We start from the raw sequence: 532,263 nt of genomic DNA, 5'->3' as shown, positions 1-532,263 counted from the left end.
ATCTCCACCAGGGCAAGTCCGCCTGAGAAGACCCCTCCCCAGTAAGACCAGACAAACCCCTCACACACACTAGGTCTAATCATAGAGTGCTTCAGATTTTGGCTGTAGGGGTACTAGGATCTAGCTTCCATTTTTTTAATTAAAAATATTATATTTAATTTTTATTTATTTTGGATCTAGCTTATCAAGTGGACCAAACCACACCTGGGATCTAGCTTTTTTTTTTTTTTTTTTTTTTGCGGGGGGCGGGGGGGGACCTCTTAATATAGCCATTAATCTCAGGAGCAGGAATGCAACAGGCTTTTCTAACAATCATACACACATGCAAAGTGACCCAGTCAAGGGGCACCTAGGTGACTCGGTCAGTTAAGCATTTGATTTTGGCTTAGGTCATGATCTCATGGTTTGTGATTTTGAGCCTCATGTCAGGCTGTGTGCAGACAGCTCAGAACCTGGAGCCTGCTTCGGAACCTGTGTGTGTGTTTCTCTCTCTGCACCCCTCCCCTGCTTGTGTGCTCGCTCTCTCTCAAAAATGAGTAAACATTAAAAAAAAATTTTAAATGTGACCCAGACAAAATGACAAGACAGAGGAATTCACCCCTAAAAAGCAGGAAGAAGTCACATCCAGGGATTTAATCAATACAGATAAAAGTAAGATGTCTGAACCAGAAAATAAGACAGTAATCATAAGGTTACTAGCTGGGCTTGAAAAAAACATTGAAGACACTAGAGAATCCCTTAGTACAGGGGTAAAAGGACTAAAAACTGGTGAGGCCAAAATTTTAAAAAGCTATAATGGAGATGCAAAATTGAATGGATGCAATGGCATTGAGGGTAGATGAATCAGAGGATCGAATCAGTGATATAGAAGATAAAATTATGGAAAATAAGCTGAAAAAAAAAAAAGAGGGACAGAAACGTATTGGGTCATTAATGTAGACTTAAAGAACTGAGTGACGCCACAAAATGTAATAATATTTGTTCATAGGAGTCCCAGAAAAAGAGAAAAAGGAGCAGAAGGTTTATTTAAATTATAGCTGAAAACTTACCTAATCTTCAGAAGGAAACCAATATCAGAATCCAAGAAACACAGGGAACTCCCATTAAATTCAACAAAAGCCGGCCATCACCAAGACCTATCATGGTCAAATTAAAAAAATATACAGACAGGAAAGAATCCTGAAAGCATCCAGGGAAAAAAAGTCCTGAACCTACTAGGGAAAACAGATCAGGTTTGCAGCAGATCTGTCCACAGAAACTTGGCAGGCCAGACGGGAGTATCCTGATATATTTAACATGCTTAATGGGAAAAATACACAGCCAAGAATCCTTTATGCAGCAAAGCTATCATTCAGAATATAAAGGGAGATCGAGTTTCCCAGCCAAACAAAAACTAAAGGAGTTTGACTACTAAACCATCCCTGCAGGAAATTCTAAGGGGGACTCTTTGGAGAAAAAAAGACCAAAGGAACAGAGAACATCACCAGAAACACCCAACTTTACAGGTAACATAATGGCACTAAATTCATATCTTTCAATAATCACTTTGAGTATAAATAGACTAAATGCAGTCAAAAGATATAGATATGGTATCAGAGTGGATAAAAAAAAAAGCATCTATATGCTGCCTACAAGACACTGATTTTAGACCTAAAGATATCTGCGGATTGAAAGTGGGGAATGGAGAATCATCTGTCATGTTCATGGATGACAAAAGAAAGTCTGAGTAGCCATACTTACGTCAAACAAACTAGATTTTAAACAAAGACTGTAACAAGAGATGAAGAAGGGATTTATATCATAATTAAGGGGTCTATCCATCAAGATCTAACAGTTATAAATACTTATGCCCTCAACTTGGAGGCACCCAAGTATATAAATCAATAACAAACTCACTGACAATACAATAACAGTAGGAGACTTCAACACCCCACTTCTAGCAATGGACAGATGAAGCAGAAAATCAACAAAGAAATAATGGCTTTCAATAACACATTGGACCAGATGGATTTAACAGACATATTCGGAACATTTCATCTTAAAGCAGTGGAATACACATTCTTTTCAGGTGCACAAGGAACATTCTCCAGAATAGATCATGCACTGTGTCACAAATCATCCCTGTACAAAAAGATTGAGATCATACATTGCATAGTTTCAGACCGCAATGCTATGAAACTTGAAGTCAAGCACAAGAAAAAATTTGGAAAGACCACAGATATAGAGAGATTAAAGAACATCCTACTAAAAGGTGAATGGGTTAGCCAGGAAATTAACGGAGAAATTAAAAATTACATGGAGGCAATTGAAAATGAAAACACACAGTCTAAACCCTTTGGGATATAGCAAAGGCGGTCCTAAGAAGGAAGCACATTGCAGTACAGGTATACCTCCAGAAGAAAGAAAAGTGTCAAATAAACAACCTAAACGTACACCTTAAGGTACTAGAAAAGGAACAACAAATAAAACCTAAAGCCAGCAGAAGAAGGGAAATAATAAAGATTAGAGCAGAAATAAATGATACAGAAACAAGAAAAAAGAACAGATTAACAAAACTAAGAGCTGATTCTTTGAAAGAATTAATAAAATTGATACCCCCCTAGCCAGACTTCTCAAAAAGAAAATATAAAAGACCCAAATAAATAAAATCATGAGTGAAAGAGGGAGAGATCACAACCAATACCACAGAAATACAATATAAGAAGATATTATGAGAAATATATTGGCCCCCAAAACTGGGCAATATGGAAGAAATGGACAAATTCCCAGAAACATACAAACTACCAAAACTGAAACAAGATGAAATAGAAAATTTGAACAGACTTATAACCAGCAAAGAAATTGAATCAGTAATCAAAAAACTCAACAAACAAAAGCCCAGGGAGAGATGGCTTCCCAGGGGAATTCTACCAGACATTTAAAAAAAAAGTTAATACCTATTCTTCTCAAACTGTTCCAAAAAATCAGAAATGAAAGGAAAACTTCCAAACTCACTCTACAAGGCCAGTATTACCTTGATTTCAAAACCAGACAAAGATTCCACTAAAAAACAGAACTACAGGTCAATATCCCTAATGAACGTAGATGCAAAAACTCTCAACAAGATACTAACAAATCAAATGCAACAGTGTATTAAAAGAATTATGCACCGCAATCAAGTGGGATTTATTCCTTGGCAGCAGAGGTGGTTCAGTATTCACAAATCAATCAGTGTGATACACCACACTAATAAAAGAAAGGACAAGAATGATATGATCCTCTCAATTGATGCAGAAAAAGCATTTGACAAAACAGAGCATCCAATCTTTATAAAAACTTTCAACTAAGAAGGTATAGATGGAACATACCTCAATATCATAAAAGCCATATACAAAAGACCTACAGCTAATACCATCCTCAATGGGGAAAACCTGAGAGCTTTTCCACTATGGTCAGGAACAAGACCTGGATGTCCACTCTCTCCATTACTGTTTAACATAGTACTAGAAGTCTTAGCTTCAGCAATCAGACAAAAAGGAAGAAAAAGCATCCATATCTGCAAGCAAGAAGTCAAACTTTCACTATTTGTGGTTGAGAAAATGCTCTATGTAGAAAACCTAAAAGACTCCACAAAAAAATTGCTGGAACTAATACATGAATTCAGCAAAGTCACAGGATATGAATTTAATGTGCAGAAATCTGTTGCATTTCTATACACTAAGAATGATGCAGCAGAAAAAGAAATCAAGGAATCTATCTAATTCACAATTGCATCAGAAACAATAAGATACCTAGGAATAAACGTAACCAAAGAAGTAAAAGATTGTACTCTGAAAACTATAGAACACTTAAGAAATAAATTGAAGAGGACATAAAGAAGTGGGAAAAAAATTCCATGCTCAAGGGATTAGAAGAACAGACATTGTTAAAATGTCTATATGACCCAAAGCAATATATACATTTAATGCAATCTCCATCAAATTAACACCTGCATTTTTTGCAGAGCTAGAAAAAACAATCCTAAAATTTGTACAACCCCCAGAGACACCAAATAGCCAAAACAGTCCTGGGGAAGAAAGGCATCACAATCCTGATTTCAAACTACATTATAAAGCTATAGTAATCAAAACAGTGTGGCGCTATCATAAATTAGACACTGGACCAGTGGAACAGACTTGAGAACCAGAAGTAAACAGCTATATACTTAAACAATACTTAACAAGGAAGTCAACTAATACTTAACAAGAAAGCTAAAAAGATTCAATGGATAAAGAATGGTCTTTTCAATAAATGGCGCTAGGAAAACTGGATAACCACATACAGAAAATGGAATTGGAGCCTTATCTTACACCACTCACAAAAATTAACCTATAATAGACTGAAGACTTAAACATAAGACCTGAAACCATAACACTCCTAGAAGAAAAAACACAGGGAACAATCTCCTTGACATTGGTCTTGGCAACGATTTTTGGATATGGTGGCAAAAGCACAAGCAGCAAAAGCAAAAATCAGTAAGTGGGACTGCATCAAACTTTTAAAAAGCTTTTACACAGAAAAAAAAAAAAATCAAAATGAAAAGACAACCTACAGAATGGGAAAAAGTATTTGCAAAGCATATATCTGATAATTGGTTAATATCCAAAGCATATAACCAAAACAAACAACCCACAATCATACAACTCAATAGCAAAAAAAAGAAAAAAAATTCCAATTAAAAAATAGGGGAACTGTGGGGCGCCTGGGTGGCTCAGTCGGTTAAGCGTCTGACTTCGGCTCAGGTCACGATCTCGCGGTCCGTGAGTTCAGGCCCTGCGTCGGGCTCTGTGCTGACTGCTCCGAGCCTGGAGCCTGTTTCAGATTCTGTGTCTCCCTCTCTCTCTGACCCTCCCCCGTTCATGCTCTGTTTCTCTCTGTCTCAAAAATAAACGTTAAAAAAAAAATTAAAAAATAGGGGAACTGAATAGACATTTTTCCAAAGAAGACACACAGATACAGATACATGAAAAGATGCTCAACATCACTAATACTAAGGGAAATGCAAATCAAAACCAATGAGATATCACCTCACACCTATTAGAATGGCTGTCATCAAAAGACAATATAGATAACAAGAGTCGGCAAGGATGTGGAAAAAAGGGAATCCTTGTGCACTGTTGGTGGGAATTCAAATTAATGCAGCCACTATGAAAAACAAGATGGAAGTTTCTTTAAACATTAAAAATAGAACTACCATATGATCCAGGAATCCCATCTCTGGGTATATATCCAAAGGAAATGTATCTTTAAAGAGATGACTGCACTCCCATGTTTACTGCAGCATTTTTCACAATAGCCAAGCTATGAAAACAACTGAAGTGTCTGTCAATGAATTAATGGTTTAAAGAAGTGATATGTGTACAATGGAAAATCATTCAGCCATAAGAAAGAAGGAAATCCTGCCATTTGTGACAACGTGGTTGGACCTTGAGGGCATTATGGTAAGTGGAGTAAGTCAGAAAAAGACAAAAATACTGTATGACCTCTCTTAAATGTGGAATCTAAAAAAAGCCAAACTCATAGGAACAGAATAGAATGGTGGTTCCCAGGGGCTGGAAGATTGGAGTAATGGGGAAATTTTCGTCAGAGTACTAACTTCCAATTAGAAGATAAGTTGTGGGGATCTAATGCACAGTGTGGTAATTATTGTTAACAATGTTGTATGGTACACTTGAAAGTTGCTAAGAGAGTTCACCTTAAATATCTTCACTGCAAAAAAGAAATGGTAATTATATGAAGTGATGGAGGTGCTAGCTAATGCTACAGTGGTAATTATTTTGCAATCAGCACATTGTACACCTTAAACTACACATGTTATATGTCTCAATAAGGTTGAAAAAAAATAAATAGTTGGAATACTAATATTTCTAAGTCTAAAGTTTGTGATATCTCAATGTATCTTCAAATATCTCCACAAGAATTTAAATATTTTTTATTTTTATTACTATTATTTTTTAATGTTTATCATTTTTGAGAGAGAGCATGAGCGGGGGAGATACAGAGAGACACAGAATCTGAAACAGGCTCCAGGCTCTGAGCTGTCAGCACAGAACCTGACGCAGGGCTTGAACTCCAGCACAGGCGTGACCTGAGCCAAAGTCGGACACTTAACCAACTGAAACACCCAGGCACTCCAGGAATTTAAATATTTTTTAAAACACCTTAAAATACCTGATTAATGTTACAACACAGTTTAGTACCTGATATACCATTGGCAAGAAGGGGTAGTAATGGGTTAGTAATTTCACAGATTAAACCACAGAGGGTAGTATCTTTTTTTTTTAATTTTATTTTTTATTTTTTAAAATTTACATCCAAATTAGTTAGCATATAGTGCAACAATGATTTCAGGAGTAGATTCCTTAGCCATTTAGCCCATTCCCCCCTCCCACAACCCCTCCAGTAACCCTCAGTTCTCCATATTTATAAGTCTTTTCTGTTTTGTACCCCTCCCTGTTTTTATATTATTTTTGTTTCCCTTCCCTTATGTTCATCTGTTTTGTCTCTTAAAGTCCTCAGATGAGTGAAGTCATCTGATTTTTGTCTTTCTCCAACTAATTTCACTTAGCATAATACCCTCCAGTTCCATCCACATAGTTGCAAATGGCAAGATTTCTTTCTTTTTGATTGCCGAGTAATACTCCATTGTACATATATATACCACATCTTCTTTATCCATTCATCCATCGATGGACATTTGGGCTCTTTCCATACTTTGGCAATTGTTGATAGTGCTGCTATAAACATGGAGGTGCATGTGTCCCTTCGCAACAGCACACCTGTATCCTGTGGATAAATGCCTAGTAGTACAATTGCTGGGTCAGGGTAGTTCTATTTTCATTTTTGTGAGGAACCTCCATACTGTTTTCCAGAGTGGCTGAACCAGCTTGCATTCCCAACAGAGGGTAGTATCTTAAAGATTGGAAATTATTACATTAAAGTATGAATTAAAGAAGTAGTGGAAAGGTGAAGGTTAGTGGACTCATGTCTTTGGGGAGTCACCCAATGTTTAAACATGGTCCTATACACCTCTACATTTTATCTGTATTAATTTTTTTAATGTTTATTTTTGAGACAGAACGTGAGTGGGGGAGGGGCAGAGAGAGAGAGGGAGACACAGAATCTGAAGCACGCTCCAGGCTCCGAGCTGTCAGCACAAAGCCTGATGCAGGGCTTAAACTCACTAACCATGAGATTATGACCTAAGCCAAAGTCAGACGCTTAACCAACTGAGCAACCCAGGCATCCCTACATTTTATCTGTATTAAATATACCTGTATTGAAGGTCTGCTCCTTAGAAAACCAATACAAAAGTTAATACTCAATTTCAGAAAGTAGAGGGGATTAAAAAATCATGACTGCTTAAATGAAGACAATTCTACTAGTTAAAGACCTTCATTTTTGGTACAGGCTAATGTTGCCGTACATATCAAAAACCCATGTATCTTCCTTTTTCCTAAGAATGCAGAATATTTAAGCAATAATGTTTATCAGATTTAGAGGGGAAATTTACATTTTAAAAATAATTTTAAGTCTTTTCAATAGTAGATTGTTTTCTCTCTTCACGTAATTATAGTCACCCTTGATTATTCATAATCTGTGTTCATCACCTTGAAGACTCTTTTGTCTTTTTATTTCCTTTACTGTGTATTCCACCTCATTTAATCTTTTATCCTCTGCAAACTGTTTTCTAATTCACTTTTCTAATTTTTAAGAACAGTGCAAAAATTCTCTAAGCTCTTTTGTGCCTATTGCATTATTCTTTGTATTACTCTTCCCCTCAAAAAGTAATCAGACTATCAAACTATAACCTCTTTTTACTTGTGAAATTACATCCATTTTCTTTAAAATTAAGATAAAATCAGGCCAGACATCCTCATTCATCCTTATCCTCTCCAAATTTAATTTAACAGATATTTTTTACTGCTTGTGGATAAACCAGAAAGTGCTGAAGAAGCAATAATCCATAGAGAAAATCTACTTCAAGGAGCATATACAATCAAATTTCTTGTATATAAGTGGGGATTATTCACCATTCAATATATCCACATCACTAAGCATTCTAATATTCATTGCTCGTTAATCTGATTTGTTCTGCTGAATCTCTTCATTTGAAGTTCATACCTATCTATCCTTAAAGAGTAAATTTCCTTTACTTCTGATCTTATGATTTTACATCAAATTCAAGCCATTCAGTTCTAAGCTCATGTACATGACCAATGGAGAGATGCCTCATGGTAAATCTACTTTATTAAGAAAAAGAAGAAGAGGAAGAGGAGGAAGAAGAAGACCAAGGAGAAGGCAAAGGAGAAGGAGAAAAGAGAAAAGAAAGAAAAGACAGGAAAATAAGGCTGGGTACAAATCCATGAGTTTCTTTATGTACAAAAAGAAACATTTTAGGACATACAAGTCCGTTGTTAGCTTTTTGTACATTAAAGCCTTACACTTGCCCCTCTGTTCTGATTTCCAGTTCCTCCCAGAACAAAAAAATAACCTTTTTAAAGCTTTTCAGTAAACACTTCCTAGGCAATTTTAAGGTTTCTTGAAATTACCTATCTCTGAAAAGTAAACTAACAGCTCTTCAAAATTATGTTAAATTTAAAATTAATGAATAATGGTGAAAAACAATGTCATCTTACATATTAAATATATCTGTATTAAAATATGTATATCAATATAAATATAAAATATAAATGAAATAGATATAAATATATATGGTATATAAATTTATCTGTAAATATATATTATATATAAATATTTATAAATAAAAATAAATAATCCAATGCAACAGCAAGTAAAAATAGATTAAATATTCAACATAAAGGCCAATTTCAAAATGAATGCTAAATATAGCTATTTCCTTTCTCCATGGATTTGTTTTTCTTAAATACCAGCGAGGTACATGGAAAAAAATGAAAATGCAAGAAAGTCATTTAAAATATTTATATTTAAACTTACCTGTATAAAGTATGGGGAAATCAGGAAGATAGAATTAGGAATCTGAGAAGGTAAAACTCCATAAAATAGGGGTGCCTCGGTGGTTCAGTTGGTTGAGTGTCCGACTTTGGCTCAGGTCATGATCTCAGGGTTCCTGGGTTCCAGCCCCATGTCATGATCTCAACAATTTGTGGGTTCAAGCCCTGTGTGGGGCTCTGTGCTGACAGCTCAGGGCCTGGAGCCTGCTTTGGATTCTGTGTCTCCCTCTCTCTCTGCTCCTCCCCTGCTCACACTCTGTCTCTCTCTCAAAAATAAATAAAGATTAAAAAAAAATTTAAAGTCCATAAAACAGATTTTAAACATTTTTTTTATTTTTTATTTTTTTATATTTATTTATTTTTGAGAGACAGAGAGAGACAGAGTACAAGTGGGGGAGGAGCAGAGAGAGAATGAGACACAGAATCCGAAGCAGGCTCCAGGCTCTGAGCTGTCAGCACAGAGCCCGATGCAGGGCTCAAATTCACCAACCGCGAGATCATGACCTGAGCTGAAGTCAGATGCTCAACTGACTGAGCCACCCAGACGCCCCTAAGCAGACCTTCGAACAGCAGATGCTTCAATGTATAATTTGTGCAAATGCCTATAAAATTACTAAACAATCCTATAGTGAATGTTACTAGGGGAATTGATTTCCATTCTTCTATATGTAAAATCCTTGATAATGTGACTTCATTTTAACAACAAACAAAAAAATAAAATAAAAGTAGGAAGAACTCTGACGCAATCCCAAAGCAGTATTATTACGATCTTAATTTACATTCATGTATAAAAAACTATTCTGTATTATGATTTCTCACATTGATTTGGGAAGTTCTTTAACAGGGTTCTTGTCATTTCCAGGACATTAGGCTTGGTATATTTTCTATGTTATAAAAGCCTTCTTGGGGCGCCTGGGTGGCGCAGTCGATTAAGCGTCCGACGTCAGCCAGGTCACGATCTCACAGTCGTGAGTTCGAGCCCCGCGTCAGGCTCTGGGCTGATGGCTCGGAGCCTGGAGCCTGTTTCCGATTCTGTGTCTCCCTCTCTCTCTGCCCCCTCCTCCGTTCATGCTCTGTCTCTCTCTGTCCCAAAAAATAAATAAATAAATAAATAAATAAACGTTGAAAAAAAAAATAAAAGCCTTCTTGTCAGAGTGCTTCATGTATGTATTTTATCTTTAGTTTTCTAATGGGGAGAACTGAGAACACTCTGAGATGACGTTCGGTATGTCTTGGTGTAGGGTTCTGACTCAGAGCTCTGTCTAGGAAGTGCTCAACTGTGTGAACTTGCTGAATGAAGGGTGTGTGTGCCCTCCAAATGAATGATGTTTGACTTCACATTAGGATAAAAGAGCTTTCTCTCTGTGGTACTGGAGCAAAAGACGAAGAGGGAAGTGGCTGGGCTGTGGACTGACTTGACTCATCAACTTGAATAAAGCCACTGAATTTCTTCTCCCTTAATCCTCCAACTCCTGTGACAGAAATAATAATCCTGTATTAACTGGAGTATAAGGTTGCTGAGGGTCCCAGCCAGATTCAGTGGTTACTCATTTTACAAATCTAAAAGTATTTGATGAGGATGGTGCTAATATAGGAAATCAGGGCCTGTGCACAGCAGGTGCTCAGCAAACATTTTGTGGTGAGGTCATCAGCTCACCCTGATAGCAGGAGCTTAAAGCAGGGACATGCCAGAAGCAGAATCCAAACTCTACATAGAGTAAATTGACTTTGCTTTTGAAGTTCTTCCTTTGTGAGTGTGGAATTTGTGATAGGAAACTGGTTTGCTTAGGGTGGTGTTAGTTGTGTGGGGTGGGGCACAAATGAGCTGCTACTTTTGTTTCCATGTTTGATTTCCAGGTTTCTGTGAGTTTCTCTCATCTTGTTTCCTGTTTTCCCTAAAACCCCTAGGATATGAATATCTTTTTTCCTGCAGGTGTTAGTAACTTTATCCTTCCGGACATTCTCCGCAATCATTGCCTTTCATGTTGGGTTCGATGACTTGGGTGAGTGATGCATTAACAAAAATGAAGATTCTCATAACAAGGGACCTCTGTGTGAACACTGGTATGAGGCATTCTTACTTGGAGTGAGGATGCAGATCTTAAAGTCCATACAGTAAATTTTTAGAAACTCAGGCCTTAAAAAATATAATCTACAGTAGAATTTTGTTAAAACTGGCTTTGTCATTAAACTGATGCCAATAAACTGTTAGTAAATTATGAAACATCATCCCATATAACTGAGAAAGCCCATTGTAATACTACTTAAAAGAGCCTTATTTTATATAACATACGTGGAATGCCTGGATGGCTCAGTCAGTTAAGCGACCCACTCTTGATTTTGGCTCGGGTCATGATCTCATGTTTTGTGAGATTAAGCCCTGAGTGGAGTTCTGTGCTAATAGCACAGAGCCTGCTTGGGATTCTCTCTCTCTCTCCCTCTCTCTCTGCCCCTCCCCTGCTCATGCTCACTCACTCTCTCTCTCAAAATAAAAAATAAACATTAAAAAATTATATATAATATACATATCTGCACACATATGCATATTATTATTACACAAATGCAATATATACATATTTACATTTGTTTCTTTATATCTTTATGTTTCTTACTAAAACCTCATGTTTTAAAACGACACATTTCCTCCTTTTACCTCTTTATATACTCCCTACTAGAATCCATGGCTAATACCATCCTTTGTAGGATATCTGATTTTTATGTCCTTGGGTTTTACATTATATGATTTTTCCTTCCTTGGCAAAAACTCTTGCTGCGTGGAGAAGTGACAGTTTCCCCTCAGTGTCAGTGCTGGCTTCCCAAGCAGTTGGAAGACCTTCTGCTCTTTAGGCCTCCCTGGGGATTACTCTGGGATGGAAATTCTCAGCCTCAACTAGAGTTTAGTAACAGTTGGGAAAAACAAAAGAAATTTAAATTTCCAAAATCAAATTGACTAAGACTCCTATCTTCTCATATAACCAACCACCCACTGTTCTGAAGGGTAACTCTTAGGACACTTCATTATGTTAAAGGGAACTCTATCAGACAGCGAACCCTGCTACATCAAAGCCTAAGAGCACAGCTCAACACAGGTAGAAAGTCTTGTGACTTAAACTTTAAAAAATAAACACTGCACATGAAAGTTTTTCAGTGATCTTTTTTAACTTTTTCTGGTTTGAAATATTATACACAGCTCTCTCATTCAGAAAGGAGTTTTCCCAAATCAGTAATAGTCACATGGTTACTGTTCATTTTAATTGGAGTCTACACATATATTTGACAGTTTTCCAGGTCATACGTTTCTCTCAATAGAGAATTTTCAAGAAAAGATGTACACAAATATTGATATTTTGCACACCATCTTTGGTATACAGTTACTTAAAATTATAATAAACACAAGTCACCTTTGATCTTTTGACCAAATTAAGTATTCTTTGGATTTGCCTGAGTTTTGTTTTATTTTCCTTACCATTCATAGATAGGAAATTTGCTGGATACAGAAGTTGCTTGTTTATAATTATTCTTCCAGGTCTTACAGAAAAGCTAAGGATTTATATGTCATTAAATGTGTTTAGTAACACAATCTTTGGAAGTCCATTTACAGAGAGAATAAAACTGTCAAAAGGAGACATGATATTTTGGATATGTTATTCTTCTTAAGTGAAACTCATATCACCATAAAGAAGTATCCCAAAGGAGCATTGTGTTGGTATTTGTGTGTTGGGTACTAAGGAGTTCATCCTACAGTCTCTTCTCCACAAAGAGTGTTTTTTGTTTTTGTTTCTTTTCTTTTTTTTTTTTTTTTAACAATGTTATGTCAAACAATGTCATTCCTTGGACGAAAACCCTGCAACACTGCCCCATCTCACAGAATGAAATCCAAAGTCCTTACTTCAGCTTAATAGCAGGGTAGCCACATAATTTATCATCCAAATAGGACTTTTACAAGTGAAAGGGCCTTATGAGTAATTATGCCAGGGCAACAGATGTAAACCATGATTGCCCCAAGCAAACCAGGATATAGAGGCACCTACATAGAGGACCCTAGATGAACTAGGCACCACTAACTCTAGGGCTTATGTTCCATCAGACTCCTTTTCTCTCAAGACACAGCTCCAGCTACCCTGACCTACACTGGATGCTTTTTAAATATAACCTAATCATGCCCCAGCTACCTGGAATGTTCTTCCCTGAGATATCTGCATGTCTTGCCCTTTTTAATTTAATCCTGGTCTCTAACCAAATCTCATCTATTAGTGACACCTTTCCTGACTCCTTCCTAAAATAGTATCCCTCTTCTCCTGTTCACTCTCTCCTCCTTACCTTGCCTTATTTTTTTTCCTTAACATTTACTACATCCTAACATAATTATATATGTACTTCTTGTTTCCTGTTTGATTATGTCTCTTCCACCAAAAGGCAACTCCATCAGTGAATAAACCTTGTTTTGTGTATTGCTGTGTGCCTGGCATCTAGAATAGTGCCTGACACTTAGTAGGTATTTAACCATACTCAATGAATGAACAAGTGAATACATGCATAGAAGAATAAGCTGATGGCTAGAATGGAGGCTGTTTTAAGAGGAAAGAGCAACTTCCATTTACTTATGAATGGCAATTAAGCGAGAATGCTTGTAATCTAAAATAAATGAGAGATAACAGGAGAAGTATTAAATAATATAAAAAATGACTTGGGAAAAATTTTGGCTAAAGTGAATGATAAAGATGAATTCTAGAAATGATGACTCACTGAAATGCTTTTACCATCTGATTATAGTAAAATAATTTCCTCCCTGGTAATGCATATTTTGTGTCTTTCTAATATATTTAATCCATTTGGGTTGTTAAGCATGTGTTTTAATTCACCTTAATTTTAAAAATTTGTTTCAAAATTTTTTGGCGGTTGCTAGATTTAGGATATCCCTTAACAGATATTGTTCATCTTAGAAATAATCACATATGCCTATCAGAATACCACCTATGTACCAGACATTGTTTTAAGTGTTTTTACAGATATTAACCTATTTTATCCTCCTTCAAAATATATATGATGTAGGTATTCCCATCATCCCTAATTTGCAGTAAGGAAATAGGCACAGGGAGATTAAGGCAGTGGGACTTCAGAACCCATGCTCCTAACTCATTGCCTTTGCTATATTGGGTGATTTATTTTGTTGTTGTTGTTTTGTGACAACTATCAGTTTGTTATTCTTGTTAGTCTCTATATTCTAATAGAAATACCCTGAACGTATCCCCTGATTTCTCTGGAAAATTCTAAATATGTGATTGAGTCTACTTAAACTACTACTAGTTGTTGTTCCCCTAGTTTTTATCACAGTGTATTTTTATCTGGGTTGCTTATTTTATTGGTTATGATCCATATTTTCTTCCTGGAATATCACTTTTTCAAGGTTAGGGACCTGTGTTTCGCTCACTGCTGTATTTCTAATGCCTAAGTGATTGGCATAGAGCAAATGCTAATAACTGTTGGTTGCATGAATAAATACTGACTTAATTAAAAGTAACTTTTTGTTTTATATAATGTGATTCAGTCAATCAACCAGTATTTATAAGCACCAATTCTGTGCCTAGTGTTGAGCTCTGTATATGGCACTTGGTAAAGACCAGGTCCTCTTCCAAGCACTCTATGTAAACAACTCTTAATCTTTACGATAATCCTAGGAGGTGGTCTGAAAAGATCCTCCAAAATGTTAGGACATGGCTCCTTTCCATACGGAGCTTCAAATCTAGTTGAGAAATAATACTAATGGAAATGAAATAGTTAGAAACAAAGCAAATGTGTAATATAAATATATAATTATTAAATTTTGAGAACAGTCTTATTTTAAAAAAGAGGAATATAAAGGCAGATATTTCAACTTTTAAAAGGAGTTGGTACTTCATTTTGGTCCTAAGTGGATAGAAGAAGAAGGGGATAATACTCCTGCATAGAACAACTGAATTATAATAATGGTGTATGTCATTGGGCAGGTAGAAGGGGCCAGGACATATATAGCTTTGAAACCCAGGCAGAAAATTTTGGACAAGAAGTGGTGGGTATCAGTAAATCAGTGTGTATGTGTGATTTATAAAGTCAGGAAAATAAGTCTTCCAGTCTTATTAGTGGATTAAATAGAATACAGAGCATAAAGCACTTGTCCCAGTTTGTGCCATATAGTTAACTATCACTAAATGGTAGCTATTATTACTGCTAACAATAATAGTAGCAGAGGAAGTTTTGCCTTGAATTTTTAAACTGGATAAATAGACTCATTCTGTTTTATTTATGTCAGGTCTATCTAATTTGTCTTTATAAAGTTTAAGTATTGATAGTATTAATTAAGACAAACACCTGTGATTCTCTATGAACAAATGAGCAGACCTCACATATACTCCAACAAAGAAAATAAGCTTAAAAATTTTATTTTATTTTTTAAAAATTTTTAATGTTTATTTTATTTTGAGAGAGAGAGAGAGAAAGAGAGAGAGAGGGAGACACAGAATCTGCAGCAGGCTCCAGGCTCTGAGCTGTCAGCATAGAGCCCAACGTAGGACTCAAACTCATGAACTGGAGATCATGACCTGAGCCGAAATCAGATGCTTAACCTGACTGAGCCACCCAGGCACTCCAAGAAAATATGTTTAAAAAAAATTTTTTTTAATGTTTTATTTATTTTTGAGACAGAGAGAGACAGAGCATGAGCAGGGGAGGGGCAGAGAGAGAAGGAAACACAGAATCTGAAACAGGCTCCAGGCTCTGAGCAGTCAGCACAGAGCCCGACACGGGGCTCAAACTCCCAGACCGTGAGATCATGACCTGAACCGAAGTCAGACGCGTAACCAACTGAGCCACCCAGGTACCCCAAAAATATGTTTTTAATGTGATATCTATAGACAAAAGTAAAATGTAATCACATGATCAAGTTTTCAACTACTAGCTACCTATATAACTACCTATATTTTATTAAAATGTGCTATATGCCACCATGGAAAATAATGTGATGTTTCCTCACATTTAAGAAATTAAAAATAGAATTACTATATAATATGACAATTCCATTTCTGGGTATACACCCAAAAGAATTGAAAGCAGGATCTCAAAGAGATAATGTGTACACCCATATTCATAATATAGAAGCAACACAAGTGTCCACAGATGGATAAATGAATATAAAATGTGGTGTATACACACACACACACACACACGATGGAGTATTATTCAACCTTAAAAAGGAATGAAATTCTGACAGATACTGCAACATGGATGAACCTTGACGACATTACTCTAAATGTAATAAGCCAGCTGCAAATACTGTATGATTCCACTTCTGTGAAGTATTCAGAGTAGTCAAAATCATAGAGACAGAAAGCAGAATGGTGGTTGCCAGGGGATTGGGAGAGGAGGGAATGGAGAACTGTTGTTTAACAGGTATAGATTTTCAGTTTTACAAGATTAAAATAGTTATGGGGATAGGTAAGTGTAATGGTTGCACAACATAGTGAATGTATTTAATGTCTCTGAACTGAACACTTAAAAATAGTTGAGATGGTAAATTTCATGTTATGTGTATTTTACCATAATAAAAAATATTGGGGGAAAAAAGTGCTATTTGTAACTCTTTAGAATCCAGTTATAGCCCATGGAAGATGGGCTTGATATACCCCATGGAAGATGCTTCACTAAAATTCAACTAGTATAAAAACAGGCATTTCCCAGAGGGATAAACAGAGACAGAATAATAACCCCTGAAAGATCCTCCATAAACTTCAAAGGATATGAGAATGCCTGTAAGGTTTTTTGTTTTGGTTTGGTTTTGGGGTTTGTTTTTGGTTTTTGTGTGTGTATGTGTTTTTTTTGTTTTGTTTTGGTTTTTTTTGTTTGTTTTTTTGTGTGTTTTTTTTTTTGTGATGATAGGGGAGGTGGAGTATAAACAAACTGTATCTCAAAAAGCTTTTTTTTTTTTTAAAAAAAAAACTAATTAAAGTGTACCAGTTTCTGTAGTACAATATATTTTACACCAACTATTCTCCAAACTGTTTCCCAGTGTTAATGGTGCAAGTTATAATTAAATATCATGCTAGATGAAGAAACATAGGTCAAGGTTCAAAACTAGCTAGGTATGGATGGACCTTCTGTAAAAAGGGAAAGGACTAAAAAGTCAAAAAGGAAGAAAATAGAAAGCAAGGGACAGAAAAAAGTGATTAAAGTCTTCTAAAGGTTTTAAAGCCAAGAATTCGAATTTGAAAATATTAGTCAAAAATCACCTAAATTCATGCATGCAGTTTGCATTATTTTTCATGTCTCCTAACATAGAAAACAATTTCTGTATGCAACACCCCAGGCCTGTTCCATCTACTTAAAGAAAGGTCATCTATACATAAAAAGGCAAAAGTACTACCTTTGCTGCTGAAGGGCTGGATTAATCTTTTTTTTTTTTTTTTATTAAAAAAAATTTTTTTTTTCAACGTTTATTTATTTTTGGGACAGAGAGAGACAGAGCATGAACGGGGGAGGGGCAGAGAGAGAGGGAGACACAGAATCGGAAACAGGCTCCAGGCTCTGAGCCATCAGCCCAGAGCCTGACGCGGGGCTCGAACTCACGGACCGCGAGATCGTGACCTGGCTGAAGTCGGACGCTTAACCGACTGCGCCACCCAGGCGCCCCTGGATTAATCTTTTAATAAAGTCTTAAATACTTCTAATTCCCGTTGTCCTTAAACTGGAATTAATCAGACTTGAAGCCATGTTTTCTGTCCTTTTTATCTCTCTTCTCCTTTGCCTTGGTGTGGGCCAGCGGTGCCACACATTCCACCCTGCCGTCCACACCCGTTACACAATCCTCCATCTGAAGTGGGGCTTTACGGACATAACCACTCTTTTCCCAGCTGTAGTCTTTGCAGCCTGCTGACAAAAGGTCTCTCTGCCTCCTGAGGGTCTGTATGCAACTATGACACACTGAGTTTCTAACAAGAAGATTAACTTGGAGTGAAAGTGCACTGTGGATTTTGGGTGCAGGTCACTGCTGTTCTGGCTGACAATGTACACAGTGATTTAAGCAACGCTCCTTTGGGCATTTTAATTTAGGGTGTGGGCATTATGTGATACAGTTGTCAACTCTTGGTTTTTCTTGAGGGCAATTAGTGGAAAACTGGTTTTTCTCTGTTTGTTTTGGTTTGTTTGGACTATTTGCTCAAGTGGAAGGAACCTGCCTTTGACACTGAGGCAAACTCAACAAAGAGTTCAGGTTGGTTCTCCATCTCTGCCGTGAAATGAAATCATTTATGATATTTTCGACATCATGGCATCTCTTGGTATCTACTCTCCCAAGCTTGTTCCAACTGCACCCTTCATGGTGTCAGACAAATTTGTGGATCCCAGCACCTGGGATCCAGGCGTGGTTTCCGTTTTGCTGGCCAGTAGGCAGATGCTGAGACCAGAGACCTGGGTCATGGCTACATAATTGCAGAGCAGCCATGACACGTTCTGAGAAACAAAAATAACTGCTGAACACCAAAGTATATGTGAAAGCACTTCCCCACTTTGACTCAAGAATATTATCACGAACCTTAACAAAACAAAGCAATGGCTCTGAGTCAGTCTTCTCAACATTAGGCCTGAACCTGAGCATGCTTTTGAAATGAGCTAAAGGTTTAAACAGTGAGCAGACTCTGTTTCACTCTGTTTATTGCTATATCCTCCATTCTGGCTTTGTCCCAGAGATTTCCAATGGCTCTAGCGGCTTTGGAGTCAGTATCTCTGATGTATTCGCATCTGACCTCTGACCTAAACTTCAGTGTTATTTTCAGCTGTTCTTTGACAGGGAATCCAACAGCTGCTGTTTAATACCACAGACAACTTGTGGCACACGCTGGGTTTCTAGCAATAGGATTAATCTGCTGATCTTAGCTCTGATTTGAAGCTGCATAGGTGGTGGGGGGAGAATGAAAACCAAACCTGAAAGTATGTTGTTATCCTTTTAAAAAAAAATGTGTACAATATACAGTGTTATTCTTTAATTAAACAAAAAACATTTTCGTGCTGTAATTAAAAGGTGATAGCAAGATATATTACTCCCAGGTAGTTGTGATAACTGAATTAAAAATGCTGCTCAGTGGAGTGCACTAGTCACAGAGAAATCCTGAAATGGTAGATATCTATTTGATAACTGCTCATTGAAATATTTTTAAAATGTCCCTAAGATATATGAAGCTCTGAGAAAATGTGACTATTCTGCATAAACTTCATTTGACAAAAGACATTAAGTTTTAGAAAATCAAATTGGTCTAAAATTACAAGCAGTTCTGTGGCTTAATCCCAAAACAAATTCTAGAACTTATTTTTAAAGTACATTTTTGGGGGTTTTCTTTGCATAAGGAAGACTTAAAAATCTTAAAAAGATTAATATTCAGGTCCATGACTGGCTGGTTTCAAAGTCCACTGTAACTGTATAGAGTCAATGGCAAAACTAATTTGAATTGTCAGGATGTAATTTTTTTTTTTTTCCATTTGCTATTAAGCATCAGCTGATAGGCAGAGAGTTTAGAAAATGCCCTCCCTATTTAAGATAATGGCAAAAATAACAGGCACTTAGTGTTACCATTCTAGGGGTGTGGCGATTCTTTCCCATTCTCTCTCTCTCTCTCTCTCTCTCTCTCTCTCTCGCTCTCGCTCTCTCGTGATAAACTCAATGGGGTTGTCTATATTTAACCTCCTGTTCTTTCCTTTTGGCAGAGTAATCAGTGCAAGCTGAGCTCTTTCCCTGAATGAATCCAAGTAACCCCAGTGATTGCCTTCTGAAATGACCAGCAGACACACTTCTGTCCAGAGGCTGTCCAGAGTATAAATTCTGATTCTGAAGTACCATGTCCAGCCGAGGAAGTCCCGGTGTGGAGTTTTCTACGACGACAGTCAGTTCAGTAGCTGTTCAGGCCGGAGACTCCAAAATTGTTATAGCTGTCGTAAAGGTAAGGTAACAACTTTCTTTTTTCTCCGTGGCTGTTGGCTTTGTGCTGTGTGTTGATAATCCTAGAGAACATTCCACACAGTCGGCAGCACACAGCATATAGAAAATAACACAGCAAGTACATCTTCCTGCTTTCTTAAATTGGCAACTAACAGAAACAAACCTCTAAGTCTCAGCTACTTACTATAGTTTCTCTTTCAGTTAGTAGGAAAACATCTGCGGGCAACTTAATTAAAACAAAATCAGAAACCTCTACCATGTACTTTCGGTTTGACTTTGAAAGACAAGGTACTCATGACTACAAGTTCATGATTACCAGGCTGGAGAGTCAAGTGGACCAGTAAAATGTCTGTGATTTTTTGAGAGTGGATATGATGGAGGAGGGAAGAGGTCAGTCCCAGGAGACAGGGAGTGGCACTGTTTTGAGCATGATGGAGGGCAGGGAACACCTAATAAGAGGCTCTGATATGTGCCCTCCACAGCATTGGTTTTGACATGGGGAAGGCACTAGTAAATTCTTAACACATTTAGGGGGAGTGAAGACCCTGCCAAGGAAGGTGCAAAGGGCATGTGTCAAATTTGCCCTTAACAGCAGGAGGTGGAAGCCACTTGAGGCTTAAGGCTATTGCATATTTTATGTCAAACAATTTGCTGATTGCAAAGATGGCCACATGCCTTTAGGTTGAAGAAGATATCCATGATTTTTATTTCCTATGAACATGTCCCGCAAAAATCTCTGAAGAATTTTGCTTGCATTTAGACAGTTCACTACCTCAGGAATTCAGTGTTTAATGAAGGAAACCGGGCAAACAAGCTGGTGCTCACCAGTGAGTTACTTCCAGGACCTCACCAGCCTGAGTTGAATGATTTTTCTGGCCTTTGTTAGAAGCCCGAACCGAGTCCTGTTCAGTTTAATGTAGTTGCTGCAAATTTTATGTTAATATGAAAATTTGTAACAGGAAAGCAGCACTTGATACTGAGCACTATACTTGATACGATTCACTATAGAAGCACTGAATGTAAAGTGTTCCTACCAGCATTATTCCATTGCTCTTGAGACCTGGCCCTCATGTAAACAGCACCTCTGCTGACTACCTTGCCCTCAAGTCCTTTCAAAGGCAATAGGTGAACATGAAAAGAAGCCTGGAGCAGAAGTAGCAAAAGTTGATCGTTTGCATGTGATTTTATGATGCTTTGAGTAACTATAAATTTCAGCAATGAGGGAAAAGAGGCAAACTCATTGTTTAAAAAAAGCTAACTTTTCTTTCCCTCAAACAGGGAACGTTTCTTAGAGCAGGAAGAGGAAGAATGTATATGGAATAAACTATATGAGAATCAGAGGTCAATTGACAGTACAGGAAAAAAAACCCCTAAAATTACACTGGAAATACTTGTTTTAACTAGACTGTGTTTCTAAGAATGTTCCCTCTGATTACCTTCCACAACTTCTTTAACTCACTGGTGCCCCATATCAAATAAATCTCAAGCTATTCAAAGTAGAAAGGAATAGAAGTGTCTGTGTCTCATCTGTATGGGTTTGTTTCAAAACTGTCTTAGGCACTAATGATCTGGACTGGCCACACGTTCTTTTTTTTTATTTCTTTTCAGCGATTTGCTTATCCAAGTGCACGTGCCTGTTAGTAGTTCCCCTTGCTTCATCAGTTGTTGCTTCTTAGAAAAGAAATTCCTCAGGAAATGCAGTGGTGAATTACATTTTGGAGCAGTGGAAGTGTCCTAAGTGTGGAAAACAAGCTGGCTGCATTCATATGGCTGTTGTCAGACGCATCTAATTTTATTGACATTTTCATACCCACGTTATTGATTACTTAACAACAAAAGTTGGAAAGTGTTATGTTTTTACTTCACTATAAGTTAAAAGTCTGTTGCTTCATCTGCTGTTTATTCTTTCCAGTTGAACGAGCAGGGTCAAGGTAAAGACACTAATCAGCCTAAATTGCATTTACAAAACCTTTCCCCTTTGGTGAAGTTTGCATCCTGCTTGATCAGGTGCAATTTCACTATTTTTATGGTATTAAGTCTTGTGAGAGAGAGAATGTACAATTGTGTCACAAATTCTGTAATTTTGTGCTTTTCAATAATAATCTACTGCATGTGTTTTTCATTTGGCAATTTTCAACTTAAATACAATATGCCAAGAGAAAAGAATTTACCCTAAGAATAAAAAACAAAACAGTGCACGGATTTATATTAAACTGTTAGATTTTGGGGCACCTGGGTGGCTCAGTCAGCCAAGCATCTGACTTGGGCTCAGGTCATGAACCTGAGGACCTTGGGGTCAGGTTCATGAGTTTGAGCCCCACATCAGGCTCTGTGCTGACAACTCAGAGCCTGGAGCCTGCTTCAGATTCTGTGTCTCCCTGTCTCTCTGCCCCACTCCTGCTTGCATTCCATCTCTCTCTGTCTCTCAAAAATGAATAAACATTAAAAAAAATTTAAACCTGTTAGATTTCAATTTAAATAAGGCTTATCTCTATGAAAAGAATAAAGTGTTCACAGTATAACTGAAACTAAAAAAGAAAGAAAAAAGAGAAAAGAAGAAAAAAGAGAAAAGGGAAGGAACAAGAGGAATTGAAAGTACATTTTATTTAATTTTTATTTTTAGTGTGGCAAGTGGGTACAACTTCAATTGGCTGAATCACAGCCCAATCTTCTAGAAATTGGTAGCAGTCAAGATGAGACCAAAAAACTTCTTCATGATCATGAACTTCTTTTGGCCAAGCTCAAGGTAAGATATTAAAATGTGAAGCAGGTACAAAATTAAAAAGAAATAAAAAGCTATTTCTTATATTTCCTCTTGATTTCTCTGATATCACTGGCCTATGGCCATTTTAATATAGTGCCACATAGATAATGGAAAAACTCTATAGTTATTTATGAGCAAATACCAGCATTGGAGAGAAGTAGCAAGATTTTTAAAACCCTTCCCCAAATGTGATCGAAAATATGGAGTGATAATATTTCACTGTGGAGAAATAACTATTTTTTTTCCTGGCTGTCTCAGTGAAAAAAAAAATTCCATCATTTTTCCATTTCATCCATTATGCTGTCAAATCACAACAACAGATCCAAACTTTTTATTGTTAATGATACCTCCTGGCAAGAATAATATAGAAGCTTATTTTGCCTCTGTTGAACTATTGAAAGTATCTGATTTTGTATTTAATATTAAGAGTTATTGAAACCAAATAATAATTTTAGTAAAATTAGAGTTATTATTCCATATATATATTGTGGTTATTTAGTTCAGAATCTAAAAATAAAATTATCTTGAGATTGCCAGATAAGGTATCTATTCAGGGCCAGCTACATAATTTGTGGAGCTCAGTGCAAAATAAAAAGGTGGACCTCCTGTTTAAAAAGCAAGAAAATGCTTTTTCTTGACCTGTCATATTGTATTTGATCTACTATTTACTGGCTAGCTCCTTCTGGCATGGGATATGTGTTGGGCGAGTGCATAGCCTCACAGGTTCTGGGCCCTGGCCATGACTCAGTGCACAGGGTGTGGGCCTGATCTCAACCTTTCCCAACTGTGCCCTGACCCCACCAAGCAGATGGCAGAGGTCACTGAACAAGGGCGGGGGAACAGACAGGATAGCAAAGAGAATTTCCCTGGGAGGCAGAACCCCATGTGAGATAAGACTCCAATCCTCCAGCACTTCCTCTGTTGTCCCAGTGAACTTTACTTACAAAACACAAATTTGGAAATCAAATTATTAAGAATTTCAAGGCAGTGACAGGTAGAGTCACTTTAAACCCCAAGTGGTGTCCCCTTCTAAGGACAGAGTTCTGATGCAGCCAGCCCTGTGAGTAATAGCCCTTGCGGGTAAATGAATGTCTTCACTAAGATCAAAGAGGGTTGATTAGGCAGCCTGCAATGACTCTGTGTTTTTAGTACTTTAATATTACTGGCTTCTTTGAACATCTAGGCTGGATTTTATACTTGCTTCCTAGATTTAGAAGCAGATATAAACTGCATCTGATATATACAGACAGTGGTTTCCTGATTGGACAGTAGTAAAAGTAATTGGGTATATCAGACTGGAAAGTTGAAGAAAGAATTAGTACTGAAGGAGGGAGCCATTAGAATCCAGAATTTATTTTCCTATTTAGACAGCTCCTTGCTCTGGTCTCTGTGCTATCTTTCAAAGGAGAAATCCCTGGCCACCAGGAAGTCCTTTGTATATAAGAAAAGAACACATTATGATGTGAAAGAACATTGAACCAGGAATCAAAAGATCTATGTTTTAGCACTAATTACACCACTAACTAGCATAATTCAGCTGAAAATTCAAAGTCTTGCTACTGCTACACAAAAAAACTGAATTCCACGAATTGTGGAAACCCAGCACTTCCTCAAAATTCCTGCTTATCCCCAGCAGTTTACTTTCTCATGGTCTCCTGTGTCCCCAGCTCCTTCTTCTACACCTGCCAGCTGTTTCTGCTGAAGTTAACTTGGACTCGAAACTACATCCCTTCTCCAGTTCCCATTAACAATTCATGCCAGCCAGCATTTCCTGGTCTATTAATGAAGTGTGAGTGGTGGGGAAGCTCATGGAATTCTGGACCTTTTAGGCTACCTCTCTTTTCTCCCAACCCTATTCCTGTCCAGGCCCACACAACTCCTGGGGGAGTGCTCTCTTAGGCAAAGCAGTTCAGCTTCACAGCAACTATGCTCAAATTTTTATTCCTAAATCCATTCAGGAGCTCTGCTGGAAAAGGGCTTCCCATTTAACAGGATCCACCCTCAGAAGGTGCTTGTGATTCTAGATTTTAAAGTTTTGTTGTCCTTTAATGCCAGTCGACTAGCCCTCTGGACATCAGGCTTTTTAACTGTAAAATGAAGAGAGAGAATATAGATCAAAGCTTCATATCCATTGTGGATCTTACCATAAGGTGCCATGTGATCATGGGACCATTCTCCCTCTCTGCGTGTGGTTTTAGGTAAAAAGGCCTTTGGCTTCACCTAGGCCTCATTTTCATGATGACCTCTTTATGTCTGTCTCCTATACCCTCCCTGACCCCCCCCCCCCCCGATAACTATCAACTCAGCCACCCACCCCCCCAAGAAATTTTAAATGGTAGCATCATCCTCCAATATTGGAGGATTGATTAAAAAAAAGAAACCAGGGAGTCTGAAGTCTGTTCCAGATTGGCTGACAAAAGCCTTTTTAAAATAACAAAAAGGTAAATTCCATATTGCAACTACATAGATCACAATTTTAATCAATTTATTAGCTATTATGCTGTCAGTGTAGGCACAACTTAACCTGTAGCACAAAATTTTTGGATCCAAGTTAGTTTTAATATGAGCTTTTGAATGATAAGAACGTTAGTAGTTCAATAAGCCAATAATATTTAATATTTAATGTTCATTCCAGTTTTTTTCCTATGCACAGCATTCTGCAATTTGTTCTAATTATAAAGAAAAATGCTCTTTAAGGGGTGTTGGCAGGGTGTAAGCTTCAGTGCTGAGTTTACTCTGATTTGGGCGTAACAGTTAGCCTCTCTGGTCTCAGGTTCTTCATTTGAAAAATTATGATAAAAGCAATTACCCTCAAACAACTAAAAAGAAAATGTTGGGGGACAAATGCAATGATATATAGATAATAATAATAATAATAATAATAATAACAATTGTGTTAATAATTGATATATCAGAGTAATCTGGATATTTAATTTGATAGAAAAGCAATTTTCTTCCCTCCCTTGAAAATTATCTCAAACCCTAGTAATTTAGACTAAAGAAAAAATTTCTGGAAACACAGAATTTTTATGAGTTTTTCTAATGTTGGTAATGTTTATACCTTGAAGATATTATTTTCCTTTCAGCAGTATAGTACTTAGTTCCAGTGGAATGTCCAGAGAAAAAATATTTCCCTATTTTCAGTGGTGAAAGCATAATCATGTGGAAAAAACATTAACTCCCAAAAGGCATCTAGATTCCCAAACCTTACCAAATTATTTCTAATGAGAAAGAAGAAATTCGGGAAAGGGGAGACAGATTTAAGTCAGGTGAAGATCTGCCTATGGTTGCTCTCGACATTACATTTCTAAGTGGTTACAGGAGGTAAGAGGAACTGGAAATACCTTAGGGATATTGCTGAGATTATTCTTCTCCTCAGCCTGTGTCTTGCAACTAACTACATTGCTATTGTCCAAAGGAATGATACAAACCAAAAAAACTTCCAGCCACTGGCTTGTCTATTTATACATATGCAATATTAGCATTCAGTGAAGAATGACCCTTTGGAGTATAAAATACTAAATTTTACCTCTTATTTGACTCATAAAAGTATTGGTTACCAGATTATGACTAAATTCCTCACACAATGAATACTCATTTTTGTCCTATTCCATTCACTTAGCTGGAAATGAATGAATAAGAGATAGTCAAAGTATATTAGTAGTAAAGCTAAAAGTCTTATTAAAACTTGCCTTAAACATGGAATAGCATGATTTTCTGCTGTAAACTTGATTATTTACTAAGAATATATAGTCTTTAAATTTTTTGTGGTAAAATATATATATAACGTAAAATTTGCAATTTTAAGTGTTTATTTCCATGGCATTAATTACATTAGTAATTGTTGTACATAGTGTTGTACAACCATCACCACTATTTCCTGAACTTTTCCTTCACTCCAAACTATGCACCTATTAAGCAATGACTCCAATTGCTCCCTTCTCTGGTAACTTCAAATCTACTTTCTGCCTCTACAAATTTGCCTGTTTTAGGTACCTCATATAAATGGAATCAGATAATATTTGTCCTTTGTGTTGGGCTTTATTTCACTTAGCATGTAATGTTTCCAAGATTCATCAATTTTGTAGCATTTATCAGAACTTCATTCCTTTTTATGAATGAATAATACTTCATTGTATGGATATGCCACATTTTATTTATCCATTCATATGTTTATGGACAGTTGGGCTGTTAACACTTTTCCACTATTATGAATAGTTCTGCAATGAACATTGGCACACAAGTATCTGAGTACCTGTTGTCAGTCATTTTGGGTATATTTAACTTTTTGAAGAAATACCAAAATGTTTTCCACAGCAGCTGCATTATACTGTATTCCCATCAGTAACATACAAGTGTTCCAATTCCTCAACATTCTTCCCCAAAATTGCTATTTTCTGTGTTTTGATGATAGCCATTCTACTAGGTATGAAGTGCTTTTGATTTATATTTCTCTAATGACTAATGATGTTAAGCTTCTTTATATACTTACTAGACAATTGCATATCTTCTTTGGAGAAATGTCTATTCAAGACTTTTGCCCATTTTTCAGTCAGGTTGTTTGGTTTGTTGTTGTTGTTGAGTTGTAGGAGTTATTTATATATTCTGGATATTAATCCCTTGTTAGATGTAGGATTTGCAAACATTTTCTCCCATTCTGTGGGTTGTCTTTTCACCTTCCTGATAAGGTCTATTAAGAATGTATTTTAATAAAGTAAATCTGTGTGACTTAATTATGTGTATTTATACACTACAGAAAAATTTATAGCATGTATGTTGAGAATATGATGGAACCCTTTAGGACAGTATTAGAAGAGGACTAACCTATTTTACATTATCTGCACCATAGCAGTGTTTTACCCTGAATGTTTACTTCATACAGGAGATTCATTTTCTCTTTCCCTATTTTCCCATAGACCCACAAATCTGATAGATTTACTCTGTCAGAAATTCTACTCTCTTAAGTTCTTCCACCCATCTCTCCTGCTCCCTTTCTCTTCTCTACAGGAGTGAAGGGGTGCTGTGTTACCTGACTGGTGAGACAAGGAAAAGTGGCTGCCATGCGGAAGCCAACCTCAATGTCTCTCAGCGCAGACCCTGACTGCCCATGGGCTACATATTCTTTATTCTCTCTGCTGCTGCTGACCTGGCTGGGAGCCCCTGCCCAGCAGAGGCAGGACACCATCTCACCCTCTAGGGTGGTTCAATGTGTGTCTGTGCCTCAGACCCAAATCTCTTCACAGGCAGGTCCCATTGACTAGATTTTAGGAAGAAAAAGTAAAAGCCAAATCAACCCATCTTCTGATCCTGATAAGAGCAGATATTTGATTTGTATCTGACCTTGATGTCTACTTTTCAATTGATTTGTAATCTTGACAGTATAGAGGTGAGATTAATTTGTACCATTCAAATTCCAATGCTTAAAAAAAATTTTTTTTTAATTTAATTCCAGCATAGTTAACATATAGTGCATACAGTGTTATATTAGTTTCTGGTATACAATACAGTGATTCAGCAATTCCATACATTCCCCAGTGCTCATCAAGATAAGTGTACTCCTAATCCCCTTTACCTATTTCACTCTTTTCCCCCACCCAACTCCCCTCTGGTATCCATCTGTTTGTTGTGTATAGTTAAGAGTCTACTTTCGGTTTGTCTCTTTTTTTTCCCCTTTGATTGTTTTGTTTCTTAAATTCCACATATGAGTAAAATCATATGGTATTTGTCGTTCTCTGACTGGCTTTATACTCTCTAGCTCCATCTATATTGTTGCATATGGCAAGATTTCATTCTTTTTTATGGCTGAATAACATTTCATTTTGTATGTATATATGTGTATATATATATCACATCTTCCTTATTTGTCAAGAGGCAGTTGGGCCGCTTCCATAATTTAGCTATTGTAAATAAAGCTGCAATAAACATTGGGGTGCATATATCCTTTTGATTAGTGTTTTTGTATTCTTTGGGTGAATACCCAGTTGTGCAATTACTGGTTATAGTTCTATTTTTAACTTTTTGAGGAACCTCTGTACTGTTTTCCACAGTGGCTGCAGCAGTTTGCATTCCCACCAACAGTTCACAAGTGTTCTTTTTTCTCTATGGCTGAAAGGGATCTGTGCCTTAGTATTCTACACTTGTGAAGTACCTGTCATATTTTTCACTGATAATTTTGGAGAAAGTCACTGGAGGACTATTCCTGGGGGAATAGAAACTAGTAGGCAGTTTAATTTTTCTTTTACACTTTTGAAAATGGAGACCTTTTCTGTTAAAAAACAAAAAAAAGCCATCTTACAATTATGAAACAGTATAACTTCCTAGTGATTTTCCCCACCTCACTTGGCACTTTTCTAGTCTACAGGGTATTTCTTTTCTGAGATGGTCAGCTCCAGTGAGTACTTAGAGGTATGGAGTGAAATAAAATTTGAATAGCATTCTTTAGATTGGAAAGTGCCATGGACAATGTGATAAGATATTGTTTTTATAAGAGAAGGTTGGTTTAAGTGAAGTCAGAGAGTCAATGACAATAGGCTTTTCAGACATGGAGTTAAGGTACGTTAATATTGTAAATATCACAAATAATTTGTTAGTTCAGGCTAAGCAACAGTTCAGAGTGTGATAATACCTAATGAAGTGTTGATGGGAATTGATTTAGTGGAGGGGAAGGAATTCTAAAAGTGGAATATTTTGTAGGCATAGGGACTGTAGAGTAAAAAATTGGGGGTGGGGGACAGTCTATCTTATCCCTGACCCTGGTTCAGCAGTAAAGGTTGGGCTTGACTCCTTGGCAGAAGGTGAAGGGCCTGTGGGAAACACGAGGCACTCACCATATTGCTCTGTGGCTGTGGCACCAAGTGACAAAGAATTGGCAAGAAAGAGAGGCATCTTCCATGTTTCTGTAGAAAACAGATAATGGCTTGGTTATAGCAAATACTGACAACGTTTTTGACAACTTTAGAAGGACTCAGTACACAGGTAGATTATGGTAGATTAAAGATGGCCATAAATATATTGGCACTCCTCCCATTGAGAATTGGAGTCTGTGTCCATTCTCTTAAAACTGAACAGACTCTGAGACTGCTTTGACTCAAAGAATACAGCATAGATAATGCTGTGCCAGTGTCCAGACCAAGTATCAAAAGACTGGCTGTCTTTACTTTCTGTAATTTCAAATAGTCACTCTTGGAACCTTACCAACTTGTGAGGAAGTCAAGCAGCACTGTAGAGAGGCCCATGTGGAGAAGCACTGAGGCTCCTAGCAACCACTCTGGCTGAGACCTTGGGTAACAGCCACCAACTTGCTACTTACGTGAGTGAGCCATCTGAGCCATGTTGGAAGTAGATTGATTCTCAGGCTTGGTTACGCTTCCCAGCTGAACTGTGTGAAGCAAAGACAAATCTTCCCCATGGAGCCTTGCTCAAGTTGAGGATTGTGAGCAAAATAAGCAATTATTTTAGGCCACTAGAATAGGCAGCAGTTTGTCACATAGCAAAATATAACTAGAACTGAGGGTAACAGCAAGCGTGGCATCCTAAGGGGATTTTGAAGTCAGGAGTCATGAACCAAAAGGGACAAGAAGAAGAAAGCAAGATTTTCATGGGGAGACAGTTTAGAAGTGGAACTAAGTTTCGCTAAAATGAAAGATGGTGTCATGGTACTAATGGTAAGCAAAAAGAAAATTCTGAAGCTTATAAATGATTTGCTTTCTGAAAATTGAAAGCAGATTCAAACATATATCTATTATAATGTTACTCTATTTGAGTAGCATTTTGGTATAATTTCTTGAACAGGAGGAAAAGGTTTTAGTTATAATTCAGCACACAGGTATATGCACAAAATATTATGGGTATAGTATGGAAAGAATGACTAACTGCCAGGGAATCCAAGGGAATCTTGACAGAGAAAGTGATATTGCTGTCATGAAAATGAAGATGAGTTTTCCAGACACCATAGCCCAATTTAAAGCACAAACAATAGACTAGGAGAATATATTTGCAGTTTATATGAAAGGCAAAGGGTTACAATCCTTCATATTGATAAGAGAGACAAATAAACCAATAAAATCAATAAAAAATACACAATTCACAGGAGGCAAATCGCCAATAAACCATGTAAAAGTGACGTTCAACAGCAGTAATAGCCTGAGAAGCAAAACTAAATAATAATAAAAAATAAACCATGATTTGCCTAATAATATCATTAAAAATTCAAGATATTTATAATATCTAATGAGTGAAAATATGAGGAAAGGGGCATTCTGCCCTACTATTGGTGAGAATTTGGGTTGACACACTCATTTTGGAAACTTGCATTAAAAATGTAAAGTGCTTACATTGTGTGACTCAGCAACCTCACTTCTCTGAATCTCTCCTCAGAAATAAAAGCACCGGTAAAGATATAGATATGAAAGTGATTTTGCTATGATATTGAGCATCTTTCCACATGCTTTTAATGGAATAATTTATTTGGAAACAAAACAATGTCCAACAGTAGGGGAATACGTTTATAAATTGATTGTTTATGCTTCTTTCATCCTGTGGACGATTATGCTGAGTCCCAGGCTTCTTGTGATACAAGATGCTTAACCCAATGTTGGTTGGCTTTGTTAATTGTCACCAAATACATTCCTATTTGAAATCTGGGTCAAAAGTTAGGATCACACCTAGCATGTTTCGAGATCATAGGCCTGTGATCTCCAAGCTATTAGTTATTTAGAAAACAGTGCTTCTTTAAAATATAAATCTACAAACAAAAATTTTTCATTGAAAGTAAAACCCATAGCCTTACTAGTTATCACAAAAAGGGTCTTGGTCTGAGATTTGAACTGACAGGACCAAACTCTTGACAGTTTAAGAAACACCAATAAGGGATGGCAGAGATAAGATGGTAGCACAGGACCCACTCACCCCTACTCTCAATACTTATTACTGCTGAGCTAGCTTAAATGTTAGTGTAATAATATCCCTTTTGCATTCTATACAGATGGCAACGGATCCTTCTGCTCTAGAAAAGGCCCAAATATATATTGTACTTACCCAAGAATGTATCTTTTCTAAATATAGACTTTGTCTTAGATATAATGTGTAAATGTGTAAAACTCAAGAGTTGTTCAAATGGCTTGGCTATATCATTCTCATGACAAATTCATGAAGCTATTAGTCCTTAGGAGAATAAAAGGCAAACTTCGGATTCTGTGGTTAGCCCAGTCTTCCAAATTACCCATATCCTCTATCTCCCTCCTACCACATATTTAAAGTTCAGGGACTTGAATGAGATTAGCATTTTTGTCTTAAAAAAATTGTCTTAAAATGGAATACTGGTACCAGTTCCAGGCAAGATAGAATAAATACTTTCCATGATACCTTCATTAAATGCAGCTACAAACCCTGGCAGAATGCAGGATGCTGAAAAGTAAGAGCTAATCAGTAGATTAAGGAAAGAGATCAGGATTCCAAATACCACCAAACCAGCAGTGTTGTTGTTTTTTCTCCCTCTACTATTGCCCAGCTGAGATTCAAAGGCAAGTTGACATCCTCAAGTATGCACCAGATGTGCACAGAAAAGGTTCTAGGAAAGTCTTCTCTTTCACGTCTAAGCAGTAAAAAGAGGACTTCTATGGGCCAGACAGAAAGGGAGGAAATACCCTGCTTTTGTTTTTGCTTTTTGTTTTTCTCTTTTTTCTTCCCCAGCCCAGGCAGTCCCTTAGAGTCAATCATGATGGAGAAAGTGGAGGCAACCAGGCAGGTGCTAAACCTCTGAGAGAGGGGAAACCTCTCTCTGACCGGAGGAATTATTGTCTCAGAGCTTGTGGTGAATTTACATTGCTTTTTTTTTTCTTTCAGGACTTTATTTAAATTCAAATTAGTTAACATTTAGTGTAGTATTGGTTTCAGGAGTAGAACTTATTAATTCATCACTTATGTATAACACCCAGTGCTTATCCCAACAAGTGCCTTCCTTAATGCTCATCACCCATTTAGCCCATCTTTCCTTCACTTCCCCCCATCACCCCTCTATTTGTTATAGTTAAGAGTCTCTTATGATTTGCCTTGCTTTTTTCCTCCCTCTGTTCTCCCCACTGGTTGGTCCTGCAGACCCAATGGTGGGAAGTGCGCAGTGGAGTGAGGAAACCAAAGCTCCAGGTTTCAGTGCAGAGGACCAGTAAGGGGGCTTCTGTGGCACAAATTTCAGGCAGAGTCAAGCCAGTGAAATTAAAAGAAGCAATCTTGCCTTCCAACTCCATAACTCATATTTTTATAGATGGCTCTCTAACTTTCCTTTTAAAAAGCCTAATTACTATGTCTGTAGGCAAGGAAATCTGAAGAACTATAAGCTCTCAAGTTGTTTCATATGACACTTCTTAAAATTGTAAGTTTCAACTCAAAACATACCAAGTTTTTACATAATTGTATTTGGAGAAACTCAAATCATTCAAGGCTATTGCTCACTGCTTTCTGAGAACCTGAGATTCTTTGGTTCAGTGATCCCATAGGCTACTGAATTTTTATTGATGTTATGGGGGAAAAAAGAAAACTTCTCTGCTAGTGTGTTACACTTATTAAAGCAGCAATAGGTACAAATATATAATGCAAACCATACATGGAAGTCAACATACGTAAATTTAAGTTTTCTAATTGTCATATATAAATTTTAGAGCATAAGATACTTCTGGTAGAAAAGGATAAATGTTTCGGTTCAACATTCTAAGTTTCCACCTTATGAAACTAGAAAAGTAAGTGCAAATTTAAACCAAAGCAAGCTGAATGAAAGAAAAAATAAAGAGCAGAAATCCATGAAATTGTGAACAGGAAAACAATAGAGATGAATGGTTCTTTGAAAAGGTCAATGAAATCAATAAGCCTTTGGCCTAAGAAAGGAAAAAAGAGAGAAGACTAAAATGACCAGTATTAATGCAGGAGAGATAAGGCATCACTGTAAACCTCACAGACATTAAAAGTATAATATGGGAATACTATGAACAACTCTATGCAGATAAATTCAACAACAGAGAGGAAATAAACCAATTATTTGAAGACCATAAATTGCCAAAACTCACCCAATAAGTAAAAAGAAACAAGTGAAATTAATTTAATAATATGCTTAATTAACCCCATCATATCAAAAATATTATCAATTAATATGTAATCATTATAAAAATTATGAATGAGTCATTTTAATCTTTTAATCAAATCATTTTAATCAAGTCATTTTAATCAAGTCATTTTAATCAAATCTTGGATTTGATCCCAAGGTATCCTTGGTGAAGAAGTCTGGGATGGTAACTTCCTATTCCAGTCATTCTCAGTCTGATGATTATTTCTGGGCCTAGAACTCTAGGCAATTCAGCGTTTATTTATTTTTTTTGGGACAGAGAGAGACAGAGCATGAACGGGGGAGGGGCAGAGAGAGAGGGAGACACAGAATCAGAAACAGGCTCCAGGCTCTGAGCCATCAGCCCAGAGCCTGACGCGGGGCTCGAACTCACGGACCGCGAGATCGTGACCTGGCTGAAGTCGGACGCTTAACCGACTGCGCCACCCAGGCGCCCCATGAACTCTAGGCAATTCAGGAAGCCAATGGGAGAGAGAATGATGAAAATAAACAATCTCCACATGGGACAAGAGGAAGGAAGGCCTCATTAGGTAGCTCTAAACCTGGCTGGCATCAGAGTTGCCTAGAAGCTTAAAAAGAAAACACAGGATTCATATATCCATGTTTCAAACCTGAAGAAGCAAAGGAAGGCTGGGACACTTGTATGTTTTTAAGATTTGGGGCAGAAATTCTGATGCACAATGAGGAATAAGAGGCTGTGGCCCAAATCAAAAGAAACAGCTACTATTAAACAATCACATTAATGTGCTTGAACAGAAGTGCTGCCAATGGAACTGGGACAAGGGGCCATGCAAAATTAGAGGCAAAAATATTCAGGGACACATCACAAAAGTTTGGGGAAAAGGAATTTCGAGACAGAAGTATTGAATAGTGTTAGAAGCAGCAACAGGTTTGAGGCATTTGTCATTAGATTGGACTGGGAGGAAGTTATTATTGCTCTCTGAAAGCTTTCTGGAGGGCTCCCCATTTATGCTATTGACCATGCTCTCCTTTGAGCCTTTTCTGTAATTTGTGGCCTATATATCTCTACTTTAGATCCATTTCATGGAAAACCCTTATATGTTTCATTTTTGGCTTCTTCATCAGACTTAGAACATATTTCTATCCGTAAGGCCTACCACTGTTCTTGGTATATATATTCAGTAAATGTTTGTAGAATGAGTGAATAAATCAGGCACGGAAGGAATGAATACATGTATCCATTATATAACTTTAGGAAACGGTCATCTCTGTGTACTAACAAAAGAAACATGCATAAAAGGACAGTGGGTAAAAAAAAAAAATGAAATAGTGATAGTTTAAAGGGTATTCACATACCTTGCTCTTCCTGTTCACAGTGGTTCTGAGGGTTTTAAGGAGACTCAATTATTAATGTACAGAATATTTGGGCTCCTAAGAGAAAATGGTGGAAGTGATAAAATATTCATACTAGAAGTTTTTCTGATTTGTGTCATCATTCTTTTAACTGAGCTGGATGATGAGTTTCTGAGTACATTACTGATATCCTCATTTTGGAATGCTAAGTCCCCCTCCTCTGGGAAGTGTTCCTTAAGCTCTGGCCCCATCTTAGGCCATCTCTGTCTGTGTTTCCATTGCACTTCTCAATCAGCACCTCATTATATATGCAAAAACTTATACCCTAATGTGGTACTTGCTTGAGTGCAGCCTGTATAATGAATGTATTTAAAGTGTAGTTTATGAATATTTACACCAGAGTTAACTTGGATACCTGTTAAAAGGAATTATGTAGACCATATGAGTTAAGACTGTCTGTAAATAGGGCAATTTGCAACCTGCAGCGCCACTGGGCTCTTGCTCAAAATTTAGTATCACTTTTAACATTAGTTTGCTTAATTTTTTTACATATGTATGCAGTTCTCATAAGAGTGCAAGCTTCCTCTGGGCAGAGATTGTGTTGGCACATATTAAGGTATTATCTGGATAATTTTTGTCTAAATTCATTTAAGAGTTTGGGAGTCTAAATCATGACCTAAATGTATACATAATACTTTTGTTGAGTGCTTACTATGTGTCAACCACTTTTTAAAATTCAATAAATTAAATATATTAAATGTTTCAGGTGTATTAATTGGTTTAATCCTTTACATAACATATGAGATAAATTTTATGAGAGGTAATGCAACCTTAGAAGTTGGGCATGTAGGGATGCCTGGGTGGCTCAGTCTATTAAGTGCCCAACTCTTGGTTTCAGCTCAGGTTATGATCTCATGGTTCATGAGACTGAGCCCCATGTTAGGGCTCCATTCTGACAGCATAGAGCCTGCTTGGGATTCCCTCTCTCTCTCTCTGCCCCTTCTCTGTCCCATCTCTCTTTCTTTCAAAATAAATGAGTAAACTTAAAAAAAATAAAGAGGTACTGTCTGCACAGACTGTGTCATAGGAAAAAAGAAGTTTAGCATGTTAGCACACAGCCTGCCTGAATATGTATCCCAATATTTCTGCTTAGTTTTGTAACTCTGGGAAAGTTACTTATTCTCTCTCTGTCTCCGTTTCTTCATCTGTAAAATGGGTATAATAATAGTGCCTGCCTACCTCATAAGGTAGGTGTGAGAATTCAATGAATTAAAACACTAAAAGAATTTGGAACAGGGATACACACATACTGTTAAATGATTGGTAACTATTATTATTTTTACAGATGAGGAAACTAATGTACATACAAGTCATTTGCTACAAAGCTAGGAAGCAATGGGGCTGGACTCCAACTCCAGGAGTGTGCCTCTGTGCCATACCTATACTTCGCATGACCATTGGTCATTGATTGTACTATAAAATACCACTCATTTGGGAGAGTTATAAGGATGGTATGAGTAACTTCTCAGCTTACTGAAAAGGACCACTCAATAATTTCTTAGCAACGTTATGGCCATGGATCCTATAGGATTTGCAGGAACCAAGTCGCAGTAGCATCAAGATGGTTCTGCTCTTTCAGGCTAGATTCCCTGTCTACTGTGTTCCTGACTCTATGCTTGGCTTTAGGGGGTAGAGAGACACAAAAGAAATGTGAAAGACATCCTTGGCCTCCAGCAACTTATAATGTATAATAACATAGGGCAAGACCCTGGTAGACCCATGAAGCAGTTAAATAGCAATGAAATCACAACATCGAGGCATTGGATGATTAATTAAGTCCCCAGATGAAAGATGTTGATAGGCAAATTCAGGGAAAAAAGGAAATTAATTCAGCTGGAGTGGTTTCTTAGTGAAGGTGGAATTTAAGGTCAACCGTGAAATATGGGGCTGTGGGAGTAAGTGGTGTGAGAAGAGTTTCTGGGCCAGAGCAGAGGGCTGACTCTTCAAGCCAGAAGTAGCTTTGTCTTTCCTCCACTTTGGCTTCATCCTGTGTACAAATGCTAGCTTCATACTCATATTTATTTATCCTTCTTTTTGGTACAAAAACTTCCCAATGTTCTAGCTTTCATCTAGTCTTAGGGAATGTGTCATTCTCTTTGTTATTGTTTTTGTTTTTTATTCAAACATGGTAGAGTTCAAGTTCTCCAGCAAAACACACAATGGCATTCTTGATAAGCATTCAGAACTCTGTTTTTTTCAGTAACATAAAAGGCCACAGAACTCTTAGGGAAAGGTAGTAAATCTAAACAAATCCAAGACAACTTCCACAAACAATAGAAGCCACAATTAATAATCTAATCCACACACCTGTATATTACTTCTAATTACATTATTTACTTCATTTCACAGAGCAGGCATGGAAGAGTCATTTACATGTAAAATATCTGAGAAGGAAAAATTAAGAAAATACAGTTTTGAAAAAAGTTGTAGAACTTTTTGGGTACACTTAAAGATCTGTTTTAAAATGCCATCTTTTATTGGGTCAATGAGAAATAAATCTTTTTTGAACAACAATTGTTCGACACTAAACTGAGGAAAAGAAAATATCTGGTTCCATTTACACTTAATTATAAAGAGACTAAGTTGTAACTTTGAAGGGTAAAGTTGTTCTGGCATTTTCATTGTGAATGGATTTTATGGTACCTTAGTAAAGAACTCTGGTTGAAAAGTGACGCCTTTACCCCCTAAAAAACTTACTTTTTATTTTATTTGTTTGTTTGTTTAAATTCAAGTTAGTTGACATACAGTGTAGTCTTGGCTTCAGGAGTAGAACCCAGTGATTCATCTATTACATACGACACCCAGTGTTCATCCCTAAGAAAAAGCTTACTTTTTAAAATCCAAATCGACTGATTCAGTACAATGTCAGAATTTTTCAAGTTGGTTTTGTTTTGTTTTCTTTTTCTTTTTTTTTAAAGTTTATTTATTTTTGAGAGAGAGTGCATGCATGAGCAGGGTAGGGCAGAGAGAGAGGGAAACAGTGAATCCCATGCAGTTTCCATGCTGTGAGTGCAGAGCCCGATGTGGGGCTCTATCTCACAAACCTCAAGATCATGACTTGAGTTCATGACCTAAGCTTAAATCAAGAGTCAGATGCTTAAATGACTGAGCCACCCACGTGCCCCTAAGTTGGTTTTCTTAATTTTGCCTCTTTCTGTTATTGCTTATTGTTACTGACATTTCGTAGCAACAACACAATCATCTGATATTTTACTAACTTGGTTTTAGCACAGAAATCCCTGAAAGTTAGAGCTGTCACAAGAATTTTTCATTAAATGAGGCCTCGTCTAACTTTCAGTTAGAGGCTATTTCCACTCAGGACAGCTGTGGCCCATGGGGTTTGCAGCAGCCCATTAGCTGCAGCTTCTATTTCAAACTGGAAGCCAACCAGAAATCTAGTTCTTCCATTTGTGTGCCAGTTTGGATTAGGGGCAGCCCAAATGAATAAAGCAGGGTGATAACACCACCAAACAGGCATGTGCAATTAGGTTTGCCTAGCCAGAATTAGGTGGTGGCTTGTTCATTTCTCTTGCATCAGAGAAATGTCTGGGGTGAACACAAGAATTTGATGCAGGAGGCAGCAATGGAATTAAGACCTGACGCCTAATGGGTTTTGGATAGGCAGAAATGAAAATATAAAATATTCTCAATAAAAAGAACAGCAAACACCAAAACAATCTGTGATGTTATTTGCAAGAGACTGACCAAAGTAATCGAACTTAACTGTCTCCTGTTCTCAAAAGTTTGTGAAATGTTCATTCTTTGCTGTCAAGTATCCTAAGTTAATTGTCTTCAGTTTAGTGGTCAAAAATATTATTTCTATGCATTAGTGACTCTACCTGCACTCCACAGTCTATTTTACAGATAGACTGTGCCGTGTCAGGAAAACATATGCAGGATATGCCACATATATTTGCTCTTTTAGAAAATTGCTATTCAGGGGACCATTTAATGCTCCGCTGACGAGAAAATCCATAATCCTTTTTGTGTGCTCTGCGTGGCGGTTGAGGTGGTGTAATGTCCATAAAATATGCTATACTTAAAACCAGTGATTTCAAAGCTACACTTAAAAAGACAGAGTGCATTTTTCAAGTATCATAGAATAGCCTTGGTTCCCTATTCTTTTGGAACCCAAAGGCAAAGTAGTGTCTTTTAGCATCTCTTTAAATAACCAGTTTTATGATGCTGGCCGGAGTGTTTTTTTCTCAGATCCAATTCCAAAATACTTCCCTGAGTTTAATGACTAACCAAGTGGGAGAGGAAAACTTAAATTAAACTGGCCTTGACCAAATCCTGAGGCAAGCCATTTTTCATGGATTGCTCATCTTAGAAGCTCCATAGCTCAATTGTCAACAAAGTCTGCTTACACTGTAAACTGGGCATTCCATTTTGTTCTAACAACTAGCTTTCTAAAAACAAAACAAAACAAAACAAAACAGAACAAAAAACATGTTATTACTGCTGCTGTTAATTAATCTAAGTGTTATATTTAGCGAATGCCCTGAGGATTCTTTAATTTGAGGATAGATTGTTTTTAATCTGAAAATATCTTGTTTTTCCAAAGTAAGGACAATAAATCAATTTTTTAAGACTTTGAAAATAGATTGAATTATATATATACATATTTGCACCACTGACAGTGTCTAATTTGTCTTTGTGATTTTTTTTGTGTAATCCAACTGCTACTTTCTTCATATTTAAGGATGGCATCCAGGTGAAGGGAGAGCTTTATTATGTTCTAAAGCAGATGACAGGGAATGAGGGTCTAAAGAAGGGCATAGAGAAGACTTGAGAGGTAAAGACCCAGTGTGTTTTACTCCCAGGGATAGGAAGGAGAGATTACCACCCACCTCACCCCCTTATAAAGCATCTTTCTCCCAAATGAAGACAAAAGCAGGAAGTAGAAGCTCATTTGTAAGACAGGTTTCTCTAGTTTACAGTGGAATGATGCAGCTTTTTAGCACAGCCAACACTGTTAAAAAATAGAACTAGAGTTAATTTTTTTCCCCAAAGGTCAACTATTGTTCAGATAGAAATCAAGAAAGTAAGATGTGGTGAAAGTTGGACTAAAAGGCCACTGTTACACACTTACTTTTTTTTTATAACTATTCATTAAAAAAGTTCAAAATATCTGGATAACATTGAAAGTTTGATAATTTTAACTTACAAGTATTTCTGCTATGTGAAAATAGAAATTCTAAATAAATAAGTGGATGCATTTTTATGCATGTTCAAAATCTACACCATCCCCTACTTAAAAAAAGAGAGAGAGAGAAAATTCTTGAAGCATGGGGGCTGATGTAAGTTTTGCCTGGGAACCGGTTCACTCAAACTTCACCATTTCTGTCACCTTCTACTCTTTAGAAACACAGAATCTCAGCAGCTCATAAAGTCCAGACTCCTCTAGTCCTGAACCTTCACCATAATGTCACCTTCCACCCTCCATCCTCAGCCAGGATTCAACCTATTTTCCACTAGGTAAAAGTTAACTCATGCATCAAAATGTATCAAGATATTAATATGCCTACCGTAATTCTCACCCTCGCCATACCCTAGATTTGAGAAAGTGGCTTCCTAAACACATGATAAGAAAAACTGAGAAGCAGCCTAGTTATCCTGGAGAAGACCCCAAACACTTAAGAATTGGTAGTATTTCTGAAAATGGGTGTGAAGGTAGAGATTTAAAAAAAAATACTAATGTGTCATTCCTTCTACTCACTAATTCAGTAGGTAGTGACAGCAGGTACTGGATTATATGCAGCCTGGATTATACACAGCCAACACAAAGATGAAAACAACATTGTCTTTGTATCATGGAGCATACATGAAGGTGGGCCAGCTTTTGCAGCTTTGCATTTTGAAACATTTCGAACTTACAGAAATCCTTTACCTAGATTTACTAATTGTTAACATTGCATTATATTTGCTTTCTTTTTCTCACCAAATGATAAGAAATTATATACTTTTGGGGGAAGGGAGAGAACTATTTAAAAGTAAGTTTCAGACATCAAATGTTGGATGTTTAAACAAATAAGCCCAGTAAGTTTGGAGGGGTTTCAGCAGAAACCCATATAAAATTTAGTTATAGGGAAAAAGGAGAGTATAGGAGGAAATCAGGAAATTCTTCATAAAATTATTTTCCAGGTATATATGGGGTGGGAAGATAGCCTATGTAATAAGAAAAGCATGTGCCAAGGACCCAGGACCAACCCAGTGTGGAGCATTGGGAGAGCAGTAAATAGCTTTGCATGGCTGGACCATGGACTAGGGAGAAGGTGTTTAGAAAAAGGATCATGGGAGAGATAGGATGGTCAGGTAGGCAGTGACCAGATATGCCATAGAAAGCAGGATTCTCTTTGTCTTACGGTTGATGAATAATCACTGGCAAGTGTTAGGTGGGGAGTGACCTGATTTGTACACTGTTGCCAGAACTTTATAGAGAACATGTCTAAAGTTAGAAAAACTACTGTAAGGGAGAAATTTTCAGATATGTTGATAAACCTAGAGATAGAAATATTTTAGAAATTGATGACCTTTTAAAAGCCCTAATACTCACTCATGAATAGATGTTCTATTTTCCATCCCCAGAAGAATGGATACATGGAAATATGCTTCAAAAAAACATGGTTGTACATCAGAATCAGTTGAGGAGTTTTTGAGAAACAAAGATCTCCAGGTTGATTTTTAGGTCTTGGTTTTGGTTTGTTTGTTTGTTTTACTCCAAACCTATTGAGTCAGAACTCTCTGAAGTGGGACCTGAGAATCTGTATTTTTTTATGTTTATTTATTTTTGAGACACAGAGAAAGAGCATGAATGGGGAGGGGGGGCAGAGCGAGAGGGAGACACAGAATCTGAAGCAGGCTCCAGGCTCCAAGCTGTCAGCACAGAGCCCGACGTGGGGCTCGAACCCACAAACTGTGAGATCATGACCTGAGCCGAAGTCGAACATTTAACCGACTGAGCCACCCAGGCACCCTGGGAATCTGTATTCTAAAGGTCTCCCCCAGGTTCACTGCCTGGAATTTGGGATCACTGACCAGTAGAGAGGCACAAGGAGAATCAGCAGCAGGGATCTTTGCAAAGGGCTGGTCAGTGCCTGGGACAACTCTACCAAATGCTAGGGGAATGCTGTTTTGCATAAGCCTGCATTGTTCAGGTCACCATGTCATTCATCTCTTTGTGTCCTTGGAAAATATCACAAAGTCACGTATAAGGTAAGGGCTCCACAGATACCTGAAAAATGAATGAGCATTGCTTAACCCTAATGATAGTAAAGGAGATGGCTAGCATTATGATTGTGTATCTTTGGCCAAAGCACTCTAAAAATACCAATTTATTAAAATAAATGATATTTACTCAGACTTTTCAGCAATTCTATTTTTTTTTAAATCAGACTCAGCCATTAAAAAAAAAACACAAAGAATCAGCCATTTTGATAAAATACCTGCTTTAAAGAGAAGAACAATATAGGAGATGACATCAGTCACCTTGTAAACTCTGCCACTGAGATTTTATGGGCTAAACTAAGAAAATGTATTCCCTGGTACTCCTTCTGAATCAATTATCATCACTGTGTGATTATAACAGATAATCTATGTGATGACAGGTGGAGAAAATAATGAGAGTTAATTCAGACATATATTAAATAATGGAGACAGGAAAAATCATTTAAAACTAAACTTGACAGTCATTCCATGATGTTTATTACAAATGTTTTGAAATAAATGTTATGAAACTTATTATCTTACTTGGCAAAAGCAGAGATAGTATTACTGCATAATCATTAGCTGGCATTTCATTATAGATGTCAAAACCAAGATTCTTGTTAGACATTAATTTTTTTTTTCCTAAGTCTTCCATTTCTAACCATCAACTGCTTAAACCATCTTATTAATGCATCGTGAATATGAGGAGGGGCTGAATGGGCAGTCAGAAAGTGGATGTTGGGGAAGAGAACTGATCTTCAGGAATTAATACTTCACTCTGTTCAAAATCCATATTCCAGAGCCACATGCATCTTAAAGTAGCTAAATAATGATATTGATCATGCAGTTCGTTTGCTTACCGTCAATTCAAGAGTGGAAGTGATTTTAAGATTTTAATTTGTTTCACATATTCATTAAGTAATTTCAGCTTGCAGAAGCCATGAAGAATGTTAACTAAATGTCTGAATGTGTTTGTGTAAATAGGAGAATCAGACATGGCCAGAATCAGGAACACAGTAATGCTGTCAAAGCTGTCTCTCCATCTCTTGGACAAGCTCTCTATACATGGCTAGTAGGATGGCCAGTCAATTACATCAGGCTCATGTCCTACCAACTTAGTAACTCAGGTAGAAAGCCTTTCTAGAAAGCTCCAGCAGGAACTTGGAGGAATTACATTTTTTAGGCTTGCATCATCTTCCATCCCTGATCAATCACATTTTAATCCTTGAGCCAACCAACCAATCCAGAGCTGGGATAGATAACCCCTGTGGGCTAGCCTTATGTCACTGCCTTCCTTTGTTAATTGCCGAGGAGCAGCGTTGGCCCTTGCTAGAGTCACATGTCATGAACTTTTCACATGAAAGAAGGGTTCTTTTGACAGGGAAGAAAAGGGCTATTCTATTGGCAAAAAGGAAAGAATCAACAAACTTTTCCGTTAGTGTTTGTGTGTGTAGGAAAAGAAGAAAAAGTACAGTATTCAGTGGCAAAAACAAAATTTGCTCTATTAATTGAGAAAAAAACCACATTTCTTTGACAATATAGGCAGTGTTTTTATTTATGTATTTTAATAAGGTCTTAAATATTATCAGCCTCTCACCAATTCCAAATTTAGTATGAAATGTGGTAAAAAATGAAGTTAAACATTTCATATACAAGTGTCTAGATTTCAGCTACTACCTATACATTGGAAGTGGTAGGTACTCAATTAATGTTGAATAAATGAATGAGTTATTATACTGCAGAACCATGGAATTCAAAGGGACTGTGGAAATCACCCAATTAATCTCTTAGATAGATATGGACTTCCCCTACAATATCCTCAGAGTGGTATTTGAACACTTGCATATGAAAATCCCCACTGTTTTCCTCTCAAGGGAGTTTGTTTGCCATATACTAACATCTTATAAAGTGATTAGAAGCTGATAACAGTGAACAAAGGAGCATTCACACTGTTTCATTTGTTTTCTTTCTCTCTCCCTCCCCCCTCATGCATGTGGGATGCAAATAACAAAGTTAGTATTGAGTAATATCTCAAGTACTATTACCTGCCAAGGAAACACAAATGAACAAACTGGCCTTTGTTGGGGGGAAATGTGAGGACAATTCTGGTCAAGGAATTGATGGAGGGGAGACGGAAATGAGGCCATGGGGCACCCTTTCAGGTCCAAGCCCCTCAAAGTCACGTTGGAGCCGCCTAAGTAGGAGGCTGTGGTAATGGTGGTACCGAGTAGTTGACACCTGTGCCGATTGCCCCTGTGCCTTCCTTGTGGCTGGTACAGGTGTGTCTTCACTGAGATTGCAGAGAAAAGGGACATGAGGTGCTGCCTCATGTGAAAGGTGGGAATGTACCAAGTACCCCAGAGACACAGTTTATTTTAAGAAACCCACACAGTATTGAAGCAGGGGTGGGGAGAGTAACACCCCTCTTGCATTATGATTTGTTACTTCCGGTAACAAAGGTTGTTAGAACATAATGTGTTTGTTCATTGCACTGTGACTTTTTGCTGTTATTTTTCCATAGATGAATCATGTATGAATCTCTAAATACATCTCACTTTGGGATTGACTTGCTTTTGTTCTATTCTTGGCTTGAATAGAACACCTTAAAATCTTGTCTAAATTTTGGTATGTTTGGTAATTTCAAAACTGTCAAGAAACCAAAGGAAATTTTGTGGCTTTAAAAATCAAATTTTATGCTCTTCTTTACTTCAGAAGTGTCTTAAATTACCCAATAGGGAGGACAAGGTATGGTTTCAAGAAAACCAGAAAATCAATATTCAGATCTCATCTGTAAAATAGATATTTCGGTTGGCATCTTTATCCTGACTCTGAAATGTAATAACTAATAACAGAAATACTTGGCAGTGGAATTAGAATTAGATTTATAGTAAACTCAAATACTTACTGATTCAAACAACGACTGTTACATTTATACATAAACACAGTTCACCTATCAGTAAATGCCTATTATTCTTAAAAATTGGTAGTTAGTATGCATTGTATGATGAGTTTTGAAACAAATTTGTTAGGACAATTATTAGCATTAGAATAAATGGCAGAACATGACTATAAACATTGCTAGAATACATTTGATATCAACACTCACAAAGTGGTTGCAATAAAGACAGAACATATTCACTTTCGCATATGTTTACTCTGTTTTACTGAGGGATGCCTCAGAGATACATAAAAAAGGAATACGTTGATGTTTTCCTAGTCACCAATACAGTTCTCAGCTCCAGGAAACCACAAATCCCAGAATCTAACATTTTACTCTTAAACATGGATTTCAGAAACTAATGGACCTAATTTGATGATGTATTTGGACTTACTGTGAAACCCAAAATGGTGAGACTTGAACTTTGCATAACATAGACTTTTGTCAAGTTTGCTACATTTCTACACTTAATTTTAAGTGGTGAATGTTTGTATTATCCATTTCATATGTGTTATGAGCATGTGTGATACGATTACTTGTTTGCATACATAAAAGGAAATATTTAACCCTAAAGAAATAGTGTAAAATTTAAGGACAAAATGAGTGATTGACAATTTTTCTGAAACAACAATTCTTTATAAAATATATTCTAACATATGTGTCTTTGAAGTGAGTTACTGTTATTTAGACTCAGATTAAAATATTTTATATTTTGAACTTTTATCAATCTTGAATTTACTATCACAGGCTATAGTGATTGGCAAGTCACGTAGCCACTTCAAATCAGAAATAACTTTTTGTTGGAGGCATCTGGGTGGCTCAGTCAGTTAAGCCTCTGACTTTGGCTCAGGTCATGATCTCACAGTTTGTGGGTTCAAGTCTCGCATCAGGCTCTGTGCTGATAGCTCAGAGCCTGGAGCCTGCTTCTGATTCTGTGTCTCCCTCTTGCTCTGCTCCCCCCCCCCCCCCCACTCATGCTCTTGTCTCTCTCAAAAATAAAATAAAAACATTTAAAAAGTTTAGGAAAAAGAAATCGCTTTTTGTTTCCTATTTGGGATATGGAGTCATTTAGTTTATTACTACTTGGACCTCAATGTGTTCTTTATCCAGTGCTATTGAATACATAAAAACAATTATGGTAAGAAGGTACACATGGACACGATTAAAGTAACAGCTAACGTTTATTGAATGCTTACTGTATACCAGGCACTGTGCTAGGAGCTTCCATGGATTATTTCCTTTAATTGTCACAAAACTTTATAAGGTAGCTATTACTATTGTTCCCATTTTATAATACTCTGAGACTCGAAACAAAGTAACTTGTAAAATGTGCAGAGCTACTAAGTGGAGCCAGAGTGTGGACCTCAGATTCTGTGACTGGATCACTGTGTTATATTGCATGCCATGCACCACAAAAGAAACAATATTACTATTTTGTAATGTAGTCATTACATTACAGGTAGGCAATTTCATCTCCACTACTGAAAAAACACCTGATGTTTGTTGGTCAGAAAATAGGTCATCTTCCTTTAGGAAAGACCAGACGTTAACCTCAAAATTATTTTCATGAGCAAATTTTATTTCCTCTTTGTGAGAAGAAACAATTTTAATTTCATCAAGAAATGTTAAAATACACAGATGAAAAATATCAGGGTAATTCAATCCAGAAACAAGCACTGAGTAAAAAAGATTTTTATACCATTTTCCAGATTGGCTTGCTGCATAAATCAAATTATCTGAGTAATTCTTCAACTGTTCACTTATGTTTCTTGGCAACCTGTACTTCATAGCTATTGTGATTCTTCAAGAAGCATATCAAGTATGCTGTGTTTGTGAGATGTATCATTTTGATGTGTTTGTGATGCTTCCTGGGAGCTTCACCTCATCCATTAAACTGTCCTTCCTGGTCTCAATCTTATTGCATCAAGCTCTGGAATGACCGGCACCTTCCTGGCTCTGTTAATCCTGCCATTTTTGCCTCTGTTTCCTGAGGTTTCCTGATTTCCAGGTGTTCTGCAATCAAGCATATCTCTTCTCACTTTATACCTCCTTCTCCAACCTTTCCTGTTTAACCCTGTGGTTTTTGTCACCTGAAGTGGCTCCCCTCTACTTACCTCCCCCAAATGGTGCAACCGTAAGGCTGGAAAGGCACAAGTGGTTTCTACTCAGGGAACATATTGATCACATTGTTCTTCAGCATAGAACATCTCTGGTGCTCCTTGCTCTGTTTGCTGCTGCGCATTAGCACAGTTAGGCACCCCCCCAGGGCCTACTCATCTACTTCCTCTATTGCATTGTTTGTCAAACGGTGCTTCCCAGATCCCTGGTTGTTTAGAGACATAGTCTCAGAGATCCATGGATACCTAAAATGATTTCAAGTTTTTGATTATTTTTAAAAAATTTAATATAAGACATCAAATTTCACTGCTTACACTTGTGTTTGTGTTTTTCATTTCATTGGTTCCAAAAGAGTGGCAGTTTGACTATTTTGGTGTTTTCTCAAATTGGGAGTCCACGCACTAATTCTCTGAGTTCCAGAATTCTTAAGCAGTGTTGAAAAACACTGCTCTGCCATGCTGAAATGGGCCTGGACAAATGATCAATTACCCAGGCCTGGCTACTCATTCCTCATACATCTATTTTATAATTCCTATGAGCCTCACACTCTGCTACACACTGAATTTATAAAGTCCCTGTCTTCAAGGGTTAGTGGGGAAGTCAGATATATAAAAAGACAATTTTGATATATTGTGATAGTGCTAGTCAATTGGTACAAACTTGCAGGAGAGCAATTTAGCTGTTTCATCAACAACCTTGAAAATGTGGGGTGCCTGAGTGGCTCAGTTGGTTGAGAGTCCCACTTCAGCTTATGTCATGATCTCATGGCTTGTGAGTTCAAGACCCGCGTTGGGCTCTGTGCTGAAACTTCAGAGCCTGGAGCCTGCTTCAGATTCTGTGTCTCCCTCTCTCTCTGCCCCCACCCCCTCTCAAAAATAAATAAACATTAAAAAAAAGAACCTTGAAAATGTGGGACAATACTTGACCTAGTCATTTCACACTTAGGAATCTGTTTTATGGAGAGAACCACAAAGATTTATAGGAAAGAATCGGGAAATCAAATGAATTGAGAATTGTTGGAATTAACTCAGGCCAATATTACTTACAATCTTACAATAGTTAAAAATGGAGACCACAATTAATATTTACAAGAGGGAATACCTAAATAAATTATTGTACCTTATTAATGGGATATTAAATAGCCACTACAAATAATATTTCTATAAAATATTGAAAAAGAAAAGATACATAATATAATGTTAAGCAGAAAAAACAACACATAGCTGTCTATACCAGGGCTCAGCAACCTTTCTGGTAGATGGTCAGATAGTAAATATTTTAACATTTGTGGATCATATTATTTTGTGAGTTGCAACTATTCAAATCTTGCTACTGTAGTGTGAAAGGAGCTATAGACAATCCATAAACAAAGAGATTTGCTCTGATAAACATGGTTGTATACCAATAAAAATGTATGGAAACTGAAATTAGAATTTTGTATAATTTCCATGTATTATGAAATAGTATTTTTTGAGATTTTGTTTTGAAAACACTTAGTATAAATGTAAAATGTAAAACAATGTAGAAATAATCCCTAGTTTGTAGTCCATACAAAACCAGATTATGGCCTGGATTTGGACTGTGGGCCATAGTTTGCTAATACCTGGTCTGTATGATTCTAATTATATATGCATGTGTATGTGTGCATGTGTGTGTATAAAGCCATATGAATATTAATGTGGCTATTTCTGGGTAGTGGGATTATAAGTAATTTATTATCTTTATTTTTAAAATTTTTCCCATTTTTAATATGAAATTATTTTATAATCAGAAAAAAATAATTTGCTATAATAATTGCTATAATAGTGGAACGCACTTTAAAGGGGCTAACACCCCAGACCCATGGAGAAGGGATGAGGGAAGGCTTGCTGAAAGAGTCAAGCCCTGAGCAGTGTCTTGAAGGATGATGAAGAATTATTCAGGCATAGATGAGTCACAGGAGGGGGCAGGAATAGTGGAGCCAAGAAGGGAAAGCTTTCTACACTGAAACATGAAGGTTAGTCCATGGGAGGGTCAGGGAACCACAGAAAGTTTAGAGGGCTGGAGAGCAGTGTGAGGGAATGAGCAGAAACAAGATTAAAAAGAGAATTGAGCACTGAAGGTCTTACATGCTATGCTTACACTCTGAATTTTATCATAAGATCAGTTGGAAGCCACTGAAAATTCCTAAGTTGCTTAGTGACACAATCCTATTTCTGGTATAAAAAGATCTGCATGGCCTCAGGACAGAGAATGGATTGGCCTAGAGTGAGCCTAGAGACAGAAGGGCAATCTGAGAGGCTGTTGTAGAAATTCAAGTGAGAAGTGATGAGAGACTAACCAGAGGTGAGGGGTGGAAGTAGAGGGGGGAGAAGGTTTGAATGGTATGTGGGAGGTTGACTCAATACAGTAGGCCTTTGTGACTGATTACATATTGGAATTGAAGGACATGTGGGGGAGAGGAGAGTAAATACAGGATGTCTTCCTTCTTTCTGCTCTGAAAGCCAGGTGAGTAGGAGATTTGGTGGAGAAGATGGCATGATCAGTTCTAGATTTTTCTTGAGTTCCCCTGGCTGATACAATATGGACAAGATTGATTCATTACTCATTGTTTTCAATTAAAGTAGAGTTGACATATAATATTAGTTTAGGTGTGTAACATAGTGATTAGACAATTATATACATTATGAAATGCTTATCATAACAAGTGGGGTTATCATGTGTCACCACAGAAAGTTATTACAATATTATTGACTGCATTCTCTATGCTGTACTTTGTATTCCTGTAGCTTTTCACTTTATAACTGGAAATTTGTACCTTTTAGTATCATTCACCTACTTTACCTATCCTTCCACCTTCCTCCCCTCTGGCAGCCACTGGTTTGTTTTCTATATTTATGAGTCTATTTCTCTTTTGTCATTGTTTGTTTGCTTCTTTGTTTTATTTTTTAGATTATACATTTAAGTGAAATAATATGATATTTATCTTTCTCTGTTTGACTTATTTCACTTAACATAATACCCTCTAACTCCATCCATGTTGTCATGAATGGTGGGATTTCTTTCTTTTTTATGGCTGAGTAATATTCCATTGTGCATATGTACCACATCTTTATCCATTCATCTGTTGGTGAACACTTAAGTGGTTTCCATATCTTGGCTATTGTAAATAGTGCTGCAGTAAACGTAGTGGTGCATGTATATTTTCAAATTAGTGCTTTCATTTTTCTCAGGTAAATACCAAGAAGTAGAATTACTAGATCATATGGTGTTTCTATTTTTAGTTTCTTAAGGAAACTCTTACTGTTTTCCATAGTGGCTGTGCCAGTTTACATTCCTACCTGCAGTGCATGAGGGTTCTCTTTCTTCCACATCCTCCACATTATTTCTTGTCTTCTTGATACTAGCCATTCTGACTGGTATGAAGTGATATCTTATTGTGGTTTTGATTTGCATTTCTCTGATGATTGATGATGTTGAACATCTTTTCATGTATCTGTTGGTCATCTGTATGTCTTCTTTGGAAAAGTGTTTATTTAGGTCCTCTGCCTATTTTTTAATTGGATTATTTGTATTTTTGGTGTTGATTTGTATGAGTCCCTTTTATGTATTGGATATTAATCCTTTATTGGATATATCATTTGTAAATATTCTCTCCCATTCAGTAGGTTGACTTTTCATTCTGTTTTAGATGTTTTGAGTATGAGGTGGTTGTTGGATATTTGAGTGAAGATTTTCGGTAGACCTTAAAAATCAGGAGAAATAAATTATATAAACAGTTGTAGTTTTAACAGCTTATGCATTCACTTGCAAAGATGTATTGAGCAATGATTCTACTCTTTCTCTTCTACCTTCCACCCATTAATTATATGGAGACACAATCTAATCAATACTTGTGGCTCATTGTAATAGTCTGCCCAAACTTTGGGATCACTTGCCTTCTGCCCACAGGTCCACCTCCAGAGTTCTAGAAGAAGTATAGTTTGAAAAAGTCACACAAATGACTTTGATATAATCTCCTCAGCCCACTCCTACACCTACTTGTTTAGTGAGAAGAAAATAATAAAGACCATGGTCTCCTGGAACATGCAGACATTTAAAATTAGGCAGAAAAGGTGGATTTGTAAAAGAGAGACAAAGCACAGAAGGAAAATCTGAGTGCAGTAGTAGCCAATGGAAGAAAAAAAATTTTAAGGAGCATGTAACAGTATTAATTGTAAAAAAATAAAAGAGGATTGTTGGCATTGACAAATGTGAAGTCATTGTGGACCTATACAAGAATATTTCAGTAAGGTAATAGAGATGGAAGTTATTCAGAGATGGGCTAAGGAGTGGGTGGGTATTGAGAAAAAGCTGAAGTATCAAAGAAAAGAAAACAATACAATCCTAACTAGATGTCCCCTCCCCAATCTCTCATATCCGTTACCACAGTTTGTATGACTTGATTAAGAGATGCTTGGAAAATTCTTGCTGAGTGGGTGAGAGCAAAGATAAGTGAATACATTCTTGAATAACTTCAGGCCCCATTAGGTGTTATCTTCTCTGAACCATAAGAGTCATTGAGAGTATTATTATATTGTAGTTGAACCAGTGACAGTTTGGTTTTAGTTTCAGTGGAGAATAATGAGCACTCTTTCCATTCAAGTGAAATACCTTCTGTAGCTCCCTGTTGTTTGAGGATGTTGTAAGTACTTCAGAGATATTATGTAAATCTTTAAACTCTAAAGCACTATATAAATACTATTATTTATATTGCAATATTATTACTGCATTGATAAATAAGACATGCAAAAATGAATTTTCTCCCCTTTTAGATGTGTTTTCAGATACTAATTAATCTTTTTACCTCACAGTTTTTGATAGTTTTTAATGTGGAAGAGCTGTTTCTCCCCATTTAGACAAGCAGTCCATCTGTAGCCAGTAGTGACTGAGAGAGGCAGTTTGAAGAGATGGGGTAAAGGTGGGAACAGCGCCAGACTCACTTCAAGTGTTCAAAACTACATCCTCAAGGTTGTCTGGGCTTAACTTCCACACTACATAAATCCTTTGAAACTTTTACAAGAACCCTTCTGGTCTAAATAAGAACTGAGAGCTGTAGAAGACCTGCAGGTTGTCAGAAGTTTCTCCACACTTGCCAAGCTGGGAGGTATGGCATTCTAGGGAATAAGGAGACAAATTTTGGACCAGTCCAAGAAAACTTTTCCTAATAACCATGGAAGGGTTTGATCCAAAGAAAAATGGACAACGGCTACTCTAGAATCAGTGCTGTGTTGCAGTTTTGTTAGAGGGGCTTCCTAAAGTTGATGTCAGATTGGAATGACTGGCCTCTAAACTCTCCTCCTACAGCCTGTGAACTAAGGTGAAATGATTTTCCAGGGAAAGTGAAAGAAACCTCTTAGATCTCTCCCACACACTCTACCACAAACATTTACTGAGTGCCTACTAGCTGCAGAGCATTCAGTGTTTCTCAGTAGTGTTTCTGTTCGGTGGGACAGTATGCCATCAATCCTCTCCCCACCACACAAACACATTGTGACAACTAAAAATGCTTCAGCAGGTTTCCAGACACTCCTTTGGGGCATTTTAGTTGAGAACCAATGATAGATGCTGGAGCTATAAATATGAGTAAGACCAAACGTAGGTCTCTCTTGACTCCTTTACAGACTTGAAATCATTATGATTCGCATGCATAGTTCATTCATCCTCTCCGTTAGCACGTTACTTGGATTTGTGTTTCAGGCTACCTAACTGATTCACTGATTTTCTTGGAAAATCAGCCCTTTAGATATAGACAATCTCTCTCTTGGAGAAGAGAGAAGAAAGAGGTAGTCTCCACAGGGGCTCAGCAACTAGCATTAAAATAGAATGGTATTTTCTGAGTGCTGGCAGCATATGAGATAGCACCAGATTCAGAACGGAAGGCTGGCTAATAAGGTGACATGTATGTGGGCAAACATGAAAAGTTGGAGAACACTAAAAAAATCACATGGCCTTCCTAACACCTTCAAGGCTGCAGAAGACAGAGACCCAAGTGCTAAATATCAAACACCTGAATGGTGGATTTTGGCTTAGGATTCAAATCATGCTCCATTTCAGGAATCTCATAGAAATATACTTCAACTGATCATTATCTTGAGATTTTGAATTGCTCAAAAATATCCCTGTTTCATGAATCCTGCCTATCTCACTCTGCCTGGGTACCCTCTTTCCTCCGGTATTTTGGATGATATTTCATAGACCCTGGGGAGCATTGAACTGTACCTGGCCTCTGATCTCAGCACCCCAAGAGTGATCTAAATTCCAACAGAATTTGGAGCAGATAGTTTTCTGCCAATCCTCAAAGCAGAATGTCTGCAGGCTTTCTTGGAGAAAATCCCAAGTGCAACTTGTACCAAATTAAACCCAGAGGGTTCTGCAAGAATGTTCTGGCCTTGGGATTGCAGTGAATAGAACATTTTTGTGGTTCACACTGGAGGTCATGGGAGAGTCCAAAGGAAATATTGGAAGCCAGAATTCTAGTCTTTCAAACTACTTGTCCCCAAAACCTTTGCATCACTGCTTTATGAAGTATTGCTTTAATGGGAAAAGAACAATATTAAGAAGAACTATTTTATATGTGATTAACAAGGCTTAAAAACACTTCTGAAGATGGCCCTATTAGATATAGAAATAGCCAACTTTCAGATTTATCTTATCACCTTGCTGTCAAACCTGAGAAATATCACTGAAAGGTTGTGTTCACTTGTTTTGCTCTAGAATGAAATTATTGCCTATTTCTTTTTTCCCCCTGAATTTCTGCTATGGAATGCTCCAGTTTTCCTTTCAGTTCTTAGTACAGTCTGTCATAAAATGAGATCTCTTAGAATTTAAAACTCCTAATATAATCTCTTTCTTCTCTTGAGCTAACACCCATTATAAGTATAAATTAGGGCCAAGTAATTCCACTTTAATGACAAAGAGTATAAAATGAAAAAGCATGCACAATACAAAACTCATCAGCCCTCCGGATAATCTAAAACTTGTCACAAGGAAGAAAATGCCCAGATACTGTGCTTTCAAATAGCTAGATAAGAATGTGTATACATTTGATCTAATTCTTCAGGCAATTTAGACAATCATTTGTCTGGTTTAGTCTAACACCAAAGAGATCAGAGCTGGCAAATGTTCAGTGCATATCTGAAGAGTTCATTGGCATGTTCAACCCAGTCTGCCTGAGACTTTGAGTTAACCATGATATTATCAGGCTCTGGTCTAGATTTTTTCCTTTCTTGCAATACAAATTCTATTTACCTTCTTTATTAAGCATGAGAGAACGTTGGATGTATAATACATAACTAAAGATTTTACTTTTGTGAATGTATCTGGCAATGCTAGGGTACAAACAACCCCTCAACAGCAGTGACTCAGTGTAACAGATTTTATTTCTTACACGTATTACATGTTGCCTTTATGGTGATTAGACTTCAGCTTTGCATGTCTTCTTTATTTTAGGATCCAGAGTGAAGGAGCAGTCCCTTCTATGAAAAGAGATCTGGTGGAGTCACTCATTGGTTCTTAAAACATTTGCTCAGGAGTGGCACACAAAACCCCTGTTCACATTTCATTAGTCTAAGTAAATCACATGAACAAGTCTGATGTTAGGAGGCATGAGAATATAATCCTCGTACAGGAAGAAACAGCAAGTAACTGGGAATAATAATACAATTAAAATATATAATGTGTCTTAGGGTATAATGTGAAAGCGTAAGAAAGGGAAGAGGGGCGCCGGGGTGGCTCAGTCGGTTAAGCGTCCGACTTTGGCTCAGGTCATGATTTCCTGGTCTCTGGTTTGAGCCCCACACTGGGCTCTGTGCTGACAGCTCAGAGCCTGGAGTCTGCTTCAGATTCTGTGTCTTCCCTCTCTCTACCCCTCCCCTCCCTCCTGCTCTCTCTCTCAAAAATAAATAAATATTAAAATTAAAAAAAGAGAGAGAGAGGGAAGAACTGCTGTAGAATTCTAACTGGAGATAACTCAGGTCCCCTGTTCCCAGTACAACAATGGCATGGATTTTTGTTTTGTTTTGTTTTTTGTTTGTTTGTTTGTTTTTGTTTTTTCAGAATAGTTCTATTTTATATAATTGCAAAAATGAATATCACATTTTCCCCAATGATAAAATAACATTCTTATAAAAAATTAAAAACATACAAGATGGCATAAATAAGGAAGAAATCAAAACTCATTTAGTAAACACCTAGATAAAACCTAGCAAAAAGAAAATATATATTCATACAAAAACTTACATATAAATATTCATCATAGGTTTATACATTGTAACTTAAAATTGGAAACACTCAAATGCCGACAGGGAACTAGAAAATTTATGGTATGTTCATTTAGTGGAATACTACTCCATAGTGAAAAGGATACATGCAAGAGTCAATCTCAAAAACCTTACGCTGACTGAAAGAAGCCAGATATGAAAGAATACATGTTGTGTGATACCACTATGTGAAACCTTAGCAAAGGCAAATCTAAGGTGGCAGAAAGTATATCAGTAGCAACCTATGGCATGAAGTATAAACTTTCTGGGATAATAGAATTATTATGGTGATGGTTACTTAGATGTATACATTTGTTAAAATTCCTTAAGAAGTACGTGAGATGAGATTTTATTACATGCAAACTATAATTTTAATAAAGTTGATTTTTGAATTATTAAAAAGTCTCAGAGATTCTTACTGATACTTGGTTATCTTGTTATTAGCCTATTGGACTTTAAAATTAGTTATATAATTATTTAGTTGATTTTCTTGGGTGTGCTAGATGAGCAATCATATCACACATTTTTAACTTAATCACATGGACTGACAATTCCAAGGCAATGTTTAATAAGCAGAAATGGATTCTTGACAGTTCTTTTAACTGATAAAAATTTTTACCAGTGAAGAAGCTTGCTCTTAGAATCAAACAACTATTCTTTTTATTTAAGGAAATATTCTTTTTCTTCTCCCAGGATGAATTTTGATCAGAAATAAATGCTGAATTTTTCCTAACACTATTTCAGTACATAGGTTTTCTTATTTTTTTAAGTTTGTTTGTTTGTTTGTTTATTTGTTTGTTTGTTTAGAGAGCGAGAGAGAGCAGGGGAGGGGCAGAGAGAGGAGGAGACACAGAATCTGAAGGAGGCTCCAGAATCTGAGCTGTTAGCACAGAGCCTGACGCAGGGCTCAAACTCACAAACCCAGCGAGATCATGACCTGAGCTGAAGTCAGACGCTCAACCGACTGAGCCACCCAGGCGCCCCTATTTCTGCCTCTGTTTCTTGAAGGTAGCTGAGATTTGCCTTAAAATAAAGCAAGATTTTAAAAAAAAACACAAAAAAACCAACCAAAAAAACCTCTCTGGGATTGGTAACCATTGGGGACATACTTTCTTGAGAAATTATTCAATATATCCCATAATGAGGACAGTAATGATAGTGATAATGAGGATTATAATGGTAAGATTTTCCTAGGACAATTTTGTTAACATATATTTTTAAATTTTTATTATTTTTATTTTTTTTCTGTTACAGGAGCTTCTATTTTATTTTATTTTATTTTTTAAATTTACATCCAAATTAGTTAGTGTAGTGTAACAGTGATTTCAGGAGTAGATTCCTTAGTGCCCTTTACCCATTTAGCCCATACCCCCTCTCACAACCCCTCCAGTAACCCTCTGTTCTCCATATTTATGAGTCTCTTCTGTTTTGTCCCCCTCCCTGTTTTTTTTTGTTTTTTTTTGTTTTTTTTAAATTTTTTTTTTCAACGTTTATTTATTTTTGGGACAGAGAGAGACAGAGCATGAATGGGGGAGGGGCAGAGAGAGAGGGAGACACAGAATCGGAAACAGGCTCCAGGCTCTGAGCCATCAGCCCAGAGCCTGACGTGGGGCTCGAACTCACGGACCACGAGATTGTGACCTGGTTGAAGTCGGACGCTTAACCGACTGCGCCACCCAGGCGCCCCCCCTCCCTGTTTTTATATTTTTGTTTCCCTTCCCTTATGTTCATCTGTTTTGTATCTTAAAGTCCTAATGTGAGTGAAGTCATACAGTATGTCTTTCTCTGACGAATTTTCCTTAGCATAATACCCTCTAGTTCCATCCATGTAGTTGCGAATGGCAAGATTTCATTCTTTTTGATTGCTGAGTAATACTCCATCGTGTATATGTGTGTGTGTGTGTGTGTGTGTGTGTGTGTGTGTGTGTGTGTGTTATCCATTCATCCATCAATGGACATTTGGGCTCTTTCCATACTTTGGCTATTGTTGATAGTGCTGCTATAAACATTGGGGTGCATGTGTCCCTTTGAAACAGCATACCTGTATCCCTTGGGTAAATACCTAGTAGTGCAATTGCTGGGTCATAGGGTAGCTCTATTTTTAATTTTTTGAGGAACCTCCATACTGTTTTCCAGAGTAGATGCACCAGTTTGCATTACCACCAGTAGTGCAAAAGAGATCCTCTTTCTCCACATCATCGCCAACATCCGTTGTTGCCTGAGTTGTTAATGTTAGCCATTCTGACAGGTGTGAGGGGGTGTCTCATTGTGGTGTTGATTTGTATTTCCCTGACAATGAGAGATATTGAGCATTTATTCATGTGTTGGTTGACCATCTGGATGTCTTCTTTGGAGAAGTGTCTATTCATGTCTTTTGCCCATTTCTTCACTGGATGATTTGTTTTTTAGGTGTTGAGTTTGATCAGTTCTTTATAGATTTTGGATACTAACCCTTTATCTGATATGTCATTTGCAAATATCTTCTCCCATTCTGTTGGTTGCCTTTTAGTTTTGCTGATTGTTTCCTTCGCTGTGCAGAAGCTTTTTATTTTGATGAGGTCCCAATTGTTCATTTTTGCTTTTGTTTCCCTTGCCTCTGGAGACGTGTTGAGTAAGAAGTTGCTGTGGCTGTTAACGTATTTTTTTTAGGAAACTTTCCATTTTATTCCAGTTTTGATATTTATTAACAAAAAAAATTCTTTTATACCTAAAAATAAATCCAAAATTTAATATTTTCATTTGTATCCCCTAATCTCCATATTGTATAATTTTGTTATTTGTATGTCATTTTGTTCCTTTTTAAATCTGTTAGTTTTTAAAATTTTTTCTTATTGAGGTAAAATTCGTATCATATAAAATTAATCATTTTGAAGTGTACAATTCAGTGCTGTTTATTCACAATGCTGTTTAACCACCACCTCTTTCTAGTTCTGAAATATTTCCGTCACACCAAAATAAAATCTCATACCCATTAAGCAGTGACTCTTTATTTCCCCTTTCCAAAGCCTCTCCACCATTTATCTGCCAACATATTTTCTACAGCAGCTGTGATATTTTGCATTCCCACTAGGAATATATGATGATTTCAGTTTCTCCACATACTTGCTGACACTTATCATTTTCTGTTTGTTAAAAACATTTGCAGTCATCCTAGTGGGTGTGAAGTGTCATCTTATTGTGGTTTTGGTTCTCATTTTCATAATGATTAATGATGTTGAGGTACTTTTCATTAATTGTTAAGTTGGAAGTGTTCTTTATATATTCTGCATACTTGACCCTTTTAGAGAAATAATTTTCAAATATTTTCTTTCATTCTATAGGCTTTCTTTCCAATTTCTTTCCAAATTTCTTTCCAATTTCTTTGATAATTTCATTGATGCTCAAAAGTTCTTAAGTTTGAAGAAATCCAATATCTCTATTTTTTATTACTGTTGCTTATGCTTTCAGTGTCATATCTAAGAAAGTATTGCCAAAATCAAGATGATGATTTACCCATTTTCTTCTCAGAATTTTATATTTTGATCTTTTACATTTATATCATTGATCCATTTTGAGTTAATTTTTTATATGCTACAAGTTAAGGGTCCAACTTCATCCTTATGCATGTGGACATCCAGTAGTTCCAGTACTAGTTGTTGAAGAAACTATTTTTACCTTACTAAATGGTCTTGGCACCATTGTTAAAAAATCAATTAGCCATAGATGTATGAGTATATTTCTGGACTCTCAATTCTAGTTCATTGATCTATATATGTCTGTGCTTGTGACAGTACAATACTGTTTTGATTACTGTCACTTTGTAGTAAGTTTTAAAATCTGAAAATGTGAGTCTTTTGCTTTGTTCTTCCTTTTTCAAGATTGTTTTGGCTATTAGGATCCTCTTACACTTTCATATGAATTTGAGGATTAGTGTTTTGATTTCTGCAAAAAAAAATGCTATTGGAGTTTTAATAGTGATTACGTCGAATCTAGAGATAGATTTGAGTAGTAGTGCCATTTTAATAACATTAAGGTTTTTAGTCTATAAATATAGGATGTCTTTTCATTCGTTTAGGCCTTCTTTAATTTTCTTGAGTGATGGTTTTGTTTTGTTTTGTTTTCAGTATACAAATCTTTCACCTCCTTGGTTAAACTTATTCCTAGGTATTTCATTCTTTTGGATGATATAAATGGAATTGTTTTCTTAATTTCCTTTTTTGATTTTTTATTTCTGCTGTATAGAAGAAACACACCTTACTTTTGTGTATTAATTTTGTGTACTGCAACCCTGCTGAATTTATTTATTACCTCTAGTATAACTTCTTGAAATTTTAGTAGCATCCATCAATGAAACCATTGGACCTAGTGCTCCTTGTTTAGAAGGTTATTAATTATTGATTCAATTTATTTTTTTAACCTATTTCTCTTTGTGTAGGTTTTAGTAGATTATGTCTTTCAAGGAATTTATCTATTTCATCTAAGTTATCAAAGTTGTAATATCCTTTTAATGTTCATGGGATCAGCAGTTATGACCCCTCTTTCATTTCTGATGTTAGTAATTTGTTTCTTGTCTCTTTTTTCCTGATTAGTATAGCTAGAGGTTTATCAATTTTATTGATTTCAGAACGAGCTTTTGATTTCATTGATTTTATCTGCTGCTTTGATTGATTTCTGTTCTAATTTTTGTTACTTCTTTTCTTCTGCTTATTTTATATTTAATTTACTCTTTTATCTCTGGTTTCCTAAGGTAGAAGCTCAGAGTATTAATTTTATATCTTTGTTCTTTTCATATATATGTATTCAGTGATATAAATTTTCCTCTAAGCACTGCTTTTGCTGCATCCCACAAATTTTGAGTTGTATTTTTATTTTTATATAATTCAAAATATTTTTAAATTTTTCTTGAGTCTTTTTATTTGACCCAGGTGTTGTTTAGAAGTGTGTTGTTTAACCTAAAAATGTTTTGGAATTTTCTAATTTTCTGTTATTTATTTCTGCTTCAATTCTATTACGTATTAAAGCATACTTTGAATTCAGTTCTTTTAAACTTGTTCAGATATGTTTTATGGCCCAGGACATGGGACCATCTTGGTAAATGTTCCATGTGAGCTTGAGAAGACAGTGTATTCAGCTGTTGTTGGGCATAGTAGTCTACACCTGTCCACTATATCTGGTTGATTGATGGTGTTATTCAATTCAACTGTATCCTTAACAACTTTCTGTCTGCTGGGCATGTCGATTACTGATAGAGGTATTGAAGGCTCCAACGATAATAGAATTATAGTTGTATCAGTTTTTGGCTGACATATTTTCATGCTCTATTGTTAGGCACATACACTTTTTTTTTTAATTTTTTTTTCAATATATGAAGTTTATTGTCAAATTGGTTTCCATACAACACCCAGTGCTCATCCCAAAAGGTGCCCTCCTCAATACCCATCACCCACCTTTCCCTCCCTCCCACCCCCCATCAACCAGGCACATACACTTTTAATATTGTTGTGTCTTCTTGGATATTGATCCCTTTATCACTTTGGGATACCCATCTTAATCTCTCAAATTATTCCTTGCTCTGAAAGATGCTCAACGTCGCTCCTTATCAGGGAAATACAAATCAAAACCACACTCAGATATCACCTCACGCCAGTCAGAGTGGCCAAGATGAACAAATCAGGAGACTATAGATGCTGGAGAGGATGTGGAGAAACGGGAACCCTCTTGCACTGTTGGTGGGAATGCAAACTGGTGCAGCCACTCTGGAAAACAGTGTGGAGGTTCCTCAAAAAATTAAAAATAGACCTACCCTATGACCCAGCAATAGCACTGCTAGGAATTTACCCAAGGAATACAGGGGTACTGATGCATAGGGGCACTTGTACCCCAATGTTTATAGCAGCACTCTCAACAATAGCCAAATTATGGAAAGAGCCTAAATGTCCATCAATGGATGAATGGATAAAGAAATTGTGGTTTATATACACAATGGAGTACTATGTGGCAATGAGAAAGAACGAAATATGGCCCTTTGTAGCAACGTGGATGGAACTGGAGAGTGTGATGCTAAGTGAAATAAGCCATACAGAGAAAGACAGATACCATATGTTTTCACTCTTATGTGGATCCTGAGAAACTTAACAGAAACCCATGGGGGAGGGGAAGAAAAAAAAAAGAGGTTAGAGTGGGAGAGAGCCAAAGCATAAGAGACTCTTAAAAACTGAGAACAAACTGAGGGTTGATGGGGGGTGGGAAGGAGGGGAGGGTGGGTGATGGGTATTGAGGAGGGCACCTTTTGGGATGAGCACTGGGTGTTGTATGGAAACCAATTTGACAATAAATTTCATATATTAAAAAAAAAGAAAAAAAAGAAATTTGCTCTGTCTGAAATTAATATAGGCATTCTGGTTTTCTTTACGTTAATGTTAGCATGATATATATTTCTACATCCGTTTACTTTTAATCTTTCTATACCTTTATACTGAGAGTAGCTTTCTTGTAGACAACATATAGTCTTATTTTTGTAACCATGCTGATAGTTTCTGCTGAACCCTGCAGGTGGGCAAGGGTGAGAAAAAATTTCTCAAAACTTTCTTATCATTAATAAGTTGCTTTTTTGTGTGTCAGTATTCACTTAATTGTTGTAAACCTTTGACTATTTTTCAGAGTCCTGACAACATTGATTAAGACAGTCTTTGCTTGCTTTTGCAAAGTTTGTATAGAGCGATGAAACATTGGAAATATCTACTCTGCTATTTTTGTGGACATCTGTCAGATATTTTAATGTTTTATTTGGTTTTCCAGTGAACCAACTTCTCTTAAATTCTTATATTTTCCTCTAATTTATTAATTTATAATTTTATACTAAATAACTTAATTCTTGTTTTATTTTATTATTTTCCTCTATAATTTAGACTTGAATTTTTTTCTTTAAAACAAAGTTGCTCAATGCTGTGAATTTTATATGAGCCTAAAGTTAGCTGGATATCTTAGGTTATTAAACAGAATAGCCTCATTATTATTTTTCTTAAAACAATCTGTAATAGTAGTTTTTATTCTCCATTTAATCTAAGAATTATTCTTTAAAGTATTATCATAAAATTTCTGAGAGATTTGTTTTATTACCAGGATCTTTTGTTGTTTATTTCTATGTACTGCATTGTACCTGGCTGTATTTTTTTAAATATTTCAGTGCCATAAATATAAAGATTCGTGAGTACCTTATATTTACTGTAGATTGCACTGTTTATCAAAATAAAATGGGGGCGCCTGGGTGGCGCAGTCGGTTGAGCGTCCGACTTCAGCCAGGTCACGATCTCGCGGTCCGTGAGTTCGAGCCCCGCGTCAGGCTCTGGGCTGATGGCTCGGAGCCTGGAGCCTGTTTCCGATTCTGTGTCTCCCTCTCTCTCTGCCCCTCCCCCATTCATGCTCTGTCTCTCTCTGTCCCAAAAATAAATAAAAACGTTGAAAAAAAAAATTTAAAAATAAAATGCCAGTTTAAATCCCAGTGGTTTTTGTTTTCATTTCTAATTTGTCTGTCATTAATGTTGTTAGTCCTTTTATTTTGTTTGTCTTTGCCTGGTATATCTCATCTTTTTACTTTCAAGAGTTATGTCTTTAGGGATGTCTCTAGTAAACATAAATTAGTTGACTTCTTTTTTAAACTTAACCTGATAATGTTTGTCTTTTTTTTTAATATAATTTATTATCAAATTGGCTTACATACAGCACCCAGTGCTCATCCCAACAAGTACCCTCCTCAATGCCCATCACCCACTTTCCCCACTCCCCTACCTCCCATCAACCCTCAGTTTGTTTTCTGTATTTAAGAGTCTCTTGTGGTTTGCCTCCCTCCCTCTCTGTTTTTAACTATTTTTCCCCCATCCCATCCCCCATGGTCTTCTGTTAAGTTTCTCAAGATCCACATATGAGTGAAAACATATGATATCTGTCTTTCTCTGACTGACTTATTCACTCAGCATAATACCCTCCAGTTCCATCCACATTGCTGCAAAAGGCATGATTTTATTCTTTCTCATTGCTAAGTAGTATTCTACTGTATATATAAATCACGTCTTCTTTATCCATGCATCAGTTGATGGACATTTAGGCTCTTTCCATAATTTGGCTATTGTTGAAAGTGCTGCTATAAACATAGGGGTACATGTGCCCCTATGAATCAGCACTCCTGTATCCCTTGGGAAAATTCCTAGCAGTGCTATTCCTGGGTCATAGGGTAGTTCTGTTTTTAATTTTTTGAGGTACCTCCACACTGTTTTCCACAGGAGCTTCACAAGTTTGCATTCCCACCAACAGTGCAAGAGGGTTCCCATTTCTCCACATCCTTTCCAGCATCTATAGTTTCCTTATTTGCTCATTTTAGGCACTCTGACCAGCGTGAGGTGGGATCTCAGTGTGGCTTTGATTTGTATTTCCCTGATGATGAGTGACATTGAGCATCTTTTCATGTGTCTGTCGGCCATCTGGATGTCTTCTTTGGAAAAGTGTCTATTCATGTCTTCTGCTCATTTCTTCACTGGATTATTTGTTTTTCACGTATGGAGTTTGGTGAGTTCTTTATAGATTTTGTATACTAGTCCTTTATTCAATATGTCATTTACAAATATCTTTTCCCATTCCGTCGGTTGCCTTTTAGTTTTGTTGATTATTTCCTTTGCAGTGCAGAAGCTTTTTATCTTGATGAGGTCCCAATAGTTCATTTTTGCTTTTAATTTCCTTGTCTTTGGAGATGTGTCAAGTAAGAACTTGCTGTGGCTGAGGTCAAAGAGATTGTTGCCTGTTTTCTCCTCTAGGGTTTTGATGGTTTCCTGTCTCACATTTAGGTCTTTCATCAATTTTGAGTTTATTTTTGTGGATGGTGTAAGAAAGTGGTCTAGTTTCATTCTTCTGCATGTTGCTGTCCAGTTCTCCCAGCACCATTTGTTGAAGAGACTATCTTTTTTCCATTGGCTACTCTTTCCTGCTTTGTCTAAGATTAGTTGGCCATACATTTGTGGGCCCAATTCTGCATTCTCTATTCTATTCCATTGGTCTCTGTGTCTGTTTTTGTGCCAATACCACACTGTATTGATGATTACAGCTTTGTAGTGGAGGCTAAAGTCTGGGATTATGATGCCTCCCACTTTGGTTTTCTTCTTCAGTATTATTTTGTCTATTCAGGGTCTTTTGTGGTTCTATACACAGTTTAGGATTGTTTGTTCTAGCTTTGAGAAGAATGCTGGTGCAATTTTGATTGGGATTGCATTGAATGTGTAGATTGCTTTGGGTAGTATTGACATTTTAGCAATATTTATTCTTCCAATCCATGAACATGGAATGTTTTTCCATTTCTTTGTGTCTTCTTCAATTTCCTTCATAAGCTTTCAGCATACAGATCATTTACATCTTTGGTTAGGTTTATTCCTAGGTATTTTATGGTTTTTGGTGCAATTATAAATGGGATCAGTTTCTTTATTTCTCTTTCTGTTGCTTCATTATTGGTGTATAAAAATGTAACTGATTTCTGTACGTTGATTTTGTACTCTGTGACGTTGCTGAATTCATGTATAAGTTCTAGCAGTCTTTTGTTGGAGTCTTTCGGGTTTTCCATGTAGAGTGTCATGTCATCTGAGGAAAGTGAAAGTTTGACTTCTTCTTTGCCAATTTTGATGCTTTTTATTTCATTTTGTTGTCTTATTGCTGATGCTAGGACTTCCAACACTATGTTAAACAACAGCGGTGAGAGTGGACACCCCTGTCGTGTTCCTGATCTCAGGGGGAAAGCTCTCAGTTTTTCCCCATTGAGGATGGTATTAGCTGTGGGCTTTTCATAAATTGCTTTTATGATGTTTAAGTATGTTCCTTCTATCCCAAGTTTCTTGAGGGTTTTTTTTTTTTTAATTTTTTTTTCAACGTTTTTTATTTTTTTATTTTTGGGACAAAGAGAGACAGAGCATGAACGGGGGAGGGGCAGAGAGAGAGGGAGACACAGAATCGGAAACAGGCTCCAGGCTCCGAGCCATCAGCCCAGAGCCTGATGCGGGGCTCGAACTCACGGACCGTGAGATCGTGACCTGGCTGAAGTCGGACGCTTAACCGACTGCGCCACCCAGGCGCCCCTCTTGAGGGTTTTTAATAAGAAACTATGCCATATTTTGTCAAATACATTTTCTGCATCTATTGACAGGATCGTATGGTTCTTATTCTTTCTTTTATTAATGTCATGTATCACATTGATTTATTTGTGAATATTGAACCAGCCCTGCAGCCCAGGCATGAATCCCACTTGATCATGATGAATAATTCTTTTTATATGTTGTTCAATTCGATTTGCTAGTATCTTGTTGAGAATTTTTGCATCCATGTTCATCATGGATATTGGCCTGTAGTTCTCTTTTTTTGTGGGGGTCTCTGTCTGGTTTGGGAATAAAGTAATGCTGGCTTCATAGAATGATTACAGAAGTTTTCCTTCCATTTCTATTTTTTGGAATAGCTTGAGAAGGATAGGTATTAACTCTGCTTTAAATATATGGTAGAATTCCCCAGGGAAGCCATCTGGTCCAGGACTCTTATTTGTTGGGAGATTTTTGATAACTGATTCAATTTCTTTACTAGTTACGGCTCTGTTCAAATTTTCTATTTCTTCCCATTTGAGTTTTGGTAATGTGTGGGTGCTTAGGAATTTTTCCATTTCTTCCAGGTTGTCCAGTTTGTTGGCATATAATTTTTCATAGTATTCTCTGAAAATTGCTTATATTTCTGAAGGATTGGTTGTAATAAATCCATTTTCATTCATGATTTTATCTATTTGGGTCCTCTGTCTTTTCTTTTTGAGAAACCTGGATAGAGGTTTATCAATTTTAATTTTTCAAAAAACCAACTCTTAGTTCATTGATCTGTTCTAGTGGGTTTTTTTTTCTTGTTTTTTTTTTGTTTGTTTGTTTGTTTTGTTTTTTTACTCTATAGTGTTTATTTCTGCTTTGATCTTTATTATTTCTCTTCTTCTTCTGAGTTTGGGGTTTCTTTGCTGTTCTGCTTCTAGTTCCTTTAGGTGTGCTGTTAGATTTTGTATTTGGAATTTTTCTTGTTTTTTGAGGTAGGGCTGGATTGCAATGTATTTTCCTCTTAGGAATGCCTTTGCTGCATCCCAAAGGGTTTGGATTGTTGTGTTTTCCTTTTCATTTGTTTCTATATATTTTTTAATTTCTTCTTTAATTGCCTGATTGACCCATTTATTCTTTAGTAGGATGTTCTTTAACCTCCATGCATTTGGAGGTTTTCCAAATTTTTCCTGTGGTTGATTTCAAGTCTCATAGCATTGTGGTCTAAAAGTGTACGTGGTATGATCTCAATTCTTTTATACTTATTGAGGGCTGTTTTGTGACCCAGTATGTGATCTATCTTGGAGAATGTTCCATGTGCACTCGAGAAGAATGTATATTCTGCTGCTTTAGGATGAAAAGTTCTAAACATATGTGTCAAGTCCATCTGTTCCAGTGTTTCATTCAGGGCCATTCTTTCTTTATATATTTTCTGTCTAGGTGATCTGTACATTGTTGTAAGTAGAGTATTAAAGTCCCCTGCAATTACCACATTTTTACCAATAAGACTGCTTATGTTTGTGAATGTTTTATATATTTGGGTGCTCTCGAATTCAGTGCATAGACATTTATAATTGTTAGCTCTACTTGATGGATAGACCCCATAATTATTATATAATGCCCTTCTTCATCTCTTGTTGCAGACTTTAGTTTAAAATTTAGTTTGTCTGATATAAGTATGGCTACTCCAGCTTTCTTTTGACTTCCAGTAGCATGTTATATGGTTCTCTATCCCCTCACTTTCAATCTGAAGGTGTCCTCAGGTCTAAAATGGGTCTCTTGTAGACAGCAAATAGATGGAGTCTTGGCTTTTTTATCCATTCTGACACCCTATGTCTTTTTGTTGGAGCATTTAGTTCACTTACATTCAGAGTTGTTGTTGAAGGATATGGGTTTAGAGTCATTGTGTTATCTGTAGGTTTAATGCTTGTAGTGATATCTCTTGTCCTTTGTGGTCCTTGCAACATTTCACTCACAGAGTCTCTCTTAGGATCTCTGGTAGGGCTGGTTTAGTGGTGATGAATTCCTTCAGTTTTTGTTTGTTTGGGAAAACCTTTATCTTTATCTCTCCTTCTATTCTGAATGACAGGCTTGCTGGATAAAGGATTCTTGACTGCATATTTTTCCTGTTCATCACATTGAAAATTTCCTGCCACTCCTTTCTGGACTGCCAAGTTTCAGTAGATAGGTCTGCTACTACCCTTATGTGTCTACCCTAGTATGTTAAGGCCCATTTATCCCTAGCTGCTTTCAGAATTCTCTCTTTATCTTTGTATTTTGTCAGTTTCACCGTGATATGTCGTGCAGAAGATCGATTCAGTTACGTCTGAAGGGAGTTCTCTGTGCTTCCTGGATTTCAATGTTTGTTTCCTTCTCCAGATTGGAGAAGTTCTCAGCTATGATTTGTTCAAGTACACCTTCAGCCCCTTTCTTTCTTCTTCTGGAATTCCTATGACATGGATATTGTTCCATTTCATTGAATCAATTCTCTAATTCTCCCCTCATGATCCAGAATTTTTTTAATCTCTTTTCCTAAGTTTCTTCTTTTTACATAATTTTGTCTTCTGTTTCATCTATTCTCCCCTCTGCCCCTTCAATCCTTGCTGTGACCTCCTCTATTTTATTTTGCACCTCATTTATAGCATTTTTAAATTCATCATTACTATTTTTATAGTTTCTTGGTCTCTGCAGCAATAGATTTTCTGCTGTCTTCTATGCTTTTTTCAAGCCCAGCGATTAATCTTATGACTATTATTCTAAATTCTTGTTCAGTTATATTGTTTAAATATGTTTTGATCAATTCCTTAGCTGTCATTTCTTCTTGGAATTTCTTTTGAGGAGAATTATTCTGTTTTGTCATTTCGGTTAGTTTTCTGTCCCTCATGTGTTTTAAAAGCTTGTTATGTGCTCTTCACCTGCAAGCACTACTATATTAAAGAGGGGTCATACACTGTCCAGGGCATGTCCCTTCAGAAGACATTTTTTTGGAGAGTGTTACTTGCTCTCTGTTGTTGTGTCTTTGGTTATTTATCTCCCTTCTCCTAGTGATGTTTTGAACCCTCCACCAGGTGTGCTTTGATTATTCGTTGAAGTAGCCCTGGAAAGGAAAACAAACAAACAAACAAACAAACAAACATAAAACAAAACAAAAGCATGCAAACACACAAACAAAAAACGCAGAAACAAAAAACCAGAAACACCATCTACAAGTAAACAACAGGGTAGAGGAGGTGCTGATAGAAGAGGCCTTATCCCATACAAAGAGAGAAATGACAGGGGTGGCGGGGGCAGGAAAAGAAAGAATAAAAACTGACCAGAGAAACTATACAGTTTAATCCAGAGAGAGAGAAAGGAAAATAAAGAAGGGGGGGGGGGGGGGAAGAAAAAGAAAAGAAAGTTATCCAGACAGAGAAACCATATGGCTTAATCCAGAGAGAAAGAAAGGAAAATTAAGAAGGAGGCAAGGAAAAAGAAAAGAAGATAAAGTTGTCCAGACAGAGAAACTATACTTGTGGCTTAATCCAGAGAGAGAGTGAAAGGAGAATAAAGAAGGAGGTATGGACCATGTATCAAGAGAATGGATTAAATATGTGTGCTTAAACAAACCAACAACTAGAGTAACCAGACTAGAGGAGGGAAGAGACAAGAAGGAGAAAAGGAAAGAAGAATGTATCTATATAATAAAAATTGTTGGAGAGTTAAACCAGGCAATGGAACAGTGCTGATCTGGAGGAGGGACCGTCTGGTTAATCAATGTCTATCCCTCTCCAGTAGATAGCAGTTACCAGGCGAAGAGGGGCATGGTTTGGTGTAGACAGTCCCGCCTCCACTGTGGGCCCTGCTGTCTGATCCCTGAGACCCCACCTTGGTGGTGGTGGGGAGAGAAATGGTAACCCCTAGTCTCTTCTCCATGGAGCCAGTGCCCAAACCACTCTGTTTGAGCCATCCTCACTGTGCTGTGGGTGCAAATGAGGCAGTTTGTTCCACTCAGCCGATTCCCATGCCCTGGAGCTTGGCTGGGATTTAAACTCTTGCTCTGCATGCACTGGTACTGGGGAAGTGCTGCTCCACGCTGCCCAGTATGTGGTCCCTGGCTGGCAGATGCATGCAGGCTTTGTCCTGTCCCACAGCACTCCAGGGAGGGGATCACTTTCTCCCACTGCGGACTGCACCTCTGACCTAGCCACTGAGCCCAGGGCTGGCTCCCCTCCTCCCCAGGTTCATGATCCAGGCAGCTGGCTCCAGTCCAGAGAAATCCCTCAGTTAGAGATTGGATCTTTCCCCGTCAGGGTCAGTGTTTTTTTCTCTTGTCCAGATACAGTCCTATGCTTCGCCAGCTGCTCATTCTCTTCCCTTTGTCTCTCCACAGAAGGGTTCCCTTCCCTCCATTTGTTTTATCTCTCCCAGTTTGCAATCACACACATATGACCTGTCAGTTTGTCCCAGTGGTCCCTGGAAGCACGACTGTCTCTTTTCCTCCTGGACTCTTGGGATTCAAAGGCCTCTGGTTTCAACACTTCTTTGTTTGAGAGAAGAGAGAAGTTCAGATCCCCCTACTTCTCTGCCATGTTGGCCCCTCCTCCTTCCAATGTTTGTCTTTTAATTGAGAAAACTAACTCATCCACTTTTTTGTGTGTTAACTGGTATTTAATCATATTCCTATCATGTTTTGTTTTTTGTGTGTGTATCCTGATAAATATGCTCTATATTTCTTTTGTTTTCTTTTGCATTATCACATTTTAGTCACATTTTTTGCTGATATTTTAGAATTTGTTCATATTATTTTTAGTCTATTATATTTTTAAAACTTTTCCCATTATTTTGGTGCCAACTTTAAGAATGAAAGAATTTGTGAGATCCTCCTCCTATCCCTAAATGAAACAATTAGGTAAGCACATGGTCCCCTTCATCTTCCATATTTTGTTCAATCTGTATTATTGGTTACAGATATTCTAATGTTTACATTATGAATATTGTCTTTCAAGAACTTATTCTTGACATTTATATTAAGCTTCATGAGCATATTGCCAATAATAATTATTTAGGATAAACTAAGTTTTACTGGGTTTATTTCTCACATTTCCCCCCCTCTATCACTCTCTTCTGGATGTGTTCCAATTAGGTTTCTATTTTTTCATTTTTATTTTTTTGAAATGTGAGATCAACATAATATTCTGGACCTCTGGGAATGTATATGCATACCTTTGATAAATCTCTACAGTGTTTGAACAATGTTTAAATGTAAATGCCTTTAGCCTGGCCATGCTTTCTAGCTTATCACAATTTCCATGTGCTCCCTTCTGTCTACTTGATCTACCTACCTGCCCTGCCACTTTTGTTTATAAATTCTATATAAACTTTCTTAGACCACATGCAATTTTAAATATTCAAGTGTTTAAAATATGATTCCAGGCTCTTACACACTTTTCTTTCCTGAACTTAGGCTTTGGAAGATCAGGTGTGGGAACTCTTGCAGGAAGCAGACAAGACAGCTGAAGAGAACAAGGATCAGAGTCAAGTCTATGATGCCATGGCCAACACCTTGGGTGAAGCATGGACAGCGCTTGTCTCTATGCTTGAAAAAAGAAGGGAGCTCCTCAGGTTGACCTCTGAATTTTTTGAAAATGCCTTGGAGGTTTGTGTTTTAAAAAACTACTTTCTTCACTTCAGAGCTAATGGATAGCACTTCTGAAAATGTTCTATTTCCACAAACGGACGTTGCAATCACTTTAAAAAATGGCAGAATGACTAAGTTATATATAATGCATTTAATTTTTGATTGCCAAAGAATAAAGTTGTTAATATTTAAAAAAAAAATTTTTTTTAATGTTTATTTATTTTTGAGACAGAGAGAGACAGAGCATGAACGGGGGAGGGTCAGAGAGAGGGAGACACAGAATCCGAAACAGGCTCCAGGCTCTGAGCTGTCAGCACAGAGCCCGACGCGGGGCTTGAACTCACGGACCGCGAGATCATGACCTGAGCCGAAGTCGGCGGCTTAACCGACTGAGCCACCCAGGCGCCCCAAAGTTGTTAATATTTTAAATGTAGTCCTTCAAAAAAAACTTTTAACCATAACTATAAAATTAAGTAAAATATTAAGTAAAAATGGAAACTCTTATTCATAAGTCAGTATAATTAGTAAATCAAACAATTATCCCTGGTTACAGGATTATTGGGAAATGTTGGTGTAACGTGTTCTTGTTGACTAAAAGATGGAGGATAGAGTTTCTTTGGCTATTTACCAAAAGGCAATTGCAGAATATTCTATGGAACATTTGACTTGTAAGCATAGTATTTTATAGAATGCTTTCTTAAGGCATATAGTTGAATTCCATAATTTGAACTTATTAAAAATTTAAGTAAAAGAAAAAGTCCTGGACCTAAGAAGGTCATTTCTTCCTGTGACTTTTCTTGAATTCTGAGATTTTTTTGCAGTTCCCAATTTCAAAATGTGAGACTCAAAGAACATTATCAAAAGAGCTGTTGTATTTGGTGTAAGACAGTTATTGGAAATTTCACTTTTAACTTCTCTGTCAAGTGGCAGTACATTCATTTTGATGTGAGAGCACTGCTTCATTATGATAAAGCACTAGCTTTGAAAAATATGACACTTCTGAACTCAAAATTCGGGTCCTAAATCCAAAATAATGAAGGAAGAAAGATTAGTAAGAGAACATAAAAATTGGGGTAGGCAATCTCATGCATCATGAACTTGTTTAAAAGTAAAAACAAGGAGCAAAAACCTTATTGTAACTTTTAAGGTTTGTTTCCTACAGTTTGAATACAGAAGTCCAACTACAATTCATTTTATAGAGCATCTTGAGAAAAAGTTTCACACATAGTTTTCTTTCCTGAACAGAAACCAGGTGAAATGCACCTCCAGGGGTCAAATTGTAGATACATCGGATTCATTCCATCTAAGTAAGTGGGGTATAGGTGTCAACTGCCCTTGAAATTCAACTCATTTGAGCCCAGGAAATGATCTTCCTTCAAACATTAGGCCCAATATTTGTTTCTCACGGGGTAGTAGCATTAATGCTAGCTGATTTTCTCTGTGATGAGAAATTATTTCCAGATATTGCATGAAGTAAAAGGAAATACTAAGTCAACTCATAATTTAGCCCAGCACTCTGATTTCTACTGAAAAGATACTGTTTCTTATATTATCCTGCTTCCAGTTTTGTGGGTCACTTCATACTAAGCTGAATGCAGACTCTTACATAATCTTTCCTGCCCCTTCTGTATGCTAAAACTATTGTCATTACTTATTTAAAAAAAAAAGATGAGAATAAGGTCTTTGCAAAGTGTCCCACCATTGCCACTTCTATCCCATGCAAGATGCAAAGAGAAAAGTGGGCAAAAGAAAATACCATCAGGTAAAAAAAAGTTAACAGAACTTTAGAGAAAACTTTTCTGAGTAAAGCATTGTTTGTTTATTTATTTATTGTAATTTCAAATAACAGTTGAAATATAGGTATAAGTTATACAGTGACTCCAAAACTTCTTAGTGTTCTAAAGAGAAAAACCAAATCACCTTCTAGAGTTGGGTTTGTTTGTTTATTTGTTTGTTTGTTTGTTTGTTTTGAAGCTTCTCTTCAAAGAATACCCTCAAGGGGCACGTGGATAGCTCAGTCAGTTAAGTGTCCCTCTTGATTTCAATTCATTATGAAATGAGCTCATGGGTCATGAGAAGGATCACAGAGCCTGCTTGAGATTCTCTCTCTCCCTCTCTCTCTGCCCCTCCCCTGCTCTCTCTCTCTCTCAAAATAAATAAATAAATAAATAAACATTTTTTAAAAAACCCAAAGAATACCCTTAACATAAGCTATTATAAATGGAATGGATTAGAGATGTAAATGATGTGTGGATAGGATCCTCTTATTGAATTATGATGCATAAAGTTCCATAAGAAATGGAATGACTTCTTATTGCATGGTTGATATTTATTACAGGACTGCTTCAGACGCACAGACTTAACCATTAGACAGGTTATTCTCTTATCAAACACCAAGCTAACTTTCAGAACATTGTCCATAAGTGGCAGTGGCTGGTTATCACTAGATTGTTCTAACATGATGGTGGAGGCCTTCTCCACATTTCCAAAGAGGGCATCCTCATTAGTCTGTCTTCATCATTCCGTGCATTTATAACTGGATTTTATGTGGCTATTATAATAATCAAAATATAGCACATCTCGTTAACTGGATAGTTACATAAAAATATTAAAAATCATTAAATTCATAGATGATAATTTGGAGAAAACTTGAAAAAGAAGCATGTGATAAGCTTTTATGTCTTTTTAAAAAAATGTTTTATTTATTTTTTAGACAGAGAGAGTCAGTGCATGAGTGGGGTTGGGACAGAAAGAGAGAGGGAGACACAAAATCCAAAGCAGGCTCCAAGCTGTCAGCACAGAGCCCGACACAGGGCTCGAACTCACAAACTGTGAGATCATGACCTGAATTGAAGTCAGTTGCTTAACCAACTGAGCCACCCAGCTTTTATATCTTTCTCACTGATACTTTACCTTTATGAATCAGTTCAATACCTAATCCACAGGTCAACAAGTTGATTGAAATATTCTTATAAACTATCATAATTACCTTTAAATCTGAGCGTTAAAACTATTATCTAGCTAGACTACCACTATGTCTACTACCATGGATATACTGCACTGGTAGAACCAGAGATGTTTTACCCTCTTCTAAAATTTGTTTCTAAGATTATTCCCCTGCGAATATTAATATCACTTCAGATACCTCCCCTTCATATTTCCTCCAAGGAGAAACAGAAAGACTGGTCATATTCGTCACCATTTAGGATGTCAAATTGCTTCTTGTTTTTTGAAACAGTGGAGAAGTTTTCCATTTTGCATTCTTGCTATATCTAATTTCATTTTTATTTATATAAAGAATACATAAGATCATTGATAAAAATGCAAACAAAATTACAAAGTATAGATTTAGGAGGTAAAATGCATTCCCCCATCCTAAATCTCCTTCCTTCTTATAAAGGCAATCCTTTGGTTTATATCTCTTCAAATCATTTTTTGCACAAAAATATATATTTTTATTTTGTGTAAGAAATGGGATTAGACATTGATTCTCAGTCTTTTTGAAATGGCATTAGACTTGTGTTATTTTGAAAGTTACATTTTTTTGGTTCTAGGTCTAATCACAGAGGAAAACATTATATTTCAACTTTCTTAAATTATATTTAGTTATAATTACATAGGCTACTGGTTTACCAAACTTTCATTGTTTTGTTTTTGTTGTTGTTAGCAAGCTTTCTGGTTATTCTTTGATGAACTGCTTTACATGTTGAAAAATGGCTGCTTAGACACAATAATTTTAGTTGAAAATTCCAATAGACATTTATCGGTAAACTAGTTAGATTATTTCAGCATATATGACATATTTCCAAGTATGAAAGGAATACAAAGGAAGGAGAAGAAAATTTTTACTTTGGCACTTTGTAAAGTAGCAACGTGCAAACACACAGCCTCATACAAACACCCTAAGCCAGCACGCACTCACACAAACACACACATCATTACACAAACACACACATTTACAGTCAACTAGGCCATGAATTAATGAAAAACTTGTACAAATAACCCAAAGTGGCACATTAATTTTTATTTTTTCAAATGTCTTTCCATTGTATTTCTGTTGTAGTTTGCTATTAAAATAGACCAAGCTGAAGATTTCCTCCGGAACACCCAGGAGTTTGAGAGTGCCGAGTCCTTAAAATCCCTTCTGCAGCTTCATGAAAATCATACCAAAGGCAAGAAATATGTTTATTCCTCACCTAACCTTTTAGAGGTTTTACAATGTGTTCACATGAGAATGCTCACGCGTGACATCGTATTTTAAATTTGTCTGTTTATACCTCAAACTGTTCCAAGAGAGGTTAAATAAAGCTTTATTTTTGGTCATCTGTTTCAGAAAAGACATAGTTGTAAATGATTCTAAGGGGATGTCAGAGGAATAGCCTCCAAAGATTTGGTTATTCAACCTGCCACATTTTATCTCCTGAGATCAGAGGCCATTTCTACCTTGTTCAGCCTTGTATCCTCAGCATCTAGCACAGTGCTGGCACATGGTGGATCCTCATGAAATATTTCTTGATTGAATAAATGGTTGAATTCAGTGAATGTTCCTTCTCAAGGTCAGGAAATGAAGAGCAGTCTTCAAATAATAGCTTTGGATAAGGAAAATACCGTTTTCACTATTACACTTATTTTTTAAAAAGAGAGTAGAGGAAGTCTACAATTTGGTGGGGGCATGTATACATTTATTGGTGAGTAACCTCCGTGCTTCCCGTGGGTCCCTGTTCTACCACCCAGCACACTGTGTAATAACAATTTATTTCCATATTTGTCTCCATCACCAGATTGTGAGACTCTGGAGGGTAGGTATTAGTACATCTCTGAGTCTCTACGATGTAGAATAGCATCCAACCCAAAGTATGTTTATTGAGTGTCATTTGTATTTAATTCCAGTGTAAGACACAACACAATGATACAAACCTGAGGAATAAACAAGGCACTACATTAAGGAAGAGACAGTTGGTTCTAAGCTCTGAAAGATCACAACTAAGCCCTCCACTTTTCCAGTGGTCTTCTTACAATGAACATAATACCTAAGAATATTCCTCACAGTAGCAATCGTATTATTATTTCCTTGTTCTTAAGTGTTTTATATATATTTTAAATGTGGCTGACATATAGGTTCATTAGGGTCCATTATACTATTTTCTTTACTTTTGTATATATTTGAAAGTGCCCACTGAATGAGTTTAGGAAACACCATCCTGCTGTGGAACATTTGGAATATTTTAAAATCTTTTAGGAAGAAATATCACTCATGATCTCGATGCCAAGACTGTAACTTTGATACTTCTTAGAAATTACCCATTTGGAAAGATTATTTAGCAAGTTATAAAGTCACTTAAGCTATGTACATCTCTATCCATCTTGAATTTATTATATATACTTAAGAATGGCAAACTGTACAGGTATTTGTATAAAATCTACTTTAATATTAACTTGCTTAGATATAATGACAATCAAAATAAATAATAAAAAGCTATTAAATATCTACTTGCCTCACATCACAAGGCATTATGTCAGAAATGGGGATTTTATGTATGCAAAAATGCAGTCTTTAAAATTAATACACCATAGGGATTTTGTATTTCTTGAAGCTCATGATATTCTATCTAGTTTACCCTTGAGGAGAAATACATTACTTTGTATGATCAACTGGTGGAATAAATAGCTAGGAAAGCATGAACAATAAATAGTTAAGATGGAAGAAACCAACAGAGGAAGAACCAAAGGAACTGACAGAGGAAACTGAGGGAAGAATTGATCCACTTTAATGGGTAGCAGTAACAGACTGATTGTAGTCTAGGTACAGTTTACAAGTTATCTTTGGCCAGAGACTCCATTCCTGGTGGTACTATAGTAGTAGTTACACTATTTTGACAGATGTTGAAACAGAAAACCAGAAAAAGATTGCAAATGGAAATTTTGGATTATTATATGCATTCTGTAGGAACCAGAACAGGTTGGCATGATCCACTGTCAGTGTGCAATACCCTAGCACTTAGAGCCATACTTCTCTCTCTCATTGGAAAAGTCTAGTGTGTAGGAGCTAGTTATGGAAGGGAAGAAAATAAATACTATGTGGAAACCCTGCCACTTATCCATATTTCCTGTGTGTGTGTGTGTGTGTGTGTGTGTGTGTGTGTGTGTGTGTGTAACTTTTCACAATATCATAACAAACTCTTCAATGCAAAGGAAATACATATACATATAAATGGAGAAGCAAAAAGTAAATAAATAAATGGAGAAGCAGTCATACTGATTATCACATAGGCTATACAAATTAAAATTCTTCAGTTTGATACACAAGGCCCTCTATAACCTGTCTTCACCTCATTTGCAAGTTCTTTTTTTTTCACTTCTATAAAAGAACCTGTTCTAGACAGATAATTCTTTTTATGCCCCTGCCTCTCCCATCTTATTCATGTTTGCTTCCATTTCTTTAAGAGATTTACTCTCATGTTCTCCCTGCCTCTTCCTGCTCTATTTGAATGATTCCATCCTCTTTTTGGTTCAAGTTGTTCTTGCTGTTTGTTGCTTTGCATAGTTAACTCCCGATCAAATTGCCCATTGCACATAATCACACCTTGCTTGCTCTGAGCAGATAATACCATCTAATGCTTTATTTGACAGCTCTAGGTCATGTGACACAAACTACTTCACATTCTTTCTTTTTCATGTCAACATCTCTCTCTCCAATATCTTCACTTATATCATTCTCTCTTCCAGATCTCCCCCCGCAAAAAAAAATTGTCAAGTTAAAAGAGACAACTGGCACAACTACCACAGCCTAATTATTGCCACACAGTTAACTGTGGAATGTTAGAATGCTAAAGTAGAGTGCCATGGCTCTAAAGTAGAGAGCCTGACACGGGGCTTGAATCCACAAACTGCAAGATCATGACCTGAGCCAAAGTCAGACACTTAACTGACTGAGCCAACCAGGTGCCCCATCAAAGTCTTTTTTTATATCTCTAGAGGACCACTGATCTCTAGCACGTATATCTCTCTTAATTCTTCCCCCTCTTTTAATACTTTGATCTCATTCAAGCATTCTACAAAAACTGTTGAACATTTCTCCTATGCCAGTCACTATGCTAAGTGCTAGGAATGTTATCCTGGTCACTGTCCCCATATTGCATCGGAGCCTGGTGGCAAAGGGAGACAATAAATCAACTAACCAAACACATAAGTATAAAACTACGGTTGTGTTAAGAGCTATGAATGAGAGGAATATTGTATCATGAGAACAATTAATAGGAGGATTTGATTCAGTCTGGTTTATTCATTGAAGAATTGGCTGTTGAATAAGGCCCAAAGTATGAATAGAATAAAGGTAGAGAAGGAAGGGTTTGAGGAGAATGGTGTTCCTGGCAGAGGACACAGTGAAAAGTTCTGGGGCAAAAGGGAATGTAGCATTTGTAATGTATGTAAAAAGAGAGGGATGAAGAGTAGAAAGATTAAGAAAATCTGAAAGGGAAGATAGTGACCAGATCATGCCAGACTTAAATTATGTCAAGGAATCTGTCCTTAATTCTAAGGCTATGGGAAGCCATTGTTAGGTAGGGGTGTGTGTGTGTGTGTGTGTGTGTGTGTGTGTGTGTGTGCGTGCGCGCGCGCGCACACATATGCATGCATGTGTGTGACATACTGTGTTTAGAAAAAAATCTCTCTGGCTAACTAAGGAGAATAGATGAATGGATTGGAGAAAGATGCCATTCAGAGGTGGCTGCACAAGTCCAGGCAATAAATAATGTTTTCTGTAGTGAGGACGAAGAGAAGTAGACACTTGTAGGAGACAGAGGGTGAAATTGACAGGTCTTGAAAATGAGGGAGAGGAATGTGTCATGGATGACTCCTGGGTCATAGAATTTAAACCTCATTAGCAGCCCATTCACTTCAGAACATAGAACATGTCAAGGAGAGCAGGCACCTTAACGGTATCACACCACTAAAACCTGACTGAAACAGTGCCCAAATCCCACGATCTCTCCCCTCCTGTACTGCATTACACTATCACTGAACTGCAGCATCCCATCATTTGGCAGTTAGTGCTACAGAAATTGTTAGGTTATGGTATCTGGCTAGTTGTATCACAGGCATTTTATGTTTACACATTTGAATTCCTTACAGTATAACTTATTGTTAATATAAAGGTTACATACATTTGAAATTCTACCAAGAGTCTGAATATTACTATAGAAGAGCTTGCTCATATCACTATTCTTTCTTCTTTCTAATTTTCTTCTAGAACTCTTAGAACGATCTCTAGCCCTTTTAAACAAAAGTCAACAACTCACTGACTTCATAGAAAAATTCAAGTGTGATGGACCTAATGTGAATTCTGAGTTGATTCAGGGAGCTCATAACAGCTGTCTGAAGATTGACAGCCTTCTTGAGCTTCTACAAGATAGGAGACGGCAACTAGACAAGGGTCTGAAGCAACAGCAGCAAGAACTGGGTCAGGTTCTGAAGATATGTCAGTGGGACCAGCAAGAAAATCAGGTAACTCAAAGGGGAGTTAATGATATCCTGACCTCAGCTAATGAAGTTTGGCTATTATGTGGATTAGATCTTTCCTGGGATGGTTCTTCAGTTGCCATGATCAAATTCCTTGGTCTTTGGTCCAAACTAATAGGTTGTTTTCTCACACGAGTTAAATGAAAAACAAAGGTTTGTATTTCCTGTCATCATAATATTGATTTTATAAATGGGAGAGTACTTATGGGTAGTTTTGAAAATGACTATGTTCTATTGTTGGATTCTCTTTCTCACATCCTTCTAGGTTACTACTTTTAGACACATTTCTTTGAAATTCCAAATATAAATTGTAGCTTTCTTGAAAGTTAGAGAGGCAGGATGATGCTGAACTGTATTACATTGCTGCTAATGTCAGTGCAAAAGTCTGTCAGCCCCAAATAGTGTTCTTAGAAGACTGGTCTGGTGCCAACGAAGGACTATGACCTTGGCCTGTAGCTAGATGTTCAATGGTTAGAAAGTGTTGGGGCAAGAGGTTCATGAGTTTGCATGTTTTTTAGAGCTCATTACCCCAACTGCAGGAGCAACTCTGATCAGTTGTCAATATTCTTGCCGCACATTCCATCTGTCCCAATTACTTGAGGCTAAGCATAGATAGAACTCTCTTTGCAAACCCCCAACTCAAATAGGTGGGATATTTATTGCATTATTTCTAATTGTCCCCATCCCATGCTTAAATCTGTACCAATTAATTGGAAGGAATTTTCAGGGGGAAATATGTGAAAGGAGGTCTCCTGGTCTGGATGTATGGGGAAGGGGTCCCTTCACATGTTATATATTGCTGCTCTGATCCCGATTAGACAGACAGACCTATGGCTGGGAACATAGATGAGGCCAGGAAAAACTGGTTCTTATTTCAAACTGGAGAAATGAAGACTTAAATGATGATCACCCCTTCAACTAACACTTATTCTACTAACACCTACTCTGTGCCAGGTGCTATCCTACTGGGAATAACAACACACAAGACAAAGTCCTTTCCCTCTGGGAATTTCCCCTCTAATGCAGTTTCTCAGCCTCAGCACTATTGACAGTTCGTGCTGGGTAACTTTGGAGGACTGTACTATGCATTCTAGGATGTTGAACAGCATTCCTGATCTCTACCCACTAGATGCCCGCAGAATATCCTCATTGTGACGACAAAAAATGTCTCCAGACATTGCCAAATATCCCTTGGGGGGCAAAATTGCCCCCAGTTGAGAACTGTGGTTCTAGTGTGATTAGAAAGATACACCATAAACAAATGAAAATGATGTGTTATAAAGAAAATAAAATAGAGCAGTAAATTTATCTTGGGTTGGTCTACTTTTAATCAGAGAAAGCCTCTCTGAGGAGGTGGCATAGAGCAGAGACCCAAATGCAGAGGCCTCCATTCATACATTCTGCTGGAATTTTATTTCCTCCCCCTCAAGTCACCATACACTTTCCAACTCATCTCCACTTTTAGCCCTTTGGCATAGACTACTGCCAGCTGCTGTCTTGTTTCTGCTGTGTTTTGCCTGTCAGCCCTCATCCACTCCCCAGTTTACTTCTTTGCCCACCCCACCTTCATATCCTCATTATCCAATGCAATGGTCTTTTTACTGGTGATTCTGGCACAACAAAGGAAAATTAATGCTCAGGACAAGAATTAACTTAAAATTGTTTATCAGACAAATGTTTCCGGAGTTCCCAACTTCCCTGTCATAAATGAGTCTATTATAACACACTCTTTCTCCTTGTCCCTCTTTTCTCTTCCCTAATCCTGACCTGACACCATCTTCCCAGATCTCCTGTCCCCTTAAAGAACCCTTCCTCTTATGTCTTTGCATTGAGTTTATAACCCAAAGCCCTACCTCTAGGACTTACAAATTTCAAAATGAACATTTTAACTCAGACACATACTTAAGAGGAATATTGTCATCCCTGGAAATCAGAAATATTTTTTTTCAAAATGACTTTATTTATTTATTTAGAGAGAGTGTGTGCACAAGTCGGGAAGGGGCAGAGAGAGAGGGAGAGAGAGAGAATCCTAAGTAGGCTTGATGCTGTCAGCTCAGAGCCTGAGGTGGGGCTATATCCCACAAATCATGAGATCATGACCTGAGCTGATATCAAGAATTGGAGGTGTAACTGACTGAGCCACCCAGGTACCCCCAAAAGATGTTTTGATAATAACTAAAGTAAGGTATTTCAGAAGGTTTCTGACATGGTAAGTTCTCTAACTTTTGGCGTCTCATCATTTTTAGGAGGAGTATATGCTTTTATTGATGAGGTGCTTTTTAAAAGTAGACTTTAGGGGTGCCTGGGTGGCTTAGTTGGTTAAGCATCCGAATCTTGGTTTAGGCTCAGGTCATGATCTCCTGGTTTGTGAGTTGGGGCCCACATCAGTCTCTATGCTGACAATGCAGAGCCTGCTTGGAATTCTCTCCCTCTTTCTCTGCCTCACCCCACCTCTCTCTTTCTCTCTCTCTCTCTCAATAAATAAGCTAAAAAAGTAAAAGTAGACTTTATTTAAAAAAATTATTTTAACATTTTATTTTTGAGACAGAGAGAGACAGTGCATGAGAGGGAGAGGGGCAGAGAGAAAAGGAGACACAGAATCCTAAGCAGGGTCCAAGCTCTGAGCTGTCAGCACAGAGCCCGATATGGGGCTGGAACCCACGAGCAGTGAGATCATGACCTGAGCTGAAATCAGATGCTTAACCAACTGAGCCACAAGATTCCCCCAAAATAGACTTTATTTTTTAGAGCAGGTTTTAGATTCACAGTAAAACTGAGTGGGAAAATACAGAGTACCCCCTGTTCCCACACATGTACAATCTCTCCCACTATCAACATCCTGCACCAGAGTGGTATATTTATTATAATCAGTGAATATACATTGATATATCATTATCACCCAATATCCATAGTTTATGTTATGGTTCACTCTTGGTACAATATGTTCTGTGCGTTGGTTAAATGTATAATGACATGTATCCATCATGGTAGCATATAGAATAATTTCACTGCCCTACGAATCCTTTGTGTTCTGCCTATTCATTCCACCTTCACCCTAGTCCTTGGCAACCACAGATCTTTTTACTGTCTCCATAGCTTCGCCTTTTCCAGAATGTCATATAGTTGGAATCAGTATGTAGCCTTTTCAGATTGACTGTTTACACTTCGTAATAATACATTTAAGATTCCTCCATGGCTCGATAGCTCATTTCTTTTTAGCGCTGGATAACATTCCATTGTCTGGATATGCCATGGTTTATTTATCCATTCACCTACTGAAGGACATCTTGGTTGCTTCCAAGGTTTGGTGATTATGAATAAAGCTGCTATAAGGATTCATGTACGGACTTTTGCATGGACATAAGTTTTAATTCATTTGGGTAAATACCAAAGAATACAGCTGGTGGCTCATACATAGTAAGAGTATGTTTATAAGAAACTGCCAAACCATATTCCAAACTGACTGTACCATCTTGCATTCCTACCAGCAATGAAAATTCCTGTGGCTTCACCTCCTGACCAGCATTATCAGTGTTATCAGTGTCTCGCACTTTGGCCATTCTGATAGGTGTGTAGTGGTATTTTATTGTTTTAATGAATTTCATCTTTAAATTGGGAAAAATAACTATTAATTCACAGAATTGTTCTAAGGGTTAAATGAAATAACATATGTAAAACACGTAGCACATGGCACAAGAACAGACACTCAGATCGATGGAACAGAATAGAGAACCCAGAAAAGGACCCACAAACGTATGGCCAACAATCTTTACAAAGCAGGAAAGAATATCCAATGGAATAGACAGTCTCTTCAGCAAGTGGTGCTGGGAAAACTGGACAGCTACATGCAGAAAAATGAACCTGGACCACTTTCTAACACCATACACAAAAATAAGCTCAAAATGGATGAAAGACCTAAATGTAAGACAGGAAGCTATCAAAATCCTCAAGGAGAAAGCAGGCAAAAAGCTCTTTGATCTTGGCCACAGCAACTTCTTACTTAACTCTATCTCTGGAGGCAAGGGAAACAAAATAAAAAATGAATTATTGGGACCTCATCAAAATAAAAAGCTTCTGCACAGCGAAAGAAACAATCAGCAAAACTAAAAGGCAACTGACAGAATGGGAGGAGATATTTGCAAATGACATATCAGATAAAGGGTTAGTATCCAAAATCTATAAAGAACTTATCAAACTCAACACCCAAAAAACAAATAATCCAGGGAAGAAATGGGCAAAAGACATGAATACACACTTCTCCAAAGAAGACATCCAGATGGCCAACCAATGCATGAAAAAATGCTCAACACCACTCATCACCAGGAAGTACAAATCAAAACCACAATGAGATACCACCTCACACCTGTCAGAATGGTTAACATTAACAACTCAGGAAGCAACAGATGTTGGCAAGGATGTAGAGAAAGGGGAACCCTTTGGCACTGCTGGTGGTAATGCAAACTGGTGCAGCCACTCTGGAAAATGGTATGGTGGTTCCTCAAAAAACTAATATTAGAACTACCCTATGACCCAGCAATTGCCCTACTAGGTGTTTATCCAAGGGATACGGGTGTACTGTTTTGAAGGGACATATGTACCCCAATGTTTATAGAAGCACTATCAACAATAGCCAAAGTATGGAGAGAGCCCAAATGTCCATCAATGGATGAATGGATAAAGAAGATGTGGTATATATATGTACAATGGAGTATTACTCAGCAGTCAAAAAGAATGAAATCTTGCCATTTGCAACTACGTGGATGGAACTGGAGGGTATTATGCTAAGCATAAAATTAGTCAGAGAAAGACAAATATCATATGACTTCACTCATGAGGACTTTAAGAGACAAAACAGATGAACATAAGGGAAGGGAAACAAAAATAATATAAAAACAGGGAGGGGGACAAAACAGAAGAGACTCTTAAATATGGAGAACAAACAGAGGGTTACTGGAGGGGTTGTGGGAGGGAGGATGGGTTAAATGGGTAAGGAGCATTAAGGAATCTACTCCTGAAATCATTGTTGCACTATATGCTAACTAATTTGGATATAAAAGAAAAAAGAATAAAAAAAGCCCATGTAGCACAAAGTCTAGCATTTTAAGAGGCACTTAATAAATATGAGTTTAAGAGGCACTTAAATAAATCTGATTAAAATTTACAGTCTATGAATTCTTTCACATCTGGTCCACAATCTTTCCCCTGGGTTTGTCATTACTGTTGGTATATACGTCGAGGTCTCTCAATACTGTTTAATTTTTGGAGGCTGCTCTAGGTAAGGGAAAGCTTTAAGAATGTATATTTGTGGTTAAGAGAACTAGCCTTTCAATTAGACTCCATTCCTAACAGTCTTCAACCAAACTCAATTTTAAAATAATAATATGGATAAATGTTTTTTTTTTTATTTTTATTTTTTTATTTAAAATTTTTTTTTCAACGTTTATTTATTTTTGGGACAGAGAGAGACAGAGCATGAACGGGGGAGGGGCAGAGAGAGAGGGAGACACAGAATCGGAAACAGGCTCCAGGCTCTGAGCCATCAGACCAGAGCGTGACGCGGGGCTCGAACTCACGGACCGCGAGATCGTGACCTGGCTGAAGTCGGACGCTTAACCGACTGCGCCACCCAGGCGCCCCAGGATAAATGTTATTTTTAATAAAATTGGCCAATAATTAAGACAGTCATTTTCTTAAGTATAAAATTTAGGCTCTTATTTTTAATTTTCTTAATATTTATTTATTTTTGAGAGAGAGAGAGGGAGAGTGAGCATGAGTCGGGGAAGGGCAGAGAGAGAGAGAGACAGTGAATCCCAAGCAGTTTCCATGCTGTGAGTGCAGAGCCTGATGTGGGGCTCAAACTCATAAATCGTGAGATCATGACCTGAGCCAAAGTCAGATGCTTAACCAACTGAGCCACCCAGGCACCCATAGGCTTATCAGTCTTAAAACATCCCATGTTATATTTTCTCTTGTTAACACCAGTGACAACAGCTGGAGTAATTAATAAAGTAACTGGTGCTTCTTTGGGCTCGCTTGCTTGTAAGAGCACAGATCTTGGGTCCAGACTTTTAACTGAAAGCATTTAAAGTCCTGGCTCTACCACTTACTAGCTGAGTAACTGAGAAAGTATTTAGCCTTCCTCAGACTCAGTTTCCTGTCAAATGTAGATATAATAGTATCTACTTCAAAGTGTTGTTAGGATCATCAAAAGAGTTATTATATGCCAAGTGCTTAGAAGAGTGACTGCCACATAGTAATTGCTATATTGGTGTCAGCATTGTTTTGTCATCTTGTCTGAAAAAGATAGACATATTGCATATTTCTATACTCCTACCCACCTCCACCACCATGCTTAAGTAAAGACTATGCTTTTTTAAAATTTTTTTTAATATTTACTTTTTTATTTTTGAGAGAGAGAGGGAGACAGAGTGTGAGTGGGGGGAGAAACAGAGGGAGAGGGAGACACAGAATCCAAAGCAGGCTCCAGGCTCTGAGCTGTCAGCCCAGAGCCTGACATGGGGCTCAAACCCATAAACCGTGAGTTCATGACCTGAGAAGAAGTTGGACACTCAACCGACTGAGCCACCCTGATGCCCCTTAAGCAAGACTATTCTTGCATTAAAAGCTAGTTTCATTATTTGTCTTGAGTTCAAAAGGTGTCATCAAATAAAACTCACTTTTATAATTTCAACAGCCATTCTTGCTCAATGGGCATTCAATTAGTAGTAAAACAAAAAGATAGTTGTATTGTTTTCTGCTTATGATTTAATAATCAAATTTAAAATTGTAGATGAGATCACTATCCACACAGATAATTTCTATTAGCATTTGGCATACTACGACCTTCCAGACCTTTATAAAAGCATGAGGCACAATCACAGGCACACACACATTTATTAAAGGAACACCTAACCAAACAAATAAAAACTAATGGAATTAACCTATACATGCTGTATTATTACCTCATTTTTATTTATTTTTTTTCAATATATGAAATTTTATTACCTCATTTTTAAATTAAATTGAACAAGTAATAGGTATATTCTTGTGTCAAAAGTACAATAAATAATTTTAATATAGTATTTCACTATTTGAATGTAGCATAATTTTTTTCATTGAAGTAGAGTTGACATATAGTATTATATTAGTCTCAGCTGTACAACAGTGTTTTGACAATTCTATATATTATTCAATGCTCATGCTTACCAGGATAAGTGTAGTTACCGTCTGTCACGATATTACACAATTTAAATTTTCTTTTTTTTAATTAAAATTTTCTTTCTAATATACATTTATTTTTGGGAGAGAGATGGAGCAGAATCAGGGAAGGGGCAGAGGGAGAGGGAAACAGAATCCGTAGCAGGCTCCAGGCTCTGAGCCATCAGCACAGAGCCTTACATGGGGCTTGAACCAACGAACCATGAGATCATGACCTGAGCTGAAGTCAGACGCTCAACCAACTGAGCCACACAGGTGCCCCAAGCTATTACACAATTTAAAGCAAAATCATATTGATGAGGAAGTAGAGTCTCTCTAGTTTCTCAATATTATAAGCAATAATTAATACTTTGTGTGTTTATAATTATGTGAACAAGGAAGTATTTTAAAATCCAGGTAGATACAAGCATAATTATATTACCTAAGTTTTTAAGTTTTTTGTTCTCTTTTAAAGTTTTGTTGATGCAATGGTGAATGAACAGTGGCAGCAGCAGCAACACCGAGTTGGGTGTGTCTCTGTTAGATAGTAATTGGGCTCTATAATTATCATGTTCCTGGATAATCTACCTGATAATCCTAGAACATTGTTGAACCATGAGTTTATACAGAGGCACATGCTTCATTGGAAGATAAAGATTTTTTTGTCAGGTCTGCACTTATTTTAAGGGAACATAAGAGCTGTTAAATCTTACATTAATAAAATTCCAGCTTTGTCAATCATTTTAACTACTTAAGAAAAAGGAAGATTAAGGGGGGAATTAGAGCAAAGATTACTGATGAATAATAATGTACATGTCTGAATATCTGATGCGTCTTCTCTCATAAGGGCCGTTTAAAAGGTACATTTCGTGCTTCTCTGTTTCTAAGTGCTTATGGCCTAATGCTGTGAACTATGTAGTTCTGCTAACTCTCCTTTGGAAAAGAAATTAGCCGACCAGAAGGGTGGTGATATAGGGTTTGTATCAGTCACAAGAAAATAGCAAATGAAAACCACATACTTTTCCATCTTAATTGGGATGTGATGGTCTGATAAACATAATCATAGCATGTTCTCTCGTTATCATTGTTTTTCAGATATAAAAATGTGCACTTGTTTTGCACTTAAAGATGAGCGGCTGGCTGACCTTTCTTCCTAACTCCAGCAGCATTTTATTTTGCAGATAATCTGCTTCATTAATGAAAATCAGAAGCAGCTTGGAATATTTCGTGCATAATTAATTATCTTGGCAAGAAGATTTATGAATGTAATTTTTCTCAATTGCTCCAATCAGGCATAAGTGAGACAAACAAATAAATTAAAACTAAGTTATTCATGATCTCTTTGTATAAGACAGTGTCAAGGACATCTAAAAGAATTAAGTAAGACATAAGGGCATATAATCTCTTTTTACTACCCAGATCACATATACTTATAAGATACAATTCTTTGCAAGAGGAAAAACCAGTAACAGAATTCACATTTGGAAGGTTTTATAATTTCAGTACCATGTATATCATAATCATGTAGCCATACGTAATCATATTCTTCATCAGTAGGCAATTAAAATGGCATCAAAGATGGCACATATAAGCACAGCCTCAGGGCATCAGCCTTGTACCTGGTGGGAAGCTGTAAAGCTTTTGTGTGGGTGTGAGCGTATACACTTACCCACATACAAGTGTATTCTCCTTTATATGATCCTATGTTGTAAACAGGACTTAGAGCTTGAACGGTTGACCAGATTAAATTAACATGAGGTAACATAAAAGTTACCTAGGTTAACTAGGTAACTGTGTGTTTTTTAAAAAAGTCTCTGTTTGAATGCAGCTTTCTAACACTGGCTGGCATAAAATCAAAATAAGGATTGAATTATCTTGGAGATACTGATATCTAATAGCTCAGCCCAGTAACAGACATACAGGACTTTCTAGCCACTCATAGATTAAAATTTATCAGAGTTTTATTTTTAAAAAAAAATTTTTTTTAGTGTGTGTTTATTTCTGAGACAGAGAGACAGAGAGTAAGTGAGGGAGACAGAGAGAGAGGGAGACACAGGCTCCTGGACACAGGGTCCAGGCTCTGAGCTGTCAGCACAGAGCCCATTGTGGGGCTGGAACTCAAAAACCATGAGACTGTGACCTGAGCCAAAGTCAGACGCTTAACCAACTAAGCCACTCAGGCGCCCCCATCAGAGTTTTATTTTAACACATAGAGAGCTCTAGAATTTACTCTAAGACATGCCAGCAGTAAATGCAAAGTATCTTACAGTACAGGAGAAGCATATGATTTTACAGCAATAGCAACCCCTCCTAATAAGAATGCATGCTAACCGGTATTGCTTTCAAAGACACTGCATGTCAAAGGCCATGACAGAGGGACTCTGGTGCAGATAGCATGGATATCAATTCTAGCTTTGACATTTACTAGTCACTTCTACACTTCAGTTTCCTTTTCTGAAAATGAGGATAATAATAGTATTTATACATTTTTATAGATTTTCTGTAAAAAATGACATTATATATGTAAAAATGTTGAGAGCACAGCTTAACGTAAGGTAAGTGCTCAATAAATGTTCAGATGTTCACCATATCATTATATATATTGGTGGTCACTTTCTCAGCTTTACTGGATAATGTCTGCACATAAAATCTTACATGTTGGCCAGATCCCACACCAGTTCTCTAAATTACTAGGTAATCTTAGCTTTCCAAAATACTATGATATGGAGGGAAAATAAATGCCACTTCATGGCTTGGTAGTGAGTATAGTTTCTTCAGAAAGGCAACTTTATTTGTAAGTTTAAAATTAATTTTTTCAGGGTGCCTGGGTGGCTCAGTCGGTCCAACTTTGGCTCAGGTCATGATCTAACAGCTCATGAGTTCAAGCCCCGCATTGGTCTCTATGCTGACAGGTCAGAGCCTGGAGCCTGCTTTGGATTCTGTGTCTCCCTCTGTCTCTGCCCCTTTTCTGTTCATTCTCTCTCTCTCTCTCTCTCTCTCTCTCAAAAATCAATAAACATTAAAAAATTTTTTAATTAAAATTAATTTTTTTCTAACTTTTTTACCCTTTAGCTATTTTTTTTAGCTCATTTACTTCTTATGGTTGATTATGTAATCATTAAGCTTTGTCATTTCTAAATACTGTTCAATTGGCTTAACAACATTTTAATTAGGAACAATTATTTAAGCCCCTAAATAGTCACTAAGAGGATTGGGGGACACACACTGTGACTAAATGGCACTCTCTGCAGTGGTAGGACCGGTGATAAAGCTGTTTGATATGGGTGCTCGATGGGAAAGGCTCCACATTGATCCCTGACCCTCAGACCCTTCCATTGTGTGACAGAGTTCGCTGCTGCTACTTGAGCTGTCTGCTCAGCCCCATGGCTGCCTGTGATCTCCTTCTACCACCCCAATCTCTTTTTCTTCCCTGCCCCTGGTGCTGAAGATTGTTGGCTTTCCTTTTCTCAGCACTGCTACCACCCCAAGCTGGCCAAGAAGTGGGACTCATTCTTTCCTCTTCCCTCATTCTCATGGTCCCTAAAGACAAGTAAAGGGTATGATTAATTTTAATGATTTTTATAGGAAGATTTATAAGCAAATAAGATAAACAGCACATTTTGAGAGAATGACAACATCTCTTAAAATTGAGCAGTTATCCTGTCAATATGAGAGTTTCTGACTTTCAGTTTTTCCAACAACCAAGAATGTAGGCCAAAGCTTCAGTGTCAAATCTATTTGTCTGCATGGCTTAGAAATGGGGATGGTAATGTGAGAATATCAAACTTTGGTCCCACTCCTAAGTAGCCCTATCATGTCTTTTCTTTGTCTCTCTATCTCTGTCTCTGTATGTCTCTCTATGTCTCTGTCTCTGTCTCTCTCTCTTTCTCACACACACACAGGGAATATAATTAACTCCAGGTCACTTATGGTAGAACCCTAAGTTATATTGGGAAAACTGTGCCTTAGATATTTTTGGCAGTAATGCACGTTGCTGGGACACTAGGCTAGTCTCTGTTTCCTTTCTTGAAATAAAGACTTTCTTCTACTACTGGGAGGGTTTGCCCCAATGAATCAGAGGTAATGCTAGAAATAAAATTTAGGCCCAGAGGTGTCCACTGTACTGATTTTATCCACTGGACTAAATGGCTTTCTGTCATTAAGTAGTTGAAAGTAAAGAGCCTACATAAACACAAACAAGAGTTGAGGCCAGTCTTGGGAAGGGAAGGGAGGAAGTCCTTAGTGCCATTTTTCTTCTGTATAGATGTGAGAAGAAAAATGTTACGTCAACACAAATCAGAATAATCAAATACATAAAATTGTGACTCCAGACAGGGAGATAGATTATCTCCGAAGCTGTTTATAAAGTAACAAGTTTGCTTCATGACAAACAACACCTTTTAGCTTTCCTACTACCCACAGTAGAGGATACTGGGATTCCATAATTTGTTGAGGAGATACTAATACCTTCCAGTTGACTTCAGTAATTCATGGAGGGCTTCCAGATTCCACAAAAGAAACATTGTGAACTTTATCCTCCCAGAATCTCTGGAGATGAAGGCCAAATAATCATAAGCCAATAGTTAGTCCCAGAATGCATCTAAAAAGAAACCCAATCCATGTTTTTGGGAGTAATTCTTCTTTCTTCCCCTGTTCCCAAGTCCTCAGGTACAAAAATTAGCAACATGGCTTTAGTGCCTCTTTCCCTAGTATACATTATCACCCAATGGAGCAAATGGATATTTGAAGTTTGGTTATTGCCTAGTTAAATACAGAGCACATTTGACCATATTGCATAGTACAAAATAATGACTACTGGTTTCCCTACTGTAAAAAAGAAAAAAAACCTTATGGGAGATAAAATAGTTGTTATAATACTAGCATGCCTTCAAAAACAAAGTAGACATTAAAACTGTCACCTGTGGCCATCCACTATGATTGAAAACAGCTTTATATATGTGTGCATTTTTGATAATTGGAAGAGAGATTATCAAAAATTCCTAGATAAATAACTGATGCCTTTTCCTCTCCTTTATCAGTTTTTGTCTCTAGTAGTAACCAGTTATTTGTCAAGAATTGTTCTCCACATGGAAAAGAAAATGAAAGTAATTTGAAGAGATTTTCATCTTCCCTTAAGCATTTCTATTAAGGTGGTTTGAATTGCTTATTGCTAGCTCGCCTCCTCCAGCATAGTTTTAAACAAAGATCAAAAAATAAGATCTGATCTCGGATTGTAGAACAAATTGCAGAAAAAGAGACTGGTAGTTTTTGGCGGTCTGATGCATCGCTTTGGGCTGCAGCAGCAGTTCACCTTCGTGCCACCTGAGTGTTTTATTCTTGACTGTCATCATTTTCTATCACTTGTGCTCCCATGTTTTACTCCTGTCTTTGGAATTCTGTTTGCCCTTGCTGTCGCCTCTACTCACAGCTGGCCTCTTCCTCTCAAGCACTGTTCCTGATGGGCCTGACCCACACATCTGTTCTCTCTAATGCAATATTTCCATTGATTCCCCGTGGTGGTATATAGAACCTATTTCCATGTTAGAATTAGATTCTATAACTATGGTGTTGTGTTTTGGTTTTTTATCTTAACAATGTTCATAAACATAGCCTATAAGAACCATTTCTTTCCTCTGGAATCCTTTGGTTCTGCAGTGAGAAGAAAAACATTAGAAAAGAAAGTATGAATTCTGATCATGACATTTCTGCCTCTACCTGTGGAACTTTCCTCTTACTGGTTGTGTGAAGTTGTTTAACCTTGTAACACACCTCCTGGGTGTGTTTCCTCATCTGCTGAAAAGCAAATCTCTCCATAGAGGAGGGATGTAAAGATTGGATGAGGTAACTTGTAACCTGGCTAGAGTAGTCCCTGCCCCCTTTCTTCAAAGGTTGGGTTCATATCTTTTACTTTCATTTTCATTCCCAACAGGGTGTTGAGGTGGGGATGGGTTGTCCAACAAGCTAGCCCTTCTTTGCCCAGTTAGTGCTCTCTTCCCGCCTTTCCCCTCAACTCTCCTTCATGCATCTTCAGTTGCTGCGTTTGAGTCTCAAAAAATGCTTGAGTCTCGTCTAATCAAATAAAGAAAAAAAGTGCAGAGAAGCCCCTTTGATTGCCTCTCCTTCCTTAAAGCTGCATTACATCCCTCCTTTACTGAAGCAATAAGCTTCTTTGGAAGTGTCGTTAACTCTACTTCCTTAGCCTCCACTCAGTGGTCCATAAATGCTTACCAACTGAGATATCATTTCAACGTTCTCCTGTCTCTACTCTTTTAAATTGCCTTTAATTAAAACTCAGTCCTGGAGCACTTGGGTGGCTTAGTCAGTTAAGCGTCTGACTTCAGGTTAGGTCATGATCTTACAGTATGTGAGTTTGAGCCCCATGTCGGGCTCTGTGCTGACAGCTCAGAGCCTGGAGCCTGCTTCCGATTCTGTGTCTCCCTCTCTCTCTTCCCCTCCCCTGCTTGTGCTTTATCTTTCTCTCAAAAACAAATAAACATTAAAAAAACTCAGTCCTTAGATGTACAATTAACCAACATGGATAGTCTGAATATCCTTGAATAGTGGAACCATTCAGTAAAGATACAATTCAAGTCACATATGTGATTTCAGATTTTCTAGTAGCCACATTAAAAACATAAGGAGTCACATAAAAAGTGAAAAGCAATTATACATGTTGTTTAAGCTAACAAATCTAAAGTAGTAATTCAATATTTAACCAATTCTAAACTTCTTAGCAAGGTATTTTTATTATTTTGTATACAAAGTCTATGAAATTTGCTGTATATTTTATACTCAGAGCACATCTCAGTTTGGGCTTGGCACAATCCAAGTACTCAATAGCCATTTGTGGTCAGTGGCTACCATATAGGATGGTGCAGGTCTACATACAGCATTTGAGTGCATTTTCCTGGCACTCATCCCTAACTTCCAAGGCAGCTCTTGGTTCTCATTGAACATCCCTGATCACTCCTTCTTTGAATCTGCTGACTTCCCTTATCTATTTCCCTTCACTCCCTGATAGGTGTTCCCCTTCCCTCCCCCAAAAAGATCTCTACTCCTTCTCTATGTTAGTTTTACCTCCACTGGGCACTGAGTACCTAGAATGTCATATAAAACTGGTAGGATGATCATGAACACATTACTGAGATTAAGCTGGAAGGTAGGAACTGAGAAGAGAGAGGAAAAGTGTTGCCATTTCTCCCTTAATCCATCACTGCCCAGAACTGATTTCCACTGCATACTCTGAACAGTTTATTTCTTCCTTCCTATCTATATCCCCTGAACTCTTGGCTCATGTTTTCATCCTCTTGCAAGGACCATGTTCTACAGAATGTTCTCATGCATCATTTACTGTACTTCTCACTCAGGCTTTTGGACAGCAGCTGATATAATTTAAACGCTTATAAAAAGTGCTCTTGGAATATCTATGCAGCTGTCTGCACTAGCTACTTGTGAGATGCAATGACTGATTTATTAGGTGGCAGAGTATTATGGTTGACATACTCTCAGTAATTTAGGTGTCCTGGTTTTACATCAGAAGGACTCTGAGAGCCTATTCCGTGTGCATCCCACAGCACCGCACAGTAAATCTGATCTAAGAGGCTGCTCATGTGTGTGATGCCTCATGATGAGATGTAACACCCCTACGATGAACTACTTCTGAGTTTTGTGGTTTTTTTTCAACGTTTATTTATTTTGGGGACAGAGAGAGACAGAGCATGAACGGGGGAGGGGCAGAGAGAGAGGGAGACACAGAATCGGAAACAGGCTCCAGGCTCTGAGCCATCAACCCAGAGCCTGACGCGGGGCTCGAACTCCCGGACCGCGAGATCGTGACCTGGCTGAAGTCGGACGCTTAACCGACTGCGCCACCCAGGCGCCCCATGAACTACTTCTGAGTTTTATACCAACTTGTTTTTATGTTTCTTCCCAGGGTGCATTTGGTAGTAAAAATGTGTAGATCTAGAGAGTCAGCATGCTTTATCAGGAAGGTATGTGATCAGAATGCACAGAATACCAACTTAGATCTTAAACTGCATTCGCCTATAGGGAATAGTATTGCCATACAGGAATAGTATCCTTTGGGTGTTGAAATAGTATTTGCCAAATCTAGGGGATGAGGTCAGTAGATACCTTTTAAAAATCAAAACAACTCACTCCTTCCTTTCATCACTGATGGCATGTGCTAGATGACAAGACTTTGACTCACAAAATTGAGTAGGATTATCTGAGAGTTCAGGGTTCTCACCTGTTTTTAGAGATTAGCAAACACCTGTTTGTACCTATTTTTTATTCACTCAGATTCTATATTAACTTTCCCTATTAAAGCATTCTTGAAATTTCTGAGTTCCTCCCACGTTGGCTAAGAATAAATAAAATTCACTTCCAGTATTTAATAAGATAAATGCTCTCTTTAAGTTAGGTATATTCATGATCCATTTTTCTTTGATGAAGCCTTTAAATCATTCCTCTAGTTGTGTATTTATATGGGCTTACTGCATCTTTTGTGAGAAATTATTTTAATAAAAATAAATTAATGAATAAATTTTTAAAAATTTAATGTTTATTTATTTTTGAGGGAGAGAGAGAGAGCGAGCGAGCGAGCACACATGCAAGTAGGGAGGGGGCAGAGAGAGAGAGGGAGACACAGAATGTGAAGCAGGCTCCAGGCTCTGAGCTTTTGGCACCGAGCCCGATGCGGGGCTCAAACTCACGGACCGCGAGATCATGACCTGAGTGGAAGCCAGATGCTCAACTGACTGAGCCACGTAGGTGCCCCATTAATGAATAAATTGTATAGCTCTTGATAAAATATTCTCTGTGGGCTCTGATATGCATACTGTACATACCATCTAGTTCTAATTGGGTTAATAGAAATACAGATTATCTTCAAATAATTGTAAATACACTAATACAATATGTAGATATGGAGGTTATCTAATGTGCACATTATCCACAGCTTACCAAATATTCTGAAAAAAATGAGGTGCACTTCACATGAAAATTGCTGTAGGGTTACTATTACTTTTTAATTTCACGGTTGTTATCTTAAAATGCCAGTTAGCAAAGATTTCCAGTTAGTGGAAAGCTGGAGAAACCCTCTTGCCCCCAGTTGTACCGCTTATTCCATGCTGAAAAATGCTAAGTGTTGGTATAAACCATTTTATCTCATAACCAGCTTTGTGATATCAGCCCTGTATTGATAATGGAATGTTCTATTCTAGGTAACTCCTAACTTGATTTTTGTGTAGTGTGTGTGTGTGTGTGTGTGTGTGTGTGTGTGTGTGTAGGGGGTACATTTATTATGTGGAGAGCTTCAGGACTAACCTAGCTTTCTCTTTGACCACCTGGTTCATGCATTTCTCCATGTTATAGGAGTTCAGAGAAATCCCGAGGCTGTTGCGGACAAGACAACCTAGTCTGTAAAAAGACATAGTATAATGTTTGAACACTGCCCACCATTCTGAATGGGGTGCCAGGATTCATTTTTCAGGTTTGAAGTAATTCTCCCTAATGACCAGGGCTGTAAGACTTTAGGTGATCTAAGATGGCAGCAGGGCACAGTTCATTCTCTTGAATGAACTTTGGATTAACGTAGGTTTGCAGGCAAATCCTGGTTCTGCCTCTTACTGTATGGCCCTGGGTAAGCTGCTTCACCTCTCCTCACCACTACAGTGATGATATCGTACTTGTTAGAGAGTTGTGGAGAGAAATAGAAATGAGGCCCAAAACGCAAGTAGCAAACTGTCTAGCATGTTGTGTGTGGGCTCTTAGGGATCAGTAGCTGTGATGTGATCATGAAGATAATACTGCGTAGGATTTGAGAGTGAAATCCTCTTTGATTTAACTGGAATAAGGAATCTGCATCTAGGGTCTCCATATCAGCAGTCCTATGTCCACTTATGTCACCATTTAAAAATGTGCAGCTTCTTTCAAGTCTTTTGCTATTTGTTGTTTCAACCCTGTGTAAAGCATGTATTATAAATCAAGTCTAAATGAATGTGAGTCATGCCCTTAGCTATTTACTATATCAACAGAATTTTAAAAACTTCTCCATTTTCTGAATACAGATTTTCAGCAATTGCAACAAACTAAGTATTTTTGCATTGTCTTTTTAGAGTGGAAATATAATTCTACATATGCTGTTTAATAGCTTCATGTGAGTTTATGTAATAACTATACTCACATTCATATTCTTATCCAGAAAAGATTTATATCCTAAAAGAATGCATGATTTATAGACTGCAGGAACCTATTTTGTTGTTAGCAGATTTTTGAATTATTTTCTTTATTCCGTGTAATCTACTGAACTGATATATCATTTTCATGCTTTTCAGGAATTGCCCTATTTTTTTCTCTTATGTAGAGATTGAAATGAAGAAAAAATAAAAACCCAATCATATGAATTTAACAAGTGAAATGAGCTTATGTAAAAAGAGACTGAAATAGCTTAAGTTTTGAAAAATTAAGAAAATACTTCTGAATTTCTACTTGCCTTTTCTAATCACTTGAAATTTGGTTTCTCTTTGTTGCTTCTTACCTAGGTTACTTGTTGGTTTCAGAAAACCATAAAAGATTTGCAGGAACAAAGTCTGGGCTCATCACTTTCAGATAATGAGGAACTAATCTGTAAGCATGAGGAATTGATAATAAAAGCAAAGGTAAGAGACACATTAAAAAATAATTTAAAAATGCATAGACTTCTTTTGAATACACTTCTGTAGGTAATATAGAGAAATACCAAAACTCTCTCTGAGTAATCACTATTTACACAGAAAAGATTCTGATAGCATTAGCTAATACCACTGCCTACTGACTGGGCTTCTAGAATAATAACCAACAAAACAGCCTCTACAACAATAATAACTATCTTCTTTTGAATAGTTAGTATGTATCAGACACTGTATTCAAGAGATGCGTTATATAAATGATCACAAACCCGTAAGGGGTAGGTATTGTTTTAGAGATCAAAACAAACAAAAAACAGAGGCTTGGAGATGCAAAGTAACTTGACCAATGTAATGTATCTTGTCAGTGGCAGAGCTGAAATTTGATTCCAGGTTTTGTCTAGCTCCAAGGACCAAACTCTCAAACTACATTCTTCTAGCTTTCTAAAAAAATCTTTTCCCTACACTGAAGTCTCATTATGCTATCACTTTTATGATTTCCGGGTATAGTTTCTTGCTGTTCCCACTTATATTTCCCCATTTCCTTGACTTGTTTCACATTTCTTCTTTTTGTAAAAAAGTAATGGCTACTGGCCAGTCAACCACTTGTAGGTATGTGGAATGTGCAAAATGGAATCATGAGATACTGAAAGCAAGATGAGCAGAGTGGCCGGCTGTGTAGAGGGGCTCCTCTCCCCCTGGCATCTTGTTATTTGGAAATTGATTCATTTGTATGTGTGGGGTCTATAAATACTTTCCAAAGTACACGTGCCCCATTTTAATCTGTAAGGAAACAAAAGTTCATTTGTAGTAGATTGAGTGGGAACAGTGAAAACTTTAATCAGTATCAAGACTTAGAGAACTTTCTATTATTAATATCTTGGGTGGTTGGTAGCTATAGATTACAGCAAGTCTTGAAACTCTGGAAAACAATGGGCGAGCACTACTAGATAAGGGTTGAAACTAAGGAAGACAAACCAAATAAATATTTACATGTTTGGAAGGGTGGGATTGGCAGCAGGCATGGGGAGGGAGGACAGGCAGGGGAAGCAGTAGACTGCATTTATCTGGACTGAAGTCTCAGAGAGATCATGATGCTTTTGTTTGTTTATTTATGGCTTCTCTCTGAACACTGCAGTATACATAGGTATCCCATGTGTTTGGTTTGAATATTTGCCTGATCGATAAAAGATTCAATTACAGAAGACTGTTACGGGGGATGATTTTTTAAAGTTCTTTAAAGTTTTTCCGCAATTGGTTTATCTGTTTAGGAAATTATTATTATTTGTTGTTGTTGTTAAGGCTAAACAGCAGTTTATTCTCTGGGTGTCAAACTCTTAAGTGTTTTTCAGTGAAAATTCTATCAAAATCCCTAAATGCTAAGCCGAAGAGATGACCTGAATTGCACAGAATTGTCGCCTCCTTTAAAACAAACAAAAGTGGTTTATTCACAAAATTTAGACATACTTGGAGTTATATTCCCTGTAATACATGGTTCCTCACAGCCCTGAGGAAAATCTCACAGTCTGGAGAAAGTATTTGTTGACCTATAACCTCAGTTCTTACAGGACTTTGACAAGTTCTTTCATATAGATAGTAATGTTCTACTTCTATCTTTCACAACTTTAATTGGCTCCTATTTCTTTATCCCTTCTTAATGCCTGAACTTCTAGCTCATGGGTGCTTTTACTGAACTTCTTCTGTTATTCCGCCCTGTTGCCAAGTTCTTCACTTCAGCGATTCTGTTTTTCATGCCGTTGCCTCACACTGATTCATCTTTGTAATTGTTTTGTCCTGCTTCATTTATCTAATGTTCTTCTTTATATCTTAAGATATACTTTATTCATATATTAAATGTTTGATCTGCCCAGGGCCTTAATTCTACTTCCTCTGATTCAGGTATTTCAGTGTGTTGTGTGTGCTCATCAGATGTTATTTTTCTCTAGTTAATATTCCCTTGGGATATCAGCAATTTTTGACTGGTAAGGCATGGAAGGCTAGTGGTCTAACCTAGTGTTCTAACTGGTAAGGCAGTGAAAGCTAGTGGTCTAACTTGACCCCTTCTAGATGAGTTGGGGTGGGGGGAAGGGGCTGGGTGCCCTTGAGTGCAGAGAGCTTCTGTTGTTTCAATTAGGGTTCAACCATTCCTGGTTTTTCCCCTCTACCCCAGACACATACAAAGAAGGGGACCCCTTGAAGGACCTCCCACTGATTGGACTTTCAATCCTTCTTTGTTTCAAGACCCATTTCCCGGGGTTAAGTTCTATCCCTTTCACTTAGTGAGAATTAGAGAGGGCTCACTAAGAAACAGATCAGTTTGATTATCTCTCATATAGTAACCATCTACCTGGTCAGATTCCAGTGTCATCTTGATGTTATTTCTTCCCTCTTGTATTGAGGGAACTGGACTGGAGCCACTATTTTCTGTCCCAAAAATGGTACATTGACAAGCACTGACCAAGTAGGTGCAGAAAGAAAGCGTCAAACCCAGAAAGTTGTCCCCTGGCATATCTCCTGCCAGGGTGTCTAACTTTATTCTATTCTAAGACATATGCTCCTGACACTGGGACCCAACCACCTTTTGGTTTCTCATGGAAAGTTCTCATATCTGTAAACTTTCTTCTCACTTTGATGGCCTTTAGAAAAAGGACCAACTACAGAATATGTAGGGCCCATCGTAAAGTGAAAATGTAGAGGCCTTTCTTAATAAATTGCTGAGATTTCAATACAGCAACAGCAGAGCATTAAACCAAGCATGGGGCTCTTCTAAACTCAGGGCCCTGTGTAATTACTCTTATTTACGGTGTTAAGTGTTCTGCAAGGACCTACCAACATTTGCGGGTTAGATACTTTCCTTAGCTACCTTGGACTGACTGACCCTCTTCCTACCTGGATGAACAAGTTTTCTAAAAAATAGATTATAATGTTATAATGGGTTATGTCCACATTTTAAAAATGGCTCAAATCTCTGCTGTCACTTGCTGTGTAACTTTGGGGGCATTTGATGTCTTTTAGCCTTACCTTCCTCACCTATAATGAGGAGGTGTGAAAACTCAATTAGAAAATATTTGTGGGAAGGGGAAGAAGAAAAAAAAAAAAGACAAGGAGGGAGCTAAAGCTTAAGAGACTCTTAAAAACTGAGAACAAACTGAGAGTTGATGGGGGATGGGAGGGAGGGAAGGGTGGGTGATGGGTATTGAAGAAGGCACCTGTTGGGATAAGCACTGGGTGTTGTATGGAAACCAATTTGACAATAAATTTCATATTAAAAAAATATTTGTGAAAGCACCCACATTTTAGTAGTGGCTCAAAAATGTTTTTCTTTCCCCATGAATGGTGTAAATGTTCAAATAGTTTTCATGTGTCCTTTTTCAACCATCTCATTCCTTGTTCTTAGGGAAGGATTCCAATTTTATATGACCTTAAGCATGAACCAGCATATTATATTTTGGAGTTTTGTTTGGGTATGGGTATGAGGAAAGGAAGGGGGAATGTTTCTTTCAAAGGAGGTTTAATGTATAAATAAGGCCTCAAGCTGGGGATTTATTAGTGAAACTCATAAATAATCTGGTAACACAGGGAAAGTAGGTGTTTCTGCTCCCCACAGCTAAATTGAACAGCAGGAAGCTGTTCTGTATTGCTTGTTAGTCTACACAGTAAGTTCTTTCTAAATAAATTTTGAAAATGCCTCTATCATTTCTCACTGGAATATATTCAAATAGGAATTTGGAAAACTTCCTATCTCTTAATAAATATGATACCTTATTCAGAATGTGTTGAAATAATTGAACAAAAGGAATTTTTATTATAATCTTTGACTATGAGTAAATTGTATTAAATCATTATACTTTGTTTACCAAATAAGAAAGATATTTTCCTTTTACATATGTCGCAGATAAAGAAATAGCAGACATTGATGATTATAAACCACTTTTGGTTAAGAGCCTTACATACTCCTAGATTTTCTCATATATGAATTTGATTCCCCAAGGCTTGAATTCAAACTTTGGAGCTCACAGTTGTTTTTAGGATGTGTTAACATAGTATATAAATAAATACTTCCTTATTATCTCTTTTGAGGAGGTATAATCATTCCTTCTCCTATACATCAGAAATAATGTTCATATAAGAACTGCCTTCAGGAATGAACTTGAACTTCTATTGGGAGGAAAACTTTTCCAATTTGTGTGCAGTGATTGGTGCCTACAGATTAATTGACAATAGATTAACAGGAGTAAAGACAAGGTTTATTTTCATATATGCATGGGAGATCACAGTAATGGAAAATTTGTGGAATAGCCAGAAGTTCAGGTTTATGTATATCAATTTAACAAAAAGGGGGTGGGGGCTGAGGGCCCCAGTGGAAGGGTATGGAAGGTTCTGTTGGGCTTTTTGATGTAAATGAATGGGCAGTTTGTATCCTTCCTGGCTGGAAGTTTCCCAGTGGGAGAGTTTATGGCAGCTGAATTTATACTTCCTGGTACTAAGAGTCAGTCTTCTTTCAATTAGGAAATTCTCTGGGAAGAGAGTCAATGGTAGTGATATTTTTCAGGAGACTTTGCTTAAGTTTAGGTAATATTTCTTTCTGTGACTGCAGATTGTTTAGATGTTTTCAGTTTAAAGTAATTCTCATACCACTGTGGTAGGCTATTAATCCTCTTCTGTTTCTTCAAAGCTTGGTTTAGTTCAGACCCTTTGTAGTTCATGCATACTAGAAACACCTGGGCTTTGAAAAACTACTGAGATCTGAACCTCGTGTTCAGAGATTCTAGGTAGTTTGGGTCATCAAATTAATTAATTTTGTCAATCTTAAAATGGTTATGTTTTTATGAAAAAAGCAATCCAGATTTCTCCTTCTAAAAAAACTGGCAGATATGGTAATATCAGGCTCACCTTTTCATATAGACATAACAACACTTGGCTGGAGCCCTGTAATAGCTATTTCCTTTAGAGAAGGCATATGCACTCCAGTTTGCCACAGTCCCTACCGTTCCTCATTACTACCTCCCCTCCCACCTTTGTTTTACCTCATTCACATTATGTGCCCAGCCCCTGTAAGCATTTGGGTTAGAGACATGATGGGCAATGAGGTACCATCCAAGTATAGTAGTGGTGAAACTGATTTGCATTTTTGAAGATTACCTTGGAAACTGTGAATAATCAGAATGAGAGGGAGTGATACTGAAGACAGGAAAGTCACTTACAAAGTGTTTCAATTTTGATGAGAACAACTTTAGGTGGAGTGTAATGTCTTTTGAGATTGAGGATATCATGCCTTGTTTTTTTTTTTTTTAATATATTTATTTATTTTGAGAGAGAGAGAGAGAGAGACAATCCCCAACAGGCTCCATGCTGTAAATGCAGAGCCTGATGTGGGCCTTAATCCTACAAACTGTGAGATCATGACCTGAGCTGAAACCCAGAGTCTGATGCTTAACTGACTGAGCCATTCAGGCACTCCAATCCTCATCTTGAAGGCTTAAAAGAGACTTATAGCCTTGTTGTTCAACATGTGGCCCACAGACAGCAGCAGCATCTGAAAGTCTTAGAAATACAGAATCTCAGACTCTAACCACTAAACCTTCTGGGTCAGAATCTGCATTTTAACAAATTTCCCCAGAGGATTTGAATTGACACTAAAGTTTAAGAGGCAGTGACTTAGAGGGTTTCCCATTTATTTCCTGTATGTCCATATTCTCCTTAATTTTCCAGATGACTATATGTTGTTTATGAAGTCCTTGGCTAACAATGATCTTTGGTATTCTGACATGTATAGAAATATCATCTTCAATGTTTTCATATAGTAGAATTCACATTCCTCAGTTCAAGATTAAAACCATCTTCCATGATTCATCATCTAATCCGATTTTCCAAGTCATTGAAAATATTTTCCAGTTGTTGCTGAGTGATTTCATAAATTGGATTTGTGATCTTAGCCTCAAGTTCCTTCAAAAAGTATTATTTGGAGATCTTAAAAAATACCAGTCTTTAAGTCCCACATAAACTGTATTTAGAGGAAAAAGCCAAGTTTAAAGTTACAAAATATTTATAACTATAAGATAAGAAAGTAAAGCAGAATCTCTTGCAAGCTTATTTGAATAATTTAAATGCATAATTATCATCAGTAGAGCCACTACAAGGAAGCGGCTCTTTAAAAATATTATGTTTATTGTTTTATTTTTCTGATTACATAATACATTTTCATCTTAGAAAAATTAGAATATACATAAAACTAAAGAAATGTGAAACCACACTGTGTGGATGTGGATGGGAATGGGAAGGAAATAGAAAATATACATAAAATTGAATATCCCCAAACTGGGTATGTGAGTATAATGTACTATATGTTTTTATATACAAAATTGTGTATGTATTGTTTTTATATACAAAATTGTGTATGTATGCACTGTGAGTTTTCCAATTAGCATTATAATCATAAGCATTTCTCCATTGAAATGCATATTTTAAATATTTTAATGATTACATGTTATTAAACCATATACCTATATCATACATCATTTTCTTCTCATTGTGGCACGTATTAACCTGTATAAAGAAGCTGACTATTCTATTTAAACTTTCATTACATCCCCAAATTCTTTCACGAAGGTCTGTGAGAAAATGGTAAAACCATTATAAAACATACTGCTGCAGTGAGTCAGCTTACATCATCTCTGGTGATTATAAGGAAAATGTATAAAATGAAGCAGAGTTTGTTTCTTTTATAATGTTTTATGTAATGGAAAAAATAAGGTGGGGTCTGGGTCTGAAATGTCTCAAGGCAGAAATTAAGTGAGTCCCCAAACAGTAAAGGCACCTGCATTAGTGCATTTCAATTCCTCTGTCTTCATTTTAGTGAATAATTTGTTTTACTTGTCTGATTTTTTAATGAACTTCCCAATTAAAAGCAGATGTCACTTTTTACAGAACATAAATTAGAAACAATTTCATTACTAACAGGCAAAATAAGTATAAATAGTACTGCATTTGCCTGTAAGCATTGGGAAAATCTACAATATGATGGGCTTTTTCACATTGGTAAACTTACTGGAGCCTTAACTTGTGGGTTAATTTAAAACTTAGTGAACCATATGCTTTCATTTCTAGGGGAAATTTGATTTCAAAAGTCCCTCAGAAATGTTTATGCCCATCTAAGAAAGAGGTGAGTTAAGGAAGGAAATAAAGAACATTGTATTCCATGATCACCAGGTTTAAAACTACCTGCTGTCATTTTGTTTACAGAATCTTCACCAGCTCATTAAGTTTAAAGGCTTAGAAAAAGTTTCCTCTCCCTCTTTTTTTACTTATGACTTTTACAATAATTCTTTATACGTTTTCTTCCAACCCCTCCCTTCCCCCTCCTCCTTTCCCTCCTTCTTCTCCTTCTCTTCCTTTCCTCCTCCACCTTCTTCCTCATTTAGCCCTTAAATAAAATTTCCACAAAACATGGATTTGTATAGTTAAACTATTATTACAACTCAAGGTAATACTGCTATCATAATCATAATAGCGAAAATGAGTCGATTTAAAGCAGACACCAGAGAAGCATTTTCTTATGGCTTAACACACTTACCCCTTAAATCCCTACAACCTTTCTATTCCACTTCAGCATCCACTTGGAGACTTTCAATACTGAAGCCTTAGATCTCTGTGATGTTCATCATTCCAAAGGCCTTCACCTCAGCTTCCCAGTCCTGTGGCCGCACTTGGTTCCAGAGCATCATCTGACCCTGCTCTCCCCACACTCCCTTTCCTTTTGCCCTTTCCTGGCTTCCCTCCTCATAGTCTTCATCCTGGGCCACCAGCGCTATTTGTGAGTAAACTCAATCACTCATTTTCTCTGTTTCTACTTCTGAAAGAAGATGAAACATTTGCAGAATTTTCTGATTAGATCTATTTAAAAGGAAATGGCCTATTATCAGTTAGCCTCATGAATCCCTTTATTTATTTATTTATTTATTTATTTATTTATTTTTAATTTTTTTTTTTTTTTTGAGAGAGAGAGACAGAGAGAGTGGGTGCACACAAGTGGGAAAGGGCAGAGAGAGAGAGAGAGGGAGACACAGAATCCGAAGCAGGCTCCAGGCTCTGAGCTGAGCTGAAGTCAGACACTTAACTGACTGAGCCACCCAGGCGCCCCATGAATTCCTTTATTTATCATCTGTTAACTCCCTGCTCTGTTCTCCATAATAACCAGTACAAACTTTTATCCTCTTTTAAAGCTCCTGGACAGGCTTTGCTTAACCTCAGAGTCACTCAGCCACAAAAGGTAAAATTGCTTGACTCTTTTCTTCTCTGCCCTTGTTGTCTGAAATTTCCACCTCTTTTCCATATCCCCTCGTTTCCAAATCTAAGCCTCTGTCCACTGTTCTAGGTCCCACCTTTTCCATCTTTTCAGTTTGAGTCTCTCTTCTTAATACCTCATTTTTCAGTCACCCATTCCCATCTTCTCTCAATTACATTTTAGTGTCACAAAATCAAAAACAAAACACTGCTGCTCAACCCTTAAGGTACTATTCCACTTTTTCCTTGGCTACTGTTATGGCTTGAATTGTCTTTCCCAACATTCCTATGTTGAAGTCATAACACCCAGCATGTCAGAATACGATCTCTTTTGGAAACAGGGTGATGGCAGAAGCAATTAGTGAAGATGAGGTCATTAGGGTGGATCCTAGATCTATATAGCTTTTTAAAAGGGGACATTTGAACCCAGAGGCAGACATGCACAGAGGAAAGATGATGTTAAGAGACACAGGGAGAAGATGGCCCTTGACAAATCCAGGAGAGAGGCTGGGAACAGGTGCTTCCCTCACTGTTCTCAGGAGGAACCGACCCTTCTTTTTTTTTTAATTTTTTAAAACTGTTTCTTTATTTTTGAGAGAGAGAGACAGAGCTTGAGCGGGGGTGGGGCAGAGAGGAAGGGAGACACAGAATCTGAAGCAGGCTCAAGGCTCTGAGCCATCAGCACAGAGCCCGACAAGGGGCTCGAACTCATAACTGCGAGATCATGACCTGAGCCGAAGTCAGACACTTAACCGACTGAACCACCCAGGTGCCCCAGGAACCGACCCTTCTTATCATTTCCATGCCTTCCACATTTGTTCTCACCTTTAGTCTTGATTTAGTCTGTGCTCTCAGCATTCAAGTTTTTCCCCTCATTTTCTTCTTCTTTTTCAAAGTTAATTGCAAGTGATAGTGTTGGAGTTGACATGGGAAGAGTGAAGGTAAAAAAAAATAGGCATAGCCTGAGGTCAGCTTGGTTACCAAAGAGGAAGAGGAGGAGAATGAACACAGAGTGTGCTTCAAAAATGAAACCAGGGGCAAGTGTTAAATGCCTTAGTCAGAAAAGCTAAGCGGAGACAGAAGCTGTAAACAGACTTTGGTATGTAATTCAAGATTGGGCCCCACAGAAGTTAGCCCAGAAGCAAAACAAAGAGAGTAGCATTCACATTTAGGGTGTCTAGACAATATTTTGAGGTCAGCACATGGGGCAGAGAGGGTCTATCTAAAGCTCTGTCTCCATTCCAGCCTAGACGGTGAGCCCTATGCAAATCTTAGCCCGATGACCTTGGGACACAGTGTCAATCCAGACTCCTTCTCTGGGAAGCTCTTGGATCTCCCAGCACTTGCCTTTCCCTTCTATTATTTTTTTAAGTTTATTTTTATTTATTGTGAGAGAGAGCAAGTGGGGGAGGGGCAGAGAGAGAGGGAGAAAGACAATCCCAAGCAGGCTCATTGCTCTCAGCTCAGAGCCGGATGTGGGGCTTGAACCCACGAACTATGAGATCATGACCTGAGCCGAAGTCAGACATTTAACCACCTGAGCCACCCAGGCACCCCTCCCTTCTTTTTCTCACAGAGCATTGCTTATTGTTTAATTAAAACAACTTTTCCATCCTTGCTGGCATTTCAGTTGTTCACATGTCTGGTATCTCCACATGTTTAATTTCTCCACGGCTATGAATTTCTCTAAAACAAGGCCATGACATATTCATTTATGGATTTCCTGAAGCATCCAGTAGAGGAGTCTGGGACACCTAGCATTTGTTGGTCAGTAGATGACTCTATTAGAAACAAAGCTGGCAGCAACATGTTACCCCATGTTGGCCCTTGCCAGACTTCTAAATTGCTGTGGTTTGTAAGTGACTTTCAGTTTGGCTGGGAGGTCATGAGTCATTCTCTCTACTACATAATTATGGATTAAACAATTTGATAGGAAGACTTGATTCTAAAGCAACAGAGAAATAATGGTCAAAACTTTGTGAAAGATGGATGCAGTGTTAGAAGGAAAGAAATCTGATCTACACTAATGTGTGAATGTCTGCCACCTTCTTAACAATCCATGACTTTTGTTTTTCTTCTTCTTAAAATTTTCCACCACCCCATCCCATCTCTAATTTTTTAAAGTAAATGTTTATTAATCTAAACACAAGAGTGGAATTTCAGGCAATGTTGAAAAGTGAGGTGATTTGCAGAATGGCCAAACCCAACGCTGCCTCTAACTTCTACTTGCTATTTTTAAAAAAATTTTTAAAACATTTATTCATTTTTGAGAGACAGAGTGCTAGTTGAGGAGGGCAGAGAGAGAGGGAGACACAGAATCCAAAGCAGGCTCCAGACCCTGAGCTGTTAGCACAGAGCCTGACAAGGGGCTCAAACTCACAAACCATGAGACTGTGACCTGAGCCAAATTCAGAGGCTTAACCGACTGAGCCACCCAGGCACCCCTAAGTTCTACCTACTCTTAAAAGTAAAGTGTTTCTTTGTCATCTTTTTTCCCCTTTTTTTTCTTGGAAGTTTGTCCCTCTTATTCCCTTGACTTATTTTGCTCATCCCCCACCCTTGTCTCTTCTGGCAACCACCAGTTTGTTTTCTATATTTCCTGAGTTTGTTTCTGTGTTCTGTTCTTGTTTATTCATTTAATCATTTGTTTTGTTTTTGAGATGCCACATGTAAGTGAAATCATGTGGCATTTGTCTTTCTTTGTCTGACTTATTTCACTTAGCATGACACCCTTTGGTCCCAAATGCCACGTTATCTTCTGAAGCTGAAAAATAGCACGTCCTATGATGGTAATAGGGCATTACAGGCACAGAAAGGGTGTGCAGGGTGAATTCTTTGTAAACCTGGTGTTTGTAATACAGAGATCCCCTGCATTGTGAATCTGGAGATTTGAATCATTTTTTCCTTTTTCAACTTGTTGAGATATAATTGACACATATACTTGTAAGATATTTAAAGTGTACATTTTGATGATTTGATATATGTATACACTGTGAAAAGATTGCTCCCATAACAACTAACACATCCATCACCTCACATATTTATCTTTTCATGTGTATGAAAACAGTTAAGTTCCACCCTCTTAGGGAATTGCAATTATACAACAGTGTTATCCACTATAATCACCCTGTTATACATTAGATCTTCAGACCTTACTCATCTTATAACTGAAAGTTTGCCACCTCTTTTACCAACCTTTCCCTATTTTCCCAGCCCCCAGCCCCTGGCATCCACTTTTCTACTCTTTTTCTGAATTTGACTTTCTTTCTTTCTTTTTTTTAAGATTATATATGTAAGTGATAAAGATACTTAAAGATTCTCATTCATGTGTACAGTAAGTCCCTAAGAAAGATTTAAAGAAACTACTCACAAGAGGGCTCATAGGGAGTATTCAGATAGGGTTAGGCACCTCTCCTTTTGTATGAACTGTCATGCTAACATGATCACAGTATCTGATGTCACTGTATGTATAGTACAGATGTTCTACCCAGACACTCACATCTTGAAAAATACTGTCACTTCTTGCCTATCAGTAACCAGCACTTTCAAACACTGAATGTTCAAGGACACATGTTACGGGCTTCAAACCATTTCTGTAAGATGTTCCTGCAATCTGGGATTGCTGTGCAGCATTACCTTACACAGCAGTTGGCTTGTGCAGTCATTTTGCTTCTCTGCATTCCAGGAACAAGAAGAACCACTGGCTGTATATATTACACACATGTCTGCACATTTGTAAATATATCTGGAAAATACTGGGTATTTGGTTTCTTCTTGCTACTTTAGACTTGTGATCTTATTTTTCTTATAGGCAACTTTAAGCCTTGTTTCTTCATAGCCCTTTTGAATAGGCTGTTCTCACTGAAGAGGCTTGGAGCTTATTTGGGAAGAATCCATGAGAGCATTTGCTAATGAGATAGGAGTGTGTGAGTGTATGTGTGTGTATGTAAGAGTGCATGAGTGTGTATGTGAATGTGTGGGTGAGAGTGTGTGAGTGTGCATATATGAGTGTGTGTGTGTGTGTGTGTGTGTGTGTGTGTGTGTGTGTGTGTGCCTGTGCAGGCAAAGTCGGTGGTGAGTACTGAGGAGCCTAAGCACAGCCTTTCCAGAGAGACAGGGTCAACAGGGTCTCATGAACAGAATTCCCACTCAAATCTTTTCCACCTGGTTCCCTCACCTTAAAGGCAACTCAATCCTTGCAGCTACTTAGATCAAAAGAGTCTTCACTTCCTAGAGGAAATCACCTGGGCTGTATCTTCTAAATAGATCCAGAATCCTATCATTTCTTACCATCTCCACCACTGTCCTGGGGACCGAGCCACTTGCATGTTTGCCAAGCTCATTGCAGTAACCTCCTCACGAATCGCTGTGCTTGCATCTGCACCCGTGTCTCTGTACCCCTCCCCCTCCATGTATTCTTAATGATAGCCCTGTGGTTTTATTTATTTTTTAATTTAATTTAATTTTTCTTTTAGCTTTTCATGACTACTTGTTATTTACCATCAATTTTAAATGCATTTTTTATTATTTTATTTTTTTCAACATGATAAATGTACTTTTTAATCCTCACCCCCTATTTCCCCTATCCCCCTCCCCACCTTCCTTCTGGTAACCATCAGTTTGTTCTCTGTAGTTAGAAGTCTGTTTCTTGACCTGCCTCTCTCTCCCTTTTTTCCTTTGCTCATTTGCTTCCTAAATTTCACATATGAGTGAGACCATATGGTATTTGTCTTTTTCTGACTTATTTCACTTAGCATTATGTTATCTAGTTCAATCCATATTGTTGCAAATGGCAAGACATCATTATATTTGATGAATAATATTCCATTGTGTATATATACTGCATCTTCTTTATCCATTAATCTATCGATGGATACTTGCACTGCTTCCCTAGTTTGACTATTGTAAATAATGCTGCAATAAACATAGGGGTGCATATACCCCTTTGAATTAGTGTTTTTGTATTTTTTGGGTGGTGAGATTCCTGGATTGTAAGGTAGTTACATTTTTAATTTTTTGAGGAACTTGTATACTGTTTTCCACAATGGCTGTACTAATTTGCATTCCCAGGAACAATGTGAGAGGATTCCTTTTCTCCACATCCTTGCCAAAATTTTTTGCTTCTTGTGGTTTTGATTTTAGCCATTCTGACAAGTGTGAGGTGATATTTTATTGTAGTTTTGATTTGCATTTCCATGATGATGAATGACATTGAGTATCTTTTCGTGTGTCTGTTGGCTCTCTGTATGTCTTCTTTGGAGAAATGTCTGTTCAGGTCTTCTGCACATATTTAAACTGGGTTGTTGTTTTTGGGTTTTGAGTTGTATCAGTTCTTTATATACTTTGAATACTAACTCTTTATTGGATATGTCATTTGCAAATATCTTTTCCCATTCTGTACGTTGCCTTTTTAGTTTCATTAATTGTTTCCTTTGCTGAGCAAAAGCTTTTTATTTTGATATAGTCTCAATAGTTTGTTTTTGCTTATATTTCCCTTGCCACAGGAGACATATCTAGAGAAATGTTGCTGTAGCTAATGTCAGAGAGATTACTTTCTGTGCTTTCTTCAAGGATTTTTATGGTTTCCAGTCTCATATTTAGGTCTTTAATCCATTTTGTGTTTATTTTTGTGTACAGTGAAAGAAAGTGGTCCAATTTCATTCTTTTACATGTGGCTGTCCAGTTTTCCCAGCACCATTTGTTGAAGAGATTGTCTTGTTCCCATTGTATATTCATTCTTCCTTTGTCAAAGATTAGTTGACCATATAACTGTGGGTTTACTTCTGGGTTTTCTGTCCTATTCTATTGACCTATGTGTCTATTTATGAGCCAGTACCATACAGTTTTAATTACTATAGCTTTGTAATATAACTTGAAGTCTGGAATTGTGTTTTATTTCTTTTTGTTTTGTTTTTCTTTCTTAAGATTGTTTTGGCTATTTGAAATCTTTTGTGGTTTCATACAAATTTTATGATAGTTTGTTCTAGTTCTGTGAAAAATGCTGGTGGTATTTTGATAGGGATTGCATTAAACATGTAGATTACTTTGGGTAGTATAGACATTTTAACAGTATTTGTTCTTCCAATCCATGAGCATGAAATGTCTTTCCATTTCTTTGTGTCATCTTGAATTTCTTACATCAGTGTTTTATAGTTTTCAGAGTAGAAGTCTTTTACCTCTCTGGGTAAGTTTATTCCTAGATATTTTATTATTTTTGGTGCAACTGTAAATGGGATTGTTTTCTTAATTGCACTTTCTGCTGCTTCATTATTAGTGTACAGGAATTCAATGGATTTCTGTATATTAATTTTGTATCCTGGGACTTTACTGAATTCTTTTATCAGTTCTAGTAGTTTTCTGATGGAGTCTCTAGGGTTTTCTATATAAATTATCATGTCATTTGCAAATCATAAGAGTTTTATTTCTTCCTTACCTATTTGGATGCCTTTTATTTATTTATATTGTCTAATTCCTGTGACTAGGACTTCCAATACTATGTTGAATAAAAATGATGACATTTTTCATGATATTCATGACATTTGTCTTGTTCCTGACCTTAGGGGAAGCTCAGTTTTTCACCATTGGATAAGATGTTGGCTGTGGTTTTTTTCTATACCTATATTATGTTGAGATATGTTCCCTCCAGACCTGCTTTGTTAAGGGTGTTTATCATGAATGATAAGCATGAACGATGTAGTTTGTTAAATGCTTTTTCTCCATCTGTTGAAATGATCATGTGGTTTCTATCCTTTCTCTTACTGATGTAACATATCATGTTGATTATTATGCAAACATTAAGCCACCCTTGCATCCCAGGAATAAATCCCACTTGATTGTGGTGTATGATTTTTAATATATTGTTGGATTTGATTTGCTAATATTTTGTTGAGAATTTCTGCATCTACATTCATGAGAGATACTGGCCTGTAGTCTCTTTTCTTGTGGTATCTTTATCTGATTTTGGTATCAAGGTGATACTGGCCTCATTGAATGAACTTGGAATTTTCCTTCCTTTTGTATTTTTTGTAATAGTTTGAGAAGAATGGATATTAACTCTTCTTTAAATGTTTGGTAAAGTTTCCTGTGAAGCTGCCTGGTCCTAGACTTTTGGTTTGGGGGAGTTTTCTGATTACTGATTCAATTTCATTGCTGGTGATCCATCTATTCAAATTTTCTATGTCTTCCTGCTTTAGTTTTGGTAGGTTATATGTTTCTAGGAATTTAGCCATTTCTTCTAAGTTGTCCAATTTGTTGGCATATAGCTTTTCATAATACTATGTTACAATTGTATTTCTTTGGTGTTGCTTATTATTTCTCCTCTTTCATTAGTAATTTTGTTTATTTGGGTTCTCTCTCCATTTTTATAGTGAGTCTTGCTAGACGTTTATCAGACTTTTTTTTAATGTTTTTTTTTTTTTTTTTTTTTTTGAGAAAGAGAAAAAAAGAGAGAGAGAGAGGGAAACAAAGAGAGGGAAGGAGGCTGGGAAGAAGGGAGGGAAAGTGAGAGAGAGGAACAGAGGATCCAAAGTGGGCTCTGCACTAACAGCAGTGAACCCAAAGCAAGACTCGAACTTGTAAATCGTGAGATCATGACTTGAGTTGAAGTCGAATGCTCAACTGACTGAGCCACATAGGCACCCCGTGGTTCAGCAGTTTTGTTGATCTTTTCAAAGAACCTGGTTTCATTGCTCTATTCTATTGTTTTTTTTTTTAATTTCTGTATCATTTATTTCTGCTCTTATCTTTATTATTAGACTTTAGTGGGTTTTTTGTTATTGTTTTTTGTTTTTTTCTGGGTTTGTGTTTTATTCTTCTTTTTCTAGCTCCTTTAGGTGTATGGTTAGGTATTTTCATTGAGATTTTTCTTGCTTCTTGAGGGAAACCTGTGTTGCTATTTACTTAGAACCACTTATGCTGTATCTGTGTTTTTGTACTGTGTTTTTTGTACTGTGTTTCATTTTCATGTGTTACCATGTAGTTTTTCATTTCTTCTTTGATTTCTTGGTTGACCCATTCATTGTTTAAGAGCACATTATTTAACCTCCATGTATTTGTGGTATTTCCAGATTTTTTCTTGTGGTTGATTTCTAGTTTCATGGTGTTGTGGTCAGAAAAGATGCATGATGCATTGTATGACTTATTTTTTTAAATTTGTTGAGACTTGTCTTGGGGTCTTATACATGATCTATTCTAGAAAATGTCCCATGTGTACTGGGAAAGAATATGTATTCTCTTGTTTTAGGATGGAATGTTCTGAATATGTCTGTTAAGTCCATCTGGTCCAATGTGTCATTTAAAGTCACTTGTTGATTTTCTGTGTGGATAATATGTTCATCAATGTAAGTGGGGTGTTAAAGTCTCCTATTATTATTGTATTACTATCGATTAGTTCCTTTATGTTTGTTATTAACCATTTTATGTATTTGGGTGCTTACATGTTGGGTGCATAATATTTGCAATTGCTATATCCTCTTGTTGCATTGTCACCTTTCTTATTATATGGTGTCCTTCTATGTCTCTTGTTACAGTCTATTTTAAGGTCTATTTTGTCTTATATAAGCTGCTATCCCAGCTTTCTTTTGGCATCAATTTTTATGGTAAATGTGTCTCCAGCCCAACACTTTCAATTAACAGGTGTCTTTCAGTCTGAAATGAGTGTCTTGTAGGCATAATATATATGGGTCTTGTTTTTTATCCACTCTGTTGACCTATGTCTTTTGATTGGAGCATTTAGTCCATTTACATTCAAAGTAATTATTGATAGGTGTGTGTTCATTGCCATTTTGTTACTTCCCCCCCCCCAATAGATTTTCGCTGATCCTTTCTTCTCTTGCTCTCTTTCATGGTTTGTTGGCTTTCTTAAGTGGTATACTTGGATCCCTTTCTCTTTATTCTTTGCATATCTGCTATGGTTTTTGATATGTGGTTATCATTAGGTTTGTATATAACATCTTCTACATCTAGCAGTCTTTACTAAGTTAATAGTTGCTTAAGTTTGAATCCATTCTTTATTCCTCTCCCTTCCATATTTTAGGTATATAGTATTGTATTTTACACACTTTTATTTTATGAGTCTCTTGACTGATTTTTACAGAAGTATTTGGCTTTACTGCTTTTTTTTTAATATATATACTCTTACTTATGATCTTTCTTTCCACTCATGGAGTCCCCTTTAATATTTCTTATAGAGCTGGTTTAGTGGTCATAAACTCCTTTAGTTTTTATTTGTCTGAGAAACTCTTTATCTCTTCTTATGAATGATTCCCTTGCTGGATAGAGTATTCTTGGCTGCAGATTTTTCCCTTTCAGCATTTTGAATATATCATGCCACTGCCTTCTGGCCTGCAAGGTTTCTGCTGAAAAATCTGCTGATAGCTTAATGGGGATTTCCCTTGTATGTAACTGTCTCCTTTTCTCTTACTTTTTTAAAAATTTTTTCTTCATCACTACATTTTTCCATTTTAATTACTACGTGTCTGGGTGTGGACCTACTTAGGTTGAACTTTTTTTGGGATCTCTGTGCCTCCTAATCTGGATATCTATTTCCTTCGCCAGATTAAGAAAGTTTTCAGCTATTGTTTCTTCAAATAAATATTCTACCCCCTTATCTCTTTCCTTATTTTCTGAGATCCCTATAATGATGGATGTTATTATACTTGATGGAGTCACTGTGTGCCCTGTGACTATTCTCAATCTGCATAATTTTCTTTCCTCTCCTTTGTTCAGCTTGGTTACTTTCCATTACTCTGTATTCCAGGTCATTAATTCTTTCCTCTGCTTCATCTAGCCTGCTATTTATTACATCAAGTGTATTTGTTTAAACTTTTTTTTAAGTAATTTTTTTGTTAAGTTTATTTATTTATTTATTTATTTATTTATTTAGAGAGTGCATGAGCAGGGGAGGGGCAGAGAGAGGGAGAGAGAGAGAATCCCAACCAGGCTCTATACCATCAGCACAGAGCCCAATGCAAAGCTTGAACTCACAAACTGTGCGATCATGACCTGAGCTGAAACCAAGAGGAAGACTTTTAACCAACTGAGCCACCCAGGAACCCCTCCATCAACTGTATTTTTAATTTCATTCTGTGTTCCTGATCTCTTTTTGGTCCTTTTATATCTCTATGTTAAAGGTCTCACTGATGTCCTCCACTCTTTTCTCCAGTTCAGTGGGTATCTTTATGATCATTACTTTATTTTTTTAATATGAAATTTATTGTCCAATTGGTTTCCATACAACACCCAGTGCTCATCCCAACAGGTGTCCTCCTCAATGCCCATCACCCACTTCCCCCTCCCTCCCACCCCCCAGCAACCATCAGTTTGTTCTTAGTTTTTACGAGTCTCTTATGGTTTGCCTCCTCTCTCTGTAACATTTTTCCCCCCTTCCCCTCCCCCATGGTCTTCTGTTAAGTTTCTCAGGATCCACATAATAGTGAAAACATATGGTATCTGTCTTTCTCTGTATGACTTATTTCACTTGGCATAACACTCTCCAGTTCCAACCACGTTGCTACAAAAGGCCATATTTCATTCTTTCTCATGGCCACGTAATACTCCATTGTGTATATAAATCACAATTTCTTTATCCATTCATCAGTTGATGGACATTTAGGCTCTTTCCATAATTTGGCTATTGTTGAGAGTGCTGCTATAAACATTGGGGTACAAGTGTCCCTATGCATCAGCACTCCTGTATCCCTTGGGTAAATTCCTAGCAGTGCTATTGCTGGGTCATAGGGTAGATCTATTTTTAATTTTTTGAGGAACCTCCACACTGTTTTCCAGAGTGGCTGTACCAGTTTGCATTCCCACCAACAGTGCAAGAGGGTTCCCGTTTCTCCACATCCTCTCCAGCATCTATAGTCTTCTGATTTGTTCATTTTAGCCACTCTGACTAGCATGAGGTGATATCTGAGTGTGGTTTTGATTTGTATTTCCCTAACGAGGAGTGACGTTGAGCATCCTTTCATGTGCCTGTTGGCCATCTGGATGTCTTCTTTGGAGAAGTGTCTATTTATGTCTGCTGCCCATTTCTTCACTGGATTATTTGTTTTTTGGGTGTGGAGTTTGGTGAGTTCTTTATAGATTTTGGATATTAGCCCTTTGTCTGATATGTCATTTGCAAGTATCTTTTCCCATTCCATCAGTTGCCCTTTAGTTTTGTTGATTGTTTCCTTTGCAGTGCAGAAGCTTTTTATCTTGATGAGGTCCCAATAGTCATTTTTGCTTTTAATTCCCTGGCCTTTGGAGATATGTCAAGTAAGAAATTGCTACAGCTGAGGTCAGAGAGGTTTTTTTCCTGCTTTCTCCTCTAGGGTTTTGATGGTTTCCTGTCTCACATTCAGGTCCTTCATCCGTTTTGAGTTTATTTTTGTGAATGGTGTAAGAAAGTGGTCTAGTTTCATTCTTCTGCATGTTGCTGGCCAGTTCTCCCAGCACCATTTGTTAAAGAGACTGTATTTTTTCCATTGGATATTCTTTCCTGCTTTGTCAAAGACTAGTTGGCCATACTTTTGTGGGTCCAATTCTGTAGTCTCTATTCTATTCCATTGGTCTATGTGTCTGTTTTTGTGCCAATACCATACTGTCTTGATGCTTACAGCTTTGTAGTGGAAGCTAAAGTCTAGGATTGTGATGCCTCCCACTTTGGTCTTCTTCTTCAATATTACTTTGGCTATTCAGGGTCTTTTGTGGTTCCATACAAATTGTAGGATTGCTTGTTCTAGCTTCGAGAAGAATGCTGGTGCAATTTTGATTGGGATTGCATTGAATGTGTAGATTGCTTTGGGTAGCATTGGCATTTTAACAATATTTATTCTTCCAATCCATGAACATGGAATGTTTTTCCATTTCTTTATATCTTCTTCAATTTCCTTCATAAGCTTTCTGCAGTTTTCAGCATACAGATCTTTTGTATATTTGGTTAGGTTTGTTCCTAGGTATTTTATGATTCTTGGTGCAATTGTGAATGGGATCAGTTTATTTATTTGTCTTTCTATTGCTTCATTATTAGTGTATAAGAATGCAACTGATTTCTGTACATTAATTTTGTATACTGTGACTTTGCTGAATTCATTTATCAGTTCTAGCAGACTTTTGGTGGAGTCTGTTGGGTTTTCCATGTATACTATCATGTCATTTGCGAAAAGTGAAAGCTTGACTTCATCTTTGCCAATTTTGATGCCTTTCATTTCCTTTTGTTGTCTGATTGCTGATGCTAGAACTTCCAGCACTATGTTAAACAACAGCGGTGAGAGTGGGCATCCCTGTCGTGTTCCTGATCTCAGGGGGAAAGCTCTCAGTTTTTCCCCATTGAGGATGATGTTAGCTGTGGGCTTTTCATAAATGGCTTTTATGATGTTTAAGTATGTTCCTTCTATCCTCACTTTCTCGAGGGTTTTTACTAAGAAAGGATGCTGAATTTTGTCAAGTGCTTTTTCTGCATCAATTGACAGGATCATATGGTTCTTTATGATCGTTACTTTAAATTATCTTTCAGGCATATTACTTATATGTATTTTGCGTCGGTCTCTTGCTGTGATTTGGTCCTTTTCTTTCATTTGGGAGATGTTTCTCTGTTTCCTCATTTTGTCTGACTTTATGTGTCTGTTTCTGCATTTTAGGAAAGTAAGTTACTTCTGTTGCACTTGATGACAATAGCCTTATGAAGAAGAGGTCCTATAGTGCCCTGCAGTACAGTGTCCCCTGTTCCCCAGATGCTGGCACTTTAGAGAGTGTCTCCTATATATGTTGCAAGTGCTCTGCTATTGGGTCTTGGCCTCTTTTATTCAGTTCAGTTGTCTACATCAGCTGTCTTTGCCTATTATTGGCAGCAAGATGTGCAGTGGTTGCTTGCCAAACAAGAACTACCCTTTATGCTGTCCAGACTGAGGTCTCATAAAACATGTGGGTCAGGGGCACCTGAGTGGGTCATTCGGTTGAATGTCTGACTTTGGCTCAGGTCATGATCTCATAGTTTGTGGATTTGGGCCCTACATTGGGCTCTCTGCTGTCAGTGCAGAGCCTGCTTTGGATCCTCTATTTCCCTCTCTCTGCCCCCTCCTGTTTTTTCTCTCTTTCTCTCTCTCTCAAAAATAAATAAACATTAAAAAGAAAACATGTGGGTCAGGAGATATGGTGTTGGTAGGGTTGGTGCTGGTCTTCTAAGGGAGGAACCTGCAGGGCTGGGACTCAGGGGAACATGGCTGGGAAGGGCAGATCTGCTGAAGCCTGAGGTGCAGGGATGGGGAGGACAACTTAGTGCAAGAAAGTTAGGTAAGTAGTGTGGGTGCATGCTGGTTCCTGCCAGCAGCCTTTGTTTATGCTGCAGGGTGGGTTGGGGAGTGAAATGTCACCTGCCAGCTCTACTTGTCTTTATTCTACAACTTCATCACTTTATAACAAACTAGATAATGTACTGATTTTTTATGTTTATTGGTTATAAACAGAATAAAATAGTGGTGCACCACCGCTATCACTAACATTGGAGTTCCCCTGCCAGCCCATTACTGATTTTCCTGGCTTAGATGAAGTATTTAGGGGAATGCCTTACATGGAACAGGCCTGCCAAATAAATGTTTGTTGATTAAATCAATAATCAGTAATTGATTAATCAATAAATGTTTGTTGATTAAATGAACAAATGAGTACTTCATAATTTTTGTTGCTGTTATAAATTGGATCTTTATTAGAAGATCTGTATCTTCTAACTGAATATAAAATTAACTATTGTTGGTATATAGGAATGTTACTAATTTTCTTATATTGATCTTATATACAGCAACTTTAATGAACTCTTATTGATTTAAATTATTTTTCTAGATTCTCTTGGTTTTGGTATGTAGAAAATCATAATCTACAAATAATGTCAATAATCTTTCTTTCTCTCTTTCTCTCCTTCTTTCTTTCTTTCCCTCTTTCTTTCTTTCATTGGATAAGACCTTCAGTAAAATGGAGACTAGCAGCAGTGATAGAGGACATTTTTGTTTTATTCCTGACTTTAAATAGAAGGCTTCAAATGCTTTACCATTAAGTATAGGGTTTCTTAAGTTTTTAGTTTTTTTTTTTTTAATTTTGGTTTGGTTTTTACATATATCCTTTGTTGCATTTCTTATTTTCTTTTTAAAATCATGGATAGACACTGAATTTTATTGATGCCTCTTTTTGTATTTATTGAGATTATCATATGGTTTTTCTCTTTTGTTTATTTGGCGAATTGCATTTCTTTGTTTTTCAATGTATTTAATTTACTTTTTAGCCAATATATTTCCATTATTAAAAAAAATATTAAAGGAACATAGAAAAACCTGTAATAAAATATTTCTCTTTTTACCTACCCGATTCCCTTCCATCATGCCAAAAGTAACCATTGTTATTAGTTTTTTATTATATGTCTAATTTCTTTATGTTATCTAAACAAATACAACTATATATTCATATTTTGTCCCTTTGTTACCTCATTAGTGGCCTACTACACTCATTGTTCTGCATCTTGTTTTTGTTACTTGGTTACTTTTCTATATTAGTATATAGATGTTGTTCTGATGCTTTTGCTATAGAGTATTCCATTTATAGATGTATTTATTTATTTATTTATTTTTAAATTTTTTTTTTTCAACGTTTATTTATTTTGGGGACAGAGAGAGACAGAGCATGAACGGGGGAGGGGCAGAGAGAGAGGGAGACACAGAATCTGAAACAGGCTCCAGGCTCTGAGCCATCAGCCCAGAGCCCGACACGGGGCTCGAACTCACGGACTGCAAGATCGTGACCTGGCTGAAGTCAGACGCTTAACCGACTGCGCCACCCAGGCGCCCCTAGATGTATTTATTTAAAATAACCCTCATTGATTGACCTTCCAATTGCTTTCAAAGTTTGAGTTTTTTATTTTTTTTTAGTTTAATAAAACTAAACAGTTTAGTATGTCGTTTTCTTTTTCCTTAACTTTTTATTATTAACTATATTAACTCTTCTTCCTTAACTTTTAATTTTGAAACTCCACACAGCAAATTTAAAAGAATAGTACAGAATGAATACCTATATAGACTTTACCAATTTAAAAGTTTTGTGACATTTCCTTTATCTCTTAGTATGTATTTGCATATATATACTTTCTCTTATATCATTTCAAAATAAGTTGTGAACATGATGCATTTTCACCCTCAGCATTTCAACAGATATCCTAATGATAAGGATGCTTTCTTCTATTGCTGTAATACAATTATACGCCCAGTGAATTTCACATTGACACAATATTTTCTGCTCTGTTGTTCATTTACAAATGTCTTCAAATTGTCCCAAATTGAGGATAATGCATTGCATTTGATTTTCATGTGTGTTTCTTAGTAAAACTCTTCTGGTTTGGCTTGTGTAACTTCTTCTCCTGTCTATTTCTGTTTCTATGGTGTGGGCTTTTCATTGTCCAGCCATTGCACAAGTGCAGGCTCATCCCTCCATTTTTGTCCTTAATTCTTTCCAATTCTCATTCACCACACTGCTCTTTAGTGAGTGGTGTTTTGCTTTCAAAGATTCTCTCTGAAGAGTGTTATTCACAAATCTATGTCTTTGGTCCTGAGCACTCTTATCTGGTACTGACCAGCTTTCTTTTGGACATTTGCCCAAGAACTCACTCTTCACTCTCCACCATACCTCCACTCCTCTTTTGTCTAGGTAACCCCCACCCTTTGTTTTAAGTCTTAGCTCAGATATCACTTCCTATGAGAAACACTTATTAATTTTCCAGATTAGGTAGTTCTATCTCCTCATGAGCCAGGATCATAAGGAGCCTACATGCTCTTGCTCAGGCTGTCTCTCTGCTTGAATCAGCCCCTTGCCTTCTTCCCAGTCCCACACTACACACACTAGTTGAAGGTCTCACCCATAATTCAGATTGTATAAATCTGATTCCGAAATTCCCAAATCAGATTCCCAAATCAGAATTTATTTTTTCTTCTACTGAACATTGTTTTATTTTCCATTTGAACTTACAATTATCTATTTATATTAGTTAGGTGTTCTTAAGATTTGTTAAATAATGCTTTTTAGATTGGACCGTATTTGGTATAGGAGAGTTATAGAAGGTCAAACCCAGTATCACATGCTGCTGATTCACAGATTATTGAGTATGGAATCAGAATCCTGTGTATACACATAGCGATTAGCTGAAAAACAGAACCTATATGAAGGGAGACAAATTGAAGAAATTCTAGCCTTGACTAGATTTTGTTAAAAGACAAGTTATTTCTTCTAAACCATTAGAGGTAAGGGGTTTTCCTGTAATAAAGATATAGTATATATGTATTATAAATATGGTTATAAAAAGTTTGAAGGAAAGTTAAAGATAACCATATAAATGTATAGAAAAGTTTGGGAAACAAAAACTGGATGAGTTTTGTACCTTCACAGTTTTGTTTTTTGTTTTTGTTTTTTTTTTTTTTTACTTTCTGTTTCCCTTTTAAATAAATTGCTCCTTTGCCTAACACACTGTGAAGAAAGTACAAAGTAGAAAGAAATGCTTTGATTTCTTCCTTATGAATTAAGACTAATGATTTAGTCTTAGGGCTGTTTTAAATTCATGATGGATTGGCATATTAATCATTTACGGAGTGTAAGGTCAAAGATTTTATTTGTCATTGTATCTTCTGCTGCCTTACACAATACTCACTGAATGAATAAAGTAATTTGTAAAACAGAGGTTAAATTTTAGATTTGGGAGTCATCAATACAAAACATAATTTCACAGAGTTAAATTAGCTCAAAGTTGCAAGTTTAAAACACTTTTATTATATAATCATTCTTTCTCATTTACTGGTATGATTACCTAGTCATTAACTATTTTGGAATATTCTAGTCCAGTTCCAAAACTTCACAGATTAAAAATATTTTTTGTTTGTTCCTGATTTCAAATGAAATGCTTTAGATTTTTTTAATGTTTATTTGTTTTTGAGAGACAGAGAGAGAGTGTAAGCGGGGGAAGGGCAGAGAGAGGGAGACACAGAATCTGCAGCAGGCAGCAGGCTCTGAGCTGTCAGCACAGAGCCCAACCTGGGGCTCAAACTCATGAACCGAGAGATGATGACCTGAGCCAAAGTCAGATGCTTAACTGACTGAGCCACCCAGGAGCCCCTAAAATGGTTTAGATTTTTTAAAATATGCATTTTTCCACCCTACCAATAATGATTCAGTATATCAATGGGGTGGGTGTGAGAATATAGGTTTTATTTTTTTATTTTTTATTTATTTTTTATTTTTTTTAATATATGAAATTTATTGTCAAATTGGTTTCCATACAACACCCAGTGCTCATCCCAAAAGGTGCCCTTCTCAATACCCATCACCCACCCTCCCCTCCCTCCCACCCCCTATCAACCCTCAGTTTGTTCTTAGTTTTTAACAGTCTCTTATGCTTTGGAAGAATATAGGTTTTAAAACTTTTTCTAGGAGATATTGATAGCCAGATTTAAAAGCCATTGTTCTAGTCTATAGCAGATGTTCATTGTGGATGTAATATATATGGATTTCCTTCCCCCCACTTCCCAACGTAATCTATTTCATTTAGGAAAATTTTCACAAGAGATGAACATCTAAACCTAATAATTGAATCTATGTTGAGATCCGAAAAGGTATCTCCAACAGATGCTCTAGAAAATGAAACAATAGACTTAGATTCCACCTACACCTGCCTAAATAACCCAGAAAACCACCAGAGGATTAGCAGAACGGAGTCGCCGGAGCCAAGCGCAGACAAGAGGCCCACGGAAGAGGGTAGGAAGGGCAGCGAGGCGGTGCGCGCTCCACGGACTGGTGGGAGGGAGCCGGGGCGGAGGGGCGGCTCGCCGGCCAAGCAGAGCCCCCGAGTCTGGCTTGCAAAAAGCGGAGGGGCCTGACGGACTGTGTTCCCACAGCAAGCGCGACTTAGCGTCTGGGAGGTCATAAGTTAACAGCTCTGCTCAGAAAGCGGGAAGGCTGGAGGACAAAGGGAAGGAGAGCTGCTGAGCCCCCGGACGACAGAGCTCAGTTTGGTGGGGAACAAAGGCGCTCGCCAGCGCCATCTTCCCCGCCCATCCCCCAGCCAAAATCCCAAAGAGAACTAGTTCCTGCCAGGGAACTTGCTCGCTCAGCGCAAACACCCAACTCTGCGCTTCTGCGGAGCCAAACCTCCGGCAGCAGCGGATCTGACTCCCTCCTGCTGCCACAGGGCCCCTCCTGAAGTGGATCACCTAAGGAGAAGCAAGCTAAGCCTGCCCCTCCTGCCCCTGTGCACCTTGCCTACCCACCCCAGCTAAGACGCCAGATCCCCAGCATCACAAGCCTGGCAGTGTGCAAGTAGCCCAGACAGACCACCCCACCCCACAGTGAATCCCGCCCCTAGGAGAGGGGAAGAGAAGGCACGCACCAGTCTGACTGTGGCCACAGCGGTGGGCTGGGAGCAGACATCAGGTCTGACTGCGGCTCCGCCCACCAACTCCAGTTATACACCACAGCACAGGGGAAGTGCCCTGCAGGTCCTCACCACGCCAGGGACTATCCAAAATGACCAAGCGGAAGAATTCCCCTCAGAAGAATCTCCAGGAAATAACAACAGCTAATGAGCTGATCAAAAAGGATTTAAATAATATAACAGAAAGTGAATTTAGAATAATAGTCATAAAATTAATCGCTGGGCTTGAAAACAGTATAGCTGACAGCAGAGAATCTCTTGCTACAGAGATCAAGGGACTAAGGAACAGTCACGAGGAGCTGAAAAACGCTTTAAACGAAATGCATAACAAAATGGAAACCACCACGGCTCGGATTGAAGAGGCAGAGGAGAGAATAGGTGAACTAGAAGATAAAGTTATGGAAAAAGAGGAAGCTGAGAAAAAGAGGGATAAAAAAATCCAGGAATATGAGGGGAAAATTAGAGAACTAAGTGATACACTAAAAAGAAATAATATACGCATCATTGGTATCCCAGAGGAGGAAGAGAGAGGGAAAGGTGCTGAAGGGGTACTTGAAGAAATAGTAGCTGAGAACTTCCCTGAAGTGGGGAAGGAAAAAGGCATTGAAATCCAAGAGGCACAGAGAACTCCCTTCAGACGTAACTTGAATCAATCTTCTGCACGACATATCATAGTGAAACTGGCAAAATACAAGGATAAAGAGAAAATTCTGAAAGCAGCAAGGGGTAAACGTGCCCTCACATATAAAGGGAGACCTATAAGACTCGTGACTGATCTCTCTTTTGAAACTTGGCAGGCCAGAAAGAATTGGCACGAGATTTTCAGTGTGCTAGACAGAAAAAATATGCAGCCAAGAATCCTTTATCCAGCAAGTCTGTCATTTAGAATAGAAGGAGAGATAAAGGTCTTCCCAAACAAACAAAAACTGAAGGAATTTGTCACCACTAAACCAGCCCTACAAGAGATCCTAAGGGGGACCCTGTGAGACAAAGTACCAGAGACATCACTACAAGCATAAAACATACAGACATCACAATGACTCTAAACCCATACCTTTCTATAATAACACTGAATGTAAATGGATTAAATGCGCCAACCAAAAGACATAGGGTATCAGAATGGATAAAAAAACAAGACCCATCTATTTGCTGTCTACAAGAGACTCATTTTAGACCTGAGGACACCTTTAGATTGAGAGTGAGGGGATGGAGAACTATTTATCATGCTACTGGAAGCCAAAAGAAAGCTGGAGTAGCCATCCTTATATCAGACAAACTAGACTTTAAATTAAAGGCTGTAACAAGAGATGAAGAAGGACATTATATAATAGTGACAGGGTCTATCCATCAGGAAGAGCTAACAATTATAAATGTCTATGCGCCGAATACCGGAGCGCCCAAATATATAAAACAATTACTCATAAACACAAGCAACCTTATTGATAAGAATGTGGTAATTGCAGGGGACTTTAACACCCCACTTACAGAAATGGATAGATCATCTAGACACACGATCAATAAAGAAACAAGGGCCCTGAATGAGACATTGGATCAGATGGACTTGACAGATATATTTAGAACTCTGCATCCCAAAGCAACAGAATATACTTTCTTCTCGAGTGCACATGGAACATTCTCCAAGATAGATCATATACTGGGTCACAAAACAGCCCTTCATAAGTTTACAAGAATTGAAATCATACCATGCATACTTTCAGACCACAACGCTATGAAGCTTGAAATCAACCACAGAAAAAAGTCTGGAAAACCTCCAAAAGCATGGAGGTTAAAGAACACCCTATTAACGAATGAGTGGGTCAACCAGGCAATTAGAGAAGAAATTAAAAAATATATGGAAACAAACGAAAATGAAAATACAACAATCCAAACGCTTTGGGACGCAGCGAAGGCAGTCCTGAGAGGAAAATACATTGCAATCCAGGCCTATCTCAAGAAACAAGAAAAATCCCAAATACAAAATCTAACAGCACACCTAAAGGAACTAGAAGCAGAACAGCAAAGGCAGCCTAAACCTAGCAGAGGAAGAGAAATAATAAAGATCAGAGCAGAAATAAACAATATAGAATCTAAAAAAACTGTAGAGCAGATCAACGAAACCAAGAGTTGGTTTTTTGAAAAAATAAACAAAATTGACAAACCTCTAGCCAGGCTTCTCAAAAAGAAAAGGGAGATGACCCAAATAGATAAAATCATGAATGAAAATGGAATTATTACAACCAATCCCTCAGAGATACAAACAATTATCAGGGAATACTATGAAAAATTATATGCCAACAAATTGGACAACCTAGAAGAAATGGACAAATTCCTGAACACCCACAATCTTCCAAAACTCAATCAGGAGGAAATAGAAAGCTTGAACAGACCCATCACCAGCGAAGAAATTGAATCGGTTATCAAAAATCTCCCAACAAATAAGAGTCCAGGACCAGATGGCTTCCCAGGGGAGTTCTACCAGACGTTTAAAGCAGAGATAATACCTATCCTTCTCAAGCTATTCCAAGAAATAGAAAGGGAAGGAAAACTTCCAGACTCATTCTATGAAGCCAGTATTACTTTGATTCCTAAACCAGACAGAGACCCAGTAAAAAAAGAGAACTACCGGCCAATATCCCTGATGAATATGGATGCAAAAATTCTCAATAAGATACTAGCAAATCGAATTCAACGGCATATAAAAAGAATTATTCACCATGATCAAGTGGGATTCATTCCTGGGATGCAGGGCTGGTTCAACATTCGCAAATCAATCAACGTGATACATCACATTAACAAAAAAAAAGAGAAAAACCATATGATCCTGTCAATCGATGCAGAAAAGGCCTTTGACAAAATCCAGCACCCTTTCTTAATAAAAACTCTTGAGAAAGTCGGGATAGAAGGAACATACTTAAAGATCATTAAAGCCATTTATGAAAAACCCACAGCTAACATCATCCTCAACGGGGAAAAACTGAGAGCTTTTTCCCTGAGATCAGGAACACGACAGGGATGCCCACTCTCACCGCTGTTGTTTAACATAGTGCTGGAAGTTCTAGCATCAGCAATCAGACAACAAAAGGAAATCAAAGGCGTCAAAATTGGCAAAGATGAAGTCAAGCTTTCGCTCTTTGCAGATGACATGATATTATACATGGAAAATCCGATAGACTCCACCAAAAGTCTGCTAGAACTGATACATGAATTCAGCAAAGTTGCAGGATACAAAATCAATGTACAGAAATCAGTTGCATTCTTATACACTAACAATGAAGCAACAGAAAGACAAATAAAGAAACTGATCCCATTCACAATTGCACCAAGAAGCATAAAATACCTAGGAATCAATCTAACCAAAGATGTAAAGGATCTGTATGCTGAAAACTATAGAAAGCTTATGAAGGTAATTGAAGAAGATTTAAAGAAATGGAAAGACATTCCCTGCTCATGGATTGGAAGAATAAATATTGTCAAAATGTCAATACTACCCAAAGCTATCTACACATTCAATGCAATCCCAATCAAAATTGCACCAGCATTCTTCTCGAAACTAGAACAAGCAATCCTAAAATTCATATGGAACCACAAAAGGCCCCGAATAGCCAAAGTAATTTTGAAGAAGAAGACCAAAGCAGGAGGCATCACAATCCCAGACTTTAGCCTCTACTACAAAGCTGTCATCATCAAGACAGCATGGTATTGGCACCAAAACAGACACATAGACCAATGGAATAGAATAGAAATCCCGGAACTAGACCCACAAACGTACGGCCAACTCATCTTTGACAAAGCAGGAAAGAACATCCAATGGAAAAAAGACAGTCTCTTTAACAAATGGTGCTGGGAGAACTGGACAGCAACATGCAGAAGGTTGAAACTAGACCACTTTCTCACACCATTCACAAAAATAAACTCAAAATGGATAAAGGACCTGAATGTGAGACAGGAAACCATCAAAACCTTAGAGGAGAAAGCAGGAAAAGACCTCTCTGACCTCAGCCGTAGCAATCTCTTACTCGACACATCCCCAAAGGCAAGGGAATTAAAAGCAAAAGTGAATTACTGGGACCTTATGAAGATCAAAAGCTTCTGCACAGCAAAGGAAACAACCAACAAAACTAAAAGGCAACCCACGGAATGGGAAAAGATATTTGCCAATGACATATCGGACAAAGGGCTAGTATCCAAAATCTATAAAGAGCTCACCAAACTCCACACCCGAAAAGCAAATAACCCAGTGAAGAAATGGGCAGAAAACATGAATAGACACTTCTCTAAAGAAGACATCCGGATGGCCAACAGGCACATGAAAAGATGTTCAGCGTCGCTCCTTATCAGGGAAATACAAATCAAAACCACACTCAGCTATCACCTCACGCCAGTCAGAGTGGCCAAAATGAACAAATCAGGAGACTATAGATGCTGGAGAGGATGTGGAGAAACGGGAACCCTCTTGCACTGTTGGTGGGAATGCAAATTGTTGCAGCCGCTCTGGAAAGCAGTGTGGAGGTTCCTCAGAAAATTAAAAATAGACCTACCCTATGACCCAGCAATAGCACTGCTAGGAATTTATCCAAGGGACACAGGAGTACTGATGCATAGGGGCACTTGTACCCCAATGTTTATAGCAGCACTCTCAACAATAGCCAAATTATGGAAAGAGCCTAAATGTCCATCAACTGATGAATGGATAAAGAAATTGTGGTTTATATACACAATGGAGTACTATGTGGCAATGAGAAAAAATGAAATATGGCCTTTTGTAGCAACGTGGATGGAACTGGAGAGTGTGATGCTAAGTGAAATAAGCCATACAGAGAAAGACAGATACCATATGGTTTCACTCTTATGTGGATCCTGAGAAACTTAAGAGAAACCCATGGGGGAGGGGAACAAAAAAAAAAAAAAAAGAAGAGGTTAGAGTGGGAGAGAGCCAAAGCATAAGAGACTGTTGAGAACTGAGAACAAACTAAGGGTTGATGGGGGGTGGGAGGGAGGAGAGGGTGGGTGATGGGTACTGAGGAGGGCACCTTTTGGGATGAGCACTGGGTGTTGTATGGAAACCAATTTGACAATAAATTTCATATATAAATAAAAAAAAAAAAAAGAAAAAGAAAATGAAACAATAAGTCCTCTGAAAACATTAATATAAACTGGAGTCACCTAGTCAGCTAGTGGCCCAATCGGATTGTAGGCAAATTGTGTTAGATGCCAATAGTTTGGCCAGCTAGACTTTATTAATTTTATTAAAAAACTGAAACACCAATACCCCCCAAATCTGGATATACTCCTTACTTATTCAACTCAAAGAAACTCTGATTAAGAGGAGCAAAAAATGTAAGAAAAACACCAAGGACAAGAGAGTAAGAAAAAATGATTCTTGCAAAACACAAATCTTCAGAAAATGTCTCCCCAACTTTCCATGGAATTAAATTTTCATCCCAAAACTATGTTGAACTAAGGAAGAAAAACTAAATGTATTGTTGCTCCAATCATTCTTTCAAAGATTTGCTCACAGTGTAATTTGTTAAGATTTTATTTGATTTTAAAAATTTATTCTGCCGCCTATTCATTTGCTTCAGTATTAACAACAAGCTCTGAGCAATTAAACAAAAAGCTCCCCTTAATGGCCATGCATTGAACAGAATAAGGGAGACAAGAACCTTCCAAGCCATGGTTTTTCCTGTGACTTTTGGAACATTTGAATGGACAGAGAAAAAAGAAAACAGCCATTACTCAAAAACTATTTTGGTGATATATGTCGTTTCTACTATAGACTGTCAGTCCTAATCCCACTAGGGTTAATTATGGGAAATACAGCTAAAATACCCAAATTTTGGTAGGAATTTGAAGCACAGCCATTTCATCATTGAATTTACATATAATTCACTAGAGAAGCAGAAGCATATGTGAAGTGATAGAGGCCTGTCATTGTACTGCAGGAAAGTACGGCTCGGTAAAGCAAAATGCCCTGCTTGAGACCACTTACTAAGTTTGGAATAAAAAATGTATTTCTAGGGGCGCCTGGGTGGTGCAGTCGGTTGAGCGTCCGACTTCAGCTCAGGTCACGATCTCACGGTCCGTGAGTTCCAGCCCCGCGTCGGGCTCTGGGCTCGAGCCCCGCGTCAGGCTCTGGGCTGATGGCGCGGAGCCTGGAGCCTGTTTCCAATTCTGTGTCTCCCTCTCTCTCTGCCCCTCCCCCGTTCATGCTCTGTCTCTCTCTGTCTCCAAAATAAATAAACGTTAAAAAAAAAAATTAAAAAAAAAAATGTATTTCTAGCTCCAGTTCTTTGCTCTTCCCCATGAGCTCTGCCTGGTTCAATAGCAATGATTGTCTGCCTCATGGCTGGGAGGTGAAACACCATACTTCTTTTATCTTTAGGTGACACAAAATTGCTGTTCTTCCTGTTTGCAAACAATGCCTTTGCTGAAATGCATCACAATGAGGGCCAGGTTCAAATGGCCTGTGGACACTGAAATCTGCACTCATCCAACAGTGGGATGGGACCCAGCTCTCATATGATCCTTGCTTTCATGTAGGTCAGTGTAGAAATCCTGGGAACAGAGCATGAGAGGAAACTGGCCCAGTGTGCAATCCGACTTGGCATAATCAGAGTTTCAGCTTTTCAGGGGCTCATTGCCGCTCTTCAAAAGCGTCAACATTTCCTCTAAAAAGAAACTCCTGCTCAAAACAGATTCTCGAATATTCTCTGATTAAAATTGCCAGGTTTATTTTGTTTGTACCAGCTGTTAATGCAATCATGTACAATTCTATGCTCTTGTGTCAATGAGTTAATTCTCCTTGGTGCCGAACCAAATGGGACTGTAGACTTAAAGAATGAACAAGAAATGGGCTGTGTCTAATGAGATGCCCTAGGAAATAACCATGCTACGAGAACTATACATGAGCTCCACACATGCTTCGGCCAGATGTGATTTTGGCCAGTCATCTCCACAGCTGGTATTTTCTTAGTAGTTTATAAATATGTCCTCTCTTCTTTCTTGTCCCCCGCTTAAAAATTACATTCTGAAGTTTCAAGTTTATAATGAAAATAATTTACCACATGGTGTTGGGTCATTAAACCCCTTCATCTACCCTGAAGTTTTCATGTGAATAAAAGTTTACTAAACATATTGTGATTATGTTGTTTCTTTTCAAATGGAATAGCTAATCTTCCTACTTTTTGAATTTACTTGCTGGATAATTTTTATGCCAATCCATAACTTCATTTGAAGAGCTAACCTGGGAGTATAGAAAAGAAAGAAGAAATCATTTTCACCTTCTTGTCTATCAGCACTAATCCTCTTAAAAGTACCCTTTCAATCATCGGATTCAACAGAAGCTCAATTTCCTCAGCGGATGGAACACTGAAAGGTACCGTTTGAAAGGGTTACCACTGAGAGTGAAAAAAGGAAAATAATGGAGTGACCTGAGGAGACACCCTGAGCCCAGGATCACACAGTGCCACACATCTTTACTAGGTCAGACATATGCACATATCTCTGTCAAGATTGAAAAGCCAAGGAAATGGTAGTCTTTGGCTTTCAGCTGGTAGGGACACATACTGGAAATATTTTATTGTAAAGTGACTGAAAGTCAGATGTTTAACACTTAGCAGGCAGGCAGCAACGGCTAGAGAAAACGGACCATGGTTTTCTCCACTGGGTTCCTCCAGCCTTGACAACAGTGACAACTAAGTTTTTTTTAAAATAGTGTGATGGATTCAGATGACTCTGGAACATTTTATGTTAAAAATAAAATAGTGGAAGCATCCCCTAAGAAAAATGCTGGGTAAATTCATCATCAGAATGTTACAGAAATACATCAGAAAATGCCTATGGATTGCCCAAAGAAAACAGAACCAATTTTCTGAGAAGATTGAATAGAAATATTGAATGGACCCAACTTCATTTAATACCCACAGAGTTCATGTGAAAATGCAATTAAGAAGACTGGAGATGGAGAATAAGAAAAGATACGAGGCCAAAATGGTCCTTTAACAGTTTCCTTGGAAGGTCATAGCCTACTTTTTATAAATATGATGTGAAGCACAAAGCTAAAGTGGTTTTTCCAAGATTTGGCTCTACTCCAGATGTCTTTCTTTAATGTTTGCAACATTTATGCTAAAGGCAGATTTATGAACACTGTTAGAGAACAGGTATTTCCCTTCTTAGAGAAGTGTTTTATTATTTTGGTCCATTGGCTAAGCAAAATTAAGCTTGAGTTTGGGCTGTAAATTTTCAGTTCTATATGTAACAGCATTGTATTTATTTAGAAAGAATGAAGCTTCTGATTCCAAATCAGAAAATCTCAGGGTCTTAGAAGATTTTTTGTAATTTCCAAGACCTTATCCGGGTTTCATGGAACTTTCACCTGTGTAATTCTAAGCCGATAGATTTAATCCTTTTATGCTGTAAAAAAAAAAAAAAAAACCAAAAGACAAAAAACAAAAAAACAGAAAAAACCAAAAAACCAAAAAAAACACAACCACCACTTTTTATCGCCTCTCCTCTCTGAAGTGCTGAGGTCAGTATACTGATTGAGAAACAGATTCTAGAGTCAAACTACTTCATTTTGAATTCTGGCTCTTTCACTTACTGGTGTTGAGAATTCAGGAAAGTTCTTAATCCTTCCAAACTTCAATCACCCCATCTGTAAAATGAGGATGGTAACACTTTGCACCTTCCAGGGGTATGGTGAAGATTAGGTGACATAATACATGAAAAGCATTTAGCACAGTGCTTAAACAGAAAGAAAAATCAATACTATCTTGCAGACAGTTAAGACACCTACACCTTAGGGCTTGGTGTTGTCTAGGTTGAACACATAATTGCCATATCCGTTTCTCTATGTCCTAACTCCCGTTCCATTTCCTTCCCCCTAGCTTTGTAGGCCTTCCCGAGGTTCTTCATATTTGTTAAGTGGTCTTCCTCTAATGAGCAAGAAGATTATGGTCAATGATAACTTTTTGAATAACCTGCTTTATTCTGTTTTAACACCTGAAGCATTTCTTCACTTGAGTCTTTGAGGATTAATACCCCACGGATCTTAACGGACAGAAAATGAGAGAATGGGTACAAGAGACAGAAAATGGACTAGTTGGGTCTGGAGGGATAGAGACAAAACAAGAGTAAAGAAACAGACTTGTGAAAGCAGGTGAACTCATAGGTGATTCAGCTGCTTTTAGCCATAAGAACAGAATTTCCCAACATTATTCCAGCTGGAGCATTGGTCCCCTGAGATGATGAGTAAACACCTGGTTTCATGGTCAAAACAGGTTGTCCAAAATATTTCACACTGCGTTTCCATCTCGGAGTCTCAATGCACATCAACATATTGAGGATTCTGAGAAGTCCTGCAGTAAAGAAACCCGCTTTGTTTTGTTTATCCCATAATACTGATCGATACATAACGCTGATCAATAACATTTGGAGAATCCTTCCACTACCATTATTTTAGAGCTGAGAAACAGAAATTCTCATAAAGAACAAATTTTGGGGTGCTAGTGAACCATGGTAAAACTGATGGAATGAAAAGGGGGACTAACAGTGAGTGTTTATTACATGTGCCAGAAATTGTGCTAACTGCTTTAAAAACATTTGCTCTTTCCTGATAAGGTTAAGGTAATGATTTTTAAGTGGGAAGGATATTTACAGTGCTTTATGAAAGAATGTCATGGAACATATTAGCTATCTTTAAGTGGGGACAGACTAGCTCTTTAAACAATGAAGGATCTTAAGAAATCACATAGCCCATATTCATACCTAAGAATATTGATTTTGCACTCACTGAGAAATCTGGAGTGTCAAAAGTTCATAAACAACTGGAAAAAAACCCACAATGAATCACCAAAGTAGTAACTGGTAAAAGTTTATTGTGCACACACCAAAAAGACAATATGCAAACCAGAGCACTCACCCCAAAACATGGAACAAGGCTCGGGGGTATATTATTATAAAGCAGCCAAAATAGTGAGGAAACGGTGACTTCTTACTCTTCACAATTATTGGTTATAATATCAGAATTTCCTTAAATGATGGGGAATTGGTCAGTGGTTACCTCATAGCAACCTTGGGAAAGGTTCAAGTTTTGCTTATAATTTCCAGAGACATAAACAAGAAATGACCCAGGTCAAGTCAGCCTTGCAAAATAAGCTAAATTAAGCTTTGTTTGTATGACTAAACTGGTTATGTCTGCTCAGGCCATTTTTAAGGCTGGTCTTCATTTGTTTTTTATTTTAACAACCCCCTTCCTCTTTGGTCATTCTCTTAGAAGGCTGAGAGTATGATCAACCACTATAGCATTATATTTGGTTACCACCATTGATGTGGTCAGGCTGAAGAATCACACGTTAGCTATTTCCATTAGTTGAGTCATCAGGATGTGTCTATAGGACCAGCATACATTTCATACATTTGATGATGTAAGTATATATGAAAATTATGTAAAATAGCAGTTTATATATTGTTGAAGGAAAGAACTACATTTTATTCTTTCTTCATATTCCCCAAGCCATCTATCCTAGCATGGTACCAGGTACATAGTATTTAGGGTGTCTTGTGAAATGAATGAATGGAAATGGTAGCAGTAAATTGCACTAAAAATTATACTTATTTTACATAGTATAATGTAACAAATGTAGCTTAATAATAGGACGTTTGCCTTAGGGAACAAGCCAGGATGGAGGTAGAATGTAATTTTTGAAATTTGGTGCTAAATTTCTGGTGCTTTAACAAACAACCTATGCTGTTTTTAGCCACAGTCTTAGCTGAGATGGGTACCGAAAATTCACTCACAAGACATCCATGTTAGAGATATTTTATGAAGTTGAATTTGGCTTCATCTTTTGCAAGAAATTTGAGTTTCCCTTTAAATAAATAAAGTGTTAATATATTCAGTTAACTCCAACTTTTATTTTCTTCTCTACTTACTGCTTTTCATCCTTGTGTAACAGAAAGTAAAAAACTACCTCCTTTCTTTTCCTGAAATGTTTATATAGCACTAAGAATGAAGTATTGAGAGGTGGGACTCAGGTCAGGAAGGAGGGAATACTGCACAATACCAACTATTAATTTTGTGGAGAATAACAGATCTTAATTTTAGTTCTAAGTGTAGGCGCAATACAAACACAACAGCCATATAATATAAGATTTCTCTTCCTGTCTTGTACATATTTGCCCACATTGGCAGTGAGACCGAATTGTGGGAAGTAGACTTTTTATATTTAATTAAATGAAAACAGATCAAAGTGAGTTAGAGATTAAAAAACGCTGTTGACTATACTTTGGGTATGTTTTCAGACAGCGTTAATGGAAGAAGTAGCCTGTATTTGGGGCAACTGGATATTCTATCGATCACACATCCCAACCTGCCTCTTCCTAGCCTCTTTCTTCTTTATCTACCTTTCTTTTTTACCTACATCTTGGTACTGAAACCTGGAATGTAGCATTTACTCCTTCATAATTTGAAAATACAGTGACAGATGGTTACTGATACATTCAACCCATCTAAATGTTCTCTGAGTCTTAGCACAGTTGCAAAGGGGAGGATGTGTAAAATAAACTGGAGTGATCTCTTGTAGGAATGGAATTCTGCTGTTGAGAAGCTAAAGAGTGATGCGCTTGGGATTCTGCTGTCCAAGGACTATGTGGAGAAGGAACATCTACAGCTCTCTAACCAGAAACTGGATCAGCTTCAAGGAGAATTTGGTCGGCTCATGGTGGAAAGGAAAACTTGGTTAAAAAAGGCAAATGTTTTTTTTAACAGTGCCAATAAGGTCAGTGGGAAGTTACGTTGGTAATTTTAGGTAATCAGGACAGACCAGTAAGAGACTCATGATTTCAGTAGGCTGGCGAACATCACAGAGGTCTGGATTCCACATAGAGTTTCAAAATTAATAGCAGCAAAAGTGAACTTTTAAAAATATATTCCTTTATGATGAGTACTGGATGTTATATGCAAGTAATGAATCACTAAATTCTACTCCTGAAACCAGTGTTACACTGCATGTTAACTAATTAGAATTTAAACAAAAATTTGGAAAGAATATATTCCTATCATGGCCATTATTTGGTTCTCAAAACTAGGAAGCTCTATGCTTTGACATGTTAAAAAAAATCCCCATGAGGGTTTCATCTTAGAGCCGTCATTGAACTGCTTGAGGGGACACTTGTGCCAACACTGCCATATTTCTCATGGAGTAAGGGAATTATCATAAAATGTATCAAGGTTAAAATAACACCTTGAAATTTTCACCAAGAAAAATATTTCCCCTTTAAAACTTTTTTTTCATTTATCAGGGAAAGGTACATGAATATTGTAAGCTTTCTGCATACAAGCCATAAGGCTAGAAGCAGAGTCTCAACCTGACTGCCCTGCCTTGGTCTTGCCTTTTAAAGTCTGCCAAGGGGAAATCTTGCTTTGGACCATCTCCAGGTCTTCTTGAGTTGGAGACTGTGCTCTGTTTCTCCTGGTTGATTCTTTTAATATTGACTGTAGCAGATGGTTCTTAGTGAGTGGTAATGTCCACATGTTCACATCACTTGTGTATCTGAAGCTGGCGATATTATTTGAAAATTTTTGTACCTTTTCCAATCTAATATACACCTTCAAACTGCCTTCTTGGAATTGTTTAATACTTTAAATTTTACTGATGTTTTTGAAACTGGACAATGTGACAGGAAATGAATGGGTAACCCCCAGAAGGTGGGTATATTGTGATTTAAAGTCATGATATCAACAATCTGAATACAATGTCCTGGTATATATCAAAATAGTTATTTAATTTTGAACTTCCGTACTAATAGGAAACTTGCAGAGTAGAATTTCAAAGTAGAGGTGCTAGAATTACAGTAAAAAAAAGTGTTAAAGAAAAATTTGACAAATATGATAAACATCTGTTTGGGATTTCTTTGTTTTAACAGAAGAAACAGTCATAGCATATTACTGGAACTGTTGAACTAAGTAAATGGTAGGTGCTAGTTAAGTTTCTTTTGAACAGTCCTGTTTTTGAATAAGAGATTTCTTTTTTTTTTTAATTTAAATCCAAGTTAGTTAACATACAGTGTAATAATGATTTCAGGAATAGAATTTAGTGATTCATCACTTACATATAACACTCAGTGCTCATCCCAGCAAGTGCCCTCCTTAATGCTCATCACCCATTTAGCCTATCCCCCCCCGCCACCTCCCTCCCTCCATCAACCCTTAGTTTGTTCTCTGTATTTAAGAGTCTCTTATGGTTTGTCTCCCTCTCTGTTTTTATCTTATTCTTGCTTCCCTTCCCCTATGTTCATCTGTTTTGTTTCTTAAATTCCACATATGAGTGCAATCATATGACATTTCTCTTTCTCTGGCTGACGTATTTCGCTTAGCATAATACACTCTAGATCCATCATGTTGCAAATGACAAGATTTAATTCTTTTTGATCACTGAGTAGTATTGAATAAGAGACTTTCTAACTTACATTACACTCTCATTCTACAAAATGAGTAGGTCATCTGTCAATCAAGTAATGTCATTTTTAAGGAAGACAGTTATAGAACATGTTGCTAGAATAAAACAATGCTTCTAGAACAAACCATATAGTTTCAGCCCTGCAAAATGTAGTTTCTCTCCCTTCAATTTGTACCCCCCTGCTCTTGCTTTCTCTGCTCTCATTATGTGGTAACTTTCCAGGGAGACTTTCTTCTGACATTGCTTCTGGGCCTTGAGGGGGAAAGGAATGACATTTATTGCAATAACAACAACAACAACAATAACAATAATAATAATAGAACAGAGTGGTTATTTTCTCAAATTCACATAGTAATTCAGCTTAAATCATAAGAAACTATATTTCTTAACCCTCGAGACTTGATTTTTTTTTTTTTGAAAGAGAGAGAGAGGGAGAAAGAGAATGAGTGGGGGAGGGGCAGACAGAGAAGGATAGAATCCCAAGCAGCTTCTGTGCCACCAGAGCATGGCTCAAACTCACAAAGACACTTAACTGACTGAGCCACCTAGGCTCCCTCCTCCCAAAACTTGACTTCTAAATTAAAAAAAAAAACTTAAAAAAAATGTTTGTTTATTTTTGACAGAGAGTTGGGCGGGGGGGAGAAAGAGAGACAGAGCGCAAATAGGGGAGGAGCAGAGAGAGAGAGGGAGGCACAGAATCTGAAATAGGATCCAAGCTCTGAGCCATCAGCACAGACAGAGTCCGACATAGGGCTGGAATCTACCAAATGGGAGATCATGACCTGAGCCCACCAACTGGGAGATCATGACCTGAGTTGAAGTCTGACACCTTAATGACTAAACCATCCAGGTGCCCCTAATTTTTTTTAATGTTTGTTTATTTTTGAGACAGAGACATAGAGTGTGAGCGGGGGAGGGGCAGAGAGAGGCAGACAGAATCCCAAGCAGGCTCCAGGCTCTGAGCTGTCAGACCTACAGGGGGGTTGAACTCATGAACTGTCATGAGATCACGACATGTCTGAGTCAGATGCTTGCCTGACTGAGCCACCCAGGTGCCCCAAGTCTTGACTTGTACATCCCCTGTTTCATCATTGGAAAGCCATGGCATTCAAATTATAACAATTTCAGTTGGGATTTGTTCATACTCTATCCATATTATATCATTCTCTATAGTCAAGTGGCACTTAGAAAGGTATAGAATTTGTTCTCCCTTTTCAAAGCATCAAGGGAATAATTTCTGACTCCAAATTTAAGAATCAATGTGAAAGGTGATAGATACTTTTACTTCAGCAAAAAATAGAAGATGGAGTGTGGAAAGTGGATATTTAATCATGATTTTTGAAACGAAATATTTGCCCTATTATTAAGAAGCAATACACGATTAAATAATGTAGTGGGTAAATCTGTTTAAATTAAAGAGGGAAGCTCCTTAAGACTTGTAAATGGCATTTTTATTTTTTATTTATATTGTGGAATCTCCAAATTTTACAAAATTTGCACCATTTTACCTAACTTTTGGCATAACACTTATAAATAACCCAGTTAAAATAAAGAGCTGGATTTGAAACATTAATATAATTTTAAAATCCCTTAAAATTGTGTTTTCTAGGCTGAAAATTCTGTTTATACCAGCAAACGGGTATTTTCAATTTGTATCATCAATTTATCTCTGAAGCACTGACTTTTCCTTTTGGAAATTCACTTTACCATACCTTGGGTGCATTGGATTTTTCTAGTTGTGAGCATCCTTAACCCTAGATGAAGTCATGTTGTCAAGAACTATGAGGCATGTGAAATCTTACCCAAACTTCAAGCTAACTTGCTAACTTGTCACAGTTTTGTGGATGCTCACAAAAGACACATGACTTCTGTGTCAGTTTTGAAAGACTTTATTACAAAACAATGATCGAAATGTCCACATGCCATATCAGTTTCCCAAGTCCCAGTCCCCTGGGCGGGGGTGATGCAGATAGGCCCAGATGGATGACTGCATCTGCGGCAGGTGGTTTCCAAGAGAGGAACCCTAAGCTTGGGGAATCTTTTTTTTTTATAGCAAACAATAAGCCAACCTGCATTTGTCTCAGAAGGAGACATTTCCTCCACCTTGAAAGTTGGTTGCTAGCTGCAAACCCAACAGTGAGAAAGGGCTCCAATGAAGAGGGGTCACTGTGGTCCGTTCATGGCACACCGATAATGATGGGTGGAAGCACTAGCCACTCTCCCAACACATGCAGCACTGTGGAAGAAAGAGGAAGTCAGCGCTTCCAAAAGATATTGACTTTGAAAATCAATTCCATTCTTGATAAGTAGAATTATTTTTTCAGCAAACAACCTCTTATTCCAAATTTGTTAAAGCTAGGTCAATATTCTCCTTCAATATCTGTGCCAAATACCAGCGTGAGAAAATATGCTAGTGTCACAGGTAATATAAATGACAAGATGTGACAGTTTGCGTATTTGTTCAATAAAAAGTGAAATGTGTGATTTTTAAAATACAACTTTCACTTTTTAAAAAGTTTGTTAAGTTAAAAAGGTGGTCATAATATAATCTACAAAATGGACTGTTGTTAATGCTTTCCATATCATATATATTTCTTTTTTAATCTGGATTTTTATCATATGTTGCTGGTATTTTTGTTGCAAGCATCTGGAAATTCCTCTTTTTCCCTTGCTTACCTTTTCATTTTAATTTATTCTTCTCTCTCCCTACCAATTTTAGAATAGGGATATTCTTATTTACTAGACAAAAAGTCATAATAATTTCTTTTATTGAAGTCTCTAAATGAGTAGTGTGGTTAATAATTCTTTAGAGAATTCTTTATTTAGAGATTCTTTATTTTTTTTTTTAATTTTTTTTTTTCAACGTTTATTTATTTTTGGGACAGAGAGAGACAGAGCATGAACGGGGGAGGGGCAGAGAGAGAGGGAGACACAGAATCGGAAAGGCTCCAGGCTCCGAGCCATCAGCCCAGAGCCTGACGCGGGGCTCGAACTCACGGACCCCCTGGCTGAAGTCGGACGCTTAACCGACTGCGCCACCCAGGCGCCCCAATTTAGAGATTCTTTAGAGATACATTTGCTTAGTAAAGTTTTACTATACAATTACCGTGTATCAGGTACTGTTCTAAATGCTGGGGTTACAGCAAAGAACAAAACATACAAAAAAAATCTAGAGTATGTTTCTAATTTGCAAAATTCAATAAAATATAATTATTGCCTAATTATCTACATTGACTCGACAACCACATTGCCTTTGCCTTTGCGTTGTGGCTCTAGGAGTGAAATTGATTACCTTTTAATCCTGCTAGGGGTTGATGATTACCCAAGGCTCAAGAGTCTGTTTCATACCCAGAGTGCCTATAGCCTTTGGCTTGACTGTGGTAGTTTGTACCTGGAGTGAGCGATAGGTGGCAATGTTAGCACACAGGACCTTAGCATATTGCTACTGACGCTTTTCCTAAACCAGACACTGGATTCAAGTGGAGATTGAGCCAAGTAATTTAAGAACCCTAGATACTTCCTTTCTGTTTTAGAGTTATCTACTGTGTTGGTGAATTTATTGCCAAATCACTTAGCAACAAATACAAGTAAGGGTTGATTATCAATATTGGATGATAGCTGATTGGAAAAGAATTTCTCTAATTACTAGATGTTGCTAAAAGTAGGACATGGCATGAAATATGAACATAGCACCTATTATAGTGACTCATTTTTATCCCCCCAAATTTTCATCTTTTCATGATTATAGATTATCTTATTTATTTCTAACAAGTTCACAACCAAGGAGTTGGTTAAGATATGTCAATCATCCAAATTGTATTTATCATTGTTTAGGCAATGTGGTTAGAATCAAACAGAGATAAATATATATGTTTCAAGAGCAGAACAATACGAACCTGTATTTAGATGACAACAATGATTGAACCTAAATCTGTAAAACATGGCTGATTGGCCATAAAGTTTCATTTCCCATGCTTCCTGTTCATAGGCACATGATTTCGTTGGGGGAAAGCAAGCGGTGAAGACTGAGGCCAAATTTACATGGTGTGCTTCTTGGGTGATTAGCCTAAAAGCAAAGGTGAAGCAAAAACTGGGGCAGCTAAAGCAACACCCCAAAAGCAGTTTGAAATGTAGCGATTGTCATAGCTTCTACTGCTTCTGCCATCACTGCTGAAAGTTTTATGTCTTCTAAAAAGTTAATGTTGCTTTTTCAAGATATTTATAGCCATGCAAAACAGTAATGCCTACAGCAACATAATTGTTTCAGATAAAAACAAAATAATTAAGGATGAGGTTTGGTACAGTTTTTTCACTTATATATACACTATTCTCCCATTTTTCAAAATAGATACATTTTAGCCCAGATGTGGGAAGCAATTAAATAAAATGACTCAGTTGTTGCACAGATTGAAGAGTGAAGAAATCTGTCCAAATAGAGAACCTAAAAAATATTATCCAGAAGGAATTTGTTAAGGTGATGTAAATGAATTAAAGAAACTAAGCTAATTGTATTGGAAATTAAGGAAAACGTACTTGCTTTCAGTTTCATAATTCTTAGGCAGCCTGTTTCAGATTTCTCTTTTCCAGAACAACTTCCCTTTCTCTTACAAAGAACTAAAGCATCTTTAAAAACAAAAACAAAAAAACCCAAAAAAACAACCCCCACCAAAAAACCTCCCTCCATGCTTCTACATTTCCCTTCGCCTAATGTGTTGTATAGCTACTGTTTTCATATGTCATATGTGTACTTTAGCTAAAGCAGTTAAAGATACTTGCTTTAAGATCCTTGCCTTCAAGACCCTTTCAGTCTGGTCTGGAGGAGAGGCAAGGGAACAGAAGTGCTGTATGCTTTGGGAAAAGCCCAAAGTTTTGGAGTGAGCCTAGAGCATTAGGGAACACAGAGGAGAGTCTCAGGGAAAAAGTGTCAAGGAAGACTTCTCCACAGGAGGTGAGCACTGAGCTAAATCTGAAAGGCTAGGACAAGGAGCGATTGGAGGAGGACTGGGTGGTACAGAGTTGTGCCATGCATGGGGAATCTAAGGTAATTCACTTTGCCACGAGTGTAGGGTATAAGACCAGAATGATGAGAGAAAAGTAGTAGAAGCAGACAGGGGGTCAGGAAGGGTCTTGAATAGCATGCTAAGAAATTTCTATCTTATGCTGAACATATCCGTAACTATGAACAGATATTAAGGAATTCAAAAAATCGTGATGAGGCAAACCTCCTGATATAGATGCAAATGATGTCTTAATTTACTCTCCTCCTGTATTCTCTCTGAAAGACTGGTGTAGAAACTTTTGGTTTTAGAACTTAAGGAGAGGCTATTTAAACCATGCAAATATTTGATAAATATGGCTAAACATAAAATTATATATATATGTTTATATATGTATATATAAACATATATATATATAATAGAAAGATTATCAAAACAAGAAATGCATTTACCATCTTACATTTTTCATGAGAACCCACAACTCAGCCCCTATTTAATTAGTCTTGTAATAAAGACACTCAGTTTTTTTTAATATATTTTATTGTCAAATTGGCTTACATACGCACCCAGAAGACACTCAGTATTATCATTCACTCATTACTATCCTTCACAATAAAGCTATCATGTGACTTCTAAGTGAGTCATGAGTGTTATTTATTGGTTTCCCTTCCATGTGCAATTTTAAACTGCTGCACATCTCCATTGGTATTAAATATGTTCTTCCTTGTATTGTAGGCATTTCTGGTAGATTTACTTTCCTTTGCTGAATTAAAATTCCTTGAGGGTAAAACACATGTCTGTTTTACTTTGTGTTTACCAGAACGGAACATCTAGAACAGCACCTTTCAGGCAGTGAATGCTCAATAATTATTTGAATGATAGAAAGTAGTGAAATAGTAGAAACTATGGAGTTTCAAGGCCAACTATGTTCCATTTTCATAAGAGATTATACTGATCCAAGGTCACTGGAATGAAGAGAGCTTAATTACTTTAATATACAAGGAACACAAATTTTGAGCTCAATCTCTGTGTCATAGCTGAGAAGGAAGGTAATGCTGGGTGAAGAGGTTTGTAATCACCCATGCTACCTGCTCCAAGAAGTCTCCAAGCAGCATTAATTGCCTATTTTTCATTATTCCTGTAGTATTTCTCTGTGCTCCTTAGAGAGAGGGGGTGTCTTAGTCATCTTTGCACGCCACCTAGCATTCAACAAACTTTGCTGAATCAATGAATGAATGACTGGACATGTGACAGGTCAATTACACTTTGAGCCTGAGTTTTCACTTCTCTAAAAGAGGTCTAACGATCCTCAGGGAATACCATTCAGTAATAAAAGTTACTGCAACTGCTGATACATGTTCAAAATCTTTCCATGATAGAGTTGGAGTATAAATAAATAAATGGAATTGAAGAGTATTAAGTGAAAATTTTAAAATGTTTGTTAGGATGATACTTTTCTAAAATAATATAGCAGACTTTGGAGCCAGGCTGCTGAGGTATGAATATGGTCTTAGACATTTATTAGTTCTATGACCTTAGGCAGTTCCTTAACTTCTCTGTGTGTCTAGCTTTTTTTATCTGAAAAATGGAAATAATAATTATATGTACCTCACAGAGTCACTGAGCTTCTAAATGAGTTAATACCTGACTGGTGCATAGAACAGCCAAGCACTCGCTGAGTTCTAGCTATTATTTTGTCATTTTATATGCATTTAATACTACACTAGCCACTCTAACATGACTTAAATGCTTTTGTTCCATTTTCCTGTTCCCAGCATGTACCAGAGTACATGCTTCATAAAGTCCAATAAATATTTGTTGAATAATGAAAAAAAAATAAATTCTTTGCAGATTGTAAATAGATGCTTTTCCATGTAAGTATTCCCAAGATTATCCTAAAACTATTTAGGTCAATAGATTAAAAGAAACCAGAAAGTATAAACAGTGACTAGCTGGCTAGGATTCTACTTATGTGTCTGGTTTATCCATTTCGAAGATGAACTTACCTCAGAAAGAGTAAGAGTTTATTAATACATAAACTTCCTCCATTCCTTGTTGATAAAATGCATCAGATGCATGCCATTTTCTTTCTTTTTAGTTTTTATTTTAGAGAGAGAAAGCACGCAGGAGAGAGGGGCAAAGAAAGACAGAGAGAGAGAAAAACAGAGAGGGAGAGAGAATCTTAAGCAGGTTCCATGCTCAGTGCAGAGCCCTAAAGGGGGCTTGAGTTCACAGCCCTGAGATCATGACCTGAGCTGAAATCAAGATTAGAATGCTCAATTGACTGAGCCACCCAGGTGCCCCATACATGCATTTTCAACCCCAAACTCCTTTTCCAATGTTTTGTTTTGTTTTGTTTTTTGTTTGTTTGGGTTTTTTGTTTTGTTTTGTCTTGTTTGTTTGTGTGTTTATTGAGCTTTTCAGATTGTGAGGCCAAACCAGTTTTAGGTTCCCATGATTTTACACACCTCTCATTAACATCACTTGTAATGTGGAGTGAGTTCTGGGGCCCAGCAGCAACAACCTTGGAGTGGCAAGAAATAAGCTGGAGCACCGGTAGGGAGCAGCAAACACTGGGAGCTGAAAATCCCATCACCCTTTTGCCCTGCTTTTCTAGCATTTGGAAGCCTGGGCAGATTTGGGCAGGACCTGAATCAAGTATCAGCTTGCCAAACTGGGAGCCATGGGAAGTTATCTCAGGTAGTATTTAGGAAAGGAAACTGAAGCTTTTGGTTTTGATGAAAACTGAACCCAGAGGAAATCTCTGCAGACAGTGGGATTCAGTGCTCTAATGAGAAGCTGAATATTGTGTCCTTGGTAATTATAAAGGTTCCAACCAAACTCATTCTCCAGCCTTGGAACTCACGAAAGGAAAATTTCAAGGTTCTGTAGCATTTGGGCTTTTTGTTTTTAATGTTGATTCTCTTAAGTTAGTCAAGAAGCAAACAATACTACTTATTAAACATCTTTGTGAAACAGCATGAAATATTTATGCTGGATGACTAACTCATGGTTCTTGCTTAATTTATTAATCCCATAGATATTTTAAAAAGAGTACAATGTGCCATGTCCCGATACCATCTCTATTTGATTTGGTCCAGCCTGCTTTGGATCCTGTACTTAACAATGGAAAAAAAAAGAAAGATCTTGATGAGCATCGTAAAGAAAAAACACCAAGCAACTCCTTAGTCTTTTCCAAACCAAGGCAAAAAGAGCTGGTTGGTCTCCTTATCCTTTTAAGAACCGTGTGGTTATACAAAATAGTCAAGAAGAGCTAGAACCAAGAGGGAGAAAATATTATCCTTGTGTTTATATCCTTGTTTTTGCCTCTAGTCATAAAACCTGTATTTGACCAGGTGTGAAGAAAGAGGGGGATGGGGAGAGTAAACTAAAGGGGAAATATTAATTCCAAAGGAGTTTCTATGGGCATTATAGTGTCATTGCCAGAAATAACCTGTTCTATAACATGTGTGAGACAAAGAGATTCTTTCCGGGCTAGATCCAGTATATCAGGTTCCTTATGGATATGGTAAATAGAAAAGCATTAAGTCCTATTCTGGGGATAGATTAAGTGAGAGCAATGATAGTTAGATCTTTTCTGGAATTGGTATGTGGATTCCTCATTAAATGCTGCATGGGGATAAGAGAAATGAGTTTTACATGTGACTCTGACAATCACAGGGAGTATAACTTTTTTAAAAAGGAACCCCCCTTTAAATCAATACATTTAACATGTCTTTGTGTTTAGATCATTCCCATTAGGTCTAGGTTAGGATTAAGGGTAAAGAATAAGCTCTCTTATAGTATCCAGCTCATCTTATTTACAAATGTATTTGTTGAGCTGATGAAGGAATGAAATCACTCACCTCCTTTCTACTGCCATAGTTCTATCAAGTGTGATACATAGAGCAGTGTATAAGTAAATGTTTTCCTAACGCTTGGATATTTTTGAAAAAAACTCTGACAAAAATTTTGCTATTTTGATTCTAAGTTATGGGTTATCTTAATATACCGCCTTTTCCTTCTACTGACTGTTTAGACCTTCAGTTTATTCCCATGTTATTAAGCTATAATACTTTTATAATAACATTCAGGAGTGGGGTGGAGTCACCTCAGACATGCATTTAATGTACATATGGCTTTAGAATCTAACTCCTGTGAAGAGAAGACCACTTCTTCTGACCATATCACTGCCCAAGGATATGAGAGTAGCAGCTGTTCACAGCGGCCACAAGAGGAAAGGCCCAGTGGGATGAATGACAGGCAGCAGGTGGCCACACTCTTCCCAGTGACTTTTCAAAGATGTGTCCTATCGAGATGTAATCACGAGCAAATATTTTCCGAGTACTTAACTACCATCATGCCCTAACTTTCATATTTTTTTCTTTAGTTATTAAAACAATAACAAACATGATATGTATTAAGGTTATACTGGCTTACTACTAACACAGAGTGGAGTTAAACTTGTAGAGAAGAAAAAGCACTTTGGAATTCTCTATCCTTTCCCCCATTCCCACTAGGAATTTTGGGAATTATCTTAAGGGAAGAAAGAAGTGAATAGCCTGACATCTAAATATATATGTTTTCTCTTTATTTCTTCCTTTAGCTCAGTGGCTCTCAATGCTAAATGTGAATATGTATTACAGTAGCACTGGTTCACATATACTAAACTTTAAGCATGATTTAGGGCAATTCATGATAATTTTGACTACACTGGATTTTTGTTTTAGGCACTGACTTTAAAACTCTTTCTTTCTTTCTTTCTTTCTTTCTTTCTTTCTTTCTTTCTTTTTTGAGAGAGACAGAACGTGAGCAGGGGGAGGGGCAGAGAGAGAGGGAGACACAGAATCTGAAACAGGCTCCAGGCTCTGAGCTGTCAGCACAGAGCCTGATGCAGGGCTCGAACTCACAAACCGTGAGATCATGACCTGAGCCAAAGAGCCACCCAGGCACCCCCTGACTTTAAAACTTTTAAAACTTTAGAACCTTTGAGTAACATGAGACTCCACTTCACTTAAAATAAGAAATAAAAATTTTAAATATAAAACAAAATTCCAGAAACAGTGTTTACTGCAAGCGGCATTTCAATGTGTTATGGAAAGATTGAGAAAGTAATTCAAATAATCTTTTCTAACATCAGCATCTTGACACATTTGGCTCTGTTGCCCACTACAGAATAAAAGGGGGAGTTCAGATAAGGAGAGTCTTCAGGTTCAAAGTTTCTTTAATAAAGCTATCTTTCTTTTACAGTTCTATATGGCATAAGAGAAATCACTTAACTTTTCTCTGTATCTTTTCATACCTATATTTACAAAAAGTAGGTTTTAAAATCTCTTTTAAAACCACCTAAGATGAACAGGCTTCTTGGAAATGTCCCTCCTGTCTTAAGCCTCCCCTGAATCTTTGCTACATGACTCCATGAGCCAGGGTTTAAGAGCAGGGGCCTCAGGGAGACAAATTGAGTACAAAGACCAAATCTGCCACTTAATAGAAACATCACTTTGTGCAACTCATTTAATCTCTCTGGGACTCAGTTTCTTCAGTCACACAATGGAGATCATTTCTCACTTCCATCTAGGGCTATTCAGGACAATGTGTCTGAAACTCAGCAGACATTCAAAAATATTTGTTGGCTGAATGAAACACATAGTATAAAAGGAGCAGAAGTCGGTTCTCATTAAACTGTAGTTATTATTATTACTTTCCTATCATCTAAATAATAGGAATGATTTTGTTTTAATCATTTTAAGCGATCAGAAAGAACAGATTCCGGGGACATGAAGAAATTGACGAGAGTATAGACTATCAAGATATAAGTAATGCAACAGTATTTGAGATATTTCATTTGTAAATTCGAATTTTATCCAGTTCCAGTTCTGGCATTAAAACTCACTCCCTTAGACGGCAGCCAGGTGTAAGTTCTTGCGTGCTTTTACACAGCTCCATGGTGGTAGCCTCTACATTTGGCTTAAAGTGTGTGCCTTCAACATCAACTCAACCTTGCTCCTCTGGTCTCTCTTCAGGTTTCAGTGGTTACCAGACTCATGAAGCCATCTGCTTTCATTTCTTATGAGTCTTCTTTGGAGTCTTCCTACTCCACCTGGTGGGCCCCTATCAAGCTCACTGGTTTCCAGCTGGCAGTCCAGGAAGGCTAGATTTCAAGGCCTCTGCTGACTGTGGCACTATCAGTGTTCCTGGGATAAGAGTGTTCTCCAGACTGATATGGAGCATCCCATAAGGTTGCTTCTTCTAGTAGTGCCAAAGGGCAATATGTCAAGAGCCCCCTTGCCATTCAGCTTTTCTTCAGCTTACCTAATTCATCTCCTGCTCTCCAAGCCCAAGGCCAGAGACAGGTTATCAGGACACGTATGGAGACCATTGCACTCTACTCTCTCTGTTTTTCTCATGTTACCATGGTCCTCTTTTACTACCTTCATATCGTATACTCCTCCCCCTTAATGCCAACTAAACCTTAATGGACAAAAGGAAAGCTCCTCTCTACTCTATGGTAACTCCAGAAACTTAATCCCCCATGGCTGGTTTTTGATCTGCTAATAAAAGAAGAAAATATAGGAATTTAAAAAGCTTCTCTTAAGACAATATCTTGACTTGCAAGGTGATGTTTTTTTTCTGCATAATCCTATTTTGCATGTCAGAAGCTAAATATTATCTTGGTCTTAATCTTTGCACAGCTTCAGAACCAAATTATAATCTCCTTTGTAGACAGATGGATGTCCTGGATGAAGTAAGTGGAAGGTCTTACACTGGGAAAAACAAGGGATAAAAACACACTAGTCATTTCTTGAATATTGCCCTATAATGTTTCAGGTTCAAAGTGAAATTTACTGGGAAATTGTCTTTTAAGAACATAAGGGATGTTCAGGTTGTGAAAGTCTGCATAACATTTTTAAAATATCTCATCCATTATTGGTATACATTAAAGAATGTGCAAAAAATAAACCTGGCTCTCTGAATTCTGTACAGTTATAACTGTGTTGTATAGATACATTCTCAATGTAAACTCTTGTGGTAACTTTATAGTGTTGATATTTATCTATGCCGAGCTAAGCTGTGATCAGTTTCCCTAAATGGAGCCTTAGAACTACACAGCTGTTTTCTCAGACCAAGATTGTTGTTTTTGGTTATGATCAAACAAATAAATTGAATAGGCTGGTTTAATCTCTAGTATTTCATGTACACATTGATGTAGATTTTAAACTAGAAAAGCAGAAAATGAAAGTATGTTTTCGTTGGCAGGCATTTGATGTACTTGGAAGAGTTGAAGCTTACCTTAAGCTCCTTAGATCAGAGGGTTTAAGTCTGCCTGTCTTGGCAGCAAGGCATGAGGAATTACACAGAGAAATTAAAGACTGCACAGCTGATGCTTTGCAAGAGGGACAAGCCTTAATCAGCCAAGTAGACGCCTGTAGGTAAGTCTATTTCTTCCTCCGTGTAACAAGCTTTTCTACAGTTTCCACAACCTGTTAAAAAATAAGTTACACAATTTTTTTTTCTGCTTCTGATGTTTTGCTGCATTATGACATGGCTTAACAGGATCTATTGAATTTTGGTCAACAGTGATTCTGAACATAGCAATACTCATCTACAAGTGAGACCATATTCTGAGACTGAGGACCCAAAGATGCTAATGCTTTTTTTCTATGAGTTTCTGAGGTGGGGAGAAAGAATGGACAAAGGAAAAAACAGAGCTTAATTCTCAATGCTTTTGCTAGCCTAGCACCTCTGTGGGGTCTTTTCTCATTTTTTTTTTTTCAACGTTTATTTATTTTTGAGACAGAGAGAGACAGAGCATGAACAGGGGAGGGGCAGAGAGAGAGGGAGACACAGAATCGGAAACAGGCTCCAGGCTCCGAGCCATCAGCCCAGAGCCCGACGCGGGGCTCGAACTCACGGACCGCAAGATCATGACCTGGCTGAAGTCGGACGCTTAACCGACTGCGCCACCCAGGCGCCCCTCTTTTCTCATTTTTAATTCTTGAAAGTTGAGTCTACCCTGTCTCTTTTTTCCTTTCTGGAAAAAAAAAAAAAAAAAAAAAAAACGCAAGAGTACCAGAATCCCCTTTCACTTATGACCTTCGTGGCTCACCAAGCAAAATCCCAAATAAAAGGTGACATTATTAATAATAACAATAGCTCACTTTTTGAAAACCTGAGAGCCCATCATGTGCCAGGCACCGTGCCAAGAAGTTTAGGAACATTGTGGCATTAATCCTCACAGCAGCTCTACAAGACACACAGAGTAGTCCCCCCTTTACCCATGGGGGAGTACATCCCCTCAGTGGGTGCCTGAAACCACAGATAGTGCCCAACCCTATATATATTATGTTTTTTCCGATACATACATACCTATGATAAAAGTTAATTTATAAATTAGGCATAGTAAGGGATTAACAATGATCACTAATAATAAAATAGAACAATTATAACAATGTACTATAATAAAAGTTATATGAATGTGATTCCTCACTCTTTCTCAAAATATCTTATTGTACTGTATTCACCCTTCTTGTTGTGATGATGTGAGATGATAAATGCCTACAAGGTGAGATGAAATGAGGTGAATTACATAGGCATTGTGACATAGTATTCAGGCTGCTATTAACCTTCTGATGATATGTCAGAAGGAGGATTGTGTTCTGGACCATGGTTGACCATGGGTAACTAAAACTACAGAACAAATCTGCAGATAAGGAAGGGACCTTGCACTATTAATGGTCTCCTTTTTATGAGTAACTGAGGCACAGAGAGGTTAAATAACTTGCAGAAGGTCACACAGGCAGTTAATGACAAAGTCAGAATTTGAATCCAGGAGCATGGGCCCTAGACTCCACATTTTTTAAAAAAATTACATCCAAGTTAGTAAGCATATAGTACAACAGTGATTTCGGGAGTAGATGCCTTAATGCCCCTCACCCATTTAGCCCATTTCCCCTCCCACAACCCCTCCAGTAACCCTCTGTTTGTTCTCCATATTTAAGAGTCTCTTATGTTTTGTCCCCCTCCCTGTTTTTATATTATTTTTGCTTCCCTTCTCTTGTGTTCATCTGTTCTGTGTCTTAAAGTCCTCATATGAGTGAAGTCATATGATATTTGTCTTTCTCTGACTAATTTCACTTAACATAATACCCTCTAGTTCCATCCACGTAGTTGCAAATGGCAAGATTTCATTCTTTTTGATTGCTGAGTAATACTCCATTGTATATATATGCCACATCCTCTTTATCCATTCATCCATTGATGGACATTTGGGCTCTTTGCATACTTTGGCTATTGTCTATAGTTATGCTATAAACATTGGGGTGCATGTGCCCCTTCGAACCAGCACCCCTGTATCCCTAGACTCCACATTCCTAACCAGTGTGCTAGGGCAGGTTGTTTTTATGAATGCCTTTGGTGAGTGTATCAGTGTGAGTTTAGATCTGGGAGGAAATGAGGAGAGATAAGGACCTTGAGAAACAGAAATAGGATGCTGTGGGAACGTATGAGAAAGAATAGGGATTGTAAGACAAAGGGAGATGCTGGGGCAGATGATGGAACACGTATCACTCAGGAAGAAATAAAGGCAGGGCTTACATTTTGACAGAGCGAGACAAAAAGATTTGTGCAAATGAGATAAACCCAGTTGTTTATCTTTCGTATCCACAATCTTCCTAAAAAACAGACATTAAAATTGAAGAATAATTAAATAGGTCAGAAGTGGTAAAATTACCTTATTTCTATTTAAATCTTCATTCTACTCTATTTTAGATGTGTTTAAAAGTGTTGATTTGGTGAGTTTGGGTTTAGGGAATTTTCTTTTCAGAAGACAGTCTGAATCTGGATGGAGGTATTTAGTCAGAGCTTGTGATGGTTACTATGGGACCATGCAAAGCCAAGATCAGAAATAATCCACGATCTTCCAACAGGAGCCAAACAGCTGAGGCTACCAGAAAGGCAGATGGTTCTCCCCTTTTAAAAACTAACAACTGTAGCTACTAAGTTTCTTTACTTTAACTCCAACCCATACATCTGGTAATGGTGTGTCTGCTCTGTTTCAGGAGCCCCAGCACCCCCATGTCTGGCCCCAAATTGTGGGCACAAGAGCTCCTTTCTCTTCTTTACTGTTTAAAGGTCTAGTCTCCCAGAATGTATATGCGTCTTGGACCATGCAAAAGATATTCTGTGGGGTGCCTGGACTCAGGGTACCAGGGTACATGTTGGACACTGATCTGAGTCATGTGATGATAGGATTAAGTATTGAGTTCTCCAGTTAGAACTGGGGAATGGTCCCATTTCAGTTTCACAAGTGAGTCTCAAAGCACAGACACTGTTTTCTCTGTTTAGGCTACTCTTTACTTGTGGTACTGCCTTGGCCAATTTCCTTTCATGCATGGGTAGATCAGGAGGCAGCTAAACACCATTCCCTAGATCTTTGGAGGTCTGTATCTGGTACACTGCCCCAGAAATTCTAGGTGCTTTGGCCTCCCAAAGTGTGAGCTTTCTTTCCTCAACTCAGCAAGACCCCTGGGCTGTCTTTGGGTTCTACCTCCCTGAGCTTTGGTCTGGAAATTGCCTCTCAGGTAGTAAGCTGATGTAATCATGAGGCATATCTTACTCATTTCCCTTCTCTCAGGGATCATCGTCTTGTGCTACCTGTTGTTTAATGTCTGAGAACTCTTGTTTCATATAGTTTGCCTATTCTAGTCATTTAAGGGGGGAGGGTAACTCTAGTCCCTGCTGCTGGCCAGAAACTGAAGTTCCCTTTTAGTTTTGATGCTTAGCTCCTAGAGTTAGAAACCTGGTCACAATTTAGTACTCTTAAACTTTATCCTGTTTGCTCTAATTAGTAATGTTTTATCTTCAATACATAAATATAAAAGGGAAAGTGCTTGTATTTTATACTGTATTCTGTTTTCAGGGTTTTAGTGATGCTTTTGGCCATGCACTTTGTCATGGTGGACATGTTTATTTATTTAGTTAGTCTCATTCTTTCTGCCTTCGTTGTTTTTTCCACTCTTAATTCATATATATATATATTGTTTTTTTGAAGGTGAAGGTGAATAGTTCTTTTCTTCAAGCTTCAGACTGAGTCTTAATATAAGAAGCAATAGCTAGGGACCATTTCAAGAAACTTGAATTTAAATGGCTAGGTAACTGGGTTTAAAAAAAAAAATTATTAGCAGTATGGTTTCTGTCTAAATCCTAGACAGATGAGCTTTCATAGTAGTTCCAAAGTTTCCTTGGTTCCTAAGATTTCACAATAGTTTACAAATCCATCCTATTTTCCACTTTGCAGGAGGAACTGAAGCTAAAGTGAAATTGTTACTTGGCAAAGGACATTTTTGATTCAGAAGGTAGATGTAGAATAGAAATCCATTAAAAACCGAATTGAAATGCATTAGAGTCTTGGTAGCAAACTAAACCCCACATAGCTACTGACCTCAGTCCTGTGCATGACATTTGAGACTTGCTTCCTTTCCTCATCTAATGATTCATCTGTTCAACGATGTGGGTCACCAATCATAGGAAAGAAGCAGAACCTAAAAATAAGATTTCAAGTTGCAGCCACTTGAAAGTGAAGGTGGAGTTTAGAAAACTGGCCGTGAAAATAAACATACTACAAATTTCAAGAGAGGAAAGTACATGTCACTGGACATCACAGTGGGCTTCCTAGACTTCTGAATGCCAGCACACTGCTAGGACATAAAACACTAAGGCCCCCACTATCACACATTTAAAAACTCAGATGGGTAAGAAACTTTAGCATCAAGGGGGTTTTGCTTTATGCATTCTTAGGGTCAAAATGATGTCATGACTTTATTTTTTTTTAAAACATTAATGTTTTTATTTATTTTTGAGACAGAGAGAGAGAGAGAGAGAGAGAGAGAGAGTCTGAGTGGGGGAGGGGGAGAGAGAGGGAGACACAGAATCCAAAGCAAACTCCAGGCTCCAAGCTGTTAGCACAGAGCCCGATGTGGGAATCAAATTCACAAACCCTGAGATCATGACCTGAACCAAAGCTGACTGAGCCACCCAGGCACCCCGTGATGCCATGACTTTTAAACTTAACTTCTCTGAACCTATTCCCTCATCTGTAAAATGGAGATGTACACTTCTTAGAGGATTTGTTTTTGTTTTTTGTTTTAATCAAATGAAACAGCACTACTCTTAGCAATTGGTTTACCGTTTTTTAACCTTCTCTACAAAGAGTTTTAAGGGAAAATACTAGGAGTCACATGGTTGTTGCAAACAATTCCAATAGAGTCAGCTGTACCAAATCATACTCATTTTCATGAACTGGGGAAGGTTATATTTGAAATAGGTCAGATACACATTTATCTTAAGGTAATAAAAGACAAAATTTAGTGTTGGGGCAGGCAGATAGGAATTTCAGAGACCCTTAGATCTAATTTTTTTTCCTGTTAGTCAATAAAATATGACTTCAGAAGTTCACATTTCTCGGAGATGATGCTTCCCAGTAAATTTGAGACCCTTGTCATTATTTTCTTGTAACTATTACCTTATGAGGAACAGATCCACACTGTTTTTCTATCCTGAAATCAAAACCCTTTGAAGTTGGAGCAGCCTCACAAAATAAATAATGGTTGTTTACATGTTTCCTTACCTTTCTATTTTCTCCCTGTATTTGGGTGATAACTCTGAATCATTGCTAAATAGTTTATTATCTTTTCAGAGTTTAATATCTGCCATATAACCTAAATATACTTTAATTTTAAAGACATTTTAGCAAATTCATTTTCACTTAGTTATGATACAAGTTACTGCATCTGATAATGGTCACACTTAGACTTAAAGGAAGTTGAAGCTTGGCTACAGGAAGGAAGCCTGGCTTCCAGCACCTCTCACCTCTTCCTAAGCTTTGCTTGACACAATCTTTGAGCGGGCAAGTCTAAAGATAGACCAAAGGAGGCCTGCTACCAAGTAGAATTCTGCATTGATTAAGCCATAGAAAGCTGTGGTGATTGGAAATACTGGGTTGGAGACCTGGTATGAAGGTGAAGTTTTCTATAATTGGACAAAAACAAGGAATCTCTTTTTTCTCTGTGTAGCTACCAATTCAAAGCTAAAAACCGTATAAGGCCATCTTGTGCAATATCCATTTGCCTTTTCATGTTTACTAAAATTAACTTAAAATTAACTAAAATTGACTTAAACTTGCTTCCATATTGACTCAATTTCTATCTTTGCATAAAAGACCGTATCTACCAGTTTTCATTCTACGTTGTTACAGTGAATTTAAGCTTTAAACCTCATCCTGACTGAATAGGTTGCTGTGGTATAACCGTAAGTGCTGTCTGTTTTGATCTAATACTCATTGCTTATTTAATGTAAATCTTCATATTTTTATATTTTGCAAAGAAATAAAAATAGGAGTTCATTGGGATTTTGCATTCTCTTTTCACAATTTTCATTATGTTGGCTACCACTACTTTTCTTGGTTCATGTTATGAATGGTGATGAATTTTAGACCAGACATGGTTCATTCATTTATTCATTTATTTATTCCAAAAATATTATTGAGCATCTTTTATAAATCAGGTACTCCCATGCATCTAATGTAGTCGGTGGAATGTCTTCCCTCATGCTGTTTATATTCTAGTGGGAATAAATAGCCAACCAACAGCTAAATCAAAAAATGAGATGTTCTTATACACCAATGAGTACTCTGAAAAAAATGTAAAAGTGAAATGGGATAGAGAGTCACTGTGGGCAGGGGACCATGGTAGACACTGTAGTCAGGGACAGAATCTTCAAGAAGAAGGAGCTACCATGCAAATAGCTGGGAGATGACAGGACCTAGCAGAGCAACACAGAGACGTAACAGAAGGGTGTGTAGAGTGTGACTGGAAGAGATGGAGATGGGAGAGAAGGGCATGAAATAGCATCAGAGTAGGCAGGAGTTAGACTGTATTCAAACACTCATTGGCAACAATGGCAAGCATTTGTGTGCTTTATATACATTAAAAGTTTTAGTCCCTAAAACCACCATGTGATATAGGTACTGTTATTATCATGGTCTCTATTTTGCAAAGGAGGAAGCTAGGGCACAGAGAGATTCAATAACTTTCCCTATTACCAGTCACATGGTAGTAAGAGGTAAAGTGAGTACTAGAATGCAGGTCTGAACCACTATGTCAGTTTGCTAGCTCTCTGTCTACTCCTTTCATTGAACTTTAATCAATAACAAAAAGCCTGATCACGTGGGTTCTTTTTTTATTCTAGCATGCCTAAAATGTGACAATGTACTCCACCTATCTGCTAGCTTCAACTCAAGTCTGCCCTTCCCTGCAAAGTTTTTTCTTTCAGTTTATTTAAAAAGTTGTTCAGTGTACATATAGGCATCACATTGACATGCCAGCACCAAGCTTCAAGGGTAGTCAAAGATATATAAACCTGGCCCTGAATCTCAAGAATGTTACTAGAGGCTAGTCAGGGAATAACACATCCAGGGAGTGTGCATAAGGCATGAGGAAACCATGGGGACAGTGGGTGTTGGGGCCACCTCTTCAGAGAAGGGAGACACAATCCCTAGCTTCTAGGATCAGGATAGGTCAAGGGAAGGACTTGAGAAGGCCACTGTTGAATTTGATAATCTGACATGGATGAAGGCTCTGCATCTAGCCAGGATGAACAGAATCAGTATCTACCATACAATACTTTTTGAATTCCTTTGTGTTAGTCAGCTCTACCTCCTGGCTTCACTTTTCATTCTGTGGTGTTCTGAATCATTCTTTAGTTGTTGGATTTGTAACAGTGTTGTCTCCCCTCCTAGCTCATGACATCATTTTCAGGTCAGCCTTCAAGGTCAATCATGTAGGAAACCTTTTTTATGTTCCTTATCTTAGTATTTACAAACTAGGTGGCTTGATGTGAAATGTTATGGTGCTGGGATGATATTAAAAGAAAGATTTTATCATAGTAAAAATATTTTAAAAGATCCTAAGTGGAAAACAAACAAAAACAATCCCCACCCTCCAACAAAACAAAACAAAACAAAGAAACAAAAACAGAAGTTTCCTTTTCCTGGTAGAGTTATCTATGGTTGTATTTACTGGAATTCTACCAAACATTTAAGGACTTAAAATAACTTAAAAGAAAACTAAAACAAGTTTGATAATGCATTTAGATGGTAAATGTCAGATACTGAAATTTAGGATATTACAAAGTTGAGTTCTTAAGGTAATTGTTAACTCAGCCACTTTCCAAATATTTTCAAGTGTATATTAAATTGTTCCTTTTAGGGGTTGAGTAAATGTTGTAACTGTAAGCTGGGCCTGGTAACATTGTCAATGCTTTTATAATTCTGAAACTGTTAGTACGGAAGACATCCTAAGTTCACACTTTCCCTTGCATCTGGAAGTAATTAGATTAGGTTCTTGTCAAATATCTAGGAGTCATTCATTACAGTGTGAATTTGTTCATGTATGCTGTTGATGGTGTGATGTGGAAGTAGCAAGAATGCCAGAGGAAGAAGGCCTGGGGTTATGGAGTCCACAGAGAAACTCTGACTAAAGAGGCAGAAATATGTGTGATGGATGACTGAAAAGAAGTCCTCTCATATTAGAGAGAGAGAAAAACAACAACAACACAGGAAAGAATAAGGGAGAAAAGTGAGTGGGCCTATTTATGAATAAAATGTCCATCATGGTGCTGTTTAGAATAGTGCAAACCTGAAAAACAACCTAAATATTTCCAGAAAATCAGGAAATGTTCAAATAGTTTGAGGGCAGGCACATCATGGAATATTCTGAGCCAATATGGAAAGTGTGTTTTTGAGGATTATTTGAAGACAGAGAGTATCCTTACCATATAATGTTAAGTGGGCGAAGCAGGTGTGTAGAGAGCACCATTCTAACTTTGGAGGGAGAAAAGGGCTGCAAAGAGAAACATTTTTTTAGAAAGAAACACATTAAAATGTAATTTCATATTTTCCAAATTATCTTAAATGAGAATATTGGTCTCTTTAGTTCTTGCCATGCCCTTTTTATCTGAGGATTTGTGTCATCAATTATGGAAAATTTTCAGCAATTATCTCTTTAAATATTGATTTGTTGTTATTCCCTCTTTTCTCTTCTCCTTTAACTCTTGGCAGAGAATGCTGGGGCCTCTGGGTCTGTCTTCCAGGACTCTGACCTATCCTCTTTGCATCTTACTCTCATTGACTCCCTCACATTGATCTCTTTTGTTGATTTTTTTCTCCAGTTTTCACAACCATATTGATTTTGTTTCTGGGATTTCTAACTCATTTTTTATATCTACTTTTGTTTTAGTTCTGACTGTTTTTGTTTCAGAGTTTCTTATTCTTGTATTATGGGTGTTGGTTTTTTCTTTGTCTTTCTAATGATCTCAGTTATGTTGAAGTCATCTTCAGATTGCGCTACTTGCTTTGTTTCAGATTGAGTACACTTCTTTCTTGATTGTTGAATGTCTTTTCTTAAGATTTATACTCCTCATGTGTCTTGAAATTTTACATTGTACTCTCACCTGGAGGAGAAGGGTTATTTTCCCTGCTTTCTTCTCTCCTCTCTGCTCTTCCCTCCTTACCAGCTTTGAAGTAGCTTCCACCTGCATTCAGTGTCTCCAGTCTAGCCTGTGCTGTTTGATCAGGGCCACCCGCAGAGATGCTGTGGTTTCTAGAGATGCAGCAGAAGGTGGGGTGGGCTTCCTGACTCCCCTGATGTGTCTGATTCTTGGCCTCAGTACCAGTTGGCTATAGCGTTTTTCAACATTCTTTTGCAAGGAGAGAGAACACCATCCCTTTTGATTTCAGGTAGAATCCTAGCTATGGTGCCCTTCACACAGGACATATTTTGCTGTGTCCTCCTAGGACTGGAGCTTGTGGCTATCTCTGCAAGCATCTGGACCAGAACCCAGGAGACCTGTACTTTAAGCCTCACTTATCTACATTTTGGTGGTGAGGGATTGGCAATGTGTATAACTTGAGTCAGAAAAAAAATTTGTAAAGACATACATTTCACTTCTACAGTATGAATAGCACTTTTTTCAAAGTAGGGATAAAAACCAGAGAGTAGGCATTATTTCCTCCAAAATAAAGATCATAAACATGAAAGGGCACTGTTTGGGTCCCTGCAGCAAGCTATGGATAAGGAAAATATTTTTCCCCATTTTCTGAATTATAATTTGTTCATAGACAAAAAAGAAAAACTATGATCAGCTGATTCCTTCGGATGAGAGAGTAAGCTGTCAAGTACTTACCATCTGGTTCAGCTCCTAATCCAGATGGGCTGCCAATAGTAATTTATGAAAGGTTTGAAAGCAACTTGCTGTCCTCCAGAAAGAACCATGAGAACACATTAACATTGGGAATTGCTCCCTTCCCCCAGCCCCAATTTGCGACAGATGCAGAGATGGGGCAACTGCTTCTGAACAACAAATAGAACTGTCTATTTTTGAGCCAGGAGTCAATATGTCTCTGCTCTTTAGAAAAAAAAAAGTCAGTCATGTTCCTTCCCCCCTTCCCTCTCTTCTACTGACTCAGTGAATAAGGGAGTAACGCAGCCATGATGGAGTTTCTGACAAATGTCTGCAGAAGCCCTCACAGTCTGTCATTTCTGAGTATCTGTGATGTTTGGAAAAGTCAAAGTCAACATCGGGAATAATCTGGTATACCTCATGTTCATGCTACAGACAGGCACCATCTAATCCATTCTTAATAGAGGAAGCCCAAAGATCAATCATTAGATACAAAGCAAATTATAGAGCCACAGGTTGTTAGACCCAGAAGTCCACGGTTGGCCCCTATCCACCCAGTCAGGCAGCACCTAAGTAGTGTGGCTTCAGAATCAGAATGAAATGACAGGGCACTTTGTCCAAGTTTCTGTTATCTGCCCTCAGTTCTTACCCTGTCATTTAGTTAATATTACTGTCAAGTAATAAGACTCATTCCTGAGTGACTGATGGAATTCTAGTAATTTATTTTCAGTTCACGTAAGAATTGCTGGCAGAGAGTGAGGTCATATTTTTCCTTTGATCAAACCATCTGCTTTTCAGGCTCTGAGGAAATTGCCAATATGCATGCTATACATGTTTTAAAATGTTCTGGAATGTTCAAAAGAAAAGTCTGGAATCAGTGTTTAAAATTTCTGAGACTGATGGAATCAGAGCTGGTTATAACCCACACATTAGGCTTTCAGTAAGAAAGAATGGAGAGGGAGTGGTTACTAGGGTTGGAGTTCTGACAGATATATGCCCACTGGGAATCCAGGAAAGGGAAGAGATTAATGCTTGATCAGACAAATGATCTAGCTGACATAGGGAAAGGAAAACCAGAGCTGGCTAGGGTAATTCAGAACTCCTCATACTGAGGAAGGGGTCCATGCCACAAGTAAAAGTGGAGTGCACACTGGACAGGCAATAACATCAGACCTAGGAGATTCAGTGAGCCCCTCTAAGGCTTTAAATAGGGAAGATGTATCAGTCAACCTAATGATAAATGCTAAACATCAAAGAAGAATTTAGTCAGTCTTTGGATAGCCCAAAACTACTGTAAATGAGCAAAGAGCAAAGTCATCATTGTTTGAAACCTAGTAGGGACTAGTGACATTTTATACAGTAACTATCTGTGCATATGTTTTTCTTAGTCTGTCTTCTCTTCCCTTAAATTTTGATTAAAGTGTATTTTATTTCATTTGGAAATATACATTGATCTACTAACAAGGCTCTGTGCTTAGTACTGCAGGAGGTATTTGATATATGAGTGAAAAGAATGTTGTCTTTTCCCTTAAAGAATTTATAGTGTAATAGATATATACAGTAAGACACACATTACCACAAAATGAGACCTAATCTGGATCATTGAAAAATCGAAAATGAATGGTCCTTCCAAAGACAAAGAGAGATTGTATTTTCTTGGTTATGATTCATCTAAATTAAAACTGTAAGTTGCTAAAGAGCAATATTTTTACAAAAGGAACGCTTAACCTGGTTTTGTTTCCTCATTTCTGTCCTCTGTGCTAGAGGTCCCTTTAAAACGTGAACTTGGACAAGTGCCCCTCTAGTGATCACTTCGCAAACTACAAGCAGACGTTGCCTTAGAGAAGTCTGCCAATTTCAAAAGAACATGCCATGCCAGCCAGGCTAATCCTGTTTCCCTAACAGTCAACTCCAGAGAAAGTGAAATTTTAGAGGACGAATACCCTCCCACCCTCTGTCATGTGTCAAGACTCTGAGGTCATGTGTGGACTCTGAGGTCAGATAAAAGGCTCAAACCCCAGCTCTGCCACTTAATAATGGTGATCTGGAGAAGTTACTGAGCCTTCCCGTTTCTCAGTTTGCTCATCTGCAAAGTGGAGATATCAATTATACCCAGATCATAAGGTAGCTATGAAAATTAGAAAAAGAGACTACTTCAAAGATTAAAAATGCTGCCTTGTCACAAACATTAAAAATGCTGCCTTCAGGGGCGCCTGGGTGGCGCAGTCGGTTAAGCGTCCGACTTCGGCCAGGTCACGATCTCGCGGTCCGTGAGTTCGAGCCCCGCGTCAGGCTCTGGGCTGATGGCTCAGAGCCTGGAGCCTGTTTCGATTCTGTGTCTCCCTCTCTCTCTGCCCCTCCCCCGTTCATGCTCTGTCTCTCTCTGTCCCAAAAATAAATAAACTTTGAAAAAAAAAATTTTTTTTAAAAAAAATAAAAAATAAAAAATGCTGCCTTCAAACATTAAAAAAGTGCTCAGTTACACATTTACTTTCACAAACTGTTCTCTGTACCTTCTTTCCACATTGCTGCTGGTTTTTCACTTGTCTTTTTTATTTATCTTTCTCATTCCAGATTTGCATATTCTACAGAGAATATGCAACTTATATAGGACAACTTATATTGGAACTTATATAGGACAACTGGGCTTTTAAGTCCTTTTTTTAGTATAGAATGTCCCAAAGTCTAAAGTCAAACTATAGTTGGTATTACCAGTATACTGCTTTTATTTACAAAATTTGTGGACTTTAAGTATCACTAGAATTATTTCTGTGAAACTCTCCTGATTTCTTGATTATACTCTTCACCATCCCTGAGTTGTTAAAATGCAAAACTAATTGTTTTAAGTGTAACATCTGTGGAATATTATGTGTGAGGAATAAGATTTCTCACAGTGGTTTCATTTTCTTCCCCCAATTAAACTTCTCTGGGGCTTCAGTGGAACCCCCAGGACATACATGAATCCCACGCACATCTGACAAGATTCTCAAGCTGCCCGATGAACCCTCACCCCTTTGGCAGCTTTATTGTCATTCCTGTGAAGTTACTTTACCTCTCAGTCATTTGGGATCTTGCCCTCATTTCATTACTAATTAAATTTGTTTTTACAGAGTCATAAATTAATTATTTGAGGTAAAAATTACTGAAATCTATACCTTGCTCCAAGAGCTTTTTTAGCTCTGGGTAATTAAATTTAAGAGGTATCGTGTTCATCTTTGTTAGTATTTGAAGGAAATGACTGACACAAAGTTAAAGACTTCAAAATTTCTTACATAGTAGGAGAGGCTCTGTCTTAGGGGTAGGTTGAAAATTAAGAGGTGCTCACTCCATCAGCAGTGTTTGTTCATTGTCTTGCGTTGCTGGTAGGCCTAAATTGGACGTGGTTAGGAAACTTGCTAATTTATCTTTAGACTAGAGCAAATGGGATCCAACTCTAAGGTCATGTATTGTTTTAAGGGCATGTGCATTTTATGAGATCTTGTGTCACTTTTCTCTTTCTCCTGAAACAAGTACACAGGTGAAAAATGACAATATGAGGCTTAGTCTCTTTTTTATGAGCAAGTACACTAGATTCCTAATTGTTGGTGATAACTTGGTTTTCATTTAATGAATACAGCCTTGAGCATTTGTAATCATTGAGAACAAGGAACTTTGTGTTACATAAATATTTTACCCTATTGGATTAGTAAATGGCTTGTTAATTGGTTGATCCACATTTCTATTCGAAGAGCATCTTTAGATAAATGAAGCTTTTAAATAATACCCCCAGGAAAACTCTTGGCAAACATACTGTGTTTTTTGCCATAGGGTTCTCAAAATATTTTAGAGAAATATTAAAAAGTAAACCTTTAGAAAATACTAGACCTGGTTGCAAAAACCCATAACTCATCTTTTCCCTCAGGACCAACTGATTTAAACAAAGGAACATAATTTGGTTTTACTTAACTTCTGTTATCCTAAAGCCTGAAGCTTGATAACTTTTATCAACTCATCCCTATCTTGAAAGAGCAGATCCACTTTCAAATGTTCCCTGCTCCTGGGGCTTCTGTATCAAGGTGGAGTGAACTAACAGCTGACTGGTTCCATTCAGCTCTCAGATAACCGGAGTCCATGAGATGATGGGATGCATTCAGAGACGAGTGGACCATCTGACCAAACAGTGTTCAGCGCACAAGGAATTTGCTCTTAAGAAACAGCAATTAACTGCCTCAGTGGAGGGCCACCTGAAGAAGGTAGTTTCTTAAATGTGTCCTCCTTTAGCTACTAATTAGATGCAACTCCTTACCTGCTGTTACTAGATGGTATGGCAACCGCAGCATGGGGTGCATGGCGGGCAGATAGTGGTGGGTCTTCTTTGGCTTCTCTTAGGTTCCTCATTGGGTTTTATAATTGAACAGCATAGAGTTGTACTTCACTATTGCTCATCAACCATTCCTGTCCCAGGTTGCTAAAACTTGACATGTAATCCTACCTGCCACGCCAGCCCTGAACACAGGTACACAAAGGCAGTTTTTGCCTTATGCAGAACTGAAATGTGTTCATGTTGAGATTGTGTGTCCTTGTTTTACATGGTTCGGTGTTGGAACACCATATTGGAACATGGTTCAGTTCCAATATGCACAAATTTCAGGTAACATGGTATTGTACAACACAAGGACAGCAGATAAATACCAAAAATGATGTCTCAGAGATTTCCAGAACAAATTGTTGTTATCATACTTTATTGAACTAGACCAGTACAAAGGACATGGCCATTCTGAATAAAAACATGGATGTGAAAATCCTCTTCTCAGAGTGGAGGCAATGGCTTAGTACAGGAAAACTTTATTTCCTGTTTTCAAAGAGGAAGAAAACCAGGCAACTACTATTTGACTAAATTAAAAAATTACTTATCTGTAGCTGGGACATACAGCAAAAACTAGTAATATCTCAATGACATTAATGTTAATGAACCTTGATACCCACACTGGGTCTCAGATTTTCAATGATGTCTTCATCCGATACAGTGGACTCCTGTGCCTGACTCAAACAAGTAGAATTAGTAGACCTCACAGGAGAGGGCATTAATTAACTGTGTCTCTGTCTAAATTGCCTTCCCACCTGTTATTGATCAAGCAACTTGGGAATTTGAGCCTTGTTCTGATGCCTGGGTCCAGAGAGATTCCAAATATGGCAGCAGCTGTGGTGCCACATTCTCTAGAGCTTGAGACTCAAGCTAATTTGGTGGTGGTGGGCAACACAGTAGGAACTCAGACAACTGTTGCTCTTTGTCTTTCTGCCAATTCAGAGCCAATTTGACAATGGAGAGCATGGACTCTAGTTAGAACCAGGAGATGAAGAACGCAACTTGGATGGAATAGAACCCTTTAAAGCCTACTTTTTCATTGATTCATGGGTACTGGAAATCAAGTCATAGTCCCCCACGTTCATCAGTTAAATGGCCTAAGCATGTCCCTGTGTTTTACTGTCACATATACAGGGTTTGGTGCTATCCCAGTGTCCCTAAATATAGCGACCCATAGCATACCCAGGCCTTGGACCTTTACTTCAAGATGTGCCTATAAACTGGGCCCCATTCAACTTACAGTAGATGATTGTGAGTTAATTAATCAGATAAATTCATCTCTGCTGATGTGTTAGCAAGTGCATTATCCTTTCTAGGAAATATAGATAATAAATTCTTAGAAGATATGGATGATTATTTATATCTCATTGCTGTTAATAAAATACATGTCTGTTAATAAATGTATGTCTATATGCCCTCTGTTGGTGGGTCAATAGTATTATGTCATATGAAGAGCAACATTATTAATTTAAACACAAAATTCTAAAATATTTAAAACTGTTTTTAGATGAAAATTGGTATACCCACTTAAAATACAATGGGAATGTGGGGTAGAATTTATGTTTTCTATACATATGCAAACATGTATGCAAATATATATTACTAACACTGCAATATATTCTTTATTGGTAAAGGTGGAAACGTCAATTCAGAAAATCAGTCCAGTACTTTCCAATGCAATGGATGTCGGTTCCAGCCTTTCTGAATCAGGGAAGATTTTGAGTAAATATTTGGAACTAGATATTCAAGCTAAGGTAAATTAAATAGGAATTATTATTGTGGTTATGATTTTATAAATATGATTTCTTTTCTTTATATTCAGTGGTTATAGAACTTAATGCTAGCTCTTTTGAAGGTTATAATTCTAAATATTGTGGCAAATAATGGCTTAAAACTTCTATTGTGTGCATCTAAATTACTTATACTTCAATGTGCACTTATTAGGGTGTTGAGGTCACTAAAACTTTGTAACCTGGTATTAAACACTCATTTGGCCCCTTTTCCTTGCCTGGGAGATGTTAGCAACTCCTTTTGGGAGGCCAGAGGAGGCAAGGGAGAGTGCTTCTCTAAGACTATTTGTGATTTTCTGCTAGAGTAAGTTACAAAAGAAAATTACCAGAAGCAACATGCATTAATGCAAGATTCCAGAAAGCAAATAAAAACACAATCTTGTTTTCAAACCCAATGTTCAGGGACAGAAAATACCCTCCTCTTCTTAACATCTTCTCTAGCTTCCCCTTACTCCTTTCACATGACACTTAGGTCAAATATTCTAGCTAGTGGCTCTCATCTGCCCTGAGTCCCAGTCTACCCCAACGGGTGTTTAGGAAGGTGAGTCTAGCACCTCTCCTGGCTCACCCAAGTCAGTAGGCAATGGCCTTGTTACTCCATTCGTTCTAAGCCAAAGGACCTTCATCATGTTCGGGAAGTCACAGACAAGCCGATTTTTTTTTAATGGAGTGTTTTTTACTCATTATTTAAAATGTTTAAAATAAAACGTATGTCTGAATTCAATTTCATTGTTTTATTTTCAAAATTTTAGAAGGAACAAGGAAATTACGTGGGGAGAAACTCCCCTGCTTCCTCCTACCCAGAGTGCTATCTGGACGCAACACTTGGAAATGAAAATTAGCTTCATTCAATGGAGTACTTGGGAAGCATATTAAATACAAAGCAGGGAAGCAATTCCTCCTTGCAGTAATGACAGTGAAGCTTTTTTCTTTGGTTTTTGCTTGATTCCTAGCTTAGTCTCATGTAAAATTTTACATGGTTCTTTCTGGGTCAATTGTATATGTAATGTCTACAATACCTGTTTATCCATTTTATCAGTGAGATTTTACTGCCAGAAATTGCACCCAAAACAAAACACAGAAGAGTAACCCTTTAGGCTGTTTAGATTTCATATGTAACATTTCCCCTACACTTGTTTAAAAACCCTTCTAGATCGAGATTTAAATAAGACTGCATAATTGACATGCCATTATTTTATAAATTAAAAAAGGAGTAAACAATTTCTATTAACTTGCCATCTCTTGTATAACAAAATTAGTTTAAGTATTTGCTAGAGCTATTGTTAAATTCATAAAGCCATTCTCGTGTATAATTATTATATAAATTATTTAAAACATATCTGCCATTTGGTTTTGTAACTTTTCATACTAACCTTTCTTCTATTTGTGACACAGAAAATAAATGCTCTAAATGAGAAGTGGAGCTGACATTCTCTCAGTGGAGCTGAGAGAATGGTTTGAAATGGTTTTCATTTTAAGATGACTTTTTCTTTTTTTTTTTTTTTAATTTTGAAAGTTGTGCCTTTCTTTCATTGAGGAGAGCTGGTCTGAGTCCAATTAATAATTGTAATAGATGGTGTACAGCAGGTAATGAAATGTGAATGTTCATGATTCCCCTGTCAGCTTCTGACCCCCTGTGCTTGGCTTCTATAGGAGACAGCACAAGAATTAGAAGCAGCTACAAAACTTATGACAGAGAAAAATGAATTTGAACCTGACGAAGTGGCATTGCTTTCTTCTAAAGCTAAATGGCTAGAGGAAGAATTAAAAATACTTGGGCGAAGCATCAGCTCCAGGTCACAAGTCCTGCAAACTTATGTGGCATTTCTAAAGTCATCAGAGGAGGTACAGTGCCTATATGCTGACCTTCTTCAGCAAGGTGGCCTCTGCCCATCTTCCTGCTTTCTCTGGGGATGGAAGCCCTGGTGGGTGGGTCCATGTCCTCCAGTCCCATGCATGTACTCACTTACAAGCTCTTTATTCTCCAAGGCACCATACAAGGACTCAAAGAGTAAGTTGTTTTACTAAAAAATAATGCAAATGTGTAGGTGTAGATATGTTCACAAATAAGCAAAGTGGTTGTATCGGAACACTTTCTACTGTGGCCTACAAACATTTACAATATCCTAAACATAGAACAAAATTATTTAAAAATAAGTTGCCTTCTACCATGGATCTTTTTGAATACTCGAGCAATTAGTGTGATTCATTTAAAATACATATACAGAATCAGAAATTACGGGCATTTGGGTCCACTCTCAGATCTGTCTTGTTTGATGCCTTTTAACGAGTTTTCTCTGAGAGCTTCCTCTGAGGCACTATTTTGATAGGGTTGTACCAGAGACTCTGTAAAATCCTGTCTAGTAGACCAAGATTCCCTCTCTCAAAGGTCTCAGTCTCTGGAACATGACATCAGTAATGGAAAAGTGCTAGGGTCCCACCTCATTTAACTCTGGTGGCAGTGCACACAGGTGCACACAGACCCTGCTGCTTTCAGGGAGGTGGGTACTGGCCTAGCAGGAGGTAGAGCCAACCGAAGTTAGGGAGCATGCTCGATTTCAATTTTCCCACTGACACCCTTGCCTCCTACGGCCACCGTCCTGTCTAAGCACATTTCCTCCATCAGTTCTCATTTTGCAATGTTCTCAATTCTCACCACTCTGGAGAAAGGCCATGCCCAGTCCCTGCAAATCTCAGGTAATACATCTTCCACCTCTCTCCTCCTCCTTTTGTCATTTCTTAGCCCTGAACCCTCATGGTTTGGGGCAAAGGTATTACAGTTGACAGGATTATCCAGTTGATGAACATATTTGCTTGAAACTTGAAATGGTGGAGAAAGTACAAAGAAGGGCTGTTTTCTGTGTCTTCATTGCCAAAGTGCACCTGCTTGGCTTCTAGTTCAGCATCTATTTCCATGGCCACCCTGGCCTTCATAACCAGGAGTCTCTCTAGGGCTGGAACCTTAGCTTTGTAAGAAACATGTTCTCAGAAGGACCTCATGCCCTTTCATCCTCCCTGCCTTCACCAAATCTGTTCTCCACCCTGGTGGAGCCTTCTGTCCTTCTCATCTTGGCAGTGCTCCTCAGTCTGTCACCCTCCTACCCCCTCAGGGTGGCCTTCTCTCCTCACCAGCTCCTGCTTACTCATTTCCAGCCTGCTCCCCATGCTGTCAACTCCCTGCCTTCTACCCTGACCTACGCTGCCAATTCCCAATTCTAGATCAGCACAACACTCTATTTACTCAGCTTCCACTTCCAAGCTTTCAGACACTCCTGTGGAAAATCATACTGTTGTGCTGATTGGTACCATTGCAATTTGTGGGTCTCTGCTTGGGTCCCCCATATACTCCCTAGTTGGTGCACATTCAGTAGCAATTCTCAAACATCTTACTCCAGTTTCCATCCCTAAATCTCAGCCAATGCCTATTCCTCATATGTGACTGAAAAAAACAAGACCATCGAGCCTAACTGTCTTGACCTCCTTGGACTTCCAAACCTATTGACATGTTCACTCATCCTCCATTTGCCAATAACATGAAGTCTCTATTTGTGCCTAACACAAATCAGTCATCAGTCTCTCCCTGTACACACCTACATCCTTCAGAGTCTAGCTTCAGCTAGACCCATCCTCTAATTGTTCAAATCTGCTTTTTCTGTTGCTTCCTTCTCTTTGGTCTGTATCCATGCCCAATGGTCTTGCCCTCACCAAGGCTGTCACTCTGTACTTTTCCTTCTCTTCACACCTGCACTTCTAGAATGGGAAGATGACACTTCTTGTCTCTGCCTGCTCCCCAAACCTCACCCCACTGCCTCTAGTGTCTTCCCTGTTCTGTCCTGGCAACTTACCAGTTGACAAATGACATGGTGTATTTTCAGTCTTCACCCCACTTGATCTTTCTGCCACATTTATTTAAATAACTCACTCTCACCTCCCATGACTTTTTAAAAGACAGATTTGTTGAAGTATAATTTACATAGGGTAAAATTCACCTACTTTAGAGTGTAATGATTTTGAGTATATTTACAGAGTTGTGCAAAGCATCACTGCACTCCAGTGTTGGTATATATATATTTCCATCACCACAAATAGAGCCCTGGTGCATATTTTTAGTCAATCCTGGCTTCCAGCCCTCAGCCTCAAGCAACCACTGATCTGCTTTCTGTCTCTATAGATTAACTTTATTTGGATAATTCATATAAGTGACATCATCTTGTCTACTTCTTTATCTGTTCCTTCTCCTTCTTCCTCATTTGGTTTTCTGTTCCTGAAGTGTGGTGGATCATGGAGCTCTTACCTGTGCTCTCTCTTTTGGACATTCTATATACTTTCCCTGCAAAACTTGCATCCCCACCTATGGTTTCAATTCACCAATAACAAAAAACAGTTTCTCAGCCCCAGCTGTCTGAGCCCCAGGTCAATGCTTTCAACTTCTAATCATACTAATGACCTGTGTTTCCTATAGGCTCCTGAACACAACCAGTTGTCTCCTTTTCAAATATGTTTTTCTTCTGTATTTTGGCATAAATAACCCTGTCATTTTTCAAAAGTCCAAGGTAGAAACTTCACAGTCTTTTCTGAGCCCTCTCTCTCTCGAGGAGCACATGTTTTGTACAAGGCCCCATGCTTTTCATTCCTGACTTCATTTAATCCTTATAACATTTCTATGTTTAGTTACTATTATGCCTACTTTAAAAATGGGGGAAACTGAGACTCTGAGAAGTTAGGTATCCAAGATCAAGCAGCTAGTAAACATGGAAGCTGAAGTTCAATCCCCAGTCTCCTCCCTTTTGTTTTTTTTCCTATATCAAAGGCCATGCTATCCCTTGTTTATGTATAGGGGCAACCTAAAATATTTCTGAATCCCCCTCCCCTCTACTTGTGCCTCCTCTTTCTTGGTTCAAGCCCCCATCATCTCTTGCTCAGCTTAAAGAAATTGTCTTCTATCTGTTCTCTCTGCCTCCTTTAATTCTCCCCTACACTCCTTTCAGAAAACGGTCATTCTAAAGCAAATCTGATTGGATTACCTCCTGGCATTCAGATACTATGAAAAATTTAATTTGTGAAACAAAGTATAAATACCTTTACCAAAAATGGATGAAGTATTAAAGTTTATCACTTATCCAAAACATAAACTAGTACTGATTCAAGGGAATTCCTGTACTTACTTGCATTCAAGGCTTTATTGAGAAGTTGGAAAAAGAGGATGAATTAAAATTTATGTTTTTACAGTTGTACATTACAGACAGCCCATCAAATTGACACTGATAGAAGTACTGATAGTTGTCATGCTGATTCTGAATCATTGTGATAGCTATCGGTTGTTTCACACTAATGAGAATCTGTCACATCGTGTTGGTTACAGCAGAAACCAAGCTGAAACCTGCTGGCCAGTTTTATCCTGCCACAGTGATCCCTCTAGCTTCTTTCTTAACCGATCAGCTTATGCAACCTGAACTTCACTCACACTAAGAGCTTTTATCATGCTCTGAACCAGTCAGTGTTTTCACACCTGTGCTTTTGCACATGTTATTCCTTCCATCTGGGATCCCCTTCTACTCCCTCTCACCCTGGACAATTCTGAAAGACACAGATCAAATGCCACTTCCTTTGGGAAGTTCTTCCCTATTTACTCTGTGTAGAGTTGGTGGTCCCTCTGTGTATACTTGTTTTTGTGTTATGATAATTTGCTTATGGTTCTCTTTCTCCCAGAACTATCTTTGGGAACCCAAGGAAATAAATGCTTAATTCTTACTAGGGAATCTTAAAAGACTCCATGGAGGAGGTAGCATTTTAACTAGCTCATGAAGCATAGGTAGGAGCAGAAAATTAAAGAAAGATCATTCTTGGCTAAGGAAAGAAGCATCGGCAAAACAGAAGCATGAATAAATGGAATTGGGAAATGAGAATAGAACTGTTTCTGAGCACATTTGCAGGCTCACCTATTAAGTTCATTTAGATGAAGGATGATGTTAATGCCTTTAAAATATAGTGACTAACCATTGCCTGAAATTTCTCACCCTGTTTAGATTGCTCTTTCAGTCTCATCCTATTGGCTATTAAATATTAATTTAATGCATAAAAGCTTGTGTCAAAAATTTTCTACTATTTCTACATTATCCAATTACCTGTTAATCCATAGTTCTGCAGGTGCATTTGGTTTTATATAAGCTCTGATCAAAGTCAGTGATTTAAAATAATCTAGTATTGCTAGCACTGGTTACCAAATGAGGAAATAAAATTTTAGGCAGGTGAAGTAATATACCTTAGTAAGATTAGCTCCTGAGGCAGCTTAATATTAATACTTGCACAGAAAATTAGTAATTGTACTTTTTATTCTGGTTTATCACTGATTAGAAATTGTGATTAATAATCACAAATAATTTTTCACAGGCTTATATTTCTTTCTTTCTTTCTGATTTGTATTCCCTGGTTGTATGTGTGTATGTGTGTCGTATGTCTTTCTTCTGAATTATAAAACTCAGCTTTAAATGGAGCCACCCTGGTCTTTGACATAAATTGTCCCCAATTGCAAAACATGCACATATATAATACATAAATATGGTTTTGGCTATGGTAAGTAGGTCTTATAGGTAACAAACTTGTCAGCTTAATTTGCTACTGAGGGGTACTCCTGTCTGTCAACAACCTAAATAGATTTGCATGTCTTTTCAGTTAATTGACAATATTGAATAACTATTTAAAAAATTCTGAAATGTTCGGGGTGCCTGGGTGGCTCAGTCGGTTAAGCGTCCGACTTTGGCTCAGGTCATGATCTCGCGGTCCGTGAGTTCAAGCCCTGCATCGGGCTCTGTGCTGACAGCTCAGAGTCTGGAGCCTGTTTCAGATTCTGTGTCTCCCTCTTTCTCTGACCCTCCCCTGTTCATGCTCTGTCCCTCTCTGTCTCAAAAATAAATAAACGATGGGGCGCCTGGGTGGCGCAGTCGGTTAAGCGTCCGACCTCAACCAGGTCACGATCTCACGGTCCGTGAGTTCGAGCCCCGCGTCGGGCTCTGGGCTGATGGCTCAGAGCCTGGAGCCTGTTTCCGATTCTGTGTCTCCCTCTCTCTCTGCCCCTCGCCCGTTCATGCTCTGTCTCTCTCTGTCCCAAAAATAAATAAACGTTGAAAAAAAAAATAAAAATAAAAATAAATAAATAAATAAACGTTAAAAATAAATAAATAAAATAAAAAATTCTGAAATGTCATTTCCATTTGATTTTTAAATAGGCTTTTATTAGAATCTACTGTTATTTTTCTTTAAAAATGTTTTTAAGGAGTGCCTGAGTACCTCAGTTTCTTGAGCATTGGACTCTTGATTTCAGCTCAAGTCATGATCTTATGGTTTATGAGTTCAAGCTCTGCATCGGGCTCTGCACTGACAGCACGGAGACTGCTTGGGATTCTCTCTCTCTCTCTCTCTCTCTCTCTCTCTCTCTCTGCCCCTCCCCCGATCATGTGTGTGTTGGGGGTTGTGCACGTGCACACATGTGTGCATACTCTCTCTGTCAAAATAAATAAATAAACTTTAAAAAATGTTTTTAAGTGTTTTTAATTTTCATTTGTATTCTCATTTTTTTTAAGCTAGAGGAGCAGTGTCAGAGCCTAAAGGAGTTTTACCAAACTGAAATCCCACGGAAGGAAGAGGATGATGCTGAATCCAAGCGTCAGTTTGACTCAGCTGAAAAGCAGTGGCAGCTATTTTTAAACAGGAGCTTTTTAACTCAAGACCTAGGGCTTGAGTTCCTTAATTTAATTAATATGGTAAGAATGATATTAAATGTGTCACACCTTCTGCAAGGATTACTATCAAAGTCAAAATCATAAATTCAAGTTCAACTGTCTGCTAATCAACCTTGCTGGTTTAGGAAGTTTTTTATTTGTTTGTTTAGCTTTATTCAACCTAGAACAGTCCTAAAGCCCAGCATTTGCATGCTTATTTGGTCTTAGACTTTCTATTAATTTATAATGAAGGCTATGCTTTCAGTAAGGATGGATTTATTTTTATTTATTTTAATTTATTTTTTAATTTAATTTTTTTTTAATTTACATCCAAGTTAGTTAGCATCTAGTGCAACAGTGATTTCAGGAGTAGATTCCTTATTGCCCCTTACCTATTTAGCCCACCCCCCCTGCCACGGCCCCTCCAATAACCCTCTGTTTGTTCTCCATATTTAAGGGTCTCTTGTGTTTTGTCCCCCTCCCTGTTTTTATATTATTTTTGCTTCCTTCTCCTTATGTTCATCTGTTTTATATCTTAAAGTCCTCATATGAGTGAAGTCATATGATATTTGTCTTTCTCTGACTAATTTCGCTTAGCATAATACCCTCTAGTTCCATCCACACAGATATAATGAAGGCTATTTTAACTACTAAGAAGAAAGAGTGACTGTCATCCAAATACAACATTGCCACTATTACACAGAGACGTCAGTAGAGGTTCATGCAAAAGTTCTGTGTTATTTTGAGAATATGTAACAAGATCTTTACAAAATTTCCAGGAGCTTAAGACAATATCTAGGATGAATCATCATTTTGAAAAATTTCATACCATAGCAGATCTTTCCATAATGAAGCTCCATTATATTTAGAAATGTACTCTAAATTTTAGTTAAGTTGTATTTGTAAAATACCCTATAATCTTTGTATCAACCTGTGGCTGATAAAGTTCTCTACAGAGTTTTAAAAAATAGCTACTCCAACTCTCCTTTAATGCCTCAGGTATCTTCCTAATGAAACTGCTCATTTCATTGTTACAAAATCCCAGCTACTAGAAACCTTTTTTTTTTTTTTTTTTTTTTTTTTTTTTTTTTTTTTTTTAATGTTAAGCCAAATCTGTCTTTGTATCTGTTTCTGACCCTCTGTAGCTACACAGGGGAAAAAAATTCACATTTCATTCTTCTTACACATGTAAGTCCTTCAAACATTGAAAACAGTTGCTATGTCTAATATGAGTTTTTTAGGCAGCTAACCACATATAAATCCTTTCCATCATTTGTGAGACAGTTTCACTTCTCTCTGCATCCTAATTATCCCTCCCAGAATTTTCTATGGTTTGCCAAAATCATTCATGAAATGTAACCAAAAAGTGAGGTACAACATCAACACAAAGTACAACAAAGTGGACATCATTTTTTACCAAGGAGACCTAAGACTATGCTAGCATTTTTAGCAATAATTTCACTTTGCTGATTCATATTAGGCTTGTGATCAAATACAACTCCCATTACATTTTCATTGCAATTCCTGCCAATCTAGATCACTCCCATCTTATATTGGTCAAGCATTTATCTTTCATATACAAATGTGGGCCTTTATATTTATTTATTACTATTTAATTTCATTTTACCTATGATTCCATCTTATTAAAGTAAACTTGACCCTGCTATCTACTACATTAGCCATCTTTTCTAAGTTTAAGTCTATATATTTGATAAGTAGGCCTTCTATGGCTGCAAGTAGAGCTTTAATAAAAGTGTCTATGGGGCAAGTTGACGTCCCAACCCATTCAGCAATTGCTTAATTAGACAGTTTTTTTAAACAATCACAGACACTTCCAATAGTACTTTATTCCAACCATAAATTCACAACTTTTTTCCTAAGTCTGTAGTGAGAGAGACAGCTCAAAGAAAGGTCTGCCTACAAAGTATCCTATCCATTACATAAGTATAATTTGACATAAATCAGGTTGACTCCTTGTGATCAGGGAATTCTTCCCAAAGTGCTTACAAGCTTCTTGATCGATGATGAACTTACTGCACTAATTATCAATGTAGGGCTTACCAATCTGTAAATTATGTAGTCCATCCTTTTCCCCCTTGTGAAAACCAGGGCATTCTCCTTTCTCTAACTTTCTGGCACTTTTCTTATTTTCTGTAGATTTGCAAAGATAACTGACATCTGCAATTTTCCCAGTGCTCTGAAATGTGATCAATCTCAGTCTGGAGACTGAATTCATCTGGAAGAATTAGGTTCTGTAACTCTTCTCATCACTCTGAGCAACTCTTTATCTTCTCTAGCTCAACCTTCGTGGTTTGAAGACCATTCTTATTAAGTCTATGTGGGGAAAAAAAGTATTTATAGTGCTGATTTATCTAATACTATTCTTAAGCATCAGAGAAAACTTGCTAAGCAATTCGCCCATGTTCTTATGTTGTACGGGTGCTTTACTGTAAAAACTAATTAAGTGATTTTTCATTTGGAACATTTAGAACATGTATTATCTATTGATCTGTCACCTTTCACATTTTTACTTTGTTCGTTATATAGTCTTTAGTCTCTTAATTGTGTACTTCTCTAATTTACACCCAGAAGGAATTCAAATATTTGCAAATTGCATTTTTGTCTATCCTTTTTATTACGACTTCATTTCAGAAATTTACTTTTCAGTTATGAAATTTCCAGTTGTATCTTTTTTTTTAATTAGATTTCAATTACCAATGCAATTATCTCTCCTGTCCTCTCTACATCTGTCCTGTACTCTCTTGATCATATTAATCATGGGTATTTCAAAGTGTTTGTCAGCTAACTCCAACATCTGAGCCTGGAGTTGTTTCTGTTGTCTACTTTTTTCTCTTGGTTTCCAGTCATGTAGCCCTGTGTTGGCAGGACTGGTGAATATTCATCAAATATCAGACATTATGTATAAAAACACATGCTTTACCTCAAGGTCCTTAAAAACTGTCATATAATAAAATTCTTCCTTACTGGTAAGAATTAAGATCCACATAATAGTTAACTTTATTGGTTCAGTAACATTCTGAGATAGGAAATCATTGGTAAAGCAAGTAAAACACAGTTTTAATTTCTTCATATTTTTTGGACCATCAGGATTTCAAACAAACATTATTGTTGAAATGTGGTAACCAGTTTGTGGTTGCTAAAGAGGAAGAAGGCCTGCTGGCATTTTCCACTGAATGTTCTGCTCTTGATTCGGTTGCTGTGGCTCATCTTTTCAAGGTTGACACCGAAAATTTTTCAGTTCATCTAAAAAAATCATCAAGATCAGAGAAATTGATTTATGTGAGGACTCTGGGCAGACATGTTAATGAAAGTGCTAATTTACTAACATATAGCAGTGAGTATCAAGGATGCTATCCAGGATACTGCCTTCCTGTTATCAATGTGTCTGGAAAACAAGATACACCATTCATTGTGCCTGAATCCAAATGGAAAATGGGTAATTTAGTACCCTATTAGATAAGATTATGACAATTTTTTCCATGCCCCTAAACAGAAGTAGAATGAGTAGCGTGTTTACTAACTAGACCTTGGGCAAATTATTTAATCTTGGTGAGTGGTCAAAATACTCAAGTCTGCCAAGTACATAATCACTCTTCTTGAATCCTGCTAGCTAGATAGCACAAATACTACTGTGCACTTCCTTTTCCAGGCCTCACTAGAATCATACCCTGCTGATTATAGTCGACATTGATATGCTGCAATTTCCAAGTTTACACTAAATTATATATTATATTTTGCTTAATAGTTTCTTAATAATATGACGGGGTGCCTGGGTGGCGCAGTCGGTTAAGCGTCTGACTTCAGCCAGGTCACGATCTCGCGGTCCGTGAGTTCGAGCCCCGCATCGGGCTCTGGGCTGATGGCTCAGAGCCTGGAGCCTGTTTCCGATTCTGTGTCTCCCTCTCTCTCTGCCCCTCCCCTGTTCATGCTCTGTCTCTCTCTGTCCCAAAAATAAATAAACGTTGAAATAATATGTGAAAGATACCCTAACTTTATTTATAGCATCTTTTAAAAAAATATTGTTCAGGATGGGTTCTGCTGAAGTTGTCTGATATCTTTCATGATATATTATCATCTTGTTAACCATAGTTACAGCATATATTATTTTATTTCTGAATCCCCAAATTCATAGGAGAGATCTTATTTAGAACTTGCAATTATATTCTTTTGTAATTAATTGGCACTTTATAATGTCTAAATTAATATAAAAATATAAATGTGAAATATTAATGTCATTTAAAATAATTTAGAAATAAGATGGTCTGTTAAAATACTCCAGCACACATTTATGACACTGTCTTCTGACTACAATCTAAAAGATCCCTTGACTTCTAGATCCCTAGCTGTAATTGTGATTAGAGTAAAACCTTGGATTATGAGTAACTTGTTCTGCAAGTGTTCCACAAGATGAGCAAACATTTCTAATACATTTTAATTTGATAAACAAACGATGTCTTGGAGTACAAGTAGGACGTGATGCCGAATGTCATACGATCACAACTGAGCCAATGGTTCTTGAAGTTGGCTTTGATATACAAGTGCTTTGGATTATAAGCATGTTTCCAGAATGAATTACGCTTGCAAACCAAGATTTTACTGTATAGAAATCTATGCACATTTGCTCCTGAGAAATTCAAGGATTTATTGAGAAAGGCTACCCATCAAAGTAAAAAAACATTGTTTTGTCAACTAAATATTCTTCTGCATTTTTTTAATGTTTGCACTCACAAAAAAGTACATGGTCTTACTCTTTACTTCTTTTATTCTTCTGACTGCAATTGAATTTCCCCTGTTTAAAACCATTGTTTGTAGGCTTTCAAATCAGGCAGCCAGAACATGTAGAAATTGGACATGTAGAAATGAAGAGGACTCTGAATTTAGATGTTGTGATTCTGATTAATAGTTTCTTAATAATATGTGAAAGATACCCTAACTTTATTTATAGCAGGGATTTAAAAAATATTGTTTAGGATGGGTTCTGCTGTGTATTATAGGTGCATAATAGAGATAAAAATACAGAGATATATAGATGTACATTTCAGTTCTTACAAAAGGGATTAGCTTTAAGAACTGTTCACAAAGAAAATTTGAAATAACTGTAGTATATACAATGGGATAGTTGAAAGAGAAAAGCAGACCCCTCATATTTCCTGGTGCTGAGACTTTGACATATTCTAATGAGTTATTTAACATTATTTACAATGTTAAAATAAAAGATGGAATATACTTCAAAACTTATGCATTAAAATAATCTTAACTTCAACATTTCTGGATCCTGATACTCATTTAATCACCCCTTAAGCCCCAGGAAATAACCAGACTCTGGCCAGGGGTGGAGAGGGTGGGGAGTCAAACACTACTGGATTTTAAAGTACTCAGGACCTGGTGTCCGAGCATAGACCAGAGGTTCTGAGAGCCCCACTGTGCCTTTACACAAGCATTCCAGATTTGTCTTGATCTCAGAACCATGCTCCGTGGTGGCCATGATCAAGTGTTTGTCTCCTAAAAGAGTGTATACAAAAATGTTGTGTCTCTTGGGTAAGAAAAGCCATTATATGGATTATTAATCTAACAGGCAAAAAAGAATGAAATACTAAATGTGAAAAATGAAGTGCACTTTATGGAGAACACTATGGAAAGCCAGAAGGCAGAAAGAGAAGAACTCAGCCACCTTCGGATGACATGGCAACTTAAAGCCACAGCAAGCAAACCTGTGAAACAGCAGTGGGGAGCATTCAAAGAACAACTTAGAAAGGTACAGGAACATGCATGGATATCATTAAGTCTTAAAAAGCAATGAAATTCTGATGTACACTGCAACATAGAAGAGACTGTAAAACATGATGCTAAGTGAAATAAGGCAGTCACAAAAGGGTAAATGTTGTATGATCCCACCTACAGGAGGTACCCAGAGTTGTCAAATTCGTAAAGAGAGAAAGCAGAATAGAGGTTACTAGGGGCTGAGGGAAGGAGGGAATGGAAGTTCCTGGTAAATGGGTATGGGGTTTCTGTTTGGGATGGCAAGAAGTTCTGGAGATGGTGGCGATGGATGCACAGCAATGTGAATGTTCTGATGCCACAAAACTGCACAATTAGCAACTGTTTAAAATGGTAAATTTTGTTATGTGTATTTTACCACAAAACAAAACAAAACAAAACAAAACAAAACAAAAAGTAAAGGAAAGGAAACCCAGGGCCTGTGGTTTTGTTCATTGGTAGTTTAGGACCACAGAATCACTTGAGGTAGTGAGTGTTTTCATGGGGACTGAAAAGTTTGATGATGCACCAGTCATCACTGGATTGCCAATGGTGTCCAAGAACATAAACACATAACTATCTAATATATATTTCAGACCACTTACAACTTAAAACTTCTTCAGGAAGCACTTATGCCTGTGTCTGCACTTGACCTTGGAGGGAGCCTCCAGACCATTTTAGGTCTACAGAAAAAATGGAGTGAAATGAAGCCTCACCTCCAGGTGAAGAAACAGATTGATGGACTTGGGTGAATGGGAAAAAAAATCAAAACTGTTCAGTTGAGATTTACCTAATTAATTTTAACAGACTGGTGAATTGTTATTTTTTAAACAAAAGCATGGTTTGTCTAAAGCTCCACTTTTTTTTTTAAATGTTTGTTTATTTATTTTGAGAGAGAGAATGAAAGTGCATGTGCCCACACTAGAGCGGAGGAGGAGCAGAGAGAGAGAGGGAGAGAGAGAATTCCAAGCATGCCCTGTGCTGTCAGCACAGAGCCTGATATGGGGCTCCATCTCGTGAACCATGAGGTCATGACCTGAGCTGATATCAAGAGTCGGACTCTCAACCAACTGAGCCATCCAGGCACCCCTAAAATTACACTTTAAAAACACATTTTTCTTACTGTTTTTCTGCACTATTCTGTATTTGATGATACACAAATATTCAGGCTACAAAATGCCTGATATATTATCTTAGATTATTTGAATTTACATTAAGCTATCACATATATTCATTTTAATTATTTCTCTATAGACATGTTTTAGATTAAGACATCTCAGAACAAGGGTGAGCAAGCTCTGACACAGAGGCTCTGCTCCCCTTTGTCCTTGAAATCACCACTATGATGTCACCATCCCCATTCACTGGTACCCCAGATTCCTACCACTCTCCCAGGAATCTTGCTGTGCTCTCCCATTCTCCCTCTCAGAGAGCCCTCAGAAGATGAGAGATAAAACCATGAGTCATGTTCCCAGGCCCAGACTGCCCATGCATTCCATACCCTCCATCTCCTGCTGCTCCTAAACCTGATACAACTGTCAAAAATATTTGCCAGTCATGCTGTCCTCTTGCTTGACTTCTTGTTCTTCACTGCAAAGTTAAGATATCTGCATTGCTGTTGGTTGCTACTTCAAAAATGTTGGATTTAAAGAATGCCAAATCAGAAGACTGAAGATTCCTTTAGGGAAGATCTATTTCAGATTCTTTTTTTTTTTATTTTTTTTTAACGTTTATTTATTTTTGAGAGACAGAGAGCATGAGTGGGGAGGGGCAGCGAGAGAGGGAGACACAGACTCCAAAGCAGGCTCCAGGCTATGAGCTGTTAGCACAGAGTCTGACACGAGGCTTGAACTCATGAACCATGAGATCATGACTTGTGCCAAAGTCAGACACTTAACCAACTGAGCCACCCAAGCACCCCTATTTCAGATTCTTTAAAGGTAAAACTGATATAGCATAAAACTACCTCCTACACACACACACACACACACACACACACACACCATTGTAGCCCATGGTGAAGTCTTTTCTATAAATTCTTAGAAAATTCAATTAGCCTACATGTTAGCTACTTTGATATACCTTGTGTTATATGCCTACTGGCATTTTGTGTATGTATGCATGCATGTGGCCCTGCACATGCATGCGTGAGTAAATTCTTCTAAGTCAGGGGCCATTCCCAAGCTTCATTAGTTCTGTCACTGTGGTATGCATATATTTGATTCCCCTATGCTTGATTTCAATTTGAAGACCTTTATTAGCCTACTCTTCTGCAAAGTATTTCCTTAGCCTAAATGATTTCCACTACTTTTCTCCTTGATATAAGCTCCATCCCTGACATTATAGTGGCTTCCTCTTTGAGTTGTCCAGCATTTGCAAGTTCTATCCCAAAATCTGGATTCCTACAAGGGGTATCTGAGTGGTCCTAGGGAAAAGGAAGCTGCTTTATCCCTCTCTACATGTGGTGTCTATTTGTGGATTCTGGGATGACTGTTTTTAAAGTAGCATATCTACCACATTGCTCAGCTGGTAGTTCATTCTGATCATTCTGTTATCATGAAGGACAAATAATTCCCCCAATGTATTTTTAGACTTGTCTTCTCTTGATGTTTTTATCATACTGATTCTAGTTTACATTAAATATCAGAGATGATCATGGCTTCATAAAATATCTAAAATGCATTCATTTAACAGATAACTGGAGTATTTGGTGTGCCACAGAAATATGTGACTTTCTATTTCACCACCTAGCTTTGAAACATGTTTTTTGCATTTATAGCAAATTTTTTTTAATTTCTAAGAAGATGGGAATAGAATAATGTATCCTTAGCATCAAACACAAAGCCTGGATTTGCAAGGATGGGGTGGGGCTGACAATAAATAATAGTTAGCAAATGAAAGAATAGTGATTGAGACCTTCCTATAGTCAGTTATAAAGGAAAAAGCTGTCTAAAAGCTGGATATCTTTTATTTCTGTCAACTTCTTTAGCAACTGAATGTTGAAGTTCAATACATTGTAAAAGAATCAGAAGAGTTAACTGGCAAAGGAGCCCCTGTTAAAGAGAAGTCTCAACAACTGAAGGAGCTTATTCACCTCCATCAAAAACAGCAAGAGAGAATCCAAGATTATGAGGATATCCTGTACAAAGTAGTCCAATTCCATCAAGTTAAGGAAAAGGTAGGACTTGTCATGGATATCTGGAAGACCCTCAGCTCTATTTTTTTTATTATTTATTTATTTATTTATTTATTTATTTATTTATTTGAGAGAAAGAAAGAGAGAGAGAGCAAGTGAGCAGTGGAACAGGCAGAGAGAGAATCTCAAGCAGGTTCTATGCCCAGCATGGAGCCCAAGGTGGGGTTCGATCTCATGACTGTCATATCATGACCTGAACCAAAATCAAGAGTCATATGCTTAACCAGGTGCCCCAAGACCCTCAGTTTTAAATTATGAAATTAGAAGGGCACCTGAGTGGCTCAGTCAGTTAAGCAGTGAACTCTTGATTTCAGCTTAGGTCATGATCTCATGGTTCACGAGATCAAGTTCCACATCAGGCTCACACTGACAGTGCATGGAGCCTACTTCTGATTCTCTGTTTCCCTCTCTCTCTGACTCTCCCTGGTTCGCACTTGTTCTCAAAATAAAGAAATAAACTTTAAACTATGAAATTAGAAATAAATTATTCTGTAATAAAGGCCAAGTTGCTTTTTCTGGTATCAGAAGTTTTCCACAATCTGGCCTTTAACTTTTTCTCACTAGCTTCTATCCTCCCTTACATTCCAGCCAAACTGAGCTTTTCTTTGTCCCTTAAAGATGATGCACACCTTCCTCACTCCAAGCCTTGACTCTCAGGCTGCTGTTATCTGACAGGTCCTTTTTGCTCTGCTGTACTATTTAAAAATTTTTTTTTTCTCAACGTTTATTTATTTTTGGGACAGAGAGACACAGAGCATGAACGGGGGAGGGGCAGAGAGAGAGAGACACAGAATCGGAAACAGGCTCCAGGCTCTGAGCCATCAGCCCAGAGCCTGACGCGGGGCTCGAACTCCCGGACCGCGAGATCGTGACCTGGCTGAAGTCGGACGCTTAACCGACTGCGCCACCCATGCACCCCTCTGCTGTACTATTTAAACTCTATCCTTGCTTCCAACAAGCCTACCTTACTTGGAGTGATTTGTTTCTTTTCTAAATTCCCAGAACTTTCATAGTTTATCTCACACATCTGTCATTTTTAGTATCTTGATTCTTAATTACTTTCTCCCTTCAAGTGTAAGCTCTCTGAGGAAAGAAAATAAATTCATGTGTTTTTTGGGGTTTTTTTTGTATCTTAAGTACCTGACATTAAGGAGTGCTTAGTACAGGTTCAAGTTATTAGCTTCTACTTTCTTTTAAATGTTTACTTATTTATTTTTGAGAGAGAGAGAGAGAGAGAGAGCAGGGAGCAGCAGAGACAAAGGGAGAGAGAGAATCCCAAGCAGGCTCTGCATTGTCAATGTAGAGCCTGATGAGGGGCTCAAGCTCACAAACTGTGAGATCTTGACCTGAGCCCAAATCAAGAGTCAGATGCTTAGTCAAATAAGCCACTCAGGCATCACATTATTAGTTTCTATTAACAGAAAATGGAGATGTGTTGATATCCCTTTAAAATAGCCTCTGAATTTACTCGGATCACAAGCCTAGATCTTGCAAAGGTTTTAGGCTATGACCTTCTTTAACAGAACTGGTAGTATTAGTTCCTCAATTTTACCCTCTTGGTTTGAAGCCCTGTAACATTTATTTGTCTATAACACTAGTAATTATAGATGAGCTTGGCAACATTTTGACCAGGTAGTAAAATCGGTTATAGGAAGTAGGCTTTTTGTTTAAAAAAAAAAATCTGTCTTCCTGAAAATATGAAACCCATGTTAATTGTTAACATCCTAAATTTCAGCTGGGTCATCTCATCAAATCAAGAGAAATGGAGTTTTTAGAACAGCCAAAGGAGCTGGAGGATGGCCACGAAGCCCAGGTTCAGCTCAGTCGCTCTCAGGAGAAGCAGGCACATATTGAGCAGCTCCATAAACTGGCCCTTTCCCTGGGAGTGGACATCATCTCTTCAGTACAGCGACCTGTAAGCAACTTAGAACACCATCATTCATATCTAACTAAAGCTGAGAGTTGGGTTATTATAATATCAGTGAAACCAGGCAGATTGCCTAGTACATGTTAAGTTAAAAAATACATTAAGCCACTGGGATAGTTATTTGTGGTGAATGTCTACCACCTATAACAAAAGAAAAAATATTTAAGGAGAAAATCTGTTTATACAAGTCTTGTTTTATACACCTATTCTCATGCTAATTAAAAATAGAATTGTAGAGTTGTGTTGTCTAATATGGCAGTCAATTTTTCACCTTTGAAATGTGCCTAATGCAATGAAAGAACTGAACTTCTAATTTTATTTATTTTTAATTAATTTAAAAAATTTAAACTGACAGTGTAATTATGGGAAAACTTTTATGTATGTTGGGAACAGCTTGGGTATGTGAATCTACATTTTAAGTTATCAACTATGAAGTTTGAATACAGATCAAGTATTTCTGACAGAAGTTTAGCAACAATTAACTAGATTTCAAAGACTTAGTATAAAAACTGTATTAATATTGTCTACATTTGGTTACATATTAAAATGATGATATTTGGACATATTTGGTAGAACAATCCACATTATGAAGATGAATTTCACCTGTTTCTTTCTTACTTTTTAATATGACTACTACAAAATTTTAAATTATTCATGTGGCTCAGATTATATTTTGTTTGGACCAATGCTGCTTTAGCATTTCAGATCTGGAAGGTATTCTAGACATAAGCCAGCCCACAACACTCATTTTATAAAAGAAGCATCTGAGGCCCAGAGAAGCTGCTCAAGCCATGAAAACTCAGAATGGAGGAGCCTCCTGGCTTTGCAGAAGGCTTGGGCACCAGTCATTGGACATGCTTTATGCCAGTGGACTGACATTAACAAAGGAGCCTAAAAGAGAAGAAAATATTTCCAGATCAAATTTTTCTAAATAATATATTGGACTCCGATTTAAAAAAAAATCCCTTTCTAAATTCCTAAGTTTAGTGAGAAAAGATTGTTTTTTCTATCCAATATGTATAACATTAATAAATCATAATGGTCAATTTTATTTCAAAGTTCATTTAAGATATCCATTAAACTATATGGAATGCAAAGAACATAATTTTTTTTAAGCTAAAAGACAGAAATACAAAATAGAATCAGTTTTTACCAAGAAGGAACTTTCTTTCTAAAGAGTTTTATTTTATTAGTAAAGATATTACAAAAAAAAAAAAAAGTAAGACATCTCACTTTGCACAAATAATATAAATTGTTCTCTAACTCTTGTCTGCCTTGGCCTCAGCAGCCCTCTGTGCTGAGCAGAGATTGGTGCACTTCCATAATGAATCTGAGGTTAAGTTCAAGTTGACAGGAAAATTATAGTGCAGAAGCTGAAGGTTTCCGATGCATATTTTATGCTTTTGAAGTAAAAATTATACCTTATAATAAACGACGTCTTTGAAGACTTGGGTGTGATGAGCAAATCTTCAAAACTTAAGTTTCAAGACTGGAAATGCAATGGTTTGCCTTCCCTGACATGTTGGTGTCTGGCTTCTTTCTGAAATCATTACAGCATATTCAGATATATTTGAGGTAAAGTAAACCAGGAACCTAGTTTTTAATGTCCTCTATGAGTTTCATAAAGCAGGTAAATAGCACATCCGTCTCATTGCTGTTTTGCCCGTTCCCTTTGTCACTTGCACTTCCGTTCCATTTTCAGAACTGCTCTAACATTTCTGCCAAGAACCTGCAGCAGCAGCTGGACATCCTTGAGGGGGATGGTGTGAACTTGCGTGCCAAAGCCGAGGAGTATGAACGGACCCTGATCCGCTGCTTGGAGTACTGCACCACAAGGGACAATATAAATGAGGTGGGGTGGTGGGAGTGAGCAGCGATATTGCCAGAAGTTGCTCTGAACCTAAAGCATGTGGCTCAAGTGTCTGCACCCATGCACACACAATCAGGCAACCATTTATTCAATGTTGACCTTTAATCTACCAAGCAATAGTCTCAGGGCTCTGAAAGTTTGAGTAAATTTCAAGCACCCAAGTCAGTATGTTGTCAATGAATAGAAAAACCTAGAATGTACCATTATGGCCTTTTGTTTGTTTCCTTATCCCCACCCAAGGCTGTACAGCAGTTGCTTGCTTGAGTGGATACAGCCTGTCAGGATAGAAAGAGTGATGCTGTCTCCAGGCAGCCAGCTCCAACCTGCTGAGATTCTATTTAAGCACCATTGACTCATAGTGAAGGGGGTGCCAAGGGCCAGGGGAGCAGGCTCTTTGCCTCAGAGGCTACAAAGTATTATCACCAAAATCAAGTGGCTGGTTTCATGTTTACTCGAATGAAGTAGCCTACTGGCAAAACAACTTCTAGAGAAAAAAAGAGTAACATGAAAGTCAACCTCTGTATCCATGCTCCCCCTCACGAACACATAATTCTACCTCCTCTTCCTCAATTCTACCCAAACCCAACCCCCAAATATGTAGTGAGTCACAGTCACCTTCCCCTAGTTAAACTTCCATTTAAATAAACCTACCCTTGGGGAAAAACACAGATCAGGATGGCAAGGGTCCTGATTTTTTTTTAATTTACATCCAAATTAGTTAACATATAGTGTAACAGTGATTTCAGGAGTAGATTCCTTAATGCCCCTTACCCATTTAGCCCATCCCCCCTCCCACAACCCCTCCAGTAACCCTCAATTTGTTCTCCATATTTATGAGTCTCTTATGTTTTGTCCCCCTCCCTGTTGTTACATTATTTTTGCTTCTCTTCCCTTATGTTCATCTGTTCTGTGTCTTAAAGTCCTCATATGAGTGAAGTCATATGATATTTGTCTTTCTCTGACTGACTAATTTTGCTTAGCATAATACCCTCTAGTTCCATCCACATAGTTGCAAATGGCAAGATTTCATTCTTTTTGATTGCCAAGTAATACTCCATTATATATATATATATATATATATATATATATATACCACATCTTCTTTATCCATTCATCCTTTGATGGACATTTGGGCTCTTTCCATACTTTGGCTATTGTTGACAGTGCTGCTATAAACATGGGGGTGCATGTGCCCCTTTGAAACAGCATACCTGTATTCCTTGGATAAATGCCTAGTAGTGCAATTGCTGGGTCATAGGGTAGTTCTATTTTTATTTTTGTGAGGAACCTCCATACTGTTTTCCAGAGTGTCTGCACCAGCTTGCATTACCACCAGCAGTACAAAAGAGGTCCTCTTTCTCCACATCATCGCCAACATCTGTTGTTGCCTGAATTGTTAATGTTAGCCATTCTGACAGTGTGAGGTGGTATCTCATTGTGGTTTTGATTTGTATTTCCCTGATAATGAGTGATGTTGAGCATTTTTTCATGTGTCAGTTGGCCATCTAGATGTCTTCTTTGGAGTAGTGTCTGTTCATGTCTTTTGCCCATTTCTTCATTGGATGATTTGTTTTTTCGGTGTTGAGTTTGAGAAGCTCTTTATAGATTTTGGATACTAACCCTTTGTCTGATATGTCATTTGCAAATATCCTCTCCTATTCTGTCAGTTGCCTTTTAGTTTTGCTGATTGTTTCCTTCACTGTGCAGAAGCTTTGTATTTTGATGAGGTCCCAATAGTTCATTTTTGCTTTTGTTTCCCTTGCCTCCAGAGATGGTGTTGAGTAAGAAGTTGCTGCAGCCAAGATCAAAGAGGTTTTTGTCTGCTTTCTCCTTGAGGATTTTGATGGCTTCCTGTCTTACATTTAGGTCTTTCACCCATTTTGAGTTTATTTTTGTGTATGGTGTAAGAAAGTGGTCCAGGTTCATTCTTCTGCATGTTGCTGTCCAGTTTTCCCACCACCACTTGCTGAAGAGACTGTGTTTATTCCATTGGATATTCTTTCCTGCTTTGTCAAAGATTAGTTGGCCGTATGTTTGTGGGTCCATTTCTGGGTTCTCTATTCTGTTCCATTGATCTGAGTGTCTGTTTTTGTGCCAAGGGGTCCTGATTTTTGACTGAGAACTGACAGCAGAAGACAAGGTACTATATAATTCCAGACTTACCTCCATGTAGAGTAAAATGTTTCTGAGTCCATTAGTCACAAGTCCATTACAAAAGTAGGTACAGGAAAAGGAAGCGGTAAAGCTTCTCTAACATTCTGTTAGCCTCAATTTATACATTTTCTCCAAAGTTATCTTCTTTCTTCCCATCGTCCTCCTCCTTCTCCCCCACCCTGTCCCCTGCCCCTTTCCCCTCCTCTTCCTCCTCCTCCTTCCTCTTCTTCTTTGGTAAACTTTTGTTTTGCCAAAAATCTCTCTCCCTGTTCAGCTCTAGACTGACTGAAGCCACAAGTGGAGGAGGCTAAGTCTTATTCCTAGCTCCCTATGGCTGTTTCCATCTTCCTGAAGTGCTGTGGCATTTATGGAGCTCGGTCCCCCTGCTCAGGCCCTTCCCACAGTGGTTCTATTTACAGGCTGCCTCGTGATGTGCCTCTGCTGGGAGCCAGCTAGCCAGGATGACAAATGTACCTTGTAGTCACAGTAGGGACACCCCAGGATTGTCTGTACCGTAACAGGAATGAGCAACCAGATACATGTGGGTTTGCTTTAGGAATCAGATAACACTTTAACATGATCTTCAACATTAAGAGAACTAGTCTTCCCATTTGCTTCTACTTCATATCCAACTAATCTTTGATGTAAGTTACAATTTCACATTTAAAAGATCTTTGAAAATCTTTGATCTGTTTCTTCTTTCCTTCTTATAGAAATGTAGTAGGCATGTCACAGTTTAGCATCCACATCCTGGAATTTCCAACCATAAGCCTAATGGGAAAATAAGCAGAAGGAATATTTTCAGTACAGTTTAGTAAAATAAATGTATGTATGCTCTAGTTTTATTGTGAAGATCAAAGTGCAGAAGGGTAATTCCAAGTGGTGAAAATATTTATACACTTAGAAAATTTTTTAATGCTTTATTTATTTATTTTTGAGAGAGAGGGAGAAAGAGCACAAATGGGGGAGGGGCAGAGAGAGAGAGAGAGAGAGAGAGAGAGAGAGACAGAATCTGAAGCAGGCTCCAGGTTCCCTGCTGTCAGCGCAGAGCCCAACGTAGGTCTCAAAGTCAGAACTACAAGATCATGACCTGAGCTGAAGTCGGACGCTCAACTGTCAGAGCCACCCAGGCGCCCCTAGACATTTTTATTATATTATAGTTATTAATATTTGGTGTAGGTACTTGAAACATTATATAAAATTAAAAGCAATAGTTTACACTACTTTTTGGTATAAAAAAATGAAGTCAGACACCCCACTAGGGAACTAAACCAAACATTACATTTGATTTTTTAAGTTGATTGGAAAACACATTGTTTTGCTTCTAATGTGCTTAAAGTGCTTCTTGGAAGTTCACAGATGCTGAGTTGAAATAGATTTTGAAAGATCTCTACTTTGACATCTTCATTTTTAAGATGAGAAAACTGAGGTGTGTAAGATTTTCACTTGAGCAGTGTGCTACCAAACTGCAGAGTTTCTGTTCATGTTGTGTTAAGGAGTCAGCTTTGGGCCAAAAGCTCATTTATTGGGCATTGGCATTTATTGGGCACCGACACACTGTCACTTGCTAATCTCAGAGTTCATTACTCGTTCCTGTTTTAGCCCATTCAACTACTGCATGGTCTAATGTTCCATGAATCCTTTTTCTGTGTTTTCCTCTTCTAGCCTTATTTTACGACATATCTGTTACAAGCTGTTTATATGCTGATGCTAATAGCACAGTTCCTTTGATGATGCCCTAACTAACTTACATGGTTATAACTGCATTAAAGGCCGTCAGAAGAGGACTCAGTACCTCAAGGCAAAATGAAGTGGGCTGTTCTAAATATGATTTTTTTAAATGTGATATGATATTCTGTAAAGATAAAGAACCATGGTTTTGTGCCTTGATTATCTTTGGGTAAAATATTCTCATTGTCTAATTTTATACACTATGTAAGACATAGGAAATTGTAAAATCTCATTTTCTCCACATTTACCTTCACAGCCTTCAGACTGCCAGATTTTGGGGAGTTTTTTTTCATTCATTTTACCCAAAGATACATTTGTATGCATGAATGTTGAATTTCACTATATATTTTCTTGCCTGGCAACATAAATAAGCTATTAATACACAAGGCATTTACAGACACTCTCTGTGGTAATATGTGACGGAACACTATTAGTTACTCATTCATTTACATATCTTCATTTAGAAATGTAATACGTTAATATTGAGCATGTTTTCTACCTGCAACTTGACCAAAAAAATTACTTTACATTTACATAATGTTCATGGAAATTTGTAACTGGAATCTATTTATGGGTCACAAACAACTACCTTGCTGAAAAAAATAGCAATGACAGAATTGGGTTGGTGTCCATTCTTCCAAAATAAGTTTTGCAAACAGAAGCTTTCATATAATTTTATTTTTTTAGCCAGAAATTTTTATACTGCGGCAACATCAGGAAGGTAGCAGAAAAAGACTTAGTGCACACATAGTATATTCCATATGTCAGAGTCTCATGTTCCACTTACACACATTTTTATGTCAATTTGGGTGAGTCGGTCATCTGAGTTACAGGGATAGAAGGCAGATTAGAAGCAGTAAATTAGAATCGAGGGAGAGACATGTATCCAACTAATAAAATCAGACTTCCTGACATTATATAGCACTTTGCTATTGATTGACAAAATGACCATGGAGAGTCACCCACTGGCAGGACAAGAAGCAGAAAAAGAATGCATGGATGCGGAAAACATGCAATGGGGCAGCATTGTGGTATAGTAAAGGTATTCCAGATTGATAGCCCTCACTAGTGATTTTAAGAAAAAACTAAACTATCATCATTCAACACATATCACCAATGTGGCTACTATGTACTGGACCACAAGACTACAACAGTCCTCAGGAAACATGGAGTCCAGAGTGAATTAAAGCCCATGGGACTTCAAGTCACAATGAGTCATGACCAGGCCACACTGTGGGTCCATTCAGAGGGTATGTATAAGAGAATAGGAAAGATTATAATTTGTTCTGAAAATGCCCATCCCATAGGCATAAAATGTGTTAGAAGTTTGGTGTTTAACATCTGCAAAGTGACTCTTTTTCCTGAAGAATATAGAGAGTTGAAGTTTAAAATCATAGTTTTTGGGTGCCTGGGTGGCTCGGTCGGTTAAGCATCTGACTTCAGCTCAGGTCATGATCTTGCAGTTCGTGGGTTCAAGTCCCTCATCGGGTGAGCTTGAGCCCCACTTTGGGTGAACATGAGTGTTGCTTCTCTCTCTTTCTCTCTCATTCTCTGCCCTTTGCTCACTTGCGCCCCCCCCCAAAATAAATAAAATAAAATAAAATAAAATAAAATCATAGTTTTCATGTCCAGAAAATAAAACAAATATATTATGAAGACAGTGAACTTGCAGAGTTTGTAAAATACCCATTACTGAGACATGCTGCCGCATCCAGTGTCAAATGGAGCACCCATCTTCTCTGTCCAAGCTGCCCCACTTCTGCTGCTACAGTCCTGGCCCTGAGCACAGCAGGCAATGGTGCGGTTGCCAAGCAGAAGGAGGCCAAGGGAGCCTTGTCCCCAAATCTCTCCAGGACTTAGGCTTAATATTCTACCCATAATAATTGTAGCAAATCATTCAGGTTGAATTATGAAACTTTGGGTCCTTTCATTTCAAATGCAAGTATCCCTGGGTCATAATAACTGTGAAGCCTCTGTTACTCAAAATGAACACCAGAAAGCTTTTTTCTAAAATGTGTGAAAGGATGGGCAAGAAATGAAGCTCATGAAGTGGACCTTAAGAGAAATGGACTGTTGATTTTGTATTTTTGATTCTGGCCAAACCTGTGCCATAGGTCCAATGAAAGGCTTTTGTCTTTAATGTGTTTCCTTAGTTTTAAAATATCCCATTTCCCTCACATAAATTGGCCTTGCCAGCTCCAGACTCACAATAATACATTCTTCTGCCAAAGCAGCCTTGACCAGCTTCGTCAAGACTAAGAATAGCAAGCCAGCCTGGTTGTCATCAGCCCCTTTTGCTTCTGCTTCTTCCCAAGGAAGCTTTGTTCATTCCTAACCCTGAGAGAGGCTTACTGCTCCCTGGGAAATCTGGTGACGATGTTCATTCTGCTAGTTTCAAAAGAACTACAATTAAAATTTTTTTTTAAATGTTCATTTATTTTTGAGAGAGAGAGAGAGAGAACACACACACACACACACACACACACACACAGATAGAGTGCAAGTGGGGGGAGGGGCAGAGAGAGGGGGAGACACAGAATCTGAAGCAGGCTCCGGGCTCTGAACTGTCAGCACAGAGCCTGATGCAGGGCTCGAACCCACAAGCCGTGAGATCATGACCTGAGCTGAAGTCGGACACTTAACCGACTGAGCCACCCAGGTGCCCCCAAAAGAACCACAATTTCAAAGTCTTAATACTTTTTTTCCTAATTATACCTCTATTAACTTAGTCTGCATATTCCATAACAAATATGGAGGAGCTGAACAAGTAGATAGATTGGAAAATCACATTATTCATTAGAAAAAGAAAATGCTCCTGGTGTTCTAAAGACTTTTAGAAAAAGTTGTTAATGTGGATTATAACAACATTAAAATTTTTCTAATAGGGTAAACTCTCCCGTCCAGCTTTGGGTGTTCTTTCCTGCTTATGTCCTCCTGTTGAGCAGTTGTCTTGGCCATTTTCACCATTCCCCATTGTTGACAAGCTAACTAAAGTTAGAAACAGCTGCGGGAACAATGATCCCATAGCCAAGCGACCATGGCACTCAGTTTCTTTAAAAATATGACAAGTTATATGGGGATTAGATGGGAAGTTAAGTTTTCATGTTGGAACATTTAGGTAAGAAATTTAGGCACGATTAGATTTTTCTGAAAATCTAGTTGCTAAAGGCAGTTTGTTCATGTTGCCTTCCGCTTGTATCTGCAATAGTCTGAAATTTGATCTGGGAAAGGTACAAGATTTAAACTGCATTTCTGGTGGGACCAAAAGGAAAAAGTGCCAGCAACTTTGTCAAAGGAGCTCATGTGTCAGAAAGAAGCTGAGTCCCTTTCACATACCCATAGTGCCATGAGCATTCTTTGGTCTTATAAATCATCTTCAGTGGAAGTGCATACATTCTGAAGAAACAGAAATAAAATTGTGCTCATCATTTACCAGTCTTAAATTTTTTGATCCAAAGTAGATTTAAAATTTCATGGTTTAGAATTACAGTGCTAAGGCTCAGCCTTTCTCCATTCATCACATAGTTTCCAAATAGATGTTGATCGTTCCCATTTAAACAAGCCAATGTAATCCAATGATTATCAGATTGATGACAGAACCCCTCTTCTTTTCTCTCGACTGAAGTGTATAATATATATCATGTTCCAATATGAGAAAAAAAGAATATAACATTTTATTTTCTAATGGATACGTGTTAGTGACAGGACATATATTTTCCCTGTTCTTTCTTCTTTTCTTATGTTTATTTTTATTAAAGATAAATATTATGTTTTAAATTGTGGTAAAATACACGTAACATAAAATTTACTACCTTAGCCATTTTAAGGGTACAGGTTAATGATATTAAGTATATTCACACTGTTATACTACCATTACCACTCTCCATTTCCAGAACTTTTTCATCATCTCAAATAGAAGTTCTGTACCCATTAAATAATAACTCTTTATTGAGACCATCTTTTTTAATACAAGATTCTGTATTTTAATACAAGAACTATCCTCAGATAGTTGCTGATTGTGACTTTGGGGAAAAAAGTTCCTGCCAAAGCTCTATGTGAATAATGCAGGATGTAGTCCCTTTGTATTTTAATCCCATTTGTTTTTTCCCCCACTAAAATCAAACATGTGCAGATTAAAACACTGAATGTCAAAGAAGTTAAATATTTATTGGTTATTTCATAAGTATAGCAACAGAAATATGATCTTCTCAAATATTTTCCTGAGTTCTAATAGAGAAATAGTTTTCAAATTTTGGAACTATAGTTCTTTCCACCTCTTCAGAATGTTACTGATTTATCAGTTTCAATGTTTAATATGGTCTCTGTGCTTGGCTTAATTGGTAGCTTAAAACTCATCTTCAACAATTTCATTTACCATATAAAATAAACAACGCCAATTAGGTATAGGTGTGTCAGGTGCAAAAATTGCATCAGCATAATAATTTCCATGCATGCAAGTCTGCCAGGGCATTTCTAGATAATCGTCTCCAAGAAATGGTAAAGATAAAGTCAAGGTTCTGTTTTTATAATATGCAGAATTTGAAGTAAGCATTTTGAGAAAGGAAATATTTTTTAGGGCAGATATATTTTTTTTATGCATTACAAGTCTAGAATCTGCATGTACACAGCTCTTATTCCCTTCCAAATAATTTATTTGCTGCCATTGAAAAGAATTTTAATATGCTTCTGACTTTTCTTATCATTGCTCAGATTTATCAACCATGACATTGTTCATTTTTTGCTGTTAAATGCTTCCATATAATCTAAGAAGGTTTATGTTTTCTCTGTACTTCCCTTTGCTGATAATATAAAGAACCTGTCAATATGTTTATCTTTCTTGAATATGGAGAAGGGCACAGAAAGTGGTGTGTTTAATGGAATGGGCTGCTAGAACTTTGGTCACTGGTAAAGGTGACCTGTGTGTTCTCCAGGCTGTCATGATGCATGCCCTAGTCTCAGTTCATAGCCCTATGCTTGGTTTATACACAGGTTAGCATTGCCATCAGTGGTGACACTGTCACTTTACTTTGGATTGGAAGGACATCTGAAGTTAGTGGCCTATACCTAATAAGGAAATCTCTTCTGGAACTGCTCATGAAAAATAACTTTTTTAAACTGGATTTGGACAAATAAAGTACTTTTCCTACTAAATCTCATATTGGGTCTCCTCTTACATCTCACTATTGTCCTCAGTGGTCTGTATATCAACTCTTCATTGACCTCTTCAACAGGAACAGCTCGTTGGAGCCTCATAAATTCATACCTGATGGCCATAAGGGTGCCTTGGGGCACCTGGGTGTCTCAGTCAGTTAAGTGTCTGACTTCGGCTCAGGTCATGATCTCACTGTTGGGGAGTTCAAGCCTCGCACCAGGCTCTGTGCTAACAGTTCAGAGCCTGGAGTCTGTTTCAGATTCTGTGCCTCACCCTCTATCTCTGCCACTCCCCTGCTTGTGCTCTCTCTCAAAAATAAACAAATAAACATTAAAAAAAAAAAAGAGCCTCTGGAGGTAAAAGGATCTGGGGCAAATGCTAGCGCACTGAGAATAGAATGAATGGGGGCACTTGATGTCAAATCAATACAAATAAGAAAATTTGAGTTGTTGAAAATCTATGGTGTGTTAACAATTGTCATGTTTGGAGGCCAAAGGATATTCTATACTTATAAATCTAATTATAAATTACAAATCAAGAAGTACAAAGAACAATTTATGCTCACTTATATTTTGGGGATATGTTTAATTTCACATATACCAGACTTGTTTCCTATTGCAAAATCACTGAATACATTTTGAAGATTATCAATATCTTGAAGTGTCTAGACTTTTTATTTTTTACAAGTCAATATTAGTGTCCTCATTTTAAGGAAATCACCTCTTTCTTTTTACTGAACTACAGCTCAAAGAGTCATTCAAAGATATAAAAAAGAAATTCAACAATTTGAAGTTTAATTACACTAAGAAAAATGAAAAAGCTCGAAATCTGAAGGCTCTTAAATATCAAATTCAACAAGTTGATGTGTATGCTGAAAAAATACAGGTAAAGAGAAAGTGTGGGTGGTGCATTTGTGTGTGTGCGTGCGTGTGTGTGTGTGTGTGTGTGTGTGTGTGTGTGCATGTGCATGAACTACTACAGTTACTGCAAAACATTTTGCATTTTAATTCTAGATGCTTAACCTTTGGGCCTTTTTGTAGCATTGGGACTGAGAAGGTAGTTTTCTGCTTTTGTGACAATTGGGTTCCCATGTAAATTGTTTATTTATCTCTTGAGTCAGCTCTGGAATGGATTGTACCAAACTTATCCAGCCTCTCTGCTTCCATTCTTCCCCACAGCGCATGCACACACACACACACACACACACACACACACACACACGTGCACACGCACGTGCACACACACGCATGTCTACACCTTTTGTGCACCCCTTTTCCTTTCTTGCACCTGCCAATGTCAGGAACCTCCTCCACTGCTCCTAGAACCCCTGGCTAGATTATTTGAATACCTTTCCCAGGAAGCAGTGAGCTTATTGAAGACAATAAAATATTTTATTTTATGATCGTTGTCTTTTTTAATCATAGTATCATTCTCAAAATCTGGAATAGAACCTGGTACATAGTGAATTTTCTATATGATATTAATACTGGATCAATAAAATATGTGGAAGAAAACCCATTCTTTCCAAAATACATTCGTGATAATTATTATTTTAATATTATATAATGGAGAAAGCTGCAAAAATCTCTCCAAGTTTTTCTCTTATTATATAATCACTATCTAGCCTCATAAATAAAAATTGAGTGTTATTTTAAAAGCTGGGTGTTTTTTTTTTTTTTTGCACAGGCTTTGAAAATGAAAATGGGAAAAGTTGAGAATAAAACTTCTTATTCTCTCTTAAATTATCCAAATAATAAAGTGAATGTCCTTTTGGAAACCATGAAAGATTTGCAAAAACATGTGGATGAGTTTGAAAAAGTTGTGACAGATTACAAGATGAATTTGGACCTGACTGAACATCTCCAGGAAATTATAGAAGAGGTATCTTCTTGTTGTTGTAATGATATCCATATGTAATGTTGTTTTATAAAATTACTCTGCTACTTTAAAACAATGCTGCTTTAGATGTTATTGTCATGAAATCTATACATCTCCTCCTTTTCATGATTATTTTCCTAGGATAATTTCTTAAAGTAGAATTGCTAGACCAAAGGGAATGAATGTTACAAGGTTTTGATTGTATTGTCCAAATGTTCTTTGGAAACATTTTACTAATTTTGTCTTACCAGCAACATATAAGAGTTTCCCATTTCCACATGACCCCATCAACTCAAGATATTTAACCATCATGGAATTATGTTCACTGCTTTTTAAAATACTCAAAATGACTTACTTATTTCACAGAATTTGAAAATGTTTAGAAAGAAATGTGATACTGGGATTTTTCAAGTAAAAAGATTGTTATTGGCGTTATTTTTGCTTTTGTCAAGAGGATAAATGGTAGAGTGCTCATATACTGTACAAAATTTGGCAAGTTAAAATTATTATTTGCACACTTCATATTGAAGAAATTCCACACTTGAGGTTCTTTGAAGCCCATTATTCTGTGAGACAAAATGTGTCTCTCTTTACCACTGATGCAGCAGTGTTTAGATGTAACACCATGCTAAGGAGAATGAGGATGATCATTCTTCTCTATCTGATGTATAGGTTTGCTGTAGCTCTCTGGCACGTATTTAAAGGCAGCTCTTAACAGAGTCATGTGCTTCTATTTCTTGCTCACCATAATTGCTCCGGCCTTGGTCAGACACATTCCTTCCATCACAGTTATTTAGTATTTTTTGTGAGAAACTGTCTCAGTTCTCCACTGTATTTTGAAAATATTACATGAGTATCTTCTATTAAAAAAAGTCAAATGCTATTCTTTAGATGATACTTCCTTAATTGATAAACTAGATCTCATTCTTAAAAGAGAATTTATTTATTAGAGTGTTAGTCAGGCAATACTTTATCCATGTATTGTTAATTATTTCAGTCAATTAGACTAGATTTTGTATGTTTGGGCTTTTTTCTTTTCTTTTAGCTGAGATTTGAATTATTTTTAGTACTATACACTTTTTTTACTGCATGTTCTTGTAAGTGTATAATGTTCTTAGGAATTCTATTTTAGGTAAATCTAAGAAGGCAGGAAAATCAAATGAACTTCTATACCTTTATTTTCTTAACTGACTCTAATACCCTAGTGCAAAAACATATGATCATATTTTGATATTTTCTTTATTATAACTTAGAAAGTTCAAACTAATGTGATTATAAAGTTTGAGGGATTTGAAATTTGATACTTCAGTGGTCAAAATGAAGAACTTTAGAAGGATGGTGTCTCCTTAATCTATACTTTATCCCATTTTAATTTAGTGTCACTTTTGGTATGAAGACGCAAGTGCCACAGTTGTAAGAGTTGGAAAATACTCTACAGAGTGCAAGACAAAGGAAGCTGTGGAAATTCTCCACCAGCAGTTCAATAAGTATATCATGCCCTCAGTGCCTCAGCAAGAAGAAAGGATTCAGGAGATCAGTGACCTAGCCCAGCGCTTATATGGTGAGGTCTTTTTAAAAATATCCAGCAATTTGCCGTTGAACAAATCTATAGCCACCTAATCCAGCAGAAAGCAGAGCATGGCAGGCCTTCAGGGTCCTCACTGTAGCAACTACTTGGGGGAAGAGACTCAAGATAAGAGCCCATCTCTATAAAAGTAAGCAGGAGGTGGGGCGCCTGGGTGGCGCAGTCGGTTAAGCGCCCGACTTCAGCCAGGTCACGATCTCGCGGTCCGTGAGTTCGAGCCCCGCGTCGGGCTCTGGGCTGATGGCTCAGAGCCTGGAGCCTGTTTCCGATTCTGTGTCTCCCTCTCTCTCTGCCCCTCCCCCGTTCATGCTCTGTCTCTCTCTGTCCCAAAAAAATAAATAAACTTTAAAAAAAAATTAAAAAAAAAAAAAAAAGTAAGCAGGAGGGAAAATAGGAAGTAACTTCTGCCTGCAGGAGAGGAGGCCTTTGGATTTTCACTGTCTTATGTAAACCCTCCTTCTCTGTGTTCTTTTCTCCCCTATTCCTGTCTCTCATCCCCAGGGTAATAAAACCAGAACAATGCTCCACTTATTCCAGTGTATTTTATCCACTGTATTCTATTCAGTTTCCAAACACACAAACTACTCGCAAAGACCAAGACAAGTTAAATCCCCCTCCCATTATTCATCATCCTGCATCCTGCTTTGTCTGCATTCCTGGCCCTTATCACCAACTGACAAATTGTATAGTTATTTGTCTATTGCCTGGCTTTTACACCAGACTGTAAGCTCCATGAGAGAAGGGATTTTGCCTGTTAGTTTACTGCTTTGTGATATGTACTAAGTACTTCACAAATATTTGGTGAATAAATGAATCATTGAGTAAATACCTTGTATAAATAAATGAATGTCATGAATCTTCATCTGCTCAGTATGAAAGCTATGCAATTTTGAAAATTTTCATCAAGTAAGATGCTTTAGGAATATTATTTTAACTCTTACAGGCTACCCAAACATCACTGGACCCAGAATTTTAATGCAAATAAATTTATCTAAAAAAAAATTTGAGTACCTATTATCTATGAAGAGGTGTGATTGATTTAAAGACAAATAAAACTTAGTTTCTTCATTTGAGAATCCACAACCTAGGCCTAGAAGTCATGTTATGGTTAATGCAGTAAGAAAGGTATGAAAAGTGAGTATTGGTTTGCTAGGGTTAACATCACAAGATACCATAGACTGGGCAGCTGAAACAACAGAAATTCATTTCCTCACAGTTCTGGAGGCTGGAAGTCCAAGATCACAAGGTTGAGGTGCTGACAGGATTGGTGTTGCCTGAGGCTTCTTTCCTTGGCTGGTGGCCGGCTGAGTTCTTGCTGCCTTTTCATACAGGCATTCCCCTGTGCACAGGCTCGCATTGGTGTCTCTCCCTCATCTTTTGTGGGAGGGATCCAGTCATATTGGATTAGGGCCCATCCTAATGGCCTCATTTTTACTTAATCACCTCTTGAAAGACCTTATCTCCAAATGTGGTAACATTCTGAGATACTGGAGGTTGAGGCTTCAATTTACGAATTCTGGAGGAGACACAGTTCAGCACATAACAACGTGAAATACAGCTTAGTCTAAGCCATGGAGTCTGTAATCCTGGTTTCAAATCCCTGCTCCTGCAATGATTGTCTGGGTAACCTGAGACTCTTTGAGTCTCAGTTTCGTCATTTGTAAAATGCGATAGAACCTAGAGAATCCAAGGAGAATTACATTAATGCGTATAAAGTGCTTAGCCATAACCTGTTAACAACAGGGATGAGCCTTAAAGACATAATGCTAAGTGAAAGAAGCCAAACACAAAAAGACAAATATTATATGATTCCACTTACAGCAGGGACCCAGAGTAGTCGGATTTAAGAGATAGAAAGTAGAGTAGTGGTTACCAGGAGTTCGGGGCAGAGAGAAATGGAAGCTGTTTTTTAATGGGTACAGAGTTTCAGTTTGGGAAGATGAAAAAGTTGTGGAGACGGATAGCGGTGATGGCTGCACAACAATGAGAATGTATTCAGTGCCACTGTACTGCACACTTAAAAATGGTTGAAATGGTAAATGAATGAATGAATGAATGAATGAGTAAATGAATAAGTAAGTAAGTAAATAAATAAATAAATAAATAAATAAATAAATAAATTACAACGTGTAGCCATAGTCAAACAATGAACACTCACTACATGGTAGCTATTTTTACTGTTATTCAGGTAGAGAGAAAAAAAATCTAGGCGGGCAAAGATTAAGAACATTTCAGAGATATTGCTATTTGAAGTAGATCTTGAAGAGTACATAGGGTTTTGACAGCAGAGAGTGGGGGAAGGATATTCTTGGTATAGGAAAGAATACTCTGGCCATGGGGATTCACAGGGGGAGAGTTGCTGGTTCAGTTTGACCAGAACTAAGTGTGTGAGGGAACTAGGGTGGCATACATTTGGGAGAAGCACCTTGAAACTATATTATGGAGGGCTTTGAATCCATGAATAAAGAATGATTGAATGTTCAAAAACAGGAGAAAATGGATTAGAGTGGAGCTTTAAGAATATTAACAAAGCAACATGGTTTAGGCTACATGAAAGTGATGTGGTACAGCAGATTTGTAACCATTTTCCTAGGGTACCTGTTTTTCATGCCTTCATTCATTTATTTATCTATTCAACAAGTATTTATTAAGCACTTACTATCTACCAGCCTTTACACCAGACACTGGGGAAATGAATTAACACCCTAGCAGAGTTTGTTTGTTTGTTTGTTTGTTTGTTTGTTTGTTTGTTTTCTGCTAAGGATTTGACCTCAAAAAATAGTTGTTTGTTTTGTTTTGTTTTGTTTTTTGTCTTTTGTCCCTTCTCCTCACCAGGTTTTGAAGAAGGGCAGAAATATGCTGAGAAAATAGTGGCAAAACACAAAGAGGTTCTTGAATCTATCACTGAATTATGCGTCTCTCTCACAGAGCTTGAAGAAAAGCTGAAGGTAATTTCTTCTTCCCAGAGTATGTATTTTCAAGTGATATAAATAAAAATGTGTTGATAAGTGTCTTCTGGTCCAAAGATGTTCTAATGGAAATTCTCAAGGGACATAATGTGCACATTTGTTTCACAGCTTTCTAACATAATTATCTGGGTGTTTCTGATAATTAATTCTGTTTCTTTTCCATCACTGCAGAGAAAAATATTGCTGGGAATGAGGGCTAAACACAATTAAGGTGTCTCATTTACATTTTCATGGATCACATCCTAAAGGATAAATGTATGCCATTAAAATCAAAGTAAAGTCTGTATTAAGTAGCCTTATACTTTCATTCCCAGATAATAAATGTAAGGGTTCTTTTTCCTTCCAAATTGTGGCCCCGGAGAAAATAAAACTAAATCTTCATGTATTAGAGTCATTGAACATTTAGCTTCATGGAAGTATTGAACTAATCATTAGCATCTTTCATGAAGTAATAAGCTGATGGAATAAAAAATAGAAAATATGTTGATGTCTAATCCCTAGGCAAAAATCCAGTTATGAGAGAGAAATGCATATATTGTTTTGTCTGTATTTTATGAAAACTAGCTTCATTAGTACTATTTTAACAACTGGCTGAAAGAACTAGTTACTTAAGATGTAGAGAATGACAAGGTAATTAAGAGCACAAGCCGTAGAGTAAAATACAGCTGCCTCAGAATACCAATTCTCCAAATATTTTTTTTTTTTCAACGTTTATTTATTTTTGGGACAGAGAGAGACAGAGCATGAACGGGGGAGGGGCAGAGAGAGAGGGAGACACAGAATCGGAAACAGGCTCCAGGCTCTGAGCCATCAGCCCAGAGCCCGACGCGGGGCTCGAACTCACGGACCGCGAGATCGTGACCTGGCTGAAGTCGGACGCTTAACCGACTGCGCCACCCAGGTGCCCCCCAATTCTCCAAATAACTGGATTTGTGATTTGGGGCAAGTTACTTCATTCATCTCTTTGAGTCTCAGTTTCTTGATCTATAAAATGGAGGAAATAGGGGATCATAATCACAGAGTAACCCTGAGGATTGAATGTGAAGACACCCATGGTTATTGTGATTATTGTTGATATGGAGACATAATGGTGCTCTTGCAGTTCAGAGCAGAATTCTATTTCTAGCAACCTTTTTTTTTTTTTCTGTATGAATTTCCACATCATAAATTTGAGTACTCAGTCCATTCAGAATAGTTTGCTTATCTTTTAACTGAGTGGGTGACCAATCAAATTATCTTTTTTCTTTAAGAAACAGATTTTCAACTTTTTTTCTTTTTTTTTTTTTTTTTTTTTTTTACCATTTAATTAACACTGCAGTGAACATCTTCTTGCAAAAAGATTTTTTTTTCTCTTGTATTGTTACCTACACATAAGCTCTCCAGGGCAGATTTGGGTAAATGAGTACAAAATTGTTAATGTTCCTAATATACATATGTTAAATTAAATTCCACAAATATTTTAGAATTTTAATGCCATCAATAATGTATGAATGTGCCATGGGTCTTATATTATCTTTTTAAACAATGATCATTTCCTCCCCACCTCCATCCAACCCTCCGAGGATCTGTTTCTTCTCTTGACTTCCAGGACACAGCTTGAAAACTGCTACTTCCCCTGACTCTTTGCTCTTTACTATCTACAACATCCCTCCCATTTCTGTTGTACTTCTTCAAGTGAGGTCCACTTAATAAAATTTACTCTCTCAAAGTGATATTCCTTTCTGCTTTCACCTTCATGGCCGTTCTTTCTGAAAGCTCTACCCACTCCCTCTCCTCACTTCCTCATTTCCCATTCTTGTTACACCCCTGTAATCAGGATTGCACCCTCTTTTTCTTATTCCCAACCCATCACTTGGATTCCCTTTTGCACTAGTCAGGAGCATCCTGATTATACACTCCAGCTGGATTACCCTTCCTAATGCTAATGTCATTTTTACACTCAAAACACTTGACTACAAATTCTTCATTGCTTACTATATAAAGTTTAAACTCAAGGCCTTCCGGTATTCCAAGGCTGTCTTTCCAAATCAGTGTGCTTCTATACTCATCGTAGGCTCCTGTCTCACTGGTCTGCTACCCCACATTTCTGAGTTTTCTCCTCCTAAACCTTCCTGTACATGACCTTCTCTCTCTGCTTATCTAAATTATACTATCTCTCAAAGCCAAACCTAAATGCTGCCTCCTCCACAGTTCCTTCGTGGTCTGGGTCCCTGCCTCTCTGATTCCCCCATTCTTTCCTACTGTGATCATCACATATAACTACCATTAGTACCCCAAACCATTTACTCCATTACACCTGAAGAAACCCTATGACTCTGTTCAGCTTAGGGTCCCACACATTTAACACTATTCTTTGCCTGAAGCTTGTTCTCCAGAAAGAGTTGTGGCATTTGTAGTAAAAACTCAAAGGATTGATACAGAGAAGAAGAATCATTCAATACATAGCTCAAAAAGATGTGATTTGGGTGGGTATAAAAGTGAGGAAGAGCCTCTCTGGCAAGAGACAGGGGCATCAGCAAGGCTCTTACCAGTTACAACCTGAACAAAAGCTTGTCAAAGAATGCTTACTAACAGTTTACATATGTTTGCATGAAAGCATAAACATCTAGTTTTTATGTTTTTAAGGTTGGTGCTATGGCTCTTTTGTAGGGGTTATTAAAAATAGGCCCAGAAATCCCTATCAAGGCTAAAATAGTGATAATAATCCTTTCTATTTGGATAGCAATTTGAGATTTACAGTCTTTTCATATATATTACTTCAGTGATTTGCAAATAATCTTGTGATGGTAGTAAAGCAAATGTTGTTTTCCTTGTTTTAGAGGTGAAGTTCAAAGAATGTAAAAGTGCTTTGCCCGGGGCCTCACCATCAGTAGTTGAGGTTCTGGAATTAGATACAATTCAAACTCTAGCATTCTTTCCACAACAACCACCATTTTGGAATTAGATGTCAAGTGTGTACCAAAGCAGAGTAACTTAACCAATAGCATAAACCAGCTTAAGTTTTAGAGTTAGACTAAAAGTTGAATCTCCCCAGTAAGCATCTCCCCAAATTCTCTGAGTCCATATAGCACGTTGAGCACATTGAGGAACATGCTGTTTCTTTAAGGCCCATCTGACCATGGGCCTGATCATGTTTCAGGTGGAATAGGGAATGTTCTGGTGCAGTATAATTAATCATCCTAAATGTGGTGTACCTGAGGCTCCTTTTACCTTTCCAAAGTCTTCTCAGCCCCCACAGGGGTTCCCCAGCAGCTTGCAAACACCTATACTTCCATGACTAAAACAGCCCTATGAGCTACAGGAGCAAAATATCATCATCCACATGAAGCATCCTTTGTTCTCAATTGTTTTTTCTTTAACGTACTCAGTGATATCTCCTTCCTCTCCTCCTGAGTCTCCCAAATATTTGCTTATGTAAAATCTCTGGATTTCCTCTTTGCTCTCCACCAGAACCTTCAGACATTTCTTCCTCCTCACCACTCCCCCAGACTTTCCTAATGGCTTAGACTGCCATGCACAATGTTTTTTTTCCTCTGGAGAACGCTCCCTGTAGGTGCATCCTATTAGAGCAATGACTTTGTTCCTGCTGGGCTTTTGAACCACCAGTTTTTACTGGCAATGAACTTGATCAAAGGAGTGAGGTAGGAAGGGAGCTGGAAACTTCACAAGATAATTTTGTAAGTCACATCCTGGGCTGGGCATAGTCACTCTCCTGTAGAATACATTTGCTGAAAGGTTGCAAGTGGCCTATGTTTTCTTCCAAGTGGTTGTTGTGTAGCACTGTGCCTCCAACTTTCCTGGCCCAGACTCTGACTAACCATCTCTTTGTACAGCAGGGAGACATTTTAAAAATGAATCTGAATTTGGAAGATCTCCATGATGACTTTGTTGACCTGCTAAAAGAACCAGCAAGAAATAAGCAGACACTATTCAATGAAGAAAGAAATAAGGTAATGAAAACCATGTAGTCTCAGTTTTGCATTTTGAGATTAGAATCCCTTTTCATTGAAAAAAAAAAGTGAATTAAAGCCTTCTTATCTATCTGAATCAAATCTTTCAATGTGATTGCCCTCATCCTGTACCTCCTTTCTACCCTTTACTTAGTACTTCTCCCACCTATGTTATTTCCCTCTGAGCACTTCCTATTGAATACTGGGACCATAGTAGTTCACAGTGGTATTGGGATAGCCGTTTAGTCACCATACTGTCACTCCAAACCACTCTTTTTTAAGTTTATTTATTTATTTTGAGAGAGAACACTCGTGTGAGTGTGAGTGGGGGAGGGGAAGACAGAGAGGGAGAGAAAGAGAATCCCAAGCAGGCTCCACACTGTCAGCATGGAGCCCGATGCAGGACTCAAACCCATGAACTGTGAGATCATGACCTGAGCCAAAATCAAGAGTCGGACTCTTAACAGACTGAGCCACCCAAGAGCCCCCCAAACCACTTCTGTCACACACCAAGCTATGATTTTGTTGTTTTACATTACCCACTAGAAAACCATAATACCTGAAATTAACTTTTTTAAAACTGCATGTATGTATGTATGTATGTATTTTGGGGGACGGGAAGGTAGAGAGAGAAGGAGACAAAGGATCTGAAGTGGGCTCTGTGCTAACAGCAGAGGGCCCGATGCGGGGGTGGAACTCACTGTGAGATCATGACCTGAGCTGAAGTCAGATGCTTAACCAACTGAGCCACCCGGGTGCCCAAAATTAGCTTGTATCTTGTTCCCACAGAAGTTACCTCTAAGATGATATTTCCATGTACATATACTAAAACATAGAACCCAACTGAAATATAAATACTAAAGTACAAAAATGTTTAAATTACTTTAAAATTTATGTATTACAGATAAATTGAGCATGTAGCAAAAACTGCAAACATTCACAAAATGCAAATATTTTATGATTTCAAAAGCACTATTTAAATCACATCATTATGCAATTTTTGGTATAAGTTGCTCACTCTTTATTCATAGCTGCTGGACTATAATTAGCTCTTGTCTTTTTGCTTTGCCAGTTTTGCTTCCAATGTTCCTCTCTCTCCCAAGGAACTGAAGGAACAAACAGAGTCAACATTATTCTCAACTGTCCCCAAATTAATAAAGTATACTTCTTGTGATATGAGAGTTTAAAATAAATATCTCCCCACTTGTTGTAGTTATCTCATGGAAAAAGATTTATCTTTTCTTAAAGTCATTACCATTCTTAGATCTTCTATATAGGTCGTGTTCCATAGGTTCAATCTTTGTCAAGGTCTAGTGCAATTATACAACCTCCAGGCAGCAAGTGTCATTATGCAAACTGACTTTGTTGTTGGATGGCCTTGAAGCACTTAAACCCTGATTCTACCCTGAGGCAAAGGAAAGCTGCCAAACCTTGATTACTTTGTTAAACCTTAGTCTTATGTCTAATGATCTTTGGTTATTGTGATTGGTCTAAATCAGGTCTTCTCAATCTCAGCACTGTTGACATTTTGGCCCAGAGAATTCTTTGCTGTGGAGAGCTGTCCTGTGCATTACAGGATATATAGCAACATTCCTGGCCTCTATCAACTAGATGCCAGTGGCACGCCTCCCCCACCCACCCAGTTGTCACAACTAAAAAATGTCCATGGACATTGCCAAATGTTCCCTGGGGAGCAAAATCACCCTCAATTGAGACCAAGTGGTTGAAATAAAAAAAGAATAACACTAAATGCATCAGTGTTCATTCATTCTTCCTTCCTTTCTTTCCTTTTATTCTCAAATTAGTTAACATACAGTGTATTCTTGGCTTTAGGAGTAGAATCCAGTGATTTATCATTTACATATGACAGCCAGTGCTCATTCCAACAAGTGCCCTCCTTAATGCCCAGCGCCCATTTAGCCACTTCCCCCCACCCATCTCCCCTCCAGCAACCCTCAGTGTGTTCTCTGTATTTATAGTTTGCCTCCCTTTCTGTTTTTTTATCTTATTTTTCCTTCTCTTCCTCTATGATCATCTATTAAGTTTCTCAAATTCCACACATGAGCAAAATCATATGATACCTGTCTTTCTGTGACTTATTCCACTTAGGAAAATATCCTCCAGTTGCAAAATATCCTCCAATGGCAAAGTTTCATTCTTTTTCATTGCCAAGTAACATTCCATTGTGTGTGTGTGTGTGTGTGTATGTAATATATACATACCACATTTTCTTAATCCATTCATCAGTTAATGGACATTTGGGCTTTTCCATAATTTGGCTATTGTTGAAAGTGCTGCTATAAACATTGGGTGCATGTACACATGCCCCTTCAAAATGGCATTTTTGTATCCTTGTGATAACTTCCTAGTAGTACAATTGCTGTGTTTTAAGGTACTTCTATTTTTAATTTTTTGAGGAGCCTCCACACTATTTTCCAGACTGGCTGCACCAGCTTGCATTCCCACCAACAGTGCAATAGGGTTCCCCTTTCTCCACATCCTCACCAACATCTGTTATTTCCTGAGTTAATTTTAGCCACTCTGACCAGTGTGAGCAGGTATCTCATTGTGGTTTTGATTTGTATGTCTCTGATGGTGAGCAATGTTGAGCATCTTTTCATGTGTCTGTTGGCCATCTGGCTGTCTTCTTTGGAAAAGTGTCTATTCATGTCTTCTGCCCATTTCTACTGGATTATTCATTTTGGGTGTTGAGTTTGGTAAGTTCTTTATAGATTTTGGACAACCCTTTATTGGATATGTCATTTGCAAATATCTTCTCCCATTCCACCAGTTGCCTTTTGGTTTTGTTGATTGTTTCCTTTGCTGTGCCATAGCTTATTACCTTGATGAGGTCCCAACAGTTCATTTTTTGCTTTTATTTCTCTTGCCTTTAGAGATATGTCAAGTAAGAAGTTTCTGCAACCCAGGTCAAAGAGGTTGCTGCTTATTTTCTCCTATAGGATCTTGATGGTTTCCTGTCTCACATTTAGGTCTTTCATCCATTTTGAATTTATTTTTGCTCATCACATTTTTTTTTATTAACAAAAAAGTTTAATGTTTATTTTTGAGAGAGCCAGACACAGTACAAGTAGAGGAAGAGCAGAGAGAGAGGGAGATACAGAATTTGAAACAGGCTCTCGGCTCTAAGCTGTCAGCACAGAGCCCAAAGTAGGGCTTGAACTCACAAATCACAAGATCATGACCTGAGCCGAAGTCAGACACTTAACTGACTGAGCCACCCAGGCACCACTGTGCATCTCATCTTCTTAACTAAGTTTCTAAGAGATACTAAATTCCTCTTATCTTTTAAATTCTGCACATTTGTCTGCACTGCCAACCAACCCACATTTATTAAGACTTAAAGTGAAGGTTATTGCTACCAAAGCAAGCAATTTATTGCTTTGCTTTTAATTCATTTATTTTATTGCTTTTATTTATTTTTCTTAGAAGAAAAATTAAATGAACAGATGGTTTTAAATAAAAAATCAAGTTTATTTTCATTGAGAAATTGGTTTTATTTTAATATAAATTAAAAGGTGATAGATCATCTGTTATTTAGTATAAAAGTTAAGGAACAAAACAGGGATATCCACACTCACCACTGTTATTTAACAAGTACTGGAAGTCCTAGCCTCAGCAATCATACAACAAAAAGAAATGAAAGGTATTCAAATCAGCAAGGAAGAAGTAAAACTTTCACTATTTCCAGATGACATGGTACTCTATATAGCAAACCCAAAAGAGTCTACCAAAAAATTACTAGAATTCATAATGAATTCAGTAAAGTTGTAGGATACAAAATCAACACACAAAAATCTGCTGCATTTCTATACACCAATAATGAAGCAGCAGAAATAGAAATTAAGGAATCAATCCCATTTACAATTGCACCAAAAACAATTTGGTTAGGAATAAACCTTACTAAAGAGGTAAAAGACCTATACTCTCAAAACTATAAAACACTGATGAAAGAAATGGAAAATGATACAAAGAAATGGAAAGATATTCTGTGCTCATAGATTGGAAGAATAAATATTGTTAAAGTTTTACAATAGCCAAATAGTCAAAGCAACTTTGCAAAAGAAAAGCAAAGCTGGAGGCATCACAATTCCAGACTTCAAGTTATATTACCGAAGTGTAGCGGTCCAAAACAGTACATTACTGGCACAAAAAAAGACACACAGGTCAATAGTACAGCACTGAGTACCCAGAAATGAACCCACAAGTATATAGTCAATTAATCTTCAACAAAGCAGGAAAGAATATCCAGTGAGAAAAAATACAGTCTCTTCAACAAATGGTGTTGGTAAAACTGGAGAGCAACATGTAGAAGAATGAAACTAGACCACTTTCTTACACCATACACAAAAATAAATTTGAAATGTAATACATGAAGACATAAACATCCTAGGGGAGAATATGCAGTAACCTCTTTGACATCGGCTATAGCAACTTCTTTCTAGACATGTCTCCTGAGGCAAGTAAAAAAAGCAAAAATAAACTATTGGGACTTCATCAAAATAAAAAACTTCTACACAGTGAGGGAAACAATCAACAAAACTAAAAGACAGCCAACAGAATGGGAGAAGCTATTTGCAAATGACATACCTGTTGAAGGGTTTGTATCCAAAATCTATAAAGAACTTACCAAACTCAACACCCCCAAAAACAAATAATCCAGTTAAGAATTGGGCAGAAGACATGAAAAGACATTTTTCAAAAGGCATACAAATGGCCAGCAGACACATAAAAAGAGGCTCAACATCACCAGTCATCAGGGAAATACAAATCAAAACTATAATGACATATCACCTCACACCTGTCAGAATGGCTAAACACAACAGAAGATACCTGTGTTAGTGAAGATGTGGAGAAAGAGGAACCCTCTTACACTATTGGTGGGAATACAAACTGGTGCAGCAACTCTGGAAACAGTATGGAGCTTCCTCAGAAAGTCAAAAATAGAACTACCCTACAATCCAGCAATTGTACTACTAAGTATTTACTCAAACTATACAAAAATACTAATTCAAAGGGATACATGCATCTCAATGTTTATAGCAGCATTACCTACAATAGCCAAATTATTAAAACAGCCCAAATGTCCATCAACTGATGAATGGATAAAGAAGATGTGGTGTGTCCATACACACACACACACACACACACACACACACACACACACACACACTGGAATATTATTCAGCCATAAAAAATAATGAAATCATACCATTTGCAAGGACATGGATGGAACAAGAGGGTATTATACTAAGTGAAATAAGTTAGTCAGAGAAAGACAGACACCATATGATTTTACTCATGTGGAATTTAAGGAACAAAACAAATGAGCAAAGGAAAAAAAGAGAGAGAGAGAGGCAAACCAAGAAACTGACTCTTAACTACAGAGAACAAACAAACTAATGATTACCAGAGGGGAGGGGAATGAGTTTAATAGGTAATGGGGATTAAGGAGAGCATTTGTTGTGATGAGGACCAGGTATTGTATGGAACTGTTGAATCATTACATTTTATACTTAAAACTAATATTACATTATATGTTAACTAACTGGAATTTAAATAAAAACTTAAAGAAGTAAAGAGAACAATTCTACCAGACTATTACAAGAATATACTCATCACAGGATTTTCTCTTGGTGATAATAAAGTGCTTCTCATTTTTCGAACCCCAAAATACAGCAGGTGGAATTAGGCAATTTAGTAAATGCAGTGCCCATTGCACTGCTAACAGATTAGAGATAGTGTCTTCCCTCCAAGGTGAGCACCAAAGCCAAATCCATAGTAATATTTGAAAACTCCTAAGGTTAAACAGACACCCAGAATATTAAGAGACTCCCCCAAAACCACAGAACTATTCAGTAGAGGATGCAGGCTTACAATGCCCACATTTAGAGTTATAGAATTCAAGTGTTACAAGGGATTTAACAATCATCTGATCAAATCTCATTTTATAGTTGAGGAAACTGAGACTAAAAGAGATAAAATATTTTGCCCTCCAAGAATCATAGAAAGTAGTGTCGGCATTGGGCAGGCAGTGCCATTCTCCTGAATTTCAGACACGTTAACTTTTCCCGTAAGACCGAAAGTGAGCTCTAAGGAACGGCTCTGTGTAAATAAGCTGCTTTGTAATGACACTGCAGATTCCCCTGCCAACCTGTTCCCTCGCTCTTCCCCTTCATCTGTTTACATGATGATTAATAAAGCAATAGCATGGAAGTACTTTTTTTTTTTTTGTATTAATAAGGACTTTTAATTCTATGAAATAGATCTGTAAGTTAAGGGTTTTCCTGGGCCACAAAGGAAATCATAGCCAGGAAATGATGTTGCCAGTTTAAGACTCAGGTATATTAGTTAATTCTCATAGGTTAAAGATACTGCCAACAAAAGCAGGGAATTTGGGAGCCTACTCTGAACCGAGCTCATTTAAACTACATACTTAAATAGAATCATTCATTTTTGCAGGGAAGTAAAAGAATTCAATCCTGTATGACTCAGAGTCAGGGACACACGGGCAGTGAAGGCATCAATCCCCACTGCACAATGGTGTTCTGTGGTTGCACCCCAAGAAGAGCAAGTAATATAAAACAAATTTATGTTTTCAAAGTTCCCCTCAATATACATACATTATCTCAGAGTCTAGTTTGGAGATAACATATCATAGAAATGACAATTTAAAAATTTAAGAACCAATTACTTAACTTTCCCCACAGTCTTAGAACCAGACTAATATGGGAGAACAGTTGCTCAGATGGAAGAGATCATAAGACCCACAGGTTAATGGATACTGTCTCACCTCACGGAGAAAGTTGTCTGGATTCACCTGCTTGAATAAAGTACATAACTGCAAAAAAGAAAAAAAAATGGCACATAGTGTTAATGCTTGCTTAATTACAGGTGGCAACATCAAAAATATCTATTGTAAGTACTTTTTATCATTTGCCTTATAATTTATTATTTTTATAAATTCAAGTTTAGTTGACACACAATGTTATATTAGTTTCAGGTATGTAACATAGTTATTTGACAGGTCTATACCTTATGCTATGCTCACCACAGCTGTAGCTACCATCGGTCACCACGCAGCGCTATTATGACACCGTTGGTCATATTCCCTATGCTGTACCTTTTATCCTCATGACTTAGCTGGAAGTGTGTACTTCTCATTCCCTTTCACCCATTTTGTCCATCCCCCTCTGGCAACCATTAGTTTGTTCTCAGTATTTGAGTCTGTTTCTGCTTGTAGTTTGTTTATTCATTTGTTTTATTTTTCAGATTCCACATACAAGTAAAGTCCTGTGGTATTTTTCTTTCTCTGACTTATTTCACTTAGCATAAATACCCTGTACGTCTGTCCAAATGTCCCAATAGCAAGATCTCATTTTTTATGACTGAGTAATATTCCATTGTGTGTATATGTGTGTGTATGTGTATATCTATATCTATCTATATCTGTATCTGTATCTGTATCTATATCATCACATCTTCTTTATCCATTCATCTATTGACAGACACATTCATATCCTGGCTTTTGTAAATAATGTTTTAGGGGCACCTGGGTGGCTCAGGTGGTTAAGCATCCAACTCTTGATCAGCTCAGGTCATGATCTCATGGTTTGGAAGTTTAAGCCCTGCATCAGGCTCCACACTGAAAATGCCAGCCTGCTGGGGATGAGATATTCTCTCTCTCTCTCTCTCTCTCTCCCTCTCCCCTTCTTTCCCTCTCTTCACTCCCCACATGCTCTATCTCCCAAAATAAATAAATAAACATTTTTTGTTGAAGTTTTTTTTTTTTAATTTTTCATATTTTGTGAGAGAGAGACAGAGCACAAGCAGGGGAGGGGCAGAGAGAGAGGGAGACAGAATCTGAAGCAGGCTCCAGGCTCTGAGCTGTCAGCACAGAGCCCGACGCGGGGCCTGAACTCACGAGCAGTGAGATCATGACCTGAGCTGAAGTCGGAAGCCCAACTGACTGAGCCACCCAGGTGCCCCCAATAAATAAACATTTTTAAAAAATAATGGTGTTTCAATAAACATAGGGATGTATAATCTTTTCAAACTAGTATTTTTATTTTCTTTGGGTAAATACCCAGTAGTGGAATTATTGGATCATATGGTATTTCTATTTTTAATTTTTTGAGGAAACTCCATACTGTTTTCCATAGTAACTGTACCAGTTTATATTCCCACCAACAGTGCATGAGGGTTCCTTTTTCTCCACATCTTCACCAAAACCTATTATATTTTGTCTTTTTTATTCAAGCCATTCTGAAAGGTGTAAGGTGATATCTCACTGTTGTTTTAATTTGCTTTCATCATGGAAGTACTTTTATACCAAACAATCAGTGGAGTACTCTTATCAAACTGGGTGAGGACAGCCCTGTGCCCTCTTCTAATCCTGATCACCTGGTAGGCAGCAAAGGCGTTCTTAAGACATTTGCTTTGGAAAAAAATGGGAAAGGGACAAAATGTTCTTCACCATCTTTCTGTTCTCATCTCTTTTATTTTGTCTACCCCAAGTGTGCAATGCTACCAACTCAACCCTTGGCTGCCCAAAGCCCCTTCCAAAAGCCTTCCCCAGAAATGTCTTTCATAGAGAAGTCCTGTGTTCAAGATCATTCTTTCTCTACTTCCTACTTACCTTCATTAAATCTTATTTATACCAGGATAAGAGTATTGTGGGACTATTTGGAAAGGTAAAGTCTTCTGATGTTCCCTTAAATTTACCATATAGATGGCTCCCCACTGTGTGTACTTTGAGAATTTGTGCTACACACTTACTTCATGGGATGTAGAATATTATTATATTCTCTATTCCAAACACTCACTTTGTTTGCCTACATGGCAATGGTTGTAAATCCAAGTGGTTATGGCTATCAGTGGAAATGAAAGTTTAGAAATCGTGACAGATATAAGAACTGAGGCCACAGATTTAGGATTAATTAAAAGTTAATTGATCATTAGACATGAAAGTGGGTGAGATCTTTGAGGGGAAAAGTATAAAGAGAAGATTAGAGAACTTAAGACAAGATCACACACTATCCATATAATTAGAAGGTTGGGGAAGAAAAAGGAATCAACAAAAAGACAAACAGCAGCCAAGGATATAAGAGAAACAAGTTGAGAGTGAGCAGTGTTGTGGTGAATTAGATCAGCTTCCCAGCCATTCTGCCAGAACTTATTAAATTGATGCAAATATGCTCTGTCTGGAAATACCCCTTTCTGGAAACACACACACACACACACGTTTTTTTCCCTCTACTAATAGCAAAAATGATTTCATGGTGGGGAAATGTTAAAAAAAATAGTATATAGAAAAACATTTTCATAAAGGAAACTGGTAGATCCAGAAAACTGTAACTCAGTGAGATTTAAATAGGTGAAGGGGATTAGCAGCACACTTAATTGTGATGAGCACTGAGTAATATATAGAATTGTTGAATCACTTATTGTACACCTGAAACTAATAGAACACTATATGTTATTTATACTTGAGTTTTAGAAATTAATTAATAAAAGAAGTTTTGTAAAATTCCATAATGACTTAAAAATGAAAAGCTTATTTGCCTTTGAGAATAAAGGCAAAAATGCCAAGAGCCTACATGGATTGACTCAGAAAAACTTATATTAAATTCACCTTATTTTGCTTTTGCTTTGTGAGATGACTATTTAATGGATAATTCTAGATTAGTGTCATAAGCAAATTTATTCTGACTTCAAAAGTCATTTGATAAACATATTTATGATCTCTTTCTTAAGGTAAGTGTAAGTACGTGAACTGAATAAGAGTTTGATTAGATTATAATTGTTCCAAGAATGTTACGTAGTTCAACAGTGTCAACCTGGAAGATAGTTTGCCTTGCTTTGGGGAGACATCTGACTTTGTTCTAAACTCTGCAGTGTTCAACATTTTTATCAATGGCATTAATAGAAGAGGTAGAAAATTTTGGCTGATTAAAAACTCAGTATGAATTGGGGCACCTGGGTGGCTCAGTCGGTTAAATGTCCAACTTCGGCTCAGGTCATGATCTCATGGAGTTAGAGCCCCGCATTGGCTCTGTGCTGACAGCTCAGAGCCTGGAGTCTGCTTCAGATTCTGTGTCTCCTTCTCTCTCTGCTCCTCCCCCACTCATGCTCTGTCTCTCTCTGTCTCTCTCTCAAAAATAAATAAATATTTAAAAAATTTTTAAAAACTCAGTATGAATAGCCACATATGGTTCTTATAAAAACACAAAAAGAACTAACATAATCACTTTAATAAAAATATATCACATAGATCAAGGAGATGTTGGTTCCATTGATTAGTTCCCATCTGGAAAGTAAATAAATCCTGGAAATAAACATATTTAGGGGAAACAGTAATAAGTTGAAATGTTTCTGGAAAAGATTTCAGAACATTCTCTCTTATTGTCAGTAGAAATTATCTGCTAGTTGCTGTGGAAAGTATTTTTCTACCTTAGGAATTGTAGGCAATAAAAAAATAATATTCTTGGATTCCCTTCTGAGTTTGACACCACTGAAAGAGAATCACGGGAGTCAGGAATCAATAACTAGTAAAAGCAGGATTAGAGAATATGGCTTGGACTTTTCTAGTGGGTTTCCTAAAACTTTATCTCTGATTTAGATAGACTTGCCTACTTAAACACTTGGGTGCACAGCTAGACAACCAGAAGCTTTCTGTACAGGGGCTTTTCATAGTTTAAATCTAACATGAATACACACATTTGGTAGAAGACAGATCCACAGGAGAGGCCTCAAAAAGTCAGAGCTGAGCATGCTCAGTCTAAACCTGCAGTTAAGTAAGTCATTTCCTCCCCAAGCAGGAGGGAAGAGTGAGAAGACTAGCCTGGACTTTTATTCAAGTTTTTCTCCTAAGCCTGTTGCAAATTTTCAGACAATTCTTAGACATTACTCTTCTCTAGAGAGACACACACTACCCAAAGAAGGCATTAAGAAGTTGCGTGGCCATGGATGACCCTCAAATCAACAAATGCCTAGTAGGAGTAGGGCTTCCCAGAAGGTGACCTTGATGATAAAAGTTCTAGAGGCAAGGCAGAAGAAGACTGGAGGTTTTAGTAGAAGAAAGAGATTGACAGACTGCGAGACCAATTTTCCAAATAGTCAAAGAGCAGTTAAAAGAAGAGAGAAATTGGACATCTTTGTCGCTCCAGGAGGCCGGTTCAGATCCGTTGTTGGATACTGAGTGAAGGCATATCTTTGCTAAATATAGGAAGAGATTCTTAACACAAGTAAAGCATAAACTTCTATTCAAAGAAAAAACTCTTTCAGGAAAAGTGTTCAAACATAGGCTACCAGAATGTCATAGAGAAGTTGCCTATACTGAACAGGAAGTTGGACCAAAGTCCCTATGAAAAGGAAAATAAATGCAGAGCTAAGCCGATGTAGGAAAATCAAAAGAAGGAGGGGAATTTCCTACTGGATATGTGTTTATTTAGTTTTGGGGTTTTTTTAATGAGAAGGACTTTAAAAAACTTCTGGCTTTGGGGCGCCTAGGTGGCTTAGCTGGGTAAGCATCTGACTCTTGATTTCAGCTCAGGTCATGATATCACTGTTCGTGAATTTGAGCCCTGCATTGCGCTCTGTGCTGACTACAGGAAGCCTGCTTGGGATTCTCTCTCTCTCCTACTCTCTGCCCCTCCCCTGCTCATGCTCTCTCTCTCTCTCTCTCTCTCTCTCTCTCAAAATACATAAATAAACTTAAAAAAATAATAAAAATAAAAATTCTGGCTTTTAGGCCCAGAGTTTAAACTTCTACTAAACGGCGAAGGAAACCACTTTCTCCAAACCTATGCTTATACTTTCTCTGAGGATAAGTCATGTCTCTGGGGTAGTCGAAGGAACACTGTTTTTACTTCTAATCTTCAACCTGAAAACACATTTATGTCTCAAAAATTATTTATAAAGTGAATGAGCTAAAATGAAGAACACAAAGTCAAGGCAAGACATAACTTTCTTATGTGCAAGCAGTGGCAATGGAAAAATCTCAGTAATTTTTAAGTAAAAATGCACCCAAAAAGAGGAAAGGCAAAGAAGAAGTAGATATAAAACAACAGGCTGAGATAGATGAGATCCCCTTCAGCGTCAATGCTCTTTTGAGTTTGTGCCAGAAAGGATGGATATTTGAGCCTCTTTTTTAAAGCAGACATGGACATGGATTAGTGGGGAGAAATACTAGATCAGTGTAAGCAGGAGGTGATGTACTGCTGTTCACAGTCTCCTAGCATGACCTGCCCTCCACATGGCATGGAAAGATAAGTGGCAGGCACTCCTCTTTTGTATCTTGTGTTCTCTTGTGAAGGACCGTAACCTGTGATTGTTCCATTAATATCTACTTCCCCCACCGGGCTATTATCTCCCTGAGGGCAGAGACTGTATTTACTTTTACTCATTTCATCTCACCAATGCCTAACACGGCACCTAGTATGAAATAAGTGCTCAGTAGATATTTTGCAACAGGAGAATAAAAATAAGGCACTTAAGAAAATAAAACCAGTCATTAAAAGTGACTTTATATGGCCTAGAATTGTCAAATTCATACTGACAGAAAGTAGAAGTGGTTGGGGGGATGGGAGAATGGATAGTTCAGTGTTTAATGGGTAAAGAGTTTCAGTTTGGGAAGATGAAAAAGTTCTGGAGCTGGATGATGGATGGTTGCACCAATGTGAGTGTACTTAATACCATTGAACCGTGCACTTAGAAGTGGTTAAAATGGTAAATTTCATGTTATATATTTTACCATAATAATAATAATAATAATAATAATAACAATAATAATAATAAAGGATGGCTTTCCTAAGGAAAAAAAGAGGGGTTATTCTTAGGAGGGTCTGAGGGATCACCTAACAAGGGAGCCTCTGATGTTTAGGAGCTACGTGTTCACATGGAATGTAGACAAAGCAGAATTTGCCAGTGGAAGAAGGTTCCTCAGATCATGGTTTGAAAGACATTCATCTGATTCAACCCCTTCATTAGAGATGAAAACTAGGGCTTTCTCTCCTCTCTTTCATAAGGTCTATCACATTTCATTCAGAGACTAGAGGTCAGTTTACCCATTTCTTAGTCATGGGATGGGACTGTGCCCAGTTTAAACAGACAGATGGTTTCAAGTTCAGTAATGCTTGTGTCAGGGCCCCGAGCTCTAATTCACTGTAGCTTTTCTTAGGTTGTCTGTCTGAAGTTGAATTTGTGACTTGAAAAAAAACTCAATGACTAACTCAAAGCTTTGGCTTTTCTGTGTTGAAGGAGAAGGCGCAGGTAGAAGATATTTTGACTGTCAATGGAACAGGAGAGGGTCAGCTCCCACAGCACGTGACACAGCTGCTCTCTGACAAAGAGGATGCTGTCCAAGGCCATCTCCTGCCTCCAGACATGCTTTCGGGAGAAGAATATGAGTGTGTCTCACCTGATGACATCTCCTTGCCTCCACTCCCGGAAAGCCCTGATTCCCCCCTTGCCCCTGCTGACATGGAAGTGGAGGGGCGGTCTAGCCCTCCCCGCAGCCTTCCCATGAGCAACTACAGGATGCAGACAGGGGCCAGCTGTCCAGGGGAGGCCCAGGAATCTGGCATCCCACCGCCTGCTGCTTTTGCTGATGCTTACAATGATAAGAGAGAAACATTTTCAAGTCATTTTGAGAGGCCCTCTCCCCAGTTCAAAGCTGAAGTCCCATTAACCTCCCAAGGAATTTTGGAAAAAAGTACTGCCTTCTGCAAAATCAGTGCTAAACATCCAGAGAGCATGCTGAGTGAAGTGCATGAGAGAGCTTTACAACAGCACCCTCAGGCTCAGGGAATTTTGCTAGAAACATGGGAGAAAGTGCATGCTGATAACAATGTCACTAAAACCCAAGACAGGCTGCATGCTTCCCAGGATGCATTCTCAGGCCTTGGGTTTCGATCAGGCTCCAGCCAGGCCTATCAAAGGCAAACGGTCCCCCAAGAGGAGATTAAATGTACATCAGCAAAGAACACCGTGGTCAGCCTCGCTGGCCAGGCACCTAATTTCTCCAGGCTTCAGTCTAATGTAACTGTCATGGAAGGTTCTCCAGTGACTTTGGAAGTTGAAGTGACAGGATTTCCAGAGCCTACACTGACATGGTGGGTAGCTTACAATGACAAGTCATAAACAAACACATTGAATGACTGAGCAAATCATTCTGTGTGCACTAACTGAAAGGTTTAGGGACAGCTGATTAATATTCTGCAACACTGCAAATCTGCATGATTCAGCCTCACACCGGCCCCCAACTCTGACTGTAGTCCCAGCATGGCTAACACCCCCTAGAAAGAAAAGTAACCACATAAAATAATAGTTGACTAACTCCAAAAGCACTGCAACTTAGCTGTGTTCTTTTTTGTTTGTTTTTGTCTTCTGGTATTAGTTTAACATTCCACATTTCTGAAGACTATGGGTTGAAATTCTTTCCCCTTGTTTATGTCTACAAAAGCATGACATTTTCTTAGTCTAACATCCCATATTCGATTCAAAAACATACGAATGTGGGTTTTTCTCTTTTCCTTCATTTGCCTATTTCATCTTTTCCCTCTTCCCAACAGAGTCACACACCACTTTTGTGATATTTGTTTGTTTCACTAAGATTTCTTTCCATAAATTTCTTCAGTGTGAGAGATGGAATAAAAATATTTCTTTCATAGTTGCTCCCGGTGACAGGTAATAAACCCATTTTTGAAAGGTGGTGTAATAACTGAGCTGTAAACAATAGGATTTCCCTCTGGAGACATCATTATTTTTTAGCATGTTTGTTTTAATAGAGAGTAAACTGCAGAATACAGGGTTTGAATCACTGTTGTTTTAAAAAGTAGTTCTCACTTTCTCAACACGTGGGTTACTTCTAAACATTTAGAAATTTTTTTATCTTTGAAAAACAAAATTAATTTTTGTTCTTAAGTAGATTTATCTGAGGACAAAGTTACAAATAGGTGAGACTGAATTCATACTCATCAACTAAGATAAGTAAGGTAACATTTACTTATCATAATATTTCAGTAGACCTTAACAGTTCTGATGACTGTGTGTGCCCATTGACGATACTTGAAGTGTGAGGTGGTTATCTGAAGAATCTATGGGAAAACTTTGGTTCCTCAGATCATTAAAAGAAACTGCACTTATGCTACACTGCAGCTGTTTGTGCTTCTGTTTTATTTTGTTTTTACAATTGCATGTTTTTGACAGATGAGGAATTTCATATTTATGAATTTGAAAGATATTTAATTCATTATTAAATATCAGTTCACCCCAAAGAAAATGTCGTCTGCAGTGTTTCTTGGTTTTGTCCACACAACAAATAACTTAGTTAGTATTTCTTGAAGAACTATTGCAATATTGTGAAAAGATACCTTGCTTTTGGATTTACAATTAAGTTTTGCTCAATTAACAACTGGCAAAGTCTTGGAATCATACATGCTTAGGACACTCATAAAAATGCAAAGTTATCACTTAGGCAATGGGAACAGAAAATGACTCAGGTTTGTCACCACTTCTTAGGTGAAGGAACACGGGTGTAAATAAATAGAAAAGAATCTAGAATATACAAAATAAATTATTTGCTTTCTAAAAAGAGGCAGCTGCTTGTGTTCACAGGAAACTTTTCAAAACATGTCATTAACAGTAATAATCCAATTACATAAATGCCTTTCATAATTAGAAATCATTTTCTTCTAATGAAATTAATTCATAGAAATTAAATGAGTTCATTTCATCAGGAAATGCTGTATAAGTGCCTTTCTCTAAAACAGCATATTGATACTCTGACATGGATCTTGTGGGGTCCACGAATACGATGGGACGGATGAGTCTTGCTCCAACATAGATTCCCAGAAGTCACAGGCTGCTGTTCCATAGCAGCTAAAAGAATGACACAGCCCAAAGAGAGGTGTGCCATTTCACACTCTAGGTGATTGTTGCTATAAGCAAATGGTGGCTCTGTGTGGCCAGATGGTCTGGGGTTTTTCAAAGAGTAGTTGGATATCTGGATTTTTATATGCAATATTCCAATTGTTAAATGTTGTTGAAAAATTCAATTTTTTAAAAACATGGTCTGACTCAATCACACACTTCTCTGGCCACAAGTCGCCAACCTCTGCTTGAAGGATGAACAGCCCCATTGGAATTTGTGGCAGCTGCAAAGTTCCTGCTAATACTAGAGACTATTGCCAGTGGTAATGGGTTTGTTTGCAATGGTTTTTAGATCTTGGAAATGATGTGAATATACAGTGATCCTAACTTTAAAAACTGACTCTCTGCTTCAGGTACAAGAAGGGCCAGAAATTGTCTGCAGATGGGCACTTACAGGTTTTACACAAGGAGACAAGACATTCGGTGTTCATTCCGAAGGCATGCGAGGCAGACGCAGGCCTCTATGTGGCTCGGGCCCAAAACTCTAATGGCATTCTCTCTTCCAATGTCATCCTCCACGTGACAGGTAACCACAGGCCGCCAATCACAAGAATAAACTGGATAACGCTGTGTGTCGTCTATATTAGTGTGTCCCTAATGTACTGGGTACTCACACAGTAACTGTGGGGTTAGCACTCCTGGATGTCATTCTCATGAGCCTAAAGAACAATGCTATGGTTGTTTATTTTCCTGTATCTCCCACAGAACATCCTCCATGAAGTGTACCCCCATTCTGGTCATGTTGTTTGTTCAGCTAATCCCACTGCTCAGTGAAATTATCACATTTTCTTTAGTGTTTTAGTATATTTGAAGACGTTGGTAAATTATTAGCAGTGGATAAGCATACATTTTTGTATTCTAGAGATATGTGTTCAAGACAAAAGCACAGTAAAATACACTATGTTTATTCCCTCCCAGTTTAAGAGCATGTATATTAAGGTTCACTTCAGTAGAAAGATGTGAGTTAAATTTCAAATTCAATTGTTTGATAATTTTTTTAAGTTTATTTATTTTTTTTTTAATTTTTTTTTCAACGTTTTTATTTATTTTTGGGACAGAGAGAGACAGAGCATGAACGGGGGAGGGGCAGAGAGAGAGGGAGACACAGAATCGGAAACAGGCTCCAGGCTCTGAGCCATCAGCCCAGAGCCTGACGCGGGGCTCGAACTCATGGACCGCGAGATCGTGACCTGGCTGAAGTCGGACGCTTAACCGACTGCGCCACCCAGGTGCCCCTAAGTTTATTTATTTTTAAAGAGAGAGAGAGGGAGAGCAGGGAGGGGCAGAGAGAGAGGTGGAGAAAGAGAGAGAATCCCAAGCAGGCTCCATACTGTCAGTGCAGAGCTGGACACAGGGCTTGAACTCACAAACCATGACATGATGACCTGAACTGAAACCAAGAGTCAGACACTTAACTGACTGAGCCACCAAGACACCCCCAATAACTTGTTTTTAATTGTGGTCATAAACATCTCTTTGTAGAATAACAGTAGAAATATTGAAGTTGTGGTTTTCATTATTGCATAAGCTGTCCTTTCATTTTGTTTTATGTCTTTATCTCATTTATTGAAATACACTCTATATAGTTTCAACCTAGCCTTCCTTCCTAAGTCTGGGGAGGCCATCATAAATAATCATTCCTCATGCTGATCTCATGGGTTTCACGGTGGAGAATAGATGTGCTGTTAACTTCAAATGAAGTTTCAAACTTCCATCAGCTGTACATGTCATAGAGCAAAATGGAGCACAGGCTGCAGATGGACCAACATAATTCCTGTCATGTCACTGTCACCTTTTGGGTAGCCATGTATATACACCAGCAACCTGCTCTTCCTGCTTCTAATCTTGATTCTTCAACTGAGTATTTTTGCAGCTTGTGGTATAGACATCTCAATGCCTCAGTTTCCCATTTGGAAAATGGGTTCATCATCTACCTCTTGGGCAATTGAGCATTTTTGTTTCATGTCTTGTAAACATTTGGAAATGCAAAGCATTCTATGAAGGCTAAACGTAATTATATTGGTTGATGTAATTTATCATCACACTGCCTCCTGCCCACTCTTCTCTTTCAGATGCTATTTCTTTAGGATATTAAAGGAATAATATTAGTCTGTGATTTCCAAGCTTTCCCGTGTGGGATGTTGATGGTTTATGAATTGGAAGTCAAATTCCTTTCTAATTTTGTAAGACTATATCTTATTCAAAGACTTGAAATTAACCATAGTAGGATGCATTTAGTATGATAAAAGGGAAAAAGAAGAGTGTAATAAGACAACATAAGGTGAATTCTATCCTTCTAATTATCACTGTAATACTGAAGAATGCTCTATACATTTCTGAAATATATCATTCAGAAAAGAGGGTCTTTTTCTGGTTCCTTTTAAAAATAAACATGAATGAGAGAGGCATTTGTTTTTAAATTTTAAACATAGTCTTGTCATGGTAGGGTAAAATCATTGGTTGAAAGAATAATTTATTACATATTTTAATGAAGAGAAGGAATTAATTATGTTGCTGCAAGACTGTCTACAATAATAATATTTAAATGTAATATATTCAAGTTAATATTAAAAAGTTACCGAAGGTTATCTGAAGACATGAAATGTGTGGTTGTGTAAAGCTGACATATTTTTCCTATGTATTCAATTTAATTAAAAAATTAAATCACTTAATTTTCTTCCAAATTTTGACAGAAATCTATTAAAAGCTTATATATAACATCCTAGGGAATCTTTGGTCCAGTTTCACATATTTTTCATTCTTGCCTAACTGCTGCTCCCATGTTGAAGCTAAATAGTAAAATCTATTCATGTCCAAAGAGGGTGGTCAGGACCAGGTAACAAATTCTTCTCCCACTCTATGTCTCTTTCCTGTTAATTCAGTAAGATCTCCCTTCCCACTTTGTCATCTTGATGAAATTTGTGGCTTAAGGTTATTAGGGCATGGAAATAGCTGATTTGCTTTACCTGTTGCATGCCACTTAAAGGCTAATCCTTTGAGGATTGTATATCCATGATGTATGACTAAATAAGGTATAAAAACCTCTGATGCATTTGATGTATATATACCAAATATAACATGTATTTGATATATATTTCAAATGTATGTATATACATACACATATATGTACACACACATAGAGCCCAAATATTGGGAAAAAGCATTACACTGATATTCAAGATATATAGGTCAAGATATATAGTTCAGCTAGCTATCTGTATATCAGTCTATCTGTCCAACCATTCATCTATCCAACCATCCATCCATCCATCCATACATCCAAGTATTCACCTATCTACCTACCTACCTATTACCTACCTACCTACCTATCTACCTACCTACCTACCTATTCTTTTGTGCTATTGATTGACTATCTAGTAATTCCAGCAGCAGTGAACAATAATTAACTATTCAATTATTCTTCCAGCTATATTTTAATTTCAAAGACTTACATGTGATTTTCTTTTTGCCTGGATTTCTGTCTTGATAAAAGAATTCTCCCTATGCAAGTGTGAACTAAACTTATTGATTAAAAATGAAAAACCTGGGAAATTCAAGTGATGTTTCTATTTAAAAATATATACATTTATACCCATTTACTTTAGAGAAAATTCTGGACAGTTAGTAATACCAAAACACTTTTCAACAAGAAAATATAAATGACAAGGAAGATTAAAAGGAACATATACTTGACACCTTAAAGGAATGCAGAACAAAATGAATTTGAGTTTCCTATGAGGCATGATAACTGAGCTTTCCAGTTCTGATTTTCTAATAAAAAGTGTATAAACATTTGGTGGTAAAATTTTTTTCATACTCAATTCAAAGAGAAATTTATGCAGGAATCCTTACATTCAGATCTCTACACATTCTAAAATTTCTAAAATCTTTGGAAAAAAGAAGCAGTAAACAATTAGTTATCTCATTCAATAATGCTAACCATCACTTATAATCAAGATGCAGCCTTAAAATAGATGACTGCAAGAACCTTCTAACTACTTCACTCAAGTTTTAATTTCTTCAAGTGGTGCACAAGGCCTTTTAGTACCTGGCCCCCCCCCCCAACCTCTATTCCATCGCTTCTGATCCCCCCACACGGTGACATTTTACTTTAGGTTTTTAACCTATCATGTTCTTTCTTCTCTCTGTCCTTTCTTCCCAGAACTCCTTCCTATATGCTAACCTATCTTCATGTGGCTTAACTACTGCATATCCTTCTTGGTCCATTTGAGATACAACTTCCCCCAGGAAGCCTTCTGACCCATCAAGTCCAGTGTAGATGTTCCTGCTATGTGTGCTGTCAGAACCTGAGCTGCTCATGTCATGTCCCTTGATACATAATACTGAAATTGCATGTTTGAGCATCCGTCTCCTCTGTGACAGCCCTGTTCATCACTATATTCCCAGCACCTAAGACATAGTCATATTCAATAAATATTTCTTGAATTATTAGAGGCCAACAAAAATACACTCAACTTGTTTTTTTCTTTTTCTGGAGAGAGGGGGTGGAGGAATGTGAAAAGAGAAAGATATATTTGTTACTTGATTATTACTTTTTATTATGTCCATTGACCAATCAGAATCAGGTTCTAGTCATGAAGTATGTAGGCATACTACAATGACTATGTCCAAAATGCCAAAACCTCAATTTATGTACTTCTTTCAACACCCCACAAATTATCAGTATCTTATTGTGGTAATCAATAGTCTCAGTAATCTGGCTGTATACAGATTTTACTTAAAACCAACATTTCATTCATATGTGTAAATTTTAAAAGAACCAAATTCAAGAATTTCTATTAATTGATTTCCAAATGAATGAAGGCAAAAATATTGTATCTTGTTCCACTTGTTTTTGTTTTATTTGCGACTATTCCCTACTAGAAATTGCCATCTGAAGTTTTTGACATTCCTGTTGTATGTACTTTGTTTTAAGTCTGTCCATGAAACAGTTATTTGAAACAAAATAAAATATATGCTCCTAGTATGCTCTGATATTGTGCATGTCAATGCAAATGCCAAAGCATAACACACTGTTTTCCATTAGCAGAATCTTGAGCTGTATTAGCCAAAAGATTTGCATTCACTAAATGAAACAGTGTCCTCCTTAAAGCAACAACAATTCATTTTCTCTGCTCTCATTACATGAGATGAGATTTGAATGTTATCAGCTGTGTATGAATTCAACCTTAAAATGGAAAGCACAAAGCTGCTAATTTGGCCTTTACCCATGAATCCCCACACCACTGTTCCTTGTGTTGGTGAGTGTTTATATAACATCAGCTACCCAAGCATCAGGGGTGGAAGTTGGATGCATGACATTCCTCCAGATGAACAAATCTTTGATTCTGGAGTTTGGCCAGATCTTTCTTCTGTTCAATGGCAATTTCATTTGTATAAGCCAGGACCTGGCAAACCCAATTCTTTGTATCCTCCTTTTTATATTATGAAATTAACACCTATTCTCCTTAAGGAACAAGGGAGTAGGAAGAGCTGTATGGACAAGAATGTTTGTGTACATATAGTTCCAATTAGCACAGTAAAGACTGGCTGAAACTGAAACATATTTTAACCAGAGGAGTAGCTGGAAAACCTTTATCCAACCTGATCTTTCTTTAAATCAGAAGAATAATAGTTATATACTTTAATGTTTTCAATCTGTATTCAGATGGCTCCCTGCTATGGCTTTTTTCCATTTAGGACCCACTTAAATATCAATACTTGTGAAATAACAGCTCCAGAGCTAGCTAATGAAATAAACTTTTCCCTTTGACATTCAACAACTGTTCTTTTCCAAGAACCTTATTGATCCAACAACTACAAAATGGTATTTTTATCTCATGTTAGCATTAAAAATCATATAATGAAATCTCCTGAAGATAAAAATTCAAAGGATGAAATATATAAAGAAGTATAACTTATTCATGGTGAATAGTCTCCAACCCATATTATTCTCATGATGCCAGAGAACCTTTCTTTGTAGTAAGTATTATGCAAACCCACATGCAAACAAGCTGTTGGCAAACAGGGCCACTGTAAATGCAGACAAAGTAGGAAACCAGTTACCTGGCAGGATCAGAAAGGCTAAAATTCTCATCTGCTCCAAAGTGTCTTCCCTAGCCACCATTACCATGCTGACTCTCAGATTTAATTTAATTTTGACTAAAATTAATGCAGCTCTAGAAGATGCCTCTTAAAATGAGTATTTATCATTTCTATTACTCTTAAAGGAGTAAAAGAATTTCTCATTATATCCTGGTCTGGGTTATCAGATTAAATACAATTGTTTCCCCTACCAAAAAAATAAATAAATTCTTCTGAGGAACTGGGATATGTGGGAGCCTGAATGAGTTGTATGTTACGTTCTACTAAGTGTTGGGAAATGTAGGACAGGAAGGGAAAAATAGCCAAACATCAGGGTGAGGAAACTGAATGTCAGCTGGGGGTTTCATCCTCACTCTCAATGTGAATTTCCTATAGATTCAGGAAATGTATGTGGGGAGACCCCTAGGGGAGATGAGGCCACAATAAAATGTGTCTGCATGACATTTTTTGTTACCCAATTAGAGGACTGTACTGAGTTGAATAGCATCAGGGTGACCCTAAATCCAGTGACTGGTGTTCTTATAAGAAGACCATAACAGACATGGAGACAAAGGAGGCACACAGGAAAGGGCCATGTGATAAAAGCAGAGATTGGTGGCATTGTCAGCCTCTTCAAGTTCTGGAACACCAGAGATTGCAACCGCAAGGAACAAGAAGTAATAAACTATTCTTCCCTAGAGACTTTGCAGAGAACATGGTCCTACCGAAGCCTTGATTTTGGACTTCGAGCCCTCAGAACTGAGAAAGAAGAAATTTCTGTCATTTTAAGCTACCCTGTGGTTTTTTGTCATAGCAGATTCAGGAAGCAATACCAGGACCATGCTCTAGAAAAGTCTATTCAAGTCTTTCTCTGGTGAAAAAATTCCCAGAGACATTCATTAATAGACACCAACCAGCCTTTCAAACCAGCACTCCCAGGTGTTCTAGAAGGCCTCAGTTCTCTTCTTAATTTGGGGGATCACCTTGACACATTTTAATCAGTGAACAACTATATTCATCCTCTATGTGAACATCGCCCACCATGTGCACCATAGCACTAGGGGTTCTAAAGGAAGCAAGAGTCCTTCAAGACAAGTCCTAATGAATTTACTACTTGCTTGAACAAGTAGTTGCAAGAACAAGAACAAGAAAAATTGGCTACTTGTTTGAACAACTATTTGCAAGAACAAGAAAAAGAAAAAACAAGGTAGTATGTAATCAAAGTGAGGAAAAAATGGCCTCCAGGTAGGGGAGAAGACAAAGGGAAGCTGTGGTTAGAAATGTGAGCCAATATACGAAAGTGTAGTGTGACACAGTGTAAAGAAGAGAGAAGTTCAATAAATGGGACTACTCACACCTAAGTATTAGGATATATACGATCTAAAAGAGCACTGTCAATCAATTAGATCCAATTGACATTTATAAAATAGTGTATTCACCAATAGCAGAATACACATTCTTCTTAAGCTCACATGGAACATTCACCAAGATACCACATTCTTGGCTGTAAAACACACCTCACTTAAATTTAAAAGAATAGTAATCATACAAAGCATGTTCTTAGACCATAACGGGATTAAACTAGAAATCAGAAAGATAGCTAGAAAATCTCCAAATATTTGGAAATTAAACATACTTCTAATAACACATGGGTCAAAAATAAAGCTTAAGGGAAATGTTTAAATATTTTGGAGTACATAAAAATGCATCAATATAAGGGAGGCAAACCATAGAGACTCTTAAACATAGAGAACAAACTAAGGATTGCTGGAGTGGTGGCGGGATGGGCTAAGTGGGTGATGGGCATTAAGATGGGCTTGTTAGGATGACACTGGGTGTTATATATAAGTGATGAATCAATAAATTCTACTCCTGAAATCATTATTTCACTATACGTTAACTAACTTGGATTTAAATAAAATTAAAAAATTTAAAAAATGCATCGTAGTGATCCTTGGATATTAAAAACCTATTAAGGGAATACTACAAGAAACTGCCCACAAATTTGATAACTGAGATGAAATGGATCAATTCCTTGAAATATTTAAACTACCAAAACTCACAAAAGCAGAGACAACATGAATCACACCTATATCTATTTAAGATATTAAAACAATAGTTACTAGACTTCCAAAAAATAAAGTACTATGCCCAGATGGTTTCACTGGTAAATCTACAAAATAAGGAAGAAATAATACCAATTCACCAAAATCTCTTTAAGAAATAGAAGTAGGGAGAATAGTTATAACTCATTCTATGAGATCTGAATTACCCTAATACAAAAACGGATAAAGATATTAAAGGAAAACTATAGCCAATATCTCTCATGAATATAGACATAAACATTCTCAACACAATACTAATAAATCAAATACAACAATGAATAAATCAGATTTCTTACACAAGTGCAATTTGGTCCATGTATGCAAGGCTGGTCCAGTATTCAAAAATCAATCAATATAATCTGCCACATATACAGGCAAAAGAAGAAAAATTACATGCTTATGTCTGTCAGTTGATTCAGGAAAAACATTTGAGAAAATCCAACATGTGTTCATGATAATTTAAAAAAAAAAAACCTCTCAGAAAACTAGAAACAGAAGAAACCTCCTCAACTTGATAAATATCTACAAAAATCCTATAACTAACATCATACTTAATGGTAAGAGACTAGACATTTTGCCCCTAAGATTGGGAAGAAGGTAAGAGTGTCTTCTCACAACTCTTATTCAATGTTGTACTGGAATTCCTAGCCAGTGAATAAGATAAGAAAAGGAAATAAAAGTTTTACAAGTTGGAAAAGAAGAAATAAAACTATATTTGCAGGTATCATGATTTTCTAGGTAGAAAATCCCAATGAATCTACCAAAAGCTCTTGGAATCAATAAGTAAACAGAGCAAGTTTATCAGAAGCAGAAGGTCTGCAACAACTGCATCCAGGAGAAAGACCAGGAGTTAGCAATTAATGAATCACAGTGAATCAGGCATCTTCAGAGGCAGGGGCAAGGGCAGGCAACATGAATTTGTCCCTTTTCCACAAATTTGTTACAGACAACATGGATACTTGTCATCTACTTGCAACACTTCACATTTGATTGTTCTTACAGCTTTCTATGATATTTAGGAGATTTCAAAAGAGATATATTATTTGAAGGAGATGATGCTCACCAGGGCAAGGGGATACTTGATATGGAACATAAATCAAATGTGATCATTTGCTGGCCATTGTCATTATCAACAGACCAAGAGAGAAAAATTAGAAAGACATTGTAGTTATAACATTGTAAGGCTGAGCTTTCTCGAACAATAACAATTTTAATACTAGAAGAAAAGGAGTCCTTTTGGCCTCTGACATCAAATCCCAGAGTGGATGATTTATCAGCTAGTACTCTGCTGCTCTACAAGAACGAATGTATCTTTCATGGATTAGTACTTTTCTATCAGCAAGGATGTGCTCATGCTACTAGTATACTTCTAAGATTTTTTGATAGAAACCAGACCTAAAATATGTCAGACATTGTATCATACTTTTAAAAATAATCAGTTCCATAAAGTATCTTGGTCTATTAATTAATTAAAGGATAGAATACAAATGGCCACTTTGGCACTTACATTGAACTAGAAACTTCAATGAAACTAATCATTTTGTATTTTCTTCTTTTTTTAATGTTTTTAATGTTTTTTTTGTTTTGTTTTGTTTTGTTTTGTTTTGTTTTTTTTGAGAGAGAGAGTGTAAGCTGGGGAGGGGCAGAGAGAGAGAAGGAGGCACAGAAATGGAAGCAGGCTCCAGGCTCTGAGCTGTCAGCACAGAGCCCAATGCGGGGCTCAAACTCACGGGACTGCAAAATCATAACCTGAGCTTAAGTCGGACGCTTAACCGACTGAGCCACCCAGATGCCCCTCATTTTGTATTTTCAAATAGTAACTATAAGTGCTTTCTCTTTTCTGTGTTCTTGAAGGTGAATTTTGGTTATCTACATCATTTGTCCAAAATAGAATTCTATTATAATTTATGACATAAAAGAAAACTAACTCATGTACCACAAAAGGCAAGTATTAAACTTGTATTTTATCAAAAGCTTTATAAAGATAATCATATAAACAGCGAAGTACTGTTAAGATCCCATCCAGGATTTAGAAATGGATATTCAACCAGAGTACTCATAGTAGTTTTTGTTTAAACCTATGGCAGCATAGTATATATTTGAACAAATAGTAATTCACATTTACAATTCAAAATGGATCATGAAGAATGTACATATGCAAGCCATGATCACAGTCTAAGGTACAGGGGCTTGTTTTCTTGACACGAGTCCCATTCTGTGCTCTGACTCTAATCCATCATAGGTAAAAATTCAGTCAGAGGGATGATGCTATCTCACAGGGAACCTTAGAATTTAAGGAAAATCTATGGTTTCTTTAAATGTGAAAAATTATGCTTGGTTGTCTTAATCATTGTTACCTAGCACAGCATGTCACATGTCATTAGTATCACTGTGAATTAATAAAAACCATTTTAAGTGTTTTGGATCTTGGCATTACAAGTGGGGTGTGTGTGTGTATGTGTATCTGTTTCCTAGTATGAGTTCTTATCTGTATGATTTAGGTAATATATAAGATGCCCAGGTGACATATGATGTAATGAGGTTAGAAAGACACTTTATGGTGATGGTAACAGTGCTATGAGCAACTGATGACTAAGAGTTCATGAAGAAACAGGCTTTTCTTATTTTAGTGTGGTATAATACAGACATGTATTTATATGCATCCTACAAGATAAAATACTCAGCCCAACTCCAGTGTTAAAAATGTGCAATTAAAAGCCAGTATATTTCAAACAGAATTCCTAGATAGCAGATGGAAATGGGAAAATACTATTCAAATCTATATACACATATATCAACTTCAAATATAAATCCATTTAAATTCCTCATAGGTAGAAATCCTAAAAGAGTTATTTCAATATAGAACTTGGAGGTTGCCTCTATTTAAATGTGATATCGTAAGTCATGCTCAAGAAGCTGCTGTTGTTTTTTTTTTTTAATCCATTGGCTATTGTATTTGAATTTTCCATATGAAGTACTGAATGTGGTCCTTAAAGGCAGATTTCTCTAGCTCATTTCTTAAAGCTATTAAAGTATATATGATTACTTCAAGAACAAATGTTTTGTGTGTTCATTTCTTTTTTACTGCTAATGGTTTATGCATGCAGATAATGAAATGTATATTATGTCTACTAAGTACCTAGAAGCAATAGAATTTACCCACCTGTTTCTTTGCTCTACTGGGAGCTCTTTAAAATGTAATTCAACATTAAATCTCTGTAATACATTTAATCTGATTATTTCATTCCGTCTTGCAGATAGGGGATGTTTATCTTGTATAAATATTGACTCACAAATGGTCTTAATAAATGCAGTTGCTCAATTCAAGAGGAAAAATCATCATGATGTTTATTATTTGATAGGGAATATACTCCTATTTAACATCCCGTTGTAGTATAGTGATCTGTTTTATAACAGGTCAGTAATCAAAGCAAGTGAAGATAGTTTTCTCTAGTCAAATTTACTAATTTCTCACAAGAAACCACTCTGAGAGTTGTAGAGTCCTGTTTGAAAATGAATTCACATTTAGGTATCACATGTTCAGTCACATAGTTTTGAAGATGTGTGGGATTTAGGCAATGCTACCAAGAACTAGGCAAAATAGCTACCAGAAGAATAGTAAACTTCTATGTTCCAAATTCTTAGTGCTGCCCTACTAAGTCGTGTAGGGCCATAGCAGGTTAAGCATATTATAATGGCTATCATGCTTGTCTGTTTGGAAATATGTCAAAGGTTTATTCAGAATGGAAAATATTCTATTTAAAACTCTTTTTGGGAGAAGCGCCTGAGTGGCTCAGTCCCTAAAGCATCCGACCTCACCTCAGGTCATGATCTTCAGGTCTGTGAGTTCGAGCCCTGCAGGCACTGTGCTAACAGCTGAGAGCCTGGAGCCTGCTTCAGATTCTGTGTCTCCCTCTGTTTCTGCCCCTCTCCTGCTAGCACCCTGTCTCTCTGTCTCTCTCAAAAATAAATAAACATTAAAAAAAGAATTTAAATCTCCTTTAGGGAAAAAAAATCAGAAACCACTTGCAGTTACACTCAGAATTATACGCCCCACCAATGAGCATATCCTTTCTCTATGAAAAAAAGAACTAGCTACTGAATTCATTTCTCCTATACTTTCTTGCCATGTCATTGATTTTAATGAGAAATGTTTAGGAGAAATGAAATAATAGTGAATCTGTTTTGCCTGGCACTAAGTCACTAATTGTATGCTCCATAGATAATTTAACCCAATAGTTGTATTGAATATTTCTCAGGTTCATGGAACTGTGGGGCTGAAATTCGCTGAAATGCAATTCCATGTCAGACACAAACAGGAAATATTATCTAAGGCAATAAACAGGTGCTATGGTAAAGACAAGATGACAAACAATAGCTATCACAATATTATGCAATAACAAATGGGATGAAGGATGGGAACTATTTCTGTGCTGAAAGGGAAATGCAAACCCAGTTCCCGTCGTGTTTAATGTTCTTCCCTGGGGTGTTGGGCTCTCTCTCTCTTTTTTTTTAAGGGTTCTTCTTTGTTCTCATTTGGAGGAGACACACACATATACATACATGTCCGTATATACCTAGAAACTTATATATGAATGCATCTAATTATATCTATATTCATAATAGTTGTCCTCTGAAAGTCTCACAAAGACTCGGTGCAGAAAGTCATCCCAGGCATCCTCATCAGTATCCATATAACCATTCCACCAGTGACCCTGAGAATATTTGGGCTAGCTTCAGGGAAGTTTCCTCCAGGTTGGTATGCAGACACTGTGGTGAAAACCTCTAAGATTTAGCCTGTGTGAGCCGATCTGCAGAATTTCAGATTGTTAGAAAAGAGGAACATTTCTCCATTGTGGATCCACACTTGACAGCCCCCACTTTTAAACCTGATTTCTTTAAGTGAAGGATTGATATAAAGTAGGAGAAAAATATTTTTCCCAAGTTCTGTGGAACTATACGTCCTAAACATTAAGTTTCTATAAGTCAATTGCTTGCTTTTATATGGTGTCTTGTAAACTCTTGCTACAGAGGACCAGCAACATCAACATCTTTTAGGAACTTCTGAAAATGAAGAACCTCAGATTCTACCCTAGACCTACTGAATCAGGACCTGCATTTTAGAAAGATTCTCTAGTATTTTTATGCCTATTCAAGTTTGAGAAACATTGTTTTAGAAAATGCTTTGAGTTTTAAAGAGTTCAAGACTTGAATGCAATAATTTCCTGCCGGTTACATCTGTGCTCCAAATTCATAAGATGCAAAATGGAAGAATTCAACACTGGTTTCCATAGAAACACTGACATGGATTGACAGATTTCTACAGTAGAAACAGTAAAATAAATTAGAATGATATAAACCACTCTGAGAGTTGTAGAGTCCTGTTTGAAAATGAATTCAGATTTAGGCATCACATGTTCAGTCAGATAACTTTGATGATGTGTGGGATTTAGGCAATGCCACCAAGAAATCTGCAGAACCAGAAAGTACCAGAAGAATAGCAAACTTCTAGTTCCAAACCCACAGGTTCTGCCCCACTAAACATCTTAGGGTCGTAGCAGGTCAAGCATATTATAATGGTTATAATGCTTATCTATCTGACAATATGCCAAAGGTTTATTCAGAATGGGAAAAAATATTCTCTTTATTTAGAACTACTTTGAGGGGAAAGCAGAAACCACTTACAGTTTCTGATTTCTGCAGTGTAACTTGCAGTTACACTCAGAATTACATGCCCCACCAATGAGCATAAATAGCCAACAAGTCCATGCCAACATTAAATACTCTTTGGAAAGTTTAACAGCCTGAGTTCCTAGTGTATACTATTTCAAGTGACCTAAAAACTTGAGTCATGGTGTGCTCACTTAAATATTGTAATTAATCTAATTTTTAGAAGATTATTAACATCTACTGCTGCCATTTCTGTGAGTAGAATTTACCAAGGAAAATTTGCTATTCATGTTATTAGCATTGAAGTATATTTTTGACTTCATACACAATACAAATTTTATATTTCTATTTTAGTAACATTGGCACGCAAATTTAAAATGAATATCATTGTTATTTAAGTTATATGACATTGACTATGCACATTATCAGACATAAACAAATTATAACCAACATTCACTTTCATTTCATTTTCTTGATGACAGATATGACTTTACATGTCTAATCTGGAATTGCCATTTGGAGATAAGGTAGATGAGATAAAACTCAGCCCCTCTATTAATGCTGCTCTGAGAAACCTACAGGCATCTGAATCTTTTATAAATTGGATAAACATTGGCTTTTTTGTTGAGGTTGTCATGTGCATTTTACAAGTTAATTGAAATCCTTAAATAATGCTTATCAAAGTAGTGGAACACTGATTTTATAAAATACATCATGTATTTCAGCCTGCTTTAATCATCTTGCATTCATATAGAAATGAGCATTTGTTTTAAAAATATGGGCCATCCCCTATTACTCTTGTTAAATGTTACTCTTTTAAAGAGCTAAAGATCTAAAATCTAATCCTAGCTCTGTTATAGAAGAACTCTCAGGACTTAGGCAACTAAGTTCTCTGACCCTCATGTTCCTTGCCTGTGAAGAATGGTATGAATTACACCATCTCTAAAAGTGCTTCTGGCTCTCACTGATCCCTAAGGGGTGTTAAACACACAACAGCATTCTTGATTTTCTCATTCGAATGGGCAGATGATATTACCAAGGATTTGGTATAGGGGGGTCAAAGATCAAGAGGCCAGCTCAATTTTAGGGTAAAATTTAAAGAAAATTTCTTGGGAAGCAATGGGCAGAGAAGAACTTTCTTTGGTGGGAATAGTACACTCCTTGTCAGTCATAAAATGTTCTCTTTATTCATCAGAGAAGAAAAAATGTATGTAGGAGTCCAAATAGAGTGGGCTAAAAACCTGGTATACCCAAACACAGGCTCTAATTCAGCCTCCAAAAGTCCCAAAGTCAAAGCCCTTTAATGCAGAAATGCTGTTGGCAGGGTATGACTCATTTGAATGATAACTGAGAATATCACACAGAGTAATTGATGAACAATATATCTCTATATTAGAAAAGAGAAAGTTGGGGTGCCTGGGTGGCTCAGTCAGTTAAGCATCAGATTCTTGATTTCAGCTCAGGTCATGATCTCATGATTGTGAGGTGGAGCCCAGAGTCAGGCTCCTCGCTGGGCATGGAGCCTACTTAAGATTCTCTCTCTCCCTCTGCCCCTCCCCCAGTGCATGCATGCACATTCTCTCTGAAAGAAAGAAAGAGTTGGCATCGATCTTGTCATTCTATGACTTTGTGACATTCTAGGACACCTTAAATATTATCTTGTGTGGAATGAGTATAAATGTGCATAGTGGCATAATAGAACCTAAAATTTCATTTCAATGTGTTTATCGTGAGGGATCTTGAAAGCATTTCATACATGGATGACATCATATGACTGTAGTGCTCTAAACAGGGTTATCAACACGTCTGTTCACTCAATACTTGCTTTAGTGAAAAGCTTGGTACCAATTTCAGGCAAATTTTTTTTTTTTAATTTTAGAGAGAGAGAGAGAGCATGAGTGTGGGAGAGGGGGCAGAGGAAGAAAGAGAGAAAACCTAAGTAGGCTCTCCACCCAGGGCACACGTGGACCTCAATCCCACGACCCTGGGATCATGACCTGAGCCGAAACCAAGAGTAGGATGCTTAACCAACTTAGCTACCCAGGGCCCCCCACATTTTAATCTTCATTATATTGAAATGAAGTCATCTTTCTATTGTGATCTCTTTCAAAATAAGCTTTTACATATTCTAATGTTTTCTTCTGAATGGTTCATATAAATTCATGTTTTCTCCAAAATATATTGTTTAATTTCACTTTGATCAACTTCAGCTCTCATTCTCAGGAAAAAGCAACTGTGTTTAAGTCACTTTTTTAAAGTTTATTTATTGTGAGAGAGATAGAGAGCACAAGCAGGGGAGGGGCAGAGAGAGAGAGAGAGAGAGAGAGAGACAGAGAGAATTCCAAGCAGGCTCCATGCTGTCAGCATGGAATCTCACACAGGGTTCTATCCCACGAACCATGAGATCACGACCTGAGCCAAAATCAAGAGTAGGATGCTTAACTGACTGAACCACCCAGGCAGCCCTAAGATATTTTTTTTAATGGTATCTTCTTATTGCATCTAAACTAATTGCATATAGAACACATCATGATTTTCTTCTAAATTGAGCTTAAGCCTGGATATGTTTTAGTGCCCAACATATTCAAATATCATTTTCCTTGTTTTTAAAACGTTTAAAGGAAGAGATTGTTTAATTAAGAACACATATCTGAAAAGAAAATATTATCTTGGGAAATTATAAATTCTGGTTATCAGGGTGAAGATAATCCTGGAAGAGAAATTATCTGAGCCTTATCTGAGGGACTACACCCCTTCCCTTGTCCTAATCACACCACATGTGTGCACGCATGCACACGTACACACACACACACACACACACACACACACACCCGTTCTCCACCAGTGTGACCAAACCAAGGAAAATGAGAAGCAGGAACATAGTTACACAAGTCACAGCCAAAGAAGAAGATTAAAAATAGTATCTTAAGCTTTCAGAACCACCAATTTTCAAAGTGAGCCAGAGGGCAGGCAGCAGCTATAGTTTCAAAGAAAAGTAATGACCTCTTTCTAATCAGCTACCCTGTGATAGAACATAAACTGCAGTAAGTCATGACTTAGGATCCTGTTATGTATCAGATAAACAAGGGAAAGTATCACTGATGTGCTTTATTTGGTAAATATGCTTACTGGTATACTTAATGAACACATGCAATAAGTATATTCCACTTATGCCCTTTAATGTAATAGAATGCTTTACAAATTTTTCAGCTTGTATGTACATTGACCAGAAAATGTTCTATGTGGAAACTGCATTGTGCTTGAGTTTTGAGAACTTTTCGTAGGATATCTATACACTTACTGAAGTTAGTTAAAAATATAGAAAATGTGGTCTTCATGGTGTATTCCTCCAAGGCAGAGTTTCTCAACACTGACACTACTGACATTTGAAAGCAGATTAATCTTTGTGGTGGGTGGCTGTCCTGTGCATCACAGGATATTTAGCAGCATTTCTGGCTTCCAGCCACTAGACACCGTTAGCATGCCCACCCCCGGATGTGACAATCAAAAATGTCTCCAGATATTGCCAAATATCCCCGGCATAAAATCATCTCCAGTTGGAAACCACTGTTCTAAAGATACAAGATAGCATGGACTTGGTCGGGCTCAAATGCTGGTGCTCTCTTCATCAAAATTTAGAAAATAAAATCCAGCAATTAATGTGGACTTCACAGAACAATGTTACTATTGCTTTATTATTTAACCTTATCCTTTATCAATTTTTTCTTAAGTGGATTGCTACTATCCTGAATAGATTGCTAAATTATTTTGTTGAAAAAACTTGTTATGAGATCTAAAACTTCTGGCATATCATCTCTCTATATAATGATAATGATATTGCTTAATCAAATGTATCAAACAGAAGCCCACAGAATTCATTGGATTGGAGTCTACATTCTCCTGGAATTTGATAGGAAAAAGAGATGTAAGGGATACCATTTTTTGGCAAAGAGGCTAGATTCCTTTGTAATCAAAGGTTACATGCTTGGTCCTAAATGTCATCAATACCAGTTCGGTTGAAATCTGTGTTTATAGTATACTTACTCTTCAGAAATGTGGCTTTTTACTCTGGAAATCCTTCCTGATCCCCCAGTGAGCATGGAAATTGGTAGCTTAAGAAAATTTGCCCCTCAAGTCCTTCTCTCCCCCTTATATATGAGGAAAGTAGAATATAACAAGATGACTATATTCTTAACATAAAGTCATATTAATGGGTTTGGCTTGACTTTTGTTTTTGTTTTTGTTTTTCTGGTTCAGGAAACTATACATGGTTGCTATATGTTAGAGGATAGTAAGATTACAGTAAAGAGAAGATTGTTTATAAATCCTTCTGAAAGTAAACTCATTTTAAATATTGCACATGTGTGCTTTATATCAGAAATGTCAAATATCTTTTTATTTTTTAGAACTAGACAAAATTCCAGCATTCCTAGAAAGTGCTGAACCTGCCCACCTCCAGGAGGGAGATATGATTCCACACTACAGTACCTGGAATACTGGCTTATCATTTGTGACAAATGCACTATGCTAATATAAGATGTTAATAATAAAGGAAATTGTATGTGTAGGAAGGGAATACATGGGAACTCTCAATACTTTCTTTTCAATATTTCTGTGAACCTAAAACTTCCCTAAAAATTAGTCTATTAATTTTTTAATGGCTCTGAAAAGAAAACCACTAATTTTTGAAGTGATAAAAATGTGAAGTCTAATAAAATTATGGCTCTTAAACATACATGGAGTGGTTGTTTTAAGTATCACTTAGATTTTTCAGTTGTGACACTGTTTCTCAAAACGTTAACAATGAAGAAATCTATTTTAATTAATTAATTTATTTATTTATTTTCAACGTTTATTTATTTTTGGGACAGAGAGAGACAGAACATGAACGGGGGAGGGGCAGAGAGAGAGGGAGACACAGAATCGGAAACAGGCTCCAGGCTCTGAGCCATCAGCCCAGAGCCTGACGCGGGGCTCGAACTCACGGACCGCGAGATCGTGACCTGGCTGAAGTCGGACGCTTAACCGACTGCGCCACCCAGGCGCCCCTGAAGAAATCTATTTTAAAGGAAAAATGTATTACAGGTCCCAAGAATTGTTTACATTGTTTTTCATACTTTATTATTTAAATTTGTGCAAATATTAAGCTAAATATAAGTCCTTTATGTTTCCAAAACTAGGAAACAAAAAAATGCAAACCAAAGATAAAACAAAACCAATAAAATTATATCTATCAGCATCCATTAATGTGACAGATGATATGTTGCTGAAACTAATTGCTGCTTAAAATGTGAGTATGGTTTTATAGCAAGCTGCCAGCAAAGCTGAATTTCCATTCAAAAGGTTGTTCCATGAGTGTGGACTTAGAAGGATAAGTTTGAATTCGTTATTATTAGGCTCAGATGGCCCAATGTACTTATCCTCATAAGATGATGGAGGTTCAGTGAATGTGGGCCTTTCCAAGAGCACCCTGCCTGCCTTCTTTCAGATGATGCTGGAAGGGAAGAGGAGAGCCAATCCTTGCCTTGGTAAGTCCTGTTTAAGCACTCTATTTATGAACAAGATGTTCATGACTTATTAAAATAGTCTTTCTTTTCTTCCATTCTACTCTTGCAGGTCATTTCTCTTAAATGGCTATTTTCTCTTATTGTACAATATATATTGTATTATCATATATTGAATATTATAGCAATAATCTTCATTGTAGAAAACTCAGATTGTATAGAAAAGCAAAAAAAAAAAGTATCAAATTAACCCATAATCTACCACTCAGAGACAAATACTATCAACATTATATTATTTGTATTTCCAGGTTTTATGTTGTGAACACACACACGTATGTAGCTACCTGTAAACATATGGAACATCAGTGCCTTCCAGCCAGAGAGCACCAGGAGCATATCCATGGTTAAACATGTTGGAGTATTGCTTGTTGCAACAAAGGGAACTACAGGCACATCAGTAATAAGGGGACAGACATGACTTACAATTGGACTTAGGCTTTGTGTTATGTGACTTTGGGGAACGTTTAAGGCCTTGTTATGGATTGGAGGTGGAAGTAAGTCTATGTTTCAGTATCTTAATGAATTTCATCTGTAGGGCAGGAAGATTGATTTAGTCACATGAGCCAGGGTAGGGGATTGGGGATTGCTGGGTCATTTTTGTGGCTTGGACAGTGTTCACATTTGTGTTCAGACAAGATGATGGAATAGTTTTGTCCTTGTCTCGATCCATCATGGTTCCATGATTCCATGGTTCCACGTGAAGTTGTTTATGTTCAACAGAAAGACACAAGATCTAGCTCTGAGTGCCTGGCAGTTTCTGGATGTCAGGGCCTGCTTTAGTTTCTCAAAGCTTAGAGTCTTTTTAAGCCTATATAAGGCCTTATACCTGTTACTCTACTAACCTCTAATAAGTGTAGTTTCTATAGGGTGAATGATACTGTTTTCCTCCTCCTCTGGGCCTCTACAAGCATCCCCAGCCCACACCACAATCTATTACCACACAAGCAGGTGGTGTTTCTTCACTCTAAAGATGAAAGAATTTGCTAAGGGAAGAACTTTACTGCTAATGCTTTCGCTTTTTAAATGGGAGGGTAAACATTTAACACTTAGATCCAAAATGAGGGCCAAAAGCTGGGCTCTCATTTGCTACTGGAATGCTGTAATTGGCAGCTGGAAATGCCCATCTTCTCCAAAATGCTGCACTCTCATTTCCTCCAACCAAGCTTCAGGGCTTCAGAGAAAATCTGCCACTAAATAATCATCAGTATTTTTCTCTGGTAAAGCTTCCAGAAATATTTCATAGAGCACTGTATAAATTTGTGAAGGTGGCTATAATGAAGTACCATAGACTGGGTGGCTTAAACCGCAGAAATTTATTTTCTCACAGGCTTGGAGGCTATAAATTCAAGATCAAGGTGTCAGCTGGGTTGGTTTCTTCTGAGGCTTAACTCCTTCACTTATAGATCACCATCTTGTTCCCATGTCTTCACATGGTCATTCCTCTGTGTATGTCTGTATCCCAATCTCTTCTTATAAAGATACCAGTCACATAGGATTAGGGCCGACCCTAATGACCTCATCTTGACTTCATTACCTTTTTAAAGTCTCTATCTCCAAATACAGTTACATTCTGAGGTATTAGGGGTTAGGATTTCAGCCATATGAACTGTGGGAGGGGAACACAAATCAGCCTAGAACAAGCACTTACTGTGTGTTAATCATTGTTATAGGCAGTACTGCACCTGACAACGAGCTGGGCAAAGTCAAAACTGGGGCCAAATAGTCAGAAGTGGAGGAAAATAGATTCAGTGAGTATCTTTGGTGTGGAATTTGATCAGAGGAGGCCAAGAACAGTTAAGAACTAAATCCAATAGTACAAGTGAGAAATCAGGACCTGAGGGTGGCTGTGGCAATAGAACTACAAAGATTCAGGATATATTTAGGTGGCAGAGTTAAAACAATCTATTGACATCTCAGAAGCAGACATGAGGAAGAGGGAAGAATTAGGAACAACTCCCGGTGCTCTAATTTGGCTGATTGGATAGATTGTGACATTGTTAGCTCTGATAGAAAAATAAAGAAGAGGAATAGATTTATAAGCAGTCCAATCTGGGTATTTTGAGTTTAAGTTTCTCTTGGAGATACTGAATAGATACTGAAAAGTGAATCTGGAGCTCATGAGAAATGAAAGATCCAGAGATACTGTTTTGAAGGTATCAAGATGTAGTTGAAGCCTGGAAAGTAGATGAGCTACCACAAGGAAAGCACAAAGAGTAAGAAGAAGCAGAACCTAAGAAAAAACAACATTTAAGGAGAGGCAGAAAGAATAATTGCTCATGAATGAGCCAGGAGTATAGAAAGAAAGTATCTCCAGAAAGGATATCATGGGATTCAAGTTTGAAGAAAGCTCTTTGAAGAGGAAGTGTAAAGTTATTGGGGGGGGGGGGGGGCACTTGAGTGGCTCAGTTGATTAAATGTCCAACTCTTGGTTTTGGCTCAGGTCATGACCTCACAGTTCATGGGTTCAAGCCTCATGTTGGGGGGAGCCTTCTTGGGATCCTCTCTCTCTCACTCTCTCCTCTCTCTACCCCTTCCCCACTCACACACTTTGTCTCTCTCTCTCTCTCTCTCTCTCTCTCTCTCTCAAAATAAATAATTAACTTTTTTTAAAAAGTAGGTGCAGTGGTGAAAGTGATGGAATGGAGAAAAATCTTAGTGCTTTTCACAGATAAAATGTTTTATTAAAGAATCTGAAGCCAAAGGAAGACATGGTCTGAGAAGTAGTTCAAGTTCATTGCTATGAACTCACTGACTTTTCAATCACTCAACATAGTTTTCCTTCTAGTATGTTTGAAGTTCTCTATTCTCTAGTACATCCTAGGCATTATTAAAAAAATACTTTATTTTTAAAAAGCCCATTGCAACCTACTGGGGGATTCATCAGGAATTGATAATGATGACAACCAAAAATGCTGCAAAACAGTTTTTAAAAATGCCCATTAGGCTTAGAAATAAGAAAGGCATTAGAAAACAATGTGAGTAGCATGAGAAGAGAAAAGAAGCCAAATGAGGGAATGAAATGAGTAGGAAATGAAGAAATAAATAGAGCAATAAGCTCAGCTCTAAATTAAATGAGAAAACATATATGGTGTGTCAACTATGACGGCTGGCACATAATAGGGACAGAACTTCAATTAATGCAGATTGCCATTATAGTCGGAATGGTTATTGGAAGAAAAGAGACTGGCACCCAGAGGGCAATGCTGAGTCATGAGAAACTTGTGTCTTTTATTATTTTGGGTTTTTAAGACAAAATAGATCATGATTTAAGAGGAAAGAGACAGAAGTTTCTAGAAAGGGGAGGTTGAATGTATAAATGGAATAGTGCAAGTCTGGGCAGGGACAAGAAGAGAAGCATCCAGACTATTGGCCTAGCCTTGAAGAGGAATAGACCCATTTTCTGTGAGACTGAGGAAAAAAGATTAAGTGTACATATGGTTACAGAACTCATGTTTAAGTTTTGCCAATGATAATGGTGATTATAGGAGATGTAGCTTCAACTACTCTGTTGATGTTAGAACAAAAGCCACTCTCCAGGGAAGAGATGTGGAGAGAACAAGATACAAAGCATACTTGGAGAGGGAGAGAAGTGAATGTCATCCAAGGCCTGCAGGCCAGGAACTGCATGACTAAGGTGTAGAAAAGGCCGTCCAAATCACATCAACAAAGCTTCCCCATTCAGTATTTACTGCTTACTGTACTATGAAAAAGCAAAAAAAAAAAAAAAAAAAAAAACTAGTTAACTATTATGTTATGTTTTGAAAGCATGTAAAATTACAAAATAAAATGAAAACTTTAATAAAGTAATTGTTTACAGCGGTATGGAGATTCCAGAGGGCCCGGGGAAGGGAAGGTCAGATTCAAGAGAAGCAGACACAGAACATACAGCAAAAAAAGATTTTCCCAAAAAGCTCATTTTCTGCCTTGTCTTATTTATGTTGGTGACAGTTGCAACTGCTTTTGTCAGTGTTTGCTTTTTTTTTCTGTTTATAAAAGTAATACATGCCCATTATACCCAAATAACATCAGTAGCACTTCAGTATATTAGGCCTCTTTCCCCCTGCATGTGTTTGGTTTCCCTTGTCTAGATTCGTTTAGCCTGTGATCACGTTGAGCCACAGAATAGCAGCTTAAGGGGATGTCTTTCATGGAGAAAGTTTTTTGTTTGTTATTTGTTTCTTATTAACTAGACTTTTATGTTTTCATTTAATTTTTTTGAGTTTATTTATTTTGACACACACACACAAACACACGTGTGTGTGTGTGTGTGTGTGTGGGAGAAGGGCAGAGAGAGAGAAAGGGAAAGAATCCTAAGCAGGCTCCACACTGTCATTGTGGAGTCCAGTGTGGGGCTCAAACTCATGAACTGTGAAATCATGACCTGAGCCTAAATCAAGAATTGGACACTTAACCGACTGAGCCACCCAGGCACCCCAGTTTTCATTTAATTTTTAAATTTCACAGCTGGTTTTGGATACATTTCTGTAATATTAGTCTTTTTAAATGAAAGTAATATGTGCTTATGGTGAAAAATCAAACGCTTCGATCAGGAAAAAGGTGAAAATTAAAAGGTTTTCATCCTTGCCTTAAAATAAGTAGGTCCAACTCTCTAAAGGAAATCATTCTTAACAATTTTTCTGTATCATTCCAGAAATTCACTATGAATTTTCATGAGCATCTTTTGTCTAGTATAGCACTGTACCAGGAGTCAGTGATTTAAAAGTCAACTAAACAGATTTTGTTGCTTAAAAATTTATGGAATTTACAACCCAGTGGGAGAATCAGACAATAATCCAGAAAATAGCAAAACCCAAATAAGATGAGTGAAACAGATTGCTGTGATCTGGAATAATATGCATTGTGTATCATTCTGCAACTTGCTTTTCACCTACTGTCATGGCCATCTTTCTCGGGCAATATGTGGGTCTAACTCATCTTTAATTACTGGATAATAGTCATGCTATTACCATGGTTATACCATAAATCAGACATTCCTTGTTGACTGACATTCAGATTATTTCCAAAATTTTTCCACTTCAGACAATGCTAAAAGCATTTTTTACCTATACCTCTGTGTTTTGAGGCATTTGACCTCATTTGCATGCAAATATTCCCCCAATCTTTGGAATTTGACTAGGGTAGATTATGCCATACAAAATTATTTACTCGGTGCAGTGTTTAGTCTTTTCCTTAAGGCATCTCAGTTTCCAGTGTTCCTTAAGATAATTTCTCCAACCTGTGAGACTCCACAAATATTTTCCTATAAGCTGTTATTATATTTTATTATGTTCTTTTTACTGTTAGATATTTAATCCATTTGAGATTTATTTTACATGATGTGAGGTGCTTTTTTCTAAATAAATGTCCAGTTATGTCAGCATCATTATAACAAAACCATCATAGATTAATTCCTCAGATTTTCTTAGATCTATTTCTGGCACTGTATTTAATAATTTACTTTTATATTACTGTGTCAATACCTTGCAGTTTGATCACTGTAGTTTTATAGTATGTTGTAATTTCTGGTAAGGCAAGTTCCCTTTTACCATTATTCTTGTTTTTCAAGAATTGCCAAGTGGTCTATCATATCAGTATAAATACTCCCCACTGGCAGACGTATAAGTTGTTTTCAGTGTATATCTTCTATTACAAATTCCTAGAACAAGTGTTTTTTCATCATGTGATATAATTCTATGTAAGACAAGTAGAGAACAAAAGCCACACATTAATGTATTTCTGATCTGCTATAGACTCACTTATTAGTAAGTAACGCTTTCTTACACAGCTATATTATACACATATTATTCAAATTCACATTTCCCCCAAATTAACAGCCATAACTCTAACAGTGTGAATATATTACAATGTGTCAAACTCACAAATGTTAAACCTCTCAATGTCAAGAACCTACGATGTAAACAATTGGCACCCTACTGGACTTATTCTATGGACACGCACAGCTTTCAGACCTTCAGATTTTTAAAGATCAAATATTTAAATTGACTAATCCCTTGAATTTCTTTCTCTAGTGATAATTTCTGCTCAGACCTACTGCCAAATATTATCTGCTAAAGTCTTTAACAAAAGTCTTAGAAACAGAGGTATGAGACAGTCAACTCGACTAGGCTGGCTCTAACACTGACATAGCTTCATCTTCAAAGCCAGTTTGTGTCATGAACTCCTGAAAAACAATGTGGAGCAAGTGCCTTTAGCCTTCTCATAGAGCAGCAGTTTCTGACACTGGGAGAGATATATTTGCATTTCATGTTGACCTTCCCCAGGGCGTTGGCTTGCCTCTTACACACTTACAAAGAGAAGATCCACTCAATGTCTCTAAGGACTATTCTAAATTCATATTCTACAATCCAAAAGCATAATTATCAAACTGGAAGTGGATTCATTTACAAATATAAGTTACTCAGTAAGTGTAAAGTAGTGATTATTGTTAATGCCAGTGGAAAAAATGTGGAAACCTTTACAACAGGGAATGTAATATTTATTAAAAACTCTTAATGTTAATAACTTGTCAGTCAACCACACAGAACACCAGGACCCTAGCCAGAATACTCTTGGCTTACAGTTTCAATTCATATCAAAGGAATACCTGAGACAGGTGATAGTTATCCAAGATCTTTAAGATGTTATAAATTCCACCCATAAATCAGGGGCTGGAGCCCCACCCCCATTCTTACTTTTTAAAACTTGTACTATATTTCCTTAGCCTCTCATTCAGTTGCATGTAGTTAATTGACTTTTAGTCTTATGCCCTGGAATTTTTGTTAAAAACTTTCACCCAAAATATCAACATATAAATTAGGTCACTACATCTGCTCTAGATATATTGTTAAACACTTATGTTCTGTATATCATTCAGTGCCCCCTCTTTAATTTTTTTAAAATTTTTTAAATATTTATTTATTTTTGAGAGAGAGAGAGATACAGAGTGTGAGTGGGGGAGGGATAGATGAAGAGAGGGAGACACAGAATCCAAACAGGCTCCAGGCTCTGAGCTGTCAGCACAGAGCCCCATGTGGGGCTTGAACCCACAAACTGTGAGATCATGACCTGAGCTGAAGTTAGACACTTTACTGACTGAGCCAACCACGTGCCCCAGTGCCCCGTCTTTTAAAGTTGTACATGACATATTTTTAAAATTTAGTGTTAGAAAAATTACACTTCCTCAAGAAATTGGTATGCTTCCTTCACTATATAGGGAATTGTGCTTCTCTTTTTAATTAACTTCCAGGAAATTCAGCTTTATACCTGAAGTTCAACTATAACAAATATTGTGGCCATCTTGGTTTGTGAACTTGTGCCATTCTTTGACATGGTTTTAGTTTTCTACTTTTTTTGTATTTTCTCTGAAAGATATTTTTTATTTCCATTTCTTTTTTATCTATTTTATGTGCTTTTGCTGAAATGCTTCAATACTTTCGTGGAATGAAATAAAAACACCAACCCAAGGTACCCTCTCCATGAAAAGTTCTGCTTTTGTGGCACCTGTAGAGCCCTCCTCCATCTCTGCCAGTGTCTCTAGCAATTGTTTTGACCCTTACCTTTCATTGTGTCTTCTTGCATTGTTACATACCTCTCTCGTCTTTCCAACTAATATTTAAGTGAAGAATATTCCATTTTCTGTATCCTCTATAGTTCTTGGCACATGGAAGACACTCAAAAATTATTTTATAAGGAAATAAAGGAGGGACAGAAGAAGGGAAGGAAGGAGAGTAGGGGAAAGGAATGGAAGTCTGAACTTAATATTAGAAATATGAGCTGCCTGGAGGGAAGAAGGGATAAGGAAGAAGTCTATTGGAAATTGAAGCAGCTATCTAGCAACGAAGATAAATGCTTAGGTTGATTTACCTTAAGAAGGATAGAAGCTTTTATTATTGTCTCTACACAAGGTCAAGTCATAGTCAGGACAGGAAGCACATGCAACTCAATAGCATAACTGAGGAGGGTTTAATGAAGGACTATTACAAGGTGTGTGCAGGTTCATGAACACTAATCAGGGGTTGGCAAAGAGCTTTGCAAATAGCAACAGAACAAAGCCAAAATTAGAAACATTGGAAAGGAGAAGTTATTGGGAACCAAAGAAAGTACCAATAGGAAAGGGGTCCCTGACAGGAGCATGGAGCATGGCCACAGCAAATAAAGGCCATGGCTAAAGTACAGCCAGACAAGGAGAGAGTCTGGGGAATTAATACCCCAAACTCTCTCCTGTCAGCATTTCCCATTGGCTGGACCTTGTCAGAAGCCAGAGGCAAGGGAGGACCCCGCCCCCCTAGAGTTCAGCCTCTTAGGGTCATGATGGATGAAAGAAGGTAGGTAACATATGGAAGGGCAACCAGAGAATCCAGTGCCCTACACTTGGCTTTCACAGTAAGGGCTTATTTCAAAAGGATTCTGTATTTATGATGAAGGGTGGAAATGGAGTGGGAGTATTTGGCTAAGAATTTGAAATAGATGGGTAAAACACAGAAGTAAGGTCTAAATCTCTTCAGTAGATGCACGAAATCTTCAAAGTTCCATATGAACCCAAATTATCATTTAACGCTCAAAGGGTCTTTCTAATGTTTCAAAAGTTACTTTGCTTTTTGATACAGTAAAGCTGCCTTGACTTTTAGGTTTTTGTCTCACACAGGCTCTTTTACTTTTGGAAGATCTACCCTTTAACATGTCAAGCATATTAATATATACCTGTCATGGGACACCTAGATGGCTAAGTTGGTTAAGCATCTGACTCTTGATTTTGGCTCAGGTCATGATCTCATGGTTCATGAGATGGGGCTCTGTGATGACAGTGTGGAACCTACTTGGGATTCTCTCCCTCTCTCTCTCTGCCTCTCCCCCACCTGCTTTCTCTGTCTCTCCCAAAATAAACAAATAAACTTAAAATTTTTTTTAAATATACCCATCATAAATGTAGTTGACTAGCTGACATGTCTTCTTTTGCAGACATTTGATAAGCATCTATTATTTTTCACCTCTGCAGATTCCTTTTTGTATTTCAGGGCAAAGCATTTTTCGGCCCCCAAACACATTGACCCTGAAAAAAGCCCTTAATTTTTAGGTTCTGTGTCTGAAGCAGTTACTGTTTAAAATGAGCCAGGCTGCCTCCTTTCAGTGGGTGTAAAGCTTATTATTTGACAACAATATCACCTCCAGTGAGCATCTGCTGGTGGTTGGATCTGATCTGGTTTGTGGTCTCCAGTCCCACGCCTCCAGAAATCCAGCTTATTTCTTCTTTAAGGTTGTGGTAGTTTAATTCTATGCATAAATGTCATGTCACCTTCTGAGATCCTTCAGGGAAGGATGTATGTGTTTCTATGAGTTCACTGTCGGACTTTTCAAAGATTTCTTAGAATATTCAGCCAGGTAGTTAAATAATTGATCAAATCATATTACTAAGCACAGAAATGATTATATTTGGGTCCCAGTTGGCAGTAGCAAAAAGCAAAATGCTCACTAAGTGTCAGATTCTCACTATCCTGGGCACAGTCATGTTCATTTTATCACCTAAGCTTCCCAATAACACTTTGAAGTGGATATTATAATCCCCAATTTCCAACTGACAAATCTGACACTCAGGGATTCAAGTGAATTGCCCAAACCCATGTAGGGTAGGAGTGAATTTCCATGTGTCTCTGGAGTCAGTGCTGTTAAGAAATGCAAAGATCTTTCTGATTTTGGCAGAAGTATCCTATGTGTTTAAAATAATCTTTTCGAATTTTATGTGGCATTAAATGTGTTGGGGACTATTCGTACACCTATCAATAACTAGAAATCAATCAAGTTGATCTTACTACTAAATGAGCTAGTAAAAGTGGGATGAAGAGAATCTTCTCTTGAATTTCAACCAGTACTTTCTTGCCTCTTATATCCCCAGTGTAACTTTGTCTGCTTCTATAACTCAAGGAAAACAGATGATAATACATTAAAATGGTTTTTCTGGGTGACCAGTTCTTCCCTGTACACTTCCTAAATTTGCTCTACTCCTTTCTTGTGTATTAAAAGCTCAGTGATGAGCTTATATTCAGTTTTGAAATACTTTATGAGTATAGATAAATCTATAGACTATATAGTTATATTATTAGATACTATTGTCCTTACTAAAATGCAAACTCCTTGAGGGCAGAGATTCTTGTCTGCTGTGTGCATTGCTATAATCCCTGTGCTTGAACAGTATTTAACAGAGTAAGAGCTCACACAAAAGTTTTTAATGAATTATAAATACATTAATTTTACTCTTTTCTCACAGAAAGGACTCTTACATTAGCTTTGAAAACTGTACCCATTTCTCTATCCCCAGTAAGTCCTTCTTTTGGTAAATGGTTCTGTGTAGTATAAACAGAGTCTGCCACCACCACCAGCTGTGTAGATGGAGTGACTGCCTGAGTTTATGCATATCCTAGTCTAGGTCTCAGTCAAAATTACTGAGAATTTATTTGAATTTATTAGACCACAATCCCCAAGAGGGCAGGAACCACAACTATCTTCTTGGTCACGGGTATCTAGCCATCATCTAGCAAAATGCCTGACACAAAATCACCATTCAGCAGATATTGTTGAGTGAATGACTGATGACAGAATCCAGAATTATAATTTAACATAGCATTCAGCACTGAGCATACACTTAATAAAAATTTATTGAATTGCCTTGACTGATGTTCAAAAAGAATCACACCATGCATTCCAAAACTAAGTAGGCATTATATTTGAAGTATCAGCTGTTTTGGATTATCTATGGGACTCTGCTCCACTGTTAGGGTGGTAAATTAAGATCTTACTGCATCAGCAAACTCCTCAAATCTGAGTAGTATTTGGTTTCCACTGGGCTAGCTTACTATATTCCAACTATGGCAATACTTAATTTTAAAACTAATGCTTACCATGATATCATGTGCTGTCCACTACTGTTCACTAATCCAAAATAATATAGCTTCTTTCTAGACTAGTATGTTAGTTATTTACTTACTAGTCCTTTCCTTATTTCTTCCTTCCTTCTTTCCTTCCTCTTTCCTATCTTCCTTTCTTTCTTAACTCCGAATGTCACATAAGGATGTAAATATCAAAAGGCAAGGATCTTGACAATACTGCAAAGTCTAGAAATGTTCAGAAACAGTGAATAGACAAAAAACTTTGGAGGCAGACACTGGACCTTATGTTTATAATATATGGCCCATTTTCCCAGCTCTTGAGCTCCCTGAATTGCACCAGCTTGCACCAGATGACGCAAGCTTCAAGATTCTACCCATTCGTTCCCTCTAGTTCCCAGAAGAAATAAAGGGCTTTGACTTTGGTTCCAACAAACGTAACAAGACATTTAACATGCTTCACATTAGATCAAATGAACCTAAAAATATACATACATGCACACCACACACACACGTGCACAAGCACATTTTAAATAGATAGCCAATTGGTGAACACCCCAAATCAGAGAGGTCACGCATTTCTAGTCTTACTTTGCTTTATGACTGGCAGCTTGCCTATAACATGAGTCTCTTCTTCAGAATATTTTTTAAGACATACGACATGAAACTAGTTGTTTCTGAATAAGTCAATCAAACAGGATTATTGAAGGTAGAGTCAATAGAGGGAAAAATGATGCCACCAATACAGATATCACCTCTGAAGTAAAGGAGATGATTTTTAAGTAAATACATGATGTCATCTTATGTATATAATTGTACTACACTAGTTTTCCAGTATAGTTTAGCACTGTTCAATGTTAATAAATTAATCATGACATAAATAGTTATAAAGTATGAAATATGCAAGAAGTTGAAAAGTCTGATGCATGGCCATGTTCTTCCACAACCCAGAACATTTTTACTAAAAACACAAATAAACTGAGCTTAAATTTTAAAATTTTTGTCTATTTTATTAAACAAAGTCTTTCTCCATTACCAACAAGACAATTTTCTTCCCTCTTAGTGAAGTTTTACAAATCTCTTGGCTGAACCATTATAAAGATCTTTTGGTATGCTCTTTTCTATTTGAAATATCTCTTGCTTGAAATTAAATTCAGTCCTAAAATAGCAACTATATCATTTCCTAACCACTTCCCATTAGTAACAGCAAACTCCAGAGATAAGTAAAGCAGCCTTCATGTGTCTGGAAAAAAGAACCCTATGGATGACTTAAACAGAAGAGTTTGCTACTTGTTAAGAAACAGTGCATGCACATTTGTAAATATTAATGCCATAAAGATATGAAATCTGAAAAAAAAAGTGAAATCATTATACTGCATAGACTAAATCTAAGCAGAGTTCAGATTTTGTCATTCCACATTCTGTCTTGCAGGGCTGTATAAACACTTAGCTCATTAACATTGACTTAATTCTTCCTAAAGTACAAGTGGATTCTGGAGAATGTAGATAGTGTAAATGAGCTCTCTCAATGCTAAAGTTTAGAGGCACTCATTCTTCAAAGAAGGTGAAGTCTAATGCATGAGATAGATTCCCTCATCTGCTGTCTTGATTGACAGGTACATTTGGTTGGTTGTGTGGGGGAAGGGAAGAGGAGCGGGGCCTGACTCACAAGAGCAGGCCCGTCAGGTAAAAGGCTATTTTATATAACTGCCCACAAATGCCTGCTATTGCCACAAAGTCTCAAATCAGTGTTTGCAGATGTTAACAAATGCTCTTCTCTCAGCCTCAATAGTTATTCTTTAAATACACTTCTATTTCCTTGGTAAAGCCTCTTTTGAGATGCTAAATTTAGCACTGCCAATCAGAAGAACAGGTGGTCCGTGACACCACCAAATAGGTCCCTCTCCCATCATGCTTTCCTAAGACAGCCAATCACCCAGGGGCCTGCCCTAGGGATGTGGGGCTGTCAGCAGATCTGGTAAATAAAAGGGCAGAGCCCAGCCCTGGCTCTTGAGCAGTCGTGCATTCCCAGCCTCGCCTCGGGTGTAGGGATTGCATAGAAAAACAAAACTGCACAGTCTTGACTGTGTAGTTTTGTTTTTAAGTTTAGAGGCTCACCGATTCATGTCGGAGATGGTCAAGAAAACCAACTCTAGATAGGACGTCGTTTCAGAAGCAACCTTGGGCTTAGTCCCACCCTTTTTGGGCACTCTTGAGAAATCAGGTGAGCAGCATCTTTACTTTTTTTTCTTCTTTTTTTTTTAACAGTAGAGTCCCTTCCTTCTTGATTTCTAGTTCCCAATTCGAATTTTTGTTCTAATGTATGAGACGTTCCGACGCAGAAGTGTTTGTCTACTTGTCGCTGTTACCGATCTGTTATTTGAATTATTTGAATTTGAATTTCAATTATTTGAATCCATTTTCTTTAAAAAGTTCAACGCTGTAGCATATCAGCACAGTCGATGATTCAAATTGTTTAGATCCACCTACTACTCTAAAAGTGTTAAAGTTGAGGTCAGAAATGGTGATAGAAATGTTTGTTTCTGTTATAGACTCTTTGTCTGTTGAGAGTGTTCAAGGTTATATTACTCAGTGATAAAGTGAGACACACCAAGAATAGCTCTGATAAAATGCATGTGGCATCAGCTACACCCTGATGACTTTTTAAGGGAATCAACTGCTGAGGTATCAGTTGCGGGACAGTGACAAAACACTTGCCTGCTGTCAGTCAACACTGGAGAGTTTATTTTGGGATCATGACATTTTAGATGCATACCTTCAGCCCCAATTACACAAAGGCCTTTCAAGAGCAAGTGCTAAAACAACAAAAGTTACCTATCCAATAGGAATAAAAGGCCAATTTAGATAAGATAATTGTAATATATTTAGAAATTTGGGGGGAAAGCTATATCATAGTTTCAGAAAAGACTCAGGATCACATTATGCATTTTAATTTAGTTCGTAAGCAAGTTATATGATATGAGCTAAATGTTGGTGTTGAGGGTAAGAAATAGTATTTTAAAGACTTAATATCTAAATACATTTTGACTTCCCATCTTTCTGGATTTAGATTACTAATTATAAATGCCTGTAAATACATTGGTATATAATACATAAATGGTGTCAAAGAATACAGCTATTTTTAGAAGATGCACTAGGTTGTAAACAGAGGAAGTTAGACACAAAAAGTTATTTGTCCTCAATGTAATATGCCATATGGAGTTCTTGGCAAAAGATCCACAAAAACTTTGGGATATTATTTGAATTTTCCAAGTGTAAATTTTATTGGCTCAGAATTCTGGTTTCATTTTCTTTTAACTAAAGAATAAAAAGTTACAGTAAGGTACAGAATTTTCTAGAAAAATTATTTTTCCATAAAGTTGTAGTGAACAGGGAATTTTGTGAAAATCGGGAATGAAGTAACTGACAATTGAATATAAGGTATTTATGCATCAGAAAATTCTTCACAATATCTCTGGAACTGATGGACAAAATACTTTCTCCCACTAAAAAAGGACCTAGCTGCAAATTTCATATTCATTTCTTTGGTTTTGAATATTCGTGTTAAGAAAGCATGGGGCTTTTAACTTCGTTTGCACTTCACATCAGCATTCCATTTTTCAGGTTTGTACCTTGTTCCTTATTAAGTACTCAAGTCAGTATTTTTCTTTCAGATCTGTATAAAAGTTGGCCTGCTCACATGAGTTTAAATGTTCCTATGCAGTTCAGCAGTAGCAACATTTATTGAGCAGTTACACTGTGAAGAAATATTAGAAATAGACTGCACTATATGCTGTCTGTGAAAGGTTTGCATAGTTAACAAGACTTTCCAGAACTTTCCAAGTAAGGAAAGAATTGCAAAGTTCAAATTTTTAGTGTTGGTGACTATTTTAAGTAGTCACCAAGATTTCCTGAAGTAATACTGCCTGAAACTATGTCAACTTTATAAATGGAGATATAGTGAGTAAAAGATATTGGGAGGAAGGAATTTTTTTTAATTATTGTCTCTCAACCATTGAACTGATGCACAGATTCATTCTATTCTTTCCACACATCTTTTATTGTTCTTCTCTACCCCCACAAATTCCAACTTTCCCTCTTTCTCTCACCTTGGTGTCCCACGTTTGGTAAGACTGAATTTCCCTCTTTGACCACTAGAGGGCACTCCTTGCTCTGCTCTCCTGAATTTTTTTCCATTTCTCTTTAGACTTCTTACTCTGTTAGCTTTTGGTCAATTCAGACAGGGGCCCATGTTCAAATTCAAGCCACAAAGGAGAAGGCCTACCCATCACTCTAGGCCCACAGACGACCTAACGAGCAATCTCTTTGAAAACGTGTGTCTCCAGGGGCGCCTGGGTGGCGTAGTCGGTTAAGCGTCCGACTTCAGCCAGGTCACGATCTCGCCGTCCGTGAGTTCGAGCCCCGCGTCGGGCTCTGGGCTGATGGCTCAGAGCCTGGAGCCTGTTTCCGATTCTGTGTCTCCCTCTCTCTCTGCCCCTCCCCCGTTCATGCTCTGTCTCTCTCTGTCCCAAAAATAAATAAACGTTGAAAAAAAAAATTAAAAAAAAAAAAAAGAAAATGTGTGTCTCTGCCATTACAAAGTAGCTCCAGAGTGGCCCTTAGCTGTGACATTCTAACTTATTTTCTGTTCCTTTTCAGAGTGCCTAAAAAGATGACCACTCAAGCACCGACGTTTAAGCAGCCGTTACAAAGCGTTGTGGTACTGGAGGGTAGTACCGCAACCTTTGAGGCTCACGTTAGTGGTAAGCTCACGCCTTCACACTTTCCTTTTGTCCATCTTCTCCCCAGTACCTTAACTTGGCTGTATGACCTGACACCAAGTTTAAGCCATGTTTCCACTTTGTAAAATTGGTCCAACTGTATGGAGGGCCATTATAAGGGTATACCGTTCACAGAGTACTGAACAAAATCTGACAATATAATGGCTTAAAAATGTTTTATTCATATTTATAATTCCACAGAGCAAAATAATTAGCATTGGATTAAAATTGCTGTCAGAATCCAGCAGCTAAGTACAACCAAATTTGGTCATTCTATATTTGGGTTCAGCTGCAGAGCCAGACTGAAAGCCAAGAACTGAAGCCCAGTAGGGGGCCAGCCATGGAGCTGTGGGGCAAGTAGCCTGGGGCTGACTGCTCTGTGCCAGACAATGGGAAATAACAATACATTGGACTTTATAAGAAGCAGAAAACTTTCAGTTTTGCACTAACTCCTAATTATTTTATTCTTGTATATTCAATCTTTATTAAGTGATTCTAGTGAATTAAAAGGTTTTCCAATCTTTTGGAAATGACAACAAAAAATAGTATATGCCACCCTGGTCTATATATTAAAGAGAAATAAACATTGACTTTAGAATTTTATTTAAAAGAAAGTTCTTCTGGTTCCCCCCCCCTTTTTCTTCTTCATAACTCATATTAGAGGTGGTTCCAAAAAATGCATGATTTCTGGGACTTACTGTCTTCTGAAAAAAAATTAGGGTAATCTACAAACTACATTGTAAATAATTTCAAAATTATTTAATCAGTATTGTCTGCAGTATCGTAACTGGTCCTATAAAATTATATGGATTGATTAAAAATCAAGCTTGATGCATCTCCATGGTGCACTATCCTCTTTTTATATTTTTTTGCTTATAATAAAGATATAAAATAAGATTTCCTTTTCCTTTCTTCTACCTTTCATTTTTTCTATTTTATGTAGCAATCTTCTTCCTAACTGGATAAGACCTTTACACTGCACAAATATCCTATAGTCATTCTTCATTTTCCATTGTGTATGCATATAGAGACCAACTCCATTCTTCTCATCACGCATGATAAACTCTGACTTTACAATAATACATTTATTTACCTTGTAACGCTCAGTAACTTTTGAACTGAGCTGAACACAATTGGCTTCAGTGGGAGTTTTGCCTGTTTATGAAGTTAGTGGGATCTTGCTTCCCCATAGCCTCTTATTCCTTCACACTCCGTGCTAATAAATTCTCAGGAAAACAGCACTGAAGATACTTGATATTCATGAATTAGGCAAATGAACTATTCCCTTGGTCATGGTGGGAGATGGGTTCATGTAAGGACAATGAAACAAATGTTCTCTTGATTTTCTCCACCTCACAGTTTAATATAAAATAAAATAAACCATGCTCTGAATTTGCCTCATGCCTTCTGAATGTACAGAATGTTACTATCCTTAAAATATCAAACCACGTACACGTGGTTCTTAGCTCCACAATTTGTGACAATTGAAGAGAATTTGCCTTCTCTACCTGCAACTCCAAGTATACATGTTGTTCTGTAAGACTAGTTTTGGCTTTGTGTCATTTATATGAGAACCCGCCTCTCTCTGCACTTTGGCGTTTTTTGCTGATTACACATTTGAAAGGCAGGAGAGTTCAAGGAGACAGTGTCCCTGCAACCACAGAGGGCGGACACGGACGGGCTTGACCTCTCGAGCTTGCTAGGCAGTGCTTTCGGACCCTTTGCTGCTTTTGCTCTTTGTTTTTGAAGAGGACAACAGTCACTTTTTATTTCAAAGTTTCCTTGGCTCTGCACTTCTATAAATCCCTTGCATGATTTTAATGCCATCCATTAAATTGCATCAGGGAGAACCTGGGACAGGGGGGCAGGAGCTGGAGATTCTAATAGTCCATGTGCCACTGCTGGCCGAGGGACCTTGGAAAAATCACTGAGCCTCTTTTGGTCTCAGTCTCCTTCCCTATTAAATGAAGGTATTGACCTCTACATGAACCCACAGACCTCCTCGTTGTCTGCAAGTTGACCCTTTCATCGTGTGGCTGTCAGGTTTTCCTCATCATTAAATGGCCTTACACTCTGGGGAGCTCATACCATTAGGACAAGATGGGGAACACAGCAGCACAGAGCAGAGGACATTGCAGAGCCCCATTCCAACATAAAGATGAATTGTATTTGTGCTCCAGGTTTCCCAGTTCCTGAGGTGAGCTGGTTTAGGGATGGCCAGGCAATTTCCACTTCCACTCTGCCCGGCGTGCAGATCTCCTTTAGCGATGGCCGCGCTAGACTGACGATCCCCGCCGTGACTAAAGCCAACAGTGGAAGATACTCCCTGAGAGCCACCAATGGATCTGGACAAGCGACTAGTACTGCTGAGCTTCTCGTGACAGGTAGGCTGGAGGGGACGCATCTGTCCTCTGCTCTGCCCCCAGGGCCTCTCCAGCACACGGGAAAGGAGGTCCAGGAAGAGCTACTGAGGGACAAGTAGATGTGGCTAAAATCTAGAGAGGGGCCCAGGAGGCTCAATTGATAGCAAAGTTGTTTGCCGTGTAAAATTCAATTTTCCTCTCAAAAGACAGCACAAAAGTGGCTGAGAACATTTCCTCTATACACATGTTAAACACTCAAGAATATATTAAGGAAATATTAAAAACCATGTTTCTGAGCAAGCGGAAAAGCTTAAAGCCTTGTTTATAAGCCTACTAAGGAAACAGGTACATCACCAAGAATTTACGCTTTAACAAGCTCCTAGATGATACTGAGGCAAGTCTTCACAGACCACCCATTTAAGAAAACTGCTCTCGACTATAAAGTTCAATAATGCTTCACTTACTTTCCATTTCTAATAATAGTACACGGTAGACATTACACAGAAAAAGGCAAATGCATGACGCAGTTACCTCGGAAAAGTTACTACTATTCTTCATGGCCTCTGTCATTTTCCTTCATCCTTTACTTCCTGGTAAGACATTAATACATGAAACATCGCCTTACTTTACACGCCAGAAACAATACCTGCATAACCAGCTATGGAACGTTATATATGATTATCCAATAAACTATACTGCCGGCATGTTCAAGTATAGGACTGTTACTGATCTAAACACAAGGTGTATCAAGAACATCGCGTGTGAACTTTAACATTTATCCAGAAAATTCAGAAATGGAAAATTCACAGGGTGACAGGTTGTTTATTACTCAAATACATGTCAAAATTAATCCCATTCTCTCTTCACATTCCTAAAAGTTTCTTTCGGTGTAATTAACCAAATAATCCCCTTTCTGTAGCCTAACTAACATTAAATCATGTCACTATTTAGATTAACATTTTAAATGCAAGTAAATATTTGGGTTATTTGAATACTAATCAATTTGGAGATAATTTAGGATTTTTAACATTAAATTAAAATTTAATGATTCTATAAGTCACGGGTACACTTATCACAGCCATTGGGATTCATTTTAATGCAACTTACTGAAATATACAGAAATTATTTTAACATGTTAATATAGTGCTAGATGTGAGGTTGAGAAGATGTGTCCAAAATATTCTCTAAAAATGTTATAATGACATCTAGGCTTTTTAAAAAAAAAAATTGTGGTGGCCTAGAACTGCCAAACTAAACAAAGCGAATACAATAAAATATGGTTGTGGGATTGCCTTCTGCCATCTTCTGGCTCCTTTTTCGCTGTCATATGCATGAGCTGGGCTCAAGGACAGTCAAGGTTGTTTGGTTCAGAGAGTCATCGCCTCATTTTGGAAACGGAGCTGTGATCGTTTAAAAATAACCTATTGGGAGCACCCTGGCTTGCAGTGCTGACTTTCCTCCCTTCCCCCTGCAGCAGAGACAGCACCACCCAACTTTGTTCAACGACTGCAGAGCATGACCGTGAGACAAGGAAGCCAAGTGCGACTCCAAGTGAGAGTGACCGGAATCCCTACACCTGTGGTGAAGTTCTACCGGGACGGAGCCGAAATCCAGAGCTCCCTTGATTTTCAAATTTCACAAGAAGGCGACCTCTACAGCTTACTGATTGCAGAAGCGTACCCCGAAGACTCCGGGACCTATTCAGTAAATGCCACCAATAGCGTTGGAAGAGCTACTTCCACTGCCGAATTACTGGTTCAAGGTGCGTGCTGCAGACTGAGTAACAGGGAGGAGAGAGTGCTGATCTAGGAGGAAGTGGAGCCAGAGGCCGTCCTGGCTCCCCTCGAAGGCTTTGGGGATCCTGAGAGCAGAAAAACAGGCTTTTCAACACGGGTGAAAAGTCTCTGAGATTCCAAGCAGGAGCTCATAATCATTGAAGCAATCTGTGTTTACTAAGCCCATTAGAAGCTAGAAAGTCTCTCAGCTGAGTCATCTGTGTTTTCAAATTGTTGACCAATAATGGATGTGAAAAAATACGGTTCTAAGTGAATTCTTACCTAATAATGAACATATTGTATTTTAAAACCTGATGTATATATTAACGCAAAATCCAAAACCTTATGCATTTTTCTCCATCAAGATACCTAGAAAATGTTACTGACTTCATAGACAGAATTAACATAATCTCTTTAGAATGGGTCGCCCTGCTAAACACCTGTCTTTCCCTTCTGACAGGTGAAGAAGTAGTACCCGCTAAAAAGACAAAGACAATTGTTTCGACTGCTCAGATTTCAGAAACAAGACAGACCCGAATTGAAAAGGTACTTTTCTATACTATCGGTTTTCAAACCGATTTCAGATTGTGGCTTCACCAACTATTCCTCCTCAACGTGGGCTTTGTTTTCTTCTTTTACAGAAGATTGAAGCCCACTTTGATGCCAGATCAATTGCAACAGTTGAGATGGTCATAGATGGTGCCGCTGGGCAACAGCTGCCACATAAAACACCTCCCAGGATCCCTCCTAAGCCAAAGTCAAGGTCTCCCACACCACCCTCCATTGCTGCCAAAGCACAGCTGGCTCGACAGCAGTCCCCATCGCCCATCAGACACTCTCCTTCCCCGGTCAGACATGTGCGGGCACCAACCCCGTCTCCTGTCAGGTAAAGCCTTTCAAAGGAGAGCAAGTCTCTATGCATTTTTGAATTAGGTTTCATCCAGCAAGAAGAGAAATAGAAGGAAGCAATAAAAAACGTAGCACGTGATAAAGGAGGTAAGCCGAAAGGTGCTGAATATGATTTTCACAAATCCTCACTGTCCACAGGTAAATTGGGAGACTTTATAAACCCCATTTCTGAATTCCTATTTGTATTCCATTTAACAAATATCTGCATTAGGGGCCAAGAGAAAGCAGCAAAATAAAAAGAGCACAGAATTTAGGGTTGGAAGCCCGATGTTCAATCAACCTGACATAGTCACTACTATATATTGACCGCTTTCTCTCAATCAGACATTTGGTTGGCATTCTATACATATTATCTCATTAAATAGTCATAGCAACCTCTACGAATTATCATTCCTAATTTTATAGTTAGGCAAGTTGAGTGGAGCCAAAGAAATTAAATAATTTGCCTAAGGTCTTAGTCATACCATTTATAAATTAAAGAAAATCACGACAAGAAAGATCTCAAGGTGTGTTGTGAAGATCCAGTGAGATAATTAAAGGTTCCTTGTAAATAGAAAATAATTATACAAATGTTCTTATGCTCTGGTAATAAGTAAAGCCTTCTAAATATTGTGCATATGTTTATGTCATTTTATGTGGAAAATAAAATGGGTTTCTATGCTTAGTTAATATGGAGGTATTTTAGAAAGTGAGCATGTATCATCAGGGCTCAGAAATTATATAATCAAGTGTAAATTATCCATGACAAATTTGAAACTTTGGAACTTGGCTTAACCTGAAGTTTTTAATATGATGATCAGAAAAATGTACACAGTTTGGAGTGAATTAGAAGAGTGTTCTTAGCCAATTTATATGATTTAAAATTTTTTTTCATATTTATTTATTTATTTTGAGAGAGACAGAGCATGAGCAGGGGAGGGGCAGAGAGAGAGAGACAGAGAGAGAGAGAGAAAGAGAATCCCAAGCAGGCTCCATGCTGTCAGCACAGAGCTCAAACTCACCAACCGTAAGATCATGACCTGAGCCAAAACTGAGTTGGGCACTTAACCAACTGAGCCACCTAGACACCCCTATTACTTTTTTTAATGTAGAGAAAACTCCCCTGCCAAGGAAAATAGCTAGATAGCTGACCTAAAAATTTTCAAACTTATTTGAGTTACTGAAATCAAAACAGTATGGTATTGGTAGGTGAATAGAAAACATATTAGGGAAGCAAAACAAAAGATCTAGAAATAGATTCAAGTATCTGGAAATTCCATTTTTAATCAAACTGACTTTTCAGGTCAGTGGGGGAAAGGGTATTTTACTTGATAAAGAGTGCTGGCCTGGGGCGCCTAGGTGGCGCAGTTGGTTAAGCGTCCGACTTCAGCTCAGGTCACGATCTCGCGGTCCGTGAGTTAGAGCCCCACGTCGGGCTCTGGGCTGATGGCTCAGAGCCTGGAGCCTGCTTCGGATTCTGTGTCTCCCTCTCTCTCTGACCCTCCCCCGTTCATGCTCTGTCTCTCTCTGTCTCAAAAATAAATAAATGTTAAAAAAAAAAATTAAAAAAAAAAAGAGTGCTGGCCTGATTAGCCATCCATTTGGAAGAAAACAAATATTAATCTCTACCTCAAACCATGTACAAAATAAATCTCAGCCTGACTAAAAAGCTAAATTAAAAAATAAAAACTAAAAAAAATGAGAGAATTTGGGGAAACATTTGTAGGGGAGAGCTTTTAAAAATAGATTTAGAGATTCAATTACACAAAAATAAAAAGGTATGTATGGCAAAAGTAAGGTCATTGCTAAGCCAAGCAGTGCATTTGCGAAAATATTTTAGAAGTGCCTCTTCCTCAAGATATTTCATTGCCTCTGCCAAAAAAGTATTGTATCAAATATACTATAGCTACAATATGAATGGTACAAGCCAGAAACAGTGCATAACTTAAACAACTATATATGTTGATGCTCGATAAGACCCCATATAGAAGCAAAATGCAAGCAGTAGATCTGGGGGGGGCATGTTTGCAATACGACAAATGACTAAGTACCAAATGCATTAAAGAGCTTCCACAAATTATTTTTTTAAGTTTATTTATTTTGAGAGAAAGTGTGAGTGGGGGAGGGGCAGAGAAAGAGGGAGAGAATCCCCAGCAGGCTCCACACTGACAGTGCGGACTCGACGCTGGAACCCATGAACGGTGAGGTCATGACCTCAGCCAAAGTTGGACCCTTAACTGACTGAGCCACCCAGGCACCCTCCCCACAAATTTATTTTTAAAGGAAATAAATAAGCAACACAAATGGGAAAAAATGAACAGAAGGCAAGCATTTCACACAGGAGACAATGTACATGTCCAACAAATATATGAAAAATGCTAGATATTTTCCAAATTTTATTATATTGGCCACTTTGAAAATTAATGGTTCTGACAAACACTAATATGAAGCCTTGAACAAAAAGCTGAGTTTTAAAAACATGTCTGGCTATCAAATAAATAAAGTGTTCTGTCTCAGGCTAGCTCTGAGTTTGCACACCATGAAATCACAAGACAGGCCAAATGTGAATATCTGGGGGAGATAACAACCTCACTATATTTTTAATCCAAGCCTAAGGGTCATTGAAAATTACAGAGCTTTCCTGATTCCATGGAGCGTTTTGACTGTCTTAGCAGTTCTGGCAGTTCATTAATAACAATCCCCATTACTTGGTCCCTGAAATTTGCTTTCAAATAAGAAATAAAAATAGCAATTTGTGGAGCAAATAATGGTTATCCAAGATAGACTCCTTCCTAAAATGCCTAATGGTTTAATCTTGATTTTTGTCGTAGAGTAAGGCAAACATATTTTGTTGAATAAGGTACACGTATCTAGCTGTGACCAGGTGATGACTTTTTATTGTAAGAGCAAAAATAAGCACTTTCCTATAATGACACAAATTACATTGATTTTCCACAGTTATGGGCTTACCTGCAGCCTGCTGCTAATCACTCAAGTCTTGCTAATCATGTCTTTAACTCTTTTTGAAATAAGCCCACTTTATGGTGAACAGCAAGAGTAAGGCACAGGTTGAAACTTGGAAGTACAGGTCACTTTGCTTTTCATCAGTTGGTGTAGACCCTACATTATTCTAAACTGGTCTTTGTTATATTTCTAAGGCAGTCACTTTTAAAATAGGGACATGTCCCCCTGGGTTTCCCTTTAGTTGATTACAATTTCATTTATAAAATGTAAATTGATTTTCACCAAGAAAAACCCTTCCTCAAGAAAATGACTAAACATTTCTTCATGAAACTGTTTAATATTTTAGTGTACTATTAAGTTACTCTGTAATTTAGAGCAGATATCAGCTGTATCTTCAACCTTAATTAGAATAGTCATTTCATTTAATGCCAGAGAGCGTTTCTAAACATTTTTCTATGGGCAGTAATTATAATTCAATGATAAGGCAATGCTGCCACCTAGAGGGAAAAATTAAGAATTGATCAAGAATTAAATTATGAAAACTATCTTAAAATAATTGGTCAACCCCTAGAATTACTGCTGAAGACCAGGGACTGTCTTTTTTGGCCGTAAATGCCAGGATTTACACCTAGATTCTTCAAATGATGCTATTGCACTTTGGATATACACACACACAAAAAAAAAAAACAATGAAAACTATTTTGGAAGAAGCACTTTATCAATTTAATAATAATAATAATAATAATAACAACAACAACGCAGTGGGATCCTTGGATTTCAAAAGGGCCAGTTACCACAGTAGCTACATGGATGTTAAAAGAAGTCCAGAGTCCAACAAAATGAACCTGAAGGTAAACACAGAGAAAATTAAGAAGAGCAGTTCACAACACGTTTTGACCAGAATGGCAGTTTTCAAAGTGCATTGCACAGCCTACACCCTAAAAAGCTCTGTAAAGCCGAGTACCAAGAATGCTTCCTCCTGGCCTGGAGCTTCACAGAGTCTGTGGGCATGTGAAAGCCATGAGAAATCAGCAGGACAGGAAAAAAGGTGCAACGTATTTAGCCTAGAATTAATTGCACAAGCATTTTGATTACAGACACCTTTCTTTGTTCAACACCTGTCTGACATGCCCTCACTCACCAGAATTCAGAGTGCAAAGAAATTGAGAGCTATGATTACCATATTCACCATGTCCTTTCTTTGGCTGTCTTTCAAGACCTCCTGCTGCAGTGACTTTTTTTAAATGGTGAGAAGGTGGGGCAGGGCACAGAATTCTTTAGCTTAGAATTCAGTCTGATTCTCTTACAGAGTTACAGAAGATAAGATTAAGGCTTACTGAGATTTAAAACACATTACTTTCAATCAAGTACATTGTTAGCCTCTGAATCGGTTATTGAAGCACAGGTTTTTAAACTCTGCCTTAAACACTTCCAGATTTTCCTTCCATTATTCAAATCTGATGACCCGAGGAGGAGTTCTCCGTCTTGGCATTCTTGACCTCTGCCGTTGGGTTTTCAGGTCCGTGTCTCCGGCCGGGAGGATCTCCACGTCTCCCATCCGATCTGTTAAGTCTCCATTACTCATGCGGAAGACTCCAACACCCAGCATGGCCACAGGCCCCGAAGTGCCTCCCCCTTGGAAGCAAGAGGGCTATGTGGCTTCGTCCGAGGCTGAGATGAGAGAAACCACGGTGACGAGCGCCACCCAGATCAGAACAGAAGAGAGATGGGAAGGGAGATACGGGATCCAGGAGCAAGTGACCATCAGCGGAGGAGCGGGAGCTGCTGCCGGCGTGTCGGCCAGTGCTGCGTTCGCGGCCGGGGCTGTGGCTACTGGTGCTGCAGAGGTACTGTCAGAGCTGTCCTGTTTCCTTTCACAGCTGCTTTCTCCAGCCACAACCCTGCTACGAAGCCCCGTCTCTGGAGGTTGGAGGGGAAATGCATATGCACGTGGGAACATAACAGAAACTGAAGACCAAATCTGGCTCGTGCTTTGTGAAATCATTTTTAATGGGGATGAAGGCTCTAATCTGTCAGGTTTTTATAAAATACGGGGTTTAACGGTACACGCCCTATATCTCTTGGCAATGACAAATGCTTGTCCCGTGAATGCTTTACTAGAGCAGCTCATTTCCATTGCACTCTTGTATTTGCTGCTGGGCGTGTCATTTTAAAAAGGGACTTGGTCATTTCCAATCCAGGTGAAACAAGAAACTGACAAAAGTGCAGCTGTTGCGACCGTCGTTGCTGCTGTTGATATGGCCAGAGTGAGAGAACCAGTCATCAGCGCTGTAGAGCAGACTGCTCAGAGGACAACCACGACTGCCACGCACATCCAACCTGCTCAAGAACAGGTATGCATGTGGCCAGCCAGAACGAGCTTTGCATGCAGCGATCCCATGGCAAACCAGTGCTCTAGTCATTTTGAGGACAGCCCTGAGCCCAATGTGGCCCGGGTTTCTAGGACACTCTGAGCAACGGATGGCCTGAGATACCCAGGGTGTTCAAGAGAGAAGTTACCTGATGTACCTGGTCCATGTCCGGCAGGAAAACACACAGGAGTTAGCCATCAGAGAGTTAGTACAGGAGGCCAGAGAAGGAATTCAAAGTATCAAAGTGGTCCTGGGTCAAGACAGGCAAAGCGTGGCCCAAAAAGTCAGCCAAACAAAGAGGTGTGCGCATTCATTTCTCTAGTTCTAGACCCGTCAATCCAGAGTTCAGCTGCAGAGCCAGGCACAGAAACCACTATTGCAGGGCAAACATTACCTTTCTCTAAGCCTCCCCAAGAGACCTTTGCTTTTACTTACCTCAAATGTGACATGTGATTCATGGCTGAAAAGTGTTATAAATCGAGGATAATTTCCCACCTCCTATTTGAATAGATTTTTTTTGATATAGTTTAAAATCACTCTAGCTTTCCTCCTTATCCTCTCTTGTGTGACGTTTATGTCTTTATCCTGATTTATTATGGTAAGCTTTTATACAAGGTGCATGAAACTATTTCCTTCCTTTCTCTTCTGAAACTCAGATTAAAAAGGAGGCAGAGAAGAAGACTGCTGTAACTAAGGTAGTAGTGGCTGCCGATAAAGCCAAGGAGCAAGAATTAAAATCAAGAACCAGAGAAGTAATTACGACAAAACAAGAGCAGGTGCACGTAACTCATGAACAGGTGAAAATACATTTTTTTTAAAAAAACAATTGGTAAGGCTTTCGGCCAGTGGAGCCAGCTGGGTGGTTTGAGAAGATGACTTTTTTTTTCCTTTAAAGCTTATTTATTCATTTATTTTGAGAAAGAGAGAGACAGCATGAGTAGGGAAGGGCAGAGAGAGAGAGAGAGAGAGAGAGAGAGAGAGAGAGAGAGAGAGAGAGAGAGAACATCAAGCAGGTTCCACATTGTCAGCACAGAGCCCTATGCAGGGCTGGAACTCACAAACTGTGAGCTCATGACCCAAGCTGAAATCAAGAGTCAGACACTTAATCAGCTGAGCCACCTGGGCACCTTGTGAAGATGAACTTTCACGTCTCCTTTAAACCCTGAGATCCTGAACGTCAGGGATAATGTCTGAGAATGGCAAAGAGGCAAAAGGGGAAAACTGCTTCCCCGCTCCCACACACATACCTTAGGCATCCAGATCCAAACAGCCTCCTTTGGAAGGTTAAGGATTTGGAAAACATCTTGCCCGAGATATGTGTAAAACTTTCTCCCTGTAATGTCTCAGTTTTAGAAAAGTAAGTCTTGCTATATTCCAAACCATCATAATTAAGAAAGTTTTCAAAGCAAAAATAACATATGAATGCAGATTATAAATTGTCCATACTTGATTTCTCATATATAAAATAAAAGGGTCGGACAAATTCTAAGGCCTTTCATTCTAATATCCTATTCTTTAAGATCAACCTTTAGATGACAGAAGTGGCATAGAATAGTATTGCCATATATCCATTAGTAAAAATTGAAAGTCTTTTCAAAGAAGACAATTCTCCAATTCAGATAATGGTGTTGAAGTCAACCTTTTTTCCCCTGAGCAGCATAAATTATGGTTGAGGCAGAGAAGGAGTGTGGTCCTATTAAGGCAAATGAGATAATGTATTTAGTGATTGGTCCAGAAAAAGAAGATTTTACCCCTTTCTTCAAATTTCTATTTTGTTCTATTTAATAAACATTATGTCACTTCCATTCGAGATCAGGAGACAATAAGTGTTTGTTCTGATCATTGATTTCAGATAAGAAAAGAAACTGAAAAAGCGTTTGTACCAAAAGTAGTAATTTCTACAACCAAAGCCAAAGAACAAGAAACTAGAGTAACTGGACAAATTACTACAAAGCAAGAACAAAAACAAGTAACTCAAGAAACAGTAAGTCCAGTTTTGTCATTACATTGTAATTCATGGACAAATAATGCATTCTAGCCAGCTGCCTGTGCCCTATGACCAGAAACTCTAAATGGAGGAGTCCTGTGTGTGTATTTCTTTTTGTTGTTTCTCTGTCTAGTACGGAAACTCTTTCATGATGGAAATTCTGTTTTCATTGCAGTTTTTCACTCAATTGATCCATTTTGGGGAGATTGTCTATTAGAACAGTTTGGGGGTACATCTATGACATTTCTAGGGCATAACTATTTATTTACTTATTTGAAATGTTTATTTTTTGAGAGAGAGAGAGAGAGAGTTCAAATGGGGAGGGACAGAGAGAGAAGGGGACAGAAGATCTAAAGCAGGCTCCGTGCTGACAGCAGCAAACCTGATGCGGATGCGGGGCTCAAATTCACAAACCATGAGATTATGACTTGAGCCAAAGTCTGATGCTTAACCAACCAAGTCACCCAGGCATCCCTCTGGCGCATATTTAAGCGTAAGATAGATATCACCCCAATCAAGTTACCCCCAGTACAGTTTTTTAATGCATAGCCTGAGCCCTCAGTCGCTTAGGTTGTAAGACATGTTGTGTACACACACACACACCAGCCACGAACACTCCCATGTAAATATCAAGGGAGAGTGAGGAAATGTTGGACATCAGGGTTGACTGGTACTTCTTCAAGAAAATGCTTTAAAGCGTTTGCTGCTTTTGTGCCATACAGCCACGTGAGAACAGCCTGTGTCACTAAAGTCCACATTTCTCCCACATGTGACATCAAACCTTAACGTGTCAGGAAAGAAGCATCTATTTTCAATTCTTTCATGTTCAGGAGGGTGCCTGCACTCACCTATCTTGATCTCAAGTTCTTTGCTGATCCCAGAGCTACTTTTTACAAAGGTCTAGCTGAGAACATTATACACTTTGGAGGCTGGCCAGAGGCTATTGAATGAATTTCCATCCCCTTATAGTGAGTGAGAGACTTTGAATGCCCAAGAACTCTACTTGGCACAATCAAGAGCATAGCAATGCCTGTTGCCATTGCGATGCCACTTACTGGCAAGTTCAGCCTGACCATAGTTTTCCAGCCATTTGCTCGTGGCCACTCATTGGGTGTCCTAGAGTGTCAACATGTCTCAGAGATGAGAACTTTTCAGTTTCTAGGACAATCTGCTAAGGAGCAGGTGGGCAGAAAAGAAGCCTATAGACTATTTTTCAGGAAAACAAAAGTCTGTGTTTTAAACCATTAAGTGTTGGCTCTTAAAATGGAAATGTGATTCTTTCTCAGCGCTAAACATTTTGTATTCTTCTGATGTTGCGAGGGTATCTTGCCATTTCTTTTGTGCCTGTTGAAACTCAAACCCTTATTTTACTCTGAAAATCAGATAAAACAGAAAGCTGTGACAGCTGCCGCATCCATGGTGGTAGTTGCCACTGCAGAGTCCACAAAACTAGAAACAATCCTGGGAGCTCAAGAAGAAGTTGCCACACAACATGATCAAATGCACATGACTCATGAAAAGGTGATGACTTCCTGCTGGTGTGAAATTCACTCTTCATCACTTCATGTGCAGGCTGCCTCCATTGTCATCATGGGTCCTAATCATCACTTTTTCACCCCCTCTGTTTATAGCTCAAATAGAAAACTCCCTCAGAATCCGTCACAAACCCTTTGCCACCTCTCCAGCTTTCACTGCCACTTTTCATTCCTAACTTTCAAACTTTCTTGGGGTTGTTACTAACATGATATGATATGATATGATAGTTCACTTTAATATCTTCCTATTGCCGTAGATTCCAGTTTTCAAGTCAATTGATAAAATGTAAAAGTATGTGTTGCTTTTGACTCTAATGGAATTTCTCGTGGATTATAGTAAGACAAATGTGGGAAAGAGAAATGCATCCTTTATTCTTTTGTTGCTGATCACAAGTTTTTCTTTTAGACTGCACTCATTTTGATATTGTTATGTAATAAAACAGTAAGGAAGATCAAAGTAACTCACATTATGTGTTTAAGCATGATGAAAATGTCCGGGAACAGGAAGACATTTGCTTCCTTTCTCAGTTTTGACTTCAGGTTCTTTTATTAGAGTCTGTATGAAATTTAATGACCATTTTCTCACCTTTCTTTTTATCATATGACCAGATAATGAAAGAAACTAGGAAAACAGTGGTGCCTAAAGTCATAGTTGCCACACCCAAAATCAAAGAACAAGATGTAGTTTCAAGAACTAGAGAAGGCATCACTACCAAAAGAGAGCAAGTTCAAATAACTCAGGAAAAGGTGAATACAGATATTTGAGATGGGAAAAATTTATCTTTAAACTAATTTCTAGTAAACCATTAACTACGATGTTCTATGAATTGGTAGTCTGTATTTTCCTTTCTGAATCCCAGACTAAAAGCAAAATGGTAAATGTGTGACTGCTTACCATTAATTTTATCTGTACATTTGATTTTCATCCATCTGTAACATTGATAACTCATTTTATTCCACCATTATTCTTTGCATGAAAGTTAGCATTTTTAGCCTGATTCTTAAAAAGCAATATATAGAATCAAATGGAGATATTTTTGTGGGTTTTTTTATTTAACATTTCTAAGTTTTGTGACTCCCAGTCCATATATGCAAACATTGTCAAGTAACTTCTTTTGTGTAGTTAACCCCGAATAACTTCATCTTGCATCCCCACTAGGAGGGGGGGAAGGGTCATACCATGTGTGTGTCTAAAGCCCTGTGCAATTGACACTTTGATTTTACTGTAATAATCAGATGAGAAAGGAAGCTGAGAAAACTGCCTTATCTACAATAGCAGTTGCTACTGGTAAAGCCCACGAACAAGAAACAATACTGAGAACTAGAGAAGGAGTGGCCAGTAGACAAGAACAAATCCAAGTTACTCATGGAAAGGTGACGCTTTCTATTCCAAGTGTGAAGTCCCCTCTTTGATAATACATTAATACCCAATCTCAAGAATTTCTTCTGTATGAGACACTATTAACCGAATTCATTGTTTAGATGATTAAACAATTGGAAACTAAAAAACCAAATTATTATTGTTAATATTACTACATATTCCTATCCCACTGATCTCCTCACTATTATTTTCCATGTTTTTTATTATTAACATCTATAAGTTCTCTGGAAGTTGATTAAAATTGCATGCAGGCTGATTTTAAGATATCCTGTGAATATTAAAAAAGTAGGAGTAAGTGATGAATCTTACTTACTGTCATGAATATGTGTGGTTTGAGGGGTCGTGAATTCAATATATTACTTCGTAAAGTATGGACTTATTTCAGGAAATCACCCATCAGTTTTTTCAGGTGAAAGGTTATCTTTTTTCTTTCTGTAAATACCAGATGAGAAAATTATAAAGCCCGCCATACTACTGCTAATGCTGACAAGATGCAGTATCAAGTCTAGAGAAGGAATCCTCCAACTAGAATGCACATTAGCCATGAAAAACTTTATTTGTAGCATTTATTTGTAGTTATGAATCTCCATGAATTAACCAACTTCCTATGATTCTGTCATTTACCCCAAATAAGCTATTTACCTAATTTTATTCCTTGTTGTCAATATAGTATTTGGAAATGAGCAACTCAATTTCTTTAGTGTCATGGCTGAGTCCTGTCTATATTTCTCTCAGTGTTGTTTTCTGTCTCTACATTTTTGGGTTTTCTCCTAAGGCATGAGTGAAGGTCAACTTTCCAAACACTTAACCAAGTAGGATATTGACTGGCATATCAGCCTTTCAGAAATCTCATTGGTAACGGAGATTCTAATACGTAACATACTTCATGAGAGATTGTATTTAAATTTTTGTTTGTTCTGAATCACATAAATTTGACTGTCTTATTTTTGTTGTTAAAAATTAGCTAAGAATGGAAGCTGAGAAAATATCTGTACCCAAAGTAGTAGTTACCACTGCAAAATCTACTGAACCAGCCACACTGCCAAGGACTAGAGAAGGATTTGCTATTAAGCAAGAACAAATCCATCTTTTTCATGAGGAGATGAAAACTGATGCTGTGGAGGTGAAAAGCATTGCTTCATCCCATTTTATCACCAGCACCCATAACTTTTCATCCAGCATGAGTCGTTGTGTTCCTAGTGTTTCATTTAATCGCTGAAGTGGTCAATAAACATTAGAGCTGATTAGACCCTGTCCAGTTCCTCCAGTGCAACAGTTAGCATTTCTAGATATGAAGAGCCAGATTAGGTAACACTCTGCTTTGCTTTGCCTAAATTAGTTCTCAGTGTTTAACTGGTCTGAATTGGGGTCTCCTACTCCAGTTCTTCTTCCTGCTGATCTAGGTTCCAAAAATATGAGAGAGATTAGAGTCCACTAAGAAGTAAAAGTGGTACCAGTGTAGAGGACAAGTAAATTGAACCAAAGTAAACACGCCTGTGGTTGTCTATGAAACAATAGCTGTATATGGACTTGATATGCATTAACTCAGGGAAAAATACATAGATGCTCCCCCAATTTGAAATATCCTACCCATAATCAAGATTCTTTTTTTTTTTTTTTTTTTTGCATAAGTTTTAAATTCAGAACAAGATTTGCATATTTGTACATTTTGGTCGGCAAATGATCATTTCTTTGAGCCTGAGTTTTCTCATTGTTAAAATAAAACTAAAACTCAACCTGATTACCTCATAGACTGGTTGAAAGATTCAAATGAGATATAATATAAACGTCACTTTACAAAGTGATCTATCTTAAATGTGTGTACACACACATATGTAGAATGGCATATCAGACTTCATATACATTGAAAGTGTATATATACTTAAGATACCACTTTATAGAATTATTACATTTACATTATATCTCATTTGAATCTTTAGTCTACATTAAATATACATGATAGATGTTAAATATATTTCTGTTATCTGTCAGAGACAGATAACATTTTGAAGCATCTATAAAATTAAAATCAACTAATGGCCTATGTTTTAAAAAAGAAGGCCAGATGAAAACACACCTAAGCCTCACGTATATTTTACAGCTTCTTCTAAGATGCAATGGTAAAGTGAAAATGGCGTTTGCAATCCTTCAAGGCAGATGAGGGTGTTTGTGGCTTACTGGAAGGAGGCACTGAATGAAGCCCTTGATCGCTAAAGGCCCAATTTCATCTCAGAAAAAAAAAAACCCTCATTTCTATCTTAAATGATTGAGAGAACAATTTTAACAGATACACAGGTAGCATCCTTGAAGAACATTTCAGCTGTGATCTGGATTCTTTTCACGGCAGCAGAAAAGAAAAATGGACATTAATAAACTATTCCAGCATTACTTTTAAAGAGCAGTGATGGACACAGCGATGTGATTTTTAGGATTTGCTATTTCCAAGCATTGCATAGACTCCTAATTTGTAAGGCATATCAGCTAGTTTTCTTTCTTTAAAAGAGAAACACCTCTGCAGACTGTTTTCATTTATGTTAATCAGATTCATGGAAATGAGAAAACAACATTTCTGGTTTTTTCTGCACTTATCTCCCAGTCATAACCAAAGCAAATTGAACTTTACTGCAAAAGGTGGTTCTCTTGAATCCAAATATGATTAACACTTTCATTTTAATCACAGTCTCTTCACTTGTGTTTTTTAAGAAAGATATTTCCTAATAGATTAAAAATTCTTATCCCTAGGGAATCATAAGAAAATTAATATGCTCCCTATGTTCCATGAGCTTTCATATTATCTCAGATTTGCACGCAATCATACAACTCTGTAGCAACTGATTTTTCTGGATGGGTCTATGATGGTTTTGAGTGTATTTTTATCATTACTGTCTTTGCAACAACACTAGACTAAATGATTGACAGGCTAATAAAAATAATCAATGAAGATAACCATCCCCCAAATTCTGATTTCCCAAGTGCTAATTAACTGCCTCAGACAAAATCCTAGAAAAACTCAAAATCTCCTTACTATTTTGTATCCATACTGTGTTGTCCCATGTGGTGTCTGTGTGATTTAATGTCTTGTCTAATTAAACAGGTGTATATACAGTGTATCTAACTAGATGTCCATTACATTATAATAATCAATGAAATAAGTTCCTAAATGCATCTGCGAGTTACATTTCTGGATACATTAACAGCCATATAACACAGGTGCCATCTGCCTACCACACCTTTAGGCATTTGTCTGTTCCTAATGACCATCCTTGGAGAACATGTCCCAGCTTGACTTGGTGTTACTGTGTATTAATTCCGGAAACCTTGTCTCCAGGTGGACGTTGGGAAAAAGGCGGAAGCTGTAGCAACGGTTGTTGCTGCGGTGGACCAGGCCCGTGTCAGAGAGCCCAGGGAGCCTGAGCGTCCTAAAGAATCGTACGCTCAGCAGACCACTTTGGAGTATGGCTATAAGGAGCACATTTCCGCCAAAAAGGTTGCTGAGCGTCCCCAGCGTCCAGCCTCGGAACCCCACGTTGTCCCTAAAGCAGTCAAGCCTAGAGTGATCCAAGCTCCTTCTGAGACTCATATCACAACTACTGATCAAATGGGAATGCACATTTCATCACAGGTGAGTCTGTACCCCTAGATTTTTACCCTATTTATGGGAAAGCAATTTTAACTGCTGTGGTCGTCTGGTGGACAGTGGTGTCACTGAGTCTCATTTCAATGCAGATCAAGAAAACTACAGATCTAACAACTGAAAGATTAGTCCATGTGGATAAACGCCCCCGCACAGCAAGCCCTCACTTTACTGTTTCAAAAATTTCTGTTCCTAAGACGGAACACGGATATGAGGTAAGAAGTTAAAGAGCATGCCAAAGAAATGTCTGGCTCAGAGGTGCCGTACGTACCTAATGTGCGATGTACAGTATCTTTGGTGGAGGCCAGTGTGGGCCTCTTGCTGGTGATGTCTGTTTGCGTTCATAAGAGACTCTCAAGCCCCTGGAGTTTGGCTTCTGAAACTTGCCGAGCAGGGTGAGCACAAAGTAGCCGAGGTGGTTATCCCATACCTCTGAGAAGACACAAATCTGTACAGGCTTCTCTCGGTTTCACATTTTGTAAAAGATGGCGCATTGTACAGTTTCATTTTCCTTATGCTGTGAAACATTTCACAGTAACTTAGCTGTGAATGTGTATCAATATAAAAATCAGACATTGAGAAATCCTATATTCAATATAACAGTCACTGAGAAATCATATGTCCACATACATAACATAACAAGATGGAGAGAGGTAGGATTGTGTGGTAGTGGGGGTGGATTGTGGAATCAATCACACAGTCTTGGATTCATGTCCTAGCTCTGCTCCTATTAGTTCTGTCATCGGGGGCAAGTTAATGCATGCAAAAATGGTAGCAAGTTGACAGCACATAATAACCCTTAATATTAGTCTCTGTTCCTCTTATGCACATCTAAGATGTAGAATGCAAATCTTATGTGCCTTCACAGCATTTTAAAGTCTGTTTAATACCTATATTTGGAATAGCCCCAAATCACTATTGAAATCAGATGACCATAGACAGTGACAGAATAAAAAGAGTGAGATAGCCTTTCAAATATTTTTGTAATGTCTCTGTTTTTACCTTCCACACAGATCTGAAGCTGAAACTTTACAATTTTAAACTATTGTCAAGTAGTTCTTAGGAATTTACCAAATATTTTAATAATTTCCTGATTCTGAATTTCCCACTGTAGTATTTTCAGGATGGTTAAGTGAAAATTCATCACTGAACTTTAGAAGCTCCATTGTCCCTTTATGATGAGAGAATAAAATAAGGAGCTCTAAATACAACTCTCTAAGAAAAATATTTTCCATTTTTTTACTGTTTATTTTATTTTTGAGAGAGAGAGTATGAGGGGGGTGGGGGAGGGGCAGAGAGAGAGAGGGAGACACAGAATCTGAAGCAGGATCCAAGCTCTGAGCTGTCAGCACAGAGCCCAAAACGGGGCTCAAACTCACTAACCGCGAGATCATGACCTGAGCCGAAGTCGGATGCTTAACCAACTGAGCCACCCAGGCGCCCCAAGAAAAATATTTCCAAATGTATTTTATAAACTGGCAGGAATGACAATGAGCTTTATAACCAGCTCATCCCTAAGTGACTTCCCATTAACTGTAAAAGTGAGAATGAGAGCATTGAAAGACAGACCATATAGAACATAGACTCCTACCCACCACAGAATGAGTGATAGTAGCCACGTACTTCTGAACCGTGACACAGATTGTTCCCTTTGCATTTAGGCATCGATAGCCGGTAGCGCTATCGCCACATTACAGAAAGAGTTGTCAGCCACGTCTTCTGCTCAGAAGATCACCAAGTCGGTGAAGGCACCCACTGTGAAGCCTGCCGAGGCGAGAGTGAGAGCAGAACCCACCCCCTCTCCGCAGTTCCCTTTCGCCGACACGCCAGACACTTACAAGAGTCAAGCTGGTGTCGAAGTGAAAAAGGAGGTAGGGGTGAGCATCACTGGTGGCGCAGTCCATGAAGAGCGCTTCAAAGTACTGCATGAGCGTGAAGCCAAGGTCAGTCACTGGATCACACACTTTCTCTTGACCCATTCCTCTTGAGCAGGGTCGGGCACACGGCCAGTTTGTGCTACAGTAGTACTCAGCCAGGCATCCTACCTTTCCTTTACTGTGCTCCAACTTAATTTTATTGAGTCTGGTGTGGGTCAGAGTTCTTTTTCCTCAAATTATTTTTATAATTTTGCATGGGTTAAGAGTTGATGAGATTGCCCCTTATGCCATGGGCATTTTTGTAACGTCCTTTGTAAAATTTGTAGGTAACAGAAACAGCAAGAGTACCTGCACCTGTTGAAATCCCTGTTACTCCACCAACTTTGGTCTCGGTGAGTGATGAAATTGATTGTGTTGGACCATACACATATCTGGTCAGATATTTTCATGTATGCAAAGATCAGTTTCTTCAACTGGAAAACGGCATTAGTGAGTTCACAAATGCTAATTTTAAGATGGCACACTATTTGGCAAGAAAAGGGGGAATTCTGTGGGACAACGATCGGTCACGTAGTCTGTAGGCTTATTGAGCTTCTATTGGGTCTAAGGGATTACTGGGAGCGTTATGGAGATGTGACGACTAATCCAGCCCTCTTTGAATTTTTAGCCTTACTATTAAGGAAAATGTACATAAATAGGCAAAATCTAGACGGTGATAAGCACCCCAACAGAGGAAGAATAGAGTACTTCCAGTTGGAGATAACATGGAAAGCTTGGTGAAGGGTCAGCATTTGCCACTGAGCCTTTACGTCCCGTTGGGATTTAAATATGTGAGAATGACAGAGGGTACGGAGTTGTCCCATTAAATGGTGTTAATATAGTTCTGCCTTATGAACTTGGAAACACCTTACATGTATTTCAAGTTAGGAAATAACTTTTCAGGGGAGTCTCTTTACTAATATTTCTACAGTCTTGACCTTTGAAAACATTAGGGCCATTAGAATGTGCAAACCCTGACACTTGTTATAACTTACAGAGATGATTAATGAATATGTACATGTTATCAGTATTTCCTTTTTCTTCTCTCCTCAGGGCTTAAAAAATGTGACTGTTATAGAAGGTGAATCCGTCACCTTGGAGTGCCACATCTCTGGATACCCATCCCCAAAAGTGACATGGTACAGGGAAGACTACCAAATAGAAAGTTCCATTGATTTCCAGATAACCTTCCAGAGTGGAATCGCTCGTCTTATGATCCGAGAAGCCTTTGCGGAAGACAGCGGGCGATTTACTTGCAGCGCTGTGAATGAGGCTGGGACCGTCAGCACATCCTGCTATCTAGCTGTGCAAGGTTTGTGGCCACACTCCCACCACCCGTCTGTACCTGCCATTTTACTCTCAGCTGACACTTCTTTCCACAATACAGTTTCTGCACACCCTATAATGGTGTCCTCTGTGGGAACTGGGGCTAGATTAAGGGGTCACCTTAACTGTCATGCTAGCCAGAGGTCACTAACAAAACAGACTAAATGCCCGACTTAAATTAGAGACTTCTGTCTTCTTCCAGCATCAGAAGAGTTTGAAAAGGAAACAACCACCGTGGCTGAGAAATTTACCACGGAAGAGAAACGGTAAAAACATTCTTCTGCTTTTGTTCTAGGATGGTTTTGATTTGGTATTGGCAAATTACAGCCCAGACGCTAATTTTAAGGGAATTCTCTTTCCAGCTTGGTAGAGTCAAGAGATGTGGTAATGACTGATACCAGCATCACAGAGGAACAAGCAGCCCCCGGAGAACCCGCCGCTCCTTTCTTTATTACAAAACCAGTGGTCCAGAAACTGGTGGAAGGTGGGAGTGTTGTGTTTGAATGTCAGGTTGGCGGCAACCCAAAGCCCCACGTCTACTGGAAAAAATCTGGTGTCCCTCTCACCACGGGATACAGGTATGTTGATGGCTGACTGATAGAGTTCTCTGTGATTTGTATGATATGTATAAGGAAGCCTAGAGAGAGGTGGGATATACCTACCCTACCATCCCCCAAATGTAGGCTCTTTTATTATGGAAACTTTAGGGTATGTTTTCAGCTATTTTTACATTTTTGCACAGTCTCACCGAGGAACAAAGCTGTGTGACAAAAGTGGATAGAAGATAAATTTCTTTATACTCTAGTTTGAGTCATGTATAGCGCCAGTGAAATAGAGAAAATGTGGATTTTTACACACATACACATGTTCTTCTAGAAAGCGTGTAAGACAGCGTTCAGCAGAAATGCATAATAATTAAAGTCACTAAAAGAGAAAAGAACAAGGGTCATGTAATGAAGAAGAAAGTTATACATGAAAATCTGTGCTAATAAATTTGTTATAATTGAATGTAAAATTTAGCTTTGAATTTTCTGCAGCTTGAGACAACTCATCTAAAAATGTACCTCTTATGTCTTAATAAGAAGAAATATAGTATACCAGAGGCTTAAAATTGAAATATTTAAAGGAATGTATTGTTTTGATTATTCATTTGATCTTCACATGAAACAAGGAGCAAAATACTGAACAAAGAGAAATACCCAAGTGTTTAAATGACCTCATCATTTGCTCACATAAACACTGAAGCCCTTTCCATGTGGTTGATTCTAGTGGTATTATATTCTATCGTTTATTTCAAAGAATATATGAGCCTTATTCAAAATGAAAAGTTTAAGTTGTTTGTCCCTCACTACTCATGTCCGTGCACTTTCCTCCATTTTCAGCAATCTTATATTCTATATGGAGCTTGGTCTCATGTTTAAGATCATTGAATTTTATACCATAGATCCACATGAGGGTTTGTTTATTCACATAGGGTTATTTGTGAGTGAATTTTATGTATGTTCATTTCCGTAAAGATACAAAGTGAGTTACAACAAACAAACTGGAGAGTGCAGACTGGTGATTTCAATGACTTTTGCCGATGATGCTGGAGAATACACTATTGTTATTCGTAATAAGCATGGCGAGACTTCTGCCTCTGCCTCCCTGCTGGAAGAAGGTAAATGCAGCCCTTAGTACTTCCTATGTGCCTGATAGGAATGGAAATGCAGGGAAGTAGCACTGTTGTGTGTTTATCAAAGACCTATTAAAATATCCCAGTTCTGATTCTGGCTCTGTCCCCATTGCTACCCTCTCTTGGCCTCAGCTATACAGAAAATGTTTTAGACCAAGTGGCCTCAAAAGCCATGCTGGTGCTAAACATCACGGTTCTGGCACGAAGTTTCTATCTGGTGCCTTCATTTCTAAGCGTATCATGCCTTCGAAGATGCAAAGACTCCATATCTCGCTGCCTTCCAGATCCAGACAGATAATATCAGTGAGTGGTAGGAAGATAGTGGCAAACTGGAGAGCATATGCCCCGCCTCAAGGGGGCAGTCGTTCCCTGCCTCCACTGTGTTGTGACCAGGCACATACCTGCCAGGCTCAATGTTCCTAGAGTTTCTGGTATTTTAAAGAAAACTTGGAAATCAAGATTTTTCAGGATTCATAAGTAATTGGACAAAAAGCATAATGGCATTCAGGCCAAACTGAATGTATCTGTGGGTCACATTTACTTTCGCTTAATTGTTCACATTTACAGCGGACCATCCCATGTTTTGTCTCATTTGACCTGCCCAATATCCCTTAGAGAAAGTTAGGATATTATCCTAATTTAGCAGATAGAGCACTCAAGACCCAGGAAGATAGATGAATTGCCAAAAGCCACATGGCAAATTAGGAAGACCCCCCCAGGATAGTTCCTAAAGAACTGACTGGTAACAAAATTCTTTCTACAACAGTACAGGCTGCTTTGACTTGTCAAGGCAAGTTTGGTTTTGAATTTCAATCTAACAGATATTGAGCACCTTGAGAGTAAAATTTAGAAAATCTGGCTTTTGATTATCAACTTTCTCTAGTGTAGGGCTTGCCTGAATGAAGTGGCATGAAGGCTTTTTCATAAGAACATTAAAAATTAACTTATGTTCTTAAAACAAATGAGCAAAGGGGAGAAAGAGAAAGAGAGGGAGAGAGAGACAAACCAAGAAACAGACTCTTTTTTTTTTTTTTTTTTTTTAAAACAGGCATCCTCACTTTGCCTTTATTTTATTTTATTTTTCAACGTTTATTTATTTTTGGGACAGAGAGAGACAGAGCATGAACGGGGGAGGGGCAGAGAGAGAGGGAGACACAGAATCGGACACAGGCTCCAGGCTCCGAGCCATCAGCCCAGAGCCTGACGCGGGGCTTGAACTCACGGACCGCGAGATCTTGACCTGGCTGAAGTCGGACGCTTAACCGACTGCGCCACCCAGGCGCCCCTAGAAACAGACTCTTAACTGTGTGGAACATGCTGCTGGTTACTGAAGGGGAGGTGGCTGGGGGGATGGGTGGAATAGGTGATGGGGATTAAGGAGGGCACTTGTCTTGACGATCACTGGGTGTCAGATGGAATTGTTGAATCACCTTAGTATACACCTGAAAGTAATATCACACTGTATGTTAACTATACTGGAATTTAAGTCAAAACTTTAAAACAACTTCTGTTTTTAACTCCTAGCTGATTATGAGTCACTGATGAAGTCCCAGCAAGAAATGCTTTACCAAACACAAATGACTGCATTTGTGCAAGAACCTAAAGTTGGAGAAATAGCACCTGGATTTTTATACTCTGATTATGAAAAAGAGTATGAAAAAGAACAGGCCTTAATTAGGAAAAAAATGGCCAAAGATACTGTAATGGTCAGAACTTTTGTAGAAGAACAGGTGAGTATAAGAATAATGACCAAGCAAATCATCTCATAAATTACACTTTCCTTCCAAGGTGCCCCTCTTTTTGTTTGATATTTTCATTGTCAGGTGATGGGGTAATGATTGGGCTATAGTTATTAGCTCCAAGTTCACTGCCGATGAGTTTCCTTAACCTTCGTGACCTGCTGCATAATGTGGCTTTAGAAATAAGGATTCTATATATGCAGGAAAAGATAAATATTAGAATGACCAGGTCCACTGCTGACCAAATCCCTTCATCTGTAGAATGAGCATCCCAAAGTAACCTGTGCCTTTAGAATATCATTGACCCAAGATGCCACAGCATGAACTGACAGAGATGATGGTAATGCAGATTAGAAAACAAAACAGGGACTCCTATAATTCTCACTGAAAAACAAAAACAAACAAAAATCTTCCTAGATTTTCCCCCCAAAACTTGGATCCTTATCTCTGAAACTAATACTCTTTTTTTAAAAAGTTAATTTATTTATTTTAAAAGACAGCATGTGCATGAGCAGGGAAGGGGCACAGAGAGAGGGAGAGAGAGAGAATCCCAAGCAGGCTCCACACTGTCAGCGCAGAGTCCCACATGGGGCTCAATCTCATGAACTGCGAGATCATGACCTGAGCCAAAATTAAGAGTTGGATGATTAACCAACTAAGCCACCAAGGTGCCCCTAAAACTAATAGTCTTAAAGCATTTCTGTTTGTCAAGATTTATATATTTTTAACAAACTGTCATCTTTTTTACTACATAGGAATTCCATATTTCTTCCTTTGAAGAGAGGCTCATCAAAGAAATTGAATACAGAATAATAAAGACTACATTAGAAGAACTTCTTGAAGAAGATGGAGAAGAGAAGATGGCAGTTGACATTTCTGAATCTGAAGCTATTGAAGCAGGATTTGATTTAAGAATCAAGAATTATAGAATTCTTGAGGGAATGGGTGTTACTTTTCATTGCAAGATGTCTGGCTATCCATTACCCAAGGTAAAAAAATAAACATCATGCCTCCACACTACAATAAAGATATACATCATCTACAATAACTATTTTATCTAATTTTTTTCAAATATGCATATTATTTGCAGATTGCGTGGTACAAAGATGGCAAGCGCATCAAACATGGAGAGAGATACCAGATGGACTTTCTGCAAGATGGCAGAGCTAGTCTGCGAATACCTGTTGTTCTTCCAGAAGATGAAGGCATCTACACCGCATTTGCCAGCAATATTAAGGGAAATGCAATTTGCTCAGGGAAATTGTATGTGGAACCTGCTGCACCTCTCAGTGCTCCGACTTACATACCTACGCCAGAATCAGTGAGCAGAATAAGGTAAGACTCAGAACAATTTGGGTTGATTAATGTTTAAATTGTTTAAAACACCAAATATCCCAATAGCAAATTGCTGTTGTGTGGGGGCCAAAAAAGTGGAGATAACACCAAAACTTGCCATTCGCAATTCAGATGATGCCAAGAGTTTTTACTTCCTGCCCCTGTGCAAGGTGAGCAAAGCATTGTCATTAGTGTGGCATGTTATTCATTTGCTGGTGCTAGAACCAATATGATGAAAACTATAAAGGTTTACTTAATACCTAATTTTACATATGTTATCTCTAATTTATACAACAACCCTGCAATGTAGGTATTCTTATTACTATTTTAGAAGTGGGGGCACTTAATCTTTGTGAGCCTATAAAAATTGTCTTAGTTCACCAGCCCTGATTGTGCCAGCACTTGAAATTCAATCCAAGCCAGTCTGGCTGCAATGGGCAAATAGGTTTTTGGTTTTTTTCAAATATAATTTCTATGTTTTCCCTTCCCTTGGGTAAAAAATTATATTTCTCTTTTTCTATAAATTTATTCATTGGGTTATTTAACTGACCAACATTTATTGAGATGTTTTAGCAGTTGAATCAGAAGGGTTTGGTGACTAATTCGGGTGATGATGGAAAGACTGTATTAAGAATTATTCCAAGATTTTAAGGCTGAGTACTTGACTGTGTTGAATAATACTGACTGGGATTGAGGATATATGGAAAACATAGATTTGGGGGCAACAATAATGTATTCTGTTTTGGATCCCAGTGAGTTTGAAGTGCCTTCTAATAATATATGAAGTATATTCTAAAATAACATTAAGAAGGGGGTTTGTTTATCTTGCTTTGTTTTCTCTGTGCCTCATGAAAATATTCTGTTTTGTTTTTCAGATCCATCTCTCCACGTTCAGTGAGTAGATCTCCTATACGCATGTCTCCTGCACGCATGTCCCCTGCAAGGATGTCACCTGCACGGATGTCCCCTGCAAGAATGTCCCCTGGACGTCGGCTGGAGGAAACAGATGAGTCACAACTTGAGAGACTGTATAAGCCAGTCTTTGTGTTAAAGCCTGCTTCTTTCAAATGTTTAGAAGGACAAACTGCCAGATTTGACTTAAAGGTTGTCGGTAGACCTATGCCAGAGACCTTCTGGTTTCATGATGGTAAGTATGATAATTTTTTACTTACAAATCATGAAACACAAAAATAAGCTTATATGTATGTACAGCACTTTTTAAAAAGAACTATTTTAATCTATGTTTTCTTCTTTACTTAATTTTTTACAGGCCAGCAAATTGTCAATGATTATACCCATAAAGTAGTCATTAAAGAAGATGGTACCCAATCACTGATTATTGTCCCTGCATCCCCCAGTGATTCTGGGGAATGGACTGTGGTTGCCCAAAACAGGGCAGGCAAATCTTCGATTTCAGTGATTTTAACTGTGGAAGGTATTAGCCCTTAATAAAGAAACTACCTTATTACTTGGGCTATAAACAGGTATTTCAGCCCTACTCACTCTGAATCACAAACTTTCTCTTCCAGCTGTGGAACATCAGGTAAAACCAATGTTTGTGGAAAAACTAAAAAATGTCAATATAAAGGAAGGTTCTCGACTTGAAATGAAAGTCAGAGCTACGGGTAATCCCAACCCTGACATTGTATGGCTGAAAAACAGTGACATCATTGTACCTCATAAATATCCAAGAATCATGTGAGTTTGCTTGAAAATAATAAAACTAAGCTCATTATCAAATCCAAATAACTAAAGAAGCAATAACTACTTCTGTATTGATTTTTCTTCCCTTTTTATAGAATTGAAGGCATAAAGGGAGAAGCTGCTCTTAGAATTGATTCCACTGCCAGCCAAGATTCTGCCTGGTATACGGCAACTGCTATCAATAAGGCTGGCAGAGATACTACGAGATGCAAAGTAAATGTTGAAGTTGAGTTTGCAGAGCCTGAACCAGAGAGAAAATTAATCATCCCACGAGGGACATATAGAGCAAAAGAGATTGCAGCCCCAGAACTGGAGCCCCTCCATATGCGATATGGTCAAGAGCAATGGGAAGAGGGTGACCTCTATGATAAAGAGAAACAACAGAAACCATTTTTCAAGAAAAAACTCACTTCCTTAAGACTCAAGCGCTTTGGGCCCGCCCACTTTGAGTGTAGGCTAACACCAATTGGTGACCCAACAATGGTGGTGGAATGGCTCCATGATGGGAAGCCACTTGAAGCAGCCAACAGGCTCCGTATGATCAATGAGTTTGGGTATTGCAGCCTTGATTACGGGGTTGCATATTCCAGAGACAGTGGTATCATTACTTGTAGAGCTACTAACAAATATGGAACAGATCACACATCTGCTACACTTATTGTTAAAGATGAAAAAAGTCTTGTGGAAGAGTCTCAATTGCCTGAGGGGAGGAAAGGCTTACAAAGAATTGAAGAGTTAGAGAGGATGGCTCATGAAGGTGCTCTTACAGGTGTAACAACAGATCAAAAAGAGAAGCAAAAGCCAGACATTGTTTTGTTCCCAGAGCCAGTAAGAGTACTTGAAGGGGAGACCGCTAGATTCCGTTGCCGAGTGACCGGTTACCCTCAACCCAAAGTCAACTGGTACCTCAATGGACAACTCATTCGCAAAAGCAAAAGGTTCAGAGTTCGTTATGATGGCATTCATTATTTGGACATCGTGGACTGCAAATCATACGATACAGGGGAAGTCAAGGTTACTGCAGAAAATCCTGAAGGTGTGATAGAGCATAAAGTGAAACTTGAGATCCAACAGAGGGAAGATTTTAGGTCTGTCCTCAGACGAGCCCCTGAACCAAAGCCCGAGTTTCATGTACATGAACCTGGAAAACTTCAGTTTGAAGTACAAAAAGTAGATAGACCTGTTGACACCACTGAAACCAAGGAAGTTGTGAAGTTGAAAAGGGCTGAAAGAATTACCCATGAAAAGGTACCTGAAGAGTCAGAAGAGCTGCGCAGTAAATTCAAGCGCAGAACTGAGGAGGGATATTATGAAGCAATTACTGCTGTGGAGCTCAAGTCTCGTAAGAAGGATGAATCCTATGAAGAACTCCTAAGGAAGACAAAAGATGAACTTCTCCACTGGACCAAAGAATTAACTGAAGAGGAAAAGAAAGCCCTTGCTGAAGAGGGCAAAATCACTATCCCAACTTTTAAACCTGATAAAATTGAACTAAGTCCTAGTATGGAAGCTCCTAAAATCTTTGAAAGAATCCAAAGCCAAACAGTGGGCCAAGGATCTGACGCACACTTCCGGGTCAGAGTGGTGGGAAAACCAGATCCTGAATGTGAATGGTACAAAAATGGTGTAAAGATCGAACGCTCTGACCGAATCTACTGGTACTGGCCCGAAGACAATGTTTGTGAACTGGTCATAAGAGATGTGACTGCTGAGGATTCTGCCAGCATCATGGTGAAAGCCATCAACATAGCTGGAGAAACCTCAAGCCATGCATTCTTACTTGTCCAAGGTAATTTCGATGTCTTTGGTTTGATGGATCTATCTCTATTTATCCATGAATATCCATTGGTGTATTTCTTTTTATTTTATTTTCCCATTCAAATTGTGAATTTAATTTAATATAATGTCTTTTTCCCCCCTTTTCTTGTAGCCAAGCAATCAATCATTTTCACACAGGAATTACAAGATGTTGTTGCTAAGGAAAAAGACACCATGGCAACCTTTGAATGTGAAACTTCAGAGCCATTTGTCAAAGTGAAATGGTATAAAGATGGTGTGGAGGTTCACACGGGAGATAAATATAGGATGCACTCTGACAGAAAGGTTCACTTCCTGTCCATACTGACGATTGACACATCTGATGCTGAAGACTATAGCTGTGTACTTGTGGAAGATGAAAATGTAAAAACAACAGCGAAACTTATCGTCGAAGGTAGTAAATAATAATTTCACCATTTACTTAAGTTCTAAAGTCACCCTTAGTATGTGATCAAATTAGCTTTGCAATTTTCCTTTTATGAAAAGAACTATGTGGGAGTTGAATATAACCTCCATAGCAAGATTCCTGAATGTATACCACTAATTGAGATTATTGACAATTTGGATTTTTATTTTTTTTCAAAATTTTTATTTCAAAATTATTGGATGGCATGACATGACATTCTTCTCTCACGTTAACGACAATTTGGATTTTTAAAAATCAAGGTTATTTTGATGCCTTATTTTTAAATTTTTACATTGAAATAAAATTCTGTTTTAAAAAAAATTTAAGTAAAATAACCTTTTTTATTGAAAATATATTCCTCAGTTCATCAGCAGGTACACATTAAGAATATTTCTGATAGCATGGGGGGATTTGAGAGAATTACAAGGAATTTTTTCTACCCTAAGTCTAGATGTGTAACTCTCAAGAAAAATTAACTTCTCTTTATCTTATGCCTCAGGTGCAGTTGTTGAGTTTGTGAAGGAACTTCAGGATATAGAAGTTCCAGAATCGTTTTCAGGAGAGTTAGAGTGCATTATATCCCCAGAAAATATAGAAGGCAAATGGTATCATAACGGTGTGGAGCTGAAGTCCAATGGTAAATACACAATTACATCTCGTCGTGGACGTCAGAACCTCACAGTTAAGGATGTGACCAAAGAGGACCAGGGAGAATACACCTTTGTTGTCGATGGGAAAAAGACAACCTGTAAACTAAAGATGAAACGTAAGTCTGCCTGTTCTTTTTGGCCTGAAGGGAATATCATTATGGCTTATTGATAAGAAATGATCATAACTTTCACTTTTCTCCCCATATTTCACAGCCCGTCCCATTGCTATTCTACAAGGACTTAGTGATCAAAAAGTCTGTGAAGGTGACATTGTTCAGCTTGAGGTTAAGGTCTCCTTAGAGAATGTGGAAGGTGTCTGGATGAAAGATGGCCAAGAAGTACAGCCCAGTGACAGGGTTCACATTGTGATAGACAAACAGTCACATATGCTGCTTATTGAAGACATGACTAAGGAGGATGCTGGAAATTACTCCTTCACCATTCCATCCCTTGGACTATCAACCAGTGGGCGTGTCTCTGTCTACAGTGAGTGCAACTTACATATTTTTATGTGTATATTTTTAAGTGAGGTAGAAAACTTTAATTAGGCATTTAAAACAAAATTCACATTAATTGTGTGTGTGTGTGTGTGTGTGTGTGTGTGTGTGTCTGTGTGGTTTTGCAGGTGTTGAAGTGATAACACCTCTGAAGGATGTTAATGTGATTGAGGGTACCAAGGCTGTGCTCGAATGCAAGGTATCAGTCCCTGATGTGACTTCTGTTAAATGGTACTTAAATGATGAACAAATCAAGCCTGATGATCGTGTACAAGCCATCGTCAAAGGCACTAAGCAGCGACTAGTGATTAACCGGACCCACGCCTCAGATGAAGGACCTTACAAGCTGATGGTTGGCAGAGTCGAAACTAGCTGTGATCTTTCTGTGGAAAGTAAGGATTCTTCCATTTAACTTATTATTGTTTTAAGCATTCTATTTTCCCAGTGTAATATTAACCAAGTGTTTATTTTCTTTTTCCCCAGAAATTAAAATTATCAGAGGTCTTCGTGACCTTACCTGTACAGAAACCCAAAATGTGGTCTTAGAAGTTGAGCTATCCCACTCAGGAATTGATGTTTTGTGGAATTTTAAGGACAAAGAAATCACACCCAGTTCCAAATATAAAATTGAAGCTCATGGAAAAATATATAAGCTGACAGTTCTAAATATGATGAAAGATGATGAAGGAAAATATACATTTTTTGCTGGAGAAAATATGACATCTGGAAAACTTACTGTGGCAGGTTGGTACATTTGTCATTCAGTCTGAGTTCTTATGTGGGGTACTTATTTCAATTTAAGAAATTGTGGCCCATTTCCTTCCAAATTCCCATCAGGTTCCTTCTTCCATGCCTCTGCTTATGCTGTTCTCAAAGTCAGGAGTCCCCTCAACACTTTCCCCACCATGTGCTTCTAGGGAGACCTACCTCAAATGCCATCTTTTTGTGAAGCCTTCCTTAATTTTCCCATTTGTGTAAGATCTTATTCCAACAACCTCAGGATTATTTTGTATGTGTCTCTTCCATGGCCTTTATCACATACTTTTCTCATTGCCCATTTCTTCTTCTCACACCAGAGTATAAACTCTTCCAATCTGGAATTTTGCTTCTTTCCCATCTGTGTTCTCTAACATATTGCACGTGATAGATGATCAATAAACATTTGTTGAACTGAGCTTTATTTAAACTTTCCTACTCTAAAGGTGTATTTCTTTTTTTTTAATCATTCTTATTTCTTCAACTTTTGTATCTTTTGTTCCCTTCATACTTGTTTTATGAACGCAGTGAAAATTTTTAAATATAACTCAATGTATCTATATATCTCTTTCTTGTGACATGAAGTAGACCATTCTCATTCAGCAGAAATCCCTAGTTTCAAAATGGAGAACCAAAAGCATAAATCAATTGCTAAGAAAAAACTAGAAGTCATCATTAATTTGCTTGGTTTATTACAATTTAATTACTGAGGAGTTGAGATATGACATCGAGATTAAATTGTGTAGTCCATATGGGAAGTGTGTGTCCCACGTCATATGTTACCTAGATTATACTTTATTACATTATAATATTTCTGCAGATATTTGACTGTGAAAAACACTCCTGAAACAAAATTTTGGATCTTGCACTCTGACATGTGTAATATAAATTGCATGTTTTTAAATGTGTGCAAACAAGAAAAAACTATGAGCCCTTATATTATTTCACTCAACATTTTTTAAGGCTCTACCATAGGCAAGGACTGCTAGAAGCACAGGACACAAAAACAAATGAGGCATGATATTTTTTCTTGAGGAATTCACAATTTTTAGAGAGGTACAGATATATCAGCAACTAACTTGCTGAAGGAGTAATTTTTTTCTGCCAGTGAATGATGGCCATGGAGACAAAGGGGGAAGCTTCATAAAAGAGATAACAGTTGTTAAAATAGTGATTTTTTTAGTACATAAGAATCTCTTATCTTATAGAAACATTGATGACTGTACATTTTGTTTAGCACATCTTTTCCCAATCAAATATTAGACACATTTGCAGGAAACAATCCTTAGAAGACTAGGTAGAATGCTTTTGAAGAAGGAATTGAGTTAGAGGCCATCCATGTGGTATGGCTCTTAGAATTCAGTATTAATTTACCGGTTGCTTTCCCTTTGCAAAACCTTCCTGATTCCATTATTTTCCTTATCAGTCATGCAAACTTAGAGTAGGGTTTTCTGTGATATCTTCTCAATATGGGCAACGATAATTCTATTAGACAGTTCATTATATTCAAAATCATGTTTTAAAATTTGATTTTATATTTAATTGTGCAAAGATTTCCTTTTTGTATAAATATTTTTTTAAAGGACTCACACTTGTACTTCTCTTGTTCCAAAGGGGGGGCCATCTCCAAGCCACTCACCGATCAGACTGTGGCTGAATCACAGGAAGCTGTGTTTGAATGTGAAGTTGCCAACCCAGATGCTGAAGGAGAATGGCTGAAGGATGGCAAACACCTACCGCTGAGTAACAATATCAGAAGTGAATCTGATGACCACAAAAGGAGACTGATCATTGCTGCCACCAAATTAGATGACATGGGAGAATATACCTACAAGGTGGCCACCTCCAAAACTTCTGCCAAACTCAAAGTTGAAGGTTAGTGATATAATAACAGATTTATCCATTCCACATTATATTACGTTCTTGATGGTTCTCATTTTAAAAGTCAATGGTATAATTATTCTGGATGTCATGAATCATGATTTCATAAAATCATTATAAACTCTCCAAACTTTCTAAGCCATATACCACAGGGCGCAAAATTGCTTATAAGATGTGTTTCTGTGCAGAAGCCATTTCTTAGGTTCCAGCTTGGAGGAACAGCTTAATGAGATGCTCTCATTCTCCACCCTTCTTTTGTTCTTCTCCAGTCTATTAAGCTATTAGTATACAGCTGTGCAAACTTCATCTCATCAAGTGTAGAAAAATCATTGCACAGTGTACATTTTAAACTGGATTCCAGGTTTTCATAAATAATCTCAAGGTATCTTTTAAAATAGAGGTGCTGCATAAACCACAAAAGTTTTGATAACCGTTCTTTTGCAAGATGACCAGGTAATGATCTCATTCCAGGAATTCTTTTACTTGATGATACCATCTTTATTTCCTAAATCAATCATAAATTTGTCTCCAGCTGTCAAAATTAAGAAGACTCTGAAGAACCTCACGGTGACAGAGACACAGGATGCCATTTTCACTGTGGAACTCACACACCCTAACGTAAAGGGTGTCCAATGGATCAAAAATGGGGTTGTGCTACGATCCAATGACAAGTATGACATCTCAGTCAAAGGAACAGTTTACACTCTGAGGATTAAAAACTGTGCTGTTGTGGATGAATCCGTGTATGGCTTCAAGCTTGGAAAGCTAGGAGCCAGTGCCAGACTGCACGTTGAAAGTAAGTTGATTCAGAAACACTTTACAAGTAGCCGGTTAATGGTTACCGCTAAGTTAACCCATGTCCCTGAATTGTTTCAACTTTCCTCATTAGCTGTCAAGATCATTAAAAAGCCAAAAGATGTGACCGCCTTGGAAAACGCCACCGTTGCCTTTGAAGTTAGTGTTTCCCATGACACGGTTCCAGTAAAATGGTTCCACAAGAATGTGGAGATTAAGCCAAGTGACAAACACAGACTGGTCTCGGAAAGGAAGGTCCACAAACTGATGCTGCAGCATATTTCCCCCTCGGATGCTGGGGAATATACAGCTGTGGTGGGGCAATTGGAATGCAAAGCTAAACTTTTCGTGGAGAGTAAGTATGAGATAGCCCCTATGGCGTTTCCCTAGATGATCCGCATGTGTTCATTTTTTGGTTGGTTGGTTTCATCTGCTTTTTTAAAAAATAATATATACTAACTGAAATACTCTTTGGTTTTCCCAAGCATTGCATATTACAAAAACCATGAAAAACATTGAGGTACCTGAGACGAAAAATGCCTCCTTTGAGTGTGAGGTGTCCCACTTCAATGTCCCTTCCATGTGGCTGAAGAATGGTGTGGAGATTGAGATGAGTGAGAAGTTCAAGATAGTCGTGCAAGGGAAACTCCACCAGCTGATCATCATGAACACCAGCACAGAGGACTCTGCAGAATACACATTTGTCTGTGGCAATGACCAAGTCAGCGCCACCCTGAAAGTGACCCGTAAGTACACAGACAAAAAAGCTGTGTAAAATATTTGGGAAACTCCTGGTTATTCCGTATTCTACACCTTTCCTTCCTAACCAGTTAACCCACTCAAAAATCCTTGATTGACACATCTACTATGTGTTCACACTGAGTTAGGCACTAGTATCTCTACCTGTTTAAAATTTTCTGATTAGAGTAGCCTGGAAAGGCTACCTACAAAGATGCTCTAGTGTCTATTTTTTTTTTCAACGTTTTTTTTTTTTTTTTTTTTTTTTTTTTTATTTTTGGGACAGAGAGAGACAGAGCATGAACGGGGGAGGGGCAGAGAGAGAGGGAGACACAGAATTGGAAACAGGCTCCAGGCTCTGAGCCATCAGCCCAGAGCCTGACGTGGGGCTCGAACTCACGGACCGCGAGATCGTGACCTGGCTGAAGTCGGACGCTTAACCGACTGCGCCACCCAGGCGCCCCTCTAGTGTCTATTACTAGCTCTTTCTGCTTGGCCTTGTCCTGTTGTAGAGGGGTACCTGGAAGGTCTCACAGCTCATATCCCTGAACTACAATCACCTTAGCAGACATACTAAACACGTCCCTAGTTTTCACTCTGTGCTTGTTGTAACTCACATCATGCTGACACAAAGTCTCCTTCGGTGTATTTTCTTCCCCTTTGCAGCAATCATGATTACATCCATGCTGAAAGACATCAATGCTGAAGAAAAAGACACCATTACCTTTGAGGTAACCGTGAACTATGAAGGCATCTCATACAAATGGTTAAAGAATGGTGTGGAAATCAAATCAACTGACAGGTGCCAGATGAGAACCAAAAAGCTCACGCACTCACTGAACATCAGGAACGTGCACTTTGGGGATGCAGCTGAGTACACCTTTGTGGCTGGAAAAGCTACATCAACAGCCACCCTTTATGTGGAAGGTATGGTTTCACGAACGTCCTATCCTTAAAAATAAATGTGAATACTCTATGCGAAATGTTAATCAGTGCACTAATTAGTGAATGGAAAAATAAAATGTGGGTATCCATGTCACGAAATATTGTTAGCAATAAAAAGCCAGTGCTGGTACATGCTACACATGGATGAATCTTAAAAACTTTACGCTAGGTGAAAGAAGCCAGTCCCAAAGGACCATATATTGTGTGATTCCACTTATAGGAAATGTCAGAATACACAAATCTGTAGAGACACAGATTTGTCTCTAAATCTGAGGGCAGACAGTAGAAGGTGTCTGGAGGGTGATGGCTGAGGGGTGCATGGTTTCTTTCTGGGGCAATGGGAATATTCAAACATTGATCATGGTAATGGTTGCATGACTCTGACTATACTGAAGGCGACTGAATCGAACACTTTAAACAGGTGAATTGTATACTAAGTTATGTCATAAGGCTGTTAGAAAGGTTAATTTTTTTGCATGCTGTTTCCCAGCTCGTCATATAGAATTTAGGAAACACATTAAGGACATCAAGGTTCTCGAGAAGAAGCGAGCCATGTTTGAATGTGAAGTTTCTGAACCTGACATCACTGTCCAGTGGATGAAAGATGGCCAAGAACTGCAGATTGTGGATAGGTCAGTTGTTTTGTTTTGCCGCGTTCAAGGAATGCGCAGTTTGCTTTGAGTCACTGTGCATTGAACTTCAATTTCCATTTCATCTACAGAATAAAGATACAGAAGGAGAAATACGTCCACCGCCTCCTGATCCCATCCACCCGCATGTCTGATGCCGGGCAATACGCAGTGGTGGCAGGAGGCAACATATCCACTGCTAACCTCTTTGTAGAGGGCAGAGATGTTCGCATCCGGAGTATTAAAAAGTCGGTTCAGGTATTGTCTACATGCTGAATTTTGGGAGACATCATCAGGAGCCCGTAATCCATAGTTTGGTATTCTAATTTTTTAACTTTAGAATTTTCTAAGCACAGTCTTCTAAAGAATGAAAACAGCTGATCCCTTCTGGCTTAGACTCTTGATCTGACATCAATTTAGTCACAGTTTTCCCTCACTTAGGGAAATGGTGTGTCCTTAGCAGCTGTCTAGATACTTTAATTAAAGCAGCTGTGGAAACTTCACTGTCTAACAAATGGCCACCTGCCAAGCTGCACAAACCAGAAAAGAACGAAAATTTAAGTTGCGGTGTTTACACAGCAGCTAGAACTCAGGGAATTTAGAACAAGGTGGCATTTCCTCAGAAGCCTTCTGTTATGGAGAGGCAGGTATGTAGGGACTTGGCGGGAAACACTTCCTCTGAGGTCCAAGAGGAAGACTGGTGCAGGCAAAGCTGGATTCCTAGCAAACATGCCGAGCCAGACACCTCTGCTCTCTACCACATGTGCAGAATTTATTCTCATGAGGGCCAGTCTTCTCAAATGATGTAATGGAGATAACATGGTAAGAGAAGTGTCATTAGAATTCAGATTTATCATATTGCTCGTCTAAGGAGAACCGGGCCACTCAGGCCACCTGAATAAATCTTCTGTCCTTTATTGTCTGATTCTGAACCTTGATTTCCTCACTCTTAAAAATGAGAATAATAGCTTCCACCTACCCCAGTAGATTCTTGTTCCTACTCCATGAAATCAAATTGAGTACTAACTTAGAAGAGCTTTGTCGAAAATAAAAAGCCCATGGGCATAAAGTGTCATTATTTCTGTTATTATCAGTTAAGAAGCAAACATTTAAGGACTCGAACATGGTCTCTTTGGGGGCAGCATCCCTCCTCAGTGCAGGTATAAGCATGATTTCTACAGAAGAAGTTAGGGCACCAATTGTCCAAGGATATGCAGGACAAATCAGAATGTGACACAACCAGTCAGCTTTTTATATCATAATGGATAAGTTTGGCACACTCTTGAAATAAGCAGTTTTAGAAACAGGTCAAAACTGAAAGGAAACTGGGGCTTCAATTCTCTTTTTCTGTTGTTCCATCAAAAGGTTATTGAGAAACAACGTGCTGTGGTTGAGTTTGAGGTCAACGAAGATGATGTGGATGCCCACTGGTATAAAGACGGCATTGAAATCAACTTCCAAATTCAAGAACGATACCAGTATGTGGTGGAGAGAAGAATCCACAGGATGTTTATCTCCGAGACCAGGCATAGCGATGCTGGCGAATACACCTTTGTGGCAGGAAGGAACAGGAGTTCTGTTACACTCTATGTCAATGGTAGGTGGAGATATTGATGTGTTTTGTGAATCCAGCTAGAGTAATCCTCTTCTTTAACTTCCCAAAGTGCTGATAGTTTCTGGGAAATCTCTAGGGAAGCCATGGTCCTTGTATGCTTGCAACTACATTTATTTTCACATCATTCCCTGGTAAAGGGACAGCAGCTATTAAAAAGACTTAAAGGTGTCATTTCTTGAAAGTGCCTAGTGGCTGGATCTTCATTGAGTTGGTCAACACTACTTAATAGCCACTGTATGTCAATTATAATAGACCCCCAATGGGTTTCTAGATACAGAATTCAGCTGGTCAAGTTTTCTGCCCTTGGCCCCAAGTGCTTAAGTACCAGTAGACTTACCAAGCCATAGGGTCATTTCCTTTGAGAAAACCAAAAGGTCCTCTTTGAGGCCCCAGAGGGCCTAGACAGCCACAGGCAATGTTCAACTAGGTTTTCTCTGCCCCAAGCCCTAGGATCATAGGCTCTTACTTTTAGGGGAAATTCCACATGCTACCAAAGGCTCAGAGGGGTGCCATTAAACCATTTTCTTTCTTCATTACAAACCTTAGAGCTGAATTTGAAGCTGACCTGGAAATGAGACTAACCTAAATAGAGAAAATGGACCATTCATCCCTATTTTAATTTTGAGTCCTATCTGTCTGCACAAATACCCCTGAGGCAGATGAAGGAACTCTAGGAAAATCTCAAGTTAATAAAAATGAACCATATTTCCAACATTCCCTCAGTCCCTAGGAGACCAAGTGATCATGATATCCAGTTCTTATTATTTCTGTATTAGTGGTGGATAGACTGAGGCACAGAGAAGTAAAGGTCAGAAACCAGCCTCACAGGAGTCCTTTCTCCCCATTTCTGTGTTCAGTAAACTAGCTAGTTCCCCTCTCTCATCACAACACAGACAAGATGCTTTACTTAGGATAGCAGGAAAGTGAGTTTTTTTCAATCTACCTAATTGACTCTAACTAGATCTGGAATAACATGTATTCTTACCTTCGTAGTTACTGATTGTGCTTCATTGACACCTATATATAAAGAAATGACTATGACACATACACAAATACTTGGAAAACAAACCAGTATGAAATGAACCACATCACCACATGGTTTGTCCAAATGATGTAAAATTAGGTAGCACGTGGCAGTTGTTCTCACAATTTTTTTAGTTTTGAGAGAGAGAAAGAGACAGAGAAAGAAAGAGAGAGAATGAGTGGGGGAGGGGCAGAGAGAGAGAGGAACAGAGGATCCAAAGCAGACTGTGCTGACAGCGCAGAACCTGACATGGGGCTCGAACTCGCCAACCTCAAGATCACGACCTGAGCTAAAGTCAGACGCTTAACTGACTGAGCCACCCAGGCACCCCTGTTCTAGCATTTTTTAGGGTACTGTGCATCATTGCACCCCTACCCAGACCCCAACATGCAAAGGGGTGATCACCTTATGTTGACAAGTTCAACACTCACAGCAACACCCCGTCACCAAGCCTCAAATAGAAGTACCTTTCTAAAGTTATTCTCTCTCCTCGAGGACAAAATTCCAAATGTTTTCTTCCTTCCCAGCACAAAGAACATTCCAATATTCTGAGGCAAGTAAAGTTATCATAATTCCAAAGTTTTGTTTCTGGGCACTGGCCACAAATGAACACAGACTTTCACGTGCTCTCCTGTGTTGTCATGTTTTTTTCACAAGCTGTTTGTTTTCATTTACTCCCAGCTCCAGAACCGCCCCAAATTCTGCAGGAGCTCCAGCCTGTCACTGTGCAGTCTGGCAAGCCTGCCCGCTTCTGTGCTGTGATATCTGGCAGACCACAGCCCAAAATTTCCTGGTACAAGGAAGAGCAGCTGCTTTCCACTGGCTTCAAGTGCAAATTCCTTCACGACGGGCAAGAGTACACGCTCTTGCTAATTGAAGCCTTCCCAGAGGACGCGGCTGTTTATACCTGTGAAGCCAAGAATGACTATGGAGTAGCCACGACGTCCGCTTCCCTCTCCGTGGAAGGTAGAAAGGCCTCGCTAGCCTCAGCTTAAAATAAAACCTAAGAAACCCGCTTTTTGTGTGTTGTCCCACTGCATTTATGAATACAATTTGGAGCTCATACAAGTGGATTGCTGCTCAGCTTTCAGAAAGTGTCCTGATGCCACATGAATTAAGATAAATCCACGTGCTCCATTCTTCTTTGAGGTCTGCAGGTGATTTAATCCTGACGCATCTTGTGGTCCCTTTCTTTAGTTCCGGAAGTCGTGTCTCCAGATCAGGAAATGCCAGTTTATCCTCCTGCTATCATTACCCCACTTCAGGACACCGTCACTTCTGAGGGACAGCCAGCCCGTTTTCAGTGCAGAGTTTCTGGAACAGGTAGGTTCATGAGCAAAGGTATCGTTGCTAATACTTACACAGAATGATCTGAGGAGAGCTTTCTCACATTTCGCTCCATCACAGACACCTCCCAGGCATAATTTGACTCTTAATGGGAATCTTGCAAAAGACTTACTTGAATTACTGAACTAAGGAATAGACCATGTTTACCACTACTGAACTGTAGCATCAAAAGTAAGGGCATTATAATCCGAGAGGTTAGATTTGAATTGTGGCTCCCCTGTGTGACCTTAGGCAAATATATTATTTCTCTGGCTCTCTTTTCCTCATGAGTAAAGTAAGAATAGTATTGCCTTTGATCTTAGAACATACCTTTCACAAGGGCAGGGATTCTGTCTTAGCACCTAAAACCTGGTGCCTAAAAAGGCAGTGGCTACTAGAAGGTAAGACCCTTGGCAGTGAGGGTGAATCCTTGTCCTAGGATAGTTTCATACATAGTGGATAGTCAACATGTACTTGTTAACTGGACAAAAGAATGATTATCAAATGACTAATACCAATGAGGATCGTGTTAGATAACACACACCAGCACGTAGCACAGTGTTCGTCATATAGTAACCCTCAGTTGGTTAGCTATATGCTCTTTAATTGGGGCATGCTTCCCAAACACCCACGGCCCTGTCTCACAGCCTCAGGAGTCTGATGTTGGTAGAATGAGGCAAAATATTTGCAGCTCTTTCAAGCCAATTATGATTGTAAATTTATCTCAGGTAGGGAAAAAGTAAATCAACTTTATCCCAAATGAAAGTCACTCTCATATTCTTGGCCCTTATATATGCTCACCAAAGGGAAATTCTTAGAGCTTAGCTTCATAGCACTCCTAGTTAAGTGTGGGTTTATTTTTATGCTTCTTCCATTGGTTTATGACCCAATCTCTGCATTGCCATGAGCCATTTTTGTAAACAAGTCAGTATTTCAATTGGCCTTCTAAAACCTGATGATTTCCTCCTCTGAGGTGAAGATGCTGATCTAGAAACCAAATGGACCTGTTTGATTTTTATGAGTATAATGAAAAGATAATTAATGATGTAGGTAAAGCATCTATAGGCCTGGCTGGCAAGTGACTGGTGCTCAATACATTAATTTTATTATAGATATAGAGGGGAATTACATAAACATAAAAGTCTGGTAGTGGGCAACCAACATGGGGAAATACCATAGACTTTGTGAGTTTGAGAAACACTAAATATTAAGAAATAAGATCTGATTTGATAATATCCTACTAACACAGTAAAGGCATTTTAATATCAAATTCATTAAAGCCACACTAAATAATTTGTCCTTCCATTGAATTTTTAGAGGAAAATTTTCAAATCGATATACATATATATGGGTCGTTTAAAGCAGTAGTCTTTATATAGTACTCTTCAGTTTATAAATAATATTATAGTTTTGCCTTTAAGGTATTACAAAAATATGTTTTAAGCCTTTCATAAGACTCCAATTGGGGGACGCCTGGGTGGCTCAGTTGGTTGGGCATCCCATTCTTGGTTTCTGTTCAGGTCATGATTCCGGGGTTGTGGGATCAAGCTCTCATCAAGTTCCATGCTAAGGGTGGAGCCTGCTTAAGATTCTCTCTCTCTCCCTCTGCCTTTCTCCCCTGCTCACACACACATGTTCTCTCCCTCTCTAAAATAATAATAATAATATAATAATAATAATAATAATAATAATAATTTTTTAAAAAAGACTCCAACTGGGGTAGAAAGAGAAAAATATCTTTTTTATATGACTGACATCTTTAAATGTTTAAGTGGATGTTATAAACTTATGGATTACTAACTCTTTATGTGTGGTACTATTTATACACATATAGAAATTTGAGCACCCTCTTGCAAATGTATTTTCTATATGGCAAAATGTAAGTTCTTTAAGTAAAATGCCCTTTTAAAAGCTTACCAAATCATAAAGGTTGATGCCCCTGGGACTAAATATATTCACACAACTTTCTCTTAGCAAGTATTACCCTAGGAAAGTAAATTCAGCCCTGCCTTCTACAAATGTGAAAAAAAATTATCAGTCTTCAGAAACCTCAGTCACATGTTTTTGGAACTCAATACTTACTGAAGCATGGAACTTGGCCCTCAGCAATCTAGTGGTGCTTTTATGAGAACGTGTTGCCTACTGAAGGTCTCTGGTGCCACCTACTGGTGGAAAAGCAATTTGTAAAAGCAGATTTTTAAAACGTAATAACGCTACATTTTTACCAATGTTTATTCTACAGATAATCAGTATCATTCAAAGGCTTACTGAGCAACAGCTAGCTAAATAAAATGATAAGTGGTCTGGCAATGATGGATTCCTGTTCATTTAAGTAACTCTTCAGGTTTATTCGACTGCTATTGAAACATTACACTAGCTGCTAGGGATGCCAGACCTGGCTTTCATAGAATTGAGTGTAGGTGAGGAGACACACGTGCACAACTAGATCCCAAGGTTGTAAGTGCCATAACAGCCCATGTACTCAGCGCTGACTGTTTGCAACATGAACAGAGATGCACAGACTGGGCATTGAAAAATCAACAGGATCCTTGAACACAGCGGTGTTCTGGGCAGAGAACGACATTTACAAAGTCATAAAAGCTTGCAAGGGTACTTCATGTGCTGGAAACGACAAGTGGCTTAAGTATGGTTGGAAAGTGATGTGATAAGTGGATGAGAAGGCCAGGAAAGAAGGCAAGGGCCAGGTACTAAAGGTTTGGTATTCTATGCTTAGGATTTTAGATTTTACCTTGTTTATACTAAGGTGCAACTGAAGGATTTTTAAGCCCCTCGGTAACATGATTTACTTTTTTAGAGACACTACTGTGGTAGTGAAAAGAGGAATGGTCAGATGTGGGAGGTGAGACCAGGTGAGGACCAAGGGAGAGGCCATCCTAACAGGCTTGGAAGGTGCTGACAAGGCCCTCAATTAGGGGAATCGGGAGAAAAAAGGGTGTATATTGAATTCAAGAGGTGGAATGAACAGAATTTAGGGACCAAATATAGTGGAGTAATAGAATGGGGAGCAGGGGCAGTGGAGAGGCCTCACGGAAGCCAAAAGAGGCCAGGGACCGACACAGAAAGGGGCAGCCCAGTCAGAAGCACCAAATCCATTACCAAGAGAGGTCTCACCTGTTAGCTTATTTCTTGTTGACAATACATGCGTATCCTAGGGCTTCAATCAGTTTACCTCTGTCAGTAGTAATATGCAGAGAACCTTGCAAAGTGGTGAACCAAACTCTTCATCTTCCATTTCTGTTGAGGTTTAATAGACAAACTAAATAGTTATAGAATGATCGCTAAATTCCATGTGATGGTGTTGTCTCTTACATCACCTGGCCCTGACTTTTGGTAAATTATTAAAGGCACTGCTGATCCCTTGCGAGGTTAAACATTCTTTCTATAATAACTGACTTGTGACAGTGGTTTATAAAGCTCCTTCCATGTGTAAGCCATTTAATTCACACAACAATTTATTGCAAAGAATAGCTCATGCACTGGGTGTTGTATGGAAACCAATTTGACAATAAATTTCATATATTAAAAAAAAATAGCTCATGAATTACTATGCATCTTATTTTACAAATGAGAAGACTGGTCCAGAGAGATTAAATGACAGGTGTAAGGTCACACAGCTGGTAAATTGTGGTATCAGCATTCCATTTTCTACCTTACCTTGCTACCTAAGGAAGTGAAGAGATTTAAAAGGAGAACCTGTAGTTTAAAAATACTACCACCATGGGCAGGATGGAGGGAAACCTTCACAAGCCAATATTTGTGCCAAAATGCAAACAAATGCTAGCTGATTGCACCACAAGAGAATCCTCCATAGATGGTAATTAGATAAGGGAGTGGTATAGGGATCATACTCAGCTTGGGTTGTGGCTTTTAAAACAAATAACTAAATTTAAATCCACTCTTGACTTACAGGGTTACTGTTTCAATGGAAGTATATTTTTTAAAGTGCACGTTACCTTAAACCATAACAATATAATGTTATTTTATCTTTGCTTTGGGGTTATTTTCTATCATTTTAACATGATTCAACTCCTTATATGAAAAGAACTGGTTTTATTATTATATACTATTACTGTTACTTTGAAAAAAGCCAAATATATCTAAGATGCCCAAATTCCATTACTCTCAGTTTTAAAAATTATTTTTTGCTTTGCTCAGACCTTTCAATGCTTGCTCATTGGTAATGACAGTATAGAATTTTTTTCTTCAGACTACAGGGTGTCTGTTTTATACTTTTGGGAATGTTGATTCTCTCAGCTCTCTTTTTGATTGATCTTTCTGCCCACCAGAAGTGCAGATTTTCCTCTCCCTGTCCTCGTAAGCAACCACAATCCTAGATAAAACCCATCCTGATGATCCTACCTTAGGAGTATCTTTTTCTCAAGGTCACTATGTCAAAACCTTGACCCTGTTTCCACAGCATGGACTGCAAATGGTTAAAAAGAATATAATTAAAATTATAAAAGTTCAAATATTACAACCAGTCTATAAGCTGGATTTTTCTGGAATCATGTTTTTCTTAAAGATGAAAAGGAAACCTAAAAGAGCAGATGTGGCAAGCCCAAAAGGGAAATCTAATGTTATTAAGATAAATATGAAATGTAGTCAACAATGTAATCAATACTGTGTTTGCAGGTAAAATCATCCACCACTTTTTGTGATTTTAAATATCTTTTTTTTCTTTTGTGATGCAGATCTAAAAGTGTCTTGGTACGCCAAAGACAAGAAAATCAAGCCATCTCGGTTCTTTAGAATGACTCAATTTGAAGACACTTACCAACTGGAAATTGCTGAAGCTTTTCCGGAAGATGAAGGAACTTACACTTTTGTTGCTAATAATGCTGTTGGTCAAGTATCAAGCACAGCCAACTTGAGACTGGCAGGTACAGTAAACAACTTTAAGAACCACATTTAAATATGGATCTAATCTTACAATGCCAGTAACAATCACTAAAGATTCCATGTAAACCATCATTGGCCCTACCATTCTCTTTTAATGCGACTAATTGTTTCCATGTTATATACGACATTCTTACTTTTCTTTTATCCCATCTCATGATGAATCACAAACCATCATTTTCTATTTTGCTCTGCTTTGTCTTTATACTGTTTTGTAATGTACTGCTCTCCGCGCCAGCTTTCAATGCTTTCTGATCAGCATGTATCAGAATGGAGAGAAATATGCTAAAGAAGTACTTAGGTAGATTTGTTTTCTCATTTAGCTAAGATGAAAATTAAAAAAAAAAATGTTTTTTAATGCCAGCGTTACTATCCACCCATTGTCTTGACACAATTCTGAGTTCACAGAAGGTACAGAGGATGATTTCGGGTCTGGACACCATCTAGATGCATTCGCCATCATTCCAAGAATGCCTTCAGGTTAAGGGGCCCAGTCCAAAGATGGTTTAGCATTTCTGATATTTGGGGCTTTTAAACTGCAATCAGAAACACTTCCCTGGCAGTGGGGAGCACTTTGATTCAAAACAAGATAACAATATTTTTATACAGTCAGACTATTTTTGCTGAGCTAATTTAGTCTATGTATTCTTAACTATATACAAATACATAAGGATTGAAGGCAACTTTGATTTTTCCCTTAATTTTAAATACAATAATAATCAGATATTTTCTTAATAATCAATTTAAAGTGGTTTACAAAATAGAAAATCTGATTTTATAACCAGAGGGGAAAAAAATAAAAACAGAAAACAAGAATACCTAAACTAAATTGTGTACTTCACTACTGCCTTCGCAAACAATACAGTAAGTTTCTTAGACTATTTATGTCTCCATTTGTTTTTCTGGAAAATGGAAGTGAACATGTGTGACTTGGAACCAATAATGTCATACGTTGACAAGGCATTAAGATTGGTCTGGATTCTAGTCCACCATTACAATTTACGACAGATCTGTCTGTAGACAACTCCAAATGAGTTCTGGTTTCAATGCAGGGTAAGACATTAAAGGTTGGCATGCTTCTTTTCAGGATTTAGCAAATTTGGAGAAGTTACATCAAACTCCCAATGGCATGTTTCTTCGTCAGTTTCATTTAAGAAGGACTCCCTTGGCCAAAAGCCCATCTTCATCCAGCCTCTATCAAGCCTCAGGGTGCACAGCGGGGAGACAGTCAGATTTCATGCAAGGGTTTTTGGCATTCCCAAGCCAGAAATCCAGTGGTTTCATAACCAGCAGCCAATTCTACCAACAAAAGATGTAGTTTTCCATTTTGAGGAGTCCACAGGCATGGCTTTAATGCTTATAGTTGATGCTTACTCAGAGCATGCTGGGCAGTACTCTTGCAAAGCCGCCAATAGTGCTGGGGAAGCCTCTTGTGCAGCTACACTCACAGTGACTCCAAAAGGTAAAGCTCATGTTGCTTTAAAGACTTGGATTTGCTTCATACCTCCTACTCCCACTGTTACTAATGAGAGTCTCTACTGTTTGTCTCATTGCATAGTGTGGTCAGTCGATAATTTACTAATAAAATAACACCCAACAAGTCCTCCTTAGTTCTCAATTATGGGTTAACCTATGCAATTAAAATCTCACTGAAGTGTATATTCTGCGTAGTACACTAGTATTTTTTAAGGCATCAGCTTTGCTTGATGTTTTTACTTTTCTAAACAACATCTCGTGTTTGAATCATTAATGATCCATTTGCTGTATATTGTTTATAAAGTATGCAGAAGAAGAAGGACAAATGGTATCCCAGGAGAGGGAAAAGAGAGAGAGAAAGAGAGGGAGAGACTATGTAACTCTGGTTAGCTGCAGTGACAACAGAAGGAAGGACGCAGAGACGCTATGGCATCGCATGAGCCTTCATCATCCATTCATCACTGGGTCACTGGGAATGAACTTTCTTTTGTATGATCTGACATCCTAGAGCATACTCCATTTGGCATGCTGCTTCTAAGTGACAATGACGTCTTCCATCTTCATCTTCCATGCCATTTTATGTTACTAACCTAACCAAGTGACAAAGCTTAGATCTTAATATTCTTTTCTTTTTCTTGTCACTTGATTATACAGTGCAAGCCCTAGCTAGGCAGAGTTCTGGGAAAGATGTAAGAGAGTCCACCAAGTCCCAGGCAGTGGCAGATTCCTCTTTCACAAAGCAGGAGAGCAAACTATCCCAAAACGAAATTAAGTCATTTCAAGGATCATCATATGAATATGAATCACAGGTTTTTGAAAGTGTATCTCAAAGTTCCATCCACACAGCTGCATCGGTTCAAAATGTAGAGTTGCGCCACACTGCGTCCCTTTCACAAATTGCAGAAAGCACTGAGTTATCTGGGAACTATGCTGAAGAGGCAGTGGGTGAGGCACCAAAGATTCTCCTGCAGCTTCAGGACCTCTCTGTAAGGTGCGGCGACACTGCTGAATTCCTCTGTGTCTTACAAGATGAATCCTCTGTTGATGTAACCTGGACTCACGAAGGCATAAAGATCGAGGACTCTGAAAGAGTGAAGCAGTCACAACGTGGAAATATTCAGTTTCTTATCATATGTAACGTTCAGCTGGTAGACCAAGGACTGTACAGCTGCAGTGTCCACAATGAGTATGGAGAGAAGACAACGTCAGCAGTACTAAGCATAGAAGGTGCTTATTTGGCTTTTAGCTCTGACTTGCTTCATTTCATCCCCATCGCTTTATGCAGCTTTTCTGCTGTGCAAATTGAATCAATGAATATATTAATTAGAATATCTCTAACTTAGCACTCTATTCGTAAAAGACTCACGAAAGTCAGCCAAGTTATTGGCCAGACTTGTGATGAACATTTTTAACTTTCCAGTCTAGATTCAAGGAAATGTAACTTTCAAATCTCATTTCGGAAGGTTATGGTTTATGTCACGTGCAATGCTTTTCCTAGTATTTCCCAAATATGCCCCCTACGAGGCACACTGAAGAAGGTCAAGCTGTTACAGTTAATCAATTATTGATTATTTATTATTGTGCCTGATACTGCGCCAAGCTTAAATTTAATTATTTTAATATTAGGAGGCTCAAAAGTTCTCATCTGCCCTTTGTTTGCAGATCTGGAAGTTCTAGATGTTTATAAGGAGCAATAGAAAATTGTGCACTGATAATGATAGGGCTCTGTCTGGACCAAAATTAGGAGTCTATAGCTATTTCTTAATAGGTGCTGCTGCTTCAAAGTCTCAGATCTTCCTGGAATTCTAGAATTATCTCATGGCAAGATTATTATTTTTGTTGTTATCGTGCTTGATTTGCCACCATGTCTGGAAGGGAATGAATAAATTTGTCTCGGAAAAGATAAGTTCTTCCTTTTATCCATGGACCTCCTCTTAGATACTAATGAAACAGGAAAGTTATTCTTCAGGTGCTAGAATCCCATGCTGTATGTCTGTAAGCAAAGAGTCTTTACTGAGTCCCGTGAAAGGTAACTGATGGAAGAAGTTCTAGCATCTCCAGGGGTCGGTGGAGACCTGTGGCCTCAAGGTCTTTTCTGATCTCTCCATCCATTTTTGAAATATTAGAGACGAGCAGGGGATAGTATAGTGCTATATGACAGCCATCTTGGCTCTGAATTTTGACAGAGTCTCATATATCATTTAATATATCTGTAATCCTCATTCTCCCAAAGGAGTCTTTTTTATCTCTTAATCTGACATTTTGTTCTGTAGCTCTTTCTGGTAACATTTTCATAGGCTTCAAAGGGAATAGCTCCAGAACTGAGATCTAGTTATGCAAATTAGATGGAAAATTCCACCATCCAAAGAGTTGACCCTCAATTTCACCATAGCTGCTGGCTAGTGCAATAATCACACATAGTGATTATTTATCTGGAGGTGACGTGGTGACAACCATGACGGTTTCTGCAGCCATATAATTGAGAGTTGGCTGTGTTGTGGAGGTAGGAACAATGTAGGTCTTTCAATTCGTTTCCTAAGGAATGTAGGGCCATGGTACATGCTCGATCAGCACATGGCCAGAGTGGATTTCAGCTGGACATTTTTGCCACAGGATTTCTAGTTCACTCAGTTCTAATGGATTATATCATTAAAGTGTTCTTGGAGCATGAGCATTTTTCTCTTGGGAAGTCCAGACTGCCTCACTGGTACTTAAGAAAGTGAAAAGATAAGCCACTTTTAAGTGTTTGAAGAATGAAGGATCAGGCACAGTTATCTAATTATTGCACATAAGACCAGTCTTTACATGTTCCTCTTTTACTTTGGCCTTGTAACTCTACGTAGGCAGAGTAGTTATCCGCAAAGATCAAGTAGGAAGGTAAACCCTGTAAGTCTGTTTGAGTAGTTCTTCTGTACGTAAAAGTATAGATATATCATATGTTAGTTTGGGAACTAACATGCTGCTTTCCTTCTCATCCTAATGACACATCACCTTCTCTAAATTCAGTGTGTGTTTTACTCTTACAAACACAGCTAATTTATTACTTTTCCTAACTTTATTCTCACCTAGCAAACGAATCGCAAACCAGAACAGTTACAAAAATTGCCCTTGGTTCAGACACTAAAAGTTTTAAAACACACAAAGAGTCACAAAATAAAACAACCCATGAAGTAAAGAGAGAATCGTCAAGGAAAACAGCAAGTTTGTCATTCACTTCATGCCAAAGCCCACAAGGAACGGAGGAGCCATGGAGTCCCGCGTTCCCACACAGTTCCACAAGGATGGACAGAAGAACAAGAGGGAACCAAGGCACCCACCTTTCCCAGGAAGCTGCCCCAGAGATGATTGTGTCTAAAGCCTGTGCCTTTTCCCTATATAATAAAAGCTATTTTGACTTGAGGACTCTGTTTTGCTCAATATGTAACCAGACTTTGTGTAGTCTCAAGTTTTAAAGGTGGTCCAAATGAAAGGCATATTTACTAGCAGGAAACGCTTAATTCTGCAGGAAAACCTGAGAATAGCCCTCGGCAAAAGGCGGCAAGTTAGAAAATGCATGTTCCTTCTAAATGTGATTCCTTCTCTTAGCAAGTGTTCCATCGATAGGACATTTTTATTTTTAAAAAAGAGAATATTCCTTTAGTTGATGGATTGCTTTTTGGAATGCATGTAAAGGCATGGGGAGTTATGAAACTAAAAGTGGAAATTTCATAGAGAACCTAAAATAAAAATGTTTTAAAATCTTTCTGCCAACATTGTCACGTACCTTATCAGCTCATTGATTTGTCTGGCATGGATTTTTTGGGTGCACTTGGGGGACATAGTTTTCTGTTACTAGAATGAAGAGGAAATTATAATTATATGAATATATGAATTGAGGCAGAAAGTATATCAGGTTAATCATTAAAATCTCTTTATATGTTTTCCCATTTTAGCCCCAGAATCAATTTTGCACGGAAGGATTGAAGAGGAGATTGAGGTGGAGATGAAAGGTATTGTTATATTGGATGTGAGATTTAAGTAGAAATTCTGAAGGATTAATAGAATCCTTGACCTGCCTACTTTCTCTTAGTAATATTGAGAAAAATGACATAGATGTACAAATATATCTCTTAGAGTATATATTACTATGTCGCATGCCTGGTTTAGTATGCTGATGGTTACATGCATTTCACAGTAATTTGTTTGACAGTGATTTAAAGTCTTATATTTAAAATTTATCAGCCATTTTCAACTTCATGTTTGCAGCCATTTTCATAAGTGTTTATCAGAAAAAGTTGTCATCTTAATGCATGAAATCAATTAGTGGAAGTTTGTTTTCAAAATCGCAGCGAGTTAAATTGAACAATAGGCAATCACCTAGCTGTCAGTCTCAGAATGCAATGTCATGAATGAATTATGATGATTGAAATGCTACTTCATTTAGGATGTGTGAAAATGTTACATTCTCATTCTGGTTTACACTTCATGCACATACATCATTTTAACATTGATCTGTCTCTTACACTGGCTTGCAGATAGCTGCCTTACGTGATCATTATTGCCTGCTTTTCTCTGCGTAACGTTGTGACTTTACGGCTGTATTAGTTCGAATAAACGCCTTCTCATTTTATTTTAGCTAATTACTTATGGTTAAAGTTCTTGCAGATTTTTTTAAATAGTTAATGCTCAAAAAGATAATAATTTAATCCAACAATCAAAAGGATCAGAAAGGGCGTTTATTCCACTCTCTGCAAGTCAGGTAAGATTTTCCTCTTAGCCACCAAAAGAACAAAGATTTCCCGCTCTCAAAACAAACATGCACAGGAACATGTTATTTTGAAATGCATTTTTGCTTGTTCAAGAAGAAATTTCAACAGTTTGAAGAAAAGACCAGACAACGAACGATTTTCGTGTCAGAATCTTTTAAACAGAGCATGGTGTTGCGTTTATTCGAACAAATATGGTGAGTGAATTTTTTTTATGGATTTGTGAGAATCTGTAGCATGCATTTTATTTTATTTCCTATTTTGCAATTTCATTTATTTTCAACTTTTTCAAATACTATGGAAAATAGTAAAATGCTTTATAATTTAATTTTTCTTTCAGAATTGTCCTCTGAGGGAGAATCTGAACATTCAGAAAGAGATGCACGCGACGCCTTTTCAGATTCTGAAGACTTCGACCACAGCTCCATGGCTGCTAAACGATATGCAAGTAGAATATCATCTACAAGCTCCTGGCCCGAATATTTCAAGCCTTCTTTTACCCAAAAACTTACATTTCAATATGTTTTAGAGGGCGAACCCGTTGTTTTCATGTGTAAATTAATTGCCTGGCCAACTCCAGAAATGACTTGGTTTCATAACAACCGACCTATCCCAACAGGTCTTCGACGGGTTATAAAAACTGAGAGTGATTTACATCATCACTCTTCCAGCTTAGAGGTTAAAAGTGTCCAGCACAGAGATTCTGGAAGTTATAGATTATTGGCAGTTAATAGTGAAGGGTCCGCTGAATCAACAGCATCATTACTTGTTATGCAAAAAGGGCAAGATGAGAAATGTTTAGAATTTCTGAAAAGGGCAGAACAGACACATGAGAATATGGAGGCTTTAGCTGAAAAGAGAGAAGACAGGATAAAGGTAGGCCTGAGGTTTACGGGCTCTCCCTTTAACAAAAAACAAGATGTAGAACAAATGGGATTGATGCGAACTATACACTTTAAGACAGTAAGTCCAGGCAAGAAAACTGACTTTCTGTGTGATGAAGAATATTTAGAAAGTAAACCTGACCTAAGGGAATGGCTTAACGTAGGTGAAAGCTTCCTGGATGAGGAGACCAAAACGAAGCTGCAACGTTTACGGGAGGCTAGAAAAATCTTAACGGAGAAAAAGAAATTATCTCTTTCAGAAATGTCATTGGAAATCAGCTCGAGAACTCTGAGAAGTGAAGCTAGCGATAAAGACACTCTGCTGTCTAGAGAGGAGATGGAAAGCAGGTCTGTATCTGATCTAGCCGAAGGTAGGGACAAGGTAGATCCTTCAAGCGAGGGTATTGTCCCAAATCCACACATCCTTTCTAATCAAATGGATCAAAATGTAGCATCTGGAGAACCTCCCACAAGCTTTCAAACTACTGTTGATGAAGAAATTCTCCAGACTGAAATAAGAATGAGCCAAGAGGCATTTCTAAGAGAAAATCTACAGAAAGACCATTTATATGGTCAGATTCTAGTAAGTGAGGAGACCCGAGCAAGAAAACCACTTGAGGAAATTATGACCAAAACTGAAATTGGAGAGTCATCTAGATATATCACTGTTGTAAATAAGAACGAGGAAATCTATGAGACTCCTGAAAAGGTGCCCCAAGTTATTATGCCACATGCCAGTGAATCTGTTGGTCCAGTTATAAATATTGAAGAAAATGAAGAACGAGATAGTGTGAGAATAAGAAAGGATGATTTGAGAGAATTACAGCACTCTATTTGCACAAAAGTTGATGAATTCAAACCTGAACAAGAAGAAGAAAATGCACGATTTTATGAAAGTCCTTTCCAAAAGCATCCACAACGTTGCCCACCTTCATTTCTTCAAGAAATTGAATCTCAAGAAGTTTATGAAGGGGACAGTTGTAAATTTGTGTGTCACTTTCAAGGATATCCTCCACCCATAGTGACGTGGTACAGCAATGATATACCAATCCCCCGGAACCGAGGCTATATCTCTCAGACCTCGGAAAACTATTCAATATTAACTTTCTCTTCTGTTCTTCCTCAAAACGAAGGTTCTGTTACCTGTGTGCTGTTTAACCAATATGGAACAGTAAAAACAACTGGCACACTTAAAGTGAAAGCAAAACAAGGGCACGGTGTCGAAGCACATAGAGTCCCTGTGTTTCATGAGTACACGGATGAGGAAGAGGAGCTGGCATTGGTGTTTGACCAAACAAAAGGCATTCATCCATCTTTGAGACAAAAGGGCCAAACAAATCTCCATATGTTACACGCTAACCCCCCATGTCCTCCCTCTGCAGATGTAGAATTGCTTTCCTTCCCTGTAGAAATTCAGATAACAGCAGCTACTCCCACCCCAGAACAGGATAAAGAGTCCAGAGAACTGTTTCACCCCGAGGAGCTGGGAGCTAAAGCAAGACCTCAAGATGAAGCTTCTCGGTCACCAAAACACAAATTTATATTTTCATCTGATATTACTAACGAGCCACCAAAAATGTTACAGGGAATGCCGAAGCATATCAGGTGTGGAGAGGGGGGTTCCATAATACTTGAATGTTTGTTATCTGGTGAGCCTAAGCCAGTTGTAACATGGTTTCAAAATGGAGTCATGTTAAAGCAGAACCACAAGTTTCAGTTTGAAGAAGTTCATTTTAGCCACAGATTATATATTAATGACCTCAATTCTCAAGATTCTGGAAAATATAAGTGTGTTGCTGAAAACAATTCAGGAACAGCTGAGAGTGTTTCAGATCTGACAGTGGAACCTGACACTCACAGGGAATATAGTCGATTAGGAGATATTGGTGGAATTTATGCAAAATATTCCAAAAATCAACAAATTCAGGGAGAATCTGTGAGGGCGCGTTTTTATGATTACCCACCTGGTCCTTTTACTCCCCAATCCAATATAAAAGAATATTCTGTAAGGGAATGTTTTCAAAGCTTTGAGACAACTGAACAGATAGACCAGAAAGCCCAGGTTCATTGCACATATTCCAGAGAAAAACTACCTAGATTTATGCAGGGTGCTTCTAGAGCCACAAAAATTAACAAGCCTGTCAGAGCCAAACTCGTACAATATCAGGGTGAGGGGAAAGAGGGACATATAAGTGAAAAATCAAAGCGGTACCAAGTAGAGGGTACTGTTTATCCATTTGTCGAGGATATCAGTGAAGTTAAAAAAATTAGAAAAGAGGTAAAAAATGATTTTGGAAAACTTGAAGCAGAAAGGGAAGATGTGCAAGAATATGCCCTATGTGACGATTTACCAAATATCTACTCTGAGAGAACTTCTGATAGTTATGATACAAAAGATCCATCTGTCATTGTGTATGAAGAACCCCTGGGTGAAGAGGGGTATTACCCGGGAAAAAAAGTGAAGCATAGAATCATTGCATTTGAAAAGTTACAACGTGTAGAAAAAGGGGTTCTAGAAAAAAGACTTACCAGGAAATTTGTCAATCCTCCTCAAAGGAAGCTTGGTGACAGGGATTTTCCATTGAAGCCAAGAGACTCAAGATCAAGTAACCTAAGTCAGGCAGAGACAATGTCTCCAAACACTGAACCAGATTCCTCTGACATTGTGATGAATTTAAAGCTGCTTTCTTCTCAAACTCTTAAGGAATTTGAAGTACAAGAGAGGGAACAACCAAAAGAAACAGGTCTTCTAGATCAGTCTACAATTTCTGAAAGGACTGAACATGAAGTACCTATTACATTTGACTTAAAGCAATTCCACTCTCAAATAGAAAATGCAAATATAAAATTCCAAGCATTAGATGGCAGTCAACCAGAAGCATACTTTAAAATCCAACGTCCTGCTTCTGAAATAGCTGGTGCTGAGAACATTGTATTTGATCTAAAACAAATGTATTCTCATATAGGAGATCCAGCAAAGGAGTTTCAAGGGCAAGAAGCTAGGCAGCAGGAAACACCTTACCAAGAAGAAATTGCTGGCACTGAAACATTGCAATCCGAAACACAAAATACCTCTAAAAGTGTGCAAGATAACATATTCACCAATCCAGAAATTTCTTCCAGTCAGGGGTTTTCAAATAGGACTGTGATGGAGAAAAGTCATTTGGATGAAAGTACCTTTTATTTGGAAAAACATACACAGGAACACAATTTAGAAATTTCACATACTGATATTTCTCTTAAATCATTTTCTGAAGAAACCCACAGTGAATCATGGGCCCCACTTCAAACCTCATCTACTGATGTTGGAGAAATGGATATTTCTGAGAAAAAAAGTTCTCTAGAAAATGGAGATAGAAGTTTCATTTCACATTTGAAAAAAGCAGCAAGTGAGGAAAAGCTTTTAGAGGTTCATGAAGTGGAAGAAGAGCATCCTTTGGAACCAGAGTTGGCCCCATTTCAAAAGCAGGGTGGAGAGACACAGGGATACGTCACTGGAATTTTGGGAGACCACGAAGGTGGTGATGATCATGAGGCAGCCACATGCCACAGAAAAGTCTCCTTGAGCTTTCCATTCTTGACGACTGAGGAACAGCAGAATCCAAATGAACAAACTAGTGAAAAAAGTGATGCCTTTGGAAAAGAAAAATGCTATGAAGAAGTTCAAGTTCAGAATGAAACTTGTTTCTCCACTACTGAAGAAGGAAAGATAGAAACTTGTTTGTCTGAAAATCTACCTAAATTGGATGAAGCACATACAGCAGAAGTAATGGACTCTGAGACCTCCCTAACACAATACTTACTTGCTGCTGGAAAGCACCAAGTTCCTGAAATGAAAGACACCACATGCAAGGCAAAGCATGTTCAGAGTGAATCAATCACATCAATGGAGGTTGAAGAAGTAACTTTCAGCACTGTGTATGAATATTACAACCAACAACAGGAAACATTAGGTCGCCCATTTTCTCCTGAATCTGATATTTCGATTGATGTGGGAAGTACAAGCAGTGAAGAGATCCCTGAGTTAGATCAGTTTTATACCCCACCATCCTCTGTTGAACATTTTGAAACTCCAAAGTCTCCTGATTTATATTTTACTCCTTCAGATGCAACTAAACAATCCTCAACAAATTCAGGAGGTGAGACTATTGCAAGAACCACACCTTTAGAGGAAGCTGCCGAAAGGTACTCAACACCTTCCGAAGGCGAGGTAGCAGAGAGATATTCCACACCCCCAGGGGAGACACTAGAGAGATATTCCACACCCCCAGGGGAGACACTAGAGAGATATTCCACACCCCCAGGAGAGGCATTAGAGAGATATTCTACACCCCCAGGAGAGACACTAGAGAGATATTCTACACCTTTAGGAGGAGAAACGGTTGAAAAATATTCTATTCCTACTGGAGGACCAAACCCCACTGGAAACTTTAAAAGATACTCATCAAAAACAGAAAGGGAGGACAGTACACCAAATGAACATTTTCATACACCTACAGAAGAGAGAAGTTCAGCTTATGAACTATGGCGTTCTGATTCATTTGGCACACCCAATGAAGCCATTGAACCAAAAGACAATGAAATGCCCCCATCTTTTATTGAGCCTCTGACCAAAAGGAAGATATATGAGAACACAACATTAGGCTTCATTGTTGAAGTTGAGGGCATTCCAGTTCCTGGTGTGAAATGGTATCGAAACAAATCTTTGCTCGAGCCAGATGAAAGAATCAAAATAGAAAGGGTGGGTAATGTGTGTTCTTTGGAAATTTCTAACATTCAAAAAGGAGAGGCAGGAGAGTACATGTGCCATGCAGTAAACATCATAGGGGAAGCAAAGAGCTTTGCCAGTGTAGACATAGTACCCCAAAGAGAAACAGCAGTGGCTCTCCCACCTCCAGTAACACATCAGCATGTCATGGAGTTTGATTTGGAAAACATTACATCGTCCAGAACACCTTCTCCTCAAGAAATTGTCCTGGAAGTTGAATTAAGTGAAAAGGATGTTAAGGAATTTGAGAAGCAAGTGAAAATAGTCACAGTTCCTGAATTTACTCCTGATCATAAAAGCATGATTGTGAGTCTGGATGTTCTACCTTTGAATTTAGCAGATCCAAGTATGGCTTCAAGGGAAGAAGAAGACAAAGATTTAAAAATTGATTTAGAAGTATTTGAAATGCCTCCTCGCTTTATAATGCCTATTTGTGATTTTAAAATTCCAGAAAATTCAGACGCTGTGTTCAAATGTTCAGTCATAGGCATCCCTAGTCCCGAAGTTAAATGGTATAAAGAATATATGTGTATCGAGCCAGATAACATCAAATATGTGATCAGTGAGGAGAAGGGAAGTCACACCCTTAAAATTCGAAATGTCTGTCCGTCTGACAGTGCAACATATAGGTGCAGAGCTATCAATCGAGTAGGAGAGGCTATCTGCCGGGGATTCCTCACCATGGGAGATTCTGAAATGTTTGCTATGACGACAAAGAAAAGTAAAGTGACTTTAAGCAGTTTGAAGGAAGAATTAGTCCTAAAGAGCAAATATTCAGACAGCTTTTTTGAATTTCAGGTGGTGGAAGGGCCTCCCAGATTTATCAAAGGTATTTCTGACTGTTATGCACCTGTAGGTACCGCAGCTTATTTCCAGTGTTTAGTTCGTGGCTCTCCAAGACCCACGGTTTACTGGTACAAAGATGGGAGATTGGTGCAAGGTACAAGGTTCAGCGCTGAGGAAAGTGGCATAGGGTTCCACAACCTATTCATAACAAGCTTAGTAAAAGATGATGAAGGTGAGTACAGGTGTGTGGCTACAAACAAGTCAGGAATGGCGGAGACCTGTGCGGCCCTCACCCTAACTTAGTTTCCTGTGCAATGTTTCGGTGCCTCAGTAAGTAGTGAATCGATTCGAGTGCTCCAGATTTCCCAAATTAGATAGATCCAATAAATTTCCAAATAGGTCTACTCGATTTGAATTCAATACGTGGAAAACGCCTGGGAAAACAGTTTCTCTCTGGAGAAATCTTGTGTTTGTAATACATGTAAATAGTCTGTCATCTAAGCTGTGGAACCATCACTGTGTCAACTCTGTTGTGAATCATCAAACGCAATTAAATATCTCTGTGGCCACCTAACTCTTTGTACTGCTGCTTTACCCTCGTTCCTCCTCCACAAAAGAGTTTCAGTAGAATGCATTCTCTTTTAGCAGATAAGCTATTTAAGTAAAGTAAAATGTAAGATGGAAGACCGTGTCACATGACCACGCGGACAAATCGGTAAGGTAAATTTCCTCTCCGCTCTGAGTGTAAGTCAGTTTTGAAATTATAACCTCTTTGCATCCAAATCCATGCATACTGACTTGGACTTAGAATAGACAAAACAAACAACAGAAACCAGCTTTACCCAGTTGATGACTAACTCCATAATCTGTTTTACCTTGCGATCTTAATATGTTTGTTTGGCTCTTTTACAAATATTTTCAGTATTAATGTCCCCCTTCTTAAATATTTTAATTCTTGCTGGTTTTGCAGGGACCAATGGTGCTTTCCTTTTTGGGTGGAGTTCATCTAGACATTTGCAAAATATGCAAAGAAAAATCTTTCCACTTTTGGGAATACCCTATTTTCTCAATTTTTAAAATGGCATCAAGTGTGAAATACAGCATTTGATATTGGCCTGGAGTGGGGGGGGGGGGGGTGGGGGCAGGGGTGGGAACTACTATATTACATTTATACACAGATTTTAAACCATAGACCAATTTCAGAGTCTTTAAAATTAGAAAAAAGAAGGGGGGACATTTTTAGTAGTGAGCAATATGGTAATTTGTATTTCAGATTATATGCAAATAAGATATTCAGCTTTCCTGTCATTTTTACTGAATTTCATTTTTAAAACTAGAAATTCATAAGTATTCAAATTTAAGATGTATATATGTTCCTAAAGTGAATTTGTTTTCAAAATTATAATTCTAATAAATTCACAGAATCCTTAAAAATGTGTCTATGTTATCACTGTGAACCTGAATCTTCTTACAGAAAGATGTAACAAATACTAAAAAATTCAGTTTTCTTAACTGAAAATGAGGAGTTGGACCAAAAGACCTCAGAGGTGATTGTTCAACTCTGTGATTCTGTGTTATTCCAATGGTAACTTTTCTTAATATAGTTTAGGATAAATTTTAGTTTTGCAACAAATGATGAGAAAAACAACAGAATATAATACTGAAGTTGTGAATCTTTCCTCCGTCTAATTCTAAATTACTCACTGTTACCTAACAGCTGTATTTGTCCCTGCAGTGAGCAACTTTTATGTACCATGATCATATTAAACATATTGCTTTTAATTCTAAAAAATTTAACATTTGTTTTACCTGTTTTGAGTCACCATAACTCATCCAGATATACTATTGTGGAACAATCATTTCTGTTTCAACCAGTGAGCACACAATATCTGTGGTAATAAGTATGGGTATAATGTAATATATCACATCATCAATCCCTTTAGGGACTTAGGGATTTATTCTACTCCTAGTTACAAAATGGATGTTTCAATAAATTAGAAATTCAGGTCATGAGAAACATGACAATAGCTGGCACAGTGGTGGGGCAGTTCAAAACCTGTTTCAGGAAAGAAGGAAGGAAAGGGAAAAGGACAAGGGAAGGGAAAGGAAGGGAAGGGAAGGGAAGGAAAGGAAAGGAAAGGAAAGGAAAGGAAAGGAAAGGAAAGGAAAGGAAAGGAAAGGAAAGAACATTTTATCAAATTGACAGGAAGGAAGAATTTGATTTTGCTCGTTACAATTTTTAGTTTCAAATGCATTGAACTTGAGGATATTCAGAATAATAACAATGACTGAATAAAGAAAAGTAAGTCTTGGCTTATTGTTGTAGATAATTGAATAGAATTTTTTTCTGAGTCAATGGCATATAACTTAAAAGCCTGAAATATTAATTTCCCTGATGCTGGATAAAGAATTCATTGTATTATGTATACTAGAGTTTAGACATAATTATTAGCTGCCACTACTACATGTATTTTTAACTATACCTTTCATGTTTGAGCACATTTGAATTTTATTTATTGTATTTTTTATGGTCAAAACACCATATTAGAAGTAAGGGAAAACAACTGAAAATATTTCAACATATTAGTGAATTGGGGTAATTTAACTATATTCACACTCATTCCCTTTCCAGGTATTTTGGGAGTTCAAGTGAAGGGAAAGTGGACATCAGTTATATGTTACAAATTAAATGTAAAGTTAAGTGGTGACCATTAGTGTATGAAATTAATGAACGGTTTTCTGGCTTACTAATTGAAAAAATAAATAACCAAGTATGTGGTATACATGCTGTAGATAATGTTTGCCAGTACATTTAAAGCCAACAGACGCTAGAGTCATGACTTCTAATGCTTCCACACCAGAACAGAAAGGAATTAAGGCCTGGCTATTCCATGTGATGCAAAGGGAGTGAATTAATAAAATAATAATACTTCTTTGGGGGAAGGTAATAAAACAATTAACAACAGAGCTGTTCTACATTCCTAACAGATTTAATGAAAAGCTGAATTCCTTGTTATCAAATTAAGCCCTTCGTCCTGTCATCCATGATCCTGTTTAAAGAATATCCGTTGTTCACTCTTTTGTTTTTCTGTTCCATAATGGTGTGTAGGTATTTCTCACACAATAAAGTACAATCCAGTTTTTAATGTTGGAGTTGTTTTCTTTCATTTCTCCTTCTCCCATTTTCTTGACAACAAAAGCCTTATTATAAAAGCTTTGTTAAAATAATATAGCCATTTACATGGCAAAAGAAGGCCTGGATTTCTAGTAACTGAAAGAGGTGGTTCTCTTACAAATTCAAATTAAGTATTTTCTGTAGCCTCTTATTTTTAAGAGTAGCTTCAGTTTATAAGCAGTAACTGAAACATAGATGTTTTATTTTGGAAATCATTGGTCTTCAATTTGAAGATAGATATCATTCTGAACTCAAGAAAATTCTTAAATGTAAATAACTGTCCTGGATCTTTTTAGAAATTGATTTAAATAATCCTGGATTCTTTTATTATAAATATAGAGGCAGCAGGTTTTCAAACCTTATATCACAAAGAGGAACTCATAAAACAGCTTTAAAATTTGTAAACTCTAACCCAAGTGATGTGGATTGAAAGTTGCATTAGTACAGTATCTATAATTATATAATATGATATAATTAGCTACGGTTAAAAAAATTAGGAATGTGCTTTTTGGTAAATCTCAAGATGCGCTAGCGATTCCAGGAATAAAGCAGAAGAAGGCCACCAGCTGGTACATAATTCTTTGACTTCTATATTTTTGTTGTTGTTAAGTAAAACTGATAATAAAATAATAATAATTTTTCCCCATACAGAGTTTTCTAGTTTTCTTCTGTCTGCTGAGGAAGAAGAATTCCAAACCAGTAGCTCTGGCCTTCAATTATCTAATAGAAAGGAAACACTTGAACTTTTGTCTGAACCTCCATTTCATTCAACGAAATTTGATTCCCAAAAGGAAGGCCATGTTCCAGTTTTCATCAAAGAAGTGTCAAATGTTGAAATAAGCATAGGGGATGTGGCTAAACTGTCTGTTACTGTCACTGGCATTCCCAAGCCTAAAATTCAGTGGTTCTTCAATGGAATGATGTTAATCCCTTCTGCTGACTACAAATTTGTTTTCGATGGTAATGATCATAGTCTGATCATTCTGTTCACCAAATTTGAGGATGAGGGAGAGTATACATGCATTGCCAGTAATGAATACGGACAGACAGTATGCAGTGCCTGTCTAAAAATAAGTTCCAAAGGAGAGGGGCACAAAGAGACAGAACCAGAACCAGTGGAAGAAATTCTGGACAAGTTTGAGGGTCCCTGTCCTCCTTACTTTGTTAAGGAGTTCAAACCAATTCACTGTGCTCAGGGGCTCCCTGCCATCTTTGAGTACACAGTACTTGGAGAGCCTGCACCCACTGTCTTGTGGTTCAAAGAAAACAAACAGCTTTACACCAGTGTTTATTACACCATCATTCATAATCCTGATGGTTCCGGGACGCTCATTGTCAATGACCCTCAGAGGGAAGATAGTGGCCTCTATGTCTGTAAAGCAGAGAATAGGTGGGGTGAGTCCACCTGTGCTGCAGAGCTTCTCGTGCTTCTGGAAGACCCAGACGTGACTGATGCTCCCAGTAAAGCAAAGCCCATGCCAGAGGCTACTAAAGATTTTCCACCGATGTCGTTAAAGGATCCTGCCATTGAGGCATTTGACTCCGAGCAGGAAATTGCAGCTTTTGTGAAGGATACTGTTTTGAAAGCTGCTTTAATTGCAGAAGAAAACCAGCAGCTTTCTTATGAGCGTGTGATTAAAACCAAAGAACTGAGTAGCCAAGTTACTTTAGTGGCTGAACAACTGCAATCCACAGTCACGTTGGAGCAGAATATGCCTAATGCAGACAGCACCAGGGAACTTCTTTCCATCAATGGCACTCTTCATGTTCAGTCTATCAAGGAACCGTCTCCCAGTTTACAGCTGCAGATTGTCCAGGCCCAGAAAACCCTCCCCAAAGAAGACATTCTAGTGCCTCAAGAGCCAGAGTCACAGGGGGTCCTATCAGATACTGAAAAAGTCTTCCCAAGTGCTCTCTCCATAGAGGAAATTAGTTCATTACCAGTGGAGCCTCTGAAAACGTTATTAGCTGAACCTGAAGGGAGTTATCCACAATCTTCAATCGAAGAAGCTCCAGTCCATTCATATCCAACCTCTGTGGCTGAGGAAGTACTTTTACCAAAAGAAAAGACAGTATCTGCAATGGATACTGAGCAAAGAGTAATTCTGCAAAAGCAGGAGGAACAAAGTGCTCTCATCCTGAGTCAGAGCTTAGCTGAGGGCAGCATGGAAAGTTTCAAGGGTCTTGACATCACAATCTCTGAGGTCAACTGTGAGCCCCAGATCCCTTCAGAACACACATTCTCAGAAGGTGAAACTTTGATGGAAAGTACAGATCAACTGGAAAGTGCAGTGCAAGATTTTGCAGCCAGGACTGAGGAAGGCAAGTCCCTAAGGTTTCCGCTAGCATGTGAGGAAAAGCAGGTACTGCTCAAAGAGCACTCTGACAACCTGGCAGCGCCCCTGAACCAAACCAGTGAGTGTAAAAAAGAGCCCATGGTGATAAATGGTGTGCAAGAGGTGCAGGTAAGTGACACTCTTTCTAAGGAAAGTTTGCTTTCTGGAATTCCAGAAGAAGAACGATTAAACCTCAAAATTCAGATCCGCAGGGCTTTGCAAGCAGCAGTGGCCAGTGAGCAACCGAGTCTTTTCTCTGAATGGTTAAGAAACATTGAAAGGGTGGAGATCAAGGCCATAAACTTCACCCAAGAGCCCAAACGCATTATGTGCACCTACCTTATTACCTCGGTGAAGTCGCTAACAGAAGAATTAACCATTGCTATTGAAGGCATTGATCCTCAAATGGCTAACTTGAGAACGGAACTTAAGGATGCTTTGTGCTCTATTATATGTGAGGAAATAAACATCTTAACAGCTGAGGATCCCAGAATCCAGAAAGGAGGCAAAACAGGCTTGCAAGGAGAAATGGGCCCTTTTTCAGTTTCACAGAAGGTCGAAACAATCAGAGAACCCGAAGTCGAATCTAAATATCTCGTCTCTGTGGAAGAGGTCAGCTGTTTCCATGTGGAAAGTCAGATCAAAGTTGAAGATACCACGCCTGTCCCTGATGAGGTTGCTTCGGCTGCTATCCCTGATGAGACACCAGACCCATCAGAGGAAAAAGGAAAGTCCCCCGGAAGTGGTACCAGGGAGGTTGGCATCGAAGAGGTACAGGAAAATGAGGGCAGCTTAGTCCAAGAACATGGTCCTGTCATACACACGCCCTTGGTGGACACTACTATGGAGGAAGGTGACCCTGTCAACCTCACGTCATCCATAACAAATGCCAAAGAGGTGAATTGGTATTATGAGGGCAAACTGGTGCGTTCAGATGAAAAGTTCAAGTGTTTACAAGATCAAAATACATACATGCTAGTAATCGACAAAGTAAATACAGAAGAACATCAAGGAACATATACCTGTGAGGCCTTGAATGAACATGGACACACAGCAACTTCAGCAAAACTCACTGTGGTCAAAAGAGGTTGGATTTTTAAGGATGAAGTGGGTCGCGCTCTAACAATCACTGAATCGTAATGTTTTAGTTTTCACCACTGAGTTTTCACTTACCTGCCTCTGCCAGGATGCAATTTGTGTAGAGTAAGAATGACATCACAGACATAATCATGGTTATTAATTCTTCTCCTTTTTCCTGACTGCCTTACAGGGTAGTACATCATCTCTACGTTGCCATTTATTTTTAAAATAAAACGTATTTTCATATGTTTCATAATACCAACAGGTTTCTTTAGTTTATATTTACTTCAAAATACTTTAATAATATGCAATAAAAGCTGTGAGTGAACACCTAGCTCCTCTGAAATTGCCAGTCTAATCCCTAAACTCAAAATAACCATGATTAATTGTCCATTTGTGTTTCGTATTTTTACTTCTTTTTTGATGCTGTTTTCACTTCATCACTGTATTTAGTATATCACATTATGAAATGCTATTCACAGTGTACCTAGCCAGCATGGTATATTTAGAGTACATCATGTTGTTATGCATGTAAGCCCATAGCATCACCTTTTAATCATTTTTTTCACAATTCACTGCAGAGTAATGATTGAAGATGTTAAAAGCTACCTATTGTCTTCTTTTACCTTCAATGATTGTTCTCACGTTCCAGTCACTTGTCTTAAAATGCTGCAATCCATCTCATCAATTTCAACTGTTTTCCTTCATTAACAGCAACAGAAGTTAGAAGAAAGCTGGTGTGCCTGTTAAGGAGGCATGCTAATGGACTCTGCTTCCCTTTGCAGCCGCCCCAGTGATCAGGAGAAGAATCGAGCCCCTGGAGGTAGCTCTGGGCCACCTGGCCAAATTCACCTGTGAGATCCACACTGCCCCCAATGTCCGCTTCCAGTGGTTTAAAGCTGGCCGAGAAATTTATGAAAGTGACAAGTGTTCTATCCGATCTTCAAATTACGTCTCCAGCCTGGAAATCCTGAGAGCCCAGGTTGTTGACTGTGGCGAGTACACCTGCAAAGCTTCCAACGAGTACGGCAGTGTCAGCTGTACGGCCACCCTAACTGTGACAGGTAAATGACATACATTGAGGTGTTTGTCCCATTTCATACCATTGCCTGTTTTGTTCTTTATACAGGTGCAGTATGTCCTACCAACTGGAGAGACCAATAGCCAAGTTATAATACGGTGGCTAGGTACTGCAGAGTCTATAGGGGGACAAGAAATCATTGTTTAGAGTCATATTTCTAAGAGCAACTAAAGAAAAAATAAAAATACATTATTTTGAAAACAACATCAAGGAATCAAGTGACCAGTGGCACCTGAAAGCTTGGTTTAGGGTGTTGTTTTGTTCATTCTATTTTAAAAAATGACTAGCTTTGTGGAAATGCCTCGGATAACTCCTCATGGCCTGGCGTGGCACTTAATATGAAAAATTTCAGGACACTTTGGTGCTACTAAAAAATAAAGTCCCAATGTATTTAATCATTTGGAACCAGTTAACCAGTTAAGAACAGAATTACAAACTGAAAAAAGCCAAATCATAAGATGAAAGTTAAATCCTAATAAAAATACAGGACTACAAACTAGGATTCTCACCCTAGGCTTTATTATTAATTTAAAAATAAGGGCAACTATATAAATATTCTGTTCTCAGTTTCCTAATTGACCAACAGCATAACTTTTGAGTAGTTAATGCTCATTGAGTGTTTGAATTCCCTCATTAGTGAAAGAAAAAGAAAGAAAGAAAGAAAGAAAGAAAGAAAGAAAGAAAGAAAGAAAGAAAGAAAGATTAAAGAAGAAAGAAAGAAAATGTATAGCATTTTCCTTTTCTTTGTCTCTGTCTTTCTCTTTTGCTTTCTCCTTCCAAGGGAAAGTATGACTATAAACTATGGCTTAGAGGAGTGCCTGGGTAACTTAGTTGGTTAAGCATCTGACTCTTGGTTTTGGCTCAGTTCATAATCTCAAGGTTCATGAACTCAAGCCCCATGTTGGGCTCTGTGCTGACAGCACGGAGCTGCTTGGGATTCTCTTCCTCTCTCTCTGCCTCTCCCCTGCTTGCTCTCTATCTCTGCCTTAAAATAAACAAATGAACATTAAAACAAAACAAAACAAAACAAAACAAAAAAATTATGGCTTAGGGTCTAGGTAGCAATGACCTGTGTTTTTGAGAGAAGCTATGCATTAAATATCTGGGAGGGACAGTCCCAGGTCTTTTCCAACAGAAGCATGAAGGGGAAAGGCAAAAACAGCACATCTCTTTGACTTGGAAAAGTCAGGGTTCCCTGTAGCTTCCTCACCTCTGCAATTCTTTTACATATCAGAAAATCTGAAACCCAGATCCCTGATAACCCATCTATTGGTTTCACTTTGTGATCAAAGAGTCTCCATGCAACCACTACATGGCAGTATTCTTAAGGACACTTTTGAAAACCTCTTCTCCCAAATTAGGCCAGTTCAGTAACAGGACTGATACCTGAACTTTCAAATAACAAGAGCAAAAGAAGGAAGAGATTTTTTTTTTTTAATTGGAAAGGCTTCCTTCAAAGTGCAGAATGAAAATGGGAAATTACTGGTGTAAATATTTTTACAAGTTTGAAATGATTTAGGGGATGAATTCAAAGTTGGGCCATTTAAGGAGTTGCTGATGGTTGACATGAAGGTTAGAGTGACTTCACAACACTAACTTGATCTTCTTATCACTTAATGAATATCCCTACTCTTCAGAAGAGTCAGGTGCATTTTCTTTATCTTCTTACACAGTCTTCTAATTTACAGAATTAAAGTAACAGCTGAATTACCTATCAAATAATTCAGACAACTAATCAACTACTAAAGTGGACAAATCTTTTAACTGTATTAAGTTGATGTTGCTGCTAGATAAAGCAACATTTGTTCTTTCCTTTAATAGAGACATAAGGTGTTGTCTCGCTCCTCTATAAAGAACTCACTCATCCCTTTCCTTGGACAGATCTTTTCATCTTATTATCCTATCTTAAACAATGTCTCATGTCTATCTAAATATAGAACTCATCTCCTCCCTTTCTTAGAATATATAGTTACAACAAGAGCTTCCATGGAGACAAAATGTAACGTTGAAAAAATTTCTTTTGCAGAGGCGTATCCACCAAGCTTTTACTCCAGACCTAAGTCCATTACAACTTTTGTGGGTAAGACAGCCAAGTTCCTCTGCACAGTGTTAGGGACCCCCGTGATTGAAACCATTTGGCAGAAAGACGGCGCTGCACTATCGCCTTCCCCTAACCGCAAGATTTCAGATGCAGAAAACAAACACATTTTAGAACTCTCAAATCTTACAGTTCAAGATAGAGGAGTTTATTCTTGTAAAGCTTCTAACAAGTTTGGAGCTGACATCTGCCAAGCTGAGTTAATCATAATCGACAAGCCGCGTTTCATTAAAGAATTGGAGCCTGTGCAATCAGCTATCAATAAGAAGATCCGCCTTGAGTGCCAAGTAGACGAAGACAGAAAAGTTACAGTAACATGGAACAAAGATGGGCAAAAACTTCCCCCTGGAAAAGATTATAAGATCTATTTTGAAGATAAAATAGCATCGCTTGAGATCCCTCTGGCCAAACTAAAAGATTCAGGAACCTATGTCTGTACAGCTTCCAACGAGGCTGGGAGCAGCTCCTCTTCAGCCACAGTGACTATCAGAGGTAAGAAATGCGTGAATATTATCTTTCGCTTCCTTCTCTTTAAGGATGCCGCTGTAGAAAATCTTTGGCAAACAATGCAGCCCCTACATTTTATTATTAAAATAATTTCATCCAAGAAATTGTTTTGGTTTGGGGAAATCCTGGCATTGTTTGATTTTATGTTTTCAATCTTCTTTGGAAATCACTTTGTTCTTTTAAAGCTATCTGCCATTAACAAAGCTTGCTTAAAATTTCTTCTAAGAACGTCGAGTGTCTAGGCGACCCTTGACTGTCTTCTTTTATAAAATTGTATTTTGTGTAAGTCGAGTTTGCTTGTTTTGTGTTTGTTTGTTTGTTTTTTAATTGAGAGACTGGGAAAGTGTTTTATAATCATGGAAACAGGGAGAGCTATTGAGTGCACCATAACCTTTACAGAACTTTTATCGAGATATTTTATGTGTGTTGTGTCTTTTGGTTGTAATATGTCTACTTTTATTTTGTGGAGTTTATGCTTCAGATCTCTTTCCTTTTTCTTTTTTGTTAACTTCCTGTAGAGCCACCATCCTTTGTGAAGAAGGTGGATCCCTCTTATTTAATGCTCCCAGGTGAATCAGCACGCCTCCATTGCAAGCTGAAAGGCTCACCTGTGATCCAGGTTACTTGGTTTAAAAATAACAAAGAACTTAATGAGAGTAACACTATTCGAATGTCTTTTGTCAATTCTGAGGCTGTGCTTGATATTACGGATGTGAAAGTTGAAGACAGTGGCAATTACTCTTGTGAAGCGGTGAATGATGTTGGCAGTGACAGCTGCAGTGCCGAAATAGTTATCAAAGGTTTGTTTACTCAGAGTCCTTTGTGTTTCTGAGACAAGATTTTCTTTTTAATTGCTGGTAACCCGTTACTTATACGATGCTTTCGTGCTTTTGTAGAGCCTCCTTCTTTCATCAAAACTCTTGAGCCTGCAGATATAGTGAGAGGAACGAATGCCCTTCTTCAGTGTGAAGTCTCAGGCACTGGACCATTTGAAATTAGCTGGTTCAAAGATAAGAAGCAAATTCGGAGTAGTAAAAAGTACAGGTTGTTTTCTCAGAAGTCTCTTGTGTTCCTGGAGATATTTTCTTTCAATAGTGCAGACGTGGGTGACTATGAATGTGTTGTTGCTAATGAAGTTGGGAAGTGTGGCTGCGTTGCAACACATTTGTTAAAAGGTCAGTGCTTGAACATAATGATGTCTCTTTAATAAATTGTCAAGGTAGCTTTCCTAACCCATGGAAGGAAAGCTGGTGCCTTCTCTTCTCCTAATCTTTGAAAATATGTTTCACCTTTGGTTTAACCTGGGACCTTGGGGACAAAGCCAGTGACCTTCATCCAGTCTTTATTCTGAGATCACCGTAAACATTTAATCTCTGATAACAAAAGTGGATTATGGAATAATCTATAATCATTTTGTCAGCTGGTAACCATGTGTCTTCTATGCTTCTTTCTCTTGGATGGAGTTGTCATTCTTCTTAAATTTCAATATATTCTTCTAATTGGCCAACACCATGGGATAGCAATATTGGAAAGATAAATGTAATCTAGATTAAAACACTTAGATGTATATGGTGTTGAAAGTGCTTGGGAATTGATACGTTTTGTCTGTTCTCTTTCTTTAACTAGAACCACCAACCTTTGTAAAGAAAGTAGATGATTTTACTGCACTAGCAGGTCAAACTGTTACCTTACAAGCTGCCGTGAGAGGGTCAGAACCCATTTCTGTTGCATGGATGAAAGGACAGGAGATCATTAAAGAAGATGGAAAAATCAAAATGAGCTTTTCTAATGGTGTTGCGGTCCTGATAATCCCTGATGTTCAGATTAGTTTGGGTGGCAAATACACATGCCTGGCTGAAAATGAAGCCGGAAGCCAAACATCTGTTGGGGAATTAATAGTTAAAGGTTCGTGTAGGAACATTTTTACTTAGAATCAATATTTCCATTTAAAGCGAAACCTTAATGCACTTTTCGGCATGCTAACCATTTAATACCATTGTAGAACCTGCCAAAATCGTTGAGAGAGCAGAACTGATCCAGGTGACGGCAGGAGACCCAGCCACACTGGAGTACACGGTCACAGGCACCCCAGAACTCAAGCCCAAATGGTACAAAGATGGGAGACCTTTGGTTGCTAGTAAAAAGTATCGAATAAGTTTTAAAAACAATGTGGCCCAACTCAAATTTTATTCAGCTGAACTGCATGACAGTGGCCAATACACATTTGAGATTTCCAACGAAGTGGGCAGCAGCTCCTGTGAAACAACATTCACTGTGTTAGGTTAGTATCTTCAGAAACCTGTGCCACGAGTTCCCTTGAAACCCAACAAATGAGCAAAAATGAAACCACCGAGCCCTTTTCCATGCTCATCTTTCTTTTCTTCTTGTGTCACGAACAGATAGAGACATCGCTCCATTTTTTACCAAACCCCTGCGCAACATGGATAGCGTTGTTAGCAGTACCTGCAGGCTGGACTGCAAAATCGCTGGCTCCCTCCCAATGAGGGTGTCCTGGTTTAAGGATGGTAGAGAAATAGCTTCTTCTGACAAGTACAGAATAGCGTTTGTGGAAGGCACGGCCTCTCTGGAGATCAGCAGAGTAGACATGAACGATGCGGGCAATTTCACCTGTCGAGCCACAAATTCCGTGGGAAGCAAAGACAGCAGTGCAGCCCTGATTGTGCAAGGTTGGCTGGACACTTTGCATTTCATTCTAATGTAGACGATGTTCCAATTAAGACTTCTTCCCTTAGATCATGCCTCTTAACTCTTAGAAATTCTTTCTTCTACCCCTTCTTTAGAACCACCCAGTTTTGTAATTAAACCTGCATCAAAGGATGTTCTGCCTGGCTCAGCAGTCTGCCTGAAGAGCACCTTCCAAGGGTCCACTCCTCTCAAAATCAGATGGTTTAAGGGTGACAAAGAGCTTGTTTCTGGTGGGAGCTGCTATATTACCAAAGAAGCTTTAGAAAGTTCCCTGGAACTCTATGCAGTAAAAACCTCCGATTCGGGCACATATACCTGTAAAGTCAGCAACGTCGCCGGAAGCGTGGAGTGCAGTGCAAACTTATTTGTAAAAGGTCTGCATTGTTTTCTTGACATCTTTGTGCTGCCATCGTTCTAGGTTCTTTCCTCTTCCTCATGTTTCTTCATAACTTCCTTCCTTCCACAGAACCGGCCATGTTTGTTGAAAAGTTAGAGCCATCACAGTTGTTAAAGAAGGGAGATGCCACCCAGCTGGCCTGCAAAGTAACTGGTACCCCTCCGATTAAAATAACATGGTTTGCAAACGATAGAGAAATTAAGGAGAGCAGCAAACACAAAATGTCTTTTGTGGAGTCCACTGCGGTCCTAAGACTTACAGACATTGCCATCGAAGACAGCGGTGAATATATGTGTGAGGCTCAAAATGAGGCTGGCAGTGACCACTGTGGTAGCATTTTAATAGTCAAAGGTTTGTGTCCACCTTGCCCCTTGGTTTACCAAAGTTGTGGCCCGTAGCATAGATTCCTCCCTCATTAACTCAAAATAATTCCTCTTCTGTAGAGTCACCTTACTTTACCAAGGAATTTAAGCCAATTGAGGTGTTGAAGGAATACGATGTCATGTTGCTCGCCGAGGTGGCAGGCACACCTCCCTTTGAGATCACTTGGTTCAAAGACAACACAACGCTGCGAAGTGGTAGGAAGTATAAAACCTTGGTTCAGGACCGGCTGGTTAGCCTGCAGATCCTCAAGTTTGTAGCTGCAGATGCTGGTGAATACCAGTGTCGGGTGACCAATGAGGTGGGCAGCAGCACCTGCAGTGCCCGGGTGACTTTAAGAGGTTAGTGTCAGTTCAAATGATGCACTGGCTCTTCTGCAGAATCAACTCTTCTTTAAAAAAAAAATCTAGTTTTGGTGTAAAGCTGACATTGAGAATTATTCTTCTATTAGAACCTCCAACCTTTGTAAAGAAGATCGAGAGTACCAGCTCCCTTCGAGGAGGCACGGCTGCCTTCCAGGCCACTCTGAAGGGCTCCTTGCCAATCACGGTGACTTGGTTAAAAGACAACGATGAAATCACCGAAGACAATAATATAAGAATGACCTTTGAGAACAACGTGGCTAGTCTGTACCTCAGTGGCATTGAAGTCAAACATGATGGGAAATATGTCTGTCAGGCCAGAAATGATGCAGGAATACAAAGATGTTCTGCACTGCTCTCAGTTAAAGGTCGGTTCAGAAAGTTTGCCATGGGTTTTAGGAACTAATGCAGATGTAAGCCTTTTAGCAGAGTGATTCACAACCCACACCTATCCCTTTGTTTTCTACAGAACCTGCAACAATCACCGAGGAGGCTGTGTCTATAGATGTCACCCAAGGAGACCCAGCCACTTTGCAGGTTAAATTTTCAGGGACCAAGGAGATTACAGCCAGATGGTTTAAAGATGGCCAAGAGCTGACCCTGGGCCAAAAATACAAAATCAGCGTCAGTGACACAGTCTCTGTACTGAAGATTATTTCTACAGAAAAGAGAGATAGTGGAGAATACACTTTTGAGGTCCAGAACGATGTTGGCAGAAGCAGCTGCAAAGCTAGAATTAATGTATTAGGTTGGTATTGAAACGGGGTATCCTGTGCTCCTCCACATCTTACAGTTTCAGAGAAAATGCAGATTGCTGGGTTGACCTAACTTTTCTTGTTGTTTTCTGCTTTTTCATTGGATAGATCTTATCATACCTCCCTCATTCACCAAAAAGCTGAAGAAAATGGACAGCATTAAAGGGTCTTTCATTGACCTAGAGTGTATAGTGGCTGGGTCCCATCCCATAAGCATCCAATGGTTCAAAGACGACCAAGAAATATCAGCTAGTGAGAAATACAAATTCTCTTTTCATGACAACACTGCCTTCTTGGAAATCAGTCAGCTGGAAGGTTCAGACAGTGGGACATATACTTGTTCTGCCACTAATAAGGCAGGACACAACCAGTGCAGTGGCCATCTTACAGTCAAAGGTTGGCATTTTTTATCTCCACTTATCAAGAACTTCTTGCTCTCTCATTTCTTAATTCGCACCCTTATTGCTCCATTCCAAAATAAACCTGCCTTTCTCTTTTTACTCCTTTTTCTTTCATCCCAGAACCCCCTTACTTCATGGAAAAGCCACAGTCACAAGACGTCAACCCCAATGCAAGGGTTCAGTTAAAGGCTCTTGTGGGTGGTACTGCACCCATGACGATAAAGTGGTTTAAAGATAACAGAGAGTTGCACTCAGGAGCGGCTCGCTCAGTCTGGAAGGATGACACCTCCACCATTCTGGAGCTCTTTTCAGCCAAAGCTGCTGACTCTGGGACCTACATTTGTCAACTTAGCAATGATGTTGGCACAGCAACCAGTAAAGCCACTCTCTTTGTGAAAGGTCTGATCTCTGCATACACCTCTCTTGCTTGTCTAGCTTTTCCTGGAGGGAGGGAAGAGGCTTAAGAAAGCGATTTTGGCCTTTGTTTTACAAAAATGTTCAACATCACACTCTTTTCCCCATCTTTAGAACCTCCTCAATTCATTAAGAAGCCCAGCCCTGTATTAGTGCTGAGAAATGGACAGTCTACAACATTTGAATGCCAAATAACAGGCACTCCTGAAATCAGAGTTGCTTGGTATCTGGACGGGAATGAAATAACGGCCATTAAGAAACATGGCATTTCCTTCATCGATGGTTTAGCCACTTTCCAAATTTCTGGTGCCAGGGTAGAAAACAGCGGGACTTACGTCTGTGAAGCCCGTAATGATGCAGGCACGGCAAGCTGCAGCATTGAATTAAAAGTGAAAGGTTTGTGACCGGATCTCCTTTCCATTTGGGCTGTGCTGCCAGCCAGGCCCTGGGTCTTCCCTTGAGTAAGCCAGTCTCTGTCTTCCCTTTGAATCCTTAGAACCTCCCACCTTTATCAGGGAGCTGAAGCCTGTGGAAGTAGTGAAAGACAGCGATGTGGAGCTGGAATGTGAAGTGATGGGAACCGCTCCATTTGAAGTCACGTGGCTGAAGAATAACAAGGAAATCCGAAGCAGCAAAAAGTACACCCTAAGTGGCAGAGTATCTGTGTTTAACCTCCATATCACCAAATGTGACCCTTCAGACACTGGTGAATACCAGTGCATTGTATCCAATGAAGGCGGCAGCTGCTCTTGCAGTACTAGAGTCTCCCTCAAAGGTCAGTCATGCACACGAGAAGCAGGGTACCATGGAGAAATTTGGTAATGCTCTTTAATTTTATGATTACGAGGAGAAGTTCAAATATCCCTCTTCTTTTCGCACTGTCTGATTCCATCACAGAACCACCGTCGTTCACTAAGAAGATAGAGAATGTCACTACTGTTTTGAAAACTTCTGCCACCTTTCAGAGTACCGTGGCGGGCGCTCCTCCCATCTCCATAACCTGGCTAAAGGATGATCACATTCTCAATGAAGATGATAACGTTCATATTTCATTTGTGAACAATGTGGCCACACTTCAGATCCGGGCTGTGGACAATGGGCACAGCGGAAGATACACGTGTCAAGCCAAGAACGAGTCAGGAATTGAGAGGTGTTATGCTTTCCTTTTAGTGCAAGGTTTGTAAGCCTTTCTCTTGAGAACTTAGTCTGTGGGGACAATTTCACAAGCACGCCTTAGTTCTCGTAGAATTATCAATGCAACTAATTTGCATTTTTAATTCTCACTGCAGAACCTGCTCAAATCCTAGAGAAAGCTAAATCTGTTGACGTTACTGAGAAAGACCCAGTCACGCTGGAGTGTGTTGTGGCTGGAACACCAGAACTCAAAGTGAAGTGGCTCAAAGATGGAAAACAAATTGTGCCCAGTAGATACTTTTCGATGAGTTTTGAAAATAATGTGGCCAGTTTTAGGATTCAGTCGGTAATGAAGCAAGACAGTGGTCAGTATACTTTCAAGGTGGAAAACGACTTTGGAAGCAGCAGCTGTGACGCCTACCTGAGAGTGCTAGGTTTGTATTTTAGCACTAGTTGGCTTCTCTTCCTTATTTCTACTATTTAATACCATTTGTAAACAAATGGCAACATACTGATGGATGTGTTTTGCTGTTTGTGTTGGATAGATGAAAATATTCCTCCATCATTCACCAAAAAATTAACCAAAATGGATAAGGTTCTGGGCTCTTCTATACGTATGGAGTGCAAGGTTTCTGGCTCACTTCCTATTAGTGCTCAGTGGTTTAAGGATGGAAAAGAAATATCTACAAGTGCAAAATACAGACTTGTCTGTCATGAAAACACTGTGTCACTGGAAGTCAACAATCTGGAATTAGAAGATACTGCAAATTACACATGCAGGGTCTCAAATGTAGCAGGAGACGATGCGTGCAGTGGCATCTTAACTGTTAAAGGTTAGAACTTCTCTTCCTCTTCTTGATTCTTCTTTGTGATTGCTTTTTAAATGTACCACGCTTACCTTGTATTCTTTATAGCTAAAAGTCTTAATAATTCTGTTTCTTTAGCTACATATTTATTGAGTTCAAGAAATATACGGTCATCACCTCTTTTCAGAACTGTTTTCTTATATGTCTATAAGACTGTCAAAATAGTTTACAAGGGATCTAATTAAATATATTTCTCTTAACATCTATAGAACCACCAAGCTTCTTAGTGAAACCTGAGCGACAACAAGCGATACCTGATTCTACAGTAGAATTTAAAGCAGTACTGAAAGGAACACCACCATTTAAAATAAAGTGGTTTAAAGATGATGTGGAACTTGCCTCTGGACCTACATGTTTCATTGGCTTGGAAGGGTCAACTACCTTCTTAAATCTCTATTCGGTGGATGCTTCCAAGACTGGACAATATACTTGCCAAGTTACCAATGATGTTGGTAGCGACTCTTGTACTACAATGTTGCTTGTGACAGGTGTGCAAGTTTGATTGTTTTATGTGTCTGACCTCTGGCTCCTTTCTGTACAATGCATCTTCCCAATCAAGAAAGTACACCTCTCTCTAACAGTGCACTGTATTATGCCAGGCATTGTTCATCTTTTCCTCTTTCCTACATATTACCTAACGTGGCTTTTGTTATTTATATCGATTTTCCCATAATCTCCTCTTTCTTTCACTCTCTAGAACCACCAAAGTTTGTAAAGAAATTAGACGCATCCAAGATAGTGAAAGCAGGTGACTCGGCACGACTTGAATGCAAGATAACCGGATCCCCAGAAATCAGAGTCGTGTGGTACAGAAATGAACATGAACTCCAAGCCAGTGATAAATACAGAATGACTTTCATTGACTCAGTGGCTGTCATACAGATGAACAATCTCAGTACTGAGGACGGTGGGGATTTCATTTGTGAGGCTCAGAATCTTGCTGGCAGCACAAGCTGTAGTACCAAGGTTATCGTAAAAGGTAGAAATCTCTTTCTTCTGTTCCTCGTTACCTAAAAACCACCTTCTTCTCCCCTGCTGTAGCAGAACTCTTTTTTTCTTTTACTGTCATTTTAGCTTCCATTTAAGATCATAGACTCTTTTCCCAAACTAAAATTACTTCCCTTTTCAGATGTTATTTCTTCTTAAGATTTGCTTACACGTAGCCAATCATTCTGGGATATTTTTCATGTTATTCCAGTGCCATAATTCTGATCACCTCAACACATTAGCCAAGCAATTCAAATTTGATGTTTCACAAACATACCAAAAAAAAAAAAAGTAGGCATTTTAAAATTAATTTTTGCCTTCAATAACCTTATGAATGGATCATCATCCTCATGATAATCTTTATCATTAATAACAAATCATATTTAGTGGCTCCTGGGTGGCTCAGGCGGTTAAGTGTCCCACTTCAGCTCAGGTCATGATCTCACCATCTGTGATTTCGAGCCCCGTGTCAGGCTCTGTGCTGACAACTCATAGCCTGGAGCCTGCTTCGGATTCTGTGTCTCCGTCTCTCTCTGCCCATCACCCACTCATACTCTGTCTCTCTCTGCCTCTCAAAAATGAATAAACATTTAAAAATTTTTAAATAAAAATAACAAGCAATATTTTACTCCATATATATATGGTACAAGCAATATGGGTTTAACCCTACATTTAAAAGAGGAAAATTATATATTTTTCTCTCTCTCTAGAATTGGTTCTTATTTTTTTAAAAAATTATATCACTATACTCTTAGTACTAGTTTTCTGCAGCCATTTTCCAATATTTTTATCACAAAGTCCAAGTCTGTCATGGTGTGAGGCAATTATTTCAATAACATTTGTTGACATGGAAGATTAGATCACAGACATCATGGTGGCTTCTAAGTATCTTAGTTATAGAGCATATACAAAAAATTTCAGTCCTGAAGTCAGGATTCCATACCTCATGCAAATCATCTTAGTTAAGGTACTTGGGTTTGGTTTTTGTTTTACAACTTTTGCATCAATCCTTATAGTCCAAGATAAATTAGTAAGGTTAGGTAGATAGAAGTTGAGCTGTTTTGGAAAGACATCTAGGGGGTCTAGTCTGAGCTCTCTCCCAAGGAAGCAGAGTGATTTTACAAAGGCTAATGTTACCCATTACAGTATCTTGACTCTTTCTTCCAACTTAAAAACAAAGAAATAAATATATTCTATGGAATTAAATAGCCCAATTCATTAGAAATTCTTATTTTCTACAGAACCACCTGTTTTTAGCAGCTTCCCGCCTGTAGTAGAAACCCTTAAAAATACCGAAGTCAGTCTTGAGTGTGAACTTTCGGGAACACCGCCATTTGAGGTGATATGGTACAAAGACAAGCGGCAACTGCGAAGTAGCAAGAAATACAAGATTGCCTCCAAAAATTTCCATGCAAGTATTCACGTTCTCAATGTTGAAACCTCAGACATTGGTGAATACCACTGCAAGGCACGGAATGAAGTGGGAAGTGATACTTGCATTTGTATTGTCAAATTGAAAGGTAAGTGTATTTCCTGCACATGGTGGAAAGGGCAGGAATGTGCCCAACACTTATTTCCTCTCTCTCTCTTCCATTATCTGGACAATGTTCTCAACAGTCTCCACCCATCTTTCCCTGTTCAGAACCACCAAGATTTGTCTCCAAACTGAACAGCCTCACCGTTGTGGCTGGCGAGCCTGCTGAGTTACAAGCATCCATAGAAGGAGCCCAGCCTATTTCTGTCCAGTGGCTTAAAGAGAAAGAAGAAGTGATCAGAGAAAGTGAAAACATCAGAATTACATTTGTAGAAAATGTTGCAACTCTGCAGTTTGCAAAAGCAGAACCAGCTAATGCTGGGAAGTATATCTGCCAAATCAAGAATGATGGTGGAATGAGGGAAAACATGGCCACGCTGACTGTTTTAGGTTGGTACAATACAGTATGATGGTCCCCTGGTAGAAGGTGGGGCCAAACACTGAGAAGACTTACTGAGAGTCACTAGTAGAATCTCTTGTTCTGAATTTCTTCTAGAATGATACTAATACTTTCTTATTTGAAAGGTTTAAGAGAAAGGACCTAATGGACCTTCTTCTTTTTCTTCTTCTTTTTTTTCCCCTAATTGATCTTTTAAACACTCTTTCCTATTTCTGTGATCCTGACAAAAATTAGCTATCTGTTTGATTGTTTACCTACTACTTTTCTTGATGGATTAGCAGATGCAATCATGACTCTCTTTTGCTTAAGCATGAAAACTGTTGGGAGCCAGCATATGCAACAAAGAAATTTTGGTTCCAAAGTACTGGTTGTTAAAGCTTACAAGAACTCCCAAGATCAAAGTTTGATAGGAAAGACTTCCACTTGCATCTTTGAACAATTTAGCAATTGTTTGGATGACAACTTTGAAAAAAAAAAAAAAACTGGCTCTAGAACCTTAAAAAAAATAAAGCAGGAATATCAATTCATAATAACATGAATCCTTTGCTCTAAAGAGGGTCAAATGCAAATCAATACACATTGTCTAATGTATATTATCTGAATTGTTTTGGAAATCAACTAGTGCACAAGCACATTTCTTAATAATTCCCATAATTTCATGATAGCACGTAATTGTGGAATCACATTTTGAGGTCTAGAGAGAGAGCCTAACATAACCACACCACTGGAAGAAACAATGTGAGCGAATTTGAGAGTAGAGGCATGGTTAAGGTAATGGAACTTGACAGATGGCTGTCACGTTTTATTTCAGAGCCTGCAGTCATTGTTGAGAAGGCAGGACCAATGACGGTGACCGTGGGAGAAACGTGCACTCTGGAGTGTAAGGTGGCTGGCACTCCCGAACTCTCAGTTGAATGGTACAAGGACGGAAAGCTGTTGACCAGCAGCCAAAAACACAAATTTAGCTTCTACAACAAAATCTCTTCCTTAAAGATTCTCTCTGTTGAAAGGCAAGACGCAGGCACATACACTTTCCAGGTGCAAAATAATGTTGGAAAAAGCAGCTGTACGGCTGTGGTTGATGTTTCAGGTTAGTTCTGATCCGTTCCCCATGTTGCATATGTGAATTCCTTTCACCGGTTTCCTTCTCTCAAGTCTCTTCTGCTCTTTTAAATCCTGATGAATCTCTTGCCTTTCTTCACACAGACCGAATGGTCCCTCCCTCTTTCACACGAAGACTGAGAGATACCGCTGGGGTGCTGGGTACTTCGTGCATCTTGGAGTGCAAAGTAGCTGGCTCATCACCTATCTCTGTTGCCTGGTTTCATGAGAGAACTAAGATTGTCAGTGGAGCAAAGTACCAAACCACATTTTCAGATAATGTATGCACGCTGCAGCTGAATTCTCTGGATTCCTCAGATATGGGCAATTACACATGCGTGGCTGCGAATGCCGCTGGGTCTGATGAGTGTCGTGCCGTGTTGGCCGTACAAGGTCAGTGTTATAGATGCAAACCGTTTCTTACAGATTCCTCTCTGGGTGCACATCCAGGCACGCATCTGACACACATTCAAAAGTGCTCTTTGTCTTTGATTCAAAGTTGCAGCTTAGAAGCTTATGGGCTCTTTTCACTGTCCTCCATGTCTATGTAGAACCACCGTCTTTTGTGAAGGAACCTGAACCTGTGGAGATAGTACCAGGCAAAAATGTCACCTTCACAAGCGTTATTAGAGGATCCCCTCCGTTCAAGGTGGGCTGGTTCAGAGGTGCCAGGGAACTGGTGAGAGGAGACCAGTGCAACATCTATTTTGAAGACACTGTGGCAGAACTGGAATTATTTAATGTGGACATCTCTCAGAGTGGGGAGTATACTTGTGTGGTTTCTAACAGTGCTGGCCAAACATCCTGCACTACTCGCCTCTTTGTAAAAGGTTTGCTCAAGTGCATTTCTCTTCCTACTCTTTATACATTGACATCTTTGTGCTTTTACTGTGTTTGATTGCTATGCTTTGTCACTCACCAGAACCAGCTACGTTTGTGAAGAGGTTAAGTGATCAGTCTGTGGAACCAGGGAAGTCCATAATTCTGGAGAGCACCTATACTGGAACCCTTCCAATTTCAGTTACCTGGAAAAAGGATGGTTTTGACATAACTCCATCTGAAAAATGCAGCATAGTCACAACAGAGAAAACTTGCATCCTAGAAATCCTGAACAGCACAAAAAGAGACGCGGGACAGTACTCCTGCGAAATTGAAAATGAGGCAGGGAAGGATGTTTGCAAAGCTTTGGTATCGACATTAGGTGTGTTGTCTTATTCTCTCTTTTAATAATTGGCATTGAGGTAACACGAAGCATGGGTTTGTTTGGTTTTCTTTAATTCTAGTCGCTGATTGCGATCCTTTGTTCTTTAGAACCACCTTATTTTGTTACGGAACTGGAGCCTCTGGAGGCATCCGTTGGAGATTCAGTTTCTTTGCAATGCCAAGTTGCTGGGACACCAGAAATCACAGTGTCTTGGTACAAAGGAGACACCAAGTTACGGCCAACTCCTGAATACAGGACCTATTTTACAAACAATGTGGCCACGCTTGTTTTTAACAAAGTGAACATTAACGACAGTGGAGAGTACACCTGTAAAGCAGAAAATAGTATAGGAACTGCTTCGTCTAAGACTGTCTTCAGAATTCAAGGTGATGATATTATTTTAGAAATTAAGAAAATTTGAAATCTTAATTCTTCTATCTTTGTGGAGAAATTTTCACTTCATCTACTAATGACTCCAGTATTGCTTGTCTTCCTACAGAGCGCCAACTCCCACCTTCCTTTGCAAGACAACTGAAAGACATCGAACAAACTGTTGGGCTTCCAGTTACACTCACTTGTCGACTAAATGGCTCCGCACCCATCCAAGTGTGCTGGTATAGAGATGGGGTGCTTTTACGAGATGATGAAAATCTACAGATGTCATTTGTAGATAACGTGGCAACTTTAAAAATTTTGCAAACTGACTTGAGCCACTCTGGCCAGTACTCCTGCTCAGCGTCTAACCCACTTGGAACAGCATCTTCTAGTGCTAGACTGACGGCAAGAGGTTTGTTCCCACGTTAATCTTTCTCTTTGCGAACCATGACTTCTTATTCATTGTCAGAGGAGAAATGGCCAATGAAAAAAGTAAAACAAAACAAAATGTCCATTGCCTTTTCTTTTCATTTTCCAGAACCTAAGAAATCTCCATTCTTTGACATCAAGCCTGTATCTATAGATGTCATTGCTGGGGAAAGTGCTGACTTTGAGTGTCATGTTACTGGTGCTCAACCAATGCGAATCACTTGGTCAAAAGACAACAAGGAGATACGTCCTGGAGGAAATTATACTATCACATGTGTGGGAAACACTCCCCATTTAAGAATTCTTAAAGTAGGCAAAGGGGACTCCGGGCAATATACTTGCCAAGCAACCAATGATGTTGGCAAAGACATGTGCTCAGCTCAACTCAGTGTAAAAGGTATCATTATATGGTGTCTACCAGAATTTGTTCCTTCCCACATTTGCGTACTTGTCTTCTAAAAGTTTCTTTAGCTTTTAAATTTGGGGGGTAAACTAACCGGGTCATGTTAGAACGTATATTAGTGTTGAAGAAAACATTAATCAATGTTCTGTTTTGTCTTTTTTTTTTTAATGTTTATTATTTTTGAGAGAGACAGAGACAGAGAGCAAGCATGGGAGGGGAGAGAGACAGGGGGGCACAGAATCGGAAGCAGGCTCCAGGCTCTGAGCTGTCAGCACAGAGCCTGATGCAGGTCTCGAACTCACAAGCTATGAGATCATGACCTGAGCTGAAGTTGGACACTTAACCAACTGAGCCACCCGGGCGCCCCTGTTTTGTCTTTATATTGTTCTTTAAATCAGTGTTATCTCTAAGTGTGATCCTATCAAATAGTGTTTAATTGAAATTTGTTAAATATTGTTTCAACTGTCCATTCTCATTTTTTGTACTTTTCTGTCATATGCTTTCTGATTTATCATTACTAAATTTTGATCAAATACGTCTATAATACATTAACTTATATGTTTCAGTTTATATATCAAACTACAAAAATAAACTTAACAATTAAACCCTCTATTAAAAGCTTATTTTATAGAAAAGATAACATGTTACCATAAAATTATCAGGAAGTATATTCTTCATAAACCAGTGACCAGTTTAAATATGTGTTTGTGGGATCTTCAACTACAAACATAAGCTATTTTTTTCCTTTGATTTACTAGAACCTCCCAAGTTTGTTAAGAAACTAGAAGCTTCAAAAATTGCAAAGCAGGGAGAACCCATCCAACTGGAATGTAAAATAAGTGGTTCCCCAGAAATCAAAGTTTTGTGGTTCCGAAACGACAGTGAACTTCATGAAAGTTGGAAATACAACATGTCATTCGTTAATTCTGTGGCATTGCTTACCATCAATGAAGCCAGCACTGAGGACAGTGGGGACTATATCTGTGAGGCCCATAATGGTGTTGGAGATGCCAGCTGCAGCACAGCCCTGACTGTTAAAGGTTAGACACACTAAGCATCTTTCTTTTCCTCTGATTTGATTCTTTCTCAACAATGTTACGAGCTCCAAACTAAAAAGGCTCATTAAGAGGATTTGCTTGTAATTCTTAAACTAGTTTTTAAGAATTATTATTTCTGGTGTTTGTTAGCGTAAATGTCATATGGTCACACCAATCCCTCTTAATGATTCTGGATTCTAAAATATTTTTTTTGCTTTTTAGCTAGCAAATATTCTCATCATTTAACTTCTTTTTTTTTTTCTTCTGGTAGCACCTCCCGTTTTCACTCAGAAGCCTTCTCCAGTAGGAGCTCTTAAAGGTTCTGATGTTATCTTGCAATGTGAAATTTCGGGAACCCCCCCATTTGAAGTGGTGTGGGTTAAAGATCGAAAGCAAGTTCGAAGCAGCAAGAAATTTAAAGTCACTTCAAAAAATTTTGATACAAGTCTTCATATCCTTAATCTTGAAGCCTCCGATGTAGGAGAATATCACTGCAAAGCTACTAATGAGGTGGGAAGCGACACATGTGTTTGCACTGTCAAGTTCAAAGGTTTGTATACATGGGCACAAAAACATATGTCTCTTCCTTTCATCTTTTCTTGCTCAACTAATAATTTATGTGGCTGTGAGTCTCTTTATTTAACCACAAATTTCTTTCATTAGAACCCCCACGGTTTGTGAAAAAGCTAAGCGACACCTCAACCCTTATTGGGGATCCTGTTGAGTTACGGGCTGTAGTGGAAGGCTTCCAGCCAATTTCTGTTGTCTGGCTGAAAGATAAAGGTGAAGTCATCAGAGAGAGTGAAAACACTAGGATTTCATTCATTGATAATGTTGCAACCCTCCAACTTGGGAGCCCGGAAGCATCTAATTCTGGAAAATATGTGTGCCAAATCAAAAATGAAGCCGGAATGAGAGAATGTTCAGCAGTCTTGACTGTACTAGGTTAGTAACGAAGTAAAACCTGAGAAATAAATCAAATTGGCCCATGATCATCATCTGCAAATAGTACTCTTACCCCATAATATATTGATCACACTCTTAGTTTTGAAGGCGACTTTATTTTCAATGCGTTATACTTCTTCTTTTAGAACCAGCCAGAATCCTAGAGAAGCCGGAACCCATGACTGTCACTACTGGAAATCCTTTTGCTTTAGAGTGTGTAGTGACTGGAACCCCCGAACTTTCAGTCAAGTGGTTCAAAGATGGGAGAGAATTATCTGCAGACAGCAAACATCACATTACATTCATCAACAAAGTGGCTTCAGTTAAAATCCCTTGTGCAGAGATGAGCGACAAGGGGTTATATAGCTTTGAAGTGAAAAACAGCGTTGGTAAAAGTAGCTGTTCTGTGTCTGTCCACGTTTCTGGTGAGTGGTAGGAGGTTCTCATGAGTATATAATTTTTCCTAAAAAAACAAAAAAAGAAAGCTTCTCTTATCAAAGGAAAACTACTCTTCTCCACCCTAGATCGTGTTGTGCCTCCTTCCTTCATCCGCAAGCTGAAAGACACGAATGCCATCCTGGGAGCCTCCGCGGTTTTGGAGTGCCGAGTCTCCGGTTCAGCCCCGATTTCAGTTGGCTGGTTTCAAGATGGCAATGAGATCGTTAGTGGGCCTAAATGCCAGTCCAGCTTTTCAGAAAATGTCTGTACTTTGAATCTGAGCTTACTGGAGCCCACCGACACAGGCACATACACATGTGTGGCCGCCAATGTGGCGGGTTCTGACGAATGCTCTGCCGTCCTGACCGTGCAAGGTCAGTGTGCAAGGATTGGGCTGCAGCTTCTCTAACGTCTTTTCTCTGAGGGACTTAGTGCCTGCCTTGCAGTGCAATTTCTTTATCTTCTCTTCATGCTTAGTCTTAGTTCCCTTTTCTTCAAGTAGCAGAATCACATCTCACCTGGATTTCTTTTCTTTCTTGCTCTCCCCCTCCCTTGGGGTATCCAGAACCACCGTCTTTTGAACAAATCCCTGACTCTGTGGAAGTTCTACCTGGAATAAGCCTCATATTCAGCTGCGTCATTAGAGGCACCCCTCCATTCAAGGTCAAATGGTTCAAAGGCAGCAGGGAACTGGTGTCAGGGGAGTCATGCACCATCTCTCTGGAAGATTTTGTGACAGAACTGGAGTTGTTGGAGGTGGAGCCATTGCAGAGCGGAGACTATTCTTGCCTTGTTACTAATGATGCTGGCAGTGCCTCCTGTACCGCACATCTTTTTGTGAAAGGTCGGCTCTTTGCTCCCACTTGCGTATCTTTTCAGTTTTCTTCCAAGTCTTCATTTAAAGATGCCAATTTTACCCTCATGTTTTCTCCATATAGAACCAGCCACCTTTGTGAAAAGATTGGCTGATTTCAGTGTGGAGACAGGAAGCCCCATAGTTCTCGAGGCCACATACACTGGCACACCTCCCATCTCAGTGAGCTGGATGAAGAATGAGTTCCCTCTTTCACAGTCTCAGAATTGCAGTATTACCACGACAGAAAAATCTACCATCCTGGAAATTGTTGACAGCACTGTAGAGGATTATGCGCAATACAGTTGCCTGATAGAAAATGAGGCTGGTCAAGATATCTGTGAAGCTCTGGTGTCTGTCTTAGGTGTGTTAACGTTATCTCTCTTTCATTGCTATCTTTTCTTTCTTTTAAAGCATCCTCTTTATGTTAGCGTGACTGATTGATTATCATCCTTTGTACCCTAGAACCACCTTATTTCATTGAACCTCTGGAACATGTGGAAGCAGCCATCGGAGAACCCGTAACTTTACAATGTAAAGTGGATGGAACCCCAGAAATTAGAATTTCTTGGTATAAAGAACACACAAAGCTACGATCAGCTCCTGCGTATAAAATGCAATTTAAAAATAACGTTGCCTCTTTAGTAATCAACAAAGTGGATCACAGTGACGTAGGAGAGTATACGTGCAAGGCAGAAAACAGTGTGGGGGCCATCGCTTCTTCAGCTGTGCTTGTTATCAAAGGTGATGATGCTTTTGTTTAACGAGTCTTACTGTGTGCTGACAGACCCATTTTCTTAAAAACATCAAAATTTTAATGGGTTGAAATATGTTGTGGTTGTTTTCTCTCTTGTGAATAAGGATTATCTGTAACTTCTTTACAGAGCGCAAACTTCCACCTTCCTTTGCAAGAAAACTGAAGGATGTTCATGAGACGCTTGGCTTCCCAGTTGCGTTTGAATGTCGCATCAATGGCTCAGAACCTCTTCAAGTGTCTTGGTACAAGGATGGGGTGCTTTTGAAAGATGATTCTAATTTGCAAACATCTTTTGTTCATAACGTAGCAACTCTTCAGATTTTGCAAACTGACCGGAGCCACGTTGGTCAGTACAATTGCTCAGCTTCTAATCCTCTTGGAACTGCTTCATCCAGTGCCAAGCTCATTCTTGCAGGTGAGTAGTTAATCACCTTACTCTCTTTCTTACCAAGCAGCTTCGCTGCTGTTGCCCACTGGGCTGGTGCCACTTAGTTCCTGCTCTGTGTCTGGGAGCATGAAAACTGAGGTCACCATGTTGGTCTTCATCCTTTTCAGAGCATGAAGTGCCTCCTTTCTTTGATCTAAAGCCTGTATCAGTAGATCTTGCTCTTGGAGAAAGTGGTTCTTTTAAATGTCATGTAACTGGAACTGCACCCATCAAAATCACTTGGGCCAAAGATAACCGAGAGATTCGCCCTGGAGGCAACTACAAGATGACTTTGGTCGAAAATACTGCCACTCTGACAGTTCTCAAAGTAAGCAAAGGTGATGCTGGGCAGTATACCTGCTACGCAAGCAACGTCGCTGGAAAAGACTCTTGTTCTGCTCATCTGGGTGTACAAGGTACTTGTCCCAAAAAAGTAGCAACATCTCTTACATTTTCAATATCTTGAAATATAGGAGGAAGGGTGTGCTTGAAAATTATGTTTAGGACCATGGTCTAGTAATTAGAAGAGACCAGATGGATCCAGAGCCTATCAAGTGGGGTCAAGCTTTAAAATTTTTTATTAAAAAATTATAAAACCAGTAAAACATGGACTGAAAATCCATTTTCAAAGGCTAAAATAGAGACGAGGGAAATAGTGAACAAAAGTGTTTGGCAGAATTGCAAGAAGATCCAATTTTTGAAAGAAATCAGTTTGGGTGGGGGAAAGAAAGGAAGTTATCTCAAATGACTTATCTTCCACGGTAGTTTGTAAATTAATGGATTTAGTTTCTCTAGAGGGTAGCGGATCCCAAACAATCCAGCCCTTCCAGAAGAGCGAGCTTGTGTCAACCTCTTTTCCTCCACTATACCCGCTTAAATAATAGTGGAAGTCAGAGGGCTGGGGAGAACATCAATGTTCAACATTGTAGAAGGCAACCATTTCTGTCTGTAGCAAGTGCATGGCTGCTATTGTCAGAAATTAAATAGTTAATGAGTTGCTGATTTAACCCATTAGAGAAATTTTTAAGGGTTTTTGTGGTGATCCTTTATAGATATCTTGAAATTAAAATAGCATTGCATTTACCAGCCCATTTGCTCTATGGCATATTCCTAATCATTTTTATCTCCCTGAGCTTGAATTTTTTCCTTCAGTTAATGAAGAAAGCATTGCTCTCCCTACCTCATATGGGAAATTATGAGGGTTGAAGAAATATCTATCTAAGGTGTATAAGAGAAATTGGCATAAATATTAAGAAAACTCACCCAATTTTGTTGTTTTGATTCCTCATGGTACATATCTGATATCTTTGCAGCCATAGGAGTTAGGCCTCTGCTGACTTACATACAGGAGAGTGGTCAAACTCTCTTATTTATTCCTGGTGAACCTCATAGGGCCTCCAGCAACAGATGCACCCTCTTCCTCTGATCTTGCAGTAAAGATACGATTTTGGGGGCACCTGGGTGGCTCCGTCAGTTTAGCATCTGACTCTTGATTCAGCTCAGATCATGATCTCACGGGTCCATGAAATTGAGCCCCGCATTGGTCTCTGTGCTGACAGTGCAGAGCCTGCTGGGGATTCTCTGTCCCTCTCTCTTTCTGCCCCTATCCCACTCAAAATAAATGTTGTTTGAAAAGATATGATTCTTTGGTTGGGAGGAGGACCACACAATATGGATCGATGTATTTTCCTCCTTCCTTTTGCAATAATATTTAATGTAGGTGCTTACTGAAATAAATGCATGTTAGTTTTAGAAATTTCTGCTTAGATTTAATCATTGTTAACTACTAATTATTAGCTATTCTTCCCTGAATGGCCTCAAATAATTTGTTTTCCAGAGTTAAAGACCTCTCCATCTGACAAAGAGTTTCCTTTTTTCTCTTCATCTTGAGTTACACATGTCTTTTCCATCCCTTACCTTGTGTTTTCTCTCTTCGTTCCATAGAACCACCCAGGTTCATTAAGAAGCTAGAACCATCAAGAATTGTGAAACGGGATGAATCCACAAGATATGAATGTAAAATAGGAGGGTCTCCAGAAATCAAGGTGTTATGGTACAAAGACGAGACTGAAATTCAAGAGAGCAGTAAATTCAGAATGTCATTCATTGACTCGGTGGCAGTGTTGGAAATGCACAACCTCAGTGTTGAAGACACTGGAGACTACACGTGTGAAGCCCGCAATGCAGCGGGCAGTGCAAGCAGCAGCACTTCCTTAAAAGTGAAAGGTCAGACCTTACTCTTCCTTCGCAGTTTTCACACTGGACTCCTCTCCAGCAGTCCTCTCAGTTCCGTTTGATTCTCTAGCAGTATCTTAAATTTTTATTTATTTTATTTTTTTTATTAATATATATAGTTTATTGTCAAATTGGCTTCCATACAACACCTGGTGCTCATCCCAACAGGTGCCCTCCTCAATACCCATCACCCACCCTCCCCTCCCTCCCACCCCCATCAACCCTCAGTTTGTTCTCAGTATTTAAGAATCTCTTATGGTTTGCCTCCCTCCCTCTCTGTAACTTCCCCCCCCCGCCCCCCCGCTTCACCTTCCCCCTGGTCTTCTGTTAAGTTTCTCAGGATCCACATATGAGTGAAAACATATGGTATCTGTCTTTCTCTGCCTGACTTATTCCACTTAGCATAATACTCTCCAGTTCCATCCACGTTGCTACAAATGGCCAGATTTCATTCTTTCATCTTATATGTTTAAAGGGTGCAATTGAAAATTAAAAGTGGTATTGTCTGTCTTGATAATAGAATGGAAAACAGATTCCTACTTGAAACTAGATACTTATAGAACACACATCCAAATATTCCTTTTTTTCTCTAACCTAATTACCTTTCAATTGTAGAACCACCCATTTTCCGCAAAAAACCTCATCCTATTGAGACACTGAAAGGAGCTGATGTTCATCTTGAATGTGAGCTGCAGGGTACGCCCCCATTCCAAGTTTCTTGGCATAAGGATAAGAGAGAACTGAGGAGCGGCAAGAAGTACAAGATAATGACTGAGAACTTCCTAACAAGTATTCACATCCTGAACGTCGACACTGCAGACATGGGGGAATACCAGTGCAGAGCCACCAACGATGTGGGCAGTGACTCTTGTGTTGGTTCTATCACTCTGAAAGGTTAGAGTGGCTTCATTTTTTTCTGTCTGCTCTTTCCCTTCCCATTTTTTTCCCCTCTAATTGTAATACTCTTTTGGCTTCTTAGTGATGCCCTGTCCTTTTATCGCTAGCTCTGTCTTCCACTTTTCCTTTTTTATTTTTCCAAATCCTTTTTTATGTTTAGTGTGCATCCCATTTCCAAATCCTACCAACTACCATTTTAGACCATTTTTCCTGTGGATTTCATTGAACTTAGAATCCTGGAGAGGACAAGATGTTTGACTCTTTCAGCTTAATGTAAATTCTAGCATATCCCTGCTCTCACTCACCAAAAATACCTCTTATTTAAGAAATGGAAACAACACATTATCACTAGTGTAATTCCTAGCATTGCATGACTTAAGTACTACTAGACCCATATGTTCTATTTTTTTTTTCCAAAAGGTTTTATTTTTAAGTAATCTCTATACTAGATATGGGGCTCGAACTCACATATGATCAAGAGTCATAAGCTCCACTGACTGAGTCAGGCAGGCACCTCTGGAACATTTTTGTATGAACATCATCCTTTTTTTCCTAAATATAATTTATTTTCATGTTAGTTAACATACAGTGTACACCGTGTGCTCTTGGTTTCAGGTGTAGATTCCCATGATTCATCACTTACAACACTCAGTGCTCATCCCAAGAAATGCCCTTCTCAATATCCATCACCCATCTTCCCCTCCCCACTGTACCCCTCTTCAACCCTCAGTTTGTTCTCTGTATTTAAGAGTCTTTTATGATTTGCCTCCCTCTGTTTTTGAAACTATTTTTACCCTTCCCTTCCCCCATCGTCTTCTGTTAAGTTTGTCAAATTCCACATATGAGTGAAAACATATGATATCTGTCTTTCTCTGACTGACTTATTTCACTTAGCATAATACCCTCCAGTTCCATCCACGTTGCTGCAAATGGTAGGATTTCATTCTTTCTCATTGCCAAGTAGTATTCCATTGTATATATAAACCACATCTTCTTTATTTGTCAGTTGATGGACATTTAGGCTCTTTCCATAATTTGGCTATTGTTGAAAGTGCTGCTATAAACATTGGGGTACATGTGCCCCTATGAATCAGTTGTCTGTATCCATTGGGTAAATTCCTAGTAGTGCTGTATCCATTGGGTAAATTCCCAGTATTGCTGGGTTGTAAGGTAGTTCCATTTTTAATTTTTTGAGGTACCTCCACACTGTTTTCCAGAGCAGTTGCCCTGGTTTGCATTCCCACCAACAGTGCAGGAGGGTTCCCCTTTCTCCACATCCTCATCACCCTCTGTTGTCTCCTGAGTTGTTCATTTTAGCCACTCTGACTGGTGTGAGGTGGTATCTCAGTGTGGTTTTGATTTGTACTGCCCTGATGATGAGCGATGTTGGGAATCTTTGCATGTGTCTGTTGGCCATCTGAATGTCTCCTTTGGAAAAGTTAGACCTATGCATTTTAAATGACATGCCTCTTTGCTTTCAGCACCACCAAGATTCGTGAAGAAGCTCAGTGATGTTTCTACCATCGTTGGTGAAGAAGTTCAGCTGCAGACTACTATCGAAGGCGCTGAGCCAATTTCAGTGGTGTGGTTCAAAGATAAAGGGGAAATTGTTAGAGAAAGTGACAACATATGGGTTTCTTATTCAGAAAACGTTGCAACCCTACAGTTTGCAAGAGCAGAAACAGCCAATGCTGGGAAGTACACCTGTCAGATCAAAAACGATGCTGGAATGCAAGAGTGCTTTGCCACACTCTCTGTTCTCGGTTAGTACAAATAGAACATTGTCATGAATACAAAACACAGCCTTACTGGTATCCATGTTTTCCGTAGTTTTTCAGCTTGATTTTAAAATCTGAGTGTAATCTGTATCTCATTCCAGAACCTGCAGCAATTGTGGAAAAGCCGGAATCCATAAGAGTTACCACAGGAGATACCTGTACCTTGGAGTGCACGGTCACTGGCACACCTGAACTCAGTACTAAGTGGTTTAAGGATGGAAAACAACTGACAAGTGACAGCAAATACAAAATAAGCTTCTTCAACAAAGTATCTGGCCTTAAGATCATTAATGTGGCACCTAGTGACAGTGGCATATACAGTTTCGAGGTGCAAAACCCCGTTGGCAAAGACAGCTGTACAGCCTCAGTTCAAGTTTCAGGTTGGTTGGTTAGCCTTTTGCCTCAGTGTTATTTTAGTATAACTCCTGATTTACATATACACGTATGGGAAGCTCCATCTTCTACAGTGTGACCGTGAGTCTTACATCTTCTCCATCAGCAAAATCAGAAGTAACGTACCCATAGAGTTAGAAGAAAACCACATGTAGAAATTTCCACAATTCAGAGTGATTAGAGTTAAACTGAATCCCTGGAGAAGGACAAAGTTTGTCTTTAACTATCACTTATGATGGAATAATTCACCACACAACAGTTTACAGTGATGAGAGACCAAGATCCTTAACACATCAATCAGTACATCTCACGTTGATTCGTGAGGCTTTTGACTGTGTGAACCCATAGGGAACTCTTTGATACCTTCGCAAAAAAGCCAAGTGGATCTAGGGATATTCCATCAAAAATACAATAATTCTCTTTTCAAATCATGTTCTAACTGATGTCCCTTGTTCGTTTGATTTTTACCACATTCAGACCGAATTGTTCCTCCTGCATTCACGAGAAAATTGAAAGAGACGAATGGTCTGTCTGGTTCCTCAGTTGTAATGGAGTGCAAAGTCTATGGATCACCTCCGATCTCTGTGTCCTGGTTCCATGAAGGAAATGAGATCAGCAGTGGAAGGAAATACCAGTCCACCCTGACAGATAACACTTGTGCTTTAACTGTGAACATGCTGGAAGAATCAGATGCCGGCAACTACACATGCGTAGCTACTAATGTGGCTGGTTCTGACGAATGCAGTGCTCCTTTGACTGTGAGAGGTCAGTTAAAAAAACAGCAAAACAGGGGCACCTGGGTGGCTCAGTTGGTTAAGTGTCTAACCCTTGATCTCAGCTCACATCATGATTTTGCAGTTTGTGAGTTCTAGCCCCACGTTGGGCTCTGCACTGACAGCGTGAAGCCTGCTGGGGATTCTCTCTTTTCCCCCCCTTCTCTCTCTGCCCCTCCCCCACTCATGCTTTCTCTCTCAAAATAAATAAATTTTAAAAATACAGCCAAATAGAGCTGTATTTCATAGTTTGTTAAATTTAGCAAGTATTTTTATCATCACAGTGGAAAAATATTAAATTGTTTTTGGTATGTGTTTGTGTGTGTTTGTGTAGAACCACCATCTTTTGTTCAGAAACCTGAAGCCATGGATGTTTTAACTGGAGCCAACGTAACTTTCACAAGCATCGTAAAAGGAACACCTCCTTTCAGTGTCAGCTGGTTCAAGGGTAGCACTGAACTAGTACCAGGGGACAGATGTAATGTGTCTCTGGAGGATTCAGTTGCCGAACTGGAGCTGTTTGATGTAGATACAACACAAAGTGGAGAATACACCTGCATAGTTAGTAATGAAGCTGGCAGAACTTCTTGTACAACTCATCTCTATGTAAAAGGTTTGTTGGGCTGCTATTTTGCATTTTTACAATTAGCATACACAAAGTAACAGTTAGGTCTATATCTGAATGTATATGGGTGGATTTCATATCGTCGATCTGTTTTCTATAGCCCCAGCCAAATTTGTGAAGAGGCTCAATGATTACAGCATAGAGAAAGGAAAACCCCTGATTCTAGAGGGCACGTATACTGGAACTCCTCCTATTTCCGTTACATGGAAGAAAAATGGCATAAACATAACTCCTTCTCAGAGGTGCCATATAACCACAACCGAAAAGTCTGCAATCCTGGAAATCCCAAGTAGCATGGTAGAGGATGCAGGACAATACAATTGCTACATCGAAAATGCTTCTGGAAAAGATTCCTGTTCCGCACAAATACTGATACTAGGTTTGTTATCCCACATTCATATCTTCATATATAAATAATCATCTGGCATGTCTCTTGATGACTATTTATCTCTCCTGCCTGCAGAACCACCATATTTTGTCAAGCAGTTGGAGCCTGTTAAGGTGACCGTTGGAGATTCTGCCTCTTTACAATGCCAAGTTGCTGGGACCCCTGAAATTGGGGTGTCTTGGTACAAAGGAGATACAAAATTAAGACCTACTACCACCTACAAAATGCATTTTAGGAACAACGTTGCTACACTGGTTTTCAACCAGGTTGACAGTAGTGACAGTGGAGAATATATCTGCAGAGCTGAAAACAGTGTGGGAGAAGTTTCTTCATCAACTTTCCTTACTGTTCAAGGTGATTGCAATATTTTAGAAGTGAATGAATTTGTGTTGCTTTTGAATAAGATTTAAAATACCTGGTGAAGGACTTCCTTCTGCCCAATGCAAAATGTTCCGCTTGAGAAATTATATCTACAGTTAGTGGCTTACCTTTGTCTATAGGTGGGAGTGAGAAGAGGCCTAAGTGTTTGGTTGGAAGGATCATGGAATCAATTGTCTCTATAATTAAATCTTTAAGAAAAATGAGTGGCCATATTTTTAAAATTTCACCTCATGAGTATCCCATTCAATAGGCAACAAAGCAGTCCTAACAATAGGAGAATCTGCTGTGTGCCTGGAGATGTACCTTAAGCCAATCAATTTCCCCTCAGGCTTACATATTTTTGTGCCTAGTATGCATTAGGGTGACCACAGAGTGAAAATTCTCCGAAGGTTTTATGTTGTTCTTTGCGTCCAAGTTAATTCAAGAGCTGTTAATACCTCTTGATATTTTTGTAGACATACTATTATCTATATAACAATAATTGTGAAAAGAGTATTTGGCAAATTAAAAACATCCAGAAGTGTTCATTATTTTAATTCTGTTCCTACAGAGCAAAAACTTCCACCATCATTTTCTCGGCAATTGCGAGATGTCCAAGAAACAGTTGGACTTCCAGTTGTTTTTGAATGTACCATACATGGATCAGAACCTATCTCAGTGTCTTGGTATAAAGATGGCAAGCCATTGAAAGATGGCCCAAATGTACAAACATCATTTTTAGATAATGTAGCCACTCTGAATATTTTTAAAACAGATCGGAGCCTTGCAGGCCAGTATTCTTGCACAGCTACAAATCCTATTGGGTCGGCTTCTTCCAGTGCCAGACTCATTCTCACAGGTTTGTGGATTCTTCGACTTCTTTCTATTTCTATAAATAAAATTTCTGTAATCAAAATTAAGGAGAAAACATCACAGTTTCTGTCAAGTGGAGTGGCTATAAAACCTTGCCTTTCTGCTCTGCTTTTAGAGGGGAAGAACCCACCCTTCTTTGACATTCCCGTCGCCCCTGTGGATGCTGTGGTCGGGGAAAGTGCGGACTTTGAGTGCCACGTGACTGGGACACAACCAATAAAAGTCACCTGGGCCAAAGATAACAGAGAGATACGCAGTGGCGGAAACTACCAGATAAGTTACCTGGAAAACAGCGCCCACCTGACAATCCTGAAAGTGGACAAGGGAGACTCCGGGCAGTATACCTGCTATGCTGTGAATGAAGTGGGAAAGGACTCCTGCACGGCTCAACTCAATATAAAAGGTATCATTTATTTCTCATGTGGTCCAACAAAAACATAATCATTTTCTGTTCTTTCCTAACAGTGCAGTTTCTATTAGGGCAGTGAAATTTAGGACTGTTTTAAACAGATGACATAAAAATGTTTAAGAAGAAATGTTTCTCTAGAGAACAAGTGATATTTCTAAATTCATATTTTTCTAAAACTATATACATCCTACATAACCCTAAGACCACCCTCCTCTTTTTATTTTTTACAATTATGTGGTTCTGGAGACAGTTGTAAGTTATTTTCATCATCTATCCCATAAATGAGAAAACAGTTTAGAATAAGTTTGTGGAGAGGGCTGAAATTTTAGGAACATACACTGATTTGGTGTATTTAGTTGGTCAGCATTAACTTTTAACGTAAAATATGATTCCTTTTTCCTGAAAAGCCTCATATCGATAACCTGCTCCTGGCTTCCATTTCATATATCATTGCAATTTCTTACAGAGCGGCTCATTCCACCAAGTTTCACTAAAAAACTCTCAGAGACAGTTGAAGAAACAGAAGGGAATTCTTTCAAGCTTGAGGGCCGTGTTGCTGGCTCCCAGCCTATAATGGTTGCATGGTACAAGAATAATATAGAGATACATCCAACTTCTAACTGTGAAATTACGTTCAAGAACAACGTACTCCTGCTGCACGTCAAGAAGGCGGGCATGGGTGATGCTGGTTTGTACACATGCAAAGTGTCGAATGATGCAGGCTCTGCTCTGTGTACATCTTCAATTGTCATCAAAGGTTAGTTATCCTTGCACCCCCAAGCCTCTTGTGTTCTTCTTTATTGCCCATTAGATATTCCTGTGCATTTCTTCTGACATATGCATTTCTTCTTTACATCTGTTGACCAAGTAAGTTATAACAGATATATGTACAGTTGACCCTTAACAAATGGAGGTTACGAGCCCTGACAAATCCCTGTATAACTTTCGACTTCTCCAAAACTTTACTAATAGGGGACTGTTGACTGGAAGCCTTACTGATAACATCAACAGTTGATTAACATAATTTTATGTTATTTATTATATGTTATATTCTTACAGTACAGTAAGCTAGAGAAGAGAAAAAAATCTGCCGGTAAGGAGACTCAGGCCATTCAAACCCATGTTGTTCAAAGTCCAACTATAAATATACATTATGTAATTGGCACACCATAATTCCACATATATTTACTTAAAATATATTACTATTTGTAATTTACATGGCCAGCAAAGTAGGTGTCCTATACTCAAGGGACTAAAATCTTAGCTTGTAGATCATATCCCACAATTCTCTCCAGCAGCTAGAATTAATTCCAAGTCTACTTGGAAATTCATGTGCAAGTGGTATATGGATTTTTATGAAGCATATTTGTTTCAAAAACTTCTTAAATTTTCATCATTGAAAATTGCATTAGCTTTGCTCATTTTTAGTTATATCACACTCTAAAACATTCTCTTTTCCATTGCTAAAGGATTATTGTTTGACATATATTGCCCAAAGCTTTTAGCCTGTAAATGAATATTAATCCCAGACAAAAGAGTAAAATTTGCTTGAAAAGGAAAAAACAAAGATGACTTAAAAGATGCTGCATATCATTATGGAAGATGTATTTAAATATACAGTCATAGCTTGAGGCAAAGAAATAGAGTGTATCATTTAAGGAGGTCTTTTTTATCTGATCCTCTGACCATAATGGCTTCATCCAGATGAGTCTGATGTAGAATCATCAAAATCACTTTACAAGCCAACTTCCTAGAGTAGCTGGGAGTTTGATTACCAGCTCTGATGACATAGCATGCCATTTCAGGGTACGTGCAAAAGTAATAGGTTAATATCACTAATAGGCTAATATCATTGAGTTGTCTTAACTTAAAATACACTCATTGAACAGAACTTAAGTGCATTTAGTTTTAAAATATGTTTAATAAAACAAAAAAAACGTATCCTTAGCAGTGTCTTATATTTATGATTTGCATCCCTGGTGGTTATTAAGTAGATAAGTACTTTCTATAGAATTCAGAGGCTATTTCTTTGTAGAAATAAAAAAAATTTTACGTAGACGTCAGATGTTTTAATCATTACAATCATGAATATTGCCTTATTTTAATATTTCTCAGAATCACTGAATAAAATCATTATATAACACTGAGTTGGACATGGCCTTCCTATCACGTTACTTGTGTATTCTTCATTGGTTTTCAGTTGACTGAGCTTCAGCTGCTGTTTCCTTTGGGCAAAGACTGGATTTTAAATGCTACTATAGCTGCATTTAACAACTGAAGATGAAAGTCACAGATAATCACATATTACAATATGGGCTCATGGATTACTAAAATGTTGGCTTTCCTTCCCAGAGGACAGCAAGAACTGCTCCTCTAGATGAGGAGAATTCCCCAGTAGGCCCTTAGTCTTTAGGGTTTGGCAAAAATGCAGATATATGCAGGTTGGAGAGAATCAATTGTGTGCTATATGGCACAGAAGTTTATAGGAACTGCCAGTTGCAATGTTTGCAGTGCTTAATCAGGACACAGATGCTTACATGATTTATGAGCAACACGGCATCTACTCTTTGCTTATTTTTAAACCTTTGTCTTTAAAAAAAAATCTAACAAATGTAGATATTGCCTTCAGAAAGTAATCAACCTTGATTCAGTTCTTGGTTCAGTTCTACTACCACAACCAGTATTGCCTGTTAGAGACAAAACTTATCTCTTCTGAAATTCAATTTTTTTTGGCTTTTATGTTCCTTTTATGTTTAAAAATAGTCCCTTGGATGCCTGGGTGGCTCAGTTGTATAAGCATCTTACTCTTGATTTTGGCTCTGGTCATGATCTCATGGTTTGTGAGTTCGAGCCCTGCATCAGGCTCTGCACTAAAAGGGTGGAGCCTGCTTGGGATTCTCTTTCTCCCTCTCTCTGCCCCTCCCCTCCCTCTCAAAAATATATAAATAAACATTTTTTTTTAATATCTTTTCAATTCCAGAACCTAAGAAAGTGCCTGTGTTTGATCAGCACCTTACTCCAGTAACAGCAAGTGAGGGAGAATTTGTGCAGCTCAGTTGCCATGTTCGTGGATCAGAGCCGATCAGGATCCAGTGGCTGAAGGCTGGAAGGGAAATAAAGCCTTCAGACAGATGCAGCTTCAGCTTTGCTAATGGCACCGCAGTACTGGAACTTAAGGACGTGACTAAAGCAGATTCAGGAGATTATGTGTGTAAAGCTTCAAATGTGGCTGGAAGCGACACTTCAAAATCAAAAGTGACCATTAAAGGTACAGATACCTCCGAAGTATTATTCAGACCAAGTCAATGACTGGTCACATTTATTTTCTTATTACAACTTAAATAAGAATGGAATCCAATTTTTAGAAACATCAGTTCTTGCTCACTTGCAGTTATAGCCCCCTTATTATGACTGAAGTATTAGAGAATTCAATGAAAATGATTTCAACACAAATTGTCTGAAATTACCCCAGTTCACCATCCTCTTTCTTGTACCTTTTTTACTGTATCCAAGAATGTATAATTAAGTTCCAAAAATTATGCTATAATAATGTAACATGAAGTAGTCTGATGTCATAGTCCTGGAGGAAATCTATATAATAAAGCCAAGCATAGAAATATAAAATTTGATACTGATATTATAATTGTCATTCAACCTGTATGTGAGAGCTATAGCTAGTTATACTAGTTATAAATGCTTATAAAATTGCTGTATCTCCCATAACCCACTCCTATACTCTCATTAGAGTCCTAGAGTGAATGATATCTTTGACACGGCCAAATTCCTAAAGCTTATTTTACAACAGAATCATCTATTCCAATTTTAATGTAATTGTAATAACAAAACATGTAAATATGTCTTTCAGACAAACCAGCCGCAGTCCCTGTGGCTAAGAAAGCAGCAGTAGATGGGAAACTCTTCTTCGTGTCAGAACCTCAGAGTATCAGAGTTGTAGAAAGTAAGTACTTCGTGAAAAGTGCATCGTTGTCTACCCTGTACATTTTGCCACCAATTTAAATCTGCAAGAACTGATTTGGGAAAATTAAGGTCTTTATTCATTTGTTTTCATTCTTCCTTAGAAACCACTGCAACATTCATTGCAAAAGTTGGAGGTGATCCAATTCCAAATGTTAAATGGACAAAAGGGAAATGGAGACAACTGAACCAAGGGGGTCGCATTTTTATCCACCAGAAAGGCGATGAAGCAAAGTTGGAGATTAGAGACACCACAAAAACGGATTCTGGATTGTACAGATGTGTCGCATTTAATAAACATGGTGAAATTGAAAGTAATGTTAACCTACAGGTGGATGAAAGGAAGAAACAAGAGAAGATTGAAGGAGATCTTAGAGCAATGCTGAAAAAGTAAGTTCAATTAAAAAAAAACAAACATGCACAGTAAATTTCCATTCACAAAAGAGATCTCTCAAGAGGTACGGACCATTCCCTCCAAGATTCAGATCATGTAAGAACATAAGCACACAGACATTCTCACAAAAACATATAAGCAAACATCCAGTATTTGGGCATAAGTTAGTGGCTCATTAAGATCAATTTCTGAATGATCATGAGAAAGTTCTGAGAATGAAGTGAAGTTTTATTAAAATTTTGAACAAAGGAAATGGTCTACAGAGAAGTGTGTATGCATCTAGATATGACATTTTTATTTCTACGTATTATTTCTCATGTTCTGAATTGTTTTCTAGAGCCAAAGTCAGATGTTTAACCGACTGAGCCACCCAGGTGCCCCTGAAAGACTAATATTTCTTGAATAAAGGACATAGCACTATGCCTTTGTGAAGGGGAAAAGAACCTTACTGACATTTATAATCTTTAAATGATAGTCAATTCAAAATAAGTAGAAGACAGGTGATTTATGTGTATTTCTGATTTCATTTAGGACTCCAATCTTAAAGAAAGGACCTGGAGAAGAAGAGGAAATCGATATCATGGAACTTCTCAAAAATGTTGATCCTAAAGAATATGAAAAATATGCCCGGATGTATGGAATCACTGACTTCCGGGGTCTTCTTCAAGCATTTGAAATACTAAAGCAAAGTCAAGAAGAAGAGACCCATAGATTGGTATGCTCTTTTATATATAGCATCATCTTAAAAATTTATATTTGGGGGGCGCCTGGGTGGCTCAGTCGTTTGAGCTTCCGACTTCGGCTCAGGTCATGATCTCGGGGTTGACAAGTTTGAGCCCCGCATGGGGCTCTGTGCTGACAGCTCAGAGCCTGGAGCCTGCTTGGGATTCTGTGTGTGTGTGTCTCTCTCTCTGCCCCTCCCCCACTCATGCTCTGTCTCTCTCTCTCAAAAATAAACATTAAAAAATACAGATTTAAAAAATTATATTTGAAACATCTAATATATCCCCTTTGAATTTCCAGAGCCCTACAACTGTATAAGATCACTTAGTATAACCTAAACAGCATCAAGAGTGGAAGCTGAGTAGAATCATGTATCCTCGAATTCACATTTTTTCCATATGTAATACTTAAACTTTTTCCTCCTCAGGAAATTGAGGAAATAGAGAAGTCAGAGAAGGATGAAAAGGAATTTGAGGAACTTGTATCATTTATTCAGCAAAGGCTGTCACAGACAGAGGTAAAATGAGTTATGATGATAACACAGTGAACAGGTTATTATTCAGGATTATAAGGAAAGGAGTGACTAACATGTGTCAATTCTTTATTCTCCTAGCCTGTCACTCTGATCAAGGATATTGAGAATCAGACAGTTTTGAAAGATGATGATGCTGTGTTTGAAATTGACATTAAGATTAATTATCCAGAGATCAAGCTTTCATGGTACAAAGGGACTGAAAAACTGGAACCCAGTGATAAATTTGAAATAAGTATTGATGGTGATCGACATACACTCAGAGTCAAAAACTGTCAACTTAAAGATCAGGGCAATTATAGACTGGTGTGTGGTCCACACATCGCTAGTGCTAAACTAACTGTAATTGGTAAGTAAAAATCATCGTATTAAAAAAAAAAAAACTTGTAAGATTAATTCACTATCGAGCACATCTGCATGTGGTATTGAACAAAATGTTTTTTGTATCACTCCAACAGAGCCTGCTTGGGAGCGGCATCTTCAGGATGTTACTTTGAAAGAAGGCCAGACGTGCACCATGACATGCCAGTTTTCTGTGCCAAACGTAAAATCTGAATGGTTCAGAAATGGCAGAATCCTTAAACCCCAAGGTAGACATAAGACAGAAGTGGAACACAAAGTGCATAAACTGACCATTGCTGACGTGCGAGCAGAAGACCAGGGCAAGTACACCTGCAAATATGAAGACCTTGAAACTTCAGCAGAGCTCAGAATTGAAGGTGGGTGAAAGACTATGGCTGGACTCTTTCAGCACAGGTCATTGGCAGCCGTATGGGACCCCTGATGCTTGCTGTCACCCTGCCATTGCGCATATTCCAAAGTGCTTGTGTTCTCATTTCCCAACACGTACTCACAGCATTCACTCACATCTCAAAATTCACATGAAACCAAAAGGGAAATAGTCACACAAATGCCAATTCCTTTGCGTAGTTTTGGATCAAAGGCGGATACCAGTCTAAACTAAGACATGACTTTCTAACAGTTATTTAAATTCTAAATAATTCTGCAAAATTCAACAAGTCTTTATAATTTTACCAGTTTCCATAATTCTCACATCTGTGATTCTTATTCTAAGAAAGAAATCACAGACATGACCAGATTTCATAGCTGTATCTAAAAGATCTTGGCTATGAGTTGATGTTTTGTTTATAGAAATTAATTTAAATCTACCTATTAGATAAAATTAACAACATATGGGGGCGCCTGGGTGGCGCAGTCGGTTAAGCGTCCGACTTCAGCCAGGTCACGATCTTGCGGTCCGTGAGTTCGAGCCCCGCGTCAGGCTCTGGGCTGATGGCTTGGAGCCTGGAGCCTGTTTCTGATTCTGTGTCTCCCTCTCTCTCTGCCCCTCCCCCGTTCATGCTCTGTCTCTCTCTGTCCCAAAAATAAATAAACGTTGAAAAAAAAAAAAATTTAAAAAAAAAAAAAATTAACAACATATGGGGTGTGTGATTAGCAGCTATTTTTCAAAAATAATTATTTCATGTGAGGATTATATTCCAATCTTCTAAATCTCTGAAATAAAGTGAAATCTGAGGATTTAGGAGCAGCAGTATTCATTTCCCAATCCTTTGACTGTATGCACTATCCGAAGACACCCTGGGGTTCTATTGAGCAACATTTTGGCTATAATGATAGCATCTACTTCCAGTTGATGCCCACTCATAGTTGTTGAAATACAACTATATGACTTTTCAATTTCTCTGACTTGCTTTAAATGGGTATTAATGCCTGGTTGTATTTTAAAGCTCAAAAAATTTTCTTATTTTCAATTTAAAGGATCCAGTTGAAACCACTTATCATTTTTTAAATAATTGCATTCTTATATGATCCCTCAAAAAAAAAAAAAAAAGAAAAGAAAAGCTCACCAGAGTACTTATGATGTCGAAGATGTTCTTGATACTGTTATACATTGAATTCCAGACTTCCAAATAAAATTTTGCAGAAGGACCGCCTACTCCAGCCCATTCTCCTACTAACCATGCCTGCAATTCCCATGGATTGACTCCTTTGTGTATGTCCACAGGTGCTTACAAGCAGGTTTCAGAATCTGATAAATGAATCTTGTGAAATTTTAAAGTCCAGACTTCCTACTGAGTTTACATTATTTCACAAGGAAAGTTATAACATAGTAGATAATAAACAATTCTAGGTCCTGAATAGCAAGATTATTTTTACAGAAGATAGAATTTCAAAGGAGAATAAATTACAGAGTAAAGTTAAGTTTATGTTCCCTTTATTTTGAACCCAAATTTCACTAACATTTTAAAGTTTAATTTGACTTTTGGGTTATAAGCACCTTTGACTGTTGCCTTTGTGCAAATATTTTAAGGACTCTCAGGGATTTCTTTATACTTTCCTACACTGGTCTTGAAGGAATACACTTAAGTATTGGGATAATTTTTTGTTACTGATGCAGACAAGAGCTCTTTCTTTTTTGTTTTACATTTTCGGCCTTTGTTATATTCCAATTGGAGACAAAGATGGAGAGTTTAACTGTCTGAGGAGAAAGGAGACTACAAAAACTTCCTCCCTGTACAATCTAACTTTGACTCCTCTTTGTGCAGCTGAACCAATTCAGTTTACGAAACGCATACAGAACATTGTGGTGAGTGAGCATCAGTCTGCCACCTTCGAATGTGAAGTGTCCTTTGATGATGCCATTGTAACATGGTATAAAGGACCAACAGAACTGACTGAGAGCCAGAAATACAACTTCAGGAATGATGGTCGCTGCCATTATATGACCATCCACAATGTGACCCCAGATGATGAAGGTAATTCAGTTCACAGGGTCCTTGTGAATATATCATTTAAATCTTGTCCGTTTCATATACTTGTACCCAAATTTACACTTACACTCTGTAATTTTATATAGAATACTTTTTAAGGAAAGAGAATTATATCTAAATATACATAAATAAATTCAAATTAAATCCTGTATTTAAATAAAGAAGGGTAATTTACAAACACCAGAAAACAAAGTTTGATGATCTTCTCCTTAGGTGTCTATTCGGTAATTGCTCGACTGGAACCAAGAGGTGAAGCCAGAAGCACAGCTGAACTGTACCTAACAACTAAAGGTCAGAAAACACCCCATGAAAGTCACACTGCAGTCTTTGAAACAAAGAAGCCTGCCCAGATGATTCTAAATACAAAAATGTCATTTTTTTTTCTTTTGCAGAAATCAAACTTGAGATGAAGCCTCCTGGTAAGTTAAAAAAAAAAAAAAAAAGAAAGAAAGAAAAGAAAAGAAATCAACCCTTGTTCACCATATAGTCAACATAATTTTGTAAATGATAGAAGCCAAACTGAAAAGTCTAAAAATATTGTTTATTTTTTTAGTCCAATATTATTCAGTAAAATTATTTTCAGGAAATAAGATAAATGTTAGGCTTTGTGAGCTTGGGAAATTAGAGATAATAAGGTCTCATCTAGCTGGTATCTAGGATCATGCCAAAATTGTGTGGCCATAGAACAAAACCAGTTTTCACAGGGAATCAACCTGCCTATGTGGTTACTTACAAAAGAATTCTAATATCTCTCTATATTAGATTCTATATACAGGTGTCTGTAGATTAGATTCTGCTGTTGTAAATGCCTGACAAACACATCTTAGTTGTCTAATAAATATGTGTTGTTTCAATCCCTCGATGCTGATCATTAAATGTTCCTTTTCAGATATTCCTGACTCCAGGGTTCCAATCCCAACCATGCCTATCAGAGCAGTCCCTCCAGAAGGTAAGACCCAACACCACGACCCCTGGGCTTGCAGCAACAATTTCCTACCATTAGGAAATTAGCAATGCCAAACCACAGCAGAAAGCCAGAACACATCATATTCTTCACTGTATATTTAAAAATCAAAGCAGAAGAGTAGTAACAATTATAAATACATGCTATTTTTATTTTCTCTGGTTGATTAATTTATAGTATAACACCTTTGAGTACTGAAAGTAATGAATCAGACTTTTCATTATACTTCACACCAAATAAAAAACCAAACCATGATGATGGCATTTCTTTTCTTCAGAAATCCCTCCTACGGTTGTTCCTCCTATTCCTCTGTTGCTACCAACACCTGAAGAAAAGAAACCACCAGCAAAACGCATTGAAGGTATTTTATGTTATCTACCTAAATGTCAAAGTATATAATTAATTATTGCAGACCTGGAAAATGTTGTCAAATGCAACATGTTGGCCCTCTAGTGGTCAACAGGTTGAATTGCCTTTCAAAATGTAAATTATTTACTTTCAATACTTTAAATATGTGTAAGACAGACATATGATTAAAACTATGAAAATAACCATCAAACCAAATGCAATGCTTGATATTAAAATATTTTATCTTAATGGAATCACTTAAACATTAATGGCAAATTGATTTCATGTTTCTTAGTATATATGTATATATATGTACAATATATTTTATAGTGTATATGTATATATACATATATACACATGTATACGTGTGTGTGTGTGTGTGTGTGTGTATATATATATATATATATACATATATATATATATATATATATATATATATATATATATATATATATATATATATATATATAATGGAATTAATTTCTAGTGAAGTTCCTGAGGATAACCCATACTAGTTTATGGTCATGTTGCAAATTATAGTTTGTATTTTTTTCTCAATTACAATGTTAACGCCTTTTTAAAATTTGCTGTTTTGTTACAAAAATATGACTTAGAACATCTTTGATATATTTGATTTCTTTTTTCCTTAGCTAAGGAATGAGTTAACCGATAAAGAGCTCTTGAGTATGTCAGGGAATTTCCCTTTTCAAATACTTCAATAGACAAATTATGCTATTTGTCCCCCAAGCTATTCAACTAAATCAGTCAGCAGACTTCCTGGGACTTTCTAGAGTTCTGAAAGTTGAGAATTGCTGTCAGAATTCTCGCATCAGGAAAAAAAATCTGCATGTCAAAACCAGATATTTCCATAGTCAGATTTTTGTGTAGCAGTTTCCAGGGTTTGGCATGCTAGTCCCCTAATATCTGCTACCATTGGTGTCAAGAGGTTGAGCTAGTTTTCAGCCAGCCTCAGGGAAACTATAGTAGACAAACAAAAAATGAAAAACTTCCAGTTTTGTGATGAATTCATCTCAATAACAAAAGCATTTTTATAACTTATATGAATAGTTAAGTATATTTCATCTATTTCTGAGAGCAAAGAAGAACAAGAATTAAAAATCATAAATTAAATTTCCATTTACATGTGTTGTCAGAAATAATAATCATATCTTAATGAATGAGTCTTGGAATGATACTGTCAACATGGCTAAGTTTGACTACCCACTAAAATATGAGACCTTATTTTAAAAGTTAAAAACTGTGTTATTCATGAATATCAAAAGCTGTAATCAAGTTATGAGTAAGGGCCATGATCAAAGTATAATGTCAGCAACAACAAAGAATACTACTACAGTATCATAGATAGGACTTTTAATTTTACTAATTCACTTGTTCTTCTTTCTGACAAATTTAAAGTGCTCTTATCTAAGTGAAACAAAGTGAAAATGTGGACCTTTTCTATTTATGGTATCACAGGTTCATGGGCTCGGTGTTTTGAAAACTTGAACTGTAGACAGGCATAAAATCACCCTACATATTCTATCTCCATCCAAAAAACATTTTCTGCATTCTAGCACAAGACCTTTCTTAAACAAGGTATCTTGCAATAATGTTGCAAGATCTCATTACCATCAAAGCCTGGAAACATTTTACTTGTTTACCTCTGGCATTCTCTTTTTTAGTGACCAAAAAAGCTGTGAAGAAAGATGCCAAAAAAGTTGTTGCAAAGCCCAAAGAAGAGGCACCTACAGGTATTATAATTAATTAATCAAAATTGAATGTTACTGCTTTTCTCCTGGTTAACAATTTTTAATGCCAAATAGTGGAGGCTGAGGAAGGTAAGAGTTTGAATTCACAAAATGGAGCCTCTGCCTTCCCTCACTCACGCCCTCTTCTTGATTGAACTCAGTCCTCACTTTCTTTTCGTCAACTTTCTACTTTCTCCTTTTTTTCTTCCCTGTCCACCTGTGCCTGTGTCTGTCCATGGCACACAGCAGTAGCACCAGAGCTCTTGTTATCTCTGGATGGCACCTCCAGTCCCATGTCTGCTCTGGAGTCAGTTGTACCAATAGAAGGCCAAGGACTGATGCTAATTTCAGTGGCTGTTCCAGCCCAACTCACAACCCTTCCTGGCTCATCTTGCTGTCAGTCCCTGAAGAAAAATAAAACACTTTTTGAAGGAGGATCAATTCAGTTACTTCCATTTGTACCAAATCCTGGAAGTGTTTTAGGAGGGAGACTAGATAACTAAATTGAAGCAAATAGTTTTACCTATTTAACCAAGATTAGAGTAAGGAAGTCCTCCTGAAGGAAGGAGAGTCCAGGAGCACAAGGCACCATTCCCAGAGATGTTTCCCTGAGTGACCATTTGTGAAACATTATGGTATAAGAGGAAGCTCAAAAAGTGTGGATATTTTCCCAACTTCATAGTTAACCACTGAAAAAATGAAACACGCCTTATTTTCTGGCATTAGACTTATTGAATAGTCTCTTCATGTTTCATGTTCATTGAAATTGTTTTAAATCGACCTAAACTAGAATCAGAGTTCAGCCTTTCCCCATTTTTGTTAATATGGCATTGCCTAGCAATTCTGGTGGGCTAAATTTGGAAGTTATAAAGGCATTTAGTCTAGTAGTCACAGATAGTACGAATGACTACCAAAGCACAGAGGATTGGTAAACATTAAATAATGCATGATCTAAAGATAAACGTATTTTCTATTCTTTTAAATCCCAGAGGTTGCCAAGAAGCCCCTGCCTCCTACTGCCTTAATTCCAGCAAAAGGTAAATGAAACGATATTGTTAAATATTTTTCTTTACTCCTGAGATTTGCATCTCTGCTCTGGATTCTTTTTTTAATTTTTTTTTCAATGTTTATTTATTTTTGGGACAGAGAGAGACAGAGCATGAACGAGGGAGGGGCAGAGAGAGAGGGAAACACAGAATCAGAAACAGGCTCCAGGCTCTGAGCCATCAGCCCAGAGCCTGACGCGGGGCTCGAACTCACGGACCGCGAGATCGTGACCTGGCTGAAGTCGGACGCTCAACCGACTGCGCCACCCAGGCGCCCCTGGATTCTTTTTTTAAATATGAGGCTTCTAGTTGATCGTAAAGTTGTGGCATCTCCTCTGCCATATTCAAATTAGTACTAGAAATGACGATTTCCTATTGCTCCAATCCCAGAAAGGGAATCAGCGGCGACGTTGATGCAGGCAGCCTCAGTGGAAACAGCAGTGGTGAGGGGTGGAAAGGGAGGCAGCATCCTTATTGTTTTAGTTGTAGTTAACACAAGTACTAAGGATCACGTAAACAATGTTAGCCTTCATTTTTTTTAAGCTGTTGTTATAAAAACAACTATTTGACTTGGTTACATAATTTTAAGTATCATCTTTACAAAACTGATAAGAGAGTCATATTCAACTATCAGAAATGTAGCTTTAAAATTAGAAATGTTTCTGAAAGAATAATTAGAAACTTAAATAGAGGTTAACATTAAATATAAATTCCATTAAATGATCAAATGTTAAAATATCCTTGTGGGAAACCAGGGGCTTCGCAAACTGGAGGTCCTTTAGAACAATGGAGGGTGTGTCCATTTGATATTTACTGAATGCTGTTTTGTTCACACTGGAAAAATCCTCAAATTAAGAGTAGAGTGCATCTTGATACTCTTTATTGTGTTCCATAGTCAACAAAAATTTAAATGGATTCAACACACAGAAAATATGACAAATTATCGACATAACGCTGAGATCCAAACACTGATATTGTTTGACAACAGGCTTTGGTTTATGAAGTAATTGGATATGGATATAATTATGGATAATGGATATAATTAATATGCTAATATTGTCATTTGATGTATCATTCATTCATTCATTCATTTTAGCTCCTGAAATTATCGATGTATCCTCCAAGGCGGAAGAAGTGAAGATAAAAACCATAACCAGAAAGAAAGAGGTTCAGAAAGAAAAAGAAGCTGTGTATGAGAAAAAGCGTGCCGTCCATGAGGAGAAGAGAATTTTCATTGAATCTTTGGAAGAACCTTACGACGAACTAGAAGTGGAACCATACACGGAGCCATTTGAAGAACCTTATTATGAAGAACCAGATGAAGATTATGAGGAGACCAAGGTAGAAGCTAAAAGGGAGGTTCATGAGGAATGGGAAGAAGATTTCGAGGAAGGCCAGGAATACTATGAAAGGGAAGAAGGTTATGACGAAGGGGAGGAAGAGTGGGAAGAAACTTACCAAGAGAAAGAAGTAATTCAAGTGCAAAAGGAGGTTCACGAAGGTATGTATCAACTGGGCGCCTTTTGTTCTCCTTCTTCTCAGTTCCTCATATTTTCAATGTTGTTACCCTGATCTGTAATGGATATGAAATCAATGAAATGATCATTTAGGTCTTAAGGTTAGAAATTTTTAGAAACTTAATCTTTAAGTTTCTGTAATTATTTTCAGGCTTTGACATTAGAAGCGGAAACATTCAGTCCTATTTCTGAATTACGAGTGCTATTTTCTAATGCAGAAATTCAGGGTTTACTCCCACTACCTTGCTGCATCTCTGCTTGATCCTGCTTCGAAATCCAGCTGCAAGAGATCGTGTTTCCAATAACGATCCCAAACACAATACTTTCCATGATTATATATTCTGATTTCCTTTGCAATTGATACAAACTACTAGAACTCACCTATTTAAGCATCCCTTCTTATTCCTGTTTTTGTTAAAGAATCCCGTGAGAGAAAAGTTCCAGCAAAAGTGCCTGAAAAGAAAGTACCGCCTCCAAAAGGTATGTAATTAGAATTATTTAAGTAGATCAGAGCATCAACATCATTATCATGGCTTGTTTGGCAAAGATGTATAAACCACCAGTTCAATCCAATAGGCACAACTTCTTCTCTAAGCTTTATTGTATCAACGAATTTTTTTCCTAAGAATATCTAATTTATTTAATGCAAAATTTAAAAAGATAATAAAAAGATTATTATGATAAATATTTTTAAAAATAACCAAAATATTTGAAGTACAGAACCTTGTACTTAAAGTTCAGAGTACCAAACTTGTTTCTTTCTTTAAAATTATATACATATTATATATGCATGTAAACATATATACATACATATATGGATACATAGGGAGAAAGAGAGAATTTTAATAGAAATTCTAAAAGTACTGCAATTTCTTTAAAATGCTTGCAGTTATAAAGAAGCCAGTAGTTGAAAAAATTGAAAAGACTTCTCGAAGAATGGAGGAGGAGAAAGTTCAAGTTACCAAAGGTATTATGATTTAAAACATTTCTAGTACCATGTACACACGTCGTCTGTTTACTGATGTATGTTCCCGTGTTAGTTATTTATATAATCATCTAAAGTATTTTTAAATTTTGTGCAAAGCCATATTCTTCACAATACAAATATATCTGTACATATTTTTTAAGTACCCGAAGTTTCAAAGAAGATTGTTCCACAAAAACCTTCTCGGACTCCAGTGCAGGAAGAAGTAATTGAAGTGAAAGGTATACATCTTTGTCTTTCCAGCTACAAGTTTTAAACATTTTTATTTATGTCTATGGATATGTGTACATATATTACTAAACAATTCACAAACCTGAAACTACCAACATGAAGACATGTTTATACAGTATATATTTTATGTCGAGTTGCACATAATGCATAACTTAAGGACATAATAACATTCCCTTTGTTTCTAATTTTGCTTTAAAATTACATAATTTTTTTTAATCTAAGGAAGGCTTTGTTTAATGAATAGTCTTCTAACTTTACTATGCAATGCATCCCATTGCATATAATATTCCCCATCCTCTTGTTCATGTGAAGAAACCGTAATGGATTTGGAAAAGCACCACATTATGTGTGAAGAAGTTGTGTCTATTTGATTCCCACTTAATAATGTTTGGTAAAGGCTGCATGGGTTGTTTGTCCTTATATATCAAAACATGATTTGTTTTCTTGTCAATACTGACTTTATTCTCAAGCTCTCATATTAACCCATTCATTCTGTATCTAAAGACTTACACAGAGTATGTAATCTATGTATTTGATCTGGTATCTTGTCTTAGAAAAACAAATACTAAATGTGAAATGCTCTCTTTGAAGTCCCAGCTGTGCATACAAAGAAGATGGTTATTTCAGAAGAAGAGATGTTCTTTGCTTCTCACACAGAGGAGGAAGTGTCAGTCACAGGTATAAGGCACATTTGAATTTGGGGGCTCAGATGGAAGGGCGTCAGATGAATTTTTATCCCTCTTCTTCTTACCTAACTTGTGATTCTATAGGCATCTCTGTCTCCTTGTAGCTCTCTGTCATCTTTTCATTGCACATTGTCTCTGTTTTAATTCGTATTTCAATATTCTTTTTAAATTATAATAACCACCCACAATATGGCACACCAGTAATTAAAATGTACATTTTTTTAAAGTCCCTGAGGTACAAAGGAAAACTGTTACTGAAGAGAAAATTCATGTTGCTGTTTCCAAAAAGACTGAGCCTCCACCTAAAGGTATTAGTGATTCCTTCTAAGTTTAAAATCTTTTAAAATTTCCATAGCAGATCCAAGCATCCGGACATGTTAATATTGCATAATGGATTTGGTCACACGGTCAGCAGACCTATGGCCACTGTGTACAATGGACATTACAGGGGGATGGGAGACCATGAGGAGCACACAAGAGAGAGGAATGAGCATAAATGGAAACTCTGTTCTCTGCTTCAGAGACCTTACAATCTAGCGACCAGCTTTTTAGAAATAGAGATTTGATGTCCTGGAGCCAGCTCATGCCAACTCCCCCAGAGCTGATGGTTAAGTTTCAGGGATGCTGCGACCCAGTGTGCAATACCTCCATGACTGAAAGTTAAACTATATGAACTTACAATTAAATTATATTAAAAACCATGATCATAGTTAAAACTCTCTGCTTCCACTTTTACTGCACTTTATTATTATTATCTCTGTCTCGGAGGTTGTTTCCATCTATTGTGCCTACGTAGTCGAAGTACTGGATTGCGGTGGGCAACTGCACATCTCTTCCCAACTCCATGACAATGTCACCATGCTCAGTAGCCAGGGAGGGAGTGTTTACACCATCACAGAAATTGGAAAATGGCAGCTGCTACAAATAAGGGCTCCCCTTCCCCCACACCCCCTCCCCAAATCGTTACATATTTAGGATACAAAAACTATTTAAGATAATCTAATGCAATCATTATAATGCAGTCACTTTGTACACGTAAAGTTTCTAAGACTGGCATCTGGGGCACTTTCTAGGAAAGTGGAGGCTCCTGCAGTCCAGTCGAAGGTGACTAACAGCCACATTTTCAGTTCCCTTCACACTCGTTTCTCACGTAGAAGTTTCTTGCATTCGTTTGTCATAAAAGAGAAATGTCTACACTTTATTTTAACACTGCCTTGCAACCACATATACCTTGTTGTAAAAACACAAGATTTCTCAAAAATGGCACTCTTTTTTAAAGTCCCTGAGCCACCTAAGAAACCAGTCCCAGAAGAAGTGGTTGCTGTTCCCGTTCCTAAAAAGGTGGAGCCCCCACCGGCCAAAGGTAGAATAATATTTTGGGAAAAAAATTTCTCCATGTCTGTCTTTTTTTTTTTTTTGTATCTTTTTCTATGGGATCTGTGTATTAACGAAACAGCATCTGTCAACCATTTGTAGTGTATTTAGTTCTGTGTATGTTTCTTTCATTAATTGTGGTAATGTATTATACGAGTATCAGTAACATTTAGACCATACTAACTGGGTCTTTGTTTCATGGAATGTATGTAGTGTCTCTATGGTACTGATTTATTTAGCATACATTTCTACCACAAGTAGAGCATGTTTAATTACTTCCTAAATTCTTACACTCTTACTGAGGATTTATGCTTTAGTATAATCTTAAATGTCTCAGAAGGAGACTCGAATTCTCAACATTGTTTCAACAATGGTATCTTTAAAGTTCCTGAAGTTCCCAAGAAACCTGTGCCAGAGGAGAAAAAGCCCGTTCCTGTACCCAAAAAGGAACCTGCTGCTCCCCCAAAAGGTACACCAGAACTGATCATGGGGCAACCCTTTGCCTCAAATGCCAGTCTTTTGTTTTATGTGGTCTTCAACCGCATGCTATCCTGTCTTAGTATTTTGTGTCTTTTAGATGCCCCTCGTGTTTTTCATTTGTTTACCACCTTCCAGGGCTGTACTCTTGGCATGCATTATTTATGACACTGAACATCCCAAAGACATCACCAAAGTGTTCTTAAAAGAAGTAACTATGTCAAACTGCTGTCTTAAATTTTTAATATCTTTCCTGTCTCAGAGAAAGAAGAAATTTTATGAAACTCGTATTCAGCAGGCGTGTTTGGAAGAAAAACTCTTTCACCCTTTATATATGGGATGTTTTTCTTAATACAAAACACTTCCATGAGTTATAATGAGAGACAAAGAGTAGCAACCTTCTGACGGTGTTTGGCAGAACTGAATATTAACTAGACAAAGATTGTACAATGCTGCTAGTAACTGTCACTCTTCTGAAAAGTCCATAGTGGTGAGTCTAGAATAGTGGGAAACATTGATTTTCGACATGTACTTTCACCGTGTTTCCCGACTTTAATTGAATGTCAGTATTTGCCATAAATGTTACGATTATCTATTACCTAGTCAGAGGCCTTTTGGTCTAGGTATGTTTGGATTCGATGTGCTAATCCTTTACTTTGCTTTTGAATTTGGTTTGTTTTGTGGGGGCGGGTGGTGGTATAAGACAGACTTTATGGATGCAGTGAAACTACAGACTGCACACATCTGGTCTGTTACAGAGAGATTCAGCAAGAATTCAGTAGCATCCAATTTAGGCTTACTGAAATCATCATGTTCCCATTTTGCCTGACTTCCATTGTCCAGTTTCTTCCTGAATCAAATCTGTTTCTCCTCTTTCTCAAACTCTTGACTGTTTCAGAATTCTGGGTCTTTTTTTTTTTTTTAATCGAATGATTTGTAAAATGATTTCTGATTATCTAATCATTAAAATATAATGAGTATATGAAGATAAAATATATTAAAAGATCATATTACTAAAACCAATACTCATACCAAAGCCACTTGATCACTCCTGAAGGAGACACAGAGACATGTCTCACCAATGAAATAAATACACATAGTAACATATATAGATATGCATAAACACCCATATATAGATAATATATACAGACAGAAATGTGTATCTGTATAATTACATCGAGATGTTACAAATGCAAGTAGAGAAGTGCAGGAGTTCACAAAAACTGCTATCCTGTTTGAAATGGAAACAATTATTGCTGGTAATGCATCCTGTTAAAATAAAATACATCTGCTGGTTCAAAATTCCACACCATCAACACTTAGATAAACTAAACTGTTGTTAACCTTTTTGGGTCAGAGATCCTTTTGAAAACAATGAAGCCTCTTAGAGAAAAGAATATATGCACATACCCACAAAATTTCACACACAGAGCTCCCAAAGCCATTGACACATGGATATCAGATGGAGAAGCCAATTTACTCTAGAATGAGTGTTTCCTGATTTTTCAACACACTACGGTTGCATCAAAAACAAACAAAATCAGAAGAGAGATGGGAAAAAAATGCTAACATGTAGATATAATTATTCTAAATATGTCTTAGTCTAAGATAGTCTTAGATAAATTAACTCCATTGTCATTATGGATTCCATTTCTCCATACAAAACATCATGACACTTTCCTATATTCTATATCTACACACTATATTGTTTGTGTAGTCACTGGTTTGTTTTATCAAAAGCATACCGATATGTAAATAAGTTATGTACATATCTTTTTGTGTATATAACTCACTTTTAATTGCTTGAATGCTTCTGTAACACTACTTGTGGCATTTATCACATCATGACCTTTGTAACATTATAGTCTAATTTTCTGTGTTATTTTGCCAATACATCGAAACTCTATAACGTTAATTAACTACTAAAGATTTGTGTATGTGCCTATGTCCATTCATAAAAGTGGTATATGTCTGAACTAATGTTCTGTTTAAAAAACTTTAAGTCCCAGAGGTGCCAAAAAAACCGGTCCCTGAAGAAAGGATTCCTGTTCCTGTCGCAAAGAAAAAGGAAGTTCCACCAGCTAAAGGTACAGTGTCTTGCGTGGTAAAGGAGCCCTATTTTTATGTCTTGAGTACAAAACACTTTTGTGTTTCCTTATGTGTTGAGTTACTTTAATTCAAAATGAGTGTTTTATGGTGTGAGTAATAATTCAACAGAAGTGCCTGTCCACCTGCCTACTCTTTTACAAAATAGCTGTAAATTAGCTACTTGGGAAAATATAAATTCATTTCTAAAAATTCATGTCTTTTCAAGTTCCTGAAGTACAGAAGAGGGTTGTCACAGAAGAAAAAATAACGATTGTTACTCAAAGAGAAGAATCTCCACCACCAGCAGGTACTTAATTCCATCTTCATAAATAACCTTGTCTTTCCTTGAGGCTTCTTTAATTGCATGTCTTCTTTCATGGGCATGCCAATTCTGTGTTGCTCATTTATTTTGCCGTTCTGGGAATTTTAAAATCAAATACTATTCTTTAAGTGCCAGAAATACCAAAGAAGAAAGTTCCTGAAGAAAAAAGACCCGTTCCTCAAAAAGAGGAAGAAGTTCCACCACCAAAAGGTATCGCCTCTCTCTCTTTCCAAGAACCATCTTACATAATATTATGTGACAAGGCAAATGATAGTTTTGTTAGTTCTGTGATATTGAGTGCATTGTGGGTGTATATCTGTGTTTGGGGTTGGCCTTCGGTGAGATGACTCTGAGGTTCTAAAAGTACATGTTTCTGAAGTGCCAGCTCTACGTAAGAAACCCGTCCCTGAAGAAAAAGTTCCTGTGCCAGTTCCTGTCGCTAAGAAAGCTCCTCCTCCCCGAGGTAGGATTTGACAAAAATCTTTTAGCTTGTGAATTCTTCCTTTGTTCCATCACGTGTCTTTCTGCGTGACCCTCTGTCTCTCTTCTGATTGAATTGTTATGTGTACATCCTTGTGATATGTTACGTAACTTGTTTTCCCATTGTGTTAGTGAGAACGGTATATTGTGTATTTATTACCCAAACTCCTAGGGAGAGAAAATTATTAAGATTCTTAAAATTTAAACTTCAACTTTAATGCTTTTTTAAAGCTGAAGTTTCTAAGAAAACTGTGGTAGAAGAAAAAAGATTTGCTGCCGAAGAAAAACTATCTGTTGCAGTTCCTCAAAGAGTGGAAGTCATGCGACATGAAGGTATATAATCAGAAGTGAGGGAGGAAATGGGTGTGTGTGTTTCCTCAATGTCCTTCTTTCCAGATGTGACTGTTTACCTTACAAGTTGTCCTTATCGGTGTCTACATGCCATAGCTTTCTGAGACTGAGTCTTTTGTGTCTGCATTGGTCCTAAATCATTCCAAGACAGTGAATGGGGTGCTGAAAATGTGATAATTGTCCAAAGTGGCCACACTTGGACATCATCTGAATATTCTTCTCAGTCTTGGGCTGTACTGTTCTCTTATCTTAAATCAGCTCTCACTTCCATGTAATGAGGGAAGCACTATGAAGCCACGCCCTCAGCAGAGAGAAGAACCATTATCTATCTGTAGGGAACATATGGCTATTACCAGTATTTCAGGAGACTGAATTTAAATTAAATATTATCTTTTAAAATATCTGCAGAGGAGGAGTGGAGTTATTCAGCAGAGGAGGAAAGAGTGTCCGTTTCAGTTTATAGAGAAGAGGAAAGAGAGGAGGAGGAGGAGGAAGTGGAAGTTACAGAATATGAAGGTAAACAATGCCCTGATCCAGAGATGATCTGGAGTCTTGATGGGCTGTTTTCTTTCACAGATTGTTTCTCAGATTAATGAAAGTGACACAAATTCAGTGAGCATCTGTGGGCCTCATTAGATGTATCTGTTGATCAAAACACAAGATTCAGGAGCAGGACTTAGAGTAAACATCCAATGTATTTCTTGTCCATCCTCTCTTACTTGGCTATAGGTAAGGGGGAGAGAAAAGGCTTCATATTTATAGGTTACTCATGGTGCACGTATCGCCATACACATGTATCCTTTCAGTAGACAGGACTCGATTTCAGCATGGTGGGCTAGCATAAACTTCACCTGGTAGTCTAATGTCTAAAACATGGGTAACATAAAGCAGTGTTGATAGCACAACTCACAGTTTTTAAATGAATAAGAAATTGTGTTATTATATTCCAGAAGTCAAGGCCATGTTTGATAGTGAAGCACTGAACACATAGGCTTTTCTTATATTTCATGTGTGGAGAAAACAATGATGTAATATCTCTGATTGAATTAGCTATTCAGATGTCCCCATACCTATAATGCTAGTTCTCTATTGCTTCATAAGGATTGAACAATAAGCTTTATTTCAGTCCTTTTCAATGAGTAAGATACCACTAGGTTTACTGTTAAAGTGCAGCACTCTGGCTGAAGCTATATATCTGAAAGAACTTCCTTAAGAAAGTTCCGACATAGCTCTGCTTTAAAGAAAAATCAGTAAGCTCTGTAACAAATTGACCCTTTTTCTAATAAAAAGATAAATAGAATTCTATATGTAGATGCCCTTGAGAGTGCATTTCTGGCTAATAAATGTGCCCCACTTCTTCTCCACGTGGAAGAAAAGTCCATATAAAATTCCCAGGGGCAATCATAACGGAATGGCTTGGAGCAGAGCAAGACGGGACATGAGTCCCAAGAGGAAGCCCACCGGTTCTGTTGTGCTTCCTGGGAAAGGCCATGGTGTTGGGTGTAAGTCAGGAATCTAATAGATCAAAGAGGGCCCCATCCCTTTTAGACATGTTTGGGAAACCAAACATAACATGTGTATAAAGAAAGCTCTCGGGGCGCCTGGGTGGCTCAGTCGGTTAAGCGGCTGACTTTGGCTCAGGTCACGATCTCGCGGTCCGTGAGTTCGAGCCCCACGTCGGGCTCTGTGCTGACAGCTCAGAGCCTGGAGCCTGTTTCAGATTCTGTGTCTCCCTCTCTCTGACCCTCCCCCGTTCATGCTCTATCTCTGTCTCAAAAATAAATAAACGTTAAAAAAAAAAAAGAAAGTTCTCACTGCATGAATCTGATTTCAACTTTTGACAGTACACATTATAAATCTCTTTCTGTATATGGACTCTAGTTAAAAAGAGAGATGTTCTATGATGTTCTTAAGTTTTCATTAAGCCTGGGAGATTTAGGGAGAGGATGGGTAGTCTGTTAAGTTGGCTTTTAGTGTAAAGAGATGTGTCTATAACTAGATTCTATTCTATAATACACATAGATTCAAAAATCATATGAAGACACCTGTCTCTTCTACCATACCTGTCCCCACAAAGGTGGAAAAAAATACACCACCCAGTATCCAAGTCCTCAGTAGGTTTTTCATATGTAATACAGGCTTTTTTATAAACCCATTTACGATTCCTCAATTGTATGTTTCTGCCCTGAAGCCTTCAAACCTAGAGTGCTCTGTTATTTTTGAAACCTATCTTCAAATGCTTGTGTTCTTATTAATTTAGCCACTAGGATTGTTTTTTATGTCGTGTACTTGTCCTGTTATTCCTGTGAATACAAGCATTATTATCTTTATGATACACTTGAAAATTAAATTATTGAAACTTATTTTCCACATGCTTCATTGAGGCACATGCTTTGACTAAAATGCACTTCTTTGGGTATCTTAAATGGGAACAATCGGGGATCTGGCACGTGTTAAACTTTTTATTATTTTAATTGCTCTTTGAAGTAATAAATTACAGCTGAAGTTAAACTTGAAAAGCACTACAACTTTTCTTTAAAACTGATGTCTTTAAAGTGATGGAAGAGCCTGAGGAATATGTCGTGGAAGAAAAGATGCACATTATTTCTAAGAGAGTGGAGGCCGAACCTGCCGAAGGTACACCGACTCTTGTGTTAATTTGAGCCCCACGTGTGTTTGGCTTGTCCCATTCTTTATGTCCTCTTGTGGTTAGTTTATCACTTGTATTGCAAGTATTGATAGCTATCACGTCTAAGTAAAAAGATTCCATATATTTTTATCGAAAAGAAATCTGGGGACACCTGGGTGGCTCAGTCACTTAAGCACCTGACTGTTGGTTTCAGCTCAGGTCATGATCTCATGGTTTGTGAGACTGAGCCCCACATTGGGCTCTGCACTGACAGCACAGAGTCTGCTTGGATTCTCTGTCTCCCTCTCTCTTTGCACCTCCCCATTTGTGTGCTCTCTCTCTTTCAAAAATAAATAAGCAGTTAAAAAAAAAAAAGGAATCTGGGCATTTCTACACGTGTATTTTGTAATCTTTTCAAGTGCTTGAGAAGCATGAGAAGAAGATTGTGCTGAAACCGAAAATTCCTGCTAAGGTAGAGGAGCCTCCACCAGCTGAAGGTATAGTTCTCTCTCAAAGAATATGATACCCTTTGCTTTAATAGCTATAAAGCCTCTGAGGACTGCCTGAATTTTATCCTCACACGTATATCAACATCTTTGCTGATTCAGTCATTAATGTTTGTGTGTACGTATGGTCTTTACAAAAAGCGAAGCCCCACATGTCACTTTATCTGTAATGCAAACTGATGTTCTTAAACCTCATCTTTCTAAAGTTCCTGAGGCACCTAAGAAAACTGTGCCAGAAAAGAAAATCCCTGCTGCAGTTCCTAAAAAGGAAAAGGTGCCACCAGCTAAAGGTATATTGGCTTTATTTTATTCTTTCTTGCACAATGTCTGTCTTTTTCATCGTAAATTGGTACGTTCTTCAGATTTGTGTAACACTAACAAGAAAACGTGTGCGTGTGTTTAAGATTTTCCACGTTGTGTGCTTGATTGTGTTGCTTGATATCTTTTAAGTGCCAGAAGAGCCAAAGAAGCCAGTTCCAGAAAAAAGGGTTCCTCCAAAAGTGGTTAAGAAAGAAGAACCTCCCCCAACCAAAGGTAAATGAAATTCTCCAGCACAAAAACAAGAACCGTGTCTTGTCTTTTCATCCTCTCGCTGCTGACCTTGGCTCACACCTTGTGTGTGGGGGTTACTGGTGTATGTCGGAGGCAATGGTGTATTATTGCCTTATCTATGGGTGGAGTATTAACCTGTTGTGACGTTTATTGGTGTGTGTGTTGTGAATTGTCATAGTCTAAAATCACAGTACTTTCGGGCCAATACAAAAAAAAAAAAAAAATCCACTTTAAGTAAGTAATTTAACTCCCAAATCCTAAAATTATCTTTCAAGTGACTGAGAGGCACGTGGAAATTACTCAGGAAGAAAAAGTTCACGTTGCTGTGACTAAAAAAGAAGACCCTCCAAGAGCAAGAGATACATGAGACCTTTCAGTATACAGAATATTGTATTTAATCTATTCTCTTTACCAAATGCACTGGGTATATGGGTGTTGTTCGTTGTTCTTGTTGCTCTAGTTGTTTTGTATGTTTGAAAGAATGCAAATGTCAAGTCTTTTATGTTTGAGTTACTATTCTCTGACTGCCTTTTGGAGGTTTGAATGAGGGAAACAAGTCTTTAAAGTGAAATCTGTCTTTAAAGTGCCCGCGGAGCCCAAGAGAGCTGTTCCAGAAGAAAAAATTCCAAAACTCAAACCTAAAAGAGAGGAGGAACCACCAGCAAAAGGTACACCAACTTTTTTCAAAACTCGAAAGAAGCATGTAGGTACTGAAGTTAACCTAGAGGAATTGGGATCTTTAGAGAAAATAATCTGAATACTTTATTATAAAGTAAGTCATATGCACATGCTATTTCCTGTCACTTCAAAACTCAACATTTCTGATACCAGAAAGTACTCTCTTTCTTCTTTTCCGCAAAAGTGCAAAGCTCCCCCAAACGTGTACTTGCCCTCAAAATGGACTCGTCTTCTAATATGTTATTGTCTGTATACTAAACTCATCTGCCGAAATGATTGTGTTGTGTGGCAGTCTTTGACAAAACTTCAAATTTTTTAAAGCCTGGATTTTCTACATGGTGCCAGTGGAGCTTATTGAGAACACTTTAGAATTCAGGCGAAGACACTACTTAGTGACTCAAGCTTCTGCCTAATGCTTGTTTGCTAGTCATTGTTTATGCTGGCTGGGTGTCTTTTTGAAGTCTCTTATAAACACTCCCTGACCTTCTTAAAGGCATTCAATATCTTTGAAACATTAAGCAGGTTAGGAAAAAGTATTCCTTTGTATCATAGACCATGTTTATTTCCCAGTCTATTGATTTTTTTCTTGCCATGTGAATGAGAAATAATGACGAGCATGGTGATGGTTGTCTTTGTCTGTGGATGGTTCATACACAGTAGCTCTTAACATGTACATATTCAAAATCCTGTAATTCACTTTTAATAATTACTCTTTTTAAAGTCACTGAAATCAGAAAAAGAGCTGTTAAAGAAGAAAAGGTATCCGTTGAAGTTCCAAAAAGAGAAGCTCCTCCCGTGAAAGGTATGTTGAGCTTTGACTAAATAAAAAACTATACAGCTTTTTGCCTGCTACTTCCTAATTTGACTCCCACCTTTACTGGCTTAGGTTGACTTATGGCAGGACATCTAACATTTGTAATCATAGAGAGCAAAATGTACATTCTTTAATACCTTGAGGAAGAAAGGACAGTCAGGGTCTCCCATAACCAGTGCATGAATCCATCACGTAAGAATGAAATCAAAGTGCATCGTCACTATCACTCCTAAATGGGCTTGAAGTAAAATGCTGCCTGTTGTCAATATTATTCTAGAAGTAACTGTAACTGAAGAGAAAGAATGGTCTTACACTCAAGAAGAAGAAACCGTTTCTGTAGAACGGGAAGAGGAATATGAAGAATATGAGGAATATGATTATAAAGAATTTGAGGAGTATGAGCCAACAGAAGAATATGAGCAATATGAAGAATATGAGGAACGTGAATTTGAGCATTATGAAGAGTATAAAGAGCATGAAGAATATGTCACAGGTATGAGCAAAACTGCACACCTGACACCACATTAAATACTTTCAGATTCCATTAGAACGGGATAGAAGTTTGGATGCCCAAAGACATTTGCAAAGAATTTTACTTCATTTGACAAATTCAGGACTTTTTGGTTCTTCGGTAACTTTTAGAAAAAAATCTCCATAAATCTTAAGGTTACTATTCAACTTTGGTTCTGAGACTAACCTATTTCCCCCTCATTTTTGCTTAGACACAAAATAGCAAATGTCCCTAAGTTTCTTTCTCAAAAGGGTTAAGAGTTTATCTGCAAGGGCCCATGACCATTGTAATACATGATCAGAAATTTCTGAATATTTTATTCTAAAATGTGTTATTATCGAGTACAATAGTCTTTTGAAAAATGTATTTTCCATGAGTCAAAAATATTTGTAAAAAAAATGTTTTCCATTTGATGTAAAACTCAAAAGATGGGTTCACATCATCAAAACTTGACAAGTGAAATAAGTCATACAGAGAAAGACAGGTACCATATGTTTTCACTCTTATGTGGATCCTGAGAAACTTAAGACCATGGGGGAGGGAGCCAAACCATAAGAGACTCTTAAAAACTGAGAATAAACTGAGGGTTGATGGGGGGGGGGGGGGGTGGAAGGGAGGGGAAAGTGGGTGGTGGGCGTTGAGGAGGGCACCTTTTGGGGTGAGCACTGGGTGTTGTATGGAAACCAATTTGACAATAAATTTCATATTAAAAAAAAACTTGACAAGACTGCTCCAGAAGTAAAGACAGAGGAGGCTAACACAAGCAGTTATGTTATATCTAATGAAGATCAGATTTGTTGAGTATAACTTCAGCTGCAATTTCTTTATTTTACTCAAAGAATTAAGTTCCTACTGGAATTTTGAAATGAATCAATATTATTATTTCATGTACCCAATCTCTGATACTTCATAGCTTAACTTTGAGAACATTCTATGTGGTTGTACAGATAGCATTAAAAGCCAACATTATTTAGAAAGAAGTCTTAACCATGATTTTTTTCTACCTGAAGTGAAATGAAAATGTTAATATGTAAGACAAAGTTACAGTGACCTAAGAGCCAGGAGGAAAGGGCACTGTAAGCTTGTTTAGGGCTTTTAGGCCTTAATCTCCTTGAACCTGTGATTCTCATTCAGCTCTAGAGGCTATGGCTACACTGTAAATAAAAGATGTATTACTTTCATTCTTTGAGTCCATTTAGGCAATAGCATGTTTTATTTATGTTCCAAAGTCTAACATTAAATACCCTGTGTGTACTTTTAAAGAACCCGAGAAGCCTCTCCCAGTAAAGCCTGTCCAAGAAGAACCGGTTCCCAAAAAGCCAAAGGCCCCACCAACTAAAGGTACAGTGAGAAAAATATTATCAGTTCTAAGAGACCCATGTTTCCTACATGTCTGTTATGCTATACACACATGTTGAAGTGGCAACGTACAAATTGTGTGTGTGTATGGGGGGGGCGGTATTATGTTGTACATTGTGTTTCTTTTTGTTCTTACTACTCTTGAGAAATCTGGTTTTTAAATCTGTTAATATTGATATTTTAAAGTGCCGAAGAAACCTGTCCCTGAAGAAAAAGTACCAGTGCCCATTCCCAAGAAACTCAAACCTCCACCACCCAAAGGTACTTTGCAGAGTGATAACTACGAGAAACATCTTTGTTACCTGTGTTCTATGTGTCTTACTACCTTGTCTGCTGTTTTTTGTTTTTACTGAATGTGTTGTGGTCCTGATTCTTATATTTCACAGTTTTTGTGTATTTTTTATTTATATGGTATTTGTGTGGTTGGTTTTAATGTTCTTCAATAATTAATGTCTTCAAAGTGCCTGAAGAACCAAAGAAACTTGTTGAGGAAAAAATACACATTTCAGTTACCAAACGTGAAAAAGAGCAGGTGGCTGAGCCAGCTGTTAAAGGTATAATGATTTCCTTCCAAAATTGTGATCTTTTATAATGTCTCTTTTAAAATTAAGGTAGCTGTGTTTTGCTTCATTTTGTTTTTGTATGTCTTTTATCATCGGGATTTATTAGATAGAAAAATCTGTCAACATAGGATAAGTAGATAATGTTACCTATAAAACAAAAAGTTGTTTAGAAATGTATCCTTAGCCTATGATACAACAGCTGTGGCTACAATATATTTAAAATAGAATACTTGGATTTAAAATTGGTAACCATTTGACACATTCCTAACTTATCTAAATTGATATAATGATATAACAGTGTTGACCACGGTTTAATACCTGTTTATTCATTCTAAACTTATTTTAAAGGCTTAAAAACAAAAAATCTAACTCAGTGCCTAGTCTTTTTTTTTTTCTAAGTATGAAGTAATTTCTCTGCACTTTCAGAAAGCATACTTACCCAGGGCAAATTTAGCTTTTCAGTAAAGGATGTTTCCTACAAGCAGAGATACCTGAACACTAAACATAATTTCACATCTGGGTTCTGCTACTTCAAACTTACTTGCGTATTTTTGTCCGTTTTTATCCCAGTGAGGTTCAGAAGCATTTCCATGGAACATATAAAGCTTCTTATAGATGAACAGTTTTATATCTATCACATGAAAGACTTGTAAAATTATTCTGTCTGCTTAAAGTCTGACAAAGCAAGCATTGGCTAGGTAGCCTGTTTCTGACAATAAATCTCCTTAAATTTCAAGTGCCCTTGAAGCCCAAGAAAGTTGTCACAGAAGAAAAAGTACTTGTTGCTAAAAAAGAAGTAACAGCACCTGTTAGAGGTACCTAATATTCTTTTTTAATGTGTTGTCTTCTTTGTTGTAAAAGTCATGTTCAGTTCTACGTGTGAAACTCTTCTCTGGGAAAGATAAAGCCTGATCTTTCTTCTGTTACAAATGGCTATGTTCCTATGTGTCTTAATTTCCTTGAGTAATTGGTAAATGTCAAACCTAAAGATAATATCTTTAAAGTGCCAGAAGTACCCAAAAGAAGAGAACCAGAAGAGATTGCCTTTGAAGAGGAAGTTGTCACCCAAGTAGAGGAATATTATGAAGAGGAAGAAGAGTACCTTCATGAAGAAGAGGAACTCATAACTGAAGAAGAAGTGGTACCAGTGATACCGGTCAAAGGTAGATTATATCTCTTGACAAAGGGATACACAGCAGCATCTCTAGAGTCTAGGTGTCTCATTTGGTCAGACTCTGGGGCTTATTAGCACCGATGACCAATTCTGCTTATTTTAGAAACAGACACTTATGCTGAAGTATGATTTCTGCAGTTACTTTTCACATTTTATATCTTGTATGCAACATTCCCAAAATTCTTAATAATATCTTTAAAGAGCCCGAGATACCCAAGAAACCTGTTCCAGAAGAGAAGAAACCTGTTCCTGTTCCCAAAAAGAAGGAAGCCCCACCAGCAAAAGGTATACCACCATTCATAACATAACCATAGAAAAGCCTTAATCTCCATATGAATATCTTCTGAGTTCACAACTTTGTGTGTGTTGCTCTCTGTTGTTAGAAATGTTAATTGTGCTTTATACAGATGTGTTGTTACTAGTAGTTAGAACTTACCAATAAACATTATCTTTAAAGTGCCTGAGATTCCTAAGAAGCCAGAGGAGAAGGTTCCTGTGCCCATTCCTAAAAAAGAGAAGCCTCCACCAGCTAAAGGTACATCTCTTTATACTCCATCAGTGGGATAATGTAATAATTTATTCACGTAGTATAACTTGATAAAACTTCTTTCCCCATGACAATATTAACAAGACAAGGGCCTCCCAACTGGTCATAAAAGCAGTTTACCATGTATTCATCTCTAAATTTTGCCATCAAAGCATGCTGATGCTAAATGCTTGGCTCTTTGTCTTTAGTGGAAAGTTCTTACTGTAAGGTAAATTCTTATAATACCAAAATGGACAAGATCACCCTTTACCAGGCATTGTGTGTTGTCTTTATCACCAGTCTGTGTTTTCTCAGTGTTCTCTATTTAAATTTTGTGCCTCTCCTTGCCTTTATTTTGTGGCTGTTATTATTTTCATTCTTAAAGTAAAATTATATGATGCTTCAGTTAAGTCCTAAAATTGTTGGGTCCTTATCGATGGGTGAAGAATTTGACACTAATCCTACTTGATATCTTTAAAGTTCCTGAAGTACCCAAGAAACCTGTACCAGAGGAGAAAGTACCAGTACCGGCTCCTAAAAAGGTGGAAGCTCCACCTGCCAAAGGTACATGAACTTGCGAAATATTTTTATTTCACATTTGCATATAAGGAAAAATTAACCAGTTCAATTCTATGCTCTTTGGGGATGCAACTGTTTAATATTCCTTCATGGAAAAGAAAAAATTTTATTTTAAAGATAAAATGCTTCTTGAAATGCCTTGGTTATAATTTTATTACTTAATCTTTTTTGAGACTATGCTTAAACTCAAAATTTTATGTCATGTAACATTTTTCTCTAAATAATTTCTTTAAAGTGCCAGAAGTGCCCAAGAAGCCTGTGCCTGAGAAGAAGGTGCCAGTTCCTGTACCTAAGAAAGTAGAGGCTCCACCCGCAAAAGGTACATCACTTCATCATTTAAGTGTGGGTTTCAGTTATGTATATTCACATACACCTTCCCCCATAACATTGCATGTTTTAAAACCTTGTTGATTAGAAATGTAAAAGTCAGGTACTTGTGATTATTTTCATATTCGTTGCTCCAAAACATAAAAGAACACATTCTTAAAGACAAATAATATTTTTAAAGTGCCAGAGGTGCCCAAGAAGCTCATCCCAGAAGAAAAGAAACCAACACCTGTTCCGAAAAAAGTGGAAGCTCCACCACCCAAAGGTACATTAGTTTCTTACAGAAACAGGGCAAAAAGGAAAACTAACTGGTATTATACTGCCTCACTAATTACAATTAATGCTTAATGACATTGAATTTGAGACAATCGATGCTCTATGATAACAGAATATTTGCTTTTCATGTTATCCCATTGTTATGAATAGTGTACGTAAAAGTGACACTTGTACGATTGAATAAATATCTTTAAAGTGATATCCAAGAAACGCGAGCCAGTTCCAGTTCCTGTAGCTCTACCTCGGGAAGAAGAAGTCCCATTCGAAGAAGAAATTGCTCCTGAAGAGGAAGTTCTACCTGAGGAAGAGGAAGTTCTACCTGAGGAAGAGGAGTTTCTACCTGAGGAAGAAGAAGTCGCTCCTGAAGAAGAAGAAATTGCTCCTGAAGAAGAAGAAGTTCCTCCTGAGGAGGAAGAATTCATACCTGAGGAAGAAGTTGTACCTGAAGAAGAGGAAGTTCTTCCAGAAATTAAACCTAAGGTGCCAGTACCTGCACGAGGTATAGCAACTCTCCTTGGAGTCATCAAGGCCTCTTTTGTGTTGCATTCTGCCTTTCCATCTTTCGTATTCATCTCCAGTCTTATCTATACTACTTCATTCTTTATGTTGTCTACCATCTGAATCTTAGAAAGCGTTCCAGACATGTGTGCCTTTATTGTTGTGTCTGTCATGTGTGTCTATCGTAAATGATCTGAATGTCTTTTCGGATTTCATGACATGCAGTGTTATTTAGTCGTTTGTGGTCTTATTCTCATTTGTCTTTTTGTTATATATATAATACTGTGCCTGTGGTTTTTAATGTCTTAAAATGAATGTTTTTAAGTGCCTGAAGTGCCAAAGAAACCTGTACCAGAGAAGAAAGTCCCTGTTCCTGCGCCTAAAAAAGTGGAACCTCCACCACCCAAAGGTATACTTCCCCTAAGTGAATGCACATTCTTCCTCCATAGACATTTTCATCCAGACAAATTGTGGTGGAATTGGGTTTAGGAAAAATTATATTTATAGAATAGAGTGGCACATTTTTATTTCTAAAAATGTTCAGGAACACTGATATCCACTTTTCACTGGATGCAAAACAGTATTCAAGAACAAAGTTCAAAGAAACTGTTGTCCCAGTACTGCCACAGAAGTTCTCCCCAGTTGCCTATAATTTTATTAAACATCATATTTTCTTTCTTTTTAATTTTTTTAATGTTTATTTTTGAGAGAGAGAGAATGAGAATGAGAATGAGCAGGGGAGGGGAGAGTGAGAGGGAGACATGGAATCTGAAGCAGGCTCCAGACTCTGAGCTCACAGCACAGAGCCCTACACGGGGCTCAAACTCACGAGCCGTGAGATCATGACCTGGGCCAAAGTTGGACGCCTAACTGACTGAGCTTCCCAGGCGCCCCAAACATCATAATTTTCATATAGATATTCTGCCAAGCTAAATATGATGAATACATTTTCCTAAGTTTCATCCTTCAGCCATTTATATGAAGTGCCTTTGTAACACCAGGATGAAGATAAAAAAGGATTGAAGTATTTCTCAAAATACTATGGAATAGCTTATGTCTTGTGTTACATATATATAAATGGTAGCCCAGCAGGTTTTGACTTTAGCCTTGGGTTTGTTCCTTGCTGTATTATTCTGAGCAAGCCTTTTAACCAATCTGAGCCTCGGGTATCTCTCCTTTAAAATGGGGAGACTGGTATCAGTTCTAGCGGGCTCAGATATTATTGTGAGGATAAAATAAAGTAAGGTATGTGAAAGTGCTCTATCACTGAATGAATTATCCAGGTCAGACCATAGTACAGGACAAAGTCCATATAGTTATACCTTAAAGCTCAGTATTTTCTGCAAAAGGTCATGGCATCACTACTTAAAATAAGCATAACCTCTCCACCAGGTTAAATATCATATAAGCAGTGAAATGGTAAAGCTGGTCCTTTATCAAAATTTTTTAATGTTTTAATTTATTTTTTAGAGAGAGAGAGTGCTAGTGGGGTAGGGGCATATATAGAGAGGGAGACACAGAATCTGAAGCAGGCTCCAGGCTCTGACCTGTCAGCACAGAGCCCGATGCGGGGCTCGAACTCACAAACGGCAAGACCATGACCTGAGCTGAAGTCCGATGCTTAACCGACTGAGCCACCCAGATACCCCATGCTGGTCCTTTATTAGATTTCAAGAATTCAGAAATACTTTATAGATAATGATTCAATAAATTACTAGTGAAATTTAGATGGATGAAATGACAGCATCTGTCCTCTGATATTCAAATAGGTTGCTGATCCCTTGCTTAACATTGGGCTCCTGATCTAGCCTATATCTCTACCCTGAGCAACTGTTGCATGTGTTCTTTCTGTGTGTGGACTTCTTGTGTTCTCTCTTTTTTGTCCCTCACAATAAATTCTTATCATGAAATGATGTCTTTAAAGTGCCTGAGGTTAAGAAGAAAGTGCCAGAGAAGAAAATGATCATTCCTAAGAAAAAGGAGGCTCCCCCCGCCACAGGTACTGCTACTCCCAAGCAAATTAGACACTGCCACTTCTTTCTATCCGTAAAAGTCCCAGTGTTCTGTTTCAATATCTGTTACTATAAGGTGTATTATTGCTGTGTCTGGTGTCTCTGTGTTTGTGTATCTTAAATTATAAAATCAAATAATATCTTTAAAGTGCCTGTGGTGCCTAAGAAACCTGAACCAGAAAAGAAGGTGCCTCCTCCTGGTCTTAAGAAAGCAGTGGCTCCTCCTGCCAAAGGTACATCTCCCCAAAACAGGAATGTGTTTGTTGTACTGATGTTGAACTGTGATGCTGTCCACACAGGATGTTCAACATAAACGTTTGCTTTGTGTGGTGTGTCATTTGCATTCCCCATTTGTGACTCTGTTGCAACCATGTTTGTGCTATGTCATTCCCCGCCCCCTGCTTTGTGTTTGTGTATTTTACGTTGATTCTCTACATATGTTACTTCTCAAAAATAAAAACACTATCTTTAAAGGGCCCGAAGTAACTCAGAAGCCAGTCCATGAAGTACCTGTTGCTCTTTCTAAAAGAGTAGAGGCTCCAGCAATAAACAGTAGAATATCTCTTTAATGGGCTCTTAGTCTTAAATCACAAACCTCTTTATTTTTGTTTCAATAGCTGATTATGTGAAATCTCAATGTTTCATCTTGTGCATGTGTATTTTGATATTTACTACCTTGTGTTGAAAAATGGGAAACTTGGTCTTTATGCACTCTTCTTTGGTTCTTGCATTCTAAATTCCTAAAACAATCAATATCTTTTAAGTTCCTGATGTACCTAAGAAAGTGGAAGAAAGACAAATCATTCTCCTTGAAGAAGAGGAAGTTCCACCAATTGAAGGTAGATGACTTTCTAAGAAAATAGATATTCCAAGTCATCATTGTCTTATCATTGTTTAATATTTGAAGGAGACAGATGTACATTTCACTTCAGAAAATAAACATATTCAGGCTCTAAAATAAATTATTATTTACCTAATAAAAATTGGTCAGGCAAATGAAAATCAACTGACTCTCCTTTCTCACACGCTTAGCCTATTTGTTTATTTATTTGTTTTCTTTTAATGACACTCTTTGAAAGGAAACTGTATTTTCCATGGGGAATTTTTCACCAAATGATGTGGTTGGCAATAGCAGAATATACCCACCCAAAAGAAATTCCCAGTTAAGCCTGAGTAGTTGGTACAGAAAATCTGACTTATACCGCTAAGTGAATGTTTGCCTTCAAACAAGTCCATCTCCATTAAAAATAATGATAATAATTCTAACTAAATTCTCTTTGATATCCTTTCCAAATATGAAATTCTTGAAAGGGCCTAATGTATTTGAAGACCCCATAGATTTTTTTCAAGGACTAGTGAGTTCTCACGCACTGGAAAAAGGTTGAGTTATGAATTACCTATGTTTATGACGACCTCTGTTTTCAGATAGATCATTTTAGTTTAATATTAAAAAAGAATTATTATTTACAAAGTAATAATCTTTTTAAAGTGTATGAGGAACCGGAAGAGCCTATTCCAGAAGAAGAGATCCCAGAAGAACCACCTAGCATAGAAGAGGTTGAGGAGGTGACACCACCTAGAGGTACAGCTTCTCTTGGGAGTTGGACACTTAAAATCTATGGTGTTCCAAATCTTTCCCAGGATATGTCTAAATCTAATATTCCTCAATATACTTTTCTCACGTCTTATCAATGATAAATTGAAGATCAATAATTAATAGCACCGAAAGTGTCCCTTCCCCTCCCCCAACTTTTCTACTGCATCAACGATACGATTCTTGGGTTATTAGCCCTTCAATTTTTTCTGGCGAGGCCCTGTCCTAAGATTTTCTCCTAGTTTCTAGTTTTGGGGCTTGTATTCAATATGAAAATGGAGGGAAATCTATTTCTGTGTTGTTTATAGAATAATTCTTAGCCTATTATTCCTGTAAACTATGACAAGCTTTTTCATTAACTGATATTATGTTTGCTAATAGGATTAAGAAATAATAGCCTTCTCACCTTTAGAGTCGCTACTCCATATATATAATTACCGTTTAGGTTGCTAATATCTTTTAAAAATGAGTCAATGCTTTTTTTGCTATTTTTTGCATATATGGATGTTGTTCCATTCATTGCGTGTTATTTTTCAAAATGTCTATCTAATACCTTTCAAGTGCCTGAAGTGGTTAAGAAAGCAGTACCTGAAGCACCTACTCCTGTTCCTAAAAAAGTGGAGCCAGCCAAAGGTATAGCAAATCTCAATTAATAACATCTTTAAATTCCAATTAATGTTCTTTTAAAAAACAGAAATTTCTTTTCTGACTGCTTTCTTTAAATAGCAAACTTATGAAATTGATTAAGGATCAATAAAACTGTAACCCACTTCATATCTTTAGCCTTTTTGGAATGTTAATGGATGGTTATGTGTGTATATATTATTCCAGAAGTTTCTCATTGTAACTGAGAATTTTAATGTTAATTAGTACATTTCTTTATACTTTTATACATAACAATAGGTTCTTCTTCCCCACATTCCATTCATAAATCTTATTCCATTACATAGAGTTTTCTCATGTTACTATAAGTATGTATACAATCTTATTTTATAGGGGAAAAAAATCTGTCCTAATGCTTGGATAATAAGTATTTTAAAGAGCCTTATGTCCTTTCTAATATTTTGCCTAAGCACTCAAGTTTACTGCAAAATGTCTACTTCTCATGGCTTCCTAATAAAGTTAATGCTTCAGGAGTGCTCTTAGTCGATGAGCTTACACTGTCCCTATCACAATAGGCATCGCCAGCAGATGTAATAGTATCAGCAGAAAGGGCGCCTGTGTCAAGGCTTAAGTACTCTATTATGGTAATCACTTCAAAGAAGTCTCTGTCAAATTAAAAATTGTAGAAGTCTTTGTCACATTAAAAATAGGCCCAATATTGGTAACCCCTGCTATTAAAAAATAAATAAATAAATAAATAAATAAATAAATAAATAAATAAATAAACAAACCAGCACAGGTTCTTGTGGACACCTCCTCTAAGGTTTGGTTAGCACAAATAAGGGATTTGGAAAGATAACTTTATTGCCTATAAAACTGGTGGCCAGTAGTACGGAGTGTCTTCTTAAACTTTGATTATTAAAGATGTTGTTTTTGCTGTTTTTATTTCTTGTTTATTATTGAGTATTGTCAGCTAACCGAAATGCCTAATACCTTTAAAGTGCCAAAGAAGGTTCCTGAGGAGAAAGTACCTGTTCCTGTTCAGAAAAAAGAGCCACCTCCAGCCAAAGGTACATATTCTCTTATAAACCTAAACTTCCTGTTAATATATTCTCATTAAGATTTTTATGTATGGGGTGCCTGGCTGTTTCAATCCACTCTTGATCTTGGGGGTCATGAGTTCAAGCCCCACGCTGGGCATGAAACCTACTTAAAAAGAATAGATTTTTTTTTTTAATTCAAAAAAAGATTCTTATGTATTATGTCTCTGTGTCTTGACTGTTTTGATGTCTTTTGTGTATGAAAATTTGCTCTTAACAGTCCTAAATATTAAAACTATATCTTTAAAGTGCCTGAAGTACAAAAGAAAGTCCCAGAAAAGAAAATTGCAGAAAAGAGAGTCCCTGTGCCTAAAAAAGAAGCTATTCCCCCAGCTAAAGGTATTTTCGGAAAGATCTTTGATCTTCACTTATTGTTGCATGAAAGCTTTTTTTTTATTTCAGTTGTTTTTATTCTGTATTTTGAATTTACATTTTCATTTCTCTTGTGTTTTTTAAAAAAAAAGACAAATTTCTTAAACTAGATGCTCTTTCAGGGAGGACTGTCCTTGAAGAAAAAATATCAGTTGCCTTCCACAAAGAGGAAGTAGTAAAAGAAAGAACAGAATTAGAAGTAGTGGAGACACCAGTAGAATATCTTGAGGAAGAAGAGTTCCATGAAGTTCAAGAATATTTTGAAGAAGAAGAATTCCATGAAGTAGAAGAATTCGTTAAAGTAGAACAACCCAGAATTGAAGAAGTACACAAAGCTGAAGAGGTCCATAGAGTAATAGAAGTTTTAGAGGCTGAAGAAGTGGAAGTATATGAAAAACCCAAAGCTCCACCTAAAGGTATAGGAGAATTCTGTAGATACTACAAATTGTTATATCTTGCTCTAACTCACTTTTTTTAAAGTGCATTTCATGTTCAGTTTGGAACACTAGAAACCCACTTACTTTCCAAGTTAAAATCATTGAATGCTTTAAGCATGAGCTTCAACTATTTGATACAAAGATTAATATGGGGTAGAGATTAACCACGCAGAATATAATTTAGCAGGCAAAATAATAGTATTTGATATCTACTTATCTAAGGAGCTCACTATATGAATTTGTAGATTCTTTTTTGAATCTAGCTAAGAATGACTGTTGCAAACAAAATTCTTTGTTTGTACAAAATTCTTACAAACATAAGAATGATTGTTACAGGTACCAAAATATCTGACCTAGGTTATCAGTTGAGTGAAAAAGAAGCTCCTCAGTTCACTGAAGAATTTACATGTGAGGCAATACAACCATTGCTTTGTTATCATGAGTCAACTGTTCACAAACTGATCACTGCTTATCAAAAGCTTCTGCCACTTTATGATATTTTCATTAGAGAAATAACATTAAGGAAGTAAATGAAACATTGGTAACACCACCCATTCTTGTATTTTTTGAGGAGAAACCATGATACAAATAAATTCTCTTCAATACCACTCCAGATCTTGAACGAATTAATATATGTGTAATGTGAAGGAATATGTGTATGGTGTGCATGTGTGCTTTGTATACATAGAAAATCTACAATATAGATGAAATCTAGCAAAGTCACATCTCTTTTGGAGGTGTGATGCAAATTCAAAAAAAAATAGATAAAGCATTTATGAGCCCTCATTGGACTAACTTTATTAGTAGCACTCCCTAATACTTTAAGAACTCATTCTAAATCAAAACACTAATATCTTTGAAGGGCCTGAGATATCTGAGAAAATCGTTCCTCCAAAAAAACCACCCACTAAAGTTGTTCCTCGAAAAGAGCCACCAGCTAAAGGTATTTCATTGGTGAAAAACTACTTACCTAATTATATGTACAGTAGCACCTTGATTGCATTATAAGTTTGTGTTCTTGATGTTTTTCTTCTGTGTGTTGTGTTTTTGGAATTTCTAAGACAAACTATTATCTTTAAAATGGTTGAGGGTCCAAAGGAAGTTCTACCAAAAGAGAAAGCCACTGTTGTTATACCTAAAAAAACAAAGCAAATATCCTTATCAACCAGATAGTAAACCCAGGTTTCCTTCTTTGGTACTATTGAATTGTATATTCACTAATATGCCTTTTGATAAATCCATGTTTTCCTATTAATCATTAGTTTTAATAACTTAGTAATAATAAATACATAGTGACCGTGTGTTTAATGTCCCTGCTTTGTTCATTCTTGTAAACCTCTTGAGTTTTATTGAGAAATAAAAAAAAACACCTGATAAATAATATATATTTCTATCTTTAAAGTCCCTGAATCATTTAAGAACATTATCATTTAAGAGAAAGTATCGATTATTCCATCAAGACAAGCAGAAGTAACACCAGCTGACAGTGTCTTGTTAATTTTTCTTGTCAAATTCTTAATGGATTCTAACATGGGAAATTCTTCTGGATCTCTGTTGTCATGTTTGTTATCAAAATTCAACTCATTTTAAGTACAGTAATGTATGTGATAAAGTGAAACTGTTTTATATTGTGACTATGTCATGTTTTGTGTTTATGTTTTTCTTATGTTCTGCTTGTTACAAATCTTTATGAATGTTTAAAAGTAAAAGAAACTATTACTGCTATCTTTAAAGTACCTGAAGTGCCCAAGAAAATTGTGGTAGAAGAAAAAGTACGTGTTCCTGAAGAGCCCAAATTTCCACCAGCTAAAGGTATCTGCCTTTGCTGATTTCACCACTAATATAAAACCCCCTTTTATTCACTTACTGTGGAGCAGAAAGAAAGAGAGATCATTCTCCCCTCAATGCCACAATATAGCTGAATTATGTAAACTGCAGTTTATGTTCTAAAACATAGTCTTCACTTTGTGATGACTTTCTGGAAACGAAGGCATATGCCTAAACATTGTTATTGTTTTTGTTTGATCCTCTTCTTAAGCGATAATTAAGTGATATTGACCCCCTCAACTTCTTTTCAAAAATAATTTATTTTGGAACTATTGTCAGGAAGCTCTGGAAACAAACATTCCAAATAACAACAGAAAATGATGCTATACCCCAAGGGCAAAGTATTTTTAATATGACAAATCAAGAACTCATCAACAAGGCAATCTAGAGAGATGCACTGTGTATTTAGTTGGCTTACAATTTTGGAATTCTTGGTGTTCTTGTTAGATCCCCCTCTTTATCTTGATATTTTAGACCCAATTATGATATTTTTAAAAATAAAATAAACAAATATCTTTAAAGCACCTGAAGTACCCAAGAAAATTGTTCCAGAAGAAAAGGTTCATGAAGCTGTTCCTAGAAAGCCTGAAGTTCCACCAGCTAAAGGTATACACTGATACTAATCACAACATGAAATGATTCTTTGTTTAGTTATTCATAGTTTAAAATGAATGTGTGTGATGTTAAATTCTTGTATTTGGCTTCTTTATATTCTTTGCGTATTTTTTATTTATCACAATTAATATACTAATATCTTTAAAGTTCCTGAGGTGCCTAAGAAAAGTATTCACGAAGAAAAATCAGCTACAGTTCTTTCTGAAGACACAACGATGTACAGTGAGTGTAGAAAAATCGGTGCTTCTCTTTGGTTTCAGTTGTGTTTGTCTTCACAGCTTTTAAAAATAAATATACTAATACCTTATAAAAGCCTAACATGCCAAAAAATATTTGGCCAAAATTAAATCATTTGAAAGTTTACTTGCTCGGACAAGGTATATCCCCTCACCAATTAAAAAAAATAGTCCTTTACCTGTAACGTTGCCCAATTTTAGAAAAGCCATTTGCCTTGTTGTATTTGTCACTGTCTTGTCTCGTTCTGCTCTGTGTACAAATATCTTCAGCTCAAAAGCATTTTATTTTCTCAGGCCATGAAGTAACTTACTTTAACTTCATAATAATATTTTAATTGGACTTTATAGATTCAAAATGCCCCATTATTATTTTTCTACTCTTCCCAGCCATCATTAGAAATATTTTGGCAATACTGCTCCAATAAAACCATAGATTTATAAGGCCATTACAACATCAAAAGAATTCTCAAGCCATTTTTTTTGGTTTTATGCAAAATTATGATTAAATAATTTGAGGAGTAAAATATGAATAATAAAATACTCTGAATAGAATACTATTCAATAATCTGAATAGTAAAATTGCTAGGAGTCAAGATACTCTTCCATTTATTTCAATCCAAAAAATGCCAATAGTTCTGATATTCTTTCATTTAGTTTAATCTAAAAATTCCCTGCTTAAACCCATTTTTTTGTCTTTATTTTTTTTTAATTTTTTTTAAATTTTTTTTTTCAACGTTTATTTATTTTTGGGACAGAGAGAGACAGAGCATGAACGGGGGAGGGGCAGAGAGAGAGGGAGACACAGAATCGGAAACAGGCTCCAGGCTCTGAGCCATCAGCCCAGAGCCTGACGCGGGGCTCGAACTCACGGACTGCGAGATCGTGACCTGGCTGAAGTCGGACGCTTAACCGACTGCGCCACCCAGGCACCCCCATTTTTTTTTTGTCTTTAATACTAGGTTGGGATAAAAATATATGATGACTCCCTTCTTTGAATACCTTTTCTATGCTTGAGTTTCATTATTGTCATCAGCCAGTCTTCCTTTCTAAAAGCTGGAGAAATCTTTTATTTTCTTCATTTGCCTTATTTCCAAAGATTTAATTATTTTTCTTTTTCTTTTATGCTTCCAATCCCTAAGTGGTTATTAAACTACACAGCCATAAGCCAGATGTGGTTTGAGATTATAGCCAACTAGGTTTCTGGAAAAGGAAAGGACTTATATGAATTTCCAGTAGCCCAAATATAACATAAGAGAATTCTTAATGTGCAACTCAGTATCAACCCTGTTCTTTATGAACAAAACCAAGAGCAACAGGACAGTTTTACCAATAACTTTCTGCAAAGTAGAATTATATAGCCCCTGACCAGGGAATTCCTCAATTTTATCATCATCATAAATGAGGGTTCTATATGATAAAACTGGAAATTAGCCAATGTGTTATTGTCATTAGTTTGTGTCTATGTACTACTGGTAACTTGGGTGATGAGCGTGTATTATGTATTATGTTTTCTTAATACTGTTTGTAATTGACTTGAAATTCCCTTAATTGTATAAATACTAATATCTTTAAAGTTTATGAAGTGTCTGAAGAATCTACCTCAGAAGAAAAAGTACTTGTGACTCGTCCTCAAAAGACAAAAACCAAAATAGCAAAAGGTATATAACACCAATGATCTGGTCTGAAGAAAATTTATTTTTTAGCTCATTTTAAAAGCTGAATCTTTTCCTTCACTGTTTATAAATATAACTATACTCATATCTTTTAAGTGCCTGAGCCACCCAAGAAAGTTGTTCCAGAGGACAAAATATATGTGACTATTCCTAAAAAGAGAGAAACACCAGCAACTAAAGGTACATTTCAACAACCTCGAACTTGGATGAATAACTTTGGATTCAAGACTCAAAAATTGTGTGTTATATAATTTACTGTTTTTACAACTTCTAAGTGTAAACCTACTAATATCTTTAAAGAGCCTGATACAACCAGAGAAGTTTTTCTGGAGGTGGAGTTACCTGAGGCTGTTCCCCAAATTCCAGAGCATCCTCCAACTCAAGGTATAATTCTTAGTTATGAAAATCTAAATAAGAAAATCTTTCTTCTTCAGTCTGAAAGATATGTTTAGTGTTTTGTGTAGGTTCTCAGAACCTCTAACGCTAAAATACTAATATCTTTAGGGCACCCAATGTACCCAAGACAAGGAACTTTATATGACTTGCCTCCCCCGCCACCCAAAAGAGTCCCACTCATACAATGTACAAGGATAAACAACTAGAACAAAAATTAAATTTCTAACTTAAAGTTATAATATCTGTTAACACATGTAACTTTCTTAATATGTTGTGTCTTCATGTCTTTGCCTTTTTCTCAACTAAAAAATACTAATATCTTTAAAGAGTTGGAAGTCTCCGAGGAAGGTCTTCCAGAGTGGCAAGCTCCTGTTGGTAAAAGAAGAAAAACACCACCACCAAAAGGTACAAGCCAGAAGAAAGTCAACTTTCATATCTCATGATTGTAGTTGTACTTAACCCATGCAAATATACTTATATCTTGAAAGCTCCAAATGCTACCATTTCAGAGAAGTGGGAGCCCCCGAAGCAGAAGCTCGACTGGGTATACACATGTTCCCAGGAGTTATTCAAGAGAAAATAGAGGAGGAAAGATCTTTAACTTATCTAAATGGAAGATACGTGGGTTATAAAGTTTAACCTCTGAGGCCTTCAGGGAGTATATGAATACATATAATGTTATATGAAACCCAGATAGATTCTTCAATAGGATTACTAATACTATTATTGTTTCCCAAAAAAGAAAAAAATCAGAATAGCTAGAAAAAATCTACACAAGACCACTTAAAATACTTATATCCCTGAAACTAGATTGAATTGGTTTAGCTCCCCCTTTAAAGCAGACATCAGTGCCATCAAATGACAGAGGTGTTTGGCTGTAGACTATAAATCAGCAATTCAACTCTCCATGGGGTTGAAATCGCAGAATATAACTGCTTAATAGAGTTGCTTTTCTATTAAGATAAAAACTTACTACTAAAAATAGGCATATTAATTTGAAATAATTATTTTCCCATAAGACTTAAATACAGAAATATTTTTGGAAAACCATGACTTAAAGACAATAAAATATGAAGTTCAATGACTTTGAGCAGCAGTTCTTTCTGTAATACCCTCTCCACTTGAGAGCCTTCTAAAACCAAGGCAGTTAAAACTAGTTAAAGTTGGAATTCTGTACTGAATACTTAGTTGCTCCTCTCATTGTCTTTTATTTTTAAAGAGTTCTACATTTTTCCATTTTGAGTGTTTTAAATAAATAAAAATATGAGAAAGTTTTAAGACATCCAGCATAACAGTTTCTTTACAATATCCATGATATTCTGTACTTTAAAGAATATTTGAACACTTTGACCTGATTTTTTCAGTCTAGATCTTTAGGTCATTCTCCTGTCTCCCATGCTTGAAAAACAAACACCTTTCTAAAGTGCCTAAAGTAGGGGTACAAAATGAGGCCAATCCAGATAAGAAAGAAACTGTTTTGTTCTCCTCAAATTAATATATAAATGTACATCATTAGTTATACAAAATCAATTTTTCTCACTTGAAGCTAATTTTCCATGATCTAATTTTCTATACATCTACCATTCCAAGAAATTAAATTACTAACATTGACAGTACCTGAGGTGACCAAGAAAACAGCTCCTAATAAGTATGTATTCTTACCATCGTTAAAAAATCCAATGTGGGGAGCAGGGAGGGCCCCCAGTCTGGGGTGTTCCTGTAGGTTGAGTTAGGAATAAAACTCTTCATCACTCTAAAGTATGATGCATTAATATCTTTAAAGTGGCTGAATCACTTCAAGAAGTTGTCCCTGTAAAGAAAACACCCAAGGCTGCTCCCCCTGAAATTGAAACACCTTCCAGTAAAGGTATCATTCATTCTATCATTCCTGCCTTCATTCATTTCATAAATGTCAATGGTGTCTATGGTGGTAGGGAGCTAGGAAATAATGAACAAAGACAATTAAGACTTGATTCCTTTCTTCAAAACTTTATACCTCATCCACCTTTTAAAAGAAGCACCCATGTAACCAGAAATATCACTTTGGTTCAGTTCATGTCTAATGTCAGTTAACTAGTGTCTTCACTGATCCCTTAACCTCTAAGTATGATACTAATATCTTCAAAGCACCAGAAGCTATGGAAGAAGGTGCTCCTGAGATGCAAGTATCTGAAGATGTTCCTAAAGAGCCAGAATCTCTGCCTGTAAAAGGTATGTGATACCTGTGAACAGATTCTGAAGAAGAGATGATATGTCCTCAGCTCCTAAAACCATGTTTTTCTAATGTCCTTCGTAACACATAAACATAAAAATACAAATGTCTTTCAAGCATTTGAAGCGGCGCCCAAAGTTCCCTCTCAGAAGCAAATATTTGCAGGTGTTCCTATTAAAATAGAAACCTCTTCTACTAGGAGTATTCATTCAACAAATACTTAGTGAGGAGGGTCCACAGTGTCACAGGAACTATGCCAGGTGCTAGGGAAGGCCTCTTCTCAAGAATGGACAGGCAAAGAAGAGACTTCTAGAAAACTACATTTGCTAACTTATTGTGATTACTGTTTTCACTAACAATTTTAAATCTTTAAATGTGAAATACTAATATCTTTAAAGTGCCTGAAGCTCCTCAAGAAGCTGTTCCTGCAAAGAGAGTCCCTTCCAAAAAAAGAGAACCTCCTTCAGTTAAAGGTACAAATTACCATGCCCTCAAGCTGAAGAAGAAATAGCTCTTGTAGTCTTGAAAATATTTTGCTGTTCCTAGTGATCTTCATAACACTAAATATTAAAATACTAATTTCTTAAAGTACGGGAAGCTCCCCAAGAAATTGTCCCTGAAGAGAAAACATATGTGGTTCCTCACAAAAAGCCTGAAGTTCTTCGTGATGAAGGTATATGTTGCTAGAAGCTTAGAATTTTGGGAAAATGTCTTTTCCTGTGTAAATGTGTTTCCTGTTTGTCCTGATTCTTATAACTCCTAAATGTAAAAATATTAATATCTTTAAAGTGCCAGAGGCTCCCAAAGAAGTTGTCCCAGAAAAGAAAGTGTATCCTCCCCAAAAGCCTGAAGTCGTACCTGTCAAAGGTACATTCTAAACCACTCTCTAAGGTGGGGTAGGGAGGGCAATGGAAAGAACCACCTTACTGGACTTGAAAGTTCTTGTCTGTGTTGATTCTTGTGACTCACATGTAAATTTACTAATATCTTCAAAGTGCCCGAGGCTCCCAAAGAAGTTGTCCCTGAAAAGAAAATGGCTGTGGCGCCTCCTAAAAAGCCCAAAGTCCCATCTGTTAAAGGTAGTTGTCACTAACCTTAGGTTTAAAAAGATACAACTCTTCTGTTCTTGGAAATATTTTCTTCTTGCGGTCTCACAATGCTTACATGTAATTTTACTAATATCTTTTAAGTGCCCGAAGTTCCTCAAGAAATTGTCCCTGAAAAGAAAGCACCAGTGGTGCCTCCTAAAAAGCCCGAAGTCCCACCTGTCAAAGGTATTTGTCACTGGCCTTAGGCTTGTAAAGACATCACTCTTCTGCTCTTGAAAATATCTTGTTCCATTGGTCTTCATAACTCCTAAGTGAAATTTTGCTAATATCTTTTAAGTGCCCGAGGCTCCCAAAGAAGTTGTCCCTGAAAAGAAAGTGGTTGTGGCGCCTCCTAAAAAGCCCGAAGTCCCACCACCTGTTAAAGGTACTTGTCACCGATCTTAGGCTTATAAAGACATATCACTCTTTTGCTCTTGAAAATATCTTGTTCCAATGGTCTTCATAACAACTGATTGTAATTTTGCTAATATTTTTTAAGTGCCCGAGGCTCCCAAAGAAGTTGTTCCTGAAAAGAAAGTGGCTGTAGCACCTCCTAAAAAGCCTGAAGTCCCACCAGCCAAAGGTAGTCACCCCCATGCCACTGTATTTGATACTGTCCATTTTTTTCTCTACTCTGTCTAATCATGAAAATACTAATATCTTTAAAGTACCCGAGGTGCCAAAGGCAGCTGTTCCGGAAAAGAAGGTGCCTGAAGTTATTCCTCCCAAACCAGAAAGTCCACCCCCTGCAGGTAATGTCAAAGCTATACATACTAGGAAAAGAAAACAACTATAATTCTAGCTAGAAAATTATATATGTAAATACCACAGCATAAAGGTGATATAATTCTAAGGAAAATAAAGTCAGGAGTTAACCAAAATATCTTAGTGTATAATTACATGGTACAGTCACCAATTTTTTTCATCTTTTCTAAACACAAATTACCAATATCTTTGAAGTGCCTGAGGTGCCACCAAAGAAAGTCATCCCTGAGAAGAAAGTACCTGTGGCTCCTCCTAAAAAGCCAGAAGCTCCACCTGCTAAAGGTATTTATCCTTCCATGTTGTTGGTCACCTGTTCCAGGGGGCTGGGAAAAGTGTGTATAGACATGTCTGCCAGTCCATGAATTGTCTTTGCTTGGATAAATGTGTTGTCGGTATTCCACTTTTATAATCTCTTACTAAAAGATACTAATATCTTCAAAGCTCTCGAAGCTCCTAAAGAAGTTTTACCTGACAAGAAAATATCTGTGGTTGTACCCAAAAAACCAGAAGCCCCACCTGCTAAAGGTATTTATTCCCACTGCCCTGTTAAGAAGAAAAACTATTGTCTTGTACTCTTCATAATCATTGTAATATAGGCCTTCATCATTCATAAATTCTAAACATTCTAATATCTTTTAAGTTCCTGAAGCTGCTCAAGAAGTTGTCCCAGAAAAGATAATTCCCAGGGCACCACCCAAAAAACCAGACGCCCCACCTGTCACAGGTACATATTAGCCCTGACTTTATTTGGAAGAAGAAATATCTCTTCTATTCTTGAGAATAATTTTAGCCTATAGCTCATCATTAACTACTCGTTTAATACTACTAATATCTTTCAAGTGCCTGAAGTTCCTCAAGAAGTTGTTCCAGAACAGAAATTCCCCAGAGTACCACCCAAAAAACCAGAAGCCCCACCGGTTTCAGGTATTTTTCACTCCTATCCTTATCTACAGAAGAAATACCTGTCCTACTCTTGGAAATATTTTTAGTCCACTGTCTTCATTAATCTAAATGTAAAACTACTAATATCTTTTAAGTGCCTGAAGCTCTTCAAGAAGTTGTCCCTGAAAAGAAAGCACCAGTGGTGCCTCCTAAAAAGCTGGAAGTTGCACCTGTTCCAGGTACTTGTCACTCACCTTAGACTTCAGAAGATATAACCCTTCTGCTTTTGAAAATATTTTGTTTTAGCAGTCTCATAACTCCTAAGGGTAATTTTTACTAATATCTCTTAAGTGCCCGAGGCTCCCAAAGAAGTTGTCCCTGAAAAGAAAGTGGCTGTGACGCCTCCTAAAAAGCCCGAAATCCCACCTGTTAAAGGTATTTGTCACCAACCTTAGGCTTAAAAAGACCAACTCTTCCGCTCTTAAAAATACCTTATTCCAGTGGTCTTCATAACTCCTAATTGTAATTTTACTAATATCTTCTAAGTGCCTGAAGTTCCTCAAGAAATTGTTCCTGAAAAGAAAGCACCAGTAGTGCCTCCTAAAAAGGCCGAAGTCCCACCACCTGTTAAAGGTACTTGTCACCAACCTTAGGCTTATAAAGACACCACTCTTCTGCTCTTGAAAATATCTTGTTCCAAAGGTCTTCACAAACAACTAAATGTAATTTTACTAATATCTTTTAAGTGCCTGAAGTTCCTCAGGAAATTGTCCCTGAAAAGAAAGCACCAGTGGTGCCTCCTAAAAAGCCTGAAGTCCCACCACCTGTTAAAGGTATTTGTCACCGACCTTAGGTATCACTCTTCTGCTCTTGAAAATATCTTGTTCCAATGGTCTTCATAACAACTAATTGTAATTTTGCTAATATCTATTAAGTGCCTGAGGCTCCCAAAGAAGTTGTCCCTGAAAAGAAAGTGGTTGTGGCGCCTCCTGAAAAGCCCGAAGTCCCACCACCTGTTAAAGGTACTTGTCACCAACCTTGGGCTTATAAAGACACCACTCTTCTGCTCTTGAAAATATCTTGTTCCATTGGTCTTCATAACTCCTAAGTGAAATTTTGCTAATATCTTTTAAGTGCCCGAGGCTCCCAAAGAAGTTGTCCCTGAAAAGAAAGTGGTTGTGGCACCTCCTAAAAAGCCTGAAGTCCCACCACCTGTTAAAGGTACTTGTCACCGATCTTAGGCTTATAAAGACACCACTCTTGTGCTCTTGAAAATATCTTGTTCCAATGGTCTTCATAACAACTAAATGTAATTTTGCTAATATCTTTTAAGTGCCTGAGGCTCCCAAAGAAGTTGTCCCTGAAAAGAAAGTGGTTGTGGCGCCTCCTGAAAAGCCCAAAGTCCCACCACCTGTTAAAGGTACTTGTCACCAACCTTGGGCTTATAAAGACACCACTCTTCTGCTCTTGAAAATATCTTGTTCCATTGGTCTTCATAACTCCTAAGTGAAATTTTGCTAATATCTTTTAAGTGCCCGAGGCTCCCAAAGAAGTTGTCCCTGAAAAGAAAGTGGTTGTGGCACCTCCTAAAAAGCCTGAAGTCCCACCACCTGTTAAAGGTACTTGTCACTGATCTTAGGCTTATAAAGACACCACTCTTCTGCTCTTGAAAATATCTTGTTCCGATGGTCTTCATAACAACTAAATGTAATTTTGCTAATATCTTTTAAGTGCCCGAGGCTCCCAAAGAAGTTGTCCCTGAAAAGAAAGTGGTTGTGGCACCTCCTAAAAAGCCTGAAGTCCCACCACCTGTTAAAGGTACTTGTCACTGATCTTAGGCTTATAAAGACACCACTCTTCTGCTCTTGAAAATATCTTGTTCCGATGGTCTTCATAACAACTAAATGTAATTTTGCTAATATCTTTTAAGTGCCTGAGGCTCCCAAAGAAGTTGTCCCTGAAAAGAAAGTGGTTGTGGCGCCTCCTAAAAAGCCCGAAGTCCCACCACCCGTTAAAGGTACTTGTCAGCAACCTTGGGCTTATAAAGACCCCACTCTTCTGCTCTTAAAAATATCTTGTTCCAATGGTTTTCATAACAACTAAATGTAATTTTGCTAATATCTTTTAAGTGCCCGAGGCTCCCAAAGAAGTTGTCCCTGAAAAGAAAGTGGCTGTAGCACCTCCTGAAAAGCCTGAAGTCCCACCAGCCAAAGGTAGTCACCCCCATTCCACTGTGTTTGATACTGTCCACTTGTCTCTACTCTGTCTAATCATGAAAATACTAATATCTTTAAAGTACCCGAGGTGCCGAAGGCAGCTGTTCCGGAAAAGAAGGTGCCTGAAGTTATTCCTCCCAAACCAGAAAGTCCGCCTCCTGCAGGTAATAATCAAACTGTCAAAACCTATATATATAAATATATACACACGTGTATATGTGTGTTGTGTATATATGTATATATGTATTTTTTAAAGAACACTGTTTTCTTAGTGTTGTAAAAATCTTTTTGTAAAACAATTCATATGCTTTAGTCAATTCTTGCATTAAAATGAGCTTGTGTCTTTAAAGTGTACGAGGAGCCTGAGGAAATTGCCCTGGAAGAGCCTCCAGCTGAAGTTGTGGAAGAGCCAGAGCCTGCCGCTCCCCCAAAAGGTACTTGGCCAGCTGGGTTGCCTTAGCCAATTTTCCACCCCTCTCACCCTGAAGATGCTGGACATTTTGAGCTTTTGTCTCATTTCTCCTCTATCTTCACTGAGTCTAAAAAATAAATTCTAATATCTTTAGTGACAGTGCCACCCAAGAAACCTGTCCCAGAAAAGAAACCACCTGCTGTCGTTGCCAAAAAACCTGAACCAGCACCAGTGAAAGGTATTTCTCACTGCCACTAACCTCCTACAGAAAAATGTCTGTCTTTAAAGTGTTGGGTTCCACTGCTATACTTAATGGTTTCCATATGTCATTGAAACTATGAGCTAAAAATGACTAATATCTTTTAAAGTGCCCAAGGTACCCAAGGAAGTTGTTCCTGAAAAGAAGGTGCCTCTAGTGGTTCCCAAAAAACCAGAAGTCCCACCTGCCAAAGGTACATGTCTACCATTTGATGGAGGATAAAAACCTCGAACTCTTAAAAAGTATTTTGTTCTATGTAAATGTGATGAATGTTTACTAGCGACTCTTCCTAATGTTAAAATACTAATATCTTTAAAGTGCCCGAAGTTCCAAAAGAAGTTGTTCCAGAAAAGAAAGTTGCTGTTCCCAAGAAGCCGGAAGTCCCACCACCCAAAGGTACATGTCACTAATGAGACTCTGCAGAAAACACTCACTCTTTGTTTTAAAAGTCACTTATTATAATAAACCCTGTTGTTTGTCAAACCTAATATTCATAATTACAAACCTGCCATTCTGGGTTTTTAGGGTTTAAATGTTCTTAAATAACACCATTGTTTAAAAAAAAAGAATTGACGCATCTATTCTGAGCATTGGAAGAGTTTTTGTTAATCTTACTAGGCCACTCTTTTCCTCCCTGCTTTGTGTGGATCTCAGAACAAATTACTGGCCTTGTAAATTTTGTTCTTGGATTTGTCTCTGGGTTATTTGACCTAGATATGAACTAGAGGTGGTATAAATTCCATGTACTGTACTTCTCAACTACCTAGAAGTAAAATTAACTAATATCTTTAAAGTGCCAGAGGTACCAAAGAAACCTGTCTTAGAAGAGGAACCAGCCATTCCTGTTCCCAAGAGAGTAGAGTCTCCTCCTCCAGAAGGTACACGTAAGACCATTAATGAGCTTGCCACTCATGACAATTGCTAATTTAAGCCTTGTTCCTTTTTTTCTAATCTAGTATCTCTTGGTCATTTTCTATCCTTTAGTTATTTGTCTTAATTATTCTTAATTAGCTCTGATTTGGGTTATCAATCAGAAACATCTACATAGGGCATCATAGGCATCATAAGCTATATGAAAATTTCTCTCATACGCACAGAAAGGAGGACAGAACTGATGACTATAAATGACATTAAATACCAAAAGGGCTTTTTCAAACATTCAGATAATAGAAACAGAAGTCAGTGCAAATGAGATAGATTTCATCTTCACAAAAATAAGAGAAGATATTAATTGAAACATGGAAAGAAATCAAGGTTACTAGTTCTTATGTTCAGTGTTTTGTGCATTTTAGAATATTGTTCCACGCGTGGAATTAAAATTAACTATATTTTTTAAGTCTATGAAGAACCTGAGGAAATTGCTCCTGAAGAGGAAGAGCCAGTTCCTGTTGTGGAAGAGGAAGAGCCAGTTCCTGTTGTGGAAGAGGAGGAACCAGTTCCTGTTGTGGAAGAGGAGGAACCAGAAGCGCCACCACCAACAGGTACAAGGCAGGATCCTGTACTGTCTAAGAAAATACATCCTTTGATTTTTATATCGATTATATATCTTCTTTAAGATAAAATTCCAGTCTTCTATCTTCTTATTTGAAATTTGACTTCATTGGCAAAACCGGAAGTCATTTGCACACCAAAAGCTATAGAATTTTACAATATGCCTACCAAAGGAATAGGTGTGATCTTCTTCATTCATTCATTAACGTTAAGCCTTTCGTTGTAATCATTTGACTCTAAAAGAAATTATTACCCTTCAAGTGCCTGAAGAACCAAAGAAGGTTGTTCCAGAGAAGAAAGTTCCTGTTATCAAGAAACCAGAAGCTCCACCTCCTAAAGGTACTTATAGTAAAAGAAATCAATATTTGCTTCTTTTCTGTGTGCTGTCTAAATGTGACACTCTTTCTTTATTACGTATTGTGTTGTATTCTGTGTGTAACTGTTATCTAAATGTTGGTGTGTTGGACAGACTCATCAAATTAATGTGTACATATTGCATCTTGAAATTTTATATTATTAAATGCTACTAATATCTTTAAAGTACCTGAGATGGCAAAGAAAGTTGTCCCAGTGAAGAAAGTTCCAACTGTTAAGAAGCCAGAAATACCAGCAGCTAAAGGTATTCATGTCATCATTGATATTATTTTTATAAAGTAATTTGATATCTGTCCTTGTTGCATAACTAAGGACAAGAATGTCCTGATTTTGTTTTCAGTAATTTTAATGTCGTTCCATTAATTATAGATTCTTTATTCTTAACATGTAAAATGTTTTCAAAAATCTTTTTACAAATAAAACTAATATCTTCAAAGTGCCTGAGGTGCCCAAGAAACTTGTTCCAGTAAAGAAGGAACCTGTACCTGTTACCAAAAAACCAGAAGTCCTGCCAGAAAAAGGTACCTACCGTGAAGAAACATATCTATTTCTCTGAATCACATCTGAGCATTTTAGTAATAGTGCCCAGAGCAAAACATACCGACGTTTTTGCAAAACCACTTTTCCCAGGTAAAAAGGGGAAAGTAATGAGGGCAAAGAGAAAAAATGAGACAGATAAGCAGGAAAACAAACATAAGGAGATTCAGTGGTGCTATGACGTGGTCCAGGTGGTAGAAAAAGACCTCCTCTGATTGAAGGTGTAGAACAGCTCAATCGAGCATATTTTGTTGAGTGTCTTATAACTAACAAAACAGTGTACTAGAAAAAAAGAAAATAAGATCTGATCCTGTCCTCAAGCACCTTAACTGCAGTGAGAAGAAAGCAGAGCAATAACTCCTATCGAGACAGGAAGTGACCACAACTACAGAGTATAAGGGGTTACAGAAGCACAGAGCGAGGGAGATCAACTTCAGGCAGAGAGGCATCAGGGAAAGCTGTATGAAAGAAATAGCATTTTATGTTTTGATGGATTTTTACATTGTAGTCATTGAGAAAATGGTTTTCTAGGCAGAGGGAAGATTTCAAAAAATATTTTTAACGTTTATTTATTTTTGAGATGGGACGGGAGGGGCAGAGAGAGAGAGTGGGGGTGGGGGTGGTGGGGAGACACAGAATCCAAAACAGGCTCCAGGCTCTGAGCTGTCAGCACAGAGCCTGCAGCAGGGCTCCAACCCATGAACCGTGAGATCATGACCTGAGCCAAAGTCAGACGCTTAACCGACTAAGCCACCCAGGCACCCCTAAGCAAAGGGAAGATTTTATCAAAAGGCACAGAGGAAGAGTCTAGGAAGTTCAAGGGCTGTCAAATAAATTTGTGCAATTTGAGGATGGATTGGTTGTGATGTATCTTGAAAGACAGGCTGGATATAAAGCTGAGAGTCATATTTTGGAGTTCTTTGAATGTCCCTATGAGATGTGTCCTCTATTCCGTAGGCAACAGGAAGCTTCAAAGGCTTTGAAGCAGGTATACCAATTAGTAAGAGCTGGGCTTCAGAAAAATAACTGGCAGTAGTTCCAGCTACTGGAAGACAGTGATAATAGTAAAGAGCCACTGCAGTTCATTAAGGTCATTAAGAGTTGGACAAGATTGGTGGTGGTAGAAATGGAACAAGAGTGAGAGAAATGGGAGATCTAATTGGTGTCTATTATCAAAATAATTAGGGAAATAGAGGAACCCAAGATGATTGTAAGGATTGTAGCTAGATATCCATGAGGTTCATTGGGTCCCTAACTAATATTAGAAGATAATGAATATATTTTTCACTTTTCAAATACTGAAGGTGGAAATATGCATTTGGAGCTTAGGAAAGAGAGCTGGAGATGTAGATCTAGAAATGAGAGGCACAAGAGTTGCAGGTACAGGAGTGACTGCTTAAAGAACATAGAGCTGATTTGTAAAGGCTTCAGAGTTAGACCAGTGGAGAACACTGACACTTAAGGGTACACAGAGGAAGAGAAGTAAATGAAGAAGGCTAAGAAGACTCGTGTATAAAATTGGAATGTCCAGAAAAGCCATATTCCCCCACAGTGTCTTATAAGATAAAGTGCTTTCCCCTGTATTCTTTGCCTGCTGTTTGCAGAATCTTGCACATCTTCTAAATTCTTAATAGTAAAAAAAAAAAATCAATGTCTTTAAAGTGCCTCAAGTGCCCAAGGAAATCATCCCAGAAAAGAAAGTGTCCATTCCTATTCCTGAAGAGCCAGAAGCTCCACCTGTCCAAGGTACATGGCTGCTCTATAAATCTTGGAAAGATGACAATTGTCTACATAGATGGGTCTTATGTATTTATCTGTTGTCTGTCTTATGTCCTGAAGTTGATATCTTGGGGTCATCTGAAGAATATGTTATTGAGTCTAACTAAGATGATATGTTGTAACTTAGCAGTTACAGGATTCTCTTGTGAATTGAGTCTAAAATATAACACTGTGTTTTTTAAGTTGAAGTGTCTCCTGAGGAAATAATATATGAAGAAAAAGCATCCATAACCATTGGTAGAAAAGTGACTCCCCCTGTTGAAGGTATATATGTGTGTATGTGTGTGTGTGTGTGTATGTGTACATATATATATATACACACAGTATTCATAGGGTGAAATTCTTTCTTAAAATTATATACAGAAGCATTCCAGCATATGTTTGCTTCATTTTTCAAATAGTTATACTTCTTTTGAATATAATCTTGAATTTGCTTATTCTTGACAGTAATTGTAAATTCCCAAAGATAGTTTACAAAGCAAAACTGGAATAATTGCATTGGATTCTCAAACAATAACCCCATATCAAATTTTAAGTCATCTCATTTGCTATCAACATACAACAAATAAAGTAGTTAATAGAATGTTTTAGTGTAATAGAAACCTTAACTCTTTTTCTATATAAGTGAATCTGTACGAATTGTATATTTTTGTTTTTGTGACTAAAATCTTTGCAACTGTGTGAAATTTGTATGAGTCTTTGTGAAGAACTTTACAACCTCATATCTTCTGTCAACATTCTTTAAAGAACGTGAAATTCAAAAGTATATTGAGCCTGAAGAACCTGAACCTGAACCACAGCCAGAAGAAATACCGATACAAGGTATTCAATTACTTGGATTGTCTTCATCATCATAGACTTCATCTTCATATACATATATATGTTTTATGTTTGTCTGTAAGTCTCTTTGCATCTGTATGTAAGATACTCTTTTTTAAGTGTGCATTTCATTCATATGTATCCTTGTCATTTGTACTGTTGATCTCATGTCAGTGTGGCATATACGGATACTTCCTTTGTTTTTATTGGTGCCTTTGCTGTATTTCTCATCATCTGTGTACAATGTTGATGTTTTTGTGTTTTATGTGGGATACTGTTTTATGTTTTATGTTGGACACTAATAAGAACTTAAAAAGAAAACCTTTTATTTCATATATGTTTAAATTTCTACTGAATATACTATCTACACACCTGCTAATTAACATATACATGTACTAACACTCCTGAAATACTCTTTCAAGAACCTGAACCGGAAAAGAAGGTTATTGAGAAACCAAAACTCAAACCAAAGCCTGCAGTACCTCCTCCTGCTCCACCTAAGGAAGATGTGAAGGAGAAAATATTCCAACTTAAAGGTATAAAACGCCATACCAAAATTTTATTAACCTGCTTCAAACTTCTATTCAGTCATCAGAAATGGTGCTTGCAAGAAATGTATTACTTTTAAAAGTGTGTGCTTGCAAACACAATCAGGCTGTGGGAATTGCATAGAGACCTGTGTTTTCTGCTGCCTTTGGGTGCTTTGCTGACAGAAAGTGTATCATGGTTAGCTTCATCCTGGCGATCTGGATGCAGGCACTGTCCAACTAACTTTCTTACGGAGAAAGGATTTCCTCGTTTCAAAGTGTGATTGCCATGCATATCTTTGACATCTTGTGCATTTGGGATGTATAAGAAAACTTTGCATGAAATTTTTAACGTTGCAGTAACAAATTTAAAACTCTGTTCTTAAAGAATTTCACGCGCTTTAAAACATACTCTAAATAATATATTTATGGCATTGATAGCTGATATGTGCTCATATACCATCAAAGGAAAGCATATGAATGATAGAAAGTCACTGCTCCCTTACTTTTTTTTTCTTTCACAACTTAATAAAAGCCAGATTGTGTTCTGTAGTGGTCCTCCGTGTAGCCAGAAAGAGTGATTATGAATACATTTGATATCCAGCATCTCTTCTCATTGTTAAGTTTCCCTTCATTCTTTTTGCATTTAGATATTTCTTTGAACTGATGCAATATTACTTAATTTTTAAAATAACATCTTGAAACACTGAAGTAAACTGGCAAAAGCATATTATTCTTTTAATTGTAATACAGTGTTGTCTTATTTGTAGTGTCATGAGATTTCTCAACCTAAAATAATCTACATATAATCTTAGATAAGCACTTTTCCCATACTCACCTACACGTGTACAAAGCCAGGATATTCCAGAGTAATACTGCTTATAATGATTCTTGCCCCTCTTCACTCCTCCTGACCAGTAGGGGTAACTTCTGGTATTTTAAGTCAGACACAGAAAATGGGCGCCTTTTAAGACTACCCATCTGTTGATTCATAGTCCATGAAGACGCACACTTAATACACTTCCCTTAATATAAATTTATACTCAAAGGAATATTTCTTTCTCCTGCAAAGAACAAAAATTATCTTCTTTCTCCACCAGAATTATACTTACAACCCAAGGTCAGAGTAAAGAGGCAATGTTTTCATGGTTTAAGCGCGTCTTGTGTGTTCTTTGGTGGCTGCTGTTGGCTGTTATTAATGCTATTTCGTTGTCAGAAAAGCTTGGTTTTGACTCTTAGAGCACATATTTAAAAATTTGCTTCAGATTAGTCTAAATATACAAATAATAAAATTAAGATCATGTTCTTTAAAGCTGTTCCAAAGAAGAAAGTTCCTGAAAAACCTGAAGTTCCAGAAAAAGTGGAGCTTAAACCTCTGAAAGGTATTTCACAGTCTGTGAAATGCATTTATATGCATTATCCCTTCATCTGACTTTTGGCTCTTCCTGTCTTCTAGAATGTTTGTTCTTTCTTTCTTTCTTTCTTTCTTTCTTTCTTTCTTTCTTTCTTTCTTTTCTTCTTTCTTTCTTTCTTTCTTTTTTCTTCTTTCTTATAAGTAATCAGAGTAATCTCATTTATTTCTTGTATTTTTGTAGCTTTTATGGTCCTGGCTCATGAGTGTTGCTTCCTCTGTCTCCCATCAAATTCATACATTTGTGGATAGATATTGTTTATCTTTGTCTCATCTACATATGTCTTCTTGCATTTCCCTAAGCTTAAAAATATCACATTTTACTGACTAGCTGAAATTAGTATCAGGACCCATATTAGGTTAAAATGCAGGGAGTTAATATTAGAAAAGTTTGCAATTTCACCTGAACAACAGTATTTTAGCCAGTGTTATAAGCACTAAAAATAAGTCACGCTCTCCTTCTGTATTACTGAGATGATTCATAGAGATTTCCTCAGGCCTTTCCTGTCACTCTCTTGTCACTGACTCCAAGACATTCTTTCAGGTGTACAGATCTCACATTTTAGGGAACATTCTTTATTGCTGCAGGTCATTTTTCAAAATTTATTTCTCTTGACACAGTATTTTCCCTATCTAAACTTAGACCCTAAAGGAAAATAAATGGATCATAAATTTTAGAAAAGTTTCTGTTGCAAATAAAATTATTAACTTTTCTAGTAAGTATAATGGGTAACAGTGTTCTATTTAAGTAATCAACATATCCAGACCCAGAAACTGAATCTGTTGTTGATTCACTCTCTAATGTTAGAGAAGTCACCCCTCTAAATACACATTTCCTGATTTATAAAATGGGGATTACAAAATAATGTGATAATGGCTGTTAACTAGTGACAAGGAAAAGCCACTCAAACATTGAAATGCATGTAATTACATATAATAGCTTTAAAAATAATAGCTGCAATGGTGTATTCTGTACCTGAAATGAAATAATATGGAAAAACAAATGCAAAGATGTATTTCCACTATGTCCATCATGTGAGTAAAGGATATATGCCATCCTTATGTTCATTAGATGTGTGGTTGTCTCTCCAGGTTTGATCAATAAAAATGGTTACACATTGAGAATATTAGTAATCCTAAAATAGTATTGAAAGTCAGCACAATTTATCATGGTTACAAAAGTTTAATGTTTAAGTGTGAAATTTTACTTAACATACTTGACAGAAAAAAATCATTTAAAAGGAAATGCTTACGTATTTACCTTTTGTATATTTAAATTTTGTAGTTATGCAAAGTTATCTTCACATTAAAAAAATAAAACTATTTAGTGAATTGCAAATATCTTGTTTAAAGGCACCAAATAGGAAATTTTATAGAAATATCTAAAATTCAGATTTCACATGACTAAATAAATATGGTGTTAAGTGATACAAAATAATGTATTAAATTGATTTTCATTGACATTAGTAGAGACGTAAGGTGGTTCAATAAGCACCCAGTGTTTCTCTTTTTTCCACTCAAATCTTTGAGGGGGCTAGAGGAGGAGGAGGAGAAACATTATATATGCTGTACATATCTTCGACTGTGCCCAACAGTCACTGAAGATGCAAAATAGAATGAACTTAGACTTGGGTCCCTTTTTAGTCTAAAGACCATTTTTTTTATTCATTAAAAAGAACTCCAACACCAGCTCTCAAATTCTATAGTTTTATAATTTTAGGTATTATTTCAAAAAGGAGATCTTGAGAAATGATATTTCTCTTCTGTTAAGAAAATGAGAATGGCCCTTTCCCAACATCAAGGTCATCAGCCAGATCCCGTGGCTTTCTTCTCTTACCAGTGGAGAAGATTGAATATTGACACTAACACTTACCAGTATCATTTTAATGTAATTAATGGTTCATGAGACACCATTATAGATTTGAACAATCTATAATTGTAGATTGGGGCAAAGATGCTGTCAGGAGCCCTATATGTGATCAAAGACTCATAAAGTCAATATACAATAACGTCTTCTACCCTCATTTAAGATGAATATACTTGCTTGTAATAAATGCAGTGGAATTTGTCACAAGGCTATGTAGATGTTTGCAGAGGAAATAACTTGAAGTGTATTATTTGCTTTTAAATTCTGTGATATTTATAGGCAGCAAACGTTATTACTTATGCACTGCAGTTAACTAGTTTTGAAAGAGACCTTTTTCTTGTTGAAATTTACTTTTTATATGAATTCACTTCAAAATTTGAAATCATATTCTTTTAAGTGCCTGGAGTTGAAAAGAAAGTTCGCAAATTACTTCCTGAACCTAAGCCTCAACCAAAGGAAGAAGTTGTTCTCAAAAGCGGTATAGTATTTTTCAACTGTTTTTTTTAGCTTTACGTTGACCAGAAACAGACTTGAAAGCTTACAAAATGTTTCTGTCTCTTGGTCAGATTACCTATTCAGATACCTATTTATCACAATTCATTCATAGTTGCATTGAAAATTAGGAAGGTTATCATTTCCGTGTCTTTTTTAAAAGAAGACAGAAATTTTGTAAGCACTCACAGTGTTCTGAAATTTACATGAATAGACATAACCAAATTGATAATGCTCTAAGCTAATAATAATGACCACAGCTGTCATGTTTGTAATCACATGATGTAGTAAAATACACTAAGCCTATTAAGTACCCCAAATTACAGAGGAACTATGTAAGCCTAAATTCAGTATTCAGCTTTGAAGTGTAATACAGGACCATCACAACTAATAAGTAACATTTTTAAAAAACTGAACATTTCTTTCTACTAATAAACTACTAAAGAATTGAAAGTAGGATTTTCAGATGAAGAAGTTGTAACATTTTCTTCATGCAGAATTACAGATATCTAGGCCACAGTTCTTTGGCTATCTTCACTTAAGTAAACTTTATACTTATTTAAACGCTCCTCGTTATATTAGAATGTTGAATTATGATTTGAATTTGTTGCTATTTAAACTTATTCATTTTGTGATTTGGTCATTTTTGCAATGGAGTTGTCTCCAAACAACAGATTGGCTATGTACATGGATATAAAGTGACTCTGAGTGTTATTCTAATTAATATAGCAACCTTTGATTTTTTTTTTCTTAAAAACAAGCACTTCTAGCATAAATGCTAATTGCCCACTGCACCAGGTGGCATGCTTTTCATTTTCTTTGCTTTGTGCACTATTTGCATTTGTCTAGCTCAACATCTTCATTAGTTTGTTTGTCTTGGTTTACATATAAGCCTTTTTGTCTTTTAAGTTCTAAGAAAGAGGCCTGAAGAAGAAGAACCTAAAGTAGAACCTAAAAAACTAGAAAAAGTTAAAAAACCAGGTAGGAATCTCAGTAACAATTCTCTTTTAACAAAATGGACATTTAACAAAAGGTTCATCTTGTAAATATTATCGGAGTTAAATATAAACATAGCTTCATATTTCATCTGTGAAATAGTCTGTGCTTTCCATTGTCTGCTTTCTGTTTAAATATCTTTATAGTTATTTCAAATCCATTCATGTATGTCCCTGTACTTCATTGTTGTTAGTACTTTGCCACTGGTCTTTCTGGTAGAAGTGATTGTGAAATAATCAAAATGGCTACAAAATAACTTAATGGGAGGGTGTCAGCAAATGTGGCACAGAATTTGGGGGCTTTTAAGTGGGTTGATTTTTATCATTAGTCTATTTTCAAAGGATGTATTTATTGGGAACTGTTATGGAAGTGATTTAGACAGGGGAAGCTGACGGAGTTAGGACCCAAGTGGATGGAATAAGAGAAAGGCAAATAAACTGAGGCAGAGTCAAGAAGAGAAAATAGAAATTAGTTGATACAGTATAAGGTTTTGTTAAAAGCCATTAATGGAGCTTTTGAAAGATAGTTTGATCTGATTATTTCAGGTCAATTGATTTCTAACTATTCAAATAACACTAGAAAATAATCTTACTATCTTAAAGTACCAGAGCCACCTCCAAAAGCTGTTGAAGAGGCTGAAGTACCTCCAGCTGTTACAAAAAGGGAAAGGAAAGTTCCTGAACCAGTAAAAGGTACAAACTTATTGGCACTTTCTTAGTCTCTAAAAATGCAAATATGCATCATTTAGAATACCATTACACTGGCATTAAGATTGGAACACATAACCTTAATCTGCTCATCACATACGGCTTTAATTTTCTATACCATTTCACTTTTATGTGAACTTGGCTAATGACCACCCATTTATCAAATAAATAAGTTTTAAGCGCTAGGAAAGAAATGGGTAATTTGATGAATAACATTAGAACCAATCAGATGCTCTACTATTACTTTCCAAATATTTTGTTTCAAATGCAAAATAAACTTAGATCAAATACTTGATTTAGTGACTGTATGTGTATAAATTCTAGTATATCCCAAGATCTATTAAGTCTGTCCAATTTTGGTTTGAATTTGTGAAAAACTTCCAAAATACTGCGATAACCTGCTTACTATTGTGAATTATTTTAGTGCCTGAAATTAAGCCAGCAATACCTCTCCCTGGACCTGAACCAAAACCAAAGCCTGAACCAGGTAAGCAAACTTATCCTCAGTGCCAACAGCATATTCCTTCATGCTTCATTACAAATAACGTGTCAAATAACAAAATTCAACCAAGCAAATGTGAAGATCTAATTGGCTACATGATTCATGAATGGGGCAACACCTGTTCTAGCAAATAGAGGCACCTGAGTTGTACAAAATGGGAGGTTTTTATATGCAGAGGGTGGAGGCAAACAGTTATGAGCTCAAAAAAGGATTGTTCCCAAGGAGATTGTCTGCCAGGGGGGAAAAAGCAGGGGGTTTTTATCATGCATATTATGTCTTTCTTTCTTTGGGGGTTAGAGAGGACCTAGGTGACCCACTCTTCGGTGCTGATGGGAGGAAAAATTTCCTCACTTACCAGTGAAGGCCACATTTCTGGAGGGAGGTTGAAACTGCAATTAGACCAAGTATAAAGTCCCATTTTGAGAACTTGGTCAAATGACACCATTTTGGACCTGCGATTTTCTTTTCTTTTCTTTTCTTTTCTTTTCTTTTCTTTTCTTTTCTTTTCTTTTCTTTTTTTTTTTAAGGAAATATGTAGTTCATTAAAAAAGGGAGTAAATGTCCACATGCATCAAAAGATTTCCAATGTCCCAATATGTCTTTAGACATTATTTATTTTATTCAATCTACTTAAGTATATTGGAATATGTTGAATATATTATACTATATAAAGATTATGTTATAGTTAGAACATATTATTCTCTGAAAAACTAGTGATTTAAAAATTTTAAAATTATATCAGAAAAGGCAAATAGGCCACTAAATGAGATTTTAGGAAGAGACAAATGGATACATTAATGCAATGGACATCTCTCTACAGAAGTGAAAATAATCAAACCGCCTCCTGTGGAGCCCGCACCAACTCCCATTGCTGCCCCAGTGACCATACCAGTAGTTGGGAAGAAAGCAGGTATTTGTTCTATAGTTTTCTTTTTGCTTGTTTGTTTTAATGGCTTAATAAAAGTATTCATACTTCATTAAAATTCAAGCCCTCTTGTTGAAATGTAGGCATCATCAAGGTGGGGGAGCAGGGGTGTGTATAAACTCTTGATTAAATTTTTATCATCTTATGTCCTTTACCAAACTAATCTGTCACCCATGGGTACATACTGTATTTTGATTGAAATATACATTCCTTCAAGGCATCATTGCTTTATATGCTTTTAAAATTAAGAAATGAATATGTTCAAGGCTGATGAAAACAAAGGAGACAGACAGACTCTCTAAGGACATACATCTAGGCAGCCTGTGGATATTCAAATTTCCCCCACATGACCTGTAGGAAACATTTCTCCTTCTTTAAAAAAACTGCATATTAAGATTATGAGAAAGTTCAGGAAATGGATAGTGTTGATGATTGCACAACACCGTGAATATACTTAATGCAACTGAATTGTATACCTGTTACAGTGGTTAAAATGGTAAATTTTATGTTGGTGTATTTTACCACAACAAAAAAAAGAGAGACCAAAACAAGACAATGTAGTTCAGCCTTTAAATCTATATAAGACTTTAGGTCAATAGTAATTTTCTTAGATGTACTAACTCTGTGGCATTAACTATCTCACGTACAAACTTAAGTTACTTATAAATTGTACATAAGCTATTAGTAGTTTGTCACTTGATGATAATCTCAAAACCAAAAATGATTTGATATGTATTGATCATTGATAAATATGTGACCTATTTGATCCTTGGCTAGTTATTTAACCTGTTTAAATTTTAAATTTCCTAGTCTGTAAAATCAGATTCATAATTATATCTGCCTCATAGGATCATTGTAAGGATTAAATATATATAAAACAGTACAGTGCCACCTGGCATATAGTAAAGCATAATAAATTTTTAATTATGTTTAATGACATGAGACAATATACTGTATTCTTTGGGTTGTAGTTTAACTTTAATATTTATTTATGTTAATATATTTGTCACTGATATTTATGATTTAGGCATTATTCTGTTAAATTTTTATAATTGCAATGTGATACCTTTCATTAGCTCAGGAAAGGATCCTAACTGCCAGTGAGCTAATTAAATGTGCATAAAAATGAAGCTTTTCTCACACTCCCGGGGGCTGAAACTAGAGAGTTGGTTCTATAGTTTATATTTTGCCACATTAATAATTTCATTAAACTCTAAATAGAGGAACTGTCTTACTTCTGCCTTAGTTCATTGTCTGATTAAAGGAACTCTTCAAAGGAATCCGTATGTGTGTAACACATAGACCCTCCTCTTTCCTCAGTCTTTACTGGATTTGTCTGCCCAGTTAAAAAAACAAAAACAAAAAATAGACTTGGGGTGCCTGGGTGACTTGGTTAAGCAGCTGACTTCAGCTCAGGTCATGATCTCACAGTCTGTGAGTTTAAGCCCCCCATGGGGCTCTGTGCTCACAGCTCAGTATCTGGAGCCTGCTTCCGATTCTATGTGTCTCTCTCTCTGCCCCTCCCGTGCTTGCTCTCTGTCTCTCTCGAAAATAATAAACATTAAAAAAATAGGCTTTTGGTCATTTCTGGACCATTTCCCTTTTGCCTACATTGATTCCTTGTTGACAAAAACTTCTTTCCTCGATTCACTTACCCAACACATACATAATCATATCAAATACTTTGCATAGCTACGCAAGAGTAAAACTTCCTCATAAGGCAATAGTAAGCCTTCTCCCAGAAATGGGAGAAGAATAAAATCACTTGCTGAAAGCGATTTTTAAATCCTAAATATGTTGGTAATTTGGCTTGGTCACATCATTGACCAGAATGATACTGATCAAAATATGCCTTCTTGGAAGTAGCAAAGTATTGTCCATCGAGGTCATATAAATAAAGTCAATTTCTCTTCATGCATTAATATTTATAATAAAGAACATGATTCACCCCGCATGGTTTCTATGACACATAAAATAGATCTGAAAATTGTTTAAATGCTGAATTTTCTTTGTATCTCAGAAGCCAAAGCACCTAAAGAGGAAGCTGCCAAGCCGAAAGGTCCCATCAAAGGTAAGAGTCATTTCCCTGCACCTCAATTGTAGCCTTTCACTCTAGGAAACTTTACATTCAAGAGGGAAAAAAAGTGCTGCTATAAACATTGGGGTCTGGGGGCGGGTTGGGGAGAGGGAAAATGGGTGATGGGCACTGAGGAGGGCACTTGTTGGGATGAGCACTGGGTGTTGTATATAAGCCAATTTGGCAATAAATTATATTTTAAAAAAATTAAATGCCAAAAGAAAAAAAACTACAGAAAAAAAAGAGGAAAAAAGTTTTATAATTTATAATGATTTTCATTATTCCCAATTGATTCTGCTAAAACAAATGTCTTCTGATAGTTCAAGTACTATAACTCTAATATTATTCAAGTGGGTATTATATATAACCAATTATATTTTAGCATAATGAACCCCATACATTCTTAGGTTCATTCTTCATATGCTTGATATTTATACATGACAGATAAAATAATTAGATATTAATTGGGACATTTTATATTTGGTTTAAAACTTGAGAAAACGAAGAGCATTTATTATTCATGGCTTCCTTATACCATCTCATTTTCCTATCTGAAAGAAGGCAGTATAAATTCAATTGACCTTTCAATTGCTTAGTCTTTAGTTTTCTGTTCTTGTCTTCAAGTTGCTCTACCAGTGGTATTACCCAGCAGACAGCTAGGTATGCTCTTCTGACCCTAATGAAAATGCCAAATCAACTTTTAACTTTATTTTGAATCAGGTGTAGCCAAAAAGACTCCTTCACCAATAGAAGTTGAAAGGAAAAAGTTAAGACCAGGAAGTGGTGGGGAGAAACCTCCTGATGAAGCCCCATTCATGTACCAGCTAAAGGCTGTGCCACTGAAGTTCGTGAAAGAAATCAAAGACATCGTCTTGACTGAAGCAGAGTCAGTTGGGTCTTCTGCAATCTTTGAGTGTTTAGTCTCCCCCTCCACTGCAATTACAAGCTGGATGAAAGATGGTAGCAATATCCGTGAGAGCCCAAAGCACAGATTCATCGCAGATGGTAAAGACAGAAAGCTGCATATTATGGATGTCCAGCTTTCTGATGCCGGCGAATACACCTGTGTGTTACGTTTGGGAAATAAGGAGAAGACCTCCACGGCTAAGCTTGTTGTAGAAGGTAATTCCCAGTCTTCTAGATATGGTCCCTATTACATTTTAATACAACAAACCTCAGTAGCCATTTTTATTGTAACTTTGGACAACACCAAAAAGAGTTGTTTTTTTTTAATATCATTGAAAATATTGTATATAATTGGAAAGTCTTTGCAGATTTTTAATACTGAAATTCTCCACAGAACTTCCCGTGCGTTTTGTAAAGACACTTGAAGAGGAGGTCACGGTGGTAAAAGGACAGCCACTGTACTTGAGCTGTGAGTTAAACAAAGAGCGTGATGTGGTCTGGAGGAAGGATGGGAAGATTGTGGTGGAGAAACCTGGCAAAATTGTGCCCGGCATCATTGGCTTGATGAGAGCCCTGACCATCAATGATGCAGATGACCATGATGCTGGAACATACACAGTTACTGTGGAAAATGCCAACAACCTGGAATGTTCATCCTGTGTCAAAGTAGTAGGTTAGTACTTTGCCAGGAAATTTTGTTCTGCTTATTATACTTATTAGTACTGCTCATTATGTTAACAAAATGGAAGAGAGAACTTTATTTCCAAACCTTGTACCTTAACTAAGAGGGGGAATAGCAACACATCATAACAAATTAATTATTTCCAGTTTTGAGAATGTTTTTTTTTTCTATTTCTAAAATTTACTAAGTAAGTTATTTATATTATATGAGTGTTTTTCTGACCTCATTTTCATGCAGAAGTCATTAGAGACTGGCTGGTGAAACCTATCCGAGATCAGCATGTGAAACCCAAGGGGACAGCCGTTTTTGCCTGTGTAATAGCAAAGGATACTCCAAACATTAAGTGGTTCAAGGGATATGATGAAATCCCCTTGGAACCAAATGATAAGACTGAGGTAGTAAAAGAAGGAAATAAGCTATTCCTCAAAGTCAAGAATGCTACACCAGAAGATATTGATGAATATGCAGTGGAAATTGAAGGGAAGAGATACCCTGCAAAGCTGACACTTGGAGGTATAACACTCTTTACTTTTATTCTAAAAGATAAGTTTTGTGTGTAAATAAGGCAAAACAACACATCAATAAATAAATAAATAAATAAATAAATAAATAAATAAATAAATAAATAAAGAAAGAAAGAAAGAAAGAAAGAAATAAAGGAAAAGAAGAAAGAAACCAAAGCGTTGTCAGATTGTTGAAAGCATTATGATTTTTCATCCCTGACCAATACAGAGCGTGAAGTTGAATTGCTTAAACCAATAGAGGATGTTACCATTTACGAGAAAGAAAGTGCAAGCTTTGATGCAGAAATCTCAGAGGCAGACATTCCTGGACAATGGAAACTGAAGGGAGAACTTCTGCGGCCCTCACCTGTGAGTCATTTCTGGTTTTAAATTGTCAGTCACATAAAATGTCCACATTGTATATTCAGATTTAACATTCAGATTTGGTTCAATAATGATGGAGTTATTTCAGGGTTCTAAAGTCTCAAAGGTGGGGGGAGAGAACTTTGATGCACTATTTGTGGACAGCTCAGGCAATTTTTTAATATTTTATGTCAATATTTTTTCCTTATTTTTTAAGTTTACTTATTTATTTTGAGAGAAGACGTGAAGAAGGGAGGGGCAGAGGGCGAGGGAAAGAGAGGGAATCCCACGCAGGCTCCACACTGTCAGTGCAGAGACTGATGTGGGGCTCAAACTCACAAACCGTGAGATCTTGACCTGAGCTGCAATCAAGAGGTGGCTGCTTAACTGACTGAACTACCCAGGCGCCCCTTACTTACTTTTATTAGTAATTTTTATGATATCTTTAGACATCTGTATCTGAAACATTTCTCCTTGAGGGAAATTATCTCATCCAAATGCTAACTAAGACCATTGTTTTTCAGACCTGTGAAATCAAAGCAGAAGGTGGAAAACGGTTCTTAACTTTGCACAAAGTCAAACTGGACCAAGCTGGGGAAGTCCTTTACCAGGCACTTAATGCGTTTACAACTGCCATTCTGACAGTAAAAGGTATGGCCTTATAGAGTGCATGAGGTGGGCTCAACTTCATTACACAGCCCTGGGCATTCTGAAAAAAACCTCATTCTTAATGTTTGATTTTCAGAAATCGAACTTGACTTTGCTGTGCCCCTGAAGGATGTCACTGTTCCAGAAAGACGACAGGCTCGATTTGAATGTGTTCTCACTCGAGAGGCGAATGTTATATGGTCTAAAGGACCTGATATAATCAAGGCATCTGACAAGTTTGATATCATTGCTGATGGAAAGAAACACATTCTTGTTATCAATGATTCTCAATTCAGTGACGAAGGGGTCTATACTGCTGAGGTGGAGGGCAAGAAGAGCTCAGCACGATTATTTGTTACAGGTAAGAGCTGATGAGATGAGATCTGGCTAGAATATCCCACATTTAAACACACAGACATATGACTTTAAAGATAGAATGCTGTGTGTGCCATTCCCAGCCTGTCAACAACCAGTGTTATGGCTGGACCACCCCTTGTGGTTCTTGTTATGATTGCAAGATGCACTCAGCAGTACCCATCAGGAAACATTAAAAGAGACAAGGTTTATTACTCACAGGACCTGGAAATTACATAGCACAATGGGCCACAGTGCCAGAAGTGTGTGTGTGTGTGTGTGTGTGTGTGTGTGTGTGTGTGTGTGTGTGTGTTTTGGAAGAGGGAGTGAGGGGTAGAGAGTGGACCTGGGGGTTCCACTTTTATTGAGGTTGAGGGTCTGTGGTTTTATGGGCTCACTCTTTATTGGTAAATTTAAAACATAAGAGCAAGAATTTAAAGTGAGGGAAAAAAGGAGCACCTGCATGGCTCAATTGGTTAAGCGTCTGACTTTGGCTCAGGTCATGATCTCACAGTCTGGTTTCGAGCCCCGCATGGGGCTCTGTGCTGACAGCTCAGAGCCTGGAGCCTGCTTCAGATTCTGTGTCTCCTTCTCTTTCTCTGTCCCTCTCACTTGTGCTCTCTCTCTCCCTCTCTCTCAAAAAATGAATAAACATTAAAAAAAATTTTTTAAGTGAGGGAAGAGAAAAAACATTCAGCCCAAACTGGCTGTTTGGTCAGTTATCAAAATCAACCAACGTCCCAAAAACAGAGGAGGCTGTGGGGCGTGCTGGGGAGGGACCTAGTCTAGCTCCTTATCCAGCCCTGTGGCTGGCAAGGTGTTTTTCGGGATAGCCATCTCTGAGGTAGATGCTTGGCAATCAAAGCTTAAGTCAGGTACTTGCATCACAAAAAGAAAAGCCAACTGTCAAGGTTTATGCTGCAAACACCAAGTTCTAATAACAATAAGTGCCAAGTGGCACCACAACTTTACTGTCAAATTGCCACCAAAAAAGGCCCCTCAATTTTTATTTTAATGAAGGATGACTCCATTTGAAAGGACGAATAAATAAATGCTATGTGAAATGGTTCCTTTTGACCTTGGCAGATTAGAGTGGAATATTTCTGAAGGTAAATTGTATGTCTAAGCACATTCTCCACGCTTCCACTGCAGGTATAAGGTTGAAATTCATATCGCCTCTTGAAGACCAAACGGTGAAAGAAGGCGAAACAGCAACTTTTGTTTGTGAGCTTTCACATGAAAAGATGCATGTTGTCTGGTTCAAAAATGATGCCAAACTCCACACAAGCAGGACTGTACTCATCTCATCTGAGGGCAAGACCCACAAGCTGGAAATGAGAGAGGTGACTCTGGACGATATATCCCAGATAAAAGCTCAAGTGAAGGACCTGAGCTCCACTGCAAACCTGAAGGTCTTAGGTAAATATTACCAATGATAACTAAATAGCTGCTTTGGGGACAGTGAGAGTGGGCGGTCCTTACATATTTTGCAACTTGTAATTCTCATAAACTCGAATTCTCACATGCTTCTGACAATCTGCTGAACCACTTTCGCAGAGGCCGATCCCTACTTCACCGTGAAATTACACGACAAAACTGGAGTTGAGAAGGATGAGATTATTCTCAAGTGTGAGGTGAGCAAAGACGTACCAGTGAAATGGTTCAAAGATGGCGAAGAGATTGTAGCTTCACCGAAACACTCTATCAAGACGGATGGCCTGCGCCGCATCTTAAAAATCAAAAAAGCAGAACTTAAAGATAAAGGCGAATATATGTGTGACTGTGGCACCGACCAGACAAAAGCCAATGTTACTGTTGAGGGTGAGTCGCTCAAAAATTTTAAACTCATGCTATCTGAACATGAAGTTTATTTGTTCAGTCATCCTAACAAATTTCTGTGGAATTTCAGCTCGACTAATAAAAGTGGAAAAACCTCTGTATGGAGTGGAATTGTTTGTTGGTGAAACAGCTCGCTTTGAAATTGAACTTTCGGAACCAGATGTTCATGGCCAGTGGAAGTTGAAAGGAGAGCCTTTAACTGCTTCCCCTGTAAGTCAAGATTATCTGACCACACACGCAGGGCGTGCTTGGTGGTTTGGGGTGAAAAAAAAGATATACTTCTGGTTTACAATGTCTTGATGATTGGTAAGGATAACCAGTTATGAAAATGATGTTCTTCTTGCTCCTTCCTTTTGCCTTTCACTCCGAACAGGACTGTGAAATCATTGAAGATGGGAAGAAGCATATTCTGGTCCTTTATAACTGCCAACTGGATATGACAGGGGAGGTGTCCTTCCAGGCTGCCAATGCTAAATCTGCAGCCAATCTGAAAGTGAAAGGTAGGCTCTGCCTGTCAGCCACCCTTTTGTTATTTTCTTTGCAAGACTTCAAGACCCTGACTTGATCAGGGATCATGAATGGAAGCCTAATCTGGCTTCATCCACATCACCCTCTTCTTGCAGAACTGCCACTCATCTTCATCACCCCTCTCAGTGATGTTAAAGTCTTTGAGAAAGATGAGGCTAAGTTTGAGTGTGAAGTATCCAGGGAGCCCAAAACATTCCGTTGGCTGAAAGGAACCCAGGAAATCACAGGTGATGACAAATTTGAGCTTATAAAGGATGGCACCAGACATTCATTGGTGATCAAGTCAGCTGCTTTTGAAGATGAAGCAAAATACATGTTTGAAGCCGAAGATAAACACACAAGTGGCAAACTGATCATTGAAGGTAAATATTCTTTTATTAAATAGACCATATTTATTTACTTATTTATTTATTTAGCTTTTATTTTTATAGTTCCTCCTTAAGGGCTGGAATTAATGAGTTTTTTTTTTTCTTGATAGGAATCCGACTCAAATTCCTCACCCCACTCAAGGATGTAACAGCCAAAGAGAGGGAAACTGCTGTGTTCACTGTGCACCTGTCCCACGATAACATCCGAGTTAAGTGGTTCAAAAATGACCAGCGCCTGCATACTAGCAGATCCGTCTGGATGGACGATGAAGGGAAAACTCATTCCATCACATTCAGAGACCTCTCTATTGACGATACCTCGCAAATTAAAGTCGAAGCTATGGGGCTAAGTTCAGAAGCTAAACTCACTGTGCTTGGTAGGTGTTTTCTATTTAACTTTATTACATTAAATTCAACAGAAATTTGTGGAGTATCTATCATATAAAACAGTCTTCTGAGTGTTATATTGCACGAAAGCAGTGCTGTCCTTAAGAAACTATCACAAACATTATCAAGCCTCTTTCTAAAATATTTTTACCTAAAAATATGAGGACTTTCAAGTAATATAGATTTGGGCTCATGAAATAACCAATTGAAATCAGAAATAAAACTGCTAATTATTGAGCCCTATCATCTTTAAAATAGGAATAGAAGTACTTCCCATCTCCTTACTTCATCAAAATTATTTCAGAAGGGTATCTTCCAACTTCTAATAAGAGAGGAAACACAGCACTAACATTAAAAAAAAATCATTGTTTTTCTTGGCCCCTTAATATCAAGCAGATTACATATGAGGTCTAACATGTAGAAACTATTAAAGGTGAACTATTGATTGATATAAGAAAAACTAATAACATGAATCCGAAAGCTTAAAGGTAAACTAGAGGTAATAGATTTGCTAAGGAATTAGAAATTTAGCCGAGCAATGAAGGAACACATAATCATATTTGAAGCTAAATTTCATAGTATCTTTCAAACCACTATTAATAACATACTTTAAAATATAGATGGATTAGATCTTGACAGATCACATGCATTGATTCCCTTTCTAACCTTTAGAGAACTTCTGAACATAAGCATGTCAAATAAGCAGAAGCTGGGTACAGTTTTAAACTATGCCCAGAACTGTGAGCTGCTTCTTAAACTTTCCAAGGGACCGCATTTCTTCAGTGGTTAATGGAATGTTTTCACTTAATACTTTACTTGCAGAGGGAGATCCATACTTTACCGGAAAGCTTCAAGACTACACTGCCGTAGAGAAGGATGAAGTGGTTCTACAGTGTGAAATCAGCAAAGCAGATGCACCAGTGACATGGTTTAAGGATGGCAAAGAAATAAAACCATCTAAAAATGCTATTATCAAGGCAGATGGCAAGAAGCGCATATTAATCCTAAAGAAAGCCTTGAAATCAGATATTGGACAGTATACCTGTGACTGTGGGACAGATAAGACCTCAGGAAAGCTCAACATTGAAGGTAAGGAATTTCCATGAGTTTGACTCTTGAAGCTGATTGGGGTTATTTCTGCCCGAGGCTAATGACGCATGCTGACCCTTCACTTTTCTAGATCGGGAGATCAAAATGGTGCGACCCCTGCACAGCGTAGAGGTGATGGAGACTGAGACGGCCCGCTTTGAAACTGAAATCTCTGAAGAGGATATCCATGCCAACTGGAAACTCAAGGGAGAGGCACTACTCCAAACACCTGTAAGGCTATTTCTGAACTTGTCAACACCTAGAGGAGCTGTGTGAAATAAAAAAGGACAGGCAACAAGTCAGAATGCATGCAGGGCATTTAAAACATGCTATCAGCTTCTCTATCAGACCTAAAGAGAGAGATTAGGATCTACAGATCCACACAAATCGTGCATTCTTTTTGATCCAGCATAGTGGTATAGGCTGTAGATATTCTGTGATGCTGCTAGTTGGTTCAGAATTCTACAGATAAAAGAAAGTTCGCTTTCTTGATATTTCCTGTAAGCTTTATTTCATGAAAAAGAGCTCAAATTACATCAAGTCTTGTCACTAGTTATTTGTAACATTCCTTAAGCTCTGATAGTCTCAGAAAAAATACCAAAGCTTATTTCCTGTGAAACCTTTTTTCTCTTTTGGCACAGGATTGTGAGATCAAGGAAGAAGGCAAAGTGCACTTCCTTATTTTGCACAACTGCCGCCTGGACCAGACAGGCGGGGTGGATTTCCAAGCTGCCAATGCTAAATCTAGTGCCCACCTCCGAGTGAAACGTAAGTAATAGGTGTTTCTGCTGAAAAGGAAGGATGTACTTTTGCAGAAAATGAATGTGCATGCAATTAATTGGAATTATTTAATTAATTAGAAAACATTGTTAAGGTACAGACACTGGCTTTCTTGACATCCTAACACACACATGGTTCCATTTCCAAAGTTTTGGACATTTCATTGACCTTGCTGGCCATTGAAACAAAATAAAAATAAGCGAGTCAGATTCTCTTACTGTGTAGTCCTTCCATTCAAAGTCGCAATGCATGCAATAAGAATCTAACTCAGAATTCTTGAAGACCACATACCCCCATGGCTGTTACAACTGCAGCACTACAGAAAAACTTGGCTGTGTGGGCATCTCAGACTGAAGAAGGGAGGCAGGGTGCTTGGGCTAACATTTTTGGAAGGTGCAAAGTGTTTGATGGATATGGACAGGCTATGTGATTGAGGGCCCCTCGTCCTCTCCCAATCACAGTCTTAGTTATTTTGGAAGTCACATACCACATGTAGCAAGAGGAACTTGATGCCTGGCAGAGAGACAGATGCAGCGCAGATTTCTTGCTGACCTTGGATATCAGAACGAAAGGGCCCCTACAAATACCCACTGTCCGGCCACCAGCTCTCCCCTTCTCAGCACTGAGGGGCCACGTTCACATGCGAGTTAAAATAGTGGCCAGTCCCACGGCTCTTTCCTTCTTGAAGAAAGCAACCATGCAGATGAATAACTAAGTGTATTTATGCTTTTGGAATTACAAAATGAGTGATCCTGAGCTGTTTCCTTCTTCTCGCCAAGCACGAGTAATTGGTCTTCTGAGACCTCTGAAGGATGTCACAGTGACCGCAGGGGAAACAGCCACCTTTGACTGTGAGCTCTCTTATGAGGATATCCCAGTGGAATGGTATCTCAAAGGGAAGAAACTCGAGCCCAGCGATCAGGTAAAAGGCGGGCGCCTTGCCATGTCCTGCTCTTCTCTTTCTCTCATGTTCTCCAACTTCACTCAGATGTTCCTTGTTCTTTGCTCTTATGTCCCTTCCTCTTCCTTTCCCTTTCTCTTACCTACTCTAGCCTGATTTCTGCTTAAATTGAAAAGCAGATTCTTCACCTCATTGTTGGATTTAATCTGTTGGTATTTTTATTGAAATGGAAATAAAAGTTTTAAGTACAATAAGGTTTTAGTTTTTTGAGGAGAAGGCAAATGCTCATTAGCTATTAATACTAGTTTGTTTGATTAACTGGAAGACAAGAGGGATCAAAAAGGCCTTTTGATTGGATGCCTTGCAACAACAGCCCACATTAAGTTTTGTGACTAATTCTCTCCGTGTTCTCTAGTGCTCTGCATATAAGGGGATTAAGAGGAGAAGATGGAAATTCCATTTCAGGCAGTTGATCAAGTGGTTGAGATAACTTCTGGGTAGATTTGCTCTTCAAGCATTTCTCCAAAGCTATTTTTAACCCTCAAGTGTTCTGAGCTGTGCAAATTCTGGAATGCCAAGTGGACTATTTACAGTGCAGCTGACAGTTGTGACAAGAAAGAGGGCTCAGCGGTTATCCACATATGTGAGCAAATACACATTAAGTTTTAGGAAATAACCAACTCTCAGTGTTAGCACTTCTATGTCCCAAATTTTCACTGTAAGTAAAAACTGAGGTGACTGTTCAGATAGACCTAAACTACAACTTACTAAATTGAGCTATATATTCGGCCCCCCAAAACAGTGTGTTTATGTTATCCTGATAATTCTTCATTAATTTTGAGTTCTTAGAATAAAACTTTTAGAAAATGTCCAAAATGGGTTAGAAATAAAGCACAGGGAAGTACATTGTTCTATGACATTTTTTTCAATATTTAAAAAATAATATCGAATGTGACATCAAGGCTTCAATACAAATCAAACTTCAAAGGGGTGAAGGCAAATAATTCAAAAAGGATTCAGTTTAACAAAGAGTCACAAGGTTGACTGAAGTAATAAGAAGGCAAATGCATTTGAATAACAGTAAATAGTAAAATAGTAAAAATAGTAAATAAATAGTAAAACAAACAAAAAATCATGTATTCTATCAAAGTCACTAAAGGAGAATTCAGTTAACAGTCATTGGGGAGACAAAGTCTGCTTGTTACACAGACAGTAATGATTAGTCGGTCTCCTTTTTTTGCTGAGGACAGAAAAAACAGCTGTACGTTCAAATGACCGTATGAGAATTAATTTATATATGAGGAAACTTTCCCTACAGTGAGGTCTTCTAAATACTGAACTGGGTGAAGGAGTCATGTCCACCTTCAAGTTTGCTCTTTTTTTTTTTTTTTGAAATGTACATTTGTCCTAATACGTGTAGTCTCATTGCTTTCATGTCCAAATGCAGAGAATTGGTTGCCGTTTCAAGATCCTTTCTATATCTGTAAACTCATGATTTGAATATAGGAACACTGCTTAAGGACAAATGATACTATACTTTTGCTACTAAGTATTTTTTGGTCAAATTAAGAGCTTTGTTTTATTAAAAGATCAGTTCGCATTAGTTCTAATGTAAAAGCTCTACTATTTTATTTTGAAATGTAGATTCCTAAAAAATTTATCCACATTTCTTTTATTAAAAAAAGATTTTCTATAGTATATATATATACACATACATACATGTATATAGTCACTAAACTTTTTTCTGGGAATAAAAGAGATCACCTTACTATAATTCTCTAGGGCTTCTTTGTGTCTCTCTTGGCATAGGAATTTTAATCCTTTATTTTAGCCACCCAAAATACTTCAGCTATTTATGAACTTGCTCTTAAATTACTTACATGTCTCTTTATAAAAAAAATTTTTTTTAATGTTTATTTATTTTTTGAGAGAGAGAGACAGAGTGTGAACAGGGGAGGGGCAGAGAGAGAGAGGGAGACGCAGAATCCGAAGCAGGCTCCAGGCTCTGAGCTGTCAGCACAGAGCCTGATGCGGGGCTTGAACTCACAAGCTGTGAGTCAGATGCTTAACTGAGCCACCCAGGTGCCCCTTATATGTCTCTTTTTTAAATGAACTTAAATATAAACTGTGAAGTCATAAAGTCATTTTATTACATTTTGCAGATTTTGTTTCAATTTAATTCAGGCCTTTCATTTTCAGTTTACAAAATGTTTAGCCTCCAAAACTACACAAACCAAATACAGGTGACTGAAATAGAAAATCAAAAAAAAAAAAAATTAGGGGCACCTGGGTGGCTTAGTCGGTTAAGTGTCCATCTCTTGATATTGGATCAGATCATGATCTCCTGGTCATGAGACTGAGCCCTGCGTTGGGCTCTGCACTGAGTGTAGAGCCTGCTTGGTATTCTCTTTCCCTCTGCCCCTCCTCTGCTCACTTGCTCACTCTCTCTCTCAAAATAAATCACTTAAAAAAAAAAAAGAAAGAAAACATTTTATAGAAAAACAGTTGTGTTTCCTGCCCCACCTTGGCCATTAGTGCAGGAAGGCACTACTGGTCCTAACTGGGCCTTTGATAATTATGTATTTAAACTTTAACAGCGTGGTCAGAGTCATAATGCCTATTACAGCAATATGCACCTACTAAAGGTTAACAATATTGTAAAAGGATAATCTCTAATATTATCCATGGAAACATAAACCACCACAAAATCATCAGCTTAGTTTTTCCTTTTTTAACATAATCAAAGTACACTGTATATGAGTTACTTATTGAGAACTACTGTGTTCTGAGACAAGTTCTTGGTAACAGAGTATTCTAAAGTATCCTCAGAGGAATTTAAATGATAAAATAATGTGTAAACAGAAAAGCTATATCTGTGGATGGGTTGGGATCTGAAATACTTTAAAAGAATAGCCCTAACACACAGTACAAAATTTATATTCAAATTTATATTGAAACATCATTACAAAAACAATTTTTTTCCCATTCAAGCACCATGTTGAATAAGTAGCTATGTTATTAAGACATATCTTAATTACCTTCTCCTATCTGTCTGTTTTCCCTTATTATGTCTTTGACCTGTTCTCAATTATTAAGGTAGTTATATTAATAGCCATGCCCAGCTCTTAATTAAGAAAAATCTTCATATGAAATTTTATTCCTGACTCTTTCATTCACACCAGCATGATAAATAGTTTTACTGGTAAAAAATGTTTACATTATTCGTAACTCTAAATGAACTCTTAAGTGGTGCAGAATGAATCCCAATGACAGGGCACAGCATCTCACAGACTTTCATAGAAGAAACTTTGATTGTCGTATTGTGATTACTGTCAGGATGGCCCTGTCTGTAGCCTGATTTCCAATTGTATAAGCCACATTTATGGGACCTAATGGCAGTCCATATCAAGGTGGTGTATTCTTTTTGGACAATTCGTTTTCCTACAGACTTCTTCCTCAAACCATCGAAGGTTGCATTTACAACAAGAATTTATCATCCAAATATTAACAGCAGTGGCAGCATTTGTCTTGATAGTCTAAGATCACAAGATTGTGAATTAATTTTTTCCTTTCTTTTAATTATTTAGCTTCTCTAAGTTCATATATATATATATATATATACAAATATATGTGTATGTATATATATATATATATGTATATATGTATATATAAAGGCTCAGTAGCAGAATGGATGAAAATATTTATCTATATAAATATATACACATAAGTATAAACAGAAAATTTCCTAGGTATTTCAACATAAAAGGCCACCTAGTAATTATGTAAGGCAACTATGAAAGCCTAAAACTTCCTTAAAAGATTCCAAAATACTGGTTAAAATCATTTTCAAAGGCATATGTGCTGTATATATGATTATAAAACAACTTGGAAAGCACTATTCTAAACTGTTGACTAAGTGAAATATATATATATATAGAGAGAGAGAGAGAGAGAGAGAGAACTGCTATTTCATATAGTCTTAAACTGCACTTTTTTCAAAAAAAAAAATAGGTGGTCCCACGTTCAGAAGGAAGAATTCATACACTTACTCTGAGGGATGTAAAGTTAGAAGATGCTGGAGAAGTCCAACTGAGAGCAAAAGATTTCAAAACTCATGCCAACCTCTTTGTGAAAGGTAATTACAAGGTTTATTTTCAAAAACGTGGTATAATGTAGAGGTTCATAAATAATGTCAACTCTCAATTTTCTTTTTATGATTAGTTCCATAGATCATTAAAATCCACCAAAGATCCAAATTTTATTTTTTGGCCTAACAAATTAGGTCACAGACTGTAAAAGAAAAAAAAAAGTCAAAATGGACTAGAATGTGTTTTACTTCTCCCAACTGTTTATGTTGCATTCAATAAATGGCTAGAGGAAGAATTATTATCAAACTAGGTACCTATCACTTCATTAATCAAGATTTGGCTATTATTTCCTTGATGTTTCATACTTTTTAAAACAACACCTTTCCTCTGTATGTACAAATAATGGTGAAACATCATTATTAGAGGAAACCATCCAAGTGGAATCAAAACTTGCAAATGAAATTGAAAAACAGGAAAAGCTCTGGCGATATCAGAAGAAAGTTGAGGAGGTGCTCAAACTCTTGGAGAAGGAAAGGAGAAATACCTTGGCTAATTAGTGTGATTCTTTCAGAACCCCCCGTTGAGTTCACTAAGCCTCTTGAGGACCAGACAGTCGAAGAAGAAGCCACCGCAGTATTGGAATGTGAAGTATCCAGAGAAAATGCTAAGGTGAAATGGTTCAAAAATGGGACAGAAATCCTCAAAAGCAAGAAGTATGAAATTGTTGCTGATGGCAGGGTCAGAAAACTTATTATACATGGCTGTACCCCAGAAGATATTAAAACATACACTTGTGATGCTAAGGATTTTAAGACTTCCTGTAACCTGAATGTCGTGCGTAAGTATTCTTCTGACATGGGACTTTTCATTTGCAACTCTTTGATAACAACAAAAAAAACCAGCACTTTTTGCATGCCCTTCTTGGCCTAACTGCATTTCTTGGCAACTTACGGTATCGATACTGACCTAACATGATCTTTATGTGTTTAAAAAAAAAAAAGGAAAGAAAAGTTCTATTACATCTGGTCTGATAAGGACATATCGATCACTTTCACTATGTTTCTGACCAGGGGGTAAGGCTACTGTAGGAATATTCTGAAACAGATAAGGACAAATTGAATGAAAGAGACAAGAAAGGAGTCATGATTCAAAAAAAAGGGGGGGGGGAGAAAGAGAAGAAAGAAAGAAAGAAAAAGAAAGAAAGAAAGAAAGAAAGAAAGAAAGAAAGAAAGAAAGAAAGAAAGAAAGAAAGAAAGAAAAAGAAAAGAAAGAAAAGAAAAGAAAAGAAAGGAAAGCAATTTCTACTTGGAAAGAATGAATTCTCAGATGTCAGGAACAACTAGAAAATGAGTACGAAATTTCAGTTTGAGTAGGAGCACGCTAAGGTCTGCTGTAATATGACATAGCCCACTCACATAATACTATCTCTGAAAATAACAAAGGATAATAAGAAGGAGCAAAGCCTGGATTCTTGGAGTCCTGTGAATGAAGAGGAATCTAATGGTTGTTAACATTACTTCTTCCTCTAGTGAAAAATACAACATCTCTTTTCCAAATGTCACATGCTAGTTCATTTTCTTCATTCATTCATTTGTCTGGTGATAACATTTTCAATGTATATTTTTGTGCAATTGCTGTTGTTTGGTTTAGTTGCTTCTCATCTGTCAACAGCTAAAATATAGTGGCTTTGATTGTGCTTCCATGTATCTTGTACTGTTTTATTCTTTCCACTTTGTGGTTGTTCTGCTTTAGCTTATGACAGAGTAGTTTCTTGGGTCTCCTTCTTCCCTTTGTCATCTGTTTTGTCACCACTCCAAGAAAGCTCAGCCACACTGAGCATGTCTTCAAACCTATTGGCCAGCATTTGTGTCCCAGAATTTCACTGATCAAGAACAATCATCCTTGGGAGGACTCACAAGGAGCCCTAAAAGAAGGAGGGGCAAAGGGCAGCTGTCTGATCCTATACATTTGCTGACTTAATTCTGGAGATAAATGAAACAAGAGATGTGAAAAACCAAATTACCCTCCCATACAAAACACATTGCTTTGTTGCACTAATAGATTTCATGCCTGTCTTATGTGTCTTCAACATCTTTGAAGATGAAAGAAAAAAAAAAAAAAAGCTAAGTGTGTGTGACTTCAATTGCAGACTGACTCATGCCTCTTAGCCATAGACAAGACTAGTAATAGCACTTCAAGCTGCATTATCATTGAATTCTGCTAATTTCTTAAAGATTATGTTGCCTGCCTTAAATAAAATAATGTTTCTTTGCTACCAGTGTTTCCTTGGACAATATCAACTTTCAACTCTGGAAGAGTATCAATGGGAATTTTTCTTTCAGTTATTCGGAAGAACTGAGTTCATTATTGATTGATAGATAACAGATATAGATATATAATGAGTTGAACATATAGCATGCAATATAATCTCATGAAAACTACAGAGATATGTAAAAAATAAAAGCAAAGTATCATACCTGAATGGCAGCTCCAAGTGCTTTCAAAATCTGTTGTAACCTATTAAGATGGAAAGGTCCTGCAAAAGACTAACTTTATCTTAATATACACCACAGTAATGTTAGAGTAAATTCTAGAAGTCTCATTTTGAATTCTGATGACCTTCTCTTACAGCTCCTCATGTGGAATTCTTAAGACCACTCACTGATCTTCAAGTTAAAGAAAAAGAAATGGCTCGGTTTGAGTGTGAAATTTCCCGAGAAAATGCTAAGGTCTGTGATTGTATGGTTGCTATCTTGTATTGTCATATGCCTTTACTTTTAGTCTAGCCAAAATGGGAAAAAAAAAAAAAAAAAGAGTGAATCAAACTTACCTCTGATAATCACTTTACTTTTAAATTAAAGATTGTCACTTTGGTATGAAATACATACTTGATTTAATTGTTTTCTTTTTAGTATTATTCATTTACTATTACTTGACAAACAATGGACTAACAATCAGGAGACTCAGATATTATTGGTTTGGGCCATATGGAATTGCTATTTTCTTAGGCTAAGAATAAATATCTGCAATTTCATGCCTCATTTACTACTGTTGTCTCAGTTCACACATCCTGAAAACAAAGAGTTAGTCTGCATGATATCTAAAACCCTCTATGACTCTCAACTTACATGATCCTATTATCTTTAATAACTGATAATAGTTCACTTAACAATAACTGAAGAAATTTCTTCTTGTCCTTTTGGGTTTAGGTTGTATTTGTATTTACTACTTTGGTTCTTCTTTACACCATAGTTTTGTTGTTTTCAAAAAAACTCAGAATCCTAGTTCCTCTTAAGGACACATATGTGAAGGAACCAAAAAAAAAAAAAAAAAAAAACCCTGAGAAAAAGTATCTATTTATCTTAAATATAGGTTCACTGGTTTAAAGATGGTGCTGAAATTAAAAAGGGCAAAAAATATGACATCATATCTAAGGGAGCAGTGCGCATTCTTGTCATCAACAAATGTCTACTGAATGATGAGGCAGAATATTCCTGTGAAGTAAGGACAGCAAGAACTTCTGGCATGCTGACCGTACTAGGTAAGAATTAAGTCTTTCTTTGGAGAGGTATATGTTTCAAGAAAAAAAAAAAAATTCGGTTTAACTCAATGTTCTTGTTATTCTTGCAGAAGAAGAAGCTGTCTTTACAAAAAATCTTAGCAACGTTGAAGTTAGTGAAACAGACACTATAAAACTGGTTTGTGAAGTCTCCAAGCCTGGAGCAGAAGTGATTTGGTACAAAGGGGATGAAGAGATCATTGAAACAGGAAGATATGAAATACTTACGGATGGACGAAAGAGAATCCTGATCATTCAGAACGCTCACCTTGAGGATGCTGGCAACTACAACTGCCGACTCCCAAGTTCTCGAACTGATGGCAAAGTCAAAGTACATGGTATGAAAATCACAATAAATAATATTCTAAGAATTCATACTTGATGTATTTAAGGTGCAAATGCTGAAGTTTTTAATACCTCACAACTGCTTCTCTCCAGAACTTGCTGCTGAATTTATCTCAAAGCCTCAAAATCTTGAAATACTTGAAGGAGAAAAGGCTGAATTTGTCTGCTCTATATCAAAGGAAAGCTTTGAAGTCCAGTGGAAGAGGGATGATAAGACACTTGAATCTGGAGACAAATATGACATTATTGTTGATGGCAAAAAGAGGATCCTAGTTGTGAAAGATGCCACATTACAAGACATGGGCACTTATGTAGTCATGGTTGGGGCCGCCAGAGCAGCAGCTCACTTGACAGTAATTGGTAAGTTTGTTTTGTTCCTTGGGTTTACTTGTGTTTGTCTCTACCACCTTGGTCCTTCTTCATACTATGAGAATTGTTGGTTGCTTTCAGAAAAACTCAGGATCGTAGTTCCTCTTAAGGACACCCGTGTAAAGGAACAACAGGAAGTCACCTTCAACTGTGAAGTCAATACAGAAGGTGCCAAAGCCAAATGGTTCAGAAATGAAGAGGCCATCTTTGATAGTTCAAAATACATTATTCTCCAGAAAGACCTGGTTTACACACTCCGAATTAGAGACGCACGATTAGATGACCAAGCCAACTATAGTGTGTCTCTGACCAATCACAGAGGTGAAAATGTTAAGAGTGCAGCTAATCTGATAGTAGAAGGTAAGTCACTTATGTGGCATTAAGGAGTTTTTAAGTCAATGTCTATTATGAAAATAGTTAAAATCAACATTATTCTTCTCCTTTATAACAGAGGAAGACCTTAGGATTATTGAGCCTCTTAAAGATATTGAAACAATGGAGAAGAAATCTGTCACATTCTGGTGCAAGGTGAATCGTCTCAACGTAACACTGAAGTGGACCAAAAATGGAGAAGAGGTGGCTTTCGACAACCGTGTTTTATACAGAATTGATAAATATAAACACTCTCTAATCATTAAAGACTGTGGCTTCCCAGATGAGGGTGAATACATTGTTACTGCTGGACAAGATAAATCTGTTGCTGAGCTTCTGATCATAGAAGCCCCGACAGAATTTGTAGAACACTTAGAAGACCAGACAGTCACTGAGTTTGATGATGCAGTCTTCTCCTGCCAGCTGTCCAGAGAGAAAGCAAATGTGAAATGGTACAGAAATGGGAGAGAAATCAAAGAAGGCAAAAAGTAAGTGGAAGCTTCTTAATCTCTATTTCTGTAACTATTACACATTTGACAATTTAGTGATCATTATGCAAGCTAACCAATAATTCAATCTCTTCTCTTAGATACAAATTTGAAAAAGATGGAAGTATACACCGACTCATTATCAAAGATTGCAGGCTGGATGATGAATGTGAATATGCTTGTGGAGTGGAAGACAGAAAATCTCGAGCTAGACTTTTTGTGGAAGGTACACACTGAGTGAAAGGACAATTTTAATATTAGCACCAGTTTTTAAAGGTTGTGAACCCAAATATGAACATGTTTGTATTCATTTTATATTTTTTTCAGAAATCCCTGTTGAGATCATCAGGCCTCCCCAAGATATTCTTGAAGCCCCTGGTGCTGATGTTGTCTTTTTGGCTGAGCTCAACAAAGATAAGGTGGAAGTCCAGTGGCTAAGAAATAACATGGTTGTTGTTCAGGGTGACAAACATCAGATGATGAGTGAAGGAAAGATACACAGGTTACAGATTTGTAATATTCAACCTCGTGACCAGGGTGAATACAGATTTATTGCCAAAGACAAAGAAGCCAGAGCTAAGCTTGAACTGGCAGGTAAATGCCTTTCTTTTATTTTCAAATATCTTCACAATATCACAGATGCATTGTAAGTTTCAGATTTTGCAATTAATGAGGTAATGCCTGTGAAAGCCTTTAATTTCTGTTAGGCTCCACCCACATGTGACTATTCTAATTTCTCTTACCACAAGGGTGTCCTGAGTAAGAGGTAATTGATAGCATTTTTCTTTACTTGCCAGAACCTTGAACAGTTCCTGGCACATGGTAGCTGTTCATTAGTACCTAGAATTGACATAGTGCCTTGAAAGTCATCCCCAAAAACCTAGACTTAGGGCAAACTCAGGTTTCTTCTATTTTCCCAACCCCATGGAGCCTTTTAGGTCTGTTCTCATCCTGATTCAAGCTTCCAAGGCATCCTTATTGGTTGACATTATGAAAAAGCCGTTAGTGTTCCTCTTGTACCTAGGTAGTTTGTCTGGTTTATCCCTAAGTATGACAAGCCCACTTCACAAAAACAAACATGTTTTGTACTATGTTTAGTTCTCCATTATTAATTTTGGCAAAGAATGGAGATTTTATGGATGATATAAAAATCATCCTTAATCCTCTGTTCTCAAGTCTGACAATTTGCAAAATAAGCCATGAGAACTCTAAGTCAGTCAGTGTTCTGTGCTAGAAAGTTACTGTGATATATTTCCAAGGTTGTATCACTGATATTTGCTAACAAATGCATAGTAAAGAAGCTATGGTGTAATTGGACTACAACATATAAGTCAAAAGCATTTACGTGTTATTTTTCTCACCAGCTGCACCTAAAATCAAGACAGGCGATCAAGATCTTGTGGTTGATGTTGGCCAGCCTCTGACAATGGTGGTGCCCTATGATGCCTACCCTAAAGCAGAAGCCGAGTGGTTTAAAGAAAATGAAGCTCTGTCTTCAAAAACTGTTGATACTACAGCTGAACAAACTTCTTTCAGAATTTTAGAAGCTAAGAAAGGAGACAAAGGAAGGTATAAAATTGTGCTTCAGAACAAACATGGAAAAGCAGAAGCATTCATCAATTTAAAAGTTATTGGTAAGCCCTTGAATCACTTGGGACTTGATTGGCAAAGCACAATTAAAAGCATGACAACACACTAAAAAAACTTGTATATGCGCATTTCAGATGTTCCAGGGCCAGTTCGCAACTTAGAAGTGACAGAAACATTTGATGGTGAAGTAAGCCTTGGTTGGGAAGAACCATTAACTGATGGCGGAAGCAAAATCATAGGTTATGTTGTTGAAAGACGTGACATCAAAAGAAAGACCTGGGTTCTGGCCACTGACCGTGCAGATAGTTGTGAGTTCACTGTCACTGGACTACAGAAAGGTGGAGTTGAGTACCTGTTCCGTGTCAGTGCAAGAAACAGAGTTGGCACTGGTGAACCAGTAGAAACTGACAATCCTGTAGAAGCAAGGAGTAAATATGGTAAGAAGTTTTTAAGTAAATTGCAAACTAGCTTATCTTTGCTTTTATCTCTGATTTAACCTGAAACCTATGTTTTCTTCTTTGATGAAATCCAGATGTTCCAGGCCCTCCTTTGAATGTAACCATCACTGACATAAATAGATTTGGGGTTTCACTGACATGGGAACCGCCAGAGTATGATGGAGGAGCTGTGATCACAAACTACGTTATTGAATTGAGAGACAAGACTTCTATCAGATGGGACACTGCCATGACAGTAAGAGCTGAAGATCTATCTGCAACTGTCACTGATGTGGTAGAAGGACAGGAGTATAGTTTCCGGGTCAGAGCCCAAAACCGCATTGGAGTTGGAAAACCAAGTGCAGCCACACCTTTTGTCAAAGTTGCTGATCCAATTGGTAAGCTCATCAAAACAAGGAAATAATTACTTCATGAAATCCATAAATTAAGTCTATTAATTAAAATAAATTGGAGTTAATGAAAAGATAGAACATCAGAAAGATGTGAGCAAAATCATAGAAATCCAGGCTGTGCCTACTTTTACTCAGTGAATTCAGTAAACCTGCTATTTTAATGCAGACAATAGCAATGATTACACGTTATCTTAATAAAATGTTACTGAATTCAATGGTATGTTCCAACTCTTTCTTCCATTCCAGAGAGACCAAGTCCTCCTGTGAACCTAAAATCCTCAGATCAGACTCAGTCATCAGTTCAGCTCACATGGGAACCTCCTCTGAAAGATGGAGGAAGTCCAATATTGGGTTATATAATTGAGCGATGTGAAGAAGGAAAAGATAATTGGATTCGTTGCAATATGAAACTTGTCCCTGAACTGACTTACAAGGTAGGGAGCTTATATCTAAAAAAATATTCAATGTATGATCATGGACTTAAATGTGTGTGTGTGTGTGTGTGTGTGTGTGTGTGTATTTTTCTTACGACTATTGATTCATACTTTAGGTTACTGGATTACAAAAAGGAAATAAATATTTATATCGAGTATCCGCAGAAAATGAAGCTGGTGTTTCAGATCCATCTGAAATTCTTGGTCCTCTAACTGCTGATGATGCATTTGGTAAGTGGATATTTTATTTTTAGATTTAATAGCTTAATATAGCTTAATAGCTTAATATAGCTTAATAGCCTTAAATATAGTGTTGGAGACTCATTAATTTTTCTTTTTGGTAGCTGAACCAACAATGGACTTAAGTGCATTTAAAGATGGTCTAGAAGTTATTGTCCCGAATCCTATCAAGATCCTGGTTCCTAGTACAGGCTATCCAAGGCCAACTGCAACCTGGTCTTTTGGAGATAAAGTACTAGAAGCAGGGGACCGTGTGAAAATGAAAACCTTATCTGCCTATGCTGAACTTGTCATTTCTCCAAGTGAACGTCCAGACAAGGGCATTTATACACTGAAATTAGAAAATCCCGTAAAAGCAATTTCTGGGGAAATTGACGTCAATGTGATTGGTAAGGAACTAAACTTTTATTACATATGGTGATTTGACAGTATTAACAAATATTGGTTCAATCTATTACCGATATTGATTTTGGACTACCTTTTTTTCAGCTCGCCCAAGTGCACCCAAAGAACTGAAATTTGGTGAGATAACCAAGGACTCAGTACATTTGACTTGGGAACCACCAGATGATGATGGAGGGAGTCCATTAACTGGATATGTTGTTGAAAAGCGAGAAGTCAGCCGGAAAACATGGACTAAAGTGAGTTTTGAGCAGCAATGCAACTCACAGAAAAAAGAGTGGGGTGAATCCCAGAATGCTGGGATGCCATGCACAGTTTACATGGTTTAAATTTACCTTGCTGAAAAAGACCCAAAAACTTCTCTTAAATGCCTTGATGCTAATGCTTCTTGAGGTAGTTCAACCAAGATTTGGTATAACTACCTTATTTTGTGCCTTACCAAATTTTCTACTGTTTGCTAAAAAATAAAATTACCTATTCACTTGGTACCTGATGAGTATCCAGTGTGCCCTATGAAACGATCAGCCATTCTAAGGACACTAAGTATTTAACTCCCTGGTCATCAAACTTCTCACTCCACTAGATTATCTTAGTTGGCCCAATCTACCATTTGTTTTCTCTTCAGTTTATTACTGTTATTTATTCATTTCTCATTATTGTTTTTTACCTTGATTTAAAAGCATATTTCTAATAACCAAGCTGGTGGAAAGAACCAATACCTTATTTGACACCTTTTTAATGTGTATAAGTTATGAAAGTCTCACCTTAATATAAGGTTCAAATATTATGTGTCTTACTCTGCAAATTTTTCCCTAGTGTAAAATTAATAACCCTTACCATTAAAAAAATTTTCCATTTGTATCACTGCTTGTCGTAAAAATCTTTGACTCAGGCTTTTGAGAAACAATTATATTTCTTTGTCCCAGGTTATGGACTTTGTGCCTGACCTAGAATTCACAGTTCCTGATCTTGTTCAAGGGAAAGAATATTTGTTTAAAGTCTGTGCTCGTAACAAGTGTGGCCCAGGAGAGCCTGCTTATGTTGATGAACCTGTAAATATGTCAGCTCCTGCAAGTGAGTACATTCTTGATGGTTGCTTATGGAGCCTCTTGTTACCTTTTTTGCTTTGAGACCAGGAGTCGAATTTATGGGGGAAAGGCAGGGGCAGGCAATATGGAGATTTCATAGATGGCCTATCTAACACTGACTCTCTTTAAAATGTTTATAGCGGTACCTGACCCACCAGAGAACGTTAAATGGAGAGATAGAACAGCCAACAGCATCTTCCTAACATGGGATCCACCTAAATATGATGGTGGTTCACGCATCAAAGGATATATAGTTGAAAAATGTCCACGTGGTTCGGATCGATGGGTTGCCTGTGGGGAACCAGTTGCAGACACAAAGTAGGGTTTTTGTTTGTTTTTAATATAATCTGTTGTCAAATTGGCTTACATACAACACCCAGTGCTCATTCCAACAAGTGCAGAGTAGATTTTTATAATTATTTGACACAAGAGTAAATGTTTCATCTTACTAAAATTAGTGTTTTTCTTTTAGAAAATCTATTAATTTTTTTCATTGATAATTCCTCTGGTGTGCTTGTCCGACTTTAAAGAGTGCTACTGAACTTATCCCCTATCCAAGGTGTTCATTAGTTATAATACTGAAGCAATCCAGAATTAATTTAAGGAATAAAAAGTGTTATACCAAGAGAAGGTATGAATTTTAGAAAGATCATATAAAACAGGTTGTGTGCATTATAGTAAAATATACCATTTTATTTTCTGATAGAATGGAAGTAACAGGTCTTGAAGAAGGCAAATGGTATGCCTACCGCGTGAAGGCCCTGAACAGGCAAGGTGCTAGCAAACCAAGCAAACCCACAGATGAAATCCAGGCTGTGGATACACAGGGTATTTATTTTTGGTTTTTGTATTATTAACCAGGCCTCTGCTTTTAATTTTGTTTGAGCTTGCTAACATTATAAATCATCTTTTCCAATTTCAGAGGCTCCAGAAATTTTCCTTGATGTGAAGCTCCTTGCTGGTCTCACTGTAAAAGCAGGAACTAAAATTGAACTTCCTGCCACTGTAACTGGAAAACCTGAACCTAAAATAACTTGGACAAAAGCCGATATGCTTCTGAAGCAGGACAAAAGAATCACCATTGAAAATGTTCCTAAAAAATCCACAGTGACCATCATTGATAGTAAGAGAAGTGACACTGGCACATACATCATCGAGGCTGTCAACATCTGTGGTCGGGCCACTGCTGTGGTAGAAGTGAACGTCTTAGGTAAGAGAGGCCATCATTTAAAAAATGGGCAGACTCATTTCAGTTACTTTTAAAAATAAAACATGATTTTTTAAATGATTTTTTTCCTGAGTGTATAATGTCATCCACAGACAAACCTGGACCACCAGCTGCTTTTGACATCACAGAAGTGACCAATGAGTCATGTCTTCTAACATGGAACCCCCCACGAGATGATGGTGGATCTAAAATCACAAACTATGTCGTGGAGAGAAGAGCAACTGACAGTGAAGTGTGGCACAAGCTCTCATCAACTGTCAAGGATACAAACTACAAGGCAACCAAATTAACACCCAATAAAGAATACATCTTCAGAGTTGCTGCAGAAAACATGTATGGTGTTGGTGAACCAGTTCAGGCTACTCCAGTAACAGCTAAATATCCATTTGGTAAGTTTCTCTTTAATAAGTTGGCCAAAAATTTTTAAAAAGATACTTGTGTCAAACTTGGATTTGGGTGTCATATTTATATATAGGGCATATAACACATCATTATCCTACCTATAGATCCACCTGGACCTCCAACTCGCCTAGAACCTTCTGATATCACTAAGGATGCAGTTACTCTCACATGGTGTGAGCCAGATGATGATGGAGGAAGCCCAATCACTGGATACTGGGTTGAAAGATTAGATCCTGATACTGATAAATGGGTTAGATGCAATAAAATGCCAGTAAAGGACACAACATATAGGTATGTCCAATATCTCTATCAAGGTGTTAAGACAGCAGTATTTTTAATTCTCAAGCATTCATTTTGATTACAAATTCTTATATATTAACCATAACATTTTAAATTATTTTTACTTATATTTTGTATTACCACATGATCTAAGAAATGATATAAATTCCATTCAAGGGCACATTTCTTAATTTCCTACTATAAAATATTAACTTCCTGTGAGTTTCAAAGTGTTTGATCTTCCAGTATATTATGGTCATGATTTTTTATAGATATTAGAATTACATTAGTACATTCAATCAAATCTAAAGTTAAAAGGCAATTTAAAAATTATATTGAAATATTTTCAGTTAAATTTCCAAATCAGTTTTTCACAATTTAAATAAATTAGTTCCTTCCATGTAAAATACATAGAGGCTTCTGATTATCATGGTATTCAACTCATACTTTGTCCCTAATTCAGAGTGAAAGGTCTCACCAATAAGAAAAAATACAGATTCCGTGTGTTGGCTGAAAATCTTGCCGGACCTGGAAAACCAAGCAGATCAACTGAACCAATCTTAATAAAGGATCCAATAGGTATTGTTTATATATTTTTATGTGGTTATTTTGAAGCTTATATTAACTCCTTTTTTGACAAACCTAAATCATGGTTTCATTTCATTGGTTTGCAGATCCTCCATGGCCTCCTGGAAAACCAACTGTGAAAGATGTAGGCAAAACATCATTGATGTTGAATTGGACAAAGCCAGAACATGATGGAGGGGCAAAGATTGAGTCTTATGTCATTGAAATGCTAAAGACTGGAACGGAGGACTGGGTCCGAGTGGCTGAAGGTGTTCCCACCACTCAGCATTTTCTCAAGGGTCTCATGGAAGGGCAGGAATACTCATTCCGAGTTAGAGCTGTGAACAAGGCTGGGGAAAGTGAGCCCAGCGAACCCAGTGACCCTGTGCTCTGCAGGGAAAAGCTATGTAAGTCACTCTTGATGTTTAGTGTATATAAATTCCTCTAACGTAAGTCTGAGAACTACAGTATGAGAAAATATGAAAAACTCATAACTAGATTGCTTCATCATTGCTATGTGACTTCCTAGTGACTGCTAGAGAATTCAGTGAAGACTGAGTATTGGACAATAAAAAAATTGAATTTTTCTTCTTTAGATCCTCCATCACCACCTCGCTGGCTTGAAGTTATTAATATCACAAAAAATACAGCAGACCTCAAGTGGACAGTTCCTGAGAAAGACGGAGGGTCCCCCATCACCAACTATATCGTGGAAAAGAGAGATGTGAGGCGAAAAGGCTGGCAAACAGTGGACACAACTGTCAAGGACACCAAGTGCACAGTAACCCCACTGACAGAGGGCTCTTTATATGTGTTCCGAGTTGCTGCAGAAAATGCCATAGGACAAAGTGACTACTGTGAAGTTGAGGACTCTGTCCTGGCCAAAGACACCTTTAGTACGCTAACTTAATATTTGTGACACTGTTCGTACTGGATTATCATTTTTCCCTCTGGTTTTTCTAACTATTGAATGTTTTGCTTCCAGCCACCCCTGGACCACCCTATGCTCTGACAGTGGTTGATGTAACCAAGCGACATGTTGACCTGAAGTGGGAACCACCTAAAAATGATGGTGGAAGACCAATACAAAGGTAGAATTTTAATTAATTTACAAAGGATAATTTATACTCAGCCGAAAATTCTTAACTGTATTTTCTCTATTAATACTAATGAACTGCTTTATTTCAATAGATATATCATTGAGAAGAAAGAAAAGTTAGGTACCCGTTGGGTGAAAGCTGGAAAGACCTCAGGACCTGACTGTAACTTCAGAGTAACTGATGTCATTGAAGGAACAGAGGTCCAGTTTCAGGTTCGGGCAGAAAATGAAGCTGGAGTTGGTCACCCAAGCGAACCCACAGAAATCCTGTCAATTGAAGATCCAACAAGTAAGTAGTGTCAATTAAACAAAGGATATCATCTAGAGCTTGATGATGAGATTGTGGATGTGAATGTTTCACTCTTTTTTCAGGTCCTCCTTCACCTCCCCTTGATTTGCATGTGACTGATGCTGGGAGAAAGCACATCGCCATTGCCTGGAAGCCTCCAGAGAAAAATGGTGGAAGTCCTATTATAGGATATCATGTTGAAATGTGTCCGGTAGGCACTGAGAAATGGATGCGAGTTAATTCTCGCCCAATTAAAGACTTGAAATTCAAAGTTGAAGAAGGTGTTGTTCCTGACAAGGAGTATGTTCTGAGAGTGAGAGCTGTCAATGCTGTTGGTGTCAGTGAGCCATCTGAAATCTCTGAAAATGTGGTTGCCAAAGACCCAGACTGTAAGGACACAGTTTCTTTCAATTAATAAAACAGACTTTGCTTATCACACATTGCATTTTGACATATCTTTTTTTTCCTTTTTGGATATCTTACAGGCAAGCCAATAATTGATATGGAGACTCATGACATTGTTGTTATTGAAGGTGAAAAGTTAAGAATTCCTGTTCCCTTCAGAGCTGTCCCAGTTCCAACTGTTAGTTGGCATAAAGATGGCAAAGAAGTTAAAGCAAGTGACAGATTAACAATGAAGAATGATCATATCTCTGCACACCTCGAAGTTCCCAAGAGTGTCCATGCAGATGCTGGAGTTTATACCATTACGCTAGAAAATAAGCTTGGCTCAGCAACTGCCTCAATCAATGTCAAAGTCATAGGTAATCAGTCTTTGATGAAATACAAGATATTATTCTTCACACATTGGGAAAATTAGTTAACTTTGTAGTGTTAGTATAAAGGGCTTCATGAGTTGGCTATTTGTAAACTAAATTGCTTCTCATATGGAAAGAAATCATCTGGAAGACAAGTAATTATAGAAATGAAATTGCTAGTTAAACTCTGATTAAACTAATTTACTTCTGTTGTAATTATTGGCATGTGAAATACTAAATAAAAGATATAGCATACCCAAAGAATGTTTAAATTGCCAATATTCATTTATTAATTGTATTTGCATTTTTCCATAGTGCACTCACCAGGATTAGTAATACTTTCTGCCCCCTCCCACACAGATGATGTTTAAAAATTGGGTGGGGGTGATTTTTACTTAGAACAAAAACTCGGAGGAGTTACATATGTTTAGTAATTGGGGCCAATGACGCTAAATAGCCTTCAGCATAAGGCGGCAGAGGGGCATTCCAGCACATCAAAGATTATCCCACCCAACAGGTGGATAGTCTCAGAGAAAGAAAGAGTGTACTTTTAACATGCTGACTTTTCAGATTACAATAATAATTATCACTTTATTTCTGATAGGCCTACCTGGACCATGCAAAGATATTAAAGCAAGTGACGTGACCAAGAGTTCTTGTAAATTAACCTGGGAACCTCCAGAATATGATGGTGGAAGCCCAATCCTTCATTATGTCCTGGAACGCAGAGAGGCTGGGAGAAGGACATATATACCAGTCATGTCTGGTGAGAACAAGCTGTCTTGGACTGTAAAAGATCTCATACCAAATGGTGAATACTTCTTCCGTGTTAAAGCTGTCAACAAGATTGGTGGAGGCGAATATATTGAACTGAAAAATCCGGTCATTGCTCAAGATCCAAAGCGTAAGTTGGGGCATGGATGTAATATAGCTAGGAATTAATATGCAATTTTTTACTTAAAAAAAGATGAGTTTGTGCATGGGTACATATTAACCATTTTTTTCCTTATTGTTCAGAACCCCCTGATCCACCTGTAGATGTTGAGGTCCATAATCCTACAGCTAAAGCAATGACTATTACATGGAAGCCACCTTTGTATGATGGAGGGAGCAAAATAATGGGTTACATCATAGAGAAGATTGCTAAGGGTGAAGACAAATGGAAGAGATGCAATGAACACCTAGTACCAGTCCTGACCTATACAGCAAAAGGACTCGAAGAGGGAAAGGAATACCAGTTCAGAGTGCGAGCAGAAAATGCTGCTGGTATTAGTGAACCTTCTCGAGCCACTCCTCCAACCAAAGCTGTAGATCCTATTGGTAAGTTTTGTTTAATGGGGTTGCTGTTTGCCCACGGCACAATCAAGGAGAATAATGTTTTGTCAATGTTTTGATCAGAATTGAGAACAATTATTGTTTTTAATCATTACAGATGCTCCAAAAGTCATTATGAGAACAAGCCTAGAAGTGAAACGAGGTGATGAAATAGAACTTGATGCAACTATTTCTGGGTCACCTTACCCGACTATTACATGGCTAAAGGATGAAAAAGTTATTACACCAGAAGAAATTAAAAAGCGAGTAGCACCCACAATTAGAAGGAGGAAGGGTGAAGTTCAAGAAGAAGAACCATTTGTCCTGCCTCTAACACAACGTTTGAGTATCGACAACAGTAAAAAGGGAGAATCTCAGCTACGTGTCCGAGATTCTCTCCGACCTGACCATGGCCTGTATATGATCAAAGTTGAAAATGACCATGGTATCGCAAAAGCTCCTTGTACTGTCTGTGTGCTAGGTACGTAGGTAAAACTACACTTCTCAATGGAAGAAAGTCTATATGAAGAGTTTCAGTAAAACCTAAAAAAGGGGTTTTGGCAGGGGAAGTGGGGAAGGGGGATAAAAGAAGTAGGAAATAGCTTCAGCAAGTTATCCTCAGTCCCATTTTTCCTGCTGGCTATGTAAACAAAATCAACCCACCTTGGTATTTGTTAGCCATACAAAGACAGATGTAGGAAAAGCAGAAGTTTATATTAAAGGGGCATGCTAACATTTACATTTTCCTTTGCAACCATTTCTACACAAAATTTTAATCACTGCTATCTTTTGAAATATTAGATACACCAGGGCCACCAATCAACTTTGTATTTGAAGATATTAGAAAGAACTCCGTCCTCTGTAAATGGGAACCACCCCTTGATGATGGTGGCAGTGAAATAATAAACTACACTTTGGAAAAGAAAGACAAGACAAAACCTGACTCAGAATGGATTACTGTCACTTCAACACTTAGACACTGCAAATATTCAGTGACAAAACTGATTGAAGGGAAAGAGTATCTCTTTCGTGTAAGAGCTGAAAATAGGTTTGGGCCTGGACCGCCATGTGTTTCAAAGCCATTTATAGCTAAAGATCCATTTGGTAAGGTTCTTTTAGCATCTACATTTTGCCTTTTATCATATGCAAGGGTATGTTCATTATCATAGCTTATAAACTTGAATTTTTAGGTCATACTAGAGAATTAATTCAAATATGCCATTTTTTTTTTATCAGAACCACCTGATCCACCTGATAAGCCCATTGTAGAAGACATTACAAGCAACAGTATGCTAGTGAAATGGAATGAACCAAAAGATAATGGAAGCCCCATCTTGGGTTACTGGCTTGAAAAACGTGAGGTTAATAGTACACATTGGTCTCGTGTCAACAGAAATCTTCTGAATTCTTTGAAGACCAATGTAGAAGGCCTATTAGAAGGACTCACCTATGTTTTCAGAGTATGTGCTGAAAACGCAGCTGGACCTGGAAAGTTCAGTCCGCCTTCAGACCCCAAAACAGCACGTGATCCAATCTGTAAGTAATTTCTTATGAAGAGAGTGGGGTACAGCATGGTGACTATAATTAAGTCACTTCATCCAGTTAATTAAGTACTATATTATATACCTGAAAGTTGTTAAGAGAGTAGATCTTGAATGTTATCAGTACCAAAAAAAATAATTAATTATGTAAGGGGAGGGAGGTGTTAACTAACATTGTGGTAACCATTTTGTAATATATGCATGTATCAGATCATATTGTACACCTTAAATTTACAAAAAAACAAGCAAAATATTAAATACCTACAGACATATATTAAGGTTGCAATGTAAAATTTTAAACATCTTGTACATATAGCTTAAAAGTTTCACAAAGCAATACTTACCCCATATTATATGCAATGCGCTATGAAAAAAAGTGGGATAGAGTAAGCTACTGTGCATTTTAAAATCTTCTGGGAGTTTTGATTTGTGTATCTACATTCATTCTAGCTCCACCTGGGCCACCTGTCCCAAGAGTCACCGACACAAGCTCTACAACTATTGAACTAGAATGGGAACCCCCAGCTTTCAATGGCGGTGGGGAAATTGTTGGCTACTTTGTTGATAAGCAGTTGGTTGGAACAAATGAATGGTCACGTTGCACGGAGAAGATGATCAAGGTCCGTCAGTACACAGTCAAAGAAATCCGAGAGGGTGCCGATTATAAACTTCGAGTGAGTGCCGTCAATGCTGCAGGTGAAGGACCACCAGGAGAAACGGGACCGGTTACTGTGGCTGAACCACAAGGTAACTTAAAAGTTGCATGGATCCACACAATAAGATTATGGACATTTTTCCACCATAGGATTTTTTTTTCATCTTTCTTGGACTAACGTATTACTGTTCTCTTTAAACAGAGCCTCCAACTGTGGAACTAGATGTTTCTGTCAAGGCTGGCATACAAATAATGGCTGGGAAGACCCTTAGAATTCCAGCTGTGGTAACTGGTCGTCCAGTGCCTACCAAAGTATGGACCATAGAAGAAGGGGAGCTGGATAAAGATCGTGTTGTAATAGAGAATGTTGGAACCAAATCGGAACTAATTATCAAGAATGCATTGAGAAAAGATCATGGCAGATATGTGATTACAGCTACCAATAGCTGTGGTTCCAAATTTGCAGCAGCCAGGGTAGAAGTTTTTGGTAAGGAATGTTACATGGATTTTCATAGGGTTTTTCTAAATGATACAATTTATTGCACTGATCTTTACGTTTTGTTTTTTTTTTTTTAATTTTTCAGATGTTCCTGGACCGGTTCTTGACTTAAAACCTGTTGTGACAAATAGAAAGATGTGTTTGCTTAATTGGTCTGACCCAGCAGATGATGGAGGAAGTGAAATCACAGGATTCATTATTGAAAGAAAAGATGCTAAGATGCACACCTGGAGACAACCAATAGAGACTGAGAGATCTAAATGTGACATCACAGGTCTCCTTGAGGGACAAGAATATATGTTCCGTGTGATTGCCAAGAACAAGTTTGGCTGTGGCCCTCCTGTTGAAATAGGACCAATTCTTGCAGTTGATCCACTAGGTAAAAGAGGTTTTCATTGTGTTTATAAAGTAAATACTGTTTGCTTCTAGTTATGTCATTTATTTATTGAGCCCTATGACTTCAAACTCCCAAGAGTCTCATGGTCTATAGCAAGAGAATGATAAGAAAGGTGAATCAAAAAACTACTGGCAACTTTAAGAATATCATACTTGCTATAATATCAATGTAATTTTGCACAAAACCACGTATGGTTTCATGTACTGAAAAAACCTGAATCTACCAGAGCTTAACAACAACCTACAAACAGGTAGAAATACTACATCTTGGCAATAGAATACTCTGGAGTAATTAATTTAATGCTTTAGTAGTTAAAGGGAGTTCACTGTTTTTGAAGGATTACAGGATATACAACAGCCTTATGATAAATGCCTTAGTCTTCCTTTAGCCCTCAAGTAGTCTCCACACTGGAAGGATATGGATGCTCAGAGTCAGAGAAAGCCACCAGAGAATAGAAAACCAACCAAAGGAAATCTCCTTAAGCAGTATGAGCAAATGTGAAACTCTAAAATTGCACACACTTGGTAATGCATACTGACATCCCATTACATCCTCCCCATAACAGCTCATCTCAAAAATGTCTGCTCTAGCTCAAGTTGTGCCACAAGTATCAAAACAGAGCTGAGCTTCCACTGCAAAGCTCTGCTTCCAGTTACAGTGACGGTTCAACAGGAGACTAGTTTTACCATGCAAAGTTATGCTTTGTTTTGTCCTTTGGGCCACGAAACTACAGAAGCATCACATAAATTCTCTTTCCACTCCATTTTAAACCCACACTTGAGGCAACATGGTTCTAAGTGTGTTCAGCAGACACATGCACTGTCCTTTAATAAAGGAAACACTTTGCTCCCAGCTGGTCATTCAGAGCAAAACTTCACAGACCTTCTCTCCTACTTCATTAGGACTAGAAGATTTCCCAGTGACAGAGGTAAAATATCTAAAATGCTAAAAAATAACAAAAGTCTACATTCCCTTTGATTTATTTGTAATCAATAATTTTTACTCTAAGAAAAATTCTGCCTGTATAAATGCCTATAATTCTGGTAACTGATATGTTTTTGGAAGGATTTTAAAGATGGATGTAAGGTTATGCCAAACAGAAACTTATTTCTCACATAATTAATTTAAAGTGAAATACTATTTCCTATATGAATATTTATTTCATGCTTGTCATTTCAACTTGCCTCTGGTTAAAGGTCCTCCAACATCTCCCGAGAGGCTCACATACACAGAAAGGACAAAATCCACTATCACCCTTGACTGGAAAGAGCCCCGCAGTAATGGCGGCAGCCCCATCCAAGGTTATATCATTGAAAAACGGCGTCACGACAAACCTGACTTTGAAAGAGTTAACAAGAGACTCTGCCCAACCACATCTTTCCTGGTTGAAAATCTTGATGAACATCAAATGTATGAATTCCGTGTCAAAGCCGTCAATGAAATTGGCGAAAGTGAACCATCTCTGCCTCTTAATGTGGTCATACAGGATGACGAAGGTGTGGAATCTGTGCATGATTTTAGTGCATTTTACAGCGCAGCCTTTATCTTCATAAGTTGAGCAAATATACTTAGGACTATACATTTTTTTTCTTTCCTTTCTCTTTACAGTGCCTCCAACTATTAAGTTGCGCTTGTCTGTTCGAGGAGACACTATCAAAGTTAAGGCAGGAGAGCCTGTTAACATCCCTGCAGATGTGACAGGACTTCCAATGCCTAAGATTGAGTGGTCCAAGAACGAAACTGTGATCGAAAAACCCACTGATGCACTTAAGATAACCAAGGAAGAAGTATCCCGAAGTGAGGCAAAGACGGAGCTTAGCATTCCCAAAGCAGTCCGGGAAGACAAAGGCACTTACACAGTTACTGCTTCCAATCGCCTGGGTTCAGTGTTCCGAAATGTTCATGTGGAAGTATATGGTAAGGGACCCGTTTTCTTCTATCAAGATGAAATCCAGTACCTTTTAAAGAATGGCCTTCTCATTCTCCTGTGTTGGTTCCTTCCCAGATCGTCCATCACCACCAAGAAATCTTGCTGTTACTGACATTAAAGCTGAATCTTGCTACTTGACATGGGATGCCCCTCTAGATAATGGGGGCAGTGAAATTACCCATTATATCATTGACAAACGTGATGCAAGCAGGAAGAAAAGTGAATGGGAGGAAGTCACCAACACTGCTGTAGAGAAGAGATATGGGGTAAACTATTCTAAATATTTACTTATACACATTAAAAGGACACGACTTTGAATTAACACCATTAGGGCATAACCTGGGAATTTAATGATTAAACTCAAAACCACACACAAAAAGATTTAGCACAGTTTTTAGCACCATGTACATAAGGCCACTTAGTAAATACTATTTGTATATAAATTCTTTTTTACTTGAGAGATCCAGTATTAGGTACAATAAATTCACATATTCTCATTTTAAAATGCTTTCTCCACATTTGAGCCTATTTATTTTTTAACTATATATTTATTTGCTTTTATAGATTTCTTTTTATAGTCTCCCCTACCAAAATAACTTGAATTTTAAAATAAGTGAAAATCAACATAAGTATGTTGTTAAGAAATCACTACTCATTTGATTTCTAGGTCTGGAAACTTATCCCCAATGGTCAGTATGAGTTCCGAGTTAGGGCAGTGAATAAATATGGAATCAGTGATGAGTGCAAATCAGATAAAGTAGTCATTCAAGATCCCTTTCGCCCTCCTGGACCTCCGGGAAAACCAAAAGTTTTGGAGCGCACCAAAGGGTCGATGCTAGTAAGCTGGACTCCTCCTCTGGACAATGGCGGGTCTCCAATTACTGGCTACTGGCTGGAGAAGAGAGAAGAGGGAGGTGCCTACTGGTCACGTGTTAGCCGAGCACCAATTACCAAAGTGGGATTGAAAGGCGTGGAATTTAACGTTCCGCGTTTGATTGAAGGTGTTAAATACCAGTTCCGAGCAATGGCGATAAATGCGGCAGGAGTTGGCCCTCCCAGTGAACCATCAGATCCAGCTGTTGCAGGAGATCCTATATGTAAGTATGCTTCCATTTCCGGAATTTACAAAGGGCAAAGCCACTAAATGGATAATTCTCTCTTAAATTGCCTGCGTTTTTCTATAACAAATTTTTTTATTTATTAAAGTAAAAAGTTTGAGTATCAGAAGCATAGATGTATGTGTATACATATACACACTACATATACATATACACACTACACATATCTATACGTATGCATACATACACACATGTATACACATACCTAAAATCATATAGTTTTTAAATTCTTGGTTTAAACCTAGTATTTTATGAGGAATCACAATAATAGAGACCCTGGACTATAAGCTCCTCTCTGCTCTCCTACCTTAAATAAACGCCTAACCCCTAATTAGATACTGTGGACATTTTCTCCCTCCCTGTTTAGACCCTCTAGGTGGAGTTCAACAAAAGGCAAATGTTAACTTTTCAATAATATTTATTGAACAAAGATACGAGATTTCTCAAGCACAGTCTGTGAAGTGAAATTAAAAAAAAATTCTTCTGAAAGATCTATTAGCAGATAAGTTCAAAAATTAAAATAGCATGACCTTAATGGTTAATTATATTTGCTATATATCTGAATAGATTATCTGCAGAAAAAGAATTCAGCTATTTGTTAAGACTTAAAATACTCTAAGTTCTATATGGAGTACATCTATAAAATGAAGCAGTCATTCATTCAGCAAGCTATATTGAACATGTGCTATGTGCAAGGAACTGTGCTAGGCACTAGAGAGGAAGAGTAGGGTTAAAAAGAACAGAGTAGAAGAATTTCTATAATTGTAAAGCACCATCAGAAGTGTATTGTTATGTAATTATTACATACATTGACCCTGTCCTAAAAGGCATTATGATTAATTTGTGTTCAAAGGTTTCCCAACTCATGACAAAATTATTTTTTAAATATTAAGGTAAATTAAAGATGAACATAGGGGAATGGAAGGAAAAATAAGATAAAAAACAGAGAGGGAGGCAAACCATAAGAGACTCTTAAATACAGAGAACAAACTGAGGGTTGCTGGAAGGGAGGCAGGTGGGGAGATGGGCTAAATGGGTGATGGGCATTAACAAGGGCACATGTTGAGATGAGCACTGGGTGTTACATGTAAGTTATGAATCAGTAAATTCTACTCCTGAAATTATTACACTATGTTTACTAACTTGGATTTAAATTTATAAATAAATAATCTGACATATTTTTTCTTAAAAAAATAAATAAGTTTTTAGTAGATTCAAGGGGATTTTAAAACGAAAATAGCTTTTCACCAATTGTGTGTAAATAGAATATAAATCTATCTAGAGATAGTGAGTAGTCCTTCTAATTCCAGTGAGTTGCCTGCTTTCTTTTGTTTTCACATCAATGCTAAATGAAAAAAGACTATTTCTTATGTTCTCTTCTCTAGAAGGTAATTTATTCTTTTGGCATTCCTATTTTAGTATTTAGTAGATTAAATCTAGCATCCTATTGGCTTCAAAACTTGACATATATTTTTTTTCTTTATTAGATCCACCTGGCCCACCTTCTTGCCCAGAGGTCAAAGATAAAACAAAGTCTAGCATCTCGCTAGGATGGAAACCTCCAGCCAAAGATGGTGGCAGTCCAATCAAAGGCTACATTGTAGAAATGCAAGAAGAAGGTAGTACTGACTGGAAAAGAGTAAATGAGCCAGACAAACTGCTAACTACCTGTGAATGTGTGGTACCAAATCTGAAAGAACTCAGGAAGTATAGATTCAGAGTGAAAGCTGTCAACGAAGCTGGTGAATCTGAACCAAGTGATACAACTGGAGAGATCCCTGCCACTGATATTCTAGGTACTAGCCCTTTATTACATTTATGTCTTCATCTTTTGATCTCATGAAATTAATTTCCTGAAGATATGTCAATTACATTTTTTGAAAAAGTAAACTAAATCCTATTATATTATTCATGGTACTATAGAGGCACCAGAAGTTTTCATTGATATTGGAGCACAAGACTGTCTGATTTGTCCAGCTGGCTCACAAATTAGGATTCCTGCTGTCATCAAGGGACGCCCGACACCCAAATCATCTTGGGAATTTGATGGAAAGGCAAAGAAGGCAGTGAAGGTAAGAAAAATATAATTTTCTGTGTCTTCCGGTGAATCACTCTAAGGAATATTTATACTACAACTATCTTCTTTTCTAATAGGAGGGAGTTCATGATATACCCGAGGATGCACAGGTAAAAAGAAAAAATTGAAGAGATTCAGAACATGGTTGGCTGCAATAATGCTTTTACTTCATCCAATGTATGACTACTGTTTTCTTTCTATAGCTGGAGACGGCTGAAAACTCATCAGTAATTATTATTCCGGAGTGCAAGCGATCTCATTCAGGCAAATACAGCATCACAGCCAAGAATAAAGCAGGACAGAAGACAGCAAATTGTAGAGTTAAAGTCATGGGTAAGAAAGACTTTAAAAGGGACCATAGAATAAGAACAAATTATTTTAAACAAAGTGACATTGTTTATATTGTGATTTGCATCCAACAGATGTACCAGGGCCACCCAAAGATCTGAAAGTCAGTGACATCACAAGGGGTAGTTGCAAACTCACATGGAAGATGCCAGATGATGATGGAGGAGACAGGATCAAAGGCTATGTTATAGAGAAGAGGACTATTGATGGAAAAGTCTGGACTAAAGTCAATCCAAACTGTGGAAGCACCTCATTTGTAGTTCCCGATCTTCTTTCTGAACAGCAATATTTCTTCCGTGTGCGGGCAGAAAACCGTTTCGGTATTGGTCCACCTGTGGAAACCATTCAGAGGACCACTGCCAGAGATCCAATATGTAAGTTTTTAACCGAAGATTAAAGTAGTTTCTCAAGTTTGAAATATATCATTATAAACAATGCTTAATACTTCTTTTAACTATTTTTAAAGATCCTCCTGATCCCCCTATTAAACTCAAGATTGGCCTCATAACAAAGAACACGGTACACCTATCATGGAAACCCCCAAAGAATGATGGAGGCTCCCCTGTCACCCACTATATTGTTGAGTGCCTTGCATGGGATCCTACTGGGACAAAGAAAGAAGCATGGAAGCAGTGCAACAAACGCGATGTGGAAGAACTGGAATTTACTGTTGAAGACCTCATAGAGGGTGGAAAATATGAATTCAGAGTCAAGGCTGTCAATGCTGCAGGAGTCAGCAAACCTTCAGCCACTGTTGGCCCTGTGACTGTCGAAGATCAGACATGTAAGTACCAATGTATTAACAGAAAATGTCCTCTTTATGAATCCTTCCTAGAAATTTAATATTTGTCCAAAATAAAAAGAAATATCTGTGCATCAGGAAGCTACCATGAATTGAGTGTGAACATGGGCACATTAATCACTCATTCCCTCAACTTCTACAGAATTATCAAATTTCCTTACATATTACCTTTCCCTTATTTAAAGGAGATGACGTTTAGAATTTCCTTACTATAATTTTCTGCATGATCCTCAAGAGGGGAAGAAACTAAGCAGTTATTTGCTCAGTGAGTGCTAAGACCCATTTATCTTCATAATCAAGTTTCTTTTTCTCTATTTAAGAAAAAGATAAATATAAATAGACAAATTTTATAGACAAAAATGGTAGAAATTCTCCCTCTGTTACCATCACTACTGCTATGTGTTCAGTTTTTTCTTCTAAATTTGGCGGGGCGCGTGTAGTCACTACCCTCTTTACATTTTCTTCTACTGGATTCCTGGAAAATGGAAAATTGCTTTGCATCTACTAGCAGTTATCTTTCTTAAAAAGGGAATTCATCTTAGAATAAAAATAGTCCTGTCATAACTCTGCTTATTAAAGGGAATATGCATGCATATTAAAGGTGGTATCATGATAGAACTCCCAAGACTAAGCTACTACAATCTTCACTTCTCTCTGCCCCTTTTCAGTATCTACATGTATAATAACATTAGGTAAGAGAGAGCCAATAGCCGATACATAGCCACATGTAGATCCAATAAAGGATGATGACTACATTACCTGCCCTCCGAAGTCATATAATTAGTTGAAGTCAAATCTGTTCTTCATATTGTGCTATGAAGTCTGCCTATAGTAGATACAAATAGCTTTATAGGCACTGTAAATTCTACTTCTGGTCCCTAATGACCACCTTTTTTTTTTTTTTTCTTTTAAATCATCTAGGCCCACCATCAATTGATCTAAATGAATTCATGGAGGTTGAAGAAGGAACAGATGTTAACATTGTAGCCAAAATTAAAGGTGTGCCATTCCCGACACTAACCTGGTTTAAAGCTCCTCCAAGGAAGCCTGATAAGAAAGAACCTGTTCTCTATGACACCCATGTCAACAAACTGGTAGTGGATGATACTTGCACCTTAGTTATTCCACAATCTCGAAGGAGTGACACTGGCTTATATACCATCACAGCTGTGAATAATCTGGGAACAGCATCAAAGGAGATGAGACTGAATGTGCTTGGTAAAGTTTTCCTGGCTTTATTAAAACTATGTTTTTCTGTTCCTAAATATACTATTTGGCATTAAAATCATTCTTCTAATATTTTTTTTTCCTTTTTTAAACCATTTTAGGTCGTCCTGGCCCTCCAGTGGGACCAATAAAGTTTGAATCTATTTCAGCAGATCAAATGACATTATCTTGGCTTCCACCTTTGGATGATGGGGGGTCTAAGATTACAAACTATGTAATTGAGAAGAGAGAAGCTAACAGGAAGACATGGGTGCATGTCTCCAGTGAACCTAAAGAGTGCATGTACACAATTCCCAAATTGCTAGAAGGCCACGAATATGTATTCCGAATCATGGCCCAGAATAAATTTGGCATTGGGGAGCCTCTTGACAGTGAACCTGAAACAGCAAGAAACCTCTTCTGTAAGTAGAACATATTTGATATACAAAATCACTCTTACCTGTTGTTTTTCATAGTTTCTTATAGATCAATGTGATTTTTGTTCTTAGCTGTCCCTGGAGCACCAGATAAACCAACAGTTAGCAGCGTGACTCGCAACTCCATGACTGTCAATTGGGAAGAGCCAGAGTATGATGGAGGCTCTCCTGTGACAGGATATTGGCTAGAAATGAAAGACACCACTTCGAAGAGATGGAAGAGAGTTAACCGAGATCCTATCAAAGCCATGACTTTGGGTGTTTCTTATAAAGTAACTGGTCTTATTGAAGGTTCTGATTATCAATTCCGTGTGTATGCAATCAATGCTGCCGGTGTGGGTCCACCAAGTCTGCCATCAGACCCAGCGACTGCCAGAGATCCAATTGGTAAGCCTTGAAACCATTCCTCCCCCCACCCCCTCACAGTGCCATGGAAAAGGCAAGAATACTGATGTATACTGGTTCTTTCCAGCCCCTCCTGGTCCTCCACTTCCCAAAGTCACAGACTGGACTAAATCCTCTGTCGATTTGGAGTGGTCTCCTCCACTAAAAGATGGTGGGTCTAAAGTAACTGGATACATCGTTGAATATAAAGAAGAAGGAAAAGAAGAATGGGAGCAGGTACTTAACACTTGGAATTATGGAAATATAAGTAAACTGAAAATGTAGCAGTTATCCTCATTAATTAATTAATGTATTTATCCCATTAATTAATGTATTTATCCCATTAATCCCATTGTATTTTTTATTAAGAAATCAGAGAAATAACAATTATAAAATAACATAATTACAAATAATCCAAACATCTGTTATGTCAAAAATCTGATCAAAGGTTAAGTTATATTATCATTAATTTCTCTTTTGGCTATAAATTCTAAAAAGGTGGAAAAAATTAAGAGTACATTTTTCAATCATTTGGCATAATATTAAAACACAATTCCTGGAAAGACATTTCAGTCAGCATTTACCTATAATATCTGATCCCCAATACATAAACTAGCAACAATTTTCCCAGACTAGTTAAATATGCTGTTGGCTGTGCTTTAGAAAGCCATTAAAATAAGAAGCTACAGGGGCGCCTGGGTGGCGCAGTCGGTTAAGCGTCCGACTTCAGCCAGGTCACGATCTCACGGTCCGCGAGTTCGAGCCCCGCGTCGGGCTCTGGGCTGATGGCTCAGAGCCTGGAGACTGTTTCTGATTCTGTGTCTCCCTCTCTCTCTCTGCCCCTCCCCCGTTCATGCTCTGTCTCTCTCTGTCCCCAAAATAAATAAATGTTGAAAAAAAAATTAAAAAAAAAAAAAAAATAAGAAGCTACAGAGAACTGAACGCTTGTGATCCTTCCCCAGGGTAAAGACAAAGAAGTGAGAGGAACAAAGCTTGTTGTGACAGGGTTAAAAGAAGGAGCTTTCTACAAATTCAGAGTTAGAGCAGTCAACATTGCTGGCATTGGAGAACCTGGAGAAGTCACAGATATCATCGAAATGAAGGACAGAATTGGTAATTATTCATACTTCTATTATTTTATCAATATTTGTGTTTTGTATTGGAAATGAAAACCACATTTGTAATTTTCAATTGTGTTCCAGTGTTACCTGACCTTCAGCTAGATGCCAGTGTCAGAGACAGAATTGTGGTCCATGCTGGAGGGGTGATCCGGATCATCGCATATGTGTCTGGAAAACCTCCTCCAACTGTCACCTGGAACATGAATGAAAGAGCATTACCTCAAGAAGCTACCATTGAGACCACAGCCATCAGCTCATCCATGGTCATCAAGAATTGCCAGAGGAGTCACCAAGGTGTCTATTCTCTTCTTGCCAAAAATGCAGGTGGAGAAAGAAAGAAGACCATTATCGTTGATGTATTAGGTAAATACTTTGAATTTGTCCATGCAGTTTTTAAAAATAACATCTTTACTTCAACTACAATAAGGCTATGTAATAATAAAACTGTTACATATACTTTGGAAACTTAAAAAATTACCAACAATCCCATTGACCGCTATTTGCATTTTTTAAAATTACTTTTTAACGTTTATTTATTTTTGAGAGATGGAGAGACCGAGCATGAGTGGGGGAGGGGCACAGAGAGAGAGAGAGTGTCAGAATCTGAAGCAGGCTCCGGGCTCTGAACTGTTAGCACAGAGCCCAATGCAGGGCTCAAACCCAAGAACTATGAGATCATGACCTGAGCTGAAGTCGGACGCTCACCCGACTGAGCCACCCAAGTGCCCTGACCACTATTAGCATTTAAAAAAATTTCCTCTTTGCTTTTTTATCCTATACATATTTTATATTGTTATACTTCTATAAACAGTTCAAAAAGTTATGTTTTTATATTATATAAAAACAAAGTTTTTTATAACAAAGTTTTGTGTTTTGCCTTGTTATGTAACATGCCACCATAAGCATTTATGTTTTATATAGTTTTCACGAAAGAAACTTTCCTGCCACTGTACATATATATCTAACAAACTAAGATTGATCAATTTCTTATCATGAGAGTGTATCCTTATTTGCTAATTATCTTAATAAAGCAAACATCTCTGTGAAAGGTTTCATATTCTAATTGAAAAGCATCATTTTTGGTTATCAATATTGCACTTCTAGTCACTAAATATATAGGTGAATTCTACAAGGCTTTTTCATGCCTCTTGTTGGCTGCTTTATTGTAGTGATTTGCTCAGAAAGCAAAGTTCTCCCACTCAGATTTCTCTCTCATCATGTCTCTAACACAACCATACCCCAAACAGTGAGTTTTTATGTGAGAATAACTGGTTCTCTGTTGAACATAATTAATGTTATGTAAACATGTTACATTTTCATTGATGATAATGCCATAAGGAAAAAGATCTCATTGACCAATAGTCCTATAAGCTTTTGGGTTAGTTTCAAGCTCCTAGACACCTTTTACTTTAACTTGAGAAGTGGTACATTTTCAGATTAAATTCTAACCCTCTCAAAGGTCATTCTGAGATTTGGGGACTCCTGTGCTGCTTTCTGATTTTTTAGTCATCTAGAAAAAGTTCTCTTTCCCTTTCCCCTCTGGAGAGTAAACTAGACACAAAAAGTAGCCAGCCATGCCACCCTTTATCCCTCTCCTGTCTCCTTCTGTGCATTCTCCTTCCAGCAGCTCTTCCTATCTGACTTACAAATTAAATATATATATATATATATATATATATATATATATATATATACACACACACACACACACACACATATTTATATTACACACATTACTGTTCCTTCAGCTCCTGCTAAAACAGTGGCAAACAGTAACTGTTACCTATTTCATTTTAAAATATGGCTGAATATAGATATCATGGGGAGGAAAAAAAATCAATAGACAAAATCTCCTTTTCTTCATAAGAAAATGTCTTAGTGTCTCCTTTTTAAAAACAGAGGGTGACAAATATTGAGCCCTGTAGTTCATTGAAGGTTCATTAGAAATCTCTTCCTCTTATTTCCAGATGTGCCAGGTCCTGTTGGAGAACCATTCCGGTCTGACAACCTCACCAATGACTCCTGCAAGCTGACATGGTTTTCTCCGGAAGATGATGGAGGCTGTCCAATCACCAATTACGTCATTGAAAAGCGTGAATCTGACCGCAGAGCATGGACCCCAGTGACGTATACAGTCACCCGGCAAAATGCTACCGTCCAGGGTCTCATTCAGGGCAAAGCCTACTTTTTCCGAGTTGCGGCTGAAAATAGTGTTGGCATAGGCCCATTTACAGAGACACCAACTGCACTTGTCATCAGAGATCCAATCAGTACGTACATCTTAATTTCATTCTCAATCACTTCTTCACTCATTTAATAAAAGAGTGCGGTGACAAAATATGTATATAAATGCCAACCATTTTGTTCCTTTGATGAGACTCGTTAGGCAAATGCTCAGTATCTGATGTTGGTAGTATTTGAATGTGATTTTGAAAGATTGTGGGAATATATATGATTCTTCAAATCCTTCCATGTATACTACACTAATTTTTTTAAATTTCCCCCTTAATGGCGTAAATATATTTTCCTAATTCAGAAACTACTAACTCTGGAGAGCCTTCTTAAATTATTTGGCCTCAGTGAACCACTATTTCCTCATCTATCAGAGGAAATTAGACTGTATGGTGTTCTTTTTAACTCTAATGTTAAAAATGAGAGTTTCTCATCTCAGAAGATGAGATGTCTTCTTGTTACTTATCAAAGCAGATAATTTAATATTTAAATGCAATTCTCAAAAAGTATCATCTACTATATTCTACTACATTTTAACATGGCATTTTTTCACCATAATTCCATATTTTACTTACAGCTGTACCAGAGCGTCCTGAAGACCTGGAAGTCAAAGAAGTTACTAAAGATTCTGTTACTTTGACTTGGAATCCTCCTAAGTATGATGGTGGATCAGAAATTATTAACTATGTCCTAGAAAGCCGTCTCATTGGAACTGAGAAGTTCCACTCAGTTACAAAGGACAACTTGCTTAGCAGAAAATACACCGTTAAAGGCTTAAAAGAAGGTGATACCTATGAGTACCGTGTCAGCGCTGTCAATATTGTTGGACAAGGCAAACCATCATTTTGTACCAAGCCAATCACTTGCAAGGATGACCTGGGTATGTGTTCTAATTCAATTTATACCTTGAAAACTTGGACATTTACAGCTTTACCATAAGAGATCAGTAAAACTGACTTGCATTTCTAATTAAAATTTTAGCTCCTCCGACACTTGACCTTGCCTTCAGAGATAAACTCACAGTTCGGGTTGGTGAAGCTTTTGCCCTCACTGGCCGTTACTCAGGCAAACCAAAGCCTAAGGTTACTTGGTTCAAAGATGAAGCTGATGTACTAGAAGATGATCGTACTCACATAAAGACCACTCCGACAACACTTGCCCTAGAGAAGATCAAGGCCAAACGATCAGATTCTGGCAAATACTGTGTGGTTGTGGAGAACAGTACAGGTTCTAGGAAAGGTTTCTGTCAAGTCAATGTTGTTGGTAAGTATAATTTCACAAGAAGAATAGATATTCTGTCCTTTCCAAAGCAGAAGTGGAAATAACATTTTGTGTTCTGTGTTTGTGTGTTTCTGCAGACCGTCCTGGACCACCAGTAGGACCGGTTATTTTTGATGAGGTGACCAAAGAGTACATGGTTATCTCTTGGAAGCCACCTTTAGATGACGGAGGCAGTGAAATTACCAATTATATTATTGAGAAAAAGGAAGTGGGAAAAGATATTTGGATGCCTGTTACGTCTGCAAGTGCTAAAACAACATGCAAAGTTTCTAAACTTCTTGAAGGAAAAGATTATATTTTCCGGATATATGCTGAAAATCTGTATGGAATAAGTGATCCTCTGGTATCTGATTCGATGAAAGCCAAAGATCGTTTCAGTATGCATTATGCTTCTTTTTGGTGACTCAATGTTTGATATTGTTAATAGGAAAAATTAAATTTCTAACACACTCTAATGTTTATTGTAGGGGTTCCTGATGCACCTGACCAGCCAATTGTTACAGAAGTTACCAAAAATTCTGCATTAGTAACCTGGAACAAGCCAAATGATGGAGGAAAGCCCATCACAAACTACATCCTGGAAAAGAGGGAAACTATGTCTAAACGATGGGCTAGAGTTACCAAAGAGCCCATCCATCCATACACTAAATTCAGGGTTCCTGATCTTCTAGAAGGGTGTCAATATGAATTCCGGGTTTCTGCAGAAAACGAAATTGGCATTGGAGAGCCAAGCCCACCATCCAAACCATTCTTTGCTAAAGATCCAATTGGTATAGTATTAAAGCATTCATTCAGTTTTCATATTATCCAACTTCGTTTTCAGCTATATTCTAACTCCTTTTTTTTTCTTTTATTATGTAGCTAAACCAAGTCCACCTATTAATCCTGAAGCAATTGATACAACATGTAATTCAGTTGACCTAACGTGGCAGCCACCACGTCATGATGGTGGGAGCAAGATTCTGGGTTACATTGTTGAGTACCAGAAAGTTGGAGATGAAGAGTGGAAGAGAGCCAACCACACTCCTGAGTCATGTCCTGAAACTAAATATAAAGTCACTGGTCTTCGGGATGGTCAAACCTATAAGTTCAGAGTATTAGCAGTCAATGAAGCTGGTGAATCAGATCCAGCTTATGTTCCCGAGCCAGTGCTAGTAAAAGACAGACTTGGTGAGTAAAATCTTCTCAGCTGTAATAGCAAAGAAGATAGGTGTCTCATTGTATATGCTTCATTGTAAAATACATCAACAAACCTTAAAGTGCTATTCATTTTATCCTAGAACCCCCTGAATTGATTCTTGATGCCAACATGGCAAGAGAACAATACATAAAGGTTGGTGATACTCTAAGACTTAGTGCTGTCATCAAAGGAGTGCCATTCCCAAAAGTAACTTGGAAAAAAGGAGACAGAGAAGCTCCAACTAAAGCAAGAATTGATGTTACTCCAGTTGGTAGCAAGCTTGAAATTCGTAATGCTGCCCATGAAGATGGTGGAATTTATTCTTTAACAGTGGAGAATCCAGCTGGTTCGAAAACTGTCTCAGTAAAAGTACTCGTATTAGGTAAGAATTTTCATAGTTATATCTTTAATGGGAAAACATATTAAAAATAAATTTTAATATATTTTGAGCCTTTATCTGGATTAAGTCACTAATATAACTTCATTACTTAACACTTTCAGATAAGCCGGGGCCACCTAGAGATCTGGAAGTCAGTGAAATCAGGAAAGATTCTTGTTACCTTACTTGGAAGGAACCACTAGATGATGGTGGTTCTGTTATTACAAATTATGTGGTTGAGAGGAGAGATGTTGCTAGTGCCCAGTGGTCACCTCTTTCAACTACATCAAAGAAAAAGAGTCACTTGGCTAAACATCTTAACGAAGGCAATCAGTATCTTTTCCGAGTAGCTGCTGAGAACCAGTATGGACGTGGTCCTTTTGTAGAAACACTTAAACCCATCAAGGCTCTGGATCCTTTACGTAAGTTGCTTTCTCTGGATACAAAAGTTTTGTCTGCCTATCCTTTGAGAATATTATTCATTCATCATAACTTCTTCTTTTGAAAAGATCCCCCAGGGCCACCCAAAGACCTGCACCATGTAGATGTTGACAAGACTGAAGTCTCCCTTGTTTGGAATAAGCCAGATCGTGATGGTGGCTCTCCAATCACTGGATATTTGGTGGAATATCAAGAAGAGGGCACCGAAGACTGGATTAAGTTCAAGACTGTGAAAAACTTAGAGTGTGTTGTTACTGGACTACAACAAGGGAAGACCTATAGATTCCGTGTAAAGGCTGAAAATATTGTGGGTCTTAGTCTCCCTGATACAACTATCCCAATAGAATGTCAAGAAAAACTAGGTAATTTTTGGACTGGCATTATTATTTTTTTAATTCATACTGTGACTATTCATGTTGTGAAAATCAAAATCTAATTTTCTCATGTTTACTTTTCAGTACCTCCATCTGTGGAGCTGGATGTGAAGTTAATTGAAGGGCTCGTGGCAAAAGCTGGAACTACAGTCAGATTCCCTGCTATTATAAGAGGTGTACCCATTCCCACTGCAAAGTGGACAACTGACGGGAGTGAGATTAAAACAGATGAACACTACACAGTTGAAACTGACAGCTTCTCATCAGTACTTACCATTAAGAACTGCTTAAGGAGAGACACTGGGGAATATCAAATCACAGTTTCCAATGCAGCTGGCAGCAAAACAGTAGCTGCACATCTTACTGTTCTTGATGTGCCTGGTCCACCAACAGGTCCTATTAATATTCTGGATGTTACTCCTGAACATATGACTATCTCATGGCAGCCACCTAAGGATGATGGAGGAAGCCCCGTGATAAATTATATTGTTGAGAAACAAGATACAAGGAAAGACACATGGGGTGTTGTTTCATCAGGAAGCAGTAAGACAAAGCTGAAAATCCCACATCTGCAAAAGGGCTGTGAATATGTTTTCCGAGTCAGAGCAGAGAATAAGATGGGTGTTGGTCCTCCCCTTGACTCCACACCTACTGTTGCTAAACATAAGTTTAGTCCTCCATCTCCTCCTGGTAAACCAGTGGTTACTGACATTACTGAAAGTGGTGCAATGGTGTCTTGGACTCTGCCAAAATCTGACGGTGGCAGTCCAATAACTGGTTACTATGTGGAACGTCGAGAAATAACTGGCAAATGGGTGAGAGTCAACAAAACACCTATAGCTGACCTGAAGTTTAGAGTGTCTGGACTCTATGAGGGAAATACCTATGAGTTTAGAGTTTTTGCTGAAAATCTTGCAGGACTAAGCAATCCATCCCCAAGTTCTGACCCAATAAAAGCTTGCCGGCCCATCAAACCACCTGGACCACCTATTAATCCTAAACTGAAAGACAAGACTAAAGAAACAGCTGAGTTGGTGTGGACAAAGCCCCTCAGTGATGGTGGTAGTCCCATTCTAGGCTATGTAGTAGAATGTCAGAAAGCTGGTACAACACAGTGGACCAGGATTAATAAAGATGAGCTCATTAGGCAATGTGCCTTTAGGGTACCTGGACTAATTGAAGGAAATGAGTACAGATTCCGTATAAAGGCAGCTAATATTGTGGGAGAGGGAGAGCCAAGAGAACTAGCAGAATCTGTGATTGCAAAAGACATCCTTAATCCTCCAGAAGTAGAACTTGATGTTACCTGTCGTGATATTATTACCGTTAGAGTGGGCCAAACTATTCGCATTCTTGCTCGAGTCAGAGGCAGACCTGATCCAGACATAACTTGGTCCAAGGAAGGCAAAGTATTGGTCCGAGAAAAGCGGGTTGACATAATTCACGATCTACCTCGTGTTGAGTTACAAATTAAAGAAGCTGTTAGAGCTGATCATGGCAAGTATATCATCTCAGCTAAGAATAGCAGCGGGCATGCCCAAGGTTCTGCCATCGTTAATGTTCTTGACAGACCTGGGCCTTGCCAGAATTTAAAGGTTAGCAATGTAAGCAAAGAGAACTGTACACTTTCTTGGGAAAACCCACTAGATAATGGTGGCTCAGAAATAACAAATTTCATAGTGGAATATCGGAAACCAAACCAGAAAGGCTGGTCAATTGTTGCTTCAGATGTCACTAAGCGATTAATTAAGGCCAACCTTTTAGCAAACAATGAATACTATTTCCGAGTTTGTGCAGAGAATAAAGTAGGTGTTGGACCAACCATTGAAACCAAAACTCCAATTCTGGCTATTAACCCTATTGATAGACCAGGTGAGCCTGAAAACCTTCACATTGCAGATAAAGGAAAGACATTTGTCTATCTCAAGTGGCGGCGGCCTGATTATGATGGTGGCAGCCCGAATCTATCCTATCATGTTGAGAGGAGGCTGAAGGGCTCTGATGACTGGGAAAGAGTGCATAAAGGAAGCATTAAAGAAACCCAATACATGGTTGATAAATGTGTTGAGAACCAGATTTATGAGTTCAGAGTACAAACAAAGAATGAAGGTGGAGAAAGTGACTGGGTAAAGACAGAGGAAGTTGTTGTGAAGGAAGACTTACAGAAACCAGTGCTTGATCTGAAATTGAGTGGTGTGCTAACAGTCAAAGCAGGGGAAACCATTAGACTTGAAGCAGGTGTGAGAGGCAAACCATTCCCAGAAGTTTTATGGACCAAGGACAAAGATGCTACAGACTTAACAAGATCACCAAGGGTCAAAATTGATACAAGTGCTGATTCATCCAAATTTTCTCTTTCTAAAGCAAGGCGAAGTGATGGTGGGAAATACGTAGTTACAGCAACTAACACAGCTGGCAGTTTTGTGGCCTATGCCACCGTCAATGTTTTAGATAAGCCTGGTCCTGTAAGAAATCTGAAAATTGCTGATGTGTCCAGTGATCGGTGTACTATTCACTGGGATCCACCAGAGGATGATGGTGGCTGTGAAATCCAAAATTACATTCTAGAAAAATGCGAGAGCAAGCGAATGGTTTGGTCTACCTATTCTGCTAATGTCTTAACACCCGGTATGACAGTAACACGTCTCATAGAAGGAAATGAATATATTTTCAGAGTCCGTGCAGAAAATAAAATAGGCACAGGGCCTCCAACAGAAAGTAAACCAGTCATTGCAAAAACCAAATATGATAGGCCTGGTCGCCCAGATCCCCCAGAGGTCACCAAAGTAAGCAAAGAAGAGATGACTGTGGTCTGGAATCCACCTGAATACGATGGTGGAAAATCCATCACAGGATACTTTTTGGAGAAAAAGGAAAGACATTCAGCACGATGGGTCCCTGTTAACAAGAGTGCAATCCCCGAAAGACGTCTCAAAGTACAGAATCTCCTCCCAGGACATGAATATCAGTTCCGTGTCAAGGCAGAAAATGAAATTGGAATTGGAGAACCAAGCTTGCCCTCAAGGCCAGTGGTGGCAAAAGACCCCATAGGTATGATGTTCTTGCTTTTTCTGATATTACACAAATTTTTTTTAATGTTCCTAATTTTTGAGAGAGGGGTGGATGGTGGAGGAGAGAGAGAGTGTGTATGCAGGTGGGGTAGGGGCAGAGAGAGAGAGGGAGACAGAGGATCCAAAGCAGGCTCTGTGCTGACAGCAGAGAGCCCGATGTGGGGCTCAAACTCAGGAACCACAAGATCATGACCTGAGCTGAATCAGATGCTTAATCAGCTGAGCCACCCAGGTGCCCCTATGCCAGTTCTTAATCTCAAGCACAGAGCTGTTAGATAAATAAATTAAATCCATGACATCCAAACTTCATTTTAGCCAGTATTTTTCCAAATCACCTAACATGTACAAACAATGGTAGATTCTAATTTTATGAAGGAAAAAGAGGACTCCATGTCTGAGAAATTGAGCCCTCCATCTTTGACGAACTGAGAATGGACTGTAGAAAATGACACATTAGAGCGGTATCACTCGTAGTCATTAACAATGTGAGAATTCATTGTTATGCAATTTATTTTCAGAGCCACCTGGTCCACCAACCAACCTCAAAGTGGTTGATACAACAAGAAACTCCATAACTCTTGGGTGGGGAAAGCCAGTATATGATGGTGGCGCACCGATAATTGGATATGTTGTGGAAATGAGACCAAAAAGAGAAGACATGTCACCTGACGAAGGCTGGAAAAGGTGCAATGCTGCGGCACAACTTGTTCGCAGGGAGTTCACTGTCACCAGCTTGGATGAAAACCAGGAATATGAGTTCAGGGTGTGCGCCCAAAACCAAGCTGGCATTGGGCGCCCCGCAGAACTGAAGGATGCTATTAAACCTAAAGAAATCCTGGGTGAGGCCCTATTTTATCATGTGACTCATCCTTTCTGTGCTTCTCACGTAATTTCCCCACATTCTGAAAAGTCAGCTAATGGCTTTCATGTCATTTGCAGAACCTCCGGAGATTGATTTGGATGCCAGCATGAGAAAACTGGTCACAGTGAGAGCAGGGTGCCCTATTCGACTCTTTGCCATAGTGAGAGGACGACCAGCCCCTAAAGTCACTTGGCGGAGAGTGGGTATTGATAACGTGGTCAGAAAAGGACAAGTCGATCTGGTTGACACTATGGCTTTCCTTGTCATTCCCAATTCTACCCGTGATGACTCGGGAAAATATTCCTTGACGCTTGTGAACCCAGCAGGAGAAAAGGCCGTGTTTGTGAATGTCAGAGTATTAGGTGGGTTACTGACAAGCTCCTTCTTCCCTTTCAGAGTAAGTAGAAGCCTGAGGAGACACAGTGTATCTGAATTTGTGGTTTGTTACAGATACTCCTGGACCTGTGTCTGATTTAAAAGTTTCAGATGTCACGAAAACATCATGCCACATTTCCTGGGCCCCTCCTGAGAATGATGGTGGGAGCCAAGTGACACATTATATTGTGGAGAAACGTGAGGCAGATAGAAAGACGTGGTCAACAGTCACCCCAGAAGTTAAGAAAACAAGCTTCCAAGTCACCAATCTTGTCCCTGGCAATGAGTACTTCTTCAGAGTAACTGCTGTCAATGAGTACGGCCCCGGTGTGCCTGCAGACGTCCCCAAACCAGTGCTAGCATCAGATCCTCTAAGTAAGTAATTTCTTTTTGCCTCCTTTTAGCTCTGGTCTCCTACTTTAGCAAGGTTGAGGTCCCAAACACTGAAAGGGCTTTCATTTGTAGAAACACAAACAGTACAAACAACTATCTAACTCATTAAAGACATTTTTAATCTGCCCCGTCTTGTAGTATTCACTTTCAACATACTGAACTATAGTTCCCGTATGCTTCAAAGCAAGTGGCATACTCAAACATGTATAGGTGGTAACACGGAGATTTGATTAGGCTACCTGGACAGTTTTTCTAAATCGCACTTCTCTTCCAGGTGAGCCTGATCCCCCAAGGAAACTAGAAGTTACTGAAATGACGAAGAACAGTGCTACATTAGCCTGGCTACCTCCCCTGCGTGATGGAGGTGCTAAAATTGATGGCTACATCATTAGTTACAGGGAAGAGGAGCAGCCTGCAGATCGCTGGACAGAGTACTCAGTGGTAAAAGATCTCAGCCTTGTTGTCACTGGCCTAAAGGAAGGAAAGAAGTATAAATTTAGAGTAGTGGCCAGAAATGCTGTTGGAGTCAGTTTGCCAAGAGAAGCTGAAGGAGTATATGAGGCCAAAGAACAGCTGTGTAAGTAGTCATTGTCTCATTTCATCATGTGACAAAAGTTGATTAGAATTTCCTTTGGACATCCAGACTTGTCCCTAATATTTTCTCGTCGATTCAATCTTATTCTTTTAAAAAAAAATATTAGCTGTAATGCAGACATCAATTTGAACCCATTAATGGGTTGCAACCCACAAGTTGAGAAATACTAGTGTGGTCGCCCCACCAGGGGAAATTTAACCTCCCTGCAAGGTTAATGAATTTTTATTCTACTTTTAGTGCCTCCAAAGATCCTTATGCCAGAGCAAATTACTATTAAAGCTGGGAAGAAACTCCGAGTTGAAGCCCATGTGTATGGAAAGCCTCATCCGATCTGTAAGTGGAAAAAAGGAGAAGATGAAGTCGTCACATCCAGCCACCTGGCAGTGCATAAAGCGGACAGTTCTTCCATCCTGATCATAAAAGATGTTACTAGGAAAGACAGTGGCTACTACAGCCTCACTGCAGAAAACAGTTCTGGGACAGACACTCAAAAAATCAAAGTTATCGTCATGGGTAGGTCAAGCATTCGACAAATGGCTATCTGAATATGAAAATCGGCAACATTTTTTTCCTAGCAAATCCCTGTTCTTATACATTTCTTTCCTCTTGGTCTATGCAGATGCTCCGGGGCCCCCTCAGCCTCCATTTGACATTACTGACATAGACGCTGATGCTTGTTCCCTCTCATGGCACATCCCTCTGGAGGATGGAGGCAGTAACATCACCAATTACATAGTGGAGAAATGTGATGTGAGCCGAGGTGATTGGGTGACAGCTCTAGCTTCGGTGACAAAAACTTCCTGCAGAGTTGGAAAACTGATCCCAGGCCAGGAGTATATCTTCCGGGTCCGTGCAGAAAATCGATTTGGCATTTCAGAGCCTCTGCCATCTCCAAAGATGCTGGCTAAGTTCCCATTTGGTATGTTTCTTTCAGGAAGAAAAAAATTGTTTTCTTTCTAGTCTCTTACCTAAGATAAAAACTGACATTTCCCTTGTCTTCATCTCCAGATGTTCCTAGTGAACCAAAGAATGCACGAGTCACTAAAGTCAACAAAGACTGCATATTTGTGGCATGGGACAGACCAGACAGTGATGGAGGAAGTCCCATTACTGGTTATCTGATTGAGCGCAAAGAAAGAAACAGTTTGCTCTGGGTAAAAGCTAATGATACTCCTGTCCGGTCAACTGAATATCCTTGTGCTGGCCTTGTAGAAGGTCTTGAGTATTCATTCAGAATCTATGCACTAAACAAAGCTGGATCCAGTCCACCCAGCAAACCAACAGAATATGTAACTGCAAGAATGCCAGTTGGTGAGTAATTTTTTTGTTAGTATTATGGGAATATATTTAAACCTTGGAGTCTCTGAAGATTACTACTTCTATTCAGAAATATTCTCAACATTTCTGGGTGATAATGAGAAATACAGAAGTTTACAACTTCTGCAATTATGATAAATGCTGAGAATACCTCTTTTGGTTTTAGATCCTCCTGGAAAGCCTGAAGTTATTGATGTTTCCAAGAGTACTGTGTCCCTCATCTGGGCTCGTCCAAAGCATGATGGAGGCAGCAAAATTATTGGCTATTTTGTAGAAGCTTGCAAACTGCCTGGCGATAAGTGGGTACGGTGCAATACTACACCACACCAGATTCCCCAGGAAGAGTACACAGCCACTGGCTTAGAAGAGAATGCTCAGTATCAGTTTAGAGCAATTGCCAAGACCGCAGTGAACATTAGCCAGCCCTCTGAACCTTCTGATCCAGTGACCATCCAGGCAGAAAATGGTAAGATTCTGTTCAGTATTATATATGCAAAGGTGGAAAGTACTCGTAATGTATATTTCTCCTAATAAAAAACTAAATCTACATCATGAGGGAAAAAAACCCAAGTAAAATGATAGGTACTTTGTATACAGACAACTAAAAATTATGATTATGGAGAATCTTCATAGCATGTTAAACTCAAAAACCAGATACAAGGGGTGCCTGTGTGGCTCAGTCTGTTGAGCTTCCAATTTCAGCTCAGGTCATGATCTCGCAGTTTGTGGGTTCGAGCCCCGCATCGGGCTCTGTGCAGACAGCTTGGAGCCTGGAGCCTGCTTCAGATTTCTGTGTCTCCCTCTCCCTCTGCCCCTCCCTGGCTTACACTCTGTCTCTGTCTCCCTCTCAAAAAATAAACAAACATTAAAAAAAAAATACAAAATTGTAAAGACCATATCATTTCAACCATAGGCACACAGGGACAAGGAAATGCCACCAAATGATAACAGTGAAAATTGAAAGATTTTGAAACCATGGAAGATACTCACTTATCTCTCTATATTTTCAGCATTATCAAACTTCTACATTAAACCTCTATTCTTCTATAATGAATATTACTTCTAAAAATCTCATCTTGAAAGAGACCGAGCATATGAATTTTCTACTTGTATTAATAAAAATGATATAATATACCTTTTCTTATATTAAATCCTTATCTTATTTCTTTCCAGTTCCTCCCAGGATAGACCTGAGCGTGGCTATGAAATCTTTGCTTACCGTGAAAGCCGGAACTAATGTTTGCCTGGATGCTACTGTTTTTGGTAAACCAATGCCAACAGTGTCTTGGAAGAAGGAAGGCACACTGCTGAAACCAGCAGAAGGCATAAAGATGGCCATGAAGCGGAACCACTGCACACTGGAGCTGTTCAGTGTGAACCGAAAGGACTCAGGAGACTATACCATTACTGCCGAAAATGCGAGTGGTTCCAAATCAGCCACCATTAAGCTTCAAGTGTTAGGTACCTAAGCGCTTATTTAGAATCTCATATTTTACTTTGATTAATGTGATATCATAGAATTTACAAAATCATATGTGAGAAAAGATACATATCCTGATGTATCTTTTATAACCAGAGAATTAGTCTCATCACAGGGCAATGGCATTTTAGAGCTGAAAAGAGCATTAGAAGTCATATATTCCAGTTACGTATTTTACACATAAGGAAATTAAGATTTTGAAAAATTATGGACCTTCCAAGGTCATACAGGAAGTTAATGACAATATAAAGACCATCCAATCTCCAATCCAGGTCTCCAGACCTCCAATCTACTCATTCCCCATTTTACATGTTAGTGTAAAAGTAAGTGTTAGTAAGACTTCACTTGTCTTTCTTGTTCTTTCAGATAAGCCAGGTCCTCCAGCATCTGTTAAAATCAACAAAATGTATTCAGATCGCGCAATGCTTTCTTGGGAACCGCCTCTTGAAGATGGAGGCTCAGAAATCACCAACTATATTGTTGACAAACGTGAAACGAGCAGACCCAACTGGGCACAGGTCTCTGCCACTGTGCCCATCACTAGCTGCAGCGTGGAGAAACTTATAGAGGGCCATGAATATCAGTTCCGAATTTGTGCAGAGAATAAATATGGAGTGGGCGATCCAATCTTCACTGAACCAGCAATTGCCAAAAACCCATACAGTAAGAACATTTTTAGTTTTTCATTTTACTTTTTAAACATTTACCTTTTAGACTGCCATATTAACTTTTCAATCAATCTCTGCAGATCCACCCGGGCGCTGTGATCCTCCTGTTATTAGCAACATAACCAAAGATCACATGACAGTAAGCTGGAAACCACCAGCAGATGATGGTGGCTCACCCATCACTGGCTATTTGCTTGAAAAGAGAGAAACCCAGGCAGTTAACTGGACTAAGGTCAACAGAAAACCTGTAATAGAAAGAACAATAAAAGCAACAGGTCTCCAAGAAGGCACTGAATACGAGTTCCGAGTTACAGCTATAAATAAGGCTGGACCAGGCAAACCCAGTGATGCATCCAAAGCTGCTTATGCCCAGGACCCTCTGTGTAAGTTCTCATGAAAGAGTTCTGTATCTTAGGTTATAATCAGCACTGAACAACCAGGAATGAGGTTTTAATGAACATTTTCTATTATTTATCCTCAGATCCTCCTGGTCCACCAGCTTTTCCTAAAGTATATGATACAACCCGTAGCTCTGTGAGTCTATCTTGGGGCAAGCCAGCCTATGACGGTGGTAGCCCTATCATTGGTTACCTTGTTGAAGTAAAACGAGCTGACTCTGATAACTGGGTGAGGTGCAATTTACCACAGAAGCTACAGAAAACCCGCTTTGAGGTTACCGGCCTAATGGAGAACACAGAATATCAGTTCCGTGTGTATGCTGTTAATAAGATTGGATACAGTGACCCCAGTGATGTGCCAGACAAACACTGTCCCAAGGACATCTTAAGTAAGTATTACCGGGAGAAATACGTAGAGTTTTTCTCATCAGTCATATTATAAAATGCAGTACAGAACTCCCTTATGTAGATTTGTTTTTAGAAGCATTTGAGTTGATATCTTTAGGACTACATCGTAGGAGAGGTGTGTTCGTACTTTATGGTATCATATACAGATCAAATGGAATGCAAGCTCATCTGTGGTTTTGAAAACCTTTTCATATTTATGTGAGAATTAATGTCTTGAAAAGAATATGGAATATAGGAATTTTATTCTGAAAATAGATTTTTTTAAATAAGTAGTGAGCTATTTATCATTCTAAAAGTTTTTTGTCTTCTAATCCACCTGTCTTCATAAGTATGTAATCATAGCCTCTCCATCCTAATTTCCCTTCTTACCATTTCTTCTATTCACTTATTCCCCATAACCATTTCTCCCTTTATTTTAAATTACTTGGTATTATACTTCACCCCCAATGTACTTTTCTTCCCATGATGAAATAAAGACAGAGTATACAGCAGAGAGCCTTCACTGAATATAGATGAGAAAAACAAGAATGGAAGAGAGCCAAGAATCAATTATCTACATTTAATATAGAGAGAGTCTGAGAATATAGAAGGTTCATGAGAAGAGAAAGTACAGGTTCTCCAGGAAAAACTTGATTTAGCCTACAGGATATTAGAATACAGAAAGATCAACAATAACTATAGAGTACTGAAATAGTTGATAAAAGTTTTGAGGATTTTTTAAAGACCAAGAAATCAGGGGTGCCTGGGTGGCTCAGTCAGTTAAGCGTCCGACTTTGGCTCAGGTCATGATCTCACGGTCCGTGAGTTCAAGCCCTGCGTCGGGCTCTGTGCTGACAGCTCAGAGCCTGGAGCCTTCTTCAGATTCTGTGTCTCCCTCTCTCTACCCCTCCCCCATTCGTGCTCTGTCTCTGTCTCAAAAATAAATAAACATTAAAAAAAAAAAAGACCAAGAAATCAGTTGTGAGAAAGAAACATATTTTAGGAATGATAAGGCTAGTCCTTAGAAATACGTTTGACCATTAAATTATTAACTTTAAACAGTTCCACCTGAGGGAGAACTTGACGCGGATTTGAGAAAAACACTCATATTACGTGCTGGAGTTACAATGAGACTGTATGTACCAGTAAAAGGACGTCCACCTCCAAAGATAACTTGGTCTAAACCAAATGTCAATCTAAGAGAAAGGATTGGACTTGATATAAAGTCAACGGACTTTGACACTTTCTTGCGCTGTGAAAATGTGAACAAATATGATGCAGGAAAATATATCTTGACTCTGGAGAACAGCTGTGGTAAAAAGGAGTATACCATTGTAGTGAAAGTGCTTGGTAAGTCTGTTTGAAAAAAAATCATATGCTAAAAATGTAGCTTATGTATTTTTTACATATTCCTTTCTTATATACCCACTCTTTATCCAGATACTCCCGGGCCACCTGTCAATGTGACTGTTAAGGAAATATCCAAAGATTCTGCCTATATTACTTGGGATCCTCCCATTGTTGATGGTGGAAGTCCCATCATAAATTATGTGGTAGAAAAACGTGACGCGGAGAGGAAGTCCTGGTCAACAGTGACAACTGAGTGCTCAAAAACAAGCTTCAGAGTATCTAACTTGGAAGAGGGAAAATCCTACTTCTTCAGGGTGTTTGCTGAAAATGAGTATGGCATCGGTGATCCTGGTGAAACACGTGATGCCGTCAAAGCTTCCCGTAAGCATATGAGCGACTTCCCCATCATTTTGAGTGACCTCTTACCGTAGTTATCTGGGGCTTAGACTTACCATGTTTTCTTTGCTTTAGAAACCCCTGGACCAGTTGTGGACCTGAAAGTGAGGTCTGTAACTAAATCATCTTGTAGCATAGGCTGGAAAAAGCCTCACAGTGATGGTGGAAGTCGAATTATCGGATATGTAGTGGATTTCCTGACTGAAGATAATAAGTGGCAACGTGTTATGAAATCATTAAGCTTACAATATTCTGCAAAAGATCTGAGTGAAGGGAAGGAATATACCTTCAGAGTGAGTGCTGAGAATGAAAATGGAGAAGGAACCCCAAGTGAAATCAGTGCTGTGGCAAAGGATGATGTTTGTAAGCCATGCATCTTCATTTTCCCTTTATTGTCATCAAAAGTGCATGCTTGAGCCCTACTCACTGGCTTATATAAACACCCTTTACAAATTATAATGATCTGAAAAAATTAATTGCCTGGTCTGAAAAATAACAATAATTTATCTCTGCTGTTTTACAGTGGCTCCGGACCTTGACTTAAAGGATATACCTGACTTGTGCTACTTGGCAAAAGAAAACAGCAACTTCCGTCTTAAGATCCCCATAAAAGGCAAGCCGGTTCCATCTGTATCCTGGAAGAAAGGGGAAGATCCTCTAGCAACTGACACAAGAGTCAGCGTTGAGTCATCTGCCGTTAACACAACTCTTGTGGTATATGATTGCCAAAAATCTGATGCTGGAAAATATACAATCACACTAAAGAATGTTGCTGGCACCAAGGAAGGAACTCTCTCTATAAAAGTTGTTGGCAAGCCTGGCATCCCCACCGGGCCAATCAAATTTGATGAAGTCACAGCAGAAGCCATGACTTTAAAGTGGGGTCCTCCAAAAGATGACGGAGGTTCTGAAATCACCAACTATATCCTAGAGAAGAGAGATTCTGTAAACAACAAGTGGGTGACATGTGCCTCAGCTGTTCAGAAAACTACCTTTAGAGTAACCAGACTTCATGAGGGCATGGAATACACCTTCAGGGTTAGTGCCGAAAATAAATATGGTGTAGGAGAAGGCCTGAAATCGGAGCCAATTGTTGCTAAACATCCATTTGGTAAGTGTCTCAGAGTCAGAAAACACAAAGCAAAACATGTTTTTGAGGAAGTTCCGTATTGTAAATCTTGCATTATCTACTTTTTCCTAGATGTGCCTGATGCTCCCCCACCTCCCAATATTGTAGACGTCAGACATGATTCAGTATCTCTAACTTGGACTGACCCCAGGAAAACTGGTGGCTCTCCAATTACAGGTATTTAATTTGCTCTTATCCCACAGCTTGTACATTAATGTTGCTTCCACATCTTCCTCCCTGAAAACAAGCTGAATGTGTGTTCCTTATTTATAGCACTACCTGCGTATATAATAATGTTTTTCCTTTCAGTATATTATACATTCATACATTAAGCATTAATTAAGCTAATACTTGATTTCAATGAAAATCTAATAGTTAACAAGAAAAGGCTTTCTTAGTGATATCTATTTTTGTAAGTTAGGATTTTTCAACAGAAGATGCAATAAATACACAGATTCTAAGAGAGAATAGCCCTATGCCCTAGGGTAATAAAATTGTAGATACTAGCAAGAATGACTATTTACTCCATATTATGTCCACAAATTAACCATTTGGGCAAAAACATATATTTAAAACACAGGTGACATTCGTATTTTCTACCTGAATTGACAAATTCACTTGGTCTTTTTTGTAGGATATCATATTGAGTTCAAGGAAAGGAACAGCCTTTTGTGGAAGAGAGCTAACAAGACTCCCATTAGGATGAGAGACTTCAAAGTGACTGGATTAACTGAAGGTCTTGAATATGAATTCCGAGTTATGGCAATCAACTTAGCGGGAGTAGGCAAGCCAAGCCTGCCATCAGAGCCAGTTGTGGCACTTGATCCAATTGGTAAGTCACTATACAAAGAAAAGTCTGTGTGTATTTTCTGCATGAAAACAAAACAAACAAAAAACATCGGTATTTGACTGACTCTTTTGCTTTGTTTTAGATCCTCCTGGCAAACCTGAGGTTATTAATGTAACAAGGAATTCGGTGACCCTCATCTGGACTGAACCCAAATATGATGGTGGTCATAAGTTGACTGGCTATATAGTGGAGAAGCGGGATCTACCTTCCAAATCTTGGACGAAAGCCAACCATGTCAATGTCCCAGATTGTGCCTTTACTGTAACTGACCTTGTTGAAGGTGGGAAATATGAATTCAGAGTTAGAGCGAAGAATACAGCAGGTGCTATCAGTGCCCCATCAGAAAGTACAGGAACCATTATCTGCAAGGATGAATATGGTAGGTGTATTTTACCTTTTATACTATAAAAAATGGCAAATCAAGCTGCCTTCCTTTTTTGATTAAAATGTATTTTTTTTCTTTGCAGAGGCACCAACCATCGTCCTTGATCCCACAATAAAAGATGGGCTAACAATTAAAGCAGGAGATACCATTGTTTTGAGTGCCATTAGCATTCTTGGCAAGCCCCTTCCAAAGTCAAGTTGGTCTAGGGCCGGAAAAGACATTAGACCATCAGATATCGTTCAGATATCTTCGACTCCAACATCTTCCATGCTTACTATCAAGTACGCCACTAGAAAAGATGCTGGTGAATATACCATTACTGCTACCAATCCTTTTGGCACAAAGGAAGAACATGTGAAGGTAACAGTCCTCGATGTACCTGGCCCCCCAGGTCCCATTGAAATCAGTAATGTTTCTGCTGAAAAAGCAACACTTACGTGGACACCTCCATTGGAAGATGGTGGCTCACCGATTAAGTCCTATGTTCTTGAAAAGAGAGAGACCAGCCGACTTTTGTGGACAGTGGTTGCTGAAGATATTCAGTCTTGCAGGCATGTGGCAACCAAACTTATCCAAGGAAATGAGTACCTCTTCCGGGTCTCAGCTGTAAACCAGTATGGGAAAGGAGAACCTGTACAGTCTGAACCTGTCAAAATGGTAGACAGATTTGGTATGTAGAGCGTACAAGACAACTGACCTGTTAACATTTGTAGCACAGTTTGTGAAATCATGGATTTCTCATAAATTTACTTCCTTTTCAGGTCCCCCTGGCCCTCCTGGAAAACCAGAGGTTTCAAATGTCACTAAAAACACTGCCACTGTCAGCTGGAAAAGACCAGCTGATGATGGTGGTAGTGAAATCACAGGATATCACATTGAAAGGAGAGAAAAGAAAGGCTTGCGATGGGTGAGAGCAACAAAGATGCCAGTTTCAGATCTCAGATGCAAAGTAACAGGACTGCAAGAAGGAAATACCTACGAATTCCGTGTCAGTGCAGAAAACAAAGCAGGAATTGGTCCACCTAGTGATGCTTCAAATCCTGTTCTAATGAAAGATGTAGCATGTTAGTATTTATTTTTTTCAACATCACTCATGTGGGAGTACCAATATTTCATAGAAGTTATCCAAAAGCTAAACTCTTAATATACATTTTTGTGTCTTTGTTTCTATTTCAGATCCCCCAGGCCCACCTTCAAATCCACACATCACTGATACTACCAAGAAATCTGCTTCTTTGGCCTGGGGCAAGCCTCATTATGATGGAGGACTTGAAATCACTGGTTATGTTGTAGAGCATCAAAAAGTAGGAGATGAGGCCTGGATAAAAGACACAACAGGAACTGCTCTCCGAATCACTCAATTTGTTGTCTCTGATCTTCAGACTAAAGAAAAATACAATTTTAGAATCAGAGCCATCAATGATGCAGGTATTGGGGAGCCAGCAGTGATTCCAGATGTTGAAATTGTAGAACGGGAAATGGCTCCTGATTTTGAACTAGATGCTGAGCTTCGAAGAACACTTGTTGTTAGAGCAGGACTTAGCATTAGAATATTCGTCCCAATTAAAGGTCGTCCTGCTCCTGAAGTGACATGGACCAAAGACGGTATCAACCTTAAAAACCGAGCTAACATTGAGAACACGGAATCATTTACTCTTTTGATTATACCAGAATGTAACAGATACGACACTGGTAAATTTGTCATGACCATTGAAAACCCTGCTGGGAAGAAAAGTGGCTTCGTTAATGTCAGAGTCTTGGATACCCCAGGACCTGTCCTTAACCTAAGGCCTACGGACATCACAAAGGACAGTGTCACCCTCCACTGGGACCTCCCTCTGATAGATGGGGGCTCACGTATAACAAACTATATTGTGGAAAAACGAGAAGCAACACGGAAATCTTACTCCACAGCCACCACTAAGTGCCATAAATGCACATATAAAGTTACTGGCTTGACTGAAGGATGTGAATACTTCTTCAGAGTGATGGCAGAAAATGAATATGGAATTGGTGAGCCAGCAGAAACAACAGAACCTGTAAAAGCCTCCGAAGCACCATCACCACCTGACAGTCTTAACATTATGGACATAACTAAGAGCACAGTCAGCCTAGCATGGCCTAAACCAAAGCATGACGGTGGCAGTAAGATCACTGGCTATGTGATTGAAGCCCAAAGAAAAGGCTCTGACCAATGGACCCATATCACAACTGTGAAAGGGTTAGAATGTGTTGTGAAGAATCTAACCGAAGGGGAAGAATACACCTTCCAAGTGATGGCAGTGAACAGTGCAGGAAGAAGTGCGCCTAGAGAAAGCAGACCTGTCATTGTTAAGGAACAGACATCGCTTCCAGAATTGGATCTCCGTGGCATTTATCAGAAATTAGTCATTGCCAGAGCCGGTGACAACATCAAAGTTGAAATTCCAGTGCTTGGTCGACCAAAGCCCACAGTTACGTGGAAAAAAGGAGACCAAATTCTTAAACAGACACAGAGAGTTAATGTTGAAAATACAGCAACTTCAACCATCTTAAATATCAATGAGTGTGTAAGAAGTGATAGTGGACCCTATCCATTAACAGCAAGAAACATTGTAGGAGAGGTTGGTGATACCATCACCATTCAAGTCCATGATATCCCAGGGCCACCTACTGGACCAATCAAATTTGATGAAGTTTCATCTGATTTTGTAACCTTCTCTTGGGACCCACCTGAGAACGATGGAGGTGTACCAATAAGCAACTATATTGTAGAAATGCGACAGACTGACAGTACTACGTGGGTTGAGTTAGCCACCACCGTTATACGCACTACCTATAAAGCCACTCGCCTTACTACTGGAGTGGAGTATCAATTCCGGGTAAAAGCTCAAAATAGATATGGAGTTGGACCACCAATCACCTCAGCATCTGTAGTTGCCAGCTATCCATTTAAGGTTCCTGGGCCTCCTGGGACCCCTCAGGTGACGGCGGTTACCAAGGATTCAATAACAATTAGCTGGCATGAACCTCTTACTGATGGTGGAAGCCCTATTTTAGGATATCATATTGAAAGAAAAGAACGAAATGGTATTCTCTGGCAGACTGTGAGCAAAGCATTAGTACCAGGCAACATTTTCAAATCAAGTGGACTTACAGATGGTATTGCTTATGAATTCCGAGTGATCGCAGAAAACATGGCAGGAAAAAGCAAGCCAAGCAAGCCATCTGAACCCATGCTTGCTTTAGATCCCATTGACCCACCTGGGAAACCAGTTCCTCTAAATATTACTAGACACACAGTGACACTTAAGTGGGCTAAGCCTGAATATACTGGAGGCTTTAAAATTACTAGTTATATAGTTGAAAAGAGAGACCTTCCCAATGGACGGTGGCTGAAAGCCAACTTCAGCAACATTTTGGAGAATGAATTTACAGTCAGCGGCCTAACAGAAGATGCTGCCTATGAATTCCGTGTCATTGCTAAAAATGCTGCTGGTGCTATTAGTCCACCATCTGAGCCATCAGATGCTATCACGTGCAGGGATGATGTGGAAGCACCAAGGATAATGGTGGATGTTAAATTTAAAGACACAGTTATATTAAAAGCAGGTGAAACATTCAAGCTAGAAGCTGATGTCTCAGGTCGCCCACCTCCAACAATGGAATGGACCAAAGATGGAAAGGAGCTTGAAGGCACAGCAAAGTTAGAAATAAGAATTGCGGATTTCTCAACTAATCTGGTAAACAAGGATTCATCAAGAAGAGACAGTGGTGCCTATACTCTTACAGCAACTAATCCTGGTGGTTTTGCTAAGCATATTTTCAATGTCAAAGTTCTTGATAGACCAGGCCCACCTGAAAGACCTTTAACTGTATCCGAAGTGACATCAGAAAAATGTGTGTTGTCATGGCTGCCTCCACTGGATGATGGAGGTGCCAAAATTGATCATTACATAGTTCAGAAACGTGAAACCAGCAGATTGGCGTGGACGAATGTAGCCTCCGAAGTCCAAGTGACCAAACTAAAGGTCACTAAACTTTTGAAAGGCAATGAATACATATTCCGCGTCATGGCTGTAAATAAATATGGAGTAGGAGAACCACTGGAATCAGAGCCTGTGCTTGCAGTAAACCCTTATGGACCCCCTGATCCACCCAAAAACCCTGAAGTTACAGCTATTACTAAAGATTCAATGGTTGTCTGCTGGGGACATCCTGACTCTGATGGTGGAAGTGAAATCATCAATTATATTGTAGAACGACATGATAAAGCTGGGCAACGCTGGGTTAAATGCAACAAAAAAACTCTTACAGATTTAAGATATAAAGTGTCTGGACTGACAGAAGGACACGAATATGAGTTCAGGATTATGGCTGAAAATGCTGCTGGAATTAGTGCACCAAGTCCTGCCAGTCCATTTTATAAAGCTTGTGATGCTGTGTTTAAGCCCGGCCCACCAGGTAACCCACGTGTTCTAGATACAAGCAGATCATCCATTTCAATTGCTTGGAATAAACCAATCTATGATGGTGGCTCAGAAATCACTGGGTATATTGTTGAGATTGCCCTGCCAGAGGAAGATGAATGGCAGATTGTCACTCCACCAGCTGGGCTCAAGGCAACTTCTTACACCATCACCAACCTCAAAGAGAATCAGGAATATAAAATCCGAATCTATGCCATGAATTCTGAAGGAATGGGAGAACCTGCACTTGTTCCTGGAACTCCAAAGGCTGAAGATAGGATGCTACCTCCAGAGATTGAGCTGGATGCTGACCTGCGCAAAGTTGTTACGATAAGGGCTTGTTGTACCCTGAGACTTTTTGTTCCAATCAAAGGAAGGCCTGCACCTGAGGTGAAGTGGACCCGGGAACATGGAGAATCTTTAGATAAAGCTAGCATTGAATCCACAAGCTCTTACACCCTGCTCATTGTTGGAAATGTAAACAGATTCGACAGTGGCAAATACATACTAACTATAGAAAACAGCTCAGGCAGCAAGTCTGCATTTGTCAATGTTAGAGTACTAGATACACCAGGCCCTCCACAGGATCTTAAGGTAAAGGAGGTCACTAAGACATCTGTCACATTGACATGGGAGCCTCCCCTCCTTGATGGTGGTTCAAAAATAAAGAACTATATTGTTGAAAAGAGGGAATCAACAAGAAAAGCATATTCAACTGTTGCAACAAATTGCCACAAGACTTCCTGGAAGGTAGACCAGCTTCAAGAAGGGTGTAGTTACTATTTCAGGGTTCTTGCTGAAAATGAATATGGCATCGGGCTGCCTGCTGAAACTGCAGAATCTGTGAAAGCATCAGAACGACCCCTTCCTCCAGGAAAAATAACTTTGATGGATGTCACCAGAAATAGCGTGTCACTCTCTTGGGAAAAACCAGAGCATGATGGAGGCAGCCGAATTCTAGGCTACATTGTTGAGATGCAGAGCAAAGGTAGTGACAAATGGGCCACATGTGCCACAGTCAAAGTCACCGAAGCCACTATAACTGGATTAATTCAGGGTGAAGAATACTCTTTCCGTGTTTCAGCTCAGAATGAAAAGGGTATCAGTGATCCTAGACAACTGAGTGTGCCAGTGATTGCCAAAGATCTTGTCATCCCACCGGCCTTCAAACTCCTGTTCAATACTTTCACTGTACTGGCAGGTGAAGACCTAAAAGTTGATGTTCCATTCATTGGACGCCCTACACCTGCTGTTATGTGGCATAAAGATGATGTACCACTGAAGCAGACAACTAGAGTAAATGCAGAGAGCACGGAAAATAATTCACTACTGACAATAAAGGAAGCCTGCCGAGAAGATGTTGGACATTACACAGTTAAATTGACAAACTCGGCTGGTGAAGCTACTGAAACCCTTAATATTATTGTTCTTGACAAACCAGGGCCTCCAACTGGACCAGTTAAAATGGATGAAGTGACAGCTGATAGTATTACTCTTTCCTGGGGCCCACCTAAGTATGATGGTGGGAGTTCTATCAATAATTACATTGTAGAAAAACGGGACACTTCCACAACCACCTGGCAAATTGTGTCAGCTACTGTTGCAAGGACAACAATAAAGGCTTGCAGATTAAAGACTGGATGTGAATATCAGTTTAGGATTGCAGCTGAAAACAGATATGGAAAGAGTACCTACCTCAATTCAGAGCCTGTTGTAGCCCAGTATCCATTCAAAGTTCCTGGTCCACCAGGCACACCATTTGTAACACTCTCCTCCAAGGACAGCATGGAAGTACAATGGAATGAGCCAGTCAGTGATGGAGGTAGCAAAGTCATCGGCTATCATCTAGAACGCAAGGAAAGAAATAGTATCCTCTGGGTGAAGTTGAATAAAACACCTATTCCTCAAACCAAGTTTAAAACAACTGGCCTCGATGAAGGCATTGAATATGAATTTAGAGTCTCCGCAGAGAACATCGTGGGCATCGGCAAGCCAAGCAAGGTGTCAGAATGCTATGTAGCTCGTGACCCATGCGACCCACCAGGACGGCCAGAGGCAATTATTGTCACGCGAAATTCTGTGACTCTACAGTGGAAGAAACCCACTTATGATGGTGGAAGCAAGATCACTGGTTATATTGTTGAGAAGAAAGAATTGCCTGAGGGTCGTTGGATGAAGGCCAGTTTTACAAATGTCATTGACACTCAGTTTGAAGTAACTGGCCTAGTTGAAGATCATAGATATGAGTTCCGGGTCATAGCTCGAAATGCTGCAGGAGTGCTCAGTGAGCCTTCAGAAAGCACAGGAGCAATAACAGCAAGGGATGAGGTAGAGCCACCACGGATAAGTATGGATCCAAAATACAAAGACACGATTGTGGTTCATGCTGGCGAGTCATTCAGGGTTGATGCAGATATTTATGGCAAACCGATACCAACCATTCAGTGGGTAAAAGGCGATCAGGAGCTTTCAGATACAGCCCGATTAGAAATAAAGAGCACGGACTTTGCCACCAGTCTCAGCGTAAAGGACGCAGTACGCGTTGACAGTGGAAATTATATACTAAAGGCCAAAAATGTCGCAGGGGAGAGGTCAGTTACTGTAAACGTCAAAGTTCTTGATAGACCAGGGCCACCTGAAGGACCTGTTGTTGTATCAGGAGTGACAGCAGAAAAATGCACACTAGCTTGGAAACCCCCGCTACAGGATGGTGGGAGTGACATCATAAATTATATTGTGGAAAGGAGAGAAACCAGCCGCTTAGTTTGGACCCTGGTTGATGCCAATGTGCAAACTCTCAGCCATAAGGTTACTAAGCTTCTTGAAGGCAACGAATATGTTTTCCGTATAATGGCTGTAAACAAATACGGTGTTGGCGAACCTCTTGAATCTGAACCAGTAATTGCCAAGAATCCGTTTGTAGTGCCAGATGCGCCAAAGGCCCCAGAAATCACAACAGTGACCAAGGACTCAATGACTGTTGTATGGGAAAGACCAGCATCTGATGGTGGCAGTGAGATTCTTGGATATGTTCTTGAAAAACGGGATAAGGAGGGCATTAGATGGACAAGGTGCCACAAACGCCTGATTGGAGAATTGCGCCTGAGAGTAACTGGACTCATAGAAAATCACGATTATGAATTCAGAGTCTCAGCTGAGAATGCTGCTGGACTTAGTGAACCAAGCCCACCTTCTGCTTACCAAAAGGCTTGTGATCCTATTTATAAACCAGGACCTCCAAACAATCCCAAAGTTGTGGATGTTACCAGATCTTCTGTCTTCCTTTCTTGGAGCAAACCAATATATGATGGTGGCTGTGAAATCCAAGGATACATTGTTGAAAAATGTGATGTGAGTGTTGGTGAATGGACAATGTGCACTCCACCAACTGGAATCAATAAAACAAATATAGAAGTAGAAAAGCTGTTGGAAAAGCATGAATACAACTTCCGTATCTGTGCTATTAATAAAGCTGGAGTTGGAGAACATGCTGATGTCCCTGGACCTGTTATAGTTGAAGAAAAATTGGAAGCCCCAGACATTGAGCTTGACCTAGAACTAAGGAAAATTATAAATATAAGGGCAGGTGGCTCCTTAAGGCTATTTGTTCCTATTAAAGGTCGTCCCACACCAGAAGTTAAATGGGGGAAGATGGATGGTGAAATCCGAGATGCAGCTATAATTGATGTCACTAGCAGTTTCACCTCTCTTGTTCTTGACAACGTCAACCGATACGATAGTGGAAAATATACTCTCACGTTAGAAAACAGCAGTGGAACAAAGTCTGCCTTTGTTACTGTGAGAGTCCTGGATACACCAAGTCCACCTGTTAATCTGAAAGTCACAGAAATCACTAAAGACTCAGTATCTATTACCTGGGAACCTCCTCTTTTGGATGGAGGATCCAAAATTAAAAATTACATTGTTGAGAAACGTGAAGCCACAAGAAAATCATATGCTGCAGTTGTAACAAATTGCCATAAGAATTCTTGGAAGATTGATCAACTCCAAGAAGGATGCAGTTACTACTTTAGAGTCACAGCTGAGAACGAGTATGGTATTGGCCTTCCTGCCCACACTACTGATCCAATTAAGGTTGCAGAAGTCCCACAACCTCCAGGAAAAATAACTGTGGATGATGTCACCAGAAACAGTGTTTCTTTGAGTTGGACAAAGCCTGAACATGATGGTGGCAGCAAAATCATTCAGTATATTGTGGAAATGCAAGCTAAACACAGTGAGAAATGGTCAGAGTGTGCTCGTGTCAAGTCCCTTGAAGCAGTGATTACTAACCTAACTCAGGGAGAAGAATATCTCTTCAGAGTTGTTGCTGTAAATGAAAAGGGAAGAAGTGATCCTAGGTCCCTTGCAGTTCCAATAGTTGCCAAAGATCTGGTCATTGAGCCAGATGTAAGACCTGCATTCAACAATTACAGTGTACAGGTTGGCCAAGACTTGAAAATAGAAGTGCCAATTGCTGGACGTCCTAAGCCAACCATTACCTGGACTAAAGATGATCTTCCACTGAAGCAGACTACAAGAGTCAATGTCACGGACTCACCTGACCTCACTATACTCAGTATTAAAGAAACTCATAAGGATGATGGTGGACATTATGGAATCACAGTTGCTAATATTGTGGGTCAGAAAACAGCATCCATTGAAATTACAACTCTAGATAAACCTGATCCTCCAAAAGGACCTGTTAAATTTGATGAAGTCAGTGCTGAAAGTATTACACTATCTTGGAATCCCCCAGTATATACAGGGGGCTGCCAGATCACCAACTACATTGTTCAGAAAAGAGATACAACCACCACAGTATGGGATACAGTTTCTGCTACTGTTGCCAGAACCACACTCAAAGTGACCAAACTGAAAACTGGTACAGAATACCAATTCAGAATCTTTGCTGAAAACAGATATGGACAAAGCTTTGCCTTGGAGTCTGATCCAATTGTAGCTCAATATCCCTACAAAGAACCAGGCCCCCCGGGCACACCATTTGCCACAGCCATTTCCAAAGACTCCATGGTCATTCAGTGGCATGAACCAATCAATAATGGTGGGAGCCCAGTCATAGGTTACCACCTTGAGAGAAAGGAAAGAAATAGTATTTTATGGACAAAAGTCAACAAAACTATTATTCATGACACCCAGTTTAAAGCACTCAATCTGGAAGAGGGCATTGAATATGAATTCAGAGTTTATGCTGAAAATATTGTTGGAGTAGGCAAAGCAAGCAAGAATTCTGAATGCTATGTAGCCAGAGATCCCTGTGACCCACCAGGAACCCCAGAAGCAATAATGGTTAAAAGAAATGAAATCACTTTACAATGGACCAAACCTGCATATGATGGTGGAAGTATGATTACAGGTTACATTGTAGAGAAACGTGATTTGCCGGAGGGTCGCTGGATGAAAGCCAGCTTCACAAATGTCATTGAAACTCAATTTACTGTGTCAGGTCTTACTGAAGATCAAAGATATGAGTTCAGAGTCATTGCAAAGAATGCCGCTGGGGCAATAAGTAAACCTTCTGACAGTACTGGACCAATAACTGCCAAGGATGAGGTTGAACTCCCAAGAATTTCAATGGATCCAAAATTCAGAGACACGATTGTGGTAAATGCTGGAGAAACATTCAGGCTTGAGGCTGACGTCCATGGAAAGCCCCTACCTACCATTGAGTGGTTACGAGGAGATAAGGAAGTTGAAGAATCTGCCAGATGTGAAATAAAGAACACAGATTTCAAGGCTTTACTTATTATAAAGGATGCCATTAGAATTGATGGTGGACAGTATATTTTAAGAGCTTCCAATGTTGCAGGTTCTAAGTCATTCCCAGTAAATGTGAAAGTATTAGATAGACCAGGACCTCCAGAAGGGCCAGTCCAGGTTACTGGAGTCACTTCTGAAAAATGCTCTTTAACATGGTCTCCACCACTTCAAGATGGTGGCAGTGACATTTCTCACTATGTTGTTGAAAAGAGAGAAACAAGTCGACTTGCCTGGACTGTTGTTGCTTCGGAAGTTGTGACCAATTCTCTGAAAGTTACCAAACTCCTAGAAGGGAATGAATATGTTTTCCGTATAATGGCTGTCAACAAATACGGTGTTGGAGAGCCTTTGGAATCTGCACCAGTACTAATGAAAAATCCATTTGTGCTTCCTGGACCACCGAAAAGCTTGGAAGTCACAAACATTGCCAAGGATTCCATGACCGTCTGTTGGAACCGTCCAGATAGTGATGGTGGAAGTGAGATTATTGGTTACATTGTAGAGAAAAGAGACAGAAGTGGCATTAGGTGGATAAAATGTAACAAACGGCGCATTACAGATTTGCGTCTAAGAGTAACGGGATTAACAGAAGATCACGAGTACGAATTCAGAGTCTCTGCAGAAAATGCTGCTGGAGTTGGAGAACCAAGTCCAGCTACAGTTTATTACAAGGCTTGCGATCCTGTGTTCAAACCTGGCCCACCCACAAATGCACACATTGTAGACACCACTAAAAATTCAATTACACTTGCCTGGGGTAAGCCCATCTATGATGGTGGCAGTGAGATCCTAGGATATGTAGTAGAAATCTGTAAAGCAGATGAAGAAGAATGGCAAATAGTTACTCCACAGACTGGCCTGAGAGTCACTCGATTTGAAATTGCAAAACTCATTGAGCACCAAGAGTATAAAATACGCATCTGTGCCCTCAATAAAGTTGGTTTAGGTGAGGCCACATCAGTTCCTGGTACTGTGAAGCCAGAAGATAAACTTGAAGCACCTGAACTTGACCTTGACTCTGAATTAAGGAAAGGAATCGTTGTAAGAGCTGGTGGATCTGCCAGAATTCACATTCCATTCAAAGGTCGCCCAACACCCGAAATCACCTGGTCTCGAGAGGAAGGTGAATTCACAGATAAGGTCCAAATTGAAAAGGGAGTAAACTATACCCAACTATCAATAGATAACTGTGATAGAAATGATGCTGGAAAATACATTCTCAAGCTGGAAAACAGCAGCGGATCTAAATCTGCTTTTGTAACTGTGAAAGTTCTTGACACCCCAGGACCACCACAGAATTTGACAGTCAAAGAAGTGAAAAAAGATTCTGTCCTTCTGGTATGGGAGCCACCCGTCATTGATGGGGGTTCAAAGGTCAAGAACTATGTTATTGACAAACGTGAGTCAACCAGAAAAGCATATGCTAATGTGAGTAATAAATGCGGTAAAACAAGCTTTAAAGTTGAGAATCTTACAGAAGGAGCCATTTATTACTTTAGAGTTATGGCTGAAAATGAATTTGGAGTTGGTGTTCCAGTGGAAACTGTTGATGCTGTGAAAGCTGCTGAACCTCCTTCCCCACCAGGAAAAGTTACACTCACTGATGTGTCCCAGACCAGTGCCTCGTTGATGTGGGAGAAACCTGAACATGACGGTGGTAGCAGAGTCTTGGGGTATGTTGTTGAAATGCAGCCTAAAGGAACAGAAAAATGGAGTGTTGTGGCTGAATCCAAAGTCTGTAACGCAGTTGTTACTAGTTTGAGCTCTGGACAAGAATATCAGTTCCGTGTCAAGGCTTACAATGAGAAAGGAAAAAGCGATCCAAGAGTGCTTGGTGTTCCTGTGATAGCCAAGGACTTGACTATACAGCCTAGTTTTAAGTTACCATTTAACACATACAGTGTCCAAGCTGGGGAAGATCTTAAAATTGAAATTCCAGTTATCGGCCGACCAAGACCTACAATTTCATGGGTCAAAGATGGTGAACCTCTTAAACAGACAACAAGAGTAAATGTTGAGGAAACAGCTGCTTCAACTATTTTGCACATTAAAGAGAGTAACAAAGATGACTTTGGAAAATATACTATAACAGCAACAAATAGTGCAGGTACAGCAACAGAAAATCTCAGCATTATTGTTTTGGAAAAGCCTGGACCTCCAGTTGGACCAGTTAGGTTTGATGAAGTTAGTGCAGACTTTGTGGTCATATCTTGGGAACCTCCAGCCTATACTGGTGGCTGCCAAATAAGCAACTACATTGTAGAGAAGCGAGATACAACTACCACCACTTGGCATATAGTATCAGCAACAGTTGCAAGAACAACGATAAAAGTAACCAAACTGAAAACAGGCACTGAATACCAGTTTAGAATTTTTGCAGAAAACAGGTATGGAAAAAGTGCCCCTCTGGATTCTAAACCGGTTATTGTACAATATCCATTTAAAGAACCTGGACCACCTGGAACTCCTTTTGTGACATCCATTTCAAGAGATCAAATGGTTGTGCAGTGGCATGAGCCAGTTAATGATGGAGGTAGCAAAGTTATTGGCTACCATCTTGAACAGAAAGAAAAGAACAGCATTTTATGGGTCAAATTAAATAAGACTCTCATTCAAGACACCAAATTCAAAACAACTGGGCTTGATGAAGGCCTTGAGTATGAGTTCAGAGTTTCTGCTGAAAATATTGTTGGCATTGGCAAGCCTAGCAAAGTGTCAGAATGCTTTGTCGCTCGTGATCCATGTGACCCACCTGGTCGCCCTGAAGCCATTGTTATTACAAGAAACAATGTCACACTGAAATGGAAGAAACCTGCCTATGATGGTGGTAGCAAAATAACAGGTTATATTGTAGAGAAGAAAGATCTACCTGATGGCCGCTGGATGAAAGCCAGCTTTACCAATGTATTAGAAACTGAATTTACAGTGAGTGGACTTGTAGAAGACCAAAGATATGAATTTAGAGTAATTGCAAGAAATGCAGCTGGCAACTTAAGTGAACCCTCTGAAAGCACTGGTGCCATCACTGCAAGAGATGAAATTGATGCACCAAATGCCTCGATGGATCCAAAATATAAAGATGTAATCATTGTTCATGCAGGAGAGACTTTTGTCCTTGAAGCTGATATCCGCGGCAAACCTATACCTGATATTGTTTGGTCAAAAGATGGAAGAGAGCTTGAAGAAACAGCTGCTAGGATGGAAATTAAGTCTACTATTCAGAGAACCACTCTTGTTGTCAAAGACTGCATACGTACTGATGGAGGACAATATATTCTGAAACTCAGCAATGTTGGTGGTACAAAGTCTATCCCAATTACCGTAAAGGTACTTGACAGGCCAGGGCCCCCTGAAGGACCTCTGAAAGTTTCTGGAGTGACTGCTGAGAAATGTTACCTGGCATGGAACCCACCTTTACAAGATGGTGGTGCTAGTATTTCACATTACATCATTGAAAAGAGAGAAACAAGCAGACTCTCCTGGACCCAGGTTTCAACTGAGGTACAGGCCCTTAACTACAAAGTCACTAAACTTCTTCCTGGTAATGAGTACATTTTCCGTGTCATGGCTGTGAATAAATATGGAATTGGAGAGCCTTTGGAATCTGAGCCTGTCATAGCCTGTAATCCTTATAAACCACCAGGTCCTCCTTCACCACCTGAAGCCTCAGCAATCACCAAAGACTCTATGGTAGTAACATGGGCACGCCCAGTGGATGACGGAGGTGCTGAAATTGAGGGCTACATTCTTGAAAAACGAGATAAGGAAGGTATTAGATGGACCAAGTGCAACAAGAAAACACTAACAGATCTCCGACTCAGAGTAACTGGCCTTACCGAAGGTCATTCCTATGAGTTCAGAGTTGCTGCTGAAAATGCAGCTGGTGTGGGTGAACCTAGTGAGCCATCTGTTTTCTATCGTGCATGTGATGCTTTGTATCCACCAGGTCCACCAAGTAATCCAAAAGTAACAGATACTTCCAGATCTTCTGTCTCCCTGGCATGGAATAAGCCAATTTATGATGGTGGTGCACCTGTCAAGGGCTATGTTGTTGAGGTCAAAGAAGATGCGGCTGATGAATGGACAATTTGCACTCCACCAACAGGATTACAAGGAAAGCAGTTCACAGTGACCAAGCTTAAAGAAAATATTGAATATAACTTCCGTATTTGTGCCATCAATTCTGAAGGTGTAGGTGAACCTGCAACTATACCTGGCTCAGTTGTTGCTAAAGAGAGGCTAGAGCCACCAGAAATAGAACTTGATGCTGATCTCAGAAAGGTGGTCGTTCTGCGTGCAAGTACTACTTTACGCTTATTTGTCACAATCAAAGGTCGACCAGAGCCTGAAGTTAAATGGGAAAAGGCTGAAGGCATTCTCACTGAGAGGGCCCAGATTGAGGTGACCAGCTCGTACACAATGTTGGTAATTGATAACGTTACCAGATTTGATAGCGGTCGGTATAATCTGACACTAGAAAATAACAGTGGCTCCAAAACAGCTTTTGTTAACGTCAGAGTTCTTGACTCGCCCAGTGCCCCTGTGAATTTGAATGTAAGAGAGGTAAAGAAAGACTCGGTGACGTTGTCTTGGGAACCACCACTTATTGATGGTGGGGCTAAGATTACAAACTACATTGTTGAAAAACGGGAAACTACAAGAAAAGCATATGCTACTGTTACAAACAATTGCACTAAGAATTCTTTTAAAATTGAAAATCTACAAGAAGGATGTTCTTATTACTTCCGAGTCTTGGCTTCCAATGAATACGGGATTGGTTTGCCAGCTGAAACAGCTGAACCTGTTAAAGTTTCTGAACCACCCCTCCCACCTGGAAGAGTAACTCTTGTCGATGTGACTCGTAACACAGCTACAATTAAGTGGGAGAAACCAGAAAGTGATGGTGGCAGCAAAATTACTGGTTATGTAGTTGAAATGCAGACTAAAGGGAGTGAAAAATGGAGCACCTGCACACAAGTCAAGACTCTAGAAGCAACTATATCTGGGCTAACTGCTGGAGAAGAGTATACCTTCAGGGTAGCTGCAGTTAATGAAAAGGGACGAAGTGATCCAAGACAACTTGGAGTGCCAGTAATTGCAAGGGATATTGAAATAAAGCCCTCAGTTGAGCTTCCTTTCAATACTTTCAATGTAAAGGCTAGAGACCAACTTAAGATTGATGTTCCGTTTAAAGGAAGACCTCAAGCTACTGTAAGCTGGAAAAAAGATGGTCAGATTCTTAAAGAAACCACAAGGGTCAATGTTTCTTCTTCAAAGACTGTAACATCACTATCTATTAAGGAAGCTTCAAGGGAAGATGTTGGAACTTATGAATTATGTGTTTCAAACAGTGCTGGATCCATAACAGTTCCTATTACTGTAATTGTCCTTGACAGACCAGGACCTCCAGGACCTGTACATATTGATGAAGTTAGCTGTGACAATGTAACAATTTCTTGGACTCCTCCAGACTATGACGGTGGCTGCCAAATTAGCAATTACATCGTTGAAAAGAGAGAAACCACTTCTACAACATGGCACACAGTCTCACAAGCAGTTGCAAGAACATCCATTAAAATAATTCGTCTGACAACGGGAAGTGAGTATCAGTTCCGTGTTTGTGCAGAAAACCGCTATGGCAAGAGTTCCTACAGTGAATCTTCACCTGTTGTTGCAGAGTATCCATTCAGCCCCCCAGGTCCTCCTGGTACTCCTAAAGTTGTACATGCCACAAAATCTACCATGGTTGTAACCTGGCAAGTGCCAGTAAATGATGGAGGAAGTCAAGTAATTGGCTATCACCTTGAATATAAAGAGAGAAGCAGTATTCTTTGGTCAAAAGCAAATAAAATCCTCATCACTGATACTCAAATGAAAGTCTCTGGCCTTGATGAAGGACTGATGTATGAGTATCGTGTATATGCTGAGAATATTGCTGGAATTGGTAAATGCAGTAAGTCTTGTGAGCCAGTCCCTGCAAGAGATCCTTGTGACCCTCCTGGACAACCTGAAGTCACAAATATCACAAGAAAATCAGTGTCACTTAAATGGTCTAAACCACATTATGATGGTGGAGCTAAGATCACAGGATACATTGTCGAACGTAGAGAACTACCTGATGGCCGGTGGCTGAAGTGCAATTTTACTAACATACAAGAAACATACTTTGAAGTAACTGAACTTACTGAAGATCAGCGTTATGAATTCCGGGTTTTTGCAAAGAATGCTGCTGACTCCATTAGTGAACCATCTGAATCCACTGGACCTATTACAGTTAAAGACGATGTTGAGGCTCCAAGAATTATGATGGATGTCAAGTTCCGAGATGTTATTGTTGTCAAAGCTGGAGAGGTCCTTAAGATACATGCAGACATTGCAGGGCGACCTCTGCCAGTAATTTCCTGGGCCAAGGATGGTGTAGAAATTGAAGAAAGAGCAAGAACAGAAATTGTCTCAACGGACTATGATACTCTATTAACAGTGAAAGACTGTGTCAGACGAGATACTGGGCAGTATGTACTAACACTAAAGAATGTTGCAGGAACTCGGTCTATGGCAATTAATTGCAAGGTACTTGATAAGCCTGGCCCACCAGCAGGACCACTTGAAATAACTGGCCTCACAGCTGAGAAATGCTCTCTTTCCTGGGGACCGCCCCAAGAAAATGGTGGCGCAGACATTGACTATTACATTGTAGAAAAACGTGAAACAAGCCGCCTCGCATGGACAATATGCGAAGGAGAATTAAGGACAACATCCTGTAAAGTAACCAAGTTACTCAAAGGCAATGAATACATCTTTAGAGTAACAGGCGTTAATAAATATGGTGTTGGTGAGCCCCTAGAGAGTGTGGCAGTAAAGGCACTAGATCCATTTACAGTTCCAAGTCCACCCACATCTTTGGAGATTACGTCTGTGACCAAAGAGTTCATGACACTTTGCTGGTCAAGACCTGAGAGTGATGGAGGCAGTGAAATCTCTGGATATATAATTGAAAGGCGAGAGAAAAACAGCCTACGATGGGTGCGTGTAAACAAAAAACCAGTTTATGATCTGAGAGTGAAATCAACTGGACTTCGGGAAGGATGTGAATATGAGTACCGGGTTTATGCAGAAAATGCTGCTGGCCTGAGCCTTCCAAGTGAACCCTCTCCCTTAATTCGGGCAGAAGATCCAGTGTTCTTACCATCTCCTCCATCCAAACCCAGAATTGTGGACTCAGGCAAGACAAATATAACTATTAGCTGGGTTAAGCCCCTGTTTGATGGTGGGGCCCCAGTAACTGGATACACTGTAGAATACAAAAAATCTGATGAGACTGAATGGGAAACTGCCATTCAGAACTTAAGAGGCACAGAATATACCATAGGTGGACTAACAACAGGAGCTGAATATGTTTTCAGAGTAAGATCTATCAATAAGGTTGGTGTTAGTGATCCCAGTGATAGCTCTGATCCCCAAATAGCAAAAGAAAGAGAAGAAGAACCTGTATTTGAACTTGACAGTGAAATGAAGAAGACCTTGATTGTCAAGGCTGGTTCCTCATTTACCATGACTGTACCTTTCCGAGGAAGACCAGTACCTAGTGTCTCGTGGAGTAAGCCAGACACTGACCTCCGCACTAGAGCTTATATTGATTCCACAGACTCTCGCACATCACTTACTATTGAAAATGCCAACAGAAGTGATTCTGGAAAATACACATTAACAATTCAGAATATTTTGAACGCTGCTTCACTGACTTTAGTTGTCAAAGTTTTAGATTCTCCTGGTCCTCCGGCCAGCATTACTGTACATGATATAACCAAAGAGTCTGCAGTGTTATCCTGGGATGTTCCGGAAAACGATGGTGGAGCACCAGTGAAGAATTACCACATAGAAAAACGTGAGGCCAGTAAGAAAGCATGGGTCTCTGTGACCAACAACTGTAACCGCCTCTCCTACAAAGTTACCAACTTACAAGAAGGGGCAATTTACTACTTCCGAGTCTCTGGAGAAAATGAGTTTGGTGTTGGTGTACCAGCAGAAACAAAAGAAGGAGTAAAAATAACAGGTATGTTTTAAGAACAAAGAACATCTTATATCTATATTAATTTTCCTAGAATATGATGAATCATTCTAATTAGTCTCACTTAATTTTAAAGGCTTTTAGTTCACACCTCAACAATTCATACTGCATGAATTGTTTCACAGCATGAAATCTCTAATACAAAAAGTTTTTTTGTTGATAAATTGCAGAAACTTACATAGCTGGAATTGGAAAATATATATTGAATTTAAGTATAACTGAATTTGACTGCACATATATAGTATGTGTGTGCCGAAATCTTACAAGATTGTTCATCTTATTCCTCACTTTTATACCCATGATAAATTTGGGATGCATTTTACCATTTAATCTAGTCATTTGACACTTAATTTGAATTTGACTCCAATGACATATCCTGACATGTAATGACCAAAGCTTGGGGAAGTTTTGCTTGGCTCAGAAGCTAAACTGGTCATATGAAAAGAGAGACTCAAATCAAAGATTAAGTATGTAGCCTTCATTTAAAATTTTTCTTTGACAATGCAGAAAGAACACATATGAGGGGAGGAATGTTGTAATAATCCCTTTATTTTGATGTTTTACTTTCTTAGAAAAACCAAGCCCACCTGAAAAACTTGGAGTAACAGGTGTATCCAAAGATAGTGTTTCCCTGACCTGGTTGAAGCCAGAACACGACGGTGGAAGCAGAATTGTACACTATGTCGTTGAAGCACTAGAAAAGGGACAGAAAAATTGGGTTAAATGCGCAGTGGTGAAATCAACCCATCATGTTGTTTCTGGTCTGAGGGAGAATTCTGAATACTTTTTCCGGGTGTTTGCTGAAAATCAAGCTGGTCTGAGTGACCCCAGAGAGCTTCTGCTTCCTGTTCTTATTAAGGAACAACTGGGTATGTCTAATTTTATGTAGACGCAAAATTTGAAATGGTTTGTATTAATTTTTAGAAACTCTTTTTCACCTTCATCTGACATATTCTTATCTTTCAGAACCACCTGAAATTGATATGAAGAATTTCCCAAGTCATACTGTATATGTTAGAGCTGGTTCAAACCTTAAAGTTGACATTCCTATTTCTGGAAAACCACTGCCCAAAGTGACCTTATCAAGAGATGGTGTCCCCCTGAAAGCAACCATGAGGTTTAACACTGAAATTACTGCTGAGAACCTGACCATCAATCTCAAAGAAAGCGTTACTGCTGATGCTGGAAGATATGAGATCACTGCCGCCAATGCCAGTGGAACAACAAAAGCTTTCATTAACATCATTGTATTGGATAGGCCTGGTCCCCCTACTGGCCCTGTTGTTATTAGCAATATAACAGAAGAAAGCGTGACTCTCAAATGGGAGCCACCTAAGTATGATGGTGGAAGTCAAGTTACCAACTACATTGTACTCAAGAGAGAGACAAGTACTGCAGTATGGACTGAAGTGTCTGCAACAGTTGCAAGGACCATGATTAAAGTCATGAAACTGACTACAGGAGAAGAATACCAATTCCGCGTCAAGGCAGAAAATCGCTTTGGCATCAGTGATCACATAGATTCAGCTTGTGTGATTGTCAAATTACCATACAGTAAGTTGTTGAACTTTTCAAAGATCCCAGGTTTTCATTTACATAAGTGTTTTAAATATCTGTACTAACCTAAGGGATTCCTGTCTTTTGTAGCAACACCTGGACCACCCTCTACACCATGGGTCACTAATGTTACTCGGGAAAGCATCACCGTGGGCTGGCATGAACCAGTGTCCAATGGAGGCAGTGCAGTTATAGGCTACCACCTGGAAATGAAAGACAGAAACAGTATTTTGTGGCAGAAAGCCAACAAATTGGTCATCCGCACAACTCACTTCAAAGTCACAACGATCAGTGCTGGACTTATTTATGAATTTAGGGTATATGCAGAAAATGCTGCTGGTGTTGGAAAACCCAGCCATCCTTCTGAACCAGTCCTAGCCATTGATGCCTGTGGTATGTATTTTTCATAAGGACAATTCTGACTACTTAAAAATGAAAATCTTATTTCTGAAAAGCAAAATAATGTTGAAATAAGTTCCACTGATTTGCTTTCTCTTATTTCCTCAGAACCCCCAAGAAATGTCCGTATCACTGATATTTCCAAAAACTCTGTCCATCTTTCATGGCAACAACCAGCTTTCGATGGAGGAAGCAAGATTACAGGCTATATTGTTGAGAGACGAGACCTTCCAGATGGCAGATGGACCAAGGCCAGCTTCACCAATGTTATCGAGACTCAATTCACTGTCTCTGGCTTGACTCAGAATTCCCAGTATGAATTCCGGGTCTTTGCTAGGAATGCCGTTGGTTCTGTCAGCAATCCATCTGAGGTTGTAGGCCCCATTACGTGCATCGATTCTTATGGTAAGCATTTTTAGAACTTTTAATCCCAATAGCATTTTAACCCAATATCTTTCCTTGCTTTTTCTGGTTCTAATCCAAAGAATAACTTTGACTATGCACCTTAATTAGATATTTGAAGAAATTATATGAACTAGCTGAGAATCTCAGGAAAATTCCTTAATCTCTCCTGGTCTCTTGACCTAACTGTAAAATGTGAGATTTGGACTACAGGATATCTAAAGTCCTTTGCAACTTCAACCTTTTAGAATTCTTTGATTGTATTTATGAGTTGGCACTTTCCCTTTTTTTCTATTTTAAAACATGAGAATTAATAATTAAAACCATGGTTGAGTGCTCAGATAATTTTCATCTTACATAAATGAAAGACTAAGGCATTAATGATAGTATTAGCAGCAGCTAACATATACTGGGTGCTTTCATGAATTCTCTCCCTTAATTCTAACAGCCCTAACATTATCCCATTTTACAGAAGAGAAACTGAGGTTTAGAGTGCTTATATGTAACTTCCCCAACATCAAGCAGCTCATCAGTGTAGAGTGGGAATTCAAAGAGACAGACTCCAGAACTCTGTCTACATTGCTGTCATTACAAAATACACACACTTGACCATTATAGAAGATAAAGAACAGATTCAACTCAACAGTGGTTTCAAAATTAAAATTTCATGAGGGTTATGTACCCTATGATACTCTTTTTAAAAGTTCCGTGTGTTCAAGGAGTCTCTATGGTGTCTCGGCATAGGTATCCACTCCTGTCCTCATGCTGAGAACCTCAAGGCTGCTCTTTATGAATCAGGCTTTGTGAACACTGTTGTGAGACTGTGAAGCAAGTCAAATTTATTCTCAAATTTAGTTTCTCAAAAGTCCTAAGTTTCTAACCAGCCTGGCAGAAAATCTGTCCAGTGAAATACTCTGTGAGTAATGAATTCAGACTTCAAGAGTCAGACATGAACAATCCACACTTGGATATCAGTGAACTGGGAAGAGAAAATAACAAGAATAGGAGATAGAGGAAAAGAAAGGAGAATCTGAAATGAAAGAAAATGGATAATACAACTTCTATAGGGATGTTCTCACTACCATATCCCATTTTATCCTTAGAATTAAATACCTGATAGACTTTAAAATACATTTCAAAGGCATTGAAGTCCTTGTGCAATTAGTGTGTCATTGGAGGGCAGAGCTTCCTTACAACCTTTCTTCCCCATCTGGGATAGAACTATGGCTTGTAAAGTTTTACTGTTTAAAATAATAGCTAAATATGGGGTGCCTGGGTGGCTCAGTTGGTTAAGCATCCAACTTCAGCTCAGGTCATGATCTCACAGTCTGTGAGTTCGAGCCTCACGTCAGGCTCTGTGCTGACAGCTTGGAGACTGGAGCCTGCTTCTGATTCTGTGTTTCCCTCTCTTTCTGCCCCTCCCCTGCTCATGCTCTGTCCACCTCAAAAATAAAACATTAAAACATTATTAAAACATTATTTAAAAATAAAACAAAAACATTAACAAAAAATTTAAAATAATAGGTGAATAAAATTAGAACTACCATGTAAAAAAAAAAAAAAGTACTATATTACTTAATAAAGGCCAATGGCCTTACTTTGAAGTTGCAATTATTTTTTCCATCCTTGTGATCCTTTAAATATTTCTCATCTGTTTCTCTTGCAGGTGGACCTGTAATTGATTTGCCTCTAGAATATACAGAAGTTGTCAAATATAGAGCAGGTACATCTGTGAAGCTCAGAGCTGGCATTTCTGGGAAACCTGAGCCTACAATTGAGTGGTACAAAGATGGTAAAGAGTTACAAACCAATGCACTGGTGTGTGTTGAAAATACCACTGACCTTGCATCTATACTCATCAAAGATGCAAATCGCCTTAATAGTGGAATCTATGAATTAAAACTAAGGAATGCCATGGGCTCAGCCTCAGCCACCATCAGAGTACAGATCCTTGGTAGGTGCTGATTATAGGACAACATCATATTTTATCATCTAAAACTTAGCAATTTTAAGTGAGTAGTCTTCTAAAAAGTACTGACATATTGTTTCATTCTTTCATTAACAGACAAACCAGGACCTCCAGGTGGACCAATTGAATTCAAGACGGTCACTGCTGAAAAGATAACTCTTCTCTGGCGCCCGCCAGCAGATGATGGCGGTGCAAAAATCACTCACTACATCGTGGAAAAACGTGAGACAAGCCGCGTTGTGTGGTCTATGGTGTCCGAAAATTTGGAAGAGTGCATCATTACAACCACCAAAATTATCAAAGGAAATGAATACATCTTCCGGGTTCGAGCCGTGAACAAATATGGAATTGGCGATCCACTGGAATCTGATCCAGTGGTAGCAAAGAATGCATTTGGTGAGACATAATTTCATTAGGAAACTGAAATCAAATGCTTGATATTTTACAAATAAACTATTCTGCTAGTTTGTGAATATGTTTTCTTAGAATGATTTTGATTTTCTTTTATCTCACTTCTCCCCTCATTATCATTCTTTTCAAAAGGTGGAAAGTATAATAAGTAAAACTACTATTCTTGAAAATGAATTTATCAGTGGTGTTGATCCTTCAAACTCCTTTTCCTTTTCTTTTTAAATAGTTACTCCTGGACCTCCAGGCGTACCAGAGGTGACACAGATTACCAAGAATTCAATGACTGTTGTTTGGAGCAGGCCAATTGCTGATGGTGGTAGTGAAGTGAGTGGCTATTTCCTTGAGAAAAGAGACAAGAAAAGCCTAGGATGGTTTAAAGTCCTAAAGGAGACTATCCGTGACACCAGAGAGAAAGTGACAGGACTCACAGAAAACAATGACTACCAATACCGAGTTTGTGCTGTAAATGCTGCTGGTCAGGGTCCATTTTCTGAACCATCTGACTTCTACAAAGCTGCTGATCCTATTGGTAAGTGCTCATAAATGCCGCATCTTCGCTATGTCTCTTTGAGGTCACTAAATTGTACATGATTTTCTAATTATGGTATTATGAATGGTCATTCCAGACCCTCCAGGCCCACCAGCTAAGATAAGAATTGCAGATTCAACCAAATCGTCCATCACTCTTGGCTGGAGTAAACCTGTCTACGATGGAGGCAGCGCTGTTACCGGATATGTTGTTGCGATGAGACAAGGAGAGGAAGAGGAATGGACTGTTGTCTCTACCAAGGGAGAGGTCAGAACTACAGAATATGTGGTATCTAACCTGAAACCTGGAGTCAACTACTACTTCCAGGTATCTGCTATAAACTGTGCTGGACAAGGAGAACCTATAGAAATGACTGAACCTGTTCAAGCTAAAGATATACTTGGTATGTACCTACTGGTATGGTTGTGTGTTTATTTTTATTAGAGTGCTGCTAAGAAATCATTCATTTTCTTGCTTTAAAATTCAAAACGTATGTCCATTTTGTTTCTACAGAGGAACCAGAGATCGACCTAGATGTGGCTCTCAGAACCTCTGTTATAGCTAAAGCCGGTGAAGATGTACACGTGTTGATTCCCTTTAAAGGCAGACCTCCACCTACTGTCACATGGAGAAAAGATGAGAAGAATCTGGGCAGTGATGCCAGATACAACATTCAAAACACTGATTCATCTTCATTACTAATTATTCCTCAAGTCACTCGCAATGATACAGGAAAATATATTCTTACAATTGAAAATGGTGTTGGTCAACCAAAGTCTTCGACTGTGAGTGTTAAAGTGCTTGATACACCAGCTGCCTGCCAGAAACTACAGGTTAAACATGTTTCTCGAGGCACAGTCACTTTGTTCTGGGATCCTCCTCTCATTGATGGAGGATCTCCCATAATTAATTATATCATTGAAAAGAGAGATGCCACCAAGAGAACATGGTCTTCAGTGTCACACAAATGTTCTAGTACATCCTTTAAGATAACAGATTTGTCAGAGAAAACTCCATTCTTCTTCAGAGTTCTTGCAGAAAATGAAATTGGAATTGGGGAACCCTGTGACACTACAGAGCCGGTGAAGGCTGCTGAAGTACCAGCTCCTATACGCGATCTCTCAATGAAAGACTCCACAAAGACATCTGTTACCCTGCACTGGACCAAGCCTGACTTTGATGGTGGTAGTGTCATCACAGAATATGTTGTGGAAAGAAAAGGTAAAGGTGAACAAATATGGTCACATGCTGGCATAAGTAAGACCTGTGAAATTGAAGTTGGCCAACTTAAGGAACATTCAGTGCTGGAATTCAGAGTGTCTGCCAAAAATGAGAAAGGACTGAGTGATGCTGTCACTATTGGGCCAATTACAGTGAAAGAACTTATAATTACACCTGAAGTTGACCTGTCAGAAATCCCTGGGGCACAAGTCGCTGTGAGAATTGGGCATAATGTGCACCTGGAATTACCTTATAAAGGAAAACCCAAACCATCCATCAGTTGGCTGAAAGATGGTTTGCCATTGAAAGAAAGCGAGTATGTTCGTTACAGTAAAACCGAAAACAAAATTACTTTGAATATTAAGCATGTCAAGAAGGAGAATGGAGGGAAATACACCATTATTCTTGATAATGCAGTTTGTAGAAACTCATTTCCCATTACAATCATCACACTTGGCCCACCATCAAAGCCCAAAGGGCCCATTCGATTTGATGAAATCAAGGCTGACAGTGTCATTATGTCATGGGATGTGCCTGAAGATGACGGAGGAGGAGAAATCACTTGTTACAGCATTGAGAAGCGGGAAGCTTCACAAACTAATTGGAAGATGGTTTGTTCAAGTGTTGCCAGGACAACTTTCAAAGTTCCTAATCTAATCAAAGATGCTGAATACCAGTTTAGAGTTAGGGCAGAAAACAGATATGGAGTCAGCCAGCCACTTGTCTCAAACATTATTGTGGCAAAACACCAGTTCAGGATTCCTGGCCCCCCAGGAAAGCCAGTTATATACAATGTGACTTCTGATGGCATGTCACTAACTTGGGATGCTCCAGCTTACGATGGTGGTTCAGCAGTTACTGGATTCCATGTTGAAAAGAAAGAAAGAAACAGCATCCTCTGGCAAAGAGTTAATACAACACCTATATCTGGAAGAGAATATAGAGCTACTGGACTAATGGAAGGCCTAGATTACCAGTTCCGTGTATATGCTGAAAATTCTGCTGGCCTAAGCTCGCCCAGTGACCCAAGCAAATTTACGTTAGCTGTTTCCCCAGTAGGTAAGTAACTGAATATTATTCAAGCATATTTAATTCAGCAAGTGAATATGTCACTAACAAATAAATCACACACTGCTTTTCTTTCACGTATCACCTTCCCACATATCTTCTGATCACTAGAGTGCTGGTCGAATAAAGCAAAAGAAATGATTTTAAGTCAGTCTAATAAAATAATTTAAAGTTCTTTTTAAAGACCCATGCTACAAAAAATTGAAATTAAAATGAGTTTGAGGGATTTATTCACTTTACTTTTCTCCCATTGCTAATGAAGAATTGGTTACAGAAATGATGCATTTAATTTCCATATAATTTTTTAGACCCACCTGGCACTCCTGACTATATTGATGTTACCCGGGAAACCATCACACTTAAGTGGAACCCACCATTGCGTGATGGAGGCAGTAAGATTGTGGCCTACAGCATTGAGAAACGGCAAGGGAGTGATCGTTGGGTCAGATGCAACTTTACCGACGTCAGTGAATGTCAGTACACAGTCACAGGACTTAGTCCTGGGGATCGATATGAGTTCAGAATAATTGCAAGAAATGCTGTTGGAACCATAAGTCCGCCCTCACAGTCTTCTGGCATTATTATGACAAGAGATGAAAATGGTAAGCATTTACAACTGATTTCCAAATATGGTTAAAAGCATTCACACTTTTTAAAGATACTTTTGGCCCCTGGTCTGTAAAAGGGGGAGCAGGAATCTCATTTCATGCAGATTACCCAGGGTTGTTAAGTGGATGGATTAGATTTTCTACCTTTCAGATGAAGAGAAGGAAAAACAACATTGGCATCAATTCTTTTTACCATGACTATGGTTTTGCTTCATTCCCATATAAATAGCATGCAAGTGGGAATGAATTCTTAGTTTTGATTTCAGTCATTTATAATAAAGAAAAACACTCTCAAGAATAACTGTCAAGCTTTACGAAGTTACTAAAATACAATATACACCCAGCAGTACAATCAGCATTTTGCTTGAGTGCAGCTGATGACCTCTTATAGGAACTTATTTGACTATACAGCAGCATTAGGAAGTAAGCAATCTACAAATGTTTCTTCTCTTTTTATAAGTGGCAATGCAAATTAATAACATGACAGACATAAAAAGGAGATAACCTAATAGCATGCAGATAGATGTTCAACCCCGTAATCTAAATTCTCAATTATCAATCCTACTTTCATAATAACCCTTGGTAACACAGGATAAACATTACCTTCTATGCTTTAGGATGGTGCTAATGAAAAACACATTTATGTTTTTATTAAGCCAAACTAACACATATCATTTCTTTTTTTTTTTTTTTTTTTTTTGTAGTTCCACCAACTGTAGAGTTTGGCCCTGAGTACTTTGATGGCATCATTATTAAGTCTGGAGAGAGCCTTAGAATTAAAGCTTTGGTGCAGGGACGTCCAGTACCTCGAGTAACTTGGTTCAGAGATGGAGTAGAAATTGAAAAGAAGATGAATATGGAAATAACTGATGTCCTTGGATCCACCAGCCTTTTTGTTAGAGATGCTACCCGGGACCACAGTGGTGTATATAGTGTGGAAGCCAAAAACGCATCAGGCTCCACAAAAGCAGAAATTAAAGTTAAAGTACAAGGTACTTCTGAAATAGCTTCTTAATCTTGCCATTTACAAGTCTTGGGGTAGAGACAGGCCTGGTTGCATTTTAATAGAGAAGGATAAATTAACTCTGGAAACTTTTTCTTATAGATACACCAGGAAAAGTAGTTGGGCCAATAAGATTCACCAATATTACTGGCGAGAAGATGACTCTGTGGTGGGATGCTCCTCTCAATGATGGCTGTGCTCCCATCACTCACTACATCATTGAAAAACGGGAAACCAGCAGACTTGCTTGGGCACTAATTGAAGATAATTGTCAAGCCCACAGCTATACTGCCACTAAACTAATAAGTGGCAATGAATACCAATTCCGTGTTTCTGCAGTCAACAAGTTTGGTGTTGGGAGGCCACTTGATTCTGACCCAGTGGTTGCTCAAATACAATACAGTAAGTGTCTGTTTTCACTAAGTGGTATAATGTCAAAAGATTAACTTCCAACCAAACATGTCTAATTTGTTTTCATTTCACAGCTATTCCCGATGCTCCTGGCACTCCAGAACCTAGTAATGTAACAGGCAATAGCATTACGCTGACATGGACAAGGCCAGAATCAGATGGTGGCAACGAAATTCAACATTATATCCTTGAAAGGAGAGAAAAGAAGAGCACACGATGGGTGAAAGTGATCAGCAAACGACCAATCTCTGAGACAAGATACAAAGTCACTGGTCTGATAGAGGGCAATGAGTATGAGTTCCATGTCATGGCTGAAAATGCTGCAGGAATAGGACCTGCAAGCGGTATCTCAAGACTAATCAAATGTAGAGAGCCAGTCAGCCCACCAAGTGCTCCCACTGTGGTCAAAGTGACAGATACATCCAAGACAACTGTGAGCTTAGAATGGTCTAGGCCAGTGTTTGATGGAGGCATGGAAATAATTGGATATATTATTGAAATGTGCAAAGCTGACTTGGGAGACTGGCACAAGGTAAATGCAGAGGCATGTGTGAAAACAAGATATACAGTCACTGATCTACAAGCAGGTGAAGAATACAAATTCCGGGTTAGTGCTGTCAATGGTGCCGGAAAAGGAGACAGCAGTGAAGCGACCGGTGCAATTAAAGCAGTTGACCGATTAACAGCTCCTGAGTTAGATATTGATGCAAACTTCAAGCAGACTCATGTCGTTAGAGCTGGGGCCAGTATTCGCCTCTTCATTGCCTACCAGGGTAGACCTACTCCTACAGCTGTATGGAGCAAACCTGACTCTAACCTCAGCATTCGGGCTGATATCCATACAACAGACTCCTTCAGCACCCTCACGGTGGAAAACTGCAACAGAAATGATGCAGGGAAATATACCCTCACTGTAGAAAACAATAGTGGTAGCAAGTCAATCACATTCACTGTAAAGGTGCTAGACTCTCCAGGTCCACCTGGCCCAATCACTTTCAAGGATGTGAACCGCGGATCTGTTACACTGATGTGGGATGCTCCTATCCTTGATGGTGGTGCCCGAATCCATCATTATGTGGTAGAAAAACGAGAAGCAAGTCGTCGTAGCTGGCAGGTTATCAGTGAAAAATGCACTCGTCAGATCTTCAAGGTCAGTGACCTAGCAGAAGGTGTTCCGTACTATTTCCGTGTTTCTGCAGAAAATGAGTATGGTGTAGGTGAACCCTATGAAATGCCAGAACCAATCGTAGCCACAGAACAGCCTGCTCCACCTAAGAGACTTGATATCATTGACACAAGTAAATCCTCTGCAGTCTTAGCTTGGCTTAAACCTGACCATGATGGAGGCAGCCGGATCACTGGCTACCTCCTTGAAATGAGACAAAAGGGATCTGACTTCTGGGTTGAGGCTGGTCACACCAAACAGCTGACTTACACAGTGGAGCGCCTTGTTGAGAACACTGAATATGAATTCCGTGTGAAGGCCAAAAATGACGCTGGCTACAGTGAACCCAGAGAAGCCTTCTCTTCTGTCATCATCAAGGAGCCTCAAATTGAGCCCACTGCTGATCTCACTGGAATTACTAATCAGCTCATAACTTGCAAAGCAGGAAGCACATTTACCATTGATGTCCCAATCACTGGTCGTCCTGCTCCTAAAGTAACATGGAAGCTTGAAGAAATGAGACTTAAGGACACAGATCGAGTGAGTATCACAACAACAAAGGACAGAACCACCCTGTCTGTAAAGGACAGCATGAGAGGTGACTCTGGAAGATACTTCTTGACCCTGGAAAATACAGCTGGTGTTAAAACATTTACCATCACAGTCGTGGTCATTGGAAGGCCAGGTCCAGTAACTGGCCCCATTGAAGTCTCATCTGTCTCGGCTGAGTCATGTGTCCTATCATGGGCTGAACCTAAAGATGACGGAGGCACTGACATTACTAATTACATAGTTGAAAAGCGTGAATCAGGTACAACAGCTTGGCAGCTTGTCAATTCCAGTGTCAAGCGCACTCAGATTAAAGTCACTCATCTCACAAAATACATGGAATATACTTTCCGTGTCAGTTCAGAGAACAGATTTGGTGTCAGCAAGCCTCTGGAATCAGCACCAATAGTTGCTGAGCATCCATTCGGTAAGAAAAATAAGAATATTTCGAAGTCCATGATTAAATATTTCCCTTGAATTTTATAAAGCTGTATTCATATTTGATACCTTTATTTATATTTAGTCCCACCAAGTGCTCCTACAAGACCTGAAGTCTACTATGTGTCTGCCAATGCCATGTCTATTCGTTGGGAAGAACCCTACCATGATGGTGGCAGTAAAGTCATTGGCTACTGGGTTGAGAAGAAAGAACGTAACACCATTCTTTGGGTGAAAGAAAACAAAGTGCCATGCTTAGAGTGTAACTACAAAGTGACTGGTTTGGTAGAAGGACTAGAATATCAGTTCCGAACATATGCACTCAATGCTGCAGGTGTTAGCAAAGCCAGTGAGGCTTCAAGACCTATGATGGCTCAAAACCCAGTTGGTATGTATCAATATTTAAAGGGTACATTCATTTATTATCATCATTACTGGTACTAAAATTCAGAATTGTATTTTTTAACTTCATTTTTGCATCCCTTCCAGATGCACCAGGAAGACCAGAGGTGACAGATGTTACAAGATCAACAGTGTCCCTGATTTGGTCTGCCCCAGTATATGATGGAGGCAGCAAGGTTGTGGGCTACATCATTGAGCGTAAGCCAGTCAGTGAGGTTGGAGATGGTCGCTGGCTAAAGTGCAACTATACCATCGTATCTGACAATTTCTTCACTGTGACTGCTCTCAGTGAAGGAGACACTTATGAATTCCGTGTGTTGGCTAAGAATGCAGCAGGAGTAATTAGCAAAGGATCAGAATCTACAGGCCCTGTCACTTGCCGAGATGAATATGGTAAAAAAAAAAAAAATTTTTTTTCAATGTTCATGTTCTCCTTTTAAATTATCGCAATTTATGTGAAAATAAACTGTCCTATATTTATTCACATCTATTTTTGCCCATGACAGCTCCACCCAAAGCTGAACTGGATGCCAGATTACAGGGTGATCTGGTTACCATAAGAGCAGGCTCAGATCTTGTCCTTGATGCTGCAGTTGGTGGCAAACCTGAACCCAAAATTATCTGGACCAAAGGAGACAAGGAACTAGATCTCTGTGAGAAAGTCTCTCTGCAGTATACAGGCAAACGAGCAACTGCTGTGATCAAGTTCTGTGACAGAAGTGACAGTGGAAAATACACTTTAACAGTGAAGAATGCCAGTGGGACCAAGGCCGTGTCTGTCATGGTCAAAGTCCTTGGTAAGCATATCAAATGTTCTTTTATTTTTCATAGCATTTTTAAGTGTGGGTAGAAAAAAAGATCTTAATCATTGCTTGCCATTACACTTGTTTCAGATTCCCCTGGCCCATGTGGAAATCTCACTGTCAGCAGAGTAACAGAGGAAAAGTGCACTTTAGCCTGGAGCCTTCCTCAGGAAGATGGAGGAGCAGAAATAACTCACTACATCGTGGAAAGACGTGAGACCAGTAGGCTCAACTGGGTGATTGTTGAAGCCGAATGCCCAACACTATCCCATGTGGTTACCAGACTCATCAAGAACAATGAATACATATTCCGAGTGCGGGCAGTAAACAAATACGGCCCTGGTGTGCCTGTTGAATCAGGGCCAATTGTAGCCAGAAACTCATTCAGTGAGTATTAACACTTTTAAACAACTTGGTAGTTAAATATAATGGGATCGGGGGAGAGGAGGACAATCATATCAACAGTGATTTTGTATAATTCTGACCATCCTTATTTTCATAAAAATATAAACAGCTATTCCATCACAACCTGGCATACCTGAAGAAGTTGGGGCTGGCAAAGAGCATATCATCATTCAGTGGACGAAACCTGAATCTGATGGTGGCAATGAGATCAGCAACTACCTAGTAGACAAACGTGAGAAAAAGAGCTTGCGCTGGACACGTGTCAACAAAGACTATGTGATATATGATACCAGGCTGAAGGTTACTGGCCTCATGGAAGGTTGTGATTACCAGTTCCGGGTGACCGCAGTGAATGCCGCTGGTAACAGTGAACCCAGTGAAGCTTCCAACTTTATCTCATGCAGAGAACCATCATGTGAGTTCTAAGAATCGCACATTAACCTAATGCCCATCAAAACCATGTTACAAATAATTTTCCAACATACCATTTCCAAGACCTTCTTGAATTTATGAATGATCTAGAAAAGCATATGCTTTTTAGAGAGATCTTAAGTATAGCCAAGTCAGAACATTTTAACTACTACTTCCATTGATAAGTTAGCAGTTACATTGTTGAAAATTATTGCAATATTTTCTAGTCTATGTAAAAAATAAATTATTTTACTACTAATACAAAAGAGATATATTTTATAAATATTCCTAAGAATGGAAAAAATGTGGTATAGTGATAACTACTAAAAAGAAAAAAAGTCTCTCTTAAGAAGAGCATAAAGTTTAGTATTTTAATAAGTACCTAACAAAATTATTGTCACAAGACCTTCAAAAATGAGTGACAAATCCTTGAACAGAGTTTGAGCTCAATGACTAAAGAGTAAACCACTGTGGCTGAATAGGGGAAGTAGAAGAAACCAATTTCTGTACTCACTAGAAACATAGAGGTAACAAGTGATATTAACACTGTGAAAGCTGAGCAACTAAGGAAAAGTCCCTGAGAACAGGTATGTTAAGCAATGAGCTGAACTAGAAGAACCCAGAATAGCTAGCCAAAGTAGCAAGAAGAAAACCATCTAGCTTTCTAAGAAAGTGTAATTTTTTAAATTCAATAATGATGAGGATAATGATATAGCATACAGTGCTGCCCTATATTAGCAGAAGAGCTAAATTACACAGATTATCTTGGTGAGTGCTAACAAAGAACAATAATGCCTTACACTTCTGGGGATAGAAGAATCAGAAGAAAGATCAATTAACCACATACTTGTGGGTTAAGATGCAAAGCTTATAAGTTAACTTGTGTTTCTTATGGCCCGTAAGGATACATCTTCAATGAATCCCACTTTTTAAATTTTTAATCCTTTACTAAATAAAGGCCTTTGGAAATACTGAATTTAATAAATTATAGGGGTTTTTTCTTAAACTTTAATTACAACATTAAAAGACCTTTTGAAATACTGGTGGGGCGGGGGGAGAATAATGCACTTGTGAGTCTTGAAAACCAAAAATACAAACCTCAAAACTTCCTTATTTGTATCATGTCTGAATCCCCCTTTTTAAATTCCATAGATACCCCTGGACCACCTTCTGCTCCAAGAGTTGTGGATACCACCAAGTACAGCATTAGTTTGGCATGGACCAAGCCCATGTATGATGGTGGCACTGACATCACGGGATATGTTCTTGAAATGCAAGAGAAAGACACCGATCAGTGGTACCGAGTGCATACCAATGCCACAATAAGAAATACTGAATTCACTGTGCCAGACCTTAAAATGGGCCAGAAATATTCCTTCAGGGTTGCTGCTGTGAATGTGAAGGGTATGAGTGAATACAGCGAGTCAACTGCTGAAATTGAGCCTGTGGAGAGACTAGGTATTTGTAATATAAGCTTTTAGGTGAATTATTTTCTCATCATACCTGTTCATGAATTAATTAAATTTTGACATTTACTTTCTAGAAATACCAGACCTAGAACTCGCAGATGATTTAAAGAAGACCGTGACCATCAGAGCTGGGGCCTCATTGCGCCTGATGGTGTCTGTATCTGGAAGACCACCTCCTGTCATTACATGGAGCAAGAAGGGCATTGACCTTGTAAACCGGGCAATTATTGACACCACTGACAGCTACTCTTTACTTATCGTGGACAAAGTTAACCGGTACGATGCTGGAAAATACACCATTGAAGCTGAAAATCAATCTGGCAAGAAATCAGCAACAGTCCTTGTTAAAGTATATGGTAAGTATTTGTCTTAAAAATGACTATGCCAGGAGTAGATTTCTTACAAAAAAAAAAAAAAAATTACACTTTGTCCTATGATTGATCACCTTTCTAGAAAGAAACTATGTTGAATACATTTTCCCATAAAAACAAAAAACAAAAAACTATCAACCAATCAGCAAATAAGTATGAATCTTGCATTCTATTTTTTTTTTTTTTTTAGATACTCCTGGTCCCTGTCCTTCAGTGAGAGTTAAGGAAGTATCAAGAGATTCTGTGACCATTACCTGGGAAATTCCCACAATTGATGGTGGAGCTCCTGTCAACAATTACATTATTGAGAAGCGTGAAGCTGCCATGAGAGCATTCAAAACAGTAACTACCAAATGCAGCAAGACACTTTATCGAATTTCCGGACTTGTAGAAGGAACCATGTACTATTTCAGAGTGCTGCCAGAAAATATTTATGGCATTGGGGAACCTTGTGAAACATCTGATGCAGTTCTGGTCTCAGAAGTACCTCTGGTGCCTACAAAGCTAGAAGTGGTCGATGTCACCAAATCAACTGTTACTCTTGCCTGGGAAAAACCACTCTACGATGGTGGTAGCCGACTCACTGGATATGTTCTTGAGGCCTGCAAAGCTGGCACTGAGAGATGGATGAAGGTTGTCACCTTAAAACCCACAGTCCTAGAGCACACTGTTATTTCCTTAAACGAAGGCGAACAGTACCTATTTAGAGTAAGGGCACAAAATGAGAAAGGTGTGTCAGAACCAAGAGAGATCGTGACAGCCGTAACTGTACAAGACCTCAGAGGTACGTATCAAATTGCCAAAAAACATCAATAATAGTAGGTAAAATAAAAATTCTGAATTCATGATACTTCGTCATTAGAAATAATGCTTAAGAATAAATGCCTACTTTCTTTCCTCACAGTATTGCCAACAATCGATCTTTCTACAATGCCTCAAAAGACCATCCATGTCCCAGCTGGCAGACCAGTAGAACTGGTGATACCAATTGCTGGTCGCCCACCTCCTGCTGCTTCCTGGTTCTTTGCTGGTTCTAAACTAAGAGAATCAGAGCGTGTCACAGTTGAAACTCATACTAAAGTAGCTAAATTAACCATCCGTGAAACCACTATCAGAGATACTGGAGAATATACACTTGAATTAAAGAATGTAACTGGAACTACTTCAGAGACCATTAAAGTTATCATTCTTGGTAAGGATGTGTGACAAAGACACACACAAATTGTTGATGTTCAGTCACCCAATTTTGATTTGAAGTGAAAACTAACTTCCTGGATTTCTTTCTCTTTCATAGACAAGCCTGGTCCACCAACTGGGCCTATTAAGATAGATGAAATTGATGCTACTTCAATTACCATTTCCTGGCAACCACCTGAATTGGATGGTGGTGCTCCACTGAGTGGTTATGTGGTAGAACAACGTGATGCCCATCGTCCAGGATGGCTGCCAGTGTCTGAATCAGTGACTAGACAGACATTTAAGTTTACCAGACTCATTGAAGGAAATGAGTATGTGTTCCGTGTGGCTGCAACAAACCGCTTCGGGATTGGCTCCTACTTACAGTCTGAGGTCATAGAATGTCGCAGCAGCATCAGTAAGTCCTTGGACCCTTAAGTCTCCCATTCTCCCCACCTTATTCTGAATGTTAACAGAAAGGAATTTGTTTTTACTATGCCCTAAGCAAAAATAGATCACAGAATTAACCCCAGGGTCTTTCTAAGGTTTCTGAATTTTCTTGGAAGTTTTCAACATGGTTATTTTTTTTGTTTTGTTTTTTTGTTTTGTTTTGTTTTAATGAAAGAGAAGAGGAAGGCAAAAAGGAAGGAGGGAGGGAGGCAAGAGGGACTAGCTAGGTCACAGAAAAAAATACAGAATGTGTGCTTAATAAATGTTTATAAAATAGAAGAAAGTGAGGAACCTCAAGAAAAGTACAAAAATGAAAACATTAGAAAAAGGGTCACAAGCCTTATATACTACTTAAAAAGCTAAGACACACAGAAATGTAGGCGTCTTTATTTTAATTTATTCCCATTGCCATAATGTGTTTACCTCTGTCTTGCTGCAGGTATTCCTGGACCTCCAGAAACATTACAGATATTTGATGTCTCCCGTGATGGCATGACACTGACTTGGTATCCACCAGAAAATGATGGTGGCTCCCAAGTGACTGGATATATTATAGAGCGCAAAGAAGTGAGAGCAGATCGATGGGTCCGTGTAAATAAAGTACCAGTGACTATGACACGGTACCGTTCCACTGGCCTTATTGAAGGCTTAGAATATGAACACCGTGTCACAGCCATTAATGTGAGAGGGACCGGAAAACCAAGTCGTCCTTCCAAACCCATCGTTGCCATGGATCCAATTGGTAAATACATTTTGTATTAAGTCAATGTATCGAGGTATAATTTAATGTAGTAAAATTTACCCTTCTGAAATATGTAATTCTAAGTTTTGAAAAGGTCCTGTTATATAACCACCACCACAATAAAAATACAGAATACTTTCATTAGCCCAAAAAGTTCATTTGTCACCAATCCCCTCCCCACTCCAGCCCCTAGCAACTTTTGGCAAGTAATTTTTTATTCTCCTCTTGAGTCTATTCCCTACTCTTTAAAAAAAAAAAAGGGACTTAAAATATATGCCCTATATCAGTGTTAAATGTTTAGAACAATATCTCTGAAAGCACTTTAAAAGCTGATAATGAACATAAGATGGCAGTAATCATAAATAAAGCACATTTAAGACAAAGGAAAAAGAGTTTTGAGTATTTTTAACAACAGTGTATTCTAATGCCAACAGTTCATGTTTACACAACTGAATGTTAGGTGGCACAGTTGATTTTCAGCTTTGCAGCAACTTTAACAATATGTTGTTGTCTTATTCCCAGCTCCTCCAGGAAAGCCGCAAAACCCAAGAGTTACTGATACAACAAGGACATCAGTCTCCCTGGCCTGGAGTGTTCCAGAAGATGAAGGAGGATCTAAAGTCACAGGCTATTTGATTGAAATGCAAAAAGTAGATCAACACGAATGGACCAAATGTAACACCACTCCAACCAAGATTCGGGAGTATACTCTAACACACCTACCTCAGGGCGCTGAATACAGATTCCGGGTCCTAGCCTGTAACGCTGGTGGACCTGGGGAGCCTGCTGAGGTACCAGGAACAGTCAAAGTCACTGAAATGCTCGGTAAGACATACGATCATTTACTTTCTGCTATGATTGTCTTAAGATTTGTTTCTTACCATCCACCCCACAAAAATGCTAATTGTAACTGGATCTTTTTTCCCAGAATATCCTGATTATGAACTTGATGAAAGATACCAAGAAGGTATCTTTGTAAGACAAGGTGGAGTCATCAGACTTACCATACCAATCAAAGGAAAACCATTCCCAATATGTAAATGGACCAAGGAAGGCCAAGATATTAGTAAACGTGCCATGATTGCAACCTCTGAAACACACACTGAGCTTGTAATCAAAGAAGCAGACAGGGATGACTCTGGCACTTATGACCTGGTTCTGGAAAACAAGTGTGGCAAGAAGGCTGTTTACATCAAAGTCAGGGTGATAGGAAATCCCAACACTCCTGAAGGGCCACTTGAATATGACGACATACAAGCTCGCTCTGTAAGGGTCAGTTGGAGACCCCCTGCCGATGATGGCGGTGCCGACATCTTAGGCTATATTCTTGAGAGACGAGAAGTGTCTAAAGCCGCCTGGTATACCATTGATTCCAGAGTCCGAGGTACATCTCTGGTTGTAAAAGGCCTCAAAGAGAATGTGGAATACCATTTCCGTGTTTCAGCTGAAAACCAGTTTGGCATAAGCAAACCTTTGAAGTCTGAGGAACCAGTCATACCAAAAACACCACTGAGTAAGTACTCTTCCAACCACAACACTGTAAAAATTCTTTCAGTACTCTTTTGTTTTGTAAGCCATCAGCTTACAAGATATGGGGTTGTACTCTTAACACGTTTCCTACTTTATATCCAGATCCTCCAGAGCCTCCAAGCAATCCTCCAGAAGTACTTGATGTGACCAAGAGTTCTGTCAGCCTGTCCTGGTCCCGGCCCAAAGACGATGGTGGTTCTCGAGTCACAGGCTACTACATTGAACGCAAGGAGACATCAACTGACAAGTGGGTCAGACACAACAAGACTCAGATAACGACCACAATGTACACTGTCACTGGGCTTGTTCCTGATGCTGAATATCAGTTCCGCATCATTGCACAGAATGATGTTGGCCTAAGTGAGACCAGCCCTGCTTCTGAACCAGTTGTTTGCAAAGATCCATTTGGTAAGGAGAGAGTTTCTAAAGGGTTTCAAATCATAGAGGCAAGCCATCTTGGTCTTTCTCTTTTATTTCAGCAATAAAGCTGATTCCCTTTTCAATTGTTTTAAAATATTTCAGATAAGCCAAGCCAACCTGGAGAACTTGAGATTCTTTCAATATCCAAAGACAGCGTCACTCTACAGTGGGAGAAACCTGAATGTGATGGTGGCAAAGAAATCCTTGGATACTGGGTTGAATATAGGCAGTCTGGAGACAGTGCCTGGAAGAAGAGCAATAAGGACCGCATCAAGGACAGGCAATTCACAATAGGGGGTCTGCTAGAATCTACTGAATATGAATTCAGAGTTTTTGCTGAGAATGAGACTGGGCTTAGCAGACCTCGAAGAACTGCTATGTCTGTAAAGACTAAACTAACATGTAAGTTGGCATTAGTTCTCTGCTCATGACCTACAAACTAAGTAACATGTTAAGGCTAATTCTTTCCCTATATTAAGTAGATATCTAGAAAACTTTATTGGAGGCCAAGTGTTTGGGCAGAATCACTCACTTTGGCATATACACACACATGGAATAGCCAATACATTCTACAGGAAGTCATTCCAAGCACATAACTTCAGTAGATATTAGGTGCAGAACCTAAACAAGGGCCAAGATACTACAGATTTATAGACATAATTCATACTTCTCCAAGCCCCTATACATTGTTTTTTAGTGAGAGTGAGAGTGAGAACGAGAGTGGGACAGGGGCAGAGAGAGGGAGAGAGGGAATCCCAAGCCGGCTCCACCCTCAGCGTGGAGCCCAATGTGGGGCTCAATCCCACAACATTGGGATCATGACCTGAGTTGATATCAAGAGTCAGATGCTTAACTGACTGAGCCACCCAGGCATCCCACTCCTATACATTGTTGATGTCTCCCAATGTAAAGGGAAAAGTCACTCTACATAATAATGTAATGGTGTGCTCACTGAATCCCTGTTTTCCATAGGACCCCAGGAAAAGCACTATGAAATTTTTAAGAATTAGACTCATATATAAACCATGGTATCTAATAAAGTGTTAGTCAAAAGGATAAATTCATTCCTGATATACAAGGACAGAGGATTACAGATTTGGTAGTAATATTAATACATTAATATTATCTTTCATATCCTTCAGCTGGAGAGGCTCCAGGAGTGCGCAAAGAAATGAAGGATGTTACCACCAAGTTGGGCGAAGCTGCTCAACTCTCATGCCAGATTGTTGGAAGGCCTCTTCCTGATATTAAATGGTACCGGTTTGGTAAGGAGCTGGTACAAAGCCGGAAGTACAAAATGTCTTCAGATGGACGCACACATACTTTAACAGTAATGACAGAGGAACAAGAAGATGAAGGTGTTTATACCTGTATAGCTACAAATGAGGTTGGAGAGGTAGAAACCAGTAGTAAGCTTCTCCTACAAGCAACACCGCAGTTCCATCCTGGCTACCCACTGAAAGAGAAGTATTATGGTGCTGTGGGTTCGACACTTCGACTTCACGTTATGTACATTGGTCGTCCAGTACCTGCCATCACTTGGTTCTATGGCCAGAAACTTTTGCAAAACTCAGAAAACATTACTATTGAAAACACTGAGCACTATACTCATCTTGTCCTGAAGAATGTCCAACGTAAGACTCATGCTGGGAAATATAAAGTTCAGCTCAGCAATGTTTTTGGAACAGTTGATGCCATCCTTGATGTAGAAATACAAGGTATTTCGTTTTAGTTTAGTTTGTTGTTTTTTTTTTTTTTTAATTTTTGAAGAAAAAATAGATCTCAGGAGACACACTACAAAAAAAAAAAAAAAAAAAAAACACTACAATTGTGTTTTCTCCCAACAGATAAACCCGACAAACCTACAGGACCAATTGTGATAGAAGCTCTATTGAAGAACTCTGCAGTGATCAGCTGGAAACCGCCTGCAGATGATGGAGGCTCCTGGATCACCAACTATGTGGTGGAGAAATGTGAGGCCAGGGAAGGGGCTGAATGGCAATTGGTGTCTTCAGCCATCTCAGTGACAACCTGTAGAATTGTAAACCTCACAGAAAATGCTGGCTATTACTTCCGAGTTTCGGCTCAGAACACTTTTGGCATCAGTGACCCCCTAGAGGTTGCCTCAGTTGTGATCATTAAGAGTCCTTTCGGTGAGTACAACCTCTTGTACAATCTCTACAATCTTCATATGGCAAAATTCCATCTTTACGTAAAACTCTTGTTAATAGAAATAACTTTTGAAAGGAAACAGTCAAGACTCAGGCAAAGTACAAGCACCTTTTATCCCATTTAAATTGAATTTTTGCACATCTTGAAGGGCAAAAACAAACCCCATCTTCTTTAAAAAGGAACTTTGTGTTTTGATAAGTTTCTTAGTATAAAGTAACCCATTTCGTTTTTCTGGAATAGCTATTCTTAGAACTTTGGAGTTCATAAAATTTTATTTTTGAAAACTAAGTTTTTAATAGAGCTGCTTGTTTCACCTCATGACTAAAATCCTTTTTGTTTCTTTGAAACAGAAAAGCCAAGTGCTCCTGGCAAACCAACTATTACTGCTCTCACAAAAGATTCTTGTGTTGTGGCTTGGAAGCCACCTGCCAGTGATGGAGGTGCAAAGATTAGAAATTACTACCTTGAGAAACGTGAGAAGAAGCAGAATAAATGGATTGCTGTGACAACAGAAGAAATTCGAGAAACTGTCTTTTCAGTGCAAAACCTTATTGAAGGTCTTGAATATGAGTTCCGTGTGAAATGTGAAAACCTAGGTGGGGAAAGTGAATGGAGTGAAATATCAGAACCTGCCATTCCTAAATCTGATGTCCCAATTCAGGCGCCACACTTTAAAGAGGAACTGAGAAATCTAAATGTCAGATATCAGAGCAATGCTACCCTGGTCTGCAAAGTGACTGGTCACCCAAAACCTATTGTGAAATGGTACAGACAAGGCAAAGAAATCATTGCAGATGGATTAAAGTATAGGATTCAAGAGTTTAAGGGTGGTTACCACCAGCTCATCATTGCAAGTGTCACAGATGATGATGCCACAGTTTATCAAGTCAGAGCTACCAACCAAGGGGGATCTGTGTCTGGCACGGCTTCCTTGGAAGTGGAAGGTAAATACTACAAATCTATAAACATCAGTTTGGTGCTAGATGATATATTAATTAGGGTTCGTGGGGGGGTGTTTGTTGCACTTAAATAGTGTTGGGTATTGCTAAATTATATTCTTTCTTCTTTTATTCTGATACAGTTCCAGCTAAGATACACTTGCCTAAAACTCTTGAAGGCATGGGAGCGGTTCACGCTCTCCGAGGTGAGGTGGTCAGCATCAAGATCCCTTTCAGTGGCAAACCAGATCCTGTGATCACCTGGCAGAAAGGACAAGATCTGATCGACAATAATGGACACTACCAAGTTATTGTCACAAGATCTTTCACATCACTTGTTTTCCCCAATGGAGTAGAGAGAAAAGATGCTGGTTTCTATGTGGTCTGTGCTAAGAACAGATTTGGAATTGATCAGAAGACTGTTGAACTAGATGTGGCAGATGTTCCTGACCCACCCAGAGGAGTCAAAGTTAGTGATGTCTCACGAGATTCTGTCAACTTAACATGGACTGAGCCAGCTTCTGATGGTGGCAGCAAAATCACCAACTACATTGTCGAAAAATGTGCCACTACTGCAGAAAGATGGATCCGTGTAGGACAGGCCCGAGAAACACGTTACACCGTGGTCAACTTATTTGGAAAAACAAGCTACCAGTTCCGTGTGATAGCTGAAAACAAATTTGGCCTGAGTAAGCCTTCTGAGCCTTCAGAGCCAACCATAACCAAAGAAGACAAGACCAGAGCTATGAACTATGATGAAGAGGTAGACGAAACCAGGGAAGTTTCCATGACTAAAGCATCTCACTCTTCAACTAAGGAACTCTATGAGAAATATATGATTGCTGAAGATCTTGGGCGTGGTCAATTTGGAATTGTCCACCGTTGTGTTGAAACATCCTCAAAGAAGACTTACATGGCCAAATTTGTTAAAGTCAAAGGGACTGACCAGGTTTTGGTAAAGAAGGAAATTTCCATTCTAAACATTGCTAGACACAGAAACATCTTATACCTCCACGAATCATTTGAGAGCATGGAAGAATTAGTTATGATCTTTGAGTTCATATCAGGACTTGACATATTTGAACGCATTAACACAAGCGCTTTTGAACTTAACGAAAGAGAGATTGTAAGTTATGTTCGCCAGGTCTGTGAAGCACTTGAGTTCTTACATAGTCATAATATTGGACACTTTGACATTAGACCAGAAAATATCATTTACCAAACAAGAAGGAGCTCCGTCATTAAAATCATAGAATTTGGTCAAGCCCGTCAGCTGAAGCCAGGGGACAACTTCAGGCTTCTGTTCACTGCCCCAGAATACTATGCACCTGAAGTCCACCAGCATGATGTTGTCAGCACTGCCACAGACATGTGGTCACTTGGCACGCTCGTGTATGTGCTGTTAAGTGGTATTAATCCATTCCTGGCAGAAACTAACCAACAGATAATTGAGAACATCATGAATGCCGAATATACTTTTGATGAAGAAGCATTCAAAGAGATTAGCCTCGAAGCCATGGATTTTGTTGACCGGCTGTTAGTGAAAGAGAGAAAATCTCGCATGACAGCATCTGAGGCACTCCAGCATCCATGGCTGAAGCAGAAGATAGAAAGAGTCAGTACTAAAGTCATCAGAACATTAAAACACCGGCGTTACTACCACACTCTGATCAAGAAAGACCTCAACATGGTTGTGTCAGCAGCCCGAATCTCTTGCGGCGGTGCAATTCGATCTCAGAGGGGAGTCAGTGTTGCTAAAGTTAAAGTAGCATCCATTGAAATTGGCCCTGTTTCTGGACAGATAATGCATGCAGTTGGCGAAGAAGGAGGATATGCCAAATACGTATGCAAAATTGAAAATTATGATCAGTCTACCCAAGTGACTTGGTACTTTGGAGTCAGACAGCTGGAGAACAGTGAGAAATATGAAATCACCTATGCAGATGGAGTAGCCACCATGTACATCAAAGACATTACCAGATTTGATGATGGTACCTACAGATGCAAAGTAGTCAATGACTACGGTGAAGACAGTTCTTATGCAGAGCTATTTGTTAAAGGTGTGAGAGAAACTTATGACTATTACTGCCGTAGAACCATGAAGAAAATTAAGCGCAGAACTGACACAATGAGACTTCTGGAAAGGCCACCAGAATTTACCTTGCCTCTCTATAACAAGACAGCTTATGTGGGTGAAAATGTCCGGTTTGGAGTAACTATAACTGTCCACCCCGAGCCTCGTGTAACATGGTATAAGTCAGGTCAGAAAATCAAACCAGGTGATGATGATGCAAAGTACACCTTTGAGTCTGACAAGGGTCTTTACCAGTTAACAATCAGCAGTGTAACTATGGATGATGATGCTGAATATACTGTTGTGGCAAGGAACAAATATGGTGAGGACAGCTGTAAGGCAAAGCTGACTGTAACCCCACACCCACCGCCAACAGATACAACCTTAAGACCCATGTTCAAACGGCTGCTGGCAAACGCAGAGTGCCAAGAAGGCCAAAGTGTCTGCTTTGAGATCAGAGTGTCTGGCATCCCCCCACCAACATTAAAATGGGAGAAAGATGGTCAGCCACTGTCCCTTGGGCCTAACATTGAAATTCTCCATGAAGGCTTGGATTATTATGCTTTGCACATCAGGGACACTTTGCCTGAAGACACAGGTTATTATAGGGTCACAGCCACAAACAAAGCTGGATCTACCAGCTGCCAGGCTCACCTACAAGTGGAACGCCTAAGGTATGTCAAACAAGAATTCAAGAGTAAGGAGGAGCGTGAACGACACGTACAAAAGCAAATTGACAAGACACTAAGAATGGCGGAAATCCTTTCTGGCACTGAAACGGTGCCACTGACCCAGGTGGCCCAAGAGGCTCTGAGAGAAGCTGCCATCCTTTACAAACCAGCTGTAAGCACCAAGACCGTAAAAGGGGAATTCCGACTTGAGACGGAAGAAAAGAAGGAAGAGCGAAAACTCCGTATGCCTTATGAAGTACCAGAGCCACGCAAATACAAACAGACTCTAATAGAAGAAGACCAACGCATTAAGCAATTTGTGCCTATGTCTGACATGAAATGGTACAAAAAGATACGTGATCAATATGAAATGCCTGGGAAAATTGACAGAGTTGTACAGAAAAGACCCAAGCGCATCCGCCTTTCCAGATGGGAACAGTTCTATGTGATGCCTCTTCCACGCATTACAGATCAATACAGACCTAGATGGCGTATTCCCAAACTGTCCCAAGATGATCTTGAAATGGTGAGACCAGCCCGCCGCCGCACACCTTCTCCTGATTATGACTTTTATTACAGACCTAGAAGACGTTCTCTTGGAGACATGTCAGATGAAGAACTTCTCCTGCCTATTGATGACTACTTGGCAATGAAAAGGACAGAGGAAGAGAGGCTGCGTCTTGAAGAAGAGCTTGAATTAGGCTTCTCAGCCTCACCACCAAGCCGAAGCCCTCCACGTTTTGAGCTTTCTAGCCTGCGTTACTCTTCACCACAAGCTCATGTCAAGGTGGAGGAAACAAAAAAAGACTTCAGATATTCAACCTATCACATCCCCATGAAGGAGGAGACTAGCACAAGTTATGCAGAACTGCGGGAACGGCACGCCCGGGCCTCCTACAGACAGCCGAAACAACGGCAAAGGATCATGGCCGAGAAAGAAGATGAAGAGTTGCTTCGCCCAGTTACTACCACTCAGCGACTGTCGGAATACAAAAGTGAGCTTGAACACATGTCAAAGGAGGAAAAGTCTAGAAAGAAATCCAGGCGACAGAGAGAAGTGACAGAAATAACAGAAATTGAGGAAGAATATGAAATCTCAAAACATGCTCAAAGAGAGTCCTCCTCATCTGTGTCTAGACTACTGAGGCGGCGGCGTTCCCTGTCTCCAACCTACATTGAGTTAATGAGGCCAGTGTCCGAGCTGATCCGGCCACGTCGACATCCAGAGGAGGAATATGAAGAGGACACAGAAAGAAGGTCTCCTACTCCAGAGAGAACTCGCCCACGTTCCCCCAGCCCTGTGTCCAGTGAGAGATCACTCTCAAGATTTGAGAGGTCCGCAAGATTTGATATCTTTTCCAGGTACGAGTCCATGAAAGCTGCTTTAAAGACTCAGAAGACATCAGAAAGGATGTATGAAGTTTTGAGTCAGCAGCCTTTTACGCTGGACCATGCGCCTCGAATCACACTGAGAATGCGCTCCCACAGGGTACCATATGGCCAAAATACACGTTTTATCTTAAACGTTCAGTCTAAGCCAACTGCCGAGGTTAAATGGTACCATAATGGCGTTGAACTCCAAGAAAGCAGTAAGATTCGTTACACCAACATGAGCGGGGTCCTGACCCTGGAAATTCTGGACTGTCACACCGAGGACAGTGGAACATACCGTGCTGTGTGCACCAACTACAAAGGTGAGGCTTCAGACTACGCGACCTTGGATGTAACAGGCGGGGATTACACCACCTATGCTTCCCGACGCAGAGACGAAGAGGTCCCCCGGTCTGTCTTCCCTGAGCTAACAAGAACAGAGGAGTATGCGGTTTCATCATTTAAGAAAACATCTGAGATGGAAGCTTCTTCTTCAGTCAGGGAAGTGAAGTCACAGATGACAGAGACAAGGGAAAGTCTCTTAGCGTATGAACACCACGCCTCTGCAGAAATGAAAAGCACTGCAGTAGAAGAAAAGTCGCTGGAAGAAAAATCCACACACAGAAAGATCAAGACGACTCTGGCCGCAAGAATTCTAACAAAGCCAAGGTCCATAACCGTGTATGAAGGCGAGTCCGCAAGGTTTTCTTGCGACACAGATGGTGAGCCGGTACCCACTGTGATCTGGCTGCGTGGAGGACAAGTGATAAGTACCTCTGCCCGCCACCAAGTGACCACCACAAAGTACAAATCGACCTTTGAGATCTCTTCAGTCCAGGCTTCTGATGAGGGCAACTACAGCGTGGTGGTAGAAAACAGTGAAGGGAAGCAAGAAGCACAGTTTACTCTGACTGTTCAAAAGGCCAGGGCTACTGAAAAGGCTGTGACATCACCACCGAGAGTCAAATCCCCAGAGCCTCGAGTGAAATCTCCAGAAACCAGTAAGGCTCCAAAACGAGTGAAATCCCCAGAACCAGTTACTTCTCACCCAAAATCCGTATCACCCACAGAGACAAAACCCACACCGACAGAGAAAGCTCAGCAGCTCCGAGTCTCCGTCCCACCCAAGATAACTCAGTCCCTGAAGGCTGAAGCTTCTAAAGATATTGCAAAGCTGACCTGCGCAGTCGAAAGTAGTGCATTATGTGCAAAAGAGATCACCTGGTATAAAGATGGCAAGAAACTGAAGGAAAATGGGCATTTCCAGTTTCATTTTTCAGCAGATGGTACCTATGAGCTCAAGATCCATAACCTCACGGAATCGGATTGTGGAGAATACATTTGCGAGATATCTAGTGAAGGTGGAACTTCCAAAACTAACTTCCAGTTTACAGGACAAGCCTTTAAGAGTATCCATGAGCAGGTGTCAAGCGCATCAGAAACTAAGAAAGCAGTTCAGAAAACTGCTGAGTCTACAGAAACCAAGAAAACGGAAGCAAAAGCTCCTGAACCAATTTCCTCCAAACCAGTAATTGTTACTGGGCTGCAGGATACAACTGCTTCTTCAGACAGCATTGCTAAATTTTCAGTTAAAGCTACTGGAGAACCACGGCCGACAGTCATCTGGACAAAGGATGGAAAGGTAACCATTTCTTAATTATCTCCTGATGGTATCTCCTAAAAATCTAACTTCTTCCCTCATCTCCATCTCCCCAAAAATGTTTAAACTTAACTCACTTTTTAACACTCAAATAACTTGCATTCTACAGGCTCTTACACAAGGAAGTAAATATAAACTCTCTGAAGACAAAGGAGTTTTCTTCTTAGAAGTTCATAAGACTGATACTTCTGACAGCGGGCTTTATACTTGCACCATAACAAATTCAGCTGGATCTGTGTCCTCTAGCTGTAAATTAACTATAAAAGGTAGGTTGGCTTTTGTTCGTACCAATATTTTTCAGAAAAACGATATTAAGGAAACTTTCTAAACATTCTCCCTTACATACACATACACACACACACACACAAATATTAAAGTAAAACTGTTTTCATTTTTTAAGGTTTAATGTTTATTTATTTATTTTGAGAGCAAGAAAGTGAGAGAGAGCATGAGCAGGGGAGGGGCAGAGAGGGAGAGAGAGAATCCCAAGCAGACCGTACTCTGTCAGGGAAGAGCCAGATGTGGGGCTTCTTCTCACTTACTGTGATCATGACCTGAGTCAAAATCAAGAGTTGGACAGTTAACTGACTGAGGTACCCAGTAAAACTGTTTTCCAAATTCCAGAATACCATTTGTACACAAATACACGTATTTAAAGAAAGCCTAATAGTAGCATAAAAAGCACATATCAGGTACCTAATTATATGTGGTATTATTTAAGATTCCAAAGAGGCAGCCACTGATCCCAAGAATATTTAGGAATAAAGTCAGGTGAATATACAAAATGGTACTGCTTCCATAAACTTTCATTCTTGCTAATTTTCCAAAGCAGTGCAGTTTGTAAAAGAGCTATATTACTTTTCCCAGTTAAAATTAAGTTGCTTTCAAGGGCACCTGGGTGGCTCAGTTGGTTAAGCATCCGACTTCAGCTCAGGTCATGATTTCATGGTTCGTGAGTTCGAGCCCCACATGGGACTCTGTGCTGACTGCTAGGAGCCTGAAGCCTGCTTCGGATTCTGTGTCTCCCTTTGTCTCTGCCCCTCCCCTGCTCACACTGTCTCTGTCTCCCTCTCAAAACTAAATAAAAATTAAAAAAAAAAAATTAGGTTGCTTTCCTTCAATCTTCTAAAACATAATTCAATTTTTTTATTAATCAAAATTTCCTAAATCCACACCTATCCTAAATAATTTGACTATTCTTTTGAGACTTTTCCCTTAAGTCATAAGAACCATCTTCAATTTAAAGAATCATTACACTGATCTCAAAAATCATGCATAACAACTTTTTTTGTGTATATATTATTTATCCACTTGCAGAACTACAAAAGAGTAAAGGGTGGGACCTCTTTCCAATTAAGTTTGCCTAACACCTAACAGAGGTTTCTTTTTTAGCTGTAAAAGACACTGAGGCACAGAAAGTATCTACGCAAAAGACCTCTGAAGTTTTATCACAAAAGAAGGCGGTTGTCCAAGAGGAAATTTCCCAAAAAGCCCTCATTTCTGAAGAAATGAAAATGTCAGAAGTGAAATCTCAGGAAAAGTTAGCCATCAAGGAGGAAGCTTCAAAAGTTCAGATTTCTGAAAAAGTCAAGAAATCAGAAGCAACCTCTCTGGAAAAATCCATTGTCCATGAGGAAATCACTAAAACATCACAGGCATCAGAAGAAATCAGAACACATGCCGAGATTAAAGCATTTTCTACTCAGATGAGCATAACTGATGGTCAGAAGGTGACCTTAAAAGCCAACATTGCTGGTGCCACTGATGTGAAATGGGTACTGAATGGAGTAGAGCTCACTAACTCTGAAGAGTACAGATATGGTGTCTCAGGCAGTGATCAGACCCTAACCATCAAGCGGGCCGGTCACAAAGATGAAGGGATCCTCACCTGCATTGGCAAAACCAGCCAAGGGATCATCAAGTGTCAGTATGACTTGACCCTGAGCAAAGAACTCTCAGATGCTCCAGCCTTCATCTCACAGCCCAGATCTCAAAATATTAATGAAGGACAAAATGTTCTCTTTTCTTGTGAAATCAGTGGTGAGCCATCCCCTGAAATCGAATGGTTTAAAAACAACTTGCCAGTAAGTTTAATTATGAATATGTCATTGAAGAAAATTTAAAATGGCACATCTATTCCTGAAGAGCTCAAGAAACATTTCTTTTTTTCCCCCTTACATTTTAGATTTCTGTTTCTTCAAATATCAGTGTAAGTCGCTCCAGAAATGTATATTCTCTTGAAATCCGAAATGCATCAGTAAGCGACAGTGGAAAGTACACAGTTAAGGCCAAAAATTTCCATGGCCAGTGTTCAGCTACTGCTTCCTTAACGGTCCTTCGTAAGTAGATCTTTCCCATTCTTTTTTTTTTTTTTTTTTACTTGCTTAAGGCCTTTATATATTTTTTGTTTTTTTGCCTTTGTCTTCCGAGCACAACCAACTCCGATGAGCCTTATTAAATTCCGTGAGTAAGAGGCACAGGTCTCCCCTCATCCTTACAAATTTTCTTGACAGCTAAACAGATATGTGGATAAATTAACTTTCAAAGCCAAGCTACCAAGTGCCCTGTTACATTTGTTTCCAGAATGCACAAAATCTATATTATTTTCTATATGACTAATCATTTTTCTCCCAGTTATTCTAGCACCTGCATGTAATACAATGATAGAAATATAAAAGATACGTTTCTTGGAGACATTGAGCTAGCTCTTGACAAATGTATGTATTTGCTTATGCTTCTACAGCAAATTGTTTGGGTTACGTTATGTGTGTGTGTGTGTGTGTGTGTGTGTGTAAGTTTTCCATTTCTGCAAGTCAATGTCAGATGTCACCAATTAACCGGATGTCATCAATGTTCACTGTGTATCTGCTATGCTCCACAGCTCTAGTTGAAGAACCTCCCAGAGAGGTAGTATTGAGGACAAGTGGTGACACGAGCTTGCAAGGAAGCTTCTCGTCTCAGTCAGTCCAAATGTCTGCCTCTAAGCAGGAGGCCTCCTTCAGCAGTTTCAGCAGCAGCAGTGCTAGCAGCATGACTGAAATGAAATTTGCAAGCATGTCTGCCCAAAGCATGTCCTCCATGCAAGAGTCCTTTGTAGAAATGAGTTCCAGCAGTTTTATGGGAAAATCTAGTATGACACAACTGGAAAGCTCAACTAGTAGAATGCTTAAAGCAGGCATAAGAGGTGAGCAATGAAATTACTGGTAGAGGTAGATAAGCCTAGTAGCACGGTATAGCCTTTAGTTCATACAATTTAGTAGAAAGTAAATCATTGTGTTTTCAGTTCCTAAAACATTTTTGTTGTTGTTCCATAAAGGAATTCCACCTAAAATTGAAGCTCTCCCCTCTGACATCAGCATTGATGAGGGCAAAGTTTTAACAGTAGCCTGTGCTTTTACGGGTGAGCCTATCCCGGAAATAACATGGTCCCGTGGTGGAAGAAAAATTCAACATCAAGAACAACACGGGAGATTCCACATTGAAAACACAGATGACCTGACGACTCTCATCATCATGGATGTACAGAAACAAGATGGTGGACTTTATACCCTTAGTCTAGGGAATGAATTTGGATCTGACTCTGCCACTGTGAATATAAACATTCGATCTATTTAAGAGAGCCCATGCTCTCATACTCCTACTCATTCTTAACCTTTCACACATGATTCACATGGACTAATCTTTCTGATCTGTAAATATTAAAAAAGAAAAAGTAGTTGTGTATCAACCTAAATGAGTCAAAGTTCAAAATTATACATTTCAATCTTTTCATAATTGTTGACCTAAGAATATACATTTTCTAGTGACATGTACATACTGTATATAGCCGGATTGACGGTTATAAAGTTTTGTACCATTTATTTTATGACATTTTACAATGTAACTTTTGAAACTAACTGTTGGCAGGAGAAAGTTTCTTATGGAACGAATACCCTGCTCAACACTTAATCAATCTTTGTGCCTCAACATAACGTTGATGTCTAAGTATGCCTCAGTGGGTTGAGAAATTCCCCACTGAAGATGTCCTATCCACCTAAAAGATGATGCCATGCGTGTAACCTGACATGTGCACCAATACCTACTGAATCAGGAATGTAAGGCATTGGTGATGTTTGCATTTACCCTCCTGTAAGCAACACTTGAACGTCTTACATTTTCTGATGATGTCACACTCAAAATTATGACTTAGATATTACCAGAGCAGAGTGTAACGGCCAACACTTTGTTCGCTCATTTTGCACTGTCTCTGACCATAGAGAATGCGGGGATAGCTTGGAAAAGTAACATCGCCTGGCCATCCCTTCATTTCACCAAGCTATTCAAGTATTCCTTTGCCAGAGCAGTGCAACTCTTGGAGGTTCTGGGGTGCAGCCAATGCCTTCGTGTGGTAGCTCTAAATTTAAATTGAAACCTGAGAAACTGGGGCAACTAAGCAATGAGCCACAGCAAAAAAAAAAAAAAAAAAAAAAAAAAAAAAAAAAGAACAACAACAAAATAAAGCTGTCGTTAAACTAAAAACAACTGCAACATTACTAACTGCCCAGAATGTCAATTTGATGTAGTTCCTTTCATGCAGGTATAAATTCGATTATTAGTTACAATTGTTGGACCTCCTTGAGAAATAGTAACAACAAAATAAAGCAAGCTATCTGCACCTCAAAATGTGTGGTTGGTTGTTTTGTGTGAAATCCTAGGGTTGGGGAGTATGACTGAACAAATCACAAAAATGATCACAGATCAGGCAAAGTGGCCCATGACGATAGGGTTCAAAATGGCCCATAACGATAGGTTCCTTAAAGCAAATATTTGAATTATTGTGTTGGACATAGTCAACATTTTTTAAAGCATAGATTTGATTCTCATGGATAAATTCATCCTCAAAAGTCAATAAAAAAAAAAAAAACAAAAT

At 38.1% G+C, this 532,263-nt stretch overlaps 4 protein-coding genes and 1 long non-coding RNA gene across 58 annotated transcripts; all 5 read left to right on the top strand.

Moving 5' to 3' along the window:
• The first annotated feature begins 19,604 nt into the window (after window positions 1-19,604).
• Window positions 19,605-223,197, top strand: CCDC141 (coiled-coil domain containing 141). Of its 5 annotated transcripts, none has more exons than XM_086719051.1 (24): window positions 19,605-19,954; window positions 22,577-22,699; window positions 71,262-71,453; window positions 75,499-75,607; window positions 79,684-79,937; window positions 97,694-97,810; window positions 136,121-136,315; window positions 150,250-150,422; window positions 164,318-164,459; window positions 166,207-166,326; window positions 168,016-168,207; window positions 173,943-174,122; window positions 179,677-179,856; window positions 180,455-180,580; window positions 182,848-183,036; window positions 184,790-184,969; window positions 186,684-186,833; window positions 196,633-196,773; window positions 197,575-197,769; window positions 199,144-199,327; window positions 202,187-202,299; window positions 206,157-206,270; window positions 219,549-220,402; window positions 222,575-223,197. In XM_086719051.1, exons 1-24 carry the CDS (start codon window positions 19,853-19,855, stop codon window positions 222,840-222,842), a joined length of 4,593 nt encoding a protein of 1,530 aa, XP_086575177.1. In that variant the 5' UTR covers window positions 19,605-19,852; the 3' UTR covers window positions 222,843-223,197. The 5 variants fall into 5 exon arrangements, with proteins under 5 accessions (XP_086575177.1, XP_086575180.1, XP_086575179.1 ...); XM_025912241.2 differs by having other exon boundaries at window positions 19,608-19,954; window positions 206,154-206,270; XM_086719054.1 differs by lacking the exon at window positions 136,121-136,315 and having other exon boundaries at window positions 206,154-206,270.
• LOC147578568 (uncharacterized) lies at window positions 199,336-199,882 on the top strand. Its single transcript, XR_015255359.1, has 2 exons — window positions 199,336-199,492; window positions 199,737-199,882. It is a non-coding gene; the product is annotated as an uncharacterized LOC147578568 (long non-coding RNA).
• Window positions 223,198-254,523: 31,326 nt separating the features above from the next.
• Window positions 254,524-532,016, top strand: TTN (titin). Of its 50 annotated transcripts, none has more exons than XM_086719002.1 (340): window positions 254,524-254,745; window positions 257,181-257,284; window positions 259,483-259,686; window positions 261,140-261,427; window positions 261,901-261,986; window positions 262,082-262,326; window positions 266,812-267,139; window positions 267,494-267,646; window positions 268,321-268,461; window positions 269,517-269,648; window positions 271,035-271,172; window positions 271,796-271,933; window positions 272,423-272,560; window positions 273,532-273,690; window positions 275,896-276,189; window positions 276,294-276,416; window positions 277,863-278,144; window positions 278,405-278,470; window positions 279,171-279,429; window positions 279,646-279,709; window positions 279,806-280,021; window positions 280,961-281,103; window positions 282,643-282,848; window positions 283,613-283,846; window positions 283,948-284,192; window positions 285,068-285,339; window positions 285,463-285,627; window positions 285,722-285,890; window positions 285,992-287,685; window positions 287,827-288,108; window positions 288,620-288,886; window positions 288,984-289,256; window positions 289,396-289,659; window positions 289,751-290,011; window positions 291,638-291,898; window positions 292,437-292,700; window positions 292,794-293,054; window positions 293,185-293,445; window positions 294,104-294,364; window positions 294,873-295,014; window positions 295,104-295,269; window positions 296,377-296,608; window positions 298,332-298,616; window positions 298,848-298,973; window positions 303,689-303,877; window positions 309,302-309,358; window positions 320,379-323,150; window positions 323,929-324,207; window positions 326,251-326,814; window positions 327,348-327,629; window positions 327,726-328,004; window positions 328,456-328,734; window positions 328,832-329,110; window positions 329,229-329,516; window positions 329,631-329,909; window positions 330,002-330,283; window positions 330,376-330,654; window positions 330,765-331,043; window positions 331,145-331,423; window positions 331,539-331,826; window positions 331,952-332,230; window positions 332,360-332,641; window positions 332,742-333,020; window positions 333,143-333,421; window positions 333,535-333,813; window positions 333,925-334,212; window positions 334,455-334,733; window positions 334,943-335,224; window positions 336,474-336,752; window positions 336,875-337,156; window positions 337,978-338,256; window positions 338,373-338,660; window positions 338,819-339,097; window positions 339,190-339,468; window positions 339,579-339,857; window positions 339,971-340,258; window positions 340,385-340,672; window positions 341,437-341,718; window positions 341,987-342,265; window positions 342,379-342,660; window positions 342,807-343,085; window positions 343,185-343,472; window positions 343,664-343,942; window positions 344,037-344,315; window positions 344,417-344,695; window positions 344,836-345,123; window positions 345,264-345,551; window positions 347,080-347,361; window positions 347,986-348,264; window positions 349,749-350,030; window positions 350,147-350,425; window positions 350,916-351,203; window positions 351,546-351,824; window positions 351,937-352,215; window positions 352,300-352,578; window positions 353,156-353,443; window positions 353,573-353,860; window positions 354,333-354,623; window positions 356,847-357,134; window positions 357,732-357,824; window positions 357,946-358,231; window positions 358,767-358,950; window positions 359,386-359,475; window positions 359,572-359,839; window positions 359,949-360,209; window positions 362,058-362,267; window positions 362,496-362,573; window positions 362,675-362,701; window positions 363,172-363,231; window positions 363,524-363,607; window positions 365,277-365,345; window positions 366,332-366,379; window positions 367,485-367,889; window positions 368,326-368,385; window positions 368,795-368,872; window positions 369,034-369,111; window positions 369,713-369,799; window positions 370,035-370,115; window positions 371,087-371,170; window positions 371,567-371,650; window positions 373,662-373,745; window positions 373,973-374,053; window positions 374,198-374,278; window positions 374,448-374,531; window positions 374,780-374,881; window positions 375,308-375,415; window positions 377,456-377,536; window positions 377,948-378,025; window positions 378,241-378,324; window positions 378,485-378,568; window positions 378,862-378,945; window positions 379,171-379,254; window positions 379,986-380,066; window positions 380,356-380,571; window positions 381,853-381,930; window positions 382,135-382,209; window positions 382,410-382,502; window positions 383,249-383,326; window positions 383,516-383,674; window positions 383,887-383,970; window positions 384,143-384,220; window positions 384,692-384,775; window positions 385,026-385,109; window positions 385,299-385,382; window positions 385,590-385,892; window positions 386,217-386,300; window positions 387,816-387,890; window positions 388,053-388,136; window positions 388,668-388,742; window positions 389,393-389,485; window positions 390,059-390,130; window positions 391,102-391,170; window positions 391,450-391,539; window positions 391,695-391,988; window positions 392,872-392,952; window positions 393,744-393,821; window positions 394,359-394,442; window positions 394,599-394,673; window positions 396,262-396,345; window positions 396,457-396,540; window positions 396,661-396,744; window positions 400,159-400,242; window positions 400,355-400,441; window positions 400,556-400,639; window positions 400,725-400,808; window positions 401,017-401,103; window positions 401,263-401,346; window positions 401,462-401,545; window positions 401,662-401,745; window positions 401,859-401,942; window positions 402,055-402,138; window positions 402,250-402,336; window positions 402,450-402,536; window positions 402,639-402,725; window positions 402,838-402,924; window positions 403,037-403,123; window positions 403,236-403,322; window positions 403,435-403,521; window positions 403,634-403,720; window positions 403,833-403,916; window positions 404,000-404,083; window positions 404,270-404,353; window positions 404,486-404,569; window positions 404,700-404,783; window positions 404,909-404,986; window positions 405,385-405,468; window positions 405,928-406,071; window positions 406,343-406,420; window positions 406,623-406,700; window positions 406,894-406,977; window positions 408,656-408,739; window positions 408,956-409,036; window positions 409,520-409,594; window positions 410,014-410,127; window positions 411,432-411,500; window positions 413,794-413,874; window positions 414,798-414,869; window positions 415,487-415,576; window positions 416,016-416,078; window positions 416,914-417,003; window positions 419,039-419,089; window positions 419,816-420,217; window positions 420,396-420,674; window positions 420,921-421,196; window positions 421,416-421,555; window positions 422,074-422,200; window positions 422,295-422,558; window positions 423,704-423,970; window positions 424,109-424,372; window positions 424,461-424,600; window positions 424,764-424,890; window positions 425,014-425,280; window positions 425,397-425,663; window positions 426,496-426,762; window positions 426,854-426,993; window positions 427,404-427,530; window positions 428,322-428,464; window positions 432,455-432,578; window positions 433,103-433,369; window positions 435,163-435,260; window positions 435,904-436,072; window positions 436,162-436,428; window positions 436,529-436,795; window positions 436,886-437,164; window positions 437,256-437,664; window positions 437,766-437,890; window positions 437,992-438,258; window positions 439,029-439,298; window positions 439,389-439,691; window positions 439,787-440,089; window positions 440,351-440,538; window positions 440,655-440,769; window positions 440,883-441,167; window positions 441,268-441,419; window positions 442,107-442,254; window positions 442,409-442,586; window positions 442,975-443,096; window positions 443,191-443,478; window positions 443,589-443,885; window positions 444,003-444,189; window positions 444,641-444,756; window positions 444,852-445,151; window positions 445,341-445,640; window positions 445,730-445,835; window positions 445,936-446,132; window positions 446,216-446,521; window positions 446,618-446,896; window positions 447,495-447,794; window positions 447,908-448,210; window positions 448,323-448,685; window positions 449,006-449,308; window positions 449,441-449,740; window positions 450,196-450,492; window positions 450,603-450,887; window positions 450,985-451,278; window positions 452,493-452,792; window positions 452,905-453,213; window positions 453,302-453,492; window positions 453,894-454,323; window positions 455,832-456,140; window positions 456,268-456,416; window positions 456,499-456,531; window positions 456,625-456,754; window positions 456,844-457,143; window positions 457,236-457,553; window positions 458,493-458,789; window positions 458,900-459,199; window positions 459,287-459,601; window positions 459,687-459,835; window positions 460,561-460,711; window positions 460,801-461,082; window positions 462,687-462,989; window positions 463,529-463,831; window positions 463,933-464,214; window positions 464,310-464,609; window positions 464,700-465,002; window positions 465,094-465,402; window positions 465,513-465,794; window positions 465,914-466,213; window positions 466,301-466,594; window positions 466,691-469,657; window positions 470,196-470,516; window positions 470,617-470,901; window positions 470,990-471,289; window positions 471,582-471,884; window positions 472,140-472,415; window positions 472,522-472,821; window positions 472,911-473,213; window positions 473,386-473,685; window positions 474,393-474,680; window positions 475,066-475,362; window positions 475,448-475,750; window positions 475,849-476,154; window positions 477,215-477,502; window positions 477,593-477,883; window positions 477,974-478,261; window positions 478,422-479,009; window positions 479,100-479,204; window positions 479,662-479,859; window positions 479,960-480,256; window positions 480,345-480,932; window positions 481,024-481,326; window positions 481,439-498,544; window positions 499,132-499,428; window positions 499,526-500,113; window positions 500,207-500,509; window positions 500,624-500,920; window positions 502,584-502,871; window positions 502,983-503,282; window positions 503,524-503,826; window positions 503,924-504,229; window positions 504,340-506,106; window positions 506,424-506,717; window positions 507,428-507,715; window positions 507,829-508,128; window positions 508,212-510,278; window positions 510,375-510,677; window positions 510,779-511,084; window positions 511,198-511,488; window positions 511,585-511,881; window positions 512,009-512,314; window positions 513,463-513,768; window positions 513,854-514,135; window positions 514,341-514,934; window positions 515,055-515,342; window positions 515,445-515,744; window positions 516,216-516,518; window positions 517,041-517,343; window positions 517,447-518,031; window positions 518,151-518,456; window positions 518,571-518,870; window positions 519,611-520,186; window positions 520,316-520,621; window positions 520,991-521,584; window positions 521,722-527,336; window positions 527,464-527,620; window positions 528,747-529,438; window positions 529,540-529,693; window positions 530,236-530,538; window positions 530,671-532,016. In XM_086719002.1, the coding sequence occupies exons 2-340, from the start codon at window positions 257,194-257,196 to the stop codon at window positions 530,967-530,969; spliced, it is 105,435 nt and encodes a 35,144-aa protein (XP_086575128.1). In that variant the 5' UTR covers window positions 254,524-254,745; window positions 257,181-257,193; the 3' UTR covers window positions 530,970-532,016. The 50 variants fall into 50 exon arrangements, with proteins under 50 accessions (XP_086575128.1, XP_086575127.1, XP_086575135.1 ...); XM_086719001.1 differs by having other exon boundaries at window positions 391,665-391,988; XM_086719009.1 differs by lacking the exon at window positions 271,035-271,172 and having other exon boundaries at window positions 391,665-391,988.
• Window positions 305,238-309,112, top strand: LOC147578567 (uncharacterized). The gene is made up of 3 exons (XM_086720221.1): window positions 305,238-305,455; window positions 305,977-306,596; window positions 308,439-309,112. Exons 1-3 carry the CDS (start codon window positions 305,238-305,240, stop codon window positions 308,819-308,821), a joined length of 1,221 nt encoding a protein of 406 aa, XP_086576347.1. The 3' UTR covers window positions 308,822-309,112.
• Window positions 396,808-399,957, top strand: LOC147578566 (uncharacterized). Its single transcript, XM_086719050.1, has 6 exons — window positions 396,808-397,161; window positions 398,540-398,623; window positions 398,884-398,967; window positions 399,367-399,441; window positions 399,558-399,641; window positions 399,758-399,957. Exons 1-6 carry the CDS (start codon window positions 397,038-397,040, stop codon window positions 399,844-399,846), a joined length of 540 nt encoding a protein of 179 aa, XP_086575176.1. The 5' UTR covers window positions 396,808-397,037; the 3' UTR covers window positions 399,847-399,957.
• Window positions 532,017-532,263: the final 247 nt, after the last annotated feature.

The sequence above is a fragment of the Puma concolor genome, chromosome C1 (genome assembly GCF_028749965.1).
Source record: "Puma concolor isolate L17-30 chromosome C1, mPumCon1.1.hap2, whole genome shotgun sequence".
NCBI lineage: Eukaryota > Metazoa > Chordata > Mammalia > Carnivora > Felidae > Puma > Puma concolor.
Note: the sequence above shows the minus strand (reverse complement) of the source record. Positions and strands in the feature narration are given on the sequence as shown.

Coding starts and splice junctions, on each gene's coding strand:
- LOC147578567 (XM_086720221.1), top strand. CDS start 305,238: ATGGCTTTAATGCTTATAGTTGATGCTTACTCAGAGCATGCTGGGCAG. Junction 305,456..305,976: donor TTGTCTCATTGCATAGTGTG/GTCAGTCGATAA, acceptor CAAGTGACAAAG/CTTAGATCTTAATATTCTTT. Junction 306,597..308,438: donor AGCAGTACTAAGCATAGAAG/GTGCTTATTTGG, acceptor ATTCTCACCTAG/CAAACGAATCGCAAACCAGA.
- TTN (XM_086719001.1), top strand. CDS start 257,194: ATGACCACTCAAGCACCGACGTTTAAGCAGCCGTTACAAAGCGTTGTG. Junction 382,503..383,248: donor GGCTGAGCCAGCTGTTAAAG/GTATAATGATTT, acceptor TTAAATTTCAAG/TGCCCTTGAAGCCCAAGAAA. Junction 406,072..406,342: donor AGAAGCGCCACCACCAACAG/GTACAAGGCAGG, acceptor TTACCCTTCAAG/TGCCTGAAGAACCAAAGAAG.
- LOC147578566 (XM_086719050.1), top strand. CDS start 397,038: ATGTCTTTGCCTTTTTCTCAACTAAAAAATACTAATATCTTTAAAGAG. Junction 398,624..398,883: donor TGAAACACCTTCCAGTAAAG/GTATCATTCATT, acceptor ATATCTTCAAAG/CACCAGAAGCTATGGAAGAA. Junction 399,442..399,557: donor AGAACCTCCTTCAGTTAAAG/GTACAAATTACC, acceptor AATTTCTTAAAG/TACGGGAAGCTCCCCAAGAA.
- CCDC141 (XM_025912241.2), top strand. CDS start 19,853: ATGTCCAGCCGAGGAAGTCCCGGTGTGGAGTTTTCTACGACGACAGTC. Junction 71,454..75,498: donor TTTTTGAAAATGCCTTGGAG/GTTTGTGTTTTA, acceptor TTTCTGTTGTAG/TTTGCTATTAAAATAGACCA. Junction 199,328..202,186: donor CCTAGCCCAGCGCTTATATG/GTGAGGTCTTTT, acceptor TCTCCTCACCAG/GTTTTGAAGAAGGGCAGAAA.